Source organism: Lepisma saccharinum, chromosome 6, assembly GCF_977018435.1.
Source record: "Lepisma saccharinum chromosome 6, izLepSacc3.1, whole genome shotgun sequence".
NCBI lineage: Eukaryota > Metazoa > Arthropoda > Insecta > Zygentoma > Lepismatidae > Lepisma > Lepisma saccharinum.
Window position 1 is genome coordinate 24,507,035 of NC_139234.1, and position 576,716 is coordinate 25,083,750.

Genomic DNA, 576,716 nt, shown 5'->3' on the forward strand with positions numbered 1-576,716 from the left:
AGGCTGTAAACAGGCACTCAGCACACACAAGGACAGAAAAACAGGACAATACACACAAAATTATACTGGCCATAGTGCCAGTCGCCAGAGCCTCGTTAGTCTTTAGTCCAGGGTGCACTACGTGGAAGTGAGGTTGAATTTTGGGCGCCTACGTGGAAGGTACCCCTTACACCCCACACCATATATATTTTGTGTGTGTGTGTGTGTGTGTACACATGCGGTTCATTCTCCAGGCATGTAGACATCTATGGTGCACCAGATATCAACACATTAATTCAAAAAACTTTCAGACCTATTACTAATTTTGTACTTTTCCCAAGACATATATATTCCTAAAAAGTACCCGCAAAAATAAGCAATTATTTATAACGCTGATTCAGTTGGGAACCACGGAGTTTTTTAGACGAAAATGTGGCAGTGGCGTCGCGTGCGGATCGCATAAGAGTGTTCACAATAATGTTTTTGTTCTGAATGCAGATTTACTCCTCTTCCTTGTAACTTCATCTTCAATTGAAAAAGTAAGAATAACAGTTCTATTATTTTCAACAATTTCCCCCCAAAATCACGCTATATTTGAAGTAATGCAAGACCTAGGGGAAATTGTCCCTCTCCCCCTTAAAATCTGCCAGGTTTAGCGAATTCTCGCTAAAGTTTGCAATATGTAGAACAGACATTTTCGAGTCCCCCTAGACATGCGTTGTACATGCTGCACTCTGGTGCCAAATGTAACAAGTATTTCCGCTTGCATCAGTGTTCGCACAACGAAGTGAACATCTTCGGGGTATAGTGGCCAACAGCCCCTTAGCTGTCAGCTCTATGCAACACGCACAGCAATTGTGTTTAACGCCCTCCGTGGAACACCGTTGGAGTAGGGTTACCAACAATCTAGAGAAGTTATCAGACGTGAAAGAAGTCGTGTCAGAGTAAATTGTGTGTATATACTCGCACATCAAACATAGTATTCTTTCAAATAAATATACGTATGTGTGTGTGCATTTAATATGTACGTAATTTAAGTCATATACATGAGTGTTCATGTGCTCATTCGAACATTATCAGTCGACGCGCCTGAAATGTGGTAGTATTGTCAAAGTTTGTTTCAAGTCTGCTTTATGCTCAGAAAGGCTTATCGGGACTGTACCTACAAGTTTAAACTAGGATTCAAACAATTTTGAAATGTGCCTACAACGGGAATCAAACCAAGGACCTCTTCACCAAGGTCATGATGTTACCACCATGTCATCTCATCGTATAAGCACTGTGTGCTGTGTGTGTGTCTTATATACACGCTTCACGGAAAGGCGTTATGTGTGTTGCCTAACCCTATGGCGGTGGCAGAAGTTGCCATTGAAAATTTGCTACTAGAATCCACTTAACGCCGTAGAGTTATGCAACACACATAACGCCTTGTAGTTCAGGATCTAGATGTCCCATTTTTATTGCCAGTGAGTGTACATTGTATGAAAATACCCATTGGCCTGAAGAAATAACGGTAATGTATTACTTTTGGTATTAAAGTACCTTCTTTGACAAATTCCTCGAACCCTCTTCAAATCTTCAACTCGCAATGACTCTTGGGCCCTGTCCGAAAGGTACGAAGTACGTACTTGAAGCATGGTTTTGGCGGAAGTGACGTCACCTAATACAGTTCGAAAGCGCCAAGAACAGGAGTACGCAAGTGCATAGCTCGCAATGCAGATGGAAGCTGACTCGGTCACGTGATTTCCACACTCGTTGTTCGTTTGTTTAAAATCGCGGAGGTAGAAAGCCAGCAGCACAGGTAGAGATATACGTTATTGGCCAGCAAGTTGTTGGTTAAAGTTCTTATAATGTGTGGAAATATATGTGTACGAACATTTGAAAATGCAACGTGATTTCTATGGTGAAAAACAAGTGTTCAAAACGTGGGGAAAACAACGAGTACTCAGTTTTATCTTCTGATCGTATTTGGCGCTGCAGTCGAAGTGCAATTCGAAAGACTTTCACTTCCAGTCCACGACTTCAAGACCACACTCCAAGACCATACTCGGAGGATGCTCGCTTCAAGTACGGTCTTGCACCTTTGGGACACGGCCTTAAATGTGACAAAGTCAATAAATCAAAGAAAATTTGAATCTGACTCCTTGGAATTCTTCTACGAGTTCTCCTTACGTGCAAGAGACAACGTGAAGAAAAATAATTAATGCCTTAACTTCGCCATGTAAACAAAGTCGTAAATAAATAAATAAATAAATAAATTGCTCATCTTATATATTGCTCATCTTCCTCCAGCAAAGACATTGCGAAAGTCTTCAAGGCCCTATCGGCAAAGAAGAAGAGGGCGATCCAGCCAAACACAACAATACGACGGAGATACAATCAACGACTACCAATTATCCAAATCTCCAGCGGAATCCTGGAAAAAGCAATTCCTTTGCTTCTGAAAAGCGACCCGTCGGCAGCTTTGGTGGGATTTTCCTTTGGAGGATCGCCGGCGTCCGTACACAGCAAAGAGACCAAGCTACAAGAAAGAGAGAGAGAGAGGATTTTAGTAAGAAAAAAGAAGTAAGGCTAGGCTTCTCCTTGGCTTAGAATCTGAACGACGGTGAAGAGGTCTTCGAAGATTTACCCAGATGAGGTTTTCCGGGGAAAGCAATGCCCCTTCCTCCCCGCCTCTCAGCAAATTCCACGTCTTCTGTAAGTTCGTAGCGGTGGGGAGGAGGTCCGGGTAATATCGGTTGAGATTGGAGATGGGTTCCGGATCCAAAGGAACTGAATTTATTCGGTTAAAGGAGGCGGAGGAACCTGTGGTAAAAAGGGATGCGACTTTACGATGGGTACAAAAAGAAAAGCAGATGAGGGAAATGTTATTCCTTTCTAAACCCGTTGCCAACCTGACCTAGATTTCCGACTTGTATTTGTGGCTTCTTCTAATCTCTTTTCTGCAACTCTTGACTAGTCGCGACGATGATTGAAATATGCAGATGACACATTTTGCTTTTCGAGCGGTAGTCCATTGATGGATCTGTTGGTATAGTCTTACGACTCGCGAACTAAAGAGAACAGTCATCTGTTTACTCCTTTCGCAGTCACCGTAGACGAAAATGTTCCCCTTTGCTTGTTCCCATCGCCCCCGTGTTTATAACTTCTCCCTTGCTTCCTTGTCAAGAAATTCAGCAACGTTAAAGCTCCATTTTCGCTGCGTACGGCTTCCCCCTTCGTGATGATAGGAACACTCGACACTGAATGAAAGCGACGACGATATGTTGAAGAAAGTCGCGCATTTTGGCAACGTTGGGAGCGGGATTACGTGGCAAGCAACTGATTGCATCACCCACGCTTGAAAATTCGACAACAGCCAGAGGGATTTCTTTTCCTGGTAGATCTGAACACAGTAATAACAACAATTAACCACATGTAGAAGAGAACATTAAAATAAGAATTAAAAAATTACACATTCACTTCCCCACACAACTACTTTCCCCGTGATTCACTATTCCACTGCTTACTAAAAATAATTTTCATTTTTCGTAAATGATTATCGCATTTTGCAACATCTAAATTGGCATTTTTCCCGTTGTTCAGAACACTTATTTTTTTTATCGAACTGGGTCATTTCACATTAACTCATAGACCATCTGCCACCACCAATTTTGACCAAACGTGCAGCATTTTCCCTAAAGTCCCTTGAATTTTTTTTCCATGAAAATCCCACTTCAATCCGAGATATTTTGCAGCTTCAGTTTTCTAAAACGACTTACATGTTTTATGGATTACCTCTGCTTCTAAATGGACACATTTCGGAAAATACTCCGATTCAACTATTATCGAAATAGGGCTTTTAAAACCCAACAAATTCGACAACTGAAAGACCTTGAACAACACTCATATTGTAAATCTTGAAATTGCACTTGTACACGACCAAAGAAAAATTAGACAACGATTTTATATATTACCGAAAGATGGCAGCGCGTAGGGCAAGAAAAAATATAAAATAAATTAGCCTAAGAAATAGAACACTTTTCTTTCAAAGGAAGATGTATATAAAAAAATCAAAGGAAATGTATTATAAATGTAATCTGATACATCAGAAACTGTGTGAAATGACACACACACACAAACACATACGCACGCACACTTATAATATACTACACACATGTATGTATTTTAGATAAAATTTCAGACTAACACAAAAATACTACTATATTATTTTACGGTTGGTTGTCAAATTTAGTTTATTAGGAGATCATTTGCACTGTACAAATATGTATTTTTCTTCGTTGCATAATCACGATTAAATAAACATCACAAAGAAAAGTCCCATTGCTCATCCTTTCCTTTCTCCCAAGTCACAATCACGTGTTTACATTTTCCTGACGTCACTACCTTTAAGCGTGGAATTCAGTGCGTTGTTCGAGGTTCATTGGATCGTGCATGGACGGTATAACCAGTTGCGGCGATTAGGGGGGCGTGGGGGGCAACTGCGCCCCATTTTTTGCAATTTTCCCCCGCACTATGCTATACCTTATATACCAAGCAAAAGTAAACTGTCCTTGCCCCCCCACCAGTTTTCGAACCCAATCGCCGCCACTGGGTATAACCCATGACAAAGTACAAATAAACATACTGCAATAGTATTTTCTTACTCTTCTTCAACAACATCCAGATGCAGATGTTATAACGCCATCACCTTATGATAATTTTTCAATCCTTAATCCTTCCGCGGATCATAAAATAGGTCAGTGCTTCTGTTCTTAAGCATTTCCACAAGTTTCTTTGTCGCCGACGACGCAAGAACCTTTCAAGAGGTTCGAGTTGGAAAATTTTCAATTTCTTCTTAGCCCCGGCGTCATTAACATTCCCAGCAGGGCCGTGTTGTCGGCGAAAGCCCAGACAGATACGATCTCACCGGATGATCGCCGTGGTTTTTGAGACCCGGCTTTTCCGAGGCTTCTGGCCGATCCTTCTCAAGAAGAGAGAGAACAGGTTTTGGAAATTCTATTCCTTTTTGCGTCGCTGCCAAACAACGGCCCAGTGAATTTTTGTTCTTCCGAGGGTCAGTTTCTGTCTCCAGACTTCAAAAGCCAAGCATCGACTAGCTTTTATCTTCGGAGGGACGCGGATGATTGAAGCGGCGAGTTCAAAAGAGAAGGCTCTCAAACATTTCGGTGACAATGGACACATGATGTTGTGGACGTTCCGTTGAGCTGTTCGTACACGATCAAATTAATCACGAACAAGTCGTTGAATTGAACGACAGTTGATAGTCGTTGAACAGTGTTCCTATTGGAAATTGTCTGAAATTGGGCATGTACACGATGAAGAAAAATTGAACAGTGTGTACGGCACGAAAATAAGTAAATAGACTAGCGATTCATAGACTAAGAAATATAATAATTTTCTTTTCAAAGGAAGATGTAGTCATATTAGAAACTTCACAGAAGTGTGATGTTGATGTATTTTCTGGGTATTAATAGTCTAAATCAGAGGTTCCCAGACTTCTTCGCTTCACGGCGCCAGTGTTTCAAGATTTGTCCGTGGCGCCCTAGTCAGAACGTGGCCTATCTAACACTTGCAACGTTCAGTTAGGTATTTAGGTTGTCTGATTACAAACTTTATTCATACCCGCTATATGCAAGGTAGTGATGTAAAAGTGGTGCCAAAATGTTGGAAAACTAACCAAGTTTATTTGTTGCAGGTTTGAGTAACGTGGCTGTAGTGTAGCAGTGTCAGTGCCCAGAAAACCGGAAATGTTCACAGATCAGGAAAAAGCTCAGCATGTCCTCTGGTATCACGAGACTCGGTCATCAATAACAGTGCAGAGGAACTTTCAAATGTACAGAATTCTTTCGTCTAGAATATCTGCCATCAATAAGTTGGTATTTAAAAAATGGAATTTATCTTCATTCCCAAATCCTGTCAAGTCCAAGAAACATTGTATGGAAAGATGCCACCCGATGTCAAGAGCATTCATTCCGGATTCCTTGGCACTGACACTGCTACACTACAGCCACATTACTGAAACCTGCAACAAATAAACTTGGTTAGTTTTCCAAACATTTTGGCAACACTTTCACATCTCTACATTGCATATAGCGGACATGAATAAAGTTTGTAATCAGGGAAAGACTTCTGGGACACCCGATATTTTACATGTAAAAAGTACTAAATAAGCAAATATTTGAAACAATCATATCATTTCAGTGAAAATATTGGAACATTTCGAGGCGCCCCTGTAAGCCAGCCACGGCGCACACTTTGGGAGCCACTGGTCTAAATGTAATCTGAGACACCAAGAAGACAATGAGACCACAACAAAATCATTTTATAAAAATCCCATTTCCACAGTGAAATATCCTCGGCACAATCGTAAGGTATTGTTCCCCGTGCTCACTGCACGTTACAAAATGAAGGCACTTGGTGGAGGAAGGGGCCCACACATTCACGATTTCGGATTTTTGGAGATTGTGTGATGTGCACCACGCTCCGCCCACCTTAACATACTAATTTATTATAGGCTGAGTAAACTTCACAGCCTCTTGCTTCGCCTTTCAATATCTTTTGGCCTAGCAGAGGCGACAAAAATCAACCTCTTTTAAGAAAGCTCAGGGACAGTATCGGTGATGTAATGCCAAAAAACTGGGGGGAAGGGGCAAGAACAGTTTACTTGTAAGGTAGACAAGATTTAACATAATAATATTGTCTCGAATGGAATTGATTTGGATTTTGCTTTTAATATAAAAAACTTTCTATATAGTTTAAATAACATATTAGATATAATATACAAATAGAACACATCCAATTCTAGAGTGATATATTTATAGTCTCAAATACAATTTATAGCTTTTATCTCATATATCTACGATTAAATTTTGTATACATATAAATGAATTCAAATATGAACTTTGCTTTGTATTGATGATTGCTGTTTCTTATTTAAATAATGGCATTTGTATAATTTCTTTATTATTCTCAAGCTTTTATAGCTTGTTACTTGTTTATTTCTGTTTCTTCTGTCCTTTAGTTTTCATAGTTTTCATGCATCATACCGATTGATGCTCCAGAACGCGTCGATTGATGCACTAAAGTGTGTTCTATAGCATCTGCGAAGAATCAGATTCACATTTAATGCATTTTAGTACATTTTTGTATGTCGTACAGAAAGTCTGTAAAAGAAACACGAAAGTGCATTACCCGATGCAAGCGAGGATTTCTTTCAGTCGGGATGCATTATAATGTATCATGTAAATGAAGTCAATAAACTTCTTTGTCTCCACCATTGTCAGCCAAACAACATAAGAAGTCAAGCATCGAGAGGGCACGGCAATGACGTCTGATGAATTTGGTCAATAAACACATGTGTGTGTGTGTGTGTGCACACGTGTGTGTATGTATGTATGTACATGTATATATATATATATATATATATATATATATATATATATATATATATATATGAATATGTATATATGGTTCGATTCGGAGGTCGGCGAAACACTGCCGTGCTCAGTGACAGTGTGACAGTCCACACTTATTTTACATGGTGTTGTTCGTTCTGTCGTTTTCGGCCGTGTACCTTAGCGTAAAAGTTCGGCCAAAATCGGGTCCAATATGACCGTAGCCTATGATATAATGTTCGATGGAATTCTGTTTCTTATATCTCTGTTCTGTCAACTTGGACCAAATCAGAGGATTGATTGATTGATTGCGTTGGTGTTTTAAGTCCACTTTATGCACAGTGAGGCTAATCGGGACTGGACCTACAGTTTAAAGTGGGATGCGAACCACTAAGGCTCTCCACCGGGTATCCAACCGGGGACCCCTTGATTACAAGGCGATTCGCTACCACTGCGCCATCCAGGAGGTCCGCCAACCCCGAGGATGAGGTGCACTTACATAGGACACCAAATGTGTATATGTGTTTGTTTGCAAAGTGCATAACAAAATGAAGTAATAATCAGAAACTTACCTGCCTCTATGGCGTACTGGTTATCGTCTTGCGCTACATCAGGGGTTCCAGATTCAATTCTCTGTAATGAATGGATGTGTCATTATCTCTTTCAAGGTTTCATAATTCATCATCTTCGTCGCGAGTAGTTCAAAGGAAACTGAATCAGGTAAAACGAATACAGGGTGGGTCAAAAGTCGCAATACACCTAAATAAAAGAAGCCACTGTGGGGATAGGTGTCAGTGAGTGTTGGATATGTGTGTTGGGGGTGGGGGAGAACTTTATGATGAGGTTGATCTTGACGGCCACCATCTTGAAGTCCGCCATCTTGGATTCAACTTCATTTTTTTCAATAGGAAGGGGGTCGTGTGACACATAATTTTAGGCTAGAATTTTGTCAGGAATTAAATGGTGTTGTCCATTTTGACATATCTTTATTCGTGTAGGAGTTACAAAGGTTTTCTCTTCGTTGCAGGTTGACAGGACAACATGAAACTAAGCGACGCTGAACGGGTTGAGATCATCCTAATATCATGGGAAAGAAGTTCTCGCACCATTGCAGCCGATTTCAACGCTCGCCATCCAGACCGACATCCAATTTCCCACGCCACAGTTGCATCACTGCTGTCCCGGTTCACTGCCACAGAAAGTGTGAAAGATACGCCACGGTCTGGGAGGCCACGTTCATCAACAGATGAGTCTACAACCATCGCCGTGTTAGGTAGCTTCGCCCTCAGTCCCACAAGGAGTGTGCGTAGCATGTCTCATGTGACTGGTGTTGGCAGATGCTCCATACGCCGGATCTTGAAGACATCATTTTCATCCATTCAAGCTGCAGTTATTACACCACCTTTCTGAATACGATCCTGACCGCCGGCTTCAATTTGCGGAATGGGCAACAGCACAGCTTGCAGATAACCCACAGTTCGCCCAGAATGTGCTCTTTACGGACGAAGCTAACTTTTACGTTAACGGGGAGGTTAACAAGCAGAACCTGCGTTATTGGTCAGACAGTAACCCACATTGGACTGATCCATCCAAGATGGTTGGACATACCAAAGTCATGGTGTGGTGCGGTATCTGGGGAACACGGGTCATTGGTCCTGTGTTCATCCACAACAATTTGAATGCCGACAGCTACAAAGAGATGGAGGAGCTGGTGTTCCCATCCGTAGCGACGGAGGATGGTGACTTCCCCTTATGGTTTCAGCACGACGGGGCACCACCTCACTACGGTCTGCAGGTACGTGGATTACTCAACGAACAGTTTCCACAGCGCTGGATTGGCCGTCGAGGTCCAGTGGAGTGGCCTGCAAGATCCCCCGATCTCACTCCCCTGGACTTTTACCTATGGGGCCACCTCAAAGCCATGGTGTATGCGGTCAGAATCAATGATCTTCGCCACCTGGAACAGCGGATCATTGATGCATGTGCGGCTATTACACCAGATGTCCTGTTACGTGTGCATACGGAGTGGCAGAAGAGAATGGAAATGACTGTCCAGCATGAAGGAGGCCACATCGAACACATCATGTAAAGTGTGCCACTTTTCAAAACTTGAAAAAAGAAACCTTTGTAACTCCTACACGAATAAAGATACATCAAAATGGACAACACCATTTAATTCCTGACAAAATTCTAGCCTAAAATTATGTGTCACACGACCCCCTTCCCATTTAAAAAAATGAAGTTGAATCCAAGATGGCGGACTTCAAGATGGCGGCCGTCAAGATCAACCTCATCATAAAGTTTTCCCCCACCCCCAACACACATATCCAACACTCACTGACACCTATCCCCACAGTGGCTTCTTTTATTTAGGTGTATTGCGACTTTTGACCCACCCTGTATAATGTTCGTAGGTTTGATGGATTTGCTTTATTTTGCTTCTCTTTTCTGCCAATTTTGTGTAATGCTGAAGATGGGAATTACAATCACACACACATGGACAGGACACAACAGAGGCCCCACAGATGATTGATTATATTGGCTGTGAGTCCAGACCACAGAGCCTAGTTAGTCTGCAAGAATGCAGCCCAGGGTGTAGTACATGGAAGGGAGTATGACTTTTGGGTTCTTAGTGGAAAGTCATCCCTTACAAACCACAAATGCATACGTATGGAAATTCGTATTCGATATATCTTTACTTTGTATGCGACACAATGAATTTTATTGCTATTTGGGCTGCATATCCAAAAGGAGTAGTGTGAGATATATTGTGGCGTACTTATAGAATTGCCATGAAATGAAGTGAAATCCATAGCAACGCCATAGACCTTATAGCTGTACAAAAGTGCGAAAATCAACTACAACGGACCAAAAATACAATCGATTTATTTCATGACCAGCGAGCTATCGAAATTCCCACGCCCCGCACATGCTTCCCTAATAGACACGAATCCTCTCAACCCTTTCAGGAAACCTAGTTTGTCAACAAGCTGCAGATGCCACGGTGTTGTGGCCTTATTCACGGCACCTTTGGATGGCTTCTTAATCCTCGCCGAAGAGTGGATCAACGAATTACCCCCGGTGGGTAATGCGGGTGCTTGAAGAGGGAGGGGGGGTGAAGCCCCATCAACAAACACAATTTCACCCCCTTCGCTCCCCCAAGCCCCCGGTCCTCAGCTTCAAGCAGGACATTTCTGGAACGCTCCTGTTGCCATGGTAACAGGCCGACAGCGTTGCCATCTCAGGTCAAGTTGCCCGAGATGAGGGAAATTAACCCCCCTTTAGAAGGAAATTGTGCTACCCACACTTATGCCCCTATCACACGGAACTGGATTTCTAGTTGGAATGCCCTAGTTGGCGATGAACTGACTTTCTAGGTAGAAATCATGGCCGCCTGGCTGACTGCTTCACTGGTTTTGAGGAATAGGACATGTTCTAATTGCTACTAGCTTTCCTCGACTGGATTCTGTGGAACAGCCAATCAGAGCGAAGTTTGGCCATGTGAAGATAATCTGTGAGTTTGCAAAGTAACCTTTTTTGTCTGTGGTTTCCGAGTTCATACAGCACGAAAGGCATGGTTACAATTGAAAAAGCTAAATTATTCTTCCATACGTGTATAGTAAACGTTGTAAAGTACGTATTTAATCAGCGCCATTCTTCTCTACCTAAAACCATTTAATACGAAGCGATATTCCTTTCGGTTGAATAGTTATCGTATTTTAAAAGTGTGAAGTGATACGTTGTTTACATCTCGCGCGGCCGCCATTATGGAAACGACAGACTATCGACAAGTACGGTGTACCAAGTACCGTGCGAGGCGAAAACTAGCAAATGGGTAGCCAGTCCAGCGTCAACTAGAGCATTCCTACTGGATATCCAGTTCCGTGTGATTCAGGCTTTAGTATGTCTCTAGGAGGTATGAATTACTGTTCTTCCCATATTTCTTACCTCCCTGTTGAATCGCGACGATGAGTATGGAAGAAATGCAAAGAAAGGTCAATGTTATACCCAAGATTCGAACCCATATCACCAAGGAACGGATCTATATGTACAGTCAGCGGCAATAAAATTGGGACACCTAAATCCTGAAACTCTCGCTTCCCGGCAGTTGCATAACTCTACGGCTGTGGTATAAGTAGTTATTAAAAGTTTGCTATTATAATCCACTTATCGCCGTGGGGTTAGGCAACACACATAACGCCTCACAGAAAAGGGAATATTTCAAGATCTAGGTGTCCCATTTTTATTGCCGGTGACTGTACCCCCCAAAAATATTAGAAATGTAAATATATATTAATCACAATATGGAGTTAAATATGGACTTATAGCAGTGGCAGCGATTGGGTGCCAAAACTATGGGGGCAAGGGAAGTTTACTTTCTTGGGAGATAAGTGCGGGGACAAATAGTTTAGGGGACAACAGCCCCTCCTAATCGCCGTCATGGTCTTACAGTTATAAAAAATGACAAGTTTCCTTAAGACAGCGGCTCACTTAGCTAAATAAAATGCATTAGGCTTACATGATTTTAATTGTACTGCATAATTCAAGTACAGAATATGCTTTATTTTTTGTAACCAAAACAATGGATTACCAAACTTTCTTCTTGTTGTTCCTAAATACAGATTTATATGGACTGAAACTGTTTTAACCATAACAATAATAATAAGAAGAACAACAACAAACAACAACAATCTGGTGGACTCGTGTCGCACGAGCCACGACCCCCATATAAGATGGCGCCCCCGGTGTCCCATCTCTATTTTTGTTATTGCCCTTTTTTCTATTTCTTATCACTATTCATTCCCATCCCAATTAGCCAAAAGTTGCAAAAAAGCGAAGCAAAATCAATTAAATCGATCAGTTATTACACTTGGAAGCAAAAATATTGGATCCTCAGGGACTGTCAGTTGGGGTCAGTCACTATGCTTGACGATTTAACTTGGCAATGACGTAGACCTTGACTCAATTGTGAAAATAATCGTAGCATTGGAATCTAGACGTGTGGTTGAGGAGCCGCTAGGGACAGCATTAGCACCTTCGGAAATACATGCTAACAGCACCAAACCTGACCTGCCTAACTATCCACGTATGCATTTAATACATTAAATAAACACAATATAACTTGCAAACCCTATTTACATGCTTATTTATGCTATTATACGTATGCCTACGTGGATATGTTAGGCAGGCCAGGTTTGGTGCTGTTAGCATGTATTTCCGAAGGCGCTAATGCTGTCCCTAGCGGCTCGTGCGTGGTTGCTGTATGGTTAGGTTTTGTGATATCAGATGGGGTATGTTCGCATTTATATATTTTACACAGTTATTTTATTGAAAAGGCAGATTCATGTGTAAAAGTCATGCTTTACTTAACGATTTAAAAGGGTTTTTTTTACATCAAATTTTCGAGAATTCTTTTCAAAGGTGTAAGTAGAGGCGTGTTTGCCTAACTCTTCACTCTCGGGGTAGAACAGTACAGGTTTGCCCTTGAGTTTGTGCGTTGCCCAGACCTATTTGAGCTCTGGCTAATATGTTTTTGTTGACCGCCCTTGAGTTTCAAGTCAACTTTATGCACAGATTGGCTAATCGGGATAATTATATTTCTCACCTGGCAGTTTAATCTCTCATGAAATCGTCGTGTGAGAACCAGAGGGACAGTGGCGTGCACAAGGGGGGTTGATGGGGGTTATAACCCCACCCTTTTGCCCAGTATTCCTAAAAAAGAATGTCGAAGGTAGGAAAATATGACAAAATGAGGGCTGACTACCAAGAAAAAATATACATAACCCCTCCCTTTCGAAAATCCTGGGCACGACACTGCAGAGGGACGTAACTCAAATTTATAGCATTTACAGGAGAGAAGAAATTATGTGTTCTTAAGAATATGTCTGATTCTTAGATAGAGTTATTTGCCGATAACGATTAGACGTATGCCAATCTAACTCCAAATAAAGTATATTTAAACATAACTGAATGCAGCATTCTGGAGTTACGTTTTTCTGGTTCTCATACGAAGAAATACAAGCAGATTACTATCATTTCCTAACATGAACATACAAATCATTTGCAATGTAATTCTAAAATATACACACCACATTACAAGGCTTGAACAACTCGCTTGCACACTTCACATAATGGCTGGTATACATTGGTCGAGTGAGCGGGAGAGATACTGGGTCGAATTACTGGGTCGAATTACTGGCCGGTCTGCTCTACTCTACCGTTCTGTGACGAGTAGCTATTTACACACTTTCTACTCGGCTCTAGCAAAGTTGTATAGTAGCTGCAGCTGTTTGGTGCTACTTTGACAGAATGAACCCATTGACGTCGTTGGCATTTTTTTTAAAAAAAAACTCCGAATTTTCACACTTTTTTAACGAAAAATGAATACAATAATGCACGAGGACGTGTCCAGGAACAAAATTAATTTCCTTGATTTTTCTATTTTCACTTGTTCTTGGTTTTACGTAGAATGTATTTTTTTATTTTCAATTTTACTTATCCTACGCCAAATACAGCAAGTCTCATCTCCTGCACTTATGGCCTCATACGCCCGTGGTTTCTTTGGTCTTGACACTCTTGGATCACCTCCCATTCATGGTTGACTTTTTTAAATACAATTACAAACTCACAACACTCTACGACAGCACAGACGCTATACTCTCTCAAAAAGCGATTACATTGATCGAGTGTCCGTCGAGTTTACGCGCGAGTGCAAAAAATCGATGGGGGAGGAAGCAACTCGATCGCCACTCGACTGTCCTGACTACTGGAGAGAATACTGGCTCCAGTACTCTCCCCAGATGTTTACACGAGGTGGGTCGCCAGAACTACCGTAAAAGAGATTAAGCGCGAAAGTGAAATTTTCGCGGTTGTTCCTTTCGCGCTTATTCTGTCGCGGTTATTCCGTTCGCGTTTAATCTGTTTCGCGCTTAATATTTTCGCTCTTATTCCTTTCGCGGTTAATCCGTTTCGCGGTTGTTCCTTTCGCGCTTATTCCTGTTTTCAATTTTGGTTTCGCGATTAATCCATTTCGCGGTTGTTCCTTTCGCTCTTATTCCTCTCGCGCTTAATCCGGTGTTAAATTTTCGTTTCGCGATTAATCCGTTTTGCGGTTGTTCCTTTCGATCTTATTCCATTCGCGCTTAATCCGTTTCGCGGTTGTTCCTTTCGAGCTTAATCCGGTGTTAAATTTTCGTTTCGCGATTAATCCGTTTCGCGGTTGTTCCTTTCGCGCTTAATCCGATGCGGTGTTAAATTTTCGTTTCGCGATTGAACCTTTTGCGCTTAATTCGTTTCGCGGTTAATCTATTCGCGCTTAGTCCTTCGCGTTTATTCCGTTCGCGCTTGTTCCGTTTCGCTCTTATTCCTTTCGCGTTGAATCCTGTGTTACGTTTCGCGGTTGTGCTCTTTCGCGCTTTGACCGTTTCGCGATTAATCCCTTTCGCGGTTATTCCACCGCCCCCACGAGGGGAGTTGCTCGCTTTACCCTAGTCGCTCCAGCTACTCGACCAATGCAAACCAGCCTTAAAGCCAAGTAGGCAGCAGCCTGGAGGGAACCAATTGCGTTTAGAAGACAAAAATACTAAATGTGAAGCCACCACTTCCCGCCCCCCGTTTACAGAAAATCACCTGTTTCTACTGCCGTGATTATTACCGAGGCATGGGCGTCGCCAGAAATTCTTGTAGGGGGGTCACGCCATTGAGAAAACTTGAATAGTACAAATGATAACAATAATAATCATTATCATGCATATAATTACTAATGAAAATAAAATTTATTCTATTTTTATTATTATTATATCCTTGCGGAGAATTTTCTACTCTATCCACCAGATGAGTGAATATCATGCACAACTGTTGATGTTATTATTATTTTCCATTTCATACATATATATTCTATTTTGTTATTAACATTTACATATCTCGTTCAATAAAATGCTTTAAAATTTAGGGGGAAATTTTAACCATAGTGTTTATGATGTGTGACCTTTCACAGAAAACTCTAGTAAATTTTGAAGTTTTGAAATTTTTTAAATAATTTATTCTTTGACTTATGATGCCGCCATTCTGGGAAGCGGTGTGCAATCACAGCGCATAACGGTTATTTTGACAAAATCCTGTTTTCCTGTTGGCTGCTTCAGGGAGAAGGGATTGTAATGTTGTCGCTTCTTCCCCAAGCGGTAGGTCAAATTCGCTGTTTGACCGTCAGTTGCTTCGCAGGTAAACGCGACAACAGAGGATCACTGCCATAAACACCGTGCCAGATATAAGGGGGGCGGGACTGTATGTATTTTATACACTCCATTTTTTCCGATTTAACTTTTTCTTACTTTGTTATTCTGTCCGAATAGTAACTAACTGGACTTTAGTTCAGTTATTAACTATAAAAATAACAGGCTTTCTTTTATATTTGTAACTTGAGATGAACGATGCCAGTTTTCAGTCGGAATGGGAGGAGAGCAACGGACCTGCTCAACTCCCCTCCCGACGCCCGTGCGGTCAGGACACTGTTATTCACGAATCAGATGATAATTTCCCACTTCACAAACGCAACGAACGAACCCTTCTTTCCGCCCGTCTTGGAACGCTGCAGTTACTCCGTTCGCTCTGCAGTCTGCACGTACATACGAGAGCACTCTCTCACAAACAGAGCAAGTTGCCTAGGCCTGTGATAAACAATTAGCTTCAAATGTGAAACAATATTTTTTTGGGCGCAAGAGAGCGTTCAGAGATGTGTTCGACACGTAGTCACATTTAGAACGTTACAAAAATGCACGCTTGGTATCAGAAAGCATTTTACTTACCTTTCTTTATTATTGTAAGAGGGCGTACTGGTTCATTGGAGGGGGGAGGGGGTAGCCCTCATATACCCTCTCTTGTGCAGTCACAATACTGAGTAAAAGTAAATGTCAAAATTCGTGGAATCGAACCCGGAGCGGCAGAGGCTTGGGAGGCTGAAGCCCAGGGCGTCACGCACAGAGGGGCGCCATTCAAAGTTCTTTTTTTAAAAAAGAAAGGAGAAGACATTAAACATTTTCTGAATTTTACTTGCAATAATGTACAGGGTATACACGATGAACCTCCGGGGTTTTGAAGTGATGGGAAATTAAAACGAACACATCTCCACATTTTTTTGGTAATTTTATTGCAAAGAGCAATAGAAGTGAGAAGGGAAGAGGGGGAGGTTTGAGCGCCAAAGCACAATCCTGCCTAGGGCGGTAAGATACCAAGTTACGGAGCGAAACACTAACCATTCTCGGCCAAGCGGAATGACGCTGATGGAAGGAAATGTTTGCAGGTTGAGGGATATTTTGACATCATAGGTTGGCAACACTACCCACGAAGTTCCGCATGCTCGTCTTTGGATGGGAGAAGAATCTGCGAAAATCGCTGTAATCAATTGCCGAACACGCAAGCAACCATCTGGTGCAAGCCTCGACAATCTTACCAGCAAATAGTTCCTCACCCCCGCAACTTTTCGAATCAGCAACCCTTTGTCATCTGGCCCTCCAGTTTTTGAAGGACCATGAAGTGTGGCGCCAGAATTTGCCAAACTTCTTTCGGGTTCGAAAAACATTATTGGTTCCTTAATTGTAATTCCCTGAATTCTCCATCTGGTGAATCCTTTGGAAGTCAATTGATTGACAATCAACTTGCTGGTGCTCGAAATCTGAGTGTTCTGTGAGCATATTAAGCGACACTAGTTCACTCTGGCGGAAAGAATGGAAACCTCACAATGAGTGATAGAAAAGTGAATGGAGATTAGATTTTCAGCTTAGGATTTAGGCCATTTATCAGCAAATTGAGGTGAATGTCCGTCATGTTACAGAAAAGACTGTTGCCGAGGTGTAGTGGTTAGTATTTTTCATATTTTATGTTGCTCTTCTTCCACTTTTGGCTAATCGCGACGATTAGATGAACAGGATGACGGTACGCCCATGTTAGGCGAAGACTCTAGTCACTCAGCCACCCAGAAGGCTTTGTAGTGCTTAGTGTAACTTGAGTATTGCATTGCTGTTTCATTATAAAGCTTCCATTGTTTATTTAGTCAATTTGTTATTCATTTTCATCGTCACGATTAACGTACAGAAGCAGAAAAGTGACGTGAAATAACAAAACTACACTGCTATAGCTTGGAAATGTCAATCAAACGTGTAAAATAACATGACCTATAAAAGGCCTAGCCAATCCGTTGTATACGTGAAAGACTGCAGAGCGAGGAGTAGCGCTGTAGCACTGTAAGTGGGAGGGGACTGCGCAAGTCGCTTTCGCGCAGTGTGGTATTGTGATCAAAGCCAGTTACACATCTAGAACTGTATTTTGGAAGGGGTCACAAGTGTTTCACATGTACTAATACGTTATAACGGTGATAATAATAATTTCTGCTATTTATGGGACAAAATTAGTACATTCTGATATGCAAAACAGTCCTTGTATTTTTTACCAACGACCGTACCATCTCGTTTAATCACCCCAGTCAAGCAGCGTCGAGCCTGGTCAATGCTTGGATGGGTGACTGCACACAGAACACTAAATGCATCATATCGATTGATGCACCAGAATGCATCGATTGATGCACTAAAGTGTGTTTTATGGCTTCTTCAAAGAGTCAGATTCACATTTGATGCATTTGGGTGCATTTTTGTATGTCGTGAAAGAAACACCAAAGTGTATAACTTGATTCAAGAGAGGATTTCTTTCATTGGAGATGTACTTCAATGCATCAGTTCCTTGATGCCCCTTCCTGCATCTTTTTGGATGATGCACTCTTAAACGTTTGGTCTGAGCTACAGAGTTTATGTAGCTCTGACGAAACGTTTAAGTGCATCATCCAAAAAGATGCATGCTGGTGCATCAAAACGCATCAACTGGTGCATTGAAGAGCATCTCGACTGAGAGGAATCCTCACTTGAATCAAAAATGCAACCAAATGTATCAAATGTGAATCTGATTCTTTGATGAAGCCATGAAACACACTTTAGTGCATCAAATAATGCATGCAGGTGCATCAATCGATGTGATGCATTTAGTTCTCTGAGTGTGCCCAGAGACACCAGTTCTTGCTGTCGCTATTTTGAAGCAGGCACATAGTGGTTTTTGATCTCACTTGAACCAACCCTAACTTAAATCTAAAGGCTGGTTTACATTGGGCGAGTTTTTAAGAGAGTTACTGGCTTGTCTGCTCGACTCGACCATTATGTGGCGAGTAGCTGTTTACACACTTTCTAGCAAAGTGGGATAGTGGCTGCAGCTGTTTGGTGCTCTTTTGACAATATGAACACGTCGACGTCGTTGGCGATTTAAAAAAAAATAGCTCTAAAACAGTTCACATACTTTTTTTTACGAGAACAAGTCTAGAAAAAAAAAACTTCCTTGATTTTTCTATTTTCAAATGTTCCTGGTTGTACGTAGAACGGAAATTCTTTATTTTCAATTTTATTTCTCCTACACCTCTACAAACGTTATGCTGCCGGACTTGGATCACCTCCTATTCATGGTTGATTTTTTAAAAAATTACAATTAAAATAAATATGCAAAATCACAACACTAACCACCGCACAGACTCCATACCTTCTTCAGTAAGCATTTACATTGGCCGAGTGGTCTGTCGAGTTTACGCGCGAGTGAAAAAATCGATGGGAGAGGAAGCAACTCGATCGAGTCGCTGTCCTGCGTGGACAGCCACTTGACTGTCTGACTACTGGAGCGAGTACTGGTTCCAGTGCTCTCCCCAGTTGTTTACACGAGGAGAGTAGCTCGCTTTCCTCTACTCGCTCCAGCTACTCTGTCGTCTACTCGACCAATGTGAACCAGACTTTAGGTTCGTGACTAGTGTATCGGAAGGTCACTTCCAGTCAGTAACGTAGCCAGTGTTTTTTATTTTGAAAGGAGCTGAATCCAGTTTTTCGGGTAACCCTAAGGCAGGGGTTCCAAAACTTTTTTGTTTGACGGCGCCCTTAGTGTTTCAAGATTTCTTTCTGCGGCGCATAAGTCAGAATGTAGGCCTATCTAACACTTGCAATGGTCAGTTAGTGTGGTTTGGTTGCTTGCCTTAAGTTAAAAAATAAACACATATTTCAAATTCAGAAACATTTTACACATAAAAAGTACTAAATAAGCACATGCATTAGAATAAGTGTCATTTCAGTGAAAATTTTAGAACATTTCGCGGCGCCCCTGTAAGTCATCCACGGCGCCCCGGGGCGCCGCGGCGCACACTTTGGGAACTACTGCCCTAAGGGATTACCGACACCATGTTTACACCATGAATGCACCCGCGCTCAGGAGAAAAAAAGGTTGCGTCCCGTCTTTTGTAAATTAACAGGCATATTGTTAAATTTTAACGGTAGAATATTCCTAATGTTACGGTACAATGTTAAAAACTGTCACCTTTATGCCTCACTATTATATGGAACAACCCCCTGGCTGTTAATGTCAATAGCTGTTATGCGCTTGCCCTTAGCTGTACTTTTCCCTTGCAGGCAACGAATAATTGAAAGTTGTATCGTCTGCGTACAGAAAGGTTACTGAGCCGTAATACCACTCGTAAACGAATATTCCCGAGAGGGGACACAACTTTCAGAGAACCAGTGGAAAGAGAAGCGGAGGTTAAGAACGGAGAAAGAAGGGACGAAAACAAAAGCAAAACAAAGATGATTTTAAAGTCCTGTGTTAAGCTGTCATCCGGTCGCATTGTCATGCCAAGCATGAGTGACACCCTTATCGGAACTTGTCACAATCCCCGGACCTCCCTGAGCTTAACCTTCAGTGGACCCTTTGCTTCCTCACCAGAACTCTCCTCGCCACTTCGGAGTAGATGCGACACGAGCGTGAAAATTTCCCTAGATCTAGAGAAATTCGTTATGATATGGCAACACTCAATACTTTCCTCAAGTGATCCTATCCTTTCGGCTCAGAATCAGAGGGAAATATTTCATTGTAACTACTACTATAGTTGCTATATTTTGAACATACAGCATAAACTACACATTTGTTTCTCGAAATTTATGTAACTAACACTGAAGAGCATCTTCTCATTACATAATGTACTTGGAAAGGTAAACTGTCAGAGTTAAATCTTAAAGGCTGCTGGATGGGTACATCCAAACGTCATCGGAACAAGGGTAAAAGGGCAATTTTGTCACTTCTTCCGCGTTGCGCCCTTATTTCTTCATGGTTGCTTCTTCCTATTTAATCCTGAACGTTGTTAATCCTTCCGCCCTTAAGTCTGACCACGGTTGATCGTTTCACACTTAATCCTGACGACAGTTTTCTCTCACCCTTACATATGCGAGCAGCTGTTCCTCGATTTTAAATCTGCTCGCAATGTTTGCTTTCCAGCTAAATCCTCATCGTTATTATTCCTTATGCACTTAATCCTCATTGCGGCTCTTCTTTCCGAGCTTAATCTTAACCGCTGTTAAACCTTTCGAGCTTAATGTTAATCGTGGTTCTTCCTTTCACGCTTCATCCTCATCACGGTTATTATTCCTTTCGCGCTTAATCCCGATCGCGCTTATTCCTTTCGCACTTAACCCTCATCGTGGTTATTCCTTTTGCACGTAACCTTATGGCTCTTATTCCTACCGCGCTTAAATCTTATCGCGGTTCTTCCTTTCGTGCCTTATACTTATGGCTCTTATTCCTTTCAAGATTCATCTTATCGCGATTGCTTTTTTAAGACTTAACCCTGATCGCGGTTGTTCTCTTCTCACTTAATCATAATGGCGATTGTTCCCTTCTCGCTTAATTCTGACCACTGCTGTTCCTTTAGCGTTTAACCCTGACCACAGTTATTCCTTCCGCACTTAATTGTGATGTCGAGTGTTCCTTTCTTCCTTTCGTTATTAATAATGATAGTTGTTGTATTTTCGTTCTTAATCCTGATCGTAATACTACAATTTGCTTGTGTTAATTGCAAAGTAGTTGCAAGAAACTAAACTACGTGACGTAAACAGCCCTTTTAGCGCAAGATATGTTCAGCACCTTTACAATGGGTGATGTGTGATCAGCGCATCGGGTATAATTACCAATGTTACTGGCTTTATAGGACCTCCCCGATGCCGTAGTGGTAGCGTCGTCGTCTTATAATAAAAGGGTCCCGGGTTCGATACCCGGTGGATGTACATTGTGGTTCGGATCCCACTTTAAACTGTAGGTTCAGTCCGGGTTAGCCTTCCTGTGCATAAAGTGGACTTATAACACCAACAGAATCAATCAATCAATCTTTCTTTATAGATAGTAGCGAGGTCTACACTTTCTTCTTTCAGGTACTTCCTCAGTGCTCCTCACAAAGTTGAGTTAACCTGATTCGACGGACCTTGATTCTCAACAGCGAAATTTTGGGGTTCCAAGGAAGAATCGAAACCAGGACCGTTGACGCGAAATTCCAGAGCCCTAACTTTACAAAGCCGTCTAGTATCTGAAAACTCGGCTGGTACGGGAGGATTCTGGGAACATTGCATCTTTCAAAGTATTGTTTGAGAGAAGGCGTTCCGGCCAAACTGGGACGGCAGGGTTTCTTGCCGGGTGCATCCCCAGTGTCAACAAGAGGCGAGGCGAGACAGCGGTTCATGGGCGGTCCCTCGCCTCCCCTTCCGCGTACGCCAGGAGACCGAAACCAAGATCAGTCTCTTCAGCTTCTCTTCGTCGTGGTGGACGGCCTACTAAAACACTGAACTTCTGTACCATAAGAGAATGTGTGCTGCATCAGAAAACGATGAAAACATGGGAAAATTAACCAAGACATGCGGAAGAGAGAATTCAAATGTTACAAACGATCAATTAAATTTTATTACTGCAAATTTCCTAATATATCGCCGGCTGAATGCTGTTTTGTCGCATCTTCAATTTTCGTCGGAGATGAGTTGATGGTGTTATCGTCTTACAGGTTAATGAGTCACGTTCCAAAGTGACGTATCTGGCTGTCAACTGATGTACATTATCAACATTAATGACTTGTTTGCGCAAATCTTGTGGTGTATTAAAATCCTCATACGTCAAACTTTAATCAGCTCTCCTGCAAAGTCGATGCACTTGGATATACGACAAAGTAGTATTCAGCCGCGATATGCAAATGCTTGTCTCGTGTTCGTCTCAAGTTGCAAGAGGCCTGTCTGATTACAGTACGCTACGGCACCAGGGATCCCGGGTTCGAATCCCGACCTGGGCATGTGTGTTTTTGTGAATGTCTCTTCAATATCTTCATATCATCATTCATCCTCATCTCCGCGATTAGCCAACAGTGGAACAAAAGCGAAGTAAAATAAACCAAATGAATGAATCAGTCAATCGAATGGCGGATACCTTTCTGGTTTTCGATCTCGTCTGGAATTGCAAAAACTGTCTCGTTTACACCGCGCTCAACAAGAGGAAGACTAAATCTCGAATCGAATTTCGAACAAAACTTTAAAAATTTAACTTTCTGCACATAAAAAATACTTATAACCTATCTAGGAGGTACGTATTTTAATAATAATTACTCAGCTACCTCCTTCGAATATGTCAAAGAAGAAGAAAAAATTAGTCAAAGATAAAATATTTAAGAAATTTACATTCTAATTTGCTAAAGACTCTCGGCAACATATCTCGACTTGGTCCCAATTTTACACACGCCTGTCTCGTTATCGGTGTCGCCTCAAGAAACCTCGACGAGTCTGATCTCGTACTCAGCATGAGAAATTAGAAAATGGTGAATCATATGTGATTCTCTTGGAATAACACCAAACTATACCCGTAGTTAAGCTTTTCTGCGTTGGTTCAATACACTGCAAACCAATGACCGTATAATTTTACGGTGAAATCACGGGTGCTAGGACACCAGTAACGTCATCGTAAAGTTACAGTTGTTCCACAGTAAAGAAACAACACAAACTGTTCATACAACAACAAACAACACCGTGCAGAGAGAAGCACGTAGTCGTTTGGAATCAACTTTAAATTGTAGGTCCGGTCCCGATTAGCTATCTGTTCATGAAATGAACTTAAAGAAACAAACTTCAGCTCGTGTACGGTATTTGTAATTTAGTAGTTGGATTCAAAGTTTCTTAAATTTATGGTGGAAATACTGTAAAATGAATTTACAGTGAACTTTCAGTAAAATTTTACGGTGTCATCACCGTACAGTTATGGAAATTTTTACAGTATAGAATTTGTTAATTTCGACGTTAGATGAAGTGCGGTGATGAAATATCCTTACTAGTTCGCCACACTGTTTTTTTTTAACCATTTCTCGCACATCCCGAATTTTCTCTGCTGTTCGCTATAGGATGTATGTCAGTGATTCCCAAAGTGTGCGCCATGGCTGACGTACAGGGGCGCCGCGAAATTTTCCAATATTTTTATTGAAATGACACTTACCTGTTAGTCTACATACATGGTTTTAGAATCGGACCATTGCATTAATCTAAATATGTGCTTCTTTAGTACTTTTTACACACGAAATGTTTCTGAATTTGAAATATATGTTAATTTCTTAATTCAATGCAAGCAACATAACTGCACTAACTGAGCGTTGCAAGTGTTAGATAGGCCTACATTCTGACTTGGGTTAGGTTAGGATAGGTTAGAAAATCTTGAAACACTAAGGGCGCGGAGAAACGAAAATGTTTGGGAACCCCTGGTCTATGTTCTCATCGCAGAGAACACCTCAGCGTTATAGTATGTATCGAGATTCGACCTCAGAACCTGGATCTCCCCGATGGCGCAGTGGTAGCGTCATTACCTTGTACATACAGATAACTAAATGCATCATATCAATTGATGCACTAAAGTGTGTTTTATGGCTTCTTCAAAGAATCAGATTCACATTTGATGCATTTCGGTGCATTTTTGTATGTCGTGAAAGAAACACCAAAGTGCATCAGTTGATTCCAGTGAGGATTTATTTCAGTCGAGATGCACTTCAATGCATCAGTTGATGTTCCTTGATGCACCTTCCTGTATCTTTTTGGATGATGCACTTAAACGTTTGGTCTGAGCTACAGAGTATATGTAGCTCAGACGAAACGTTTAAGTGCATCATCCAAAAAGATGCATGCTGGTGCATCAAAACGCATTAAGGTGCATCAAAACGCATTAAGGCGCATCAAAACGCATCAAAGCGCATAATAAGCAGGTGATCCATCATTTCCACAACTGGACTTGTCTTCGGGGCTGTCTCTCCTCTTTTTTTTCCCTCCTGGTGTCTTCTTTCTGCTTTTCTCGTTCCTCATTCCATGGAACCTGCAGAGAACATGTCAATACTCTTAAATTTATCACCAGTTGCCGAAATAAATAACTTCATTTTTAACACTACACACATAAAACTAAATGCACGATATCGATTGATGCACCAGAATGCATGGATTGATGCACTAAAGTGTGTTTTATGGCTTCTTCAAAGAATCAGATTCACATTTGATGCATTTGGGTGCATTTTTGTATGTCGTGAAAGAAACACCAAATTGCATCATTTGATTCAAATGAGGATCTATTTCAGTCGAGATGCACTGCAATGCATCAGTTGATGTTCCTTGATGCACCTTCCTGCATCATCAAAAAAGATTCATTCTCGTGCATCAAAACGCATCAACTGATGTATTGAAGCGCATCTCGACTGCAATAACTCCTCACTTGAATCAAATGATGCACTTTGGTGTTTCTTTCACGACATACAAAAATGCACCGAAATGCATCAAATGTGAATCTGATTCTTTGAAGAAGCCATAAAACACACTTTAGTGCATCCGATGCATTCTGGTGCATCAATCGATATGATGCATTTAGTTCTCTGTGTGTAATCAAGCGATCCCGGGTTCGATACCCGATGGAGGCACACACTGGTTCGGATCCCACTTTAAAATGTAGGTCCAGTCCCGATTAGCCTTTCTGTGCATAAGGTGGACTTAAAACAAAAAATCAATCAATCACTGAATCGACCACAGAACCATTGTTCGACTTTATCTGTTACAGCGAAACCAGCTCGTATTTACATGACGAATTTCGACCCCTTTCAGGGCGAAATGCGATCAGGCATTCGCGTCAGGGTGCTGTAACTGACGTCACCACTTGCATTCAGTAGGAAGATTTTGTTCAACGACCTGTTGCGTACCAACGCCTTGCAAGTGTCGTCGGACAGCTGCTCTTGACTTTCATGCTGGTCGAATTCGACCCTTTTCCTCCATCCCTTAAACTGACCGCGACCTGCGCTGGGGCAAGGTGAGACGTATCCTTGCCAGTTATGCAATGCGAGCAACTCCCCTTCATCGAAGGCTGCGTGGATGCAAGGATAAAGATAGCGTGTTTTAAAGTTTCGCAGATCTGATGATTTCTCGTGCACTATGTGGTTTGCAGCGTGTTTGTTAGTTGGAGAGCAGAGATAATACAGCGGCAAGGCACGCGAGAACAAGACTTGCCCAGACGAGATATTTAACTGTACAACTTAGTCGGTGACTCGAATGTCGAGACTTCAACGCGCTACGAAACCAAAAGTTCCACATTCGAACCTTGGGTAAGGCACAGATACATCTTTGTGTTTGTCCGATATCCATTTTATCAGTCATCGTCGCGAATATTTCAAGGGGGAGGAAGGCGACGTTACATAACCGAAATGAACTGGTGAAATAAGATTGATTGATTGAATTGATTTACTTTACCTCGCTTTTCTGCCACTATTGGCTAATCGCGACGATGGAGATGAATGGTGATACGATGAGATCGATGAAGCGACAATCATAAACAATTACAGACACAACGCAAGAGGCGATCACAGACACATACAGACGACACAAGGCCTGCAGAGGATTAGCCTGGCCGCAGGTCTAGTCGCCAGATCCTAGTTAGTCTGCAAAATGCAGTGTAGGATGTACTACGTGCAAGTGAGGTAATAAAATTAGAACGTAATGTAGGTGAAAATTAGACCAAAAACAAAATTACCAAGTGCACTACTCTGAATACTTATAGATAGGACATACAGCACCGACAAACTTCCACAATATCTATAGACACCAAAGCAAACAACTTTTTAAAATAACGTCTTACTCGACGATTTCTCGTTAGATGATACTAAAACCTTGAAAAACAGCAATGTTCATCCTGTAAATAGACAACCACGACACGCAAATTCATGGTTGCCACCACCCAAGACACATTAATACGCTCCCGGGTTTGAATCCCGGATTGGGCATGGACGTTCTTTGTGAGTGTTCCTTCATCAAATTCCATCATACCATCACTCATCCTCATCGTCGCGATTAACCAAAAATTGGAAGAACAGCGAAGTAAAATACCCTAATCCAATCAATCAATCAACAGTAATACTTTGTGGACAACAGGTTGTGTAACCAAACAAGGGAAGGGGTACCCCCCCCTGGAAAGTAAAAGCATTTGCACTAAATGTATGGCGTCAGAGGTTAACTTGTATGGTTACAAGCTTCGATATGACTCTGCAAGAGTGTTACATCTAGGAAAAAATTACTGCATCATACTAATTTCATTATTATTATGAATTTTGATACTTTGAAGTAACTGTTAAAATATTCATATTATTGCAAAATGGATGTCTACGTTATCAGTTGTAAATATCTGAAGTAAGTCTTAGTTATATTTATGAGGATTAACTTCACTCAAAACCATTTAAAACTTCGTGTGATGAACTGTATCAAATATATTAAGTATAATATTATTTTCTATCTCGCCATCTATGGGTTTACTTTGTAACTACTTGTATATTTTGATCTAATTTATTGAATATTCTGAATACAGAATTTAACCATTTTAAGTTGGTATATAATAACATTGAATGATCATAGCAGTAAGAAAAACAAGATAAATCAATTATTTGAAAGGCAAGTTACAAATTATTACAAGACAGCGTTCTGAAACGTTCTACATCTACATGACTTGTAAGGTCATTGTACTGGATGGTAATATTTTAATTGCAATCACGAGTTGTGAAAACCGATTTATAGTATTGATGACGCTTCTTCAAGTGATGTCCATCTAAGCTTATTAAGTAGAAGCTCGTAAAGCTGGACAGAAGCGTGGAATGTGATGCACAAGGTGATTCCATTCCCTTGCAGCGATCCATGTGTTCTTGAATCGAATCTAACTCTTCAGTTGGAGCAAAGAAGTAATTCTCTGGATTATCATCCGAAAGGCAATATGTGGTCTCTGTAGTACCTGAAATGCAAAGGAAATATATCAGTTGTTAATGTATTAACAAATTCATATAAACATTTATAATGCTACAATTAATGTAAATTTATTCATCAATACACTGTGACATACACGGTTCTTACATACAGGACAGAACATGCATCTAATTTAGTTCATGCAGTTCAAATCCGTCTATAGAGTTGTAATGGATTCGTCGTTGATCGAAACTTCTGATGCGATGAATTTTTAATGCGTCAAGAGGAAATGAGATATTTAGATTGATCACCAGGCGCACTGGGATGGGTTATATTTACTTGAATAAAAATTGGATGCATCATTAGTTCATATGATCAGTTTCTTTCGATGCATTTTTCTGTTATTTTCATTTTTATATATTAATGTTGTTCTTGTTAATTTGTTGCTAAAAATCTTTAAAAAAGCTAAGAATAAGTGCTATGCATTTTATTTAATATTATTTGCAGAATTTTATTTAGAAATAAAAGTAAGAAGGTAGAGCTACACCATGCAAATTGCAACATGCCTTGAATATGTCGAGGAATATGATACTTACATGACTAATATTTATAAAAAATTAGATACATTTTGGTCGTTCGTTTACTTAATGTATGTGCAGCATCGTTTCAAATATTATGGGTGGGGTGTAATCTAACACTCCATTTGAGTTAAAGAGAAAGTGGTGTTCTAAATTTAGATCTTTCTATTCTATTCCTGACATTCAAATGAATTTAATATTCCCTGAGAGGGCTGTGTGGAGGCCTTCTCACTGCTTTCAGTATTTAAAATATCTAATTAATTAATAAATTGACTAATTAATTGTATTTATTTTCTTTCTGCCACTTTTGGCTAATCGCGAAGATGAGAATGAGTGATGAACATGATGAAGGGACACTCAGAACGTTTTAGCGTAACAATGCTTTACCCGTGTGTGAGTGCGTGTGCGTGAGAGAGAGTGTACCAGATTGATGCACCAGAATGCATCGATTGATGCACTAAAGTGTGTTGTATGGCTTCTTCAAAGAATCAGATTCACATTTGATGCATTTCGGTGCATTCTTTTATGTCGTGAAAGAAACACCAAAGTGCATCATTTGATTCAAGTGAGGAGTTATTGCATTCGAGATGCGCTTCAATACATCAGTTGATGCGTTTTGATGCACGAGAATGTATCTTTTTTGATGATGCAGGAAGGTGCATCAAGGAACATCAACTGATTCATTGAAGTGCATCTCGACTGAAATAGATCCTCATTTGAATCAAATGATGCACTTTGGTGTTTCTTTCACGACATATAAAAATGCACCCAAATGCATCAAATGTGAATCTGATTCTTTGAAGAAGCCATAAAACACACTTTAGAGCATCAATCCATGCATTCTGGTGCATCAATCGATATCGTGCATTTAGTTTTATGTGTGTAGTGTTAAAAATGAAGTTATTTATTTCGGTAACTGGTGATATATTTAAGAGTATTGACATGTTCTCTGCAGGTTCCATGGAATGAGGAACGAGAAAAGCAGAAAGAAGACACCAGGAGGGAAAAAAAAGAGGAGAGACAGCCCCGAAGACAAGTCCAGTTGTGGAAATGATGGATCACCTGCTTATTGAGACCACGACTGTAATGAGAAGACCCGGGGCCGTTTTTCTTCAGGGCGACAAACAAGTTCCAGGCGGTCCAGAAATGAAGTTTCCCGTTCCTTACCCAACGAGATACGAACTTCGAATGAGAAATCACTTCAAAAGCTTTTAAATGAATATTACGTATTAATCCCTCTTATTTATTACGGTACCTTCAGAAGGGTGTTTCGCCCTTATATATTCATGAGCGTCTTATCTTGCACCATATAACAAGCTAAAGGGGTGGTAAAAACGCTTCCGTGACCATCTATCTCCCATGGGTGGTCTCTGAAAATTTCACTTCGTTCCCTTCCATCCTCTGACGTTAATTGGGAGATTATGAAAAGCAGGAGAAAGATGTTATAAGCAGAATATAGAAGTTTGGCACCATGCGCGTCACGCATAAGTACATGCGTGTTTCTTGTAGAGTGTACACTCGTAGGGTAATTAAATTCTTGACCAGTGACAAAAAAACTGGTTTGCCAACAGCGTGAGGAATCCATGTCCAACACCTGCCGAACTTTTGAACTTTTAAGCGTGTGTTGCTTCGGCATGGCCAGTGCGGATCGCCCATCTACAGTGGAAGTATAAAGTTTAGCTTAGCACATCACTGACTTCCCAACACGCAGAGACGAAACTGCAACCTTGCAGTTTCGTTGCTGCCTTCTCGGTTCGTCGTTGATCAAAACTTCTTATAAATGCATCAAGAGGAATTGCAGTGTTTCCATGATTAAAGAGACGCTGAAATGATTGCATTTAATGCATTGATGCTTTACATCGCACTATTACTTCATATGACTGCTCTATTTTTCCATGCATTTTCAGTTATTCTTATGAATATCATTATGTCATTCTTCTTCATTTGTTACTAAAGGTCTGGAATTAAGGTTCATTCAAATGACAAGTGAAGAATTAACTATGCTATTAAGTTATGTAACCTTATTTGGTGCATCCCAATTGAATGAAACATTATTCGAAACATTAGAATGATCAATTGTATTTTAGTACTGGAAAATAATTTAGTTTCTTTGGAAGAAAGTTTATTAAATATTTGATACATATTAGCGCTCGAGTAACATAGTATTGTTAAAATTAAACTCATTTTAGTGAATATGCAATGTCTCATGTGTTCACACACACAGACTACAGTTTTTATGCAATACTTTGCGTCAATTAGTGCATTTATATTTTTTGTGTGTAAAACATAAAAGATAATGCATGTAATTTCAACTACATCTTTCAAATACATTAATTGATGAATCCGTGCTTGTAATAGCTGGTTTGTTGTTTCGTCGTTGAATCTTCCGTTTCGATGCATTGCATTAAGAGAAAATGAAAGAATCAGGCGAATTACTGGAATGTATCGTTGTACTTGAATTAAAATTTAATGTTTTCCTTGCATTTAAGCATTTCAACATTAGTTAACACGACCGGTTTACTTTAAATGAATGTAAATGAGACCTTCTTCCTAAACAAATGAACTAATTATACGCGTATTTAGAATTCGAGAGCATTTTTAGTTTTGTTTGGAAGTAAGTTTAGAACTCATTTGATACATTCGAGAGTGTCTTAATACTGAAGACAATGGGGCAGATGCTTGGAAAGAAGAAACAATATGTATGTATGTGTGTGTGTATGTGTGTGTGTGTGTGTGTGTGTGTGTGTGTGTGTGTGTGCGTGCTCGTCTGCAGCAGTGTAACACACGGCGTGTACACTCAGAGAACTAAATGCATCATATCGATTGATGCACCAGAATGCATCGATTGATACAGTAAAGTATGTTTTATGGCTTCTTCAAAGAATCAGATTCACATTTGATGCATTTGGGTGCATTTATGTATGTCGTGAAAGAAACAACAACTTGCATCATTTGATTCACGATGCACTTCAATGCATCAGTTGGTGCGTTTTTATGCACCTTGATGCATTTTGATGCACTAGATTGCATCTTCTTCGATGATGGACTTAAACGTTTCATCTGAGCTACATAAACTCTGTAGCTCAGACCAAACGTTTAAGTGCATCCTCCTAAAAGATGCAGGAAGGTGCATCAAGGAACATCAACTTATTCATTTTAGTGCATCTCGACTGAAAGGAATCCTCACTTGAATCAAATCATGCACTTTGGTGTTTCTTTCACGACATACAAAAATGCACCCAAATGCATCAAATGTGAATCTGATTCTTTGAAGAAGCCATAAAACATACTTTAGTGCATGAATCGATGCATTCTGGTGCATCAATCGATATGATGCATTTAGTTTTCTGTGTGTATCATTTGCCAATTTTATATGAAATAAGTCCATAACGACAAAACTGAATTTTCAAAATATTCTACTTGCATGTACCGTGTATTATAGCTATTGTGAGATAACAAACAAGGAACAATAATAATTAACAAACATAAACAAGAAAAAATATCTTAAATAAAGAGTTTTATGAAGTCTCTTGGATGTCCTACTGCTCATAGGGAAAGGAAGTATTTGCCTTCTTAGCCCCCATAAACAATACGATTAAACATATTCATAGAAAACTAAATGCATCAAATCTATTTTATGCACTGTGTATTTTGGTCTTTACCAATAATCAAGTTTAGAGTTAGTGTTGCCCACGGGACGAGACGAGACGAGATTGACCATGTGTCATAAGACAAATGAATATTTTCGAGACGAGACAGCATTTCCACGAGACGAGACAGGCCAAAGTCTCGTCTCGTGGGCAACACTATTTAGAGTTTAATGCATTTTTTTTTTTTAAATATCGTTTGTAAAGGTAACTGCAAAGTGTATCGCATGATGCTTTTTATTGATTTGTTTTATTTTACTTCGCTTTTTCTGCCACTTTTGGCTAATTTTTCGAAGATGGGGATGGGTGATGATGTTATGAAATTGATGAATGGACACTCACAAACATCCATGCTCTGGCTGGGATTCGAACCGGGACCCCTGGGTATCGCATGATGCAAGTGAATATTTCTTTCTATGTCGAGCTGGACTTAATGCATCCTTTGATGCTTTTTTATACACTTTTCTCAATGTTGCACTTAAACATTAGGTCTGAGCTCAGACCTTCTGAATTTCTTGGTTTCAACTGGTGCATTAGCATTTCTCTGTGTACACAATACCTAAAACTTTTCATTAAGAATAATATAAGTACTTGTTATAGTACTATTATCAACATTCTTATACTAAAGAGCAGTGACGGCGATAACGGGCCACTTTTTTGCTGTTGCTAAAGAGCAAAATATTACACCATGGTTCCAACGTAATTAGACGTTCACAGTCTTCACAACTTTAAACATACCCAAATACGTTTACAATAATTATAATTAACATGTTATTTGGCTTCTAGTTTTCATGGTTTTTGCACCAGTTGGCGAACCATAATACTTTTTTTATTTGTAGTGTGTCTCTAGACACATTTTTTTTACTGTATACAAAGAATGATTCACCATAATCATGTCAGAACTTTTAAAAAAGAAAGCATCTGGCTTGTTCAACATTTTTAACGACACCTATTGATTTTAAACCAAGATACATCGTTTCAACATGTCAACGTTCGGAATCCCTAAAGGTAAATGTAGTGCCAGTAGGGCCAATACATGTAGATCTCATAGCTGGTAAATATGTGTGGAGAGAAAAAAAAGTTTACATGAAAAATCACATGGTGAAGGCTGAATTGCACAAGAAATCTAAGCTCTACCACACAATATCAACAATAATGAAACAAACCAAAACTGACAGAAGTTCACAAGTTTTCAGGCATTATTTTTTTAAAGCAAAGATTTCGAAATTTATTTTTTCCAGGCGATGACCGATTTAGTAAGTACACAGAGAAAACCAAATGCATCAAAGCTATTTGATGCACTACAAACGCATCGATTGATGCACTAAAGGGTTTTCTGGCCTTTGCCAAGAATCAGGTTTACAGTTTGAGATGCATTTTAGTTCAGGGAGGCTAATTGGGTTGATGTGGGTGGACCACTGGATGGTTGTCAAAGATTTTGGTGGGCCACGCCTTAAAAAGAAAAATGTATTTTGATATTCACATTGCTGTTATCTGATCCAAACAAGGGCTTATATCCTATAATATATTTTTTAAAAAAGCATTACATTTCACCACATGTTGCATAGAAATATAGTAATTAGCAGAAAAGTGTTAATGGGGGAAAACTGTTGTACTACAAGAGACCTCCCATGATTCAAGGGTTAGCAGAGTGCGCTTCGATATTAGAGATCCGGTCTGGAATAGATTCCTCAAAGGTTGCCGTCGTCATTGTCTACATAATAGGTAAAAGGTAAAATGGTATATCACCGTGCCATGAAGGTACATTTAGGGGATGTGGAGGTAGGGTCCCACACATTCTTGATCTCGTACATTAGCTCCTCTGGCTGAAACCACCGTGCAATATGCTGTTGTCGAGAATCGAACGCGGTGAATACTTACAAGAAGACAGCGTAAGCCACTGCACTAACAGGGAGAGCCAGTTTTTAAGTAAAAATGTTTGTTGATTCGTCATTTCGTACTTCCCTTCACATTGCGTGTAATGTAATTTCCCACTTTTTTCTTTATTTGAATATGCTTTGGGAGGGTGCAGCCCTTTAAGCTCCTTCCCTCATGTGCCCTTTCTGGGCACTATCCCTATAGGCACAAATGTAGCAATTTGAATTGAACGCGCCGCATTGAAAAGTCATACTGTAGTGAAGGAAATAAAAATTATGAACCATACACTGTATAAGTGAGTTACACATAAAAAAGGTGGTCATATCATGACATCGTGCAGAGAGGGGAAAAAATATGAAAGCTCGTCGGAGCTGAGCGCACACATTATCGAATCCAGGCTATAAGCCCGGAAATTTCGCTCGTGATCAATGGTTGGCAAACAATGACATGTATAAGCCAATTTTCTCTCCCCTGCGATACAATCAGCTACCCTGGCCACCCACTGCTTTCTCCCCTTACTTGTAATTGGATGTGTGACGACAGAGGGCTGATCAAGCTTTATAGCTGAATTGATTGTTCCAGAGCTTCTACGCTTTCCAACATACATGAAGGAATATGCAGATCGAGAGATTTTTGCAGACGAGATTTTAAAACATTTGAATGTCAGTGACGTCCATGTTGCCTCAACGCAAAAGGGAAGACAAGACACTTGAATATCAGCCTTGTAATCAAGGGGTCCCTGGGGAGGCACATAGTGGTTCGGATCCCACTTTAAGCTGTAGGTCCAGTACCGATTACCCTACTCTGCATAAAGTGTACTTAAAATACCAAGTCAATCAATCAATCAGTGACGTCCATGTTGCCTAATCGCCAACAGGAGGATAAAACACTTGGATGTCAGTGACGTACATGTTTCCTAAACGCAAAGGTTGCAATAAGGAATCTGGGAACATTCTTACATTATGTCTGGACAAAGACGGCAAAGGAGTTGAAAGTGTAGAGGAGTTTATCAAATCCACCAATAACTATTGTTTAATAAATATAGGTGTTAATAGTAAGGAGGAACTTACATAACTTTTGATGAAAATTATTTCCTAATAAGGGAACAGAATATGATTTTTTGGTGATTTCCAAGAATGGTTAATTTCAAACTGTGGAGAAGGTTACATAATTTAGATTTAGAACTACATAATTTGTATTCATGTCCAGATATTATTAGAATAATTAAATCAAGAAACTTAGGTGGGCAGGCCATGTGGCACGAATGGGAGAGGAAAGAGGAGTTTACAGGATTCTTGTTGGGAAACCTGATGGTAAGAGACCTGTAGGAAGGCCAAGACGAAGATGGAGGGACAACGTTGAGATGGATTTAAAGGAAATCGGTAGGGATGGATAAGAGTATATAGATCTTGCTCAGGATAGGGACAGATGGAAGGCCTGCGTTGCTGCAGCCATGAATCTTCGGGTTTAAGAAGGCTAGAGAGTTAGTTAGTTAGTTTAATAGTAAATGTGTAGCGAAAGCAAAGACCAAAACATGTGGTATTTGTGTTTTTGTTATTTCATGTCTCATTTCTGCCTCTTTTCGTTAATCACGACCATGAGTGACGATTAACTGATGAAGAGACACTCCACAAAGAACATCCATGCCCAGGGACTCGAACCAGAGAACTTCTGTGGCGAGATCAAAAGTCGTATTAAATGTTAGTCAATTTTCACTTACTGTTTTACTTTTTTTTTTTCAAATCCTGAATAAAAAATTAACAAGAATCGCATTAATAAGTATTGATAAGAATAACAGAAAAATGCCCGATAAGTGAACAGTCGTATGAATAAATGATGCAAAGAAATGCATTAAATTTCGAGTCAAGTTCATACATGGTTGTATCGATTGATGCATTTGAAGTGAATACATTAAAATTAATGTATTTTCGTTTCTCTGTGCAGGTCCGAGAATGTGCATTTTATTTTCTTGCCATGCATTTTATCGGCTCATAATTTCTCCATGGTCATATAAAACCCATGAGATTAAAAAAACTAAGTAAAATTGCAAATGGAAACTGTTAATATAGGAACTCTAAAATAGAGCATACTTGTAGGATAGTAGTAGTAGTGTTAGTAGCTAAGTAGTCCTACGAGGCAAATGTGGCGGATGGTGAAATTAACCATTCTTGGAAATCACCAAAAAATCATATTCTGTTCCCTCATTAAGAAATAACTTTTCATCAAAATAAAATAACCATATTGTGTTTCACGTTATTTTGATCTTTCTAAATTTAATATGTATTCATCACTATATTGTTAGTAAAATTTCAAATCATCAGTATGAAACGTGAACTTTCTTTTTTTAACTCTGTCTCTCTCCTACATATTAAATTAGTTAATAAGTTCATATTATCTGCTAAATGATAGCTACTGTATCGTGTGAATAATGTTTTAGCAATGTCTGATACATAATCTACGGTGTCAGAGGCTGGGAGATACAGGGGCACATGTCTCGTTAAAATTAGAATAATATGTTATAGGTATACATGTTTGTTATTAGTATATAATAAAATATCCAATTAGCAGTAAAATAATAGAATAATTCAATCAGCTTACATGAACAAAGTCAATTTTATATGAAAAAGGAAATGCACGTACCATTCAGTGTTAATAATATTATAAATTTAGTATGTATTTTGTTGAGTGGGCCAGTTACACACAGAACCCAAAATGTGACACATATATTTAATAATAACAACACATTAAGGTAAATAAACTGCAAATGATGCACTTTCTAGTGTGTCAAAATACACATAGAAATGTATAAAAGGTATTTTTATCAGCTGCCGTATGATGCACTGAAAATGCATCAATAGGGAAGATCAGACAAAATAATTTCAAAGATAACAAAATTTCACTTTTAATGAATCAATTGACAGAGCTAAATGTATAAATTTTATCTTTTAAATGATCTTGTCTGATCTTCCCAATTGATGCATTTTTAGTGCATCACACGGAACATCATCTGATGAAAATGCCCTTTTATATAGCTACATTTCTGTGTGCATTTTGACACACCAACAAGTGCATCACTTGCAGTTTATGCAAGTTAGTGTGTTATTGGAGTCAGAATATTATGAGTCAATTGACACGTTTTGGGTTCTGTGCGTGCTTTATTTCATTTTTGTTAGCGTTGCTTTTCTGCCGCCTTTGGGTAATCGCGACGATGAGAATAGGTGATGATATGATGAAATTGATGAAGGGACAGAAAAACTCATGCCAGTCCGGGACCCCTGGTAAGATCAATAACTTCTTGTCATATTTGGGTCGTGGTTCTAAAACAGGGAGAATATTTAGCACAGATAATTTCATAGGAAGCAGAATAAACATAGGGGCACACATTTTCAATTTTTTTGGAAATTATAAGTCAACGGGGAAGAAAAACTAAAATTTCACAACCTTATTCACCATAATTTGGATTGGGTATAGGAAGTGGGGCCCAAACATTTTCTGTCAGCCCCACGAAATTCCTCAATAGAGGGATATTATATAATAATATCGTTTACATCAATCTTGACTCCACAAATCTGCACCAGGCTGTTGACTGCTTGGTCTTCTGAAGAAAAAAATAAGATATGTATCACTGTTAGACAGTGGCGGTGATTTAGGGGGCGAGGGGAGCAGTTGCCCCCTACTTTTCGCCACTTTTGTCTCCGCACTATACTAAACCTTATCTATAAAGGGAAATATACTGCCTTTGCCCCCTCCCATTTTTGGGACCTTGCCCCCCCCCCTGGTTTTGGAACCCAATCGCCGCCACTGCTGTTAGAAATAAATGCATAATACTAATTAAGATATAAGGATCAATTGTGGCGATTTTTATGTAAACTTAATTGATAAAAACGATTAATTTTTCATTTATAGATGGCGGTAGAGATAGTAAGAAATATAACCTTTGTTCAAAATGTGTTATTTTATCATTGTTAAACTAAAATCTAGCTCAAATAATCATATGTAAACAATAGTTTGTTTTAATTTTGTATCAGCTACATTTTGGTGTGTATTTTCTGCAGGAATACGTGGCTTTTGTGCTTTGAGATGGATGATTTCAGATACTTTATTCTACGTTTGCATTTGTAAAATGCATCGGGTTCGGGTGGTATAACGGGATAACGTTAAAAAATTAGTTTAAAAAAAGGTGCTGTACTATGTTAAAATAGCTAGGTTTGTTTTCAAATATGAGATGCAATTGTCGGATAATACCCGCAATGTGTGCTATTTGTAAAAAGGCATTCCAATCATGGATGCTTAAATACATTTTTGCGAGGGCGACTGCACACGTCCAAACTTGGCACTGATGCCTTTAACATGTTCGAATCTTGCTGTCGTAAGGCTTTCGGGGCAATTCGACATATTTGAGGAGGAATCAGAACAAAATTTGCCATACTTTTTTGAACCAATTAATAGTTATTGAGAGCTACACGGTACAAGCACAAATGTGTGCATGTAGAATGAGATGACGTCGGGTTAAAATTTATATTGTGAACGGCACGAAATGTATTTTAAGTTGAAACGATGATAAATTTGTGAATTATCTAGTGATGAATTATCCTAAATATAATCAATTCCTCTTTCCGCTTTCAGAAGAGTGGCTGTTGTACGGATAGGTCCAATAGCTTCATGGTACTTTGCGCCTATTTTCTAGTCGTAAACACCACAGGCGCTGACTTGGTGGTTTAGTGCCATACCGCCACCATGTTCCTGGGTTCAAATCCCGGCCTTGGCTTGGTTGTTCTTTGTGAGAGTGCCTTTTCATCAATTTCATCTCATCCTCGTCGTCGCGATGAGCACAAAAGTGGCAGAAAAGCGACGCTAAATAACAACAGTAGAAATACCTGGCCAACGACAATCCGGCCAAAGAGGAGTAAACGTGCCTTTACAAGCTATCAAAGAGTAAGAATAACATAGGACTTACCTTTTATGAACATGATTATCCCTGATGTGGCGGCGCATGGTCTTGCTGAGGTATTGTCTTCGTCGGGAGCTTGGGATCAGCATCTGGCCACGAAGAATAGTGTTTTCCCGGCGCCTAGGGCTAGGAATAGAGAATTAGCAGAAGTTTTTGGGTCTCCGCCGGCAAAACCTTGCCGTGGACGCTCCGTAAAGACAGAAAACGCCGCCGCACAGCGACACACGCTTCCGAACAATGGCTTCCAGAAAGAGCCAATAAGTTTCCAGCTGCCAGCCACCGAACAGCCACTCAGGCGGAAGTAATTTCCAAGCCCCTCCCACCTTGTGTTTGACACTGTCAGTTAGCTATCCCGCCTGGGATCATCCCGCAGGGGAGGAATCGGAATCGGTCCTCTCGCGCTCGTTCGCCTCCTCGTGTGGATTTAAACGCACGTGTGTAACCGATGGGCGCGGACGGTCTGTGTTGCTCCTCTTCCGATGATTTTCCCCGCACGACGCTGCTGTTTCTCCCGGTACGCCAGCCGCTGGGCTATTTACTCATTTCCTTGTAAATGTTCTCTTCGATATCGCCTCGCACAGAAAATATAGTTTTGGATATGATGTTTAAATTTTTACAGCTGCAAATAAAGAAGGGTTTCCATGACCTTTCAACAATAGCAAACGCCTTCAAAATCGTGTTCCGTACTCCTTGATTGTTGATTAGGTCTTGTCAGAAGAGCCATATAACCCACATTGTTATTTGTTGCTGTTATTATCATCATTGCCGAACAAGCTAACGTGCTCACAGTGTTGTCCACGGGACGAGACGGGACAGGCTTTTAAAAATTCGAGATGAGACGAGATTGACCATGTGTCATGAGACAAACGAATATTTTCGTCACGAGACAGCATTTCCACGAGACGAGACAGGCCAAAGTCTCGTCTCGTGGGCAACACTAGTGCTCAGTCACCAAATTCTTTAAAATTCAAATTATTTGCAACTGATATAAATAATAATTTCTTGTATTTGCTTCAAAATCAATAATGAGTAACCAATGAAAATGATTTCAATAAATATTACAAATTCGATACCTGCAGAAAACAAAACCTGAGTAATAGATCACCACGCCGCCGCAAGATGTATGATTGATTGATTGATTTGGATTATTTTACTTCGATTTTCCGCCACTTTTCACTAATAGCAACGATTAGTATTAGTGTTGATATGTTAAAATCGTTGAAGGGATGCTCACAAACATCCATGCCTAAGCTGCGGTGTGGTAAGACTGTCGTCAATGTGCAGTCATTGCTTTCCAAACCAATTTTCTAAAGTCCACTTTATGCACAGATAGGCTAATCGGGATTGGACCTATATACAGTTTAATGAGGCATCCGAACCACTATGTGCCTCCATCAGGCATCGAACCCTTTACCCCTTGATTTCAAGTCGAGTACGTTACCATCCATTACACTATGAAGGAGGCTCTCATAGTCATTGTATCCGATTAGTCATTGTTCAGTATTTTAAATTCTAGTTCCCTTTCGACAGGCGGCAAATCATAATGCATTATTTCTAAATAAACGTTCGAAACTTCCAACATAAAAACTCAAGGAACAAAATTGAGTATTGCCACACTGTGCCTATCAGACGCGCCAACAATCTGAAATCACACACACACCTGGTTTTCCAAAAAGTATTTTATTTTCAAGACAGAAAAGCCAAAATGTGTCAATTGACACATATGTTGATTCCAATAACACGTTAACGTACATAAACTGTAATGATGTACTCTATGGTGTGTCAAAATACACACAAATACATAAAAGGGAACTTTCATCAGCTGGTGTTCCGTGTGATGCACTAAAAATGCATCAATTCGGAAGATCAGACACGATATTCCCGAAGATGCATTAAAAGTGAAATTTTGTTATCTTTGAAATGAAATGAAATGAAATAACGTTAACGTGTTATTGGAGTTTTCCAGAAGGTTTTCAAATTCTTCAAGAAGAATCAGATGAAATTCAGAGTGAGTAAATGTACTGTCGATGCTTGTGTATTTACAATAGCTTATCGTATTTGTATTTTCTTAACGCACTTTGTTTTTTTCTATATTTCTGTATTTTTGTTTGCGCTTCTATATCTGAATCTTGTATGTGTCTGTCTGTATTTTCCACATTTTCCACTTTAGTCTAATGGCGACGATGGGAATGAATGATTAGATGAAATTGATGGCAAGACACAGAGAGAGAAAGGGACAGACGCCCATGCCGAGCCGTGACTTGTTCATGCTGCCGATGCACTATGCGGAGGTTCATCACAAGTTCTGTTTTCGCCCGATTTTTCTCTTCCGCTATTTTATCTGTGCGGAATTGTCCATTTTACTTGTTCTGTATAGTTCAAATATTTCAGTCGAATTTTAAAAAAGAATAAAATTCTCAATTACCTGCATTATTAGCAATCATGTTGTAAAAAAAATGTTGCGAGCTTACACTTCGCAATCATAGATGGCAGAACACTACACCAAATATAAAATATTTTTAAAGAATGGAACAGGATGGAAGATTAATTGTACGAGATAGGAACAGTGATCTGCGTCTACGCGTAAACAACGATAGTCTACATTCTACACGTAGACTATTTTATACACCTAGATTACGTAATCTATGTAAACAACATGGCGAAAGGTGATAACTTAGCAAAGGGCGCCGTGGAAGTAAAGCAAAATTATACTGCGTATCAGTTGCTGATGTGTGAGGAGAATTTTTCATACGCTTCCTTCCAAATTCGAACAATTTCTCACCGGAAGAAACCTAATATAGGAAATATTCTAGTGTTTTATGGGGAAAAGACCACTCTTACCTCACGACTGCCATCTGTTGTTGTTTCTTGCATACTATTTATCTTCCTCCATAGTTGATAATAGAAGAGAAGAGAAATTTTGTTGTAAATAGGATTCTTTTCATTTCGTTAGGAACCAATACAGTTGAAAATGTCACTTTCCTTTCGTGAAACCCTTGAAAATGAATTTTAATGCACTTTAGATTGTCTACGTAGTCTATGTAAACTACAACCCAATGTAATCTACGCGTAGATTACGTGTAGACAACGCATGTAGACGTAAACGTATAGTCTACGCCACATCACTGGATAGGAAAAACGTAAATAAAAATAATAGAATTCTAGAAGAAATATTAACAAATATGAATTTTAGTTAATTGAATTAGAATTTTTTTGAAATATGTACATTTTTCTTTTAAATATTGACTGTTGTATGTACAAAAATGGAACCAACTTTAAATTCCAATATTATACAATATCCTGTGAAAGTACATAATAATTATAAATAGAAGTTGCATGCACCATAAGTAGGCCTATATATATATATTTTTTTTAAAAAAACTGAACAATTAAAAATAAATAATTGCTTCTAAGTACGTAGATACATTAAAGACATACGTGTTGTATTCACTGCACTTTCTCCCAACACAATCCTTTGTATTCTTCTGATTATCCGTTGCTTTACTGCCACTTTAGGCAAATTTGGAAGGTGAGGATGCATGATGATGACATAAAATTGACGGAAGGGACATTCACAAAGACCAGTAACGCTCAGTTTGGGACCTGAATCCGCAACTTCCGGTGGCGAAAGAGTAAGCCTTCTTCCGGATTACTCATTATAACTCACGTTTGCCAATTTCAGACAATAAGCAAGGCGACAAAGGTTTTAAGCATAATACTCCAAATGCACCAAATCAAGGTCGATGCATGTTTGGTGTATCAATTGACACAGTCCGAGTGTAATTTGGTTTCCTTTAAAATGGTGATGTCCAGGGGCGGAAAAATACAGGGTGCCCAGTTGACATGGCGCCTCAAAATTTTCACATGGCACCTGAATCTTTAAATTCAGCTATATAGAAAATTTCGAGTTCGCTTGTGGAAATTTCCATTACTTAAAAAAAACAAAAAACTAATACAATATTTATTTTTTAAATTTTGTGTTTTCTTTGTCACGTGTAGGCTATCATTATATCAAATTCATAAACATGGCATTATAAATATTTGCTAGCTAGCCGATATATAGTTATGTTGTTACCAGTCCTTCTTTACTATAGGAAGGGCTCCCCGGTGAAAGAGTTAATTACTTCTACAACCAAATCTTGTATTAACTAAAAAATAAAATGTTTTAATATCACATTTCAAAATATGTAGCTTTATGTTATAGTTGAATTATTGACTTTCATAGACTGTATTTTCATGTATGCACCAGAATGCATCGATTGATGCACTAAAGTGTGTTTTATGGCTTCTTCAAAGAATCAAATTCACATTTCATGCATTTGGGTGCATTTTTGTATGTCGTGAAAGAAACACCAAAGTGCATAATTTGATTCAAGTGAGGATTTATTTCAGTCGAGATGTACTTCAATGCAACAGTTGATGCGTTTTGATGCACCTTGATGCATTTTGATGCAACAGAATGCATCTTCTTTGATGATGCACTTAAACGTTTCGTCTGAGCTACATAAACGCTGTAGCTCAGACCAAACGTTTAAGTCATCATCCAAAAAGATGCAGGAAGGTGCATCAAGGAACATCAACTGATGCATTGAAGTGCATCTCGACTGAAATAAATCCTCACTTGAATCAAATTATGCACTTTGGTGTTTCTTTCACGACATACAAAAATGCACCCAAATGATTGAAATGTGAATCTGATTCTCTGAAGAAGCCATAAAACACACTTTAGTGCATCAATCGATGCATTCTGGTGCATCAATCGATATGACGCATTTAGATTTCTGTGTGTACACAACATGCTGGCTACTGAGAAAAAGGGGTGGTGCCTGAATTTTTTAAGTTCATTTTCCCCTTGTCGTGTCTGATCTTTGTGCATCACACAGAACGGCAATTAAATGTGTTTCTGGAGTCAATTGTGCCAATTGAATTCTGTGTTCAGGTAATGGTACGAACCAAGAGGAAATGCAAGAAAAAGGCGTTGTTTTTCACGATAGAGTATAAACGGTATAGAAGTTCCTAAAACGGCAATTTTCTGGTGACAATACACATAGAAAAGTAAATACATCGGCTGAAACAAGAAAATGCATAAAGTCTGTAGCTCGGACCACATGTTAAAAAGTCCCGTCATTGAGAAAAATGCAGAAAGTTGAATCAGATGACAAAAAATAGCAAATGCATGTTTTCCGCTCCGAGCGAGGCTAAGTCGCCTTCGGGTTCCGGTTAGATTCTGAGTGGACACACATTGCAGAGTCCTTCACATCCTACACTGAACTGTACACACAGGAAACGAAATGCATCAGTTCATTGGATGCACCAGAAACGCCTTCGCTCGGATGCAAGTGTGTCGAGATGCACTTTAATGCATCAATTGATGCGGATTTTGATGCAACTTCCTGCATTTTTATCCATGATGCACTTAATCTTTTGGTCTGGGCTACAGATTTATGCATTTTTGTTTCAGCTGATGCATTTACTGTTATTGATATTTATTTGATTTTTTGTTATTTGGTTAATTGCGACCATAAGGATGAGTGATGATACGATGATATTGATGAAAGAGCATTCCCAACGAACATCCATGCTCAGGACGGGATTCAAACCCGAAACTCCTGGGTTCGTAGCTGCTGTGCTAACCACTTCGCCACTTTTCTGTGTGTATATTGAATTATAGTCAGTCTCGATTAGCCCATGTGAACATAAAGCGCGTTAAAGCTTCTATTTGCCTCTATCGCCCATGAAACTTTCTTAGCGACGTTTCACGCACGCAGCTGCTGAAACCGTCATCTCATCGTGCCACACGCTAACCACAAGAACAGACCGCGCCGATGCACGTTAGCTTCCGAGCGAGAAGCCGAGCACATGGGTGGGGGGGGGGTCTCCCCAGAGGTGGTATCGCAGCGTCGAAGCGAACCTTGCCGTTTCGGTGCGAGCGACCGGTTCCACTTCCCCCTCCGGCCTTCCCCCTCCCCTCCCGCGTCTTTTGGGGGTTACGGGAGGGTTGCCTTTTCATGTTGGCGATGCGATCGCACGCCCTTGCGGCCGAGTGGGGCAACTCGAACGGGGAATGGCTCAGCCGAGCCTAGTGTAAAATATACGGGTGAGTGAAACGGTCATTCAGTTCAAACCTTGTCGGGAAACGGGGCATAAATATTTACATGTGCTGCTACGGGATTTTTGCGACCGAGTGAAGCAAGAAAGGGGAAGCGCGATTTAGCGGATCTTACCCATTAGAGCCAAGCGTGTCTTGATTCCTACCCCACTCCCCTTCCGGAAGACTTGACACTGTCATCAAACAAGAGAAAGTTGGCCTACAACCGAGGCCTAGAAAAAAATATCTTCATGCCCGATTCCACATTAACTTCCAGCGCGTGAATGACAGAGAAAAAAATGCGGGGCGATTTGACAAGACTTTCCACCGATTGTCTTTCATGTGTCGAACGAGTATAGTGTGTCTGTGTGTGTATGTGACGTGTGTGGAAGAAATTCGTGCGGCGGAGGAATTTAAAGAAACAGTACCCTGAACTCAAAAATTACGGCACTGACTTTTTTTTGGAAAAGCCACGTTTTATTTCTAGGCAGTCCTGATCTATCGGCTGTGATTACCAAGGGTACTCCCACTTACAAACAGCTTTTTTCTTGTGGTCCATCGAATAATATAACTCACCCTTTGCCAGGATTCAAACAGACATGTGGATGTTATTCGCGGATATCCAGAGCATTGGATAGAAGACCGGGATAGAAGAAATTGCATTGCAGAGGTGAGGATTTTTTTTTTAGTATTATTGATACAGAGAACCCCTTTTTTGTTGTTTTTTCCGGAGGTTCTGATGAAGAGTGTTCTGAAATTTGCGGTATTTTGAACAATATTGCTCATTTTCACTGCCTCTTTTAACATCTTTCAACAGCAATATCTTGAACAACATTGTTGCTAAAATACTGCAGCTGTTGATACCCCACAGAACACGAAATCAATTCAAGGTTTATGCACATTAGCTCCAATTTTGGTTACTTGAATTAATCCTGTGTGGTTTTCTCAACTCATGCATTTTTATGCATTGCAGAAAACAGCAGCTGATAAAAGTACCCATTAATGCATTTTTTGTGTATTTGGACACGAAAAGTACATCATTAGCAGTTTATGCGCTTTAATGTGTCACTGGAGTCAACATATTTGTGTCACTTGACACTTTTTCCAATTGTATCTATTCGAAATTCTCACGTCGTCGCCTTGTAATCAAGAGATTTCGGGTTTGATACTCGGTGGAAATACTTATTTTAAACTGTGAGTCCAGTCCCGATTAGTCTATCTGTGGATAAAATGGACTAAAAGCAAAAATTATACGAAATTCTTCTCTAGAAGGTACTGTATACACTGTTAGGCATACACTTAGAATTTAAACATTACGCAAGAGAACGGAAAAGCGTGGAAAATATTTATTCTGAACCTTTAAACCTGATAGAGAAAGGGCTAATGGTTGTTAAAATACACACAAGATAAGCTAAGGGCAATTGCTTCGCATGACAAATTCTTTACCTTACTCCAAATTAGTTTTTAAAAAATGACAAAAGAAGTATTATGTTCATCAAATACTCAAATAACTTCAATCTTGGCAATTATGTCTTCATATGTATTGCGATCTGTCGTTGCCGATGTATTTGTAGAACAACACAAATTTGAGAAAACTTGATACGCGTGCAGCAAGAAATACTTGAGTTAATGCCATGGATCGACCAATGTATAGAATTTATAATATAGCTAATTTTTCCATTCTTTGTTTTGTTTTAATAATGATTTCCAATAATTGTCAAATTCGGATAGTTTCTCAGGTCAGCCTTCTCAAATTAACATGCTTCCGTCCTCAAATTTACAGAAATTATAATAAATTCGGAGTGTTTATTTCGTGACTTACGGGTCAATAAATGTACTTCAGTGTTTTTTACCATGTTCAGTCTATCGCTGTAAGGCTTGCGTTCGAAAGCGATAAAAAATTACGATGCCACCAAGAGCAGCATGATTTCTCTTCAAAGGACAAGCCTTCATGAAACGCTGCAGCCGTTTCTGAACGTGCGTATCTATACGGAACAAAATCAAATATTTACCGAAAATTGCGAGAGGATTGAAATATTTGCCAATCGCCGGCGCTGGCAGCCGGAATTTGCACGTCAATTTCACACACGCGGTCGAAAACTCACATTAAGAACTCAAGCAATAGATTTCACTATATAGAAGACACTGTATTTATCGAACTTTCTGCCGTTGCCAAACACGTGTACAAATGTTTACTGTAAGTTCGTTTAGGTACTTGTCACATAATTAGATTTTTGTTACTTCCTGATGTAGAAGCCTTACCAATGTTTGCAAGCAACGGAAGAATATGGCATTTCTTCTGACCATTTTTCTCCACACAGAATAGTAAATGTATCATTTGAAACACATAAATGAATAATTGTCTAAGTACATCATCGAGAAAGATGCGGGAAAGTGCAAGAAAAACGCACCAAAGCTCGACATAGCAAGAAATACTCACATGTTACTTTTACAAACGATTTAAAAATGCATCAAACGGTAAACCTAATTCTTAGTAAAAGACAAAAGTAAACTTTAGTGCATCAATCAATGCGATTCTGGCGCATGGAATAGATTTGTTGAACTTCAGACAAACTCCAGTTTAATTGTGAGAACTGGGTCTTCGAATTTGTAAAAACGAAAATACCCGAAAATGGCAGATAATATTGAGAAAATAGCACACAATTTTTTAGTTTTTTTCTTGTGCCGGTTAATAGGTACACGATAGGGACGGATGATATGAATACATTGAAACGCTCACAGGAGAAAACTTATGCTAAGGCAAAGATTCGAACACTGAACCTTTGACGGCGAGATCGTGAGTGGACGAGACGACACATATTAATATATTATTAGTGGGGATTCGAACGAAATGTCTCGGAAAAAATATACATGTTTAAAGTAATACGTTAATATAATTTATAGGTCTACTCATAATAATATGTAAGTTAATTAATATTGTATTGTTATTATTACATAAATAGGTAAAATGTGGCTATACTAGAGATAGGCTATAACAGCACACATTCATTATCTAGCTTACTTGTAGTGAAAATCGGTAAAATTTGTGTTGAAAACAACTATCCTGGCAAGGAAATTCATGTCAAAAAAATAAAGAATTGAATAATGGTTGAATAAGAAAAGGGTGCTAGATCCAGTTGAAGAAAAGTAAGGGTCCTGATTAATATTTTATGCATATTGTTACAACCATGGTAGTGTGCATAAATCTTCTTTCGTATTACCATTCAAAGCAGTATGATCCCAATTTAATCCACGCCTTCCACTAAGTTCGGCAGAAATAAATAATCCTCGATCCCAAACAAGTATATTTTCATTATTTCATTTTAGTACTTGGTAAGTCTTTCGGGGAGGGGCGGACCCCCCTCTAAAATACGTCCTTGTCCCCGAAATCCATGAAATTCCGTGCACCCATAGGTCATCGGACTTCGGTATGCACCACGAATAGCGGAAATAGTTTTGTCCAGCTTTGTTGAACGCCAGGAGGTTGAGAGAGAGAGAGAGAGAGAGTGTTAACTCGAAGTTTGTTTGACAGATCTCGCACTTCTCCGTTTGTTCTCAAGGCTGCAGTTCTCGTCCCGTTCGCAAACAATCTACTCCTTTACAATAGGGCGCCCCTCCGATCCAATTAATTCCACACGAAATCAAGCCAATGAGGTGATTAAATCTCGTTATTTAGGAAAGTGTCGATTGGTTTCAAGATATGAGTTAAGATATTTTCTTGTCAAGAAACAAGCTGTACACTGTACTAGTACTGTACTTGAAGACATGTTGTTATTATAGAATTCGTCAGAAGCTAATTTCAACTACGATTAAGGTTCTCTTATTTTAATGCCAGAAATATTCTATCGGTTTCATAAAATAATGTAGAGATAAATTACTAAAGGACAAGTTGATGTAAACTTAACATACTTTAGGGATTCAGAAATACATATTCCAGTACTTTGATATGTTGTATGCGGTTTTGCAAAAAAGTAATTATTTTAAAACTTTTCACTATTTTATAAAAATAATGTACATACTATCCACGAATAGGACTAATATAATTCGATCATTTCGACGATCACGCTTTCGTAAATGATATCAAGGTATTTGATCATTTTTTTTAAAATCCAGTACTGATGAAGAACATCCGATGGCAAATTACTCTTTATAGTGTTCAAGAATAGAAACGAATAGGTATGTTAATAACCTAAGAAAAACTTGTGCACTACTATCAGCATGCATCAGTTGCTTAAAAAAAAGAATATCAAAGAAAAATGAACAAAAATAGTGACGACAATTTGCCAATTAAGCCGCCGATTACACAACACAAAATATGAATTATTATTTTGTTATTGAAGAAAACGACACCATTCAGAAATCTTCATGCGGGAACCCAAAATTTTAGAACAGATAACACAGTTATATTATTCTTTTAAATAACAAATCTCGCAAGAAAAACCCAAAATAAAACAATGTAAATTGCTTCCCAAGATGTTAAATGGTGTACATTTAAAATCTGTAAATAATGGTCTCTCGTAGAAAGTTTACATCAGTTTCTCAATAAAAGTGTAGTATTCGTGCTTTTTAACTTATTGCGACACGATTTCAGTCGCATGAGTTCAATTGTAATCAATGCGTTCCCATTCAATTTACAATTGGCATTTAAACTCATTCCATAATCTTTACGTTCTGTGTGACCTCACTCTTTGCAATCAATTTTCAAACATGCATCGTGTTTCTATAAGAACATTCATAGAAATTCCAAAGTTTACATAATTTAGAATGACGGTTCATTCGAAACAACAGGCGTGGAACAAATTCGATGTTGTCTAGATAACATACAATATTAATACGGCACCACGTAACTATTCAGGTGTTTTGTCAAGTTTTATAAGCAGGAAATATAATATTAATTACTGTCACGAGAAGTTATAATAAAGTATTTCTTATAGAAATCAATGTACGTACATAAAATATTTACACATTACATTCGACAGTTCAAAATGTGATTTTTAAATTTTCTTTTAAGTGCTCCTGAATGACAACGGTAGACTCACATGCCTGCTTTCTATACAAATCATTGTAGCTACTTATCCTTTTAATGATGGTATAGTTACTACATAAATACTAGGTTATAGTATAGTGTACACACACAGTGTGAAACATCAATTGTTGGTTTTGCGGGGGAAAAAATATTCGCAAAAGCAGAATCCAAATTTTCTAGTGTTAATAACAGAATACATTATTTTGAGACATGATATTAGCTTTACTAATTTTTATGTAGCATATTTGGCAATTGAAACGTGCATTTAGAAATTAATACGATGAAGGAAGAAGTGCCTTGGAACACAAGGCACCTATTAAAATTGTAGAAAACCTGTAAACAAATATACTAAGTAAAAAGTTTTAGATATAACTTACAAATGATTTCCGCGTTGAGGAAAATGTAATGCCATGGAGACTAACGAATGTGATCAAATATAATGAAAAAGAGTCCAAAATACAAATTAGACTTTTCATAAGCAGCTAATAGCCCTGAAGGAGAGCAGGAAAATTTTTGCTCGATTATGAAAAAAAATCGTGTATCAACAATTAAAAAAATATAATTGTTATATAAATAGACCGACCCATTACTGTGATTTATAAATAGCAATGCAAAATGTACGATGCAAAATCGTGAAACGATGATGGTAGCAAATATGTTCTAACAATTATGAGGTAGGCATTATGTATTATTATTTGGTTCAGTGAAGTCAATGCAAACACACACATTACATATTGTAGTTTAACACTTCTAGTTTAATTCAAGGGTGGAAAATTTAATCTGTAATCATATGTAAGGTGCCATGCGTGTAAAAAGCCAATTACATGAAAGACAGGTTATGTGATACTTTCAACATAATTTCAAAACATTAACGATTTTTATATGAAACAACGCATATTGAAAACACAGCTCGTGATACATTCAATGTAGATTTGTCTCGACAAAGTCCGTCCTTTCGGATTTTAAGACCAAGATAAATTTTTAAAAATGCATTCATGATGATCTTCGTGGTGTTATTTTTTAGTATATTTTTCTATACTATAACACATTAAATTTACAATGTAGCATTTAAAGCTTATTTAAGGCTCACTTACAAGTTTCCAAATTTTTTGTTCCAGCCTAGTAGGTCGATTGAGAGCACATTTCTTGCAATAATTTAATTATAAGAGAGGGTACAATTTCATTATGCATCACTTAGCATGGGGTGAACTATTCCTATAACAAATTATAAATATATCTATTCGATTACAATATTATGTGTATGGAGGGTTCTTAACAAGTCATATCCATTGAGAAATTTCAGTTCTTGAGGCACCTTTACAAACTTCAGTTTGTGTAATATGTTGTTTGTTACACTTGAAATTGTATTTAATCGGAGAGGGAGAAACATTTAATAGCTAATCAGCGCAGTTTCGGAAGTCAGACACGCAACTCTCACTGTGTTACTAGATACGTAATATTCGTTGTATGACTCTTATTTAAAAAAACGAGAAACTCATCAGCACTACAATGCCTTTCTATAAAACATTTATCATTATTTTTATTCAAATTAAGATACATTCATGAGACAGTCTTTAAACACGCATTCATTCATATACAATTAAATAAAATTTAAAATAAAATTAGAAATAATTTATAGATTTTGCAGTGTACCTCTGCTTTCAATTTATTATCTCTAATGACTGAACGTGTTTGCCCATGACTCAAAAACTAAATAAAAATCTCTTTGTATTCTCTTCAGAATCATTACACAATTATTACAATTATTATACAGAATCAATGAATGACAAAAGCATCGTGTCTGATCCTCCAAACTGATGCATTTTTAGTACATCACACAGAGAAGAAGCTGATAAACGTACCCATTGATGCATTCTTTTATGTATTTTGATGAACCAAAAAATGCATCATTAGCAGTTTATACACACTTTACTGTGTTACTGGAATCAACATATTTGTGTCAATTGACACATTTTGGATTCTGTGTGTATGGAGATAAGCTATCGAATAGAATTAGTTTATTCTTAACACATATTTGAATCGATCCAACCAAACACGAGGTCCTAGTGGGGAGATACAAATTAATAACATTTAATAAAACTTACTACTTGAAATCGCTATTTTAAATTTGAGATGATTGTGGGAAAAAATACTGTATGTTTCTTGTAGGACTGTTCCAATGTTCGTTGTACATATACGTCACCGTAAATGTTCATTGTGTACATGTTCCTGTAAATGTTGAACACAGACACAAAAAAAAGATTCCCCCACATATATGAGTAATTTGATTCATTTTGCAGAAATACTTACAACAAAAACAATTATTTACGATAAAATTTGAGGTAGGCCTAATATATATACTTATTCTGAAACATATTCAAAGTTATTTTATCGGGCTAAAATCATACTAAGTATAAATATTGCGTTTAAATATGAATTTGCTAGAGCAATGCAATTTGACATAAATCACTTTGTTCCTATTGGCATTGTAGTATTAAACGCTTTAAAATTCTACGTGCATCATCACAAACCCTGGCAATGTATCTATAGCTACTTTGGATTCTCACACGTGTATACGATAGCCTAAATATTATTTCAAGAATTTGTTATATTTTTTTAATGCGCCAAATTCATTTAAACTATTGTTTTATAAGCATTTTTAAACATTGGATATTCTTGTGAAAACTATAAAACGCTGTAAAAGTTTCTTATTCCAGAAACAAATCATACATATTTAGTTTATATTTAATAATCACATGAAGTTTCTTCTGTTTTACCTGAATGTGTCATGCATTTATTATGGTCGAAAACCGTGCAAAAGTCGCCTCTGTGAATGTACCGTATTCCGTGTAGGCGGTCAGAATTGAATTTTCTTCAAGAAGATATTTTGACACAATTAATTAATTTCGAACGACTGTAAAGAAAAAAAATTGGTACGAAATCTCAAACTTTGATAACTTTTCAAAATGAGTCCCAGCGCCAAAATGTCCTTCCTTTTCCACAATTACGCCGTGAATTCGAATTCCATTGTTGAGAGCACACGTTGATCGACACGGCCGTTGTTAACAATTCGCAGGAAGCGTGGAGTAATTACGTCACTTCCGTTCGTTAAACGCCTAGCTGCCTAAGTCATCCACGAAATTAATCTTCCATCCTCCAAATAGCAGTTTCCTCGGACTTCCTCGTTTCGCGAGATAACTCCGAAATTAATTCAACTACATTAAAGCAAAAGTTATCTTAAACTCCGTGTCTCCCTGGGGCTAAACTCGCCTGTATTGGCATAGTTCGTATTTTTTAAAGGGTCTCTTTACGCTCGGATCTTAAATGCAGGGATGTTGGGGCATTGTTCCCAAGCTTAAAGAAGCAAGTGAATCCGGACTTTCGTTTCTGGTGGGGACACATATTACCAGAGTATTTACAGAAAAGTGAATCCATCATTTGAAACAAAAAAGCATAGAGTCTGCAGCTCAGACCAAATGTTTGAGTGCATCACTGAGAAAGATGCAGGAAAGCGCATCAAAAATATAATCAATTTATGCATTAGCTCTCAAACGCAGAGGGCGTTTTCAGCGGGAATTTTAAAATTTTAATAAAAATTTACATCTCCGTAACTACGAATGTCATAGTTACAAATTATAGGTCGTTTTTTTCAGTACTGTTTAAGCCTATGGTTCAAACAACGCAATTTCCATTTATCATAGAAGAGGAAGAAAAAAAATGTTTTTCGAAATTTTAATTTCGTCGCCCCAACATGCCATTGTTTTGATGGATTTAATTTTTTATGTGTGAGGGTTAGTTACTAAAAAAAAGTCATTAATTACATTTACCGTTACTTTGCTTCCAAAAGGTGTTACGTTACAAATGTTCTCTGTATTTGTGGTGCACGTTTCCCCGTGTAACTGCGCAATTGTAAATCAATACAACAAAGCGTGTTTCATCCTAAATATCTAGATAACGCAAGTAAAGAAGCACAAGGTAAGGAAAAGTAACTCTTACTTCCGTTACGTTACTCCAAAACTCCGTAGGTTACTAGTAGTATTAATATTATCAATGCATGTGACAATTTACAGTCTATACTACATGCATGGAAAATATTACAAAACCTAGATTCGTTTTTTGGATAACATAAACTGTAAATGCAGCCAATTTTTGAAATTTGCAATTAACTCGGTTAGGAAATTAAAAATTAGTCTTACAGTTTCCTTGTCCTTGCATTTTCGCGTGAAAGCAAATTTTCTTCAACCATATGTTTTACAATATCTTGAGCCAAGCGTTCGCTAAATAAATAGGGGAATTGATGATTATTAAAATTTTGAGAACAAAAACGTCATCGCATGTGCCCTATACGTGGGAATAAAAGAATATAGGCTAAGCTTCAACAATCATTAAGGTCATGACAAAGGTTTTTGTTTTAAAAGCTTCCTTCTCTACTGAAATAAGCCGACCTCCGGCGTCTTACGACGCCAGGAATAAATCCTAGCCTAGTGATTAGTGTTCTTTGTGGGTGTCCCTTCAACAATTTCATCTCATCCTCATCTTCCCGATTAGCCAAAAATGGCAAAAAAGCGAAGTAAAATAAACAAAACAATCAATCTAGTAAAATTAGTTAATGCTCATTATCGCAAGTGTGGTTGTTTAATTTTAAGTTTTTACTCCACATTTCAAATATAAAATATGTCTTGTTAATCATCACTAATGAAAATTACAGTTAATTTTTTAATGGTCATCTATGCAAATTCATGCACAAAACATGCTAAGCAAATTACATCTCATCTAGAATAATCTAACTGTAAAAGTATATAATTTAAGCAACGGTAATTAATTTAGTTAATTTCTCAAATAAGTGACTCAGAGTTATTTTTCGGGGGAAGAAAGTATATCTAGGTTACTTTTAAAAAGTAGCTTTCCAAACACTGAGAATTTTAACGTTTTATTTAATATAAAGTGCACTTACAATGAAAGGTTTTACTATGACATTTTACGTTAATCATGAAGAAACAAATGATTGTTTACCACGAAATAATTTTTGTAATTGTGCACATTTCTTTACAGTTGCCAAATAATTTTGTCAAAATTACCAAATTTAGAAAACGTTACTAATTTATTTTTGATTACCAAAGAGCTTAACCAAACGTGTATTGTTCATTTAAACAAATAGTTTTTCTATGTAGATTGTCTAGCATGATGTAATAATTATAATAACTGTCTAATACTATTGTGCTGTTGATCCCACTATGCACTTGGATCCTTTAAAACGCATTGAATAAAGTTAAAAGTGTATTCAATGGATGTGTACTGTTTTCGAATATACCACAAAAGACACTTTCTATAGTTCCGTCATTTTGTTATGTGTGTAAAAATTACAAGAATACCTTAATTTTGTAATAAATATTTCCATGTTAATGGTTCTGAACATTATTAAATTTTGCAAAGTCAAGTTTTTTCCGATCTTATTGAATGGCATTAACTTAGGTGCATGCGATGTATTAAAAGTCAATTACAAGGAAGACAATTAGTGTACATGAATTATATTTGAGCATTTAAATATGATACAGTTCAGGTTTTCTACTTTTCAGCAGTCCCTATAGCATTTCTTATGTTACTACGAAATTGAATGAATTTATTTACATTAATATTATATACTTATTAAGCAAAAAATAGGACAAGTTTTACACACACACACACACGTTGCTACATATTCAACAAACACACAATATTTTAAAAGCATATTTAAAGTTCAAATTTAAAATACAACACGAGTTGTATTTTCAATACAACAAAGGATTTTTCACACGATGTTTCACATAAAAATCATTAATTAGCCATAATTTTTTCGATACAATTAGAAAAAATTCGCACATATTTTTCTCTAATTGTATCTCTGCTTGGATATTAGAAACGTGGTTTCTCTCGCATGAAGTGAGGATTTAGAAAACCATAGTGCTGTCGCACTTATCAGTTTTAATTAATTAATTGTTACGTTTATCCTCTCTATTCAGTTAACAGTTACATACCGAACATCAAATATTTTTACAACGTTTTGAGTTTTTAGCAGTAAGAAAATTGTTACATAATTGTCATTCTTTAAGTTGCAATATGTATTTGTATAATGCATTTTGGTATACGAACAATACAATGACAATTTAATATTCACGATCATTATTCTTCCCTAAAATATTCCAATTCTTAATTGGTACGCATTAGATGCATACGTAACACATTAGTTACAGGAAAAACGATATTCTATTCCATGAAAATTAAGCTTTACTGTACGGATTTGTATTAGACTATATTTTTGTTTCTTAAGTCCCTTATCTATTATCTAATGACTAGAGTAAGATGAGTGATGAACTCAAGAAATAGATAAGTAACACAGTTCTGCCTTTTTGTGCGGTTTCCACGCTGTGAGAGAGAGAAGGTGTTTTTATGACTCCAATGTAAGTTACTCGTATATTGAGGATTCCCTTCCAACTGCATCTAAAAGAATATCCATTCTTTTGTAGACTAAGCAAAAACATCTTACTAACAACTGCTCACAAAGAACAGTGCATCAACCTTTTCTTTTAAAAATTGCATTTACATGCATGAAGTCATGTGCGCTCATTCGTTTTTTTTATGAGCCTCGGGATGGTGTTATTTGGACCCAAATACCACAGATTAGCCGCAACAGTAGGCTCTATGTTCTTCATTTCGTGTAAATCGTACACTTAATCTTGGTGGTAACATAACACCATCGGGTACACAAGATCTCTTCACGAGGGCGAACCCCCACCCCCTCTCCACTTGGGCACCACCGCCCGGCGATCATTTTGCAGAAGCGTTGGAATCTCGGATGGAGAAATGAGATGAAAGTCAAAAGGAGCAGTTTCCCCTTTTCCATTGGAGTCAAGACCTAAATGGAGAATAACAAAAGGGAGCTAGCAATCTTTTTCTTTTTTCTTATACTATTTTGAAGCGAAGAGGCACTTATTAAATCGTTAACTCTGAAACTGAATTGAGAATACACGATATTCTTGTTTAGTTCGGTCCTCGTCTTCGCGATTAACCCAAGACTTAGAAAAACGACGTGTGTGTGTGTGTAATATTTATACACATACATACACACGCACGCGCCCCAATATGCGACCTTACAGTCGTGACGTGAGTGTAAGAAGATACAAGTTACAACATAGCAAACTAATAAAGAAAATATTTATTTTAAGTTGTGTGTAAGAGATGTAAACCAGTAAATTTACACAAGCAGTAAAATACTAACATAACCATGAAAATTATCGCGATCAAATATAATAGGAAACAAAATAAATACTCACAATATAACCTTCTTACACAGAGAGAAAATAAAGTTTGTCTAAATATTTGTCTAAATATAAGACGACAGACAAATAAATGATTCGTCATCAGAGTTGCACATTTCATTAGAGTTACCAAATAATTTGTTCAAAATCACCAAACTTAGTAAAGGATACTAATTGTTTTGTTGCTTATTGTTACCAAACATGTTCATGCAAATCATTCCTGTGCAGGTATTTTGTAACTTATTGACACTTGATCCAGTTTGTAAATGAAGACCATTTCTTGCTGGTTCCGTCAGTCATGTCAAGTATTGGGGAAAAGGAACCTATGTTAACATTTTCTAATGAGAACATGCGGTCATAATATTTATCATAAACAATATTAGTATGAGACCTAACCTATGAAACTGTCAACCTTTGGACAATGGATTAAGAAGTAAGAAACATGGGAAAAAAGATCATCTCTTTCAGATATAAATTATATTATTTTTGAGTTCATTACTGGCTTATCTTGGTCTGCAGTGGCTGACATATATTGTGTCAATTTTGAGAACTGAATAAAATATAGCCTATATTAATATTTCCATGCTACAAAATCTGTACTTGTGTGGGTGTGTGTTTAATGGATACGGTAACCAGGTAAAGTAAATGAGATAGAGCATTGCTCAGACGCTTAGAAATTTGGCCCCCAAATATTGTTTCGGTTCAGTAAGATTGTGACTCGATGCGTTATCTACCACTGTTTTCCACCAGATGAAATTGATGGAAGGACAGTCACAACGAACATCCATGCCCAGGCCGGGATTCGAACCCGGGAACTTCGATTCGAAACTCGCTCACTTAACGCGTTCTAGTACAGAGTTGAAAGAAGCGAGAGAGTTGGGAGAGTGAGTTACTCAATAAAGTAACAAGTGACACTTGTCGTTACTTTGCTTCCAAAGATAACGCGTTACTGTTACTTTGCCATGCAACAATGAAATGTACCTACATATCTTCTCCGTATTACAAACAAGTTTTTCCAGTATAACTTTACATGCACAATTTCGATTCAAAACCGACTAGGTGGCCGAATGCTTTCAATGACTTTCGATCTCGTCACCGAAGTTCTTGGGTTCGAGTCCTGGCGTGGGGTGTTGTTCGTGAGTGTTCCGTCATCAATCTCATGTAATCATCACTCATCCCCATCTTCGAGTTTAGCCAAAAGTGGCAGTGAAGCGACCCTAAATCAAGAAATATAAAAAATGTAAGTTCGAAACAACACAACAAGAACGTTTCGTCCTTGAAAACAAATCCTACGGTTCTGAATTTATCAACGTAACGTAAGTTTATTGATTTGTTTTATTCTACTTCGCTTTTCAGCCACTTTCGGCTAATCGTGACGATGAGGATGAAAGGTGATAAGATGAAATTTATGAAAAGTCAATCTCAAACACACATGGACATGACACAACACATGCCCCGCAAGTGACTATACTGGCCGTAAGTCCAGATGCGAGGACCTCGTTTGCAAAATGTAGTCCAGGGTGTACTACGTGAAAAGAAGGATGACGTTTGGGTGATTTCCAAACAGGTAACCCCCTTTCACCCCGGTAACACAAGTAAAATAATAAAAAGTAACAAAGTACCGGTACAATAACTCCTGTTATTTCGGTAACGTGTTACCAGTTACGGAGTTGTACTGGTACCAATTCTGGTTAGAGGTTACATATTAATATGTCAAAGCATTATACTGTTCAGTCGCTAAATCGTGAACCTTGTATTAGAACTGCTAATAATGTGCGCATGGTCGGCGAAACTAGCGTGCAGGGTATATCTTCATAATAACTCTATCAATGCCAACACATATATCTTTCCAAGACGTCAAGCTCCTCTGAAATGTTAACACGGCGACTTTTTAATGGCGCAGTTAATTACCCGAAACCTGATTTGCATTCTGGGTAATTATAATATTTATTTTAGCAATTCCAACACTCAGATTTGAGACGCTTATGAGACCCAAAATTGATTTTAGTGGGTGATATTAATTTTCTTTACAAGGGAAAATAAATCTTTACTGCAAAGCCTTTCCGTACTGTGATTAATCCTACGATATGCATATTTTTTAATTACGTTACGGAAAATAATGCAAAATACTTGCTTAGTCCTTGTTTCCCTCCGCCTTATTAATGTACAGAAGTTGTCTTTCTTCTTGCCTGAATTATTTCTGGCAGAAATGTGTTAACAAGTTCGTTTACCGTCCACAAGCTCTTCGTAACCTTGAGTCAGGATTACAAACGGAAAGGATGTTTTACCAATTTCATAACGCTGTTGGCAAAACGTAATTTTTGAACGCATTTTTGATCTCCAACCATTTTGACATCCCTTTGCACTGTTAGAATTGACAATATTCTATCGATAAAATTAATTTTCAAAGAAGGGACAAAAATAAGTTTTTGTTTCATATCATGCGTAAAGATAGATTTTCATTACAAATTGCAGTTGTTGCACCATAAATATAGTTTTCAATACTGAATTATTGAAATTACATTAATTGATTTGGTGTTTTAAGTCCACTTTATGGAGAGTGAGCTGGGACCATTATATTACAAGGCAACGACGCTACCACTGCGCCATCGGGGAGGCCCCTAAAATTACATTAATTAGGTTAATTTGGTCATTAATACTTTAAAAACAGTTATGGCAGCGAAAATTGCCGGGCTTAGAACATAATTTCTTCAGTCAACTTTATCAGTGTGGAGTACATTAAATTACTTTTGACACGTCAATATTCGAAAGATACTGCAATAATAATAATAATAATAATAATAATAATAACGATAACGATAACAAAGTAAAGGATTCATTGGTAGGTACGGTAATTAGTTATTACTGGATCACATCTATGAGAAATATCTATAGACAACAATAAACCATGGTTCAGGCCAAAGTAGTAGCAGCAAAGCATATATCTTTAGGTCTACATAATGTCCACAGGGATTATGTAACTAACGATTTGATTTTAAACCAATCAAGACAATGTAATATTGACATATTGGACTAGTCTATTAAAAATCACAAATTTTACTTCTTATGTTTAATAACTACAACCAAAATTACAATCAACCTCTTTTCTTCCCAACATTGGTATGTTTATTCTTACAGTTCTGTGTGTCATACGTATAGTTTTAAAAACTTGATGTTTAAAATTGGGTTAATTGCAGCTAATTTACTGTAGTTGGATGGAAGAAGAAAGTGGCCATCCTACGTTGTTAGTCACTTTTTATAGTATGTGTATATTGTAATAGCCTAAACATATAATATTTATACGATGGGAGCACTTTGAAAACAGTAACTGTACTGTACCTTTGTCTCTTATTAATCCAATTTGAACCTGCCTACGGCCGTTTTTTTTCTTAAACTTCTGTACACAAATCACTTCAATGATGATGAATGGTGGTGAATAAGTGAAGCAGATGAAGGGACAAACATGCAGAAATGTGCATGCCCTATCTAGGATTCTAAAGACACCTAACTTCGTGTCGCGCTAACAACTTCGCTCCCGAAGTTGGCTTCCATAACTTTAAATTGAAAAGTGATCAACAGGCTCCGTACAAAAGGTGTACGATTGCACAGGATATTTTGTAGATGTGCGTAAATTATCTCGCCTGAAATTCCATTAAGCGGCACAGAAGCCTTTCCGTGGCACGTTCAGTCCCTCCAAGCAGAAATGATCAGTAAACGGAACAAGCTTTGTCCCGGCTAAATCAATAGAGACGAGTGTCTCCTGCGACAGGGCTAGCGACTACAGGCTACAGATGGGAGGCGCACAAAAAAAATAGCGTGCAATAAATAGATTCATGTCTTTTACGAAGCAAGATAGGGAAGCTTCTATCACTGTATACAAGATTGAAGGCGTTTCCCTTTCCTGAGACCCAATTGATTATAAACGCTTTGCAATTAGTGGTGAGGAATCGGAGACTAATATTGACACAGATTATGCACACACACACACATGGACGTCCGCAGGATTTTTTCCAGGGAGGGGCAAGGAAGGTACTTTTTCCCAGAGGGGGCCAACATGGCATATTTTCCCCAATAGTAGTGTTCATCCCTCAAGAAACATTGCTTAAATTTGAATTTATCATGTTCGTGCAATAATTAACACACATTATTGTGGCTGAAATTAAATTATATGTGTGTGAAATATGTAATTTTTTGTTGACTTTCGTTTTCCAGGGGGAGGCCTCGGCCCCCCTTTCCCCTCTTCCGGACGCCCATGCACACACACACACACACATATAGTTGAGATGCAAAGAGATAGGCTAATCGCAACTTGACCTATGTTTTAAAGTAGGTTTTAAGTCCGCTTTATGCACAGATAGACTAATCGGGACTAAACCTACAGCTTAAAGTGGGATCTGAACTATGTACTATGTGCCTCTACCGGTGATCGAACACGGGACCCCTTTATTACATGGCGACGACGTTACCACTACGGAATTGGGGAAGCAATTCAGTAATACAACTTGCGTTCAAAATAAGTACATGCACACATATTGATTGACTTCTTTGCTGATGAGGAGTGGCGGGGTTCGAATCTCGACCTCGGCATGGGTGTTATTTGTGAGTTTCATCACATCACCACTCACCCTCATCGTCATAATTAACCAAAAGTGGCAGAAAAGCGACGAAAATTAATAAAAATTCAAATCAAAATCACACCCTTGCTAATATGGCCAATATAGATGTTTGTGTTTGAATTACAAGACCTTCTCGAGAAAGAACGCTCGTACACAAACACTTGTTGGGATGCTTCGAGCACCGTCGGCAAGTGTGCGGAGTGCTCCCTTATCCTTCTCGACATTCAACTCTATTCTTTCGTCACTGCCCGTAGGCTAAGGGAAATAACATAACCTTTTGAATCTCATTACTCCATTATCCGGGTGCCAAGTTTGCACTTCTTATGGCCAGAAGGGTTTCCACCCCAATGAGAGTCGTATTTCAACCCTTGATACGTTGCTTTTCAAGCACTCCCTAAAGGTCGGAACATCAGTCACTCTTTATTTTTCAAGTTACAGGTAACTTTTCTTTCTTTCTTTCTTTTCTTTCAATTGCTCTCTTTTGTGGCCCCCGTTCCCGGTGCGCGGCCCCTTTTGGAAACACCCAGCTTCCGTGGATGTCTTATTTTCTTCTCTCAAAACGCCCCTTCACGGTCACTCTCAGAACTTTCCCCATTCGATGGTAGTTCAAATGTTAACTTTTGTTGTCTCTGTGTTCTGCTCACAGTGTTGCTAACCAACAGCATTGTAAGGGAGAAAGATGTTTTAACATTGGTATGGACACTGTTAAAAGGACTGTTTTATGGTGAAATGTGAAGTAAATTTGAAGACAGTGACTTGAAATCTTTTCCAAGTGGACCTTTGATCTGTATACGAAAAACATTCTTTTTGGATGTGCGGATTGTGCTGTCCTCTGAGAAACTTTCATCTTCCCGCTTCCTTGTCGTCTATGTTGGGAGATCGTGGCAGTGTTTTGACTTGTTTATATATATATATATATATATATATATATATATATATATATATATATATATATATATATATGTATGTATTTGAGAGGCACGGGTCTTTAGTATTGTCTTGGTGCTTCCTTGCATTTTTGATGCGTTGTGTGTAAATTGTTCGGATCGCTTTACAACCATGAACTTTTGATTTTTCCCAAGAGCCTTTTCCACCCCTTTTAAAATCCGGATGGAGATTCTGAATGGGGGTTTCCTCCCCTAAAGTGAGAGGGTGAAAAATTACCATATGTGCTGACACACTCATTAATTTTAATTAATTAATTCATTTCTTTGGTTAGCCTAACCTAACCGAAAAAACTACTGTGATAATATAAATTTTGAAAAATGTTATGTGTAGGGTCTAATTGCAACTAGATTGGTAACGAAAAATCAAGAAGTACATTTCAAACGCAATCTTCAACACGTAGATGCGTGTAAGGGAAGGATTTAAAGCGTCCAACCTTCCCATTTGTTTAGTAAGCATTGTGCATTAATTTTTACAACTGAATTATGAAGAAAACAAAAACCAGACGAATGCTGCAACGTTTAAAATAAGTTTGTATGTAATTTTTTTATACATGATGGAAGAGATGGCCTACAGATATATCCACCCTTGAAATTAAAAACTTAGAAAAAAATTAGAGTTGTGTTCACTAATGTTTTCTTCTCAATCTCGTTTGAGCACTTTCGATCACTCCACATATGCATTCCCGCTGTATGTGGTGGTTGGACAGCTGGAATTTAACATTTTTGTGAACATAGTGAGTATGTAAGAAAAAATAATGTGCCATACATATGTACTACCTCTCTTCCGAAGGCAGTGTCGCCACACACGCATATGTGTATGTATATATAAAACCATCTTAAATATATGCTGATATATTTTGATAAATAATTCTTATAATTGGAAAAAGAAACGTAGAACGAATGAATACTAAGTATAAATAGAATATACGTGTACAGTAGTTACAGACATCAATCCAATATCTAGATTTAAAATATCTAGAAAAGAAATATTGTGTTATTATTTAACTGCAACCTCGTTAATAACAGTTTACTAATAACAATAAAAATAACAACAATAGCTATATTGAATATCTTTGTCGACTAAAAGCTGATCATTTCCCATTCTTTATGTATATATACTACCATGCTTCAATACAGAACCTCTTATAACCTAACCTAAAACAAGAGCGTAATCAACGGCAAAGATAATGGATAGGCAAATTGTCCACCACTATTTTAATTACATTTTTTTTTCCTACATCCTGTGTTGTTTTAGGGAATGAAACTATGTTGGTTCGAAGCAGGCATTGTTCTCTGCTTATTGACGTCATTATTTCAATTCATTGTCATCATATTGTGTAATACAGACCAAATGAAAATGGTGCTGGACAATTCGCCTACTGTTTCTTTCGCCGTTGGATGTACAATGTTCAGAATTATCTAATATATTATACGATAAAATAACCATATTACAGAAAAAGGACAGAACGAGGCAATAAATATTAAGAGGATAAAGAAGATAATAAAAGCGATTCTGTACATAATTTATTTATTACGTATTATTATTATTATTATTGAGAAAACATTTGGGAGTACGGAGCTTAATACAGAAAATACTGAAGATGGCTAAATGTCTTAAGACGCGATGCCAGATTTCAACAAATAGGTTTGTATTCTGTGACATGGTTGTTGATATGGAATGTGAGGAAATGGTGTACATGTTGTATAGATGTAATAAATGGGTTTGAAAAAGAAATGTCAAATTAATCAATTGAAGTAATATAATACATACATGGGGATTTATGATGTACATGTTCAATTTTATAAGGGCAGCACCTTTTGGGGGGGGGGAGAAGTGACTTTTTTTTCACCCTCCTTGGAACACAATCTTGCTGACGGCTACCTCAGTGCAAAGAAGACAAATAGGTGTACAGAAAGCCCAAACAAGATTTGGCGGCAAGAAAAGGCCCAGTCGTGAAAGCTAACAACACTCAGAGAAATGTCACCGAAATGTCATCGATACTGTTGCAAGCCAGGGGGTAAATTTTCTGCATGCGTGGCCGAAGTTAAAAGATGTTACTTCTCAAATCCTCCCCCTTGCGACGAGAGAGTGGCATAAAAGAGCAGCTTGTGCAAAAGTAGTCCCGTAGAAAACGCCGAAACGGTAAATAACAGTTTGCCAAAGAGAATAAAGGTAAGGGAGGGAGGGGGGTGGGATGGTTTTTCGGTAGAAGATTGTGGCGCACACAAACTGCTAGATACAAGAGGGAGAAGTTTTTGAATGTGTCACACAAAATTCTCCCGCCACTCAAGAATGGAAAAGGGAGGGAAACTTTTTTTTCCCGGCATGCCTCGCGCGCAAAGGAACTGCTGTTGTTGCCACTCCATGGGCGAAGAAAGGCAAGGTCGGTGCCGGGAGAAGGAAGAAAAAAAAGCGAAATTCAAGAGGTCAAGAAGTCTTTCTTCAAAACTGGAAAACATGCAAAAGGATCAAAGAGGAGGAAAGCTTTGGATAGAGCGGGAGGAGACAGAACTCCACTGAAGCATTCAGAACTGGGACAAATGCTCCAGGCATGGTAAAAACCTTGACCGGCTGTGTTGCTGAAGGAGCATACGTGTATAATTCTGGTTCTGTAGATCGCGTGTCTTCGAAATTACAATCGCAAAGAAGTTGAGTGAAGCCTTTCGTGAGGAAATTAAAAGGTTATATTCGACAGATGTCAGTGAAAACTATTAATAATCGACCTTTGTGATGTAGTGGTTAAGATGTTGCTGAATCTTTGGTCTCTCTCTCTCACACACACATATACACACACAACTTTTTCAAAAATTGGTTTGAAAAACCGCTACAATGTTCTAAATTCTAAAAGAATACTACAGTTAAATATCTTTCTGTGGCAGTGGCACCGAAACTATAAACCTCTGTGGCCCGGCATTTGATTTTGGATATTTCGCTTCGCTTTTTGGTTAATCGCGACGATAATGATAAGAGACACAAAGAACACTCATGCCCAGGCCGGGATTCAAACATGGGATCCCTGGCGTCGTAGCGCGCTGTGCTAACCATTCCACTAAGTCGCCAGAATCTAAATGTGCCAATGAACACTAATATGTTGACTCCATAAGCACATTAAAAGTGCATTAAGCTGCTAATATGATGAAATTTTTGTGCATCAAAATACGCACAGAAATGCATCAGAGGTTTCTTTTATCACCTGCTGTTCCGTGTGATGCACTAAAAATGCATAAATTGTAATCAGACTATGTCAAAGAAAACCAAAATTACACGTTCAATTGTGTCAACTAATGCATCAAAACTGCACCAGTCTTGATGTATTTTCAATTATGTGTACAGTAACGGTCCGAGAAAAAATAAATGGAGACAGAGGGGGATATTTTCTAGAGGGCGGTCAGTACCCATAAATATACTTTACAAAAATGCATTTGCCTTAACTCCCACCCTACCCCCTTATTTTGAGACGTTTATTACTGTAAGTATCTCGCGCAACCAATTTCTGAAGTTGTTACTGACGACCCTGTATGTAGGCAAGTTTTAACCCCCCTCCGCTCTGTACAGCATTTAATTGAATGTTTTTGTGGCTTTCTTCGCCGTTGTTATTTGTGACAGTTTCGTGACATCGTAAGGCTATATTTACTGCCCAGACACACAGACAATGTTATCTTAAGGATAACATTTACAATTTTTAAAAAATAAACTGTTTGAAAGACCTTACCAAAACTTAACTTAAGGATATATAGGGTGAGCTACGAAAACATGAGCGATATTTACTGAAATATCTTGCCCAAGCGGTGGGCGTAATTTTGGCTGTTTGACCGCGAGCTCCTTTGCAGGTAAACGCGGCAACAGAGGGTCATTGACATAAAGGCGGTTTCCGCGCCGGTTCCTGCCCCGGCGCACTTATAGGCGAACATTCTTCATTAATTCAATCAGATAGCTAATCGATTGGGAAACCCAATACTCTTTCAATATCTCCATAAAAGAATTCAGAGGGAACATCTACAAATCTGGAGAAGGTTTCCTGTACTCCAGCCATGACTTCCACTGTTCTTGCAGACCTATTGCAGTCGGTCCGCAACTCCTATCACGGACAGAACATGTCTCCTGAACTTACTTGCGAATCCACTTATCAGATGGTGCATTCCAACACCTGTACCTTGTACAAAAAGCGTCTTAGATAAAGTCTGTTTTTATGGTGTGATCTATCGCTTACCACGCTGTTGGGCACTCCAATGGTCTACAAGGCTACTCTTACATTCCAGTGTGAGGCCCGGCTTGGTGACCGAGCGAGTCGACATTGCATCTCGCCACCCAATCACCGGGTTCGAATCCCGGTCTCGGAACGGGTGCTCTCTTTCAGTGACCCTTCATCAATTTCACATCATCCCTTCTCGTCCTCATCGATCAGCCAATAGTGGAAGAAAGAAAACGTTAAATAAATAAAAAAATACAATATAGGGTGCACCAAAAGTCCCATTACCCCCCCCCCCTTTGAATTGTAGACAAATCTGCAAAATGTTATTTTAACAGCATGCGTATGATGAGAGGATGGTATACCATTAAATCAGACCAATGACCACCATTTACTCCGGAGGATCTGTGTGCACACCGCCATTTTCATGGCACAGTATTATTCGCCTCCAGGTGCGATGTGAAATCCTCCGTAACATGGCTGGCGTGAGGGGAGCAAACGCACTGCGAATTGCTTCTTGAAGTGCCTCAGTTGTCTGATAACGATTATGGGCGACTTTCTGTTTGATGTGTCCCCATAGCGCATTATCACAAGATGTCAGATTTGGACTTTGGGGTGGCCATTTTAGAGGTGCTGGTAAATTTGGCGATCCTCGTCCAATCCATTTGTCTCTGAACACATCATTGAGGTATTCTCTTAAAATGGCCACCTGAAATCCAGATCTGACATCTTATGTTACGGAGGATTTCACATCGCACCTGGAGGCGAATAATACTGTGCCATGAAAATGGCGGTGTGCACACAGATCCTCTGGAGTAAATGGTGTTCATTGGTCTGATTTAATGGTATACCATCCTCACATCATACGCATGCTGTTACAATAACATTTTGCAGGTTTGTCTACAATTCAAAGGGGATGGGGGGGGTAGAGGGATTGGTACACCCTGTACATTGCATGTGTGGCACAACGTCCTCACCCATGAGGAAAATGCACAACCAACAAAATAATGTTTGAAGTGGATTCGAACCATGGACCCCTTGAATACTACGCTATTGTATTTAATGTGGTCACCCGGTATAGGCACATAGTGATTCGGATCCCACTTTAAACTGTAGGTCAAGTCTCAAGTAGCCTGTGCATAAAGTAGAGTATAAAACGAACGTTGACAAACCAAAACGTGACTACAATGAAAAGAAACGTTATTTTGCATTGTATTGTTGATATCGTATCTTTACAAGGTTTCCTTTAATCTAAGTCAGCATATCCTATTCTACTCCACTGCAATAAGAAGCAATAAGAAGCAAGACCCTTCTAGAAGCGTCAAAAGTGTGAAGAACAATAAGTTTTAACTTTCACAGTCAATTGAAATTTCTTCCTTCCATCTGACGTTTCTTTACGCTTGAAATAAAATTTGTATTTTCTTTCAACCTGCGGAAGAATCCCCCGTTCAGAGGTTACTTTGGTGTCAGATTATCCATAAATACACAAAGGGGAAAAAAGAACAGGCTTCTTCTCAGAAGTCTATATTATTATGCTGTCGCATTGGTTTCAATGGAATTGTTTTAGCTGATCTTAAAGAGACAGCCTGTCTTCGTTTCGTGCTGAGTTAATTATTTCGTTTTCTGCCTCGACTCTTTTTACGTGGGGAAGTCTCATAGAAGTCTCCGACAGTCGAGTTTCATAATTATGATGATTTTAACTTTCTCATGTTAATTAATTACTGCATTGAATGGATTCTCTTTGATTGAGTGATTAAAAAAGAAATGCGGTGTTCAAGCGTGATAGCATCGTTGTATCCTAGTTCATTAGTCCGAAAAGCCGAGAGCCAAAACTCATAATATCTGCACTGAGTCTATTTCTTTTTCTTTGGAAGCAGTAGTGGTATGAAAAAAAAACAACAACTTCCAGTGCCTTGTGGAAATTAGTTGAGTCAACTTAACTAGATAAAAGTACTCACGGAATCATTTTGACGACTAATTTGCATTTACGTGTCGCTACAAGTCAAGCATTCTATGTTCCATTTTCTATTTCATAACTCCCATTCGTTGCGATTAGACATAAAGATAGAAAAGCGACGCGAAACAACGGAAAGGATATTGGAAAAGTGTTTATAACACCTCTCGAAGACCTAACTCAACCTTTGGCTGAGGCCAGAATGGCTTTTTTCGATTTCTCCTCTCCAACACCGTTATGTTACTACAAAATCTGAAAAATTTCATAATCTTAGAATCACTTCAAGAACATTCACGTCAATCTTCGTGTGGTTCGGTTTCTCGTGGCTATATCTAGACAACAGTCAAAGGGAACCCCATGAAGATTCACGTATATACTCTAGAAGGGATTCTAAGCATATGTAATTTTTCAGATCTTGTAGTAACATATTCCAAAATATGTTATTCATAGCAGTTTTTCGAAAGGAGAGGAGAATTTTAAAAAAGCTGGCCTGAAGTCGGCTAAGGGTACATCCGAGTGGCTCAAGGGAGCTCCTGCACCACCACTGCTCATAATAGCCGCATTTGTGCAGTAGCTGAGAGGTAAGGGCTCGCCTGTGGAGATACAGCTAGTTAACTCTAGCTGAAAGAAGGCTCAAATACCCACTGTGAGCAGCTCGTGTCAAGAAGACAAAGGCAATGGTTATGGGAACGGGATGCAAACCGAGAAAAGATAACGGGAAAGAATTGAAGTCGATATCTTCAGATACCTGGAATGTATCATATAAAAGTAACATGTAGGCAGGAAGTCCAAATAAGACTAGCAATAGTGAAGATAGACTAGGAGTGCGTTTTGTGAACCTTTGAACAACTAATTAAGGAAGACACTAATGAAGAGTTTTGCGTGTACAAACCTGGACGCTATGAAGTGAAATCCACCTCCGGTACGAGACGTTAGCACAGCGCGTTACGAAGTCAAGGGTTCGAATTCCGGCCTGGGCAGTGGTGTTCCTTGTGAGTGTCCATCAATTTCATCACACCAGCACTCATCCTCATCGTCGCGATTAGCCAGAAGTAGCAGAAAAGTGACGCTGAATACAAATGAAACAAACAAGCTGTGAAGAAGTGAGGAAAAGCGGCTAGAAGCTTTAGAAATGTGGCTACGGCGAAGAATGGGGCGTGTGAAAAGTCAGAAATAAAGCTGTGTTGGACAGAGTTGGTGAAAGAACAGACTGCAAGTGAGCAAGGAAAGAAAAGGAAATTAACTTTGATTTGATTAATGTTATTCAGCGTCGCTTTTCTTACACTTTTGGCTAATCTCGACGAAGAGGACGAGTGATGAAATTTATGAAGAGACACGCACAAAGAATAGCGATGCCTAGGCCGGGATTTGAACCCGCGATTCCTTGAGTCGTAGTGAGCAGTGGTAACCACTCCGGAAAAAGAAATTGGCTGAAACACTGGCTAAGATAAACTGCCTTAGGAGACGGACTGGAAGGAATGGTCAACGTGGAAAGGGTGCGGGAAAGAAGAAGATATCAGATGATAAATAATAATAAATTAAGGGGACTCTACCCTGATATGAAGGGTAAGTAAGGGCCACGATCGGAAAAACCTGGGATTTACAGTAATGATCCTGCACATTGGGAAAGAGAACAATGAGTGAATGAATGAAAAGTAAATATTTGATAAATTAATTGTAATAGTGGGAGTAAGATGAAAGGGAGTGGTGGGTTATTGAAAAACATGTTATTACTGTAAGAGCTAATATTCTACTCTATTCTGCTCTTCAACCTCGATTCAGGAATCTTTAAAACTGCCTCGTCATGGCCATGTACGGTATTCTCAACGACAGGAGAAAAGACTGCTGGAATCCATGATGAAAGGAAGGGGACACGGATGCTGCATCTGTGATAGGCGGGCGATATGTCTCCAACATCTTCCTGCGTTCCTAGCTTGACCTCGCATTGACTCTATTTCACCAAGAACCTACTTTTGTTCTCCTCTCGAGACCCTCCTTGTAGAAAATTGACCAGCCAAGGAGATTTGGCATGATGGATTCTTCTGCCCACTGCCGTGTCTTGTTCTTCAGGAAATAAATGGAGTTATTATTCTTACTAGGAACAGTCTGGTCAATCCATTTTGCTCAAGTGAGCTTAGGAAGGGAGAGGAATGTTGAAGATGTAATACATCTCAGTTCCGGTGCCCTCATTTAATATATAACAGTTGGGCTCAAAAGTTCGTAGGCTAACATAGTAAAAAATATTTTTTTGACAAAATTCGATTTTATTATTCAATATAGTTGCCTTTGAGGGCGATACAACGATTATAGCGGTCATACAATTTTTCGATGCCATTTTTATAGTACGATTTCTCTTTAGCCTCAAAATAGGCATCAGTTTCGGCGATTACCTCTTCAACAGTGCTAAATTTCTTTCCAGCGAGCATTCTTTTAAGGTCTGCAAACAGGAAAAAGTCACTGGGGGCCAGATCTGGAGAATATGGTGGATGGGGAAGCAATTCGTAGTCTAATTCATATAATTTTGCCATCGTTTTCATTGATTTGTGACACGGTGCATTGTCTTGATGAAACAGCACTTTTTTCTTCTTCAAATGGGGCCGTTTTTTCGTGATTTCATCCTTTAAACGCTCCAACAACGCTATGTAATAATCTCAGCTATCTCGATCAACTTCACTTTACGATCATTTAAAATTATTTTGTGGACTTTTTTGATGTTTTCGTCGGTAACAGCCTCTTTGGGGCGTCCACTGCGTGCATCGTCTTCGATGCTCATTTCGCCTCGTTTAAATTTAGCAAACCACTTCTCAACGGTTGATTTTCCTGGTGCAGAGTCCGAATAATGTTTATCAAGCCAAGCCTTGGCTTCAACAGTATTTTTTTTCGCCAAAAAGCAATGCTTTATTAACACACGAAATTCTTTTTTATCCATTTTTTCACAATAACAAAAGCTGCTTCACTCACAATGCTATATCTCACGAACTAATTATCCGGCAGCTGTGAAATTTATACACGTATCTTTTGAAGGTTAGTACTAAGTAAAAATCACATGGATTTAATTCTAGTAACGCCATCTATGAGTCAGCCTACGAACTTTTCAGCCCAACTGTTATATATATATATATATATATATATATATATAAATTATAAACAAACGAAACCGTTTATTATTGGTTGATTCGTGATAGGCGCATCGAGTCCCATCGCAGATGTTATCTGGCTTTCGAGGCTGTTTATATTTTTGTTATTTAGCGCAGATTTTCTGCCATTTGTTGCCAATCGCGATGATGAGGATGAGTAATGATTTGATGAAATTGATGATGGACACACAAGAACACCCATATCCAGGACACGACTCGAATACGGAATCTTTGGTTTCGTTTACGACGATAAGCAAGCACACAGAAACACTTCTCACTAGGCAACGCCATTGCAACTGAAATCAGCCTGTGGTGCCATCTGCTGCCATCTACTGGAAACCTAACTACACACTTTGTAAGGAGATACATTATTTACATTATAAAGAAGCGTTAATCACCGCATTGGCCCGAATATAAGCCGCACATTTTATCCAAATTTCAATTGTGAAAAATTAGTATGCGTCTTATATTCGCAACCTTAAAAAAATTATGACATTTCGTCAAATCATATGCTGTTAAAAATATGCTGATTTCTCATTTGAAATAACGATAATGCAACAATAGCATTGTAGAAACTGGCCGCATTGTAGATACTATAATGTTATCCAACAATAGCATTGTTGTTTCTAACTGGAACAATGGCATTGTTGTTTCTAACTGGGAATGGTAAAAACTGTCGCCATTCTTGATAACGTACTCTTTCATTTTATTAAGATTGTGTTCGTTTTTCTCTAAGCTTACAGGTATTCATTACTACTGAAGTGGGTAATATGTACCAACCTAATTATATTTCCCTGAATCTGCTGCTAAATGGTTACCGGTATTTTCTTTACTTCCCTCGGTTTATATTCGGGTATCATCTTTTTTTTTTTCACTCCTTCAAATTTTAGGGTGCGCTTATATTCGGGCCAATACGGTATTTACATTTTTGGCTATGTTGTGGAGCTCTTTTTGATGATCCCACTCGTCGCACATGCCTCAACCAACCTTCCCGATTTTCACCTTCTCTGCAGTTTTTCGAGGATAATGTATTATTTATGCTAAGAGAACTAAATCTAACAATGAAAACATTTACTCTAACAATGAATGCATTTCGGCAGACGTTATAAGGCGAAGGTGGGGAGGTTGGTTGAGGCTTGTGCGATGAGCGAGACGCCTTTTGAGTATTCCTGTATATTAATGTTCTACGCACGTCAATCAGTCAACTGTTTAAGTCAATTTTACGCTATACACTACAGCATAATCGGAACTGAAGTGGGATCCGAACAACTATTGCATGTGGCTCCATCTATGATCGAAACCTAAACCCATGGATTGCAAAGCGACAGCGTTACGTCATCAGGTATACCCTCTACACACCTTGGGATCGACGCACAAAACATGATAAGGAGCTAAAAGTCCACTATGATATGGTGTATTTCCACCGAATGTTCCGGTTCGATTCTCAGCTTGGGATTGGGTATTCTTTATAACTGTTTTTTCATCAATTTCAACTGCTCCTCGTCATCGCTACTAGCCAAAACTGTTAGAAAAGCGACGCTGAATAACAAATATGCAAATACAAATGATATAGTGTGGCCTGAAAATACACAAAGAATAATGCAGTTGACAGTCCCGCGTTATTTTCGCTAAATACACAGCATTCCCTGACATTCGCTACGAGACTCGGCGGCAAGCGGACCGGCATCAGCGCTTGTCTTTACCGGTGAACGGGTCCGCGACAGTCGCTAGAGTCGGATATTAAAATTACAGTTTTCATATTGTGCACTAACCTTAACTACAGAAGGTGTTGAAAATGAAGTCCCTCTGCTGCAACACATTCCTGGCATCTCCGAAGGAAATTGGCATTTACACGTGCAAGTTCGTCTACTGTAATTCTCCCGATTTTTCGTACAATGCTCTGTTTTAACTCACGGATGGTGTGCGGATTGTCTTTGTATACTTTATTTCCCCATTTTTCTTTCCGCTTTTATTCAGAACTGACCCTGTTACTCTAAACTTTTTTACGAGGTTTAATATAAGCGAGTGTCGCGGACCCGTTCACCGGGAAAGACAAGCGCTGATGCCGGGCCGCTTGCCGCCGAGTCTCGTAGCGAATGTCAGGGAATGCTCTAGTAAGAAAGTGTCGGGGTTGGCACTATTAGTTTTGTTGGGGATTCGATAAGCCAAGCAGGACGCAGATACCATCATGATGGTGAATATCTTGTACATTACACGGTAAATAAACTGTAGTTTAAATAGGGAGAGAAATAATTGTACTTAACTCGTCATGGTGCTGTAACACAACTCAGATGCGACTTCAACACAAAACTTCGGCACAGCAATCATCTCTTTCTTCTACCACTTCACAGAAAGATTGGAACACGAGACCTATCGCTGAAAAACAGATAAGCCAGACTTAGACAACCGCATACGTAAAGTGAAGTCACGGTTAACTGCATGCAAACTAACGCACTTTAAAACAACACCAGCAACTCAATTCGACTTCTCACCCTTGAGTGAGAGTGGGTCTCCAACACGTGAACACGATACAACAAACATCGACCATCGCAAGCAAAAGGTTGTACTCCCTGATAATATTTTGTTCGGGTGGGTCCAAGGATGGAACAAAATATTTTAAGGTGCACTCTGTTTAGGTGGTCTTGAATAGTAAAGACTTTTTTTTATCCATACCCATGATTCTTTTTCTTTCAAACTTCCTTTCCTTCCTATTTTTTCTTTCCACGTATCTCTCCCTCTTTCTTTCTCTTTACGTTTCTTTCTTACTTTCTGCTATAATAAAGACGACGTTCCTCTCTATTTACTCTCTCATTCTTTTCATCTTTCTCTTTCTTTCCTTCTTCTTTTCGAAACTTTCTATCCTCTTACCCTCCCTTCTTTCCAACAATTCTCTTTCTTTCCTTCTTTCTTCTTCATTCTATTTTCCTTGTGCACTTTCTAGTTCATTCCACGCTTCTGTCTTTCATACTCTTTCTTTCTTTCAGCGTTCCTATTTACCATCTGTTTCTTTACACCTTTCTCTTCCTTTCTCACTCTCTCTTCATTTCAATGTTCACATCTATCTTGCTATCTCTTACCTTTCACATTTCCCCCCGTTCTTCACTCTCTTTTTATCCACTGTTCCATCTTTCTTACTCTCTCATTTTATCAACGTTCCTCTCCATCTTTCTCTTTTTCGTTCTACGTTTCCATTCTTCTTAACTTCCTTTTTCTTTCCACGTTTCCTTCCTTACTCTCTTATTTTCTCTTTCATCAGCATCCATTCTCATCTTGCCATTTAGCCAAAAGTAGTAGAAAAGCGACGCAAACTGACAATATAATGAAAAACTATTGTATATACAAGTGCTCCGGGTTTGACTTTCCTTAAATTTAATTTTTGGGGGACAAGAGCAAATGTAAGGTGCTGTAGTTTCGCTATTCAACATCAATGTCCTATTTTTTTAAAGTTTGTCACGGGTTCCACTGATGGCAGTAGAACCCGTGACAACTCTTTCCAAGGCTAAGGCAGGAACGTTAATCTTAGTCGCGATCATCGGAAGCGCACATGCGAAAAGTGGACGAGTCCACTGGCAAAAGGGGGTTGACGACTGCAATTGGAACGTAAACGGGGAAGCATTGACATTTCACACATAGTAACTTCGCCGGCAAAATACGTTAAGAAGGGGAGTTAATAGTTGTAAAAGTCATCACAAACATAGAAAGCGTGCGATAATAAGCAAGACAAAAGAATAACATTGAAACGAAATACTGATCTGAAACCTACAGCGTTGTTTCATCGTGGATTAACCCTCTCTAGCTAGTCTCGTCTCCTGCGGTCGGACAGTATATACTTTATAAACAAATCCAACACATAAATGTCACTCCTTTCACTACTGTTTGCCAGGGTGAGGACTAAATACATACCATTTATCTTCTTACGTTTTGCATTTCAAAATATGGTACGAACGCTGTCACACTCTGCATTATATTGAAACGTATCACAACGACCTGAGAGTGCGAGATAAAAATATAATTTATATACATTCTTTCAATCGAGTACTCTCGAACACATAACACAGTTCTTCACCGTCTTTTGTTCCACTTGACATTTCTCGCAGCCCCTTTCACCCTTTGAACCCTCGGCCTCTATGGCTTGTAGCTACTCTTGAACACACTCTATAACTACATTAGCAACGCCTAATAAGGGGCCGTTACAGGGAGAAAAGGTTCCCGCATACGAGGCGAGTCACTCACACTTGCGGAACCAATAGTCCATTAGTCGCAGCTACAAGGGGAGATCCATTTCCTTAAATATACCATTAACGCCTCTTTCTCACATAGAAGAAAAGGGGGGTTACGGAGCGACCACCCTTCTCACCCCACGTACCCCACCGAAAACAAGTGTTCTACGCTGGCAATGAAGAGTTCGACACGGCCACGTTTTCAAGGGTTGTGCGTGGAGTATGCATATAAACGGCCATACAGCAAGATTGATTATGTTTTGCAACAATGTTTTCGCCCTTCCTGAGTCATGATGGCTGTTTCCTTCCCTTTTTTGTTTCTCTTTTTCTTCTCCTGTGTGTTGTACGACAAGCACTTGCGTTGCGTCGAGAGCGGGCGATTCATTACCCCATGTAATGGAGACGTCGGGAATCGGAAGATGAATATCTGTCGCCTGGAGCACCGTTAACCGGGTAACAATGCCGGCGTATTAAAGCTTTCGACTGTTGTAACTTCAACAATTTATCGTGAACAGCTCTGGGTAGATAACCCACCCCTTTTTACACAGAACCCTCTACACACAGAACCCAAAACGTGTCATTTTGACACATATATTTTGATTTCAATAACACGTTAACGTGTATAAACTGAAAATAATGCACCTTTCAGTGTGTCAAAATACACATAGGAATGTAATAAAGGGTATTTTTATCAGATGAAGTTCCATGTGATGCACTAAAATGCATCAATTTGAAAGATCAGACAAGATCATTTCGAAGATAACGAACTTTCACTTTTAATGCATCAATTGACACAGCTAAATGTGTAATTTTGTTATCTTCGAAATGATCTTCTCTGATCTTCCAAATTAATGCATTTTAGTGCATCACACGGGACTTGATCTCATAAAAATACCCTTTAATATATTCCTATGTGTATTTTGACACACTAAAATGTGCATTATTTGCAGTTTATGCACGTTAACGTGTTATTGAAATCAAAATATATATGTCAAAATGGCACGTTTTGGGTTCGGTGTGTAGGTACACATAGAAAACCAAATGCATCAAATGTACTGATGCACTAGAAACGCATCAATTGATGTACTGAAGTGTGTTTTGTGGCCTGTGCGAAGAATCAGGTTTACAATTTGATGCATTTTTGTATATCGTATGATAACGCCAAAGTGCATCATATAATGAAAGTGAGTATAGCTTTCTTTCGCGATGCACTGATGCGTTTCTTATGCACCTTCCTGCATCTTTCTCGATAATGCACTTAAATATTTGGTCTGAGTATTTGGTTTATGCATTTTTTGTTTGAGATGATGCATTTACTTTTCTGTGTGCACTTTCACACACAGAGCTAGAAATTCAAAACAAGGCACATGTACTTTTGGTGAGAATATTCCTAAAGAATATAATCTCGTACATCGTTAGAGAATGTCATTCACCTGGCACCAAGGGTGGCTCTTGCTAAGCGAGATCAGGTTTGGTGTTCGTGGACAAACTCTTCTTTCCTCATTCTCTGACTCTCTTTGTTTCTACATTTCCTCCTTTCTCTCTCTTCCTCCTTCCCTTTTCGTATCCTTTTCCTTCCTTTGTTCCTATCTTTTCCTCCTCTGTTTATATCTCTCCTCTTATTCCCCTGTCCTTCCTCCCTTCTTTCTTTATTTCCCCAATTCTATCTTCGCCCTTGTTTGTTTCCATCTCTTTCTTTCTGTTTCGTTATTATATCATTCCTAATCTCTTCCTACTTCTATGTTTCTTTCTTCCCTTTTTCGGTATTTCTATCCTTCCTTCTCTCGTCATCCGTCTTTGTTCCTCTCTTTCTTTCGTCTTCTATCAAATTTCTCACTTCTCTTTTCCTATCGCTCTTTCTCTTTCTGTTTCTCTTTCTTCCTTCTTTCTGTCTTCCTCCTATTTTTCTATATCTGTTCTTCTTTATTTCCCTCCTCCTTTATCTCTCAGTCCTTCTCTTTTTCTCTTCTTCCTTCCTTCTGTCTTCCTCCGTCTCTGTTCCTATCTCTTTCTTTCTTTTATGTATCTCTCAATCTCTATCTCTCACTGTCTTTTCGTATGAGTCCGACTGCTCTACTAAACAGATGTTTCTTTGAAGCAACCAAAAATATTGTAGTTTCCGGCACCAAATATAAAAGAAACATTCTTTACCAAAACCATAAATTATTTTCGAAACCGTACACATTTGTTTACAGTTACCAAAAATTAAGATAGAATTACCAAATTTTGTAAAGGTTCCAAAATTCTTTTATTTATGGCTGGCAAAAAGTCTCATCAAACATGTTTTGTTAATTGGACATGGGGGTGGACAGGCAATTTTTGGGTGTTATAGAACCCACCCTCGCCCACCCTTCGTGGCTTTGATAAGTTTAATTCATATAGAAATCAGTGACTCGTTTTAGCAATTGCAGCACCAATTAGATCATCACTTCATTGTTGCAATCATTGTTGTCGTGAAGAAGAACTGGAAGCAAAAGCTGGCTCGATACAATTGCAACTATGAAGTCCCTCTTGTGCATTAGTAACAAAAGGCACACAGACGGAAAGAGATTAACAGAAGGTAGAGAGAAAAAGATAATGGAAAAACAATGATTAGGATCTCTTTTCGGAGTCGACGGCAGTCTTGTCGAGTCATCCAAAAGGAGCAGAAGAAGCGGCGTAGGGAAAAGATCTCGCTCACGTTTTCCAGCATCGCTTGGCAGTCCTCATTGATCACGCCTTGTCTCCTGGCATTGTCTCCGCCGAGGAGCCTTGACGGAAGGTATTGTAGCGAAAATTGTGACAAATTCGCAGCGTCTCGATGCTCCATTGTTTCCAGGCTCAAAAGAACCGTTTCCCTCGCGGAGCTGAAAACCTCAGGAGAGACGACGCCGCCTCTGTCCCAGCACGCAAGGAAGTTTAATTGAATCATCTCTTGAGAGAGGGTTGATTTCTTTCCCGTTTCACTTTCGAGACACCCAAGCAGTTTCTGAATGGCGTCAAAAGATGTTAAGGCAGCGCGATGTTATTGAAACATGACACTTGCTGCCTTGGATTTTGATATTCTGGTTGTGACCTGTTTGTTTTTCAAGAAGCTGATTTAGGGCCGGATCTATAGGCCCATGTTTGGTTTAACTCTTGCCCTATGGTCACATTGGATCTCGTTACAGCCGTCGACTGTCAGAAGTTCTTGCGTTACGCACAGAAATCTGCTTGAAATCTTCTTGCCAAGAATCAGGATTACAGTATGATACATTTTTATATATCGTTTGAAAAGATAACACAAAAATGCATCATGTATGCGAGTATTTCTATGTCGTCGCCTTGTAACCAAGGGGTACCGGGTTCGATACCTACCCGGTGGAGGCACATAGTGATTCGAATCCCACTTTAAACTGTAGTTCCAGTCCTGATTAGCCCTTCTGTGCATATAGCGGACATAAAACAACAATCCAATTCAATTCTTTCTATGTCTAACTGTGCTTTTATGCATCAATTGATGCATTTTTAATGCATCTTCCTGCATCTTTCTAGATGACACACTTAAACATTTGATCTGAGCTACAGAATGTATGCATTTTTGTTTCAGGTGATGCATTTATTTATCTGTGTACAGAAAAATACTAAATGCATCAAAAAATTATTCTTACAGGTCTCTTACCATTAGGTTTCCCAACAAGAATCCTGTAAATTCTTCCTTCCTCTCCCATTCGTGCCACATGGCCTGTCCACCTAAGTCATCTTGATTTAACTGATGCACTTACTTTTCTATATGTATGGGGGTCTCATTACGCCAGGAAAATAGTGTGTGCTGGTAGGAGTTTGTTGTGCAGAATGTATAGAAATGGCCGACGAAATGTGAGTGCTAATGTTGGAAAAACTCTTTATTGAAAATATTGAAGAGGGTGGAAGGGTTGAATTGATAAATATAGACATGATTAACTACATGTGAACAAGCTCAAGGAAGACATTACGATTAATTCAAACTGTTACAATCCAAAATTTGATGAAAAAAAATTACAAGTAAAGTAAAAGTAACACGGAATAAAATGAAAGTGTGAAAAACTCAGGGAAGCTAAAATAGGAAATGGGATAGAGTCAATAAATATTACACAAAATAGCAAAGATGCAAATGGAATGAACAAAAATGAGGTAAACTCAAGGAAAATGGAAAACTCAATAAATAAAACTGGAATCAACTCTTGAATATAGATAGATACATAAAGTTCCATAGAGTCAGGGATATAAGTACACAAAGTTACGTGAACTGGATGAAAAGTGTGACAAACCAAGTGAAGATGGACAGACGAAGTCAGAATTAGCTAAAAATGGCACGAGGTTTCTTGGAATAAACCAAATATGGGTCAAACTGAAGGTAATAAGCACACAAAGTTATAGACTGAACCAAAAGTGGGACAAACGAAATGGAGATGGACAGACGAAATCAGAATCAGTTATAAGGGCACAAAGCTCCATAGAACGAGAACTGAAGGAAATAAGCACACACAGACGAAATCAGAATTAGATAAAATGATACAATGCTCCATAAAATTAAAAAAACTGGCTGAACAAAAATTGGGACAAACCAAGTAGAGATGGACAGGCGAAATCCGAATTAGCTAAATGGTCCAAACTCAATAAGAACGGACAAAGAAGTTGGCTCAGAGAGAATCGATGCAAGTCAAGCTTCACTTGAGCCTTGAGGGACGACGAAACACCACAGGCAAAACTTGCATAACTCCTAACTTGGTTACGCAACATACCAAGCCGCAAATTATATATATTGTAATGATCTTAAGGAGTAATTAGCTCATAACGGCGGCTTTTGTGTTTGTTTACCCTGCTCGAGGGCGATTCGCTTTTATCCTTATTTATCCAACCGCATTTTTCTCAGAGGATCAAATCAGGCGTCCCGCTGGGGACAAAGTCCCCATGAAATGTCACGCTGTTAAAAGCAATTCACTTCCTTTCCCTCTCCCCGTCCACAATCTGCGTCTTTGTGAACACACCAAAAGGTTCACTTCACGGCTATTTCATCTTCAAAAATAATGGGATTTTCCACGGAGCGACCGAGCGCAAGTGATTTAAGCAGGAGTCGAATGGTAGACAATATAACATGAAATCTAATTGCACTTGGCCAAATGCTCTCAAAAAGACCCCCCCCCCCTTTCTCTCCCCCTCAAATCCCCTCTGTCGTAATGAATGACTAGGTTCGCGAAAGATCTCATTTCCTTCATTTTTTTTTACCCTTCTTACAAAAAAATCAGGTCCTGTGCTCTTTGCCTTTACCTTACCCCCTTCTGCAAGCCCCCCTCCCCCTTCCCGTTTCTTTTTCTCCTTTTCTCACTTCTGATCCACCCGAAAGAAAACCTGACTTTTTTTTTCATTTCGCTGGATTCGAGGAAACGTTCCCAAGGGATCTCTTCCCGTTTTCGCAGCTTGACGTCCAGAGACAACAGCACCAAATGGTGCACCGGTGCACAGCACAGCTCGGTTTAAAGTTATATCGTGCTGTGCGACAGCCAAGTTGGGGTTTTGGTTGCCAAGCCCCTTATGGTCTTCATAAATTTGACCCCCACAAACAAAATTATATCTGCATCGAATGTTCAACACGAGGAAACCCATTGCCTTTGTGATACTCCAAAGACCTCACAGTTTGTCAGAGTTTGTTCATTTTATGCACAGATAGGCTAATCGGAACTGAACCTGAACACTGTTCCGGAAATCTCTGGAGCAAGTTGTGATTCGAGAGAGCTCGACCAATGAGCGCGTGAGAGTGGAAGTGGGGCGAAAACGTGGCTGCAGCTATCGGCTGTTTGCAGCAGCGCGCACTGCTTTGTTCCGTCCACTAATTCTAAATTTTCGCTATTCTATATTAGAATAACGACAAACACAGGACGCAGGGCACATGCGAAAGAGTGCGGAAGGGGGAGTGATTTTCCTCATAGGAATAATGCAGTGAAGCACTCAGGAAAGATATGGTGAAGTTCATAAGCCCCACTGTGGGCCAGGCCCGTAGCTAGAACTGATCTTCAGGGGGGGCTCGCGGGTTATCAGGGGAGGCTCACGGGTGACTTGTAAACCAAGTCCATTTTTTAAAAAATGAACAATATTAAATGAAGGTAAATTATGTGTGTGTGTGGGGCGGGTCATTAAGTTATATAAAATTTAAGTAACACTTTCGTATAGCGGAGGCGGATTTCTTACTTTCTACAGAAGAAAGTACATACGCAAATCATTTTCTTAGCGTTGTTGAAGTTCGGGAATGTAGTTTTGATCAATTTGAATGCGAATTCATGTGTTTTTCTGCAAAAATCTCTCTCCGACACGTTGTTTCTGCTGCCGCCATTTGCTTTCTGCACGAGAGCACAATGTTCCGTGTGTTAGATGACGTAAACCCCGTAGTTGTGGGGCTAACGTGAATGGTTTGTGAGGCTAACGTCAATGGTATGCGAGGTATTAGCATAATTTCCTATCCGGGCACGAAAGTAGGAATTTTTCGGTGACCAAGGTTGCAACACTGCATAAATCGACAAAAAAAAATCGCACAACCAGTACGCTATCGCCATACTTAGTGTTGCCCACGGGACGAGACGGGACAGGCTTTTAAAAATTCGAGACGAGACGAGATTGATCATGTGTTCCGAGACAAACGAGTATTTTCGAGACGAGACAGCATTTCACAGCATTTCCACGAGACGAGACAGGCCAAAGTCTCGTCTCGTGGGCAACACTCGCCAAACTGTGTTACAGGATCGAAATAACGAATAACAGTAAGTACTCGTAAATGTAAGAAATAGACATTATTTTCGTTAGAAATTCATTATTTCACCTAAAGAAATGTTCCGCAATGCAGAATAGTACGTTAGCAATGTAAAAAAGTGCGAAATAAATGATTTATATTTGTCTCACCTATACGAAAGTAGTAGCAAAATTTATAAATATCATACAAATACTTCGTTCTTCTGCATCTTTTAAAACATCTCTTGAAGTATTAATTGACTGATACTGACATCATCCCTTACACACTGCATACTACTTTAGAAGATATAGATATTTATATCAAACAAAAAATGCACAGTATTCAATCACAGTGTCTGCAGTACATTCTACCCCCGGCCGAAGTAATGAAACTAACTTACATTCCCAAAACTTGGGAGCTGTTGACCTTTGATGCAGATGCGAAGGGAATTTGCATGAACACATCAAAGTCACAGATTTCTGTCTAAACGGGAGGTCACAACAGGGATAGTGAAGGTACAGATAAGGAAGCCCCCTTTTAAAGAACTTACAAAGTCTAGATAATCTAAGTACTTGCAGCTATTTAGACTACATTTTCACTCTTCACTGCAAACAAATTATACAAAATAGTTTTACCTAATGCCAAGGGGGGCTGATGGTAGTGTCGGGGGGTGGCTGACGGCTACGGGCCTGCTGTGGGCAATCATTGTCATGGTATCGAGACAAGACTTGGCATATTCGCAGTCTCAGCCTGTCTAGGTCCCTTCTCGATTTATAAACAGCAGTCTAGTCTTTTCTATACAGTACTGTAAGAATAACGTATACGGTGTGTCGCCGCACAAATTTCTACAGCGTTAAGAGGTCCAAAGGGCAAACTATTCCTAGTTGAGTGTTTTTTTTCCGTTTGGAATCCCATTCCAACACTACTAGGCCTCGAAAAAAAATATTTTTCTTTCAAAGCTGAATACTGTATGCAACGACGTAGCACAGGCTCACAATTCCCACTAACGGAATGGTAAAAGGAAAAACACATAAAGCTACCGCCCACACATGACAACATGCAGTGATGTGGAGGTAAGACTTCTCATGTTCACAGTCTCAGCCATTGGTGAATTAAACGTGATCAGCATCACGCTCCACGCAGGAACATTACTGGGGAAATGTTCACCCATTACGAAAATCGAACCCGGGGCCCCCGCGTGGCAGTCAAACGCCCTACGGTACCATCCGCAGTTCATCATCAAGAAAAAGAGAAGCAAGTTCTTTAGATAGACAGGTCAGTACAGAACTCGCTATAAAAAGAAGCCACACTTAATCTTGCGGTTATATCCCCTCCACAGGAACGATCCATATAAAGACGATTAACAAGGCGAATATATAGGTTAGCACATCCAAGCCGGTGATACAAGGTTACAAGGTTTTCAAAGCACAGGATACGAGGACAAGGCAACAAGAAACGAACCTGTAGAAGCGGACAGAGCCTTGCGTCTGATTCTAAGCTCTTGCCTTCTCCAGTTTCATCTTCTTACGTCTTCTCAACTCGATTGCATGAATATACTTTCCCTCCTTTTCCCGCCGCCATTTCTGCCTTGTCACTTTAACTCAGTCTGGCCGTCTCTCTGTTTGACTCTTCACGCTGTTTACGTCTCATTATTTCTTATAAAAGCGATTTCTCCTTGTCTCTTGCAGGGCCTGCTAGGAGGGGAAGGAACTTCGGAACGAGTCCTCTTCTCGGCAGACGGCTTGCCGGCTAGCCATCGCATCTGCCATCCTAGAGAGGAGAGGTGAAGGGGGAGGAACGAGAAGGCAGGGGGTGAGAGGGGGAAGATTTCAGAAGACAGACGCAATCCTAGACAAGCAAGACGTTGATTGGACCAAGCCTCGTGGCGGGGAGAGAAGGGAGTTGTGCTGAAGCCTTCTGGAAGATGCCTCACAAAGGTAAGTCCAACGATTGCTATCTTTCATGGACCAAGTCTTCAGCTCGCAACAGTTTCTATCTCCAGTTATGCAGACGATGTAACAATTACTCTTGCATCGCACGTCTTCCAACAGTCCCCTAAAATTTCTGATAAGAGTCAATTTATGGTCATTTTGGTGCAAAATTTACTTTTACACCCCCTTTTACACCTTACGCCCTCCAAAATGAAAAATTCTGGGTATTTGCATCCCACTCTTCGTCAAAATATATGTACTTTCAGCGGAGATATTCCAATTGTAGAAGGCAAGCCCATAGCCAGAATTTTATTTCCTGGGCGGGGGGGGCTCATCCCTTATCAGCAGCCGTCATCGAGCAAAAAAATTGGGAGGAGTAGAAGCTCTGAAGATGAATTTCTCCGTATATTACAACTTATTATGCAAGATGTTTAATCTTGCTAAGGAAGAAAAATTAATTATCACCATACACTATAAATTAGATGTTTGTAGGATTTCGGGGGGAGGGGCTTCAGTCTCCCTAGCTCCAGAGATATCCGTTACAGAGTATAGATACGAAGGTTCATTGTCTTCTATCTGGCAAGATCAATCCTAAGCAACCTTACCAATTTCTTCCAGTTTTATCTCAATTGTTATTCGATTGCCCTCTTCATCTTTCTCCAAAGATGCGTGGCCTAGCCATTAAGCCATGCTGGAGTTCACATGCATTGGCATATAAACATTTCACACCTCGTATATATATATATATATATATATATATATATAAAAATAGTAATACTAAGTAAGGTTAAATATACCCGACTTGCCATGAAGTGGGGGGGGGGGGATATAGGTACAATCTCGACCATGCCCCCAGGGTGGCCTTTTATTACAGGCTGGGTGAACCCTGGAGCCGCTCCACGCAGTGATATTGATTGGAAAATCACCATCTGAAATCACCTACCCCAAGAATCGAACTAGGATCTCCGTTTAGCAGTCAGACGCCCTATAGCGACTGGACCAATGATGCTCTCATTATAGCAATACTAAAAAATAATATGAAAATATATTGATACACTATCATGTCCTGTTCCCAAATGTATACATCCTCATTTGCTATCATGTTCTCACTGCTTGGCATATATATTTGACTGGTCCAAAATTTAGAACATGACTATTGACTTTGACAATAGGTAATTGTTGTTTCATTGACCTCATCTTGAACTGCATTTCTCATCATGTTTTTCCTACTTATTTCATAACACCACATTAAACTACTAGATCAGGGATGGTCCAGATTTCGACCCTTGTGGCAGAGTCCTCATCCCAGCGGACTACGAAGCCATGAGTCCTGGGTTCGAATCCTGGGTAAGAAATGGATGTTTGTGTTTGTCTGCCCTGAATGAAAAAGTAGAGAATGAAGTGAAATTGATGTGAAAACCGCTTAGAGGTTTTCGTTTTCCTACAAGGCAAACAGTCGGTATAGAGAGCCCGACTACTTCGCAGTAGATCCGAGTTCGATTCCCGGCTGAGCTTCATGCACCTGGAGGGTGGTGCTGATCACATCACCTCCACTATGGATGAGGGTGAGAATATATGTACCTCCACTGAACTACACAGGAGATAGCTGTCGAACATAATCTTAATACTGAATTGAATACATCTTTTTTAGCATTAAAATCCTGGTGCAAGATATTAAAATATATGTATTTGCTATCGAGAGTTGGAAGATTGGATGTCAGTCGTTGCATTGTGAAACACAAGATAGATATTATACTCAAACTTGAAGGAATTATTTGTCTTAAAGTTGACGAATAAATTTTTATGGTGAGAGTTGTTATTGTTATGGTGTTGCTGTTTTAAGTTCGCTTTATGTACAGATAGGCTAATCGGGACTAGACATACAGTTTAAAGTAGGATGCTAACCTCTATTAGCCTTCACTGGGTATCGAACCCAGGACCTTTTCCGTGTAACGCATTAAAATGCATCAATTTAGAAGATCAGATACGATAATTTCAAAGAACCACGAGTGCACGTGTGCCAATTGACGCACCAAAAGTTAGTCAACCTTGATTCGATGCATTTCAATGTAAACCAAAAATAAAAATATCAATAATCTCATTTAAAAAATTCATTTGTACAATTATGCTATGAAATTGATATAACCCATGTCGTTACGATGGGTATAGAGAGAAGAAAGATCATTGGTAAATTATGGCCCAAAACTTTGATTCTTATACAAAGAGAAATACTGGTTGACTAATAGCTACAACGAATTTAACAGAAGCAATTGCATAATCACATTTTTTTATGCACATTTACGCAAGGAGGTCGTAGGTGGTTTCAAAATCGCAGGTATTAGAATTCTGACCTCCTTACAATAATAAATAAGAAGGTAACCTTACAGAGTAAATATCATGGATGTATTAAGCACAACGGCGTTAATATGTGGAGATAAGAGAAGAATCTTCAATTAAGAACACCATAAAGACTTAGATACATGGAAAACGAATTAGCAACAGGTGACTAAGAACGCGAGAAGTGAGCAATAAAAAATCAATTTAAAATAAATCCAGAGAATTGCTCAGTTTTGGGACTCCATAAAAGTGGAAAGTTTCCCACAATTAGAACGTATGAATTCTAATTTATTCTAATGACTTCCTGTCAGTTCGCATTACACCAAAGACGTGCATGTCCTATATAAATGCCAGGATGTAAGAGGAACGCCTCCCAATGCATGATAACGTTGGATGGAATGTTTTAATAAAATATGTTCCCAACGGCATCGTCGGAATTTGCAATTCTCCACTTTTCAGTGGCAGTTCGTGTAGTTCTTTTTTGCCTCTGATGGAGAATATTTCTTGAAAATGTCTTCATTTCTTTGTGATATTCACGCTCATGTTGTGGCATACAGAACTGGGGAGTAGCTTAACCCAAGTAACACATTGCTCCTTCGCTACTGGCATTAGTACTATAGTTACTTTTCCGATACTTGAGGCACTAACAAGTCATTTTCTCGCTACTTGCGTTAATAAATTGTTACTTTTCCAAAACTTGCGTCAATAACGCGTTAATGGTTCGGTACTTGAGTTCGTAACGCGTTACTCTTTCGGTACTTGAGTTCGTAACGCGTTACTTTTTCGATAGTTCCGTTACTAACGCGTAACTTTTCAGTACTTGCGTCACTAATGAGTTACTTTTTCGGTAGTTGCGTCACTAACGTGTTACTCTTCAGTACTTGCGTCACTAACGCGTTACATTTTCGGTACTTGCGTCACTAGCGCGTTACTTTTTAGGTAGTTGCGTCACTAACGAGTTACTATTTCGGTAGTTGCGTCACTATCGCGTTATCTTTTCTATACTTGCGTCACTAACGAGTTACTTTTTAGGTAGTTGCGTCACTAGTGCGTTATCTTGTCTGTACTTGCGTCACTAATGAGTTATTTTTCGATAGTTGCGTCGCTAACGAGTTACTTTTTCGGTAGTTGCATCACTAACGAGTTACTTTTTCGGTAGTTGCGTCACTAGCGCGTTACCTTTTCTATACTTGCGTCACTAACGAGTTACTTTTTAGGTAGTTGCGTCACTAGTGCGTTACATTGTCTGTACTTGCGTCACTAATGAGTTACTTTTTCGATAGTTGCGTCACTAACGAGTTACTTTTTCGGTAGTAGCATTACTAACGAGTTACTTTTTCGGTGGTTGCGTCACTAGCGCGTTACCTTTTCTGTACTTGCGTCACTAACGAGTTACTTTTTAGGTAGTTGCGTCACTAGTGCGTTACCTTGTCTGTACTTGCGTCACTAATGAGTTACTTTTTCGATAGTTCCGTCACTAACGAGTTACTTTTTCGGTGGTTGCGTCACTAGCGCGTTACCTTTTCTGTACTTGCGTCACTAACGAGTTACTTTTTAGGTAGTTGCGTCACTAGTGCGTTACCTTGTCTGTACTTGCGTCACTAATGAGTTACTTTTTCGATAGTTCCGTCACTAACGAGTTACTTTTTCGGTAGTTGCGTCACTAACGCATTACTTGTTCAGTATTTGAGTCACTAACACGCCACGTTTGGAGTACTTGAGTTAATGACTTCTTAAGTTTTTCGGTTCTTGTCTTGCTAACGCATTAATTTTCTCAGTAACGAGTTCCTTTTTCGGTACTTGGGTTACTAACGCGTTACATTTCGGTACTTGCATTCCAAACGAGTTAATTTTCCGTACATTTACAAACGCATTGATTTTCGGTACTTCGTTACTAACGCGTTAATTTTCTGTACATGGGTCAGTAACACGTTATCCGCTGGTAACGGTACTTGTTAGATTTGCTTGACTTGAGTCAACTGAATATAAATTCATGACTGGAGTAGTTATTTGCCAGAAGGAAACATGCTGTGCAGTGTTGTTTTAAACTTATACATGTAAAGGCACTCTTGAGTGTCTCCTCGATGGCGTAGTGGTGACAGCGTCGTATGCTAAAGAAAGGGCCCCCGGGTTCGACACCCGGTGGAGTCACATAGTGGTTCGGATCCGACTTCAAACTCATACACAACCCGGGACTCGAACCAGTGAACTTCGGTGGGGAAACCGAGCATGCTCAATTATGGACATTGCATGCTGAAAAAAGGAATCATTCTCACTCAGGAATTGTTAAGTCCAGTGTTGAGTACGTGTCTGTGCCAGGTTCTGCAACAATGCTGAGCCTCACGCATGTCCATAGAGAACGCCCGTAATGACTGTAAAGCGAAGATGGGGGGAAAGGGGAGCAGAAAGAGTAATGGGAACATAAAAAAAGAAGAGGAGAGGATGTGCAAAAGGGAGAAATTGGTCGCATGGTCACCCGTCATTGCAGACGAAACCGCAGAACGAAGGAAAGCCTGTCTCTTTGACTGTGGACCAGTCGAGCGAAAAATTGTTGCTGATTCAATCGTAATGATGACAACGTAGCACTGTCACCTCGGGCCGTTAGGGGCCAGTCGAGATGGTAATTTTTTTTTGTCCTTCCCCCTTTCTTTCACGTTCTTTTCTGCGTATGGCATCGATTTTAAAGAGAGCGATAGATAGATAAAGGAAGCCAAAACGATGAAAAGGGGGGCGGGTGCACGAGTGAAACGAATGGACGAGAAAAAAGAAATGTTCGATGAATTCTGCCAAATATTTTTTATACTTTTTTTCGGGAAACGAATGAACATTGTGATTAGACTTCATAGACAATTGAGAGTTTCGTATTTCTATATTGTCAAGCAGAAGTGGTTTGCGTTACGCCTTATATAGCCAGAGGTCCTAAGTTCAAATCCTGGTCAAGGTCAAGGCATAAGTGCATTTGTATTGTCTTTTTCTCTCATCGTTGAATTCGTCAGTTCATCATCAAATATATTTTTCGGTTACTTTACGTTTTTTGCACACTTTGGGTAAATCGTGATGATGAGGATGATTAATTATTTGATTTATTTTATTTTACTTTGCTTTTCTGGGACGGCTAATGGCGAAGATAAGGATGAAGCATGAAGGTAAGGTGATATGATGAAATTGACGAAGGGACACTCACAAAAATCACCCATGCTCAGACCGGGATTCGAACCCGGGACTCTCCTGGCGTCGACGATGTGGATAAATTCATGAAATATGTGATGCCGACAAACAACGACACATCCATGCCTTACCGATACGAACTTGTTTTAAGTCCACTTTAGACTCAGACATAGACTAATCGGGACTGGACCTGCGTATGGGTGGATCCAGACTTTTTGTATGTGGGAACTAACAAGCCTTTTTCCGAGGGGTTGACAAACAATAATGTCCAGGTGGGTAAAAACACTTTCCCAGAGAGGGCAAAGGTTTTTCTTCTTGTTATTACTTGAGAAGAGTATACGTAAGATTTATATTACTTTCCACGAAAAGAAAGCACAAGGAACAGGGTGAAATTTTTTTCCCCTGGTTTCAGGGGGTGAGTGCTCCGTTGCCCTCCGCTGGATACGTCCATGGACCTGCGGTGTGAACCATTATACAATGTATTGGTCATCGAACCTGGTACCCTTTCATTACATGGAGGCTCTTTGGTATGTTGAAACTGTATACACAGGATCACGTCAGATTCAAATTACTGCCGCCCCCAACAGAGATTCTAAGAGTGACCTCCTGTGAAGCCACTCCAGTGGCAACCTGTCTTCCACGTACAGTAACACGCTGGGCTTCAATTTGTGCAAGTTAACGAAGATCTGGCGCCTGAACCTCAGCCAGTATCATCCTTCGTTTTTTCTTCGTTGTGGTAATTGTCCTTTTATCAATCTAATGACATTGTCGCGATTAGCCAAAAATTCGACACAAAATAAACAAAAGGAATCAACAGAGAATCTATTTATATTTGTGTTCTACTGTTCTTTGACGCTTTTCTAACTCTTTAAGTCAACGCTACGATGAGGATGAATGTGAGTTGGAGACCTAACGCAACGAAATGGAACTTAAAAAAATACCAGACATGACTAATGAATCCAAGAGAAGCATCGGAAATTCTTCTCCCTCTCTGCACGTTAGTCACTGTCAGTATCTAAGAAACTGTTGCACGCTGAGAAATGCAAAACAATTCTTCTTGCACAACAAAGCATGTTTAGAATCCTGTCAACTAAATCCTCCAGTTCTGAATTCAGTAACGCAAAGTAATGATCGTTACTTTTAAAATGTAAGAAGTATCGTTATAATTACTTACTTGATTTCTGTAACGTGATTTTACACCGTAAAAGGTTGACAGAAATTAGCATGACCATTTTTTGAGTAGATAATGGGAGTTAACCTGGTCAATATAATTTTAATAATTTCGTTTCATAAAATATATTTATGGTTCACGTAACACTAATTTTTATAATCATTATCTATATTCATGCATGATAAAATATTCAAATGGCTGCGTCCATTTTCTTTGTTAATTAAGGGATATTTCAGACCAAAGCGACACGTGACGCGTGTTGCTTGGAAACCAGCCAATCAACAACAACGTTTGTGCTGTTAACGTTGTTGATTAATTATGAGTGTACTGTTATTAAAGTGAAAATTATTTCGAATGTGAAGCTAAACTTCTTTTGTTGATTTTATAACTAAATTTGTAATTACCTGAATATTTCTATGAATGAAAACGCAGCGAATCACAATAGCAACATTTTATCACCATGTCTCGAACTGTTACTTTGGTAACCTCAATGTTGCTAAGCACATTAACGTTATAGCTACAACTTACCATAGAAAACAAACGTTATTGAATATTTTACATGAACTTGAACATTAGCATTTGAAGTTTGGAATTGCACATTTTACATTTACAACCAAAATAAGAAAACATGAACTTGTGCTGTAACACAGAACAGTCACGTGTTTCACACCGTGAAGGCATTACAGGTGAAATTCTCAAGCGACATATATCGCTTGTCGCTTCGATTTGGAATCTTCCTAACAGGTAGACTGTTAAATTTTAACGGCAGAATATTGTAAAATATACGGTCGCTTATTTAACGAGACAGAGGTTAAGAAATCGAAGTAAGAGATGGATACGGTTGAACACCTCCGCAGACGAGATCGATAATGTGAAAAGCTTCTTCTACTCTCACTAATTTTTCTACTAAAAGGTCCTCCCATCAAATAGTCTCCCTGGGTACGCCAGTGGCCGTGCTTCCATATGAATTGAACCATAAAATATCATCCTCTCAAAAGCAGAAAAAAATAGTGTAGATGTGCAACACTGGCCAACGCGGTGAAATCACTGCAGAGTTTGCAACACTGCGTGGCAGCCCCAATCGCCTTCTTTTTTCACGGATCGAAGCACCTCCCTTTCCGGTAGTTTGGGCGTCACCTGGAAACCAGACTCATCCTCTTCCACGGCCCTGCTCATTTCTGTGCACACGGAGGATGTTCAGCATTGGGAAAATTGGCGATTGCCATCACACCGCCTCACCTCCCCCCCCGGAAAAAAAAACCGTTTCCCCCTCCCTTCCTATCCCTGCAGATCCTACCCAGCCCAGCCCGCCACATTCCTCCCAGTAATAGGTCTCGGGACGCGTATTTTCTCATTTATGTTCTGCAATTAACGCTTATTACCATGCCTCATTCTGAACACGTCGCCTAGCTTGCCCCCCCTCCCTCCTCCCCCTTTCTCTCTCCTCTCTCGCTTCATCCTCAATCCACGTTTTTTTGATTGCCGCGATGAAAAGACCGCAAATTGCACGCACAATCTTTCTTTTTTTGGGGTCGTTCTTCTTTGTCCTTTATTTTACGCCTTTCTTTCGGGCTGGATTTGTCCTACACCCCCTTTTTTTTCGGAAAAGGGGGGGGGGGTTCGGAAGTGAGGGAAGGAACGAGGTATTGTGGTTATTTGGGGTGTAAAGATATCAGAATGCACCCTTCGTATGTGCCAAATCAGCGATTCTGAAATTGCGGTTTCAGCGCAGCATCTGAAAGAGTACAGAAAAGGGGAAGGGGAGGTCTCTGCGCTGAACTTTCAGTGTTGTGTAAATTACTTTGGAAAAGAAGGCAATGGCTGCAAGAATTAACTATTGTTCGTTAACGTGGTGTACACACCAAGGCTAGTTATACTGTAGCACCAAGATATATACGTGCCCTCGGAAGTTTACCCCGGCACTGTTAGGTCAAGGGGCAGTGACTTACACGATCGACACTAGCGCCACTACTTACAGGCCAAAGCTTCATCAACTATGATGCTGGATCAGTAACAGGGAAGGTATCGAGACGACCCTCGTAAAAGTCGAGACAAGAACGAGGCCAGACCGTTCGAGATTACATAGACAACAATAACAACGATACAGATCTTTGTAAGATCGAGACGAGGCGGAGAATTAGTATCGCAGACCGGTTTCATTCGAGACTTTGGTGTGATATTTTTCGGGACGTTGGTGCCCCAAATGAAATTATCAAACAGTGGTTCTCTAGAAACATCATTTTTCAGTGCTCAGAAAAAAATTGAAAAATTCCTGTCGTCCGGTTCTCGGGATAATCGTGACCAAACCTAACCCATAAGCTTCCACAAGCTTGATGAGGCAAATATTCAAACCTTCGCCAGGGTGTAAGATCACCTTAATCCAATTTACTTGACTGTACGACCTCTTCAGACATACCAAGTGTATATCTACCAGGTTATTTGTATGTCATATATTTTGTTAATAGTAATTGCAAATCCGATCCATTAGTGACAATTGTAAACTTGTACTGCGTGGTTGCATACACACTGCTGGGGGGAAAAATGAACACTTGCATTTTTTGTGATAACGCATAAATTCTGATTGGAAGGCTCTAAATGTTGCAGAAATTATTGGAAATAAGAAAACCTGAATAATAATAAACGGAAAAGTATGGAAAAATGTTCAATTCAATAATGAATGTTCAATTGTTCAATACTTAACTGAGAGCGTAATTCATAAGTAATTGCAATTCGTCAAATATTAAGGTGTCCGGTTTTTTTGTCCAGCAGTATATTTTGAGGATAAAATCCCTTTTGTCTTCACATCTTGTCTAAATGACTTCTAAACGCTGTTAAAGTTCTGGCAGAGGTCTGCAAACTCTCTGACCCATTGAGCTACTTCTCACATTTGAAAATACCTGGCGAGCTACCATGTTTGGATTGAATTTTTATAACTATTTCTTGATTTATAAAAACTTTAAGATGTACAACCAAAATATTCTTATTAATTTCTCTGCAACGTACAGAGGATGGATGCCATTTTCGCACAAGACACAGTACCGCTTAATCATTATTATCTTTCTTCTTAACATATTCACGTCCACGAAAAGGATGACACTCAGTCGCATCCACAATTTTTGTTAGGTTGGGGGTGATTCTGTTGTCACAGCCATTCAAATGCAATTATCAATTGTCTATCTGTCGTATGTTTCTGAAGCTATTTTAAAATCATCTTCATGTTCGAAGAAGAAGCCTCACACAAGTAAGTAGACGTGAACTACGCCTTCACTTGTAGTGCAACTAAAACCAGTTAGCACAGAGCGCTACGCTGCCAGAGGTCCCGGGTTCGAATCCCGGGCTTGGCATGGGTGTTCTTTATGTGTCCATTCACACACAGAACCCTAAACCTGTTAATTCACACATATACCTACTTTGATTTCAATAACACGTTAACATGCACAAACTGCAAATGATGCACCTTTTAATGTGTAAAAATACACATAGAAATGCATCAATTTTGAAGATCAGACAAGATCATTTCAAAGATGACAAAACTACACATCTATCTGTAACAATTGATGCATTAAAAGTAAAAAAATGGCCGCGGTGGGCGACTGACTACCATGCTAAAAGTCCCGGGTTCGATCCCCGGCCGGTTCAAATCCGGGAACTTTTCTAATGTTGGAAGCGGCCCCGGCGCCCACCCAGCGTCGAATTACATGGGTACCTGGGGGAAACCCTGGGGGGTAAAGGTGGTCAGGGGGTGATGCTGATCACACCGCCCCCACTCACGACCGGGTCAAGAAAGTGTGGGGCGTTACCCCCACGCCCCCTATACGCCTTCATGGCGTGGTGCTAAGCACAGGGGAACACTTTACCTTTTTTTTTTAACCACGTCAGAAGCTATAGCATCGCGGGTATTTTATTTAATTTAAAAAATAACACAAGAGACAAATGCCCATTTATGCTGTCCTGTGTAAATCTTCCACAAGACAGAGAAATCAAGAAAAAGCCAATAAAAATAGAAATATTGAAAAACTGTAAAAAGATCAAAACTGCCAAACAAAAAAAAGCTGAGTTTCGTTTACAATAAAATAAAAATTTTGACAGTCAAGAAGATAATAAGGAATAAGGACAAATACGCTGAAAAAAGCAGAAGAAATGACGGTCTAAAACCTTCAATTTCAGTTACCATCAAACTTCACTGTAAAAATTTGACTAAAGAAATGACGGTCTAGAACCTCCAATTTCAGTTGACATCAAACTTCACTGCAAAAATTTGACTAAAGAAATGACGGTCTAGAACCTCCAATTTCAGTTGACATCAAACTTCACTGCAAAAATTTGACTAAAGAAATGACGGTCTAGAACCTCCAATTTCAGTTGACATCAAACTTTACTGTAAAAATTTGACTAAAGAAATGACGGTCTAGAACCTCCAATTTCAGTTGACATCAAACTTCACTGTAAAAATTTGACTAAAGAAATGACGGTCTAGAACCTCCAATTTCAGTTGACATGAAACTTTACTGTAAAACGTTGACTAAAGAAATGACGGTCTAGAACCTCCAATTTCAGTTGACATCAAACTTTACTGTAAAATGTTGACTAGAGAAATTACGGTGTAGAACAATTGTTTCCAACTTGAAAAGGTCCGAGTGCCAAAATTATATCCAGCAGTTGATTGGCGGGCCGCATTATTTTCTTTGGGGGAGGGGGGTATTAAAAATTACAAAAATTGTAAGTATTGAACTGAAAATCTAGTACTTTCGCATGACCTAAATTTCTAAAATGAGGCAATGAAAATAATGGAATCACAAATCAAAATTGTATAATTACAATTTATTCACAAAAACCCAATACTTATGGATGAATTGAAAGAAATGAAAAAACACACAATACAAATAAGAATCCTTCATAGTAAGTGTTCAATGTGAAAATTGAGGCCAATGTGCTTCTTTTATTAAAGTTAGAATGCCCACTTCAATTTCTGTATTTGAATGTCTCAGAAGGTGAAGCAGTGAAGAATCTGCCAGTCGGCTTCTGTAGCGGTTCTTGATGAACTTCATTGAAGAAAAAGACACTTTCACACGTGTATGTGCTGCCCAAAACTACGAAGGTTTGGAAAGCATTCCTTTGAAAGATATTTGAAAAACTCTGGCCCCTTTTCTTGCCTAGTTTGAAGGAACACATCGCCTTGCAAATCACACAATTCAAGTTGGAGAGAAGCTTCTTGTTCTTCGATGTTAAAACCAAGAGGATTGCTAAATAGCTGTGTGCTGCTTTTAAGTTCTTCAAAATCTTTAATCTGGAGTCAAATTCATTCATTATTTCTTTAATATTTGCACTGAATTAAAAAAAAAAGTCCAGTGTTTCTTCATCATCTGCTAGCCGCCAACATCTTGGAAAATGGACCACGTTATTCCTCTCCAAAGTAACATTGAAAATCTTCAGTTTATTACGAAACCCATCTATGTTTCCCATTAAATCTGACACCAGCTGGTCTCTTCCCTGCAGTTTCAAGTTCAGTTCGTTCAGATGAACTGTGATATCTGTTAGAAACGCCAGTTGTTTAAGGAAGTCCATACTCTGAAACTGTTCCTTCAGTAAAATTAGAACGTATTTTAATAAAAATACATAAAATCAATGTATTTTGCAGACTGGGTTCGGGAACCGCAAAAAAAGGCATTGTGGGCCGCCAGTTGGAAACCCCTGGTCTAGAACCAACAATTTCAGTTGCCATTAAAATTTTACTGTAAAAAGTTGACTAGAGAAATGACGATCTACAACCTTCAATTTCAGTTGCCATCAAACTTCACTGTAAGAAGTTGACTAGAAAAGTGACGGTCGAGAACCTTCAATTTCAGTTGCCATCAAACTTCACTGTAAGAAGTTGACTAGAAAAATGACGGTCGAGAACCTTCAATTTCAGTTGTCATCAAACTTCACTGTAAGAAGTTGACTAGAAAAATAACGGTCTAGAATCTTCAATTTCAGTTGTCATCAAACTTCACTGTAAGAAGTTGACTAGAAAAATAACGGTCTAGAATCTTCAATTTCAGTTGTCATCAAACTTCACTGTAAGAAGTTGACTAGAAAAATAACGGTCTAGAACCTTCAATTTCAGTTGTCATCAAACTTCACTGTAAAACGTTAACTAGAGAAATGACGGTCTAGAACCTTCAATTTCAGTTGCCATCAAACTTCACTGTAAGAAGTTGACTAGAAAAATAACGGTCTAGAACCTTCAATTTTAGTTGCCATCAAACTTCACTGTAAAAAGTTAACTAGAGAAATGACGGTCTAGAACCTTCAATGTCAGTTGCCATCAAACTTCACTGTAAAAAACTGACTAGAGAAATAACGGTCTAAGGCCGTTAATTTTCGCTGCCATCCGACTACCGTTTAATAATTGATCGTGACCGACTTTAACGTATTAACGGTCAGTATATAGTTAACCTAATTTTAATGCCTCATTTCCTATATTCTCGATGCCCGCAACTGCAATTTTAATTATTACCTATCTTTATGCCTGATATAATATTCAAATTTAAATGAAAAACTGTTGAGATGCTGTAAATGTTAATGGTGTAATATTGTAAATTTACGGTAATTTCCAAATGTGTCGATAATTGTTATATTCAACCAATACATCCAATTACAGAACTGAACTGAACCCGAAGAGGTGAAGATGTACTTCAGTGTTTCCATCTAATGACGCAATCTTCTATTTGGAATCTGCGAGAGCCAATGGCGATGGGTTCGTATATTTTAAAAATAAGATGAGGCTTTTATTGCAGAAATTAAGTTCTCCATACGAAACTGGACATTTCGTTCTCAATGCAAAATAAATTTAACGGAAATTCTCGGTTCGGGATTACATGTCTATACCTTCCATTCACGAAGGCCCGTCTATATCAGCTTAGCTATACGCCATTTCTCTTCATCGAACAGTTCATTGTGGTGTCCCTGTACAGCTCGAACGGTACAGAAAAGGAAAGAAAAGCAGAAATAGACCTAAATAGAGTACCCAACCCTCCACAGTGGGTTTCCGTTCAGTGTAACACCTTAACTTTCAACACCTTTCCATTTTTCTGGAGTGCGTTTAATCTGGCTTTTGTGTTGTGGGAATGGGGAGAAATTTTGAGTAGGGGGAGAATATGGTAAGGCTCTTAGGAACCGTAAGCTTCGCCTTCCGAAGCCATCTAGACTTGCTTTCTCCCTGACGCCACCTACACACACATGAGTGGGGTTGCCGGGCACACACACACACGCACCTAAAAGTTCCCGTCAGATCGGGAGGTGGGGAACGGTAGAGTGTGAAATAGGATTATCTCGTATCCGCATTTCGCATCTCTTCTCCGTCGCCTCCGAAGAATAAAAAATTTCTTTTCATGCTTACTCGCTCCATCTCTGAAAACCGTCCTCCCTGCATATCATCCCCTCGGTGCTCAAATATCATCCCCCCGATGGTATGGGAGATTTTTTTCTTAACAACCGACAAAGGTGCTGAAAACTTGATGGTTTTGAAATTTCTGTCCGGAGTTTTGGAGCGTAGGTGTGAAGACTGGTAACAGGAAAAGGTTTTCATGTTACGTACAGGTCAGTTGCTCTCCCCCAACTCTGGAAAATAATATTGTTCATTTGATTATAAAAATAAGCACACACAGGAGCCAAAATATGTCAATTTACACAGACATGTTATACATAAAAGTGTATAAACTATTAATGATACATCAAAATACACATAGAAATGCATCAAAGGCTTCTTTGATCAACTACTATCCCGTGCAATGCATTAAAATGCATAAACTGAGATCTGACACATTTAACTGTGTCACCAAAAGTTCATCAACCAAGTAAGAGTGGGTCATGATCACTTTCATTCAGTCCGTTTTTCACAATGTGATGTTCATTAATTTGCAATAAAAACGTCAAAACTCAGAGGGTAACATCTGCTTCGAATCAACTTAATTCTATTTCTTAAAGCAACACAGGGTGTTTTTTTTTTTTTTTTTTTAATGAAAAGAGCATAGAACAATTTGCCTATTTTCTTTGCTGGTGGCTGTACAGGTTTGAGGGATGTTAAGGACAAATTTCTTCAAATATAAAATTGAAAAATATAATCTCGCATAAATATGGATAATGACTATGTATTGTGATTTTGTGTGCCATAAAAATACCCTTTTAGAAAAAATGAATCATTAAAATTACATATGTCAGTACTTTTGAAAACGGTATTGGTAATTTTCTTACAGTAATTGGATGCCAGCGTAAATGGACAGTCCTGTCGAGACGAGAAAGGCATTTTAAACTCAAGATAAGACCAAGAATGACAAAGAATTCTTCATTAACGAGATGATGTAGTTTCGTCTAGAGACCATCCCAGATTTTAATCGCGCATCTTCGGCTTTCCTCGGAATATTTTAGGCGTTGCCACGTTTGATCGGGAACATGATTCGTCATCGAATTTGTCCAGCTCAAAACAGCTCGCTTCAAACTTGAAGATTACCAACACTGCGCGGCAGAATAACAAATCCGCCCACGAGCACGAAAGACTACGAAGATGCCCGAAGATCTCTACTTTAATCCACGTACAAGGTATAGCCCACACATCTGCCTCCATAGAAGCGGATATGCAGAAGCTCCTTGCTCCTTAACACAAAAAGCTAATCCTTCCTCTTTAATCAATTTTCCCCTTTTCCCTGTGTATGCGAGTTGTGTTTTCTTCTGTGTTTTCGACCTCATCTTCATTGTTTCTGCTTCTCCTCCGTCTCTTAGAGTCTCCACAAATTATTTTTCCATTGCACTGGATGGATTTAATCTGCGTCTGCTTTCTGCTTCGCCGAGCGGAATGTTTTTCCTAGTCCAGATTAACACAGAATTACAAACCAACGAACGCACCCCCTCCCACTCTCTGTCCCACCCCCATCCCTCCTCCCTTGCGATGGCAGGGTTTCCTAGCTTTTGCTTTTTCCGCTTCCACGTTTATTTTTTTCCTTCTCTTTTCAGCGCCCCGTTTTTTCCTCTGTCCCATTTTTTTTCTGGTGGCGCTCTCCGTCCTCCCTTTTTGTTTTTTAGTCCTGAGATTCGGACATCCCTTGTTTTTTAACGGTTGCGTTTTTCATGTAAGGTACGGGATGCTTAGCTTAGGGATTTATGGCTTCGTGTTAGCCGCAGGCGAAATGACGGGGAAAGGTAAGTGCCAAGAGTAGGTCGTCACAATCGCCCGTTTTTTCACGTTGAAAAAAAAGAGCATTTGTAAGGCTATGGTCACAGTGGATCCGAATCGGATCTCTTTTTACTCTGACGTACACGACTGAAAACGTCAGAGCATACAACAGCATGTACAGTCAGCGGCAATACTGAAATACTCGCATTCCTCAAGCCGTTATGTGTGTTGCCTAACTTCACTATCAAACTTTCAATGACATCTTCTACCACTGCCGTACAGTTATGCAACACACATAACGCCTTGTAGGGAAGAGAGTATTTCAGGATCTAGTAGTCCTATTTTAATTGCAAGGTGCCATCCATTGCTGGATTCAGGCACAGATAAACGTATTATTAATACAGGGTGTCTATAAATTAGTTATGCAAAAGTAACCGTTAATTGTGAAGAAAGTGTATGGCTAACAGAAATGGTTTATACATCAATGAATACAGCATATCTTCAAGTTTATTGTAGCACGTTATTAGTTCCAGATGCCGCCACTGGAGGCGTGCGAGTTTGTTTATCTTACACAAGTACCGACTTGGATTGGTCGTGGTGGAACGATTCCGTGGCCACCTCGTCGACGTTTCTGGGAAGAGGGAGAAGAAACACACGTTCTTTAATGTAACCCCAGATAGCGAAATCCATGGTATCAATCAGGCGAACGAGGTGGCCACGGAATCGTTCCACCACGACCAATCCAAGTCGGTACTTGTGTAAGATAAACAAACGCTCACGCCTCCAGTGGCGGCGTCTGAAACTAACAACGTGCTTCAATAAACTTGAAGATATGCTGTATTCATTGATATGCAAACCATATCTGTTACACATACACCTTCTTCACAATTAACGGTTACTTTTGTATAACTAATTTATAGAAACCTTGTATAATACGTTTATCTGTGATTCAGGTATAAATAGGAGATATTTATTATTATTATTATCATGCAACCACTATTATTATGAACTGGAAGACAATAAATATGTTTCCCTAGTAAGTACTATTGAACTGCTCGCTGTCGTAAATTGCCATTTTCATTCCTTTTTCCTGCATTTGGCAACGATTTAATTTAAACCTCGCATGCGCTATTACAATTTAATTTTGATGGTTGGACCTGATCAGTTCTGTACCAAATTTTCTGTATCAAAGCAATGCACTGGAGGTTTATTTATTGAAAGGAATAGGAGATTTGAACTTCTAAATGATTTCCTGATTAGTTAAGGTTACTTCATGGCACTGAATCAGTTTCATATTCAGCTGTAAATATTGGTACAATTTTCATTGAATTCAAAAGTTCTGTGAGTGAGGTGGGAATGTGTTTTGGATTTTCTACCCAGCGGGGAGCAAGGGAGTCACTTTCTCCTCCTGTAAAACGAGTGGGGAAATTTTCATTCTGTCCACTGCGCATTTTTACGTGGAAAGTAAAATAAATTTTGTTCCTCCTCAAATTATTCAATAAAAAGCATTACCCTCCCTGAGAAAGTGTTGTTTGTCCCCTGTAAAAAGTCTTGGTACGCCCAGGTACACATATACATATTCTGGTTGTGTGCGTTAAAATTTTTGAAGCACCCTGTATGTTAAAATTTTATTTTGCATTATGATTCAAGTAACCAGTGCTTCATCGTAGCGCAAGACGTCGAAATTCCATCTTGAGAAAGCCAGCGTTAATTCTGAAACCTCATTCCGTAGCGAGGGATTACTCCGCCCAACAACAAGCGGATGAATTTGCAACAATTCCTCAAGCGATGTTCACCACTCCTTCCCTCCCTCTCAACACCGTCTTCCCTTCCTCAAAGATCAATATAACTGAGTTTGCCTTGATTGGATATCTGGGTTTCAACACATTCGAAGATCTCTCGCTCGAAAACGAACCAATCACAATGCTAAACGACCACCCCCCGTCTTCCCTACGCCTTCTCAAATCATTTTATCTCCCCCCCCCTTTCCCCCCTTCCCTGAAGCTTCTTTCGTTCTCCAAACTCCATATTCGGAATACCAAGCAGCGGAGGGGAACGAGGAGAAGGGGGGTTCGTTCCAAAGGTCCATCACTTTTGTCTGTCTGTCTCACCGGCTGACTGCGCCGCCTTGTTTACACGGAACGGGCCTTTACCTTCCAAGACTCGCACCTCAAATTGCATTAGGTTTAACATTACATGGAAAATTGAAGACTTACCCAGTCGTGAAGGGGTTCGTCTGTAAACAGATCCAAGACTAGAGAGAGAAGAGAGAGAGAGAGAGAGAGAGAGAGGAAATGTTGTGAGTCGCATTGCTGCTGGCTTCCTTTAATCTCAAAGAACAAAGACGCTGGGAACAACTTGGATCTTAATGAGGACTCAAAAGAGGGATGATTGGAAAAGGGGGGTGTGCTCGCTCGGTAGTGAGGCAGAAGCAGTAATATGGTTTCAATAGATTTCCTCGGGTAACTTTTTTTTCAACTATTTTGCTTCTGCCTGTGCCTCGACATAATCGCCTTGCTTCACAAGGTCGTTGTGGAAATTGTGCTCAGAAGAACTTCTCGTAGACGACGAAATGGGATCGGCATCCTCGGTGCAGTAGCGTCTTACGCTGAGCAGCAGTTGTCTCGGAGTGACAGAACGCAAGTAACGCGTTAGTTCCTCGGTACTGGTAACGTGTTACCGAAAATACATTGTAACGGTACTGCATTGTGTTGTTTTAATTGTGCATTTGAAGCTACAGTGGAAAATAATCCAATACAGAGAAATAATGTGATACTTGTGTAACCAGTTAGAATTTTCTTGTGCGTCAAAGTAGCCATAGGCTTGCGCAGACCCTCTGATTGGGGGGGGGGGGGGCAAAAGCCTTGATGAAAGTTCAGTCGGGAAAGAAAAATCTCATTTTATCTCACTCTTTTAGTTTTAATTGCATTCATGGGTATATGTGTGTGTGTGTGTGTGTGTGTGCTTGCTCCTCTGGTAATTCACAATGCATTACAGAAAAAAAAGAAACTGCGAGCGAAGCGAGTAAGAAAATTTTTCGATGCAAATTTATAAAAAATGAAAACAGTATTGATTTAATAAGCGCGGGATGCCATGGCATTCTCGTCTACAATTTTTCTCATTAAGGTCGTTCGGCATAGAGGCACAACTCTCGCAGCCCCCTAGATACTACTGCTCTGAACTTGACAAGACTGTAAGAAAAGCAGATATTTCGAGAGAAGCGAGCAAGAAGATTTTACGAAATGAATTTTCATTTGTATAAAATTTGAATTCGAGGGGGCAATTGCCTCTCTGTGCCCCCCCTGCAGTTGTTCCTGGCCGTCTGGAAGAAATAATGCACGAAAGACGTGAAAACTAATTCCATCTTCAGTATTCTTTTGTCCTGCTACTCTTAGATTCTGCTAGTCTTGCATTCTTTTACTTCAATGTTTGCTGCTCTAGAATTTCCGTCCAAGGTTGGGAAAAGGCAATGATCCCCGCCACCATGTGGTTGTGCCACTGAACCTCCTTCTCCAGTAGTTGCTTCAAACTTACATCGGCATGAAAATACTTCATTTTCTTTAAGAGTATAATATCGTTACAGCAATAAGATTCCTCTACACTAAATTTCTAAGTGAGAGTGTAATAATATAGGGGCATGGAACGTCTGGAAAGGTGGGGGGGCAAGGATAGCCACATCTCCTCCTTCGAAAACGAATGTCAACCTAACAGTATATATTTTGCACGTATAATTTGATTTCAGTCATAGTAATTTACTAGTGTTGCCCACGAGACGAGACTTTGGCCTGTCTCGTCTCGTGGAAATGCTGTGAAATGCTGTCTCGTCTCGAAAATATTCGTTTGTCTCGGAACACATGATCAATCTCGTCTCGTCTCGAATTTTTAAAAGCCTGTCCCGTCTCGTCCCGTGGGCAACACTAGTAATTTACATTAATTATTATGCGATAATTTCAAATTGAAGAGGTGTTTTTTGAGGAAGCAACACTATTATCGGGGTAATATGTCCCATGGAAAAATACCTTGTTTGTCCCTTCGTGGAAAAAAAAATATGCGAACGTCCGTAATTAGGGGGGGGGGGCAAGTCCCTCCCGTGCGCACGCCTATGAAAGTAACTTGTTACTTTTGAGTTCAGTTGCCAGAAGATGGTAGTTATTGGCAGCTGTGGCACGTGGAGCCTGTCGCATTCGGACTATGGTTATTTTGAATTGTTCCCAACCTTGTCTACGTTTGTTATTTTTAATTACTAACATGGAAAATTTCAAATGAAAGTAAATAGACCGGAAGTAAAGTAACGGTAACGCCTTAGTTTTAAAATCAAAGTAAGGGCGACGCTTTACTTTTTTGGAAGCAAAGTAATCTACGTATACCTCCAACGAATAAAGCTGATGAAATCAGCTCTTCTTTCCATGGCGGCTTTCGTAGTGGACAGAGCGACGGCGTTACTTTGGGAGCTTTTTGTAAAACCTCTGCAAACAATACTAAACAACGAGCTGTTTGAAACTATAGACCTTCAGACGCGAAGTAGAATGCAATTATTTTGAAGCTTAATTAACTGTTTGCCCCAATGATTTTTCAGTGGTGTCATGTTCTATAGTTAAGAAAAGGTATACAATATGTTTTCAATTCCATTGTCTTTGGCGGGGATAAAAGCATCCTGACAGGGATACAAAATTCTTGTGGGGGGCATCCCCTTCCCCGTTAATTCGCACACTGATTATGATACACAATCACGTAGATATTTCATAGGTACGTTTGAATATGTTGCAAATGTATAGTAATTTGGGTGTTCAAATATCACGAATGTTTATTTATGAAAGTGCCCTTAATTTTTCGCCACTTTTGTTCCCGCACTATGCTAGATCTTATCTACAAAGGGAAATATATTGTCTTTACCCCCCACTTTTGGAACCCAATCGCCGCCACTTCTCGATCTCGTCTAAAGAAGTCTCGAAGAGTCTAGTTTCGTTCTCGTCTTGACCGAGACTTGCACCTGGTCCATCCGGGGCCTCCGAGATGCGTATACCACAGATTCGTATACTTCGTGTATACTCCCTATACGGGCCGCAACCTGATGACATCAAATGACTAGTGACGTCAAAAGATTAGTCGTGTGTTTTGGCGTAATACATGCATTTGAATGAGCGAGTTGTTCTAAAAAGAATTCCTGTAAATGTATTTTTTTCACAGTAAGAATAATAATTATTATCGCAAATTAAACATAGTTATGTCCTGATCAGTTACAAGTAAATGTATGCGTTTATATGTAATACAACATTTAATTACACATTAGTAAAAAAAGTGTGTTCAACCAGCGCGAAATACATTTAAGAATTTGTGTAGGGTAATATTAATTACACAGATGCCGAACTTGTAACTACCAGTACTAATTATACACGAAAAAATGTTGATAGTTATTCATATGTCCGTATTATTGCTAATAAGTTGTCTGAAATTGTGTAGTTCAAAGTGCAAAAGTCGCGTCTTAAACATCTAATTTACTATCTAGCCACAGTAGAGGAGTATTCACTTACTTACAAGCTACGTTCCGGTTTACAAAAATTACGATCTTGATGATATACATCACGTGAAAGAAATATAATGTACGTACATCAATGAAATTTTATGACTTCGTTCAATTCTAATAACCTACTTCACAAATACATTGTGGATAATTTTATACCTTTGTACTCAGTAATAGATGTTATATTTTTTCTTTGTCGGATATTTCTGTGAAAGACGAAGAAATCTTTATGATTATTGCGATGTAGTTAGCGAACTGTAAAAAAATGTGTTCTTGTGTTACCAGCTTTTAAGGCAATTGGAAATGTAGATCGAAAATCTGTAGACAAGTTGCTAAAGTGAAAATTTACTAGTTTATAAAGAATCTGAATAACGATTCGTTTCGTACACTGGCACAGTCAGTCATTGTGATTTCATGTAACCTATTTGCTTTATTTAAATTTATACTCTGTATAAAACTAGGAGAGCGAGATTTTATATCAACTTGTTCTAAATATCCCAAGTACTCCTACAAGGGGCAATAAAAATATGAACTTATATGTCAGCATGGTACGATTTCAATACATGTCCAGGTACAGTTACAAGTAAATTGTCCTTGTTAGGGACGAATGAAATACACGCTGATATTCCTAAAACTTACGCCGTATCCTGAAAAACAACTTGTCTCTTGATTTTTACCATATCTAGCTTGTCTACCAAAAAGGGATATAATTATAAGGATTTTAGAATACGAATTTCTTCTAACAATATTCTCATGATATACTTCTTAATTAAAGTAAGTCGCTTGCATTAATATTCTCATTTTCCGTGTGATCGTAAATCCATTTTCATAGGCTTTAATTATTGTTAGATCGTTTAAGGTTATAGTGTTCTTAGCATCCACGTATTTCGAATAGGTTAGGCTAGTACGTTTGCTGCATTAGTATGTGTACACTTTCTCTCTTTGCTTGATGTAAAATTTTTAATACGAAACATGATTTTAAAAAATTGTAAGCTTAACCGTCAACCAAACCAGTCAAACTTGTGCAGCCAAATATTTACCGCATTTCTAGAAAATTAAAAATATATTCAAGTTACACACGGGAATTCAGTTTCCAGAGTTGGAAAGTTTATTTAATACCAAATTCCAATCTTACAAGCTCTTTCCTCAACCTAACTTTTACAAAATTATCTTGCATGCATAACTTGAAGTGTTTATTCCAGGGCAATTCAATAGCAATTATGTGTTAACGATGATAATTATAATTCTTTACGAATTTAGAGGAAGTATCAATGTAGGATCAAATTTTATCTCTATCGCATTTCTTGCCCTTGGTAATTTGAAAAATGAAGGTCCATTATGCAGAACGGTAAAGATTGGATTTTAGTTTTATCAACATTATTCACGTATTTTGTAATTCCGTATAACATTTGAAATGTTTTTGATGTTGAAGCAACGTTCTGAATGAATAAGAAAGGACGATTCAGTCAGAAAAATAAATATTATTCTCTTATAATGCACTTTGTTAAATGCTATAAATTACTATAGTTGATAGTCCTGTGACGTCACGGAAGCTGGTGTGAGGCCCGTATATAAGTATCTAGGAGGCCCCGGTCGAACCCTAGCGCATCGTTGATTGATTGATTGAATAAGTAGTTTTTTTACGTCGCTCTTCTGCCACTTTTGAGTATCTCCCGGCCTCCATTCACGGCACAGAACTGTTATTTTGACAAAATCCTGTTTCTTTGGTGCCCGCTTGGAGAAGGAGGGATCCTAAGGTTGCCGCTGGTTGCCCAAATAGAGAGGCAGCGATAGGCCTAACTGACTGTTTGACCGCAAGTTTCCTCGTAGGTAAACGCGGCAACAGCGGGTCACAGCCATAAAGATGGGTGCGGCGCTGGTTCTTAGCTTGGCTGGACTCTAATCGCGACGATGAGGATGAGTGCTCAGGTCTAGATTCAAACCCGGAACCCCTGGCGTCGTAGCGTGCTGTACTAACCACTCTGCCACGGAGGTCGGCGGGAAATACTGGGAGAAATTCGGGGAAACTTTTGTGTGACTGTCTCTGCTAAACACGATGACCAATGTAAACACATTCTTAATACGAGCAGAAAATGAAAGACGAAGCTTATCGTAAGGTCTTGTATCTTGAAGGCAACAAGTATGATTCATTTATTTATTTAAAGACATGACACCACAGGCAAATGCCCATTTACAGTGTCTTGTATTATCACAATAGAATCGATAAGGCACAATAATATGATAATATGGCCTCCCCGATGGCTCAGTGGTAGCGTCGTCGCCTTGTAAACAAGGGGTCCCGGGTTCGATACCTGGTGGAGGCACATAGTGGTTCGGATCCCACTTTGAACTGTAGGTCCAGTTCCGATTAGCCTTACTGTGCACAAAGTGGACTTAAAACACCAAATCTATACATCAATATGATAATATGTGTTAAAGTAATATAAATATGAAAATGGAATAGAAAGTAGCAACCTGACAAGTGAGGTTAGATCTTACACAGGATACGACAAGAATAGTAACAGAAGAACAAAATAATCAAAGGAAAACCTATGAGTCACACATTATATATACATGATGAGGTATAGAAATAATGATAGTAACTTGCAAGAAACTGGTCTTTAGCATTAATTATTTTACCTGAACAAGCCGAGTACATCAAATCTTGTTTTGAAAGTAAGTTTCAATTTCCCCCATGAACCTTTGTAAGCTTTGGAAGATGTCCACCTTATCATACGATTATGCAATTTCGTTATACAACCAACACATGATATCATACCTTCCTCTCTTTTTTTATACATTTCAACACTTGCATTGAGTCTTCTGGCAGGAACCAACAGGGAAACTAGAACCAGAAAATGAAAGTGGTGCACTTAGGCTTGACCAGATTAAGTTCCGCCCTCACACGCTTAATGGATAGTTAATACAGCTTGGTAGCAATTAGACTCATGGTGGGTGGAGGTTCATCTTTCGAGGGGAGAGAAGAGGTAAGGGTGTCCGTGGGTGTGGAATGAAGAAGATGAGGGAAGAAGGGGAGAGATTTAAGACCGGGTAATACCACTACTAAAGCCCCCTTCTTGTTTATTGGCCGCGCAACAATGGCCGAAGTTTCGCTGCAAACTTGTAAGAACTTTAAACGCGTTAGGGGGGGGGGGGATTCACACAGGGAACGTCACACGAGCTAGAATCCTAACTTCAGCTTTCTTGTGTCCCTCTTGGAAGAGGAACAAAGGGAACCTGAAGTGGCTTTGGGTGACTGGTAAAGGTGAAGTGCCAGTATTCAGTACGTTGCGAGTTCAAATCGTTACTAAGCTTATGGCGACTGTGATTATACGGGGAAAGTACAGGCACCCTTTAGACACCCTTCAATGTATGAACGAAGAAATGAAATTTTGGGAAGAAATGGGGACATGAAGAGCAGTGGCGTACTGTCTCACTATGTCACGTGGTCCTATAGGCTATGAATAGAAATAAGTTTACAAACTCCTAAGAAATCAGGTTGCCAACTCATAGGAAATCAGGTTGCCAACTCATAACAAATCAGGTTGCCAACTCGTAGGAAATCAGGTTGCCAACTCATAAGAAATGAGGTTGCCAACTCATAAGAAATCAGGTTGCCAACTCATAAGAAATCAGGTTGCCAACTTATAGGAAATCATGTTGCCAACACAAGAAATGAGGTTGCCAACTCCAGAATCACCATCATCATTTCACTGATATGAATAATTATAGTCAAAATTTCTGATCGATTTTCCTCCTGTATTTTATCCTCTAGACTTCAGGCTTCGCAGATAGCCTAGCTAGCCTAGAATATACGCTCCTGATGCAGAGGTAGGCAAAACTAAAATAATTCAGGTAGCAACCTTTTTTTTCAGGAGCCAGGATTTTTTTTCTTTATTTTTGTTGCTAATACGGGCTAAGAAAAACTATGGATCAAGCTAAGATAAAACTATCTGAAATGAAACATTGAAACACCTAATTAATTCATTAAGGCAAGATTGGATTAGAGTAATTCATTTTTTAAGAGATACTTATCAAAATAGCCATCAGTCGGCTTTCAGTCATTCTTACGAAACTGCATTATGTGTGTGCGTGTATTTGATTCTCAACAAAATACAGAAAACACACGAACATCAAAGACATACACCGATGAGCCATTACATTATAACCACGTACGTAGTGAGCTATCACATTATGTTCGCAGTACTATGCGCGGCAGTGTTCGATGAACCGTGTGCTGTGAAACATTATCCTGGTCACCACTGTTGTACCTATGGGCGATTTCTCGCACTGTGGCCCTGCGGTTGCTCCGAACAATGCATGACAGCCTCCGCTGGCCTCTAGCCGCTGTCGACGCACGGCTGGACAACGTGTCGTTGTTTGCCCGTCGTTGCAGCACTTTCCATACGTGCTCACAACAGCGACACGAGAGCAGCTAAAAGCCGCGCCTTTTCAGAGATGCTGGTACCAAGGTGCCGTGCCATCACAATTTGACCTCTATCAAATTGGGATAGAGCGGCCGTTTTTCTCATTCTGACACCTAAGACACTATTATCAGCGAGCCTGTAGACGTGCCGAATATATACGATGCTGCCAGCTTGTCACGTGTTACTCTCCGCGCTCAAGACGTGCTAAATGTTCCCGGGTTGGGGTGGTCATCCGTGTATACTGTATTCCGCCAGGGATCTCGGGTTCGATTCCCGGCCTTGACATGGCTGTTCTTCATCAATTTCATCATATCCTCATCTTCGCGATTCGTCAAAAGTGGCAAAAAAAGCGAAGCAAAGTAAACCAAATGAAATCAACATACTGTACTCGTTATTAAGAAATATAATGAAAATGTCTACAAGAGAACTCGAAATATTAATAACATATTTTTAAAATTAAATTTGAAAATTCAGGCGCCCTGTATTTTTCTACCCCTGATATTATATATATAGGGTAATTCAAAATTAATGGTGCAACTTTACACGGTTATTATGACGTTACTATTGATGATAGAAAATCAGACAAGGCATCAATATAAAGAAGGACTCTGGAAGTTTTACTCACATTACAAATATTCAACATGGGAACAACATGTAACGGGGAAAAGGTCCAAACAATAATCCAGTACTTGCTATGCACGAGACAGCAAGTCGTTGTCAACGGTTTCGCAGGCATTAACAATTCGCAGTTGTAACTTTGGCAAATCTTTCGGAAGGGTGAAACATATGCATTTCTACCGAAACGCATGCGGAAATGTCTTTGTACCATTGTGATTGAATCAGTTCTCGATAGCTCCAACACACAATACGCCTTCTACTGGTCATTAGCCATTTTGCGACACTTGCAATCCTGGTGGAGCATCGGCTAAGCAGAATAAGCCCGCTATAACGTCATAATAACTGTGTAAAGTTCAACCATTCATTTTGAATTACCCTGTATATATATATATATATATATATATATATATATATATATATATATATATATATTCGTCGTTTTTTTATGAAATAGAATATAATATATTTCTCTAGAAATCGGTTTAGCCACGATTTGTAAATGCCTGTCTCATTCTCAGACTCGAGAATATCCAGGTTCGAGTTCCGATCCGACCATGAGAGCTTCTTTGTCAGTATCCCTTCATCATTTTTTTTGGCTGCATTCCTAATAGTATAAAGTAAACCCAACATTTCTATGTATCTGGCAACCCTTTTTCCAATAGATTTAGCTTCATGAATTTCGAAAACAAACAGCTACAATACCTTATGTATATAATCTACAATTAAAATTCAATTGTTATATTCAATGCAGGTGGTACCAGCAGGTGTTAGGAATGTAAATATACCAATGAGAAAATACTAAAAGTTATTGACATAATGAAGCACATAAACGAAAGTATGTTATTCTGTTGATGTCGATAATGTCTTAAAGAACATTACTTATGAGTTAGGAGGCGAGTGTACAAGATGTGAACTTCCCACGCCAGGCAAGATGAAGGCCAGCGTCTTCCCTATAAGTCCATCCTCGCACCTGTCACTTTTCAACAGGCCAGTTGTCGTCTCTTCGCCACAAATGGAATCGTTGTTATCGGTCTTCGATCTTGGTGACACAGGACAAGAGTTCACGACAGAAACCAATGAGCAGGTTTCTGCACATCTATCAGATGTTACATCGACGCTATGTAACCACTTTCTGTTAACAACCTAATGCATCTATCAGGATTTGCACTCGAAGCCTTAGTAGCTTGCCACTCAGTCATGCTACGATGTGATATTTTCCAATGTTCGATGCCTTTTAAACAATTTTTGAAAGTAACGAATATGTACTTTTTGTTGAGGAAACCAAACTGCAAGTAGACACTTGTAAAATTACGTAACCATAACTGTAAAAGAGATTGATTGATTTGGTGTTTTAAGTTCTTTATGCACAGTAAGGCTAATCGGGACTGGGCCTACAGTTTAAAGTGGGATCCGAACAACCATGTGCCTCCATCGGGTATCGAATCCGGGACCCCTTGATTACAAGGCGACGACGCTACCACTGCGCCATCGGGGAGGCACTTAAACTGTAATAGAGGTATTATTTTTTGCAATAGAAGTAACATTACTTTTACAGTTGCTTTACTTACTTACTTACTGCCCTGTTCACCACTCTTGGAGGCATATGGCCTTGATAAATGCACGCCAGCGGATTCTGTTTTTTGCCATCTCTTTGATCTCAATCCAGCTCAAGCCGGCCGCCGTGGCGGAGTGGCTAGCACATCGCGCTACGAAGCGCCAGCGATCCCGGGTTCGAATCCCGGCCTGGGCATGGATGTTTGTGAGTGTTCATTCATCAATTTGATCATGTCATCACTCATCCCCATCTTCGCAAATGAGCCAAAAGTGGCACAAGAAGAGAAGTAAAATAAAAGCAAATCAATCAATCCAGCTCTTCTCTTGCTCTCTGTGTCCTCCAGGTGTTTCTGGGTCTTCCTCTTCTCCTTGCACCTTGTGGGTTCCAATCTAATGCCTTTCTTGCTATATTTTTGTTGTCTTGTCTAAAGGTGTGTCCTATCTATTTCCAGTTCCTTTATCTGATTTCTTTCTGCACTTCTTTTTGATTTGTTCTTTTCCACAACTCCTGATTGGTTATTACTCCTGGCCATCTAATTCCTAGGATAAATCTCAGACATCTATTTATGTATACTTGAAGCTTATTTTTTTATACTTAGAGTTTCTTTCCATGTTTTGCATCCTTATAGTAAAACAGATTTTACATTTCTATTAAAAAATCTGATATTTGTTTTGATGGTTATTTGGTTAGGTCTTCATATCGATGAGAACATTCAGAAAGCTCTTCTTGCTATCATTATTCTGGCATCCACATCTTCTTCTGACCCACCTGATGTGGAAATAATTCTACCTAGTTAGACAATTCTTTTAACTTCTTGGATGTCATCATCTCCAACTTTGAACTTAATTTCAACCTTATTGTGGATCCTAACTTCTCTTGCTGCCTTTTTTAGGTCATCTAATTTACTCTGAATATCTGTAAATAGTATATGGGCATACATCATCTTCAAACTTTAAATCTTCCAATCTTCCTGTAATATCCGATTGAATTCCTCTTTCCTATTTCTTCTTGCTGCTTCCATAACCTCATACAGAACTAAAACGAACAGGACTGGAGACAGAAGACAGCCTTGTCTGACACCACTCAGACGAGGAAAATGTTCTGATGATTTCATACATTTTCTGGATGATAGATATTATCTTATTGGGTGCGCCCAACTTGGCCAGTCGGGGTGTAAGGGGTGACCTTCCACGTAGTACACCCAAATGTCAACCTCACTTCCACGTTAGTACACCCTGGACTGAAGACTAACGAGGCTCTGGCGACTGGCCCCATGGTCAGTATAATTTTGTTTGTATTGTCCTGTTGTCCTTATGTGTGCTGAGTGCCCCTTTACAGCCTCAGCTTTTAACAGAAGTCAGAACATTTTAAGATTTTTAATTATGCAACGATAGAGTTGTTCTTTGTAATGATAAGGGGCTGGCCCCCGTATAATGTGACGGGAGCAAAACAGCCTAAGTGTTGACCCTCCCACAATTTTAAAATCAAATCAAATCAAATCAAATCAACTTGGCCAGTCTCTTCCATATCCCATATTCAGTTACTTTACGACACTACATAATATCGTTAACTTGAAAAGTGGTGCAATATCTAAATTTGGCAACCCTGTTTGCAATTGTGTGTGTGGATGCTAAGGTGAAAGGATTTTCGTGAAATCGCCATAGGCAAGGAAGCTGGCTTCGATTGGTAATACATTTGGAACATCTTCATATATTAATTTTATGATCATGGATTCTGTGTAATTTGTTTGTAAAAGAATCCAGCAGAAAGTAACTATACAAGTAATTTACAGTTACTGTTCAAGTACTTAAAATTAGTGACAGTAACTCAGCTACTTTTAAAAAAGTAATTTTTTGAACACTGCTGTTAAATCACGTTGAAAGTTATTCTCCCCGATCTCGCCGTGTATTCAAAGGGTCCCGGGTAAGGACAGGTTTCAGGTGGAGGTATATTATAGGGGGATTCGGCACTAAACTATAAGGCCCACATTAAAAACAATTTTTTTTTAAGAAAAGGGGGGACGAGCCCGTAGCCAGTCAGAAGCCAGGGGATGCTTGGCACTCCAGTAAGCCCCTTTGAAATTAGGTAAAACAATTTTGTATAATTTGAGGGGTCTAGTGCCACTTTGACAAGAAATGGAAATAAATTGAGTTTTCTAAAGCATTGCGTTGAGTCATAATTTGTATAACAAAGGGTATTTTTTTTTGCTGAACATATTGTTAGGTAAATTATTCAAAAGGAAAAATATGAATTTCAATATAAATACCATTTATTATGAACATGTATGGTATATTGTTGTAGTATACCCATGTGAAAAAATCAATTTAGCACATCAAATACTTCGAACAAGGCTTAAATACTTTTGCCTGAGTGTAAATCATGTTCACAGGGTTACATATGATCTACATAAAGACAACTTCATATGTCTTCTGGAGGATCTTCAATGTCCATTGTTTCTGTGGATTTTAGTTTTTGGTAAACACCATGAAGAACTGGAGGAATATAAGGCATTATTGCCATGAGATCTTTTAACTTCAGGGCTGATATTAAATCTAGCACCGGATACTGAGACACAACCTCTGCCACTCCTATTGCAGACACCATCAGTAAGTTGCATAGCTCCTTCTCTCACTCAAAATGCTGATGAGGACGTATTCAAGAACTCAGAAAATCTGCTGCAGAACAAGCGGGAGCTATGCCACATGGTTGTAGTTCACATGATAGATGACAGATGGTAGGAGAAGACGGAAAATGGCAAAAAATAAAATTTTCAAGATTTGTGGCATAGCTCCCTCTCTCACTAGACCCCTCATTTGTTTGCAGTGAAGAGTGAAAATGTAGACAGCAGATACTATATCGCTCACAACTTGGTGAAGGATAAATTCACAGAACATGAACTGCAGCTATTATATTAGTTCATCCTGTTTATGAGCAAGTAGCTGCAAGTATTTAGACGATTCTCTAGAATTTTGAAAGTTCTTTCACAGAGGAGCATCTTTATCCGTATCTTCCCTGCCCCTGTTGCGACTTTCACGTCGTCATCCACATTCCTTCCTCATCTATAAATGGTCAACAGCTCCCAAGTTTTGGGAACGAATGGTTTTATTGCTTCATCTGGGGGTGGAATTTACGATAGGCACTATGATTGAATGTTGTGCGATTGAATATAGTGCATTTTCCTTGTATGATATAAATATCCGTATCATCAAAGGTAGTATGGAGTATGTTGTAAGAGATGATGTCAGTAGCAGTCAATTAATACTACAAGAGATGTGGAGAAAAAACTGTAGAATTTGTCTATTTCTAAATTCTATATTTTGTTAACTTAATGACCCCTTCCCCCTACACACACATATTTTACCTTCATTTAATACTGTTAAACTTTCTGAGGGAGCTAGTCGCAAGTTGGCCGTGCCCTAGTGGCTTATTCTTTATTACGGTGATTCTCAAAGTGTGAACATTGTTCGAATTGATGAAATTGTACAGGAGAGGACTTCTGAAATTTAGTATTATGACCTACCTAATACAGGTAAATTCATATTGTGTGATAACAATAAAAACCAAAACCGCAAGTACGTGTACTACTATTAAAGCTTGAGACAACTTACTTTTATTTTTCAAAATGCAATTTTGTAAGTAATGTAGGGAGCTTACTTCGCTCTGTTTCTCATTCCATCTCTCTGTCTCTTTCTTTATTCCTCTGATTTCTTTTCCTTTTTGTTTCAATTTGTCTCATTCTCTCTTTCCTTCATCCTAAATTTCATTCTCTATCTTTTTTTCTTTCTTTCTTTCTCTTTTTCTTTTTCTGTCTCTCTTTACTTCTTTCTCTCTGTTTCTCCCCGTTCCTGTTTCTCCTTCATTTCTCTCAATCTTTCATCTTCCTTTTCTGTTTCTGGATCTCTTTATACCTTCTCTATCCGTTTCAATTTCCCTCCATTTATCTAATTTCCTCTTTCTTCCTCTGTTTCTCGGTCTCTTTCTTGACTTCTTTCTCTCTTTTTCTTTCCTTCCTCCTCTATCTATATATTTTCTTTCTTTCTATCTTTCATTCTCTTTTCCTCTTTCTGTCTCTCTCTTACTTTATCTCCTCTGTTTCTCTATTTCTCTATTTTTCCTTGCTCTCTCATTAATTATTTCTCTGTTTCTGTATTCGTCTTTATTTACCTCCACTTACTATTTTTCTGTCTCTCTTTCTTTATTTATTTATCTACTCTCACTCTCTCTTTCTTCTCTATCTTTATCCTTGCTTCTCTTTCTATGTTTCAATTTCTTTTCTTGTTATGTTTCTCGTTCCTTATCTCATTCTCTGTTCCTCAATCCGTTTATCTCTCTTTTCCTGTCGCTATCTTTCTCTATTTTCTATCCGCTTCTACTCACCTCCATTTCTGTATCCCTTTTTTCTCCCCCTCCGTGTTCGTCTGTTCTCTACGACTCTACTCTAAATGGTTCTGAAACTTTCTGACGGAAGCTATTTGTATGGGTTATTTCGGTGGGCAGAAGCCCATTTCCACCCATCTGGTGCAGACCTCATGCCCACCAGCACGTTTCCCTGGCTACACCCAAACAATTTCTATGCAAGCTAATCACATACCCTCTACATGATAAGATACTGTTGTCTAATTGTCGCTCTCTCCCATTGTTGCAGGCCACAGTGGCATCAACCAGCTTGGCGGGGTGTATGTGAACGGGCGACCCCTGCCGGACAGCACACGGCAGAAGATCGTGGAGTTGGCACACTCCGGGGCTCGACCCTGCGACATCTCCCGGATTCTCCAGGTCTCCAACGGGTGCGTCTCCAAGATACTAGGAAGGTAAGGTGCTTACGTTTGTAACGGCTGCTCCTTTTCTTAGATCAGGTATAATTGAAGACTAAAATTGGTAAACGCTGTAAGTGCCACAATAATTCAAACACCGTTTTTCACGTTAAACTGTGAAATGTGCCATGCTTTATAATGTGGTAAACGTGAAATGTGGCTGGCAGCCCTCTAAGTAGTTCAAAGGGCGTGTACAGAGGTCACTAGTGTGCACGTTCTTACGGGCTGATGTGCGGAACGATGCGATTTCCTAACACTTTCGCTTTTGGCACTTACAACGTTTACCACTTTTAGTCCTCAATTCAGTCTTAATTTCAGCTTTTTCCTTGCTTCAGCTTGGAGAATCTAAGGAGGGTTTACGGGGGATTATTCACTCTCCTTGGAATAAGAAAAATATGCTTATTTAGTTTTCCTTCTTACCTTTATCTGTGTCACTTGCTTCCTTTGCCTTGTTTTTTTTTCGTTTTTGTTTAAAGTTCACTTTATACATAGATAAGCTAATCGGTACTGGACCTACAGTCTAAAGTAGAACCCGAACCACTATGTGCCTCCACCGCGTTTCAATACTCAGGTATCTTCTTCCCTTTTCCAGTATATTCCTGAGATATTTCAGCATTTCTATCTTGGCATTAGAAACTACTTCTTCTTCCTTACTCCGTCTTGAGATGACTATCTCTCTTACTGCCTTTGCTCTATTCTGTTCTCTCTAGTTTAATCTCTCCCTCTCTCTCTCCCTCTCTGTCTCTGTGCCTCACCTTCGTTTTTTTCTTTCTCTCATTCTCTGTCTCTAACTCTCTCTTCCGCTTACTCTCTTCAACTCTCCATCTTCTTTCTTTCTCTGCCTGGCTATTTGTTTCTCCTCTACTTCTTTTCTTTCTCTTTTCCTCTACTCTCTTTTATGTGTATTTTCCTTCTCTCTATCTCTCCTTCCTTCTCTTGAAACCTAATGTCATTAGATGACGTTATACACTTTCCATTATTGTATTCAATTTTCCTGGTTTTTCGGGTATTTTAGCCTATGGAAATCAATGGTGGTTAAACGAAAATGAATTGGCACATACAATGACATCAGAATTTTTCATGGCGAAATCCACTCAGCCATCGATCAATGAGGTGGCGCGGTTTTCAATACCCGCGCGCGCGCGCTTTTTTTTAAGTACACTTTATGCCCAGATAGGCTACTTGGGACTGGACCTATAGTTTAAAGTGGGATCCGAACCACTACATGCCTCCACCGGATGTCCAACCAGGGATCCCTTGATAACAAGTCGACAATGTTACGGGGAGGCCCTGTGTGTGTGTGTGTGTGTGTGCAGCCGACGTAGACCTGGGTTCGATTCCCGAGGTAAGTGATCTCAGATGGGAAATTTACAGATCATGTCCCTGCATAAGGCTGCTGTAGGGTTTAACCAGTCTTGAAAAAAATTGGTACCTTGGAGTAAATCTGGGAAGGGTTAAATGCGACCGTAATTTTCTTTTTTCTGATCACAGCATCTTCACATGATGTTGCTACGTTCCCCGGATTATTCTCAATGGAACTACTTACGTTTATTCCTCAACGGCGAGCCTGAGACTTATCAGCCTACCATGAAGCCCTCAGGTTGTGGGAAAACAGATAAGGATATGCTTACGTAAAGCTTACCAACTCTCGCACACAAAAATATAATTAGAAGTCAGTTAATGTTAATATATTAGACTTGAACTCACAATTAAACTCCTTATTAGAAACAAAAGTGTATTTAGATCATAATTGTTATTCACTACACAAATTACCACATTCACATTTCCAAAATCACTTCCATTATTCCAGCAACATTTATAATATCTCTCACCTCACAACCCACAAACCAATGTTTTCAGGTTAGTCCATAACCATAAAAGACTACCCAATTGAACAACACAAATTACGTCATAATAGACAATTAACATTTTAAACATATTAAACACCTAAAATTATACAATAAGTGGGTGCGTATCAATGTGTAGAACCCCTATCTACACACCCCTATGAGCTTTCATGGCTCGTTGCAATGTACAGCTTTAAAAAGCTGTTTATTATAATTGAAGGCATAAAGAATCCTAAAAGTTCTAACTTATTTTGTATTCCAAGGCAATGTTCCCAAAGTTTGGTGTGTGTGTTAGAGATATGAGATCACACATAAACACCAATTGTGTATATAATTCTTGTGGTTAGCATATCTTCATTCACTCGGAAATTTGACACATCCACTTGTGATCTTTTAGGGCCTACAAAGGATTGAACAATGCATTTAATAAGGATAGATACAACGATAGACGAAGAATCGAGTAAACAACTTGTGCTCTAAAAACAGTTGCATTGTTTACTATCTTCTCTTCACATTTGGAGCATCCTGGTTTGAAAAATGAAAATATGCTAACATCTCATAGAATTCGATTTGTGTACTGACATATTGACTGGTATTTTGGATGTTCTGTTCAGTGGCGTATTTACAAAGGTTTCTGAATAACTTAAAACAAAAAAATAACTACAATCACTGGATAGAGCCGTGTTGGTCCATTAGACTGAGCGTCTGACTGCCACGCGTGAGACTCGGGTTTGATTCTCGAGGAGAACTTTTCCAGTAATCTCCCGTGGACGTCCCTGGGCTTCACCCAGCCTGAGAGTGTAATGGCAGCTGAAGCGTGCTGCTGATCACTCCCCTTACGTTGGGATTCTTTTTTTCAACCCTTGATCCTGCATGAAGAGGCTCTGGGGTTAACCCAGTCTCAGAGGAATACCTGGGACCGAAACTCAGGCGGTGTAGAGGCGGCCAGAGTGTGGTGCTGTTCACATCACCAGCTCCTCAATTACCCAAGGTTGTAAATTTGTTGCACAATCCCCACGTAAGCTTCCAATGTGCACTCACAATTTACAATTTGCAATCTGAGAAACGGAGGGGAGCCGCAATGAAATCGTAAATACGCCACTGAATTTAGTAGCTTTAGCCCATTGAAGACAGGTGGTAACATAACACAGTTCTCATTTTAGGTACTACGAGACTGGATCCATTAAGCCGAGGGCAATAGGAGGGTCGAAGCCCCGGGTGGCGACGCAGCCCGTGGTCAACAAGATAGCAGATTACAAACGAGAGTGTCCATCCATTTTCGCCTGGGAGATCAGAGACCGTCTGCTCTCCGAAGGCATCTGCACCAACGACAACATCCCCAGTGTGAGTACAGCTTCTTGTATCGCTCGTTTGCGCATTTATTGTGTTTTTATCTGATGTATACAGGAGGCCGCCCTATTAGCACAATGGGAAGTTTCCAGAATAAATACCTAATTGTCACACACGTAGAGCGATAAAGAAAGTGAGAGAGAATATAAACGGGAATAAATAGAAAGAAATGCAAACAGAAAAAGACAGGAACAAACAGAGCCACAGAAAAAGAATGAGAGAGAAGTAGGAGGACAGAGGCAGAACAAGAGAGAAATAGAGAAGGGAAGAAAGATGGAGTAAGAAGTAATGAGAGAAAGAGAGAAAGCAAGAAAGAGAGAATGGAAGAGAAAGAGAAAAGACAGAATTAGAGAAAGAAGAAAGAGGGAGACAGAAAAATAATAAAGTAAGAAAGAGAGGAATGAATAAAGATATAGAAAAAGAAAGATGCATGGAATTAGAGGAAGGATCAAACTTTATAGAGAAACAAATAAAGGAAGAAAAATACAGAGAGAGAAGGAAGAAACATTATGGAGAAGGAAAGAAAGAGCCGACAATAGAGGATGGAATAAAGATGAAGAAAGAAAGAGACAGGGAAAGGAAGAACGAGATAGATAAGCAGGGAGAAAGAAAGAGATAGAAAGACGAAGTAAGAACGAAAGAAAGGAAAAAGAGATGGAAGAAAACGAGGGAAACGGTGGAATAAATGAAACGAAAGAAAGGGTCAGAGCTCTTTGTTTTAAAGCTTATCGGAACTTGACCTACAGTTTAAAGTAGAATCTGAACCATTGCGTAATGCGTATATGAATGAAACCTTGGATATTTTCATGACAAGGCGATACCTTTATCAGTACACCAAGAGAAGGCCCCGAGAAAGAAAGGTAACACGAGAAGAAATATAAGGGGAAAGAGGAGAAGATAGTCTTGAAGCCATTACCACCCAAGATAAGCCCACAGGAACGAATATCTAACGATACCACTAGATAGCAGCGTCAACCTCAAATTCATTGGGCGGCAAGATGGATATAAAATATATTACATACATGATACATGCCTATTAAGGCAGAGAACAATGAACGAAATTGAGTATATAATACTATATACAGGACAATAAACAACCCTAAGGTTTCGCAAGACCATGTGCTTGTCTAGTGATCAAGGGAAGAATTTCCGCGTTGCCGTCCTCTCTGCGGCGGCTGAAGCACTGTTGCCAACTTAGCTCTTTTTGAGCAAGGTCTGGTTCTTTCGTGCACTCGTTTGGCTGAGATTAAGACGAAATTGGGCCTGATGCTTGAAATCTTCGGTGAAAAATAAACACAACGACGTTATAGTTACTTCACAGCGCAAGGAATAATAGCAACTGTATAATACGCGTAAGTAACGCTGTGTCTAGACTTCGGAAACTGGGTCTCCAAATTTCAATCTAAGATTTATTTTCAGGTTAACATAGCAAGAGAAAACTGTTCAGCTTTCGGAAAATTCTCGTCTGTTTTCATCTGGGCCTATTTCTGGAATGGGCCTAATGCTGCGGCATCAATAGCACCTTCCTTAATTCGTCACTGCTTGGGCGCACATCATCCTGCTCCACTATGGCGCCATCACTAGCTCTGCCTTACATAGACAACTTTTGCCATAAGTATACATTTTGTACGTGATATTGTTATATTTGCTGCGTCGCCCCACTCCCTCTTACATCCCCAGCTACTTTTCTTTATAGCGCCTTGGCTGACGTGAAGAGGACGTAATATTGTTATCCGGGAATACTTTATTTTCTATTTCATACTACCATCGGTGAATTATTGAGATGGGTGATGCCGCCAGATCTAGACGGTGAAAACTAAGAATAAATTACCATCACTTTAAAGCTAACGGTATTAACAGCACCCCCTTCCCCACCCACACCCCCACTCATTTGACACCTAAAATTACCCTAGGAGGCCATTTATCCAGTTTCGTAAATTTAGCTCCTTGAAAGTTAACTCGGTTTACGGTGTAATTCAGCTCTTTTAAGCGCATCAGGTTTGGCAACACTGCCAGGATGGTCGTAGAAGGCAAGGAGAAATGCATTGGTCTTATGGAAGTATTATTTAATTTGTTCTCTTGGGAATATCAAACTTCCGATGGTATAGAAAAAGATATCAACGGAAAAAGGACAGACTGAAGTAGTAATTGACAGGCGGAAAAGTCGAAGCTTCCATTTGATTAGCCTTAACTTGAAGTTGAAGTTGATTCCCCATAAAGAATACATGGGTTTCTGAAAATTCTTACTCATCATGTTTTTCAAACATCGTATCTAGCTTAATAATTAACTTTAAAAAACGCTTTCACTTGCAACATGTGGAGAAATTCTTACTCTATTCAACACCGGTTTTTTTTTCCTCAGTAGCATCGCCCATTTGGAAGATATTGAAATAAATGCCCAACTGGTGCGAAATTGTCACTCCTCGCCTTAAATCCATCTCTTGATCTCGGCATTTTCATGTTATCGAGACGGGACGGGACGAGACTAACGAATTTACATCTCGAGATGCAAATTCCTGTCTCCTTCTCTTCTCGAATAGAAGGAGCAAGTCACGTCGCTTCTCGAGTCTCGAGGTATGTCGTGTAAACAGCATAAAACTATGCGTAACAGCACAGAGTTTCACAGAGTATAGAGCCTATTAATGCAATGCAAACAAAATTTCATCAACAACGTTGTTTTGTTTGGACACCTGGTTTCCACGCTGCGAGCCCTAGGAAAACGGGATATTATCCCCAGTGCACAGTAAAAAAACAAAAAAAAAACCTGATGTGTCTGATTTAACAAAACACGTCTCGGTTAATCTTTTTGAAACTGTAAACAAAAAAAAATGAGTAGCATTAACTAAATTGGAAAATTTTGAACAAATTCTTTGGCAACTCGTAACAAATGTGCATGATTCAAAAACAATTTGGTCCTGTTGAACAGTCATTTCTTGGAAAGAAGAATAGCAACAAATGTAGAACGTAAATACTCGAATATTATGACCCGAATGTACACTCACCGGCATTAAAAATGGGACACCTAGATCCTGAAATATTCGCTTCCCTGCAAGACCGTTATGTTTGTTGCATAACAATTAATTTGAGACACACATACGTTGGCATAAATTATACAGGGTGTCTCAGAAGTAATAGCGCAAACTGACACAGGTGAAAGTACACGATAATAGAAGCAAAAAAGTCACAGTAAACATGGGTCTGCAAACGAGCCGTTTTCGATATAATCGTGAATGTGTGATTACAAGCCGCCACTGACTTCATTGTGTGTAAACGTCGTCCTAGTTTGTAAAATGCTTTCAAACACCTCCGGTACATTTCGGAATTGGTCACAAGCATGTACACTCCTCTGTACTGATTGTATCCATCCTGTTTGATTACAACGCCACGTCTCGGAAATCTTCTGTTTTGTAAACAAAGAGCAAACCTCGGAGTAAAGCACTCGGTGTTTACAAAATGCAATCAATGACGGCTTGTAGCCACACATTCGCACACATTATTAGCATTTTAGTAACTAGGACGACGTTTACAAACATTGAAGTCAGTGGCGGCTTGTAATCACACATTCGCGATTATCTCGAAAACGACTCGTTTGCAGACCCATGTTTACTGAGACTTTTTTGCTTCTATTATCGTGTACTTTCACCTGTGTCAGTTTGCGTTATTACTTATGAGACACCCTGTATAGAATAAGACACATATAGTTTGTCAATCTGGCCCTATTTTCAAATAACGAACTCGCAACAAAGTACTGTATTCCATCAGCCTTTGTGCTTCTCTTTCAGAAACACGTCTAGTTTTTCATAAATTGTGTTTGAATAACGACACGTGCTAGAATCCAAACAATCTTGAGCATGTTTTTCTTCCTTCCTTTTTTTAACGGTGGAAATATTTGGTTACCTTCGAATCCAAAGCGCGGTGGAAAACATTGCCGGAGGAAAGAAGTATCAAATTTCACGACCGATGGAAAAAAAAGTGCTTTCCACTCCGTTGAACCAGTTCCAGGTATCTTTGGGGATAGATTTTTGCAGAACGTTCTTACAAATAGCATGTGCGTCACGTCCCAACAAAGTTCACATCAGATCCCGCGGGGACTTACAGGAGTTACAGTGATGAATGGATGTTCTTGTGAAAAGAATTTGCCCCGCTTCCATGTAGCGAAATTATACACAACTTTCTTTTAGACTTCGGTTCTGCTGTCAAAACAGCCTTTATGCTTGTGTTTTGTGAACAAGAGCGTTTCGTGTGTGTTTAAAAAAAATGTATTAAGTTTCATCACGTCAAGAAATGTAATTCCTAGATGAATTGATGAGCGAGCCCGCGAATAGATTTTTGGAAACTGTAATTTTATTTGTCGTCGACGAAATTGTTCAACGGGTTTTTTCTTTACTTAAGAGTGAGTGTTTTAGCGTTCATATTGCTGGGGATATTCCTGGTCGAGTTTAGGAACAAGTGGGAAGATGCTTGTATGGATCAACATGGAGATAATGTAGTGTGTGGGTGATAACTAACTGACTCTCTAGACTTCTTAAACCCGACGTTTCATGGCTGTAGCAACACAGACCTTCCACCTGTCCCTATCTTGAGCAAGATCTATATACTCTTTTCAATCCCTACCGATTTCCTTTAGGTCTATCTCAACGTTGTCCCTCCATCTTCGTCTTGGCCTTCCTACAGGTCTCTTACCATCAGGTTTCCCAACAAGAATCCTGTAAACTCCTCTTTCCCCTCCCATTGGTGCCACATGGCCTGCCCACCTAAGTCTTCTTGATTTAATTATTCTAATAATATCTGGACATTAATACAAATTATGTAGTTCTAAATTATGTAACCTTCTCCACTCACCTGTCTCCTCATCCCTTTTAGGCCCAAATATTTTCCTAAGGATGCTTATGTAAATTATTCTAGCTTGGGGGATGCTTTAGGAAAATTTTCTTAAACATCTTCCTCCTCGTTTCCCTTGCCCTTCACTTCGAGAACTGGGCAGCATCGTGCTAATCCAACACACTCTCTTCCCTTCTCATACCGCTATGCACGGTCTTTCTTCACAAATCCTCAAGACAAGTCTGTATTTTTAAGTATAAGAATTACATAGTCGCGAAAAATGGTGCTGCAAGCGAGTTAGGTGCCTAAACTAAATTCTATCGCTTAGTTCGTCCAATTCGTTAAGTTTAAAGACGCACAATTACGCATCCTCCACTCAGAATTTGCCCCTCTTCTTCCCAGCAATCAACAACCACGCTTATGAGAATCCTCGTCTCCTTTTTATGGAACTTGGCACTATACACTATAGTTTTGTTTGCGAACATATCTCTTCCCCCGGTGCGCCTTCTTCCATTCTCTGCTTGGAATGTCATCCAAATATTAGCTCACGTCCTTCAATCCATCCTCCAACGGTATTCGCATGAGCCCTTTCCCATTGTATTTTGCTAACTTAAACACTGCCCCTCCCCTTTCCCCCCTACCCTCACTGCTTTACAGATCTTAGCTTCTGAACAGCAGCGAGCACACACACACACTGACTACGTAAGCACGAAAGTTATGTCGTGGCCCTCGAACCAACGAAAGAGCTGTTTTTCTTTCCCCCTCTTTTTTTTTTACACACTAAAAAAATTGCTTAGGTCAAGGGCCATTGTGTCGTTCGCAAGCAAAGAACTCAAAATTGAATGCATTAAGTTCATCAAGTGAATAGATGACTTTTCTCGAGAGTCTGGTAATGAGTGTTTTTTTTTCTGTTCCCTATTCTTCACTCCCTTCCCCTTTTCGATAAGAAGTCGGAGACCGCGTTTACCGCTTCGCATAATGGCTTATCAGTAATGTGTGATGCAACAGCCATTTTAAGCGAAACGTTTTCCCGTTTCGCCCATTACCTCATTTCGCCTAATTAATTGATTGATTGCTTTACTTTATTTTACTTCGCTAGTGCCAATTTTGACTAATTTGCGAAGATGGCGATGAGTGATGATTTGATGAAATTGATGAATGGACACTCACAATCATCCATGCCCAGGCCGGGATTCGAACCCTGGACCCCGGCGTTGTAGCGCGCTGTGATAACCACTCCACCCCAAAGTTCGGCGGAAAACATTTCAAATGTCTCTGTTATACACTATCATCAACGTAAACACCAAAAAATTTGGATAGCATCCTTGATATGCGACAGAAAATGAAGGATGAAGTTCGTATGTACAAAAAGTACACAAAAAAGTTCATATGTACAAAAAACTTGAATATAAAACTAGATTTCAATATTAGTATTACTGTATTCACCACCAACATTTATACCAAGGATATAGGAGGGATCCAGGGGGTTCGTACCCCCTCCGAAAGAGTTATCAAGTACTAAAATTAAATAATGAAAAAATATATTATTTTAGACTTTGTAGTATAATTTCCTCTAAACTTATTGGAAGATAAGGATTATATTGGAATCATACGACTTTGAAGGGGAGGAAGAACGTATTTAGGGGGTTCGGACCCCCCTACCAGATTGACTTAATAAGTACGGAAATTAAATATAATGAAAATATACTCGCTTAGCATTTGTTGTATAATTTCCTCTGAACTTATTGGAAGACAAGGATTATATTGGGATCATACGACTTTGAATGACATTACAAAAAAGATTTATGTACACTACTACTCAATATGCATAAACTATTAATCAGAAACTTACTTTTCTCCAACTGCATGTAACATAATTTTTGTTATTCGTTAAATTATTCATCTATTTGACATTAATTTCATTGCCAGGGCACTTGTTTTTATGTAAATTATTCCGATCTTAAGCTACGTAATGAATATGCGCTGTTATATCTCTATTGTTATACAGTCTTTTTACCTATTCGTGTAATAATATAATATTAATTTATGTATTGTAATTAGTATTAATTTTATTTAATATAATTATTTTAATTTAAACATTGTTATTATTATCCTGAGACACTTGGTTCGCCCCCCCCCCCACCTCGAAACATATTTCTAGATACGTGCTTAATTTATATATATGTACCTCTTGACTAACTGTTTATTTTTCGATTGTCAGTTGTTTTTTGACATGCACGTTCATAACTTCACATTCTAAAGTCATCAACACACATCATAAATCAACACTGTAACATTTGTGCTCGTCACAATTCATATCATTTGATCATTGAAATTCATAACGTACCGGCACTCTAACCCCTAAACCGCGAAGCGTGTCTACGAGAAACGGTCAGAGAAGAAATAAACTTCTCGCTTCTCTTCATGAACACGGACTTATGGGAAGCAATGCAGATGGGCCAACCCACTGTTTAGGTGGAAAAGTTGCATATATAAGGGCTCGAAAGAGAGAGGGTTGGAGACGAAGGCAAAGGGATGAAAAAGGGATGCTAAAGTGGGCTATATCCGCGGAAGGGGTGGCTTCCGCTTCGTTACCCCGGAAGAATATCGACATAATCACAACGGGAAAATATCGGGGCGGCTGAGCGAGCAAGGTTTACTTGCATACTTAGTTAAAGGGGGTTGCGGAAAATGGAATCATGGGCTTTGGATCTGCACGCATTGTGCGTGTGTGTTGTGTGTGGCGTCCGTGTTAGGTTGTACGCATTGTCTTTCTCTTTTTATACATGCTGGAAGGATTGCGAGATCCCTCGCACCACATTAGCATCAGATGAGATAACCGGCTTTGGCGCGCTCTCTAATTTGAGATCTGCAATGTCGAGGGTGGGACACGACTGTAAATACATGACAGCGTCAAATCAGGGGACGGAGAAAGGAAAAATTCACTATCGTACTGTTCACATAGTTGCATCGGTACCACCTCAAAATTATGGAAATACTGCACTTCTGAGGTAAAACTGAAACTTTCATGAAGTGATATTTGATACAAAGTATATAGTATAAGATGGTGAAACAAACCCTTTTCACAATTTTATGATCATCTTCAACCCTTTCCACAATTATATGATTGCAGTGGGTTGCGTTGATTCACACAAGAAAACACAATGATAAAAAGCACCCTCTTGTTCTTTAGGATACTTATATTCTACCTGCTGTAAAGTACTGAAAAGGAAAACTAACTGAAAACAAATGCTAAAGAGTACGTTAGTCGGCGATTGTCCTTTGTATTGCCCAGCTGCACAATTAGCACCGCGATTGGTGCCATGTTCCTCCTTCCACAATCTACTGATAACAAAATAATAAACCCACATCGTCGAAAACAGTACATGAAAACAAGAATAATTGAAACATTCCTATACAATGATCATCTTCAACTTTTTCCACAATTACAATATGATCATCTTCAACTCATTCAACAATATTATGATCATCTTCAACCCTTTCCACAATTATATGATCATCTTCAACACTTTCCACAGTTATATGATCATCTTCAACACTTTTACAATTATGTGATCATCCAACTCTTTCAACAATTATATGATCATTTTCAACCCTTTCCACAATTATAATATGATCATCTTCAACTCTTTACACAATTATAATTTGATCATCTTCAACCCTTTCCACAATTATATGATCATCTTCAACCCTTTCCACAATTATATGATCATCTTCAACACTTTATACAGTTATATGGTCATCTTCAATCCTTTCCACAATTACATCATTATCTTCAACTCCTTTTACAATTATATGATCATATTCAACCCTCTCCACAATTATATGATTATCTTCAACCCTCTCCACAATTATATGATTATCTTCAACCCTCTCTACAATTATATGATCATCTTCAACACTTTCCACAATTACATGATCATCTTTAACGTACAGCTTAAACCCTGGACCTAGAAATCTCCCTTCCTCTTATGAAGTATTCCAGAAGTGGTTTTCCTAAATTCAACCCCTAAGCGGGAAGTTGGATCTAGAAACATGAAAATATTTGAACCATTAACAAAAATACTCAATAGATGGCGCGCTGTACGTTCATTAAGTGGCGGCGATTAAGGGGCAGGTGAGGGGGGCAGTTGCCCCTCCACTTTTTGCCACTTTTGCCCCCCGTACTAGACTAAACCTTATATACGAGCACTGAGCGTGCTTCAAACGTTATCGCAAACAGACACTGCAGCCTTCAAACTTACGATTCTTCTTTATCTAATTCAAATCGCACTGTTACGACTTCCAAAACATGAAGGCACATACCAACCAAAACAGATCCCAAGACTTAGTAGACATATACGCAAAGAAAGGTAGAACACACGAACACGAAACCCCATTACGATTACCTTACACAGACTTACTCCCTCGAGTAAAAATGAAAATACAAGAATTGGATGAATGGTGTGCACACAAAGTCCAAAACACAAGCATTTACAAGTGGAACGCGCAAATCGGCAAAAACAACAACCTTGGTATCAATCTATGAAGCTACCTCGAGGCAGGGATTGTGTTCACCTTGAGACTGCGTACGGATCACGTTCCCGTGAATCAACATTTGGCAGGAATACACGCGGTACCTACAACTTCCTGTCAATGCGGAGAACCCAGCCAAACACTAACGCATCTGTTTCTCCAATGTCCCTTACGACAAGTTCATCGGGGAACATTATATAACACCCTACTTCGACTAGCTGTTCCATTTCCGGTGTCGATCCCAACCCTGATAAGTCAACGTCGAACACCTATCATGTGGACGCTGTATACCTTCGCACGGAAACACAACATTCCTATGTAAACAAAAACAACAAGGAAATTCACAGTGTAACATACCCTCCAGGATACCCTCCCATAGTGTATATTACGAGTGAAAGTGCAAATGTATCGTGAAAGTGTCATAAGGAACGACGAGGAAGAAGACACGGAGAAGTATGATCAAAGAAAGCAGTACCGATGGCTAGAAACCGCAAAGAATAAGCGGTGTGAGCCACTATAAAGCAACAACAACAACAACTTTATATATGAGGGAAAGTAAACTGTCTTTGTCCCCACAGTTTGGACACCTTGCTACCCCCTTAGTTTTGGAACCCAATCGCCGTCACTGGGTTGTGTTTTTCGAAAATCTGCATAAATAGACTAATGAACACACCTGTTGTTCCTCCAAATACTAATTTTTATATCAACTGATATAGTACTCAACAAATACTATGTAGTCATTGATATAAATGCTAATTTCTGATACTGATATTCCTCTAGAGTTTAGAGTCTAGACAGTTACCTCCTATTTACATTTGCTCATTCATCAATTTCAACATTTTATTTCGGATTATTAATTTCGACATTTTCTATCACCCGATGAACAAACATGTAAATGTAATGCAAGGACGACGGGTTGTGTTTCGCTTTATGTAAAAAAAAATAATGAAAGGATCAAAATTGTACAGCATTTCTAGTGGAATACCGTAGAACATAGGTATCTTAACGATAACCAAGACGTGTTGGTTTACAAATTTGCCATTTTGAAAAATGAAAACGGCCGCCATTTTGTTTCTATCGGAGATATTTTCCACAAGAAGTGCTCTACTTCTTACTGTGCTGGTGCAACTAACACGACACATGAGAGTTTTAAAACAATCTACTGTCCACTTATCTCGCTAAGTGTATTTTCAAAACTTGTAAGCCGGCCCCCGTGGCGTAGTGGTTAACACATCGCGCTACGACGCCTGGGGTCGCTGGTTCGAATCCTGGCCTGGGCATGGATGTTTGTGAGTGTCCATTCACCATATCATCACTCATCCCCATCTTCGCAAATTTGCCAAAAGTGGCGCAAAGAGCGAAGTAAAATAAAGCAAATCAATCAAAACTTGTAAATTTTATAGGTTTAGTCCATCGTTTCTTGAAACAATTTGACTGTTTCAACTCAAATGCATTAATGCAATGTCACATCTGTCATCGAGCGGATGTAGTTTCTGAATAAAGTACAACAGTTGACAAGGGAAAGCCGCCACCTGCTAGAATGATCCAGAACAACTTTATAATAGTCTGTAGGGGAGTAATTTTTGTGTATATATATCGTCCTGTTTTGTACCTTGTTACATTTGTACTTAGTGCAGAATCTGAAGAAGGCCTTGCTAGAAGTTTGAAACGTTACGTTTAGTTTATGTTTTATAATAAAATAAATTTCTGCCTTGGTCAGCATATTGAGTTTCTCTTAAATCGAAGTAGAATATGTTATCAGAAGCAAGTTAAATTTATTATCAAATAAATACCTACTCCAGTACTAATGTTACTTATTTATTGAAAGATAATATGAGGAAGAGACATCAGAATAGAATAGAGTTTACTGCAATGGAAAACACTCAAAATAATTTTATTTTATTAATGTAAGACTTGCGATTGAAACTTGGAGCGCAAATGTTTTATATGAGGCCTTACAGTTGACAACGAAACACCTCAAGGTAACACACTCTATTTCTTGCTTTGGGTTTTAGGTACCTTAATATTACCTCATTGCATTACTCAAGTGATTTATTGCTTTGTGTAATTGTGTCTTCGACATTCATTATGATAAGTACCTAACCTAACCTAATCAAATACAGTGTTCCTATTATGTTCATAAGTGTTTCCATTGCTTCCCCAGAAAACAAGTAGTCGGTATAATACTAAAGTACCGGATTTTATTTTCGCCATAGCAGAGAAGGCTTGCTCGGACAAATATGAAGTCCAAAAGGGAAAAAGTATGTCGATTGTTTTCTTCACTAAGTTAATATACTCCTCTGCTAGTCCAAGCCAAAAGAAAGCCACCGATGCCTCACTCTTGTTGTTTTCTTCACTAAGTTAATATACTCCTCTGCTAGTCCACGCCAAAAGAAAGCCACCGATGCCTCACTCTTGTTGTTTTTTCACTAAGTTAATATACTCCTCTGCTAATCCAAACCAAAAGAAAGCCACCGATGCCTCACTCTTGTTGTTTTCTTCACTAAGTTAATATACTCCTCTGCTAGTCCAAACCAAAAGAAAGCCACCGATGCCTCACTCTTGTTGTTTACTTCACTAAGTTAATATACTCTTCTGCTAGTCCAAGCCAAAAGAAAGCCATCAATGCCTCACTCTTGTTGTTTTCTTCACTAAGTTAATATACTCCTCTGCTAGTCCAAGCCAAAAGAAAGCCACCGATGCCTCATTCTTGTTGTTTTCTTCACTAAGTTAATATACTCCTCTGCTAGTCCAAGTCAAAAGAAAGCCACCGATGCCTCACTCTTGTTGTTTTCTTCACTAAGTTAATATACTCCTCTGCTAGTCCAAACCAAAAGAAAGCCACCGATGCCTCACTCTTGTTGTTTTCTTCACTAAGTTAATATACTCCTCTGCTAGTCCAAACCAAAAGAAAGCCACCGATGCCTCACTCTTGTTGTTCTTCACTAAGTTAATATACTCCTCTGCTAGTCCAAACCAAAAGAAAGCCACTGATGCCTCATTCTTGTTGTTTTCTTCACTAAGTTAATATACTCATCTGCTAGTCCAAGCCAAAAGAAAGCCACCGATGCCTCACTCTTGTTGTTTTCTTCACTAAGTTAATATACTCCTCTGCTAGTCCAAGCCAAGAGAAAGCCACCGATGCCTCACTCTTGTTTTCTTCACTAAGTTAATATACTCCTCTGCTAGTCCAAGCCAAAAGAAAGCCACCGATGCCTCACTCTTGTTGTTTTCTTCACTAAGTTAATATACTCCTCTGCTAGTACAAGCAAAAAGAAAGCCACCGAAGCCTCACTCTTGTTGTTTTCTTCACTAAGTTAATATACTCCTCTGCTAGTCCAAACCAAAAGAAAGCCACCGATGCCTCACTCTTGTTGTTTTCTTCACTAAGTTAATATATTCCTCTGCTAGTCCAAGCCAAAAGAAAGCCACCGATGCCTCACTCTTGTTGTTTTCTTCACTAAGTTAATATACTGCTCTGCTAGTCCAAACCAAAAGAAAGCCAACGATGCCTCACTTTTGATGAACTAACTTTGAGTGTGGAATCAGCGCAAAGATGAATGAACTCATCTTTCTAATATTATATTTTTTTTTTTCGTTTATCCGTACATTACGTATCTCGCGGCACCTCTGGTTGGAAAACACTGCTCTAGAGTCTAGAACTCACGGTTCTCTTGCTTCTAACTAGCGAGAATTTTGACAGAACTGAAATAAACGTCCACGTAACGTACAGGCATGATAGAAGTGGGGATTCCATTCTGCACGTGAAACTCCTTCTCGACGACCAGTTTTGCAGGGAAACGTCGGAATTAAAGCGCGGCAAATGAGTTTTTCAAAGCGGTCACTTTCCGGAATGTCCATTCGGATTCTCCGCAGTCAGGGAGACCGCTCGGTATCCGGCAAATTCCCTTTATGAATTTTAAGAGAAAACAAGCATCCTATTAGCACAGGGAACATGACGAGTCCGCGCTCAGAACACTTTGTGTCTGGCTTGTCAACATTCAAGCGAGGTTTCTGCAAGAGCTGATGGCCGGAGAGAGAAGGAACGAGACCACGAGAAGGGGGGGGCAGGGGGGGCAGGGGGGAATTCTGGTGAAGGCAGATGAGCCTTATTCGCACACTGAGTGCTCCCAAATGAATTGTGGTAAAAATAGGGGAGGATTTCGCAGAAGATTGCGGCATCGGGGAGCTGGGGGGTGGAAGTGGAGTTCGAAAGGGGGTGCGCATTCGAAAGAGGTGATGACAGCAAACCGCACAGAAGGTGGATGCATAGGGGGTTGTTATATGGAGAGTTTTTTTTCTTTTTTTGGTTCACCGTGCCCGAGCAACTTAACTGGGTGGTTGGGCAAGTATTGCCACGACAAACACAGGGTTCGAAGCGTAATATACTTTTTTTTTCGGGCGTGGGATGGTGTGCGCCAGACTCCAAAAAATTGACGGGAGGGAGAGAGTGAGAGAGGGAAAGGGAGGACGGATAGGAGGGGAAGGGGCATTTGAGAAGGACAAGTTGGGTTGTACCAAATTTTCAATGGAGTCAGTTAAGCGTGTTCGACAATTCATGTCCGGTCATATGTGAAATTGCATAGGGGGAGGACACTAAAAATGTAGGGAACCTCTGGACTATATACACACGAGGAGGACTGAGAAGGGAAGGGAAAAAAGAAATTTATCGAAAAATTAATTGAATTTTGGGGAAGCTCGGAGATATGTCCATCCAGTGTATGTGAAGACAGAATTTTAAAGGGATGATGCAGAAGAAAGATGCGCTGAAGAGTGAGGGACATTCGTTCGCAGATGTGCTGGGGGTGCATACACGCAAGCGGCGTGGTATCTTTAAAAAATCCAGTGGGAGGGGGATTTCAGTAACTTCTTTCGAATTCGAATTGAATTCGAATTAGTTTAAGTGCAACATCCAAAAAGATGCAGGAAGATGCATCAAGGAACATCAACTGATGCATTGAAGTGCATCTCGACTGAAAGGAATCCTCACTGGAATCAAATGATGCACTTTGGTGTTTCCTTCACGACATACAAAAATACACCCAAATGCATCAAATGTGAATCTGATTCTTTGATGAAGCCATGAAACACACTTTAGTGCATCAATCGATGCATTCAGGTGCATCAATCGATATGATGCATTTAGTTCTCTGAGTGTACGGTAGCGGAAATTGACGGTCTGAGACCGTTATTCATCCAGTCAACATTTTTACAGTAAACAGGAGGATGATACTTGCATGTGTATGGCTGTCAGTGCGTTTTGCAGCAAGGATCTTCGATTTTTACTTCTACGTAGCGCCCATCACCCCTGGATGAAGGGGTGGGGGAAAAGAGGGGGTTAAAGAAGGGCATAAAGTTGCTCCTTTGGATTTCTCCTGAGCTTCAGACTTGGCGGGCATTAAAGAGAGGCTCGTTGAAGCGGAAATTGCGTCACAAAAGATCAGAATTCGATGATCCCAGTGCTCACGGGAGGTAGAGGATGTATGTGGTGCTGAAGTTTGCTGAAAATGTCTGTAATGTGCGTTCCCTAGTTTCTGCGTAAGGGACCAGCATTTGCCGTAATTATGGAGAAAACAAAATTTGGTAATTTTGACGAAATTATTTGGCAATCCAAAACAAATGCTTCCGATTTGGACAACATTACTAACACAATTTGGGCTGGTGAAGAATCATTGTTACCTCTGAAGCAGCAAAAATTTGGTCAATCCAAACATTTCACTTTTTTCTACACTGTCAGATGTTACCGTAAAATTACAATATTTTACCGTTAAAATTTAACGCACTGCCTGTTAATTTACAAAGAAACGGGACGCAACCTTTCTTTATTTAAATTTGAATATTTTACTATGTATGATGATTATAAATATATTTTTTAAAACTGCATCATTAAAATGACATTCATTAGTTTAACTAATATACAATAGCTACTAATACTTTAAATTATAATTTATTATGGTAGTTGGATGACAGTGAACCTCCTCTCGCGACACCCATGGGTTCACTACACCTTTTATTATTATATCTTACATTTGATGTTCTTCTTCCTCCAAAATCAAAATTGGGAAAAAAACATTCTGGACAGAGCCCTGCTTCGCGGAAGCCAGGTGAGACGGGCAAAATTCCAAGAGCAACTCCCGGGACAGTCCATGTGGAGACATCTGGTGTTTACGCAGGAATCACGGGTGTGGAAAATATGAAGGGGCTCTCTGCTGTATTCAGCCCATTTCAAGTTTCGTTTATCTGAAGATCGGTTAAATTATTCCTTACGATATGGTAACTTGAAATTCTTTATTTTCTTAACTTTCTTCATCATTAGGCTAATCGTGGCGACGAGGTTGAATGATGATTAGATGAACTTGAAGAGACACCCGCAAATGAACATTTGTGCCTAGGACGGGACACGAAACTGAGACCTCTCGTGGAGAGATCACCTCTCAACGTACTTTAATTTCATATGAGAGAATTTTTATTATCTTTGGCATCCCATCTGTAGCCATCTCATATTCTATAGTCGCATCCCAGAATTTTAGTTTTTGTGGGGTTGGTCATTAATATAAAATTTAATATATACCAATAATAACATAAAATCGTTACCTATTTTTATTATCGTGCTTGAGGAATTCCTTCTACGTAATGCACACAACAGTATATTTCTTCAGGATTTTCATATTTCAAGCGTTAAGCACATTGAAATACATAATAATTTTCATAAATATAAAGAATATATGGGAGGAGAAATGATGGGGCGGAGGAGTTGAATTTTCGAATCTGACAAAAGAACTTGGGTGAACCAAACTTAGCGTCCAACACTTAAGAATTAAGGGTTTTTACCACATTAAACCTCATTGATGTTGAATTTTGAAACTTTTCTCGTGAAACTTCATTTTCTTATGAATAATTACGTGCGTGTATTGTTTAAACATGTACAATCTCTGTTACAGGAGGGAGATAACATTGTTAACAAACAAAATATCAAAATATTGACAGGTACCGCTCTATAAGTTCGACTTTCCTGTCATAGGTAAAACAAGGATTCTCCTATAGGAACGTCACTTTATCGTTTTCGAAGAATCAGGACGCTCCTATATAACGGCCTCTTTCCCAAATGGACATTTTGTGGATTTCGTTGGAAACGCAGATAAATTATATTTTGTTAATTTAATAAAACTGCAAATGTTAAAGAAAATGATGATTTCAGAAGATTGCTAGAAATTAAAGAATGATAATTATCTCTTACTTACAAATTATGGAAAGCCAGAAAGGCAGAAGACTAAATTATCAGCATAGCAACCCACAGACAGTTGAAGACTACTTAGTTACCATATCAGCAAGCTCGGGTATAAAAGAGAAAAAATTTCGACAGCTAACCAGAGACATATAGGCAAGGTTATTAGAAGTATAAGGTTGGGTCAATCCGTTGTTTACTCGAATGACGAAACGACGGTAAGAGGTGAATTTATCCATGAAACGAATTCCAAATCTATGCGCTAGTGTGGCACTATGCAGATAGGAAACCATGCCAGAAACTGAACACACGAAATGCAGTACAGAATGATCATTTCCTGATGTAAGATGTTTTCTTCGTTATAAGCAATAAACGGGCCTTCGAAATACTGCAGACCTGAATCTGCGATGCTGAAAAGGCTGGTGAAAAAGAGTGATCCTATGTTTTGGGAAAATACATATATTTGAATGAGCAAGTAATTCCTGAAAATTAAAAATTATTATATCCTGATCAATTACAAGTAAATTTGTGCGTTGTATGTAATACAAATCTCAGTTACATGTTAGTGCAAAAATGTTTAAGTTGAACCAGTGCTAAGTACGAACCTAGCTGATTGAACATGTTGATTACATGCATGGATGTCGACCATATTACTATTAATATTCCTTTATTTAACACGAGAGAAAAATACTGGGATTTTTATGCCCATATTTTTGTGCACACGTTGTCGGAAATTGTGTAGTTAGATGTGTGTAGGACACGTATTTGTTTTCTAGCCATACAGGATATTCAGTTCCTTCTTCAATAACATAGGCCTATTATGTTCCAGCTTTATAGCATTTTGGTAAACGTTACGTCAAATAAATATAATGTCCAACAATGAAGTTTTACGACTTCATTAAATTTGAATAGCCTATTTCACAAATATTTACAATATTTATCGAAAATTAAAAATTTCTGCACATTACACACGAGAATTGAGTTTTCAAAGTTTGCAAGCTTATTTAAAACGAATTCCAATCTTTCTCTTTCCCAATCCTCCTGTACGTTATATTTTCAAAAATTATCTTAAATACGGAACTCGAACACGTAAATTTTTATTACATAGTAATTAACTATATATAAAACGCTGAGAATTTTTAAAAGGATTCAGAGAAAGATTCAAATGTTTCATACAGTTTTAAGTAATTTGAAAAATAAAGGTAGATTATGCAGAACTGTAAAGTTTGGATTTAACGTTTATCAATGTCATTTACGTATTTTCAAATGTTCTTGGAGGTGAAGTGAACATTCTGAATTAATAAGATAAAGGACGATTAGGTCAGAAAACTAAATACATACGCTTTTACAATACGCTGTGTTAAATGTTGATTATACTGGACTAGTCTTGTGACGTCACAGAAGCTAATATTTCAGAAATTCATTTACAGTTTTTGGCTTCAGATAAATTGAATACACCGACGGTTATATATTATAAATAACATGAAACAAAAACTAATTTCCCGATGTTAAAAACGAGTAATAAGATTTTTTCGGTTCAATATTTTTTTATAATATAAACACAAAATGTAATACTCTACATTCGATTTTGTTAAGTTTAGTAAATCACTATAAGTTTCATGTTTGTTGCGAACTAATCGCCTGTTACTTGTCCATAGTCTTGTAACTTACAGTTGCAGTCCAACTGTTTCATGACTCTAGTGACTTACACATTAGCTTTCCACAGCCTACAGTACGCACTCTAATATAGACATTGTTCTTGTTCTGGTGTTTAACATCTGCATATTCCAACACCGTCGTTTTGCACTTCACGTGACTTTATATTGAAGTGATACATTCATTTGACCGGTTTGACGTCATCGCACGCAAAAACTTCAACCGTTACCATGGGTCCAGTGGCGGCTGGCCAAGTGCAACAAGTGCAGATGTTTTCACCTAATTTTCAAATTAATATTGACATTTTTCATTTGCTTGTTAAATTAAACTATTTCCCAGCAGAACGCACACGATACTACTCAAATAACACGCCGCTCGGCGCTACGCACGTATTGAGTTCGTCCCAACCCAAGAGCAAACACCGCTAGGTTGCGGAAAACTTAGCCGGTTGTCATGGCAACGGTGACGTCACCTAGCGTTGGCCTTGAACGGGTGTCGCCTTCTAGATGAAGCAGTTCTCTCGTCGGAGAAAACATCGCATCCAGTGCTTGTGGCAAAATCTTCGCGTTCTCACGAGATCTTGTTCCGCGTGTGTGTTTCGCGTTTCCTATCGTGTGTTGTGTTCATGTGTTGAGCTGTGGTTTCTACAATGAACCCAGTAAATGACTTAGTGTGTAATTTGTTGCAGACACCATTTTCCAGATGAACGGATGAAGACAAAAAAGACGTTTTAAATTGGGGGGGCCACTGTCACTTACTATTTGTTTTCATTGCCTATAAATATACTTCTTCACCTGTTATTTTAGGCACGAGCCGCTACTGGTATGGACCCGGGTTGCCCCGTGTGCTCTCTGCCCAACAGTTCACTTAAACCTGACCAGTATATTTCGTATGATAATCATCAGCGAGTCAGCAATAAGGCGACCCAGGGTTTTCACCCAGGGGTACCTAATTCTCACCGCTAACCAGATTTTTAGAATTTCCACAGGATTAAGCAAGGGCAAGAAGATCTACACAAACCTCATTCTTGGAATAGCGGTATTACATGAGCTGATGAAATCCAGATCAGATTAGAAAAGACAGCAAAATTATCATCGTAAAATAATCAGATAATATCAACACAATCTGTTCGAGGACAGAACAGATAAATTCCGACCTGTATCGCTGGCAACGGACAAGGTGTTACCTCAGCCTTACTAAAGACTCCGATATAGAAGGTAACGATACCTAAGGTGTCCAAGGAGCAGGACGCGGGTACGTGACAGGGAACGGAATTTCTGGCGACCGTGACAGGACCGATCAGGTTAAAGGACAGAACCGATCAGGTTAAAGGACAGGATCGATCAGGTTAAAGGACAGAACCGATCAGGTTAAAGGACAGGACCGATCATGTAAAAGGACAGGATCCAATCAGATTAAAGGACTGATCAGATAGATAAATCAAAGAAGAAATGTTGCTGCATTATATACATACACCCCCACCCCACCCCCCACACACACATCAATGTAATGAATCTAAAAACAGTGAGGTTTTTCTTTCCTGGCTGAACTTTTATCAAGGCTTTGCCCCCCCCCTAATCAGAGAGTCTACGCACGCCTATGTTGCACCAGACCTATCCATCCGCCCGTAGTATAGTAGGTCCCCCCATCACGCTGCGTGATAGGGTTACATTTTCGGATTATATAATCATAACATATATATGGAACGAAAATAAATACAAAACCTGTTATAGCATACCAGGAAAGTATGTTGCAAAGATCATATCAACAAGAGTTCAAATTGATTACAGCTACAACAGTAAAAAGTACTTTAAATTATTACAAGGGTGAGAGGGGTGTACAAAATGTAGATACTTCCTCTAAATCGTAGAACACTATCTGAAAGTGACAGCAACGGCAATGAATAGTGTCTGTTCGTGAAGTTCCAAAAACATCCAATTGGTTTGGTTTCTTTTTCTTCGCTTTTGTGCCACTTTTTGCTAATTGAAAAGATGAAGATGAGTGATGATGCGATGAAATTGATGAAGGAACACTCACAAAGAACACCCATTCCCAGGCAGGGATTCGAACCCGGACCCCTGGCGTCCTAGAGCATAAAATACAACCAGTGCACCTTCTTTCCCGCTATCCCGACTTACCCGTCTTTCCATATACAAAGCAATTTGAATTTTGGCTATAGTAAGTCTCAGTCATGAATGGTCCTTTCTGAGTGTTCTTTTCAACAGTTCAATCTAATCATTGTTGATGCTCATCGTCGCGACTAGCTTACAGAGGCACAGAGCGACGTAAAACTATGACCACAATACAACAGAAATTCGAAATAGTGAGCAATGGTAATGCGCATCACAAGAAAGCACGATTTATTTTAGAAATTCAATAACAACGTGAACACGTCGAACAAGAAGGAGGAGAAAAACCGAACGTCTACGCCATTTTCTAAAACACATGAACATCGACACGCCTGTCCCCTTACATCCTCGAGTTCATCCTCTTCCTCCCTTCACCACATTTCACCATATTTCTCTCTCTCTCTCTCTCTCTCCCTCACTCCAATTCCTCTCCCCACCTCCCTCCCTCGCCCCCACCATGAAACCTTCCTCGGCATTCCCCCACACGTACTGGGAAAAGATCGAAGTCTGGTTGGGGTGGAAAATGCCGGGGGAGGGACGAACATTAATGGTTGACTGCGCACACTCTATCTTGCTGACACTACCTCCTAGCAACGGAAAATGTCTTCTGATGCCATGATTACTGGCGGCCTTCTCCAAAGTTTGGTACTGTCATTTTCTAAAAACTCTGCTGGCTTCGATTTCGCCTTTGTCTATAGTGATCAGTGGGGAAAGGATTTTAAGGTGCAGCACCTCTCCAAAAATATAGCTGTTTTCAAACGCATCGTTTAAGATATGTATTTTAGGACATGAAATCAAGTAAAATGAACACACTTTGTTGCAAGTTTCCGTCATATTAGCACATTTATCCCCTTTTTACACCCCCTCTTTGATACTTCAGCATCTTTCTTCTTCCATTTCTTTCATGTTTTCTTAAAAAATTGGACAGAAAAATAAATGATTTTCACTCTTCTTGAGCAACTACATAAAATCCTATAGTCTCATTTTGTAGAGCAGAACGAGAACTATAAAATGGTATAATATAATCATTGCAGCCCCAATAGTTCGCAAGATAATGTAGCAAAACCCGCGTGAGAAAACACAAACTTCAACGAAACCTATTCGGCAGAACCACAGTTCATTATGCGGTCCGCGCGCATACAGAAGGCGTAGAAAAAGAGAGCATTGAATAAAGGCATTTTAACAGCACGTGTTTGAAAACCTTTTCAGAACATTTTTTCCCATTCCCGACCATAATTTTTCACCTTAAAATCCTTTCCCTAGTGATCAGTAACAAACAAGAAGAAATGAGTAGGTCGGAGTACATATAGAGAACTAAATGCATCAAATCTAGCCTATTTGATGCATCAGAAACGCATTGTTTGATGTACTATAGTATGTTTTTGGCCTTTATCAAGAATCAAGTTTATATAGTGTGATGCATTTTTTGCATCGTTTGTAAAGGTAACGCCAAAGTGCATCATGTGATACAAGTGAGTGTCGAGCATAGTGTTGCCCACGAGACGAGACTTTGGCCTGTCTCGTCTCGTGGAAATGCTGTGAAATGCTGTCTCGTCTCGAAAATATTCGTTTGTCTCGGGACACATGATCAATCTCGTCTCGTCTCGAATTTTTAAAAGCCTGTCCCGTCTCGTCCCGTGGGCAACACTAGTCGAGCAGTACTTTAATGGATCGGTTTATGCGTTTTCTGATGCATCTTTCTCGATAATGCACTTAAACATTTCCCCCTAGCTACAGACATGGGTACCTGGGGAAACCCTGTGGGGTAAAGGCGGCCAGGGGCGTGATGCTGATCACATCACCCCCACTAACTACCGGATCAAGAAAGTGTGGGACGTTACCCCACACCCCCTACACGCCTTCATGGCGTGGTGCTAAGCACAGGGGAGCACCTTACTTTTACTTTTTTTTTACAGACATTATGCATTTTTTCAACTGATGCATTTACGTTTCTGTGTGGGGGTAAAGAACTGATATTGAGTATTTTCCATTAAAGTTAGAAGTTACCGTAATATTCACAACATTTCACCGTTAAAATTTTAGCAGCCTGGCTGTTAATTTATAAAAACGGCACACAACCGTTTTTTTTATTCCAATTCAAATATTTTATCATGCATAAAGAAAGATAATGATTTTAAAATTATACACCGCTATTTAAAACTGAATCATTCAAATTACATTAATTAGGGCAAGTATGTCATTGCCGTTACTATGCTCACGATCATTTTTCTAACGATAGTTGGATGACAGCTGAAATTAACGGTCATCACCCCAGTCCACTTCTTAAAGTCTACGTAATGAGCTTGCTTGATTTGTTTTATTTCACCTCGTTTTCCCGCCACTTTTGTGAAGATGAGGATGAAGGATGATAAGATGAAACGGATTAAACGACAATGACAAACACAGGTGTACAGGGTACACAAATCTCACACGTTATCATACTGGCTGTGTGTCCGCCGTCCGGTCGCCAGGGCCTGGGTAATATTTGAGTCTTGAAAAGGGGTCACCCCATACACCCCTGTGAACGTAATCAGAACATCAGGTGTAAAAAAGCTACAAGACTGAAACCAGGACCTACTGATATGATTGGTTTGTTTTAACAGTTACACCAACTATGCTGTCTAATTCGATCCAATACAGTGTTGCCTAACTCTAAGGAGCAGGGCGAACCTCAATAGCCGGAGGTTAGGCAACACACATAACACCATGAAGAAGCGGTTATTCAGGACCTACAGTAAAGTCGCGCTTACTCCCGGCGCCGCAGTGACACTCTGTTGCCACGTTTACCTACGAAGGAACTCGCGTTCAAACAGCCAATTAGACGTACCGCTGTCCCCTTCTTTGGGCAATAATCGGCATCCTTGGAAACCCACCTCCCCGAAGCAGCCAGCAGGGAAACAGGATTTTGTCAAACTAACCGTTCTGCGCTGTGATTGAACATCGGTTCCCAGAGCGGCGGCATTATACGTATCTCGATTTTTATTGCGGGTAACTGCACTTTGATTAGCCACAATCGGCTTTCTTCTCTTACAACTAATCCGTACGCAGCGCCATTAAAAAGTTTGTCAAAACATCAAAGAATGTGAAAATCTACAAAAGCTAAGCTGTATAACTACTCGAGCAGAAACGCTTTTCTCAGTTCTGAAATTTCGACGTCACATCAGCTATACCTGCAAGAACACAAAGTAAATACGTAGTGAATACTCAAATATCATTTTCACTACACGAATAACCATCTACTTTTGTTGTATTTACAATAGAATCTGTGTTTCAAATTTAGTCATGCAATCTCTATGCCATAATTACACTTTCAAACTGCACGGCATTCACAGCATTATCCCCAAAGGCTTGATGTATTCGGCGACTTGATTCTGTTCTGGACAAGCCCGCCTTAAAGTTATAAAGCAGCAAACCCCGAACGAGCTGCTTCAACACTTCCATTTCTCTTCACCCCTGCTCAAGCTATGGCTGCTATGAGTGCGCAATGTGTCTGTATTGGGCAAGACCAAGGTCTCCACTCCCACCCCGACCACTTTCCCGGCACGTGACACACATATTTTCCTATCAGTGATCACTTCGTCCCATGTGACGTTCAAAACAACAAAATCTTTTTGGTTACCTTTCTAATGCTAAACCACATAAGATTCAGCCATAGAATGAAATTTTCTTTACACTCGCTCCAAAATAACGTAGTGGTCAGCGCTGTTTCCTTTGAAACACAGTTTCCTTATTGGTGGAGAACATATTAGCGATATTAGCTTCATTTCTCACTTTTACAGTGACTGTAACATATGTACTATTGACATATTATGTTCTGATTAGGAACCGTGAAGTTTATGGCGGGCACGCCCTAAACGCAGCTCCAACTTCCTTCCTTGAAGGCCACGGATTCTGTGTTCGATATCCGTGGAGACACCTTTCAGTGCTTGAGATCACACTCTTAAGTCTCGATCACCTAGAGTGCCAACACGTTCTTCCGGGGCTTGGATAGCGACAGTTTCTCGAAAACTTGAAGAAAATTGTTCATAGCTTGTATACTTATAAGAAGTTTCGTTGAAAATAGTCTGCCAATTTAACAATTACGTATGACTCCGTGCAGCCAAATGATTTAAAAAAACTCAATATGCTGACCAAGGCAGAAATTTATTTTATTATAGAACATAAACTAAACGTAACGTTTCAACTTTCTAGCAAGGTCTTCTTTAGACTCTGCACCAAGTACAAAAGTAACACGGTACAAAACAGGACGATATATATACACAAACATTACTCCCCTCCAGACTATTAGAAAGTTGTTCTGGAACATTCTAGCAGGTGGCGGCTTTCCCTTGTCAACTGTTGTAGAATGTTCCAGAACAACTTTCTAATAGTCTGGAGGGAGTAATGTTTGTGTATATATATCGTACTGTTTTGTACCTTGTTACATTTGTACTTGGTGCAGAGTCTGAAGAAGACCTTGCTAGAAGGTTGAAACGTTACGTTTAGTTTATGTTTTATAATAAAATAAATTTCTGCCTTGGTCAGCATATTGAGTTTTTCATATCATGAAAACAAGGTTTAATGGTGTTAACAAATGATTAGAGCTCTCGCCTTTGGTGCTACCACTGCCGAGTTCGATTTCTTGTGGAAGCCTCCAAAAATTCGATGTTGACCCAGCATTGTGAGGACTTTGGTTGAGCTACTTGATACCAGTATCCGCCTTTCAGATGGCGTACTGATTACGTCGTCATCTTGTAATCGAGGTCTCAGGTTCCATACCCGGCGCAAACGCAGTACTTTGCGTAACATGGAAACAACAGCCAAGCAATTCAGTATCCCGAACTGTAAAAAAGTACCGTTGCTTTGTAGAGCAGTATCATATGGCAAGATTCCAAGGGGAAACCGTGCCCAGTAAGGCCAAAAGGGTCCTCACGTTCGATCCCCGGTGGAGGCGGATCACACTGTGGTTCGTATCCCACTTTAAACTGTAGATCCAGTCCCGATTAGCCTTTATTTGCATAAAGTGGACTTAAAACAACAATCCAAACAAGTGCCAATGTTTCTTCACTTCCGTCCGATGCTCACGTTACCGAATATTTCTCATGACGTAAACATTCGGCAAGGCATTGCCCTGAGCCCCACATCACCCCTCCCACCCCACCCCACCGTGCAGCCCCATTACGGCACCGGGATATATTCTGTTTGTCCTCCGGATGGGGATAACAGTGAGAGCATTGCAGGAGCCAGCTGTTGTTCGGAATCACAAGAAGCTCTTGTTAGCCTTGCCTCCCCCTCCCACCTTCCCCGTTGTCCTTCGTCTTCTCGTTCACAACCGATTGCTTCTCAATTGGTCCAACATTGTAAGGGAACACTCTAAGCCAGTTATGCCAATGAGATGAATGGGGAGGAATACATATGTGTGTGGGGTGGGGGCACGAAAATATTGGGAGCCAGGGAAGAGGGCAAAAGTATGAAAGGTCGGTTCAGGTCCACTGGTCCTCTTCAAGTATCAAAGGTTGCTAACTGGAGGAATTTTCCTCCATCACTACCGTAGGTCCTCGATTTGATTGCTTTATATGAAGCTAGAAATTTCGAAAGATAAATGCACTTTCAGCCAAACTATTAATTTTCGTCTGGTATTCAGAAGGATATTACATGCGACTACCCCTGGAAAATATGTCAGCTCCAACAAGCAAGAAATGAAATTTCCGCCCAAATATGCATATTTTTGTATGGTATAAAGTAACATTTTATCGTGAATTTCATCCTTTCTTTTATTTCCTAAAGTGAAAAATCTATTTGGGGGGGGTGAATTGAAATTGATTTCATAAAGTATTATTATATTTCATAACATTTCCGCTTGAAGTGAACGAAATTCTATACGAGGATAGCGTAATGGTTCTGGATTCTTAATTTGCATTTATTTCAATACGAAATGATTGAAAATTCTAGCATCTCCATCCACGTAACGTGGTATCGAACCAAGAACCTTTAACCATTGATGTGGGTGGCATAGCTCATTTAATCATTCATCCTCAACGGTGACCACTCGCCCCTGGCAGATAACTTAATAGTAATGGACGAGAGGTTACTTTTCACACTTGAAAATGGCAAAACACCAGCTATTAGCTTTATACCTTCAAGTCTACATCAACATGGTTGGAAAGGACTATACCTGTCTGTCTCTGATTATAAAGTTCCGCTGATGGCTGATCAAATCGAATTGTGATCTATCGCTCAATCTCTTCAGTTGCTACTTGTTCGACGACTCCAGGCAAAAGACCCCACACCGCCCGTTGCTCTCAGTTTTGTTCTCTTCCCTGTAACTCTGGTCCTGCAAATGCCAGTTGCTCAGCACCTTAACTCTAGTAAACCAGGAAGATTTGTTAATACCTGACATGGCATTCTTTGAATGCCTGATAGAGCAACGGCCGATGACTGAGGTTCAGAATCCCAGCTTGATATGATTCTATATTTAGAGGAGATTGATACGGTATATTCCATGTGACTGCCCCTCAGAAAACATGCCCGTCCCAAAGAGCAAGAAAAACTTGATAAATAAATGCACCTTCAACCCTAATATGCATTTTTGTGTCATATTTAGAGGTATATTAAATATGATTACCCCCAGAAAGCATGCCCGCCCCAACAAGTAAGAAAAGTTCGATAAACAAATGCATCATATCGATTGATGCACCAGAATGCATCGATTGATGCACTAACGTGTATTTTATGGCTTCTTCAGAGAATCAGATTCACATTTGATGCATTTGGGTGCATTTTTGTATATCGTGAACACCAAAGTGCATCATTTGATTCAAGTGAGGATTTATTTCAGTCGAGATGCACTTCAATGCATCAGTTGATGCGTTTTGATGCACCTTTCTGCATTTTTTTGATGATGCAGAAAGGTGCATCAAGGAACATCAACTGATGCATGACGGAGGCTCATAGTAGTTCGCATCCCACTTTAAACTGTAGGTCCAGTCCCGATTAGCCTTACTGTGCATAAAGTGGACTTGAAACACGATGTCAATCAATCAAAGCATTTTGTATTTTTATTCGCTTTTGACCCCTCTAGGTCAATCACGACAATAAAGATGAATGATGAATGCATGACATAACGAACACAACCTTGAACTTCTGTCTTCGTAGCACCATTCATACGGTAACCACTCCGTCGTGGGGGCTGGCTCTAATAATTTTTACAAAGTGTAAAAAAGAGTATCCAGCGGACAACTATAAGGCCTAACAGTTGGAAACACTGACAATGTTGACATGTTGACACACAGTTCCACATACATCCTTAGCGGGGCGGCAGACGCTGTATGTAACCGATGTTGATGACTTCTCCGGAAACGATTGCCGGTGGCGGGAGGACGCGTACGAGGTTCTTGCAGTTGGTCGCACGAGGATGTTGTGATGGAATGGACCCCAAGTGGCCATTAGCTAACTGAGCCGACCGTCGGTGTCCATTAACCCTGAACAGAAATGAAGCCACGCATCGTTACGTTCTCAATTTGTGGCTGTTAGGGAAACTGGCGCACAACCTTATGGTTACATTTGGTTGATGATGGTGGATGGCTTTCGCGTTAAGAGAAGAATGCCTTTCGGACTTACTGGAGACCATAGTGAGTGAGAATGGCGTTTCGACAAGGAAATATATCCATGCAACATTCCAAAGAGTAACAATACATCAGGTATATGTTAACGCTAGTGGAAGAGGATCATCACCAATTGAGCAGGACTGAATAACATCTTCATAGCTAATGCAGTGACGCCGTGAAGAAAGGTCCTCTGGCAGGAAGAAATATTTTCGGTCATCAGCATACTAATTTCTTTAAACCTTTTCTGTTCTCCCCTCTATCCTTCTCTTTTTCTTTTGCATCCTTATGTACTTTCTTCAGTTCTTTATTTTCTTTCTTTCTCTCTTTATGCTCCCTCTTTATAGTCTTTCTCTTTGTCTCTTATTTCATTTCATCATTCTTTACGGCTTCGGTATTTTTATTTTTCCACTCCCTTGTTATCTTTCTGTATATCTCATTTCTTTCTCAGTTTCTCTCTTTTCTTGTTTCATTCTGTATCTCTTTCAATTTCTCGATCTGTGTGTAATCTAGTTCCTCTACAAATGGTTAATTATCGTATAAAATGTCTCCATTTGCGCTGTTTGAAACGTTCTCATATGTCCGATTTAGGTGGGCTAGAATTACAGAGTGCTTGAGTGGTTAGTGCTCTCGCTATTTGGTGCGAGCCGTCCCCAGTTCGATTCCCGATGACACAGCATCGCGAGGACGACAGGGAATTTACTAGAAAGCAACATTAGAGGTGGTCTAGAGACTTTACATCTGTCCATTGCAACCAAGGTTACAAATTAAATCATTCATAATTTGAGTGATAATACTACAAAGATTAGATGACTGAAAATGTGTTTTATCATATCACCTGTAAAAAAGTAAATAAAGTTCCCCATACACAGCCATGAAGTCACATACGGGAGGATGTGACACATTCTCGATCTCGGGCATTATACTAAATAAGTATTCAAATTTTCTGTCTTCTTATATTCCTTGGTAGCACTTCTCCATTGCTATAAATTTCTCCACTCGCTGCAGTAGAAGCTCTCTCCTGTGGACCACATCGTATCATGAAGGCACATGTTGAGTATGGAGTAGAGACTGAACACATTATATAGCTCGGCAATATTCAAAGTTACCGTCGTCTTTGAGGGTAACTTCGTCATGAGACTGATAGATGTCGGTAGGAGTCACATGCTGGTGGAACAAAGGGAGTGTGAAGCCACACACGTGCAGTTGCGGAGCCGACATCAAGGGAGGAAGTGTGTTGTGTTTTGTGCAAGTGCATTGTGCTTTGGCGCTCTTGACAGCATTTTCTCGTGCACAATGGCAAGGACATATAAGAAGGTAGTTGATGGTCGTTGTCACTCGCCACGGATTTTGCAGGGCACATAAGAATATGCCAAAATCTGTGATCAGTACCACGCTCCTTTACTCCTCAGGGTTGTCCCTAAGTACACATTGATAGAGACGCTTATGCAGGGATATTGTCTGGGAAATTCCCATTCAACCCGGGAATCGAGTACGGGTCTTCCGCGTGAGAAGCAGACTCCTACCAACTATTAATGGACCACATCAGTTCCTCTCATCTCACCTTTTGCTCAAGTCAAGTGATACAGAACCGTTCAGTAAAATGCTACGTATTTTTTTGAATTTTCAATTGTTGTTCTATGTCCACTTTATGCGTAGAAGAGCTAATCGAAAGTGGACCTGAAGTTTAAAGTGGAATTCGAACCACTGTGCCAGCGGGTATCGAACCCGGGTCCCCTTGATTACAAGGTAACGACGCTACCACTGCGCCATCGTGGAGGCCAAGCATAGTTCTATAGACCTACAGATGAGTGTCGAATTTGGATTCTGTACAACATGTATTCGAAACAAATGATTGGATGTCCTGATTCATGTTTTTATTGTGGTGTCTCTTCCTTCGCGACTATCCTTTGATATTCGTCCTCATCATGGTTAGCTTAATGGCACAATAAGTAATGTTTAATAGACCAATAACTCATGTATTGTACAGGATATGAACCCAGACGGTTTAGCAGCTTATTACTAGAGGCACGCAAATACCGTTTTTCACGAAAACACAAAATATGAAATAACATGCTGTAATATTCATTTTTCATATTTCTGAAAGGTGTGAGGTGCATTTCCTACCCTGTTTTGTCACGAAATAATGCGAAATGAACTGCAATATTCGAAATATACTCTTAAACACTAAATTTAAAGTTTATATAGCGACGCGACACTTTCTGAAGTCTGAAATATCCTGCGAGTTATGCAATTCACGGAAAATTGATTAGTTCTGCTGTAAATATTTGAGAAGCAAAAATGGACCCCTTTACACAGGAATAAACTTAATGGTCTGGTAACTTCATAAATGTGCTATTAGAAGGCATAAGTTTATTTTGTGTAGTAAGTGCAGTTTTTAAATCAAATTTAGAATTATATTCACAATTTTAAAACCAAAATGTCATTTTATATAGCACTTTTGATGTGATTATTCACCGCTATAACACCGAAATTTTGTTTCATTTACCGCTTTTGAACCCGAAATCGACTCTGTTTTTGTACCGAAATTTTGCTTTTTTATTTACCAAAAATATGTGCCTCAACTTATTACTCTAACCACTAGACCACTAGATATTTCAAATTGTTGCAATGGAGCCTGGGTTCGATTCTCGATCCTGGGTTCGGTTCATAAAATTATCTCAAAAATCGCATTTTCCTCAGCATGCTAGGTGCAAGTTGTGGTTGCTAGCTTCTGAAGAACTTTCAGATCAAATCAAATAGTTTAAACGTGTTTCTTCTCTCATTTGCAGGTATCTTCAATCAATCGAGTATTGAGGAACTTGGCGGCGCAAAAGGAACAGCAGGCATCAGCCCAGAACGAGTCGGTGTATGACAAACTCCGGATGTTCAACGGACAAGCACCCGGGTGGGCGTGGTACCCCGGTACAACCCCAACGCCGCATCTCAGTCTGCCGCCCAACCCCGCCGCTGTCCTACCAGGCCAAGTGACCCGAGAGGACATCCCGAAAAGAGGTGAGTAGGTCGCCATATGCAGTGTAGCTATAGTTAGTTCATGATTTTCAGCAGAACACATCGGCTACTTTCGTCAGCATTCGTGCTTGATCGGTAAATGTTAAGCGAACCTGCAATGGGAGAGCCAAAAAGATGTTATTACTGAGGTTACGGTTAGTATCTTTTAGGTATTTATTTTTACTGTAATTTACATAGACCCTACGTGTATGTATGTATGTAGGTATGTGAATGGTACAAAGTGTATCTCAAGTATGCAGTGCAGTTCAGTTCAGTTCCGTTCGTTCAGTAAACACCTCTCCTCCAGACTCCTCCACCGTCTTACCATATGCAATTATACCTACAACCTACATTTTCAAACCCGTAATGACAGCAAATAACACATACAATTACATATCAACTACAGTTTCCATATAACATGTCTCCAATAATCACTTGTAAGGTATATAAACATATAAATAATCCTCCCTTCAAATTGCCATATAAGTGGTAACATCTTCTTTGCTGTTTAAATGTTTCAAAATTCTAAATGGGGGTTTGGTCAGCTATCGAATGTGACGTCAGTTTTGGTCCCGATAGTGAGTCACACCTTTGGTTACACTCCTTATATCTTAAATATGTACTTCTTCCAACAATTACTACACGATCATTGTGTTCGGGAAAAAGCACTTAAGTCACAAACTGCAATTCTCTATTGCTTTCATTTAAGTCCCACTGAATCAATTCAAGAAAATATTGTATGTAAGTATAATGTTATATTGGACTTGTGTAATGAAGACCCAACATGTACTGGTAGCCTATATCATGCCTGTAATGTTTCCTATTAAAATAATAAACATAAAGAAACTGCCTGCTGCAAAATTTCATTTTTTGACTTAAGTAATTTTTTCCTAACACCCTAGATATACACTATCGTATAACTTTTTATCACTGTGATTTGAGGAATTTCGACTTACGTGTGTGTGTGGGTGTGTGGAGGGAGGGGGTGTGACCACGTATTTTTATTTTATTATTCTTCATTTTTCATTATACTAGTAAACATAAGTCATGAAAGATTGTAAATAAAAAATAAAATAGGAAGCACGCCTACCCTCTTCATCGTAAACCTTCTGCGCCACGCATAGGTCGACTTAATTTTCACGAGAAAACTTATTTTCAATTTAACTATACACGCGTATGCATATGTATGTGTGTACATACGTATACACACACATATTCCCATATAAATACAAACACACACATGCGCATTCATACACATGCATATATGAGTAAATGCTGGGTAGGGGAAGGCGCGCAAGCAGACCAACAAATATCATAGAAGGCATTTGACATGAGAAACACTCTTTGTCCATACACGCCACTCAATCATGTTTATGTACAGAGCAAATATATAAACTTATGCCTGCTAGGTTAACAGTGACGAGCAGGCACATATGAATATGCGTGTGTGCTGCGCGTTTTGTTTGCACGCGTCTCTCTCCCCTGTACGCACGAGAGAGAGGGGGGAGGGAATGTGTTATAGCTATTACTTCGGTCTCTCCTCGTCTTGTTTGTGAATAATCAACAATTTTGTTTTCCTACATGTAATGAAGGTGTACCCACTTCAGCGAACCGCGCACAGTGGGTCAACATCAGGCTACAAAAGAGCAAATAGCCCGAGATTAGTTTTTGGGACTGAAAACACATGCTTTGTACGTGATCGCATGGGTTCCTCTGTTTAGCCTCGCGTCGCCCTGTATGCGGTGCTTGTATCCGGTGGTAAGCTTTAGAGGAGTGCAAGCGAATATGAACTAATTAAATTCGAAACTTACGTTCGGGATTTATGAATCATTTGTGGGAGAGCAAAAGTCAATGCTCCTACCGTGGATATCCGTACGTAACATTGCGCGCGTGTTTTGTTTCTTTTTCAAACCGTATTTCCTCCCTTCTCCAACCTGAGTCTGCATATTCTTGGTGCACGATTGTAATAAAATTATGGTACCAGAAGTAAGCAGCTAAATACACTCTTCCAGGGATGCAGGAAGGTTATTAATCTTGGAGAGAGGGTACAATGTTCCGCTTCCACGTATTGCATATGTATATTTTCCCGTTTCGCCGAAAGTTTCGCCTAAGCAAAACTTCCGGCGAAAAAAGTAATTCCCGTTTCGCCGAATGTCTCACCTCAGCAAAGTTTCCTGCGAAAAGGTAATTCCCGTTTCGCCGAATGTCTCACCTCAGCAAAGTTTCCTGCGAAAAGGTAATTCTCGTTTCGCCGAATGTCTCACCTAAGCAAAATTTCCTGCGAAAAGGTAATTCCCGTTTCGCCGAATCCCCTTTAGCCGAATATATTGAAGAGAGGGATTGAAATGAAAAATTCAACCAAGTCAGAAACTCATTGCACATTTTATATTGGGTGATGAAAGTGAGTGTTAAGTAGGTTTGGACTTGACTTACTTAATTTATTTTGCTCCATCAGGAGCATAGGGCTTCAGTGAAACGCCTCCACTGGGTTCTGTAACGTGCCAACTCCTTGACCTCTCTCCATGTTTTACCTTTCTCGGCTGCTTCTTCTTCTACTGTTCTCTTCCATGTCTTCTTCGGACGTCCAATTTTCCGGGTTCCTTGGAGGTTCCAGTCTAAGGCTCCAGATGGTTTCGTAAGGTATGTCCTAACCAACTCCATTTTCTTCTTTTTATTTGGGTTGCAATTGGCTGTTGTTTAGTTTCTCTCCATTTGATATTATTTCTGGCCATTTTATATTGAGGATACGAGACAGCGATTAAGAAAGGTTTGTATCCTTTTCGTGTTAGCTTGTTTGGTTTTCCATGTTTCCCAAGCATACAGTAAAACTGATTTTACATTTGTATTGAAAATCCTTATTTTTGTCCTTCTAGAAACATTGCAGGTTTTCCAAATGGGATACAAATGCCACATTGGCTTTCTTGATTCTATTTTGTATGTCTTCATCTGAACCTTCTTCTTTTGTTATGACACTTCCTAAGTATGTAAATGACTCTGTTTGTTCAACCAGCCCATGACAAACATTCAATTTTTCTTTTCCTCTTGCATTGACTCACATTTCTTTAGTCTTGTTCACATTAATAGTGAGTCCTGCTATATTTGCTTCCTCCTGAAGTCCTTTAAGTTTCTCCTTCAGGTCGCTAAGTCTTCGAGCTAATAAGCAAATGTCATCCGCAAAATCAAAATCTTTTAGTCTATCTTTGAGTCCCCATTGTATTCCTCTTTTCCTGCAACCCATCGTTTTCTTCATATCTACATCTAGTACCGTGCATTCATTTCGATCTTCAGCCGAGAGATCGGGAGAAGCGTGGCGGGCGGCGCTGGCGGAGATGCAGACATTTGCGGCCTGTAATGCCCGCTTATTTTTATGGACATATGCAGACATTTATATAAATATTGCAAAACGAGCACTAGCCTGTGTTATAAGAGTACGGTTTTAATTTTAGTAGCTCAGTGGCTGTATGTGCTGATGATTTTGACACGCCCATCTCCTGTGAAACACGGCGCCGAGGTTTGTTTGGAGAACGTTCTAACGCTGCACCAATTTCATCGAGTTTTGCTTCGGTGAGAATCAGTCGTTTTTGTTTAGGTGTTTTAAAATTTAACGATCCAGTTTCTCGCAATTTAACGACAAGATGTCTAACCGTATCTCTATGTGGAGGTGACACGCCTGGGAATTTCTGTACAAATTGCCTACACACGTCTCGACACGAGTCTGTTTTCACGTAAGTGTCATACATAAAAAATGCTTTGTTCTAACGTGAATCTTGAGGCTGGCATTCCAATCGTCTCACTGACACAACACACATACACACTGCAATAACACAAACAAGTAACGGCAAGTAACCAAGAATAACACTCTTGCGCACAGTACGAAATTAACATGCTCTTTGTTTGCATCTGCTCGCCACTATATTCACAGCTCTGTCTTCATCTAGTCGCGAAGGAACAAAAAACTCGAGCTCGGAGATATCGGATTGCAAGGAAGCTCACGAACATCATTGACTTTTAACGGTTTCATCTGCAGCGTAATCTTGATACAGTGTTGCACATTCGAAACCTCCAAACAATCCCCATCGACACAAAACTCTTTCAAGGATATAAACTTAAGCAGGACGTTACTGGTGAAAATTATGATTAAAATGTTTTATTATCTGTGGCTCTTAACATCGTTTCTAAAGCGTATTTATTTGTGTATATAAGGGCAGAACTTGGATGAATTACAGAAGAACTTTTGCGTGTTATAACACAGGTTAGTGCTCGTTTTGCAATATTTATATAAATGTCTGCATATGTCCATAAAAATAAGCGGGCATTACAGGCCGCAAATGTCGGCATCTCCGTCAGCGCCGCCCGCCACGCTTCTCCCGATCTCTCGGCTGAAGATCGAAATGAACGCACGGTACTAGCAGAAATATTGTCGGAGATAGAATGCAGCCCTGTCTCACTCCATTTGTAACATCTATGTATTCTGTAAGCTCTCCTTCATGTAGGATTTTGTACCTGAAACTTTCGTACATATCTTTCATTGCGTTTAATATCTTCGTTGGAATACCATAGTCTGCTAGTGTCTGCCACATGACTCTTCTATTTAGTGAGTCAAAAGCCTTTACAAAATCGATTAATGTAAGATATATAGGGTGGCTTACCATTCACTGTTTTCTTCCAGAATTATTCTTAGAGTATTTATTAAATCGACACAACTACGTTGTCTGCGGAAACCAGCTTGTTCTATCCTCAATCTTGATTCTACAACATCCTTCACTCTATTTAAGATCATTCTTGATAGTATCTTCCTTGGTATACTTATCAAAGTAATTCCCCTCCAGTTTTTACAGTTAGCCGAATATATTGAAGGGAGGGAATTTTCTCTACGCTGGGAAATTCCAGGGACTGAAATTTCAACCAAGTCAGAAACTCATTGCACATTTTTTGGGGGTTTTGAAAGTGAGTGTTAAGTAGGTTTGGACTAGTAAAAACTATTTGTTGAGTCTCCTCTCGTACCAATCCTTTCAGCATCTCTTCAAGTATCATCCAATTCACTCTTTCTCCAGATCCACAAATGCCATAAATATGTACGGGAATTTCCCTTTGGCCAAAAAATTACTTAGGTAGGAAATCTGATATAATGCATAATCAGGGAGTGCAATGGGACTTGCTTTCCTGTTTATGGACGATAATGCACGTACACATAGATCCAGTGAGCCCCTGGAATCAGAGCATATTCTGCGCATAGATTGATTGATTGCTTTTTGATTGATTTGGTGTTTTAAGTTCACTTTATGCACAGAAAGGCTAATCGTGACTGGACCTACAGTTTAAAGTGGTATCCGAACCACTATGTGCCTCCACCGGGTATCGAACTCGGGAATTACAATTACCACTGCGCCATCGTGGAGGCCCGCTCGGCGCATAGACTGGCCGTCGATTTTCCCCGATCTGAACCCAATAGAATATGCTTGGGAAATGCTCAGGCGACGCATTGTAGGACAGAATTTCCCTCCTCGTTCCCCTCCAGACCTGCGTACAGCATTGTTGCAGAAGCGGAACGCAATTCCTCAGGAACGGAACATCTCAGTACTTTTACCTGGAGTAACACAAAATGTTCTCTTACCCGAACACAACATTCGCTATTAACATTTCTGGGAAATTTGCTTTTCTGCGAAGACGTACCAATCACAGTGTGGCTCTACATTTGCTTTTTCTTGTTTTCATTTTTACAATTGCTTTCCGCCACGATTGTTGGATTCTTGTGTTTTCTTAACGTTTTCAGTTACATCTCACATATTTAAACCAAATTGGTGAACGTCAGATACGAGTGTATATTCTGCTTCTCGGTTGCCGAGCGCGTTAGAAATAGTGGACTTTTTAAATCGGCACGAGTTTCAAGTCCACTTTTATGCACAGATAGGCTAATGGGGACTGGACCTATAGTTTAAAGTCGAATCCGAACCACTATGTGCCTCCAGCACGTATCGATCCCGGGACCGCTTGATTACAAGGCGACGATGTTACCACTACGTCATCGAGGAAATCCTTCTCAAAGATACGATTAGTCAAAAATAATTAACTCCACTTTATGCACAGACAGCCTAATCTGGACTGGACCTACAGTTGAAAGTGGAATTGGAACCACTATGTGCCTCCATCGGGTATCGAATTCGTGACCTTCCTTTCATATACGAGGGCAATTTTTCTTGTAGTGGCAACACTGTTGGTATACGCTTGTCATTTGTCGCTGAGACAAAAGACGATCGGGTCTTGTTTAGTCTTGTAGTACTACGGATCGTGTGTAGGTGTTTGGGGCTAAATAGTACTGTTGTGTGGTAGTTAGAAGACATTAAAGTGAAGTGTGTGTATAATACCGCCCTGAACAATGTTCACGCGTGAAGAACAGCGAATATTTATCAAATTTCAGGTTGCACGTGGAAGGAATGCACGGCAAATTCACAAGGTCTTTAACGACTTCTAACTACCACACAACAGTACTAATCAGCACCAAACACCTACACACGACCTGTGGTACAAGACTAAACAACACCCGATCGTCTTTTGTCCCAGCGACAACTGACAAGATACCAACAGTGTTGCCACTACAAGAAAAATGGCCCTTGTATATAAGATTTTTGTCAAATTTTCGAAATCTGTTTGCAGAACACTGTTCACATTTCGAACATTGCTACTTGTTTCCAATACTAGTGTCACTTCGGAACAAACTGAAGCTAGAGAGCATGTACTTTTGCATTTCATCAGCTTTCAAACAAATTCGGACATCATCGTAAAATTTTTACGGGATACAATATATCCCTGTTCCTGCGCCACTGCCAACAATGATATTGTTTTTACAAAGGAAAAACTTATATTTTCATCTGCCCATAACCTTCCCCGTTGGAGCATTTATTTGCTCACATTCGAGCAGGCTGTTTACTTGCTGCGTTGTGTTTATATAATGACCACGAACGTACACACGCACATGCATGCTCGCATGCAGCAGGATTTGTTGACGCAAAGAGGGTAATTTTAAAAAAATAATGACAGATATCCACCGCATGTCGCTAATAATATATATACATGCATTGGTACGCTGTGCAAGTTTTGAGCAAACAACAGGTAATTTGAGCGGATGCGGTAGTGTGCGCACGCTCCGTAAAGACCCCTGGAAACCTCCGCCGTTGTCCAGATTTCCAGTCTCCAGGGCTTGGCTTTGGCTGATGCGGATTTCCCGCTGGCCCCAGGGAATTTCCCTTCCGGCGCATGCAAGTTCCTGGCTTTTTTACCCTCCCCCATTTACAGAATGTCTTCAGCGGGGGAGGAGCGGGTATAATGGAAGGGCGGGTATTACGGAACACCGTCTCCACCTATTTTTTCGCTGCGATTAAAGATAGTGCCGGGACAAAACGAGGCCTTGCATAATCTCGTCTCAATTTCAGTCTCGTTTTCGTCTCGATATGTAAATTACAGTCATGTTCTCGGTTTCGTACCCATATGTAAATGCCAGTCATGTTCGCGGTGTATCGTCTTGATATGTAAATTCGACTATCGTTCTAAGTTCTCGTCTGAATATGTAATTTCCAGTATCGTACCTATCTCGTCTCGGCATTTAACATCCAGTCTCGTTCTCAGTCTCGTCTCGATATGTAATTAGTAGTATCTTTCTCGGTCTCGTCTCGATGTGTACATCCCAATCTCGCTATCTGTCTAGCTACGATATGTAAATTCCCGTCTCGTTTTTGGTCTCGTCCCGATATGTAAATTCCAGTCTCGTCTCGATTGGTAAATTCCAGTCTTATTCTCGGTCTCGTCTTGATGTGTAAATTCGAGTCTCGTTCTGGTTCTAGTCATGGCTTGTAAATTCCAGTCTCGTTCTCGTTTTCGTATTGATGTGTAAATTCCAGTCTCGTTCTGGTTCTAGTCATGACATGTAAATTCCAGCCTTGTTCTCGGTCACGACTCGATGTGTAAATTCGAGTCTCGTTCTGGTTCTAGTCATGGCTTGTAAATTGCAATCTCGTTCTCGTTTTCGTATTGATGTGTAAATTCCAGTCTCGTTCTGGTTCTAGTCACGACATGTAAATTCCAGTCTCGTTCTCGGTCTCGTCACGATATGTAAATGCCAGTCTCTTTCCTTTCGGTCTAGTATGGAAATGTCGTCATCAATGAAAATGGAGCACCTACATCCTGAAATGCTGACTTCCCAGCAATATGCGTTATGTGTATTGCTTAACTGTAAGTCGATCCCAGAACTTCCTATTGAAATTGGCCCATCGCCGTAGAATTAGGCAACACACATTGCAGGGAAACCAATATTTCAGGATCTAGGTGTCCCATTTTTATTGCCGTGACTGTACAATATACATGGTCCTTCCAAAAGACAGGTGTGTTGTGATTGCTTTTACAACTTGTAGCATCAGCTCTTGTCTTATTTTGCCGACGATGTTACTATGTTTTTGCAGCTTCAGTGTTGTTTCTGTAACGGACGATTTTCGCGAAATCTGTTTCCCTTCTCCGTCCCACCCCTATATTGGAAGTAAACTCCTCCAGTCAGCGCATGCGCATTTTCGTCCATGGTCTCTTCTAACACAAATGGACTGTATTATCTCTAACAGGTCCAGGGACTGCAGTTGAAACCTACTTTCAGTTTCAGTTTCAGTTCGGCTCGGAATGAAACATTGCGGTTCACTTTCAGTTCTCGAACTGAAACTGGAATGAAACCGGAGTATATATGTCCGAACCAGAACTGGAATGATCTGATGTTTTACGTCCAGTTCGGCACGGAATGAAACCATTCGGTTCATTTTCAGTTCTCGAACTGAAACTGGAATGGAACCGGAATATATATGTCCGAACCGTAACTGGAATGATCTGAGGTTATAGTTTCAGTTCAGCCCGGAATAAAACCATTCGGTTCACTTTCAGTTCTCGAACTGAAACTGGAATGAAACCGGAATATATATGTCCGAACCAGAACTGGAATGATCTGGGGTTTTAGTTTCAGTTCGGCCCGGAATGAAACCTTTCGGTTCACTTTCAGTTCTCGAACTGAAACTGGAATGAAACCGGAGTATATATGTCCGAACCAGAACTGGAATGATCTGGGGTTTTAGTTTCAGTTCAGCCCGGAATAAAACCTTTCGGTTCACTTTCAGTTCTCGAACTGAAACTGGAATGAAACCGGAATATATATGTCCGAATCAGAACTGGAATGATCTGGGGTTTTAGTTTCAGTTCGGCCCGGAATGAAACCTTTCGGTTCACTTTCAGTTCTCGAACTGAAACTGGAATGAAACCGGAATATATATGTCCGAACCAGAACTGGAATGATCTGGGGTTTTAGTTTCAGTTCGGCCCGGAATGAAACCTTTCGGTTCACTTTCAGTTCTCGAACTGAAACTGGAATGAAACCGGAGTATATATGTCCGAACCAGAACTGGAATGATCTGATGTTTTACGTCCAGTTCGGCACGGAATGAAACCATTCGGTTCACTTTCAGTTCTCGAACTGAAACTGGAATGAAACCGGAATATATATGTCCGAATCAGAACTGGAATGATCTGGGGTTTTAGTTTCAGTTCGGCCCGGAATGAAACCTTTCGGTTCACTTTCAGTTCTCGAACTGAAACTGGAATGAAACCGGAGTATATATGTCCGAACCAGAACTGGAATGATCTGGGGTTTTAGTTTCAGTTCAGCCCGGAATAAAACCTTTCGGTTCACTTTCAGTTCTCGAACTGAAACTGGAATGAAACCGGAATATATATGTCCGAATCAGAACTGGAATGATCTGGGGTTTTAGTTTCAGTTCGGCCCGGAATGAAACCTTTCGGTTCACTTTCAGTTCTCGAACTGAAACTGGAATGAAACCGGAATATATATGTCCGAACCAGAACTGGAATGATCTGGGGTTTTAGTTTCAGTTCGGCCCGGAATGAAACCTTTCGGTTCACTTTCAGTTCTCGAACTGAAACTGGAATGAAACCGGAGCATATCTATCCGAACCGTAACTAGAATGATCTGAGGTTGTACTTCTAGTTCCGCCCGGAATTAAACCCTTCTGTTCATTTTTAGTTCTCGAACTAAAATTGGAACGAAACCGGAGTATATCTACCCGAACTGTAATTGGATGGTCTGAACTTTCACTTCCAGTTTGGCCTGGAATGAAAGTTTTCAGTTACGTTTCAGTTCTCGAACTTAAACCGTTTCCAGACCCAAATGTTAAGGATCGGGGCGCGTTTTGCTATGTTTGAGATCGAGAAAAATACTTAGTAACTTTTACATTTTTTACATTTAAGAACTGTATCTCACATTGTACTGACAATTGTACTTTTTTGTAATTATCTGTGAAATGAAAACGAAAAGTTTATATGAATCCGCCGTGTCAATTTTACCTAAGTTGATTCAGTTCAAAATGGCATCAAACAATGGGATGAAAATTAACTGTGAAAAAAATTACGTATCTTCATTACAGTAACCAAATTGTAGTTAATCAAACATACATTTCTGAAAGTAGCGTATGACATCACAGTACAGTAACCAAATTGTAATTAAACAAATACATTTATGAAAGTAGCGTATATCATCATAGTACAGCAACCAAATTGTAGTTAATAAAACAGATACAATTCTATGTGAGCTGTGGCTAGCTTCATAAGTGTGTCCATTTTCGTGCAAAACTACATCAATAAGATTAATACACATTAGATTTTCCTATGGCAGCAAATTTTCCAATTCATGGAAAATGGCATTTACTCTTTTGTATGTAATTACATTTTTTTTTTGGTTTTTCTGAATTCCTGAAAATAGAAAATTAAAATAAAATAGTGTATGAACTGTTAATTTATGAAAAAAGCAATAAGCATCTATCCTCGATGGATATTTTCACACCTACAAATAACCATGGATTAAAGAAATATGCTTCACAAACTTTGGTTGATTGTAAATGATACATGTCATAATTTTGTAGTACGAGTTCCTCCTCCTCGTATGTTATAACGGTCAAATATTGAGTGACAAGTAATTAATCTAATTGCCCGGTAGTAGGAATTAATTACAATTGGTAATTTTAATATCCGTCGCGAATACAGGTGTCTAGCGAACTGCCTTAGCCAACACTAGCTTGCTCAACCACCGTTTTTCGCCCGAATTCGGATTTACATGCATTCTTATGGGAATAACAAGAAAAATGCAACTTCTAAACCAATGGACCGAATTTGATGAGATTTCAACCAGCGGAAGACCACATCATGAAAGTACTGATTCCAAGATTTGAGCCTAATCAGAACAGAACTACGGGAGTTATGAATTATTAAAGATTCATCGCTGAATTGAAAGGGAGAAGCTACCCTACTGAGATGCCTTTGCTTTTCGTGACTGACTACAATGGAGGAAGAGTTAGCCTAATCTCTGCGCGAGGGGCTGCTACCAAAGGTTAAGGACCGGAGTGAGCATTGACCAGGATAGGAGGACAACGGTCAAAGCACCAGAAACAATAAACAAGCACCTGATCATAGAGGGTAGCGCGTCACTACGTTCAAATCTGGAATAAAAGGGATGATTTGAAACAGTTTTGCACAGTTTTGCCTACAATCGCCACCGGAGTGTGAGCTACGCGCGACCGAGCTGCGAGTTGCAAGCAGACTCGAGGTCTGGATTTGTTTTTCCTCGAGTGAGTGTTTCAGAGCCATGGAGTAGAGCAGAATAGAACCAGGGGGTCGTTACTCCCCTTGCCGTCAACGCATCCGTGCACATACGTGTGGTTATGTGAGAATAACGCCAGACACGTCCACCCGTGTCAATCGTCCGAAACAACGTCCAAAGTAGTGAAAGTTAATAATATTTGATATCCATGTGAAACCGCGAATGGCTCATCGCGTATGTTTGACTCATCGCCCAAGTCACGTATCCGTACTTACGAGTGACCGCGAAGAACTGACCTATTATTGCGCAAGTTGTCGTATGGAGTCGACAGTGAACGAGTGAAGCCAGGATCCGATGAGGCCAGATGGAGCTTCCGACTGATCCACTTTCGCCAACCAGGATAACCGCGAAGTGCAACCCTGGAGTGCAGATGTCTTCCAAAACTGTAGGACCACTTTCACCCAACCCAGGTCAGAGGGAATGCAGCTAAGGTAAGATCCAACCATGTGCGTGTGTGAGAAAGATGACGACTATCTACCGCGAATCTGCGTGAATCAAATCATTGCATAACTTAAATCAGTGCTATGGCATCCCTAGGCATCGGTATTCCGACGGAGTAATCAATTTAAAGATGAGAGTTTATGTTAACAGCAAACAATAGTTCATTGAATATATTTATACCTTCAGAAAAGATAGAAGGGGTTCGCACAAGGAACAATTATTCACTTTATACTTAAAATCCTAAACGGTAAATTGTAAAAGGCAATGTAGCCAAGGCATAGCAAGAGTATGGTCAAAGTAGTAATTAATCTAACCTTTGTAATTGTCATATTGTCGCCATATGCCATGGAATGAGAGTATGAATGTGAGATCGAGTGAAAGAGGGCAAGATGTAATGTGTATTTATCTGTGCTTTAATATATGTGTATATTCAGAAACACCGTAGTATTATGTAACGTCATTTCAGGTATTTAAAATCAAATCCTCCTAGGTTTATTCTTGGTAACACCGACTGTTAGGCACTTATCCTGACCGTATTATATTTCATGTAATGTTTAATTCGCCCAGCAGGTGAGGCGAGAGATTCTTCGTTGTTGCGTTGCTAAGCTCAGCTCAGTTGAGTTAGTTGAGTTAATTAGGTTATTTATTAAATTAGCAGCCCGTGACAAAATATGGCGCCCGAACAATCGACGAGTAGGCGAATAAATATGTAGGCATATAAAAGTTGCCCAAACAAGCGACGAGTAGGCAAGTAAAAAAGTACGCCGAATAATCGACGAGTATGTGAATAGACAAGTAGGGGTGTAAAAAGTAGGCCCGAATAATCGACGAATAGGCAAATAGAAGAGTAGGCAAATAGGAAGCAAATAGGAATTAGGCTCGTAGAACGATGTTACAGGCAGGCTAGTAAGGAACCTGGAGGTCACGAGTATTCTAATTAGTTGCTTATCTACTCAATGTGAATTTTTATGAAGTTTGATTGTAATGGTTAACAATCAGTTATGTCTATTACCCAAGGGGATTTAATACTTGTTGTTAAAGAGAGTTTTCAGCCTACGAATGTCTACGACAGGGTACCAGAATTTAACGCTAAGGGGGAACTGAGATTTTTTTTGTTGAAAATTAAATAATTGCAACCTGTAACTGAAAATCCTGATAAGAATCTATAAAGACGTGTTCATTTAAAGTATTAATGTGTAATTTGTACGGTGATTTTAATTAACTGAATATACAATCGATGTGTAGCTAGAACCATTTTGTGTGTTTTTTATGGTGTAATAGTGAAATACTTTGTCGCGACTATAGCATTTTTCCATAGCAGAATTATTAGAGGATTTTATTATTTTATTAACAATGGGCGTTATTAACTTCGGACGATAAAGGACAAAAGGACACGCGTTATGACACGGAAGCAGGTGAGGGGTGCGATCCCCGGGATCTGAAACCAGAAACCAGGAAAAGAATTTTGATATCTTTTTCCTTCGGCGATAGCCAGCCACGAGAAGAAGAAGAAGAAGATTGGCATGCAAAGAACTACTCGTCTCCGCCCGAGGTTAACGAACAATACCATGGACCGCCCAGGGGCTGAGAATTCTACAGATGCAGGCGCTTCGTCAGCCGGAAACGTTGATAAGGATCTAGGGAAAGATCAGTCGGCAACAGGGTTGCCAGTTCCAGAGAAGATGGACGTGCAGGCCATGTTCTCTCAGCTAATCAGCTATATCCAAGCCAGAGATGAAGAAAGAGAACAGAAGAGGAAGAGAGAAGAAGAAGAAAGGCGGAAGACAGAGGCTGCCGAAAGGAGAGAAAGAGAAGAAAGATTGGACCGCCGTTTCCAAGTGCTGCTATCCAAAATTGACCAAATGAAGGATTTCCAAATCACGCAACGGAGAAGAAATGAGGACGAAGAGATTCGCCGATTGGAGGCAACGTCCAGGGATGTGAACCCAACTCCTTTGCTCGTCGCAGCAGACGTGACCAACCAGCTGACCTGTCAATCAGCACCAACTTCCTTGGATCGCCAAGCAGCGCGTGATGTCATCGGCCGGAGCGGGAGCTCGCCGAGCTTGAACGCTTTCGCCCAGCAGGAGACACGCAGTGTGTCCAACCCGGAGTCGAATACTCGCGGAATCTTCTCAAAAGTCGGAATGGATAATTTTCAAACGTACGACCCCGATCACGACGAGGCTTTACCGTCAATGTTCATACGGGACTTCAAGGAAGATTGTTTGTTGTACGGAGTCGATAGCCCAGACTACTTGAGGCTAATGCGAAAATTACTCAAAGGGAGTGCAAGGATCTGGCTAGAGCAGCGGAATCCACTATTTAATAGCTTTGAAGAGTTTGAACAAGCATTTCTGCAACAATTTCAAGGTCGCCAGCTAGTAGAACGCAAAATCACTTTGCTTAGAAATCGCAGGTTTGATGAGAGCCAGAAAATCACCTATAAACAATTCTTTTGGCAGCGAGTGAGTGATTTCCACGCCCTGAAGCCCGGAATTGAGCCAGTTGAAATGTTAGCCGCAATACGTGCGATGTTTCCGCATTATGTGCAACGTCACCTAACCGGAGATGCACTTTCCAACCTGGACACGATGTCGATGATTCTTTGTGATTTGGACGCGCTGGAGCAAGAAAAACGAGCATCCTGGGAAAACAAGAATCACAGAAGAAAGTATGAAGGAAGGCAAGGGGGATTCCCGAAAGTAAACTTGGCAACAAACTATAGTCGGAGACAGAACTCTGGGAGGAACCATAGAGAACCTTATCCCCAGCGAGGCCAGTACAGCAATCACCGCCCACAACAACAACACTTCAGAGACGATAGGGATGGAGAAAACGCGAGATGGCAACACTGCAGAGGTCAAAACAACCCGAGTCAAGTTGAGAGGAATCGTGCTGTGAATGCGGTTAGAACAGTCGAGTCCCCACAGACTGGTGCTAATTTTCCCGACTGGAATAGACCGTCTACTAGCCGTAACTTGGACCCACGCTCCCCAGATTACCAACCTAGACGAAGTGGACTGAGGCAAGAACAGCGATCTCTGGAGCAGATAACCGATATTCAAGGCCCGACGGGAGACTAGAAGACTCCTTTGTCAGTCCGGCTCATGTCAAAGGAGACACTGAAGAAAATATCGCACTAGAGCCACCCCGATTGTAAAGTAAACAATAGGAAAATTAGAGATTATTTTTTTTATATTAAAAGGCAAAAAATGTAGACCTTTCTTATAATTAATGCAAGAAGTATGCAAACATATGTGTGAGAGGGAACAAATTGCAAATCAAATATTTACTTATATCTTATTTAGCTTATTATTCAGTATTCACTTATTATGTATAAAACTACAGGGTGTATCCAAAGTTAGTATATATGTGGTAATATGCATTGAGATTTTGATGTCAAAATGTACTTTATATTGTATTCTTGTATACTTTATCATATTCGTTTATATTTTCATAATTATAGTACAATTGCAGAAAGTATAACTTCATTCTAAGGTTGAGTTAAAAGTTATACAGTCCAGGGTTCGAGTCCCTATTCAGACGCCTAAGTGTGCGATCACTAACAAATATCATTGATATGTGGTATGAATTTTTTCCTGTCACTCGCAAGTTCGCTCTGAAAAAAATTCATAATTAAAAGGAGGGGAATGTTATAACGGTCAAATATTGAGTGACAAGTAATTAATCTAATTGCCCGGTAGTAGGAATTAATTACAATTGGTAATTTTAATATCCGTCGCGAATACAGGTGTCTAGCGAACTGCCTTAGCCAACACTAGCTTGCTCAACCACCGTTTTTCGCCCGAATTCGGATTTACATGCATTCTTATGGGAATAACAAGAAAAATGCAACTTCTAAACCAATGGACCGAATTTGATGAGATTTCAACCAGCGGAAGACCACATCATGAAAGTACTGATTCCAAGATTTGAGCCTAATCAGAACAGAACTACGGGAGTTATGAATTATTAAAGATTCATCGCTGAATTGAAAGGGAGAAGCTACCCTACTGAGATGCCTTTGCTTTTCGTGACTGACTACAATGGAGGAAGAGTTAGCCTAATCTCTGCGCGAGGGGCTGCTACCAAAGGTTAAGGACCGGAGTGAGCATTGACCAGGATAGGAGGACAACGGTCAAAGCACCAGAAACAATAAACAAGCACCTGATCATAGAGGGTAGCGCGTCACTACGTTCAAATCTGGAATAAAAGGGATGATTTGAAACAGTTTTGCACAGTTTTGCCTACAATCGCCACCGGAGTGTGAGCTACGCGCGACCGAGCTGCGAGTTGCAAGCAGACTCGAGGTCTGGATTTGTTTTTCCTCGAGTGAGTGTTTCAGAGCCATGGAGTAGAGCAGAATAGAACCAGGGGGTCGTTACTCCCCTTGCCGTCAACGCATCCGTGCACATACGTGTGGTTATGTGAGAATAACGCCAGACACGTCCACCCGTGTCAATCGTCCGAAACAACGTCCAAAGTAGTGAAAGTTAATAATATTTGATATCCATGTGAAACCGCGAATGGCTCATCGCGTATGTTTGACTCATCGCCCAAGTCACGTATCCGTACTTACGAGTGACCGCGAAGAACTGACCTATTATTGCGCAAGTTGTCGTATGGAGTCGACAGTGAACGAGTGAAGCCAGGATCCGATGAGGCCAGATGGAGCTTCCGACTGATCCACTTTCGCCAACCAGGATAACCGCGAAGTGCAACCCTGGAGTGCAGATGTCTTCCAAAACTGTAGGACCACTTTCACCCAACCCAGGTCAGAGGGAATGCAGCTAAGGTAAGATCCAACCATGTGCGTGTGTGAGAAAGATGACGACTATCTACCGCGAATCTGCGTGAATCAAATCATTGCATAACTTAAATCAGTGCTATGGCATCCCTAGGCATCGGTATTCCGACGGAGTAATCAATTTAAAGATGAGAGTTTATGTTAACAGCAAACAATAGTTCATTGAATATATTTATACCTTCAGAAAAGATAGAAGGGGTTCGCACAAGGAACAATTATTCACTTTATACTTAAAATCCTAAACGGTAAATTGTAAAAGGCAATGTAGCCAAGGCATAGCAAGAGTATGGTCAAAGTAGTAATTAATCTAACCTTTGTAATTGTCATATTGTCGCCATATGCCATGGAATGAGAGTATGAATGTGAGATCGAGTGAAAGAGGGCAAGATGTAATGTGTATTTATCTGTGCTTTAATATATGTGTATATTCAGAAACACCGTAGTATTATGTAACGTCATTTCAGGTATTTAAAATCAAATCCTCCTAGGTTTATTCTTGGTAACACCGACTGTTAGGCACTTATCCTGACCGTATTATATTTCATGTAATGTTTAATTCGCCCAGCAGGTGAGGCGAGAGATTCTTCGTTGTTGCGTTGCTAAGCTCAGCTCAGTTGAGTTAGTTGAGTTAATTAGGTTATTTATTAAATTAGCAGCCCGTGACAATGTAACATAGTATTTGCACTTTAACAGCTATTATTTAAATTTTGAATAAGAAAGGAAATTAGGTCATACATAAATCTTACAATGTTAATCTTTTAAATGTCTTTCCAAACGAGAATTATGAAAAACGACAGCAAATATGTGAGCATGAAAGACAATGACTATTCACCTTCCTCCTCGACGAACTCGTAAACACTACTGGAGCTAATAGAGGAACTGAAAGAATTTTCATCTTGGTTTAAGGCTGGCAAGTGCTGATCAGAACGCTTTTGGAATAAAGCATTCGTCCGCAAGACCATGAGATCATCAAGTGTTGGAGAGGAAAAGTTGTACCTCAAATCTGACATTACAAACTTCACACTTGAGAACAACCGCTCCACGCCTACCTGGGTGGTTTGTGCAGCCAAAACCACCGGTGTCGGGAAAAATGCGCCCGGGAAAAGTGCGCTCTTGCAATAAATGTGGGAAAAATGCGCCCTCCCAAGAGTAACCACAATGAAAAGTGGGAAAAATGCGCCTTGCACTTGCCTTCCCCAGTTACCCATTGAAAGAAAATGTATTGTGGTTTAAGCCGACAGTGTGTCGATCAAACTTCTTTCGTGACCGCAGAACCAATGACCACCACTCTTGGACAATGCCAATATGAGAATTGTTTCTTGAATTGCGCTGCAGCTGTGGTGAAAAACACGATTCCAATGTGGATTTGATTAATATCTTGTATGAACAGGGTTATTTATAGTACCTGGATTTAAACAGTTTGATGGCATGGCAGTCGGGTAGGGGGCCCCGTGATTGGTTGGGAACGGGAATGCAATGCGATGTAAGGCACTGTTGGAAAATACATACTTCCTGTTCCCTTCCTAGAGGTGGTGACGCAATAGAAACTGGACGGGACGGACGTAGTGACTAGTGAGTCACCTACTGACTATTTGAATCAACAATGTTATTTTTTTATGTTGTAACAATATTACATTTATTTTGTTATAATTGAAATCTGGGCTATAAAATATGAAAAATGACACCAAACACGACCAAGATATACGAATTACAAACATATTGCCACTCAGAAGTAATAACTACGTATCCATATTATTATGTAGCGTATTGGAAGCAATGAGTTCGTGTTTGGTGTCATTTTTCACACTTATTTCATACAATTTTTAAGTATATAAAATATTGAGAATTCAGGGGGTACACAGAAATATTCAATTATGTCAAGGGGGACTCTCAGGCAAAAAAATTGAGAAACACTGCCTTAATGGCATTTCGGATCTTATCTATTTCCAAATATTCGAACCTGGCAGCCCCCAAAATACCAAATTGTTCACTACGAAGTTTTATTCCGAAACAAAACTTAAACTGAAAGTACACGGAGGGTTATGGTGCACCAGAATGTAGCGAAACATTTCAGTTCAGGTTCGGGTGGGGTGCGCACCGGAAATGTTCACAACGAGGTTTCATTCCGGAACTGAACTGAAACTGAAAGTACACGGACGGTTATGGTGCACCAGAATGTAGTGAAACATTTCAGTTCAGGTTCGGGTGCGAACCAAAAGTGTTCACAATGAAGTTTCATTCCGGAACTGAACTGAAACTGAAAGTACACGGAGGGTTATGGTGCACCAGAATGTAGCGAAACATTTCAGTTCAGGTTCGAGTGCGAACTATAAGTCGAACTGGAGCATGTTTCAGTTCGAGTTCAAATTCGGTTCGCAGTCCCTGAACAGGTCACGTGGCTTTGCTTACATCAACTTCGTACTTGCTGTGGGCGGGGAATAGCATTCTTCTGCATCAGACGACAAAGAATTTTACGCTTCATTAGATATCTTAGAAATAACATGAAGTGACATTGCGGTAGGACATTTTCGAGGCCACTGGTGCAGTGGGGGCAGGGAGGCTAAGGCCACTCCGACCTCTACCTAGACCCTGATCTGCCCTCAGCACTTCTGAGGTTTGACCCGGGGACTGAAGCTTGAGAAGGAAATTGCAATAAGAAACCTAAAGATATGTGCCGGAGGGCATTTCGGCTTGAATTTCAGAAGACGCGGTTCCCACGCAAGGCAATCGCTGACAGTAAGCGTAAGAGAGCTGTCAGGTTGGCCAGACGTAATGCTCCTCAGAGACAGACGGGGCATGGGACAGAAATCCTCTTGGAGACGAACCAAGTTTATTAAGATTTTCATTCGGAATGAAATTAAGCCCATTGGAGAATGCAATTACTATATTGTATTCATTTCATCCAATGCTGTCTTTTCGCGTATAGTATTTCAGCAGGACGCTTGCATCTCAGTTTTCATAAGACGATGAGGATGCCTCGTTTGCAGAATAATGGAAATGTTTGGTAAAATAAAATTATTATTATTTGCCACGATTTGCTATTAGTGAGTTAGATAAACAAATTCGAATAACCAAAATGATAAATAAGTTTACAAAGATAAAAAAAGAAATATTTCTTTTTTTCTGCGTAAGCTCTTGTTGTTCTGCTTCATACGTTGCGCAAAAAGTGTTTTAAGGCTTTTAGGCTCAGAAAAGCGTTGATTTAGGAGGGACTTGGGAGAGGCCTCCATCTGCCAAAGGGGGGGGGGATTCCTTTGAAAAAGAGCTACAGAGTGGAAAACCGAAGTATTTGTAATATGGCAAAAATCATAACCAACTGTTATAACTTGGTCCAGCAGTTAAACTAAGATTGTCCAGCTATATCAGGTGTCTGTTGAGAGCCCCTGTATATTACCGGTAATTTGGGACTGTGTTCAAACAAGCCATTCGGGACTGAACCTACAGTGTGGTTCTCACCGGAAATCGAACACCACACCCCTTGATTATCGAAGAGTTTCCTACACGTGTACGAGAATTACTTTCGCGCACGCATATTGTGCGTTCCCATTCATGCAAATAAAACGGCAAACGTCCAGTTTGCGTACGGGTCACCAACGCAATATGAGATGAAAAGGATCATTACGGAGCCATTTTAGCACAGTCCGCGTACCAGCTTTGAGTGACGCCATGTAACTGTGAAACGCAAGACTTTTCTTCCCTGCACGTTCACCTGGTTTGATGGCATTTACAGCTCGCACAACGAAATCAAATCAGTACAGCTGTTAAATGCACCATGTCCGATGCTCTACAGGTATTGTTTTTCTCATTGTTTCACGAGCAAAAACTTTCCAGTGCCCCTTTTTTTGTCAGTTTTTTTATTGTAAAAAAAGGAGAGGAATCCACCGCACCAAAATGGCTTGTACATCAAGCCTGCCTCCTCTTGTCATTGACTAATGCAATAGTCCTTTATTAAGAGCACTCGGTTACGTCCCAGTGGCGTGGGACACTGGCAAATGTATCCAGGATATATGTATTGCCCTGGCCAATTCCACAATGGACACACGGAGCATGGCGGGGGGTGAAAAGCGGTGAATATAGCCTGGGCGAAACAATATCGCTTTGTTGAGCAGTCGACTGCAACGCCCTGTTGTCATATCAATGAGCTGCCCCGCGGTCATTTGTTCACATCCTAACTCAATTACAATTGACCAATCAGCAGCGGCATTTCCATCACAATAAAATCGCGTTGCGCCAGCAGCGGTGCTTCTCCGACTCGAGATGGGTTCGCTCTTGTATCTGCACGAATTGATGGTGTTCGTGTATGTTCTGGATCAGTAGATCCAGAGCATTTTACTTTTCGGGCTACCGCCCCTCTTGATCCCACCGTCCCCTGCTCTGTATTATAGTTATTGTCGCGGTTCATTTTTTGCATAAATGCATGTTTTTGGCGCTGATCAATATTTCACACAAATAGATTTCAGTGAACAATTTCACAAAATTTTACAGTTCTTGTATTTCGATGACACACAAGTTTATTCGAGTGAAGAGTTTGGTCAAATTCTACAGTTATTGTATTTCGATTAAACATACGATATTTTGGTCACATTTTACAGTTATTGTATTTCGATTAAACACACGAACTGTTTCGAGTGAAGAGTTTGACCAAATTTTACAGTTATTGTATTTCAATTAAACACATAAATTGATTTCAGTTAGAACATGGCCACATATTACAGTTATTGTATTTCAATTAAACACATAAATTGATTTCAGTTAGCACATGGCCACATATTACAGTTATTGTATTTCCATTAAACACACAAATTGATTCCAGTGAACGTTTTGGTGAAATTTTACAGTGATTGTATTTTAAGAGCTTTAAGAAATAAAAGAAAACTCAAAACATGCTGTTGAGAACTTCTGCACCACCATGTACATAAAACTCCATCGCTTAAAAACACATATGATGTAAGTGAAAATTAATGAAAATAGTGGTGGACAATTTGCCAAGCAATACTAGTAGATCCCACTGTACGAGGGGCCAAGGCCGTCTTTCCGGGAACGAAAAGAAGATGAAAGGTGGACAAGAGTAAACATGATAATGCCCTATTGAATACATATTATTGTCTATTTGCAAAGAAATAGACCTAAAAGTTTCTTGCTTGCTCCGAATGCAACTATTTATTTAAAAATTGCATCAAATTCATATCTTCAAGATGATGATGGGTACTAGTGACACGTGGCTAAAGGTATGGGCACGGGCGTTTTGAAATTGATGAAGGAGCAAAAATCGGTAATACGCGAGAATAACGCAAAAATGGTAATGTGCCTGCACGTAGAATTAAATCAGGGACCTCTTGTCTACAAGCTGGAAGAAAACTAATACAGTTAACCGATTTAACTAAAGGATATGAAATAGATTAAACTACTTCCTTGATTGTGCGACAAGGAAGTCACGTGGACCAATGTTCCATCATCGGCCAATGTGGCGTCCTCCTGGCGGATAGAAACGTAATTGATCCATCACTTTGGGATAACGGAGAAACAGAGAGCAAATTTGCTTACAGCCGATCTTGTTTGCTCCCGAACTCCTGGGAAATCGAAACCAGTCGCTATCTAATCCTTGAGCGTGCTGTGAGCGGTTGCCATTCGCATGTGGATTGTTCGCGATACTCCAGCTCTTGTAAAAAGGGCGGGAAATATGATTATCTTTTTCCTGCGATAGTAAAGTATATTTATTTATCGTATGAAAGTTTATTCCTGAACCTGCATTCGTATCCAGGGACGAATGGGGCTTTTGCCCACCGTGAAATAGCCTGTTCTGCCCACTGAAAGAAACGACAATCTAAATTGAGAAACAATCACCGTAAGAATTACCGTAACTGTTTCTCAAGTGTTATTGGTTACTTTATAGTTAACGGTAATAATTTTAATTTTAATGGTTTGTTTATAAAATATATTTATCGTGTGTACAACTCCATACATGCATTAAAATAAATATGAAAATTTTAATTTGAAAGATTATCTTGCATGCGTCAATGCTGTACTGTAGACCTATATTACGTGTGTGTTTTCGTGTTCAAAATTCCAAGTGAAGAGTGACCACAACCACAATATAGAGAACTGACGACATGAACGCGCGTGCGCGCACGAAAAAAAACCCGGTTGCATCCGTTTTTGTAAGTTAACAGGTAGACTGTTGAAATTTTAACAGTAAAATATTGCAAATTTTGTAGTACTTGAAATAGAGACAGTAATATATTTGTAATAGAGAAAGGATTGCGTGAGCGACCACACTCACTCACATATGGATTGAGGGAGAGACAGAAAATTAAGAAAATAACGCTTATATGGGCATTTACTACCACAGATAACCTTGGCAACAGCTAAAGAAAACAAGACGAAAAGTTCCTTTCAGAATTTAGATTATCATAGCGGTTTTTCGAAGAAAAAGTAACTTACGAAAGCAACTTTGCTTGCGCATGTCAAATGCCCACCGCTGCCTTAAACTGTAATGACGACCATAGCAACAAATCCAAAAACCACTGTAATTATTATTCTAGCCAAAAATTTGAATTGCTCAGTGACTCTACCAGAACGATAGAATTCTAATCGTACATCAATGACTGGAAAATCAATTACGTTTCTTGAATTAAAAACTGTTCTATTTTCCAACTAACCAAAACTTACTGCAAAACAACAATCTTTACTCCTTCCCTGCCAATAGCAATTGCGAGTAATTCTCCAGCTGCAATGTAATCGTTCTATCATCATCAGAATTACCACTGTAAGTTGTATCGCTTATCTGTATTTCTAAAATGTTTCACAGACTTATGAATCACCCTATATTTTGTTCATAGTAATTACAAAGTAAATCCATTAGTGTTAATTGTGAGCCTGAGCAGCTTGGTTGTATATACTCAAGATACAAATCCGTGTTTCTAAGGTTCGTAGAATCGAAATGAGGTGCCACACAGGAAAAACTTTATCAAGACAAGATGCTTCTCTTAAATAACTCTTATACGTTCTCTATACTCTACGCCACGGGACTTTGTGCACTGACATGTATTTTCTGCTTATACTATGCCCTTCAAAAGTGGAGACAACTATACTTCAACCCTATACACCTCACTTCATATCTCCAGTAAGTTTTCATGGGAAACTATAAAAAAGTACAATTTTGAGGAATATCACCCTATAAATTAGCAATACATCGCAGGCAAGAAATAAATACATATATATAAGCATCGTGTGCTCATTTTGCCCACAGCATTCCAACAAAAAGGGGAGAGGAATTTAATAGCATGAAAATAACAGTTCTACGAAAACGCCAGTGATATCCAGCTCTCTCTCACATACTCATACACACAGCGGAGCGAGGGTGGGTGGGAAAAAAATGACTATCGCATTTCGTGTCCATCGGCGTTCCATTGCATGCCTGGGCAACCACCGCTTCGCACCTTACTCGCCCGTCCCCACCTATCCATCCACAGTCCTCCCTCGATATCGTAACCATGGCAACCAGCGCGTCTGTTGGCAATTCTCCCCTATACTCCCAACCCCACCCCATCAGTTTTTGGCGGAATAAAAGGGTAGGTGGGGAGGAGCGGAGGGTTGGTTTGAAGCTGTGCGCGAGAGTGGGCCCTGTCTCTGATGAAATTTACCGCTAACACAATTATGTGTTTAGATGGGAAGGTTCATTCGTACGGAAGATATGTTCATTGCGTCCACCTCCCCCCGCCCCCCACCATGCTGCACCACCTTTCCTACCAGTTCCCTCTCCCAGCCCCACAATCCTCCCCATTTCTACTTTCCCCGTGTCGATTCTTTTCTCGTAAAGAGGATACCTCCATTGTCACACTTTCTCCAGGTTTGGACTCACAAGTCCCATGGATGTTGCGAAGAGTCCTACAACCTTTCAAAAATCGAGACGAGATCGAGACCAGGCCATTCGAGACTTGTCGAGACAAAAATTGAGAACGAGAATTGATTGATTTTTGTTAATTTTACTTGAATTTCTGTCACTTTTGGCTAATTGCGAATATTAGGATTAATGGTGATGACATGGATTAAGGGGCAACCACAATTATATGCGGACGATACAACACGAGACCTACAAAGGATTATATTGGCTGTGAGTCCAGACACCAGAGCCCCTCTAGCCTGCAAAATGCAGTCGAGGTTGTATACTATGTGGTTAAAGGGAGGTTAATATTTAGGTGTCGTTGTGTAAGTCTCCCCTTACACCTCGAGAACGAGAATGCGATGAGATGAATCGGATAATTATCGGCGTCTCGTTAGAGTATTTGGTAAACTATAGGGTACGATATTTGAGAACCAACATGAGTTTACTGGCTGGCTTATTCAGACATTCCGAGCGGATACTTATAGACAGTTAATACATTTTGTTAGTTGTTATAACAATATTAATCCATGTTAAGCTGTGCAAAACCCCGTCCCGATGCTAACGACGTAATGTCAGCGTTTCGTTAAAAAACGCAACAACTGATGAAGTTTTATAGTGCCTAAAAAAAACTATCTTGCTTGTTAGAACCTATTTTAGGTTTATGCGCCTAAATAAAAGCCTTTGTTTTTAGGTTTTTATATATTTTTTTTAAGGTTTTACAAGATTTTTATGTCACACAAAGGCATTTGCTTTCTTTGGTCACGAACAAAGTCAATGACGAACGTGTTTGAAACGTACTCTCTTTCGATTTCCCTTCCTCCATATCCATGGTGATTTTTCAAATTATGTCTCGTTGTTATCGTCGTGAGCAGCCAAATGGGGCAGCACCGCTACGTAAAATACGCATATTAAAGATTGATTGGTTGATTGAATTATTTTACGTCGCTTTTCTGCCACTATTGACGATGAGAATGAATAATGATATGGAAATGATTAATGAACAAGCTCAAAGAACACTTAGGCTTGGATTCGAACAAGGGATCCCTGCAGTCATAGCTCACTGCTCTAACCACTCAGCCACGGAGGTCGGCCGCAAAAGAATAAAAAAATAAATACGAGACAGTGCCAAGCCCCGTCTCCTCTCTGCAACATCGCTAACACTCGTAATTTTAACATAACAGCACGTCACCGCAAAAATAATTAGAACTGTCGATCATTAATTGAACGAGTGCCAGGAAGCGCATCCTTCCAGGCTCTCACCTCATTGGTTCCCTGGAGCGCCAATCGCGTAACTTGCTTTTGGCCGTTTCTCTCCATTGTGGTGCGGTTGTTGCAAATACAGTAATAATATAAACCGTCCTCGTTTTTCCCCTTTTTTTTACCCTGGAATGGGGTGGGAGGCAGGTATTTGCGTAATTTTCCATACATCCTACCCCCACCCCTTTTCGGAAAGCTTACGTAATCTGGTTACGGGCAGCTGTACATATAACCATGGAGAAATCCAATCGCGGAATTTTCGGTTTGCTCTTGCATATGTATACGGCATAAGGGGATATTTCGTTTCTTTTCAGCGGGGCGCTGGTTGGTCATTTGTGCAATTCGTTGAAGCGGAAATGAGAGAAGCCGGGAACAGTGTTTGGTTAGCTAGTTATGTAGCTTTCATGCATCACAGTGTTGCTAACTTGACGATTCTTCCTGGAAAGCAAAATCGTTACATTTATTATGTTGTTTAAGCAAGTCAGCTTTCCGCCTTGTCACCGAAGGTCTTTGGTTCGAGTCCCAGTCTGAGCGTGGATCTTTTTTGCGAATGTTCCGTCGTCAATTTCCAGTTACTCTTTTTGAGGAATCTAACAGTAAATCGGTACTTTCAAAAGTAAGTAGCTGCAACTCTAACGCAGTTAGTTACTTGCAATAGAAGTAACGTTATAATCCGTTACTTTACAACACTTAAATTTGGGAACTCTGTTTCCCACAATGTGTATTCTCTGGATGCTAAGGTGAATGTTTTTTCGTGGAATCACCTAAGGGGAGGAAGCTAGGCTACGTTGCACACTAAATTTAAAGCAATTGCCGATCATTTCCACAGATGACGTTGCATGGATACAATGCTCTTCAAACGCACATAGGCCTCCACAGGCTGAATCTGCTTTATTAGGTGAATTACGTTTTAGTTCATTTTGCGTGTAGAGTCCTCCTCCTTGGCCGTGCGGTCTAAGGCGCTGTGCTTTAAACTCCGACTGCGGGACGGCATGGGTTCGAGTCCGCCTGGGGTTCAGTCTCTGCGTTTTCGGCCTGCGTGACCGGTGGCAACCCATCATCGTGAGGAAATTAGGGAGCTACGAGCGAGTAGCGTAACCCGCGGTCTCGGAAATCTCCCATAACGGCTGGGGGTTCGACATGCTGACACCACGTCACCCCATTAACGCTTGAAGATCTCCTCACCTCTAGGTAGGATTGTGGGAGGGAGACTGGCAGTTGGGAGATGGCCCTAGGCCCTTCAAGGGCTGTCGAGCCACGGATTATTTCATTACGCGTACATAGGCTAATTGTGACCGGATTTACAGATCTGCCTCTAACGGGTATCGAACCAGGAACACGTTAGTTACAAGCCGATGACTTTACCACTACGTCATCAGGGAGGCCTTTTGCCTCGATATCATCCCTACAGGCCCGTACCCACGTCGAAAATGTGGGACAAAGAGGTGTTCCGAAATTCTGTTAGATTCATTGAATCAGGTTTTTTTACGCCGCTTTCTGCCACTTTTGGCTAATTGAGACGATAGGATGAGTGATGATAAGATGAAATTGATGAAGGGACACTCACGCCCAGGCCGAAATTCTAAGCGGAACCCCTAGGGTCGTAGCGTAGTGTGATAACCACTCCGGCCCGGTATTCAGCGAAATGCTGGTGTATTAGATGTGACCCCCAATGCTATGGTAGTATTGCAAATAGAGCTAAATGAACTATTGTATAATTGCAATTATTATATTGTAATATTATGGTCTAAGTAACGGAAAAAGTAAAACTCACCGGTAGACCCCCTTTCCTGACAAATAGCATTACTGTCGCTTACAGACGAAGGCTGCCACACAGCAAACAGCTTGGTGCTTATTCACATTCAATTATAGAATAATTCGAATAGAACCGTGTTCGCAAATTAACAACATTTCCTTTAGAAAGACGCTTCCAGCGTGTGGCTAATGAAAACAAAATACTTTATTTCTGCAGTCAAGCTTTGAGCTTCAATTTTGTTCAATTTAATTTTTAGGTGAAGGGTTTTCGACTAGTGTTGCCCACGGGACGAGACGGGACAGGCTTGTAAAAATTCGAGACGAGACGAGATTGATCATGTGTCCCGAGACAAACGAATATTTTCGATACGAGACAGCATTTCACAGCATTTCCACGAGACGAGACAGGCCAAAGTCTAGTCTCGTGGGCAACACTATTTCCGACATTATTTTATTTTATGTAACCTCTTTTTCATGTAATAAAATACCTTTTAAATTTTGGTGAATGGCAGAAGGTTCACTTTAACATTTTAATGATTACAATTTCAATTTGGAAAATTGTTTTGCAAGGGCGGGATCGTAGCATATCTGTTCGGTTTCAGAAATATTGACCCTGGCAGACCTTGCCAGCCAGCTCCTGCTCAGAAATGTGTAGGATAAGCCTTTTACAGCAAATGATAAGAACACTGGCTAGAGGTGACGAGAGGCCAAGCGAGGGTTTAAATAGGTGCGCATGAGAGCGACACGGGGCCTTTTTACTTGGAATCATCGGAGAAGCAGAAGCTATTGGTCTGTTTTCTAAACCGATCAGGGTAAGCTATCCTTCACCCTCATCTGCCATTCGCATTGCTCAGTTCAGTATAAAACCTAATCATGAGTCTATATTAATGTTAAATTAGATATTTGTACCTGGCCCGTTCAGGGCTGTCTCTACCATCAATAGTACTAATCGGGAGGGGCAAGTTACATCCCTATTTAAGATCCCCGCGTTCAGGTTGGAACGCTACGTTATACCAGGACCATTGAACAACCATGGTAATTCTATATGTTTGGAAAATAATGTATTTATAAATTAAATTATACGCATTAGCAATGATTATTTAAATAGAGAAAGTGTCTAAATGTGAGTTAACAAAAATTATAATAACGGGCCTTTTTTCCTATCACGATTTCAGATGGCATAAAGTCGGGACAGGGAATAAATAGAGACGTCTGGTAGCCTTGCATCAATGGCAAGAAAACTAAAATCCAATATTGTAGACTACAGACTTCTGTAGTCTACACAACAAATCCATTCATTTATGCTAGTACGAAATCGAAATTCTTGCAAAATCTCAAGGGAAAAAGAGTCAACGTTATCTTCGTAAGATATTATAGGTTCACATTAAAATATTTCATAGCTCGAGGGGGAGGTATGGTCCCTCACCTGGGTACGGGCCTGCATCCCTAGGGGAAGCAAATATATATAAAAAAACAAGAGACTTGAGGAAGTGGGCGGGGAAACAACTAGGGGGGGTACTTTATCAAAATAGGCAAATATGAGCTTGAACGCACCCACCTCGGGGTTTCTGCTGTCAATGTAACTAGGCATATCTAGGGTTTTCGCCCATCTAAACGTTTGCAACACTGTGAAAGGGGGGAGGGAGTAGGAGGGCGCGAGGAACGGCAATAAACCTTCGGCATCGAGGATCACTTTATTATTTGCTGCCAGGAACAATACCTTTGCAACCGATAGCTCTCCCACCCTTGTACTGCTATTGTGCCCGGGCAAATCCGCATTAAATTCGATTAATTAAAGATGGCAACTTTGGAAAAACTGAATAATCACGAGCGGGTGTGACGCGCATTTGGTGTCCTCACACAAGTACGGGGTATAATGGAATCAGATGAAATTACCAGCATGAAAATTATAGCGTTAGACGTAGAGGCGGCGGCAGAGGGGTGCCATAAGGGTGCACTCATGTTTTCATCTCCACACTCCCTTCCGCACCCCAACATTCATCTCAGTGATAGTAATAATAATTAAAGAGAATACAAAATGAATTTTTTTGTGTTTATATTGTAAGAAGGGTTCTTACTCTTGGAACTCTACAATATCCTACCGTTAATATTTAACAGATGCATCAAGCCAATTTTAAACAAACTGAAATTACACATGTGTATGAATCATTTATTTGCTGCACTGGGGTTCACCGCCCCAATTGACGCTGTTGAAGGAATTTTGTATGCGGATGATCTTTTGGATTTTCGGAGTGATCGTAATGCTACCGTCTTGTTTCTTTCGCAGAAGGAACCAATGAGAACACGTCCGACGGGAACTCAGAGCACAATTCGTCGGCGGACGAGGACTCCCAACTGAGGCTGAGGTTGAAGAGGAAACTCCAAAGGAATCGAACGTCGTTTACTAACGAGCAGATAGAGGCGCTCGAGAAAGGTGAGCGAACAACTACTATTTATACTCTTAGATGTACACTCCCTCCCAGAAGTCTGTGGAGCAACGCCGCGCACGACGGCAGAGAAGGGGAGGAAACAAGTGGGCGAAGCAAAAGCAGTGCGACCTGCTGATAGCTGCAGCTCTAGCATTGGCGTCGGGAGGGGGTGGGGCAAACGGGTCGATGGACCCCCCTGGAAATTGACATCTTTCATTTAAAGATACAAGAAAGCCGAAAGTTTGTTACTCTTATTGTTAAGAACAGAAATAAAGTTAATTTAGTTAGTATTCGAACAAAATAGTCAAAGTAAAAATTCATTGTATCGAAAACATTGAGTGAAAAATACAGGAACAAGGTTATAATCTACCATTTCATCCAAAGAACAATTGGTTTCACAGTTTTCAAAATTCTAATAATTACAGTTGTAGGTGAGAGGTCACACAAGAAACTTTATGACAAAAAATTCCCCCTTTACATTTAAAGCCTTTTCTTGAACGAGACGTGCAAAATTTAATATCAAAATGCATTTCAGATACTAACTGCATAAAATGCAAAAGAACTAATAGAAAATAGTTGTGCTGGTATTCACTCGTCTGGTGGATCGATTATTGGAAATAATAATAATTATTATTATTATTATTTCCAATAAAATTTATTTTTGTTAGTTTATAATTTTTATTATTGTAAAATAACATTTATAACCGTGGCAATAATACTTAATATTTTTCTACTATTCAACTTTTATCATTTGCCCGAACCCCCTTGCAAAAATTTCTGGCGACGCCCATGCTCTCTAGTCACTACTTACGCAGATACCTATTTTCGTTCGCTTCTTCCACAGATGACTTGGAGAGAGTGTAGTATCTAAAGAACAAAACTGTCCTTAGTTTTACCAAACACATTCCTGGCAAAGAGTCACATTGTCAGCCTTAACTTTTGCGAGTTGATGCTACATCCGTACTCTGCATTGCACAGTCACCAACAATAAAGAAGGGACACCTAGATCCTGATTGGTATTAAAATCTATCTACTTATCGCCGTTGAGTTAGGCAACACACATAACGCCTTGAAGGAAAGCTAGCATTTCAGGATCTAGGTATCCAATTTTTATTGTCGATGACTGTACCTCTGCAAAAGTCAGCAAACTGATAAGTCAGCGAATGTGCGGCAATGCATTACAGATTCTGTCAACTAAGTTAGATATTCACACGAAACATTTTTTCCCAGTTTGCTGACTTTTGTAGTACATTACAGCGTATGGACAGCATCGACAGAACACTAGGAAGTTTTTTGGCCTACCTTTGAGGAAATAAGTATGCCTATACTGTTCTAGTACTTCTCTTGCCTAGTAAGTACAACTGTGATGTAGAACGATATCCAAATACGAAAAGTCAAATTTCAAAAATACATATCCATACGTTAGTCAATTAATTCTAAAAGAAACGTATAAACCAATTATAGTCCCGTATTTCTGCTTTCCTAGAGAGCATAATCACACGAAAGTCACCATATAATATCTGTTTTCCTTTGAATATATACCCAGGTATATCTTATCCTTCTCCCGAGAGTTCCATTTTGAACTTAATGACGTCTCCAAAAGATCATATTCTGCTTGAGAGGTCTTTCCACCTGGAAAGCTTCCAACTTCGCATTATTAAACCTCATATCCGCAGCAGAGTAAATACAGAGTTACTGAAGGAGGGGTGAGCTTGTGACTTCAAAAGTGAAAATCTCATATGTTACTTCCTTATCATATCATTCGTCTTCTGGCATTCGCAGTTGTTGGAACCCTCCCGAGGCCAGTCTGAAATCCCATCTTAATCTCATTAGCTGAAAGGGGATGCCTTATACTGTGCTTTGTATGTGTAGTGAACATTCGTTTAGGTAGATCCCTGAAGTAGGACGAATGTTTCAGAGGTTGAATGTTTAGCGTCTTCCTAAGAACATAACGATGGAGGATACATGCTCCACCCCTCACCTCCCCCCCCCCCCGAGTCCTTTTCACAGACTCGCAGGATGTTCGTCTTTGAAGCAAAAGGCAAAAGATTTCCTTTTCTGAAACCGAGTACAAGTCAAATCCCATTTGCTCTTCATTTCCTTTTTGAGGTTCCTCGCTATTTCTATATTCGCTTTTCGTTATATTTAGTTTTGAAAGTAATATAGGACTAGCTTAGTAAGTCCTACTGGTGCTTCTTGAGAGATGGATGAAAACAAGGCAAGCGGATCATGTCCTTGCTTCTTTGGATAAGGCACACATATAAGATCTTCCTCTGGAAAATCTTGGACTAAAACTTCAGAAGTTATTTTCCTCCCATATTCCTCGTTATAAGCTACTTGGAGCTAATTGTTAGTTTTTCATACAAACAAGTAGTGAAGATATTTATTTTGGCCTTCTTATCTTGTAATTTAGGACTTATGTTTATTGACAGACGACAGTTAACCAAGCAACCGCAACACGAACAGTGAAGTTTTGTAAAACTGTTCCGACACTGCTTCTCATACATTCTTGCCACTTTAATGTTTATTAGATATCCTCTTATTAATGAACTGACGAGGCCCCTATCCACAAATAAACATATTACATTGTCTTTTGTCCGTCGTGGACTCATTTCTTCATTTTTCTGTAAATTTCAAGTACCATAAGATATTTAGTGTAATAGAGTTTCAACAAATAACGAAGAAACAAATAGTACTGCCATCTACCGCATTATCAGTGAATAAGCATAGTTTATTTTTCCCTTAGCAGATTCTTCGCTTCTATTTTCCTTCCAATGTAATCTATCGTGACAGCTTCTATTATACACACCTAAGTACAACCTTTCAGATATTCACAAATATCCTTGTCATATCCACATCTTCATAGTTACTGGTACTACAATCCCAACTTAAATAAGTAAATCAAAACAGTCACACAAATCTTCTGGCTTTATTCTAAAGTTATTTCAAGGATTATATATTATCATTGGTTATTTCTTCACTGCCCAAGGCTCTTACACACAAGTGAATCAATCAGAGGTAGTGAACAAACATTGGTTAATGAGATATTACGTCACAATGGAGACAAGTGCTATGTGTGTGCGCGCGTGCGTGAGTAATTGCCTCCCAGGCAATTCGGTGCAGGGGCTCTTGGTATGAAACGAAGCAATATTTTTTTACAAATACGAGTAATAATATTTACAAGCAAAATGTAATGTAAACTAAATTTGTTTTATGAAACACATTTCATTCATTAGGCCATTTCTTTCTCCTAAGTTTATTTAGTGTTCTATTAAAACACTATCTTGCCAATTAGCTGTTTTACTTTTTTCAGGAATTTAGAGTAGTTTTCTCTTCTCTTTCAGAATTTGAACGTACGCACTACCCTGACGTGTTCGCGCGAGAAAGGCTCGCTGAAAAGATTGGACTTCCAGAGGCTCGCATTCAGGTAAGCTCTTCAAGCATAGAAGATAGAAGTGTATTTTCAATAGAAACTGACTCCATTATTTTTATGCTCGACATGTCAAACCTGAATTAATAAGGATATTTTCATAATGTATTAATTGGTCTGTACTACTCTTGGTAAACCGCGGTAGCTCAGTCATTAGGGGTAGGTGAGTACGTAGTCTCGACTTTTAAAGATATCGCCCCACAAAACAAACCTCCCTGCGCTGCGACGCCAAGGATCCCGGGTTCGAATCCCGGTCTGGGCATGGATGTTTGTGAATGTTTATTCATCAATTTCATCATATCATCACTCATCACCATCTTCGCAAATTAACCAAAAGTAGCTCAAGAAGCGAAGTAAAATAAGGCAAATCAATCAAATGAAATCAGATCAAAACAAGCCTTCCCGATGGCGTAGTGGTAACGTCTTCTCTTGCAATCAAGGGGTCCTGGGCTCGATATCCGATGGAAGCATATAGTAGATGTCGACTTCCGTGGCGAGGTGGTCAGCGCAGCGCGCTACAAAGCCAGAGAAGGTCCCGAGTTTGAAATCCCGGTTTGGACATGGATGTTTTCATACACAGAGAATATAGAGAAAATTGAGCAAGTGTGAAAAACAGAGGATACTACCGATTAGGGGATGGGTATTCCTTTTGAGGGGAAAAAAGTCGTTAGGGCGTCTGACTATCATGCGAGAGATCCGGGTTCGATCCTCGGTGGGGGAGAACCGGAATTTTTTCCACCTGTTCAAGCTGCTCCGGCGCCCACCCAGCGTCGTATAAAGTGGGTACGCGGCAGAAACTCTGGGAGCTAAAGGCGGGCAGGGGCTTGGTGCTGATCACATAACCCCCACCTTTGGCCGTGAATGGAAATTACGAGCTGTTACGTTCTTCTTCTTGGCCACCTTCTTAGATGAAAGGTAGCGGTCTGTTTCGAGCATTGCCAGGAGCGGATTTGGGGGAAGGGGGAAGGGGGGAGGGTTCATTCACATTTCCCTATCTTCTTCATTTCTGTTTCCTCACAACAATGGACGTTCCACGTGTCTCTGACTCTCACTCTTTCCAACTCGCTGACAAGGTAAAATAGCGCTCGCCTTAAACAATTATACCGTTGACGAGCTAGTAAAATGACCATTGCGGAGGCCCATTGTTGCAAGCGTCTAGCATAACAGGAAGCCGATAAGGCGAGTGCAACTTTTCGGAAGGGGCTACTTTGTTCTCGAAGTACCAGAAGGGTGAAGAAAGGTCGTGTTTCGTTAAGGTCTTGAAAGTTTATCTTTAACTTGTACATGGTTTTGTAATAGTTCAGTTCATGCTTCATTTTAATTAAAAAGATAACTTCAACTTTGTTATTAACTGTGATAATCAAATTGGTTAAAGCAACTACTATCCTCTCCAAAACTCGGCACTGGATTCGCTCCTGGGCAATGCCCTGACTTTACCCTGGGTGCGTTCCGAAAGTCTTAACGAAACGAACGCATTCAACGAAAATAACTGGGCTCGTGAATCTGGTGAAACCAGTTATTTTACAGACTTATGGGACACTCTAGGCGAAAGCGCAGGCGCAGCGTTTTGTTTAGAGAAAGTTTCCGCATGGCGTCAGCGGAAGGAATGTCCTTATGGCAAAAATAAACTCTACTGTGGACACTGTTGCTCATTTTAATCACATCCTAAGAACGGTCAAGGCATACTCATCTTATGCATGTTGCTTCAACTCGCTATCTGTTAAAATTAAAATACATTTTCCGAACTAGTGCAGTTTCAATCCAACAGTACGCGCGTTGTCTGTAGGCAGCAGACGATTCTCACGGAACAAACCAGCCTCCTGGCCCGAGCGTTTGGTGAATCTCGTTCTTGCACGAAACGCACGGAATGCGACTTTTGGGACAGCATAATGAAACTCACAAAACGCACGGAAGCACTTATGGGACAGCCAGTTACCATAACTCGTTTAACGCGTTAAACTCGTGCGACTTTCGGAACGGGCCCCATATCGGAGGTGATGTAAGTAACAACGATCTTCTGCCTCCTTTACTCCCAAATACCCGTCCAAGTCAAGGTATGATCATTTTTGTTAGGGTTCGCGGGACGAAATTACACAAAAACCACAAAGAAGGAGTTAGAAACTAAGGCTGGCGCTATTTGACATATGAGCGGGAGCCTATTTCAAGAACATTCTCTTCTGATTGGCTCTTCCAGCCACCTGCTTTGACGCGTAGAACACTCTTGTAAGGCGAACAAGTGTTCTCGGTTTATCAGCCAGGATATAGGCGTTAGCTTCCAACGTTTCGAGCGAATACATTGCTCTCACCATCAGGGAATGTTGATTGGAGACCAAGTGTGAGGTTAAATGTGTGTCTTGTGATTGGTTCGCTCGGGATCTCGGTGATGTTGTACTTTTACGGACACACTTGATCTCCAATCAACATTTCCTGATGAAGAGATCAATGCATGCGCTCGAAACGTTGGAAGCTAACGCCGTTTTTATCTGGCTGGTAACCCGAAAACACTTGTTCGAATCACGTCCCCAGGAAAGCTACAATTCCCACTCTTGTAAGGGTCAAACATGTGCTATTTCCTAGCCTAGACAGAAAGAGAAAGGAGACTCCACGTTGGAAACAAAGATGGCTCTGTTTAAGATAACCTGAGTACTTTATTCGATGCGAGATTGAGAATAAGGATTCTGCGTTGAATAAATATGGGGCATTCGTGAAGCTTTTACCATCTCTATTCTCTCAGCTGTGATTCATATTTATTCATCACTTCTACATCACATGTTTCAGTGCATACTATATCTCGTGCAAATGGTTTTCCGGAAAGTTTTCCTTGTATGCTGCTTTTATCCATAGTTCTTGTACCTAAACGTTGGCCAGATGTTCCAAAGCAATGAAGTATTTTAATAGAACATGCAATCATGATGTTCATTGACTCTGGTTCCTGAAAAATACGAAATGGGTTGTTTATTTCTATTTTTGGTTGTCCATGGATACACATATGAACATGCATGCAGCTCCTCTGAATCAGATGATTTTTCAAAAAAAAAAAAAAAAAGAGGCTGCAGAGTATAATTTCAGAGTCAGGTCCCTTCATGCACAAGAGTCATCTATCACCTTTGTATCTGTGCACTGTGCTTCGTTTCCAAGTATACAGTGTTTTTTTGGTTTTTTTGCCAGTGCATAAATTGGAAAAAAATGATGGCGAAAGCGAAAAAACGGCGTACTGTGAAGATTTCATGAATCACGTCTAAAGAGGAAGAGAAACGGGTTCAAAAATCCACCAAAAGTGGAACGAATAGGGGAGGGAAATGAACGTTCCAAAAGAGAACGAGAGAGGGAGAGAGCAGATTGTGGACGTTGGTCTAATCACAGCCTGAAAGCTTTGCGAAAAGCCACAGTTGCTGGAGAGGTGGGGTCTCGATGAAAGGAACACCCTTGGCTTTTTAGGGACGGGTTACTGGCGTTACCGCTTTCCCATAAAGGGCACGGTGGAGGTATTGCCCTATGAAAGCCAAGTCGGGTCTAATTTAGATAAGTGGCGGGTCGGAAAGTTGATGGCGGGGACGGCTGTTCCCGCGAATGGACTTCGAACGGAGATTCAGAACCACCTCCGCTTCTTTTCATGTTTTTTTTTCCCGCTTCTCGTGAAAGGAGCATCGGTTTCGGAACCTTTTCGCTTTTGCCCTCTCGCTTGTGATCAGAGAGATCCACTACTCTCACCTTTTCATACTGTCCAATCTCATTTACTTTTACTTCAATACCGGAGAGCCCCGTGACTACTCCATGAATGTTATTATAGTTGTTGTTTTTTTAAAGCTTGTTCTGAATAGACTCTGCCTGTTTTTTCACCTTTTGAAGAAAAACTTTGAAAGATGTGAAAAGAACCAGGTCTGCATTAAATAGAGAGAATGCGCTCCACTCAAATATCATGATCAATGTTTTAACAGTTACATTCTCGACGCCATAAAAAAAAAACTACAGATGGAGTTGGCATCAACACATCCTACATGTATTCTACCAGGAAAGGGGACATAGGGGCCATTCCCCCTTGTAAAGGTAAAGGTAGCCCCTGCGCAGGCAGGTCCATGGGGAGGGCTCGGGGGGATTGGACCCCCAACCGAAATCCTACAAATATCTGATTTAATATGTGTACAGTCATAATTAACTTTACTTCCTTAGCAGAATTAAACAACTTGTATAATAAGTTGTAATATACTTAGAAATTCACCTCCGGGCTTCTACACCCCCTCATCTTTAGATGGCGGCTGCTGATAAGGGATGAGATTCCTCCAGCCGAAATAAAATTCTGGCTACAGGCCTGATATGGAAATAGCCCATCCCCACACACACATTCATAATCTCGACCATTTGTAGAGGTTATGTTATCAGCACCATGCTCCGGTCGCCAACACTCGTGAGTCCCAGAACCGATCTATGCTGGAAAAATTCCCACCTGAAATCAAACCCGGGTTTCCCGCGTGGCAGCCAGACGCCCAATCGACTGGACCACTGCGACTCTATTATCGCAAGAGACTTATATAATTGCAGGTGAGGTTAATACAGGGTTGTCGCAGGTTGTAACTAAAAACTGAAGCAGTGTCTTTCGAGGGAGAGGCAATATTTTTAATGTCTTGCTTGCCACTTCAAAGAAAAAATCCTCAGTCGTCCATGGATACAATTTCAATGCGCACACACACTAATTGCCATCGCAAGGAAGTCTGTCTCGACATGTAATGGAGTCCCCAGATTCCTTATTTGTACTTCGGAAGGGGATGAAAGATCTTGATCTGAAGAAATATAGTTATACGATTATGATTATTATTTACTTTCTATAAATCATGAAGAAAGAAGTGATAATTATTTCCATTTTTTCAGAAACATGATTATTTTTATCATACTTTTTACTTATAAGAATGTTCGAACGGAAGTCATTTTTTAAAACCTGATAATCACAACGTAACTATTTTCTCTAATCCTACTTAAGCATTTTCATTATTCATGATTCTTAATATTGCAAATGCAAGAGTGAAACAAGATATGGTACTAGTACGTTAGCAGTGGGTTGACAAATATCCAAGAGTTTGCATCATCAGTACATGAAACACGTTTTATCATCAATACTGAAATGAAATTACAAAATGTGTAGCAAGAGCTTTCTTTCCAAATGCCTGAAAGGTTTTAAACTATATTTAGCTGCCATCTCGTGGCATTAAACATAATACCTGTTCCGTATTACATCGCCGAGCATTATTACCCCCCATGACCATAATTTTTTTTATCTCTTTACGTTTTACACGGATGGTGAATAAATGGCTAGAGAATCCAATCTCTAGGGTACAAAATGAGAATTCTACGCTGGAAAATAATAGAGAAAAATCCAAAATCTACTGTCATGGGAAGAGTTTATAGCTAATCTTTCTTTGACTTCACAAAATACAAAGAGAACGATGGATAATGGTAATAAAAACAGTTTCGACTGACTCCCTCCCTCTCACAAGCACACACGCACGCACGCGCGCATACACAAGTCTGATCAGCAACACGAAAGCATATTCCACATCAACATGACTCTTATATTTGTTTAAAGGCCAGGGCAAACAAAGCAGCCGTTTTTCCGCAAACAAAAACTTCCATGAAGGTTAATGCTGAGGTTTCCGTGTTCTTTCAGCCCTGCAAAAACAATTGCAAAATTAGTTTCAATGCGGGGGAAGGTGGAATGGGGAAAGTTTGATAGCAGGTCGACAAGGGCAAACAAATTGGAAGTAATATAAACGTTTTTAATGCATGGAATGGCAGATTTTTTTCCTCTCGTATTTGTATTTGCCATCTCCACTCATGCGTATGTACTGAGTATCATTTTCTGCGTTTCTATATTTATTTTCTTGCCGAGCAAGAGGAAGATGTGAAATTTGGAACACAAAGGCAGAGTGGGAAAAAAAAACTCATCATGCAAATCAGTACAAGCTTGATGTCAGTTTTGTGGATATAATTATAGACTCACGTGCGATAACGGAGTTTTGGAGTTCATTTCAAATAAATCTCGAAATGGAGTTATCCTCATACAGAACGTTGCTATTGCGTCGAATTCAATTTTGGGGGGGGAGGCAACTCCTGCGCACAAAAGTAGGAGTTTTAAAAATGGTTAAATTGTTATGGTTAATATAGACTAGTGAATGCACATCAAGCCAATACTTAGATCCAAACTATTTACAGTGAAAATGTTATTGGCTGCATTTCAAAGGCATTTATTAATAATAAATAAATAGTAACAATTAAATTATAACTAAATTATAACCATCCTTGAGCTGCTAAGTTGAATCCAACCCAATATCTCTGTGTATATATATGGGGCCAGATCTGCCTAAAACGTGGGCAATTCATCTAGCTACGGGGACTGTGGCGCCCTGGACAGTATTATGGTTTGGTATTCATTCAGTAGTTGATTTAATAATTAATGTAGTTAATTTGTACACTCACGGTCCCTTGTGGGTTGTAACAAACCATTTTACTTTCAATGAGTTCATTACAACCCATAATTGTCCGTGCCAACTTTTCAAAACCATTGGGTGGGCTCAAACACTTGCATTGCTAAGTTCACAAAAAAAATTCATACATTTCCCTTCCATATATTATAAAATTATTGCCCACCAACTTTATCCTAACTATTTTTTTTAAAAAAAAATCTGTTATGTATTGATTTCAGTAAACGCGATAACAAATATAATAATAATAATTGTAATAAGAACACAACAAATTATTGGGTGGCCTCTTGCCCCAAGGGTCCTTATAAGTTGGTGCAACTGGTTGTTCCATGAGGTTAACCGCAATGAGAAATGAATGGGACGACTCTTTGGACGTGATTTGACACCAGCGACAGCATTCTTTCAGCAGCTAAACCTCTCCTAAAACACATTTTGAGAGCTCTAAATACAGATAATGGGTAGAAAGCACGCGGCTGTGATTTTAAGTAATTGTATTGACACGCTCTGTAACTAAAAAGTGTTCACGAAAGATCCAAAACTGAAAAACCATCTTTAAAAAAAGCTATAAAACTCAACCCTGCTACGATTCTGTACACACGAAAATAGCATGAAGATAAAATAAAATAGGTGAAAGGAAGTGTCCAGATTATATTAAAATAGAGCAATTTTGCAACCTAAATTTGACTCGTGATTAGCTGGTAACATTTATACAGTCCACCGTACATGAAATTGCTGTAAAGCTATATTACGAGTGTTTCAATGCAAAGTCATTATTCCTCTCTTGAGGAAGAAAGCGTCTTATCACTCCATATTTTGTACGATGAATATTTTTACAATGACCAATGTTATAAATTCTAATGTACATTTATAACGCCCACAATATAAATATAACATGTTACTTTTGCTTAGGTTAGGTTCAAATGAGAAACCTTTTTACACGAATTGTGCTCTAACACGTACAACTTTTATGTCAAGGTCAAAGAGCCTTGTTCCATTCCTCTAGTACCTTTCGACATGTTTCATATCATGCGAACGTTTGTTAAATTGCTTCGTTTGTAGTTCCTCTTTTCTTGTCACTTATTTGAACCAAGTTCAAGAGAAAATGTACATAGGATATCAAACAAGACAGACAACAAATGTAATATAACCGTCCTATTCCACACGCAAACTTTGCGAGTGAAATTACTTAAATATGTTGAAAGAAACAAGCAGAAATCTGTGAAACATGCTCATAAAAATGAAAATAAAGCAATTTGAACTTGGACATAAACGTTACTTTGTTTCATCAGGTTGCATAGAACGCAAGACAGTCAAAAATGGTACGAAAAATAACTTACTTTCTTTCGAAATGTGTGTACAAGGTCAGATAAAGCAACTTAACTTCTTTCAACAAGAAACAACACATAAAGTATGTGCGTAATTAAATGTACTTACAACATTAATTAATGCGGAATTCTTCAGTATCCACAAAACAGACACAATAACTCGAGAAACCATCGAACTTTTCTGAAGTATCACAAAAAAGGGCACCTCGATGCGAATGACCTACTTTACCGTGCTATTCGTCTAATCCACGTTGATTTTTTTCAACATTGGACCCCTGGTGGCGGAGTCTGGAAGTATTCACAGATCCTATTTGAAAGGATTTATCATGGAAAGTTTCTTTATTTCAGGCTTTTACTTGAAATTATCGTGCTGCATAAACTGAAAGCAATATTGTAATGAAATGAGTTTAAAATGGTGTTTGCATTTTTCACATTTTTATGTAACTTTCATGCCTCTTTTGGCTACTAGCGAAGATAAGGCTGAAATATGATCAGATGAAACTAATGAAAGGACAGACACTAGAAATAAGTTGGCCTAGGACAGGAAATGAACAGTGTTCATTGAACACGAAATCTTCGATGCATTGTTTCGTACATTCAATATAAGATTGAGATCAGTTCACATCAAATCAAATCACCACTTGCATGGTAGTAATTTAGTTAATTCACGAATGAGCAAATGAAAACTAGACAAGGAGGATGCTCATCACGATCAGTGCCCTCTTTATACCAAACAAACGGCGACCTTTTATAAAAATCTAATTAAAATAGGTACAACTCCACCAACTTCTTTATCCTCTTTAATACAAGATATTACAATTGTATTTATAATTTTTAGATTTTTACGAAAGTGGGATGATGATTGTATATTCAAGAAATTGTAATTTGGTGTAACAATAAGATGCAGGATTCAATTATGTAGGATACTTGGTGCAGAGCTGGTATAAGAGCTGAATCCAATAAAAAAATAAAGGTATATTATTTATCATTATTATATATGTACTATTTTGATTGATATTGTAGTATTTATAACACTGTTTTACTTTTTTCTCAACGCCCAGATAATGAATTCAGTCAAAATAGCCTGTCTCTTTGGAGTTACCTTCCAAGCATGAAGCATTAAAATTTCACTATTATAGTAAAATGTATTTCCATTACGCGATTTGCTTGGCGCGCGCACCTGAAGCGGGGGATGGGGTGGGAACGGTGCCCCTGCCTCTACTTAGGGTCGACTGTAATATATATGTATTATTTAGAGGGAATTTGTTACCCTCCAATAAACTATAGAGATATTCATATAAAAAATAATATTTCCCACAATAATTCAAGCTTGAGAGTTTGACAAAGAGATTTTCTTGTCAGCGTAATCTGAAAGACTTCTAAAGCAAGTTTCGAATCGTCCAAAAAAGACCTTCATCGAATTTAACTTCACATCTATAGTTAGCTTACATTAACATTCCCAGTATAAACTGCCGTTGTTTTCATAATTCAAATGAGCCAATGAAAAGGGGAGGGAAACAGGAAGAGATGAGAACCAGTAATGTGATGGGGGAGAGAATAATGGTAGTCAGCGTAGAAGGGCGGGGGGAACGTTTGAACTCACATTGGTCTACAAGGGGGACGGCTCCTACTGCGATACTATAGTGGGAGGTCGGACATTTAGTCTCTACAAACAGAAGCCGTGTTGACGCATGTTTTTAAGCTTCGTTGCCTGGTATTGATTTTTCTAAGTGCCGAAAGGGAACTCGGTGGGGTGTGGGGGAACTAGATATGGTGTAGCTCTGATGGGGGGGGGGGGTTGGAGGGGAAATGGTGGAGAGACGTAGCGTAGTCTAAGCTCAAGGAAAGTACTCTGAAATCTCGAGATTGAAATATGAAGAAATTGTGAAAAGGAAAAAGTATCAATCTGGATCCGTAATGGTCTTTCATTTCTACTTAAACTTCCTCGTCTAAAATTGGTTTCTTTGGATCAAGAATGGTCAACTACACACAAAAAGAGTTATTCTTATCATTTTTTAACATCCACGATTCTCAAACCAGTAAGAATAGTCTTGATTTCGGGTGTTCAAATATTTCAACACTTTGTCAAGTGGATCTAAAGAAATGTTTAACAGATTCCCAACATTTTGCAGCTGGAAGACATTTAAGATTGGTTTTCATGGCACAGTAACATTGACAACACCAGCCCCCTAACCCTCCCCCACCCCCGCTAACAGATCAGAAGGAAATTAACCAAACTTGTACTCTAATTATGCATTATTAATGTAACTGAAATTGTGAGAGTTCATGTACTCCTATGACTGTCTGTGCAAGACTTCCTGATATGATGTGGATGAATGCTAAGATTTGGGTGGACCTCCCCGATGGCGTAGTGGTAACGTTGTCGCCTTTTAATCAAGAGGTCCGGGTTCGATACCCGCTGGAGGCACAAATTGTTCGGATCCCACTTTCAACCGTAGGTCCAGTCCCGATTAACCTTACTTTGCACTTAGAACACAAACTCAATCAACCAAAGATTTGGGTGGCCGCATCTTCAAGTAAAAATGTATTTTGATAATCACGTTGCTAATATGCGATCCAAACAATTATTTCTTATTCAATAACAGGAAGTTTAAATATTGGAGTAAAAAGAAGTTGCACGAATTCAAATGTATCGAAAATGTGTTATATTTCATGACGCGGTTGAATAATGACTATGTTAATTATGGGAATATCTAATGTCTTTGTTATCTAGAAAATAGACACACGGGAAAATTTTTTGGCCACCATTCAGTACACACACAGCCAGGGACACGATATGGCGCTCCTTCGGACTATTTTTGGTCACCGAATCATTTCACGAAATGCAGAGATTCACTGGCCTCCACGTTCGCCAGATTTTTCAGCAGCAGACTTTCTTTCTTTGGGGATACCTCAAAGAACGGGTGTATGTTAACAAACCCCAGACAATCCATGAGCTCAAGGAGAATATCCGTGCAGAAAACATCCGTGACACGTATCATGATGAATGTTGCGGCAAGAGCTCGTGCGTGCGAAGTCAATAATGGTGGGCATTTACATGAAATAGGTGAAAGAAATCACCCAATTACATTTCCATCATGATATAAAGTAATAGTCTATGTAAACTGGACATATGATAATACGAAAACAGTATGCCTGATATAAAACTAAATTACGGAATTTCAGCATTATTGAAAATTTACGTAGGAGACTTCTATTTTAATGCTCAAACTTTACAGCGGCGGCCGCCGTGGTGGAGTGGTTAGCGCATCGCGCTACAACTCCAGGGGTCCCGGGTTCGAATCCAGGCCTGGGTGTTCTTGTGAGTGTCCACTCATCCCATTTGTGGCACAAAAAGCAAAGTAAAATAAACCAAATCGATCTAACTTTACAGTATCCAAATCAACTTCTTTCGCAGTTTCCCTTTCTGGAGCTAAATAAGGCAAGATCGGTCAGACGCTCTTGTTGAGACGAGAAGGCAAGGAAAAGGTTCTGTCACAAGAGATAAGGCGCACTAGATGTCGGAACTGTTACCGCAATTAGCTACTACTAATTTGTAAATTTCATGAAAAGCTAAACGATACAGCTTTTGTAGTCAACAATTGCGGCAAAGTTTTAGTTTCACGTGGTTTCCATCTTCACGTTGTTGTTTAACAAGTTCACAAAGTTACATTTTGGTAGGGAGGGGCAGTGGGATTTTGAGTCGAACATGACCCACTCCGTTCCCCCCTGGCGCCGCCCCTGACAACTATGCCTACACACAGAACCCAAAACGTGTCAATTGACACATATATTTTGATTTCAATAACACGTTAACGTGCATAAACTGCAAATGATGCACCTTTTAGTGTGTCAAAATACACATAGGAATGTATTAAAGGGTATTTTTATGATATGAAGTTCCGTGTGATGCACTAAAATGCATCAATTTGGAAGATCAGACAAGATCACTTTCACTTTTAATTCATCAATTGACACACCTAAATGTGTAATTTTGTTATCTTCGAAATGTTCTTGTCTGATCTTCCAAATGATCGAAAATAAATTCCTGTTCATATATTTATTTAGTAGTTTCATACAGAGCGATTATGATGATGATGATGATGATGATGATAATAATATGTTAGTAGTGATAATATATCTTGTGTTTACAAGGGTTACTTTTATGCTTATAAGATTGTTTTTCGTTAAGTCCGTGCAATTGCTTTTTGCCCTACATACATAACACAAAGTTCATTGTTTATGCATTATATGCTAATAGTATACAACAAAAATATAGATAATGAAACGACGCAATAATGCAGAAAATAGTAAAATATAAGAATAAAGCAGAAGGAAAGAGCGAAATTGCTCGTGACCGCTTAAAATGGTTTGTTTTTTAGTGGTATTTAGAGAACAATCGTTTTATGAAACAGAGGTTCATTGGGACTATAGATTACAATTTGGACACATGTACCGCCACCGTACATGGACGAGCAGATAACTTCATTACAATCGGTGGAAATTGGTAAGAGTATCGGTATCTGTTGAAAGTGATATCGGCTGAGCACTAATAGTAAATATACATTCAGTTTTTAAAAACTGAATCATTAATATAAAATGAAGTAGAGTTGCTTTTTTATGGCCCATAATACTTTTAAAACGGTATTGGTCAGTGTTTACGGTAGTTGGATGGCTGCGAAAATTGACGATCTTAGACTGTCATTCCTCTAGTCAAATTTTTACGGTGTAGGAGTTGCGACCAGTGATGTGCCGTAGACTATACGTTTACGTCTACATTAGTGTTGCCCACGGGACGAGACGGGACAGGCTTTTCAAAATTCGAGACGAGACGAGATTGACCATGTGTCATAAGACAAACGAATATTTTCGAGACGGGACAGCATTTCCACGAGGCTCCACGAGACGAGACAGGCCAAAGTCTCGTCTCGTGGGCAACACTAGTCTACATGCGTTGTCTACACGTAATCTACGCGTAGATTACATTGGGTTGTAGTTTACATAGACTACGTAGACAATATAAAGTGCATTAAAATTAATTTTCAAGGGTTTCATGAAAGGAAAGTGACATTTTCAATTATATTGGTTCCTAACGAAATGAAAAGAATCCTATTTACAACAAATTTCTCTTCTCTTCTATTATCAAGTATGGAAGAAGATAAATAGTATGCAAAAAACAACAATAGATGCCAGTCGGGAGGCAAGAGTGGTCTTTTCCCCATAAGACACTAGAATATTTCCTATATTAGGTTTCTTCCTAAGTGAGAAATTGTTCGAATTTGGAAGAAAGAGTATGAAAAGTTCTCCTTACGCATCAGCAACTGATACGCAGTATAATTTTGTTTTACTACCACGGCGCCCTTTGCTAAGTTATCACCTTTCGTCATGTTGTTTACATAGATTACGTAATCTAAGAGTATAAAATAGTGTACGTGTAGAATGTAGACTATCGTTGTTCACGCGTAGACGCACATCACTGGTTGCGACGCATTAAACCCCCTCTGGGCAGCAGTGGCGTAGCGTTATAGTACGCCCATACGCCCGGCGTTCCCTGATTTAAAATTTCAAAAATACGTAAATGCTGTAAATATAAAGTAAATCTTGACTATTTTCATATATGTTTGACCTTCATGGCATTAGAATAGCTACTTTTCGCGATCCGCTTGCAACGCTCAACTAACAACACTCGTTCCAGCATTTTTTTCAATGCCTTTCCTGCCTGGACGCCGGGAAGGTTCGGCGTAAAGAACTCTATATTCCTTTCTGCCTTTCTGGAGGGTAAGCTTCGATCTCTACAGCACGCGCGCAAATGCTCTCTCGTACGCCAGCGTATGGAGCAGAGGGCTACGTGATTGGTTCATGTGACCCTTCCTGCCTTCTGAAGCAAACGACAGCGGTAGAATTCCTACCCGGTTCTTCCCGCTCGTGCCACTCGTGCTATGTGATGCTACAATACACAATATTGACTGACGTAACTTTACCAAACTCAAATATATCATTTCTTAATGACCATTGCCTTGTATAATTTATCGCACGAACAGCGATGTGTATTAAAAACTAAATATAGTTTTTGTCAAATAAGTTGGTGAAGTCCTCGTGGTAGAAGTTCAGCCTGTGCCTGCTCTACCACTTAACCCGCAAAACTATTATTATTATTATTATTATTATTATTATTTTTTCGTTAGTATCTAACTGCTTACTATTGTGTCAATGGAAATGTTTAGCATTCATTTGAAAACTCTTAACATCGAATGGTCTGTAGACAAAATTATTTTAAAATGTTTATCAACATTTTCAAGTTGCAATAAACAGTGGTCTGAATTACTAATCGGCACTGTTACGTCAGTAGAGTGTACGATAGTTGGATCATCCACCCACCTTCGTGTCAGAGTGTTTTACACAGCGCGCCAAGACGACAGACGGTCCTGGTTCGAATCCCGGCGTTAGCACGGGTGTTCTTTATGAGTGTCCCTTCATCAACTTCATAAATATCACTCATATTCATATTCGCGATTAACCAAAAGTGATAGAAAAGCGAAGTAAAATAAATCAAATCAATCAGTAGTTGGATCGCCCACAACAATGACGTCTACTGTTGTTCAGAGGCGCTTGTGATTCAGGTAGGTTTTCTAATTACTTGCGTCATACCAAAAAGTATAAAACACCAGAGTTCAAAACATTTGTGGCATAGTGAGGCATCTCATTTTCTAGCTAAAACATGCATAGATGACGTTTTATTGATAACCCAGCTGATTTCAGGCAAATAAACAATACCTGTGACGACCTAATTCCATAAGTAAATTATTATGCAAAAAAGTGCCGACCCTTCCTTCGGACTTGGCGTTCCCACCCGGAATTCCCATACTACGCCACTGCTGGGCAGAGGTCTTTAGCAGAGGTTTGTCCAGAATTTTCTATCTGGGGGTAAATTCATATTTAGAGTAAGAGTAAGTTTAGAGCGAAAAATGGTCAGAAATTGGACCTTTGTGAAAAAAAATAGGGGTATGTTGAGTTAATTTTGAGGGTGGTTAGAAGTCGTCGGGGTGAATAAATCACTGGTGTTCAGGATCAGTCGACCCCCAAAATAAAACCCTGGGTACGCTACTGTCCATCTACACAGGTACTGTCTTGAACATATCTTTTAATATACAAGAACAAAAAGGACAAAATGGTTTGTTATGTGGCTTGTCAATTCGTCGCTCGTCTCTTGTGTCTGATCATTTACCCGCTCTCTTTCTTTCTTCCCACAGGTCTGGTTCAGCAATCGAAGAGCAAAATGGCGGAGGGAGGAAAAACTGCGCAACCAGCGCCGCGCAGTGGAGCAAGTTGGAGTTACGACATCGTCAACAGCAGGCCGTTTGCCAATCAACTCCGGTTTCAATTCCATGTATCCATCAATTCCGCAACCCATCGGGACAATGGCAGACACGTACAGGTTCGTTCCCATATATTTTTTTTTCTCTCTCTGTCTCTCTCTCCCTTATCATTAACTGAGCGTCAATGTTTTGTGGGGGTTTTCCGCAAAATGATTAACTCCATATTCAATTACAAAGTGCTTTTGTGCCGTCATATTGATTTCTTTCGTCGTGTTTCGGTGTCGAGAGGGAGGGGAGAAAAAAGAAGGAATAGCTAGCGCGTCGGATGATCACTGTACAATGGCACAAAGCTCAACAAGCCTGTATTGTTTACAGGAATCATTCAGAAACAATTGTTCATTAGGAAAGTCCTCCTTTTGTCGTGAAAGTCAATTGTACTTTTCCCCGCTAATAACACAATGAAGACAAAGGCAGTGGAAGTATATTCACTGTACTGGAATCGCCAAATGCAGATGTTTATCGCCGAAGCTACACTAAAGCCTGTACTACGGGGGAGAGAGGCAGTAAAATAAAATGGCAACGACACTTGTACAGTTGCGATCAAAAGTATGATCTCGTACACTCACACGCAAATCCCACCGGTGGATTAACAATCTCGTAGAGTACGGATGATGTCATTTGTTTCTACCGGGTGCCTTACCACGGTAGGGAGAGTGCCATTTTCAGTCTCCAATAGCATTACAGTTCGCTTGAGTTAGTTGCGACCATCGACCAATGTGCGCATGCGCTGACTGGAATAGTCCAGTGACGAAATAGTGTTGGAGGTTGCAAATACAGAGCATTCTCTGATATTCGGTACGAGAATCGGCGGAAGGCGACCCGGCATCAGCGCTTGTCTATCCTGGTGAACGGGTCCGCGACAGTCGCTAGAGTCGGCTATTACAATTACAGTTTTTCATATTGTTTACTAACCTTGACTACGGAAGGTGTTGAAAATGATGTCCCTCTGCTGCAACACATTTCTGGCATCTCCGAAGGAAATTGGCATTTACACGTGCAAGTTCATCTACTGTAATTATCCCGATTTTTCGTACAATACTCTCTGTTAACTCACGGGTGGTGTGCGGATTGTCTTTGTATGCTTTATTTTTTAGATTTCCCCATTTTTCTTTCCACTTTTATTCAGAACTGACCCTGTTACTCTAAACTTTTTTACGAGGTTTAATATAGTGGTCCTATGTGGAACGGGAACACCAGGAAATTTAGTTGCAAAACGTCGTCGCACTTCTCCACAATTCCTCTTTTCGAAGTAACACTCGACAAGATAAATCCTTTTTTGTAATGTAAACTTTTGTGGTGCCATATTAAGCCACTATCTTCACTCTTCACCACTCGGACACGACACAACACAACTTCCGAGGGAGGATTATACTGGCGTCAGTCTGCAACGTCAACAGAAAGGGAAAAAGAGCGAAGGCAGGGAGAACGAAAAAAAAAAAAACAGACTGTAGCGTGCGACTGTCGCGGTCCCGTTCACCGGGAAAGACAGGCGCTGACGCCGGGCCGCTTTCCGCCAAGTCTCGTAGCGAATGTCAGGGAATGCTGTGTAGAACTCACAAGGGAAAACAGGTTCAGTTAAAATCGCCTACTGTTGACATCAGTAATGTCGTCATAGAAAAGAAAGATCAACACTAAAGAATCCAATTCATACACATGAAATATTCATCCGAAACCCACAGCGTAGTTTCTTCTACTTGCAACCCCCCTTTCTTTTGGACCCTTACACTCGAGTTAGGCGTGTCTTCCGCGGTTAGACATTATATAGAATGCGGGCACATTTCAAGGACATGCTCCGCTGACTGACTGGTTATTTCACCCACCTGATGTTATGTATAGGATACTCTCGTGTAAGGGTCAATCACGCCACCTAAACTTCTCCATTAATGAATGGTGCACAGCCTTTAGCCGGGTGCGGGCGAACCTGGAACAGAGTCAACATGCTGGAAACTACAGCGGCACAAGTATGTATAGGTTCATTCCAGGTTAATTGTTAGTTTTAGAAAAATCGGAATAGCGATCGTTCAATTTGAAACGTCACTGGAATGACGATCGAACCAACAGCCAGCATTCTTGCACGAAGCCTAACATACAAGCGATATATTCCTATACCTTTGCAGTAGGATTGTGAGGTTGAATCCGAATTCGAATCACGCCAATTCAGAACGGTTCCAGTTCAAACCCAGATTTGTTATTGAATTCTCCATTTCCAGTATTCGGTACCCGATTTTCGACTCAAAATTAGTTACCCGATTCTAGAGTCTAGAGTCAGCCCCCGTGGCGGAGTAGTTAGCACATCGCGCTACGACGCCAAGGGCCCCGGGTTCGAATCCCGGATTGGGCATGGATATTTGTGAATGGCCATTCATCAATCTCATCATATCATCACTCATCCCCATCTTCGCAAATTAGCCAAAAGTGGCACGAAAAAGCGAAGTTAAATAAAGCAAATCAATCAATCAATCTAATCTAGAATTTGTTACTCGACTCAATGTGAAATTCGTTACATGATTCTAGAATTTAGAATTCGCCACTTGTTCCTCGAATCTAGAATTCGTTACATAATTCTAGAATATCGAATTCGACACTCGATTTCCGAATTTAGATTTCGTTAAATGATTCAAGAATCTAGAATTAGCTTCTCGATTCTGGAGTCTAGAATTCGTTACATGATTTTACACTAGAAATCGCCACTCGATTCTCGAATCTAGAATTCCTTATGTGATTCTAGGACCTAGAATTCCTTACATGATTCTAGAATTTAGAATTCGTTAGATGTAGTTTGGGCTCTGTTCTAGATGTTGATGATGATTCTAACATCTAGAATTCGCAACTTGTTCCTAGAATCTAGAATTCTTTACATGATTCTAGAATGTCGAATTCTTCACTCGATTACCGAACCATCGACGTAATACAGCTTGACCAAGAAGAGAAAAACCTCGTCACTTTCGTTCAATTTTCAACCGTAAGCGAAGGGAGGGGGTGTGGGCGATGCAATCAGATGCCTACATTGCCAAATTGTGCAGCATTCTTCAACGCATCGTCGTCACCTTTATTCGGTACCAAGTGCTTGCATCATCACGAAAGGGTAAACCGTACGCAGCGAAAGCAGACGGAATATTTAACGTTGTTTAAGTTTTGACAAGAATGCAAGGTAGGAAAGTTACAAATAGGGCAAAACGGGGTCACCCGGGAACAAGTGAAGGGGGGGGAAGCGATAGGAAAAAAAGAAATGACTGTCTAGTTTAGTATGTGAGTTCGCCGAGGTTCTTCCCATCTTGGTAGAGCTATAAACACTAGGGCTGATCCGATATCGCTTCTTTTTTTTTCCTTCCTGGATAAAAATAAACGCTAAACTGTGAAGAACTTGCCTCAGAGCATTCATAAATATGCATAAATTCAATGCGATTTGGATTAATAAAAGTTGCAATTTTTCACGTCTACGGAGAAAATTTCACGTTGAATTCAAGCATAATTCCCGGAATTCAAGGAATTTCCGGTAAGTGGCCACCCTGATTAAATTACATGTTGCCTTATCCTCAAATTCAGGTTTCTACACGAAACTGATGCAAAAACAAAAGGAACTTCGAATATTGCACAATTGCCAGCATAATTAGACTCCGAGAAAGTGTTTCGCGTCATTTTTATGAAGTCCGTGAAAGACCAAAATGTCGGTAAGGTATCGGTCGGTATCGTTAAATAAATCACAACCCATACTTTCCGATGTATCGGTATCAGCTCAGCCTTAGTAAATACAGTATATTTAGAGACGTGGCATCTTTTTCAGTAGTTCCTTTACGGACACCCTGTATTAACGAGAAACCTTCTCAGAAACTTAGAAGGGTTCTTGATGTGAGAAGATATGACATAGGAAGGAGATAAGAAAAAAACACGTGTGGCGAGAGGAGGAAGGGGGCAGAGGCATCCGTCAATGCTATTAGTCTCCTGAATCAGGCGCCACAGCATTTTACGTGCAGCACACGTCTTCTCCGGTCCGATCAAATTTCTCCTCTCTCCCGAGCCGCACTCTTCCCACCTTAATCCGCCCCCCCCCCCCTTCCCCCTCGCAACCTTGGCCCACCAACAAACCCCGCTGTCGCTCAAGCCCTCGTGTGTCAGTACGCGGAGGCTTATCTTCGTCTGACATCCTCAATCCGCCGCCGTTAGGAATAGTTGGGCGAACCGCAGCTAGAGGGGGCGAGCGAGGCAAAGTGGATCCGGCCGCATTTCCACGGACGAAAGTGGCCGAGTTAAGACCATCGTAATTCGGGATTAAGAACAATTACCGGGAAGACTAATTTTCCGACGGGTCGGAGAGGTATTTCATACCGGCACGGAAGCTAACCGAAACGCCTCGCTAATCTGTCGGGAAAGGTTGTTTAAGAAAAAATATAAATAGTCGTATACCTCAAGAAGAACGTCACGGGAATAAAAATAACAATCGGTGATCAGTTTGACAATGTCACAGATTACTACCGTCAGTACTAAGAACCTTAGGGGGCGCGTCAAGAGTGGGCCACTGCCTGGCAACTCTGTCAAAATTCAATAGGCAAATTTCGTGATGAAAATGCAATGAAAATGTGTAGTTAATGATTGATTGGTTGATTTTGTTTATTTTACTTTGCTTTTCTGCCATTCTTTGCTAATCGCGAAGATGAGGATTGTGACGATATGATGAAATTGATGAAGAAACGCTCACAAAAAACACCCAGACCAGAATTCAAATCTCGGAACCCTACCTCGACAATGTGTGCAGATAATGAATTTTTTCTTCTGAACAGCCACACACTCCACACCACACAGACTGGCGCCACAACTGGTCAACCTGTACTAATTTTCTTTACCGGTTTCTTGCCGACCCCAGCGCCGGAGGGGTTAGTAGAGCGCGCTACGACGCCAGGGGTTCCGGTTTCGAATTCCGGCATGGGTGTTCTTTGTGAGTGTCCCTTTGACAATTTCATCATATCGTCGCTTATCTTCATCTTCGCGATCAGCCAGAAAAGCGTAGTAAAATCAATCAATCAATCAATGTATCTGACCCTGAACATAGGCATTCACGATCATCCGCGGGATTTTTCGACGGAGAGGTAAACAATGTACTGTTCGAATGGGGGAGGCATATTATACCCCATAATAGAGTTGCCTTCAAAAGACACTCCTTCAATTTGAAGTTATCGTGTTCCTGCAACGCCTTTACAATAAACATATATCACTGTGGCTGAAATGAAAGTGTATATGTGAAATATACAGGGTGTCATTTTAATGGCACCCACGAACCATAGAAACGTATAGAGGACATCAAAACAAACAACTTTTCCCAGTAATATTTTTCTCGTTGCCGAGTCCTTTCGGCGCTACAGTCGTTCAAGAAAGCCCGTTTTGTCGCCTGAATGCTGACAACCACACACAACATTTGATTGCATTTCCTGTCGTGAAGCGATGCGTTCCAGGGTTGCCAGGAACACACATATTCTGTGAAAAATGACATGGCTACAATCAGCCACATTATGTACCGTAAAACAAAGCGAGAAATCACATTCTGTAACCCAACAGGAAGTGAGCCAACGACACGAAAAATGATAGAAAAACAACGTATTCAAAAGCAAGTGGTAATATCGAATTTTGTCTCAGCTTACATATCAAATATTTGCAAATTTTATTTGCCAAGTTGACATCTACAGTTTAGTCTATCAACTTCGTCCTTCTGATACTCGTTGTCTGTGACACACTGAACAGTTGACAAAATAGAAATGAAAGAACTCAAAATTCCAAAGGTAAGTAACACGTAATGCAATGTATATTCACGGCATTATGCGGCAAGGGGCAAAAATGGTTGAAAATGTAGCGATATAAGTTTCGTATCGTTGGTTCACTTCCCTCTTTCCAGGGAATGACTGCTGGCCTTCTGGCTGGTAGGCCGTGTTACCCTAGATGTTCGGTCTATTGGACGCGTTCCTGTCTTCATTTTACAGCTCATAATGTGGTTGGTAGTCTGTCATTTTTCCCAAAAATTTGTTTGTTCCTTGCAACACTGCCGTGCACTGTTCAGCCGCAGGAAATGACGCCACAGATACGATCCAATGTTCTGTGTGGTTGCCAGCATTCAGGCGGCAAAACAGGCTTTTTTGAACGACTGTAGCGCCGAAAGGATTCACCAACGAGAAAAATGTTATTGGGAAAAGTTGTTTGTTTGATGTCCTCTATACGTTTCTGTGGTCCGTGGGCGCCATTAAAATGACACCCTGTATAATTTTTGATTGACTTTAATTTTTCCGGGGGGCGTTCCCAACCCCCTTTCTCTTCCGGACGTTCATGTTGACATCCAGAGAGTGGCGTGCCCCTTTCTTGCTCTCTTATGGATGCCGATGTAGGAATTTCCGCTCATATTGACTGATTTCCTTAAAAGAACATCCAAGTATGGTTGTTACGTATCCAATGAGCCACTACAAACAATTCAACATCATGGTCGTCGGGAGGGGGGTCGAACGGGTCCATCGACCCTCGGAAATTTAAATCGTTCATTTCAAGAAACAAAAATGCAGAAAGCATGTTATTGCCATTGTCAATAAAAGAAATAAAATTCATTTCGTTAGTATTAGAAAAACGAAATTAAAAACTTCATTAGGTGGACAAAATTGAGTATAAAATACAGGAACCAAATATATTTTCATATTATACCATTGAATCAAAAGAATAAATGATTCCACAGTTTCCAAAAAATATAAACTTTATAAGTAAAGATTTCCCCTAACTTTTAAAGCCATTTCTTGAACGAGGTGTATAAAAGTTAGACAAAATACATAACTATAAATTTCAGTACACTACCGGTATGAAATGTAATAATGTATAATGTAAAACAATCGTGCTGGGTATTCACTCATCTGTTGGAGTATTAAAAAGTCTCCACATTTTTGTAATGTTAATAATTTGTAATAATATTTATTTATTTTTATTAGTTTATAATAGTTATTATTGTATAATAATTATAACCGTAATAATATTTATTATTATTGTTGCTATTCTTTCTACTAATCAAATTTTAAAAATTGTCTGATCCCCCCCCCTACAAAAATTTCTGGCAACGGCCATGTTCAACATGTTGACTATAATTTATGCAGTCCCTAAATCTAACTCAATTGTAACATGTGTGTTCTTTTTCTGTTGCAGTTCGATGTCTTCTAGTCTGAGCAGTATGAGCAGTAGCTGCTTACAGCAGAGGGATCCGACTTCCGGCTACCCGTACATGTTTCACGACCCCCTGTCCTCTCTCAGCTCCACATACAACTCCAGAGCCGCATGTAATCCAGCGCAAAGCTCTGTAAACACGCATGCGTCGTACGCAGCCAGTACGACCAGCTCAGCCGCCGGCACGGGGACAGGTAAGCTTCCGTTTATCTCTAGCCACCAAGGCATTTCTCTCGGGGAAACAAGAGCTACACGGGAAAGGTGCATGCTGACAGTAGGCGCTGTGGTCTTACACCGAGCACAGAGCGTAACAATCTATTCTACTGTGGTGATTTTTGTGTGTTCAGTCCTTCCCCTCTTTTCTCTTTTTTTATTTTTTTACCTCTCCTTGATCCGTTGGCTTTTAGCTTCGTTCATTTTTTTCTCTACCTTTTATTCAACTTCTTTCATTCTAATGTTCCCCATTTTTTCACCGACTTTTTTTTATTTGCTCCCGTGTTATTACCTTTTTCTCTTCATTATTCTGTTTGTTTTATTGATTTTTCTCTTCATGATTCTACATATTGTCTTTTATAGTTGTACTTTTGACTCTTCTTGTTTAAAATATGACTTTATTGTGCATTATTGATCATAAGAACATACGAGCGATAGTTCATGAGTTGTCTCGTTTGTCGCTTATTGTTTACTGCCTCCTAGCGGAGAAACAGGTAACTAAGCCACTCCATCTGACGAGCGGCTAGGGACAACCTTAGCATTTTTTTATATATATGCTAAAAGCACCAAACCTGACCTGCCTAACCTATCCATCTATGCATATAATAGTTTAAATAAACAAAACTTAAGCTGCCTAACCTATTTATATGCTTATTATGCTATTATATGCCTATGTGGATAGGTTAGGCAGGTTAGGTTTGAAGCTTATGTTGCTAAGATATCTGTCAGAGACAAAGTTGTACATTTCCCCTATGTTTTCATCTCTTGCATGTGAGTTCATAACGCACAGTCAAACTTCAAAATACTGGAGAGACTTACGAAACACGCTGTACTATGTTCCTCTACTGGGTATCAAACCGGCAACCAATTGATTACAAGGAAACGATGTTACCACTACGCCATCGTGAGGCTAGGATTGCCGCTCATGTTAAGTGATTGACCTAATATGTCAATGAAGCTTCTGAAGCTTGATGTTATCCCAGGTTTGAGCATCTTTCTTGCACTTATGGAGGCCAGCGATCCGTGCGGTGCGAGATTCCCGAATGCACACTACACCTCAAGGCCAGTAAACAGAAGAGCAGTGGGAAATGCGGCATAATTTTCACGGAATCATATGTTGCTTCTTGTGCCACTATTACACTACCACCCTGCACTGTTACTCACGAATCAGGTGACGAGAGGTGGGAAGAATGTCGCCTGCTAGATAGCAAGAAACGAATATCCTGGCAGAGCCAGTCGTTTTCTAGGCAGTGAATGCTTTGCCCTGACTGGAGAGAAAAGTGGCTTCGCAGGTGCGTGTAGTGTGGGGTGAAGCGTCACTTGCTTCATGTATTGTGGTCCCTCGGGACTTAGATCCAAAAAATTTCACATTGATTCTAAACATTGTGTGATGTATAATAAGGAATAAATTTATATTCTAATTTATCTGTTTCTTCTTGGCTTCAACACAAATTCGATAGTATTTGTTTGCTCTAGTGTTTCATGGCGAAAAATAAAAGGAAAATAATTATAATATCCTACTATACATAATTTAGGAGAACAGGATCCATTAAGAAGAACTTCCAAAGTCAACGACTCAATTGAGTAAAATTGCAGTTTAAATATCAAAAGAATAAGATGATTGTGCAAAGAAGCAAGTTAGGCAACAAAAAACAAGGAGTGTACTGGTGACCATCTGAGAATCTCTATCTCTTTTTAAAAACAATAGATCAGGTCTAGTAGCTACCTAGCCTAGTTCAACATGTAAGTAAATCGTAGTCCATAGATATAATGTCGGTCGTGTGTTCACTTTGCACGACAGTTGTGAAAAGTTAAGAAAAGACGAAGACATGATAAAAGGCCGAATAACAAATAAGAAGTCATGGCAACAAATCTTGCCGAAACTTCAATATTTAGAGAAAAACCCACCAAGTTTGCAGATGAGATGAGATATGTAAAAATGAAAGAAAACAATTTACGAACTAATTTTAATATTTATTTTAGAAATAATAAATATGAACAGGAAAAGACAATGGTTATTTGGCAGAAACCAAGGAAGATTAACATGAGAGTTCGAGGCCAAAGCATATTGACATATTCATCGAAACCTAGAATGTATCGTACGCAATGACGTAAGCTGCAGGCAGGAAGTCAAAGAGAGAGAATAGCAATCACAAAAGCAGACTTTAATGGAAGAAGAGGAAGTTTGTCTTGTGGACCTTTGAATAAGAAAGAGACTAATGAAGTGTTTTGTGTGAAGTATAGCGTTGTATGGTGCAGAAATCTTACTACCGGATTAAAAATTATGAATACTCAAATTAAGAATTAAGAATTCCATTTAAAATCTTACTAGCTGTACTGTATTTAAATTTCATCAGGATGGGAAGTTTTTTGTTTTGTAGAATTTCAAAGAGCGGTTGTTTGGAAAACACAATAAAACGGCACTTCTTTATTCTCGAGGAGATAAAAAATCGAGGGCATACTCGAAAAAAAATGTTCGCCATACTTTAACACAGAATTGAATATCCTAAGCTGAATTTTGATGTACTCGCTTCTATGTAGGTCTACTGGTTAATTTTTAATTGGAGTCTAAACTCGAGTATCCATAACTTTTAAGCCGATCGTAGGAATAAGTGAGGAAGAAGCTTTAGACATGTGACTATGGCGAAGAATGGTGCTTCTGGAATGGACAGACAATGTAATAAATCAGCGATGGAAAGAATTGGCGAAAGAAGAGCAATGCTGGAAGCGATCAGGAAAGGTAAAAGGTAAAGTTCCCCGTGCATATGGCACAGTGCCATGATGGCACATTTTAGGGGATGTGATCAAGAAAAGAAAAATTAATTGGCCGAGATGCTAGCTAAGAAGGAGCTGCTTGGTGAAAGACGCACTGGAAGAAATGGTTGACGTGGAAAGGATTCGAGAAAAGAAAATATGAGATGACGACAATATTAAATTAAGTGGGTGCTACGCTGACATGAAACGTATGAATGATAACGCACCGATACACACTGCTAAACAGGTCGTAGCATGAACGTGAGGCTGAGCATCTGCCATGGCCCGCCCAGTCGCCGGACTTGAATATTATTAAGACCTTTTGAAGGATCGCGTGCGGCGACGTTTCCCTCCTCTAACAACATGTCGTCGTCGAAGTACCACCCCGATGACGTAGTGGTAGCGTCCAAGGGGTCCCGGATTCGATACCCGGTGGAGGCACATAGTGGTTCGGATTCCACATTAAACTGTAGGTCCAGTCCCAATTAGCCTTACTGTGCGTAAAGTGGACTTAAAACATCAAACCAATCAACAATATGTCGTGAACCCATTGGTGTGCTTCAGGAGGAATAGCTGCAAGCAAATCCCTCTCACCACTGTGCAGGACTTCTATCGGTCCTGCCTCAGACGTGTTGATGTCACACTAATAATAATAATAAAGGTTAGTTTCTGCGTTCGAGGTGTTTCAGTTTCAATACCCACACCACCTGTAGGTCCCAGTACCGATTTGACGTGGGAAAAGATATGCAAAAATGAAAGTTTTTACGTAAACAATACAATTTCCGAAAATTTCTCCTGAAAGTTGTTTCACCTGCGAAGATCATTCCAACGCAAGAATATCCCCCCGAGATAACAGAAACGCACTATTCCGTCGGTATATTCCTTTTCCGGAATGTCTAAAGTAAGAGAACGCGAACGCGTCCTGGTCGCACGTTGCGGTGTGTGTCTCGTCCAATGAACGAGCGGAGGGGAAGGGTCGCGCGGGAGGGGGCGACTCGACTGGTCATTCGCGTTCCAGTAGTTCTGTGGGAATTCTACATTCAGGAGAGCGCTGCATACTCTGGCCCCGCCCACAAGCTTTCGCCTCTGCGCGTCGCTACTCCAGACATTCCGGAAAAGGAATATAGAAATTCTCGTTTCAGACCGAAGTTATACGTCAAAGCTGTACGTGTAGCATGGCGTTTGCCTGTCGCACGGACCGGGCGTTGTCTCAATACCGTGCTTCGGTCTGTTGGTAGCACATGCCCCGTGAATTGGATAATAAACCTTTTCTTGCTCCTACAAAAGTAGGCAATAGTTAGGCTGGAGAGTTCAATGAACTAAGCGATCTCTAACTACCCACTGGTAATCGACAAGATGCGTTTTTTTTTCTTTTTTTTTGTTTTTTTTTACGCTGGTTGTCACCTGCCCCGTGAATTATTTTCTGCAGAGTGGATGGAACCTGTGTCGCTTGAGAATTTCACCAATCGAATGCAGGCTTGTGCGGCCTGTGATGCCGTTACGGAGTGAAACGTTGTTGCTGATTGGCTCGTTCCCAAACGGCATGTGCCGCATGCCGATTGTCGCTTCGGTGTGAAAGAAGCTCATAGGATACGATTTACTCGTTACACCGTTACAAGTAACTTTTTTGAGAAACGGTTGACTAACTGTAAGTTATTGCTTGAAATTATGGTACTACTTTACTATACCAGAGACACCTATCAATGATTTATTTTGCAATTTTTTACATTGCTAACGTACTATTCTGCATTGCGGAACATTTATTTAGGTGAAATAATAAATTTCTAACGAAAATAATGTCTATTTCTTACATTAACGAGTACTTACTGTTGTTCCTTATTTCCCACAAACCATCCACGGGTAGCCCCAAAAACCATTGGCATTAGCCCAAAAATTCACGATAGGCCCACGAACCATCACGGGGACGAGGTATGCCTACTAGGTTAGGTTAGGCCTGTTAGGTTTGGTTCCATCAGCACTCCTTTCGTTCAATTTAGCATATACTATACGGACAATACGGAGCGTATTGTGCTCTCGTGCAGAAAGCAAATGGCGGCAGCAGCAATAGCGCGTCGAAAATAGATTTTCGTACAAAACCACATTCATTCGCATTAAAATGGATCAAAACTACATTCCCGAACATCAACAACGCTACAGAAAATGATTTGCGTAAGTACTTTCTCCTGTAAATTTGAAGAAATCCGTCTCTGGTATAGTAAAGTGTTACCGAAATTATTAACTGTAATTCAGTTCTTTTAAAAATTACTAACGTAAATCAGTTACTTTCCAACTAACGAAACGAAGAGTCCCTATTACAGTTACTTTCCTTCACGTTCTCTCGTGAAAGAGAAATATGGTTGTAAAATGATGGATACAAGAGAACAGTCCGCGCTTCCAATTTATACATGTTACATATTTGCAAGTTATATCTATTTAGAACAAAGGTTGCAAAATTTCCGGAAAGATGGAGCTACTTGTAACATTTGAAAATTTATGCAGATACGAGATACATGCTACCAGGACCAGATTGATTTTTTAATGATAATTTCCTACTTTCTCAGATATAGACAAATAAGTTTAGACTGATTATTGACAGACAAGCAAGCCAGGTCAATATTGAGGCTCACGATGCAACCTGTCAATGAAATTGTATCTTTATAGTTCCGGAAGATACCGAGATATATATAGTTGACGAAGTCGGGCAGACATTAGCTTTGATAATGGTTATCCTAAAATTCGGTACTTTCCTCGTTGCTCAAGTGATCGCCAGTGTAAAGATTTTATTGCGCGCAAGACGGAATGATTGTAGAGCCTGACCGACGTTATTTCCGGTCTCCAATAGCAAAAGAGTGCTGGCGATATTCTCGTCTGATTGGCTGTTCCGTCCGTCTGCCGTGACGTGCAGGAAGCACACTCCTTTCAAAGCTAATCACAGACGTATTTAGATGGGGGGGTTTCATGGAATCCGGACTCCCCAACCCCTATATACAGGGTGGCGCATAGTGTATCTACCAATATGAGTTGGCAACCCTGTCGGAACGCAGGTGCGCATGCGCAGAAGTCTCCCATGGTTAGGCAGCTGCAAGTCTGGCAATCAGTCTGACATGGAATATTCATCTGTTCAGACACGAATCGCGACAGTGGACCCGTTCATCTGAACGGGTTCCATTCAGGAGACGCAGCAGGTACTGGGACGACGGTCCAGTTAGTCTCGATCAACCCGTGCCAGAATGTCACTACATGATATAATGGGTCAGACAATAGAAAGCCAATGGCAGCGTGCAGCAGGAAAAGTCTCCAGGTCGGAGGAGGCTTATCCTCTGACGTTCTGATGCTTCTGAGTGCAGCATCTTCTGCGTCTCTTGAATGGAACCCGTTCGAATGAACGCCTCCACTGCCACGATTCGTGTCTCAAGCGGCCAACGTTCCATGGCAGGCTAATTGCCAGACTCGCATCTGCCTAAGCATGGGAGGCTTATGCGCCTGCGCACCTGCGTTCCGACAGGGTTGCCAACTCATATTGGTATATACAATATGCGCCACCCTATATATATATATTGGAGTTTTTGTGTTTGAAGTTCACTCTATGCACAGAAAAGCTAACACAGTTTAACTTAGGACCTGTGATTCCACCGGGTATCGAACCCGGGACCCATTTTTAAAGGTAAATAATAAACTTAACACTTTTAGCATTTCTTCTATAATACGAGATTTATTTTTCACCGAACTTAATGAAGGCAAATAGATTGATTGTACCTAGGAAGAATTATGCACATTCATGCTAATAAAAATATGCATAAAATATTAATTCAGGAACTTTACTTTTCATGAATTGAAGCTAACAACCTCTGTTGTTGTTCAATAAATATTTTTTTTTATTTTTTTTTATTTTCTGACATTTATTTCCCTTCAGGGCGATGTTTTTTACAGAAATATTAGAGATCTTAACTACACGTAAACTAGATAATAAATATGGGCTGTTTGTTAGTCTTACACCGTCTTTTTATTACTCGTGTAATAATCAACTTGCATGTACCTATGGGGCTCGAGCCCACCAAATATTTTGTCTGTTATTACATTTTATTTTAGATATAAAGTCCCCGCGATATAGAAAACAAAATGTATCATCACAAATTAATTGCGGACTGAGGGTTATATAAATATTTTATAAAAAATTGATACATCTCAAACATGTTACTTTTCGGTGTCCTATGTTATTTACACTATTCGTGTCGTAGTCACATCGTCATTAGGAAACTAAGGGAGAATAAGAGCTTCTAACCAGCGTGAGGATTAGGCAGCAAACAAAAAACACCAAAAATACATAATTGGCAATAATTTTGACTGATTTTTTCGTCATTTTCCGGATTAGGCACTCAAAATTCAGTTATCTTCGAAATAGGCACTTATGACTGAAATAGGCAAAAACAATAAACAGCTACTATAAAATTCATGTATTCCTGTCAGAAATGGCCTGTTTTTGAATGCAAAAGCCCACGTTTTCTGACCAAGGGGAAGCAAAGGGCATTTTAGGGCAAATCCTTAGCATACACATGACATACATTATTGCATGATATTATAAAAGAAATCTACTGGCGTGCATAGGATTTTCGAAAGGGTGGGGGCGCTTTACGTATATATAGTTTTTAGTAGCCAGTCCTCATTTTGCCACCTTTTACGTTCTTATTTTAAGAATGCCGGACCAGGGAGTAGGGATATGACCCCCCCACCCCTTTTGGGCATGCCCACCCAATATTTATCAATAGTTGGCGCCCTCACCACAGCGGCTGGAAACTGCAGTGGCACAGGTATTGGTATCATTTCCAGTCGGTGTTGTTTAAATCAAGAACGCCGAATCACGCGGAACTGTAAATTCCGTAGCAATACCCTAGTTGGCGCTAAACTGGCTACCTGGGTGGAAATCACGGCCGCCTCACTGTCTGCTTGACTGGTTTTGAGCAATAAGCCTTGTTCTAATTGCAACGGGCTTTCCTAGACTGGATTCTGTGGAACAACCAATCAGAGCGAAGTTTGGCCATGTGAAGATAAACTGTGAGTTTGCCGAAGGAAAGTTTTTTGTCTGTGGTTTCCGAGTGTTGGTTGTTTTTGTTTAGTTCTCGATAAAATAAAAAGTACTAACAGAGATGATGTGCATTCGCGATCAGTTCATTAATATTTAGGTATTTATGTAAAGCGATGAAATTTGTACATGTCAAATAGTATGATTAACCCGATAATGAAAATCATTATTATTACAAGTGTATTAAATGTTTGATTATATATTTAGTTCAACATTTTTTTAAATGTATAAATCCTGCGAATCTCATGTATGAATATGTATACCCGAGTTCATTAAAAAGCTTGTTCAGTTCACATTTATTACCATATTTTCTTTCGAGCCAATTTCCAATCCATACTTTTCATTTTTTAGTTTTTAATAACAGCAGTAATTCTCCTACAACGTTCTTCAAATTGATCGTCCATCTTTGTATCTTGTCTGCTCTGAACACAAGTATACCGACAAGTACGCTAACAAGTATTGTGTGAGGCGAAAACTAGCAAATGGGAAGCCAGTCCAGCACCAACTAGAGCATTCCTACTGGAAATCCAGTTCCGTGCAAGCCTTTAAAAATAAATAAAATAAACAGAATATACTTTATGGATAGGAATGTAGCCAGGGGGCGCATTTTCTTTTTCCAGTTAACTTGTGAATGCAGTTTCATTTCTTGCTCTCTGATTGGCTATTGGAAAGTTACGGTGCTGTGATTGTGAGAATATCTTGTTTGCGTTGTACGTTAGGTTAGGTTAGATTAGAAAGCAGCAAATTTGTGCTAAAAATAGGAAATAAGACATTCTCACAATCACAGCACCGTAACTTTCCAATAGCCAATCAAAGAGCAAGAAATGAAACCGCATTCTGAAGTTGACTGGAAAAAAAATCGCGAGCCAGGGGGAGGACTAAGGGGGCTGAAGCCCCCCGAAATCCTACAAATATCTAATTTTAAATCTTATTTTTATTGTTAATAACAAAAATAAAGGTATACCCATAGATAAAACTGAATTGCATCGAAAAATATTTAGTGTATAATAGAGGAACCAGGTTATAGTTTTATATTCTACCATTTAATCCAAAGAATAAATGGATCCACAGTTTCCAAAACTTAGTTTTCTTCGTGAGAGGTCACAGAATATAAACTTTATGAGTAAAATTTACCACTAATTGTTAAAGCCTTTCTTTGAACGACTGTGTAAAGTTAATAACAAAATACAAGAACTATGATTTTCAGTACACTAACCGCACAAAATATAAGAAAAATAATGGACAACAATTGTGTTGGTTATTCACTGATACGGTGGATCGAGTAGCAAAATCTCTCCTTTTATGTAATAATAACAATAAATTTGGACTGAAATTGGTATATTTTTAATAACTTATAATAGTTATTATTGTAAAATAACAATAATTATTATTGTCATTATTATTTGTATTAATTAAGTTTCATCTATGGCCTGACCATCCCTACAAATATTTCTGGGGACGTCCGTGCTGGCTACGGTCCTGTTTGTGGAGAAAGGAAGGCGTGACCATTCCCACATCTTCCCCTGCCGTGTCTGAAACTTGGGTTCACTGACACCTGTTGTGTTTGTGTCTGCGTTTTCCCCTACAGCCATTCGCTAATTGGTGGTGAGTCAAAGTACCAAGTTTCGGAATGCAACCTCGTCAACGTCTAGACCGTCAGAGACGCCCAGGTTATAAATAATTCCCTCAGAACTCGCTAGGTGTCTCTGGCTACCGACGTCGCAAGGAAGTTGCGGATCCTGGAGATTTCGTCTTCGCTGGGTTCAGATGCCGTTCCGGGACGCTCAATAACAGAAGGAGAGTAAAGGGGAGAGATCTATCGAAACGAGGGGGTTGAGTTCGAAAAAAAAGGCGTCAACGGTGAACTTGGGTGTTTACTTATGTTTGTAAACTCGTTTAGTGTGTGCCTGCAAAAGCACGTGTTCCTGTTTGCGAAGGACAAGGTTTCTAATTGCAGCAATGGAATTTTGTCCCCAGACACTTCCAGCAAATACTGATGTTGCACCTTTAATGAAATATATATATTTTTAATGTCCCGGGCTTCCGCGATGGCGTAGTGGTTAACGCTGTTCTCTTCTTTGCGGGCGTGTCCTCTTTTTAACTAACTAACTCTCTAGCATTCTTAAACCCGAAGATAACAAAAAGGGGCGAATTTTTATTTCTCAGAATAAAATGTCCCAGTTTTCTACAAATCCTTAACAAAAAGTTTAAAATATTAAAAACAAGCATAACAAGTCAGAACTTAACTAGATGCAACGCTAGTTGAAGTGCGAATACGATCATATAACCAGTAGCGTGCCCAGAAATTTCAGAAAAGGAGGGGGGGTATACTTATATACTTTTTGGTAGTCACCCTTAATTTTGCCATCTTTTCCTGCTTTGTTTTATAAATACTTGGCTGAAGGGGGGTTATGACTCCCACCAACCTCCCCCCCCCTTGGGCACGCCACTGATCATAGCACTAGCGTACGCAGATTTTTTCTATCAGAGAGGGCCGTAATTGCAAAGATGAATATTACATAGCTCCGTTCTAGGAGTGGGGCGTTATACACTTTAAAATATGGCCGAGTCGGCTGCCACTCGCGTGTCAGGAGTAAGAATAAGCGTCAAATTTGCTCCTGCCACATAATTCGTCTGCTAAGAGGATGTTACAAATCTTAAGAACAGATGAAAACGAGAAAAATGCAAGTTTATGACTAGTGAGTAGTGGGCATGAATGTACAGGTAATTTAGAACCATTTTTTTTAGAAAGCTTTTAGCGATATTATTTTAATGCTAACAGAACCTAACCTAACTACGATAGCATTTAAGTTTATTAGAATGCTAAGGGACCTAATCTTAAAACATTTTTGTGTAAGTAATCGCTAAAACTTAACAGTATGTGTTACAGACGTAATTGCATACATAGCATGATGAAATCACGATAAAACAAAGACCGTGTCTGCTGCCACACGCAGGTCTCTTTTGAGGTTACAGCAGAAAAAGAACGTGGCAGCAGACACTACCTTAAAAATATTTCGTAATTATCATTTTTAACCTTCGATTTAAAAGTTGTTAAATTTTTAAAACGAAAGTTAAAATTGGCAATTACCAAATATTTTATTGATTACCTCGTCCCTGCCTAGAACGCAGTGATTTCCACTTTTACAATTCCAGCCCCCCCCCCTCTCCCGAAAATAAAAAAAATATATCCTGCGTAGGCCCACACTGGTATTGTAGATACGAGTTAGTGTGTTTCGCGACGGTTACAGATGGTTTGTGTGTATTTCTGATATCGACCTATCGGCCGCTATCAAGTCGATAGTATCGACGGTGTTTTATTATCTATTTTAGCTATGATCACAGGCATACGGAGGCTACAGTCCCTATCCGCGTTTACCATTTTTGTCTTTGAACAACTTCTAAATCGAAGATTAAAAATGGTAAAGGCGGGCAGGCAAGTATCCAGGAATTCCTTTCGGGAAGGGGCTCAACACCATTTTTTAAGGGGTATAGTAAGAACCTCACAATTGTATGTTCAAGACCAGTGGTGGCAATTGGGTTCCAAAAAGGGGGGGGTGCGAAGGGGGGTGCAAGGAAAGTTTACTTTCTCTTGGCAGACAAGGCTTAACATTAAGAGGCCATAATGTTGAGGCAAGAAAATAAAAAATGGGGAGCAACTATCCCTTAAATCGTCGCCACTCTAAGGCTGTCATTTTAATCAGAACGTGAAATCGGAACATTTTTACCACCCGACTCCTCTGTTTCCATGCATTAACATTATGTGCCGGAACCATCTCGGTATGTGTGTTTGTCCATTTCTTCTCATCTGGCATAAAAACATCTATGGTGTCTTTGAGAGTTTTTACGAAGCTGTTACACATGCACGGGATGGACAATCCACTCGACAACACGAGATTCAAACTGTGGGTTGCGAACTGGACGCAGACAGTTCTCGAGTATTTCTCTCTGATTCGAGCCTGAACACCACTAACTTGTCTTTTCCTCCCATGTTTGCAGCTTGTATAAAAGCCAAAACCCACCAAATTGTTCAGATTCAGGCCTTAGCACTCACAAGTGTTCAAAAATGCCTGTCACAGCTTCCGCTGTCTTGTCATATAATATATCGGCACGAAACAAAGGAAGTCTACTCGAATACAGGTGGATCACGAAACAATTAATGCACAGTGAAAATACTTCCGTTCCCAACACATCTAATGTTTCGTTTCTCAGTATGATCAAATGCTTACTCATTTATCTCCAGTGACGTGCCCAAGGGAGGGTTGGTGAGGACAAAACCCCATTTGACCCAGTATTCCTTTTTTTTTTTTTAAAAAAAAAGAGGAACGTCAAAGACAGGAAAAAAATGGGAAAATCAGGACTGACCACCAAAAATAGTATGCCTAACCCCTCTCCCTTCCGAAAATCCTGGGCACGCCTCTCTTTATCTCGGACACATTTTTTAAAATCAACTCACCAGAAGTTTTTATCATTCCGTATTGGAGATTGAAGTAAGATGCGTTCTTCCTGCAGGTTTGGATATGATCCTTTAGGGTGCTGTCGTCTGCCTGCCTTCACGCCTAACCTTAACAAGGCCCTAATTTTCCATTCTTGTGACTTGGATTTTCAAGACTTAGGAAGGTTTCAGACTGAAGGGACACGCAATACATGTCAATTGGAATGGGCCAATCAAGAGCAACGTTTCACACCGTAGCGACACAAAAGGCCGTATAAACCTAATTTCGACTTGTGAAATCCTCAGGCGACACGGTGTGAAATCTCCCTTATTAGGCCACTGTCATTGTCACCTCGAAGTAGTAGCTCTTGTTGACCACAGAAAAAAATTCTCATCAACCGGTGGGAATGCACCTCAGTTTTCTTCTCTCTCCTATATTTTCTGTGCTTGTTCACTATACAGGCAACACCTTACGATTTGATATACACAGGACATGTACTGTACTATGTAGACATTTTAACGAAAAATCGGTTGAAGTCAAGGATGGCTAGGTGGCTCAGTTGGTAGAGCCCTGATTTGGGTCCTGGTAGAGCCTGCAATTTCCGCCTAAAATGTCTACATATGCAACATCTTCCTTTCTCTTCTCGACATTCATAAAATTTTCTGTCTCTTTATGGTAGTTAAGTGTTTGAATGTGTTTCGAACCCAGTAGGCTTAAACAAAAGTTGTTTTTTTTTACCATGAAATTCTCGGACTGCATATACGAAATTTAGTTCTGGCAAAACTAAATCATCACTCAAAACTTTGATTTTCAGTTGATCTATGCAGTTTTTTCTGTTTTAATAAAACACTCAAATATATGGTACTGCTGAAATATTCACTTTAGAGAGAGAGAAGCCTTGATCTCTTCGGCCCTCGAACCGAGCTAGCACTACTCTGAGGCCCCGGAAGTTCTGCTGTCGTCAATGTCTTCATTTTCGAATCACTATATATCTCATAAAGCTACCAGAGGACGCTGACTGATATGATCACCAATCGACTGTATGAATTGTCTTACCTCTGAAATCTCATTAACCGATTCTTTGTGCAGATCAACCGAAAAATTGAATCCGCGTATTTATATCCTCGTTATATTCTAGAACGTTCCACAGATAAAACGATTCGTTAATATTGCCAGTAGTTGACTCCTTCTCTCATTCAAGAACGTACCCTCTCCGCCTTCCAGAGATTAGAAATTACAACGAATCGCCCTACGTGTGGCGCTACCTTTGTTGTGCAGCTTCCAAATGCTGACACGTCTCTACATAGTCCTCAAGTGCGCTGCGACAACACCGAAAGCGTAAGAAAAGTTTACGTGCAATATTATCAACAACAGGGTTATAGAACATTCTCCGTCTTGCCTCGATAATTTTCTATCTCCTTAAATCATCGTCACATTATTCAAAAAGCCAAAAACCTAATTTTATCTAGTGTAAAATATAAAATTTCCTGGGGGGGGGCTCGAGTAACCTCAACCCCACCTTGGATACGTGCTAATAACAATAACAGGGTTATATAACATTCTCCATCTTGTCTCGATAATTATTTCTCCCAAATTATCATCACATTATTCAAGAAGCCAAAATCCTAATTTTATCTAGTGTAAACAGAAAAAATTCCAGAAGGGGGCTCGAGCCTCCTGATTTCCACCTTGGATACGTGCTATTGACAATAATAAGGTTATGGAACGCTGTCCGTCTTGTCTCGATAATTATTTCTCTCAGATTTATAAATTTATTATCTTTACATTATTCAAGACGCCAAAAATCTAATTTTATCTAGTGTAAATTGAAAAAAATTCCTGAGAGGGGGCTCGAGCCACTTCATCCCCACCTTGGATACGTGCTATTAACAATAACAGGGGTGTAAATATGCTCCGTCTTGCCTCGATAATTATTTCTCTCCTTACATTATTTTCACATTAATCAAGAAGCCAAAAACCTAATTTTATCTAATGTAAACTGAAAAATTTCCTGGGGAGAGAGTCGAGCCCCCTGTGCTCCATCTTGGATACGTGCTATTATAAATAACATGGTTACGGAACATTCTCCGTCTTGCCTCGATAATTATTTATGTCCTTAAATTATTGTCACATTATTTTATTTCACACCACAAGAAACCAAAAACCTCATTTTATCTAGTGTAAACCTAAAACTTTCGGGGGGGGGGGGGCTCGAGCCCCCTAAGCCCCCCCTCTGGATACGTGCCTGAAGGCGGGCCATTTGAAAGGGTGCTTGCATTAACAATTTCGTTTTCCCCAACTTTTACTGCTTTCAAAATTTTGATTTTCTCACAATTTCGGTTTTTCGCAAGTTCTTCACTCCTTTCATTTGAATATTTTGATATTCTCAAAATTTAAGGAAGAGCTTTACCTGCATCGACGCCCCCATACGTACGCCAGTGGTAGCGTCCAGTTGAATCAGTGTGCCTTTTTGTATTTTTATAGTTACATTAGAAAGTTGTAATAAAAAGCTTAAGTAAAGCTATAAGCAATGTGGCTGAAAATTTAAAACAGCAATAATACAATATCCTCTCTTTTACATTTCACAAAATATAGTACCACTATATTGGATTGGATTGATTTAGTGTTTTAAGTCCACTTTATGCACAATAAGGCTAATCGGGACTGGACCTACAGTTTAAAGTGGGATCCGAACCACTATGTTCCTCCACCGGGTATCGAACCCGGGACCCCTTAGTAACACTGTAATAGAGGGGTTCCGGTGGGGATACAAAGCAGGGGTTTATCCATAAATTTCATCTGCGGGGTGTAAGGGTAAAAAACTTCGTGACAAATTCAGACAAAAAATTCGGTCTTTGCGCAAAATTTTATGGCGGATGTTGATGAAATAGGGGATGTTGGGGTGGATCAATCACTGGCACAATGCGCAGTGATTCGAATCGCAACTCTAAACTGTAGGCACAATCCCGACTAGTCTGCCAGAACAAACCCAGGGTAGTATGAGGCTCTCCCCTATGGTTCTGAATTTCTGGTTTCTTGAGAGGGATGTTATCTAAAGGGGTGATTCTATGCCAACGAACCTTTTCATCTCTCAAGAGTTTGACCATTATCGTTGAGCATATTTTTATGTAACTCCTGCAAGGATTTTGGATCAAAATCAAATTTGTCCAATTTTTAGGGATTTTTAAAAAATTGCTTACTTACGAAACTATATTTTCAAATACATATATTTCGTCGCGATTACCCTGAAGTGGCAGAAATGCAACGTAAAATAACCTAATTCAATAAATCAGTCAATCGGGAACGAACTGTGCTAGGAAGGTAAAACTAATCTTATTTCGAAGATAAGGAATCAATAATACACACTATTCATAATATTATAGTAATGGATATTATGAATAAATCTACGTTCCATCCTGCCTAGGATCCTACTAGATTTTACAAAAATAAAAATGCATAGGAAGGAGCGTTTGTTCATCCATAATTTCGACAAATATTACATGAAAGAATTTGGAGCGAAAATCACCACAAATAATTTTGTTCTGGAAAACAAATGTGGGTGTAATGAAAAAAAAAGGGGGTGGTGGTTATGGAGTATGGGGGTACATTACATAGCTACTGGGGTGTAGCAACTCACTAATTGATATTTTTTTTACATAAACAAAACTCGCACATACAAAAAAATGTGTTCTTGAATGTTCTCAAAATAATTTGTAGAATAAGAGCTGAAGTGGGTGAACGCTTGCATTTACTCGAAGTTATTTGAAAAATGTTATCCAACACAAAACCACACCGTAGGGCCTCCCCGATTGCTTAGTGGTAACATCACCTTGTAATCAAGGAGCCCCAGTTTCAATACCCTATGGAAGCACACAATAGTTCGAATCCCACTTTAAACTGTAGGTCCAGTCTCGATTAACCTATCTGTGCATAAAGTGGACTTAGAACAAAAGTTCAATGATAAAAAAAAATAATCTTAGAATGGTTGGTAGCATGTAACATGCGAGACAGTCTAGACTACCGCAGTTACAAACCACCGGTAACACTTCCCTGAAAATTTCAGGATACATTTTGATCCTTATGTGAAAAACCGCACCGCCAAATTATAATAGAATGTAAGAGACATGTGGAAGCTCAGAATTTCCGAAAATGAGAAAAAATCGTTTTGGTGTTTGTTAGTAACTGTGTTAAATCTTAAATCTACATGCATTTTTTTTTCTGATTGCAGGAGTGATCTCAGCAGGAGTTTCAGTACCAGTTCAGATCCCAAGTCAAGCACCTGATCTTACGTCAAACTACTGGCCTCGGATTCAGTGATCTCAACTTTTTGGTTTTCCACACGCAAGGTTGTTGATGGAAAACCAATCCCCATTGTCTCAGGCCTAGGCTCCAGTATTAATACAAAATTAAATGGCAGTAATAGATTCATTTGCCAGTGGTGCCCGAACTGATACCAGCATCATCTTACGTAGATGTACATCAAAAACGGCATCATGATATTCAAAGGAATTGAGTCTCCAGAAGATTTCCGTTACAGGAGAGTTCCGTATTAGCAGCGCTCTCAAAATTTTCTTCTTTCACTCCAAGAGTTAACGTCATGCTGGCATGAATGATCATAATCTGCAGGAGTTGCTATCTTGTGCATCATTTTTTGCAGTTATGCGACATCTGAGAAAGATTTCTATTTTTCTTTTTGAATAAGGAACGTGGTTCTTCATTCGTGCCACGCCGATACTGTTGAACTGAGAAAGCACACTGGAACCCTTTGCTAAACTCAACTTATATGTATTTTACACACTGTAATAGAGTATTGTTGCATTAGCAAAGTTACAGTGATGTATGTAGTAAAACAACTGGATTTTTATGCAAAAATATCAACTTTTCTCCCCCTCCTGTAATAATCTATAATATTCAGGAACTTCCACTAATATTATAAAAATACACAATCAGTTCCTATGAGAAAAGATTTTTTAAAAAAACGAGCCATGTTTAGAGAAATAACGGATATCTAATTTTTGATAGAAACAGAATAATTATATTCTTAAATGATAATAAAAGCTACTTGCCAAAATAAAGTGAATATGGAAGTGAGAATCACGTTCAATTTTTTTTTTTTTTTTTGCTTCTGAACTCAACAAGGAACAGACTGGACCAAAAAATAAACACTTCTTAAAAGAGTGTGGTTTTAGCATCAAAAGTTTTCTTTTGCACAAGAAGAATAACAACAAACAATATAAATCCGGACCACAGGGTAAGATAGAGGAATTTTTTGCTATTCTTCCAAGACCAGTGTATTTTTTTTTGCGACACAAGTTAAAAATTGATGGTGAACAAAAAAACAACAAAGACTTGTGACACGGTGTTGGATATTTACAACCTTGATGCCACATGCGATTGTCTTTCAGGCCATCCCCACCCCACCCCCAGTGAAAAGGAACAACAAAAATAAATAAATAAAATAAATAAAAGCTCTCTAGAAGTGCCAAATTTTATCAAGACAGTAAGGACCGAGAGCTAAGACTATAGACATAAACAAAATTTTAAAAAATACAGACAAATAAAAATGAATGATTGTGTGACTTTTTTTTGGCTTCCCATGAAATGTCAATGGTGTTGTATCTTAGGTACTAAATGGTTGTTCAGTTGCTCCATTTTTTTCGGCTGCGATACCAGATAACCTATTTGTGTGTATATGTAAAGAGTGTACCATGAATTGTCTATACATTTGTAGATGTTAATGTTTGTAATGTATGTTATATATTGGTACCACACATTTTCTGTAGTTCCTATGTCTCACATGGTTGTATGTTTTTTTGTCTTAATAAGTTATGTCACAGATACCCGAGAATTCTTTTAAACTAATTTATATCTAAATACGATTAGCTTTCAGTTAAGCACTTTCCCATATACTCTAGTAAATCGAAGTTGATTCACTAATTAGCTTCCAATAACAATTAATTCCATGTTGTGTGCTAAAAATTTGTTGCTGTGATCATGTATAACGAGCAAAAGAATAAGTTACATACCATAGCTGTGTTTAGTGTGTAGTTCTCTTGTGAAATAAACTATAAAAAATGTCTAGGTGTGTACTTTTTCAATATATTTATTATCTGTACAGATAAACCTTACAATAAAGCTGTCCAAAATACAATTCCGTATGATTTCAGAAACACTTAGTGCAATTATTAAAGCATTGATGTAATAAATCCCATATTAATGGTTTTACAATAAACAGCATGCATGCTAAACCATTGTTCCTACAAGATGCATTCATTATAACTTATTGCATTGAAAATAGTTTGTCGTTGATGATTGTAAATATTTTTTAAAAAACTTTATTGTAAAAAAAAATCAAACATATTTGTTGTATTAAACTTTGAGAAAATATGCTATCATTTAAATAACTAAGTTTAAAATAAAAATTGTAAAAAAACAAGTGGTAAGACATTAAGCACTAGGAACATCATGACTAATTTTGATTTCTAATTACAATATTTTCGTAGATAATTGTTAAGTTTTTTTGCAATCATGCATTGGATAAACTGGAATCGAACCTGTAGCCTATTGATTACAAAAACAATGCAAATGAATCCATCTTCATTGAACAAGTTTCATGTTAATTTTTTTACGAACAATTATGTCAGGAGTAGGGATGTGCCGAAGCAGATTACAGATGTATGAAAATCGGCCGAAATTGACACATCAGCATCGGAATCGGCCGAAATCCGATATTTAAACCGGTACAGATTATACTAGAGTTTTTACCTTCTAATAAGTTTTATATTCTAGTTTTGTAAGATTTATTGAAAATTCGGTTATGATTCGTCATTATTGTAAAGTTTTTGTAATAAAATTATTGCAAACTCATTCAGAGGATCAACCTAACTATAAATCGGAAATAAAACAGTACATTGCTGAACCAGGATCTGCTGTTGTATTGGAAATTCAAAAATGAATATTCAAACCTGAAGCAAGTCCTGAGAAAATACTTGGGCATACCTGCTGCATCAGTATTCAGTGATTGAGTGTTCAGTGTTGCTGAACAGATTTGAGATAAGAGAAGAAGTACGTTACTTCCTGAAGTGATTCCAAATCTCGTGTTTCTGAAGTTGAATCTGGCAGAACAGGAATTCATTTTGCATTTCAAAGAACTGCTTGTGTACTAATATTTAATCTCTTGAGAATCCATGTTCTTCTTAAAGGTTCACATAACATTTTGTAGATGCAAATGTACATTCGTATCTCTTGAGAATATATATGTGTATACATATGATATGCAATAGAAATGTACATAGCAAATTTATTTTTGTCATCTGAAAACAACATCCCATTTCTATTTAATAATCTTATGTATCGGAATCGGTTAAATATCGGCATCGGTATCGGTTCCAAAAATTATCGGTGAGTACATCGGCATCGGTAAATTTTCAGCTTCGTCACATCCCTAGTCAGGAGGTTTGCACGTGTGAGTGCATGCACATGCACGCGTGTGGTTTGCTTGCCAGTGTGTAAGAATGAATCAGGGTAGTATTTATTTATATTTACAATTAATATGTACTGTGGAGATATTAATACATTAATCATTTGTAGACACAAGCGATAAACCTGAAGGTAGAAACGTGAAGCAAAATATATACTTATTAACAAAAATTGATACAGGATTTACTTGGTCTTTTGTAGTAAGTCACACTATTGTTAATCTGAATCAATTTAAATCTTCCAAATGTAGCAACAGGCACAGTAGAATTAGCAATAATCATACTGAAGCAGTTAATTTCTCAGTAATTCAAATTACATATTTTCCTCTGTGTTTCGATGCACTTCACGTGCGTATTTCAAGAGGAAAATACAAAATTTCATGCAATTTTACAATATTCTTCATAATCATGTGTAATAAATGCACCTTGTAATAAACCCACAGTTTTTCATTGAATTAAATAATATTTTAACCAAAGCGGACACACTTTAAATTCTTGTCTTCATGTTTTGAACAATTTTTGCCTAGTTTTCTGCACTACAACTTGACTTATCTGCATTCTATATCTATCTTGTACATTACATTACATCTAACGTGTATTACATTATTTTCAGAAGTGCATTGTTTGCAGATAAAACCTGCGTTGAATATTAAGCACCATAATTTCGTTAAAATACTTTTTGGTTTTCATTTTTGAACAGAAAAATAAGCCTGTAATCTGCATGAAGACCAAACCGTATAAAGGAAAATTATGAATTACAATTTGCATAATTTATACATTTATTCAAACTTAGTGCAGGATGGTATTGTGATTATTACTTAATCTCAATAATTCTCACTTCAAACAACACATTAGCGATAAAAAATCTTACTTCTACCACTGGTCCCATCATTGAACAATTTAAAATGTAAAACACAAAAAAACGTTGTTTTTAATGAGAATGTACTATAAGCCAAGCCAAATAACATACAAAAATGCAACAAAAAAGCATATTCACATTACATTTTGTGTGTTTTATTGTAATAAAAGACAAGCAAACAAGTTTACACAGAATAAAAGTATAAAAAAATTGTACTTTGGTTCTGTAGTCTCTAAATTATATAACAAGCTTCATTTCTATAACTAATCTTATTCCATAACCTTAATCAACTACAGAATTAAAATTTTACACTTGCAATGGAGATTCTCCTTTTTAAATATGAATTAATGGCAACAGAATTTTCTTTTAATTTTCCTCTAGTAAATAACTCCTCCCATTACCATCATCATTAGCAATGGAAATAACTTAATTTTGTCAAAATTTATCATCGATGAGAATGTGCAATAGCGATAATTCAATTATAATCTCCTAAAGATTTTAAAACTGATCTCTTAAAACTTGTATAAAAAACTGAAGTGCTTTTGAACTAATCCACAATTGATAAAAGCATGATGGAACCGACATATAAAACATAGCATGGTTACTACAATGAACATACGTAACTTCTAAAAGTTCTAAACATAATGGCATTAAAATGGGATTTTAATGCCCTTCAAATCTGCTTAGATTAAGCAGAATGTTACAATGGATGGAATAAAAGAATATTGTCCTTTAGCTGCATTTTTTCTATAAAATATAACAACACTTACTCTTGAAGTACATGTTTATGTTCCGCTAAAAAGAACTATAATATCATTATATACACCCACACAGAAGAATGTTAATAAAAATACATAGCAGCCATTTAGTAGAATGTTGTAATCTTATAATTCATATAATTTATCTGGAACAACGTTTACTATTGAAAACTTATTTTTAGACTCCTCTCGTTCTAATTTTTAAATGGAAACCATTATTTTCTGTTCTTTTAGGCAATACAATTTGCATTTTCAGGTTAGTATAGCTTAACATTATTATATCAATTCAAAACAAATGCTTTCACAGCCAAACAATAGCAAAAAGGAAAATTGCTTACATAAAACAAAACACATACCACATTCTTTTAAACAACAGGTCTACTTACTACATACAAGTAAGTACACACAAATTTATGAACAATACATGACTAGTGAGTATTTTAGAAGTATGAAGGGTACATACAGTCTCATAAACAATTTTTACACGTTCACAATTACGTGCTATATAACTGACTCTAAATATACATGGGTGTATCTTAGGAATATTTAGTTAGTGCCTCTCTCTGCAGACGTGTATAGGAGGAAGTTATAAGTACCATCTGCAGAATAGAATATCATCCTCTTTTTGTCTAGTATTTGGACTTGTAAGCCATAATACCGAAAAATGGAAAAGGATAATGTGAAACGTCACACATGCTCTAACCAATATTTTTAAAAATCGTTTAAAAAGTCATAAAAACTGCTCATAGCTCATAACTGGCACGACCTGGTTTTATGGCATCAGAACGCCAATTTTCCAAAAAAATAGAGAGGAAATGCTAACGAACAAAATAAAACAATATCAAAATGCAAAGTAAACGAAACAAATTCTGAGTAGGAACCCATAAAATAACATGAACTTTCCTCACTTCCTTGAAGTAAAAAGAAAATTAAGAGCATTTTCAATGCTTCTAAAATTTAGATTAAATATCCCAACTGCCAGTTTTCCTAACCAGACTTAATTGCTATTCTGCACAAGGGCTTTCTTCTCATAAACCATTTCTTCATTCTGTTCTTCATGGATTTCTGGAGGAGAGGCAACAGGTAGTAGATCTGGAACATGAGGGTGTGGCAGCTCAAAGAAAGTGCTGCCATAATTGTTGGGTGCACTGGGTAATATAGGGTTTGTGTATAAAGGAGGTGGTTCATCTGGAATTAGGCGTGTATTTTCCGTCGGAACCAATGAGTCTTGCCTCATCCTTCTTTGCCTGTAGAGCTGATATGGAGACGGAGGAAAAGGGGGCTTGTTTCTGTGCATGTAGATCTGAAGGCCTGCTCCGATAATGGTCAGGAAGGTCCATGTCACAGTTAGCCAAAGATCTGGAAAGACGACAAGAACAAACTTTTAAAGCAAACATTACTCCGGAACTTCAGCCTGCCTTAGAAATGACGTTTAAATTTCTCTCATTTGAAGGAACAACACTTTCATTTGAAGAAAGAAATTTAAAAAAAAATCAACAACTTCTCCTAGGTCAGGGATAGACTACCTGAAGTATACCATGAATGGTGTACAGCCTTGAATGTGCAACTTCAGCTTAAACTAACTACAACTCCCACACCTGCCAGCTATATGAGATTACATAATTTTAATTTATTCAACTCACCTGGTCCATAGCCCGAGAGAATCTATTCTTCATTTGATTTATTAGTTTTGAAAGACAGAAATATAATTTTATATTTGAAAACAGAGTTTCTTTTAAAAAAAATGGATGAAGGAGGAGGTCATATGGTTTGATCATCTGGAAGGATGGCAGGGGAGGGATAATTGAATGGTAAATTTCTTGCATGCAATTTAAGTATCAACGTACTTCATTCAATGTTTAACCTATTACAAAATGTGTGGCAACTTTGCCACCCTGTGAACATAAATACCTGTATGAATATGAATATGGCAGCCATTTGATTGGATTGAATTATTTGAATACTAGGGTACTTAACAACTTTTTGTATTTGCAGCGATGATTTTTAAGATTCAGAATATTCACTTAGGGATTAGAAAAATGTTAAAAAGGCTTTGTAATGATATTTCACAAGATTGTCCTTTATCCACCTTTTGGTTGTTTTTGTATTTGCATTTGAGTTGCTGTTTCAAGCCCACGTTATGCACATAAAGGCTAATCAGGACTGGACATACAGTTTAGAGTGGCATCCAAACTACCATGTGCCTCCACAGGGCATTGAACCCAGAACACCTTGATTACGAGGTGACAACGTTACCACTATGCTATCCAGGAGGTTCCTACCCTTTGGTTGTGAAAGCATGATTATCAAGTATACTGCAACTGATTTCTATCTGATCTTCTACTTCCTGCTCACATAGCTTGCCCAGTTGTCTTTGAAACAGTGGAAGACTGATAGCCTTTTATAAGATGGCAAATTACATTTTAACTACCTTCCCCCTTGACATACATCTAGAAAAGGCAATTTCTCTCTCTTTGATGTCTAAAACCCCTACCTTTTAAACGTCATCTAAAAGCAACAACAAATTGTCAACTAAAGGCAAGCTTTCTTCCAGCATGTAACCTCTCTTTCTGGCAGTAACAGACTGTTGCCATGTTTATCTGCAAAGACACTTGCAGTTAAACAGCTGATTAGGCCTACCACTGCCAGCCTGTTTGTGCAACAAGTGGCAACATTGGGATTCCTCCTTCCCGAAGTGGCCAGCAGGGAAACAGGATTTTGTCAGCATAGAAATTCTGTGCTGTCATCTTGACCCAGTGCAAGAGAAAATGAAGATCCTTGTATTGGCATCTGAAAACCAATCATCACATCTGCCTGATACCTAAATTTGGGTGATAACCCCTGGAGAAAATGTTTGAAACTAAATCTAAAGATTTGATGAACCTAGTGGGTTACGGGTAAAAAATAGAGAAAGTTGTTAATCCACCACAAATCGACTCGGTGTCATGAGCAGAAATGGGAAACTGCTTGAAGGCAATAGTAGCAGACTTCCACCTAGAGTTTTAAGTCAACTTTATGCACAGTATGGCTAATCGGGACTGGATCTACAGTTTAAAGCGGGACCCAAACAGTTTAAAGCGGGACCCAAACAGTTTAAAGCGGGACCCAAACAGTTTAAAGCGGGACCCAAACCAGTATGTGCCTCCCCCAAGTTTCAAACCCAGGACCCCTTCATTACAACGTGACGAAGTTACCACTATACCAAATGGGGGGTAAACCAAAAAAGGCACCTAGTAGGTTGACTTTTTTTTAATATTCTTACCAGAGATATTGGTAATCAGCTCATATCATCTTTCCAGTTCAGGTTTCAAATGTTAATCACATGCTATAAGCCGATCTGAAAAATGACGAGATTTTCTCGGGACACCAACAAAATTCTAAATTTTTCCTGAATATAAGAGTGTAGCTCTAGAAAGCTCAGACACTTTTTCCACAACCCATTTTCCAGACAAATATTTTCATACTACTTTAAACTTTATTTGAAACAGAAATACAATCTTATAATATTCATCACAGTATTTCCACAAAAGAAAAAGTATTTTCCTTACCTTTCTCCTGAAAAGGAGGATCAATAATTGCTGTCTTGAACTCAGGTACAGTAGCTCTTCTAACAGTGTTTAAAATAATATACTTCAAACTAGATCCAATGTAATGATCAATGGGAACAATTATCGCATATCCTCCAACAATGGCACAAGCAAGAATATTAGCCTGAAATAAAAATTACACAAAAGTAAATACTGTGCTCAGCACTTGGAGTGAACATTGTTAGGAAGAGGGATAATTTATGCAGCTCTTCCTAGTGGGAGGGTTCAAGTTCTATTATCCCTGCCTCCACTTTGAAAACAGGTTGCTCCCGAATTGTTCAAAATGTATTTTATGAAGCTCCAAGATTAAAATTATAGTACTTTCCAGTCATTCTGTATATACTTGTTGGAGTAATTGTGATGTATGTAGTTATACTGAAATAAGTAATGCAATTGTTTAAAATAGTTTTACACAATTTTAAGTCACAAGTAAAATTTGTGTGAAAACATTTAAGTTAAAATATATTTCACTTTCACCTTAAATGAAGTGATAAAATTTTAACACAAACATTTCATTACAGTTATACTGGAAAATAATTAACAGATACCATGCAATGTTAAAAGAAGAGAAACAAAGCTTTTCGTTGTACGCAAGTGTGTACTTTCATCTATTCAAACTGAAATATTAAAATAACCAATTTGCATATACATATACACACAGGCCTGAAGAGCTTGTGCACATTTGCTTGTTGTAGTTTGCATTTTTGTGGAAGTTAGGTAACTATACAGGGTGCCCCAAAAGTCCCGCACCATAGGCAGGCACGTCAGTGGCTGGATGAGAACCTCCATCAATGGAGTGGACATAGAAGATTTGTGGAATGGGCTCCCTGATCACCGGATTTGAATCTCATTTTGCCGTGTGGGGCTACCTAAAAGAAAAGGTGTAAATTGCGAAAATCAGGGACACTGCATCTGTGTGAGCGAATTGCTTCTGAGTGCCATGTTATTTCACTGGACTTGGTGACCCACATCCTGATAGCGATGGGTGACCACATACAGTTGTGTTTTGACAATGCTGGCCAACATATAGAACACGTATTGTAATCCAGCCTATGGTGCGGGACTTTTGGGGCATCCTGTAGTTTTAACCAAGCTATATTTTATACCAAATGCAACAAATAATAACAACACTCTATTATTAAGTACCTTGTGGGTAACTGAAATTAGCAGGAGTGGAACAATCAGCAGAGCACATCCAAATGTCATCCAAAAGTTAAAATCTAGCTGTAGAAATCGTGCAGTATCTGAAAAAAAATATAACCCATCACCAATTGTTCATAAATGTGAGATCACTATAACATAGAATTATATGTCATGCATGTGATTCACTAATTATCTAGGATTATAAAATGAAAAATCAAAGAGAAAATATAGTTAAAAAGAAACCACGATGATTCCAGTAAACGATGTCTGATCTATTCTAATTAGGTTCAATCGTACAAAAGATGCAGAACATAGTTCAAGAGGATTTGGATTGATTGGATTGATTTGTTGTTTTAAGTCCACTTTATGCACAGTAAGGCTAATCGGGACTGGACCTACAGTTTAAAGTGGGATCCGAACCACTATGTGCCTACACCGAGAATCGAACCCGGGACCCCTTGGTTACAAGGCGACCACGCAACCACTGTGCCATCGGGGAGGCCATATATAGTTCAAGAGGCTCTGGAGGCCAATCAGGTTCAAGTGGAGGTAAGGCTATTTGTAGTGTAGTGTTGCTTACAGCACTTCAATGTACATTGTACTATTACTAACATTGTACACAGCTTAAATGAGAAATTACCACCTATTATAAACATTTCTCTGTTAAGTAAGGGATTTGAACATCCCTAATCTAGTGAACTTATTTCTTATGCCAATAGTGCAATCAAACCTACAGTGGGCTTGCTAAAAGAAAAGATCGAGGTTCCCTCCCAGCACATTACACGATGCCATGACAACGTGGAGTGGAGATAGGGCTTAGTGAGTGATCAGCACCACACTCCAACCAATCCATTACCTCCAAGTACAAATTGACGGGAAGTTGGGTGAATCCCAGAGCTTGAGTAAGAGTGTTCATGGAAAAATTTCTGTAAGATATTACAAAAGCTGAGAATTAAAGCTGGATATCCTGCATGTGGGCAGATGGCATACTCACCCCCACCCCAAATGCCTCCAGGATTATAAAATTATTTTTTTGCTCTCTTTCTTATTTACATTTTCTTCTATAATCCTTGTTTGCCGGTGAATCCACGAACGTTTTTGATTGAGGTTCATGTTTCAAGTCCACTTTATGCATTGCAAGGCTAATCGGGACTGAACCTACAGATTAAACTGGGATCCGAACCACTATGTGCCTCCACCGGATATTGAACACGGGACCCCTTGATTACAACATGACAATGCTACCACTGCATCATCAGGGAGGCCCTGAACCTACAAACTAGAATGTGTTTTCAGCGGGAAATTTAAACTTCCGCATGATTGTAAATAAAATGTTATATCTCTGGAACTAAGAATGCTAGAGGTACAAATTATACCTAGTTTTGTTCAGAACACATTGGGCTATAAGCCTGCGATAGAAAAAACAAATTTTCCGTAATCGGTTAGAAGAAGAAGATAAAGAAAGATTTTTTTCACAAAAAAGAAGGCAACGTCAAGACACGAAGGTACGAAATTGTACCCTCCAAGCCGATTGGCACTGTTGTGTGAAAACGAGAGTCAAAAGGCTCTTTCAGTGCACTTTTGCCTTCGTAAAAGTGTGCTTCCAAAAGAGCGATGTTGTCAAAATTAATGTAAAAAAGACAAAAAAAAAGGATATAATTTTCAAGAATGAACTTTACTAATTGCATACCTCAAGACTCATGCAAACATGTATCTCTGAACATTATCCGAGTCACAGTATGTCCTAAAAGTCACATACTACGAGAAAAAGTGCTTTGTTCCATTATGGAACAAGCCATAGTTTAAGGGTTAAAAGGGGTAATCACATATCCTTGAAATCTACACTGCATTACGAAAACATGGTTACCCTTTTAAGATACGAAAGTAGCACTTTAAATAGAGCTATAAATTACATGGTTATGTCCACTATTTTTTTACACAATTCATTCTTACACACCCACACTCCACTCTCACTCTTTTCTGTTCTGTTCCAATATTGGAAATATTTGATCTTTCCGAAAAAAATATTAAGAAGAATAATAAGTTTGTTTACTTACTCATGCCTGCAAAAAACACCACAGATGCCAATAAATATCCAAGAACTAATAGAATTAGAAGAACTGACAACACTGGAATTCCAACAAACCACCAGAATGCAAGCCATACTGCACCAAACAATATGCCCATTGTAGTAGATAATGCAACATGTCCTGCAATAAATAAATGTTAATTAATTAATGTACCTTAACAAATTATTTACAAATTGAACACATTTATTATGTAAGAAAAGGATATTTCTTACTGCAGTAATAAAATGCAATTTCATATGTATTAAAAAAAAATTACATTTTGAAAAAAAAATTGATATACGAGGGTCATCTTAAAACTAAGTTCCTCAAAAAATTAACCTGTCTCCTTAAAATCCTCTTCTACTAATGATTCCATAAGTTCTTCCCTTTCAGTATATCAGTGGTCTGTTGAAATAGCTACAATGAAACTGCATAATTTTCTTTGTGGAAACATACCTTATGCTTCATTTGTTACATAGAATTTCAATATTGAAATAATCCTTAAATAACATTATGCATAATAAAATGTCGATTTTAGTTTATTTTATACTGCTTTTCTGCCACTTTTGGAAAATTGCAATGATGGGTATGAATGTTGATAGGATGGAGGGACAATCACACAAACCCAAAAGGGGAGTGTATTAACTGTGAGTCCAGGTGCCAGAACTTCTCTTGAACAACCATGATAATTGTATGTCTAAAAAAAAGTAAAGTCCTCCCCTGTGGTTTGCATATGAAGGCATAGAAGTGTGTGGAGTTAGGACCACACACTTTCTTGATCACAGAAAAAGGTGGGGGTGATGTGATCAGCACCAAGCCCCTGATGGCCTTTACCCCCCAGTTTTTCCTCCAGGTACCCACTTTGTACGAAGCTGGGTGAGCGCCGGAGCCGCTTGGACAGGTGGAAAAAATCCTTTTTCTCCCCCACCGGGGAACGAACCCAGGTCTCTCACATGATAGTCAGACACACTAACGACTGAGCTACCACGGCACTATTCTACGTCTCGAAAAATATATTTATAAATTAAATTATACATATTAGCAATTATGATTATAATAAAGAACATGCCTAAATAGGAGTTAAATAAATGCAGCCCTAGTGCACTACGTGGCAGAGAGGTTGGCATTAGAGGGTCTTCACATGTGGTCACCACTTTCACTTCTACGCATAATACGAGGGTCGTTAGGAAAATTCTACCTGTTTCTCTTTAGAATTAGTTTTATGTTACTGACATGTTCCAGAATACATTTGGTTATTTTTCTTACACAATCGTGGTGATTCAGTCATTTGTCATACCGTACAACAAGGTTTTTGCATGCCTTCGTCGTAGTAGTCTGCTGCCAGTCCACTGAACCAGTTTTTCACAACTTCCTGGAGTTCCTTGTCGCTGCGAAAACTTTGTCTTTGTCCACCCAAAAATGATTTCAGAAGAGGGAAGATGTGAAATGTGAAACCCAAGCCTCATCACCTGTGACAATGTGGTCACGAAGTGAGTTTCCTTCCTTCGAGTAACGTTCCATGAACGTGAGTTCAGCAGCCACGTGGCTCTCTATATGTTTTGCAGGCAGAATGAGAGGGACCCAACTACTCTCACAAATTGTCAAGTGTGAAGCATCTCTCGTTCTATATGAACTCATTAATTCTCTGCTCAGAGTTCACTGAAATGACAGATGGTGGCCCAGATGCCTTCATTAAACATTCAGCACCAACACCTGAAGATGATTCAACCAATATGGCCTCACCATACACAGCTGAAATGTGACGATAAATTTCACTAAGATGAACATTCTGTACATTCAGAAATCAAATGAATGAATGCACCTCACACTTGGCAGCAACTTCAATTTTCCAATTTATTTCCAAAGGGACTAGCAACCATGCAACTAATGTCAACAAGACAGGACTTGCCTGGAACACAGCCGAGAATTGACTGAGGCAGCCTATGTCAGGAGAAGTGAAGGTCGTGGCTTTGTGCGCACTCTGTGAGCAAAACGGATAGGATTATCCAAATGACTCTCGTAAAAATGCAAATTGCATGAGAACTGCTATTAAGTAATACAATATTTAATTTGTAATACATATACTATACTAAATATCTGAATATAGTTGTTATTTGATGATAAAACATGGAAGGCTCTTGAATCTAGCAATTTGCTTCATCTAACTATAAGTGTACTGAAAGCAAAAAAGGAAACTACTTTTAATTATGCAATGCATTATATTTGTATTTGTAATTTTTTTAAAAATCCTCTTTTTTTATAATACCTGATTAATATATACTCATATTCTCCATTACCTCTTACGGAAACGTACCTCCATAGCTCATATCTCCATACACTGATATCAATATGTATGAAATGAAACTTCCACAGACGAAGCCGAATGTAAACATCTCAGACTTGAAAAACTTGTGTCCCACCAAGCAGATGAATATTCCAATAAAAAATATAAATGCATACAGTATCTTGGAGAAAACTGTAGCTGAAAAAGAAAGTACACAGCATTCTTACAAGACTGACATGGAAATTTTATTCTTTCTCACCACGTCATCATGCAGTTTTCTCTGCTTTGTGAATAGTTTCAATTATAGTAATGTTAACATGTCATACCTGTAGTATCACTGTTTACAGATTATACAATTTCTCCATGCCAACTTGAAAGTGGCAAATTAACATTCTCCTTCTGACTTAATATGGTAAATCCAAATGAAACTAATACAAATTACACAGCTAATTATGTAACTATATTTATGAGGACAGCCCATTCTTCTAAAAACATTACTAAATTATGTGATTCACATAAGATGAGAGTATTATTACTCAATTTGATTATTCTATGAAAACAACAACAAAGAGTGTTTAAACATTATGAAAAGTTACTTGCTGTATAATTAATAAAGATAGAAATGCATAGACATGCAATTATCCAAGTTGTTTGACTGTGAATTATAACTGAATACATGTGAATTTTCATGGAAATACATTGCATGAATCACCTGATTGAAAAGGTTTAAAAACATGTACGGTCATTTTATTTCATTTAAAATAAATGCTCTCAGTAAATGGTTTCATGTACTTTGAAATTCAAAGTGAGGATAAAATGGTTACATTTAAAGCACATATAAGATTGAAAATTCACTTCTTACAAATACGAGAGGATATCAAAAAAGTAATTGAGTAAAATTTTTACAGTCAAATGGAAATGTATTCACAAAAACTGAAATATACATTTTGAAGGTTGAACATTACTCTACTTTTCCACATAACATCCATTCACATTTATACATTTGTCCCATCGTGACACCAATTTTTCGATGCCCATGCAGTAGAAATCGTTCGGCTGGACGCATAACCAACGATGCACAGCTGTCACAACTTCCATGTCGCAACTTAATTGTTTGCTGGTGGGCCGAACAGGTGAAAGTCTGATGGGGCCAGGTCTGGACTGTATGATGGATGCTTGGAAATTTCCCAATGCCAGGAATTGACTTTTTACGTCACTGATGCAGCCACATGGGGACGAGCATTGTCATGGAGAATGATGACCTCCTTCAGAGATTTTGTTGGACGTTAATGTAGACGATCCAGTGTGGCACAATATGCAGCAGCATTTACAAACTGTTCCTTTTACCGCAAAATCAGTAAGAATGACATCCTGGCTGTCCCAGAAAACGGTAAGCAAAACCTTTCCTGCAGACGGGGTTGTCCTAAAGTTTTTGGGTGGGGGCGAGTTTGTGTGTTTCCATACCATACTCTGTCCCATTTGTTCTGGGGTGTAATGAGAAACCCACAATTCGTCCCCGGTAACAATGCAGTCAAGAAATGCATTTTAAGCCCTATGGTACCGGAGCAAAAGCTCAAGACTGTATCCCATATGGTCGTCCATATGCTGTGGTGTGAGCTGTCTGCGGACCCATCTCACTAACACTTTGTGATTCACAAGTTCTTCATGGATGATGGTGTATGGACTGCCATATGAAATGCCCACTGAATCCGCTGTTGTTTGGATTGTTGACCACCGGTCCTCCTGAATCAATTCCTCAATAGCACTGTCCAGAACAGGGTTCATCGTAGACATTTACACACACTGCGTTGAAATTTGCACACCAGTTACAGACATTTGTGAATGTCATGCACGTGTCACCATACACTGCACACAACTCATGATAGATTTCAGATTTAACCACAGAATCCGAATCACACTCCGCAGCTTAACTGTGTCGAACGTCTCAAGCGTAGTGGTCATTTTGAAACAACTGCCTCTCGGCGTGCACAAGGCGCACACACACATGCCATCTCGTGGAAAGGTGGCGAAATACATGTACTTCCAAATGTATATTTCAGTTTTCCGTTTGGCTGTAAAAAATTTACTCAATTACTGTGTGATATCCCCTCGTATATATAATAATTATGTATAACTTGCCAAAAACATAATTTATTAATTGAAGGGCTCTGGTACAAAACATGGTAAGTGACATTTTGGCCATTTTTGAGTTACAAAGTAAAATGTGGACTCAGTGAAGCCTAGTGAAATTGGTAAACACAACATGAATACAATTTATCTACAGTATAGCTTCTAATAACCTTTTTTCTTAATGAACTCAGAAATGACCAAAATGTCACTTACCATGTTTTACACCCGAGCCCTTCAATTGGCAATCAACAACCTTCTGTCAATATTACCAAATCAACCAAATAATAAAATTATGTTTTCTTTTTAGCAAATTTAAATGGAAGGGTCAAAAGTGAGATATTAAGTAATACATACTGAGCACATCACAGCTGTTTGTCCTGTAATGAACACTGCAGCCATAAGAGAGTGCAGGAACATAAGCAGATGCTGATTCTCCATGGCTATTGAGGCTTCCAGCTTTTGCGATCACAGCATACACAGATGCTGTGCCAGGATAGGAACTGAAGATCCGTTTCATTTGGGAGCCTTCAACTGGTGGTGGGGCCTGGAGAAAAGTGTACAAGGTTTGATGTGATTTCAGATAGACCAGCATAAAATGTACATGCTGTACAATCACCAATAAAAGCCAGCTGGATTTCAGACTAAAGTACATCACAGGAAAGTAGACTTTGAAAAGTAACACTGTACCTTGTGTTTCCAATCACAATATACAGAAAGATAATATTATAACAGATAATTTTAGAATTGCATTGATAGTGAAAAAAAGTGTTCCCCTGTGCATAGCACCACGCCATGATGGCGTATAGGGGGTGTGGGGGTAACGCCCCACACTTTCTTGATCCGGTCGTGAGTGGGGGTGATGTGATCAGCATCACGCCCCTGACCGCCTTTACCCCCCAGGGTTTCCCCCAGGTACCCATGTTATTCGATGCTGGGTGGGTGCCGGGGCCGCTTCCACCGTTAGAAAAGTTCCCGGATTTGAACCGGCCGGGGATCGAACCCGGACCATAATGATTTTCGCACAATTTCCCTACACATATGCAGCTGCAGACATGTTGCAGGCTAAATACGGTTTTGTCGTATCTCCAAATTTTTTGTCGGAAATGAGTTGGTAACGTTATCTTGTTCCATATATTTTTACGCATCACCTTCCAAAGTAATGTATCTGGATGTCAAGTGGTGTGAATTATCAACAATAATCAAATGTTTCTGCAAATCATGTAGAGCATAAAAAAAATTCACGTATGTCCAACTTTAATCAGCTCCCCTGAACAGTTAGTGCAGATGGACATACGACAAAATTGTGTTCAACCAGCACTGTGCTGCCTGCCGAATTTGCAGCAGTGAACAAAGTTAAGGCCTTCAGCAATGCTACGTCGCAAAAAATGCAATGAAACTGGATTTTTCCATGGCATATGGGAAACCTTTCATTTCTTTCATAAAACCAAACAACATCAGCAAAGCCTTTTTCCATGTGTTTATTTCATTTTTTGTCAATATTTGTATTCTATAAATATTCATTATTTGGCCACATTTTTAAACTTTTAAAATTAATACCTAATTAGTCCTGAAAACATCCTGAAATCACACATAAGCTATATTTTTCATATGAAAGTTTTTTAATTACACAATATAAAAATATAAACAATAAAAAATATATTTACCAATTTTCCATTTTCTCTAATTCTCTTCACAGTGAGCATCTTCTTAATCCCGTCAAAATAAGACAAACTCGAAAAATCCCTCTCTGTCAAATACAAGCGATACACCTCATACTCAACAGTCTGGCGCTCAGCCTGGTTCTCACAAGGAGGGGGTTTCTCATACCTTGTGTATGGAAAGGAGGCAAGCTGGTTGTCAACCCTGATAATTTGTGGTGTATACCTAACTTCAAGATATGGTGCTGTTGGAACAGCAAATTCCATGTTACATCCTCCTGGTATTGGATCTTTCGTAGAGGAAGAAAATAATGTTATCAGTAACATTAGAAGGAAAACGATGGAACTATAGAGAATAAACAATAGACTTGATGAACTATAATTTATACATTTTAAAAAAGCGTAAAACTATTCTAATTTAACTTTAGGGCAAGAGTACAGTTTCCTTCATGTAGCATGGCCTAGTGTTAGATGGAGGTTGCAATTTTGCATGAGTGCTGTATGGGACAATTATATTTTAATTTTCTCTGGAGACATGCTATAGTGGAACCACTAGCAATAAAACATGTGCAGACCTGCTATTCCTGTGTATCGTACTCCCGCTTGGAAGGGAGCTGCGCGGAGACTCTTTGCCCAAGATTCTTTTCCTTGTGGTCACTCTATACACAATGGAACAGCATGAAGCATATGGACAAAAAAGGATTGATTGATTTGGTTTATATTACTTTGTTTGTCTACCTTTTTGGCTAATCGCAACGAAGAGGATGAGTCATAATATGATGAAACTGATGAAGGGACACTCATAAAGATCATGCTGGCCTGGGATTGAACCCGAAAACTCTGATACCAAAGCACACTGTGCTAAACGCACCACCACAGGGGTTAGCAAGGTTAGAAAGAGAAAGGTCAAGAAAATAAGAAGGCATTATTAGAGCTGAGTGAGAGAACTCATGAACACACACGTCCATTCTTTATACTGCTGACCGGTCAAAAACAAAATGAACATTGAGCTAAAAGCCTTCGTTCATCTTCCCCTCCATTCATTCAACTCGGGCCATAAGGAAGCATGCACAGCAGTTCTGCACAGGACCTTTTGCCTATGGCCCCACTATAGAAATCATAATAAGTAAGCACTGTATTTTTAGTCTTACATAAGATATTCAACTTCTTAGTTATTGTCATGTTTCCAGAGATTAAAAATGGCTACATTTCAATACCATCCACTGGCTTCTATAGCCGTGGCCAGTATAATTTGCTACAAAGTCAGATGTCCAGGTTTCGACCCCTGTTAAGGAATGGATGCTGCATTGTGTTTGTCCCATCATCAACTTCATCAGTCATCTTCATTGTTAATCCAAGGGGTAGAATGACGGAAACAGAACAAGTGTGTGTAAACATCGATAAAGACTCCTAAATAAGAAATGCAATTTCTCTCTCTCTCTCTCTCGCTCTCTCTCTTAGAAAGGGAGAGAGGAAGAGATAAAATTTTGCATTGTTTTTCAGCCAATTTTGAATTTGAATAATGATTAAATTAAATTGATGAATGGACACTCAACTTCACTACATGCAGATGCACTACCAACAGATTGAGGCAACACGTGCAGCTTGTGTCACTTCGGTATTGAAGATTTCATTCATTCCTCTAGGTTCGTTTCCATGTGACAAAGCCAGTGTTGATTTTGGCTTGCCACTTGTCCCTTCGGTCTGAAAGCTCCCTACGAGTTTTCTTTTGAGACCAAGATGGGGACAAAATGGTGCTTATAAATTGAGAATGAGACACAAATATACAACTCGAAACACAACTCCTCAAACTTGACATAGTTCCTAGTGTAGAGTATGAATGGCTACAAAATCTGATATACAGATTTCAAATTATCCAATATCCATTCCAGTTTCAATGAATAATCTACGAGGTTTATTTTTTAATTATGGGTCATTTTGCACTCACGTTGACAACACTGCGTGCTTGGCATTTTGTGCATATGCGTTAACTTACCGACATGCCATGCACATAAACAGATGCCATTTGCACATTGTGAAATGCTTGGTGTGGTTGTGGTGGGCAATGGAAGTGGTGCAGGTGATTGAAAATCTCGCCGAGTGTGAGATATACCAGTGATCAGGTTTTTGACCGCTAAAAATGTGAAAGCGGCAGACATTTATCGCCAGTTACGTGAGATATATGGTGAGCATGTCATTGTCGAAGGCAAGGTACGTAAGTGTGTACGTCTATTAAGGCCGGTCGCACGAATGTTCATGATGAACCATGATCAGAATGCCCCTCAATCATAACGGACTCATTGGTGCATGATGTTGAGAGCGCGATACGAGCCACGTATGGTCACACACTGCAGCTGCCACACAGTCGCTCATTGACTCATTTCACTGGGAGCAGATGGACCACCCTCCATACAGTCTGGATCTTGCCCCTAGCGATTATCACCTATTCCTCTACTTGAAGACTTTCCTCGCTGGGAAGCTATTCTACAGTGCCAATGAAGCCAAACAGACCGTGACAGATTGGCTGTCTGACCTGGGAGCAGATTTCTTTGATGAGGGTCTACAAAAGCTCATCTAGCCAGACCCTGTGGCCGAAAGGTTAGCACACCGCGCTGCAACTCCAAGGGTCCTTTTTCTCAGAAGACAGTATTTTTTTCCCCCCAAAGACTGAAACGAACGATGGTAAACTATGAAATGTGATCCTAAAACATTAATTAATATGAGATTTGATTAAAAGTAATTAATTCTTATGCTGAGTGGCCTTCCTAAAGAAGGCTGAACAGGTAGCAGCAATGAAATTCTTCTAATATATGGCCGAAGGTACCATATTGCTGCAGATTGTAAAATTTGACTAACAATAGTGGAAACATGTACAATGCCATATTAATTATTCTGAGTTAATTATGCATGTGACATATTTAAAAACACATACTGTACTCCTTTTTAAAAAAAGGCTATGGAAATTTCCTGTGAGCGAACTTGAATACTACTTTCTTTTCCCCCCTCTAACTGCATTTTAAAATTCAGGTGACATGGCGACCGGGTTCCCTGTATGTTTCTATCCCTAGTCCCACATATTCAATACAAGTATACATGGATACTTGGCTTCTCCTTTATGCAGGTGCAGGTCTTTCTATTTACACCAATAGAGGAACAGGCATGCTTAATTTACACACCACTGATCGTGTTAGTTTTCAAGGGCAAAATCAAGAGATAGAATGTTAGTGCAGATGCTGCAATCATGAATATCTGCAATATGTGCACATTATACTTATTTCAAAAAAACAATAACGACAGGGGGTTTATCCACATTTTTCCAACTGCGGGGGTGTAGAGCGAACATTATTTATTAGGCCTTTGTGGAAACTTTTGGGGGGAGGATGAGAAAATTTTGGATGTATGTGGATAAATCACTGAAAAACGAAATGACAAGCAATATTTTTAAGATATAATCTTAGCTTTCAAAAAGAACACAAAATACCACCAGATACGTTTCGAGAACCATATTTCGGGAGGAGTCAGAACCACAGACCCAAGTGTCTCACAGTAATAATAATAATAATAGGACAATTAATAACAATTATTATTGTTTTTATTACATGTACAGGAAAATAGATGATACAAAGGCATGCATTAATTGTCTAGCATATGTCTGGATATGAACACTAAAACTTGCATATGAACACCTATCCTAGCAAAGAAATTAATCTTAAAAAAGTTTAAATGGATCATTTGTAGAACACCACAAAGGTTGTTTGGACCAGGTAATGAAAAGTGAAGTCCCTCATTATTTTTATGCATATTATTAGTAGTAGTAGTAGTATTTGTACGCATAAATTTTAACAGGCGCTGGTCAACACAAAACTATATAATTGCAATATAATCCTTACCTTTATGTTATAAAATAATTCTGGACTTGGCAAGTACTTTGGGGGGGGGGGGGGCCTCTCCCTAAATGTGTCGTTCAATACCAGATAGATTTATAAAACACTAAATCTTTGAACAAATTTGTTCAAGAATTTAAAAAATATAATAAAATTTGTCAGAAACAATTTTGTCTAATTTTCAAAATACCTCTAGCATCTGTGCCAGAGTATCACACAGCAATCCCCAAAACCTTTTACATGTTCCGTCTTCAGAGACCCTTCAATTTCATTCAATCATTATTCAATGTCATTGTCACAATTAGAAAGAAAGAGAGAGAGAAAAAAATGTAAATGAAAAGTTGCACTGTGTGAATGTACCAATGCACACACACAATTTTGAAATAAAGTAGTGAAGACACATTATTTTACACAAGGCGAAGTAACTATGATGCCTTTTCACATCATTGTGAATTGTAGTATATTTCTGTAGAAAGCTAGTAGTTCTTCACGTAAAGGTTAAATAGACCAAAATTCATACTTGTCATCAAAATTTGATTTAAGGGTACCCTTGACACACTGTACCCGTTCGAGAAAGTGAAATATTTTGCATGGTTTATGAATGTTTTCTCTTAGCATGTTATCTTACCATGAAGCAGAACAGCCCGAAGGCTTTGCACAAGTGAATATAGCACCCAACACAACATTTTACAACAGGAGCTATAATTAAATGTTGTTAGGTTAGGGACATTTCTGACATGTTCTTTCGCTATTTGAGTGATGTGCATAAAGTGGTTTTTACTAATAAAAAATGACAAAAGTACTCCAAAAAGGCAGTTTTTTTCTATGCAGGCTCCAATATACTTTGGGATTAAATATCTGATGTTACTTGTCTTTCCTAATTTCACATTACGTAAAACATTGAAATCTGTCGTAATTTGCGATGGGGTAAAGTGGGTCAACAGCCCCAATTTAAGAACAATTTATGCTTGCATAAGTTCATTGGGACTTCATCTTGAGTTTAAAGTGGGACATACAATGTGCCTCCATGGGAGATCGCACTCAGGACCCCTTGATTACAAGATGACATTGCCATGAAGGGAACACATTCATGCTTCTGCAGGAAAACTTGGTACAAGTACACAAAATTCACAGTTTGCTTGAAAGAACATAAGTACATACTTGAATTAAAAGTATAAATCTCAGAAAGTTAATAAAAATTCATCCCTGGGTAACAGAACCAAATGTTTAATGCTTCTTCGCAAGTATCATAGCAGTACTAGGAAGCAGGGTAGGCCCAGCGCAGTTTTCCCCACGAGGTTTTTTTTCAGAAAAACCCACCAAAAAAACCCACTTCAAATGTTTTTTTTTTCAGAAAATGTTGTAAATTATTGCTTTAGATAATTTTGAGGTTCTAGAATTGTTAACAGTTTGAGAAAACTTGTAAAATGAAGGCTAAGCCAAGCTTATAATACTCAAAATAATTAATGTGGTGCATGTCACAGTGGGTTTTTTCAGGATATTTTTCTCAAATCATGCTAGAAATAGACTTTTAACAGAAATAATACGAACATATATCCAAGAAACAAAAAATCAAAAGGGTCTGAAATATTTAGATAAAACATTGAACGAACAAAGCTTATAATTTTGAAATGTGGTAACACTTTAGATATCAGTCACTTCCGTATGTGGGCAAGCCACATAGTTTCACCTGTGACTATCAACTTTTACAAAAAATTCTTCCATGTATAAAACATTACAAAGGAGAATTGAGTATATTTTATTGAAATGTCGTTAAAGTAGAATAAAGTTAACTGTGGTATAATTATATCAAACACTTTTCAAATGATTCATTTCATTTCTCAAAATTTAGTAGGCAAATGTTCTGTTTTCTTTCCAATGCCTTGCACTGAGACAGTGATCCCTCTCTCCCTCCAGTTCAGTGCATTAACTGAACCAGAGGCGTGGCGTGTATGTATCAGGTGTTACTGCAGGTAACAGCAAAATGTAAAGCATTAAAAAGTTGTTTCAATAAAATGACAACATTGTTATATAAGTTAATAAACACAGTTGCCGTCGAGTAGATATTGCTTAGTACATTTTTTTCTGCTGCCAACAGAAGCGAAGAAGGAGGCATTCCGCTACCCTGAAGAGGCAACAAGGGAGAAGAGGGTGCCAATGAAAGGAAAGAGCGGGGAAGGACTTTGGGTCATAGTGTGCTATGAGGTTATTCATATGCCTGTTAAGGGGTCCTGTTGCCGTTCAGACCTACTGGACCAGCCAGTGTTGTCACATCGGATTGGCAGAAATGATCTAAATCCTGCCTAAGATAGGAATACAATTTCTGTGAAGCAACTGTAGGTAGACTGCAGAGCCAAGGCTGGACTGAACTACAACTGAGACCAGTTAGGTAATACAAGAAAATATAGTTCCTTGGTGTGATTCGTGATTTGGACAAACCTTGTTCCAAAATACTAAGTTGGCAACAGTAGTAAATACGTACAGCTGAGCTTCCCTTCCACAAAGGAGTGGAGTTCTGTCGTCTGCTCAGTGCTCACGACACAAACATCAAACTGACCCAAGAAAAGTGTGGTTGTTCTTCTTCCCCTTCGCACCTCATTGCAAAGAAACAGAGACAGATGAAGAATTGACAAGGGTCTACCACTATTCATTGGATTTTCGTGGTAACTGTCTCATGAGTGGTAGTTCTTTCTAGGAGTGTTTGTGGCTAAATCACTGTGCTGATTGCAAAACAAGAACGAAATGAACAAATATCTAGCTCGAAGACATGTTTTCTTTACCGAAAGGGGGGGGGGGTGATAACGTCTAGCAGGCATAATTGTTGTACTGATAGCCAGTAACACTTTTGAAAAAGTCACGCCACACCACTGGATTGAACGTAATAGGTTGCTTGCCCATGTAGGATAAATGTTATTTGTGGTTAGCTCTATACCCAAGAAGTCGAGCACTCGCATAATCTACCACAAATTTAATATTTTTCTTAAAAATAGGGGGTGTGGGGTACTCAAGTAAATACAATGCATAGTATACTTTCATATTCTGACCATTTTTGACATTTTTAAACCTTTTTAGTCTACAATTTGAGCTTTGTGCATAAAACTTTCAGGAGCTTTGTGACATTACTTGCATTGTAAATTCACAATAAACTTATCGAAACATAATGCACGATTTAGGAGGAGCATGGGTGGGGTGGATGGGCAAAGAAAGACAAGTCATATATTTAGTGACCATGATAACATATTTCTGCAGCTAGAAAACTTGACAGACTGCAATGGTATTACATGTGAGTGAAATTGAACAATGAGTTTCAAGATGGTGAATGAAAAACTGACTTTACTCATGTTGCACGCACGCTTTATACCATGCTCTCTTTTCCCCCAAAACTGTCTACAATGAATATTCTGAGTATAAGGAACTAAACTCAGTCATTGTAGATAATTCGTCGGTCCACAATTTTACAATAAAACTTTTAAAATTATATTTCATGGTTTAGGAGAGGAGTGGTGGTAAAATCTCAAACATACATTTTGCCATAAAAGTAAAGCTGGTAACATTATCGTATGGGCAAAACGGATTCCTTGAAATTTCCTTCAAATTTACAGGAGAAAGTACTTATGGAAATCATTTTCTTGAGCGTTTTGGAAGTTCCTGAATGTAGATTTGATCCATTTTAATGTGAATGCGTGTTGTTTTCTGCGAAAATCTCTGTCCGACACGCTGTTTCTCCTCACGCCATTTGCTTTTTGCATGAGAGTGCAATGTTCCGCGTGTTAAGACGATGCAACCCCGTAGCCAGTGTTTCAGCCTCGCCGTGTTTTCACTAGAACCACCTGTCGAGTTCGGAACAAGCCATTTTTTCCGAATTGGTGTCACTTATCGCACAACATTGTAGCAACATTGTGTTCCGACGTCACAGGAGAAAGGTTTTTTTATAATTTTTCTTTGTAATTATGCTAATGTAACCTAACCTAACCACGTAGGCATTCATCGTCTCACGTCTGACGTCAATATTCCAGGTTGGAAGGAAGAGAATTACGAAAGAAAGATGGTTCGGACCCGAATGGGTGTCACTTATCGCACAACACTGTAGCAACATTGTGTTCTGACGTCACAGGAAAGTTTTTTTTTCATGTTAGGCAATACAAAGGTAACGCGTCTGTTAGCGAAAATATTATTTTTTCTTTGTATTTATGCTAATGGAACCTAACCTAACAGGCCTAACCTAACCACGTAGGCATTCCTCGTCTGACGTCAATATTCAATGTTGCAAGATGGTTGTGCGTAAAGGAAGAGCATTAACAAATTTCGAAAGAAAGGTGGTTCCGACCCGAATGGGTGTCACTTATCGCACAACACCCTAGCAACATTGTGTTCTGACGTCACAGGAAAGTTTTTTTTTTCATGTTAGGCAATACAAAGGTAACGCGTCTCTTAGCGAAAATATTATTTTTTCTTTGTATTTATGCTAATGGAACCTAACCTAACAGGCCTAACCTAACCACGTAGGCATTCCTCGTCTGACGTCAATATTCAAGGTTGCAAGATGGTTGTGCGTAAAGGAAGAGCATTAACAAATTTCGAAAGAAAGGTGGTTCCGACCCGAATGGGTGTCACTTATCGCACAACACCCTAGCAACATTGTGTTCTGACGTCACAGGAGAGACCTTTTTCATGTTAGGTAATACAAAGGTAACGCGTCTCATAGCGAAAATATTATTTTTTCTTTGTATTTATGCTAATGGAACCTAACCTAACAGGCCTAACCTAACCACGTAGGCATTCCTCGTCTGACGTCAATGTTCAAGGTTGCAAGAGTGTTGTGTGTAAAGGAAGAGCATTAACGAATTGCGAAAGAAAGATGGTTCCGAATTGCGAAAGAAAGATGGACAATGAACGTGGTAAATCGCAAGGTTATTTCACAAGTTCTACACGTAAATGCGACGTATTAGCATAATTTCAAATAGGGGCACGAAAGTAGATATTTTCCGGTGAACGAGGTTGCACCACTGCATAAATCGACAAAACACTCTCAGAACGCCCCCTAAACCAGTATGCTATCACGGCCATAATGTGTTACAGATTCGAAACAACAAGTAACAGTAAGTACTCGTAAATAGAGAAAATAAACATTATCTTAGTTAGAAATGCATTATTTCGCCTTAAGAAATGTTCCGCAACACGTTAGCAATGTAAAGAAGTCCGAAATATATGATTCGGAGGTGTTTTGCCCATACGATAATAGTACCGTAAAGCTTTTGAGTTACAATTTTTAGCGATACAAGATAACTTAAAGGATTGTTGTCATATTGTATTTGAGAAAAATTTGTCACCATGTTTCGCAGCTACCGTATGTTGTATAGTAGGTAAAGGTAAAGTTCCCTGTACATATAGCACCATGCCATGGAGGCAAATTTAGGAGATATGGGGGTAGAGCCAGACATATTCTTGATCTCAATATTGGAGGTGATGTGATCACAACCAAACTCCAGCTGCATTTACCCCCCCCCCCCCCGACCCATTGATTTGAGGCTGGGTGAGTTCCAGAGCTGCTTTATGCAGGGACAAGACCGGAAAAAATACTGAACTTAGATCACCCAACCCAAGATTCGAACCCAGATCTTCTGCATGGCAGTCAGCCAGCCTGTCTAGTTTTTTTTTTACATTTGTAATAAAAGTAATACCCCATAGCAGTAGTACCCCCCTTGTTCTCTCTAGTTTCTTAATTTTCACACATATCAATTTTCTCTATTATCACTGGGACAAACACAAACATCCACGTCCGAACCAGGATTCAAACCCGGGAGCCCTGGCATTCCAGCAGGCTGCGCTAACCACTCTGCCACGGAGGTTGACTAAACCACCACAGCTATCAAGTATTAGTATAGTATTGCAAATACACAACACTGGGAACTGATCATAGATCTATTAGCTGTTACGTCATCCAGCAAGAGTAGAATCAAACTGTTGGTCAAATTTTTCAGAACATAGTATTTTAAAGGATTTAATCATTTGTCCAGCACTGTGGCTGTGGGGTCATGCTTTGGGCTCTGGCTATGGGACGATGCAGGTTTGAGTCTCCTGAGATTTCGGCCTGTGTATGAGACTGCTGAACTCTCACCATCATGATTAAATTGGGGAGTTACGAATGAGTAGTGTAACCCGGTGATGAAAACCTATGATAACGACTGGGGGGTTCGTCGTGCTGACCACACGTCAATCCTAGAGTAGGACGAGGTGGGAGAGCGGTCGGCAGTCTGTAGGTAGGCCTGGGCCCTCAATGGTCTGTTGCAGTTTTTAGTTTAATAATTTCAAGGCGTGAGACCTTCATTGTCAATTCTTAACTATATTAACAGAAAATATTAAATAGTTCTTGATTCACTGAACTAAAACAATACAAATTGAATGCTCCAATATATTACTATCAGGGAAAAATGTATTTCATTTTTAAAATATATATATTTATAAACATAACCCGAAAACAAACTAATAAAACCCAGTTTTGCCCACGTTTTATCTGAAAAAACCACCCCGGTTGGGTTTTTTCGAAAAAACCTGGGCAAAATGCCAACACTGTTAGGAAGTGCTTTAGAATACTGGAAACAATTGTGGAAGGAAGTTCGAAGCTTGGAGAAACTCATTAGCACAGTTAAGCTTCACTAAGCATTAGTCACCAGGGAAATTATGATTTGAAAAGGGCGTTTTGTGCTCAAGACCAGACATTATGTGATCACATGTTTAAAACATTTAAGGATGTTAATTTAATGCTAAGAGCCCTAAACCTGACCTGCCTAACCTAACAATGAAAGCATTTAGCGACGAAATAGCTCTTCACACCCCACACATGTGAAGTAGATGACAGCAAACAAATGACAGTTTGCAAATAAAGAATCGTATAGGACTACACAGAAGGAAAAATAGTTTTCCAGAAAACGTGCAGTAAGTAATCAATAAAAGCTCTGAAGTACGCATTAACAGACATAATTAGAAATCGAGGTGACAGTACGGTATAGTGAAAACACATTTCTTCAAATTTACAGGAGAAACTACTTACGGAACTGAGTTTCTTAAGACTTTTAGAAGCTCGTGGAAGTGTTTTCTTCCTTCATTCAACTTATTCGGCCGGTAAATCATGTATTTTTCGACATCTCCGATGCACGATAGCTCTTGCCACCATTACCATAGACTACGTGAATCAAATGTTCCGTGCGTTCAATTATGTAACCCCTTGCTACTGTAGCAACCAGACGGTAGTTTTACAAGGTGACGTGTGAAGGTGAACAGCATTTTTTTTTCACAATTTAATTTTCTATGTTTGCCTAACCTAACCTTCTGTGAATGGTTTGTGGATCAATTTTCGTTAGTGTAGGAACCACACGGTAGTTTTACAAGATGATGTGTGAAGGTGAACAGCATTTTCTTTTTTCCAATTTAATTTTCTGTTTGCCTTAACCTAACCTTCCGTGAATGGTTTGTGGATCAATTTTCGCTTAAAAACCTTCTGTGAATAGTTTGTGCGGCATTTTTCGGTTAATAAGTTTGGAAATGCTGCATATCAACTGACAACAGACAACATGAGTCAGGATTTGCACGCCATATTGTGTGTAACAAAAGCGAATTAGCAACGAACAATAAATACTTGTAATGTGAAAAATTACGCTTTTTTCAGTGAAAAAAAGCAAACTCCCACGTTTAAAAATGTTCCACTATGCATAACAAGTAAGTACAAATGTAAATAATTAGGAAATGAATGAGTGAAATGTGTTTTCACTATACCGTACTGTTACCAAAATTGAATCAAGTAAAAAGTGCCTGTGCACCATGATAAACTCGGAATTAAACAATCAGAACATGTGTCCATCCCTATTGTAAAGATAAGAAGGCAGGAAGGAAAGATGAAAGCATTTATGTTAAAACTGCTCAGCTGGCACTGTTCTACTACATTTTTGATTCTCCATTGGTGCTGCTTTCTAGTTTTTATACTGCTTTTAGTTCAGTTAAGATCACAACCTGTAAAGATTAACTCTCTGCTACTTTAATTAAAGTGGTGGTACTTACCATCATTTCCATATGCCTGTATCACAATGAGAGCTGTAATGTTGCTAGGGCTTGCGTTGATTAGGTAAACTTCTGTAGCATCTTGTGTCTCTAAAACTGATGCTAACCCAATGTTTGTTCCTTGAAGATGATTGCCTGGTTCTAAGTTCTTATCATACGATATCGTCACATTACGCAAATATGAATGCACTTGGAAAATAATAAAATGCACTGTTTGTGGTATGTTGGTTGCACTTAGTGTTATCCTACTGCGTGGGGGAATTGATTCTATTTTCTCTACAAGTACACCATCTGAAGACACTGTGAAGTCAACTGATGATACTCCTATTTCGAATTCATCTGAAAAAAAATGAAAAAAAATGATTAGTGTGTATCCAATTGATTTAAACTACATTTAAATCTGCAAACAGTGCAGTGACCAGTGGTAGGGTGTATCTGATTGAAGAAATGCAAATTCAAGTAGTCATAGAGTCAACCTCTGTGGCGGCAGAGTGTCTAGCATACTGCACTTCAATGATAGGAGTGGTCGGCTCGAAACTGGGTAGGGCATAGATATGCCTTATTGCACTCATTAACCTCGGTTCTGAATGTGTAATTTCAATATCACAATGATACACATACATTTTCAACTAGATGCACATGTGCATGCATTCATATGCCCAATAACAGTCTTTGATATTGTTGCAAGATGGCAAGCAACCACAAGAAAGCATATACTGTGTTGGAGTTAGCAGACAAATTCCATCACAATAGTGCAGCGGCATTTCTGCACATGTTTTGGTAAATATTCACCATCTTGGAAGAATATCTACGTTGGTACCATCCATTTTAAGAGACTGGTTGTGTGCAAAAAGGAACAACACAGGACAGCATTGATATCATATTCAAATGTCAACAAAATCAGAGGAGCCTTCAAATGAAGCCTGAAAAAATCCATGTACCAAGACAGTTGTGAGTTGCAGCTGTGCTGCCAACCATATAGAAGTAAATGGCAACTCATCAAGCCACACAAACTGTGGATGGTACAAGCCTTGAAACCAAATTAGAAGTTTGTTTATATGGCAAGAAAATGATCCATCACCTGGACATACGTCGTGCGACACACAATTATTCCCACATTGAATACTTGTAAATCGTTATGATGTACATAAATATGAGAGTTTTCTATCTATTGTTGCCTACGACATTCTTCAATCAAAACAATTAAAATAAACACATACAGTTGTGGGACTTCCCGATTGTGTAGTGGTAAAGCTGATGCCTTGTAATCAACAGTTCCCAGATTCGATACCTAGTGGAGGCACATAGTGAACTTAAAAACAAACTTGGACACAAAGTTGTTTCATTCATTTATAATTCTTCTGCAACATAATTTCTTGCAAACCAATACTTTCCGAATCTTTAAACAACATAAATTAGTTTAGACAAACTTTGTACTTTGCATTTGCATTTTTGTTCTCTAGAATCACTTTTCTGCTACTTGTAATCTTATTATTATTAGTTATGTATTGTAAACAGCAAGTACATGCATCTGTTAATAAAAGCAGAAAATTATTATGTCGATTGATGTTGAATAACAGAGTTGTTACACACAGAATGCAGGAAAAATCCCAATCATAAAAAAATATTTAATTCATGCCATTAGTGTAATATTACTAGTTGTGCTTCAGGACGTGGTATGTGGGGAGGGAGTACACAAATTCTTGTTCATATAAAAAACCTTATATGGGCTGGGGGAGGATTTGTGACCTTCTTATCAGCTAGTTATTCTGTAATGTATGGGTTAAGTAATTCATCATGCATTCATCTTCAAACAATTAATAATTAATTTATTTACAGCATTATATTGCCAATTCTCACCTTAAAAAAATACATATTTATAGATTTTTATTTGTCTTATCTCGCATGGAAGGTAATACCACGATATTTATATTATATTTGCATAAATTTGTCGCTTAAAGGAATTTTAGAAAATAAAACGTAATATATTACCTTTTAATCCATCTAGTGGATACGGTGTAACATGACTTTGAACCAAATTTGATATATAAACTAACAACACAAGTGTTTGAAGCTTCGTGTGAAAACACATCATCAATAACAATTACACCTTACAGTTTTCTTTGCGTTATATGCTTAATACATGAAAAAATATAACGAAAAATTTGGTTTTCCCCGCAAGGCACCATTCACTTCGCAAAGGCATGACACTTTCGTTACTCATTTGTCTGCTGTTTTCACAGCTGACGAATGAGGGCGTATAACAACTTGCAACATGGCGTTCGTGGATCAATGAATCTCGTAGGAAAGCGATTTAGTGTTAATTGTGAATTTTATCTATATTTTTTTGTGATTTACGGCATGTGTTAATGGGCCATGGGAAAAGACCAAGAGCTGTTGGAAGCAGCGAGAAATGGAAATGTACCTGTTGTAGAAAAAATACTCAGCCAAAGGGCAAAGAGGAGTGGCCCACTTGCCAGGTGAGTGAAATCTTTGTAAATATAAACATTACTTTCTGCAAAATCCTAACTAAAGTTGGTCGTAAATCAAACACTGCAACATAAGGCTCAGTTTCGAGATTAGTAATATATTCTGTACCCACTTTCTGTGATGGTTTTGCACAAACTTGTGAATGTTCGAATAAGTTGACGTGAATTCTTATTTATGTTTGTGGTGAAAATTATATTTAAAACTACTGTACTTTTCATTAAGTGGTGGTTAGACGAAGAGTTTGTCTTGTGTTAATTGCATTAATTACTTCATAGGAACTAAGGCTGTTCTGAAATATATATTTTTAAATATATAATGGAAAGTAAATGGTGGAGGAGATTAATATCGTCTAGTAAATATAGCTAGCCTTGACATTTTTTTCGGCCGATTTAAGGACGACCGATCTGTCAAACCCAATGCCACTAGAGAATGCTTCGCAGTTATGAGAATATTGCTTGAATATTTGTACGTAAGGTTAAAATGGACTGTGCCAACATAGACGTCTATTTTTTCCCCTTTAATGTTTTAAATACACTATGTATACGAGACCTATCATTACCTGCTCATATTTGTTATATTATAGTATTTTTAAATATATTTATTATGTAAATCATTGAATGGGTTTATAAAATACCATTCTTCATAATACTGTGTTAAATTTTGCCTACATTTATTGTTCATAAAAAAATTCTTGTTATATATTAAAGACAGAAACGTCCCCCACTTTTAAATGTTTTCGTAATGAATTACAGTTGTGGTATTCAATGTTTTGAGGGTTATTAGAAAAAACATGTGTATGTTTTATTCTATGCTTTATTCATACAAATTTGTATTTTAAGCCGTGTTTTACAACAGAAATACCAGTATCTCATATTTTCATCTCTCTTCATGATTTGCCAGCCCCCATGGCAGATTGGTTTGCGCATCGCGCTACAACACTAGGGGTCCCGGGTTCAAATCCCGGCCTGCGCATGGATGTTTGTTAGTGTCCATTCATCACTCATCTCCATCTTCGCAAATTATTCAAAAGTGGCACAAAAAGCAAAGTAAAATAAAGCAAATCAAAATAAAAAATCTCTTCATGATTTCTGTTAAGAAATATTTGCTTGATGCCAACATTTTCATTGTAAACACTCTTAGCATCAGGGTGCGAAATCCTGGCGGGATGGGGGATTTCCCACCTTCAACAATCTTGGCCTCAAAAATCCCCTCACCAAAAATTTCCAGGGGGGGAGTTTTTGTTACAACAAACAAAAGATCAACAATTACTTTTAATTTCAAATATACAGTACTAAGAATAATATCGAATACATACACAAATTAGTATTCTTAAGAGATCATTAACAAATCTACACCAATATCAATACGCACAATGAAAGTAAAACAAGAATGCAAGACAATAATAACTATGAAATCTAATTGATTTAAATTAACAAAGAGCAAAAACTAAATAAAAACTTACACATAATAAAACCAGTTCAACTATTTCATAATTTATTGATTTGTTGTTTTAAGTCCACTTTATGCACAAAAAGGCTAATCGGAACTGGACCTACAGTTTAAAGTGGAATCCGAACCACTATGTGCCTCCACCGGGTGTCGAACCCGGGACCCCTTGATTACAAGGCGGCGACGCTACCACTGCGCCATCCGGGAGGCCCTCATAATTTATTAACCAGTTAGTAAAGGAAGTAGTTTGCTACATTATAATATCTGATATACATAAAAGTAACAAATTTATTTCTTTGTGTGTAATAAATAATAATACTATTTTAATTACTAATTTAGTAATTTACTTTAATAATTTGTTTTTACTTTTAATAACATTATAAATATGTATATCGTATAATTTATATGTATGTATGTTGGGGGGAGGGGGTTTGTAGATTAAGATCTTTCTCCCCCCACCAGTCTTAAATGATTTTGCACCCTGCTTAGCATGTAATGTTCAGTAAGTTGGGTCAGTTAGTTGTGTTCAACTTGGTAGTTCTTGTTCATTTCAAACTTATAATAATGCTTTTGTGTATCTCTCATACAACATTGGGAAAAAATATAATCATACTGCTTTTGGTAGTATGATTTTCATAGAAGCCAGGGTATTGAATTGTGAATTTTGTTTGAGGTACATGTTATGCACAAATAAGCCATGCAGGTCTGAGCCTACTGTTTAAAACTGCATGCGAACTTCTAACTACCTTAACCAAGAATAGAGCCTGGAATCTTTTATTACAAGGTAACAATGATACCACTGTGCCATAAGGGGCTATTAGAAGATCTAATTACAAAACCATCTTCATTTGGTAAAATATAATATGAAAGACAAGGTCTCTTGTCCTTTAATTGCTTCAAATGCCCAGAAAGGTCTGGAAAATATACCTGTGGATAAGAAATAATCCATGGACAAGTCAGGAAATTTTAAGGAGCGATTTTACAATACCGGGAATTTCTCCACTTTGTTTGAAATTCGGCATACTCACTAATTTTGGTCCCCTAATCACGAATCTGCAGTCAAAATTTGGCGCTCCCACGTGGAAATAGCAAAATAATCTAAATTAAGTTCTTATCTCTACACCCTTGATTTCCAAATTTCCCACCGATTCCGGGCTCCGCCCCTGGGGTAATTGACCTACCGCCCCCAACCGCTAACGCGGCCCCGCCTCCGCTCCGGCTTCCTCTATAGAGTCCCTGTTAAAGGCATGTTAGAAATTGGCCGGATTCACCTGCCCCCAAATAAGTGCCAAATTTTAAGTGCAGATTCGTGATTACGAGGCCCAAATTAGTAAGTATCCCAAATTTCAAACAAATAGGATAAATTCCCTGTATTGTTAAATTATACCAATTTTAAATGTAGCTATTGTATTGTTTCAGGGAATATGCTTTTTGAAAGTGGTGACTCACCATACAGCCTTAAGAATTTAATCTTTTTAGAAATTTAATTGACAGATTCCAGTGTTTTATGTGACAACGAATTTTTTTTCAAGATGTGGAAACCACAATAATCAAGATGTGGAAACCACAATAATCAAGAAGTGTAACCTGCAATTCCTCATAAGTTCTTTGCATAAGTCCAAAACATGTGTGAGTGTCCTTTCAACAAAGGGACACTCAAACATATCATCACTCATCCAATGGTGACAAAAAGCCAATTAAAATAAAAGAAATTAATCAATCAATATATGTGTGTGTGTGTGTGATATCCACCTCCCAATTTTTTTCATCCATTATGAAGAATGCAATATTTCTGATATGTTGATAGCCCCTTGAGAGTTGTTATTTTTGTGCTTTGTTTTGATCCTGATTTTGGCATAGATATTACACAATATCCTCGAATATGGTGCTTTTCTGCCTGAAGAAAAAATGTTGTTTAAAAGACATTACTAGTTATTTGGTAATATCACATTTTAAATCTAGCTATTAATCATCAAAGATTCTAGGCTGGGGCATGGGTGTCTCTTTGTGAGTGTCCCTTCATCATTTTCATCTGATGATCATTCATTCTCATTGTTGCAATTAGCCAAAAGTGACAGAAAAGCAACACTTAATGAGAAAAATACAACAGAAAAATTCTTATTTTTGACACATCATATTTCACTTTCTGTGGTAAAGTGCTCCCCTGTGCTTTGCACCACGCCATGAAGGCATATAGGGGGTGTGGGGGTAACGCCCCACACGTTCTTGATCCGGTCATGAGTGGGGGTGATGTGATCAGCATCACGCCCCTGATCGCCTTCACCCCCAGGATTTCCCCCAGGTACCCATGTCATTCGATGCTGGTTGGTGCCGGGGCCGCTCCCAATGTTAGAGATGTTCCCGGATTTGAACCAGCCAGGGATCGAACCCGGGACCTTTAGCATGGTGGTCAGACACGTTACCAACTGAGCCACCGCGACCACTTGCTGTGGGTGTGATGATTTTTATATTTGGTTTTGTACATTTCTTGAATGTTATGAAATATCATTTCAGAGAATTTGACTTTTTACTGTTGAACAAATATTCATTTATCAACATAGGCCTCTATGCTGGACACTTGGCCAGGATTCAACGAAGTACTGATATTTAATATTTATTTAGCAACATAGTACTTTTGAAATATTTCATTATGGGAAGGTTGGAGATGTGGGAGAGGTGAATCACCTGTCGTAGAACATTTATATGGGCAGTAGAGGACTAAATATAGAATACATATATTCACTCGCACACATGCAAAATTCATGCTGAATTGTAACACTGTCTCCAATAGGGTATTACAGTCTTCTCTTTATTTAGTTAAGAAGCCTCATGGAATGGTACTGCTTTGTAACGATATTTCCACTTCAGACAAGAATTGTTGTGCAAAGATGGGAATTAATTAGCAAATATATATATATTATTTAGGCTAATTATAACACCATTAAGCCTTGTTTCCATGATATGAAAAACTCAATATGCTGACCAAGGCAGAAAATTTATTTTATTTTAAAACATAAACTAAACGTAACATTTCAACCTTCTAGCAAGGTAAATAAAAATTAACTTGTATGTTTTACGGGACTGTAGACGCAGTAAGATATTAATATACACACGAGATATACTACACACCTGCATAATGGTTTATTTAATTTGGTTAATTTTGGTGTCTACTGTGACCATCCACATTGTATTTAATTAATTTATTTTAATGAAAATTGTTATGTTTTAAAATATTTGAGACTACTCCAACCTGCAGTATAAGCCTCCCTGGTGGAAGCACATAGCACAATGGTGTGAATTTACTTTAAACCAGGGTGGATAAAAATCATGATGATCTTTATTTTAAAATATCACTTTTGTTGATTTTTATTTAAATCTGATTTTTAAAATTTAAATGGATTTTTTTGGATTTTTTTTTAAAAAAAAAACGTTTAATTGCTTGTATGGTTTTCGGCACCATACCTCTCGTATATGTTTTTTATAAAAAGGCATTTTCTACAAAACGGCCCTGTAAAATATTTGAACAGTTTGATTAAAGTAAATAAAAATATACCTATATATACATTTTTTTGTTTCTGATACTGTACCTGCTATGAAAATTTTATTGAATGTATTATTGAAACTAATAATAATTTCAGTAACTTTTCTTCGAGGGAAAATAAAACATTCTGGATGTACTCTATAATTGTAACTTATAGTCTTTTAGCTGAATTTTGGAGATTTTTTTAATGTTAGTTTGAAAAATATCATCAGCTACCATGTTTATTTACAGTTTAATGATAATGACATTATTTATGGTTTAACGTGATTAATATTTTGTATATTTTTCTGCACAAAATGTTCGCTACTTTTGCCTATAAAAATTATTGAATTTGAAATCAAGAGGAATGCTTGTTTACATTTCCTTTCATATGAGCTTCACACCATCATTACATGTATTTTATTTCCTTTATTTTCCTTTTTTAGAGCATATAAGCACCATTAAATGATTACGAGATTAATATACTTTCACCAAAAGTGATTCTGATATCTGCAAAATCCTTATGTACGTTATTCTATAAATTATTTATTCAATCCACCTTGCTTTAAACTGTAGGTCCAGCCCCTAGTAACCTATCTGAGCATAAAGTGGGCTTAAAAACAAACTTTGACAAACTCTTATACCAAGTTGTATTGCATTCTAGTATGTTCTTAGCCCTGTCTAGTTCGCTGCTCTTTTAGACTCTCTTTGCACCGAAGCGTGTAGTTGGTTGCACGGTGCAACACCGAGTCGTGTAGTTCGTTGATTTGGAGTCAAGTAGTGTATTTGGTGTCTGCACTTCCTTCCGGACTAGTGTATGTATGGTGTATGGTCACTTGCTGCATGCTAACTAATCAAATGACCGTTTAAAGCAGCAGAAAGGCATTTGTCGAGGGATAATCTTCTGAACTTGAACACCGCTTTCCGTCTTAGTTGGTTGCACGTAATTTCCTTGCACCACTCTGACACTGGATACACCTGCACTGCACCAAGTGTCAAAAAGTGCAGCCAACTAGACGGGGCTAATATCATGTTGATCATATATCCAAATTATTAGTGTGTTGAAACTAGTGGGAAAACTGAGACAAGAGGGGGAGGGGGGGGATTCAGATAATTTAATCTGTTTTATAACATCATATGTGGTTTCTCCAGTAATACCTTTAGTGTAAGTGTTCTTGTGCTGTGTAGAGTACTAGCTAAGACTCTTGCCATTGGGTCACTAGAATATCTGGATTGATCTAGGATAGAAAGCCAATTGGGGAGGTACTTCACAGAGGGCTGTGATCTAAAGTGACGATAATTTTGATATTTTACTTAATTTTTCTCTCTCTTGAGGTGATGATTACAACACACCTGCATAATGGATGAATACATAATGGGACAAACACAGTAATTTATGCATAATTTAGGTGCATGTTGATGAAATATAGGTTCGGGGTTTGATAAATCACTGGTAATATCAATATTTTCTGTGATTTAGTGTTTTGACTAATGTTTTCCTACATGCCAGATGAAACTCCTATAGGATTTTATACACCTTCCGTACGTTGTCTAAGGACACCAATGAATACATTTCTGCCAATTTTTATCCAGAATTCAAGTCTGGGGCCTCTGAATTTGTAACATGTTACGCTTAGCATGGTAGGCCTTGTGTCTCAAAATGCAGTTTCAAGATGGAGTGTAGTTTTAATTTTTTGAATTTAATATAGGAATCAAAAGTTGGGGGAGAGAGGATTTTAGGAATTTTCATGTGGCCTCAAACCTTCTCAACCTACTCCAGTTATGGTTGCCTCCATTCTCAGGTGTGAGAATTATTTTTGTTTTGAGCATATAGTATAGCATTATTGTTGAAAAGATATCACTTTGGAACATCAGGCAACCGTTAATAACACTGTTAAGCTTTGTTTTCATGCTTAATAACACACTAAAGAAACTCACCAAGCCAGAAATTCAGAGTTAGTTCTGAGTCTGAAGAACACCTTGCTAGAAGGTTGATACGTCACATGAATAGTGTGCTTTTTTAAATAAATTTCTGCCTTGGTCAGCATTTTTAGTGTGGTATCAGACAACTGTAAATATACCTTAGAGTCATGCTGATTACTGTACAGCCTCAGGCTCGAACGTTCCTTACCATAATATCACATACTGCCCACATAGCTTTTTTTGTGGATTAAGGTCCATTTTTGTTATCTTTGTTTCATAACCGACAAGTCTAACTATGCATTTTTGTATTTGATATATTGCAGTTGAACCTAATTCTCTTCCTATGTAAACAAGATAATGAAATTAAGTATATACATACTCGTAGGTCTAATAGAATTGAAGCATTTCACAAATTTCCGATGGGCTTTTTTTTGTTCATGGATACCAGACTACACATCTCCAAGATGGAAGTAGCGTAGCCCCTGTTTGGTGAATTTAGTGCAAGCTCTCTGTGTTACCTGTATTTTACATCACTTTTCCATTTCTTTTTGTTAATCGCAATAATGAACTTATGAAGGACAAATTCAGAGGATATATTCAAATTTGGTGCTCAGAATTTCGGTTTCATATATTTGGATGATCCCTTCCATACTTGCATTTCGTTGACAACATGACATATTGACACAGTATATATGTATACACAAAGACACAGTGCACAATTCAAAATTATGTGTTTATCTAAGCACTGTAACTTGCACTCACGGTGAATCAAAGCTAGTATTCTTGATTGCAGCCCATTAAGCTATCTCGACATGAAATAAATAGTATAAGCGCAATATTAATATGCAGCGTGTCACTTGCAGTCTAAGGTAAACGACTTTCCTTTTAACGTTTTTTCTGTTTGATGCCTTATTATGATGCCACAAACTTTCGGGGTGTAAGGGTTAACTTAATGGTAGTACACCCCGGTACTGCTTCTTGCAGGCCAACGAGGCTCTGGCGCCTGGACCCGCGGCCAGGATGAGGTTTTGTTGTCCTGTGTTTGTCTTTGTGTGCTGAGTGCTCCTTTACAGCCTCAGATTTTGGTATGGGTGGGTAGATTATAGTTCTCGGAGACGTGTTGATTTTGGTTACGGTAAGTAACTGGGACTGTAATGTGATGAGCGAAAGTAACCCAAATGTTGACGCACCCCAACATTTTATTTCAAACAATCAAGACCACGAACTTTTGAAAAACTGTTGTTTTTCCCCTCTGAATGTATGCAACCTCGCTGCACAGGTTCACCGTTTGCTACAAATAGGTTAACTTTATAATTAGATTATAGTTTTCAAATATCGTAGATTGACTTACTAAAGTCTCGAACGAGATATCGCGCACCAAGTCTCACGTCATCTCGATTTTACAGAGGTCTGTCTCGTACTCGGTACATTCTTAAGACACCCAAATATCAACCTCTCTTCCATACAGAACACCTTGGATTGCATTCCCGCTAACTAACGAGTCTCTGGCGCCTGGAGCTCGTGTTGTCTGCCGTTCATGTATGTTTATGATTGTTCTTTCATAAATTTCATCTATTCACCATTCATCCTCATCTTGGCGATTAGCCAAAAGTGGCAGTAAAGCAAAGTATAATAAACGAAATCAATCTGGGAATAAAATGAACCTATGTGATGACTACTACACATTGTTTCCTGATCATGCTTAGTCTGTCGTAAAGGCCTTGCTTCTAGTGGCAAGTTGTTGACTGTAACGCCCATCTCTCGCCAAACTTTTTGGCTGGCAGGGACATCAGCTTGTACAGTTTGGCCGTGGAAAGTAGTGGAATGCATGAATTGTCATACGAGCAAAGGAAATCGCTCTCATTCCCACGTTAATTCGCATCCGCGGTTGTGACGTTCGTCCATTGCAACTGTTGCTTTTGAAATGAGCCGCTTTTACCCCTATCTTCTTCAACGTCGTCTCTATTTAGGACATTCAATGGAGTCGCAAGAGAGCTCCCTCCATCCGTCTTTGCTAGTTCGTCCCGCGATCTTTTGCTAGCTGCTAACTCCCCTCGGGCTGTAGGCCAACACACACAGATGTTGGTTATTTACAATCAAGAAGGTAATGATGTGAAGACATGAGTAAATTGTAGTGCAAGTAATTGGAATTAAATTCTAGTCACATACAAACTCCCCTTATTACGATGAATTATTCGAATGAATAACAGGCCTCGTGACATAGTTTATACTGTAAAAGGACCATGAACAGATCTGTTTTCTTGCACATTTGTTCGGATGAAAACAATCGTCGAGTAACTGCCTGAAGCAGAGAAATGTTCAGAGTTCTTTCTTTTGAAGTTTGCAAACTTTTTCCCAACTTGGAATAGTTTTTGGGATACAGGTGTCCATGGAGAGATTTCTCGCCGGCTAGATGGTCGACTTTCGATCTCGCCACCGAAGTTTCCAGGTTCGAATCCCGACCTGGGTGTTGAGTGTCCCTTCGTCAGTTTAATCTAATCATCACTCACCTTCGCGATTAGCCAGAAGTGACAGAAAACGACTCTAAATTACAAAAAATACAAATACAAGGGGTTTCGCGATTTTTACCGGGTAATGGGGATGGTGTGGTTAACACCATGCCTTGGGTTGATTTTCTCCGTGATGTAAGGCTGAACGAGCTGCAAACCCAATGACTTCTTACGCGGAGGTGACATTTATTGAACTGGTAGCTTCTTTCTGATACTTTCATAAGTCCAACTATTGTTTATTCAGCCGACGGCAGGTGTCCCGGGTTCGAATCTCGGTCTGGACATGGGTGTTCTTTGTGTCCCTTTCATCAGTCATCCTCATCTTCGCGATTAGTCAAAAGAGGCAGAAAACGAAGTAAAATAAACCAAATCAGTCATATTATTGTGAATTCTAACCCTCCACCATACCGAACTACAGGGAGGTTATTTCAGTCGTTCACCGCCAGAGTGACGGCCGTTCGGCGGCCCCTTCATGCAACAGGTCCCGGCAAATTGCATTACAGGAAGTTCGTAACAGAAACCGCTTGTTTTCTAATGTTTCCACTTTTCACAATTACAGTTACAATTACAATTGAAATAAGCACGTACCTTGTCGCAAGGATGCTGGAAAAGGTGCCCTCCCAAATACAAATATTTCTGGCACCTTATTTCTGACATCTAATCTTAGATTAGACATCGCTAGTTTATCCTCAGTTGTCGCGACAGCGCCGGCAACTTATCGGAGGTTGGGGGAGTTGTCAGCCGCGAGAGGGCGCTTCAAACTGCACGTATCGGCAGTGATGCCAACCGTAGGGACATGTCCCTACGCATAGGGACTTTTCACTAAATTTCGCCCGCGTAGGGACGTAGGGACAGATTTTGCCAAATGAGGGAAATCGTAGGTACTTTTTTCAATCTTGGAAAATTACATTTTATGTATTAGTTTATCTGGATACTTTAGCGAGGAGGAAAAAAAAGAACTAACTGACAAGTCTCCATCAGAATTTTGGAACATGTTATCGGTTACCAAAAACTTTCAAGGCACGTTCTTTTTTGAAAACATTTCCACTCTCGCGAAAATAGTGCTAACATTGCCCCATTCTAACGTGGAAACGGAAAGAATATTTTCAATGTTAAGTGATACAAAAACAACAAAGGGAAATAAAATGGGACCAAAATTGTTAAAGACTGCAGGAAATACAGCATATATCACCAACCAACATCTATCTCTTCACAGCAACACCATGTATGACTTCAAATAACATAATCAACAGTAAACGACTCAACGTTATTCATTAGGGGTGTGCGGGATCCCGAAAAGTCAGGACCGGGATCGGGAAAAAAAATTACCGTCCCAATCCCGACTTCGGGAAATGACTTCCCGACTTTTCGGGATCCCGAGCAGTCGGGAAATACCGAATGGTCACTTTAAAAAGTCGTTAATTCTCGACGTTTTCTGCATTGTAAGTTTTTGGAACTTATCGAAAATTGTAAGTTTTTATTCTAGAAATGCAAAAACAATCACTTAAAGTGAAAATGACTTGTAAAATTCGAGATTTCCAGTGCTTCGGAAAATTTCGAACATTTCCCGTCCCGAAAATTTTCCGACTTGGTCGGGAAATTGCAAATTTTTCAGTCCCGAATGTCGGGATTTAAAAAAATTACCGTCCCGATCCCGTCCCGACCCAAAAAATTCTGTCCCGCACACCCCTATTATTCATTAAGGCAAGAATTTACAATACCGGACCCTTCTGTAATTTCTATGCTACGTCTTATACTCACGAAATAATTAGTCGTGATGATTTATCTCAAGTTAACATGTTGGGGTGAGGTGAAAAAATTGTTCATTAACGTGTGGAAATTGTAAAATAAGCTTTTCAATTCTCGCAATGATTCTCCGTATACAAGTATGGTAGCCATATTTGTTGATATGAACAATTGACGTTTGCAATTAGTTACGCTTTCTACAGCGTTGCCACACTGTTGATTTCATACTTGGAGAGCATGAATTGTGTAATAATGGCGGAAGAGAACAGTAAAAAGTTGTTAATGTTGTTCAGATTGTTAGGTTGAGTGTGCAGGAGGATGGCTGTGGGCTAATTAATAAACTTATGGATTTCAGTATATTGCCCAAAGAACGTCCTTACATGTGACAGCGACAATCACGATGTAGAAGAACTGATTTGATTACAGGTAAATTTGGCAACAGTACATCAATCATAAAATTGCAGGATACGAAAATGGCGTCTTCGATGATGAACGTTTGCCGTTAAAGTGCTACGAAAATAAGATTTTTTATCGGTTCGTAATCACCATTAGCGCAAAACCATTCACGGATAGCCCCACTGACCATTCTCGGTAAGGTTAGGTTAAGTTAGGTTAGGCAAGGCAACCATAGTTAAAATTTGGGCTCGAAAAAAACATGCACGGGTAGCCCAACAAACCATTGACGGATAGCCCCACGAACCATTCAGGTACGGTTAGGTTAGGATAAGCAAACATAGTCAAAATTTGGGGTCGTAGTAATATCATGAATGTATATTTCGTTTTTTAAGTATTGGAAACACAAAATCTTCCGGTAAATAATGAGCAATCGTGCCGATCGCGGACCACTCAATTTAACTTATTTTGCAATTTCTACACGTGACCCACAAATTTTAACTTCAAATTCGTGATTAGGAGGCCTCAATTAGTGAGTATGCCAAATATTACAAAAATCGGGGAGGGGTCCTGTACTGTAAATTCGCTCCTTCATTAATTGTGGAAGCACCGAGCAGAAAGATTTGGTAAGTAAATGTGTATATTTTATCTTCTGTCTTGCATGCTCATGAGGTTTTTTTTTTTTTAGTCGCTTTACGTGGAGCAGGAACATTTGGTCAGTTGTAGGGACATTTTGACTACGTCTGTAGGGACATTGCCGAAAAATGGTTAGCAACACTGTCAGCTACCAGACGTAGTCACTGTACGTTCATGTTCACTTCTGTTTGCGTTTATCAGTACGCGTGTTGTTTATACTGTGTTATTGTAATGTGCTACTCATGGCCAGTGTTTATTGTGTGTTAATTGTTATTCATTCATTACTTATGCCGTTAAACAAATATAGTCTTGAACAGAGAGTTTTTATGTACGATAATTACGTGAAAACGAATTCTTGCAGAAAAGTGGTCAGGGAATTACGAGAGACAGGATCTCTTGAACCTAAGAAGGTTCAAGGAGGTCATTTTCAACATCTCTTATAACACAGGAGGTTAGTGATCATCATTATTATTACTTTTAAATATCATTTTACGCTTTCGGTTTGCTTTATGCGCCGGGATGCTGTCTTCCCTTAATGTCAACTGAGGATAAAGTAGCGATGTCTAATCTAAGATTAGATGTCAGGAATAAGGTGCCAGAAATATTTGTATTTGCGAGGACACCTTTTCCAGCATCCTTGCGACAAGGTATGTGCTTATTTCAATTGTAATTGTAACTGTAATTGTGAAAAGTGGAAACATTAGAAAACAAGCGGTTTCTGTTACGGACTTCCTGAACGCAATTTGCCGGGACCTGTTGCATGAAGAGTCCGCCGAACGGCCGACACGCTGGCGGTGAACGACTGAAATAACCTCCCTGTAGTTAGACGGTTTGTTTTCTGGTCACGATTACGAACCCCATATTGCAAACATTGATTGATATCGAAGCTAGACTTGCCCTTCGTGTACACGGCACACAAGTGATGGCACTATTGTACAGTCAGCCTTAAAGATAACAGGCAAATTGTCCGTCACCATTTTTGTTCTTTTTCCCCCTCCATTCTGTGTGTGCCTAGATGATATCCTCTCCTCATGCAGTCTTTTATTACTATTCTTGGCCCCCACGTTACAGAAAACAGAAGGAATAAACATCGTGATTAACAATTTGCGTTCTATTTGCCGTTGGCTGTACATCCAACGGCAAAAGAACTAGTAGGCAAATTGTCCATCACCATTTTCATTCAGTCTGTTTTCCACACTGTGATGATCATGAATTGAAGTAAAAACGTAATTAGGCAGAGGACAACATCTGCTTTGTATCAACAGAAATTCATTCCTTAAAACAACACAGGGTGTGGAATAAAGAGTAATGAAACTAGTGATGGACAATTTGCCTACAGTTACCTTTGCCGTTTACTGTACAAGCTTAATCTTGCAGCATGTATAATTTTAATTCGACCTTCGGACTTCGTGGTCAAAGCTGCCGGCCTGTTCCGAATAAAAATACTGCATTGCACCTTCCCCCCTTCCCTCTGCTATGTGCGTGAGGGAAGTGAACCATTAATTGGAGTCAATCTGGATGTCCTAAAGAAAAGTTGAATTTTTATAAGGAAGCGAAATTTCTATTTCGGTTTATTTCATTCATCAACTCCTGTTACCTACCTAAGGTGATATCGTCCTGATTTTCCCGGGATTGTCCCGGCTCTGGCACACTAATCGCGTGCCCCGATGTCGCAGGAATGGTTTACCCCTGCGGAAACATCAAGGATAATAAATGTACGTGTGGGGTAAAATGTTAGTTGGAAATTATTACCCTCCTCTTTAATAATTTCGTAGTAATATCGGAATCCACTGCCGTACTCACGATTTTTTTTAAAGGGGTGGAATTGTAAAGGCGAATATCACATAGCTGCGTTCTGAAGGGGGGGATACTTAATATTTCGTAAATACCAACTATGTTTTAAAAGTTTTTCAAAAAATGATGATCAGGGGCTATATTTATCACTTTGGTTTTTCCCGAGTTTTTTACTGATGTGAAAATTTTGATAATCTCGGGAGAGGATGTACCCCATTCAGTTCCACCCTGCGTACTCCCGTGTCGACATCTATACTACTACAAAGGAACTATATCCTAATTGAGTGGGGAGTATAACCCACCTAGGATGTTATTACCCCTCGGTATAAAATGACTAGGAATTGTTTGCCCCAAAGAATATATGTCTGAAGTAAAAATATAGATTGAGGGAGAGGGAAGGTGGGGAAGAAGAAAGAAGGAAGTTGAGGAAGGAAAATAAATTCGGAGAAAGAAGAAAAAAGAAAGAAAGATATATTGAGGAAAAAGAAGAGAAATCCTGTCATGACTATTGAAGCATAACGCATCTCAAAATGTTTAATATTTTAGCTCATCCCAACGAAATTCTGTGACGACGCCACCTCTTGGAATTGTCACCAAAGCTACAAAATTTAACATTTTTTAAAAAATACCTAGGTATAAGAAATACACGTTTTATATTCGAATTAGAATCAGGTAGGCTATTTGTTCCTTTGTACAAGTACCATGTACCGACATAATCTGGGAAAGGCGGAAGAGGGTGTAAACCATTGCTAATGATTTTATACTGACGGGATAATAATTTCCTAGGGTAGGATTACTTCCTCTCGCTCAATTAGGCTATTCGTTCCTTTGTAGCGGTATAGATACCGACGTTAACGAAAGGTGGAAACCGTTACTAGGAATTATTATGAGGGAATAAAAGTTTCCCATTAACATTTTACCTCCTACTGTTTTCTCCTTGATGATTTAACATTTTCCTGTGGTTTTACCATTGTAAGAAACAAGGGTCTAGAACTCATTTGTTTGGTTTATTTTACTTTGGTGTTCGGCCACTCTTGACTAATCGCGAAGATGAAGATGAATGACGATAAGATGAAATTGATGAATGGACAACCACAGACACGGACAGCCCACGGAGGATTATATTGGCTCTGGCCCAGACGCCAGAGCCTCGTTATTCTGCAAAATATAGTCCAAGGTGTACTGCGTGGAAGCAAAGTTGACATTGGGTGCCTTCCGAAAGGGTCTTGCCTTGTAAAACAAAACTTCAATTGTGGAGAAGTGTAATTTGTCAACATTTCTGCAGGCTGCCCCAATGGCTGTAACGTTACATGACCATAACTAAAAAGTTTTTAAGGAGGTCAAGAGATCTTGCTCAGGATAGGGACAGACAGGGAAGGCATTATGGAGCTTCAACAATAAACCATCGAGTGTAGGGATGCCAGAGAGTTACTCGAATCTAACATGTTTTACATGTTGTGGCTGCTCTCAGACACGCGGCATTCTTTGTCCCTTCTTTCACTCAGAGTTTGTTTACCTTGGTCATGACTAATTGCTTGCACATGCTGCATCCGATAAACCTTGGCTTCTCGTCCTCTTATCTCCAGCCATGTGGCATTCGACTCCACTCTTAACTATGAATCAGAGAGCACGGCCTTGCTCAAAGGTCGCTGATGAAATATTTTCATTTCACCATGCTTTGTTTTAATTAGCAAACATCCTCCGACTTGGTGACGGGCGCATGAAGTTCTCGACTTTCGATATCGCTTCTGAAGGTCTTGGGTTCGAGTCCCGATCTTGGCGTGAGTGTTCTTTGTTAGTGTCCTTTCATCTAATCATCGCACAATCCTTATCGTTGCGATTAGCGAAGCGCGCTACGACGCCAGAGGTCCCGGTTTCGAATCCTGGTTAGAACATGAATGTTTGTCTTTGTCTGAAATGAGAAAATAGAGAAATTAGTAAAAATTGATATATGTGGCAACTGAGAGTAAGCGAATAACGGAGGATACTGCCGCTTTGATGTATTCCTTTTGAAAAAAAAAATCGTTAGAAATAATGTTTTCAAACGGTAATACTAATGTGGGGGGGTTACGATTTGAGATAAATGTGAGAAAAGCCATGTAAAGAAAACTCGCCCCCCAAGAAACTGATTTTCCCCCTAGCACTTCCAACTCTACCAGTAGTTGTTGGTATTCCCCGAAATAATTTTTTTCTAAGTGATTCACAAAACTTCGGCAAAGGGATGTTAGTGTGATCTTTCTTCCCGTATTTGATATCCTCAACCACCAATAAGAAATTGTTCTTGCTTGATTCCACGAGAAACTGCTAACTTTCTTTTCTACCCACCCCCACCCCATTCGCCCTTTGTGCTTCGAGTATGTTGCTTCGGAGACAGGAACTTCTTCTTTCGTATTACTTCAGTTCGGAAGGGTCGACAAAAGAGGCAGAGGGAAGAATGCTTTCGAAGAAAGAAGACGATAAAATAATGGAAGTGAAGCTAATATCACCGGATATTAAAAGCCAATATTGCCACGTTAGCTGCTTGTTTGGACGCGAAGGGTCACGCGCCCTTTGAAGAAGCCGAATGAGACCTTTGTGTGAATTCAGGCTTGAGGCCACGCTTCTGTTTCATAACAAGGGAGAAAAGAAGTGAGTGAAAAATAAAACGAGCTTCTGCGATTGCCGAAAAGATGCGAGAGGTATGCCGTTAGAGATATCATCTGCGTAAAACAACTGGTCCATTCTGTGGAGTCTTATGTTTTTTGCCAACCGACAATACGTACATCGCGTTTCATCTCTTTGTGAATGTTAGCCGTGCGGTCTAAGGCGGTGCTTTGACTGCGTGACGACATGGGTTCAGTCTCTGGGTTCTCGGCTTGTGTATAGGACCGGTGGCAACCCGCCATCGTGAGGAAATTGGGGAGCTACGAGTGAATAGCGTAACCCGGTCTCGGATATCTCCTATAACGGCTGGGGGTTCGACGTGCTGACCCCACGTCACCCCATTACTGGTTGAAGATCTCCACACCTCTAGGTAGGATTGTGAGAGGGAGACTGGCAGTCGGGAGATCGGCCAAGGCCCTTCGAGGCCTGTAGGTCACATAGCCTTCGCCTGTTCGCGACAGTTTCACACATTGGAAATTATTTTTTGGGAAGTAATTTTCTCATTAATTCTACTACGACAAATGCCGATGTTACGACTACCGTGTGACGGTAGATGCGCAATCGATCTCCGCCAAAATCGCGCCTGTTCTGTCGGTGATGAAAAACGTTCCGATTGAAAATTAAAAATCGTGCGAAACATTTCACGCGTGGTTACACGTAGTGTCGAAGTAGTAGTGGTCTGCACTATTTTTTTTTTAGGTTCATCTGTATTATAAGGTTAAAATGAGAAGCACGGGATTTTTTCAATTATGGAAAATATCAAGACTTTTTATTACCTGCACCAACTTTAGTTTGCTTCAGTACCGCATTGGTGTACTCTATCAGCATATTTTAGGGGGTATTCCAAACTCAACTCCCCCTGTCTCTAGAAAGCCAGATAACAGTGAAGGGAGGAGGGGTTTCTTGATGGCTTACCGATAACGTCGTGGCCTTGTAATAGACGCGTCCTGGGTTCGATACCCGGTGGAGGTTCCTAGTTGTCCGGATCCCACCTTAATATATAGGTTCAGTCCTGATTAGCGAAGCTGTGAATAAAGTGAAATTAACAAGATCAACAACAACAACAACAAAAATCTCAACTCAAAAACTCAACATCTATGGGATTTGATGAATAATGTAATCTAAGGCTTTGGCTCTCGAAAGGCTGTTACGTCATAGAGTTAGCATAGTATGTATATGAGATGACATTTCTTGGATAGATATTGTTTTTTATTTGATTTAGTTTATTTTCGCGTTTTGTGCATCTTGGCTAATTTGCGAAGATGGAGATGAGTGATGAAGTTGATGAATGGACATTCACAAACAACCAAGCCCGAGCGGGATTCGAACCCGGGACCCTTGGCGTCGCAGCGCGATGTGCTAACCACTCGGCCACAGGGTCCGGCTTGGATAGATATTGTGTGTGTTTGTGTTAGGAGGGGGTGAATGTGTGAGAAAGGTTGGAATATTCTGGATCATAAATTCCAATTTCTGAGATCTCCCAGCGTCGAGTTGCTTGCTCTGGTGTCCTGCACAGTGTTAACGTTTGTCGGCCTTGTACGAGCTATTGATTGATTTGATTGATTTATTTGCTTTATTTTACTTCGCTTTTTGTGCCACTTTTGGCTAATTTGCGAAGATGGGGATAAGTGATGATATGATGAAATTGGTGAATGGACACTCACATACATCCATGCCAAGGCAAGGATTCGAACACGAGACCCCTGGCGTCGTAGCGCGATGCTAACCTCTCGGCCACGGGGCCCGGCGAGAAAGCACGTCTTGAAACGTCAAATTGGAACACGAATTGATAAATTAGAACTTGAAATATTTTGTACAGATATGTTGCTATTAATGATGTGATTTTATTTGATTGCTGTGTAATTTATAATTTCAAGATGAATGTGATAATTGTAATTGTTGCACATATTTACTTACAGATTTTTTTTTTGGCGTGAACTTCAGAATATTAGAATTTTGGACAAGATGTAATGAAACTATTGAGTGGGTGCAAAATGTTAATAAGATAAGGTGTTAAGGGAAATTTAGTGAATTGTTGGTGTATACGTTCGTTTAAATCATAGCAACTGCACATTTGCAAAATTATTTTGTCAGTTTGATATTTCTGTTCAGTATTATGCAAATGTTGACACTTAGTAAGTATCATGTGAACCAAGTTTCTGCTTAGAAGACAGAATCCCACCAGAAACATTTTCGAATTTGTTATCCAAATGGTTTGACAGCGATTATACACATTTGTATGCATCGGCTGTCTTCCTGGCAACTCCATTTCCGCTTTGGTAGCGGAATTCTTTTGTCGTGTACTTGCCGATTACCCAGGGATTGTGAGGAATGTCCTTACCTGGCATTGCTGGCCGGGAGGCTATGACCTTCATGAGAACTACCTTGATTCCCATAACTTTTCATTCATGCTTGCCATTCGTGTATCTGGAAATGTACGTTCGAGATCGAAAGGATCTATTTCTAAAGCGAATAGAGTTGTCACCCCTTCTTGTCTACCTCCGTGACAGTGTGGTTATCGCACTGTGCTACGATACCAGAGGCCCCAGGTTCGAATCCAGCTCTCGGCATGGATGTTCTTTGTGGTGCCCCTTCATGAATTTCATTAGCCAGAAGTGTCAGAAAAGCGAAGCAAAATGATCCAAATCAATCAATCGTCACCCCCTCCACCCTGAAGTTTGGTCGTCTTTCATTAACGACTTTTTTTTTTTTGCGAGAATGTTTTTCGTTTGCTGTTATTGCATAAATTATTTTAAAAAATACATCATTTTGTAGAACATGTCCTTCTCAACTGGTGCTAAATCACTGCTTGAGCCCCTGCTTAACTCACTCCCATATACACCATGGTGTCTGCGGGACCCTTATCGTCACCATTCGTTAATTTAGTATTGAATAGCATATGATCTGTGAAGGAGTTACAGAATAAGTTGTGTACTAAACAACCACAGTGGAGATCTCGCATCCGAAGTTCCTGGGTTCGAGTCCCAACGTAGGCATGAGTTTTTTTTTTTTTTAAGTTAGCTTTTAAGTCCACTTATACACTAGAATTGAACCTATAGTGGAATCCGATCTAGTATGTGCCTTGAACCTGGGAACCTTTGATTAAAAGGCGACGACGCCACCACAACGCCATCGGGAAGAGCCGGGTCTTCTGTGTGAATGTCCCCTCATTAATTCCATGCAATCATCACTCATCCTCATCAACGATATTAGCCAAAGTCTAAGAAATGCCACGCTAAATAACAATAATAGGAAAAGATGAACAACATACTGCAATTGAAATCACCAACACTTCTGTGCGGGGTATGACTTCCCTCGTTTGTCTCCTGCGACAGGGGATTGATCGACACGGAATATTTGTGGAATCGAAATTTGACGTGTCGGTGAGCGCTGGGTTATTTATTTTGCTCGAGATGTAGCATGTATCACATGGCACGCGATATTGAAGTTTATCTGGTTTAATATATACGATAGTGATTTAATATTGACCCGGTATTAAATGGATTAGAATGAAAAGCGTGTTCTTTCTTTGAGAAAGACCTTGAAAGTTAACTGCTCTTCTACTAGAACACCCTGAAACTAAAGGCTGAGGAGTCCTTGGGATACCAAGCATTAACAATATAAAACAGTTTCTTTGGCTCAGAAATATGGGCCTTGTCATCAGGGCCGGATTAACCTATGGGCAATTGGGGCAATTGCCCCGGAGCACCCCACCAAAAGGAAGCTGTGAAGGGCCTCCCCCCCAAAAAAAAATTAACCAGTTGGCTACGCTTGCGAAAAATTACATAAGAAGTTGTACTTTAAAAATAAAAAAAACTTCAATATTGTCGTATGTCTACATTCTTCTGGATCCAATTGTAACAGCTGTCAGTCGATCTGTTTGTAGATATCTGAAGCTCAGTATACTTTATACCATGGATTGATTTGGCTGTGATGTGGAAATAAGGCAAACTTATTCAAACAATCAATTCTCAGATACGATTAAGATAATAAATAATCCTACGAAGTACATAACTTTCTTTCGTTAATAACATCGTATTAGAACTGTGAGTTTTTCTAGGGGGGAAACAATTTTGGAGATGCTCGAGCTCTCTATCGGTGCATCAGTGAACTACGGGACACCTAACTTTAAACAGCGCTTTATAATCTTTTTATTCTCATCATCGCGATTAACTTCAATAGAAAGAACAGTGACGTTGAATAACGGAAATAACAAATAATCGTAAAAAGTTGCCAATGCTGTTCCAGTTCCTAACAATAATGAAGCATACTGTTACTCTATCAATTAAATATTTTGGTTATTGCATTTTAGTTCCCTTGCTGTTGAATTGTCGTGGATTGTCAGTGGCGACGTGTGAACGTTTTACTTGAAATTCACGTAGCTTCATATGTTGAAATGTTGCATGAAAATTTTGTGTAAATGTTGATATCTCTTGCTCTAGTAGTTCGGTAAGAGATTTTGTGACTATTTTAAAGTGTTTTATGGGGAAGTTCTAGGAAAGAATCAGTATTACAATTTTACATGCACCTATCACTTAATAGATATGAGTACAAGGGCTCGAATGGAAGAGTTGGCTTGAAGCACACGAACGACAAACAGCCACATTTAGACGCAGAATTTTACTGCTGCTTTGGCGCTACAATTTTCGTCCTGTATCTTTATTTTCCTGCGCTATTCTCCCTGCAAACCTATCTGCGATATATTCAATTGTGAATGACTGCTGATTCTAAAATCAGGTCTACCATTTCAACTGCTGAAAATTGGTGTTTAACATATTGAGCTAATAAAGCTCCTAGTAAAAAATAAATTAAAAAGGGGGGCCACCACAAAAAATTTTGCCCAGCGGCCTCCACAAACCTTGATACGGCCCTGCTTGTCATAATGCTCAACCTTCTCAACCTTCGTGTGATGGTACTAATCGCGAAAATGAGGATGAGTGATGTGATGAAATTGATGAGGCGACACTCACAAAGAACACCCATGCCCAGGCCGGGATTCGAACCCGGGACCACCGACATCGTACCGCGTTGTGCTAACCACTCCGCCACTGAGGTCGGCACAGGTTTGGTGCGTCAATTGGCACAGTGAAAGTGTAATGTTGGTATTTCTTTGAAATGATCGTGTCTGATCACAAATTATGCATTACCGGCCTCCGGTTACCACAGCGCGCTGACGCCAAGGGTCCCAGGCTCGAATCCAGATGGGTGTTCTTTGTAAGTTTCCTTTCATGAATTACATCATATCATCACCCTTCCTCATCTTCGCGATTAGCCAAAAGTGGCAGAAATGGGAAGTAGTCAAGTTATGCATTTTTAGGACTTCACACGGAGCAGCAGCTGCTAAAAGTGCCATTTGATGCATTTCTGCGTGTATTTTGATCCACCAAAAGTGCATCATTATGAGTTGTGTGTGTTACTGGAGTCAAGGCATCTGTGTCATTTGACACATTTTGGTTCGTTGTGTAATAAAGATCGTGTGGACCTTTTCATCTTTGCCTCCCCTTGGCGGTTCAGCCGACAGAAGAAATTCACGACGACGAGCAACCGTTCCGACACCAGTCACTTTCCGTCAGCTCCGATCCGAACGCGGGCTTCTTAATCAAAATACATGGAAGCGATAATGCAGATCAACTTTGGTCCATTTGGTTCTGCGGAGTGATGGGGATGCTGAGCATTTTGATCTGTTGCCTCCGTCACGGCGAAGATTCGCCAAAGTTCGGTTTCTCATTCCGGAACCGTCCGAGCGAAGTCGGGGCTCCTGAATCGATACCGGGGTTGGTGTCCCGAGTCGGGACCTAGCTGGCTTCCTCGTCAGACAGACAACCTTGACGATGGCGTAGGAATTGGGTGTCGAGAATCGTCTCGACGCGTCACGTCTCGCCTTCTTTTTCTGTTTACCGGCACGCGTGCATTCCGTGAACGAGGACGGATTTTTTGACATTGCAACCGAGCAGTTTGGCTTTATCGTTAATCTGCTGTTTTCGCACGCGACCCATTAACAGGATATGCAGTTTTCCATCGGGCTATCGATTATCCCTTTAGCAGTGGGGGTTGTATTTCACTTACGTTGAAAGGTTCACGGGCTGTGCGTAATGGAAAATGACTGTCATGGGCGAATGATAGATAGCACCGATCTTTCTGCTCTTCTCTATTCACATTAAAAAAAATCACTTTATGATGCTTGTTCGCCCATTCATTATTATTGTGCTTTTGAAAACTCCCCCTTTTTCTCTTTATAAACAATTTATAAAACATTTTGTAGTTTTGTTATGTCAGAAATCCTTGGTTCAAATCCCTGTCTGCCGGCTTGGAGACCGAGCACGTTAAGCAGTCGACTTTCGGACTCCCTTCCGAAGTTCTCGGGTTCGCATCCCGTCCTAGCATGGGTGCTCTTTCTGGTCGTAAGGGGTGACCATTTATCACGACATCCAAATGTCTACCTTATTTCCACGCAGACCAGGGCCGGACTGGCAAAATCCCGGTACGTCTTCTCAGTGTCCTTCTGAAAACACACATCTGGCGCCCTTTTTTCCCCTCAACTGCTCACAATCGGCACCCTGCTGAGGAAAATTTCCACTGCCCTCTTGGTAGTCCCAGTCTGGCCCTGGTGCAAACTAACGAGGCTCTGCCGTCTTGACCCATGGCCAGTATAATCCTCTAGGGGACTTGTGCACTTATTTAATCTTGGCATCATTCATCCTCATCTTCCCAATTAGACAATTTCATTTATTGTGAACAGTGTTGAATAAACTTAGGTTGCAAATGCAGTTGTGCACTTGAAAGATGGTTATTTGTAGATTAAAGAACCACAGAATGGCGTGAAAATTTATTTTAAAATGACCTGGAAAACCTGGAAAGTCAGGGAATTCGTTTCTCCAAAATTGGTAGGAACCCATCTCCAGCTGAAACTACGTACCTCCTAATATGTGAAGCTTCGAATTTCGTGGCATACAACGCAGTGTCATATGTGGTTACAGGTGGGGACCTTTACTTTTCACAGTCACGATAACACCGAAAACCGTTCATTTTTGCCAGGAAGTGATTATAAGTGTACATTGTGATATGCTAGAAACATTTTTTTAAGCATATCGAGTCGCGAAATTTTTATATTTTGCGCAGCTTTTGTGTTTTTGTGTCGAATTTCATCACTTCATACGCATTTATAGCGAAATTTGAAGCCACGCGCTTATTTTGTGATTGCATGGTATTTTGGAAATGAAAAGAATGCTTTGTGCAGTGGTCTTTTCGACTGGATCACCGCGGGTGTGTATTGAGTTATTTTCAAGCACGAATTGTCCCCGTTTTGTCAATTGGTTTGAATTCATTCAAACTGGCTCCATCGACTAGTTCTTTTGCTACGAAGCGGATAAAGATTAGGGCTACTCGTTTCTGGTTACATCTTGCAGGGGAGTAAAATATTTAGGCGCTCTTGTAACAGCAGAATTTCCATTTCAATTAGTGCCGAGCGTTTCTTGGAAACTTTGTCTGCTATTTGCAGAAGATGAAGCTTTTGCTCGCATTAATATTTAAGCGCGAAATGCGAAGTAGTCGCAGAACGAAGGAGCTTCAATATTACCTCTGGTTCTAGCAGGGTTTTGTTCCATTCCCGGAAATGAAGTTATTTTTTTTCCCCATTCTGAAGCAAAGCGCAAGATTAAAAAAGAGAAAAAGAAACAAGAGGGAGATGTATGTTTTGCTATCCTCATCGGTTACATCCGGATTTTGTGTTGCTTTCCGAATGGTTTCGGAAACGAGGTGTTACTTAGGCTTTGGGAGTTCTCAACCCAAATGGATTGCTATCTGAGTGCTATTTTGTAACCTGCTCTAAGCGCCAGAATTGAACTGGTCTGCAAAAACATAAGGTCGACACAGGTTAATTGAGAACTATACACTAGTTGGTGTTTTTTCTTCCTCTTAGTTCTTGTGAGAATTGTATCAGTTCGCGTTCAGATTTAAGGAAGGTAGTGATGAATTAATTTAAATTAAAAATAGAGGTGCATATTATTACATAAGATAGCTTATCTTAAATTATAGTTAGAAATAATATCACGAAAATTTCCCCCCAAATTTATAGAACCTTTGAATTCAGAGCCACCTAGGAAGGAGAGAGTGAAAAGGGAACAAGTTGCAACAATTTGGAACAATTTCAAATTTGTAATAAACATTATTTTTATAAATTTTCATGAGATACAACTCTGCTATCGCCTCATTATCGTTGAAGGTGCGTCAGAATTTGGGTTGCCAATACAATTAGGAGAAACGCGTGGGACGATGCGAGGCTGAGGTGCACACCCATAGTCCCAGACCACCATCCGTCACTGATCTGAGAGCTTTCTGGGTGTAGGAAAATGGTTATTCTTATTCATTGTAAGTTGTATTTCCACCTACACGTGGTCACTCTTTATCACGCCACATTGTTTACACTCACTCTGTAGACTGCTGGATTACATCATTGTTCTGAAGTCCTGGAAGACAGAAGCCATCCATTTATTCTTCACAGTCAGGTGCCTAGTTAAGGTATGGACTTATTTTTATTTTAGGGGTATCAGGTTTTCCAACCAGCCAATTGCAACCCTTGGTCGACGTCACGTGCCGCGCCGACGAGGGATAGGAGTACAGAGTTTTGAAGTCACCAAGGCAAACTGCATTGGAACGGACGGCGGTCCGTTGAGGTCGCCCAAGCTAATGCAGGGAACAGACGGCGGCCCGTTGAGTCGCAACGCGTTTAGGATCAAGGGACGCCGTAGAAGTCACCAAAGCTAAGAAAGAGACGGTAGGGTTTGGAATTAGCACACAGGGGCCTTGAGCGTAAGGGGCGGGTCACGATCAGCAAAAACACGTTATGGGCAGAACTTCTAGGTACACATTCTACCGGGAATAGCTGGAGCAAACCTTCGAGTCCCTGCGCAAGTAGCGACTTGAAAGTGCTCGACCAATTAACGCTTGAGAGGGGCAGTTAGTGCTTTGAGGGGAAAACGTGGCTGCAGCTATCAGCCGTTTGCAGCAGCTCATATTATTTTGTTGCTACACAGATTCCCTTATTCTAATCCTCCTCCTTCTGCGACCACGAGGTGTCGTTATAAGTGTTCTCCGGGTCCCCACCGATCTGTAGGTTTTCCCTCCGTAAAATTTTTCATAATGTGTACACTGCTTCAACCTAGGTTTTCTCTGTTGTGCATAGAGAAACGTGAGGATATTATGGAGGCCAGTACTCGTTGAACTACGGTGCCATAGTAGTGGTAGTATTTGAGTGTTGAGTTCACTCTATGCACAGGTAGGCTAATCGGGACAGCTCGAAAGTGGAATCCGAACCACTGTGAACCTCCATCGGGTATCGAAACCGGTATCCCTTAAGTACTAGGCGACAACGTTATCACCATGCCATTGGGGAGGCTCAGTAGTAGTATAACAAGAAGGAGAAAGATGTTCCTGTAGTCTATACTTGCATAATTATGCAAATTTTTGCGTTAATTATTATTTGTGCGCACACAACTAAAAGTAATTTTTAAGAAGGGAGACATGGGACGAAAATCTCGTTTATAGCTTTCTGTTTTAGTTCATTTGGTAGATTCAGAGTCACAAGTTGAAGAATTGACTATGTGTCATAACCAGTAAAGTCACGGATGTTGCAAACACCGCAACTATTCATGAGGTCTGACCACAGTACGTGACCAAATGGAAACCATAAAAGCAGCGCAACCAAGGACATGTTCGAAGCGAATAGATTGTGCATTCATTTCGCAACATGTAACGTTGATAGAGTTGTCTGTGTCACTGAGCTCTGTTGCGTGCGCAATGTGCAGATCTTCTTAATTCGTCCTGCACTTAATTAAATGATTTCCAAATGTAGTTGCTAATTCACTTAACATAATCAGTTAACTGGCGAGGGGTGTAAAGGATGAGACTCCTTTGCGAAGACACCCAAATGTCAAACTCCCTTCCAGGTACTGTATTTTGGAGACTACTCGAGCGTCTATTCTGGACTCACGGCCAGTCCTCCGTGGGACTCCTGTTGTGAGCTGGCCTCCCCGATGGCGCAGTGGTAGCGTCGTCGCCTTGTAATGAAGGGATTCCAGGTTCGATACCCGGCGGAGGAACATAGTGGTTCGGATCCCTCTTTAAACTGTAGGTCCATTCCCGATTAGCCTTACTGTGGACTTAAAACACCAACTTAATCAATCATGTTGTGAGCTGTCCTTGGGTGTTTGTGATGTCCTTTCATTCATCTCATCTTATCAGCATTCATTCCCATCTTCGCGATTAGCCAAAAGTGGCAGAAAAGCGAACTAAAATCAATGAAATCAATTAATTATAATTAATCTGCCCAGTCCAGATTAACCCAGCTGAGCATAAACCCATACAGCATATTTTTGGGATTTTACAATGTAACAGTAGTGTTAAATTACGCGACAAAAGTTAATTGTAATGCATATATATATCTCTTCTGAGCTGTATGGGAAGTGATCTTAGAGCAAACTTTGCCCAACTTCTTTTCTGATTGATTTGGTTTATTTTACTTCGATATTTTGTAAATATCAAATTATTTTGATAAAGGAACACTCACGAAGAACGCCCATGCCCGGGCCTAGATTCGAACCCGAGATCTCTGGAGTTTTACCGCGCTGTGTTAACCACTCCATAAACTTATTTGTTACTTTTCCAGTTCCCCATTCATAATTTCCTTTGGAAGCCATTCGTCTTTTCACACTCCCGAACAGATTCTTGTGATTCATGCACCTTCTTGATACGCGGAAAAGGCCAAGCCAAGATCAATCCTTTTAATTGAATAATTCCAGCATCGGGAGCTCAGGGCAAGAGGGTAAAGTGAGAAGGGATGGGAGAAGGCAGCCTGTTTATACTGCAAGCTGTTTATGTAACTTCCACATCTAGTACTACTTCTCTCATCTTCGGCCCTCTATGATTGTATACAATCGATTCTTTTTAAGATTTTCCTTCCCCCGTCCTCACTGTAGGCGGTACTAGCTCTTTTACACAATCCTTCCCCCCCCCCTAACTCTCTCCATTGTGGGTTTGTGTTCGCCGACTAAGGAAGAATCAAGCTTAAAGGGGCACAGGGTGCCGATATTCAACGACGCTCCGAGCTCTCTAAAACCGCAATTTAATCTTATATGTATGCAACTGCATGATACACAAAGTTGCCTGTGGCATTCGTCCGCAACTGCATGATACACAAAGTTGCCTGTGGCATTCGTCCTTTGCTCTTGTGTTACGTGAAGATGTATATTTAAACTTTTAGCAGTCAGTGAGACATCTCCCGGATTAAGATGCAAGTATTTTGTTCCTCAAGACAGTGTAAGATTACGGGGTAATTTTGTGGTCATGATTATCAAGAAAGAATGAAGAAAGGTATAGAATTAACTAGACGTCAGTACTTCTTCCACATAGCACACTGACTAACGATGCTTTGACGCCTCAACCACCAATCATCAATGGGTGTTGGGTTCTGTGTCTATTTCATCCAGCCGCCATTCATCCTCGTCTAAGATATTAGTCAAAGGTAAAAGAAAAGACGACGTAAAATACAAGGAGGACTTTGTATTTCCTGCCCAAATAGCGCCTGCATAAATACAGGGTAATTCAAAATGTTTTAATCCGATTTGCAGTGGCCATAATATTTTGAGTTTGCGGGGTCACAGTGGTGTGTGATACATCAATGTAAAGGAAAATGATAACATTTCATATTAAGGATCATACGTGATCTAAGTGACTTCCTTTGGTAACACGAGCAACATCTAAACGGGAGTCAAGTTGACCGTTGCACACGGTCCATCATGTCAATAAGCACAGACTCCAAAACAGTAACATGGTAGTTTTTTTTCTCTCCATAATTGTGGGCATTGTCGACACACAGAAAACATATTTAACGTAAGTCTAAAAGAAATAATCAAATGATAGAAATATCGGGTAACCTGGGAGGCAAAATGTATCACGCAGAAAGCATTTTACTATCGGTCGCCATATTTCTTTGCACTGCCTACTTTGCCACTGGCGGCATCTCGCGTGGTGAAATGAAATGTTATTACTTTTCCTCCATGTTGTATGATTTGTCACGTTGGTGCTGTAAACAAAAAATATATGACCATTTTAAATTGGATGAATCATTTTGAATTACCCTGTATTTCTAACTAAAAAGAAGGATGGATTCTCCGTCACCTCCTTTGCAAATATCACCATGGAAATGACGTGGCAGAAGGAGAAAACATGACAGGCAAAGACGATATGAATGGCACATGGATGTTTTGAGAGTTGCTATACAGTCTGATTGCCTGTGATAAAAATTCCAGAGCACTGTTTAAAAACATGACATCCGCTGGTTCGTGAGAGAACAGGAGATGCGTGTTCCAGCCCGACGCCCACTCTGTGAACGGGGAGAATGCCTAGTATTTCGGATGGAATGCGAACCTTTTGTTGAAACGGCCACACCGGAATAGCACCAAGGACTTTTGGATTAACAGTGCGGAACTATTAGCCGTTGCATGAATTGACCATTGCGATTTACTGCACCCTGTAATGACGGGGTGTAATCCACAACCCTCAGCAACTAGGACTACATCGAATGACCATAAAAATCAACAAGCATCCTTTTTTCAGCGCCAATCCCTTTATTGAACCCTTCTGAACATATATATGATTGAAACTACAAAGATGTATAAATAATGTGTTTAGAAACCGATATTTGAAATAAAAAATATATTTTGCCCCATCTTGCTCCATAGATGCATTTATCCGTTCTAAAAATTTAACATCGAGAAGTAAAAAAAAATTAAATATTTAGTCCTAGTTAAAACAGTGGTCAGTCCACCATGTTTGAACTTTTCTCTCATGAAACAAAGACATGAACACCGCCTTCATCCTCAATGTCCGTACCTGCGCTGGAGTCAATACGGGGAAAATGGGGTACTACCATGGTACTACCCCGTGATGCTTCACCCTTGCAACATTTTTAGGTTATGCCAGAATAACTCGGAACTCCTTCATTCACAACAAAATTGAGCCGGTCCCCGTGGCGGAGTGGTTACCACATCGCGCTACGACGCTACGGGTCCCGGGTTCGAATCCCGGCCTGGGCGTGGATGTTTGCGAGTGTCCATTCATCAATTTCGTCATGTCATCACAAATCTCCATCTTCGCAAATTAGTCAAAAGTGGCACAAAAAGCAAAGTAAAATTAAGGAAATCAAAATCAAAAAACAATAGGCTAAGATTGGAAACCAGGAAACCCTGTCGCATCACACTATACAAAAAAGTTTCAATTAATAATCACGTTTTTTGTTGAAGCAGCACATATGAAGTCGGAATATTGTACAGCAGTGTACGAACTGGACGTGACTCTTGGGACTGGCGAAACGACGCCTCGAAATTAAGTCAGTCTACTTTCTACTGATAAGGTTTTAAACAATCCTATGGATAGATGCTACGTGGTTGAAAGAAAAACGTCAGTACCCCGTCTTGCTCCACGTTCCCTTAAGCTAATTTACATCCGAAAACGTTCCCGGGACCGATACTCGGCGTAGGCACATTGCACAATGGTTCATATCCCACTTTAAATTGTAGGTCCAGTCCTGATTAGCCTGTGCATAAAGTGGACTTAAAAACAGCAATTCAATTCAAGATCCAAAAATATATTTTCTTTTAAGCTTGATTTGTCCTCCACTTTTAAGATAGTTACAATGGTCGATCGTATTGATATACTATATAAATGCGAAGCAAGTCCGTGGTAAAATTCTATTTCTGCTACCGTTTATATCCATTCCACTCCGGCTTCCTGGGAGAGCGATCTGGCTGGTTTCCAACATTTGTCTATAACGGAAGGGAGAATTTACTAGAGAAAAGTGTTTCGAAGGGTGAATTCAGAGTTCCTCGGTTCCTGAGCCCAAACTCTGAGATAGAAAAGGAAAGGAACTTATCTTTCCGGGTTTGGTAATCCCGCCCTGAGCCCCGAAGCAAAATAGATTGTTTACAAGTTTTAGAAGTCTGACTTGGCTTTGGCCAAGATCAAAGGGAAAAGTTGTTGCCTCGGGAACACACTGTGATGAAGATTCTATTCTCTCCGACCTCGGTGGTATTGTGATTTTTCTTGCACTTGTTTCTGAGTGTAATTTTCGTGTGCTTTCTTGTTTTCTTGTACAGAGCGATTCAAACGATGGTCAAATTGTGTGCGGACTTGTGAATGTTAAGAGGTAAAGTCCGACCACATGTTCGACGATGTATCCATATGTTCACCTCAAATCTCTCTTGGTAGCACTCTTCCAGTCTTGAATAAGACTTTGGAGTCGGATTGCATGGCCACACCGGTAGCCAGATTTGACTCCTCTCGATTACTTCTTTTTGGGGACATATCAAGGATCTCGTTTACGAGGAATTTCTGGACAACCCAGAAACACTTTAGGAAGGATGCTTCCACCATCTAATGTGGTCCTTGAGCTGCTTGGGTTTTTTGAGATACTGTACCAGAGCTTCCTTTCACCAGTTTCTTCCCTTTAAATTTGTGATGCGTTGATTAAAAGTTGCTAGCTTTCCCTTCCTTAAAAAAAACCAACAACGGCGAATTTACTTTTCCCATCAATATGCAATATGAGCTAGGTGTAATTAAGTTTGTGTGTCTCATATAATGGGTATGTCCTTTTTTTCTTTACAAAAACTGCAACACCTCCTTGAGCTACGTTTGTCCTGATCAATATAGAAATAGTTGATTATAGTAAGAAATATGTCGTGGTTATCGTCAAAGTCGAAGAGATTTTAGCACCAAGTAAAAAAACTAAAAAAACATGACTTTTCTATCTGTAAGGGCATGTATGAAGGGTTTCCGCGAGGTTCTTTCCTCCGCGGCGGCTGCGGAGCACTGTTGCCATTTAGTTCTTTTGGAGCCAGATCTCGCTCTTTCATGCACTCGTTTGGCTGTGAACTGGGGCCCCTGCCCCACTATGATGCCATCACTAGCTCCGTCCCACATAGACCAATTTTTGACAGAGTATAGATTTTGCACATGATATTATATTTGCTGCGTCGCTGCACCCCCTCTTACCTCCCCAGCTACATTTTTAATAGCCCCGTGGCTGACGTGAAGATGACATAATATTGTTATTCGGGAATCCTTTATTTTCGATTTCATACGACCATCAGTGGATTATTGAGATGGGTGATGCCGCCAGAGCTAGACGGTCAAATCTAAGAATAAATTGCCATCACATTACAATTTTTAATTTGTTACAGGCTCCCCTTGATAGTGAAATAGGTAACGATTCTTGTAATCTAGAAGTCGTGAGTTCGATTCTCGCCTAGGGCACAATGGAGGGGTTCCAATCACGCTTTCGGAATGGTTCAGACCTCATCGGCCTATCTTAGCATTTATGCTAATTTGCTGCATATGCCTACTAAGCAATGAAAAAAGAAATCATGTCCGTAGTGACAAGGATACTGAGCTACGAAGTCAGGGGTCCTAGGTTCAGTTGATGCAGGGCATTGTGTTTGTCTAAAAAAATACACTCCGTGACACAATATCCATTTTAGGGTCAATGTCTACCAAGGAGCGTTGGATGACGCGTGGAGAACATCTAGTTTGATCAGCGATGTCTTGGAGTTCCCAGCGGGAATCGAACCCTGGAGCTCTCGCACTAAAGACGAGAGTGCTAATCATTCGGCTACGCGTGTGTTTGACTCCAATCCAACCGTCTGTATAGCAGAGTGCGTATAGTGTTGGACTCAGTATCTCACCTCCGACGGTTGCAGGTTTAAGTTCTGGCGTGGGCATGCAAGTTCTTTGTGAGTGTCTCTTCAACAATTTCATCCAGTTATCATTCTCACTGACTCGGTCACGGAGCGCGTTAAATAGTGGACTTTCGATCTCATCACCGAAGTTCCCTGGTTCGAGTCCCGGCCTCGGAATGAGTATTCTTTGTTAATGTCCTTTATCACCCATCCTCATGTCGCGGTTAGCCAAAGTGGCTGCAGTGCGACGTAAAATAACAAAAATACAAAAAAACACATTCTCATCATCGCTATTGACCCAGTAGACGTAATAAAGACCAAAATCGTAATAGAAATGTTATAATGATGTAAATTGTAGACCTACATTATCGTTCGATGTAGAGAAGGCAAATTAGTATTACGGATGTATTGAAAACATAAAGTTTCTTCTTTTCCACATAGCATGAATTTTACATTTGAGATCAATTCTCAATGTAAGTAGGACTTTGTGTAGTTTTACTTCCGTTTAATGTAATCCAGAGTTAGTTTCCTGCACATTTTATTTCTGGGCTACATCAGAATGTAGGGCTGAAAATCTACGGGGACCGAATAACCTCCTGGGATTGCTTTGTGAAGCTATAGGAATCGACAAGTGGTCGGTCTGTTTCGAATCGTGAAACTCCAGAGGAAAGCTTGTGGGAATTCGTGCTTGATTCTTTCCAAGATAATAGGGTTTCAGGAAACTGTGCAGTTTCACAAAGTGCACATTTATGTAACATACTGCCAAAATGGGCGTAGGTATTAAAGCAAGCTAGAGGTAGATTATTTTCCTAATATCCCCGGCTGACTGCGAGTTTAACTAGGGAACCTACTAATGGTGTAGGGCCTGAGCATACGGGTAAGTGATAGAGGCTGGTCGAGTTTACGTCAGCTACTCGCTAGGAAGTGCGGTACGTGATTGGAAGCTTCTGGAGCTGTAAGTCGCTCTCAAGTTGCTGATGCTGCACAGTCAGGGATGTTCCGAAAATAATCGGACTGTACAAACGCACTCCAGATTATTAATTTGGGGTGTAAGGAGTGATCTTTTCGGAAGGCACTCAAATATCAACCTCTCCTTGATGTAGTACACCCTGGAATGTGCATTCTTGCACGTTAACGAGGTTCTGGCAGGTGGACTCATAGCGAAGACAATCCTTGGCGGGGTTTTGCATTATGTTTTCTTTGATCATTAAGTGTTCGGACTTCCTGCACCATAATCGCGGAGTTTCGAGTTATTATGTTTTTGTTTTGCTGTGATAAGGATTTGATTTTCTATCTCGTCACCGAAGTTCCCGGGTTCAAATCCCTGCGTGGGCTTTGGTGTTTTTTTTTGCGAGCGTCCCTACATGAGTTTCATAACTCATCCTCATCGTTGCGATTACCCCTAATATTGCAGAATAGCGACGATAAACAAAAATACAAATACATACCGGGTGGCCCACAATTAAAGTTGCCCTACCCAGACACCTCTGAAGCCTGTTCAAAGCAACGGATTGCGCCGAAACGTGGTATAGTAGAAGCTATGGAAACCATGGGGAAGCGAATGCTGATGAGGCAAAAATAGTTCAAATATTCACCACCAGGTGCAAATGTGGCGCTTAGAATAAAATTTCCCCTACTCGTAACCCTCTGGAATTGATCGAAGCAACGGATTGCGGCGAAACTTGATACCATGGGGAAGCGAATTCTGCTGAAAAAAGTAGTTCAAGTTTTCACCACCAGGTTGAAATGTGGCGCTGAAGTAAGAACAGTAATTTGAGTTTTATGTCGGTACAGCAGTGTTCAGTGTGCGCCCTGCCCACGTAAATGACTCTTTCGAAGCGTAAGGCAGTGTGATCAATGGTCAGACGAAGCGTTTCTCGGAATGTTGTTCACTGTGCACCACATTTCAGAGCTACATTTCGACCTGGTGGTGAAAATTAGAACTATTTTTTTTCTCGTCAGCATTCACTTCCCCTTGTTCTCCGTAGCCTCCGTACCATGTTTCAGCGCAATCCGTTGCTTCGAACGGGCTCCAGAGGCTCTTGAGTAGGGCAACTTTAATTGTTGCCACCCTGTATGACGATTTAATCTCTGTATTCATTTTCAATGTTAGAGCGGCATACCCGATGCGTAGTGTAAAGCTGCCACCTTATAATCAAGAGGTGTCGGGTTGAATGGATTTTCGATGGAGTAGACATGGTACCAAACGACAACGGGGCCTCTTTGTCTTTTTTCGAGCCTTTGATGAACTATAATGTGTGCTGATTTAAACCAATGTTACTTTATTCACACGCATGAAGATTATATCTACTTGATTATAGATAAGTGATGTAATTTATTTTTTTGTCGTATTTATGTATTGAATCCATTGGTGACAGGTAAACTTGAGCAGAGTGGTTGAGTACATATTAAGTTGATAACATGCTGTTTTTCGAGGGTTTGCTACGTCGAGACGAGGCGTCAAACGGACAAAACATTATTAGTAAATGTTGATTCCCAGCTTTATACGCTGTGAAAGTTTGCGCAATGGCACACTGGCGATTCGAGATGAGCCGGAGTTTTTTTTTCTTTCTTCAGAGATCGATACCTGTGTTTCTTAATCGAGATGATGCTGAGAACGAGACAGGCATTTAGAACTTGAGAAGAGAAGAAGACCGACACCAGAAGACGTTATGTCAAGTCTCGCCTCGTGTTAATGCCATCCTAGCGTGAAAACACATTGCACAGTGGTCTGTTTCCCACTTGAAATTGTAGGTTCAGGTTAGCGCATATCTATTGCAAAATATTTTATTTGATTTTGTTAAGCACCTTGTCCCTATATATTTACACAGCACAAATAGCCGATGTGCTGAATCGTTTATATTTGTAAACTCATTCAATTGATCGCCGAGTGGTTAGCACATCGCGCTGCGACGCCAAGGGTCCCGGGTTCGAATCCCGGTCGGGCTTGGTTGTTTGTGAATGTCCATTCATTAATTTCATCATTTCATCACTCATCCCCATCTTCGCAAATTAGCCAAGAGGCACAAAACGCGAAGTAAAATAAAATCAATCAATCAATCAATCATTCAATTGATCATTAGTCAAACCAATATTTAGGCTTCTTCCGTATTGAACCCTTCCTCTGTCCATTCATGAGTTTTGGGTAAGAAAACAATAGTGGAATATGTATTTTATTCTTTTGGTTTGGTTTACCTGAGTCAATATTTACTGATTCGTCTTTCTGTTACGGAATGTTAGTGTTTACCCGTAACATGTGCATGAAACATTTTAAATAAGAAAATAGCTTTTACTGTGTACGTTTGGTAATTGGCGGTGTTTTTTTTTTCTCAAAAAGTAGGACTTTTATTTGCGAGGTGTGTTTTGTGTTCACGGTCGCCACTTGCGCCCTCTTCCCCCCCCCCCCCGCAATTTTCTCGCGCACACAGGCGTGCATTAAAAATTGCACATTGGAGGATGTTCCACGTTACATCGACCTTCCCCCGTCCCCAGCCGTAGTTGACCTGGCAAACAAGAAATTGATCTGTTCGCATTCTGCTTTATAGCAAATATTTGTTTATTCTCCAATTAGCCGGCGTCATTTAACGTAAACCATTTGTTAATTTGCATTCGTTGACGTTCGTCCTTCGCTTTTGGGGGGTTCGGCAGTATAGTTGCCGCCTAGCTGTTATTAGGACGTGCAAACAACCAACAACCATCCAATCGATAATTGTAATGAGCTGGGCATGTGAGCAAAGGAGGCACTCGATTGGGATCGAACGGACGTTGCTTCATTGTTGGCCTGACCTGGCTGTATTCGTATTGCACTTTTTGTTGTTTATGGTGATGCTTTTTTTTTGTTTATTTTTCTGCCACTTCAACGAAACGCATTGTATTTTGATAGTATCTCTTTGGTTATGTATCATCCCGTTCGATTGAGGTCTTAATTATGTACGAGGTGCATAACAAAATTCCGTACCAGTTTACTACTGGTGCCAGATCCTTACGTGTGTTTTAACTTGAGACTTGAAGACTGTGTCCATTTTTCGAGGTTCATCTGTGAGGCAAAGCTGTTTTTGGTACTGTCCTGGTAGTGTGGAGGATCAACTTGCCTGATCAAGCTTTTGTCTGCTCGACAAAGCCGACTCACACTCATCATCAGTTGAGGAATGCTTGTGGGGACAATGATCTTCCTGGCTGTACTGTTCGGAAGGCGGTGCATGAATTTACTGGAAGGGCGCAATCAACTGAAGATTTGCCAAAGTCTGGTCGGCCCATTTGTGCCACCACCGGAGAAGGCATTCATCGTCTTGAGGCCCTGGTCTGGGTGGCAGAAGGCTAACTGTTTAGAATATCTGTAACCTTACAGGATTCTCTCATGGCATTATCGAAAGAATTTTGACAGTGTACTTGAAATTGTTCAGGGTGAGTTTTCGTTGGGACCCCTCGAGAGATGAAGAGAAAAAAGCCTCTCGAAGGACAATGAATGTCCAGTGGTCTCTGCAATGAACTATGTTTCCAGTGGGCAAATGTTGGAGTCTGTGACCTCAATAGATGAAACCTTTAGTCACCAATTCAATCCAGAAATAAAGGACAGTCCAAACAGAGGAAACACTCTTCCCCCTCCACCCAATAATTTCTCCAGGTTTCTTCGAATGCAAAAGATCATTGTGCCCTCTTCTGGGAGAAAACGGGATAATTCTGGCTGATCCTATACCAAAGGGACAAATGATCAATGGATCAACTTTTGGATAAGCGATTGTTTCCTGCAGTGCGACAACATCGTCCAAACCTCCCACGGTCAGGGTTTCTTCTCCACTGAAATAATCAGGCATCCAAGAACTGAAGGAAGCCGTCGCCACGAACGTGGGCGGGGTTAAACAGCAAGCGAGTTGTTTTCGTCCAATCACACTCAACCTTCAGCCAATGGGCGCAGCTGTCATTGTGCTCGTCTACTCGACTTGGAGTCTCAGTCACCTGACTGCGGATACACTGTTGCCGTTGTGTCAATTTGTTGTTTGCAACTTCAATGTGGAGACCGTGGGAAGGTGCTAGTGCGGAGAGGGACAAGCTGGCGTAGAGTAGATGTGGCAACACTGTCCGTTGAATTTGATTGTTGCAGCTGATGAGCGCTCTTCGTGGACTCCAAAGCCAGCCGGTCGTTAACGAAGCTAGCACGTTGACTATACATGGAAGAGAGGTTGATATTTGGGTGCCTTCTGAAAAGCACACCCCACCTCGCTATTTAATATCTCTCTTGTGTATCAGAACACACGCAGACAATAGTCGAGGTAACAAGATCGCTTTTAACGAGGCAGGCATTTACAGTGAGACAAGTCTCGTCTCGCTTCGATACCAACCCTTAATGCACAGGGTAGAGCGTTACCTTCACCTTTTACCATTTGCAGACAAATGATTGTATCATCCACATGCTGTTCTTGGCTCTTTGTGCTACCCATATACCTCTTGTGGCATTCTTTCTTTCCGCCCCTGCAACTCGGCTTGTATTCCGGTTTTACAGGAAACTATTTGAAGCGGTTTCCTTCAATGCTTTGCGTTTTGTTTCTCTGCGAGATACATTGTCATCTACAGACGAGGCTGCGGGTATGGCTGTAGGCTCCCCTTTGCCACGTTTGTGCTTTCGTCTTCTTTTGCAAACAGTACTAACCACGAGTTCTGACAATGTGTTTAATTTGTTCTGTAAGCAAATTGAAGTAAGTATTCATTATTTACTGACAATTATACGTATAAGGAAGAAACTAAGTACTTTCTGTGAGAGAGAATAAAAATGTAGAAAATTGAATTGGTTTTGCAGACAATTCCCAGTTTGAAGGAGAAATATTTCAGTGACCTTTCTCTCCATAAGGATCATCCTTGATCTTTTCAACAGGTACTGGTGTCATTTTTGTTTCAATATATTGCAAAAACTGACTGCAAGCCAATAACATATATGGCCGCACACTGAATGACAGAACCAGTTGTAGGTGCATCGGTACAAACCAGACAGTACAAATTATTTTACTCACCAAATTTTAGTGTCCCCAAGTGTATATCGATAGTAATTAACATACTGTTCGTCGTAGAGGGGTTCCACGAAGGATGTTCGTTTGTATCGTAGCCTAATTACCCAAATGCACAATTATCCGAATCCTAATCCGATATCTCAATCCCTGGATCATATATTAGAATCCTGCATCCGATATCTAAATTTCGAATCTGTATCTGATATCCGATTTCAGAATCTTGAATATGATATTCGATATCTCAATCCCTAATCCTATTCGAATCGTGCAGTCGTTATCTCAATCTCTAATCCGAATTCTATATCCGATATCTCCATCTCGAATCCTGGATCTGATATTCGAATCCTGTAACGATTATGTCAATCCAGAATCCTGTGTCCGATGTCTCACTCTCAATCCAAAATTCTGGCCCAATATCCGAATCCTGAATCTTCTACCCGAACCCAGAATCCTTGATCCGATATCTCAATCCAGGGCCTCCCAGATGGCGCAGTGGTAATTTCGTCACCTTGTAATCAAGGGCTTCCGGGTTCGATACCTGGTAGAGGCGCATAGTGGTTCGGATCCCACTTTCAGTCCAATCTCGATAAGACTTTCTGTGCATAAAGTGAACTTATGAAAACAAAACCTCGCAGATAACTCATTCCCTATTCCCGGATCCGATATGCGAATCCTGTATCCGATATCTCAATCCAGAATCACGGATCCGATATCCCAATCCAAAGTCCTGTACTGGAATTTTGGACCCTAATCCATTACAATGCGATTGAAGATTCGGATCCGCCCTTATCCCTACCATAGTCAAAACTACGCCTGAAGACGAAACGTAATGTGAAAATAGGCAATGGTTAATGTCTAACTAAAATTGTTCTGTTCGTAGATCATTTTGATTTTGATCAGTGAGATGACAGTATTTCCCCTCTACACGTGATTGTAATTTCGGAAGGTAGGATCTTTGATTATAAAAGAGGGGTTAGTTTTCTTCGCTGAAAAAGATCATCCTGTGCACCCATCCCTTGCTTCAGCTAACTAATACACTGTGAAGACAAGTGAGTTTCCCTTCCTCCAATTCATCTGGCAAGAAGGAACCGTCGAATCGCTCCATCAAATGTGTTTCCTCCCACCTCTCCATAAGCTTTCCCTTCTCCCCCTCTCACTTTTGTTTCATGTGAAATACCAAGTGGGGCAAATCAATGGCACTTAGTCTATGCAGGAGGGTCCATTTGTATGTAGCGGCGTGATAGCTCCTGTCCACTTCCACTCTCCCCTTGTTTGTCGTAATGTCTGCCCTTGTCCGACCCCGTCGTTTCTCCACACTTGTCGATGGCACTTTGCAGTGTTTGCAGAACAAGGAGATTGACCTGTTACCAGCTCAGTTTATTGCCGCTGCCGAAGAAGCGGGTGGCAGTGTTAGCTACTTCAATGCGATTTTCTCAATAAAGGCACCATCTCAATTGTGTTTGATAGAGATGGTTTGATGCAATATGTGGAGAGATTTGTATACTTCAGTCCTTTATAAGAATCGTAGAAGCAATGGACGGTTGCCGATGTTCCCCAATGTATACATTGCAGATGGGTTTATTAGGAACGTTAACATGGAATTACCTCAGCGTGATTATGGGTGTCTAGATAGAGTATATTGCAGTATGAGTGCCACTTCTTTTTTTTTTTTTTTTAAAAAAAGGAACTTGGCTTATGAAACTACTAAACAGCTCTGGTTTGAATCCTAAGTGCTTGTATTGGTTGACATTTCACTTCCTAAACAATAGTAATTTGGATGCTGTAGAAAATTTTTATGGTATCCAAATTAATCCAAATTGTATTAGAAATAATCACTTCCCCTATGACCATACTAGTAGCCCGTTTGTGCCTTCGCCTGAATTGTATTATATTTATATATTTGTTCATCAGGTGATAGGTGAAACTTAGAAATCAGGTGAAACTTAGAAATCAGTGATACTAAACCAAATCATCAAATTGGATCCACGATGTCAAGATAGATTGAATGAGCAGCACACAATTATCAAGCATTAGTTTCGTAGAATATTAGTACGCGTCAGATATTAGCATTCATTAGAATAACGGGCGGATTCATTAGTTCGTCTATATATGTAGATCTCCGCAAAACAAAACCGTATCAAGATGTATAATACACACAGTGCCATCTGTTGAGGACATCTGTTAATAAGTATGTTCGTGTTTCCAAGTTCAAGGGTTTCGGCTGTAAGCGTGTCAAAATTTTTAAAAAGTTTAACACCCCCCTCCCTTTTCTCTCCTTGTGATTGAATTTCGGAAAATTTCTTCTTAGTGCGTGCTTATGTCACAAGAGGAAGACAGTGCCAAGAAAAACATTGCGCCGTACTGCACTCGAACCCGGAATCTTCGTAGGCGAGGTCGAAAGTCGTCCACTCAACGGACTCGGACATCGAGGCGGCAAAGTTTGTAATAGACCCTTTGACCTCCATAAGTATCAAATAATAACAACGGTGTAAACAGTGGCTGTGAACATTTGTGCAATAATGTAAAACTTCCTTGCTATTGAACTACAAAAGCGTATCATATTTTATGTCGGCATTTGTAATATGATGCACGGTGTACTTTAGTCCTTTTTTTTGGGAGGGGCACTTTCTGTTAGTTCTCAGCCTGTCCAAAACCCAATCCAGACATTAAGATTGAGGTCTGCGAAATAAGGTGGCCAGCGTTTTCGGGGAAGTCGTCGTACAGGTTAACTATTAAAGCAGCGGGCTGTAGTGATATTGCGCCAAATGTTCTGGGTTTGAATCCTGAAAGAGACCGGAAAGAGAACATTGCATTGATTCGTATGGAACCTTAAATTGTAGGCAAAACCCGGAATAACCCACGTGCCCTCCAGTGTGGACTTATACTTTGCCAGGTAAGGCATAGATATTTCTTTGTGCTCGTTCATCCATCTAACCCATCCGGTTTTCATCTATATCTTTGTAGTTGACCCATAGAGAAAGAAACGAAGTCCGTTGCACAATGCCAGTTCGAGAACTAAGGCCCATGAAACCTTTTTGTTTTTTCAATGGGTGACGTGTGGCCACAGTATCGAATCTGTTATCTGACTTTCTGGAATCGAGTTCTCTATTTACTATTTTAGGGCATCCCTGTTTGCGTAGTGACAACGTCGTTGTAATCAAGGGACCCCGGGTTTGACACCCGGTAGATGCAGAGTGGTTCGCATCCCACTTTAAACTGTAGGCCCAGTCCCCAAGACTTAAAAACTCTACTTACTATGTTCAAGAAATTGTCATCACTTCTTAGGATCAACACTGAACTTTCGATCCCCCCACTAAAGACAAGACTGCTAACCATTCAGCTGCTCAGAAGCCTAAGAAAAGTTATGCAAAAATAACTAAAACCCAATGAGTTAAATCAGAGTTTCAGTTTTTTCTCAATTCAAACTTATAACCGTAACTGAAGCTTAGTGAACGTCGCCTGCATATCGCGAATGATGAATCCTAGGTGCAGCATCTTCAAAATGGTGAAAGCACATTTAAGTTATGCCTTTTCCTTAAGCTACGTGTTTGTGTTAGCATTTCTGCTTTTCTTTCCCCGGATCAGAATCCACAGCGAACTTTTTGGCATGAATCCCATTCCTACCACAGCCCCAAACTCTTTACCCCTCCAGTCGTTGCATTATTGATATATCGATCGTTTTCGCTGAGGGTTACGTAGTTCCAGGGTCGTCCCCTCACACAATAGATGGGGAAATTGGGATGCTGTTGCTCTCCTGATGAATTGTTGCCCCCTTACTATACCGAAAGATGATCATTAACGGCTTGTTGTTCCTTATCTTTGCGTGGGATTATTCCGTTGTATTTAGTAGTATGTTTTCCATATGCTGATACCCATCAGAAAGAAAACATATTTTTCTTCTCTTTTGTTGGCTTGTGGTCCCCAGTGGGCAGTTGGTCGCGATTCTGATGTTGATGTAGTTGACGTTCAATATTGAATGGCTGCAATGTCTCGGTGGTTATGTTCTAGTTAACCTCCCCCCCCCCCCCGATGTGTGCTGTTATAGCTTCGCGCAGTTCAATTGAATTCAACCGTAATGGGCGCCAAGGACTGATAATTCTTTTTTTACAATTGTTTAATTAGGCTAAAGTTGCCTTCTGTGTATTGCACAGTGTCATGAGGGCACGCAAGGTTTGTCAAGGTAATGCTCCACACATTCTCTGAACTACCATAGCGTCAATAAGGCGCCTCAAACGCATTTAACCCACCAGAATAGATGTCGGTATTATTTCAGGAAGAGCAAACAGGTACGGACGGTATCGAGACAAGACTTGGCGACGAGTCTCATCTCGAGTTGTAAATGTTTCTCCAAATACCCGTCTTGTTCTCGTTTTTAATTATGCTGTGTGTGTGTCACACGAACTTTTACAGTGTATAGAGATCACTAAAAGAACATTTTTCTCGAAACGAAGTTGTATCCTCAATGTATGCAACCACGCTGCACAGGCCCAAGTTGCCGCTAAAGACAAACTTCTCGATCACAATGAACAAAATGTATGTCCTACTACCTTGATGCTACGCTTAGTACGTCTGAATACGTGGCATGTTAAAGTCACCCATGTTACATTCTTTTCACTTATCTTCCGCATCATTTTAGTTTTTGATGTTTCCCTCATTATTAAATTCCACCAATTTTTATTCAGACATCACAATAATTGCGTAAGTTATTTATTTCTCACTATTTGTTTTTAGATTGTTTCAGTTTAACAATCATTAACAATCATTATTGTTTCCATAGAGCATTGATGTAGAACTTGGAATTAACTTTTCAAGTTAAAAGGTGCACTATTAAGGCATATACCCACTCTTACATACGTTGTAAGTGAGAGTTGATATATGCAAGCACTCCCTTCTTCATGTTCATGTGCGTTTCGAGGACGCGATTAAAAAATTGTGAATATGTTCAAGTTTATGTAGATTTTAAAATTTTCGATTATATCTACTTGTTTCTGTCCTGTCACGGCAGTGCTCGAAACTGGTACTGCTGCTGATCCTTGTAACGGTGCTACTCATTCGAATATTTACGATGCTCTTCTTTCTTTTGCAGTCTACGACGAGGTCCTGGAGCCAATGTCCAGGACAGCAGCGGCTATTCCGCTCTACACCATGCGGCTCTCAATGGACACAGGTAAGGCTTTGTCTCCCTCCCCTCTCTTTGTATTTATCTTTCTCTGGTTATCCTTCCTCCCTCTGTGTCCTTCCTCTCTTTTGTCTCTTTCTTCCTCTCTTTGTGTCTCGTCCTTCCTCTGTGGCTTTTAATTTCTCTCTGTCTGTCTCTCCCCACTGTCTCTATCAATTCTCGGTGTCTCTTCCCTTTCTATCATTGTCTCTTCCTCTTCTGTCTCTTCTCTCTTTCCTAACTTTTCTCCTTTTCTCTTCCTTTCTCTTTTCTCTCCTTCCTGTCTTTGTCTCTTTCTTCCTCTAGCTCTCTCTCTCCTTCCTGTCTTAGTCTCTTCCTCTGCTGTCTCTCTCGCTCTCCTTTCTCTCTGTATGTTCCCCGTCTTAATCAGTTCCTCTTTTTGTCTCTTTCTTCCTGTCTCTCTCCTTTCTCTGTGGCTCTTTTTTCCTCTCTCTCTCTCTTTCCTCTCTGTCTATCTCCTTCCTTTTGTCTCTTTCTCCTCTCTCTCCCCCCTCCTTCCTTCCCCTGTGACTTTTCATTTCTCTGCTTCTCTTGTCTTCCTCTCTTCTGTCTCTGTCTCCTCCATCTCACTCCTTCGTCTCTTTGTCTCTTTCTTCCTCTACAGATCTTCATTCCTCTGTCTGTCTCGTACTCTCTCTGTGTGTCTTGTCCGTCCTCTTTCTCTCTCCCCCTGCCTCCATACCCTATCTTAAAGGTTCACGGGTGAGGCACATGCTAGTTCGGATCGCACTTTATGCTCGCACTTTATGCTGTAGATCCAGTCCCGATTAGCCTATCTGTGCATAAAGACTTAAAACAAACTTCATGACCACATCCTCCCCTGTCCTTAAATACAAGTAAACCATTTCCTCCAGCTGTAGAAATTGCTGCCTAAAACCCGAGGATAATGAAATAACTTCGCTTGCTGTTGATAAACCTCGAGCGATATTTCTTTGGAAGAAAAATAAAATTCTAGGACTGTCACATTTCCAGTGGAAAGGAGTGTGTCATTTATTGGAACTTTGAACTCATATTTATCACGACATGTCAGAGAATTTTCGCCGTTCTTAGTTTTTCTCTTCTTGTTTCCGAAAAGCTCGTTCCATCCCCTTTTTTTGACTTATCGAAAACCAATGATGCTTTCTTTTGCTCCTGGAATATTGCCACCTTCTGAAAGAACTGCTGAAGGTAATGGAACTTTGAGTTTAATTTTAAATCCAGTGGCATGGGCGGAGTTGACAATTTCTCTGCTTTTACGGCAGCTGCTCAAGTACCTCACTTGTCAGTTTATCACGTTAATCTTCACTTGTTATATATACAGGGTAATTCGATAAAATCGTGCAAAAAGGAAATAGATGATGCACCACTGGACAAGTGCTTTGAGATAGCGAAACAAGGTCGGAGAAGCCAGCGGACCGGTATATGGAGCACCGTCTTATTTCAGTTCAGTGAGGATGTCCGCAACCATCTGGGTATTACCTTTTCTGCTCGCTGAATTTGACGTAGAGGCCCTGGCCTGCGAGGCCACCCGACCTGACTCCACTTGATCTTTTCGTCTGGGGATATCTGAGATTACTGGTTTATGAGACCTCAGTGGTCATGAACATGGCATTGAGGTGTCAGGATTTTCGTCGCCTGTAGAGATATTGGGAAGGGACACTATACAATGCTGTACTTCCAGGTTTCTGCACTATACAACGCTATACTCTCAGGTTTCTCCACTATACAATTCTATACTATCAAGTTTCTCCACTATACAATGCTATACTCCCAGGTTTCTGCACTATACAATGCCATACTCCCAGGTTTCTGCACTATACAATGCTATACTCTCAGGTTTCTGCACTGTACAAAGCTATACTATCAAGTTTCTCCACTATACAATGCTATACTCCCAGGTTTCTTCACTATACAATGCTATACTCCCAGGTTTCTTCACTATACAATGCCATACTCCCAGGTTTCTGCACTATACAATGCTATACTCCATACAAAACGCTCCATTATTATCTATTTTAGATTTTTTGTTCAAAGGTCCTCAAAACACGCTTCTTTTATTAGAGGCTGCCTGCGCCATTGTTCTTATCTGTCATTTCACATCTCAAACAAAAATGATGGAAGAAAGAATAACAATTGTATAATATTGGACTAACTGACTGAATTTTCCTGTTTTGTTGATGTTGGAGTGCCGTTTCCTTGACTCCTATTCGAATGTTTCCCCCTTCTATTGGCGTTTATGTTGTCTTGATTTCTTTTCCTCTGCTACTGTCGCTCGACTTAAGATGGCCACTGTTCCAATTTCGTTGACTGCGGGGTTGCTGTGCCGTCTAAGGCTGTCCCAAAATTTGGCTGTTTATCTTCTTATGACCTCTTCCTATTTGATCTATCTCCAGGTCTTCCTGTATTTGAATGTTTGTTGTACATCTGTCGTGTCCGCTGATTATTATCCTTACTGATTTGTTTTTGATGATTTGTAGTTTCTCTAGTGTCTTCCTGCCTACGTGATGCCATGCTGGTATGGCATACAGTATGGCTGGTCTTATCATTGTTTTGTAGAGTGATATCCTTGTTGCAAGTGTCAGTTGAAAGTTTCTGATTACTGCGTATATACTTTGGTTTCCCTTGTGTTGCATTTCCGGTACATGGGCCTTGAATGTCAGCCAGGTGTCCAATATAAGTCATAAGTATTTTGCTGTGGATACGTGAGGTATTTACTGTCCAAATAATTCCAGTGTCTTCTGTTCTTGTCTTCTGCGTGCAAAGATTACTGCAGTGCTCTTGGTGACGTTGGTTTTGATGCTCCATTTGGTCGACCGTATCTGGAACTCTTGAAGTTGCCTGTCGAGTGTTTTGTTGCACCCTTTCAGTAGAATATTGGAAATTTTTGCCTGATAATAATTATACATTCCAATGTACTATTTTCCTTGTTATTCCGGAACTGTTCGTGCTTTTATTCGGTTAATGTCATGCTAACCATCTTTTTGAGTTTTGGGTTAAATTCTTACTAGTTTTTTTTATTTTCAGGGACATAGTGGAGTTGCTACTCACCCACGAAGCTTCCACAAACATAGTCGATGTAAAAGGCTCATCTCCGCTCCATCTAGCGGCATGGACGGGAAACGAAGACATCGTACGGCTTCTTCTTTGCCATGGTCCATCTGTTCCGAACGTCAATCTTACGGTAAGTTTTCCCCCGTCATTTCTTGCAAGTCTTTATGTTGTCTTGTTTATAGAAAGTAGTAGTCTTCGTTGCACAGTAGTATATACAGGGTGATCCAAATTATTGTCAGTTTCCGTAGCTTATAAGTAGAGCCCGGAAGTTTGGCAAAATGCCTCTTTTTATCTACTGCATATATTGATAAAATTTTCCCGGATATACGTTTTTTATGTTGTTTCGAATGTTTTAGAAGCCCTTTCATTTTGCCTATTTTGCCTATTTGGGACCCCACTGCCTATTTTTAATTATAATGCCTTTTTTGCCTTTTTCAATGAAATTTGAACATTTTTTAAAAAAAATGTGTAAATAAATTATTTTTCTCCCAAAAAACGTTGTTGGCATTTATTTTTCTTCCGTTTATTATGTGAATAATTTTCGCCTTATTTAAGTAATATTGAACTCACGCATGTTTCAACATTGCTGAAGGAGAAAAGTGTGAGAAAAGAGTATTTCATGCTGAGTTAACATATTGCCTTTCCGTTAACATGTCCTTGTGAATGATTGACTGCTGAAAACCTGTTGCAGAACACCTGCACAATTACGTCATCACGTCCAGCGTCCGTGTCAGGAGGTTATTGACAAGAAACAGCACTAATGCCCAAGGGCCTTTGCATGGATTCCAAAATCAAGTTCTCTATCTTTAGTTTAGTTCTGCACTTTGGAAGGAAAGGATCGTGTAGTTGTCATCATGCCGAAATATAGTGTGCTATTAAGTGGTAAGTTACATGGTTACGTGTATGAATTTGGTGAAAGCACATTTTTGACAGATGGTACTATTTTTCTCTGCAAGATATGTGAAAAAACATTCAACAATGAGAAAAAATACTTTATATCTCAGCATGTGTCAACAGCAAAACATAAATCTGCAGTTGCCAAAAAGGTTGGACAGAAGAAGATATCCCTAATTTCAACAGTGGGCACTTCATCCAACAGGCAATCTCAGTTTTCTCTTGAACTGTGCAAAGCTTTCATGGAATCAGGGATACCTTTCTGGAAAGTGGAAAACAAGTCACTGAGGAAATTCCTTGAGAAATACACTAAAGAAACGGTGTCGTCGGAATCTACGCTGTGGAAAACATATTTAAGCATCTGCTACGAAGAAGCTCTGCAAAGAATTCGGGCTGAAGTTGGTGGAAAGAAGGTTTGGATTTAAACAGATGAAAGTACTGACGCTATGGGACGCTGAATAGCCAACGTCATCATATGAACTATGGAACCAACATGCGGAGAATCCTCGTCATTTCTTCTCACGTCAGAACAACAGAGAGAGCCAATGGTTCGTCAATAGCTCAGTTATTCTCAAATTCCCTACTTCTGCTCTGGCCAGATGGTGTACATCATGATGGCATGTTACTTTTTATCAGTGATGCAGCTCCCTATATAAAGAAGGCTGCCATAGCATTGAAAATTCTCTTCCCGAACATGCTTCATATCACATGTGTAGCCCACGCAATGCACAGAATCGCCGAAAAAGTTAGAGTGTTGCACCCAGAAGTGGTGATATATATTATAAAATACATTATTGTATGTGGTGAACTAGCAGTTATGGCCAATGTACATAGTCTGTGCATAGCAACGATTCTGCATCTTGTTTATGTGTCTTATGGATGATTTAAGTTTTATTCATGTAATCCACCTTGTTACAAGTTTGAATATATTTAATTATGAAGTTCCAATCTTGAGATGTTTATTTCTGTTTATGTCATTCATATTAGGACATAATAAAATGGCGACGAGGATTAAAGAAGATAAATAATTACTACTGTAAGTAGAATTATAGTAATTAAGTCCAAGTGAGCCAGTATGGAAAAACACATAAGTTTTATACCTGCATTTGAGGCTTATGACCCAAGCCAGGATATAAATTCGTATATTAAAAGATTCAAGGCTTTTATTGAGGCTAACGATATACAAGAAAGGAAACGAGTGTTTACTCTTATTTCTGTAATCGGTAGTTTACCATATCAAGAGCTGGAACACAGATTAAGTCCAAAGGATCCACAAGATTGCACCTTGGAGGAACTCTTTGATACATTGCGAAAAATATATGCACCACAGGTTAATAAATGGATTCAACGATTCGCTTTTATGCAAATAAAGCAAGAGCAAGATGAGACAGCTACATCGTACATAAATCGTTTAAAAGTTGCTGCAATAACTTGTGAGTTTACAACAGACGAATTAGACACTCGTCTTAGAGAAAAACTCGTGTTTGGACTACCCGATAGTATACTAAAAGATAGATTACTGTCAGACATGCCCAACACATTAGAAAAGGTTTGTGATGTAGTACTCCAACATGAGATAATACGCACAAATAAAAATAAAGTCAATCAAAATGCATTTTTGGTAGATGAAAATAAACAAATACAAGGCTCACGTAGATTCGGTACAAACAATTCGTTTGCTAAAGCTCATTTTTCAAAGAATCAACAAGATACAAGAGAATCAAGATTCGGAACAAATAATGCATACAAAGGCATGCCACAATCTAAACCACACACTGCATTTAGCCAAAAATTTGTATCATGGCAAAATCAGGCAAATGATATAAAATGTAAGCGCTGTGCAAGGTTAGGTTGTACATTCAAAGAGAACTGTCCTGCATTCAATGCTATTTGCAGTTTCTGTAAGAAGAAAGGACATTTCTTGGCTGCATGTTTCGAAAGAAATAAACAATGGAAGGAACCTGCAGTCAATTTATCTAGTATTTATAAAGGAAATTGTGAAATGAGGAACAGTAATTTGGATACCAAAGGTAATGTTTATGGAGAATGTAATTCTCAACATAGCTTATTCTCTATGCAAGAAGATAGTACGAATACTTTCTTAACTACAAACACGCAACAAATGTACAATAAAAAAGCAAACGAATCTATTTCTAATTTGCAACATGCATCTGATCAGATTTCATTGAGAAATGAACGTTTACCTTTGTACATTAATATTATAATACAAGACCAATCGTTAGAAGCTATTGTCGATTCTGGTAGTTTTGCTAATTTCATTTCCAAAGATTTGTTAACTAATATTATTGGCAACTTCACACTGAGTCCGTTATTAAATTCATATACTTCGATATCAGGTGAAAGATTGTGTTTATTAGGCCAATTAAGCTTAAAACTTTACTATCATGGCAAAATGTACATGATGCTTTTTGTTGTTGGCAATAATATCAATACAAATATATTAATTGGTAGAGTTGGAATGAACATATTATTTGGTGATTGGCGCAGCAAACTTCTAAATGAGTTTCCTGAAACTGATCATGTTCAAAAGGAAGATTCTACACATGCATGCTTAGGTCTAGAATCAAAAGATTCGCTACTAGATGCTTGTTCGAAAAATCAGCGTTCAAGCATAATGGATACTCCAAAGGTACATCAGCAAAGGATTGATGATATAGGTGAATGTTCACGAACATCAAATGTGCAAGGGCAAAATAGCAAAGCCATGATTATGAACAAACGTAAAGCCGACGTACATAATTCAAGTAATATAAAACAAATAAACATTGAAGACTGTCGTTCACAATTACTGACATCTTTTGCAGAATTGTTTAATGAGGATATTAGTACACCCATTAAAGATTTCAAGGTATCAATACCTTTACAGAAGAATGCTAGGCCTGTGTTCAGGAAAGCGTACAGAATAGCGTATTCATTACGAGATCAAATAAAACAAGAAATAGATAATATGTGTAAGCAGAATATTATAGCTCCTATAGAACATTCAGAATGGGCTAGTCCTATTGTGCCAGTTAAGAAATCAAATAATTCTATACGTATCTGTGTAGATTACTCGAAAACGGTCAATTTTCAAACCGATGGTTTAGTGTATCCTCTACCAGATTTTCCTGATATTTTACAAAAAGTTAAAATAGGAAAGTACTACACCAGGCTTGATTTACGTTCAGCATTTTTACAAGTTAGTTTGCATCCAGACTCACAGAACATATTATGTTTAAGTTATGATTCTCACTTGTACAGAATGCAACGTTTACCATTTGGTACAAATGTTTCGTCTCAGCTTTTCCAACAGGTAATTGATTCAATTTTAACAGGATTGGAAAGAGTTGCAGCATTTATTGATGATGTTATCATTTCTGGAGATAGTCTACAAGAATGTTTCCTAAGAACAAAACAAGTTCTGGAACGCTTTAAAGATTATAATGTTAAAGTGAATTTAAGTAAATCTGAATTCCTAGTGCAAGAAGTGATTTACTTAGGAAGACGTTTTACGGCAAATGGAATCACACCAACTGAAAGCATGTGCGTGCTATTTTAGAAAGTCCAGAGCCAAAGGATAAGGTTCAACTACAAAGTTTTTTAGGGATGGTTGCATTTCAAAGCCGTTTTCTACACAACTTGTCATCTACAATACCACACCTATATCGACTTCTGAGGAAAGGCGAGAAATGGTTGTGGTCTAATCAATGTGTATCGGAATTTAAGGCCGTTAAAGATAAGATTGTTCAGACACCTGCTATAATTCCTTTCGATCCTTCAAAAGAAATAATCCTAGAAACAGATAGTTCTTGCTAGGGTGTTGGAGGTCGATTAGGGCACAAGATAGATGGGGAACATCCAACAGTGGCGTGTTTTTCAGCCACACTTTCACCTGCTCAGAGGAATTACTGTCAGGGAGAAAGAGAGGCATTAGCCATTGTTTCGTCTGTTAAGCATTTTTATTTATATCTGGCAGGTAAAAAATTTACAATATACACTGATTCAACGACTGCGAAATCATTGCTTGATTCGAATACACCAGTGCCAATGCAACACAATGCACGTTGGCAGAGGTGGAAAATATTCATGGCATCTCTGAATTATGAAATAGTGTATTCTAAGAAGGTTCCAATAGCAGACGCTTTGTCAAGATTACCACTACCTGAAGAATTGCAATCAGATTTGGTTCTGAGAGCGTATGCAGATCTAGAACAAAAGTTACAACCATTACGCATATCTGAGATCAAGGAGCATACAAAAAGCGATGAATTGTCTAAAATAACAATTTACGTTAAGAATGGTTGGCCAAGAGGAATTGATCCACAAATCGATGAGGAAACAGTAGCTTTATGGAAGAAACGTCTGGAACTGTCAACAGAAGATGGATTGTTGATGTGGGGAAATAGAATTGTATTGCCAGAGACACTGCGATGCAAGTTTCTCACTCAAATTCATGGTCTGCACAGTGGCGTAGTGAGATTAAAACAGATTTGCAGAGATTTAGTTTGGTGGCCTAAAATGACTTCTGACATTGAAAGTTTTGTTGCAAAATGTGATGCTTGTCAGACGAATGCAAGAGCTCCAGCAAAAGGACAATTTATATCATGGACACCGACATCACAACCTATGGAACGTGTACATGTCGATCATTTCTATTTCAAAGGTTATTTATTCCTGTTGTGTGTTGATGCTCACACGAAATTTTTGAATGTTTGGCAATGTTCTAATTTAACGGCTCAGGAAGCAATTAGACATTTAAAAAGCCAATTTTACATACTTGGTTCTCCAAAAGAGTTAGTCTCAGATAATGGACAACCCTTTGCAAGTGAACAATTTAAGATATTCTGCCAACGGTTGGGCATTGAACTAAAGCATTCCTGCCCATATAAACCTTCGGGAAACGGGTTGGCTGAGAGAACAGTCAATACCTTGAAAAGGTATCTAACCCTCATAGGAGATTTTCCAAAAGGGGATGTTAGAAAATTAAATACTGAAGTAGAATCACTAGTGCATACAGTAACACAGTGGCATAACAACACTCCATTGCCATCAACTGGAACATCTCCAAGTTCATTAATGTTTTCTTACAACACTGCAAGTAATATAATCATTAAAGATGACACTAAAAATGTTCATTATGAATGTGAGAAATTTTCAATTGGAAGTAAAGTATATTATTACTGCCCTGAAAGAAAGATATATCGGAAAGGAGAGATTATTGGAAGATGCAGTTTTGCTGTGTATAAAGTAAGAGATATAGAAAGTGGCAGATACAGAAATGTACACTATTCATTTTTAAAGATTCTTCATGAAACCGGAGGAGATTCAAATCAGTCAGAAATACCCAAGGAATATGACGATAGTGCATATCATGCATATTTATATCCTCCGATTAAAAATGAAATGCATCGGCAGGACTAAGCGACAGTGAAGAACACAATGCTCACAGTTCGTCTCCGAAGCAAGAAAGTAGATCATATTCGAAGGAAGCGAGCAGACTTGGTCCAGGAACAAGTTTGTCTTCGAAGGGAGGAAGTGATTTTGTAAGAAGGAAATCTCAAAGAGTAAAAAGGCCAAGAACGTTTTACCCCTCATAAGTTTGTTTTCTCTAGAAGGGGAGAAGATTGATATATACACTGCCCTCCAGAAATTAAGCAACAACAAGAAAATGTGAGATAAAAGAGAAAACAGTTGGAGAAAAGAGAAGAAGAGTGGTGGGCACTCTGAAAGAAAACAACGAATGCGTTAGGGAAAACAGGTGAGTCATAAAGTGCGATCATCGTGCCCTCGCACGGATTTCTGGCGTACCAGGTATTGGAGTCGAAGACGCGCGTTCACGGAAGAGGTGTGTGTCTCTATCTGGAGAGTGCAGACGTGAGTCAAGTGTGCGGAAAGGGTCGAATATGGCAACCAGGCATCATTTGGCTGATGAATTACGGTGGCGTGCCATCGGTAGACTAGAAGCAGGGCAGGGTCAGGACGAAGTGGCCAGATGGCTCAATGTCGATCGTTCAGTTGTCAGTAGGTTATGGAACAAGTTCCAGAGAACGCAAAATGCATCGCGGAGTTTCAGTGGAAGTCGACCGCGTGTGACATCGGTCAGGGATGACCGATATATCCGTTTGACAAGTCGGCGTAACAGGTCCGCAACAGCTACCCAAGTGCGTGCAGCGGCTATTGCTGCCACAGGACGGCCTATGTCAACGAGCACAGTACGCAGACGGCTACGCGAGGGTGGGTTGTATGCCAGGAGACCAGTGTCAGAAGACAGCCCGCTTACGTTGGGCACGAGAACATGTGAACTGGACACTGGACCAGTGGCAGTCCGTTCTCTTCACTGACGAGTCAAGATTCTCACTGGACAGTGATTCGCGACGCCGATTGGTCTGGAGAGAGGCAGGAACTCGTTTCTATCCCTCCAATATTGTTGAAAGGGACAGATATGGTGGTGGAGGTGTGCTTGTATGGAGTGGCATTTCTATTGGTGGACGTACTGACCTCTATATCCTCCCACGTGGCACCATGACAGGTCAGCGCTATAGGGATGAGGTCCTTGCACGTTATGTGGAACTATTCGCACGAGAACGAGGTCCGGGCTTCATTCTGCAGGACGATAATGCCCGTCCCCATAGGGCAGGACTAGTCGATCGGTTCTTAGACGAACACCATATTCAACGCATGGTGTGGCCATCCCGTTCCCCGGACCCTCACCCCATTGAACACATGAGGGATGCTCTGGGGAGACGTCTCGCTGGTCTTGTGCCCCTCCACAAACACTCCAAGACCTTCAAATGTGTCTCTCCCAACAATGGACCTTCATACCCAATGAGTTGGTGGACAACCTTATTGGCAGCATGCGGCGGCTTTGTGAGGCGTGCATTGCTGCGCGCGGTGATCATATCCCTTATTAGTGTCAGATAATGGTCACTTTCCGTCTCCAACGTTTACCACCTGTGATGCTCCATGCGTACATTTCATTTCTTTTGCCCACGAGTGTACCTTGTTTTGTGTTTCTACTGTTCTGTAAGGCGTGGGACACTTGTTTCTTTCGTTACAAATAAAATATGTACACCCTCCGGCCTTGTGTTTGATTCTATTGGATGATCACCATTTGTTGCTTAATTTATGGAGAGCAGTGTATTATAAAATACATTATTGTATGTGGTGAACTAGCAGTTATGGCCAATGTACATAGTCTGTGCATAGCAACGATTCTGCATCTTGTTTATGTGTCTTATGGATGATTTAAGTTTTATTCATGTAATCCACCTTTTACAAGTTTGAATATATTTAATTATGAAGTTCCAATCTTGAGATGTTTATTTCTGTTTATGTCATTAATATTAGGACATAACAAGTGGACAGGTTGTTTTCGAACACAAAGAAGATATTTCTGAAATCTCCCTCTCGAACCCGAACATTTCAGGAAGTTGCACCTGAGCTTAGTTTACCTCCGCAACCAGTCTTGACGAGATGGAGAACCTGGATATCAGCAGCTATATATTATGCTAACCACCTTGAAAAAATCAGTGAGGTGATCGATGCTCTTCCAGAAAATGAAGCGGCTTCAATTCGTGTAGTGAAAAACTCCTGTGCTATTCAGAACTGAAGAATGAACTGTCGTTTATTTTTACACATTATGGTGCATTGCCAGAGACAATTACAAAGCTAGAAAAAAGAGGTGAGACTCTTGTAGCATCCATGAAAATCTTCGAGGAATCTATGCAGCAGATGATGGAAGTGTCAGGAGAAAAGGGGTCGGCTGTTGTGGAAAAGTGCAAATGGGTAGTGAGTGCAAATGATGACTTGAAACAGTTGAAAACAATTTGTGATATTCTAAAAGGTGAAAATGCTGTTATCGAAATGAGTCCAGCTACATTAACATTAACATTTTGCCAGAAATTATAGATAAAAGTAAGTGACTTTCAAATGTGCCTTTTTCAGTTTATTTTGCCTTTTTTCCCATTTTTAGTGCCTATTTTCCACATTATAAATGCCTTTTTGCCTGCCTATTTTAACGAAAATAAATGCCTGAACTTCCGGGCTCTACTTATAAGTTTCAAAATGGAAGACATAAAATAAAACTTATTGTAAAGAATTTGAAAGGTTAGCTCTGAATGTATTGTCTGGCAACACTGTGCTGCCACATTAATGTCTGCGAAGTCGTGACATCATACTTCAAAGTGACGACTGTTCAAGAGAAGTATATTCGTGTTTTGAAACTATTGCTCCATCCACTGCAAGAACAAAGTTAATGTAAACAAAACCATGTGACTTCGAGACAGTTCTTTTCCTATGTTTTAGTTCTGGTGTTATTTTATATTGGTGGTAGCTGTACAGCTAATAAAATAAGGTTCCGCAACTTCAGTACAGCAACCAAGTTAAGTGATATGGATACTGTAATAATAACGTAGTGGAAGGGGGAAGGGTAAAAGGGAGGTGCACCTAAAAAAAAATCCTCTCCATAACCTTTACACTGCCGAGCGGGTTTTAGGAAGTAACCCCTCTCTGGCCGCGGTCTTTGCGCGCGTTTTTTTAAATTTTTACACCTTTTTCAGAAAAACGTTATATCTCGGAGACTATTTGAGCAATCTACTTCGGATAACTTTTGTTTTGCAGCTAGAACATCAGGGCATGCAACCGTGCAGGAATCAAAACGCCAAAGCCAATAAGAGGGGTTTAGTGGGTTGCGGCCTCCAACTTTCCTTGGAAAAATCATAAAAACGAAGTTTTTTCACATATTCGATAATGTAATGCACCCAGATACATGAAATGAATTTCATTCGGTTGAGAAAGTACCATTCTTTGAAAATAAAGCTAAATTTTAACTTTCCTTCCAAAAATAGCGTGAAAAGAGGGGCAAACTCCCCATTTGTATGAATTTTTCATTGAAAGTTGGGGGCCGCGGCCAACCCAACCCCTCTTATTGACTTTGGCGTTTTGATTCCTGCACGGTTGCATGCCCTGATGTTTTAGCTGCAACACAAAAGTTGGTCAAATAGTCTACGAGTTATAACATTTTTTGTCAAATAAGTGTACAAATTTAAAATTCGCGCCAGCTTCCATACGTAACTTTGAAGTCGGGGGGGGGGGTTTCCTGGGTGGGTGGGTTTTCTTCCACATGACATTTCAAAGTTTTATCTGAACATCTGTCAGCGTTTACAACCTCACAATACAAGTATGAAGGTTGTAAAAGCACATGAACTTTTCAACTACGCCTATATTTTCTATGGGTCACATGTGACCCATTGGCCGAGTAAAGGATAATGATAATAAATCTTGAAATAATGTTATGTCATTATGTGCTCCAATTTTTGACCGGCATTGGCGTGGTTTAACTATTTAGCCTCTGTGTAACGGAACTATTGTTCTTTAACTATGTAACCAGAACGTGTACGTATTCGGAATTTGTACTACGTGGTTGCGTACTTATAGGATAGAAAAATGCCGAAACGAGGCCTTGGGGAAGTTCTTTGTCGTGATATTCTCTGCGGCGTTGTTGTTGTGTGAGTGTTTGTGCATACGCAAAGGGTGATTCTTTGGCTGCAAGATACTGGAAAATGCGAATATCTCAGCTCGTTCGACATTTTCAACGTCTTCTGTAATATGGACATATTTATAATGAATAAGGCTATCTGTTCATGCATGTTCTAAATAAAGTGAACAGCCTTTGAGATATTGACACCAGGGTCGTAGCGAAAGAATCACCCCCATGTAATTGTTGATTCAACACCTCATAACTCGGTCATGTTGACCAATACTACTTTACGGCAGGGACGTCGGAACTTATTTTTGGAGTGGTGGTGGTGGGGGGGGGGGGTAGGTTTTTCTAATCCATCAACCAGTTGTTACTGTTTGTTTTAAACTTCACGTTCAGGGCTGATGGCTTAGTTTTAGACCTCAGATGGAGGTAATTTATTGTTACGTTCACGGGTGATTTTTCTTACCCGTACATACAGCACCGTGACACGAAGGCACATTTAGAGGATGTAAGGGTAGGGCACACATTCTCGATCTCGTGACATTTTGGACGTGATGTGAACAGCACCATGCTCCGGACGCCTCCCTGGGTTGCCCACAGGTACCCATTGATGTGAGGTTCGATGAGCCGCTTTATGCGAGGACATGGCTGGAAAAATTCCGACCTTAGTTCACCATCCCGGAAATCGAAATAGGGTCCCGCATGGCAGTTAGACTCCCTATCGACTGGACCACAGCGTCGTCTTGATTTTTTTCCACCTTCAACTTTTTATCTAGAAGGCTCAAGCTCCACCTGACCTGCCCCCTGGTTTGGAGTCCTTGCATCCGTGCAATATAGTTGTACATAAATGGAAAACAAGAGATTTAAAATTAAGCTGTTCTCTGCCCCATCCTCCCTTCCCATCGCGGTACCCCAAGGGTCCCGGGTTCGAATCCCGCTCGGGATTGGTTGTTTGTGAATGTCCATTCTTCAATTTCATCATTTCATCACTCATCCCCATCTCCGCAAATTAGCCAAGAGGCACAAAACGCGAAGTAAATAACCTAAATGAATCAACCATCGGGGTACCCTGTGTTTATTGTTTCACACCGACCACACCTGACGTACAAAACCTGGTAGATACAAAGGAAAATTGGAAACCTAAGCGGCAAATTCCTAAGGGGTTAATTCTACCTTAAACTTGATTTGCGGAGACTTGGATGCGATTCTTATCTGCACGTACTTCTTCTTGCTGGTAGCGAAAACTGAGTCCACCTTCATTTAACAAGTGCAAAAATATTTTCCAATTGTTTTGAAAACGAAACGTAACTTGAAAAAAAAAATTAGGCACATTTTTAGCACGCGACGTGGGGTGGGGGCAAAAATACTATCCTGCCCCCCTGTTCCGACGTCCCTGCTTTACGGTAAGTTAGTTCAGTGACGTGCAGGGGATTTTTGAAAGGGAGGGGTTACACGTACTTTTTTTAGTAGTCTGACCTCATTTTGCCATCTTTTCCTACGTTTGACGTTATTTTTTTTAGGAATACCGGCCAAAAATACTGGCTTAAATCCGCTTCTTGAGTTACTACATACACATGTGTCCGTACGTATATTTCCCTGATACTTCCAAAGGCATTAAAACATGAAGTTAATCATAAGTGCACTGGCTGGTTCGATGAGGTCCGTCTACGAGCACACACTGTGGGGGACCAGTCACGAATAATCTAACCACATAATCATTATTAGAACTGGGCGTATTTTGTAATTGCAAATAATGTATATGTGGTCAGGGGAGGATTTAGGGTGTCCACCTTGAGTAGCGCCAAAACCTTAAGCATGTTTATTTGTTTTTAAAAGAGTTGTTACAAACCAGATATTTCATGTTGGAAACAATAACACGAGGTGGAAAGAAAGGATTTTTGGAAAAGAAACATAGATGGCAGCACAAGGTGAAAGAATATAAATAAATTATAAGTATTAGGGTGTATCGAAAAAACCTTTTTTTCGAAATGTTAAGGTGGCTAGTGGGGAAAAGTGGCCATTTGTGACCAAAAACACGTCTGATTTTTTTTCAGATTTTTTGGAGGTCGTTTAGGTGGCGCGCATCGACCTTGAAGTTTTGATAGTGATTTGGTTATGCCACACGCACAACAATTTCACAGAAATGTCATTATTTGGCTATTTCGTGTGTTTTTTTCTGCATTATGGTCGTTTATTGTTTTGTTTATGGCAAATATGTTACATTCGTGCCTTAGGGTTGGTTTCCTATGCTGTTTACGTATGCTTTTGGTCAAAAATTGTCAATTTGAGGCTAAAAACTCCATTTTTTCTATTGATGGTTTCCAATTGATTTCGACTGTGTTTTATTCGAAGGTTTTCCGATATAAAAGACTAAATAAAATATTTTGGCTTTCTAATTGCTAACAGTTCCTCAATTACTGTCCAGCGCTTCGCTTATTTTTATAGCTTATTATGCTTTGAAAATAACCCAGAGCTCACCACGAGGAGGTGGCTGGACTGCGAGCTCCACCCACCCAAATGATGTTGGCAAACATAATTTTACTAAGGGGCAGGCCAAGATTTTCTTCTAGTTTTCTCCTTGAACTTTATAGTCACTTTTTGTTCGAAATGTCGGCATATGTTCTCTAGATTCGAATTTCGCTTTGATGTAGCCATCACGTGCGCTGGCGCCGAAAACGGAAGAAGCAGCCTCTGTGATAATTTTCACAAGTCGCTCCACTCCTTGTGTGTCGCAGGGGAAGTCTTGAATTTCCGCTATATTTTTGTTTTTATTGTAGTCATCTACTTCTTCATTTGTAATATTATTGGCCAACGTAGGCTCGTGGAGGGAGCATGAAGCCCAATCAACCATGTCATAGTATTGGTCTGCTTTAAAATTGATGGTTGGTAAAACAAAAGTGCGAATTATTTTGCCTTGTTTTCAATCCTCGTGCTTTCTTAATTCTTTGCCAACCAAAACTTCTTATTTCTGGGATTTTGTCGGTTATTAAAGCCAGCAGGAGATTTTCAGGATGGGCCAAGAATGCGTTTTGTTGAATGACCCTATTAATCAGATCTCTCAAGTGGTGTGGGAGAAATCGGGACAAGTAGATCAAATTCCACATACTACATAATGAAGGTGTACGCACCGGTGTGGTTTGGGATCAAGAAGGAACCATCGATAACTGACGGAGCCCGACACCTCTGGAATTGATACTGATCTAGTGAAAGTAAAAGTATGATAGAAAGATGTAGAGAATATGAAAGCGATGTATAAAAACAGATAATATATGTAAAGGAAAATAGAAGTGGTTTTCATCATTCAAGAAGTTCAGACCTATAGTTAATTGTTAGTCACACGTAAAGAAGTACAAAGGAAGTAAGAATTTAGGGACCCCTTGGAGGGATGGTAGAGTCTGACCCACCAATCTCTGCCGCGATCGGCGTATCAGAACGCGAGAACCAGTGTTGCTAATCTGTTCGATAGAAAAATCGCTACAGTGCGCCGAAGCACAGCTGTTCGTAGAACAAGGAAATTAGAAAACTCGGCTCTATCTAACGTTGAGTTTTAAACGCCATGCATTAACCAGGGCTGGGATTAATATGTGCTAACACTGACTTTATATATACATACATATGGACTAAAACTTCGCTAAATATGGACTAACACATGCGTAAAATTACCGAAAATGATGCAAAGAAGACTTCTTCATAGTGACATGGCCGTCCGGAAGGGGGGCCGTGCCTCCCTGGAAAATGATATATTTGACACATAATTTCATTTCAGCCACAATAATGTGTGTTAATTATTACACGATCATCATAAATGCAAATTTAAGCTTTTTTTTTTTTTTGAGGGAACAACACTATTATTGCCAAACATGTGCCTTGTTTGCCCCCCCCCCCCCCTCGGGAAAAAAATACCTTCATTGCCCCTACCTGGAAAAAATCCTTCGGACGTCCATGCATAGAGATTCATTATTTGTGTGATTTCAAATAAAGTAAACAATGTATTATTTTTCCATTGCATTAATGGACCTGGTGGCATTTTAACTGTTCACTCCCAATAAGCCTGTCCAAACTGGAACTGAAACTGCAACGGCATGTAATACACGTCTGACACTACCACTGGTTTTAGAACTAATAACTTGCGCTGCGAACGTGTTAAACCTCGACAATTAGAGCACAAACACTGCTCCTTAAGCAGTATTATTACCTCTCTGTGATGGGTGACAGTCGGCTGCCTTTGTTGTACATTTACAAACGATGCCGGCTTCCGCAACAATAACAAGAACAACAAGTACATATATTGCCACCAGACGATAGCCACGTGGCTTTTTCTTTTGTTATGAACTTGTCACCCATCAAAGCATCCAAATTTTAACAAAGAAGAAAACATGCATCGCATTAAGCAGCAAGAATAACAGCTTCCTTCCTTCGTACAATTCCTACAAGATCACGTGCCGCAGCCGAGAGTTGAAATGCTCATGCATCCACATAAGCTATTTATTTTGAGCAATTCTAAAGTGATGAAATATGAACAATAGTACAGGAGGCATTATGGAATTTAACGTTCACTAACCAATCACATGCACTTTCACATACACACACGCACAAGCCAAACCGGTCAGGTACTTAAAATAATAATATGGTGCTTCCAATCCATCAAAAATCAGCGTTAGTTTGTCTTTGTCCTTCCAGTGATAGAAATAGTGCTTCATTAATACAGTTGCCAACACTAGTTACTAACTAGCCAATGAAAATGCAATGCATAAAAGAAGCAACCATATTGCCACATTAACGTCGCTGTCGGACGGTCCGTGAGCTGGAGCGCTATTTAATTGCTTTCGATGATGTTTGCCCGAGTGTGTCCAGGAATGGAATGACAATTGGCAACAATGGCGAAGGTTGGCGAGCAGGGTAGAACACGTGATGCTAAGAGGAAGGGGGACGAAACGAAAATTGGGATCTGCGCCGCGGCAGAGATCCGTGATTCACCTAGCACGTGAAAATTTGATCTTGAGTCGCTCCTGTATGCAGTTAGATTAGGAGGGTCAAGTTTAAGGCTCGTAGCAATCAATATTTGTGACTGGTCGCCGCAGTGTTTGCTCGTAGATGGAATCGATTTGATGAAGTTTCATTTTTCTTCAATCTGGTTTTTCACTATTTTATTAATAACATCAAGTGAGCGAATAACATTTTGCGTGCCGCACGTCCATTAGCAGTTCTGAAAAACCAACGAACGTATACAATTTTTTAAATCGGTAAATTCAAAAAAGGCAAAAAAATTTGTGCTTTACGAGATGAAAACCAGAGGGTAGGAAGAAGTTAGCGAGCCGAAAAAAAAATCTCGTGCATCGCAAATTGTTTTACCCGAAAGCTCCCGCGTCAATCTGAAACCAATTACAAGGGAAGTTACCGGAAATTCAAACACGGGCGCGGTCACCGCTGTAACTAAATGACGTGCCCATGCAGCAGGCAGGGTGGAATCAAACGTGTCGGAAGGAAATTCTCGAAAACGTGTGTGTTGGGGGCAGAAATCGCTTCGGCCTGTTAGACGATTAATTTTCTCGGCAAAGAAATGTAAATATATCCCGTAAAGGCAGTTTTAAAAAAATAATCTCGGTTTAGCAAATAATTCTTGATTAATTCTCGCGCTTCGCTTGATGCTCGAGGACCTCGGATCTGGAAACTGATTCCACAAACAAATACGCGCCTCATGCGCATTTCTCACGCATCAGATAGTATTAGGTTTACAGAACGCGCGTGCTTTTTACCTGACGTGAAATGTGCACTTATCGTGATCACTTTACCGTTGCCACGTATTCGCCAAACATTTGCCGCGAGTCATCTTGTATGGTATGCACGACTCTCCAGGCATGTTTTTAGGGATAAGTGTTTCCAGTCAGTGAAAGATATAAATAAATAATAACTGTAATCTTTCTAGATGATCCGTAAGCTCACGTTCATGGTAGAGTAAATAATATTTAATCTGTACTGTATTTTGCGTTGATTTCTAAGTCTCCACTTTAATCGAGGTGTAAGTGGTGGTCCTTCCTGCAGACACCCAAATATCAACCTCCGTTCCACATAGTACACCCTGAGCCTTACCGGTGGCGTAGTGGTAACGTAGCCTATCTGTGCATAAAGTGGACTTGAAAACAACAACACAACGTAGTACACCCTGGACTGCATTTTGCAGGCCAGCGAGGCGCTGACGTCTGGAGACTCAGCCAATATAATCGTCTGTTGGAGATATATGTTTTGTGATTGACCCTTCATCCGTCTCATACCATCACTCGTTCTCATCTTAGCCAAAGGTGGCAGAAAAGCGAAGTAAAAGAAATCAGTTCAGTCAATCAAATCAACTTTAATCGTGAGTATGGGATTCACAGAGTGATGAAAAGCAATCTCAAAGAACGCTTTTAGGGGTGGTACAGAGAACAAAACCCTTCGTGACTTGCTGAGAAGCGATCAAGAACTGAACAAACCGTGACATACGTTGAGGGAACTCTGTCTCGTTCAAGAGCTTTGTAGATTTTATTGAAATATACGTGAAAATTTTGCCTATATCATCATGTAACTTATTTAGTTTCCAAGTAGTGGCTCTCCCATTCCCCATGTATGTAGCTACGTATTAAATGACTACCTATTAAAATCACATTAAAAATATTTTCACTTCTTCCGTGGATATGAAGTTAATCAAAGTAGCCACTCGAAATAAGAACCCCCAATGCGACTGTGGCTAGAAAAGCAATCTGCAAAACCTAAAGAACAACTTTGAGTCTAAGACCTCTTTCACACTACAGGCTGTGAACTTTCAGGTTTGGGTCAAGACGAAAAACTTATGAAGACGTTTAAGTCCATTTTATACACAGATAGGCTGATCTGGACTGCACCTACAGTGGTATTCGAACCACTATGTGCCGTGGAGGTGTCGAACCGGATATCGGACCCGGGAGTCCTTGAGTACAAGGTGACGATGCCATCGGGAGGCCAGGAAACCATATGAGTAGTACGTAGAACATTGGCGTGCCTTGACCTCTTCACACTTTCGGGATAAGACACCGTGCCACATAGCCTATAGTATGAAAGATGGCTAAGGTAGGAGATCGTCTATTCCTTCTGCTCAGAGTTCACACGCAGTTCTCTTGTCTTGTTGCCAGATGGAAAGGGTAGCTTGGTCATTTGAGTGGTTGTTTTCTTATTATAGGTAGGTATCTAGTTTCATTCGTAATTAATTTTTTAAAAAAATGTATCTGTCTATATATCGCTCAAAATCAAGACCAAACAGCACTTAATCCAGTCAAACCACAAAGCTAGCATGTCGATCACAGAAGTCGATATAATGTACCATCCACTACTTGCAGGACTGAGCGAGCAAACGCACATATGGCACACATGATGCTAGCAGGAAACCACCGCCGAGAGTTATCATGCGTTCATCTTCCCCGAGAATAAAGGAAGACCAAAAAAGGGGGAGAACCGACGATCACACAACTGCTAGAGATATTGGGGAGGCAAGACGTGAAGTATGCCAAAGGGAGGGCGTTCAATGGAGCGTTTAAACGCTACCAGTTAACAAATCGGGGCACCTGCTGCGAACAGCCGAGCGGCTGTTGTGGAAGAGCATGATGCATCTTTGTCGCGGAGGGGGCACTTGACCAGGCTCCTCGGCCGAGAACATTACACTAATTAGACTGGTGCTGAAATCGAGTCAAACGGGGAGGCAGCCCAATATCATTGACGAGTGCCGATAGGGAGTCGGCAGCTGCTGATGACGATGGTGATTAATGGGGAAGGATTCTGCTGGAACCTCTCGAAGTTGGCGGAAGAAATGGAAGCGGAAGAATTAACCGTGAATTATGTCCTCGCGGAGAGGGCTTATTACTCTCTCGGTTAATTATGACAACGAGGGAAGAAGTCACGTTGGCGAGTGCTAAACACGCACACTCGAAACGAGGTACTTTGGAGCCAGTGTTTCGAAACAGAGGTCAAAGCCCGTTTAAATCCCACATGCAGTAGTAAAGTTAAAGTCCTGCATCGAACGCCACTTTGCTTCAAATAAAGTTCCGAAAGATCAGTTTTCCTCTGACAATGTGAAAGTCCGCGTGGAGCTTAGTGTAGCTTCCCCTCAAACCTTTCCCACCAATACAGTCCGTTTTAAGAACCGACAGTACATGTCAAGTCCACGTGGAGTAAATGAGATGTTGCCATTCAGTTTATTTAGAGATTTCAGAACTTGAAGTTGCGGTTATCTTTTCTAGGTTGTGTTCTTGTTTCTTTAATATGTGGAGACCTTGGGAGTGTAACGTTGTCGCAGTTCGTGTTGGATGTCTAATCACTGCAGGTAAAAGTGACAAACAGCGCTTCTCACAAGGGAGGTTATCTAAGTGTCCCCCTTCGATTTCCATGAAACTTGCCGGACCCTGTGGCGGAGTGGTTAGCACATCGCGCTGCGACGCCAAGGGTCCCGGGTTCGAATCCCGGTCGGGCTTAGTTGTTTGTGAATGTCCATTCATCAATTTTATCTTTTCATCACTCATCCCCATCTTCGCAAATTAGCCAAGAGGCACAAAACGCGAAGTAAAATAAACTAAATCAATCAATCAATCCATGAAACTTGGCAGGTGTATAGATGGGCCCAAAGGAAGAAATACGTGTTTTTCTCCTCATCTTGACATTTGAGGGGGTGGGGGTTGCCCCCTAAAACAGTTTTTTAGCCGAAACAAAAAAAACACGTATTTCTTCCTACACCTGCCAAGTTTCATGGAAATCGGAGGGGGGGCACAGGGGTCAGATCCCAACTTTAATTTCTCCTCATCTTGACCCTCTAAAACAGTTTTTTTTAGCCGAAATAGAAAAACAGATATTTCTTCCTTTGGGCCCATCTATACACCTGCCAAGTATCATGGAAATCGGAGCGGGACACTTAGATAACCTCCCTTGTCAGAAAAGAAAACAGGTACTGGCTCGAAACCAATCTATGCGTTTGGTCGGCTTCCTCTCGAGCTATGTCAAAGATACCGAACTGGCGTTCGAATCAGGACTTCAACTATAAAGCAACTCCAGTTGCATATTATCCAGTAGTGACTGGCACAGTTTAGTCTCCCTGGACCTTTGACCGACGCCAGGGCAACTGTTTCCTCTCATTTCGAGAAACCGATATGGTATTCGAAAATCTGAAAAAAAATATATGTGCTTAGAATTCCTTCTAGAGCATTCACGTGAATCTTCGTTTCGTTTGCTTTCGCTGTTATCTAGATATTATCAATAGTTTAATAGAATTACGTAGCCACGAAACTATTGAGAATATCTAGGCAACAGCGAATACAAACCACATTGTCAATACTTTAATAGACTTACGTGGTAGAGCATTTGCAAGGATGTTTTGGCAGCCAGGTGTACATATATATATTTTTTCTTTCAAAAAAAGTCATCCTTAAGTCGTGAACTGAAAATATAAACTGTGTTTGTAAATGCTCTTTATGCAACACATCTGGCTTGAAACTGACTGCTTAACTGTTGCATGATTTTTGTCGTGATCATTAAAAATATATATTTCAAACAATCTGGATCTAACCAGAAATAGATGAACAAAAGATTATTATTTTTTATTTGATTTATTTTACTTCGCTTTTTGTGCCACTTTTGGCTAATTTGCGAAGATGGGGATGAATGATGATGACATGATGAAATTGATGAATGGACAATCACAAACATCCAAGCCCAGACCAGGATTCGAACCCGGGCTCCTTGCCGTCGATGAACAAAATAAAACGTTGTGTAGGTTTAACGTAGATTAGAAAATTTACATTCGTGATACATTTGGTTCGTTAAACATAACGTAGAAATTCATAAAATTAAAGTACAGCGTACACCCTTACAAAATGTAAAGGAGTTATGCTAGGTACAATTCATGATAGAATCAGGTAAAGCCCAGGTGGAACCATAGTTGTGTGTGTCGATCGTAGGAACGCGTTATTGAATTCAACTAAAATATTTTAAATGGGAAAGGGGGTGATGCGATGTGTCAAATCAGGCTGGAATTTCACCAGAAATGCAGTGGTGCCACCTATGGGGAGTGGATTTCGTAGATGTTTTGTGTCGACCTGTACGATTTTATTAGGTAAGTTTTGAAATGACTAGTACAGTCGGCGGCAAATATAACAGTAGTCCCATTGTCATTCTCTTCTTTTTCACGCCCTGCGCGTATCTAAAGGAAGAAACTGTGCTTTTGCTGATTCAGAAATTGTCCTCTGCTTTGCTGGCGCTTTCCTTTCAATTCTCGAACCTCGCATGAAACAGAGCGAATGAAAATCGTGGTGGACAAGTTGCCTACATTTGCTTTCAACTGCACAAAGAAATATCCACGACTTGTGTGTTCAGTTTCATTACTTCGACGATTTGTCCGCGATGGTCGTTATACAACAGCAAGTGTAATTTGGCACAACATGACATAAATATCCAATTATATTTATGCTTTATATGAGAGTAATACGATTACAATGCATCTGTGGAAACAGTTGCGACAAAATGCAAATCCTGAAACGAATTCAGTTGATTACATTCCATGAGAATATTTATGCTGTGTCACAACTACCGTATGTGGATTATTTTACGAGTTTTCTTACGCAACACCCGCATTGTTCGTAAATAGTTTATTGGATACGTTGATTGACTGGACACCCGACATCATACGAGGGGTGTTCCGATTTTTTTGCGGCATTTTGAAGGAGGTTAAATAATGGAAGATATCAATTTTTAATTTTCAGGGCCTTTATAAATAAATGCAGAGGTTTTAAATAAACCAGTGAGTGCCTTGTTTTTAATGTATGCTCGCAGTTAATGTTCAAATACAAGGCAAAAAACACACCGAGATTTTTTTTAGTCCTGTAAGTGTAAGTAAACTTGATAAAAGATAAAGACGGTGATTTTCTAGCTAACCCAAGCGATATTCTAAATAGATGGAAGAACTACTTTAATGACCTTTTAAATGTCCATGTAGGAGATAAATCAGAAGTAAATAAAGTCCACACAGCAGAACCTTTAGTTCCAGAACCTAACTTGACTGAAGTTAAAGATGCTATTAAAACGCTAAGGAATAACAAAGCACCTGGCATTGATTTAATACCAGCTGAGTTAATTAAATATGGTGGAAATTCATTAATATGTCAAATTCATAGATTAATTTGTTTAATATGGAATAAAGAAGAAATCCCTCAACAGTGGAAATAATCCATAATTGTTCCTGTGTTTAAAAAAGGTGATAAAATGAACTGCAATAATTACCGTGGAATTTCTCTACTCTCAACAACATATATTATCTAACATTCTTTTAACAAGACTAACCCAATATGCTAATGAAATTATAGGTGATTATCAATGTGGATTTAAACGTAACAGATCAACTACAGATCAAATTTTTCACATCAGACAGACACTTGAAAAAAAGTGGGAATATAATCAAAATGTCCATCAGCTATTCATTGATTTCAAAAAAGCATATGATTCTGTCAAAAGAGATAAATTATATAATATATTAGTAGAGTTTGGAATACCTAAGAAGCTTGTTAGTATGATGAAAATATGCACCAGTGAAACAGAAAGTAAAATTCGTGTGGGTATTAATATGTCTGACAAATTTATAATTCATGATGGGTTAAAACAAGGAGATGTATTATCTCCATTGCTCTTTAATTTTGCCTTAGAATATGCTGTTAGGAAGGTAAAAGAAACTAAAGAAGGACTAAAATTAAATGGTGTGACTCAGTTGTTAGCATATGCAGATGATGTAGACTTACTGGGGGATGATGTGAATACAATTAAGAATAATGCTAAATATTTTTCAAAACTGCTAAAGAGATAGGTTTGGAAGTTAACAAAGAGAAAACTAAATATATGCTTCCAGGCCGAAACCAAGTGTTAGGTAATAATCAAAATCTAATTATTGATAACAACTCGTTTGAACCAGTTTCCAAATTCAAATACTTAGAAGTAATATTAACAAATGAAAATTATATTAAAGAGGAAATAAAACGTAGGCTTAATTCAGGAAATGCATGTTACTTCTCTCTTCATAAACTTTTGTCTTCTCGTTTACTATCTAAGAAACTAAAAGTTAAAATATACAAAACAGTAATTTTGCCTGTAGTATTATATGGATGTGAAACTTGGTCCCTCACATTGAAAGAGGAACATAAATTGAGAGTATTTGAAAATAAGATCCTTAGGAAAATATTTGGACCTAAAAGTGACGAGGAGACAGGTGAGTGGAGAAGGTTACATAATTTAGAACTACATAATTTGTATCCATGTCCAGATATTATTAGAATAATTAAATCAAGAAGACTTAGGTGGTCAGGCCATGTGGCACGAATGGGAGAGGAAAGAGGAGTTTACAGGATTGTTGTTGGGAAACCTGATGGTAAGAGACGTGTAGGAAGGCCAAGACGAAGATGAGATGGACCTAAGGGAAATCTGTAGGGATGGAAAAGAGTATATAGAACTTGCTCAAGATAGGGAAAGATGGAAGGCCTGTGTTGCTGCAGCCATGAACCTTCGGGTTTAAGAAGGCTAGGGAGTTAGTTAGTTAGTTTAAGTGTTGATATCCTCAATTGATCTTTGTAGTCCGAAGACCGGCATTGAACGATTAACAACCCAATACCGTGCATCTATCTCATAGACAGAGATTGGGCTAAGGACAACAGTGTTCCGCACAATTGAAGCCATGATTGCATATGTTGTCCCTTTATTCTCATAGTCGGGAGACCGAGATTGGACAGTGGTTCATGTTTACAATGAATTAACAATAAGAAAATACAGCCAGACTCTGCTGCGGAATGGTTAGGGTAACGTCAGGGGTCCTAGATTCAAATTCTGGTAAAGGCATGTAGGCGTCTTTCTGTTTATTTCATCTTCTGTTCTATTGCCTCATTATTCATCTTCGCGATTAACGCAAGAGACATAAATATCACGTAAATTTACTAAAATATAAGTATAAACTATTCGCACAAAGTTTAGAAGAATGTTAAGCGGGTGTTGGGCTTCTTTGTTTCTGTGCGAATAAATCCTTCCAAGACAGGTCGTCAGATTTCCACGTCATTTAAAAAACATTGAAGAGCATTACATATCTGAGATTTTAAATTGATCTTTTCGAAATTAGATTTGCTGTAAGCGTTTTAGTTTTAGTACTTCGCATTATCATATTCGTGTCCACCTGCACAATGAGTGTCCTGAAGATTAGCATGTATGTCCCCTTTTATCCACTTGATAAAGAGGTATTTCTTGTTGCTACGTTGATGCATATTTTGTGTTTACAGTGTAATATATCATTCTAGGCACGCTCTGTTTCTTATGCACCTTTAATCTCAAGCTCACGCACACATATTCATATACAGTCACAGCATATGCACTGACCTACTCGTAAACTCCTTTGTTTCTTACGTCAAATTCTAAAGTTTGTGTAATTTATTTTTGGCTCGTACTAATGCTTGAAGAAAATGTAAGAAAAGATTTTCTCATTCGTATACCTACTTTAACAGTTGCCAAAGCGCGATATTTACTTAGGCAAAAAAATCATATCGAAACAAATGATAATAAATTTGAGTTTTTTTTTTTTTTTGTTTTTGTTTTTTAAGTCTACTTTATGAACAGTAGGCCAATCTGGACAGGACCTACAGTTTAAAGTGGGATCTGAACCAGTACATTCCTCCAGCGGGTATCAAACCCTAGACTCCTTGATTACAAGGCGACGACGTTTCCCCTACTCCATCGGGGAGACTCGATAATCACTTTGAGCAAATAGATAAGTCTACCAGACATTCAGTTCAGTCAGTACGGGGCGACACGATGTTGTTGCCCAGCCTCTAAATGTTTGATATTTTTTTCAGTTTTTTAAGTCGACTTTATGCACAGATAGGCTAATCGAGACTGAACCTACAGTTTAAAGAGGAATCTGAGCCACTTTGTGTCTCCACCGAGTATCGAACACAGGCATTTAGGCAAGGCTCTAAATGCTACAAAGAGGAAGCATGGTTTTAATTGGTCCTAATGACCCGTTAATGATTTAATTTACGGAAATTCAGTTATGTAAAGACTCATATATGCATTATACTTTTCGGTGAGCTTTACAGGACTTCCTAAAAGGCCCTTAATGTTGCAGCGCATTTCCCCATCGAGGATAGTAACCTTTAAGTGCCATTCTCTAAAGATAAATCTGTTCTCGTTTAGATATTCATTACTCGGACATCATTAATGAAATAACAGCTGCCTAATGGATTCATAATTTGATGTCAGCCCCTTGGATGTCAGTCGCTCTTTCGTATTCTGCCCTTCACCCCCGACATGCTGCTGCACCTATCGGATGGAAGTTTCCATGTCACTAGAAGTAGCACGCGTCTATTATTACTGATTCAATTTGGGTACTGATGAGCCAAAGCCGAAGAAAGAACCCTTAAGGGACGGCCGTTCATGTCAACTATCGCTATCTCCTGAACTTCCAGAGCTATAGAAGTAAATATTTATGGGCTGGTAGACCTATTAAAAGATCAGGCCAATCCTGTCGATATAGTAGCAAATGTGATTTTTATGTGCATATGGTCTTTAGCTCCCGGACTCCATCAGAGGTGTAACCTTTGCTGAAGGCACCCCCACGTAGTACACCCTAGGAATGAAGGCCAGCGAGGCTCTGGTTCCTGTAACTGCAGCCAGATTAATCCTCTGATGGAATGGTGTTGCGTCTCATATGTTTCTGACTGTCCCTTCATCCATTTCATTCATCACCATCGTCGCGATTAGCCAAAAGTTGCAAAGAAGCGACCAATCAATCAACCTGTCTATATTAACAAAGAGTCTTCACTGTTAAGACTCGGCTGGCCTTTTTGGGCCTCCTGGTGTCGCTTTGTAATTCAAGGGGTCCCGGGTTTGGTTCCCGGTGGAGACACATACTGGTTCGGATTCCACCTTAAACTGTAGGCGCAGTCCCGATAAGCTTTACTGCACAAAGTGGACTTAAAACACCAATTCAATCACTCATTAATTCAATCGGCTGGGTTTTGGTGGCCGCCTGCGAAGCCGTTTTCAAAATTTCCTCTCCTTTCCTCTCTAGAAGGAATTCTAAGCAGATGTAATTTTTCAGATTTAGGAATATCAGAGAGGTTTTTAGAAAGGAGAGGATATTTCGAAAACGTCTTCGCTGGCGTCGACCAAAGTCCCAGCCAAGGAAACGGCTTTAAAGGAATCCACAAAATGAAGAAGAAACAGGGAACACTGGAATGTGACCAAGAACATCAGAAACAAATAACCATATAATAGCCTATAACCTTGCAAGAAGTAGCATGATAAATTTGCATACACAGTGCGGCAATTTGAAGTCGAGACTGATTTTTTTGCTCGGTAGGTGACGCCACTGTGCAAGCGTTCTGTGGTGCGAACAAGTAACGGGTATCTCACGAACAATCGACGCAGAGCTCGTTGACCTTGAGCGACATTGCCGCTTGTGGCGTTGTTGAATGTGGGCACGTGTCGTGAAAGTGCGTCGTGATTTCAACATGGAAAAAAAAAAACATCAAGTTTTGTGCGCTCCTAGGTAAAACTGCTGCGGAAACGTTTCACATGTTGTAGCAAGTGTATAGGAACATCTGTTTATCCTGTGTGCGTGTATTTGAATGTCTCAGGCCTTTCAGTGAAGGGCGGGAGCCAATTGAACACGACGATCATCCAGGTGTAGCAGGGACGGTGAGAACACCAAAATTGGTTGAGAAAGTGAGGACAATCATTACTTAAGACTGAAATTTCAGACAGACTGTTACTGCTGCATTTTATCTTGAGGTACTGAAACGTTTCATGCAAGGAATAACACGTGTGAGGCCCGAGTATCGGGATGATGGCAGCTGGCGTCTGCTTCATGACAGTGCCCCAAGTCACAAGACGGTAATTGCGAAGAACTTTTTGGCCCTAAATCGACTCTGTGTGTGTTGTCACACCCTGCCTACTCACCGGATCTGGCTCCGTGTGATTATTTTTTATTTCATAAACCACAATCTGCACTGAAAGGTTCCTACTTTTACGATGTACCAATAATCAAGAAGGCTACAACATGGATTTTAAACAGCGTTACACAAAACGAATTCCAGCAATCCTTCCATGCACTGGTAGGCATTGCGCTACGATGTGTGGATGCAGGAGGGTTCCACTTTGAATGATCCCTGGTAAGTAACTTTCTATAAAGACAGCATCAATCAAATTGCCGCACTGTATATAGGTACTGCGATTCAGTCTAAATAGCTTTTAAACTAATTCACTTTGTGCTATTCTTATTCGAGAGTAGTGTCATTTTTTCCTCTGCCGCATTCTGCCATGCTATGAACGGGCCAATGTATCATCACACCATCAATGGCCAACTGAACCAAGAAGTGTGGGTCTCTCTTCTATACCAACCCCCTTTTCATCTTAACAAACGGGGGTGCAGAACTGGCAACAGGGCTCGACCTGTATTCGTTGAATTTTCGCGCACTTGACCTGATGTGTTAGGTCGAAATATGTATCTTTCACATTCAAACAAACAAACAGACAAAATTACTTGTTTGTGTGTATTTGAACCTTTATCAACTTTGATGTCAAACGAGTTTATGAATGCAAAGTAACTAAGCTGCTCTTACTTTCTTGGACAATAAAGATAAGATCCTGTAATTTTGGAGATAGTTGTAACACGTACGAAAGTTGATGCAAACTACATCAAATTTCAACTCATTTTACTCGTCTGCCATCATCCGAACCTCTAACAATGCGAATTGGCGACTTTGGGCGATTATTTTTATGAACTTTCTTCAGCGTAAGGAATTCTGACGTCATTCTTCCCTTTCGACACGCTGAGTAGCATTCGAGTCCGGGCGAGTGAACTCATAATGCACCCATCACTTCCAGACAGTTCCATCCTAGGGTGCTGAAATGTTTTCCAAGGGAAGAGCATGCTAAATGTGGGTGTCCCGAGTTAAGCGCGGATCTGATAGCTTTGCTAGCTCGCACCCACCCCCACCCCCTTCTTTTGTTGCCGTAAACGAACTCATACCCCTAGCAATTTTTTTCTAGGTTGTTTTTTTTCTTTTCCTCTGTTCGCTCACCCCGCTCGGCTATAGCTAATCCAGTTTTCCGGCTACTGACCTGCGATGCTAGTGGTTGAGTGGAAAGGAATGGAAACCCGCGCGGTAGCTCAGATTCTCCGCCCAACACCACGCTGCAGCTTTTCATAATTAAATAAATCCCTCAAGTCTTTTAATCAGCAGCGGTCCGCGAGAGTTTGTATGCTGACGAGAAAGGGGTGCGGGGGGGGGATGAGGTATGAAAGGTGAATAAGAGTCCTTCACGGTAGGTGGCACATCATCTGCAAAATCTCCCTCCTCGCCCATGTTATTCTTGACGCCATCATTAGAATGCACCACCTTCAATTTAACGTTTGTCCCGTTTTCTGCGGGTCTTGAGAGATACGCACGTAGCTTGTCACTGGGGTGTTGTTTATGGAAAACGAGAACGTAATCATGTTAATGTCTTGCATTCCCCCCCTCCCGCCCCCGCTATCGCAAAATACTATCCCCCACACACACTGCCAGCTTTTCCGCTTTTCTCTGTCTGTATCCTCCCACCCTTTACCCCCCATCCTCTCTCCTCCCTTTAAAGTTTTCGCACTGATGCACCTTCATCATTCCCGTCAACGCGTTGACCATGCGTGATGCTGTCGTCATAGCAACGTCCATCAGGCCCGAACGCTTTTACGTTCATCATAACGGGCCGCTGGTTCCAAATCCGATGCGTCCGTCCTCACCTCGGCATCACTATCCCCCCCTCCCCCGTTTCCAACTCTCCCACCCCACTCCTCTCATCCTTCCTTGTGAAAAACCCATGTTGGAAGATTCTTCCAAAAATTCAGCGGTGACGCGGCCTCTTTCTTTACACGCTTTATGAACATACATATGGATGTCTGCTTGAACACATATTTGGGTAGGCTCATGCATAAGTTATTTCTCGTACTGCCTGACCTCTTAAACCCGCACTTCCCCTATTTCCGTTTGATTCCCCATGTTTTTTTCACCGAAAATCAAAATTTTGAAGGCATTGCCTTAAGACCATCTTTTAATTATCAATTTTGGAGTGTTCCTTGTGCGAAAGGTGGGCAGTGCACTTCAACTTGACATTGTCTGCAAAGTTAGCGTGGTTATTCAGCATGAAGATTTCTTAATCATTCTCCTATTCTTACTTTTCATATCATTTATATGTTTATTCACATTTATTGTTATTTTAGAGATAGACAATTATATCTTGATGGCTGCTTTGATTAATTTTCCATCCAACGTTACTAAATCCGGACAATTGTGAAAGATTTCCATAGATCTCAGATGTTTCACATCTGTGGCCAAATGTTATGAATATGAAGAACATATCCGTACCCTAGCTGATTATGTGGTACTATATCGCCAGGTAGTATAGTTAATAATATTTGTAGTCGTCAGTTCATGCTGCTGCAAACAGCTGGTAGCTGCAGTCGCTTTCCCCCCTCCACGCAATCCCGCTTCCTCTCACGTGTTAATTGACCGGAGTCACTACTTGCACACAGACTTCTTTTCGTTTTCCTCGCTCCAGAGATTGCCGGAACAGAGTATAGGGGCCTAATTTACACTACAGATGACCGAGGAACGAAGTTGACCCGCAGCATTGTAGTGATATGCAGGTTGCATAAGTATCAGGAATCCTCCTGCTCAGATCGATTGATGGGTATAATTGGTTTATTTTACTCGGTTTTCTGACGCTTTTGGCTAATCGTGAAGATAAAGATGAGTAGTGATATGATGAAATTGATAAAGGAACACTCACAAAGAACACCTGTTTAACAATTGCGTCGTTGCATTCGTGTTACGACTTGGAACCTTTACAATATAAATCGAGTTTTGATTGCTACATTGAAGGTCGTCGAGTTTATTCCATTTTATTTGTTTTAAGCCAGTAAAATCGTGTGATAGCCCTACATTCTTGCTTAGGATTCCGTTTCTAACGATTTGTTAAGTCTTTGACTGAGCCTTTCGAAGGGCAAGGCCTGCGTGGCGCTCTTCTGTTGGACAGTGAGTAAGCATCTCCTCGAATGCTCTAGTTGGCCACTTTTACACATGTTACTTAGCCAGGGTATAAAGTTCGAATCCTGGGTAGGCATAGACGTTTCGTCGTGTTTCGTAGCTCATCCATTTCATCAAATCACCCTTCTTTCTCATTAATCTAGACAGGTAGAACATCGACGTAAGAATATGCAAAATAGAAATACGCCTAGGGCAGAGGCGTGGCGTGCATGTAGCCGCTGTTACCGCAAGTAACACCAAAATATAAAGAATTGAAGAACCCGTCTTAAAATATTATTACGTACATAAACTGGTAATATTATCGTAAAGTAAACATTGCAGACTGACATTTTTTTTGACCCCGGCAAAAGCGAAGAGGAGGACTGATCCGGTACCCTCATCAGGCAACATGAGGAAAGGGCCCTGAGCCCACCCAAGGAAGACTTTCCGTCGCGGCAAAGACTGTTATGGCGGGAGGAGGAGGAGGCGGGTTAATGGCATGACTGTTTAGCCGCCGCAGTTGCCGGTGATCCGTACCGGATACAGATCAGTGTTGCCATATTCAATTGACAGAAAAGAACTAAGTCGCCTAATCGGGTCTATCTTACTCCGAAGGTGTCCAGTCACACTGGGGAACGATGCCGCAGTGGTAGCGTCGCCGCCTTGTAATCAAGGGATCCCGGGTTCGATACCCGGTGGAGGCACAAGTGGTTCGGATCCCACTTTAAACTGTCCCGATTAACATTACTGTGCATGAGTGGACTTAAATCGCCAAATCAAAATTTTAAAAAATCAAATCACACTGGGGGAAAAGCAAACTACCAAGTGATATTTTGTATTTACTCTAAATATCAGCGATTACGAAAGTCCTCTTTGTCCTTCTTCGACATCATGGGCGAGAAGGAGAGGAGAGGGATGGGTATGGTCAAGGGGTCCGCTGTCCTTCTAAAAATGTCAACCTAAAATTCTATATTTCACACATATAATATTATTTCGGTTACAGGAATTTGTGATAATTGTTGAAAGGGCCGATTGAGATTGACATACGTTGTCGCAGGAATGCAATAAATTCGGATTGAAGCCATGTTTTTGAGCTGGTAGAACTGTTTTTGGGTGAAAACATTACTTACAAGCATAATTTCCAGATTGTTATCTTAGCACGCTCTGAAGTGTCAGGTGTCGCAGGTTCGAATCCTCAGCAAGAAATGGTTATTCCAATGTTCGTTGTTATTATTTTACTTACATAATTATAAAAATTAATAATTACATACACAAAGAAATAATAATTTTATTTCAATAATTCACCATGCATCCTCATCGTCACGATTATCCTATAAAGCCTTAAAGGTAGCAAAGGGCGTAAAATATACGAAATAGTAGTGGTGTCAGAAATGAGATTTCAGTGGATTTAGCGAAACATGGTAGTGGGAGTCGTTAGGAAACAGATGAAGACTACATCTAATCTACATACGTCTTATTTGAAACTAAAAGTTTCGCGATTTGGGCAAATCTGGTTTCAAAAGAACTAAGATGGCAACAGTAGTAGAACTGGACTTCTTGCAGGTTCCGAAGGAAATGTTGTCTATTGGGGATGCGCGGATGCTGAGAGGGGAGGGGGCAAGGAGGGTGCTTCACGTGTTACAAAAGTAAACAACGATTTGTGGGTTTTTGTGCCAGTTTTGTGAGTGGTGTCTTTTGTCTTTATGTTGTTTTCGGGCATTGTCAATTAATTAATGGAGCTTGCTCCGAGTTCCGAGGGGGCGGGTTCATCCTATCTGAACAGTGTGTGTAATTGTGCGATAGAAGATATTTTGAAGCAATCTTTCGGTTCGTTATTTTGCAGAAAAAATCGAAATTGTGGCGAAAGGGAGGCCAAAGCCTATATTGAATGATTTAAAAACCAAGTCGTCTGCTGGATATGACCGACATTTCAATGTTTCGTGGTATAACGACTATCCGTGGTTATGTGGATGTGCGCAGTTGTCGAAACTCTTTTGTTGGCCATGTACTCTATTTTCGGGTGAAAAAAACGTGTGGAATTCAGGTGTGGATAACATGGACCATGACCATGACGCACCCAAAATTCAAATTCAAATGAAAAACTTCACTTTATGACAGCATCTTAGAACTTTTTTGATTTGATTGATTTTGTTTCGCTTGTGCCACTTTTGGCTAATTTGCGAAGATGGGGATGAGTGATGATATGATGAAATTGATGAATAGACATCACAAACGTCCATGCCCAAGCCAGAATTCGAACCCGGGACCCCAGCATCATATAACTATTTTCAAAGAAGAGTCGTCGGATTGATCTGCTCTATAATTAGCCTTCGATGTTTCTGTAAGTATCAAATTACGTATTATTGTGTAAACAACCAATGTTTGCGATTTCACTTCAGTCCTTATGTCAACATTTTTTTCCTGATTAATAACTTTACCAAAATCTAGTATTGAATTGCAGACGTACCAGATTAATATTATATGAACTACTTGGAAGACATGGGGGAGGGGGGCATGCGGTGGGGAGGCACCCAAGTCTTTCTTAAATGTCCTACTGATAACCGGTAGCACTTTTAAAAATCCCACGCCACGCCACTGGCCTAGGGTCAGGATTTGCCGGGGCAAACTTAATGCTAGAGGAGGTCCTTGTTGAACTCATTACCCCTGTGAGATATTTTCCCAACACAATATATGTACGATATGTAACGTAAAATAAACATTTATGGAGCTACTGTAGTGTTTTCATTTCATAGTAAGGTAGGTAAAGTTCCTGTGCACATTTCAGTTTGCCTTGAAAGTACATATAGGGGGAATGTTGTGGTATGGCCCCACGCATTCTCGGTCATTTTTCGGAGGTAATGTGATCCGAACCATGCTCCGGCCACCTTTACCACCACCACCCCCTAAGATCCGGCTCCCAGGTACTAATTTATTTGAAGCTAAGTGAACCCCATAGCAGCTTTACGCAGGGACAAAACCAGAAAAACTCCGACCTTACATCATCACCCTGAGAATCGAGCCCGCGTGCCAGTCAGACCCTGGTTCAGTTTGATACAATAATATTATACCTACCTTGTTCTGCCGTTAAACAATTTTAATGTAGAAAATTAAATGGCAAAAATAATAAAGTAGGGGTGAGTTAGATATTCTTCACGAGGGAGCAAATGTTTCAGTTGCCCGTCTTTATGCGAGTCCCCTAATTGTTGATTGATTTACTTTATTTTTCTTCGCCTTTCTGACACTTTTGGCTAATTGCGAAGATGGGGATGAGTGATGAAATTGATGAATGGACACTCACCACACCCATGCCCAGGCCGGGATTCGAACCCGGGACCCCTAGCGTCCAGTTGCAATCCCGCCACTAACAGTCTGTCATCTTCGGGCAGTTGTTGGCAAACGTACGTTTGATTCAAACATGGGGATTAATCAAGCCAGTGCGCGAGTCCTCCTAAAGGGCAAGCAAATAATATCAATGAGCGATTAGGGGCTCGTAGAAAGCAAATTCTTGTCCTCTCGCCATGCATCGGTTATCTTCCCCTTTCCTCATCCAATGTGAATGTGTGAAAGGAACTGCGGCAGAGAACAAAGCACGTGTTGTCTCCAGCAGACCTTGGCAGGAACTGTCCATAAAATGTCTGGCCTGTAGTGAGTGTAGGTGGATGGCTGATGTGGCAGCCTCGTATCAGGAAGATCGCGAGTACACGCTAACTCCGGGCGAATACTGGGATGGAGCAAGCGAACGAAAACAAGTTTCTGCGCAAGTAGTAACTCGAGAGGGCTCGACCAATGAACACGTGAGTCAGCCTCTCGTGGCAAGATTGGTTAGGACAGCGCGCTACGACGCCAGGGGTCTCTTGAGTTCGAATCCTGGCCTTGGCATAGGTGTTTTGTGAGTGTCCCTTCATCAATTTCACCATATCATCACTCATCCTCATCTTCGTGATTAGCCAAAAGTGGCAGAAAAGCGAAGTAAAATCAACCAAATGACTCAATCAATCAAATCGATGCGTAGGAAGTGGGAAACGCGGCTGCAGCTATCAGCTGTTTGCAGCAGCGCGCACTGGTTTGTATCCGCCTACTCGCGCTTCCTTGTCTTCTCACCTCCCAGTTGCTTGATGTCTGGACAGTGCTAACAAGGAACCCCGTGTGCGAAATGCTGATCTTGTACTCTTAGAGAAATTTCACCAGAAAGTAGCTTGATGTGGCAACTTTGGTTTCGGTGCTTTGTAGGTCTCATGTGTAAGTCAATACCACGGCTGAAGAAAAACGAACTTATTGGATATTTATTGGAGAAGCTGAAGCGAAAGAGTGCAGGAAAGTGGGTGTGGTGGTGCGGGAAGGGTGGGAGAAAAGCATTGGTAAACTCTTTCCGTGCCTCGATTCTTCCCTTCAAGCTTATTAGCACATCCAGTGCTGACCAAGCAAGACCTCCGAGGCCATTTACGTTGAACGCATCCAGCAAACTCGGCACTCAAACAGTCGCAAACCTCGTTTGGGCTTCGTACTTGAATGAGCAAGAACGTGGTTCTGAGGGCGCCTTGTTTCGTAACACTTCACACACACACACACACCCTCCCTTGGAGTTCCCTCCTGCGGGCTTCTAAAGAAGGAAGACCGCCCCCTCCCCTTCTAAACAAGGCACAACAAGTCGCTCAACTCAGCAGCCAAACCAAGTAATCAAACATCCCCGAGTCCTCCTCCCGGTTCGCTCGCTGGATGTAATGTGCTAGGCTGACTAAGAGAGCGATCCATTAAGCTCCAACTTGCTCGGCTATAAAGGCATTATCTAATCTAATTTAAATCTGGGGAAACCCTTGGAAACGAAGCTTAAGTCTGATTGCGCTGGGAAACCTACTCAAGCCGCGTTGAAGTTATACTGTACATGTTGTTAATTTTTAATAAAAGTTTTAGTGATAATTGTTACGAATGTAACAAGGCCGACATGATCTTTGAAAAATGTAGACAACACCAGTCTTCAAAATCCTTGTGAAACTGTGGATCCTGTATTGAAATACAGGCTGCTTCTCGCATGAGAAGTTATGAAGCTGGCAAAGTATTAAAAATTAATTGGCGAAAGAAATTTAAAAGAAAAGAAGTTACCCTTTGAATGGGAAAATATAACCTTGTGATCTCGTATTTGGAAATTGCAAGGTACCACACAGACTTACCATCTTGTTTATAAGTTAAATTGTTTTGTCGCAAAGAAATTGCGACTTAATAGGCGCCTAACTAAATTGCAGTCGCGTTTTGTGTCGTGCAATTTGTTTCGAATATTGCTTTGCAACAAAGTAGATGCTGGTTACCAACCATCGGTTGAAATAGTCTGCAAACAAATCATAATCGTTCATTTTTAGTAATTTTGTAACCCATTTTGTCATCGGTATGCGCCAAAAATGTTCATCAACCATTCAATCACCGACTTACGGCTTGAAATAGGAAGTGAGATTTAGTAGACTTGCCTCAATGAAACTAAAGCTAGTTGTTATATGTTTTGGTTTTCTATCACTTCTCTTCCTCGTTCACTTGCATCGTCATCCTTGTTTGTATATTTCCTAATCATTCACCATCTTTCTATCTAGAAACTTTTCACATTCTGTTTGGTTTATCCCTACAACAACTTACAGAAAATTTTGTTCGTGGTGCTGCCATCAGTCGTCATTCATTTAAGTTCGCTGCTCCTGTAGCTTGCAACAGATAGCAGAAGTGCTTCAGGAGTGAGTAACTGAAGCTGATTGGCTCTTTGAAAAGCGACAACGTCAAGGTCTTGAACTCTCTCTAATTAGAAGCACTGCTTTTCCTAATTTGTCTCATGTGTGAAGGGATTATTCTGTACTTATTATTTATCTACATCACGTTCATAGGATCCTCGGCGATGGTGTTTGCACCATACTCATTTCTGCTGTTGCAAAATGTAAAGCACGGTAACTTGGATGAAGTTGCAGTACTGGGACAGCCGCTTGAAACTGAGCAAGCTATTGGAGGCACCCCCGAATTTTCGTTGTTGGTCGATTCCAGACTTCCACTGTAAATGGAAACGAGAAGTTACGTGTGTTGTATTTAAGTTGGACAACCCTAAGAAACTGTTTGACAAAGTTTGTTTAAAGTCACTTGACCGTATCAGTGTGACTGGACTGAACGTTTAAGGCAGCTTTCAAACATGCGGATTTCCACCGAAGTGACAAGCGACACCACACGTCACATGCAAGCGACAAGCGGCATGCGCAGCTTGTCGTGTCAATTAAGTACGAAAGATTGCATTTATGTCTGAAAGTTCGTTTCCAAATGGTACGCGTCGCTTGTCACTTAGGGTTGAGTCCCGAAACGCTCATATGTTTCTTCACCAGGAATTGAATACGGGTTCGTTTAGTACAAGTCAAGTCATCAGCGTTTACCAGTACGCTGTCGTGGTCGCTCTACATCCCCTGTCAACCTGTTAGGTTAGTTTATAACTACAGAGCATTCCCTGACATTCGCTATGAGACTCCACGGCAAGCGGCCCGGCGTCAGGGCTTGTATTTGCCGGTGAACGGGGCCGCGACAGTCGCACGCTACAGTCTGTTTTTTTCGCTCTCCCTGCCTTCACTCTCTTTCCCTTTCTTTTGACGTTGCAGACTGACGCCAGTATAATCCTTCCTCGGAAGTTATGTTGTGTCCGTGTGTTGAAGATTGTGGCTTAACCACAAAAGTTTACATTACAACAAAGGATTTATCTTGTTGATTGTTACTTCGGAAAGAGGAATTGTGGAGAAGTGTGACGACGTTTTGCAACGAAATTTCCTGGTGTTCCTGTTCCACATAGGACCACTATATTAAACATCGCAAAAAAGTTTAGAGTAAAGGGTCAGTTCTGAATAAAAGTGGGAAGAAAAATGGGGAAATTTTAAAAAAATAAGTATACGAAGACAATCCGCGCACCATCGGTGAGTTAAAAGAGAGTATTGTACGAGAAATCGGGAGAATTACAGTAGACAAACTTTCACGTGTAAATGCGAATTTCCTTCGGAGATGCCAGGAATGTGTTGCAGCAGACGGACATCATTTTCAACACCTTCTGTAGTCAAGGTTAGTACACAATATGAAAACTGTAATTTTAATAGCCGAGTCTAGCGACTGTCGCGGACCCCGTTCACCGGGAAAGACAAGAGCTGATACCGGGCCGCTTGCCGCCGAGTCGCGTAGCGAATGTCAGGGAATGCTCTGTAGTTATGAACTAACATGGTTTCTTGCAATTTTTGCTTCGTAGAATAAAATCGTAATGGGTGCTATATTCGAATAACCCCTTTTCTACAGTATAATTTAATGTATAGTTATCCTCACGAAATCACTTCATGTAGAAGCAATTTATCCGGTCCAAAGACAAACATCTCTCTAATTTCGCCCTTAATTTGAGGCAGTGACGAGTTTCGACGAGTACCGGAGAGATTTATGGCCTATTTTTTTTTAAAAAAAATAATAGTTACTCTGTTTATTATTTTCACCTTTCTGAAGATTGTCATTTTCTTTTCTTTACAGAACAAGGATAGGGAAACATCGATGCACTGTGCGGCTCAGTATGGGCATACAGCGGTAGTCAGCCTATTACTTGAACATTCCTGTGATCCCACGATAAGGAACAACAGGGAGGAGACTGCCCTCGATTTGGCAGCGCAATATGGCAGGTGAGCACCTAAATCTTAAGGTTTCAAATGATTTGGCAGCACAACAGGTGAGGATCTAAATCCTAAGCTTTAGCTCATATGGCTATGGAATTTAAGCACTTAGAACTTGAAATGATTTGGAGACAGAATACAAATACGGGAGGTAGTTTCCGGTCTTTGGAAAAATAATTCACAATGTGACTGTGGCGGTACAGTTGGCCGACAAAGTCAATAGCCTTGCATTCCAACAATCCACTAGTTACTTAACTTACGGACACGTAAAATGCTTGCAACAGTTGACTTGTTGCTGCTTGCACTTTAAAGGGCTTGGATCGCTAACTGAGGACCATGCAGAAAGTATGGATAGCCAAGTCTGGAGAAAATTTTATTCGGATATCAGATATTACGATATCCGAATTGTCGGGGCTATCCGGACATCCGAATTGTGCGGATATTCGGATTATCCGAAATGTCAGGATATCCTAATGTTGACAGTTTTATCTTTTATTCGTTTACGGGCTATCCACATATTCTTTTATTAATTATTTTCGTATTTCACTGTAGGCCTATACGGATTTTCTACAAAGCCTTCATCAAATATGTTCTATCCGGATTATCCGTTGCGTCCGAAACGGATATCGGATAATTTGAAATCAAGTTATCCGGATTTTGTGGATATTCCTAGTAGAAAGCAGAAAACTATCGCAGTTTGTAGGCAGCTTCCCGTGAGGAAATACGTATTTGCAAGTAAGGATGAACTGTTTCTAATCGAGAATGCAAAAATGAAAATCCTGGCCGATATCGCAAGTGGCAAAAAGATTTGAAGAATACTATAAACTTTTTCCACGAAAGTAATGGTCAAGTGCCAATTTTTAGCTAACCTATATGAGGATGTAGCTCGGCACCTTGAATTGCATTCCTAACAAGATAGACGAACCCTTGACAAGAAACTGGAAGATCGGCGAGTTAGTTGTTCGTCGGGCCGTTTGGAAGCGCCGGAAATAAACGAAACATTTTTGTCTCTTTGTCGCCCCCTTTGTTTGCGGACACACTTCAAACAACGGTGACCTTTTCTTCGACTTGCTACCCGTTGTCGGCGCTTTGCTAACAAGCGCTTCAAATTATCGTAGCATTAAGATATTACCTTACATCCATACCCAGATAAGGACTAACTGCCTTTTTCCAATGTCAACCATGGCTATCCTGCTAGTATAGAAATGTTAAAGAAGCAAAGTTTCAGTATATCTAAGAAATATGCAAGGCAGGCCACCCAGAGGAGAGGCCATGCCCCCCACCCTCGAACCATGAAATATTTAAATGTGAACTTATAAAAAGCTACGAAAATAACATCGACGATTTTTCAAATTTGTAAAAATTAAAATTTTGTTCTTGCATAAATTAATGTGTTTTTTGTATAGAGAGGAAGTCTAACAGCAGTCTGCAATATTGGGTACTTTTATTTTTATACGTAATTAATAATTATTGATACAAGGCTACCAGACACCCGATTCACCGATTTAGTCAGGACAGTCCATTAGGGTTTAATCCCTGTCTCGACTTTCTTCGAACTGCAGAACTGCGAAAATGTCTTTTATTTTGATTTTTTTGTTAACTCACATTAGGCATGTTCTTTATTGTAATAATAATTGCTAATACGCAACATTTAATTTATATATATATTATTTACTAAACATAGAATTATGATGACTTTTCAATTGCGCTGGTATAAGAAAATTAAAGGAAATTGAAAATATTGTTAATTTGCGGAACACAGAACTATTTGAACTATTTTGTAATCTCTCTCTCTAAATAAATAAATAAATACACACGCACACGCATATCATGCCACCCACCCATACCTACACCTATATTATTATAAGGCGGCCCCTCACCCGGTGGAGGCACATAGTGGTTCGGATCCCACTTTAAATTGTAGGTCCAGTCCCGATTAGCCTTACTGTGCATAAAGTGAACGTAAAACACCAAATCAATAAATTATAAGGCCCCTTCCTCAAAAAAATCCTGGGTTCGGGCCTGAAGCAAGATAAGACCGACAAAAAGTGAAGTAAAATGCACTCATTGCTTGCTGCCAGTCTTACTACAGATGTGAGCAAAACCAACTCTCTCGTCTCTGGTAGAAATAAAGCCACACAAAGAAGCATTCAACATAAACTGGGAACATCCGCAAATCCTGCGGATACCATCAACCGAAATTTAAACTTGGAAAAAAAAAACCACCACGAAAGGAAAGCGTATATTCGTTTTTGAATGAAAAGTAGGAAACAGTGTACAGTCCATCCCTCATTCTCATCGTCGCGCTTAGCTAAACGTGAGAGAAAAGCGCGACTAAATAACAAAAATGGAAATACACATATATTTTTCTGTGTATTTATTGCACAGCTGGACTTCGTTCCATTATTTTCAAGTTATGCACGTGCCCTTGATATCTGGATTTGATACTCTCCCAACCGACCTCCGTAGCTGAGTAGTTAGTTAGCACAGGGCGCTACGACCCCAGCGGTCCCGGGTTCGATTCCCAGCATGGGTATGGGTTTTCTTTGTGCGTGTCCCTTCATCAATAATTTCATATCATCACTCATCCTCATCGCCGCAATTAGCCAATAAGTGGCACAAAAGCGACGCTAAATAAAAAAATAAGTAATAATGATGTAATTGATACTCCCAAGATGTATTGTTTTTTTAGAGATCTGGAGGATTATATGTTGGATCCTTCTCGTACAGTAAAATTCAAAAGTACGTGTGCTCAAATTGTTAACTAACTAGCTAACTCTCTAGCCTTCTTAAACCCGAAAGTTCATGGCTGCAGCGACACAGGCCTTCCATCTGTCCCTATCTTGAGCAAGATCTATATACTCTTTTCCATCCCTACCGATTTCCTTTAGGTCCATCTCAACGTTGTCCCTCCATCTTCGTCTTGGCCTTCCTACAGGTCTCTTACCATCTGGTTTCCCAACAAGAATCCTGTAAACTCCTCTTTCCTCTCCCATTCGTGCCACGTGGCCTGCCCACCTAAGTCTTCTTGATTTAATTATTCTAATAATATCTGGACATGAATACAAATTATGTAGTTCTAAATTATGTAACCTTCTCCACTCACCTGTCTCCTCATCCCTTTTAGGTCCAAATATTTTCCTAAGGATCTTATTTTCAAATACTCTCAATTTATGTTCCTCTTTCAATGTAAGGGACCAAGTTTCACATCCATATAATACTACAGGCAAAATTACTGTTTTGTATATTTTAACTTTTAGTTTCTTAGATATTAAACGAGAAGACAAAAGTTTATGAAGAGAGAAGTAACATGCATTTCCTGAATTAAGCCTACTTTTTATTTCCTCTTTAATATAATTTTCATTTGTTAGTATTAATCATTAATATTGCCCATCACTATTTTCATTCGGTTTGTTTTGGATAATGTGATGTGCTCGAATTTCAGTATCTGTTACTGCCCCCTCCGTCTGTACTGATAGCCACAGAATCCGAATATTACGGATATCTGGATAATACAAATATCCTGATAGTACGGATAGTGTCCGGATAGGACAGATTTGTTAAAGGATTTGTAGAAAATCCGTACAGTAAAATACGAACATGATGAATAAAAGAATACATGGATATTCCGTGAAACGGATAAGCGATGAAACTATGTGAATAATGCACACATCCTGATATTTCGGATAATCCGAGTATCTGTATAATCCGGATAAATAAGATAATCCGACTATTTGGATATCCTAATAAATCTTATATCTAGACAGTTCGGATATCTGGATAATTCGTATATCAGAATATTCTATATCCGGATGAAGTTCGGTTAAAACATTATCCGATATCCGGATAAAATTGTATCCGAATTTGACCATCCCTACTCTCTACCAGCAGAAATTCACCCCGAGTAAGGAAATGTAATGTAAAAAGTTGATGTGACTAAAAATAGTTGTGGACAGTTTCTTTGGACTTTACTGCCATTCAGAGTGAGCCGTCATCGTGGTCCACTTTGTGACGACACACGCCCCGTTTCATTGCCTGCGTCACGAGGAAGCGATTCTCTGAAAGGATTTACGTCTTCGAAAAGGTCACGCGGTGCCCTTCATTCAAGAACAAATTGCATTAACAAAGCGGGAGAGTAATTTTCTCATTAGATCTCATCTGCGAATTTGTCCGCGGGGTTTGTACTGTGATATAACCAAGCTGGAAAGGAACGTTTTCGAGTTACGAGCTTCATCTTGTGGTCTTTATTCCCTTTCAGGCTCGAGACTGTGGAGTTGCTGGTGAGGACGCATCCCGAACTCATCCACCCGTACGCGAGAGGATCGTCTGGTAACGTCTTTCCACATACGCCTCTTCATCTCGCTAGTCGGAACGGACACAAGTAAGTTGTAATATGCTTTTTATGAACAAATTAACGAGTCGCCTTTGCTTTGAAAATAACAACTTTCCCTTGAGATGACTGATACAGGAACTCATTAATTTGTGGTGTAACGCAGGCTGCCATGTTAGAATGGTCATGAACATTTTCGATTTAGATTAGCCCATGTTTATATACAGCGTGTATCATAATAAAGTAAACAGCGTATTGTTTAAAAACATATCTGAAACGCAAAAATGAGGTTTGTTGTATAACAATGAGAAAATCTTCAAGTTTTGTTTTCTTGCGCGGTTATTGTGGCGCTGGTGTAGTGTTAAAGAAAGTGTTGAGTTTCACAGGTGCAAAAAAAGCAGTTGTGTCTTGAAGTTCCCAGACCTTACACCTACCTCTACACTTCTGCGCATTTGGGTCTTCGTAAAATACAAAGTATATGTGCCACTCATGCCGCAGAATGTACAACAGCTAAAAGAGAGAATTTATGGAACGAGTTTACAATACCGGACCACTCTCCAATTTCTATGAAATTTCGCCAAAAAACTAATTGAGACCTCCTAATCACGAATCTGCATGTAATAATTGGCGGTCGAGTATGGAAATCGAGAAAAACTAAATAAACTATGTTTTCTTAACGTAACGTAACCCTACCATAAGAACAGCAGCTCCACGGAACACGCCATTTTCCCCGAATGGGTGTCACTTATCGCACAACACTTTAGCAACATTGTGTTCTGACGTCACGGGAGAGAGCTTTTTCATGTTAGGCAAAACAAGGTAACGCGTCTCTTAGCGAAACTATTAATTTTTCTTTGTTTTTATGCTAATGAAACCTAACCTAACAGGCCTAACTTAACCTCGTAGGCATTCCTCGTCTGACGTCAAGGTAGCCAGATTGTTGTGCGTAAAGGAAGACCATTAATGAATTGCGAAAGATAGATGGTTCTGAATTGCTGTGTATGGACCGTGGTAAATCGCAAGGTTATTTTACAAGTTGTACACATAACTGTACAATTTTAACAAGTGACCGCCAAATATGAACTACAGATACGTCATCAGGACACCGAAATTTGTAAGTAGGCGAAATTTTATAGCAATTGGGAGAGTGGTCCGGTATTGTAAACTCATGCCGAATTTATAAACGCCCTTCACATTTTGTGGACGAGGAGTTCTTGGGAATAGTGTAGCAAGAACTAGAATTTCTTTGTGATGTGTGTCGCATAATTGGTGGAAACCACATTGAACATTTGTAGCCATTCATAGAAACTTGAAGTGTTACTGATTGAATTATTTGTCTTCTAGTCTACGGTTATTACAAGCATAAAAACACAGTTTTTTCGTTGTGACGTCTCGGGAGAACACACGCTCCCTTCATCAGACATTTATTTTTAGTTTGGTTAAGGATACAGTTATAACAATGGTTACATTTTTTTAAACAAAATATAATCAGTTATGAATATGAATTTATGAAACTCTGTGAAAGCAATGATGATTTTGAATTGCCTGATGATATTTGGGATTCATAATTTTTAAATAAAAAAATAATGTGATCAACATTTTTATCTGAAATAAAAATAAAACAGACTGCTTGTTTTCACAGTTAAGTTGGTATATTACAACAATGTAACATTGACAACATTCATTGTATAACTGAATCTTTTTTGTTTAAAACAATTTTAACCATTTTTATAACTGTATCTTTAATCAAACTAATAATAAATGACTGATGAAGGGATGTGAACTCCTGAAACGTCACAGCGATAAACTGTGTTTTTATGCTTGTAATAACCGTAGACTACAAGAGAAATAATTCTACAATGCAAACAATGCGTACATACAAGGAAAATTGTTACTGACTGATACACAAGAAATGTCATTGTCGTATTCCATGTAGTTTAGTCGATATAAATTCTTAAACTTCTTTACTCTGTTATGATACACCCTGTGTGTGCATGTATATACTCGCACACTTTCGGCATCGCGTTTGGCCACGTCTTGTTCTTTCGCATGCTGAGATCGACTGCACCAATGTTCGTGATGACTTTGGAAATGCCAGTTTTTAATTTAGAAGAAACAGAAACAAGGGGTACGTTTACTTGTTTGAAAAGTTAGATGGCAATCTTATGTGAGCACGTGCTCTAATTCTACAAAAACACTTAAAATGTTATTATCCATTTCTTAATAAACTGGGTAAATACTGTCAGTTTCACAATAATTAGAGATGTTATAAACGAATGCAAGAGCCACATTTAAGCAGAAATGCATTTGCAAGCATTAATGGAAGTAGTTATTTATAATTATATTATTATTAATAATAATATATAATTATTATAAGCAAGTTAAATTGTCTTTGGAACGACTGATCACAAGAGCCGTTTGTTTGTACATTAAAATACTTTTATCCTAATTTGCGGAATCCATGCATGGAACAATCTAGGCACTTTTCTGTACTCACATATATATATCATGGAACACACACCCATCTCCAACCTTATGACCGCCGTGATCTACCCACATACTCATCGATTTCTTCCTCACCTTTAGTTATCCTGAAATTATGAAATTAGAATGAAACTGATAGCATTGGCATCCGGTGCCATCCAACTATCGCAAAGAATATTATAATTTCCGTTTTTACAAGTATTAACGGCCATTACATAGTTACCCGAATTGATGATTCAGTATGAAAAAATACAATTGTCGTGCACACAGCTGTAATATATATTTTTTGCCTATCCTTATTCAAAATAAAGTATTTAGATTGAACATGCAAACAAAGAAACGGTTACATTCCGTTTTTGTAAATGAACAGGAAGACTTAACTTTCGTCGGAAGATTGTCAGTTTTAAGGTAAACTTGAAACATTGTAACTTTGGGTGTTGATAAGAAAGACAGAAGAAGACGGTGAATGGTTAGGTTACTCAAGTTTTTTTCTGTCTTTGTGTGTGTGGGCTTTCCTGTTTTGTAGCAGATCATGCTACTAGAGTGCGTCTCAAAGCATGTGTTATTTTGTTGTATTCGAAAAAATTAGACATATGCTTCGAAGTCATGCAAGAACAAGCGCTTTCAGCAACCAAATAGGATTTTGGAAAACCCTTCTTTTCGTGTCATGCTGAACCGCCGTAACCAATTGATAAAAAAATGCCACGGGTATTTTCTAAAAAAGAAATATACGTAAATTGACATCGATAAGCGGCTTTACGCGCTGAAATACTCTGCAACAGTGATCGCGCCATTAATTCTTAGCCGTATTAATACTTCAGTTTCCAGCTGGACAAAGAAGCACAATTGGAACGAACAATGCGCTATTTAGAAGTGTTGCATGTGTGATTTGTGTCTCCCCTGTTACTCATTCATGGTCCAGCTGTAGCAGAACTAAAGGGGCAGGGTGGGATATCTTGGAAATCCGTGCATATTTCAAATCCGGATGCTGGGATCCGTCAGATATTTGACGTCCTTCTGCTTGTGTCGTGCCGTTCAATTTATCAGATTGGCTTGAAGGGGCCTGCGAGAGGAGGAACAGGGATTATCCTATTTCCAATTGACACTTAGTAAATCGATATCCCCCCACAAGCATGCCTCTCTCTGAGAGCTTTGGTTCATAACGCACAAACACATGAATTACTCGAGGCGGACTACGTGATGTGTGTGTGTGTGTGTGTGTATGCTGGTCGCTCCGCGCGAAAATCGAGCCTATATATGTACTCTCAACCGTAAATTCACGCATGACGAAATCTGCACTGGACATTTGTAATCGGAATGCATGCATCTGTATGTGTGTGTGTGGATTTGTTGCAAAAACAGCGAGGCTTTGAACGGACGCTATATTGAATACATCCCCGTGCTAACGCCTGATTAGACGGGAAAACATTTACTTTGATTTGATCTTCTCATGCCGACGCTGTCGGTCGAAATCAAAATTACTGGCACACCAACGGCATTTTGGGATGTGTAGCAACAGGCTGGCGTTTTCCACTGTGAATTTTAAAGTGCGCATATTTCAGCGTTTTAGGATTTTCGAATGCAGTACGTATTCTATTGTTTGCATATTTTCATGGTTGTCTGTCCGAGGATTGGATGTTGCGAGTCCTTTCCAGTTTTTTTTCCTGTCTGTCGAAATCGGGTGTTTTTACACGGTGCGAGACAGAAAGAGATTATTACGAATTTATACACGAGAGAGATGTCGACGAGGTAGACAGTCGATATTTCAGTAAATTTTAACACTAAACCCTGATATATACATACACATATTTTCATGTTTGTGCAAGGGTCAGTCAATACTGATTCAGATTTACCTGTGTAGTGAGGATGGTGATGATGCCAAGAGAAAATTACGCCATAGGCTGTGCAACATGCTCCATACACACACTCGCCAGCGATATGGATGGTTGCGAATCGCAGCAGCAAACTATTCTTAGTGATAGCTCGAACACACTTGCGGACGGCAGTTTGAAGTTCGTCAGATGTTGAAAATTTTCGTCCACGGTAAAAAGAGCGTAACGGACGGAGCCAGATCAGGCAAGTATGCTGGATGTTGTGACAGCGAACCTAAAACATTGCAAATGCTTTTACAGAGCGATATTCTGCAGTGTCGCGGACATCTGGGACTCCCTTAGTGCACACATTCACTGCCACTTGAACTGTTCAATACTTAATACTGTTCGGCAACTTGGATCTTCATCACCACACACAATATACAGTATGCAGCAGATGTAGTGTCACCGGCAATGAAACTGGAACGCCTACATCCTGAAATACTTCCTTCCCTGCAAGGCGTTATGTATGTTGCATAACTCTACGGTGGTGGTACAAGTTGCGATTGAAAATTCTCTATTAAAATCCACTTATCGCCTTAGAGTTAGGCAACACTTATAATGTCTTGCAGGGAAGCAAATATTTCAGGATATAGGTGTCCCATTTTTATTGCCGGCGATTGTACCACAGGAAGGCACGCTGTCCGTCTTCCACCGTGATAAATGACTTCCATTGTACACGAGATCACACACACACACACACACACACACACACACACACACACACACACAACTGATATAATTCTACTCGCCTGTAGTCTACAAGCTGGTTGGGCCTGCCACCTCATGGCAATTCGTGGAAGGCGAGATGAAGATTCTTCATACATCTTTACAATTATAACTCGTGCGGATATTAAGTGATGACTCGAGTTTGAATCAATATTGAGGGGTGTAAGGGTTGATCCTTTCTCAAAATACTCAAATGTCAACCTCACTTCCACGTAGTGCACCCTGGACTGCATTTTGCTGACTAACGAGGCTCTGGCGTCTGGACCCATGGCCAGTATAATTCTCTATGGTACTTATTCTCTGTCCATATGTGTTTGTGATTGTCTATTCACCTATTTCATCTTATAACCAATCATCCTCATCTTCGCAATTAGCCGAAAGTGGAAGAGACTCGAAGTAAAATTAATCAAATAAAAAATAATACTGACTGATCCTCGTAATTTGTTGTGTGTGTGTGAGAGAGAGAGAGTATTGTAATAAAAGTCCTGAGTAGTAACTTTTAATAAGTATTTGATGCACATTGGAACTTAAAATATTGATTTACGTCCTGGAAGGGGGGGGGGGGGTCTTCAACAACAAAAGGCATTTAAAAGGTAAGAACCTTCGATGTAGATTATCCTGTTTTATGAACGCCGTGCTTGAAATTTATAAATATATTATTCCTCTTTGAGCTTGCAAAAATAATTTCATAAAGCATTGCTCATTAGTTTTTTTTAATGATAATCTGGATATTTACTCCCAGCTTTACAAGAGTCAGATGTATCGTCATGAAACGCTATTAGATATATGAACAAGGTAACGTTTCAAAATATAATTGAAATGTGTGCTACAAATGTAGGGAGAAGTGATATAATCATTCCTGATAAGGATGATTGATTGATATGGTTCATTTTACTTTGCTTTTCTGCCACTTGTGGCTAATGAGGATGAGTGATGATAGGATGAAATTGATGAAGAGATGCTCACAAGGAACGCCCAGGCGAGGCCGATAAGTATGAAAATTAACCCTTGTAGATACGGATATTTGGGTCTGATGAGGGAGAAATATCTTGCACCGTGTTTTTTTTTCTCTCGCGACACTCCCTGAAGGTATAGAGAGGGGGCCTACAAATTCACCTTCTCGGCCATTTTATGTTATGGGCAAAGCTCGGGCCGCTTTTACTCCCAAGGTATCCATTTACTCGAGGTTGGCAGAACCCTGAAGTCACTTCATGCAGGGAAAGATTTCTGGAAAGATTCCCCACCTGAAACCACCAATACCGGGAACCGAATCCGGGACTCCAAGTCAACGCCTACCGACTGGACCACATGTCCTGCCCTTAATACCCTTAAATGAACCCCCAGGGGTACGCGTACCTTTGATTGATAAATTCTGCTAAGAACTCTCATTGCAGCTTACGTAGTTCGGTAGCCTTGCGTGCAGAGAGAAAGGCAAGTATTGCTTCATATGAACTTCCGAAAGCGCGTCAGTGTACTTGTGAACGTGACAGGCGTATCCACTGGAGTGTGTGGTAACCGCTGTCAAATATCCTTTGTTTACCTCCATTGTGTGCAACTGTTAATGCGCTTACCTTGGACAGGCTTTTAGCACCAATCAACGCGCTCTGCATCGTTGTTTGTAAATAAACAATATTTGCAAGGTGTTACTCAAATTGGGCACATAGGAATGTTCGCTTGGTGTCTTTATCAAGTATTTCCTTCAGTAGACCTCATAGTAATAAGTGCTGTATAATAATTACGTAGGCTATGTATGTATGTTTTGTCAATAGTGATATATTTTTGAAGCGCATTGATATTCGTGTTACGAAAACCTAATTAAATTAATATGTACATGTATGTTTATATATTTGGCCATTCCTGCGTGACAGAGCATTTTAATAATTTTGGATCATTTCAGCATTTTTTTTTTCGAGGTATAAGCAACGTTCTTCAAACACTTGGCTATTATTGAAGTGGTTCGTTCATCCTCGTCGTCGCGATTATCTAGAGAGATACAGAGAGAAACTTTTATTCTTGGATATGCAATTCTTTTATAGGGTTCTTAGTATAGGGTTATTCAAATACAACTCGGCAACATAGCAGAAAAGCGAATTAAAACTTCTTTACAACAAGTAACGTATCTCTTTACAAAATTTGTAGTTAATTGTCCAGTATATGATAGCAAATGACTAATTTTTTTTTCAATTAGATGGGGTTTCGCCTGATTTCCGTAAACAGGAGTGAGTTTTGTTCAGTGGAAATTCAAATTCAGTTCAAATCTTTTAACCTAGCCGCCGAGATCTCTCGACCTAACTCCGATGGATTTCTTTCTTCAAGGGTTTTGTGTTTCAGTTATGAAGCATAACTGAAGCCGTCAGAAGTCGAGCCGGAGATGCCTTGAAGGGCTCGTGTACGGGAAGTCGAAGTTCAAATCCCTGGACCAGTCATCCTGACTGAGGTTTTCCCGTTCCTAAGTCACTTCGGACGAATGCTGTTATGGTACTCGTACCTTTCTTTCATCTCCCCGTCGCGATTAACTTAAACCACACAAATAAGCGACGTAAATTAAACAACCGTAGTTAAATATAAAGTAGTGCGAAGTTTATTTCAGTAAGCAGCAGCTGAATTTACAAAACCTCTTCATCTATTTTCAGGGCCGTTGTGAGCGTGTTGCTGAATGCGGGGTTCGACGTCAACGTGAGGACAGCGGCCGGGACAGCCCTGCACGAAGCTGCACTTTGCGGGAAAGTGGAGGTTGTGAGGAGCCTCTTGGAAGGTGGAGTAGACCTGCAGGCTCAGGACCAATATCACAAGACGGTCATGGATGTTCTCGGCCAATTCCAGACGCACGTTACTCAAGAGATCACTGCCATAATCAAAAGTACGTGTCAACTTCAGCTATTATCATGAATTTGTCTTTAGAAACTAATTACGCTATAGCAAGTGAGTCACAATGATCCTAAGAATGTTCAAAATCAGGGTGCAAAATCTCGGCGGGGACGGAGAGGAATTCTCCACCACCAACAATCTTGTCCTCAAATCCCCCCCTCCCCACGAAATTCTACCGGGGGGAGAGTTTTTGTTTTAACAACAAACATAAACAATTAGTTTGGGATTCGAATATACTTGACTGATATAATATCGAAAACATACAAAAAAAAAAAACGGACGACAAAGAGCCTCATCTCTTAGGACATTGAACTCAGCAATCCCCAGAACACAGAAATTAGACCGACTTGTTATTTCTTCTCCATTTCTCATCGCCTTTCGTTAGCAACCACGAAGTACATAAATATATTAATAAAACACGTAATAGCATTTATATGTGAATTTTATTCAGGAAACTGTTATCTTCTTAATGTGTCTTAATTTTTTGCCCTCCTTCCTTACGCAAATCATTGTTCATATCATCAGTAATACATGAAAATATTCAATTTACAAATACATTTTGAATAACAGTCGATATACTATATTGTATATTTTATAATATAATTTGATTATTGAATAATTGACATATATTTAATGACATTATATATATATTTATATATATTTTGTGTGTGTGTTTGTGTGTCTGTCTGTCTTTCTGCTCCTTTCCCCCACCAATCTGCAATGATTTCGCACCCTGTCTAATATCATGAGCATTCATGTTATCATTTAGTATGTTTTGTAGCATTTCATAAGAAATGTTCCATTGTTTATAATTGCAATTCAGTTAATGTCTATGGTACTTCTTAGTTTTAGAAATAAGATATTTGTGTCATACGGGGACTTTTAGATGAGAGATCTGGACACTTCTCCATAAAGACTTGACAAGAACTAAAATTAAACAAGACAATATTTATTTGCCGTTTCTTGTATTTTATTTATTTCCTCCAAACTTACATGAAGGGATTATAATGCGATAAGTCAGTTTCATTTTGATAGTGTCTACGAAAATTATGCATAATAATAAATAATAATCAGGACACTTTTTCATCAACTGGAAATAATGAACGTTTTGTTATACTGGGTGAGTTAAAAGAGGTCCCGTGGAAAATGTGCTCCTTGCATGTAGGCAACCATGGTACACCGAAGAGAAGAGCGGGGTAGAGAACAGTCCAGGATATCGGTGCCAAGCAGTTTAGACAACTTGACATAAACATAAATGAATGAAACATGTCTTCTGTAAATACAGTACAGACAGTGTGACAACAACCTACCTAGAGGAGGTGCTGGGAATGTCCTCCGTTGACCTCGAGGCACGTGTGCAGACGATACCACATGTTCTGAAAAAACACAGGCGAGGACGTCCTGCGGATGGCCTGAATAGCTGTGATGATGTTCTGGAGTTCTTTCAGCGTGTGAGGGTTGTTGCTATACACCTGTTCCTTTAGAGCTCGCCATAAGAAGAAATCACAGGGTCATAAATCTGGAGAACAAGGTGGCCAAGGTTGGTTCGTGCCACGGCTGATGACGCGATCAGTCGGGAACACTGACTCAATGCGCGTGATCGTTGCACATGCTGTATGCGCCGTAGCTCCGTCCTGCTTAAAGTAAGCGTTCCTTCGCTCATCCTCAGTCAGTTGTTCAACAAACACGTTGAATATGTTACTGATGTAAAGAGCCGAGTTCGCAGTCTCATGGAAGAACACAGGGATCATGCGGCGTGACGACACAGCACACCAGACACCGAGTTTCTGGGCGTGCAGTGGAACCTCCATGAACACTTGTGGATTGTCACCTGACCAGAGTCGCGTGTTCTGGGAGTTTATGTAGCCTGACAGATGGAACCATGCTTCATCGGAAATGAACAAGTAACCATCCTGCAGCAATATTGGACAGAAACCACTCGCAAAACTGCATACGAGCTGCCTTGTCCACATCCCCGCACCTGATGCATCAAGGTAACTTTGAATGCGTGAAAGTTCAAGTCCTGTTTCAGGATCCGCATAGCGGTTGACTGGGACACCTGGAACTGTTGTGCCAAACGCCGAGATGATTTTCGTGTACTGCGTATCATTAGCTGCGGTGCGTCGCCCACCTTTGCCTCAGAGCGGACAGTTTTTTGGCCTATTCAGTACGGATCCGGTTTCCCGCCATTTTGCAATCAGTTTTTGCATTACTGATTTGGTTGGGGCCCTTCTCTGGAACTCCATTAACCGCGAACTCCGTCGTAAACAAATCTGCACACTGTTTCCAAGAATCGAAGCGTACATACATCTCGACAACAAAGATACGCTCCTGCAGCGTTAACACCATGCTGACCCACCGAAGCACACTCACAACTTTCCTCGCCGCTCAACAGCACTCAACTGCCTCTGGGTCACTACTAGACACTTTCTTTTCAATCCCCCTCTATGTCATGTTGTCAAAACTGCTTGGCACCGATATCCTGGACTGTCCTCTACCCCGCTCTTCTCTTCGGTGTACCAGGGTTGCCTCCATGCAAGGAGCATATTTTCCACGGGGCCTCTTTTAACAGACTCACCCAGTATTATAAATCATGAACATTTTCTATTTATTTTTACGTTATTTCCCTTCGTAGAATTTTTTTTTTTAAAAATTCAGATTGTCGTGAGGCCTGTATTTGTACGCCATCTTTCATAATACTATACCGATAGTTATTGATTATAAAATTTAAAATTATATATGATAGAATTGGTTAACGTGCAACGAACCCTGCTGAAATATATTTCTACAAACATGCCTAATGCCATACCCCATCTCGCATGTCTGAGTTTCTGTATGTATTGACATAGTTTCTTTCTTCTTTAATTGCAAACATAGGCGCCTTTGTCTTGATAGGATCCAAGGACACAGGCTGTTGTAGACACTCGTCTAGGACATCTGTGTAGACACTCGTCTAAGACATCTGTCGCCTACGTATGAAGCCATATCTGTTCTTCATTTTACCTTCATCGACCTGCGAGGAACTTTCTCAAGTGTAAAAATATATTGAAGTTTGACACCCACTGAGACGCAGAGAAACGCGGCAACAGATAGCAACAGAACTTCTATTGTCTGCTTCTATTGAAATCAAATGGTGTAACGCCCCCTACATGGAAACGCGCGGAACCGAAGCGAGAATTTCCGTGCCAGAAGTCTTCAGGTTATCGCCCACTGAGACGCCGGAAACGGGTCTGTTGCCGCGTCTCAGTGGGTGTCAAGCTGAAAGTAACCCAGCACCAAGTCCGGATCGTAAGGGGGGTTGCTTCCATTTTCTTCATCAGAACAACGTGATAGAAAGCCCGTGTTTCTGTGTGCTAATTTACTTAACAATGGTAGTTACTATGTAGAGAGGTAGCTTATTGGTGCAAGGAATCTAACCATAATAACGTGACAAATATGCCTACGTTCTTTAAAACCTAACGGTATTGATTTTTCTGAATAGCTTGCGCAGGTCTATGAACACACACGTACACGCCACTGAAAGCTAACACACCCAACAGATTAATTTCACTATATTTTACTTACATTTGTTGTTCTTTATTCGGAAATTAGTATAGTTGGTATGCTGTTGAGGCTTCAAATAAATTTACCTCTGACTTTCTTCGCTGAGAAGAACGATGAATAGGCTATAATAATTCGTCTTCCTTATCTTTACAGAACATCGGGCCATGCTGGGCTCCCCGAATGATACAGAAGACAAGGAAAATGCCAATCCCTTACCACCGATACCCATTCCATCACTGGGGAGCCCTTACGAGAACGTTCGGTTGACGCCAAAGGGTGGAAGAGTCATGGAATCGCCCACCACTTCTCCCACGCACTGGGAATTCTATGACGTTCCTCCGAAGGGCAGAGAGGGTGGCGATGATCGAAGGATATCGGGTACTTCAGCAATGTCTGTGTGAGTATCTTTGTTATTGTTGCTTCAGTTTTCATAGATGTTAATGGTCTTTAGATTAGTCGAATGACAATTACATCTCTGCTTCTTGGATCATTACGTCTATCTTAAGATCGAAATTAAATTGAATTTTTGATCTCTAGATGTAAAGAACTGTTCCCAATATGGCCCACTTGTCACTTTTCACATTTTACCTATTGCACCTTGTACGAACAAGGTTTTTAAATTTTTAAATTTTTTTTTATTCCCAATTAAACACACTTAAGTGATCGAATAGTCATTTCTTGTAAAAACTGATTTAAAGTTGGTAAAAGAAAGTCAAAACTTAGGTGGGCCATGTTCGGGTCACCTACCTTATAGGTCGAAGTATGTAACATGAAATTTTTCATGCATAACATTGTACTTCTCAAACATTTGTAATTATTGCCTCACCACATACAAAGGAAAAATTGCATTAAAAATCCTAGCCCTAGTCATTAGTTATTTGCCTCAATAATCTACAACATTTCTGAAAATCTATTACATTTCTCTTTTTCTTATTTTTAAGTCGTATATCTGTCTCTTCAGGCTGATCGCGACGATGAGGATGAATGATGATAAAGTGAAATTGACAAAGAAACACTAGCAAAGAAATACCCATGCCAGGACTCGTACCCGGAACCATCGCTGGCGTGATTGTGAATCCAGCACTCAACAAGCTCTAACACCGAGGTGACGAAAATAACTTCTAGAATGTGGAATAACAAGCCTCAATAATATTATCAAGGAAATGCAATTGCGTTTTGTGGTTTTTAAAATTATTTGTATTACTTAGGTTGGCAAGTATATATTTTTCAAAATAAACGGGCTTTGTATGTGAATCTGTTGCATAAGTAATTACTCATGAGAGTAATTTGGGCGATTTACACGCTAGTATAAACGGGAAAAATTCCAAAGGGAAAAAAAATAATAATAGATTTCATCCTTAGTGATCATATGAACATTTCGAAATTGTAGATGAGAAGCAGCAGGATCTTTTAGAAATATTTGCTGTGAAAGTCCCAATTTTCAGGTGGTGTAGCTACTGATCAAGGTTTTTAAAGTCAGTTAATATGTAATGTAATTATTAACATAAGAAGAAAACTAAACAACAATAATGTATGCATGAATCTCTCTCCCAGGGGATGAGTTTTAATGCCATTGTTATACGGAACTCAACTTGAAGGGTAGATTTTATACTGTAACACGATATTCAAAACCTAATACAGTGAGAATTTTCCTCTTTGAGTGTTTAATTTTCATAGTGTCAACAATAGAAGTTAATTTCAGGTGAAAAAAATCGAATCCAAGGCCTCTTTTGAGGTGTGTTAAGCCTATTGTTAAGTAAACTAAGATTCGATTCATAAATGTGATACATATGTTTATTGGGCATATTATGCAATTATAATTGATAATTTAATTACATAAATTAGGGACTTTCATGTGCGAATTACATATGAAGCATGTGTGTGTTACTTCGTATATTGTTACATTGTGTTTCTGAGTGCAATAAATTTATTATAAATGTACAGTCTTGCATATTATTTCAAATCTATCAAAATATTCATTCTTTGGCGTGTTCTTTTGTGCAGTCTCTCTTAAAAGTTTTAGGACCATGACATTTGAAACTAGGCAACCCAAATTACGCAAGGTGCTGGTGGGTTGCGTGTAGAGTTAGGTTCAATTTCAGGGTTGCTATATGCACAATACATATTTATGAAATACGCGAAAGGAATAAAATCACGTATTATTGTATAAAACTCTAAATAAATATCAGTATTACATTTGTCGCAAATAAGAAATACTTTCTGAAAGAAAGAAAATCGATTTTCTAGTATTTCATCGCTGATGAGTCTACACAAAGGAAGAGAGGAAACGAAAGGGGACAACAGATGAGATGAGAAAAGAGCGAGCGAAAGGGAAAGAGGAAAAATAAAGGAGGAAAGAAAAGATAGGACATATGTGGATAGGAGAAGTAATGAGGAGAAAGCGAAAAGGTGCGAAGGAAGGTGATGAAAATGGAGCAAAGAGGAGAAGAGAGGAGGGAAATGAGAGGAGAGGAGAAGATGAGAAGGGGGGGTTGAGAGTACAGTATATGAGAAAAAATGAGAAGAACGAAAAGAAGAGGAGAAGTGTGCAGTGGAGTCTGAAATCTAAGACAGGAGAGGAGGTAAGAGGAGTGGAGAAGAATGGGATTGAGACAAGAGGCGAGAACAGGAGTGAAGGCGATATGACATATAAAAAGAGGAGAAGAAGGGGAGAAAAGAAGGAGAAGGAGAGAAGAGAAACGAGACAAGATGAAAGTAGAGGTATTTGCAGAAAATATCGCCTCGGCGTCAAGAATTGATGCACTTATCAAATTATCGATATTCAGTATTTTAAAATGTATTGGAGAATGTATTAGTTCGGTGCGAAATGCCTTTTGACTGATCTTTGATTTTAGATGCGATTATACCACTAAAAACATGAATGTAATTTTTATATTTATAAGAATTATCTAATTTTTCTCCACTTCTCAGTTCGTTGAAATGAAGGTTTTGTTGTTTAACATTTATCCTCCCCCCCCCCCCCCATCGTTAATTCCAAACAGAGTCATTCCGTTTCACACTGTATGGACAATGAACACAATTCGGTAAGGTCTAAAACTTACGAAAATGTTCTGCCACCGGAGGGGTTAGAACCTACGACCATCAGGCTGACAATCCTTAACAATAACCACTACCCTACAAGATTTCGTTCTTGAGAGTAGCTAGGAGTAGCTGACCAGTAAAATGTAGATGCAACTCTCTTACATGTAATGTGCAAAGAATACTTGTTTGTTACAAAGAAATCGAAGGTAGTACGAATCGGCGCAAATATTTAATGGAGAATTGCACATGATGAAAACTTTTCATTCGATATTTGCGGAGGTATCCTTGCATTGAACTCGAGTGGTACCACAAACAAAAAAACTTTCGCCTAAAGTCGTTCGTGCACCTTCCCCTCGATTCGTTCAGTTCGGGCCATAAGGAAGCATGGTCCACTCCCCCCCCTCCTCGCGGGAGTATGGTTCACATGAGTCGCGGGTCTGCGCAGGTTTTTTTTTGTTGATGGTTCCGCTATAAATGGAGGTATAATTAGTATGTCCTAAATTAGCACAAATATAAATAGTTAATTTATTAATATTTGTCAATGCCTTTGAAGAAGTATACAATTATCGTTAAAGTATCATAATTCACGATCTTATACGTGAAAATATCCCTTTGAAAATGTGTCAATTCATTTATGTGTTTAATTTATTTTTAGTAATTTTCAGATGCAGAGCAATGTAGCCACTTTACACTGCTATTACAAATAATGTTACAATGCTCTTGTTTAATAAAAGGAGAATTAAAAAGGAGAACACCTCTTAAGAACACTCGAACCTGGGACCTCTAGATGTCCAGTCGAGAACTCTAACCACCACACCACGCATTTACCTTCCGTTCAAACAACAATATTTATATATTCAGTCACTCCAATATTGCAAATGTCGTTGGATATTCATGTAGTTGTACTTTTACTTTAATTTTGAATTGCTTTTCTTGTATTAGCAGCGATCTTCGCGAAAAAAAAAATCGAAGTGATGAAGAAAAACGTTAATATTTGTAGCTGTTCCACGAAAACGAGAAATGCAGGCACTTCCACACATGCTGTGCAGGTAGTTTGAGGATTCGCAGGTTGGAATAATTACATTATTTATAAACATTCAAATACTTCGAAGTCTTCCCGATGGCGTAACTGTAACGTCGCCGCCTTGTGATCAAGGAGTCCCGGATTCGATACCTGGTGGAGGCCCAATGTGGCCACTTTAAACTGTAGGTCGAGTCCCGATTAGCCTTACTGTGCATAAAGCGTACTTAATGCGTCCTGCAATGTAGATATTTTCCATTAATAATGTTTGCCTCCTCCATGGACCAGTGGTAGCGTCATTGCCTTGTAATCGAGGGGTCCCGGGTTCGATACCCGGTGGAGGCACAAGTGGTTCGGATCCCACTTTAAACTGTAGGTCCAGTCCCGATTAGCCTTACTGTGCATAAAGTGGACTTAAAACAGCAACTCAAACCAAAATCAAACCATTAATAATGTCCAATCACAATAATAAGTTAGAAGAAATAACTCGCATTTTCACAACAGCTACCAATATTCTCGTTTTTCTTCATGACTTCAAATTTTTTTCTCGAAGATAGCTGCTAATACAAGAAAAAGCAATTCAAAATTAAAGTCAAAGTTCAACTCAACTACATGAATACTGGAGTGACTGAATATATAAAAATTGTTGTTTCAACAGAATAGAAAGGCGTGGTGTGGTGGTTTGTGTTCTCGACTGGACATCAAGAGGTCCCAGGTTCGAATCTTCTTACGAGGTGTTCTTTTTTTAAATTCTCGTTCTATTAAACAAGAGCATTGTAACATTATTTTTGTAATAGCAGTGTAAAGTGGCTACATTGTTCTTCATCTGGAATTTACTTAAAAAATTAATGAATTAACTATTTATATTTGTGGTAATTCAGGGCATACTAATTTTACCCCTTTATTCACTCCAGTTCAAAGCAAGGATACCTCCGCAAATATCGAATGAAAAGTTTCGTACTATCTTTGTTTTCTTTGTTACAAACAAGTATTCTTTGCACATTACATGAAGGAGAGTTGCATCTACATTACACATTGGTCAGCTCCTTCTAGCTACTCTCAAGAAAGAAATCTTGTAGGGTAGTGGTTGCGATTAAGGATTGTCAACCTGATGGTCGTAGGTTCTAACCCCTCCGGTGGCAGAACATTTTCGTAAGTTTTAGACATATCCCATTGTGTTCATTGTCCATACAGTGTGAAACGGAATGATTCTGTTTGGAATTAACGATGGGGGGGGGGGGGAGGATAAATGTTAAATAACAAAACCTTAATTTCAACGAACTGAGAAGTGGAGAAAAATTAGATAATTCTTATAAATATAAAAATTACATTCATGTTTTCAGTGGTATAATCGCCGGTAAAATCAAAGATCTTACGTGGAAGATTTTATCTTGCTCTGAACTCAGCCAAAAGGCATTTCGCACCGAACTAATACATTCTCCAATACATTTTAAGATATTGAATATCGATAATTTGATAAATGCATCAATTCTTGACGCCGAGGCGATATTTTCTGCAAATACCTCTTCTCTCATCTTGCCTCCTTTCTCTTCTCTCCCCTTCTCCTCCTCTTCTTATATGTCATATCGCCTTCGCTCCTTTTCTCGCCTCTTGTCTCAATCCCATTCTTCTCCACTCCTCTTACCTCCTCTCCTGTCTTAGATTTCCGACTCCACTGCACTCTTCTACTCTTCTTTTCATTCTTCTCACTTTCTCTCATTTAGTCTACTCTCAACTCCCCTCTTCTCGCCGCCTCCTCTCCTCTCCTCTCTTCTCCTCTTTGCTCAATTTTCCTCATCTCCCGTCGCATCATTTCGCTTTCTCCTCATTACTTCTATCCACATCTGTCCTATCTTTTCATATCTCCTTTACTTTTCCTCTTTCCCTTTCGCTCTTTTTTCTTCTCTCATCTGTTGTCCCCTTTCGTTTCCTCTCTCCTCTTTTCCTCATCATCGATGAAATACTAGAAAATCGATTTTCTTTCTTTCAGAAAGCATTTCTTATTTGCGACAAATGTAATACTGATATTTATTTAGAGTTTTATACAATAATACTTGATTTTATTCCTTTCGCGTATTTCATAAATATTTATTGTTCATATGGCAACCCTGAATTTGTGCCTAACTCTACACGCAACCCACCAACGCCTTACGTAATTTGGGTTGCCGAGTTTCAAATCTCGTTGTCCTAAAACGATGTACATGTGGTTTTGAGAAAGGAACATTCTTGTCGCTATTTATAAAGAATTGTGTATATTTCTGGAATAGTTAGTGATGTGATGATAAATACGACGACCAACAGTAAGCTAAAATATTTTTTTGTGTCATTGGTCTTTAAATTGAACTTTGGATTCACAAAATTGGGCAAATACTGCATATAACCCGTTGGAATAATATTTAATTTATATTTTGTGAAAATATTTAGCACCATTAGTGTCGCACAGTTTCTATTCTGGCGTCTCAGATTAGATTACATCTGTAATATCGAGAAAATACATCACACTGATATAGCCTACAACTTCCGTTAGAAAGAAAATTATTACTTTTGCTCTACGGCTAATCTGTTTATTTCCTTTTCTTGTTATACGTACTCCCATCCGTCAGTAAAATGTGATTGTTGTCAGATTTTTCTTTTGTACGAGTGCAATTTCAGATCTTTCAAGATTCCCAATATGAACGTTGTCCAAGGTCTTTCAATTGTCGATTTTGTTGGTCTTGAACGCTCTGTTTCAATGACAGTTGAATCGTGGACTGGCGTCTTAAACGGACAGGGATTTTTGTTTTAAAAAAAAGACAATAGCATGTAAGCAGTACATGTGCAAGAGGGGAAAACAGTTGAATTAATATGTGTACCTTTTTACTTAACGATTTTCTTCCTGTCTGTAATTTCAGCGGGTCCGATAACCTCTACCAGACTCCTCCCGCGCCAAAGTCTCTGGAATCTAGTTTTCTGTCAGAAGAACTCTCTGATTTAAGCTCAAGACATTCCTCCTTGTATCAAGCTCCACGGGATCGTGACCTCGACCAAATGAGCATCTCATCCAATTCCAGCACTGGACCATCACCTTCTCCTAGGGACCGATTTCTCATAGATTCCCACCGAGGCTCTAGGGAGCTGCTAGATGGCGACAGGCGATCTGGAGGACAGGGGCACGATAACTACCTACCCATGGCTCCTGGAACTGGAGTGAAAGTTTCGGTAAGTTGCTGCTGATTCTTCTGTTCTTCTAAATGCATGGTAGTCGGTATATTTAATTGAGTAGTAAATATTTTGATGTGTTAAGTGAAACTTGTTTTTGTTTTTAGACTTGTGTCGATGCATGTTCTAAAATAGCACATTACGTTCTTTGAGGTTTTAGAGTCATGTCAGTACATTAAAATGTAGGAAATGTCAAAATATACGAGGGGTTATCAGAAATTAGTGATCATGAATTCTTTTGCATCGTACCTTCATGCAGTCTCATGGTATTGATCATTCAGGCAGTAATTTCCGTTCGTTACCGTGTGGTTATTTGCTAATAACACTATAGATGATAACTAGGTGAGAAAAGTCTCGTCTTGCCTCGGAATTCGATCGATCGGAACGAGACGTGTCGATGGCACAACGACAAGGACCGAGTCAGACTCCATAAAATCGAGATCTGACTCGCATCTCATTCTAGACTTTCGTAAAGAATAATATGCGGCATTTGACTATTTCCACTTGGACCGAAATTGTTGTATTATGCTTCTTATTCAGACATACCGGGTGATGGCTGACTAATCTTTATAGATAGTAATTGTCCATAGTAATTGCAAAATTAATCTCTTAAGGGGGAGAGGGACAATTTCCCCTAGGTCCTTCTCTCTCGGCAGCTGCCGATAACTGTTGCCAGCCTCGCTCTTTTAAGCCAGATCTGGCACCCACCCCCTGCACCACTATGATGCCATCACTGGCTCTGGCTTACATAAACAACTTCTGTCATAAGTATACATTTTCCACGTGACGTAATATTGTTACTATATTGGCTGCGTCGCCCCACCCCTCTTACATCCCCAGCTACTTTTGTTTATAGCGCCTTGGCTGACGTGAAGAGGACGTAATATTGTTATCGGGGAATACTTTATTTTCGATTTCATACGACCATCGGTGGATTATTGTGATGCCGCCGGATCTAGACGGTGAAAACTAAGAATACATTGCCATCACTTTAAAGCTAATAGTAACAACAGCGCCCCATCACCCACACCCCCAATCATTTGACACCTAAAATTACCCCAGGAGGCACTTTATCCAGTTTCGTAAATCTAGCTCCTTGAAGATTTTACTCCGTTTACGGTGAAATTGCATCAGGTTTGGCAACACTGCCAGGATGGCCGTAGGAGGCAAGGAGAAATACATTGCTCTTCTGGAAGTATTATTTTATTTGTTCTCTTGGGAATATCAAACTTCCGATGGCATAGAAAAATATATCAACGGAAAAAGGGCAGACTGAAGTAGTAATTGATAGGCGGAAAAGTCGTAACTTCCATTTGATTAGCCGTAACTGTAAGTTGGAGTTGATTCCCCATAAGGAATACATAGGTTTCTGAACATTCTTATTCATCATATTTTTCAAACATCTTATCTAGCTTAATAATCAACTTATTAATATATCGCATGTAGTCTATATTTCAAGACGAGACCGGGTCCAAGGTTCGGTACCCTGTGGAGGGACATAGTGGTTTGCATCCCACTTTAAACTGTAGGTCCAGTCCCGATTAGCCTTACTGTGCATAAAGTGGACTTAAAACACCAAATCAATCCATCAAGATGAGACCAAGAACAAAACAAATGTTCTCATACAGGAGACGACACGAGAGAGAGCCAAGGCTCGTCCCGTCTCGATACCGCTCTTATTCAAGACTGCAAGATAGGAGCATACATGTAGGCATAATCAAATGCAAGATTGCTCACTGAGGACAAAGGCTGGGGGCGCAGATTCTTTCCTGACTTGAGACGAGAAGAAAGTTTTCTTCGCTCCTCTTCAATTAGCGTGGGGCTGCGGAAGAATGGGCGAAATTTTAATTTCACCCCCTCGTCACTTTCAGGAGGTGTCCTCGATAAGACCATGTGTATTGCTGATGTGAAACTTAGTCAGGATTTGAAAGCAAGATCTTTCTTTAGCTTGACGCCGGAAGCGCGGCAACAGGACGGAACAGTTTTGCTTCCGGCGTCTCAGTGGGCGATAACCCTCAAGATAACCTTGACTTCTAGCCGGAAATTCCGTGCTTCGGTTCCGCACGTTCTCCCTGTAGTAAGCGTTACACCATTTGATTTCAGTAGAAGCAGACGACAAAAGTTCTTTTGCCGGATTTTTCCGTGTTTCTCCGCGTCTCGGTGCGCGAGGTCCTTTTGTATGTAGTTTCGGACGACGAGTTAAAAATGTAAATTGATCAAATACATTCTATTCGGAGTGTTCCTTTAAGTACATATTATGATATGCCGATATCATTTGGTATTCTAATAATGTTTTTTTTTTAATTATTTATGATAAATTCTAACTTAATGCAAAAAACATTAATAATTCAGAAAATGGTAGTAGGGTAAAGGAGAGGAAGTTCGCCACCAAAATGCTTTAATTTTTTTTTCTTCTAAACGAATTGGAGGAGAAGGACAAAATTTATACGATACAAAAAGTAGTCATTGTGGATTATGAGGAATATAACATAAATACTGTGTTACTTATACTTATGACGTAATATTAAAAATACTAAAATGAGAAAAAGTGGCGAAATTCCCGCCACATGCTGGGAAATTCGCCATATAACTTATTTATCATTTTATCGTCAGTTTAAGTCTATGAAATACCAAGTTGTTGCCAATAACTCAGACAACAAAGTGTAAAAGACCTACAAATGACAATACAAAACTGCTTAAAAAGATACAATACAGACATGTTTAAGAAACATAGGCCTAAATGTTCATATGCATTGTGAACAAGTTGTGTGTGAAAGATCGCCTGTAAGACACATTTTCTGTTACTCTGGCGAATTTACCAGCAACTGCATAGTCGATAGAAACAACTTATGTTTACTTGTACGTGCACGCTTTCCAAAGCAAATATTTTCACGACATTCTTACAGTTTGAGGTTACGATATCAATAATTAAAAGGAAGAAAAATAATTCTTATCTGCCACGAAATGACAATTTCCAAGGTTGTATTGAAATTCGGCACCTTTCTTTATCTTCTGTGTAGACGCAACTGTACTGCTTGCTTGCTAGTTCGCTCACCACACTGCAGTTTTCAGTGGAAACAGAGCACATGTTACTTGATTTTTTGCAGGCATCAGTGAGTGTTTCCAACGTATAGTTTCTATCTACGATTACAAAAACCACAAGTACGGCGAAATTCCCAGCATGGCGAACATCCATTCTTTTACCCTATATTCTGGATTGAAGAAGTTCGCTTCGTACCACTCCGGCCTCTTCCTCACAACTTCTTACCACACTCGATCTAGGAAGATCCACAAAAGCAGCGATGGGACCAAATGCGCCGATAAAGCATCACAGAATGAAAAATTGTTTCGCGGGCTAGATCTTAGTTTCACAATTTTTTCGTTCGTGCAGGCTAAAACTAAATATTACAAATGCAGTTTACTTACCTAGCTCCTTACGTCCTCCGCGTGGTGGTGTGAGCAAAGTTTCCTAATACGAAATCCGCTCCATAATCCGTAGCTGTTTGTGGTCCACGAGAAACACTCTTTCTAACACACAAAGCCTAACACGAGGTTCATATCCGCATTGGAGGCCTTTTGTCGTGAGTTGACATTTAAATGTCACCATATTCGTAGGCAGCAATCCAACAATTTGAACTGTGACATACGGATGAACTTTCCCAACCATATCTTCAAGAATGCTATCATTATTGATTAGTGCAGCAGGAGGCACGTGTAGGATTGGGAGAATCGTGGGTGTTTTTCGTACTATAACCGAATTATTTAGCATGAGAGCGGCATGTTCAGGAATCAAGGTAATATTTTTCAGCTCTGTAGAACAATGTAATAGGTTTGCTTTTCCATATTTATTTCTTTTAGTGAAGGCTTGTCTGAAGTGAAATCTTATGTACAGTTAGTTTAATTTCCATTTTAGCACAGGTAGACTAACCCATATTGGGCCTCTAAAGGACCTATATTGGACGATATATAATTGAATCCGAAGCAATTACTTGCCCCTCATTGCCTTGAGTTTTTAAGTCCACTTTATGCATAGATTAAAGAGCCGCGGTGGTGTAGTCTGTACGGCGTCTGATTTCCACGCGGGAGACCCGGTTTCGAGTCCCAGGGACTAAGGTTGGAATTTTTACGGCCTTGTCCCCGCGTAAAGGCTCTGGGGCTCACCCAGCTTGAAATCAATGAGTACCTGAAGCGTGGGGGGAGGTGCTGATCACATCACCTTCAAAATGGTCGAGAATGCGTGGGGCCCAACCCCCACATCCCCTAAATGCGCCTTCCTGGCAGGGTGCTATATGCACGGAAATCTTTGCTCTCTCTATTATTATTATTATTATTTATTATTTGAAGTAGGGTTACACTTAAGCTTACAGTATTTTTTACACAGATTATCTTACTATATAAACAGTTTTTTGCCCTACATGGATTAATTTATTAAGCTATACAATTCTGCTAAATGTTTATAAATGTATGGAAAAATATAAGTGTGCCTATATAATTGAAACACACAAGAAATAGAAATTAAGTAAGAATATGTGAAGGAGGCAATGAGATAAATGAGGCACGGTGTCAGTATTCATAGATTAACATCTTAATTTGTTGTTTAAATTTGGCCAAATTTCTCTCCTTTCTCCAGGCTACAGGCAGTTGGTTCCACGCCTTACTTGCCAGCGATGATATGGATTTTGATCCGTATCTTGTTGTGTTACATATTGGTACTCGGATACTATTGGTGTTATTAGATCGCAGATTGGGATAATGCATGTTACTACATGTAATTACCTTGCCGCTTAGTAAGTGGTTGTGTGTGTGAATTGCCTGATGAATTTTGAGTAGGAACGCATATTTTCGCCTGGATTCAAGCGTGAGTAGTTGTAGTTCTTCTCTGCTCGTTCGTGAAGTCGTGTGTGCTGTATTTCGTATACTACGAATAGCCCAATTTTGCATTTTTCTAATTTGTTGGTGTTATTTATGTTAATCCCATAGAATACAGAAACAGCCTAATAAATGCTTTGTAGAACGCTAATTTGTGAACAAGGTGTACATATTTCCAGACATATTGAAACTGTTTGATTCTAGGTGCTGCACGTGCACACACAATCTTCACATGTTATGAAAAGGATAAATCCTTAACTAGGTACACACCAAGATATTTTATACTCTCACTTGGTTTTATATTCGAATTACCTATTTTAATATTGTCAACTTGCGTGATGTTATTGTTTTCCGTGGATAATATTAATACTTGAGTCAGACTCGTTCACTTTCAACATGTTAGACTGATACCACTCAAGAACTTCGGGCATGCTTTTTTCAATATTTGCAATTACTTTTTCTAATTTGTTAGATGCGCAGTACAGGAGACAGTCGTCTGCGTATAGATGCAATTCGAAGTCAAATTTCTTGCGTGCGATATCATTTTACAAACATGTTAAGAAGTTTTTGGCCCAAAATAGATCCCTGAGGTACACCGAGAGATACAATCAGACCGTTCGAAATCGAGTTGCCAACTTTTGTATCGATACTCCTATTGTGTAAATAGCTTTCAATCCAGTTGCATGCAGTAGCAGAAAATTTGAATTGCTGATGTAATTTCTGTATTAATAACTTTGGTTGAACACTGTCGAATGTTTTACTGATATCTAGTGAAATTATGTCGATGTATTCCTTTCCTTTACGATCTAATACATGTCACCAGTTATGTAACAGTTCATGCAGGAGTAATTCTGTTGAGTGATTTTTCCTAAAAGCGAATTGTCTGTCAGGCAGATTGGCTAGTCAGGGCTGGACCTACAGTATAAAGTGCGATTCGAACCATTATGTGCCTCTCCACTGGGTATGGAAACCGGAACTCCTTGGTTACAAGTCGATTAGAAGTCACTACATCATCAGTGTTCCCAACTGTAGAACAATTATTTTGTATTTTTGTTATTTAGCGTCGCTTTTCTACCACTTTAACTAATCACGAGGGTGAGCGATTATTAGATGAAATTGATGAGGGGATAATCACTAAGAACACTCATGGCCATTTCGTGAATCGAATCATGGAACTTCGGTGGCATGATCGCCCTCGACCTCCGAGTCGACGAATTTCATTAAACAAAGTATATCATGGATGATATCGGTGGTATACTGCTTCATGCTTATGGGACAGCATGGGTACAAATTGAACAGGTCCCTTTTACACATTTGTAGTATTTTATTTTAGGGTAATACATTGCTAAACTACGTACACACACAACTGGAAATGAATCAAGTCAAGGTTGAACTTTCGGTGCATCAATTGACATAGTTAAACATGTAATTTTGTTTCTTTGAAATGATCGTGCTTGGTCTTTTCAATTCATGAATTTTAGTGCATCACACGGACCAACAGCTGATGAAAGTGATGCATTTCTCTGTGTATTTTAAAGCATTTAAGTGGAGTGAAGTGAGGGGGGAAATGTGGAGTGAAAGAAATTGAGCATGTTTGTGTCAATTGACATAATTTCCGTTTTGGGTGTACAGTGTATAATTTACATGCTAAGTAGCGCAATTTTGATCATTTGGTTTTAACGCTCGTTTTCCTGTCTGTTTTAAACAAAGGCGTTGTAATTTTCATTCAATGAAGCCTCTCTTGTTTCGATTTACTGGATCCAAATTAGCTTTTGTTAATGCTAAAGTACACTAAAAAGTGGACTGCAGAAATAACGGTCTGCTAAGTAACTACTGTAAAAACTACCATGACCGTTTTTAAAGCATTGAAGGCTGTTACATAGTTACCGGTAAGTAATGCAATGATTTAGTTTTTAAATACATATTTAGGTGCGCACAACTGCAATTTATCAATATGATGATTATCTATCTTTTATTAAGATAAAATATTCAAATTGAAAGCTTTTTCTCACCTGTGTCAAAACTTTACTGTAGATAACATGTATGAGACTGTGTCTGCTTAATATTCCAAACGGTTACCGATGCCATTCTATGCGCAGCACAGAGAGGTGACGACATGAATGCGCATGCGCTGACGAAAAAATGGCGGTTGCGTGCCGTTTTTGTGAATTAACTGTTAAATTTTAGCTGTAGAATTTGTAACTTCTAACAATGTGCCAGTTTTTTTTAGATCAACGTTGAAAATAGCCTCAACGTTGACAATCCATTTAATTATAATAATCAGACCCTAGCTTGGACGCGCACTGCGCTAACCACTCCACGCTGTACAAATAGAAATGTACTGACGTTTTTACTATGTATTTATGACCTCAGAAACGCTCAAAACTTGAGAAGAACGAAACTTCCAAATCTAGTAGATCGGCTTCCCAGTGTCCATCAATAACCCAAATGAACCAGTCTCTCGTAAAGCTTTCATTTCTCTCAGATGAATATCAAGTAGGCCAGGTAATTCGACCGCAGGTACTTAATCGAACAAAGAAGAAGAAATTGGTTTCCTTTTCTGCTATCGAGATCTTTGCGGCTATGCGTTCGGTTAGCCGGTTCGTAATTTTGGTGAATAGATTTGTTTGAGATTTTGTAAAAGGAATGTAAACTCTTAAGAATTAATTGGACACCTTAAGTACTTCTTTCGGCCATCATTTACCTTTGTTGAATTAGTTCTTCCTTCTTCCCGTTTTTCGTTAAAAAAATGCTAAGAGGTACTAATTATTTCTGGATTGGAGCTTCGTATTTCTGATATCTCACAGAGCAGACCCTTAATTACCTGATCACAGCAAGAATATAATAGATGTGATTTCATAAGAGAATTGATTGCTTGGTTTTCATGAGAATGGAGTGTCGGCGGAACAATTTAGACATTATTTGTGTTACAGAAGAGCTTTATCAGTGAATTATATGATTCTTTGTGCAATCCATTGTTTGAAGAAGAAACACGGGCCAGCTCTTTCTTTCTCACGAAAGGGGTGAAACTGTCGGTTTCTATGGAAAAAAACCTCACTTGTTACGATTGCAGCCACGTGTCAGAGGAGAAGGGGTAGTTCGGTTGTTTCTGCAAGACCTTATGCTTGTCGCGGAGCACAAAATTAGAAGGAAATAGCAGGGAATCGGCGATATGCTACGACCATGTCCCAACACTCATTAATGTCCATATAATTGTTCCTTGGCGGACAATCCTGTGCGAGTTTTTTTCCCCTTCTCTTCAGCAACTCCGGGCGAATGTTAGGATGGTACTTTTGACCTTCCACTTCTCATTCTTTTGCTCAAATCATCCTCTCACTTCCCCCTGGGCCAGCCTACCACGCTACGAAGCCAGAGATCTCAGGTTCGAACACTTGGTCCGGCATGTAGGTATAATTTTGTTTGTCCTCATTCATCCTCCTTTGTCGACCGAGATTAACCCAAGATATAGAGAAGCAACGCAAAATAACAGAAATTGAAACCAAGCGATACAAAATTATACCTTCATCCGTCATTTGTTCCCTTTCGTTAAGTCCAGTTCGGATAAGTCAACATTTTATAATGGATATGAATTTCAGTCAGCATACAATTTACTTATATTATAGCACGTAATACAAATCGACACGACGACTACAATGTAGACATGTTTACAAACACAGTTAGAAATGCAGAACGATAAGAATATAAACCAGGGGTAGAAAAATACCGGACACTCGGTCACCATGGCGCCTGAAATTTTAAATTTAGTTTTTTTCAATATTTGGTGTTCGCTTACAGAAATTCCCATCATTTTTTTTTAAATAACGAGTACAGTGTTTTTTAAATATATTTGTGTCTTCTGTATCACGTGTATCATTAAATCAGCATAATTAACTTGGCCTGCAGCAGTTTTGTAGACTCGGCATATATTAGAATCTATTGCATTTATGCTGTTACCAGTTGAGCCTTCTTTAGGAAGGCCACTCCGGTGCGAGAATTAATTACTTTTAATCCAATCTGGTATTAATGAATAAAGTATATGTTTTAAGACCACATTTGATATCTTATGTTAGTTGAAATCATAGCTTTTTTGGCCCGTATTTTGAGGGGGGGAGTAAGCTGGCGCCTGAATTATTCTTAGTGTTGTCTACCCCTATATACAACACATGTGATTCCTAGAATTTAGGAACAAACTGTCATGAATATTGATGAAATATTAAAAGACGTACGTCAATACAAAAGAGAAGTACCTGCAATGCAAATAATCCCCGGTTTCTTTTACTTAGAGGTATGTTAGAATTAACTAACATAATAGGATTTGCTATAAATGTGCAAGATTGTTTTTTCTTCATTTTCACCCCAAAAATGGTAATTCGGTGTATTTTTTCCTCTTTGCACGGTCACAACACTGATGCAAAGAAACGGTTATGTTTGCAAAATGCTTAATGCAAGGCATACTACATAATTTCTAGCAATATTTCTTTCGTTGCACTACATGAACGTGGTTTATATTTTTCTTACGGCTCATCTGGCAGATGAGGGGAAGATAGAAAGGTTCATGTACAGGCAAATTGCCCTAAAACTAGAGTTGCGGATCAACGTAGCTCGTGTAACGCGTTACCAAAATTACATAAGTATTTGTAACAGCACTTCCGTTACCTTAATAAATTCGGAACTTGATTTACGAAACGAAACCTGTTTTAAATGTCCTTATTGTATTACAGAGTAACGGTAGTTCGTTAATTTAGGGAGCAAAGTATGACGCCTTACTTTTGGAAGGAAAGTAACGGTAACGCCTTACTTTTGGAAGCAATGCAACGGTGACGCCCTACTTTTGGAAGCAAAGTAACAGTGACGTCTTACTTTTAAAAGCGTAATAACGGTCTTTTGTAAGCAAACTAACGATGACTTTTGGAAACAAAATGACTTACTTTTGAGACCAAAATAACGGTGACACCTTAATTTTGGAAGCAAAGTAACAGTGTCGTCTTACTTTTAAAAGCGTAATAACGGTGACGCCGTACTTTCGGAAGCTACTTTTCAGTGACGCCTTACTTAGTTGGAAGCAAACTGTGTCGCGTTACTATTTTTGAGCGAGTTTTCCAGCTCTGCCAAAAACGAGAATAACTTTTGTCTGATTTTTATCGAGTTTTAATTTATATTTTCTGTTTTTAGATCGTAGATCAACCGTGCTCATGATGAAGCTGAACTTTCGATATTCAATGACAATATAAGATTGAAACCACATTGAGGTATCTTTAATACTAACTAAAGATAAGATTAATTTTAATAATAGCTGGCAAATTTTAATAATATCACTAATTCATGTTATTCTATTGCTATCAAAATAACACTCCAGCATCAAGTATTGCGATTACACTTTGAATATTCATGATCGCGCTGTCAGCAGCGGCAAATTCCATCCCTCACCGAAACTGTAGCAAGAAGCCTATTTGCTGGGGGGAATTCCTCGGTTCCAATCCTGTCATTTCAATTCTGATTGCAATTCCGCTGTGGGCGTGCATTCTGCCATGCAGACGTCTTCCTGCCACGCCCACAAGAATTAGAACCAATTTTCTCATGCGTGTTTACCCGCTGCCTGGCTTTTAATCGCATGTACTGGCATAATGAGCAACACGCGGCAGGAAACTACCTCTCAACTGGGTAATGGCAGTCCGCCACACACAATTAACCTCTCACTACTGGCAATTAATTCCACCGTAATTGTCACCAGAACTGTAAGCATTTAGCAGCATAACAACAAAAGCACCACGAAACGAAAGTTGCGCCCACTGTCGGTTATTTGGCGGTGTTTTTCTTTTTTTCCAGGCGATTCTACATGTGTTTTAGGCAAGGGCCTTTATAATTAGAAGGTTGATAATTATCGTGTGTGACTGCTGGTTCCAAAACGAGGAACGGTTGTTACGGCGTGCATCGTGTGTTTCGAAATACAACCTCTGCTATGCAGATGAACTCTTTTTTTTTCTTTTTTTTTTCCTCAAAACATCAAGACCAGAAATTTTGTTTGAGAACATTTATTTCGGATAAGGAAAGAATGAAAAAATTATCATCTGAACCGCCCTGTCTGTATTGTGAGAATTAACAATTCAGCAATGCACTAAAATCATTCTCAGTCTCACGTGCAACTAAACTTTCCCTTTGAAAATCTCGTTGTAATAAAATAAACAAGGTGTCTGAATTGTAAAGTTGCTGCTCTCTACCCTGGACAAAGTTTTATACTTGTCGCTGCTGACTGACCAATTTATGTTTAGTTAGCGATTTGTTTTATGGTTACGATCGGGCACGTATCTAGAAATGTATTTCGGAGGGGGTCCAAACCAAGTGTCTCAAAATAATAATGATTATTATTATTATTAGGGCTAGGATTTTCATGACTTGGCATATTTTTTTGGGTAAGGGTGATGTGTTTCCTAAACATGTAGAAATTCATATTATGAAGATACTAATTAAATTAAGGTGCTTTTTAAGGGCATATTATGGCATATTTGGCCATTTCTGCGTGATGGAGCATATTTTGATGGATTTTCGGTCATATTCAGAATATTTTTGCATTTTCAAGAAATGTACAGTCATTTTCGGAGTGGATTCGTTCTTACTCCCATGTTTAGTCGAGAGTTTTTTTTTTTTTTTTTTTTTTTACTGCAGCAAAATCTTTTTCATTTTTATTTGAAAATTTAGAGAAAGTATTCGTTGTGCATTGCAACTTAGGGCCCATGAAGTGAACTATGTACGTATGTGAAAATATCTCAGCATTTAGATATTGATGTTTGGAACAGCCCAATTATAAGGGCATATTTTTTTTAATTATAGTGCATATTTTGTGAAATTTTAGGTCATAAGAGCATATTTTATTTTGCATATTTTGGTGATTTTTAGGTCATAAAAATCCTAGCCCTAATAATTATATTAAATTATTGCAATAGTATTATTTAAAAATTCAAATTAACTAATATTATATTTAGTAGGTGATATAACAGCTCTTATTAATTATGAAGCCTACGTATAGTTAAGGTCTGCAGAATTTGTAAAAAAGCAAATGCCCTGGCAAGGAAATTAATGTCAAATAGATAAAGGATTTAATATTTATTGAATATCAAAAAAGAATGTTACGTCCAGTTAGAAAAATAAAGCTCCTGGTAATATTTTATACATATTATTATAAGTACTAATAAATCTTGCATAAATCATCTTTGGTACTGTCATTCAAAGTCGTATGATTACAATATAATCCTTGCCTTCGAATGTATTAGGCAGAAATAAATAACCCTCGATTAAACAACAAGTAAATTTTCATTATTCAATTTTAATTATTTTATTATTTCATCATTTTCATTATTTCATTTTAGTACTCAGTAAGTCTTTCGGGGGGCCCTAAATACGTCCTTGGTTACGATAACATTTTATTACATTTATGTAATAGTTTAAATGTTGTTTTCTAATTTTCATATGCTAAAATGTCTATGTAAACATGGTTAAATTGTGGAAAAGGCTTCAAAGCCTTCACTTCGCCATGATAAACAAGACGTATTAAATAAATAAATACATAGTACACCCAGGACTGCATTGCTGCAGACCAATGAGGCTCTGGCACCTTTACTCTCAACTAGGATACTCTTGTGGAGTTTGCGTCCTGCCTATGTGTGGTTGTGATAGTCGTTTCATCAATTTCATCTAATCACCATTCATCCTTGTTACCGCGATTAGCCGAAAGTGGCAGAAGAGGGACGTACAATAACCAAATCAATGTATCCAAGTTTGATATAACGGCACCCGTTTGGAATAACGAAATTTCGCATGTTTTGGAATATAATGTATTAAACATATAGCGTACATTAACAACTACAGTGAATAAAATCAAACTAATGTTTATTACAGTGATAGGGGCTACATCTCTTGAAGTTGTTTGTGTACTCTTATATACATATATGATTATATCCAGGGTTGTTGAGGGTCCAGGAACTCAAATTCTAATGGATTCTATTGGGTTCCGCAACAAAACCGCAACCTTTTTTCTCGCATAATTGAAATTCGGCCTAAGTTGCGTATTGTTTCCTTTCGGTACGAAACCTTGGACCTTATTTAAATTGTTCCGGAGAAAAAGGTTCCTGGACCGTATTTAAATTGATCCGTAAGAAAAGGTTCCTGGACCGAATTGAAGTACTTTGAACAAAAAAGGTTATTTTCGGTCTAGAACCCATTTGCACTTGCTGATTTTCTTTCCCGGACGAGAATTGGATTTAATTACAATTCATGGACCTTTAAAACCCCCGATTATATCTACGAAAAATGTTTTTGTTCACTGAAAGTCGTTTCGGATAAGCAATTTTTTAGTGTATTCTAAATGTTTTCTTTGAAAAACCGCTCAATTAATCATATTCTTACCTTGTGCCTTATTTTTTCACATAGTTAAATTGCTTCAATTATTTTTGTCATTTCAGCCAACACCCCCTAAGAAACCACCAAGAAGAAACCTATCCGTGTCCCCAACGCATCTTCAGCCACACGAACTGCTGGATGGACCAACAGGGGCGTACGAGTATCTGTTTCTGGCACGCAGCGGGCACCGAAGCCAAGACCTGGAGGACGCGTCCATACGTCCCTCCATGATCCGCGACCGGGAGCTGATGATGAGGCGAGGTCGAAGCGCCGACCACCCTGATCAGTACGTCGACATGAAAATGCGCCAGAGCATGCTCGGGACGTACGAGAACTTCGAGCAGGCGATGGAGTTCCTGAAGAAGGCCAACCGGAAGAGCGACGGCACTGGAGACGAAGGAGAACACGAGAGGAGACCAGCTTACGAGAACGTCGACCGTTCCTTCAACATCCTGGTGCCACCGACCGAGATCACCTTCAGGAACTACCAGAGACGGAAGCTCCGAAGGCACAACGACAATGCGTACGAGAACTACGAACCGCGGCAGCTGAAGTCCGGGAGCGTCGAATCTGCTGGCGACAGAGTTGAAGCGGCAGTCGACGGTACCACCGCCACCTTCGTCTCCAGCGCCTACATCCGCCTCAAGTCCTCCGAGGAGAGTCTGCTGGACGAGAAGCGCCCGGCGAGCACCCCGGATGCCGACAAACCCTCGTCCATCCTTTCTTCATCCGCCGGTGGAGAGGTCCCCACGAAGAAGAAGAAAAAGGTTGTCCTTCCTCTCAGTCCCACGCATTATAAGCAGCCTCCGACGCCCGACCACCCACCACCTTCTGCCATTCAAGCTGAAAAGAGCATCCATGATAGGATCAGGCCTCTTAGTCAGGTGAGTCTTATGGCTTTTGTAGTTATGTATGAACACCTTGAACAAACTTAACTCTTTTGTAAATTAGAAGTGACGTGCTTCACCTGCATCAATGCTGTACTGTAAATCCTCTTCAAGACCATTGTCATTGTGATTGAAATCCAAGACTCCATGCAATCTGGTGTTGAGTTCCAGCCAGTGCTGGAAATAAAGTAATAATAGGAAGAGGGATGTCGTCTCTCTACTTCCTGAAATTCTCAAAACATCACTGGACATTGAAAATGATTTCATATATTTTGATCCACCAAACAAAACTAAGCCTACAAATATAACTATAGTCACATGATTGTAGTGAGTGCGTCTGCTCCCATTGCATAATATGGGCGCAGTCCGTATCGACAATAAAATAAGGATTCACGAACGTCTTATCGAGACTTGAAGCAATACAGTATCTGAGGTCTGAGGTGGTAACGCGTCTGACTACCATGCTAAAGGTCCCGGGTTCGATCCCCGGCCGGTTCAAATCCGGGAACTTTTCTAACTGAATGACATGGGTACCTGGGGGAAACCCTGGGGGTAAAGGCGGTCAGAGGCGTGATGCTGATCACATCACCCCCACTCACGACCGGATCAAGAAAATGTGGGGCGTTACCCAACACCCACTATACGCCTTGGCGTGGTGCTAAGCACAGGGGAGCACTTTACCTTTATTTTACCTGGAATCCACACATAGAACAGAATAAATAAAATCCGAAGCATCACATTCTTTCATATTACAAGTGACGATTTTCACATATTTCTGGTTCATACCATTAGACCCAATGTGGTTGAAAAAAAAGAACACTACACTGAACTACATATTGTGCTGGACATGATATGTGAGTTTTTTCCTCTTTCAACTTTTTTGGATGCGATAATATTCGAATGAAAAAATTGTGAGACTTTTCCACTTTCTATGAGAAGGAATGTGCTGTTCGTCTTGAAAAATGCAATGTGTAGAAATGTTTAATATTCCTAATCGTTTATTACATGGTATATTTTATTTGTAAACAAGAGCAAATATCATGGAAGTGTTGTGTTTTTAATCTTTTCATTCTAATCCATTCATCCTACTTATTCACCCGTCCAACCAGAGGGAAGAAAAATTCATGCAGGCAGGGAAAGATGGTAACCAGTCGAGACTTGGCAGTATCTCGTTTGATTAATGAGAAAGCCTGTTTCGTTCTCCATTTTCTCTCGAGTTTTAAATGTCTGTCTCTTCCTCGTTTTGATTCGATACCTAAACTTCACTCTCATTCATTCTCGTTTCTAATCTCGATGTAGTACATACAAGAAGTGTTAAAAAGAGAGACTTTTAAAAGGAACTAACAACAGTTTTTTTTAGCGCATTGAACAGAATATTATAACTTAACATCGGACAACCACCCGCAAGCTATTTAATTAATTATTTGAAAAATCCTGAATACAGAAAGAATTCATGTCGCATTAGGATATCACGAATAGAAAATTAGAAAAATAACTTTATAAATACACATGTAACTATTAGTTATAGCGCGACGTGGTGAAAGTCATTAGATGAGCTGTCTGTAGACATTTATAGTTTGACAAAGTCTGGAACAAGATGAGACTCTGACTATAAGTCTCGGTCTGTTCTCGTCTCAATTTTTAACAGTCCGCCTCGATACCCTGTACCCGGGATGATATTGCCAACTAAATATTGAGAATCCGACAAGGTATCTGTTCGATACTTTTATACCATTATGCTAAACATGAGAGAGAACTTTTTTCCTCATTCTCAATATACACAGTGTATTAGGAAACGCCGTGATCACTAAACGGAACAAATATATGCTCCATATTTTCCTTTATTACAGTACACGATTGTCTCCGTCAGCTTCAAAATGCTCTGACCTTAAACACTAGTCGCTCGCTAACGATATAAATGAACCATGCCGTGGGAAATAAGGTCGTCAATTTCAAATATAGCTTTGAAGGCTCACGCTTGGAGACAGATGCCAGAAAACTGATGACGCAAGCTGGGAGTTCTCCACGTGTGGATAACCGGAAAGCATCCGGCTCTTTGAATGTCGCGTAACCCTTCAACCATTTGAAGTTAACACGATTACCCCCTACCGTGTAAGTGCGCCGATTAAATTTCCTGCATTTCAACGGGGCACATCTTGCCACACAAGCAAATATTCCAGGTCTTATTTGACACAGACGAAGTTTCCGAATACAGCACGCTCTAGTTGATTCCCCTTATATGCAAAGTGCTTACTGGTTGAAAGTGGCGATGCGCATCAACAGCGGGAAGAATTTAGTATTTATTAACGTTTCCCCGACCGTGAATTCGATCGTTAGCATTTCTGCACCGAAAAGGGATGCACGTACCTGAGATTTTTCCACCAGGCCCGAGTGTACAAACTCGTCGTGCCTTTTGAAGGCTCACAGACTCAATGTAGATGCGATTTCCACTAGAGAAATCACAAGAAGAACATTAGCATCAATTTCTCTGCGATTGAAACGGGTTGTTAACGGTTTACGCTTCGTAGATTATTCCTGGGTGATGTCTACCGCTTAATACGTTTGGTCACAAACCAGGAGATTCTCGTCTCTTTGGGCTGTGGAGGAACATCGTATTTCAGAACTAGAGGTGCAGAATAGTTAATGAGAATTTGAGGCAGGCGTGGCAGTATTTGGAGACCGATCCAGTCCATCTTATCATGTGATAAATGTATGTATAATGGATGGCATTAAATCCAGCAAGAGCTTATAATCCTTTCTTGCCCCCAGTCAATTTAGTGAGTTGAACAGTCATGTTTTTGCCTTGCCTGCTAACCGGAACTTGAAAAAGTCTGATTTGTGGCCATGGGACAGTCAGACGAATGTTGAAGTTCAGCTATAAAGCAGGAGAGTAAGTTGAACTGTCAGGTCATGGCTACCACAGCCTAAAAGTTAGTGTTCTCGACTTTGACGCGCGTGGCCCTGTGTCCCCCCTTCTCCGGTTGTATACACAGAATGTACATAAGGAAGCTTCTTGACACTGAAGCGTACATATTTGTTATTGCAATGTTCCATAAGTGACTTCCATTGAAATTTGAAACTATAAGCAAGAACGATGCGAGGAAAAGCGACGTACCTATTTACGAAAGTGAAGGATTTGCCAAGTGGTAAAATCAAATACTGAAAATATACTTATTTCACATTTATTGTTTAATGGGTGGTTACTTCTGCCGAAGCCGAACTTATTCGAGGGCAAGATACAGTACCAAAGAAGATTTATGCACACTACTACTTAAAATAATATGCATAAAATATGTATCATGAACTTGACTTTTCGTCAACTGGATCTAAATTTTTTTTTGTTTATAGAATATATATTCAATTCTTTATGAATTTAAATTAATTTTCTTAATTTTGGCGATCTAAACTATATGTAAGCGAGATAATGAATACGTGCTGTTATATCTATTCTTATAGCGTCTTTTTACCTTCTCGTGTAATAAAAATACAATATCAATTAATATACATATTTAATTAAATATAATTATTTTAATTTAAACCATTATTATTATTAGTAGTAGTAGTAGTAGTAGCAGTAGTAGTATAAGACACTTGGTTTGGACTCACCCCGAAATATATTTCTAGATACGTGCCTGACTACAGGGTTTAGAAATGTGATTATGGCGAAGAATGGATTCTATGAAATGAACGGATTGATTAATAGATTTGTTTATTTTACGTAGCTTTTCTGCTTCTTTTGGCTAATCGCAACGACGAGGATGAGATGATATGGCGAAACTGATGAAGGAATTAGCATGCAATGTGAATTTGGCATTAACCAATCTTCTAGTGCTTTAACTATGCTTATTCTAACACATAGTTTAAAGCACTAGATAGTGGATGATGTCAAATTAACATGCTAATGTAGAACCATTGTCACTAACATTCAGAGAACTGATGATGAAACACTCACAAAGAACACCAATTCCGAGGGCGGTATTGAAACTAGGGAGTTAACAAAGTAAGAAATAAAAACGTCTGGTAATAGTTGGCCAAGAAAGAAAAGTACTGTACTGGAAAAGGTGAAGAGGGAAAGAGCAACAAAATTGTTGTGCTACTGACAACAGCTTACTAAAGCATTCACAGGGAATGGTTAATATGGAGGAGGCAGAAGGGAGGGACAGGGAAGAAGAATATCAGCTTATACGTGGTATCAAATTCAGTGTATGGTACGCTGTTATGAAGGGTAAAGCCGAAAAGCGGAAAGAATTGGAGGTCGCAGTGAAGAAACTCAAGAAAACAGTCACTGAATGAAGTGAAAGTACGTTGTCTTTCCTTCCAAGTTTTTGTTATACTTTCAAACAGTATCCATTTCCAGCATGCTACCAAAGAAATTTAGCAAGGGTTGGAACGGAGATAATGTGGTTTTGCACATTCGTAAGCGTTGTTTATCCTCCCGACTCGTGTCTCGTGCCTTGACAGTTGTGATAATTACCAGCACCTTCTGCTCTGAAAGTAGCTGTCAGCTCTGAGGAAAAACAATCTCTTTTAACGGAAATGGATGCGTGCATGTGGGCAGAGGAGGAGGTGTCTCAGCGCGAAGCATCACATTTTTTTTTTAAACATTGTTTCCCCTTCCTCTGTGTTACCGAGCTGATTAGCTGTTCGCATTTTATTTCGCCGTGTTTCTTCTCGCAACGGGATGTTTCACGCAGAGAGGAGTATTTAGGACGGGTATATTTAAAACTGTACGGAGGAAGGCTTTGTGATGTATCCGTTGAAATGCCCATTCGTTTTCTTCTTTCTCAGTCAGGGCAGCGTGCCTCAATTCTTCTGACGTCGGCTGACTTGTGGTTGAAAAGCGAAAACGATACCCTAACTACGAATGGCACTGGTTGAAGGCCTTGTCTTCAGCGTATTCGTAATTCTTGTTATTCATAAGGTATTTCTTTGTACCTTTCCCCCTAACACACAAACACACAGAATGGCTTGCTCAAGGGGGTGGGGGGTTGGTGGGGGTCATACCACCCCCCTCTTTGAAACAGATGGAAAAATTAGGGCTGACTACTAAAAAAAGTGTATGTAACCCCCTTTCCAAAATGGGTACGCCACTGCGCACACACTAATATATATATATATATATATATATATATATATATATATATATATATATATATATATATATATATGTGTGTGTGTGTGTGTGGGGGGGGGGTGTACAAATGTGGGTCACTCCATTTTAGAATACGCCTCACACCTCTTAATTTTCAAAATAACACTCATACAACCTTGTGCTGCTAATATAAGAAAGTAATATTCATAATATAATATTGAATTATTTTTTTCTTAAAAGCTATATTTTGGATAGTTTTTATGAGTCTTGAAAAACATATACACTCACGCTTGCTGTTCAGATAAAGTGGCTCGTACCTCAACTGTTGAGCCCTATAAAGAGTGCCACTTTGTGTGAGGAGTGTCCAATTCAGGAACAGATAAGCTGTTCGACTCATTCCATCGTTTTGCACTCATTTTAGACAGTTTTGCTTCCTTATAAACGGATTTTCCATTGGAGAGGGTCGTTTTTAGAGGGGGTGTAAATTAGCTCCAAAGTGCCATAATCTTCGTCTTTGTTGGGAAGTTGTTGGGGTGTGTGCATGAATAACTGCTTGTAAAGTATTTCCAGAGCGCATATGATGTAGTTAGAGAATGAACTACCTATACGTTTATACATGTGTTTACGGAATAACGCTCTCTTTATGGAACGCAGGGCGAGCAGCGGTACTGTTGCGTTGTAAGAGGGGCGGGAAGGAGAGCGAGAGAGGCTTCGTTGGCCGCGTTCGTGCAGCAGGAAACCTCTCGTGAGCCGATTTGTGAATGCAATGTGTTGGCGTATTCATGGCAAAACTCCGTGAAAAGGAGAGCGTCTTCTTTTTATTTTACCTTTCAACCCAATTGTCTCCCCCGTTATTGCTTTGCTTGTTGCCAACCTTGAGGTGCAGTGTACATGCGGAATGCTTTCACTGCATGGAGCACTCACTGGCCTCCACAAGTGAAAGCGGAGTGACCCCTTAACGAGACCGTCTGGCTTGTGGACTCGCAACCCCTATAATTCTCTTTGGGGCGCTTGTTGTGCCGTCCATATGTCTGTGAATGTCCCTTCAACCATCACATCTTATCACATTTCATCTTCACAGTTAGCCAAAAATGGCAGATAAGCGAAGTAAATCAAATCAGACAAGCAATTAGAAGCGAGATGTTCAAACCTGCATCTGTACATTGCAGTTTAATTTGCACACTATTTACGTCCATTTCGTGATTATTACCATCCATATGGGGCATTCCGTGCCAAAGTGTGCCTGAAACTCAATTTTTAGAAATTAAATTAAATGCTCTAGCTTTATTCTGTCTTGTTAAGTCAACAATCTAAAATTGTAATTTGGATAAGAATTCAAGTATTATACGTACATAATTAAGTTGGGAGGTAGATGGTATTTTACATGTGGTTCGTTTATTTTAAGTTTTCGATTTAATTTTGTTTTGCATTGCATCCAACCGTGACACAAATAACAATTGAGGGCTCGGGTTTATAACATGGCGACATTTTGGTCATTTCTGAGTTCATTATGAAAAAATATTATTAGAAGCTACACTGTAGATAAATTGTTTTCCTGTTGTGTTTACCAATTTTCAGAAGGCTTCACTGAGTCCAATGCAAATGGCAATTTCACTCGAAAATTGACGGATATCGCATTTTACTTTGTAACTGAAAAATGACCAAAATGTCACTTACCATGTTCTACACCCGAACCCTTCAATTGATTTCTCCCTTAACTGTTGCATTTCCCTTTCAACTCCCCTATATTATTCAAAAGTCGGCCCCCGTGGTGGAGTGGTTAGCAAATCGCGATACGACGCCAGGGATACCGGGTTCGAATCCTGGCCTGTGCATGGATGTTTGTGAGTGTCCATTCAACAATTTCATCACTCATCCCCATCTTTGCAAATCAATCAATATAATATTCAAAGGTTTTACCTTTAAGGTATTACCTTCTCTGTTTGTCGTAATGTATGTTTCATAATTTGAAATTTCACAGAAATGAAAAAAAATCGTATTAAGTAAAGAGGCAGTGTTTCGTCTGTCCCACCCGTGTCACAAAAGTGTTCACTTATAGGTATAAATCTGGGGAAGTGTTTTAAGGGTAGTTATTTTTAATCAACAGTGCTTCGTTTCATAATTCATTGCACAGAAACTGTAAAAAAATGTTGCTTAAGTATCAGTAGAATACTTGCTTTAATGTTAACAATGTTGTTAGTCCGTGTGTCCCATCCTTGACAATGAAATCCCCATGTGAAAGAAATAAAGATGAAATGATTGCTGCATTGCTATTTTTGAAGTAGCTGTGCGCTTCAAAGAACCCTAATGAATGAAGAATCAATGGAAACACTTTGTGTTGTGCGCACAACACGTCCATAAGAAGACAACAAAGAAAATTGCCTTCAAATGTCACCTTCCGTACCACTTCTCCTATGAACTTTAGATTTACTACGGTGGTATTTAAAGGTCAGCACTCGGATGGAGGACGCCCAGCGGACCGCTGCAGATGGGCACTGCGTTTGCTTATTCCGGAGATTGCGTTTGTACATCACGAGTGTTTGCTGGTGGTGCGGGCTTCGGTGCCCTTACGTCGCAACAGAGGAACATCAGCTAATTAACCGCGCATCGTAAGCCAACATGGTCTCGTGTTTACACGCTTCTACTTGCGTAACTGCCAGCACGCGTTTGGAAATTAACCTGTAGAACTGGGGGCCCAGGAACATCAATCGTGTTTTCCGGTAGATATGCACGTCGCGTCGATCAAAGGGACGTTGGAGGGAGAAGCTTAGTTCGGTTGCAGGGCGGTGGCTGGGTCTTTTTCAACATGCTGTGCTCGGAAGTCCTGTCGCTCATATGCTTTTCTCCCACCCAGGAGTACAAGAGGAGGTCCAGGGACATCGAGACAGAGACGGAGGAGGACTTCTTCCCATCCTTGGACGCATCCAGCGGCAGTCTGTCCAGTAGTGTCTCCCTCTCGGACAAAAGTGTGTCGACGGACAATGTGGAGGAGTTCCTTGGGGATGTACCATTTGCTGGTAAGTACAGTAATTCCCAACTCGTGTTAAAATTTATTTTGAAATTCAAGCAGAGTTCCAGCAGACATAAATATTGAAAATATACCCCAAAACCTGAAAAAGTAGAAGTATATTTAAAATATACCCCAAAACCTGAGAAAGTCATGGAATATTGAGAATATCCCTCAAAACCTGAAAAATGCAAAGGATATTAAAAATACACACCAAAACCTAAAGAAATTCAAATGATATTGAAAAATATACCCAAAAATCGGGAAAATCTAGTGCTTTTTGTTCTTACCAAATTTGGCAATGAAATTCAATTCCACCTTTTTGGAACCAGCTTCTTGATGGCAGACATTCCACATAAAAATAGTTTTATAGCATTTTTTGGGGGGGGATAGTGTTGAAGATGCCTGGTGTGGGTGGTTCACTCGGAAATGACATTTGAAGGATGCCTGTCGAAGATTTGGTGAGTCACATCTCACCTTCAAGAAATGAACATTCGCACTGTTATTGCATGACCCAAACTAGGATCAAGTAATACGAAGTTTAAAATTTGAGCAAAAAACTATTATACAAATTTAAATATTGTGTTGAAAATATGTTAAATTATAGGTTCGAATACATTTCACATCATATAGTGATAATCAATTATTATATTACAAGCTATTTAACACTATAATGTGTGAATGAGAAATGCGCTCTGAAACCATAGACCATGGGTTCTAATCTAAGAATGTTCCCCATCATATTTATCATTATCTGCACACTTTCTTATTATTTCTATCACGAAATTTGCCTGTTACAATTCGATAGGGAGACCATTGATGGGCGTTGATTTTCCTAATGCCCAACTTTACTTTGGAAATTTCTATTGATATGATTTTAATGTCATTCAAGTATTCCATATTGTTAGGGAAAGTCATCAATATGCCGAAAGTGGAGCGGTGAGTGATGATGTGATGAAATTGATAAAGAAACACCCAGGCCAGGATTCGAACCCGGAATCCCTGGCGTCGTAGCGATGAGACAGATTATAGTGGAAATTACGCTCATCTTGAGTGTATCCCAACAACAAAAAGATTAGTATGAAAGATATGTGGACTCGCTCCTACTTGCATTTGCTACAATCTACAGAAGGTAATGAAATACGTGAGACATTTTTCTGAAGCAAAATATAGGAAAGCTCCTTGTAGCTTAGAGTGTAATTTCTGTCTTTGCCTAAATGTCAGTTCTGAAAAAAAAAAGGTACGAAAAATGACGGGTGCTGTAACTTACAAATCATAATGAATATGGATAAATTATTCACATTGATTGTACCCTGAACACTATTTATAATAATAATAATAATAATCCTTAGCGCGACAGCCCATGAAGGGCCTTGGCTTACCTACTGACTGCCGGTCTCCCTCCCACACTTTCCTTCGTCACCTCTAAGCGTGGAGATCTGCAACCAGTATTGGAATAGTCGGGGGGTCGGCCCGACGCAGTAGCGTACGCAGGATTTCATCAAGGGGGGTGTTATTTCGAAAACTTTCTACAAATTCACATTACCATTGTTTTATTATACTTTAATTAATTAATTAATAATAAATTAATTAATAATTCTTATAATTAATTAGTTTAATTACTACTAATGCAGCTGCTATTTATGAAAGAAATAGAACAAAATTACATTTCTTTTGTTTCTTTGTTACAACTTCGTGGGATATCCGGATTCGATTCCCGGAATTAGTTGGAATTTATCCAGCCTTGTCTCCGCACCCAGCCTCCTAGCAATGGGTGCCTGAGAGCAACCCTCGGGGATGAAGGCTACCGGAGCATGGTGCTGATCACATCACCTGCAAAATAGTTCGAGATCGAGAATCTCTGGGGCCCACCACACCACTACGTGTGCCTTCATGGCACGGTGCTATATGCACAGGGGAATTGAAGTAAGTTTATAGACATTCCAACACATTTATCACTTCTAGGTGATTCACAAAGCACTTCTTCAACATTATTTAATGATGTGGATGTAGACTCAGCATCACTTGAGAGTTCACAAGGGGATGTGAAATCAGTACCGGGAAGAACGTTTGCAATAAGTTCAGCACACTGTGACGAAGCAAGGAATTTTCACAATTCTCACGAGAATCACTGCGCGACTTTTTGCAAAAAAAATTGCAAAATTGAACTTTGCGGCCGCTTAGATTGTGTTTGGAATGTTGTGTTTTTCTTCATGCTGCATGGGAATAATAATTCAAATTATTATTATTATTACTGTCGCAGATCTTTGACTGTGATAAATTAGCCATTTTTCATTTTTTCTACAGCATTTTCCATAATATTTCAAAAGCTCAAGGGGGGGTTAAACCCGGTAACCCCCCCCCTTTGCGTACGCCACTGGCCCGACGTATCCCCAGCCGTTATAGTAGGTCGTCTCGACCGGATTACGCTCACTCACTCGGAGCTCCCCAATTTCCTCACGATGGTGGGTTGCCACCGGCCCTATACGTAGGCCGAATAAATTCCGACCAGAGCCGGATTCGAACCTACGCCGTTCCGCAGCGAACGATCTTAAGACGAGTGAACGCCTTAACCCGCTCGACTACGGAGGACGACGAACACTATTTAAACAAGGATAATTAAACGAATACGTCACGTGCCTATCAAGATTGTGCTCATTTTAATAGTATTCACAAAAATATTGAATATTTGTTACTCTTAAATAGCCTCTTTTCCGACCCAATAGCAAATGGTCTAAGTTACCCCACTCATTGAAATCAGTGTGTGACTACGTCTGTGTGTTCCTGATGAATATGATTGAGTTAGTGTTTTAAGTCCACTTTATGCACAGTAAGGCTAATCAGGACTGGATCTAAAATTTATAGTGGGATCCGTCTGAAGCACTATGTGCCTTCACCGGGTATCGCACCCGGGACCCCTTGGTTACAGTGCGACGACGCTACCACTGCGCCTCCTGATGAATGAGTCTGCAATAGGAAAACATAATTGTTAGCAAAGTTAAATTTCTTGAATTAAAGACGGCGACAACGCGTCTGTAACATCCATTCTCTTATCATACAAGCGTCGGTCTTTTTTGTGGTTTCCTGTCGGTCTAGCCTTTCCTTTGACAGTGACATGCTTTCGTTTCTTTGGTTCGTGTGTTGTTGGATGTCGTGCTGGAATTTTCGTATGTAGCATTTAATTTAATAGTCGATAATTTCATAAGTTTTCGTACTTTTCACAATTCATACTTCTTGATGGATTTGCAAGTAAGTTTTTTATGTCTTGTGTTACTTGGAGTTCGTTTCTATATAGTCCACCTTGTTGAGTACCGTAGCATCAGTAAGACCAGCAACCTAGAAACCTATTTCGAATACTTCAATAGACACACAAATAATTCACATATACTATTCAGAGCCGCCGTTTTCCAGTCGGTAGGGAGTCTGACTGCCACGCGGAGACTTGGGTACGATATCAAGCTTGTATTTTTGTTCATAGGTGCCAGAACAGGAAATGTTTTCTTGTTTATTACAAAAACCATGAAAATCTAGAAAGTTGATTATTCTTTTTCTGTTTATTGCGTGGTAATTAAGCCATAAAGCATCTGATAAAAATATGATGTATTATTAATTGGATGATAATGATAATCTGCGATTTAGCTTCAAATTAGCAGCTTTTATAAAAATTATTGAGGAAAGTTCCGAGACAGTGAACTCTCCAGAGGCGATTTTTCGGCCATTAACAATTTATTTGATTTGATTTGATTTAGTTTATTTTACTTCGCGTTTTGTGCCTCTTGGCTAATTTGCGAAGATGGGGATGAGTGATGAAATGATGAAATTGATGAATGGACATTCACAAACAACCAAGCCCGACCGGGATTCGAACCCGGGACCCTTGGCGTCGCAGCGCGATGTGCTAACCACTCGGCCACAGGGTCGGGCCAACAATTTATTGATGGGGATGATAATAGAATTTTATTTTCGCATTAACTTCCAAAGAGATTGCTAGGTACCTGGGCTTTCCCAGAGTTAATGGCCAACCTTCCTTGTTGGCGTTCTCCGCTGGGCCCTGGTCGAGACAGAATGTTTGCCAGAGCTTCAACCCACGACCTCCACATCGCTGTCGAAAGGAGCAAGTGAACTCGTCCAACACGTCTTAATATACATATAAGCAAGAACACATCCCCTAGTGGTAATGCCAAGATGACCTAATGGCGAGTTAACATGTGAATGTGTGGTTCACACAATTTACGACGTTCAAAAGAGCCAGTAGGGGACGATTGTACTCTGCGTGAAGGTATTCACGCCCAATCTGGCAGCGGTTCAAAAAAAAAAAAAAGAAAAAAAAAGTCAGAATAATAGCGTGAGGCCCGAGTCGTGTTGCAAGCAAGTGATGACGTAGTTCGCTTCTCCCCCGTAGCCTCTGCTGTTGTTTTGCTGCAACAACTGCTCGGAGTCGTGAACGTCGTGAGTGTGGGCCCCAACATCACCGTTTCTTGCGTCCAACTTGTTGCTTTTTGTTTAGAGTTCTTCACGCACGGGAAAGCGGTGGAAAAAGTGACGCGCCATCGAATTCGTTTCCGCTAGAATTTTTCCCGCACTTAATGTGTGTGTGCGGAATATGTTACGATGGGATCCGGTGTGGGAGTTGGTTGAGAAAATGAGAAGAGTTGTGATTTGCTGCAAGATACTTTAGCGCCGTGATGACAGGTGAAGGTGCTTGACCTTTGGTTTCTCAACGGAAAAAGACAAAAGTCGAGCACTGTTGTTCTTGGAATTTGTTTTTTGGTTGTCAGCGGTGTTTGTGAGCCAGTTTGGAACCTGTTGCGAAAAGTTCTGGATGGATTGTCCTGAAGCATAGTGCAGTGGGTGAACGTTAAGTCAAGGAAAGTTCGAAAGACAGTGATTTTGTGGAGGCATGTACACCATTAAGAGATTATACCAAAAAGTAATAGGGTAACCAGCTTATTATCATGATGCCAACCCGGGACACTTCTGTACCGGATCAAAATTGTAAGCTGTACTGTTCTATATTTTCACTTCGTTTTGCAATACTTATTTTCTTGACTATATATAAGGAAATCATTGCTGACTTTCGCTAAAAGTTCTTAAATGCCTAAAATTTCGTTCGTTTCTCTTTTAAAATTCTACTCAACTCAACTTTGAATGAAAATCCAGGCCTTTTCACCCGATAAGGATTTTGCCGGAATATAGGAAAAGGTTTCCATGAACTTGTAGAATGGTAGGTGATGGAGAAAAGTGGTGTACCTTTTACCCAGTTATATACGACGAAGGAACACCAATTCTTTTTCACCAGTAATGTGAAAGACATCTGTTATTCTTTTTCCCGTCAAAGATACAACAAATCATCTTCGAAACGCCTCCTGGAGCAAACCTCTGACAGCCTCTGCAGGTAGTTACGCCCCCCAAAGAGATGCGTTCTCTCATCAATTACATTCGGACCAGTTAAGTGCGACTAATTGTTAAGAGATGTCTCCTTGGATTCACCCTTCATCACCTTTCCTTTGTAGACCTCCGTCAGTGACGCTTGAGTCAGTCAAAACAATTTATGTTAGCTGGCGGCAGTATTCCAAGGGTCCAATCCCTTCGACTATTCCTGAAGCCACCAGAGTCGCATACAAAGAACGTGCTGGTGTGCTCGCCGTGAGCTATGGCATGACAAGTAGCATTAGCTTCTGGGGAGGACGATGGATTCCTTTGTAGGCCTTGCACCTGCCAGGATACTACGAGAAGCTTCAATGCAAAACTAACAAAACCCGTTTTTATGCCTTGTCTTCAGCGACTTATCTCCACCTTTATATCTTATCGCGCACTGGCTTCTTTTGCGTATCAGTCTGTAAGGAGACGTTGTCTACGTGCGGTATGAATCGAAGGCTTGTGTTGTGTTAAACATGTAGTGATGTTTCCTGAAGTTGTGAATGTGTGATCGACATTGTGGTTATACAGTGTGGTGTTGGATTGCATGGAAGGCTTGAAGAAGCAGTAAAGTGGTGCGAATCAAGTGCTAAGTAGAGAGGACCATTAGAAGAGATGTCTCAAGGTAAGTCCTTCATCGGAGTACGGTACTGTATTTAACGTAGTTCCATTAACACCCGGCCGTTTTGTGCCTTAATTCAAGGTCAGAATCCTCACGCAATAGTGCTGCAGTCGCTCTTCTGTGCAGCACTTTTGTCCAAGATACAGTTCGACTGACATTACATGAGAAGAATTTTCAATTACATCGTGTAATTAGTGTTCATTTCTTCTCAGTGAAAGTGAAAACTTTTCTAATTAATTTTACAAAACATTAAAAAGAGTACATTGCAATTACGCTGTTCAAATTACACAGCACTACTGGAATTCGTTAGCTGCACAGTGCAGCAAGAGTTTGTCGAGCTGAAAGAGCGGGATGCATAAGTAGTACCAAGCAAATTGTTCATCACCGTGTTTATTCTCTTTATTTTACGCAATGAGAGTTTCAAAAAGTGAATCAAGATACCAATTGACAACCTTACACCAAACCTGTCACTGTCAATTTTCCTAACAATACCTGTGAAGCCAACTGTAGCGAGACCTTGACCACAGCTTCAAAATCGATACGACGAGGAGACAACGTAGACTTAGGCTCAAGTCTGGACCTTAGAAATCCTGTAACAACGAATCTGAGCGTTGATCAAAGACATAGGGCATCATGGGGACGGTGGGAGGGGGTGTGCAAGACACCAAAATGTCAACCTCTCTTCTACTTAGTAGACCCTGAAGTTCATTTTGCAGGCTAATGATGCTGTGCCGTCTGAACCCAAAGTTAGTATTTGTTTATCCATTCAATTTCATCGTATCAACATTCGCCAAAAGTGTCTCAAAGGCGAAGTAAAATCATTGAAATCAAATCTAAGGGATCATAAGAGGGGGTGGGGAGGAAAATGGCGTTGATTGCTCCACTCACAATTTCGCCACCAAACGTTTCGCAGTTCGATTCCGTGCCTGAGCGTGAATGTTGTTTTTATAGTTCAGCATTGGGACATAAAAGAGAACTTTCAAGTTTCGCCATTTGGCACACATGAAAATTTCAGCGAAAAATGCAAGCTCGATCAGGACTTGAACCCGGGTCTCTGGAATACCGTAACATTGCTTAAGCAATGAACGCCGGCCTCCATGGCAGAATGGTTAGCACAGCGTGCTACGACGCCAAGGTATCCGGGTTCGAATCCCAGCCTAGCCATGGGTGTTCTTTATGAGTGTCCCTTCATCAATTTCATTACATCACCAGTCATCATCTTCGCGATTAGCCAAAAATGGCAGAAAATCGAAGTAAAATCAATCAATGAACTGTGCTAATGAACCACCCCTTGTTTCTCCTGATTTTTCGCTGTTTTTTTCTGCGTGGAATTGGCTCTGACAGTCAGAGGGCCTCCCCGATGGCGTAGTGAAAACAAGTGTAATCAAGGAGTCCCGGGTTCGATACACAGTGGAGGCACATAGTGCTTCGGATCCCACGTTAAACTGTAGTCCCGATTGTCCTATATGTGCATAAAGTGAATTTGAAGCAAAAACTCAAGAAACAAGAAAAACAAATGTGTGTGTAGGCGAAAGCAGCTCAGCTCGTAGTGCAACGATACGATATGCCAGAGACCCGAGTTCGAGTCCTGGTCGAGCCTGCAATTTTCAATGAAAATTCTACGTAGGTTCACATTTGAATATTTTATTCTGCATAAAGATAGGTAATTTATAAATGGAAGTTGAGTGCCACATATATATATATTTTTAAGAATTTTGTGTCATTACGGGTAACTACAAAGTAACAGCTATTTACATTTTAAAGCGGTCACCGTAATTTTACCGTAGTTACTGTAATTCAAGAGAGAAGGCGACACTGTATCACCCTTCGCTCAGAAACCACTCCCTTCGTTCTCCGTCGTCTCCAAATGCCAACCCCTAATATATGTAACGGAGCAGCACGGCGTGAGTTATTTAGTTAACAAATAAGAATAAACTAGACCTTTGTGCGAGATTCTAAAATAAATGTTCCACCAGCATTCAAGCTTAGCTGAAACAACAAAAGTTTTTTTTTAAAAAAAAAAAAATCTCTGCACAGGAATGCAGGGGTCTATTTTTATGTAATTTATTCTTCCTATTTAACCGTACAGGTTCCTATCAGTTTCTTTACATAACAGGAGGTTCGTGTGTTAAAAAATGACACAACTACCAAAGAACTACTGTAACAGAAAATTATATATATGTATTTACTGTGAGAGACGCGATTTGAAACTCAGACTTTACATGGTACGCCCTTAATTTCGTAGATTCTGTTTGCGAAGACATCTACACTATGTATGAAATTGTAGCTTCACATTTGATTAAGCATACGTGAAATGTAATGTAAAGTTCAACGTCACCGTTGCCATGATGGTACACTCACTGGCAATAAAAATGGGGCACCTATGTCCTGAAATACTCACTTCCCTGCAATGCGTGGTGTGTTGCCTAACTCAACGGCAAAGAGAGAAATTGCCATTGAAAATTTGCCACTAAATCCACTCATCGTTGTTGGCAACATACACAGCACATTGCAGGAAAGGGAAAATTTCAGGGTATAAGTGTCCCATTTTTATTGCTGGTGACTGTACACAGGGCAAATTTATGGGGGAGATGTGGTCAGCTCCACGCTCCAGCCGCCTTTACCCCCCAAGTGACCATTTATTAGAGGCTGGTTGTACCCCAAAGTCGCTCCAAGCAGGAACATTGCTGGAAAAATTTCCACCTGAAATCGCCCACACCAAGAATCGAAACCGGGTGCCTGCTCCCCCCCCCCTCTCTCTCTCTCTCTCTCTCTCTCTCTCTCTCTCTCTCTCTCTCTCTCTCTCTCTCTCTCTCTCTCTCCCCCCCACTCACTCACACACACATATAATTGCTTTAGTTTAACATTTTCAATTCATACATTCAACTCATGTCGAGGTTTGTAAAGTTGTACCTTGTGCATGGCCACGAAGGCACATGCTGGGTGTGAAAATGAGCACCACACATTATCGATCTCGACTGTAGTGAATGTAATGTGTAAGCACCGTCCTCCGTCTGGCCTTCATTCATCCGTCTCCACTCAACATTTGTGCTCTGCATGAACATTTCTTTCTCCACTTTTTGTACTGGGAAAATTATGAAACTTCAGTAGACTAATAGGGTTGTTTCGATGGCGTAGTGGTAACGTCCTCGCCTTTAATCAAGGTGTCTCACGGTTCCATACCCGATGGAGGCAGATAGTAGTTCAGATCCCACTTTAAACTGTAGGTCCAGTCCCAATTAGCTTATCTGTGTGTACTTAAAGCCAACTTTAACAAGTAAACCAATAGGATATTTAATGAAAATTAAGCTGTACTTCTAAATGATGCAAAAAGAAAAATAAAACATGTAAATACCTGGTAGTTGTGCAATCTGGTTTCAATCAGTCTAATTGCAGAAGTCGCAAATACATACACTTAAGGGAATATACGAGGCAACACTACGGCATCGAACTCTTGGGTGTGGGAGGGAGTGGAAACGTAAACTCCACACCATAATCATTCCTAAAGCAAGTGCTAGGTGTAGGAACCGGAGTGTCAACGTGTGGGGCGCTTGAGGAAAACTCAGAGAGGAAGTGGAAGCACAAATGAGCAACTTCCAATGCTGGGGAAAACTGATGACTATGGAGGGGGGATTTAAAGAAACTTTGTATACAATCAAAGATAAGTGGGGACAGTGGATAGCAAATACAAAAAAGGAATTATGCAAAGTAGGGATTGGGTGGATTTGGGAAGAGGCAGTAGTGGGGAGAATTGATATTTGTTTATTTAAGTATTAGACTGTACTGCTGAAAACAAGTCTTATGCAGCAGTTTAATACAATATATAAATGACATATACACAATAAAAAAGTACTAGTACTTGATATACTCAGAAGACAAATTTACGTTGAAATAAAAGAATTTTTAAAAAAACAATACAATCACTTATTATAAAACACACGTTAGCAGTAAAATTACACATATTATTTTAATAATAAAAGGTCATTAGACTCAGCGAATTTTCATTGGGGTATATTGGGATATAATACAATTTAAATAATTACCTATTATTTCTAAAATGGGAAATGACAGAAATTGTAGAGCAGTTATTTCAAAATTCCTAGTGACGAGTCTTTAGAGTAATTTTAGATAATAAGTGGGGAACAAAGGTTTCCATTAATAAATTTGCAAATAAAATTGTAATCGTTAGCACGAAATATTAAGTTCATCTAGCAAATTATAATATTCATAATAAAATCTATGCAGATGATAAGGGCCATACGTGACAGACTGAAAGGCATTAACAAACAAACAAACAAAACTGGCGGAATGTGGCGAAAAATGGGCAAAAGATAGATCAGGTTTGGCCTGTTTCAGAGTGGAGAAAAGAAATAGGGGAGGAAAGACGAAAATTTATTGGGGAAATTAATTAATCTAACATGAAGAAGATAATGAAAACCGTTACGAGGAGGAGAGATCGAGAAGGGGAAGAGACGGAAGACAAAGAATATAAGAGGGAAGAGTGAAAATAAGTGAATGGGGTGTATTAGAACTTATAAGAACAACTAGCTAATAAATTAGTGATAATAGTAAAATGTAGTGAAAGCGAGTGAAGGATAAGATGGCAACTGTGAACTCATAATTGAAGGGCTCGGGTGTAAAACATGGTAAGTGAAATTTTGGTCATTTCTGAGTTCATTAAGAAAAAAGGTTACTTGAAGCTATGCTGCAGATAAACTCTTTTCGTCTTGTGTTTACCAATTTCAGAAGGCTTCACTGAGTCCAATGGAAATTGTATGACCTGGCAATTTCACTCGAAAATTGAAGGATGGCACATTTTACTTTGTAACTCAAAAATGACCAAAATGTCACTTACCATGTTTTACACCAGACCCCTTCAATTAACGAAAAGGGGAAGGAGTAATAAGAAAATACTTACATTATCATTGTCGCAGCTCGGTGGCTGAATGCGTTAAGTTGTCTATTTTGCCATCAATGTTTTAAGGGGTGGAATCCCGGCCTGGGCTTTGGATGTGTCCCTTCATCAATAAATTTTAGTCACCATACATCCTCATCGTTGCGGTCATCCAAGTGGCAGAAAAGTGACATAAAATGACAAGACATTATTATGGTCACTGTAAAGGCTCAGTCTTAAAATAAAATTGAATTTATTCTGTTCTATTCACAACACGCAACGTGTGTAGAAACCTCCACATGCGTACACATTTGCGGCAGTTGGAATTCATAAACGGAAATGAATCCAAACGAGTCCTGTTGCCGTAACAAGAATTTTTACAGGACGTAAATCGTTTTCTGCATTCCTCGTCTCGGACATTCCATTGATAATGGTTGGTTGTAAACGCTTTGTCCCGTAAGTCTGTCGGTATTACTAACACACTATGCGGACATTTATATTGAACTGAGGTTTTGTAACGGTATTAAGACGTATCGTAATTAATTATATTAACGTGAGATAAGGGGAAGAATATTGTAGCAGGCCGTTCTGTTATCATTGAGAATAAGTCGTCGTTAGGCTGGAAGAGCAGAATTTGAGCTTCATTCCATAAGATGGCCAAAGAAAGTCGTGCATTTGGAAATTTTCAACGTATTGTGAAAGGTTAGTGGTGGCAGCATATAAAGGGGGCTGTAACGTAACTTTATGATAATTATTTTACGTCGCAACGTTGAATGAATCGAAGACTGCATAAATGGGAGGCGGGGCAAAGACAATGACGCATCCATTCCTCGTTGCGCGTTACGATAACCATTCTGCCACGGAGACTGGCAAATGTATCAGTGTCGGAAAGCACTGCAAGATAGTGTGGAAAGTTCTGTGCTTGTTAATCGGTGTTGTGAAAATACCAATGATGATGCAGTTAACTAGCAGACATATTAATTCTAAATGCAAGGAACTGAAGTCGTTTAAATATTATCGTCTATTTCCGTTGAGCTTTGACACGTGCACTCGTATCTATTTTAGTTGGAGTGCATACATCCTCCCATGCTTGTTTCTCTTATCGCTTTGCTTTATGCGTGTTAGGGATGTTACAGAGATGATTCGCGAGACCAGGGTCGTCTGGTCTCGTTGTTGAAGGAACGTTTCTTGCCCGCAATCTTGTCTCGATTTGCAAGCTCCAACAAAAAACGACTCGACTGTTTAAAAATCGACACTTGATCAAGACTAACCTTAGAGACGTGTTCGCACTACGACGCCAGGGGTCCCGGTTTCTATTCCCTTCCTGCGCATGGGTGTTCTTTGTGATTGTCCCTTTATCATTTGATCCCTTAGTAACTTGGCGCGACGACACCGAATGGAAATTTCACCTAAATCAAAATTGCTTTACTATGCGACGTTTTCAGACTGAGTGCCTGTCTGGTAATGTGTTGCTTAATGAGCAAGACAATATGTTATTTTTGGTTTGTTTTAATAAGTAACGACAAGGAGACTAGCTTGATATATTTTTATGAATTCTTCCCTCCCCCCTTTTTTCACTCAAATTTCTACCTGAGTAGTCCCACCCCGAGGAAATTTCCCTTCGGCAACACTGAAACTAAGTCTACCGCCCAGCACGGTGACTTCTTAATAAACCGTCGAGCGCTGTTATACTAATCATTTCCATGCATATCACCGCGTGTGTCAGCATCAACACATTGCACATATCCGGTTTTGGCCTTTGTCCTGAGAAACAGTCGCCGTTCCGCCTCGAAATAGTCAAGTGAAGTGTCGTTGTCCTCTTGTTGGAGGACATGCCCACGCTAATTTGGAGCTACGGCCATTTTGGTTTCCGTAATCAAGCATCGAGCCCGCCAAAAGAATGCAGCCCCCTGTCCTAAATACCTGCTGTTGTTTTAGCGTCGCACCGGATGTTCAGTCCGAGCTAAAGAAATGCGAGGAATTTTGCTCCAATTCGCTTTAGACATGGATACGGCAATTCCTACATGCAGGGCTCGAAATATAACGCTTTACTTTCATTAACATAGGGTTGTCTTTCATTGTCTCTTAGTACCGTACTATAATTTATAATAGTTATTAAAAAATCATTTTGTGCAAGTGAGGAATATTTCAATATTGCTATTTTGGTCTGGATCAAGGATTGGATTTATTCCTTCAATTTGGTTAATCGAGACAAAGAGCAAAGGATGACAGAAAAGTACTAGGGCCTCCACGATGGCGCAGTGGTAGCGTCGTCGCCTTGTAATCAAGGGGTCCCGGTGGAGGCACATAATGGTTCGGATCTCACTTTAAACTGTAGATGCAGTCCCAATTAGCCTATATGTGCACAAAGTGGACTTAAAACAACCCTCCCCCAACATAAAAGTACTGAAATAGAGGGAAATTAAAGGAAAAAGGAAATACTGCAAATGGTGTGCTGGTTGCAGCTCTAACGCTCCGTACTTGTCTCCAACTTGGTCTCATCTTGGGTGCCGTCATACTCTGCTAAACCCCCTTGCGGTAACAACACATCTCCGTGTACAGGGGAAGTTTATATGAATGCTATAATATGTAGGTACTATTGAAAAGTGTTAACAATTTAGTCCACACTGAAAAGGCAAATTTAGTGAAATATCTAAAAAATATATATAAAAAATAAACAAACCAAAGAAGTGAAGGTTCCTGATATTCACGAAACGAAACGCCGTTCCGGTCCATTTCGAGCCCTGCCTGCAGGGAAATTCCGAGTCGAGACCGAGAACGTGGTTTAAAAACAAAATACGAGAATGAGTTTAGCCTCTTTCTATACTTGAGACGAGACCGAGACTTTACTGTTTGTGCGTCTCGTCTCGTCTCGTTGTTTGTTTGATTGATCTTCTTGCATTTTACATCGCTTTTCTGCCACTTTTGGCAAATCGCGATCGTCTCGTTCGAAATTTAAGTAGTAAATGCAAGTTTCGTTGAGATTAAGCGTGACCAGATATTTTGAAACAGCAAAACGGGACATTTCCATACTTTCCCGACGAAAAAACTGGACGGCAAAATATAGCTACTTTTATATAAAAACTTTTTCGTCATAAATACTTATGTTTCAAAACTAATGAAATAAATAATTAAATAAGGCTTACTCGTTACCCTGTAAGAGGTTCACACTTGGCTGCCTCATACACCTTTCGGTGTACGCTTTCCAGTTTATGTACTTCACGTATAGGCCTGCTGTTTATTTTCGTACAGAAGAAATCAGCTGCTAGATGCGTTGTCGTAGGCCGTATGCCTACAGTTTCACCTTACTTTTTGACGCATTATGCAAAAGAGCTACATGTAATCGGAGATTGATTGTGGTCAACGAACTTAGTGAAAGCCAGGTTGTCATCTTGCCAAGGACGTGTGCCAAAGCAGTTAATAACTTCACCGCAGGAATTCTAGGAAGTAAATCAGTGTAACACCTTGGAAGTGCGTGTAAGAAGAGTATATAACTTGTATCACGAAATGAGGGCGTGCCCAAGGGGGAGCTTTGGTGTTCATAATCCCCCCTTCTCCCTCTATTGACCCAGCGTGCTTTAAGAAATAGGAATGCCGAATACAGAAGAAAGGATGCTTGATTAGTAATAGAAGATGGAGCTTGATTTATTGGTTTTACTTCGATTTTTTCTGGAAATGTTCTGTTCGTAGTCATAGTAAGAGGAGCCTGAATTAGCTGACGGACTGAAGTAAGCGGTTATTTTGATAACGTTATATTGGGCACAAAATTACACATTAATTCTGTGCAGCAACTGAACTGTCAGTTTCGTTTTAAACAATATATTCTTGGCATAAGTAACTTAATTTATAATCATTATTTATCTTTATGCATGATAAATTTCTCAAATTGAAATAAAAACTGTTGGGTACCGTTAAAATATTCAAATTTTTATAATTTAACGGGCAGACTGTTAAATTTTTAACTGTAGAATATTGTAAACTTGACGGCAATAGTGAACCAACCAACCGTAATTTTAATGATTCAGGTTTTTAAATATCTTTATGTGGTGCAAACTGTTCAAATTTATATTTGCAAGTTCTTTCTTAAGTGTCTCTGCTGTACGAGTCTTTGTGTTAATATTCAAACGCCATGTTTTCTTCTCATTCCAATCACACACAGAGATGTGAAGACATGAATGCGCACGCGCTCACGCTATAAACGGTTGCGTCACGTTTTTGCAAATTAACAGGCCAACTGTTAAATTTTAACGGTAGAATATTTTGAATTTACGGTGACTTCTTAAGGCAATGTAGCAGAAGTAGGCAGAGTGCATGGCATTATGTCTGTATTACGTCGACAATTAACTGGCCATTTGTTGTATTTATTGCTGACGCCCAAGTTTGAAGCCAAGCAAACGGAAGGAAACAAGCATTATGGGAACTCCCTCACTCATGCACGTTCTTCGAAGCGCGGAAGTCCAGAACCATATACTTTTAAGTGTCTGTACGTTGAAGTGCCACTTCATTTGTGGATATCGCGTGTGTGTGTGTGATTATGTACAAGAGATAGAACGCGATGAAGTATTGTCGCTGTAGCACGTCTACAAAAGCAAACACACGAGCTCAAGGTACGTACGTTTCCAGAACATATCGTATACACGTCATTTCCATCAATATGACGCATTTTTTATCTCTTCCTGTTTGCCAATTCGCGATATTCACATGTTTGTTACATCATCATTCACGTTTCATTAAGCGTTTGTTGCAGATACCTTGCAAAAAATGCATGACACAATGCTTAAACTATTTCAGTTGAAGGAAAATTTTTCATTGACAACTCATCGAATGTCAGCAACGTATCATGTTTTCGTTATTAAAAGTAACATTTCCTCGTTATTACAAGCTTTTTGCTTTGAGATGACGCCCACTCGGTGGCATATTTTTTATTTCATTTTGAGAGGTATGTTTTTTGGGTATGCAAATTTGTATATACGAGGCCCGTCCAGAAAGTAAATTTCCCTGGGGCCGTCTACAGAAAGAAACACAATTACAATGGAAATTTTTATTAGAACAGGTACAGCAACTGTTCATCTATTTTTAAATATACTGCCCACCGGAATTGAGACATTTGTCGTACCGTGGGATCAAGTTTTGTAACCCTGTGTCGTAGAAGTCTGCCGCCTGCGATCGGAACCAGTGTGTGTCAGCCGTCTTCACCTCCTCGCCAGTTTGCAAATACTGACCGGACAGGAATTTCTTGAGGTTAAGAAAAGATGGTAATCACTGGGAGCGAGATCCGGGCTATAGGATGGATGGTCAAACACCTCCCAGCCAAACTCCTGCAGAAGATCTGTTGTGTGCTGAGCCGTATGTGGCCGAGCGTTATCGTGCAGCATGACAACACCGGCACTGAGCATACCACGCCGCTTGTTCTGAATGACCCGTCGCAACTTCTGTAGTGTTTCACAGTACCGTTCAGCATTTACCGTCTCATCTCTGGTCAAGAACTCGATGACCAGAATGCGCTGTCTGTCCCAGACGCCGTGCACAGCACTTTCCGCACCGACACAGTCTGCTTGAATTTCATCTTGCGTGGAGATCCACTGTGACGCCAATGCATAGACTGCTGCTTGGTTTCTGGGGGTAAAGTTCCTCCTCATGCACATCTTGCCGACCTTCTGCAAGTTGCCTGCACCATCTGCTCGCTCATGATGTCTGTCCCATACTCTTGACACAGCTGACGATGGATTTCTATCGGTGCTGTGCCTTGTGCGCTCAAAAACTTTATCACCGACCGAACTTCACAGTCGACGGTTGCTGGAATAAGATCAACCGCTACTACGGTGCTATTGTGAGTTGTCGGAGAGTGCTGCCTGTTGCATACGATTGCCACGTCATGGCGATTTCTCACGCATGCGCACTAACCTCTCACAACGCATAGCCTGCCATCTGTTGGCCATTCGGGAAACTTACTTTCTGGATCCGCCTCGTATGTTTCCAGTCAGTGCTTTGCGGTTCTAAGTACCTTATAAGATTGGTTCTAAAATAGAACATTATGATTACATTTACACGTAATTTAGAAACAGTATATTTTCATTGGAAAACCCAAATTTATACCTAAAAAGAATTATCGAACTAGTAACGCCAAAACTTTTTATTTGCCAAGTTCAAACTTGACGTCCACCTAACCTACCAAGTTTCTTGTGACCACTTTAATACGTGTAAAATATCAGCACTATGCCATGAAAACTTAGTGAAAAACAGTCTGCTGTTGTCTCGGTTCTTGAGGTTGGTCAGTTGCAGGCTGGTGTCCATCTTTAATTCACAAGACTGCATACTCGAGTGATTTTTCAATTGTGTTTTGCTACACAGTTCATGTCAATTGCCTCGTCGGTCATAATGACCGAAAGTAGCGCATACCAATCACGCCATGTTGGTCATTATGACCGAAACATGAGGCTTGACTTTGTTGTTCCTAGGGCGAGCATAACAATGATGCGCGTAAGGCTTAAACCGACAAGGTGTGCATATCCATAGTGTTTTGGCTGTTCTATTTTTTGCAGGGAAGAAAGCAATGTTTTCGAATTTGCGAAATGAAGTCCAATAACCAGGCAGGCGCAGACTGCAAAATTGGTGAAACCACCCTGTTAAGAAATGGTATACTACTATACAGTGGCGGCGATTAGGGGGGCAGTTGCCCCCCCCCCCCACTTTTCGCTACATTTACCCCCGCACTGTGCTAAGTTTTGCCACCTTGCCCCACCCCGGGTTTGGAATCCAATCGCCGCCACTGCTACTGTCTATGATTTCAATTCTCCTTTTTGAAGGGGATAAAAAACATCCCTGACATGGATAAATATATATATATATATATATATATATATATATATATATATATATATATATATATATATATATATTTTTAAGGGGGAATCCACCGCATCTCCCCGTTAATTCGCACACTGCTTTAAGTTCCATTTCTCCAAGCGAACCTTCCTTTCGCAAGAATGGCGTGCATCATGTATCCAGAATTTTGCATCGGTTCGGGAAAAAAAATAAGAGGGCGGGGGTAAAGTCATATTTAGAGCCAAAATGACCATAAATTGTAATTTCGTGAAAAAAATAGGCTGTTAGGAATGTGTGAATAAATTGCTGCATAATACTATTTTTATTGGTATTGACAAATGTGCGTGCCTCCCCGATGGAGTAGTGGCAACACTGTCGCCTTGCAATCGAGCGATGCCGGGTTCCATTCCCCACAGAGACGTGTGGAAGTCCGATCCCACTTTAAAGCAGGTTTGTTATAAATGTCCAGGAAACATAATTATATTGGGACCGAAACCTTTTTTCTCTCCCACAATTTAAATCCGGTCCAAGTTGCGTACTGTTTCATTGAGAAAAGGTTCGTGGACCGTATTTAAATTGAATTTTTAAAAAATGTTCCTGGACTGAATTGAAATACTTTAAACATAAAAAGGTTCTTTACGGCGTAGAATCTATTTACACTTGCTGATTTTCTCTCCCGGGCGATAATGGAATTTGTTTATAATTCCTTGACCTTTAACAACCCTGGATTCTTAAAGATCCAGGAATCCATATGTTCTATTTGGTTCCGTAACAGGGCCGGAATGTTTTTATTATAGCATAATTTAAATTCGGCCCTAGTTGAGTATATTTTCATTTCAATATCGAATTTGGACCTTATTTAAATTGATCCGGAAAAGAGGTTCGCGGTCCGTATTTAAATTCATCCGAAAAAAAGGTACCTGGACCGATTTGAAATACTTTACAGATAAAAAGGTTCTTTACGGTCCAGAACCCATGAACGCTTCCTGATTTTCTCTCCTGCATCTGAATTGAATTTATTTAAAATTCCTGGACCTTGAACAACCCTGCTCTAAACTGTAGGTCTAGTTCCTATCACCCTAACCGTTCATAAAGTGGGCTTAAACAGACTTTAACTTTGATTTTTGTTTATTAGATGTTCACCTTATTATGTTAATTTTATTGTTAATATACTAATATGAAAATTGAGTTTAATCTCCGTTCATAATTTTGCAATAAGTTAAGGTAATTACTCACTTTCTATTGATCGTGCCGCGTCCCTTCTGCGATGAACACCTGTTTTAACCTGTATATTGTGGATATGACAGTCGATTTAGTCTGGTTGCCAACATGTGGATCTTTCTAGTAGAATTATTGGAAATATACGTCCTTCGGGAAGGTTCTAGGATCCGGTGCATATGCAGTGGTTATCTTGGTAACTCCATTGTAGGTTTGACAATGCTTTCCAGTAAGATGCGTTGTTGGTTGAATTCGGATTATTGACCGAGCTGCAGTTATGGTCGAGCACTGATCTGTTATCTGTTGTTGTGAAATTTAGCAGCATTGTTAATAAACTGGTTTATAGAATGTATTGAATTCATATTGAAATTAACTTCATACGCTAAATTGCTGTATCTCGTGAACCAACAGTACGATTGGGATAAATCTAGCGACATTTGAAAGATAAAAATTTCACCTTTCTGCTTCATGTAGCGAATATTCTTCAACTTCAGCAATGGTGAACTGAATAGTAACAGTGAAAACAACGAAATGGTAGGAAATAAACACCAATCCTCCCTGAAGAGCGACTAGTTGTTATTATTTTTCGTTGGACCATCTGCAAACGCCAAATGTAAGTGTTCAAAACATTGTCCTCCAATACACCAGTTTAATTCTGTCTCACGCGCAAATCAAAGTTTGATGATCTTTGCGTACCTACGCAAAAAAACGAATTTTAGAGTAGTAATCAACCAATTTAATATCTGTCCGTCCATCTATCGGTTTCTCGGTATCTACGTTAGACATAACAATATATTTCAATGGACTGATAGACCTACCAGATAAGCAATGCTCAACATAAATTGACTCGATAAACGTATCAGGTCGTGAGAGATAACAGTCGATTCAAAGCGATTTATCTATAACTACAAAATTTTCCAAGTACAGGGTGGCGCAAAAAAGAACGCATGTTTTTTGGAATAAGTGTAGCGTCGTTGATTTTCGAGATACAAACGTTTTATTGACACCAAAATCATCGGTAAGAAATGCAGTTTGGATAGGTATACAGTGATGAATTAAGTATGGAAGATGATGACGGAAAGATGACGTCATTGTTGCTGTCCCCACCACGTAATCTCACGTTTCGGCGATGTCTCTTGGCCCCCACGCTCCCCAGTTTTGTCTGTCTGCGACTTCTTTCTGTGGGGTTACCTCAAGTCGAAAACCTCCTTCAGTCGACGGCTCAATGTTAAAGATCTTCCAAGTGCATTTTTTTATTGCCTCGTCCTTCTGTCTATTATAAAGAGAACTTCATTACTCTTGAAGCTTTCCTGGCGGCGAATATTGAAGAGGTTTTCTCGGGCAATCAGCCAGGTGATTCCCGGAAAGGCTTCCGAGCTTTCGAGAGCTAACGTCAATCTCATCTTCAGAGAATGAAGATGGGAGTGACGTTAGCTCTCGAAAGCTCGGAAATCACCTGGCTGATTGTCCGAGAAAAACCTCTTCAACTTCATTACGTCTTAAAATCTCTATGAACTTAAGATGCGCCTCATAAAAGTTCCATGGCATGGGAAGTTTACTGATTTACAACCAGAAATTTTGCACCTTAATCACAACACTTTGAAAATATCCGAAAGTGAAAATAGAAGAAGAGAACTAACTCTAGCTCTTTACACTTTCTCTGTTCAAACATTGCTGTTTTCCATTGATATATATGGCGGAGTGGTATCGTCGTCGCCTTGTATTCAAGGGGTCCCGGTTTCGATACCCGGTGGAGGCACATAGTGGTTCGGATCCCACTTTAAACTGTAGATCCAGTCCCAATTAGCATTACTGTTCATAAAGTGGACTTAAATCACCAACTCAATGAATCAAAAATCCATTGATATCTAATTTACCGAGTGCAAACCTAAGATGTTATGCTTCAAATCTGTCAGATTTATATCTTTTCTACACGTCAGAGAGCGTCTGATGGAGTATACGTGATCAAAGTTCACAACAGGAACATCGAGCAAGACTGTTTCATCAGTTACTGGGTGGAATCCAATAAGGCAAAGATTAAAGGAAGGAGAGCTTGTAACATTGTAATTTATGAAAAGCCTATGTAAGATTGTTGGAATATAGAAGCAGCCCACTCGTTGTGCCGAGTACCTAAGCATCAGTGTTGCCACAATCTGAAAGCAACCTTTCCCTTGACATACCTCCCGGGTTCGATAGCCGGTGGAGGCACATAGTAAGTTCCTATCCCACTTTAAATTGTAGGTACAGTCCCTCTACAGAGTGCAAAATTTTCCTTTGGAAGCAATATTAGGAAAATTAAAACCCACGATCGAAACTGCAACTATTATTAGATCTATATGAAACAAATGTACGGAAATATTGGGTCTGATTGAATGAACGAAGTAAAGGAAGGAACAACAAAAATGAAGATTATTGCTATAAAATTGCAAATCTTGCGAAAAAAAAATGCTAAAATTCCCATGCCAATAATTAAAAATTGGTTTACTCTAGTGGTGTTATTACAAAAGTTTTTAAATTTAATGCAAAAGTTGTCGATTTTTCCGAAACCAGATGGAAAATTTTAATTAGGTTTTGGATTGTTTTGAGGGTCACAAATAAAGGGAAAAATGTATTTCCCACATCTAAAAGCTGGAATCTAAAATGTAGAACAAGTATCATCTGCACCAAGATATATTTCCTGTCATATAGCAACACTGTCTAAGAAATATTGCTTCCCAGCGTGCTGCAAGGAACAGATGTTCTATACCCACATGAGATGCTACGTGAGTCAGTGTGGCAGACCATATGTAACAATATCCTTGCACTTACCATCTGTTTATGGCGCAGGGGAACAAGGTCAATGTTTTTTGTAGAGACGAACATTGTTTTCAGCAATTTCATACTTAGACCTGCTTCAGACGAGAACATTTTCTTAATATTTCTGCTACGATCGAATTCTACTGTGTAACATGGAGAAATTTTGATGCAATACCATATTCAATGGAGTAATTCACAGATAGGATCGGTCCTATTTTTCTTGGCATCTCGCGTAGCATAACCAGTCAGAAGCGAGCTCTACGTCACATAGGTAGTTCTAATCGTGGGACTGTGCATCACTTCACATTTTTTAAAATAAAATATAGTTATTCACCCGAGAGGAGGAAAGCTTCATACGAAACTGTTTTAGGTACAAGTAAATGACGCTTCTTAAATATATACTTTGTAGCACATGCAGTACACGTATGATAGAATACATTTTGTTTCAACTGTAAAAACCGGGCACTGGCACATGAACAGAAATATCAAGGTCGATAGCTACTTAATAATGCAAAAAAAAATGTGTAGAGTTTCAGTTTGTTTACATGATATAACATTAATTAGGTAATAATTTTCTCTTTTAAATTACATCTATTTCCGGCGTCCGTGGCGCTACGACGCCAGAAGTCCCGGGTTCGAATCCCGACCTGGGCATGGGTGTTCTTTGTGAGTGTTCCTTAAGCAATTTCATCCTGTCATCACTCATCCTCATCTTCGCTATTTGCCAAAAGTGATAGAAAAGCTAAATAAAGTTAACCAAATCAAACAAATTACATATCTTCCTCTTTAAACTTATTGGTTAGTATTAAAGGTGATTTGCTTTATTTGACTTCCCTTCTTGTGCCATTTTTGGCTAATTTGCGAATATGGGGATGAGTGATGACATGATTAAATTGATCATCGGGTCTCATCGCCACTGTTTTTCTGGCTTTCGTGACGCGAGTCCGCTAGTTCTTCTTTACAAGTAGCTTCCCAATTGTCTTTACGACGCTTGTTCAACGCCGAAATTTTGGGGGCACGCACCGGGGATCGAACTCGGGAGCGCTCGCATCAAGAGCAAGAGCGCTTGGCTACGCGGAAGCCCATTACATGAGATGCTTCTCTGTAAAGTATCGTCTGCTTTTAAATATGGTGGAATACTTTTGGAAGCATTTCTTAGCATTTATGCTAGTAAAAATGTTAATAGGAAATACTTCTGTCTAAAATCGGTCCCATTCATGACTTTTGAAGCACAAGGAGTATAAATACAGCGGTGTTCAAAATAATTCATCGGATTTCCGACTATGTTTTTCGAAATTTGCAAATACAAGCAACCGTACAAGGAAATCTCCCAAGTTTTATTATTATCTTACGAGTACTCTGCATGGCTTCTCATAGTTACACAGAACAACTTCTAAATGATAGTCAATTCTCTTTGGGCCTCCCCGATGGCGCAGTGGTAGCGTCATTGCCTTGTAATCAAGGGGTTCCGGGTTCGAACCCGGTGGAGGCACATAGTGGTTCGGATCCCACTTTAAACTGTAGGTCCAGTCCTGATTAGCCTTAATGTGCATAAAGTGGACTTAAAACACAAAATCAATCAATCAATCAATTCTCTCTTTCGCCGTTTTTGTAACAGTCTCTACAATAGTCACAAAGCTATTTTTGAGCTCAACAGGGGTTGTGAACGACGATGGGACAAACACCGAACGGCAGAGTTAAGGATTACCCATTCACAATTTTTCATTGTGTTTCACAATGTGATGCTCATGGATAAAAATTAAAAACGTCAGCAATGCTGCGTAATGTTCTTGAAGACGTAATCTGTTTTTATAAAAATGTTGCTATTGAAAGAGCTTTACGTTAGCTACATTCTTCTCCGTGAACATAGTTTCTGGAGATTGAAATTGATAACGTCTTCTCGTACAAATAAAACGACGTGATTTTCTTGATAATTCTGATGCCATGCACAGTATAAATATTCTTGCCGTTGTAAGGTTGCGTAATACGCTCCAGATAAAATACCGGATATACGTCTTGACAACCGTTGTCTGCAGATGAAACGTAAAAGCAAACTTTTAGGTCTAACGGTTTCGGTAATGTGATTGGAAGTCAGTACATCATGTCCAACTCTTGTAGTTGTCATCGATATTTCTCTTTGAGTTCCGCTTTATTGTCGTCATCTTTACGACTGACATGAAACTTCATTGTCAAATTTGTTTTGTAATCGCACGGTATCGCCACCGAAAATTACTGGATCCAGTTCCGTACTGGACGTAGGAGTTTTTGTTGACATTCCTCCATCGATATTGCTCCATCACGATTCACCATCGTGGTTAGCTAGAAGTGTCAGAAAAGTGACGTAAAATAAGAAAAATACAAAATACGAACGCACATTAGACCCTTTTGCAGTTTTCGCATTTCCATGGAAATACGAGGTGTGGCTAGAAAAAAAAACAGACTGTTGCTACAAAATCTTTTATTGATAATTTTGTAAAATACGAACATTATCCCCTTCAAAGTACTCCCCTGAACTATCAATACGCCGCTCCATACGAATCTTCCATTTCTGGAAGCAGTGCTGGAAATCATTTTCTGAAACCATGTTCATGACTTCCGTCGCTTTTGTTTTCACAGGTTCTACAGTCATAAATCTGTTTTTTTTTTCAGTGCTGATATGATCTTTGGGAATAAAAAAAAGTAGCACGGAGTGATACCCGGCGAATAGGGTGGATGTTCTAACACTGTGATCCCATGCTTGGCCAAAAACGCCTTGACTGACAATGCCGTATGGACAGGAGCATTGTCCTGAGATGAAAAATCCATGACTTGCTTTTCCACAAATCAGGTCGACGTCTTCTTACTCGCTCACGAAGGGTCGTCAGCACCTTAATGTAATAATGTTGGTTGTTTTTCAATAGCTCGAATACTGAAGTGACGATCCTCTCGAATCAATTCACCGACATTTGCAATGTTTGATTCCGTTTTCGACGTGCAATGCTGTCCAGGACGCGAGTCGTCCGCGATCACTTCTCGTCCCTCTTTAAACCTTTGAAACCACTCAAACACTTGCGTGCGTGATAAACACTCATCTCTGTATACTTCCTTCAACAAACCATAAGTTTCTGTGACGGATTTTCCGAGTTTCATAAGAAACTTCACATTGATACGCTGTTATACTTTCACACTTAACATTTTTCCGACGGAGCACAGATGTACGGTTCACTTCGTCGACAAGCTACAGCGGAACTGAGCGCCGCGCACCCTGGGAAATCACACAGTCGATAGGCAGGATATCACGTTATACACTCATGCACCGCTTGACCATGACGCGCTTGCCGTTTGTCAACAGCAACATCATTCCGGTTTCTTTCTAGCCACACCTCGTATTGTGCATTGATCTTAAGAATTTGTTATCCATTTTGAATGAGAACGTTTCAAAAATCGGAATATACAAATTTCTAACAACAAAACAAACATGTCAACTTCTCTTTTATAATTTCCACGTGATAATTCATATTTAATAAATTTGCATGCTCTGAAACAACTAAGGTTACCGGCATGTCATTTTAACGTTCCTGGCCATTATTGTTGCACCCCATATGTTAATTTCGACTGTCTTTTGTGACGTTACGTAAATCTCACTAGCCTTGTAATAGAAGGGTCCTGGGGTCGATACCGGTTCGGATCCCACTTTAAACTTTAGGTCTAGTCCAAATTATCCTATACTGTATCCCAAGGATATGTGGAGCATGCGAATGGAAAGTAGGGGCAACGCGACATCCGTTTGCCGCAGCGCGCCCAACTTCGCTCCGCCCACTCACATTCCCTCCTTCCCTACCAATGCGTGACGTTGCTCCGGAGAGTCCTGAGACAGGGTATACTATCTGTGCATAAAGTGGACTTAGAACTCAAACCTTAGTATTTGAACGTGAATTCTTTTGTAGGGCGTACGATGTTCGAGCATAGACCCGTGTAGCGCTGGTTTTTACTGCTTTGTGGACGCCTCGATGGCTGAGTGCTCGATTCGTAATATCCCGACGAAGATTCAGGATTCGAGTTTCGGTCTGTGTGCTCCTTCTATTTTTTTCTTTTCATCAATTCAATTTGATTAACGTTCATCCAAATCGTCGCGATTAACCTAAAAGAAAGAGGAAATTCACAGACAAGAATACAAATAAGTATTTCAGGCTTCGAATATGCAGTAGCACCCTTTCTACGAGAAGAGGAGGAAGGAGTGCCCATGTATATCGTAAAAAGGGAGTCTTGCATATCCTAACTTTTTACCATATTTCTCAACTGATTTTTGTGTACCAAAGTAGGATAATTTAGGGCTGAGAACATCCCTACATATTATATTCCCTTTGGATAATATAAAAGTAGAATGGTGTTTATTTCCGCCGACGCGTTAAGTAACTTTTCATCATATTTATCAACTGCCCGACCCTGTGGCCGAGTGGTTATCACATCGCGCTGCGACGCCAAGGGCCCCGGTATCGAATCCCGGTGGGGCTTGGTTGTTTGTGAATGTCCATTCATCAATTTCATCATTTCATCACTCATCCCCATCTTCGAAAATTAGCCAAGAGACACAAAACGCGAAGTAAAATAAACTGAATCACAAATCACATATTTATCAATTGTTTTTTTTTATTTTTACCAACGTAGAACTTTATCTGTGGTAGAACCAATTAGGACTGAAAACCTCATCAACCTCCCCTGACACGTTACTGGATATGCTCGATTATAGTATACCCCCATTGGATAATATAAATGTAGAATGGGGTTAATATCCGCCGACCGAGGAGGCCAAGCGATTGGACCTCTACGCCAAAGCAATCTGTCCGGAAACGTGCTGATGACCGCCATCTCTCTGACGTCACAGAAAACTTGATTTATGTAACCATACCAATCAGTTGCTTGTATATTTCATCACGAATACGACAAGATCGTGATTAAGCACACGTGGCTTTGTTGCGGTCAGTTTTCAGTGTACTTGGGCACCAATAGCTCCACCCTCGCTGTTCGTCGTTGAAGGTGGGCGCTAGAGTGCACGTCTGCAAACGCCAAACCCTATTCGACGCTTACCTTGCGATAAAAACCGCGGAAATAAGCTGAGTTGGCTCGTCCCTCGTTAAACAACTGCGCAGCACGAACCGGCAACGCGAGACAACGCACAGTAAGGCCAAAAGAAAGGGAGGAAGGTTAGTTTCCTGCCTCTGATAATCGCCCTCGTATATTCAGGAATAAAACAACTCCGACGACGGTGAAATGCCTCTCAAGTTAATTAGTCTCGCATGGACGAGATGATGGGCTTTTCGCGGACGTGGAATGTGAGCTCAGCCGCAACACTTGTAAGCTAATGAGGTTGCATACATTAAAGAATGATGAGCTTGAAGGAAGGTGCTTAGCAGAAGGTCCAAATAAGAGGGGAAGGGGTGCGAGTTTGGGTTGGCTTAGCGGTTTCAAGCGGGGCGTGCGGATTTGCGGCAGGAAATTCCTAACCTATTCAGGTTGTTTAGTATTAGGGGGTAGGTGCAAAAACTACTCTGCAAAGGCTTGCATGCAGGATAATGAGCAAAGGTGTTACATGGGTTTGTTACAGGTAGGCACTCATTCGTTTAATTCTCTGGCGCCCCCTCGTTCAGGTATTGTAAAAGTGGTGCTCATGGTCTGTTTCATGAGAAGCAGAGATGATATTTATTTATTTATTGAGCGCAAATGGCCATTTTACGCTGAAATCGTCAACAATGAAAAGAGCAAAATCGAAAATAACAAAATAACTTTTAAGAATTAACAAAATAAGTTATTTTATTTATTTAGCAGCATTTGTTCTAGTGGAACGCATGCCCTGAGTAAAATATTTTTACAAATCGGTATCTTGTATGAACAGGTATCTTAACAATGTTGTAATAAGTTGACTGGAGAAACGATGCTCCAAGACCGTCAACTTTCTCTGCCATCCAAATAGCGTAAAAAAATGGCCTTGACCTTTTTGATGGCATTAACTGCTAGGACATAGTTAACCATAATTTGTGTAATTTTTAATGATGCAGTTTTAAAAAGTATATTTATGATGCACACAATGAAATTTATAATCATTATCTATCGTTATGCAGGATGAAATATTCAGATTTAAATTTGATTTTTTTCCTCATGTATCAATGTGTTCTCTCTCTCTCTCTCTCTCTCTCTCTCTCTTTCTCTCTCTTTCTCTCTCTCTTTCTCTCTCTCTCTCTCGAGAAAGAGAGAGAGAGATTCATATTCCAAACGGTTGACGATTCCATGTTTAGTTCTCATTCCAGCCACAGCACAGGGAAGTGGCGATATGAATGCGGATTTCCACACACCCACACTCATATGGCAAATTACTGCATGAAAATAATATGCTTAATTAGTACCTTAACTGATTGGGAAGATAGTTTTGACGCATATTAGAGGAAAGCTGCATTTTAGCTGGTGTTTAGATACTGTTAGAGGGAGCTTTTTCACAAAAGACCTCTCTGCGCCCCCAATATCAAAATCACACGTTCTTGGAAATTCGCTTATAACTGCTGAACTTCTGAACTTTTGTGAAAGTATTCACTGTAATGGTATCTAAACACCAGCTAAAATTCAGTTCCTCTTAATTTGTTAGGCCTTTTATGGCCTTCGTTGACAGCTAAGATACGTAACGAAAACAACGGTTGAATCTGGGTTTTTGTAAATTAACAGACATACTGTTAAATGTTAACGGTAGAATATTGTAAGTTTACGGTATCGTCTAACAGTGTGTGGGAATGTTGGATACCACATAAAAATATTTGGAATGCAAATTCCAGTTTCGCTTTTAAAATGCATTTATCATTTTGCTGCAATGAAATTGGTCAGAATTTGGTAAATTTTTGGTGATATTTTTGGTCACTTAAGTAAGTAATTTTGACCTTTTGAGTAAGAACCTTCGAATTCGTGTCCTTCTTGAATAAAATCCTGGATCCGATATCCGTACGCATTAGGATCTGATATCCGTGTGGGTACTATTGATGCTGTAGCATTAGGCCCAGATGAAAACACGAGAATTTTCCGAAATCTGAACAGTTTTCTTTTGCTATATTAACCTGAAAATACATATCAGAATGAAGTTTGGAGCCCCAATTTCGAACGCTTAGACACAGCGTTACTTATTACACAGTTATTATTATTCTTTGCGCTGTGACGTAACTATAACATCGTCGTGTTTATTATTCACCGAAGATGCAGCATCGGGCCCAATTTGGTCTTAATCCGGCCCTGTCCGTATCCATTAGGATTCGTTATCTGCCCATCCCTAGTTTCCACCCCTGCGTAAGGGACCATTCAGAGGGGTCGGATGCGGAGCACATCCAGCTGCTAACAGTCACTAAAACTAAATGTTAAGAGCTCTAAACCTGGCCCTCATAAACTAACCACATGTGCATTATTAGAACTAAGCGGAATAGTAGGTTAGGAATTGTTGGACTAGGAGCGCCAGATTTAGAGCTACTAGCAATTAGATTTAGTGACTGTTAGCAGCTGTGTGCCCCTTCACCAGACCCCCATTCAGAGAAGACCCTGTCTTTATGTACGGCAATGTACAAGAGATAATTCTCCTTTCTTCTCTTATGTTTGTATTGTACTGAATGCCGATACTTGGGAATTGAAAATGAACTGATGGACATGAATTTCCTACCGTTCCAGGGCTATTCAAAGGATCGACGACACCAGCTCCCGATGGCACCGGTCGGTCGGCGGAGCGGCCAAAGACACTTCGGCGGCTGAAGAACGTCTACGAGAACGTCGGGCAGGAAGCTGCGAACGAGGACCTGGACGACGGGGCCGGCGGGAAGAGGTCGTCGCGGGGCTCTGACAAGACGCAGTCCTTGTCCATCCTTAGTCCGTTTGACGAGCAGGAGGAATGGGCCAAGATCTCTGAGATCATGGCGTCTTTTGGCACCGGCCTCGTCAGGGAGTCTGTCTTCGTCAACGAGCTCGAGAAGGAATTCCAGAATAGACTTGGTGAGTGTATAACCTTGTATTATTACAAATCACCTCCATCAAATGGCCGAGATTGTGAATGTGTGGAGCCCTACCTCCACCCAACTCCCACCCCCCATCCCCATATGCCTTCACGGCATGTTGCAACTTTTACCCTATATATATAGACACAAACTCACTCATCACCCACCACCGCCTGTCCCATTAATAAAGAAAATATTTCTGTGATGAATGTGGGTTTATTTTAAGCAAATAAACAGTTTGCCCTCATATACATTGTTTTAAGTTCTGTAGTACTGAGGCAATAATAAATAAATTAATGTGTCACTTGACACGAATATGCATATATTAGAGCACTGAATGGAACCACTTTCGCTCCCACGTATTCGTTCCAGTCTCCCACCCTCGAGTGTATGCAATCAAATATTTTAATCTGACAATAATCATATACCGGGTGGCCAGAATTAAAGTTACCCAACTCAGAGCCCTCTGTAGCCTGTTTGAGGCATCGTAGAACTCTGAAATTTGGCGAATTTACTATGCAGACCATGGGGAAGAGGATGGCGATAAGAAAAAAGTTCAATTTTCCGCCACCAGGTTGAAATGTGGCGCTGTACTTCCATGATGGGTTGTACAAATAATCACGTTAAGTGATTTAGCTGAGTTATTAATTAGAAAGCCATTTGTTAGTGGCTGGAAGTTGCGAGAAAGTAATGTCTCGTTTATTGCAAGGTAAAGGCAAATCCATAACCAACTGGAGCAGTTTACGTCATTATTACAACCCATCATGGAAGTACAGCGCCCCATTTCAACCTGGTGGCGGAAAATTGAACTATTTTTTTATCGCCATCATCTCTTCCCCATGGTCTGCATAGTGGATTCACCAAATTTCAGAGTTCTGCGATGCCTCAAACAGGCTACAGAGGGCTCTGAGTTGGGTAACTTTAATTCTGGCCACCCGGTATGTAAAATATCCGTCTTGGTAGTTTCAGCCAGCGGCGTAGTGCCCACGTGTCCACCTTACAAGTTGAAATTATTGAAGAAAACGTATTTCATTGCCGTATTTATCGCTTGAACACACATAGCAATATCAGACTGCAAGTAGAACTTTTAACGAAACAATTGAGGACTTGTTTTGATTCGAGTTGTTTCTCTGTAAGGCTACTTGAGAGGACTTACGTGTGGGTGAATGGGAGAAATGATTTGGACTTGCCCATGGCGGGTGCTTTTGCTTACGTAGTATCTTCTCAACCAATGACAGGGCGCCCCGATTCTCACGCACTGTAATGCGCATTACGAGTGGGTGCTATCTGGCGAGATTTCTGTCACCGCTGTTTGGTCTGTTTGGCACGGTCAGAAGAGAACCAAGAAAATAGATTCCCGCGTTGTTTCAACAATGCCTGACGGAAGGTGTAGCTAACAAAACGAGTGTCATTTTAAATGTGTAAACTAACTATTAAGTTCACAAAGAGAAGGTTTAATGTTGTATATTACCTTCATTAGAAGCAGGGAAGTTAAAGATAAAAGAGGAATGTCTGGCAATCCTAGATCCGGCAGCGCCCGCAAAGTTAGGCGCGTGCTTCCCAGTTGCCCGTAATGTTAAAAGCGTAATACTTAGCGTTATGATTTACATATTTGTTTTACCTTTTCCTTTGACTAAGTTGCTTGATATGCTTTTCAAAATGTGCGCAAATATCGTAACCATGATAATGAGTAATATTCTCGAATGCATTTGCATTTGCAAATTGTATCCTACGCATTTCCCACAAATGGCTTTTTAGTGAAAGAAAAAGAATAATAAGAATAAAAATATGACATGGCCTTTCCAGAAGAAGAGTTTGTGTCCTTAACTAAGCTGTATGCGAAATTTGTCAATTGCTACCAGTTGAAAGTTGAGCTACAGGTAATTTATTCTGAAGCCGAATATCGAGTAAAGACTGTGTTTGAACTTAATGAGAACTTGCGTACTACCCATTTGAATGAAGCTGTTGAACAAGTGAACAAACTAACAGAATTCTTCCTCACTGTTCCTGCCTCAAGCTCGTCGGCGGAAAAGTAGTTTTCTGCACTGAAGAGGATTCATACATTTCAACGCAGCACACAGACTCAGGCAAGGAAATCTGAATTGCGACTGATATCCATTGAAAAGGAGCTGCCAAAGACATTGACCAGAAACTCCCGATTCTACGACGACGTGATTGAGGTGTTCAGACTAAAGGATTGTCGGATCGAGTTACAGTATAAATGAGAATTTTCATTAAGTAATACATACATATGCTATTATTGTTAACATAGAGTGTGTGCATTTTGTGTTCGAAATTGAGTATGCCCATGCATGACTTACATTCAAATAGATTCTATTTAGTTAAAATATCTTTGGGTTTTCTTTATCCAATATTCAGATCAGGTTTATCTAAGGAAGCCTTACACCTTTCATAGAATCACGCTACGCCACTGGTTTCAGCCCACAATCATCTCTTTCATTTTTCTGTATCACTGAATTCGTAAGATAGACAAAACTACATTTTAATTTTAATATGGAGAAGATGACTATGTTCACTCAAGTTTCAATTTCACTCCGTCTTTGACTTCACGATCCATATTTGAGGGCCCACTACCACAGACAAACGTTATACGTGTATTGATGGGCTTCGAGTGTAAACCGCTCGTTTTGACTGTTCGAGCGAAGAAGCACTCGATTCCGTACGCTATCTAGTGTCGTCCGTGCGAACTATTTGGAGCGCGAGCGAAATCCTCTTCGTGCAGAACTCTAGTATGTGTGTATTTGCTGTAGTAACACATTGAAGTGTATAAACTGCTAATGCTACACAGAGAAATCCATAAAAATGATACTTTCATCATCTGCTGGTCCATTTGATGCAGTAGAATGCATCAATCGAGATCGGTTTGTAGGAACTGTGTCAAATAACGCACCAAAAAATGCATCAACCTTGATTTGATGCATTTAGAGTTTGCGTGTAACTAACTAACTCTCTAGCCTTCTTAAACCCGAAGGTTCATGGCTGCAGCAACACAGGCCTTCCATCTGTCCCTATCTTGAGCAACATCTATATACTCTTTTCCATCCCTACCGATTTCCTTTAGGTCCATCTCAACGTTGTCCCTCCATCTTCGTCTTGGCCTTCCGACAGGTCTCTTACCATCAGGTTTCCCAACAAGAATCCTGTAAACTCCTCTTTCCTCTCCCATTCGTGCCACATGGCCTGCCCACCTAAGTCTTCTTGATTTAATTATTCTAATAATATCTGGACATGAGTACAAATTATGTAGTTCTAAATTATGTAACCTTCTCCACTCACCTGTCTCCTCATCCCTTTTAGGTCCAAATATTTTCCTAAGGATCTTATTTTCAAATACTCTCAATTTATGTTCCCCTTTCAATGTAAGGGACCAAGTTTCACACCCATATAATACTACAGGCAAAATTACTGTTTTGTATATTTTAACTTTTAGTTTCTTAGATATTAAACGAGAAGACAAAAGTTTATGAAGAGAGAAGTGACATGCATTTCCTGAATTAAGCCTACTTTTTATTTCCTATTTAATATAATTTTCATTTGTTAATATTACTCCTAAGTATTTGAATTTGGAAACTGGTTCAAACGAGTTGTTATCAATAATTAGATTTTGATTATTACCTAACACTTGGTTTCGGCCTGTAAGCGTATATTTAGTTATCTCTTTGTTAACTTCCAAACCTATCTCTTTAGCAGTTTTGAAAAATATTTTTGCATTATTCTTAATTGTATTCACATCATCCCCCAGTAAGTCTACATCATCTGCATATGCTAACAACTGAGTCACACCATTTAATTTTAGTCCTTCTTTAGTTTCTTTTACCTTCCTAACAGCATATTCTAAGGCAAAATTAAAGAGCAATGGAGATAATGCATCTCCTTGTTTTAACCCATCATGAATTGTAAATTTGTCAGACATATTATTACCCACACGAATTTTACTTTCTGTTTCACTGGTGCATATTTTTATCATACTAACAAGCTTCTTAGGTATTCCAAACTCTACTAATATATTATATAATTTATCTCTTTTGACCGAATCATATGCTTTTTTGAAATCAATGAATAGCTGATGGACATTTTGATTATATTCCCACTTTTTTTCAAGTGTCTGTCTGATGTGAAAAATTTGATCTGTAGTTGATCGGTTACGTTTAAATCCACATTGATAATCACCTATAATTTCATTAGCATATGGGGTTAGTCTTGTTAAAAGAATGTTAGACAATATTTTGTATGTTGTTGAGAGTAGAGAAATTCCACGGTAATTACTGCAGTTCATTTTATCACCTTTTTTAAACACAGGAACAATTATGGATTCTTTCCACTGTTGAGGGATTTCTTCTTTATTCCATATTAAACAAATTAATTTATGAATTTGACATATTAATGAATTTCCACCATATTTAATTAAGATTGAAGAGTTTGCGTGTAAGTAAATATAATTTCGAGAAAGAACGTAACTTTTTTTTTTAATACACGCAATTATTTACACACAAAGAGCGCAACAATTTTGGTTGTTTTAATAATAGTTTATTGTTAAACAAAAATGGCAGATACAACACCGCTTCCTTTCCCTTTCATAAAAAAAAAACAATATTTCTATACCCTGTCCCAACTAACTGTGGAGCAAGGCTGCGCATAGCGTCATAGAAGCGAAGGAAATTGAGTGGCCAGAGCGAAGCAGTACACGCTGCTCAAAGGCTGGTAACTGCAGTCACTTTCCCCTCCTTCACGCAACACCGTTCGCTATCGCGTCTTCATTGGTGGAGCCGTCTCGCGTCACTACTTGCGCAGAGACTTGTTTTCCTTCGCCTGCCCCACAGTTAGCTGGGACAGAGTATACTCTTAGTTCACCACACATCGGCGTTTAAATTTTGTGTAAATGTTTTTATCAGTCCTCCACCACCATTTTTACTATTCAATGGAATAAGGGAAATGCATCCAGTCCTTGGAACCTTGTAAGCAGTAGCTCTAAAGAAATAGCCACTATGAATCTTCGATGAGAACATTTTATGTACAGTCACTGGCAATAAAGATGGGACACCTAGATCCTGAAGTACTCGCTTCTCTGCAAGGCGTTGTGTGTTGCCTAACTCTACGGCGATGAGTAGATTTTAATAGCAAATGCTACTTCTACCAGCGCCGCAGATATAGGCAACACATAGGGCCTATAATGCCTTGCAGGGAAGCGAGGATTTTAGGATCCCATTTTTATTGCTACAATTTTTTTTTCTCTTCTTAAATACAGTATTTGTAAATTAAGATATTCCAAACACTGTATTTAATAATAATAATAATAATATAATCAGGCATGTGGCTTAGACGTAATCTTGTCACAAACCACTAAACAATATTTAATCTCAAGCGCGCCGAATCTGATTTTCTGCGTGAAGCTGTTGCATTTTCCATCTTGTTACTTGAACATAATCCTGCTGATGCCTCGAACGTAACTTCCTGCTACCAAACCTACCCTTGCGTTGGCGTCAGCCTCTCAAGTTAAGAGCCTCCCTCCCCACTACCTCAACTCCGAAAATCCTTCCCGTTCTAGTTTAAGATTCATTAGGCTCCTCGCGAGACGAACCCCTCTTTGCTAATGACCCCGGACCCGTCCTTCTGGGCGCCGGGAGCCACTTCAGCTTTAGGGAGTTTGGAGAGAAAATGCAGTTCACAAGTAATTTGATCCCCTCCCCTCTCGATCCCGAACTGTTTAGACGTTGAAGTTCAAGTGTTAAGACGGCAAATTATCCCCCGGGTCCTTTCCAGCATCCCGGTCTCTGCGTGTGGAGGCTGGACCTCGCCGATTATCTTGCGCCGCCTCCCGTCTCATTCACTTTAACCCGATTGTGTTCATCGCCCCTCAGCCTAGAGTCCCAGGTTTTATTTATTTATATTTTCACAAGCTAAGCTTTTGCTTCTACGAGGGCGGGCTGAAAAGTAATGCCTGCTTCTCCATTCCAAGTTTGAAACTTCTATCACCAGGGGTTGCTGAACTAGAGCGAGGAAAATGGCAGCATGTAACCATACTTAGTGTTGCCCACGAGACGAGACGAGACGAGACTTTGGTCTGTCCCGTCCCGTCTCGTGAAAATGCTGTCTCGTCTCGAAAATATTCGTTTGTCCCGTCTCGTGTCCCGTCTCGAGGGGTTCTGTCTCGTCTCGTCTCGTTTTGTCCCGTCTCGTCTCGTAAAAGTGATCCGGGATATCATGCCAACAAAAGTCAAAAGTAGCAGAAACACGAAATATTTTTCCGGAAAGTGCGATAAAGCTCCAAATATTTTACCCATTGCGTGGTGAGAATAAATAAGATTCGTTAATCATGAGGACATTAATATTAAAAATGCAGTTTGTTGGTTACTGATTGCTAGGTATCTTATGAAATCTACTTTGTGGTTTTTATCGCTTCATACAACAGTCTATCCATCGTATATTTATACCAAGTTTGTTAGAACCTGTCCCGTTTCTCGCGCGAGCGATCGCTCACCAGTTTTGGTGCCAATGAGAAACGAGAAAAAAGTCGTCTGCTGGGCAGCGAGGAGCGAATGGAAGCCAGAAGAGAGGAGCTTACGTAGACGTTGTTGCCACGTTGCGTATTTTAATTTACTGCCTGGCTTTGGCTTTCCCCAGCACGGAGTTCAGGCGGTCTTCAGCAGCAAGACCGCTTGGTTTATGCTAGAAAAGCCAGCGATCAGCTACCGCGGGAAGCCGGACAGGTTGTAACAAACACGGTATAAGTGAGTGCTCTTTTTCATTACTGCTATACCTTTTGGAAGTCTTGAAATGTTTTCCAATAGACCTTCTTTCTTTCTGAATGTCGAACTTCCGTGCACTATGAAAATGTACATTTTTTCTTTAAATTCTAAGCTTGGCGCTGGGAGCAACAAAAAAGTTTTTAAATGTGTAGTACGAACACAAAAGACTATTTAAAATTTCAATATTTAGTATATTACAAATAGAAAGCATTTATTGTTCTTAATATTGTTAAACATCTTCTATGACATAAGTTTCAAAAAGTGTTTCTTTGTGATATTGTGCTGTTTCTTATGCCCAGCTTATGACGCACATACTTCTTTGTTTCCCTTTAGCCTCTAAGTCCGGTACCACCACCGCTTGATCTAATTTATCCTTCGGCAGGCACGCATCTAGAAATATATGTCGGGGGAGGGTGTCTGAGCCAAGAGTTTCAGAAAAAATGATAATAATAACATTAACGACAACAATTAAGCAAATGTTTAAATTAATGCATTAATATACTTCATAGGTCTATTCACTTGAATATGTAAATTAATCAATTCTATTATTGTTATTGCATGACATGTTACAAAGATGGTAGAAGAATAGTAATATAACAGCACGAATATTAGCTAATATGTAGCTTACGTGTAGTTAAGATCGTCAAAATCTGCATTAAAACAGCTGTCCTGGCAAGAAAATTAATGTCAAAAAAGGTGATGAATTGAATATTTGCTGAATAACAAAAAAAGATGTTACATCCAGTTGACGAAAAATAAAGTTCCTGATTAATATTTTATGCTCATTATTATAAGTAGTAGCGTACATAAAACTTGATTGATACTGTCATTCAAAGCAGTATGATCCCAATAGAATCCTTGTTTTCTAGTAAGTTCGGCAGGAATATGTAACCCTCGATTATGCTAAACATACATATTTTTTGTTTAGCTAGAGCAAGGCCCCAGGAGGATGCAAGAAGCCTTTCCTGCAAAAGTGTATGTTTTACGAAGCAAAGAAACGTGACAAAACCACCACGTATGGAAGGCAAACCTGCATTAAGTTTATATCGCACGTTTACAGAACCGTGCCTCCTGAAGTTATAAAAATCCGAACTTCAATGATTCTTTTAGACATGTTATAGTTGAAAAAACTATGTTATTGGAATCAACATATTTGTGTAAATTGGGTGCCTCCCCGATGGCGTAGTAATAACGTCATCGATACTAAATGGAGGCACAAGGTGGATCGGATCGCACTTTAAACTGTAGGTCGGCTCGCGATTTAGCCTATTTGCGAATCAAGTGGACTTAAAATATATATATATATATATATATATATATATATATATCAACCTTAATAATATTAGAATAAACTAATTCACCCGCAGGTAAGTCAAATTTCACATATCCTCCTTCATCCTCGTTCATAGACTTCCTGCTATACTCTTGTGTTGCATCCCACCAGGTGCGAAAAATGTGAAGTTATTATTTCCCCGTACTGCGTTATTTCTTTTCATAACAGTGAGGCTAAATTCTCGTTTTATCTGAACTTTTAAAAAATGTGCAAAATACGTCTTTAAACAACCACCCTATCCCATGTATGTGTAAAATAATCCCACTCTGTCTCAGAAAACCTCTTCCTAAGATCAAATGAAGGAAACAACTCTCAAGTCTCAACAATTATAATTTTTTTGCTTAAATTTCCTATAATTTATACAAACAGTAGCACATATCACGTCCTTTGGTGCAACATTGTGAACAGCTAATGTTACTTTCCTCGTCCTAATAAATTTACTTCCAACCAGTGACGGCGCCAGGGAAATGTGACGGGGGGGGGCGGAATGGGGCAACAAAATATTGTAAGGGGGCAGTCACATTAAAACGCCCGAAAACACTACACATATATAGTTATATAATAATAATTATAATAATAATAATAATTATTATTATAATATTATATTCATGTACTGTATGGTGTTTTGTGTGTGTCTTTTATTTAGAGTGGACGTTTACTGCTTAAATTTACTTCTTCATTACGAGTTTATCTCCACATGATTCATTTTAATATAGACAATAATTCTTTTTTATTGGTAAGTTGCGTTGTCTCTAGTGGCCTATTTCAGTATTGAAAGACATTCATAATTTTATAATTCATCGTCTTTCTTGAGATGAAACTACTGGTATAAATATTAAATTATAAGATGATAATATAAATGATGAAAATAATGCTTCTAAGAGTTTAATTTTCTTGCAAAATAAACGTGACGTTGGAAGAAATGAATCTTCTTAAGTATTAGAAACAATGTGAGGCACTTAGTGAAGTGCAATTCTCCTGTAGGAGAATTCTGCTCTATGTGCTTTGGAGAACACATTGCGCACCTTTGGTATGTTCAGGACTTGACATTTCTTCTCAATTGCAAGAACAGCCAAATGAGTCAGTTTGCATCCAGCATACTGTTTCGAGCAAGCCTTTTCAAATATTTTAAGGACAACCATCTTCGTAACGCTGAATAGTTTTGGGCAAAATTTGTGTTTCACCTTTCAGGGAAATGTTATCACAGGATAAAAAAATCAGACAAAGGTTACAGTTATCTCATAATACAAGAAATATTCTGACTCTGGCAATACTTACTCTTACTCTACCACTCCAACGTATGTTTATGCTACACAATTACAGGCACGTATGGAGTTCGTGGGAAGAAGTTCTTCGATTTTGATATGTACGAGAAAGAGCGAACCTGCATCTAATGATTGAAGAGTGGCAAATCCTAATAAGCGTTCTTTTACCTGCCCGCGATATGTTTTGAATCGAATTTTAAGTGTAATTTGCATTTTAAGGTTCACGTTCAATACATTTCCAAATAATATCCCCTCATTAACTTCAAGAGTATCGAAGAAATTCCCTTTGTTAAGGTTTCCTCAGACTCATCATCTCGAAATTCAAGTCCGTGAATAGTAAGAAACCGCGATGAATCCACAACAACTGACATGTAGTGTCTGGTTTTTCTCCGATCAGCTTTGGTCCTGGGTTCGATAGCCAGTGGAGGCACTTTAAACTATAAGTCCAGTCCCGATTAGTCTTACTGTGCATAAAGTGGACTTCAAACGCCAAATCAACCAACCAACCAAATCTTGAATCAACTTTGAATGTCTTTTAATAATTAGCGTTGTCACTAACGACCACGATTAGAATAATTTGCCCGTACTACAGGTGATGTCTTGTGGTCCTGAAAATATTCGTGATGTTTTAAAATCATCCACATTCAACACTTTTTCCAAGTTCTTAAGACTGGTTAAAACTTAGGTTAATCTCGGCTATTACAGGACATAAATGAATGAGAAATCACCTATGCCCAGGTCGGCGCTCGAATCTTTGACGAAGCAAATTAATATTTGTTAATCAAGTTGCTATTACAGGGTGACAAGAAATAACCCGTACTAATGTTTGTGATCATAAAGTTATTAAACCGAAACAATTGAGCAAAACAACACTGCAGAACAATGACATGGGACCTTAGGAACATGATGTTCAGTAGGTTTCGAAGTGGCCTCTCTGGGCGGCGATACAGAGGTCCAAACGGGCTTTGAAATTTTGGGGGATGGGCCGCAGGTCCTCGGGCGGCAATCGGTTTCACTCATGACGCAGCGATTGCTTCAGCGACTCCAAACTGTGGTGGCGTTTAGCACATACCCTGGCCTCCAAAATCGACCACACACTGTAGTCCATTGGGTTGAGGTCCAGCGAGTAGGGTGGCCATTCGGTCGATGCGATGAAGTGCGGAAAATGGGTTCTGCACCACACTTGCGTCATTTTCGCCCTGTGGGCCGGAGCGGATTCTTGCTGGAATGTCCATTGCGTATCGCCGAAGTGCTGCTGTGTCCACGGAAGGAAGACGTTCTCGAGAATGTCGCGGCGGTACACTTCTTGGTTGATTTTGACCCCATGATCCACGAAAACCAGGGGCATCTTGCTGCTTGCCCAAATTCCTCCCCACACCATGACCGACTGCAGATTTTGGCGGTGTTCGACGATGGCCGAGGTACCGGGAGCCTCTGCAGATCAGGTCCTGTTGTTTTGGTGGTTGTGCGCCTGCTTCACGGTGAACAGCTTCTCGTCTGTGAAGAGAATGCGCTCCCATTGCTGACCTGCGGCCCGGCGCTTCAGAGGGCGGCATCTTTTGAGTCGCACACGATTGCTTTCGTCCGTGAGACGCTGAACTTTTTGGAGCTTGTACGCCTTGATGTTGAGGTTCTTTTTCGCCATTTGCCGCACCGATTCGCGGTTGATCCCGATCTCACGGGCGACTTTTCTCATGGAGACCCTCGGATTTCGCTGAACTCGCTTTTTGTTGATCTTGCGGTTCTGGGACGTGTTGACAATAGGCTTTCTTCCTCTTCCGGGACGGTCGCCTTCATGGCCGAGCTCCTTGAATCGCTAAACTGAGTCTGAGACTGTCATTTTTGGAACACCCTGCAAACGAACAATTTCACATTGACGCTTTCCTTGACGCCACAGTTCCAAAATTGCACTGCGTTTGGTTGACAGTCTGAAATACAAAAACTGTAATCGTTTTGAAGCCGAAACAACAGGTACAGTTACAAAAGACTATGGAGAATCCAATAACACAACAATTATTTGGTTATGGTACACTACATTCTTGGCAGGATACGCCAAACTTTGTACGGGTTATTTCTTGTCACCCTGTATAAGCAGAAAAGTGATATCATGCAGAATACACCACTTTGAAAAGGTGAAAATCGTCATACTCTTATAAATGAACTCTCTTATTATTCGATATTTAATTAACTTCAGTTGGAGGGCCCGGGGGGGGCGAAGTTTCCGACATGGGGCGTCCCCCTGCCTCCTCTGGCGTCGTCACTGCTTCCAACCCTCTAATAACTTCGCTGCTGATAGCATCACCTTCGAAATCGAACCTTGTGTGTCGGCGATTAATACAAATAACTTGTGTTCACTGTCCCTCTTTCATTCGAAGTCTGCCGTTTTCCTTTTCAGCTTTTCCTGCAAAACTTCCTGTCAGCAAGCAAACCAAATTACAGAATTTTTATTGCCCCTCCCTTGCATCAACTTTCATTCCTACTTTAGGCCTGGATTTATAGCACGTACCCGCTACTGCAGGTCAACCTATGTTTGGTGTTTGCCCCCTGAAGCAACGGTGTCCATTGTTCAAAGCGAAACCTTTGTCAGTGGGGAACGACGAAAATTGTCTCGGAATACACCCTGGTCGTAAACAAGCTCCCGCCACCCTGACATTGCTGTCAGTTTCCCTGTGAAGTTCGATAAAACTACTTTGTGAAATGTGTTTAATAACGAATGAAAATGTAGACAGTAGTTACTACATGTATTTTGCTCATAAACTTGAAGGCTAAATTTACAGAATAAAAAGAACAGCTACAACATTCCTTCATCTGATTTACAGAAAGGCTAATCGGGACTGGATCCACAGTTTAAAGTGGGGTTCAAATCACAATGTGCCTTCACCGGGTATCGAACCCGGAACCCCTTGATTACAAGGCGACGGTGCTACCACTGTACCATCTGCGAGTCCCCTCATAGAACAAAGTTTCCTTCTACGACGATTATACAGAACTTAGTGCACTTCCTTCATTTGAAATCTATTCTATATCAGCCTCAGTATTTCGTTATTACAATCCAAGGAATAGTATTCTCCTTAAATAAGAAATAAAGAAATAAAAAAAAACATTGGAAATAATCTTCAAACGGACGTAAAAAAATCGAATCCAACCACCTGCAGAATGCCTGAGGGAAACAACAAGAATTTTCTCAACAAAGACATATCCGAAATTTCCATAACATTCTAATAATTTCGCAACCCGTGCAAATAATCATGTGGTAAAATCTTGTCGTGGTTCCCTGTAAACACTAAAATCACCAAATTACTTATTTCCATATTTCCCGTATTTTCTCCTCCTCTTTAGCTCTCAGCTGTTCGGAGTGGAATAATGCAAGATTATTTGTCCCTCATTATCTCCTTTTCTTAGTCTTGCTTATATCTTGGACTCCTTAATAACTTTCCCAACAACTCCATATCAATTTGTACTGCCATGTTTCCTACAATGCTTTTCCTACTTCCTAATAACAATCACTTCTGTACACCCTTTGATGTAAAAATTAAATAATAAAAATAAACCATATCCGTCGGTCCGTTTATCTTTCCAACCTATAGAGCTGAGACTATTTTTACAAGATAAACCTCGGACGCAGACACTCCACGATCTTTTGGCCCCTCCTTCCACCTTCTCTACCTGCCCTTTTACTTGATGTTATTCAGAATTGTATTAGTATCTGGAGTACTATCGTAACATAAAGTTATTAACCTGGAATAATTTTTTTTAAAAAAAATGGGGAGTAACGCTGTGTTTCGATAGAGTATAGGAAATAAGTTTAGGTATTCATTCATGCCTCTCTCTAGAATAGTCTTCTTATTTTGACTTAATACACGCTTATCAACGTTTCTAATTGAAATACTTTATTCCAAGCAAACAAGTATTTGCAACTGATTAAAAATTTTGCTTTTATTTTTTCGAGACATTCGAGACGAGACGAGACTTTTCAAAAGCCGTCCCGTCCCGTCTCGAATTTCAAAAGGCTTGTCCCGTCTCGTGTCTCGTCTCGCGAGACGAGACACGAGACGAGACAGGACATGTCCCGTCCCGTGAGCAACACTAACCATACTACGTCGGTGCACCTGAAACTGCGTGTGGTGACCGAGTTTCTAACAGCAGAAAATGTGTCCCCCCATTGACATTAATCAGAGAATGAAGACTTTTTATGGCAATGAATGTGTAACGTCAGTACTGTATGATATTGGGCTGTTCATGCTCATATTGAAAACTCCCGCCGAGGAACTCTCAACGTGTGTGACAAAGAACTTCTTGAGAGTAATAACTTTTTGCTGGCTAAAGATACGTTGGAAAAACATTCGCCACTTCATTTCTCGTGAAATTCTAACCTGATTTGATATATCACATCAGCCCCTTTCCTTTGAAATTCTTGCGTTGAATTCAATATGGCGGACCCTCGCTTGACACACACGGCTAGGGATCTCCCTGTGCCCAACCTATTTCTTTCATGACCAGGAAAACTCCTTTGCATTTTGTAAGGGGTGTTAAGAGACATTTGACTCGTCATAGTTCATGTAATGAGGCTTTTATCAGTCACATAGTTACACATATTATTTTGTATCTTCTGATCTCATTGCAGTCCCAGAATGAGTTTTTGATAAGTTTTAGAGTATGGCATGAGGGAAAAAATATATTTTTTTCACGATATTTGTTGATGACATGTTTTGAGATATGCAAGGTCAAAGATCAAGGTCACGTGACAAAATTGTATTTTTATCCAAAGGTAGGCTTGTTATATATCACTGGAAAGCTTGTTCAATTCCCTGTACAGTAAGCTTTATTTGAGCTTTCTAGGCAAAATAGGGGCGGAGTTACAACACATTTAGTATAGCTAAGCTGGCTCAAAAAGGGCAATTTATGCGAATTTTGACCTTGAGTAATTTTACAATTGCAAGACGCACGAGACTCAAAATTTTCATAGTTACTTAGTTCCATCTATAGTTTCAACTCCCCAAATTTCATGAAAATCGTAGATGGTCAAGTTGGAAATTGCACATATCTGTGTTGATTTGGCTTGGAATGACTCAATGATAGATTATCTTTTAAACAAGGAAAATATTCGATAGCCTTCCACTTTTTCCTCATAGGCAATCATGAATACGCCTTTTAAACTGTAAATATTTATTTTGCGTAATAAATATTACCAACCCGTCGTCTCGTTTTAATCGAAGGGTTCCAAGTTCGATACCTGGTGAAGGCACATAGTGGTTCGGATTCCACTGGAAGCTGTAGGTTCAGTCCCTATTAGCCTATCTGTGCGTAAAGTAGACTTGAAACAAAACTTGAGATTTCAATACCACCAAAATGTCGTGTTATGTATAGAATTACAACCCGAAATTACATCGATTTTGTACCGAAATGAGTTATTATTTACCACAACTATGTTTCTACACATGAGAAATGTCTGTTCATTGCCAGGGAAAGAAACCACACCCCATGACTTTGTGCCGTATGAAATGTAATAATGTTCCTTGTTTTATTTGACTTTGCTATCTATCAATACAGGAAAATAACAGTTATAATTTGGATTGCTAAGATTATTGATGTCTTTGACTTGAATATTACGCGTCATTTACTTAGTACAGTGCGTCCATTTCTTTGCGAGGCCGAGAGATCGTGAGAAGTTTGGCGGGCGGCGCTAGTGGAGATGCCGACATTTTCAACCAGTAACGTCCGCTTATTTTTATGGACATATCTTTAGCATGGAGATATTTATATTAATATTGCAAAAGGAGCACTAACCTCTGTTATAAGAAATGTTCAAAGTGATGTCCACCTACATTCACACATTCCTGGCATCGTTTGATGAAATTTGAGGTTTGTTTGGAGAGCGTTCTAACGCTGCCCCAATTTCATCGAATTTTTCTTCGGTTAGAATCCGTCGTTTTTGCTCAGGGGTTCTAAAATTTAACGATCCAGTTTCTCGTAATGTAAGGACAAGACGTATAACCGTCTCTCTACCTGGAGGTGAAACGCAAGGGAATTTCTGTGCAAATTGCCTACACACGTCTCGAGACGAGTCTTTTTTCACGTGTCATACATAAAAATTATTTCTTCTAATGTGAACTTTGCGGCAGGCATTTATATCGCCTACTTTACACACAACACACACACACACACTGCAATTACATAAATAAGTAGCACGGCAAGTAACTAAAACCCACACTCTTTTACACAGTACGAAATTAACACGCTCTTGGTTCAAGGTCTGTTCCTTACTCCATTCGCAGCTCTGTCCAGGCCACATGTAGTCGCGAAGAAAGGAACAACTCAAGCTCGGAGCTTTCAGATTGCAAACAATGTTCACGAAAACCATTGACTTTTAACGGGTTAGTCTGCAACGCAATCTTGATACAGTGTTGCACATTCAAAACCTCCAAACAATTCCGTGCGAAGCAAAACGCTTTCGAGGGTAAACTTAAGCGGGACGTTACTGGTCGAAAATGTCGGCATCTCCGCTAGCGCCGCCCGCCACACTTCTCCCGATCTCTCGGCCTCGCAAGGAAATGGACGCACGATATATCTACAAGTACTTGTACTATCGAAGTTTTCTGAATCAAATACAACTGGGAGGAAAATATTTTACGGGCATTACTGTTTTTCTTTGCTATATACTTTATCAGAGGCGAAATCGGGGAGGGGGGAACACATCTTTCTCGTAGGTGATCATGAATATTTCTTGTACACTGTAAATATTTGTTTTGTGTAATAAATATTACCAATCTGTCATCGCCTTATAATCAAGGGGTTCCGAGTTAGATGCCCTGTGGAGGCACGGACACGATACCTATCGCCACTCTGGAAAGTACTGTATTAGTAAATAAACTACATACGTGGTCTGTTAGGAAAGTAATGAGACTGATTTTCTGTAAACGATGAATTTTATTATTTTTACAAATCAAGGTATCCCCTTCAAAATAGTTCCCTTGGGCAGCTACACAGCGATGGAGGCGTTGTTTCCATTGTTCGTAGCAGTGCTGGAAGGCTTCTGCTGGAATACCTTTTAGCTCGTCGGTTACGCTCTTCTGGATATTATCCAAAGTATCAAAATGGCGTCCTTTCAAGTGGTTTTTGAGCAAGGGGAATAAAAAAAAGTCACAGGGACTGATATTCGGCGAATAAGGGGGCCGAGGAACGACAGGAATGCTTTTTTTTTGCCAAAAAAACATTGATGGAGACTGTCGTGTGTAGTGTTGCCCACGAGACGAGACGGGACGAGACTTTGGTCTGTCCCGTCCCGTCTCGTGAAAATGCTGTCTCGTCTCGAAAATATTCGTTTGTCCCGTCTCGTGTCCCGTCTCGAAGGGTTCTGTCTCGTCTCGTCTCGTCCCGTCTCGTCTCGTAAAAGTGATCCGGGATATCATGCCAACAAAAGTCAAAAGTAGCAGAAACACAATATTTTTCCGGAAAGTGGGATAAAGCTCCAAATATTTTACACATTGCGTGGTGAGAATAAATAAGGTTCGTTAATCATGAGGACATTAATATTAAAAATGCAGTTTGTTGGTTACTGATTGCTAGGTATCTTATGAAATCTACCTTGTGGCTTTTCTCGCTTCATACAACTGTCTATCCATCATACATTTATACAACAATTAAGCAAATGTTTAAATTAATGCATTAATATAATTCATAGGTCTATTCTCTTGAATATGTAAATTAATCAATTCTATTATTGTTATTTCATGACATGTTACAAAGATGGTAGAAGAATAGTAATAGTAGCTTACGTGTAGTTAAGATCGTCAAAATCTGCATAAAAACAGCTGTCCTGGCAAGAAAATTAATGTCAAAAAAGGTGATGAATTGAATATTTGCTGAATAACAAAAAAAAATGTTACATCCAGTTGACGAAAAATAAAGTTCCTGATTAATATTTTATGCTCATTATTATAAGTAGTAGCGTACATAAAACTTGATTGATACTGTCATTCAAAGCAGTATGATCCCAATAGAAACCTTGTTTTCTAGTAAGTTCGGCAGGAATATGTAACTCTCGATTATGCTAAACAAATATATTTTTTGTTTAGCTAGAGCAAGGCCCCAGGAGGATGCAAGAAGCCTTCCCTGCAAAAGTGTATGTTTTACGAAGCGAAGAAAAGTGACAAAACCACCACGTATGGAAGGCAAACCTGCATTAATTTTATCACGTTTACAGAGCCGTGCCTCCTGAAGTTATAAAAATCCCAACTTCAATGATTCTTTTAGACATGCTATAGTTGAAAAAAATATGTTTAGATAGACCCAAAGTGCATCATTATCAGATTATGCATATAACGTGTTATTGGAATCAACATATTTGTGTAGATTGGGTCCTCCCCGATGGCGTAGTAATAACGTCGAGGTCTTGTAATGAAGGGTCCTCGCGTCGATACTCACTGGAGGCACAAAGTGGATCGGATCGCACTTTAAACTGTAGGTCGGTTCGCGATTTAGCCTATTTGCGAATCAAGTGGACTTAAAAAAAAAACAATATCAACCTTAGGAATATTAGAATAAACTATTCACCCGCAGGTAAGTCAAATTTCACATATCCTTCTTCATCCTCGTTCATAGACTTCCTGCAATACTCTTCTGTTGCATCCCACTAGGTGCGAAAAATGTGAAGTTATTATTTCCCCGTACTGCGTTATTTCTTTTCATAACAGTGAGGCTAAATTCTCGTTTTATCTGAACTTTTAAAAAATGTGCAAAATACGTCTCTATCTTTAAACAACCACCCTTTCCGATGTATGTGTAAAATAATCCCACTCTGTCTCAGAAAACCTCTTCCTACGATCAAATGAAGGAAACAACTCTCAAGTTTCAACAATTATAAATTTTTGCTTAAATTTCCTATCATTTATACAAACAGTTGCACATATCACGTCCTTTGGTGCAACACTGTCAACAGCTAATGTTACTTTCCTCGTCCTAATAAATTTACTTCCAACCAGTGACGGCGCCAGGGAAATTTGACTGGGGGAGGGGGGAAGGCTGGCAACAAAATATTGTAAGGGGGCAGTCACATTAAAACGCCCGAAAACACTACACATATATATATATATATATATATATATATATATATATATATATATATATATATATACACACATATATATATATACACACATATATAATAATACTTATAATAATAATTAGTATTATAATTAGTGGAAGTTTACTGCCTAAATTTACTTCTTGATTACGAGTTTATCTCCACATGATTCGTTTTAATAAAGACATTAATTCTTTTTTATTGATAAGTTGCGTTGTCTCTAGTGGCCTATTTCAGTATTGAAAGACATCCATAATTTTATAATTCATCGTCTTTCTTCAGATGAAACTACTGATCTAAATATTTAAGTTATAAGATAATAATATAAATGATGAAAATAATGCTTCTAAGAGTTTAATTTTCTTGCAAAATAAACGTGACGTTGGAAGAAATGAATCTTCTTAAGTATTAAAAACAATGTGAGGCACTTAGTGAAGTGCAATTCTCCTGTAGGAGAATTCTGCTCTATGTGCTTTGGAGAACACATTGCGCACCTTTGGTACGTCCGGGACTTGACATTTCTTCTCAATGGTAAGAACAGCCAAATGAGGCAGTTTGCATCCAGCATCCTGTTTCGAGCAAGCCTTTTCAAAGATTTTACGGACAACCATCTTCGTAACGCTGAATAGTTTTGGGCAAAATTTGTGTTTCACCTTTCAGGGAAATGTTATCACAGGATAAAAAAATCAGACAAAGGTTACAGTTATCTCAGAATTCAAGAAATATTCTGACACTGGCAATACTTACTCTTACTCTACCACTCCGTCGTATGTTTATGCTACACAATTACAGGCACGTATGGAATTCGTGGGAAGAAGTTCTTCGATTTTGATATGTACGGGAAAGAGCGAACCTGCATCTAATGATTGAAGAGTGGCAAATCCTAATAAGCGTTCTTTTACCTGCCCGCAATATGTTTTGAATCGAATTTTAAGTGTAATTTGCATTTTAAGGTTCACGTTCAATACATTTCCAAATAATATCCCCTCATTAACTTCAAGAGTATCGAAGAAATCCCCTTTGTTAAGGTTTGCCTCAGACTCATCATCTCGAAATTCAAGTCCCTGAATAGTAAGAAACCGCGATGAATCCACAATAACTGACATGTAGTGTGGGTTTTTCTCCAATCACCTTTGGTCCTGGGTTCGATACCCAGTGGAGGCACTTTAAACTATAAGTCCAGTCCCGATTAGCCTTACTGTGCATAAGTGGACTTCAAACGTCAAATCAACCAACCAACCAAATCTTGAATCAACTTTGAATGTCTTTTAATACTTAGCGTTGTCACTAACGACCACGATTAGAATAATTTGCCTTAATTACTGCAGATGATGTCTTGTGGTCCTGAAAATATTCGTGATGTTTTAAAATCATCCACATTCAACACTTTTTCCCAGTTTTTGAGACTGGTTAAAACTTAGGTTAATCTCGGCTATTACAGGACATAAATGAATGAGAAATCACCTATGCCCAGGTCGGCGCTCGAATCTTGGACGAAGCAAATTAATATTTGTTAATCAAGTTGGTATTATAAGCAGGAAAGTGATATCATGCAGAAAACACCACTTTGAAAAGGTGAAAATCGTCATACTCTTATAAATGAACTCTCTTAATATTCGATATTTAATTAACTTCAGTTGGGGGGCCCGGTGGGGGGGGGCGAAGTGTCTGACATGGGGCGTCCCCCTGCTCCCTCTGGCGTCGTCACTGCTTCCAACCCTCTAATAACTTCGCTGCCGATAGCCTCACCTTCGAAATGGAAGCTTGTGTGTCGGCGAATAATACAAAGGACTTGTGTTCACTGTCCCTCTTTCATTCGAAGTCTGCCGTTTTCCTTTTCAGCTTTTCCTGCAAAACTTCCTGTCAGCAAGCAAACCAAATTACAGAATTTTTATTGCCCCTCCCTTGCATCAACTTTCATTCCTACTTTAGGCCTGGATTTATGGCACTTACCCGCTACTGCAGGTCAACCTCGCCCTATGTTTGGTGTTTGCCCCCTGAAGCAACGGTGTCCATTGTTCAAAGCGAAACCTTTGTCAGTGGGGAACGGCGAAAAATAGTCTCGGAATACACCCTGGTCGTAAACAAGCTCCCACCACCCTGACACTGCTGTCAGTTTCCCTCTGAAGTTCGATAATACTACTTTGTGAAATGTGTTTAATAACGAGTGAAAATGTTACTACATGTATTTTGCTCATAAACTTGAAGGCTAAATTTGCAGAATAAAAAGAACAGCTACAACATTCCTTCATCTGATTTACAGAAAGGCTAATCGGGACTGGACCCACAGTTTAAAATGGGGTTCAAATCACAATTTGCCTTCACCGGGTATCGAACCCGGGACCCCTTGATTACAAGGCGACGATGCTACCACTGTACTATCGGGGAGTCCCCTCATAGAACAAAGTTTATTTCTACGACGATTATACAGAACTTAGTGCAATTCCTTCATTTGTAATCTATTCTATATCAGCCTCAGTATTTCGTTTTTACAATCCAACGTTTCTAATTGAAATATTTTATTCCAAGCAAACAAGTATTTGCAACTGATTAAAAATTTTGCTTTTATTTTTTCGAGACATTCGAGACGGGACGAGACTTTTCAGAACCCGTCCCGTCTCGTCTCGAAAACGAGACGAGAAAGGCATTCCGTCTCGTCCCGTCTTGAATTTCAAAAGGCTTGTCCCGTCTCGTGTCTCGTCTCGTTTTCGAGACGAGACGAGACGGGACATGTCCCGTCCAGTGAGCAACACTAGTCGTGTGACATGCTGCATTGTCGTGGTGCAGCATCCAAATGCGTGCAATGCCTGGTCGCCCACGTGCAACCCTTTTCCTGAGTCTTGCAAGGACAACATTCGGTACACACGTTCAAACTTAACTCACTACTGCACATTCTCACCGTCAATCAACGATCTGACCTCACCCTTTCCACATTGTCATCCGTTTTTGAGGTTGAAGGTCTTCCCGCACGAGGTTCGTCTTCCACTTGTTCTCGGTCTTCAAAAAAGGACTTGTGCCATCTGAACACTTGTGCCCTAGATAGTGTATGTTCTCCATAAGCCCTTTGTAACTTTCAATAACTCACAGTAGCGGATTCGCCAAGCTTAACACAAAATTTGATGGCACAACGTTCTTCAAACTTTTGCCAGTCCATTTTTGTAACGCTCCTCACAAACACAACTTCACGTCAGACGCTCTCAACAATCGTGTAGCAACTGTAGCTAGTTGAAACTTGTACTGAGTCAATGGCAAACGTTCACCTACCTGCCATGTGAAGGTGGGGGCAGCAGCATTGCCGGTTCGTGCACAGTGTTGCCAGTCTCATTCCTTTCCTAACAGACCACGTATATCATGACTGAATATCCCCACTTATCTGTTACATTATCTCGTCCATCATTTTAATCGCCCTGACGTGATAGGGACTAGGGAATCCAGAACTTTTCACACGAGAAAATTGTTATCATTTTTTTTTTTTTTTCCATTTCATGATCCAACAACTAAGCTTATTTATATTGTGATCTTTCTTTGTTTTTGTAGGATTAAGCCGGTCGGATAGCGGCAGCAGTCCGTCCTCGTTGGCGGGAAGCTCAGTGGGCCAATGGTTGGCCAGCCTTGGCCTGGTCGAGTACGAGTCGAATTTTATCAACAATGGTTTCGATGACATCGACTTCATTGTAAGTACCTTTACTTTCAATCTTTTTTATGTATAAATTAACGCAGGTCGAGATGAGATTGAAACAGTAATTACTTGCATCACAAGCGATAAGCACATCAAAACTCGCAGAGGAATCAGTAGAATAACATAAAAAATTGCACAAAATTCGTCCATGCGAAGTCTCGGGGAAACTCCCTGATTTTTTTTAAAAAAATCACTAACTCAAGAAAAGTGTATTTTTCACAAATAATAAGAGAAAATTTTACTTGAGAATTGACCATTTCTGCTTGAACCGTGCCAACTGGAAGTTCGTGATTGCACGTTAATTGAAGTGTTTTTAATTACATCACAAAATGCACCTCGGGCATCACTAAAATACGTAAAATTTACAATATTCCGCTGGTATTTATTTACAAAACATTATCCTTTTTTTTCGCAGATGCATTTCATGTCATCTCTCTGTGCTGTGGCTAGAATGTGAAGTAAAAATAGACGCTATGTAATAAACCGCTTAGAATATTAAGAACACACTCATGCATGCTACATATTATAGGTTCATCGTATGTTACTGACACAAGAAAAACTTTGAATTGATTTTAAATATGAATATTTTATCTTTCATGAACATAGATAATTATTATAAATTGAAGTTGTGTGCTTCAAAAATTTATTTTTAAATATTGAATAATTAAAATTACATTAATGAAGTTACCGATATAGTATCAAATGAGCCGCGGTAGCTCAGTCTTTAGGACGTCTGACTGACATGCAAAAGACCCGGGTTCGATGCCCGGCGGGTGAGAACCGGGATTTTTTCCACCTGTTCAAGAGGAAACTGGGGGGGTTAAGGTGGCCAGGGGTATGGTGCTGATCACATCACTCCATCTTCGGCCGTGATCAAGAAAGTGTGGGGCCCTAACTCCACACATAATTAAGAACGGTCATTTTTTACGGTAGTTGGATGTTTGCGGAAATTGATAGTCCTAGATGGTCATTTCCCCAGTGTACTGAATCATCCCGACTGTTTAATTCACGTCTCTCTCTATAAGTTATAATTGGGGAAGACGACATAACTTTCTTTTCTACCCCTACGTTATTTGAGACGATAAGCATGCATTTATGCAATAGATAAAAACATGCGTCCATTCCTTACCTAGGATTCAAGCTCTACGCTAACTACCGAGTCTTCCAATGGCCGAAATGAATATCGGAGTCTTCTTTTTTTGCAGTTCGGCGTGTTGGAAGAAAACGACTTGAAAGAGATGGGGATCTCAAATCTTAAGCACTGTAGCATCATCCTGGAGGCGGTGAAGAACCTTCCATCCAAACTCCAGCGATTCGGGAGCAACGGGGTTCGAGTTCCGGAAACTGTGGACGACTGGCTCCGCGCCATTCATTTGGACTGTTACGTGGACATCTTCCACAAGCACCTGTACACGGACATGGACAGGATATTGAGGATCTGGGAGGTGGAGGTGACCACGGTGCTGGAGATCAACAAGTTGGGTCATCGGAAAAGGATTCTGGCCTCGGTTGGGGACACAAGGAGGGGATCGCCAGGGCCGAACTTGGACGAAATCAATGCAGATCTCAAGCAGTTGGTAAGTTGCTTCTGTGTTTATGCATAAATTGCTTGTTTGTCTGAATTTGCGTTTGTGTTTTCAGAAGCTGCAAATCTTAACAACCAGAGCTGAAATTCGTAGGCTCGCCGTCCTTTTCTGCGTTGAAACTCTCTCCCGACTTTGTCCACACCCGGCTAAAGGCCTTGCACTGTAAAAGTTAACGCCCACTGAGACACCGGATCTTGGACCCAGGTCTCTGGTAAACCGTGACATTGCTGTACCAACTGAGCTACCGAGCCATCTCTGGTTTCGGCTGATTTTTCGCTGCTGCTGTTTTACTTGTGTGGAATCAGACGACACCAGGGTTTCCTCGGTAGCACGGTATGCTAGAGATCTGAGTCCGAGTCCTAGTCGAGCCTGCATTTTTTGCTCAGATGTCTACAGCGTACATTTCTATTGGTTCCAGATTATTTTATGACCACCCTATATAAACTACATGGTGTCGAAAAAGTCGCCAACTTACCTGTCTTTTTGTACGATAAATTTCTACTATTTGCTTTAATCTGGGAATTGATTGAATAACATAGATATCGGGCACACCTGGTACTGCCTTCTGACACAACCAATGTTGCCAGTACATTTTAATTTTTTTTAAAAAAATAACATATTTTCTCTATGAGTATGTCACAATTAACCCCATAATGTCTAATGCATAAAATACATTAAAAATTATCGTTCTTTTATCATTTCAATAAATTACCCACAGAGACTATCGATACACGTCGAACATGTTTGCAAGCGACTCCACAGCTGTCTTTTATCCCCCCCCCAAATGTTTGTTTTTACTTCGAACAAGACCTTTTTTACACCTATTTCCGCGTACTGAACGTTCATGTATAGAGCATGATTTTCTTCTTTAACGTTTCATAAATATCCACATAGACAAAGTTACTACCCATTGCAAGTTTCATATCTCTATCGCTTTTTGAACAAAAGTTACGTTAAGTTCTAAATCTCGGTTGCGTGACTTTTGGACACCCTGTATAATGTAACTTGAATTTTAAAAAGTCACTTTGTTGTAAGTAGGTATGGTTGTCACAGGTTATTCTTTCGCGGAATTGCAAAGCATAACGAACAACCAATAGGTTTTGAGACTAGATCCAGACTGCAGGTGCCATCTGGTCCTGTGATTTTCGCAGGCCCTAAGCCAGGTCAGCCCCCCTGACATTAGCTAAGACGATTTTGTAAAGTTTGTTTGCAGTGAAGAGTGAAAATGTAGACAGCAGATATTATTATTTTTGTGCAGGATAAATTCACAGAACATGAACATTAGCTACTACATTCGTTCATCTTCTTTATGAGCAGAAATGTAAGTATCGGTAAGTATGTATAGATAGACCACAAGTGAAAAAACCTTGGGACGCAAAGTCCCCGCCCAGCTTTCCCTTCTTCCCTCCACCTCGAGCCATAAGGAAGCATGGTCCACTCTCCCCCTCACCTACTCGCGGGGTACGGTGCACAGGAGTCGCAGGTCTGCGCAGGTTGTTTTGCTCGTGGTTCCACTATAGAAGATTCTCTAGACTAGAAAGTTCTCTCAGAAGGGAGCTTCTAAATCTGTACCTTCACTGCTGCGGCACTATGATTGAATATTGTGCATTTTTTCCTGTATGCTACAAATACCTGTATCATGAAAAGTATGGAGTGTGTAGCAAGGAATGATGTCAGTAGCAGTCAATTAACACTCCCAAGAGGTGTTTTAAAAGCTATTAAAGAAAACTGTAGTATTCGAGTGATATTTCTAAATTTTATAACTTAACGCCTCCTCCCACAACACACACATAAATTACCTTCATTTTTAATGGTTAAACTTTTGAAAAATTGACTTGGTTTCCAGAGCCCGCCCCCCTTTGAGGTCAATTCTAGCTACGGTCCTGGATTTTCGGTGCACGAAGGTGTGTGTGTGTGTAGCATGCATGGATACATTTGGAGTTTGCACCGTGCAGACCGTCTTGGATGAAGGAACTTCCTCCAGCACGTTTTTGCATTATGATTTTCAAATTAATTTACGAGTTGCCGTACAGCGGACGTCCACGTGTTACGAAACCCGGTTGATTTTTTTTTCACGCAGCGACGATCAAGTCTTCGCGCGAGTTTGTTTCGCGGTGAAAACTCGTCTGGAAATAATTGTTGTAGATTGCGTCGTATGAGGCATGCACGCTTCTCACTTTTTTTCGTACCCCAGAGCATAAGTGAAAAATAAATGTGGCGTATTCCCTAATTTTATTTCACTTTTTTTTTTTAGCGAGGAAAGTTTTGCTTCTGCTCTATATGTCGCATTTCGCGCAGCCTGGCGTGAAATTTCGTCACAAACAAAGTTTTCCGCAGTTCGCGTATCCTTATCGCTCCAGTCAGTGTTACCTGTCCCGCCAACCGTACGCCTCTGTGCGACAAAGCATTTAAATCTCATCTCTGGCGCCCGGGGCAGCCCCCATCCCACCTACGCTGGCTTTTATTATTATGCTTTTTCACAATTACCACGCACGTACGTCTGCTGATGCCTGCTTCGCCGCCACGCCATCAATTTCAACTCAACCCCCTCCTGGTTGGAGCGAGCGCTAGAGTGCCAATGTGAAGTAACGCTGTTTTTTCCTACTCGCAGTTTTTTTCTTCTTTCTCCCACTTCATTCCTGACAATGCACAGGGATTGCGAACAGAGAACAGGTTAATTACTGCGTAGTCATGGCTTGCTTATGCAACCGTGATTCGATGTGACCGTCCCACCATAGAACATGATCGTTCATCTGTGCTACATTACCGGGCTGCCTAGTGCAGGAAGTGAACGCACTCCACGTGTGTGCCTGGATGTGTTGCTGTAATCGTGCCCCTCTCAGAGTTCTTAACTGACACTTATATCCATTCTGATGTAAATAAAGGTGATTCGTTAGGGTGACGTTCGTTTCTCGTAGCTGCAAACTTTCAGTAATTAAAGCAAAGTAATGCGGCAACTAGTTGGGGAGTGAAGAAACGCGTTCTTGTTTCGGTAACTGCGATAGTAGGACGTTACCGAAGTTACACAGCGCTGGGGTTCATACAGAAAATGTCACTTACCATGTTTAACACCCGAGTCCTTCAATTAGTATCCTTCTGGACACACGTGCCTATCCCCCAATTCCAATAGTGCGCCCCCCCCCCCCAGATCATGTCACAATCCCCATATAGGACTTAATTCTGACGGCTATCCTATTACTGAAATATGCTTCTTTTTAAGCTTTCCTGAACATTTTACTTGATCTGCCCCCTAAATTCTTCCATTTCTTCATCTAACAGATTAAATATGGTGCACCTAGTAGCAAAACCGACTTGGAACCAGCTGAAGTAAATAAATTTGTAAGGAAATACATTCTGATCCCCCCCTCCTCACCTCCTCATTGCACATATTGAGCATGGTGCCAAGGTGTAAACTTTTTTTTTTAGCATATTTTTTAAAAAAAATATGTACGTGTTGAATTTTGTACTATTTTAAGGGAAAATTCCCCCTACGGGTAACCCTACTTCTGGGAAAACACTGCAATGTCAACCTGTCTTCCACGTAGTACACCCTGGAAAGAAATCGTATTTTTTGCAGGCAAGCGAGGCTCTGTCACGTCAAACCACAGCCAATATAATTCTCTCTGAGATTTGTGTCGTCTTGTTCATATGTACGAGGGCGGGCTGAAAAGTAATGCCTCCTATTTTTTTCTGGGTTGATGAAGTTCTTTGTCACACACGTTGAGAGTTCCTCGGCAGGGGTTTTCATTGTGAGATGAACAGCCCAACATCATACAGTACTGACGTTACACATTCATTGCCATAAGAAGCCTTCATTCTCTGATGAATGTCAATTGGGGGACACATTTTCTGCTGTTAGAAACTTGGTCAGTTTCAGGTGCACCGACATAGTATGGTTACATGCTGCCATTTTCCTCGCTCTAGTTCAGCAACCCCTGGTGATAGAAGTTTGAAACTTGGAATGGAGAAGGGGGTAAGTCTGAAGAGTACAATGCATGGTTGCTCAAAATCCAAAATGTCTTTACACCGTCACAAAACAATAACAGGCATTACTTTCAGCCTGCCCTCGTAATTGGTCACTTACTGTATCTGTAATAACAAAATATTTATTATAAAGACATTTGCTGTGTTTCGTATGCGTTATTTCACAACTTTATTTGTTCCAGAAGTCCAGCATCAACCAACTGAAAGAGGAGATAAAGGAGAAGCTCCCGACGGACAATCCTTCGAAATCTCCTGTCGTTTCGGGCACGGGGACGTTGAGGCACAGTCACAAGAAGGGTCGCCCCCCGCCCCCTCCACCTGGGACAGCAACGCCGGTGAAGACTGCCAATGGATCGGAAGACTTGTCGATCAGAGATCCATCCGAACTTCTTGTTGGCGTTCCTGCAACGCTCACCACCCAGTGGCGACACCAACCTCAAGTACTTGTCAATGGATCCGTTACCTATGTCGCATCAGTAAGTGTTTTATTGTTCTTTCCACACTGAGAGCACATTTCACTTTCACTAGCCTGAATACCAGGTTAAACTGTAGGCCCGCTCCTGACTATCTTATATGTTCATTTAGTAGACTTATTAAATGGCAAACATTGCTTTGCAGAAAATTCAGGTAAATCGTTATCACTTTTTGTTAGTGGTTACCAGCATGACCATAATCCCACTAAGCTACTAGAAAATTAGTATGAAGTCCACTTTATGTTCAGATAGGACCAGACCTACAGTTTAAAGTGGAATCCGAACTGCTGTGCAATGTGCTTCCACCGCAGATCAAACCTGAGACCCATTAATTACAAAGCGACAGTGCTAGAAGTACGCCATTGAGGAAACACCAAACTACTACAAAAATACAGACATTATATTTTCCTGGGAACACTTGGATAATTTTGTGAATATAAGTCATTTTCAAAGTTTTGAATATCAGCATGATTCTCTCTTCAAATTCTTCAACACTTTTCGTTCAGTAATGTAGTCCAGTGGCGTACGCAAGGGGGAGGTTACCGGGTTTAAACCCCCCCCCTTGAGCTTTTGAAATATTATGGAAAATGCTGTAGAAAAAAATAAAAATGGCTAATTTATCACAGTCAAAGATCTGCGACAGTAATAATAATAATAATAATAATAATAATAATTTGAATTATTATTCCCATGCAGCATGAAGAAAAACACAACATTCCAAACACAATCTAAGCAGCCGCAAAGTTCAATTTTGCAATTTGTTTTGCAAAAAGTCGCGCAGTGACTCTCGCGAGAATTGTGAAAATTCCTTGCTTCGTCGCAGTGTGCCGACCTTATTCCAAATGTTCTTCCCGGTACTGATTTCACATCCCCTTGTGAACTCTCAAGTGATGCTGAGTCTACATCCACATCATTAAATAATGTTGAAGAAGTGCTTTGTGAATCACCTAGAAGTGATAAATGTGTTGGAATGCCTATAAACTTACTTTTCAACGAAAACATAGACTCAGTGGAATTTAGCAACATGTATTCTCGCGCTTCATCATCATCCTGGGCGAGTTCCATAGGTAAAGATAATGTAAATTCCCCCGTGCATACAGCACCGTGCCATGAAGGCACACGTAGTGGTGTGGTGGGTCCCAAAGATTCTCGATCTCGAACTATTTTGCAGGTGATGTGATCAGCACCATGCTCCGGCAGCCTTCATCCCCCAGGGTTGCTCTCAGGTACCCACCCATTGTTATGAGGCTTGGTGCGGAGACAAGGCTGGATAAATTCCAACTAATTCCGGGAATCGAACCCGGATATCCCACGAAGTGGTCAGACTAGACCAGCGCGGCTCCTTGGATGAGTTTCATATTTTGATTATTTCAATAAATTTAATATATTTGCTTGTTTTTATGGATTTTCTTCACACTTAAAATGTCTCACTTATCATATACAACCGTTGACTAGACAATTATTTTGTAACCAAGAAACAAAAGAAATGTAATTTTGTTCTATTTCTTTCATAAATAGCAGCTGCATTAGTAGTAATTATTATTAGTAATTAAACTAATTAAATAATTAATTAATTATAATAATTATTAATTAATTTATTATTATTATTTATTAAAGTATAATAAAACAATGGTAATGTGAATTTGTAGAAAGTTTTCGAAATAACACCCCCCTTGATGAAATCCTGCGTACGCTACTGATGTAGTCCCACTTTAAATAAAAAGAGAAGGCTAGTTATTGGAAATTTTCAGTTATACAGTGTGTTTCAAAGCTATTTTAATTCAAAATTTACTGTGTCTTGATATTATTACCTTATATAACTGTATTTCACCTGTATATAATGCCTTTTAGCACAGAAAACTCAAACCTTGATCAAAAGCTTAGTCCATTGACATAATTTTTAATATCCTTATTTTTTTTTATTAAGAAAGAACTAATTGAGCCTGCAGGTCAGAATTTTTTCTTCAAATATCGGAATTGAAGGGAAAATATTGTTTTGACTATATTTGTCTCCAAGAAACGTTTATTTTAAAATTCTCTTTGTACAAATTAATGAAAAACTTTGATGAAACTATCAAATCGCTACCAAATGTTTTGAAATTAATTTTATAATCATTAAAATTGAGGTTAGCAATCTCCAGAAGGTGTTTGTGTAAAAAACGTCATAAATTTACATTGTGAATTTAGCCGGCTCCCATGGCGGAGTGGTTAGCACATCGTGCTACTATGCCAGGGGTCCCGAGTTCGAATCCCAGGCAAGGCATCAATTGCATTGTATCATCACTCATCCCCATCTTCGCAATTAGCCAAAAAGTGGCAGAAAAGCGAAGTAAAATAAAGCAAATCAAAATAAAAACGTTGTGAATTTATTTTCATTCTCTATTTCAGAAGCATTGATTTTTCTTTGTTTTCCTCCAGTATCTAGGCTCAACTTTGGTGAAAGAGCTGAGGGGCACAGAATCAACAAAAAAATCAATACAAAAGCTAAAGAAATCTCCAAAAGAAAGCAAGAGAACACCAGATGTCATTTTATCTGTCTCGTACCGTGGAGTAAAGTTTCTCAATGCAACAAACAAGGTAGATTTGTAATTTTTTAGTACAACGTTTCTTGTTGTCATAAAATATCAAATGAAAATTAAGAATTACTCGTAAATATTTTATGTGTGTTTGTCGCTGTTTGTAATTTATTTGTTACCTGATATAATATTCGAAATCCTTCAGTTATATTAGTGAATATGGTGTCTTGATTTTTTTTTTTTCAGTCATCACAATTGTACTTGTACTCACATGTGAAGCAACTGCCAAATTTCCTTACCCTATTTGCGTAATTGAAGTGTCTGCTTTATTTTAACGTGAAATGCATTACATCTTTTGTTTTAGTTTCACGTATTGTAATAACCTGTTTTGTGCATTTGGCATGTTACATGGTTATTACAATGTTTTGTAGATGTGGCAATCTGTATACCTATTTACTTTGTTCATTATAAATGTAAATTGGGCTTAGTAAATATACATACATGTAGAGGGAGTGTTAGTGTGGGTGTGTGTAACTTAATACATATATACACTAAATTTTGAAGACAAAATGATGACACCTTATTGAGTAAATATGTTGCAAAAATTTTCAAATCATACTTCCACGTATTTTTGATACAAATAGTGTCTTATAACCAATACTTGCATGAAAATTCATATAGTATACACAACATTAATAATTAATTTGAAATAATAACATTAATAGAAATAGAAATATTATGCAGGAGGGCTATTTGTTTAATTGTATAATTTCCTAGAGAACATATTTTAAAATCAAATGATATAAGCAATACAAAGGAGACAAAATGTCAACAGTCTTTTGTTGTTTTGTTTTTATTATTTTGAATAGTAATGTATGCTTATTTATGTATTACAGGACATTATATGTGAACATGAAATTAGAAATATTCACTGTGCATGTCAAGATGCAGACGATCTCACACATTTTGCATACATCACAAAGGACCACCTAACCAAGGACCATTATTGCCATGTATTTTGTGTACACACCATGGTAAGTATTATTAATCTCATCTATTTATATTCATTTTAATTTATTGTACTATTGTTCAAGTATTTGGAAATTTGTGTGTGTGTGTGTGGTATTACATTATTCAGCTAATATCAAAAGTGTTTTTGTTTTTAATTAGCTAAGCTTTTTAAAAAAAGAAATATGGTTTAGTCACTACAAGTACGTTTTTAATGTGATCACATGACCAATCTGTAAAGATTTAAGTTGTCTTTATATTATACAATTATCTACATTGTAGTGTTGAACTAGTTAAATTGTTAATATTCTATAGTCCCATCATATCAGGAAACTTTATTTTAGGATGGTGGTTTTATTTTTCACCTGTTGTCAGCCAGGTGTGTTGAAGATTTATTGTTAGTTTTGATATCATCGTAGGAGATGATCACCTAAATTTAGACATGAGTAGTGGCAGTTACTATTTAATTATTATTTTGTTAATTGATGATTTATTGACATTTTAGATGTTTTGAAGGAAGTGGTTGTTTAATTTTTAGACATCAAGATGGAGGTGATCACTTAATTTTTGGTGCTGGTGTAAGGTGATCCCTTACTTTTAGACATGGGGTTGGGCGGCTATCGCCACTTTTTCTTTCATGAATTCTTGATTCATTGTTAGTTTTAGACATCTGGAAGGGAAGATCACTTAATTTTAGTTGTCAAAACTGATCCCTTAACTCTTTACATTTATTATTTGGTGTGGTTTTAGATGTTGGGAGGTGGTTGCCGTTTACTTTTAGACATCAAAATGGCACAGGTAACAATTACTCATTTTTGTAAAATGTTTTATGGGGGGGGGGCAGTTAACTTCTCTGCCATCCCCTTTTATGTTACTCCTGAAAGAATTTTCATTGTCTACCTATTTCAGTAACTGCCAATATTCACTAAATTTTCATTTTATATAAAAGTATGAATTTTAACCGTCTTTGTGCAATGAAGATAAATTTAATGTGTTTCTGTTTAAAGATTACAATTCAGGATAGGTCTTTCGTTCAATTTTTGGTCTGAAAATAATACCAAAATAAAGCTGTACTAAAGTGTTATATTTTAACATTCATCATGTTGATCTATTTTACAACTTTCAATTTCCTTCCTGCAGGATCAAGCAACAGAAGTTATCCTAACCCTGGGACAAGCATTCGAAGTTGCATACCAAATGGCATTGAGAGAACAGTTTTCACACAACAGGGGTCATATCAGATCACAGTCAGCTAATCAGATAGTCCAGAAGGGGCCAAACGGCAACCATGCCAGGTCTCAATCCGTAAATGAAATAAAAGTCAACGGCAGTCAGGCTTTACCGCAGAATAGCAATATTGAGAAGCACACCCCTACTTCCGAGAAGAACGATATCAGTTTGTCTCTAAAAAGAGAGCAAGTTGGCAGTGAGACGTCATCAGTTAAATCAGACAGTGAAAGTTCCAATTTGCAGTCATCGATTGGAAGAGCACCTATTGTATTTACGGAGGAAATGTAAGGAAGGCCTAAGTGGTTTGTTTCCGGAAGGAAGTGTGTACTATCCCTGAACTCCCTATGATAATGATATCAAATACCACATAGCATAGGATTGGAATGTTTTAGTTCAGCATTGATGCTACAAAGATTAATATATATAAAAGCATAATCGGCAGTGAGAATTTTCTGAACCAGTATACTACCGTATCTTTCACATGATGTATTAATTTTGTGGTATACTGGTTCGGTACCCTTCCCCCCCTTTCATTTGGAAATGGGTTATTTATTCCTTTTTTTATAAATTGACAAATAACAGTGACTTATATATAAATATACACAGTTATTTCCAGATAATTCTTTTGTACAAATTTTCAAAGATGTAGAAATAGGTTTGCAAACATTTTCCACACAGAAATATACATAAATATATATATAGTCTTCTACATCTGAAGTAGCATTCCAATTTTCTGTATTTTCAATGGATTTGTACTAGATAATTTACCCTACTGCCATATTTGCCAGTAATTTTATTGTAATGTATGGTGTACAGATAGTATACTATTTTGCAGAATTTTATGTATACAAAATGTTAGGTCTGTTGAGTGTATGTAAAATGCCATCTTGTATTGGGCAGAACACCATGTTTCCTTATTTACAATAAGTGTGATTTCCCCTAAAGTGATATGACATGTGTTCACTGCAGATGTAGTAAATTATAAAATATAAAAACCTTCGTACCCCCCCCCCCCTCTTTTCATCTACAGTATTCTAGGAGTATCTTAACAAGAAGTAGAAATCCAATACAAGTATTAACGTCACATTTTGGTGTTAACTGTTTTGGAAAGTGAAAAATTACTATAATAAATATGGTTAGGACCTCTTTAACAATCTCTATTTAAGATTTTTTATAAGCGGAAATGATTGCTGTAAGGGTTTGGAGTGTTGGAACAAAGACTGATTTTTATTCTGTTTATTACAGATTTTGTTTTATTAGTTTTGTTGTCATGGCAGTCTGCATGCAGTGCAAAATGCAAGTGCATCTGCTTTGTGTTTAAGTTGTCTGACATTCAAAGAGCGAAACTGATGAAAATTTACATTGTAAATAATTGTATTTTGCAATGTAAATGGATCTAAAACAAATCCTTTCTCTTTAATTTTTTTCTGTATACAAGGAAGATCAAGGTAATTGATTTATCCTTCCCAGCTTAGAGCTGAATGCAATTTTCGAGTAATTCCATAATTAAGTCCGGCCATATAGTACTATTACAATGAATTTAGCCATCCAATATCATTTTATTTGTGAGTGAAGTTTGTTGTTCATATTCACTGCTCATTGTGTATGAAACAAGGAAACATGCAATTTATTTGAAAATATTGTACTGGAGACGGGAACTATGAGAAAATACAATGTTTATTTTGCTTAATACAGTTGCAGTTTTCATATATCTGAACGTCCTGTATGTACTTTATCTGCCCTTGCATAAAGTTCCAGCATAGTTCAAATTTTATGTATGTTGTTATAATGGATACAGGGCAACCAAGGCTTACTATAAGTAATGTCGCCATGAAGAATATTACGAACGTAATTGCCTTGAACTGATAATCATTCTCAATGTAATTTCAAACACACATGTTTACTGCTCGTGAATCAACATGTGTGACATATGTGAAACAGACATGTAAATTGTTCTACATTTATTCATACAAACAATAATAGAATAACATGCTTGCATGCTGCATGATTGGTAAAATTATTGATTACCGATAATAATCTCTGTACTAGTAATGCCATCACTATCTACCAATTGGTTCATACCTGGATGCACTATATTCTGTTTACTGTGGAATATAACTAAGATTGTATACAAATTTGAAAATGTATCAGATTTCTGACATATATTGTTGGATTTATTGTTTCAACTGATAACTGTTTGATACTGTCAACATACATTGTTGGGTGCATGCAGTGGCGTGGCGTGACTTTTTCAAAAGTCTTACCGGCTATCAGTACGACAATTATGCCTGCCAGACGTTATCACCCCCCCCCCCCCCTCAGTAAAGAAAACATGTCTTGGAGCCAGATATTTGTTCATTTCGTTCTTGTTTTGCAATCACAGTGGTTTAGCCACAAACACTCCTTCAAAGAACTACCACTCATGAGACAATTACCACGAAAATCCAATGAATAGTGGTAGACCCTTGTCAATTCTTCATCTGTCTCTGTTTCTTTGCAATGAGCTGCGAAGGGGAAGAAGAAGAACCACACTTTTCTCGGGTCAGTTTGACGTTTGTGTGGTGAGCACTGAGCAGACGACAGACCTCCGCTCCTTTGTGGAAGGGAAGCCCAGCTGTACGTACTACTTTTGCCAACTTAGTATTTTGGAGCAAGGTTTGTCCAAATCACGAATCACACCAAGGAACTATATTTTCGTCTATTACCTAACTGGTCTCAGTTGTAGTTCAATCCAGCCTTGGCTCTGCAGTCTACCTCTAGTTGCTTCACAGAAATGGTACTCCTATTTTAGGCGGGATTTAGCTCTTTTCTGCCAATCCGATGTGACAACACTGGCTGATCTGGTAGGTCTGAACGGCAACAGGACCCCTTAACAGGCATATGAATAACCTCATAGCACACTATGCCCCAAAGTCCTTCCCCGCTCTTTCCTTGCATAGGCACCGTCTTCTCCCTTGTTGCCTCTTCAGGATAGCGGAACGGCCTCCCTCTTCTCTTCTGTCGGCTGCAGAAAAAATGTTCTAGGCAATATCTACTCGATGGCAACGGTGTTCATTAACGTATTTAGTTGTAATTTTATTGAAACAACATTTTAATTCTTTACTTTTTGCTACATGCCTCTGGGTGCATGTATTACAATAGCTTTCTTGTTTCAAGAAGTGAGTGTGTTTCAAATCAGCATATAATAGCTTCTTATTTATTATGTGTTAAAAGTTTAGCCTCTCTTACAAATATAAATAGTTTTATTGAATTATATTTATGTGAAGTAAAAATCTGATACTTCGAGAAAAACCTTGCAATATAAACTATTTAGTTAGCATTCATGCTTATGACGTTTTTAATTATTCTACTTCATACTTAAAACCATGCCATCACCTTGTAATCAAGGTGTCTCAGGTGTGATACCCAGTGGAAGCACATAGTGGTTCAGATCTCACTATAAACTGTAGATTCACTCCCAATTAGCCTATCTGTGCATAAAGTGAACAAAATATTTGCACATATTATGGACACTCTTTATGTTCTTTATAAGAGGACTTCTAGCATTCTGGCAATAGTAATAATAATAATTTATTAAAATATTTTAAAGCTTTCTATGTTAACATTTATATTCCAAGGGATAATATTTTAAGTTTTAATATTATCAGTCTCAAAAAAAACTGAATCAAATTAAGCTGTCGGTTCTCTTTTATAACCTAAAAAACATTGTTATCCTTTTATTGAGTTTCCCAATTGAAGTTTTGTTGCAAATATGTAGTATATTAAAATCTAAAATAAAATTTATTTTTGCAGTACCAGAAACCACTTTTTTAAGTATATAATAAAGTTGAGGTTATGGACAACAAGACATTTACAGTTAACCAGTGTATTTTTTTTTTTAATGTGTTCATTATAAAATTGAAAGTTTAAATTGCTATTGTTTAGTGGGAATTAAGGAAGATACTATTTCAAAGGTTTTCAAGCATTAGAGGAAAGAGCGTATTAGAAGAAATCTGATAACAGAAGTGTGATAAGACACTCGTGAATTTTTGAGTGAAATTTGTAGGGTGCATTCGAAAACCTGACTAGGATCTTGGTTGTCTCATTCAGGCAACTGCATGTGTGAAGTAACTATGACACCTAGCTTATCACGTGCTGTATACTATAAAAAGTTTCACCAAATTAGTAAATTTTTTACTACATGTCAACTTATCAGATTGGAAATGGTGGCAGATAAAGTGCATGTTAGGCGAAATAGTAAAATAATTACATCTATTATTTTCAAAATCAAATTGTACAGAAAACAAATTAATGCTTTTTACGTTTTGTCATAAGTGTGTGCATTTTTTCGTATTCTTAATGTCATATAACTAAGTTTGTAGATGTCCAAAAAAAACTTGCTCATTATAAAAAATGTGTAATCTGTGCAGTGCTTTGCTCACTAAGTATTTGTTATTCTTGTATAATTCCTAGAATATATATTTTATGTTTATTATTAGGCACTACACTTCTAAGCAATATTTTCATACAGATTATGTAGCGAAGTAATTCTATTCTTGTCCGTCTACATCTATACTCCATAACACAGACACACACACTTTTGCAGCCTAAATATGCCAACACATCGAATAACTTCGTGTGTGATTCCTATAGTACATAGATTGACTAGGACAACTTTGTAGAGGTGATAGAATTTTTTGTATAAGAGATTATACCAAAGTAACAAGGAATTATATATTGTTGCTCCGTCTCTCACAATTACTATTGTAACTCACAATTTGTCTTATTTTTTTTCTTTCGTGCTTGAATTATTAAAGGTTAAATTCTCATCTAAATATGTCTTAAACATGAAACTATATTTCATTCATATTTCCAAATGCCCTTTCAAGTCTCTAAAAGCTTACGTAACAAAAAAGGTAATAAATAAAGTTAGTGTTTTTTCTTTTCTTAATCTAACGTGATAAGTAAACTTTGTTTGATATAAATTGCGCATAGATTCATAATACTCATTGCTAAAATGATTTTTTTAAAAAGAAAAAGTATCATTTGTTTGTTGAATTTTTATTTCTTATATTCAGTAAGTTCTAAATTTTCTATTCTGAATATACAGTAGATGTAATAATAAAATTCGTCAGCATTTGTTGATTACTTTGTAGAACATTTTGAGTGGATTTTCCTATTTATATTGTTTTAAATATGTACATACTTTTCTTAATTGTGCATTATTACAAGATTGTGTTAATGTACATGTATAAAAAGATTATCTTCTTTTAATATAACTTTAAATTTTTGGCAAAATTGATTGCCATTACTACTGTGTCAATTTGAATATTTTGAAAATATACAAGTTCACATTTATGACAACAAATCGAAAATTTAGTAACTGCAGTGTCTTTCCATAATTCGAATTGGCAACTATTACAATGATATGAGATAAATAAATAATCATTATTTTTACTTCTCTTAAATCATAATACTAGTGTGCGTATTTTTGATGAGTTGTAAAGATTTCAATAGCTTCCTGTATAAGAAAACGAAAATATACAATTGTCTTGAAATTCCTGAAGCCTTTCTGTTCCTAGGCGACATGAAATCAAAGGTCTAAGTCATTATAACAATAGTGATAATATAGAAGACAGAAATATATAGTGTGTGGTGTTTGTAGATAATCATTTTGCTCAGAAATACTTACCAATGATATAATTACTCAGTGAAGAGTTTTCTAGTCTTTTTCCTTTGCTGATCACAAACTGTAAATATCTCGGTTCTGATTCTATTATAGGTGATAAAAAGTTGAACAGTAAATTATAACGTGTAGGTATTTTTTATTTACTATATGATGTGCCATGGTTCGTTATCTAGGCATGTGAAAGTTGCCATATTATTAAAGGGGTGTACATCATTTGTGGTGAGAATGAGAAAATTATGCATTAATATTCTATGCTATGTACTTCTTCATTGGTGTCTTTTTTTTTTTTTCAGTTCTGTAAATACTCATGGATTTGTGAGAAGAGTATATGCATGAATAGGCGTAAAGTGTGTCTGTATTATTCATATTTTAAGATTTTAGGAATTGGAATATCGAGTGTTCCATTTGTAACTGCTGGTTAACTATGATGTAGTCTTTTTGTAGAAGTTTTGCCCTCTGTCGGACTTGTTCATCCTGGAAAGGGTATAAGACAAAGTATTGTAAATATCTTAATTGTTAACGTAGGAGATTTAAAGCAGGCAATATATGAAGTTGTTTGAGAATGAAGATTTGAACATTCATGGCTGCTATATTTAAACATTATAGACTTGTTGAGTAAAAAGAAAATATGCAGATGTATTAGCATCTTTTGATTTAAATTTCGCTACTAGCTACACCATTTTAATGTAAAAAGAAATATGTAGTGTATTGCATTGAAAATTAGACTTTGTTATTGTAAAAAGAAGAAAACATTCCCAAGCATTCATAATAATTTAACCTCTTGGCATCACTAGATTCTTATGTTCCCAACATAGTTGCGAAGATATTTTAAGTACAACAGTGTGAAAGTGTATTTTAAGAGCATATTTTTCTTCCTAATATTCTATTTGCATTCATTGGAGAGAGTACTGTAATTTTGTTCTTAAAACTAAAAGGTAAAGTTCCCCATGCTTATCGCACCGTGTCATGAAGGCACATTTAGAGGATGTCGGGTTGATGTGATCAGCACCATGCTCTGATCACCTTTACCCCCCAGGTACCCATTCATTTGAGGTAGGGTAAACCCCAGAGCCGCTTTATTCAAGGACAAGGTCGTTAAAATTCCAACCTCAGATCACCCACCCTGAGAATCGAACTGGGTCTCCCACGTGGCAGTGAGATGCCCTATTGACTAGACCACTGCGGCTCCAATTTTGTTTTTAAAAATACCTTAATTTTCTCTAGCATGTATGTTGTACTACCAACATCTAATTTATTATTTATGTTTGGTTGTATAAATTGTATAAATATTAATATTAAAACCCTAAGAAATTAGGCAATTCACAATTTTGTGAGAGATTGTGTGTGGGTGTGAGAATGTTTTGAGGAAATACATACATGCAGATGTACTGTAATGTGTACACTTACACATTAACTCATAATTAGGAACTGTATTGATATGTTTGAAAGTTGAAATTTTTCTCAAGTAAGGAAGTAATTTATTTAGAAAAAAATTATCCAATAATAATTATTGCAAGATATTTTATTGTTGATGGTATTTTGTGGTTGACATTTTTTTTAAATATATTTCTGCCACATTATCTTTTTATACACAATATTTCAAATGTATCATAGTCATCATTAGGTGTTCAAGATGAGATGTATTGTCACAGGCTGTTGGTTTGTTTACAGGTTAAATCTTCATTACAGTTAACACATAAAATGTCGTAACTATTCTTACAGTATTTGAGGAAAGGTTCAAAACGGAAGTATATGAATAGTTAGAGATGTTATACAAAATAAGCATTGAGGCACAATGTGTTAATTCTGCTGTTTACATCTACTTGTTTCCAATTTATTTATATTTGTGAAAGAACTCGCGCGCACACACAAACACACTCAATTTTTTTTATCTTTAATAGTTTGAGAAATGTATTTTTTTTTTGCTCCGTAAAAACCTAAATTATTATTATTATTTCTGTATGTCAGAAACCTTTCAGTTTCTCATGGATGTAGAAGAAATTTAAATTGAAGAAACAATGCATAAAGGGTGTTTACGTTTTTCGCACTTTAATAACAAGAATTGTAATTGAAATAAAAAGGAGTAAATTATAATGGTCCATATGATGCACCAACTCAATAGGTTTTGTGGTGTTCAGTCCACTTCAATACGTGCATCTCTGGTTATGCATCCATCTAAACGCTTTTCCAATTCCCCATCCTCGCCGTAGCATGTCCCTGGCAACAGTGCCAATGGCATTAGTTCCTCCGGTCTTGAAACCATGAATATTAATCCAAGAAGTTTAGTACTCTTTGTACTTGACAAAGCTCCACAAAAAAATCCAGTGGTGTAAAATCAGGTGACTTAGGAAACCTGGCAATTGGAACATTTCTACCAATCCAGCGTCATAAAAAAGGTTGGTCGACTTTTCAAATTAAGCAACTTCTGTCATCTGCAATGGACAAAACAGGTGATCAAAAATCTGAGACATGAACTTTTTGAGCACATGCATCCTATGAATGACAGTTATCTTTTGTATGTCAATTGCAATTTATGTCATTGGGGTGTGAAATTGTAAACATTCCTTTATGGACACCCTGTACATAAAAAAATTTCAGATTGCAATTTGTATAATTTATTTTTTAAACTTTTAAACTGTTTATTGTCGATAGACTTGAATTGTTACCAATGCAATCTTTGTAGCAACATCTTGCATTCAAGTTACTCAAAATTACGCAAAATAAGCTCGGGGATGATTTACTCAATATATTCACATCAATGCAATTCATTTCATAATGCCGACCTAGAATATGATTGTCACAATCATTATAATTAACTTTATATCTAAATTCAACTGATGCCAAGAGGTTAGCTTTTTAAATAGTATGTATGTACTTGATGTATGACAAATGATCCGGTGTAAGTGCGAGTGCGTTAGTATGATAATGTGAGTATATATGTATGATGCAACAGAGTTGGTTGTGAATTTAATGCTTTTTGCATTGTCATGTTATTTGCCATTTTGTTTGGTCGCAGTGAGATTTGTTGGTGCATACTAATTATTTTCCTTATATTATTTTGGCAGACAATGTAATGTTGTTCATGTTTGCTAAAGTATTTTGAAATCTTTAATAAAGCTGACAGACTTCAATGAAATTGTATTTATTAGAGATCCAGTGTTCCTGTACAATATTTATATTATTACCTTCCAACATGGAAATGCAAAAACGTAACTAATGAGAAGTACTTTCATATACTGACTGTTTTTTTTTTTCTCAAGATAACACGTACCTCACTGATATTCATTATGTGAATAAAATACTTGTTAAAATATGCTGAGCGAAATGTGAGAAAAAAATAACTTGTTCATTACTTTAAAAAAATGCCAGTTTAAGGTAAATATATAGAAATAATACATAACAACTAAATTACTCCGCACTAGCAAGAAAATAAAATAGAATATACAGGTTATCAATCCTGTGATATTTGAAATAATTCCTCCATTTGAATCATTAGTGTGATATTTGATTGATTTGATTGATTGCAATCCTGCAATATTTGAAATAATTCCTCCATTTGAATCAATAGTGTGAAATTTGATTGATTGATTGATTGCAATCCTGTAATATTTTAAATAATTCCTCCATTTGAATCAATAGTGTGATATTTGATTGATTGATTGCAATCCTGTAATATTTGAAATAATTCCTCCATTTGAATCAATAGTGTGATATTTGATTGATTGATTTGTTTATCTTACTTCGCTTCTTGGGCCACTTTTGGCTAATTTGCGAAGATGGGGATGAGTGATGATGAGATGAAATTGATATTGGACACTTGCAAACATCCATGCCCAGGCTAGGATTCAAACCCAGTTCCCCACGAATCAATCATGTGATATTTGAAACAGTTCGAACAATTTGAAACAATTTCTTCATTAAATTTACAGTTCAAAATATAATGGAAATATTTGAGTTTAGTTTTTTTGTTGTGAAGGGATGAAGGGTGGCGTTGGAAGAGAGGATGAAAGGGAATCCCCCTCTGCTTTCCTTTTTGGTTCTGGAGGGAGGGGCTATATGTATAATTTATATACTATTCCAACAATTTTCGAAAGGGAGTGGTTACATATACTTTTTCTTAGTCAGCTCTCATTAGTTCATATTTTCCTGCCTTTTATATTCTTTCTTTAAATATACTGGGCCAAAGGGGGCTACAAACCCCTCCAACCCTCCTTGGGCAAGCCACTGTATTCCAATGCTTCAAGGATACATAGTTGCTAGAATTTCTCCCACTGGGGAGGGGTGGCGTAAAATTATCTCTGATAGAGGGATGAAAATTAATCTTTGTTGCTATTGATACTTTGGCAAATTTCTTACATACACCCTTAATTCACACCCTGGTCCACTTTATGCACACTTAGGTTAATTGGGACGAGGCCTGCAAAGTGGGAATTGAACCGGAGAGCCACTGTTTATCATCTGCTGAATGAATAGTAGAAATGTGGCATTGCTCTTTTTTTGTGGATGAGAAATATTAAGCTTGTGTTGAAAAGGTACTCAAATATATCATCCTCACGAATGGTGCAGTAATGATACCAGTAAAAATTTGTATGTGGGTGTATCGGGTGAGAGGCAGGCAAATTTTAAGTTATACCTAAATGACACATATACAGGGTGTTGCCATACAACACACAGATTTCCACACCGCACAGATAACATCAAAACGAACAATTTTTTCAACTCGGAAACCTTGTTTAGATGCTGGTAGGCTGAAGTAAGGGGGTTTCAACTCGTTCTCCTTATCATGAATATATCACTATCCATACATATGTACCATATTCCATTTCATATCTTTTCATTAAAAAAGGATTTCATAAGTTTTGTCCAGAGATATCAACACACTGGAGAGTGGCCCTTGCATTGCCTCTCCAGAGCTTACTTAAAAAAGTATTTCGTCAGATAATATAACTGCCAGTGGCAATCATGAATCTGTGCTTCATGGCTGCAGTCATACAGGATTAAAATATTTTTTGAGAGCTCCTAGCTTCAATACGAGGCCGCCTCGGTGAGCAAAAACTTTGTTAAGAAAAACTTTTGATGTTTACACACTGTGAGGGCTTATCGATATATTATACAGCGACATCTTGTTAATCGGATATCAGATTAAAAAGTATTTATCTATGTTTCTTTGTTTAGTGATGGAAGTGTATGCTCACATAGAATAATCGGGGCTGCAACTACAGTTTTTAAAATGTGCCTCCACCGTGGATCGAACCCATGACCCCTTGATTGTTTGTGGGAGCCAACTGGTTGACTGGGCCACTGGTGTTGTAAGACCCTGTTTCAAGTGGCGACGGCTACTCAAGCCAAGAGGTGATAGGTGTCAGTGGCGTGCCCAAGGTGGGGTTGGGGGGTCATAACCTCCCATTTGGCTCAGTATTCCTAAAAGAAAGAACGCCGAAGGCAGGAAATGAGGGCTGGCTACTAAAAGGAAAAAAGGTATGTCGAAAATCATGGGCACACCACTGATAGATGTGTAAAGGTTTAACATGGAGATCATGCAATAGGTGAGTGAATAATGCTTTATGCAACTTGTATTTGTATTTTTTTGTTATTTTGCGTTGCGTTTGCCAATAACTTTTCCAGGTTCGAATCCTAGCATGAGCATGGGTGTTCCTTTGTGAATGACCCTTCTCCAACTTCATTTAATCATCTCCATCGTTGCAATTAGCCTAAATGGTGATTAGATGGAGTTGATGAAGGCCGTGTCCCAAAGGTGCAAGACCGTACTTGAAGAGTGCATCCTCCGAGTATGGTCTTGGAGTGCGGTCTTGAAGTCGTGGACTGGAACTGAAAGTCTTTCGAATTGCACTTCGACTGCAGCGCCAAATACCATCAATAGATAAAACTGAGTACTCGTTGTTTTCCCCACGTTTTGAACACTTGTTTTTCACCATAGAAATCACGTTGCATTTTCAAATGTTCGTACACATACATTTCCACACATTAGAAGCACTTTAACCAACAACTTGCTGACCCATAACGTATATTTAATCTGTCTTGCTGGCTTTCTATCTCTGCGATTTTAAACGAACGAACAACGAGTGAGGAAATCACGTGACCGAGTCAGCTTCCATCTGCACTGCGAGCTATGCACTTGCGTAGAGTACAAAACACATAAATTTGCCGTTGCGTAGATACCAATTTTCGTTTCGTCTCCCTCTCTCTTAGTATCACGTGTTCTACCCTGCTCGAAAACCTTAGCTATTGTTGCCATATTGTCATTCCATTCCTGGACACACTCGCGCAAACATCATTGAAAACAATTGAATAGCGCTCCAGCTCGCGGTTCACACCGTTCGGCAGGGACGGTAATGTGGCAATATAGCACGGCGCAGTGATTGCTTCTTTTATGCAGTGCATGTTCATTGGCTAGCTAGTAACTAGTGTTGCCAACTGTAATAATGAAGCACTATTTCTGTCACGGAAGGGGAAAGGCAGGTAAAATAACGGTGAGTTTTGTTGGATTGGAAGCACCATATTTTTATTTTATACTAAGTATTTAACCGGTTTGACGTTGTGTGCGTGTATTGCGTGTGTGTATGTGAAAGTGTGTGTTTGTCAATGAACGTTAAATTCCATAATGCCTCCAGTTCTGTCAAAGTAGAAATCAAAAACTTTGCATAGCCAAGCTCGGGAAATTCTAAGCAACGTGCACGAGTTCATGAAGGAGGAAGCCAGTGAAGGTGTTAGCATCCCAATACAGCATTTTGACAACAGAGCAGCGGCTGCGACTGGAGTTCCTGAACGAAAGACAATCTCTTGAGATGTCAGAAGGCCCCTCCACATCATTCCACACTCCCGGGAAAGAACGACAAGGACCAGCGACCAAATCGTCAGTGGACGCTTTCTATGAAAACGTTATCCGTAGGCGCATATACGACTACGCCCTGCGTGAAAATGAAGTGCCGACATTGAAAAAATTGCATGTCAAATTACAGGCGGACATAAATTTTGCGGGAAGTCAAGAGAGTTTGCGACGTTTGCTGCGAAAGATGGGATTTAGGTGGAGGAAAAGGAGGCTGTCATTTTTGCTGCTTAATGCGATGCATATTGTTTTCTTTGTTAAAATTGCCATGCTTTGATGTGTGACCAAGTTCATAGCAGGGCCGGCGGAAGGAGAGGGCGAACCGTGCCACCGGCCAGGGCGGCAAAATTTGAAGAGAAGAAAAAAATAAGCCTATTGAAAACTGTGGTCGAGCGAGATATTCTTTTGCGCTTAATAGTATTGAAATAGCATAAGAAGTCTCATTATTTATTTTATATTTTGATGTTTTACTTAGGAATATATTGATTTTCAATTTCCGTTGCTGCGTAATGACGGGGGGGGGGGGTCGAAATGGAGCGGCATCTGCCGCCACCGCCCAGGGAGGCAAAATGACTAGCGCCAGGCCTGGTTCATAACAAAAGAAAAAGCCGCACAGCTTATCGTCTATAAAAAAAAAATAGTGGCAGTATATGTACTTGTTATTGTTGTGGAAGCCGGCATCGTTTGCAAATGTACAACAAAGGCAACCGACTGTCGCCGATCACAGAGAGGAAATAATAATACTGCTTGAGGAGGAGTGTTGTGGTCCAATTGTCGCGGTTTAACACGTTGGCATGTTGTTATCTGCCGTTGCAGTTCCGTACCAGTGTATACGGGTTTTGGGATTGAACAGTTAGAGCGCCACCAGTGCATTAATGCAATGAAAAATAATATATATATATTTTTTTTATTTTGTTTGAAATCACTCAAATAAGGAATCGTATGAAGAAGTCTTCTTTGCAGCATTTTTGGTAATTTTACGTATGTGTTAGTTCATACTTTGCGAATTTTTAGTCCATATGTATGTAGCTACATACAGAGCCACTTGTTAGTACATATTAATCCTAGTCCTGGTATAATGCATGACGTTTAAAACTCAACGTTAGATAGACATGAATTCTCTAATTTCCTTGTTGTACGTAACAGCTGTGCATCGGCGCACTGCAGCGATTTTTCTATCTGCTCCATTAGCAACACTGCTTCTTTAGTTCTGTCGCGCATCGCAAGGCAGAAATATATCTGTGTTGGACTCTACTCCTGTTCTTGGCGCTTTCGAACTGTACTAGGTGACGTCACTTCCGCCAAAACCATGCTTCAAGTACGTACTTCGTACAGTCACGGACACTGCCGGCTTGTAACGATTTCATTGAAAGTCAATGTATTCATTACAAGCCGACAGTGTCCATGACTGTACCTTTCGGACAGAGCCGAAGGGGCTCTCGCAAACGAAATCAAACTAGGGCTATGCGATATCGATTGTCGGTACCAAAGTTCGATAATTATTAATATCGATATAGAGACGATATATCGAGTTCCCTAAATATAGTGCCGATGTCGATAATATCGACTGAATTGCAATTTTAAATAAGAGAAAGAGAATCGTGTTTCTCGTTGAATTATCGATAATATGAGTCCCAAAATAAACTGGGTGGAGACGTTAGGTCTGCAAGTTCTCAACCTCCCTATCGAGGAGCTAAGAAAATAAGCTAGAATGAGTGATACTATTGCATTCGCCATGTGCAGGGTTAACGAATTTAGTAATAAGTTGTGTTTTATACAGCGTATATTGATACACTTGTAGGTTAAATTGTATCTTCTGCAAATATGCTGTATAAAGAAACAAACTGCCGGAGTACTTGGACGTCCGCAGGATTTTTTCCAGGGAGGGGCAAGCAAGGTAAGTTTTCCTGGGGGGGGAGGAGGCATATTTTTCCCCATAATAGTGATGTCGCCTTAAAAACAATGCTTCAGTCTGAAATTATCATGTTCCTTCAACGCCCTGTCATAACACTTGAAGGACTCGGATGTAAAACATGCATGGACGTCCGCAGGATTTTTTCCAGGGAGGGGCAAGGAAGATATTTTTTCCAGGGGGGGGGCAAACAAGGCACATTTTCTCCAAAAATAGTGTTGTTCCCTAAAAAAACATTGCTTAAATTTGAATTTATGGTGTTCATGCAATAATTAACACATATTATTGTGGCTAAAATGAAATTATATGTGTGAAATACATAATTTTTGGTTGACTTTCATTTTCCAGGGGGGGCACGGCCCCCCCTTCCGGACGCCCATGAAAACATGGTGACATTTTGGACATTTCTGAGTTCATTAAGAAAGAAGGTTATAAGCTATATTGTAGATAAATTGCTTTCGTGTTGTGTTTACCAATTTCAGAAGGCTTCACTGAGTCCAATGCAAATTGTATGACATGGCAATTTCACTCGAAAACTGAAGGATGGCACATTTTACTTTGTAACAGAAAAATAACCAAAATGTCACCATGTTTTACACCCGATTTATTAACATAAATTACTGTGACTGAAATCAAATTGTATATACTTTGTAGGTGGATATTCATTTTCCGGGTGGGCCGTGGCCTCCACTTTCGAACGTCCATGCCGGATTACTAACTGTAGTCAAGAGTACAATATTTTCCTTTCAAAAAAGCGCTAGGGTATACCAAATTCTCAAAAAAAAATACATCTTATTAGAATTCCTTTCAGAGTATTCACGTGAATCTTCGTGTGGTTTGATATCGCTATTGTCTAGATAGGCTCAATAGTTTCGTGGCTACATAAGCCTATTTTCCATCACAGATATCTAGATGTATTTTTTGAGAATTTGGATTATCCTAGCGCTTTTTTGAAAGGAGAGGAATTTTCGAAAAGAAAAAAAACAGAAAAAAACGGCTGCCCCGTCCGAAGATCCAGAGCAGGCCCGTAGACAGAATTTTATTTCAGGGGGCGCTCCACTGATCATCACTGGCGTCGCCAGAAATATTTTTAGAGGTGTCAGGCCATAGATAAAACTTGCTTAGTACACATAATAATGACAATAATAATTATTGTTATTTTACAATAATAACTATTATAAGTTATTAATAATATATCAATTTCAGGCCAGATTTATTGTTATTATTACATAAGTGGAGAGACTTTATATCGTTTTTTCTTCTATTTTGCTTTTATTAGTACAACTTTTTTATTCTGCCGTCGAACAACGTCAACCACACAAAAGGAGACCAGCAGTGAATTTTTATATTTAACTATCTAAGTATTTACACACCACAAAATACAATATTAATATTTATTAAAGGCCCAGGCACCTGACTTCTGTGGTTTACAAACGATTCCGGAATACACAGATTACTCAGCTTCCGGTGTGAATTTGTTGAGATATTAGACCAAATTTAGTTCTTAAAGGTTATTTCACAGAGTACTTACGTCTTCGATGTAACTACTTAGGTATTTACTTCACTTGGCGATAAACACGCTGAAAAACGCTAACGTTGAACACTTAGGGGGAGTTGGGGGGAAAGCACAAATCTTGCTGATACACTGCTTCGACGTCTTCAATCTTCTAATCCTCCTGTCGTTGGTTCATAATAAACATGTAGCCTCTCTTCTTTAGTAACCTTTTCTCAGGTTCTGGTAGAGATACTGCACAGGCCGATAGTTCACTCACAGTTTGTTCTTTAGACACTATCTCTCTTTCCGGCTGAGATCATGACCGTTAGTTCACTTACAGTTCGTCATTTAGACACTATATCTCTTTCCGGCTGAGATCATGACCGTTAGTTCACTCACAGTTTGTTCTTTAGTCACTATCTCTCTTTCCGGCAGAGATCATGGCCGTTAGTTCACTTACAGTTTGTTATTTGGCCCGCGAAACCAATAACCAACGTAACACGGATCCTAACCGTATTAATGCTTGACTCGGACTGTCTTCTCTGCAACGCACATCAGCCGTTCCCCAGAAAAGACGTTAAATTCTCTTGCCGCCCTTTTTTCCCCAACGAGGGCGGGTCAACTTTTATAAGGGGTGCGTCAAGATCGGTTACAACTTTGCTGATCGATCCACAGTATCAGTGAATATCTAACACAATTGTTGTCCATTATTTTTCTTATATTTTGTAGTTAGTGTACTGAAAATCATAGTTATTGCATTTTGTTATTATCTTTCACACAATCGTTCAAAGAAAGGCTTTAACAGTTAGTGGTAAATTTTACTCATAAAGTTTATATTCTGTGACCTCTCACAAAGAAAACTATAAGTTTTGGAAGCTGTAGATCCATTTATTCTTTGGATTAAATGGTAGAATATAAAAATATAACCTGGTTCCTCTATACGAAATAGAAAATAGTGTGTGATATCTTCACGAGCAAAAGATATAAAAGACAGTGAAGACATGGGTAACACGTCGAGTGAAGTGCAATCGCTGTCAAGCCTAGAAGAGACCGAGGCAGTTCGAGAGACAGAGACAGAAATCGAGTCCCATAGAGTTACCGAGACTGAGATTGTTACTAGTATAACTGATGAGGCTGGCCCTTCATTTGAGAGCAGCCCTTCTCAAAGTCCACTGAGGAAATCCAGGTCAAAATTGATTCCTCTGAAGAATGGCCGACAAAAAATTCCACAACTCTATGATGAAGCCGAGGAGGAAGCGGAAGAGATTCGCCCAAGAGTGGTTCAGTTTTCAGACGTTGTTGAGCAATACTCCATAAGCAACTATTCGCGGTCAATAATCTCAGAACTTCGAATCCGGAATGAGGCCCGAAGAATCAAGCGGATGAAACCCGACGCACATCCCGCCGAAGCCAAGACTTACCTAAAAAGGATGGAGGTCCTGTTCTACTACCTCAGCCCCTGCATCGGCATCGGTGGCGTCTGGAGATTCCCATACACGTGTTACGTTCATAAGGGAGGAGCTTTCCTCATCCCGTACCTAATCTTCATCCTCATTTGTGGATTACCTATGTTCCTCCTAGAACATGTGGTGGCACAGTTTACTAGTAGCGGCTACATCAAAATGTTTGGTCCGTCTCCAATCACGAAAGGAGCTGGATATGCAACGCTAATAGTGAATATGTTCTTATGCGCGTTCGCATGCGTCATTGGCACGTACTCACTCTTCTTCATGGCATATCCCCTTAGCAAAAGTATAGATTGGAGCAAGTACAAGAACGTTTGGAATGACGGAAACTGTACCGAGCTGGGAAGCAGTGCCTTGGCAAACTTAGCAACTAACCCACAAAGCCCGTCGGAGCAGTATCTTACGAAATTCGCCCTCAAGACATCTTCAAGTATCGAGGATCCTGCCGGAGGACTTGTGCTAGAGATGGAGGCGTTGCATCTCGTATTATGCGCTCTGATAATTACTTGCTGTAAAGTAGGCTGGAAGAAGTTTCGCATAAGCTTCTACTTTCTCGTGCCCTTCGGTTACATAGCCATGACAATCATGATGATCCGTGGAGTCACTCTTCCAGGCACAACGAATGGGCTTAGAGCGTTCTTTGTACCAGAAATTAAGGAACTTCTTAGCGTCGGAACATGGGTGGACGCAGCAGTCCAAGCGCTGTTCACCGTCGGGGTCGGACACGGCACTGCAGTTCATCGAGCTCGCTTCAACTATGTGAATCATAATTGCTGGTGGGAAGTGTTCTGCGTCCCTGGTCTGAGTACGGCCGTGAGCGTGATCTTCGGACTTGTGCTATTTTGCGGCTTGGGCTTCTTGCAAGCGCAGACTGGTATCCCATTCTTCTCCCTGGCAAAAGACGGGCCAGCAGCGATGTTCTCTATTTATCCTGCGATGATATCCACCATGCCTTGTCCCCAGCTATGGAACGTCCTGGTATTTGCCTCTCTCGGCTATACCGCACTCTCTTGGATAGTGATACAACTTGACGCCTTCCAGTGGAGTCTGTACGACGTTTATCCCACCCTGAAGAAGGACAGATTGCCGCGCATCGTAGTCACCGTGTTCTTTATTTTCCTAGTCTCTGCATTCTACATTCGAGAAAATGGCATATACTGGTTCAAACTGCTGGATACCCACGCTACGCCGACACTAGTGATCATCTGCGTAATGGAAGTGCTTGCATTGTGTTCATATACAGTAGGAAAAAGTACAAAAGACTTTTGAAGTTCGTTCACGGTTAATGGATTATGGTGGCTGTGTTGGGTGGTCATAACTCCGGTAATATTACTCTGCGTCTTTGGTTCCTTCGTTGTCTGCAGCAAACAAATTTCGTACGGGGCAGAGCTCGTGAAGATATCACACACTATTTTCTATTTCTTAAACTTTTTTTTTCTTGTCGCAAGATATGCGTGTACTGCTAATCTTGTTTTTCGCTGCACTAATTCCATGGGAACACTTTGCCTATTTTTAAAACATCAACAATCAGGAATATCCAAGGCATTGCTCCTTCCTTGTGTACGAAAATTGACATACTTTCCATTGTTTCGAACAATTTATGTCGGGAAAGAAAAAAAGAAGGGAACTTTCAAGTACTATCAATCAGTGATATTGGCTTTAATAGAATTAAAATATTTTTAGTTTACCAAAAGATACTTCCAGTTCCAAACCCTTAATCCGAAATAAATAAATACACAGATACACGCACACGAATTGTTTTTATTAACTACCTATTAATATAGTTATCAATATTTTTTTTTCCAATTAATTACCGAGTCTGTTCTGGTAACCAGTACAGGCTTGGTTTACATGAGGCGTGAAAATTGTTTGTCTTAATTAAGTAATGTGATTTTTTTTTATTGTTGGGTAGGTGATTGTTCGGGAAAGGGACTACGTTACAGAAGCTAGATTGGGTAAGGGTAGGGAGTGAAGTTTAAGTGGGGATGGAATAGCTAGTACTGGTATAACCTAAGTACAGTTTATACCAAAATTATTGAAATGTCAATATTTTTCTCACTGTAGTACTTAAAGTATCAATCTAAAAATTAACTCCATGTTGCAATGTGTGTTTGTGTTTATCTTGTGTACTAGTTGAGCTGTCTAATTTGTTTCTGTTTGTCTTGTGTAGTATCGGTGGTGTGTATGTATGTGTCTTGTGTTGTAGCTGTGCTGTCTAGTATGTTTGTGTAGTAGTTAGGCTGTCTAGTATGTTTGTTTTGTCTTGCGTAGTAGTTGAGCTGTCTAATTTGTTTGTGTTTGTCTTGTATAGTAGTTGTGGTGTGTAGTTTGTTTATGTTTATATTGTGTAGTAGTTGTAGTGTGTTTGTGTTTATATTGTGTTATAGTTGTGATGTGTTTGTGTGTGTCTTGTGTGGTAGTTGTGCTGTCTAATGTGTTTGCGTTCGTCTTGTGTAGTAATTGTGCTGTCTAATGTGTTTGTGTTTGTCTTGTGTAGTAGTTCCTCCATTCATATTGGGGGTTAGGCGTAGAGCTGACAACTCTGCACTGTAAAAAAATGTCAAGAAACAGCAATATAAGGCCATGGATGTTCCCAAGGTAAAATATTCCGGAGGTAAAATAGTCCCCCGTTCGGATCTCCGGGTGGGGACTACTTTGGGAGGTCCCTGGACTAAGGATAAGATCTACATTAGGAATAAGGATATTAAATTAGGCACCTGGAATGTTCTGAGCCTTTACCGACCTGGGGTATTTCAGTGTACGGTTAATGAGATAGTTAAGTATAAATTAGATGTAGTAGCTGTCCAGGAAGTTAGGTGGCCAGGGGAAGGGAATTGTAAAACTAAAAATTATACTTTTTTCTATGGTGGTACTGAAAATCATAATTTTGGAATAGGCTTTTTCATAAATAATAGAATTATCTCGACTCTTAAAACAGTAGAATTTATTAATGATAGGATATCATATGCAGTTTTACAGGGTAGGTGGTGTAAAATTATTTTAATAAACATACATGCACCAACGGAAGATAAAGATGATAATACTAAAGATGATTTTATGCAGAGTTAGAACAGGTCTTTGATAAATTTTCTCAGTATGATATGAAAATTCTTTGCCAATGCACAGATTGGCAAAGAAGAGATATTTAAACCCACGATTGGTAAAGAAAGTCTTCTTGAATTAAGTAATGATAATGGTATAAGATTGATTACTTTTGCAACCTCAAAGAATTTAATTGTGAAAAGTACCACTTTTAAACATAAAGATATCCATAAATATACCTGGTCTTCTCCAGATGGTAAAACTCATAATCAGATAGATCATATTCTCATTGATAAGAGAAGGCATACTAGTATAATTGACGTTCGTACACATAGAGGTGCTGACTGTGCCAGTGACCATTATTTAGTAATTGCTAAATTAAGAGAAAGACTCTCAGTGATAAATCATAAGCAACAAAATCTAAAAGTTATAAAATTTGATACAGGAAAGTTTACTGATGAAAGAATTAAGAAAGATTACCAAATTAAACTGTCAAATAGATTTGATGTTTTGCAGGATTTAAATGATGATGGAAATATAAATGAAACAGAATTGGGAGCACATACGTAATGCAATAGAATCAGCAGCTAAAGATCAGCATCACGCCCCTGACCGCCTTTACCCCCCAGGGTTTCCCCCAGGTACCCATGTTATTCGACGCTGGGTGTGCGCCGGGGCCGTTTCCACCGTTAGAAAAGTTCCCGGATTTGAACCGGCCGGGGATCGATCCCGGGACCTTTAGAATGGTAGTCAGACGCGTTACCGACTGAGCCACCGCGGCCACTAAATAACTCTGATGATACAAATCTAATCAATTATAATAGAATAAAGCGAGAAGTTAACCGCACGTTTAGAAGTAAAAAAAAAAGAGATTACTTGAAAAGCAAAATTAACGAAATTGAAACAAACAGCAAAAATAAAAATATCAGAGATTTATATAAAGGTGTAAATGAGTTTAGAAAGGGGTGGCAAGCTAAAGCAAACTTGATAAAAGATAAAGACGGTGATTTTCTAGCTGACCCAAGCGATATTCTAAATAGATGGAAGAACTACTTTAATGACCTTTTAAATGTCCATATAGGAGATAAATCAGAAGTAAATGAAGTCCACACAGCAGAACCTTTAGTTCCAGAACCTAACTTGACTGAAGTTAAAGATGCTATTAAAAGGCTAAAAATAACAAAGCACCTGGCATTGATTTAATACCAGCTGAGTTAATTAAATATGGTGGAAATTCATTAATATGTCAAATTCATAAATTAATTTGTTTAATATGGAATAAAGAAGAAATCCCTCAACAGTGGAAAGAATCCATAATTGTTCCTGTGTTTAAAAAAGGTGATAAAATGAACTGCAATAATTACCGTGGAATTTCACTACTCTAAACAACATACAAAATATTGTCTAACATTCTTTTAACAAGACTAACCCCATATGCTAATGAAATAATAGGTGATTATCAATGTGGATTTAAACGTAACAGATCAACTACAGATCAAATTTTTCACATCAGACAGACACTTGAAAAAAAGTGGGAATATAATCAAAATGTTCATTGATTTCAAAAAAGCATATGATTCGGTCAAAAGAGATAAATTATATAATATATTAGTAGAGTTTGGAATACCTAAGAAGCTTGTTAGTATGATAAAAATATGCACCAGTGAAACAGAAAGTAAAATTCGTGTGGGTATTAATATGTCTGACAAATTTACAATTCATGATGGGTTAAAACAAGGAGATGCATTATCTCCATTGCTCTTTAATTTTGCCTTAGAATATGCTGTTAGGAAGGTAAAAGAAACTAAAGAAGGACTAAAATTAAATGGTGTGACTCAGTTGTTAGCATATGCAGATGATGTAGACTTACTGGGGAATGATGTGAATACAATTAAGAATAATGCTAAAATATTTTTCAAAACTGCTAAAGAGATAGGTTTGGAAGTTAACAAAGAGAAAACTAAATATATGCTTACAGGCCGAAAAAAAGTGTTAGGTAATAATCAAAATCTAATTATTGATAACAACTCGTTTGAACCAGTTTCCAAATTCAAATACTTAGAAGTAATATTAACAAATGAAAATTATATTAAAGAGGAAATAAAAAGTAGGCTTAATTCAGGAAATGCATGTTACTTCTCTCTTCATAAACTTTTGTCTTCTCGTTTAATATCTAAGAAACTAAAAGTTAAAATATACAAAACAGTAATTTTGCCTGTAGTATTATATTGATGTGAAACTTGGTCCCTTCTCAGCCAGTTCTGTGTTCTTCTTCCGCCACACCATGACCCGTCCATCTGACTTGAAAAGATTAAATTTACTCTCATCTGTTAATATGACTTTCTTCCAGAAGTCATATGTGTCATTTTTGTGTACTTTGGCGTAGTCAGTCCCTTTTCTTCCTGTTGCGTTTGTTGATGTACGGTTTTCTACGGGCAGTTCTTTCCCGATACCCAGCTTCGTGGAGAACACTTCTTACTGTTTCTGCTGAGACCGTTTTTCCAGTTTCATTTGCAACCTCAGCAACCAACTTTGGGGCACTCACTTTCAGATTTTTCACAACCTTCCGCACTATGACACGTTTACCTTTCTGTGTTAGCTTTGGAGGTCGGCCATTTCTTGGGGCATTTTTGTATGTTCTTGTGTTGTTAAACCTATACATAATACTTTTAATTGTGGTGATTGGCCTACTGAGTGTTCTGCTTATGTCTGTGAAAGATTTACCACTACGAAACAAACTCACCACAATACACCTTTCCTCTTCGGTAGTTTCCTTCGTTTTGCGCCCAATTTTTGCACACAGGTCCAACCCTGGCCTCCAGCACACACATTCCCTGTTGCAACGGAAGAACTTGCACTACACGAGATTCACCTTGCGTCTCAAAAGCGAGTACCTAGGGGGCGTGATTTCATGGAACTATGTAGCAGACGAATACTAGTTTGGTGCGTAATATGAGATGATTTTCGATATTTGTGTTGTGTTCGAATACAGCAGGAAATATTTTTTGCTTTTTCTCTTAATTTTCGCAGAACGAATGTGGACGTGTGTCGGTATTACATTTTGCTCATGCTTTTCTTCTTTTGCAAAGTGCTATACGTGGTTTGACAGTCTGATTGTGCTCAGACCATAGGCGCCGACTCCATGGGGCTTGGGGGGGGGTCGAGCCTCCCCAATGTTAACGATGTGGGGGCAGAGCCCCCCAAATAATTTTGCTTAAGAGGATCTAATGTATTATTTTGCTTCTCTTGTAAAGTGTACTTTGAATTGTGCCACATGAACTTAACTTTAAATACACATTTGAAATGTTATAGACCATCAACTTTGGGGGGCTGAGACCGGTAAACCATCAACTTTGTGGGGGGGCTATGACCAGAGACAGCAAAACACATGAATTATTACTATATAGTAAGTATGTAATTATGAGTATTGTTAACATTTTTACTAAAAAGAGTTTCAAAAGAAGATGTGCATGAACTAGGAGAGTGGATGGGACGTTCGAGCTACAAATGGCTCTCACATGACATTCAGATCGAGATATTTGATATATTAGAGAGATCTGTTTTGCGCTCCGTGGTAGCAGATATTAAAAGTCGGCAATATTTTGATATTATCCTTGACGAAACTTTTAATAGTTTTGAGGAATTCATTGGCTTATACGAGATTCCGAACACTGACGCCAAAAATTAAAAAAGGGAGGGAGAGAGTCATTCATTAATTTTTTTCAGTGATCAGAGGCCCCCCCAATAATTTGGACAAGTCGGCGCCCCTGGCTCAGACGAATACTTTCCGGAGGCACTGTAGAGAAAATGGCCTGTGTTCCGATTCTAGACACGTAAAATGCTGGAAATAAGTGCGTAAGTGAGTGTGAACAAACTGATTTGTGCCTCATAAAATCGCATAACTTTCAACTTGGCGAGGTGGAAAACTTGCATAGGTGAGGTAGTACCCAGGGACGTCGTTAGAGGGGGGGCACTGGCCCCGGCAAACGTCCACGTGGCCCCTGGAAACTATTCGGTAAAAATCTGATATTCCCCGGACACCTATAACTTCTTCGTTTTGTCAATTTTTGACATTTGTACTTACCTATCTGCTTCGCGGAACATTCTTTAAGGTGTATTCACGTTTTTCGTCCCGGAATCGGTGGGAAATTTAAACTAAAAAATTATTTTTGTTTGAAATTTTTGAGTCCAAATTTTCACCGATTCCGGGCTCCGCTCCTGGGGTAATTGACCTACCGCCCCCAACCGCTAACGCGGCCCCGCCTCCGCTCCGGCTCCCCGGCTTTATCTATAGAGTCCCTGTTAAAGTCATGTTAGAAATTGGCCGGAGTCACCTGCCCCCAACTTTTAAATTTGAAGAAATCCGTTACATCACACAAAACTCCTTCCAGATGTTGGACAATGCTACAGGAACTTATTACCGTAAGTAGTTTCTTCTGTAAAAATGAAGAAATCAATATTCAGATTAGTACCAACTTTTCTGTATTTGCTGGAAATTTTACTTTGATAATAAATATTGCAAAATAATTCTTCAGTAAATTTTGCTTGCTGTTTGAAACACTTCTTCAATTTTCAGTAGCACGAATCCCAAGCAAGGCATTTCTTTCTTATTTCCCTGTTTCTTGCTTGTTGAACACAAACAGATGTATTGGCAGAGGATGCAGTTAATGGTTTTGTGGTCCGCCCCGGTCAGGGATGTCTGAGACCTATTGAAAATGCACTTTTCCTCCCTGCTGCACACCAGATCCATAATCCCCCAAAACCCGTACTTTCTCTCCATCTGGCCCTGCACTGGCACCATGGGCGCCGAAAGGACGACACAAGCAGGAAGTTTTAGCCGCGGGTGGCTAGGATTTTCTGGGTTAATTATTTTATGGTCCAGAAAAGATATTCTCATGCGTTTCAAATTCCAAGAACAGAATTAAATTGCTTGTCCATTTTTCGGCGCGGGAATGAATGACATAGCGGTTCTTCTCACATGCACTCAGCTCTCCTGCTAATGACCTGCCCTGCAAGAAGGGAAAGGCCAATTTCTGAAAATTCGGGAAACATCAAAGCAGTCGGTTCATCTGTTCATTTGGTGGTCTGTCAGATAGTTTGAAGTAGGGTTTGTGGTCCAAGCGGTGGTTAACTTCTGTAAACGCGAGAAGATAGAATCACGAAGTGTTTGTGATCTCGTTTTCGTACATCGCGAGTGAAATGTCGAATGTGAAGCTGTCAGATTGTCTTCCTCTGGAAACAATGGATCAGGATCGACTGATCGACAAAATGTCCAACATATTGACGTTCTAAAAGAGGGTCTGACTACCACAAAAGATCCTGGGTTCGACTCCCAGGGTGGTTGATCTCATGTATAGTGAAGAATAAACCACGTTTCAATTAAGGAAGAAAACTAGGTATGTTGCAATTTTTTTACAGCCGTCTGCATAAGTATTATGTTTCAAAATTTGTATATCTTTCTGAAATTCTGTGATTTTTCTTCATTTAGCCTCCACCTGCAAATGCGGAAGCTGTTGCTGCTTAGGTGGCAAAGTTGACTAGACATACAAATATAATTCATCCCTAGTCATACAGCGAATAATAGTTATATAATATAATAATGAGTTATTGAGAACCAAATTACTTATCAAGCATTTTCTGTTTCTCTTTGTTGTGCACCAGGTTCACTACGATGCCAGCGGTCCTGGGTTCGAATCCCAGACTGGGAGTGTGTGTTCTTTATGATGGTCCTCTCATCAATTTCACATCACTCATTGTCATCTTCATTTTCACGATTAGCCAAAAAGTGTCGGAAAAGCGAAGTAAAATAAACCAAATCAATCATTTATATATTCTTATATTACACCGCTTTTCTACCTCTTGGGTTAAATGCGACGATGAGGATGAATGATGAGCCGAAGGTTGGCGATGGACAGACATGATACAACCATACCTGTCCAATGTCCGAAACTTGGACCTGTGGTTTCGTAGCGTGTTATTCTCGGCGGAATTATTAGTAAGAAAACAATTTGTATATGGTAAGTTGCAATATACCGAGAAATTAATCTTCAGCATTTACCACTCCCCCCAACATCTTCGCCTTTAGATGGCGGCTGCCGATAAGGGATAAACCCCTTCCGAAATCAAATTCTGACTACCAGCCTCACCACCAGGGATCGAATCTTGAACCTTTCGACTGATTGATTGAACTGGTGTTTTAAGTCAACTTTATGCACAGTAAGGCTAATCGGGACTGGACCTACAGTTTAAAGTGGTATCCGAACCACTATGTGCCTCCATCGGGAATCGAACCCGGGACCCCTTGCTGAACCTGCCGAACCTTGAACTAAGATATACCGGATTCGATTCCGGTACAAACTTTATACATGAGATGCCTAGCTTGAACTCATTACGCACATATTTTATATTTGCACTGTTGTCAATACTTGTAAACCTGGTTCCAGCACTTTATATCTAAAACGGTTTTATCTACTTCTCAATTTTCTTCGAGCAAATTTACAAATCTAAAGACTAATAACATTGTTCTTGGTGTATAAGCCATTACGTTAATGAGTTCATTCTGCATTTAGTTTCCAGAATAATGGCTGTGGATTTCGTTAGTCTATATCCGAAGACTGTTGGGGCTACAGAAGAAAATGATGTTCCTTTCCAATTTATTGATTGATTGAGTTGGTGTTTTAAGTCAACTTTATGCACAGTAAGGCTAATCGGGACTGGCCTGCAGTGTAAAGTGGGATCCGAACCACTATGAGCATCCACCGGGTATCGAACCCGGAACCCCTTGATTACAAGGCGACGATGCTTCCATGCGCCATCGGGGAGGCCCTTGTTCCTTTCTAATACTATATTATATATATAGGCTATATATACAGGGTGTCATTTTAATGGCGCCCACGGACCACAGATCCGTGTAGAGGACATCAAAACAAACAACTTTTCTCAGTAACATTTTTCTCGTTGGTGCGTCAATTCGACGATACAGCCGTTTAAAAAGACCGTTTTGCCGCCTGGATCCTGGCAACCCAACACAACATTTGATCGTATCTGTGACGTCATTTCCTGCGGCGAAACAGCGCACGGTAGGGTTGCAAGGAACACACAAATTTTGTGAAAAATTACAAACTACCAACCACATTATTAGCTGTAAAACGAAGCGAGAAATGCGTCCAGTAAACCGAACATAATAGCCTATCAGCCAGACGATCAGCAATCATCTCAGGGGAAGGGGGAAGTGAACCAACGATATGAGAAATGGTAAAAAAACGTATTCAAAATTAATTGTCATTATCGGATTTTAACTCAGCCTACATGTCAAATATCAACAACAATAAATTTTATTGTACTTACTACTTACATTTGGCTGTTTACGCCCAGCTACATGTCAATTATATTTGCTTATCTCGTTGCAAGGTTGATATCTACAGGTTTGCGTCCAGATGCCTTGTGGTACTTTTGTGGTGATAACGGGAGTATCTGAGGTTCACGTTGTTGCATTACGGCTAAAACACGTACAACCACAGTAACAATCTAATGATGAATCAGTAGCGAATATACTGCCCTGTTCAGAGTTGCAAACTATTACATGTGTATCCGGTGCGTAGATAATTCTGATTAAGTATGATTATTCCTTTATATTTCAATTTATTGATGAGGTAGATAATATTTACTTACACAGTCGTCGGAGAGTTTGTTTTAATACTATTTATATCCCTGTATTTTCAACCATTTTTGTCACTTGCCTCATAATGCCCTGAATATACATTATGTTATGTGTTGCTTACCTTTGGAATTGAGTTCTTTCATTTATATTTTGTCATCTGTTCAGTGTGTCACAGACAACTAGTATCAGAAGGACGAAGTGGATAGACTAAATTGTAGATACCAACTTGGTAACTAGATTTGCAAATATTTGATATGTAAGCTAAGACAAAATTCGATAGATATGACTACTTCCACTTGAATTCCATTTTCTTTCTACCATTTTTCTTATCGTTTGTATACTTCCTGTTAAGTTACAGAACGTGTTTTCTCGTTTTGTTTTACGGTACATAATGTGGCTGATTGTAGCTATGTCATTTTTCACAGAATATGTGTGTTCCTGGCAACCCTGGAACGCATCGCTTCACCACGGGATATGACGTCACAAATGCAATCAAATTTTGTGTGTGGTTGCCAGCATTCAGGCGGCAAAACGGGCTTTTTTGAACGACTGTAGCGTCGAAACGATGCACCAACGAGAAAAATGTTACTGAGAAAAGTTATCTGTTTTGATGTCCTTTATACGTTTCCGTGGTCCGTGGGCGCCATTAAAATGACACCCTGTATATATATATATACATACATACACAGGGTGTCGCAAAACTCTTTTAACAACGCTTGGGTGCTGGTAGATATCATAAAAACAAGTAACTTTTCCCTATAAAGTTTACCTCGAAAGCGCTAAGTTTCTGCGCTATAAGCGCTTAAAATATATCCTGGACGTATGCAACCCAACACAGCAAACGCTTGCTCTGACATAACTACCAGGGGCGCGTGGCAGAATTGCCACTAGCGTTCCTCGTTAAGAGAGACGACTTGAAAACAACAACTTGGGAGTCTTGCCTGAGCAAAATCCAAAACATTAATGATACTTGCGATGTTGTAAGAAGCATTGACAGTATTTATAAACTGACCAAGACAAATAATGGACAGACTGAAATTCAAGATTACTCATTCTAAAATATCTCCATAATTGATTGATTGATTTGGTTTATTTTAATTCGCTTTTCTGCCACCTTTGGCTAATCGCGAAGATGAGGATGATATGATGAAATAACAAATGATACGAATGTCTAGGCCAGGATTTAAACCCGAGATACCTGGCAGGCAGCCAGCCAGCTGTGCTAACCACATCACCACGGAGTGTTTCGTGTATCATGCGATATCAACAATTGCAAGGGAGACATGAGATATGGGAAATCCACGAACGAACAAATGTAAACATAATGTGTTGCGGCCTCGGTTCGAACACGCAGAGCCGCCCCCGTGCCGGAGTGGTTAGCACATCGCGCTACGACGCCAGGGATTCCGGCTTCGAATCCTGGCCTGGGCATGGATGTTTGTGAGTGTCCATTCATCAATTTCATCATATCATCACTCATCCCCATCTTCGCAAATTAGCCGAAAGTTGCACAAAAAGCGATGTCAAATAAAGCAAATCAATCAATCAATGAATGAATCAATCATTAAATTAAAAGAGCATTGCAATTATTTCCTTATGAGACGAACACGATTAGCAATAACGCTAGGGCAGATAGGAAAAATTTTCTAATAAATAAATTGTAATAATTGTTCAAATCCGGGAACTTTTCTAACGGTGAAAGCGGCCCCGGCGCCCACCCAGCGTCGAATAACATGGGTACCTGGGGGAAACCCTGGGGGGTAAACGCGGTTAGGGGCGTGATGCTGATCACATCATCCCCACTCACGACCGGATCAAGAAAGTGTGGGGCGTTACCCCCACACCCCCTATACGCCTTCATGGCGTGGTGCAATGCACAGGGGAACACTTTACCTTCTTCTTCTTTTTAAATTGTAATAACATTACAGTCTGCGTGTTCGAGACGAGGCAGCAAACACATCATGTTTACATTTGTTCGTTCGTGGATTTCCCATATCTCATGTCTCCCTTGCAATTGTTGATATCGCATGATACACGAAACACTCCGTGGTGATGTGGTTAGCACAGGTCGCTACGGCGCCAGGTATCTCGGGTTTAAATCCTGGCCTAGACATTGGTGTCATTTGTTATTTCATCATATCATCCTCATCTTCGCGATTAGCCAAAAGTGGCAGAAAAGCGAATTAAAATAAACCAAATCAATCAATCAATTATGGAGATATTATAGAATGAGTAATCTTGAATTTCAGTCTGCCCATTATTTGTTTTGTCAGCTTAAACATACTGTCAATGCTTCTTACAACATCGCTAGTACCATTAATGTTTTGGATTTTGCTCAGGCAAGACTCCCAAATTGTTGTTTTCAAGTCGTCTCTCTTAACGAGGAACGCTAGTGGCAACCCTGCCACGCGCCCCTGGTAGTCACATCAGTGCAAACACTTGCTGTGTTGGGTTGCATACGTACAGGATATATTTTAAGCGCTTATAGCGCAGAAACTAAGCGCTTTCGAGGTAAACTTTATAGGGAAAAGTTACTTGTTTTTATGATATCTACCAGCACCCAAGCGTTGTTGAAAGAGTCTTGCGACACCCTGTATGTGTGTGTGTGTGTGTATATATATATATATATATATATATATGTGTGTGTGTGTGTGTGTGTGTGTGTGTGTGTGTGTGTGTGTGTGTGTGTGTGTGTGTGTGTGTGTGTGTATAATGTATGTATACAGTATAAGCCTATATGGTATATAAGTAGTTTGTAAATTTATAATAGTTTGATGGAAAAAATCTTACGTTTGCCCCCCCCCCCCAAACTAATCAACCTAGCTACGTCCCTGGTGGTACCGCAGCTAAAAAAATGTTAAAAAAATAGTTTATGAAGATTATGTTATGCATGAACGTTTTCCGTTGTACTTAGCACGCAGATGTGTGTTATTGTGAAGTAAAGTAACTCGGTTACGTGAAGTAGCACAGCCTGAAGGTTTCGCCCAAGTGAATATAGCACCCAACATGACAATCCAAAAAAAAACAGCACACGAGACGTTACCTGCAGCTTCATGAAAGAAAATATTAATGACAAAAGACAATGAATTAAAATAAATATTAATTTAAAAAAAAAGTAAATCAAACAAGAAGGACTGAAAACATACGAAAACATAATAGAATTGATACTATCGTTAGGAGTGTTAGATACATTCGTGGTGTTTATAATTTTACGTTGTTAGGTTAGGAGTGTTACGTTTGATGGCGTTATCATTTCCACGTGTTTCTTTTTTCGCTATTTGCTTGGCGACGAAACTACTCCGGTAGTTTTTATTTTTTACTTACGTGGACCACACTTTGGAATCAAATAACTCTGTTGGAGAGAGAAAAGGAAAATTATTTGTGGTTTTCGCGCCCTGAAATACATGCTGTATTACATAAAACATTTGAAATCTATCAATTAAAATATTATTCGACATAATTTTCTAGGGGTTTGATTGAAAAAATGTCGGATTTCAAAGATGTAATCGTGTGTAAAAAGTGCTAAATTTTCGAAGTTTTATACACTATAGTCTAAAGCAGGGGTTTCAAACTGGCGGCCCGCGATGTCTTTTTTTGCTGCCCGCGATGCCAGTTTGCAAAATACATTATTTTTATGTAGTTTTATTAAAATACGTTCTATTTTTACTGAAGGAACGGAAGCTCTGTGAAGAAAGACAATATCACAGGTAGAATTGATTTTGCAGTCAATAATGATCATCAGAAGAATCTAAAGTGACGTAACTCTCCAACTTGAATTGTGTGATTTGCAAGGCGATGTGTTCCTTCAAACTAGGCAAGAAAAGGGGCCAGAGTTTTTCAAATACCTTTCAAAGCAATGCTTTCCAAACCTTCGTAGTTTTTGGCAAAGAATGGCATGGATGTTCGGCAGCACATACACGTGTGAAAGTGTTTTTTTCTTCAATGAAGTTCATTAAGGACCGCTACAGAAGCCGACTGGCAGATTCTTCACTGCTTCACCTTCTGAGACTTTCAAATACAGAAATTCAAGTGGACATTCCAACTTTAATAAAAGAAGCAGATCGGCCTCAATTTTCATATTGAACACTTTCTATGAAGGATTCTTATTTGTATGGTGTGTTTTTAATTTCTTTCAATTCATCCATAAGTATTGACTTTTTGTGAAATAAATTGTAATTATAGAATTTTGATTTGTGATTCCATTATTTTCATTGCCTCATTTTAGAAATTTAGGTCATGCGAAATTACTACATTTTCAGTTCAGTACTTAAATTTTTTGTAATTTTTTATCCCCCCCCCCAAAAAAAATGCGGCCCGCCAATCAACTGCTGGATATAATTTTGGCCCTCGGACCTTTTCAAGTTGGAAACCACTGGTCTAAAGGATCGGAAATTTATTGGAATTTGCAGTTTTCATTCCCGGGGGTGGGGGGGGGGATGGGAGAAAAATTTCACTAGAGACAGAAACAGCGCATACTTTGAAATTTGCATTATTGAAAACTATTGAACATTTTCCAGTAAAGTCTGGAAGTAGTGAACATTTACCGCTTCAAATATCGGGATTTTTAATTCTTATTTCTCGCCTCGTTCCCGTGCAGACCAAAAAGCATTATTCCACTACACTGCTACTTGATGCACATATACACTGCTGGACAAAAAAAAACAAAAAACGGACACTTGCATTTCAAGAAGCAACTCCTTACAGTTGCTGTTATTCATAAAAGTAACTGCATACCTCCAGCATTGGTCATGATATGTAGGGAAACAACTGTATAATCAAACATAAACAAACAAACACTTAAGCAGTGATACTTAACTGAGATAAGTAATTGCAATTCAGATGTCAAATATTAAGGTGTCCGGTTTTTTTTTGTCCAGGAGTATAGTATGTTATTGATTAAAAGTTTGGGACTTTTGTATCATTTTTAAAATATCATTATCTATGAACTGAAAATGTGTTAACTTCACGATGTGCTAGAAGTAGTATACAGGGCGATTCAAAGTTCGGCACCATAGGACAGATCCATTAATGTAGATGGCGAAAAATGGAAAGAGGAGTTGTTGGAAATGTCTGGTTTCAATCTAAAGTGCTTCAATTTTCACTGCACCGTTGAGGCTCTACGCTGGTGCGAGCCTCAATAAGAAAGCATAATGTGTTGCCACATGCCTTTGCCCTTAAAAGAAGCACTTACGTTATTGCAATACCATATTGTACTGTACGGTACTGACAGAGTGTAATGGCGTCAGGGGTCACGTGTTCGAATCGCAGCCTAGCGGTGTGGGTGTCCCTTCATCAATGCCATCATCTCATCACCCAGCCTCGTCGTCGCGAATAGCCAAAAGTGGCGGAAAAACGAGGTAAATCAACCTAATTCAATCATTCAAAAGCAACGACATTGTCGGAAACCGGAATTGTTGATTGGTTTGGTTTATTTTACTTAGTTTTTCCGCCACTTTTGGTTAATCGCGACGATGAGAGATGATATGATTAAATTGATGAAGGGACACTCACAAAGAACACCCATGCCCAGGTCGGGATTCGAATCCAGGATCCCTGGCGTCATAGCGCGCTGTCATAACCAGTCAGCAACGGAGGTAGGCAGGGAGGAATTGTTCAATATTCATTCGCTTAGGGTTGCCAGATCATCAGTGGAGATCCGTGGTGGCAGAAAATTGAGATTGATAGTTATTAATTTTGAGATGAATATTTAGAATAAGAATAGGTCTGTATTCTTAGCTACTAGTTTTTATTTTTTTTATTTTTTATTTCATGACCTATTATTTCGAGATCGTACAAAGACTGGTACCACCCCTTATAGTCAAGCTATAGACCACCCCTCTCCGACCGCCCTTGGTATAAATTCTGGATATGAGCTTGCTATCTTCACAGGAATGCTAACAACCTACAGGCTAACAGTAAGATCGATCATTGTCTGTCTACTCATTAAAGAACACAAAGTGTTGGGGGGTTTCCCCCCTGGATGAAAAAGAATTCTACTTTTTGGGTGTGAGTCGAGGGTGGTTGGGCCACGTGCTGGGGGGATTATGTCTGTATGGAGTTCCCTCGCCCTACGCGCTTCCGCCTCAGTAGCTTGCATCATTCCCCACACATGGCGCTGTTCTTACGGCAGGAAGTTCGGCAGCGTTGTCGTCAAAGTGGGCAATGAAGCGGTGGAAAATGTCGGGCAGGCTGATTGCAGCGATCATCGCCAGGAGACGCTGCTGTTGCGGAGGGGGAAGGCAATTGGATAGTTAATTATGTGGCCTTTCCGTTTTTTTTCTTTCTCTCTCTCTCCATTCTGTCCCACATTCCCTGTCTGTTTACAGTTTCCCTTTGTCCAAGTGTACCAAGCCAGCGTCTGCACAAAGCGAAAGTCGTTACAACGGCTGCCCAGTCAGATCGCTTTGATACTGTCTGGACGGAGCTTGCAAACGTATTCCGCAACAAATGTTTCCTTTCTTCATGGAATCAAGAAGCTCTTGTTCTCCCTACTCCCACGCCAGGTCTCAGGCTATTTGCCCCTTTTGCAAAAATCCTTTCTGCTTTCAGAGGGCTGTAAAACGTAGGGTTGTATAGATCGACCACAAGGAAAAAAACCTTGGGACGAGAAGTCCCCGCGCAACTTTCCCTTCTTCCCTCCACCTCGGGCCATAAGGAAGCATGGTCAACTCTCCCCCTCCCCTACTCGCGGGGGTACGGTGCACATGACTCGCGGGTCTGCGCAGGTTGTTTTGCTCGTGGTTCCACTATAGTCTCAAAATTTGCACAGGATGTGACCATGTTTCCAATAAATGTATGAATGAAATCATTTAATTTCTACAAAAAATGCCACTCATGGTAGAATAGTGACGTAAACGTTTTGAGTTAGGCTAATCACGACGATGAAGATGAATGATGATACGATGAGGTGGGCGAAGAGACAATCACAAACATATATGGACGACCCAACACAATTCAACACAGGGTGAGAAATCCTGGGGAGATTTCCCCCCACCAAAAATTTCCGGGGGGGAGAGTTTTTGTTATAACAAACAAAAGATAGCCTAAGCAATTACTTTTAATTTCAAATATAATTTACTAAGAATAATTTCAAAAACACACACAAATTAATGTAAATGTGAGTATTGAATGTACGAGGGTCACTATTTATATTTTGAGCCTAACAATGAAAAAACAGGAATTTGGCATTGAAAACTGCTTTATTGTTTTTCGAAGTATTCTCCTTTATGGTCAATACACTTTTGCATTCGTTCGAACCATTTGTCAAAGCAGTTTTTCCAATCTTCTTGAGACACCTCCATAATATGGTTTTTGAACGCATCAACGGCGTCTTCCGCCGACGAAAATCGTTGTCCACGCAATTTATTCTTGACATTCGGGAACAAGAAGAAGTCATTGGGTGCCAAATCAGGACTGTACGGCGGATGACCCATCAATTCGATTTTTTGACTGTTCATAAAGTCGGTTGTTAGACGAGATGTGTGACAGCTGGCATTGTCTTGATGAAGAATGATCCGACGGCGTTTGTTTGTTTTCCGTATTTGACCGAAGACCTCTGGCAAACAAATTGTTGTGTACCATTCAGAGTTGACCGTTCTACGTTCCTCTAAAGGCACAGTTGCCACATGACCAGTTTTCCAGAAAAAACAGGCGACCATTTGTTTCGATGTGCTTCGAGTGCGAACAACTTTTGTTGGATTTGGTTCATCTTGAAACACCCATACAGTCGACTGCTGTTTACGTTCCGGCTCATATGCATATATCCATGATTCGTCACCTGTTACAATCTTATATACGTCTTTTGAAGCACCACGATTGTATTTATTGAGCATTTGTTTGCACCAATTGACGCGAGCGTCTTTTTGAGTTTTTGTCAAATTGTGTGGGATCCAACGAGAACATACCTTTCTCACAGCTAAATGATCATGTAATATTTTATATATGCTGGTGGAACTAATGCCTATGGTTGCCTCAATCTCACAGTATGTTCACGAGTTAATTCCATTTTATTGTTGTCGCGCAATCTCCAAGGCAACATAAACAACACAAATGAAGCTATTGACAAAACATTTGAAGTACGTTATGGTCAATAATGCCAGACGATTCCGTGCAAACGTCAAATCGCGCCTAACTTCAATCAGTGTTGCCAAGGCTCAAAATATAAATAGTGACCCTCGTATTCTCTCTCAAGAGGTCATTAACAAATCTACATCAATACGCACAATAAAAGTAAAACAAGAATGCAAAACAATAATAACTATAAAATCTAATTGATTTATATTAACATAATGCACAAACTAAACAAAAACTTACACATAATAAAACCACTTAAACTATTTCATAATTTATTAACATCTTTAACCTGTTGGTAAAGAAATTAGCTTCTTTGCAATATCTGATATGTATAAAAGTAACAAATTAATTTCCTTTATGTAATTAATAATAATAGTAGTATTTTTATTTATTAGTATTAATATATTTTTAATTCAGTAATTTATTTTTACTTTTATTAACGTTACAAACATGTATATCGTATAATATACACATATGTTTGTGGGGAGGGGGGTTGAAGATGAAGAACGTTTTCCCCCCACCAGTTTTCAATGATTTCGCACCCTGTGTAACGAGTGCACTCACGGTCCCCGAAATGACGTGTCAATCATACCCCGGCACGGGGCCAAACGTCGTTATGTGTACGGGAGACCGGTCGTGACTCTCGGTCCAGGTTTTCAAGTTCGGTACTGAGACGGTCGTTTATTGTCATACTATTGCGAGGCGGGGATAGATACCTTGAAATATTACACTGTTTTGGTTTACCTTTGGTATGTAGATTCGAACAATCATAAAACACTAATAGTATAATATCCGGTACCTGAAAAACGTCAAATAACAACACTGACGAACGGTAAAAAGTGAATATATATTGTAACCACAAAAAAATATTGCAATCAACAACTGTTTACAAAGCCTCCTCAAACGCTCTCTCATTCATTCTATCTCTCTTTCACACACATGAGGTATTTTTACATGTGAAGTATGGATACAAATCATGGATCTCATTAACATATCATTCCTTTTAATTTCTAAACCTTTACGTGAATTTAGGGCATTTGTCTGCCAGCTCCTGTGCTCTTTTAAATTAACTTAAGTGCCAGCCCTCGGAAAGCGGTTAACTAAGACAATTGGGTCGGCGTGGTTAAATCTTTCGTTCGAATGAACGTATGCATCGAGTCGTAAGAACGACATTATACAAGTTTCTCGGACGGGGGTATTACACACAAGCCTCTCTCGTCCAATGAGAACAACTACTCAATTACATAGTGATGCAAAAACTTAATTGGCTCCAGCTGCCGGAATACACTAATCAATCGTCGGCGCGAGCAAAAATTACCTTAAAAACCACTATGCAACAAATAATACTATTTCACGCACACGACCTTGCAATAAAAACAACTACGCTTTCCACAATTAACAAGGACTCATCAGTCAACTATTGACGAATTAAATGGCGCGACGGGGCGGTCGGTTACACAAGAAATGGAGCACACTTTGACAATTTATACTAAATATTAAAGAAATGAAATGGAGCTTCTAACCATGAATGCAGACAATTAAATTAGAACATCTGAACATGAAATTACCCTTTTTTATACAATACCAAAAATTGTCAGAGACGGAAGTTAGGTTCGGGGTTTCCTGAGTAACTTTGCAAATAAGTGAGACTTCGGCGCTAACTGTACGGTGTTGATACTGACGACGCACGTTTACATGGACATGAGACCCTCTGAAGTATACTGTACCAGACTCTGCTACATGGCGTGGTCCTTCATCTCTCCTGGACGCGGGACTTGCACACGGTTCCTTTGTGGCGAAATTGTCCTCCGAGGTCGATCGCGACGAAGAATAATTGCGACGATATGGTGTACTTGCACCTCCTCAGAACTTCGGGCGTTCCTCTTGTCACTAGCGTCGGGTGTACGTGGTCACGCGTCGGTTCGGAATCTCTCTGGTGACGGGCTTCGATTCGGCGTCGTTCTGGAAGCGTCGTTCTGGAGTCGTCCTTCAATCTCTCCCTCTGGCTTCGATCGGCGTCGTTCTGGAGTCGTCCTTCAATCTCTCTCTCTGGTGACGGGCTTCGATCGGCGTCGTTCTGAAGACGTCCTTCGGGCTTTGGGCAGTGTTTGGCTTTGATGTCGTCTTTGGCGTTGGCTGACTGGCTTCATCGGAAGATGGCGATGCATCGTTGCGGGGTCAGGGAAGTCGACAGACTCCCTTCTCAATCTCCTTTAGCCGCCCATGATTATGTAGTTAACGCTTGGCAAAAAACAAATCACCGCGTAATCCTCACCAAAATAAGGCGCACACTGGTAACTCCCTATCTGCAACTCGCTCGCGGTACGTAAGGAAACAAAGTCCACGGACACAAAACAATAATCACGCGAGAGTGTAGCGCGGAGATGCTCTCTCGGTGAAATCCGGGTAAAAACTGTGTCTGGGGTGGTAGCACCGCATATATATAAGAGATTCAAATTCGTCCGTTGAAACCCACGCTAAGGTGGCTTCGCTTCGCTTTCTCAGGGGATGGAAATGACCTCTGTCCATTGTCTTGAAACGCGGTCAGCGACGCGTCCTGGATCCTTTCAGGGTTGCTCTCCAGCTGGTTTTCCTGGTCATCCGTGAACATGGGTTCGAACGCCTGCTGCGACTCAAGCCCGGTAGCGGCGAAAATAATCTTTCCTTATCTCCGCGTTGGTGCAAATATGTCTTGTTCTAAGCGGCGGCTGTCACTCAAGAAAAACCCGTCCCCAGCTTCCGACGTCTGGCTCCGATACAAGTTTATTCACAAAATAAGATCAAACCTCACACTTTCATGTTTGTGCATAAAATGAATCAATAAACAAAAAATAATTTATATCGAACTGCGTTTCACATGTCACTAGATACCGTGACACCTGATTGAACAGGTCCGGGCGCCAGAACCTCGTTAGTCTGCTGAATGCAGTCCACCTACTGCGTGGAAGTGAGGTTGACATTTGGGTGCCTCCAGAAAGAAAATCACTTACTAGGTGGCAAATAACGTGTTATGCACAATGCAATCATATTTCCTAAAGAGAGTTCCTATTGGTCCACAGTTATTACTTAAACTTTTAATATTATTGATATGAAAAGCAAGAGATTCTCCCCAGACACGTGAAACTTAATGGTTGGGGTGAGGGGACAACTTGGATTGCTAAGTGCAGTTTCATAAATTTCCTAAAGAGGATGATTGGCCCATGCACAATATCATGGATTTTTCTTTTATTTTAAAATGAGTAGCACCAGTCAGCCCCACACTCATCTACTTGTGAAGTAATTCTAAAAAATTCCCTAGCAGGAGGGAGTTAGGTTGACCCAAGCACGGAGGGCGCCAGGGGGGGAGGGGTGGGCAGAGTGGGCCACGGCCCATCCAAAATCAGTCTGGTTCACACTCTCAAAATGTAACAGGTAAAATTCATGGTAAAAATAAACTGAAAATGTATAGAAAATGATGAATGTACATGTTCATTTGCAGATGTGGTCACCTAAATCTTTGATAGTGATCCATTGGCTTAGCCACACCAGTCTGGCGTCATCACCAGGCCCAGGCTAGCGTCGTTGCCTCGTAATCAAGGAGTCCCGGGTTCGATACCCGGTGGAGGCACAAGTGGTTCGGATCCCACTTTAAACTGTAGGCCCAGTCCCGATTAGCCTTTCTGTTCATAAAGTGGACTTAAAACAACAAATCAATCAATCAATCAACCAGGCCCAGGTGGGCAGAGTACTCACCATGCTGGGTACACATTGACCTCACAACGAGACTGATTGTGCCAAAGAATTATACTAAATGCCAAATCTACTGGCGTCTGATCTGAGCTATACCTCTTCGTATTCTGTAGGTTAATCGCAACTATAAAGAAAAAGAATGATGAAATATTTTTCTGGATAAACATATATCCATGCCTTCCCGGGATGCGCACTTTCTTATTTTCTTTGAAAGGACCTTTCTTATGCACCACTATACACCACCTCACAAATCAAGCAGGCCTCCAGGCCATTATAAATAGTTATGCAGTGCCAGATCTGGTCCATATGAAAGGTGACTGAATTTCCTAAAACCAGAATGGCACTTGAAGATTATATTGCCGTAATGCTCTCCTAAATCACACTCACTGAACCGAACTGTGGCAGTGTGCTTGTGGAATATGTGCCAATAATTATATTTTTAGGTATTTTTTTTACGTTTATCTGTTGACTTTTTAAAGTGACCTTTTAGGATCTCAGTATTCCAGTATCGCTACGATTTTTATAAATTTACGTAAGAAACTGAAGCGTCTCTAAGGAAATGATGAATTTGTAGAATGGAAATTTGTGGATATTTTTGGTATCGCTATAGGTGTGTGCAGCTCCTCTGATTAGAGGGGGCAAAAGCCTTGAAAGTTCAGTCGGGAAAGAAAAACTTCATTTTATCTCACCGTTTTAGTTTTTTGCATTGATAGGTATATGCGTGTGTACACGTATATATTATAATGTTATTTAAATACATTAGAATTCATCCGCCCCATAACAAACGAACAGCAAAGAATTATATAAATTGTCTCTAAAATGTGCGCGTTGCTATTTCTCCAAACCAAATTGTTATAGTAGCAACTGTCTGAAGCGCCTAATTATTCTTCTTCTTACTTCTTCTTACTTCAATGCATTAGAGAAAAAAAATTGGGAGCGAAGGGAGCAAGCAAATTTTTCGATCCAAATTTGTGCAAGTTGAAAACAGTATTGATTTAATACTGCGCAAAGAATTTCATGGGACGCCATGGCATTCTCTTTCACAATTTTTCTTAATCAGATTGTTCGGTGTCCAGGGACAACTCCCGCCGCTCCCTAGCTACGGCTCTGAACTTGACAAGACTATAAAGAAAGCAGATATTGCGAGCAGAGCGACCAAATAAAAATTACGAAATGTATTTTTATTGGTATAAAATTTGAAGTCGATGGGGCAATTGTCCCTCTGTGCCCCCTTCCCTGCAGGTGCTCCTGGTCGTCTGGAAGAAATAATGCAAGCAAACGTGAAAACTATTTCCATCTTGAGTACCGTTTTGTCCTGCTACTCGTACATTCTGCTAGTCTTGCCTTTTTTTTACTTCAATGTTTGCCCCCCTAGAATTGATTTCCGTCCAAGGTTGGGAAAGGCAATGCTCTCCTGCCCCCTTGTGGTTGCGCCACTGCAGCCCCTTTCCCTGTAGTTTTGAACTATAATCGGCTTGAAAATACTTCACTTTTTTTAAGAGTATATTATTGTTTAATAACAGCGATATGATTCCTCTACACTAAATTTCTAGGTGAAAGTATAATAATATAGGGGCATGGAACGTCTGGAAGGGGGGCGAGGATGGCCACACCTCCCTCTTCGAAAACGAATGTTAACCTAAAAGTATCGCATATAATTTGATTTCAGTCATAGTAATTTACATTAATGATTATGTAATTGGGACGTAGGAATGCGATAATTTCAAATTAAAGTTGTGTTTTTTGAGGGGGCAACACTATTATGGGGGTGATATGCCCCATGGAGAAATACCTTGCTTGTCCCTTCGTGGGAAAAATCTGCGAACGTCCGTGATTAGGGGGGCAATTGCCCCCTCCCCCCGTGCGTACGCCTATATAAATATGCAGAAAATTCAGACCAAAATATAGTCAGTAACAGAAGAGTACTTTTTAGAAGTATTTTTTAAAATTGTATTTTACGTTTAGATATTTGTTTAGTGTTGGTAAGAGGAGTCAAGGCCCCTTACTCTCCCTTGTACGTGTCCATCGATATAATTATTACACGTGCCGTTAGAAAACTTTTGCCTTTTTACAATACATTGATGTAATGGAATCACTCAAGGAATATAGAGATTAGGTAAAGCCATACGAAGATTGCCGATCTTGCACGAACGCGTGACGTCGCCGGAGAAGCAGTGAGCTCGGCTGAAGCAGACTGCCCCTAGCATTTATATGGGAGATTCAGAGAGCGAAAGTATATTATTACTTTTAGGAGGGGGGAAATAATAATTGTCATCCTCCAAGATGGTATTGAGGCATCCTTTTAATGATTAGTAACATAATTGAAAACGCGCTACTTTTAAAAGGGGGCAAAGCACATGTGAAAAAATTGTATTTTGAAAATCCATATTCCTGAAACTTTCTGACCGATGCGCTACAAAGAAATTTGCGGGTTCTCCTTTAGAATTTCGTCATTTTACAAATCGTAATATAATTTTAACAAAAACGTGGCATGCTAAAGAAGAATTAAAGAGTTTAAAAAAATAATTGATTAATAGACTAAGTTTATTTTACTTCGCTTATCTGTTACATATGGCTAATCGCAAAGATGAGGATGCGTGATGATATGATGAAATTGAAGAAAGGAAAGTAGACCCATGACCGGGCGGGGATTCGAACCTGGGGGCCCTTGGCATCGTAAAGCGTTGTGCTAACCACTTCGCCACGGAGGTCAGAATTACAAGGAAATAAACAGAAATTGGCATCTATGTTTTAATATGCGAGAAACAATTGCGAGGAGGTTATTGAAGTAACAAATAATTATTACAAGACGTTTTGATGAAAATTTTTAATATATCTGAAATATCGAGAGTTGACCTTGCAGTCTCTAAATGTACTTTTAGGGTTACGCAAAACCTTTACTCAAAATTGATAGTGTAAATTTATAAGCTATTAAAATTTAAAACTTATTCCTGTTCGAAAAGAGAAACTGCCAAGTCAAATTAATATTTCGTATAAATACATATATTTTTCTTTCATGAGGCCAAGAGAGTATTTGGAGGGGACGCTGGCTTGGGAAGGCTATAGCCCCGGATCTCGATCTGCAAAGGGGCTTCCAGTGGGAAAACATACCTATGAAATAGTCCAGAAGAAGGGGCGAAATGATTTTTTTAAAATGGCTCAAGAATACAAAGATATAAGTGGATATTTGACAAGCTTAGTCTAAAACTTACAACTGAAGTCGTACGTGTGTGTGTGTGTGTGGGGGGGGTTTGGCTACGTGAGGTAACACAGTGGAATATGATTCACAATACTAAAATTAAAATAAATATGTGGGAACAATAGAAATCAAAATATGTTGTAGCTAGTGACAGCGCAATAGTAAAGATGGAGGGGTAAATCATATTTTCCCGGGGCAATCATTTTTATTATTCCGTCGTTTTACTGGGGGCAGATAAGAGAGAGAGAGAAATTGTCGAGCGAGAATTGGGGGGCGTTCCTGCCCCCCCCCCTCCCGTAGTGTGGTCACTGCCTATGGCTATGCTGGAGAAGAATGCACCAATTAATACGCTATTAAGTAAAATAGATACTTTTAAAACTTTTAATCAAATTATTTGTGAACTATGATTTAAATTTAGAGAGAGCACATACCTGTTTAATTTAATTTGGATGAGTTAACTTCAGAAGCCTGCCATTTCCGAGCTGCTGCGTTCAGGTGGCGGAACGAGCAGAATACTAATTAAAACAAATATGTGACAAATATATATATAAAAAAACAACGTGTTGAAGCTATTGACGGCGCTAAAGAAAAGACAGAAGAAGAAGAACGGGGAGTTCAGTGATATTTTACGGGAAGCAGCAGGCACGTATCCAGGAATTCCTTTCGGGGCGGCGGCTGAACACCATTTTTTAAAGGGCTATCACAATTGTATGTTTAAGGCCAGTGGTGGCAATTGGGTTCCAAAATGTGGGGGCGAGGGTGGACAAGGAGACAAGCATTAAGAGGTCATAGTGTGATAGTGTGGAGGCAAAAGAATGGGGAGCAACTATATCCTAAATGTCGCCACTGTTTAAGGCTGTCTTTATTTTTTGATTTGTTTTATTTTACTTCGCGTTTTGTGCCTCTTGGCTAAGTTGCGAAGATGGGGATGAGGGATGAAATTATGAAATTGATGAATGGACATTTACAAACAACCATGCCCGATCGGGATTCGAACCCGGGACCCCCAGCGTCGCAGCGCCACGGGGTGCGGCGTTTAAGGCTGTCATTTTAATCAGAACGTGAAATCGGGACATTTTCTACCACTCAACTCCTCTGTTTCCATGCATTAATATTGTGTGCCGGAACCATCTCAGTATGTATGTTTGTCCATTTCTTCTCATCAGGCATCAAAACATCTATGTATCAGAAGTGTTTTTACGAAGGTATTACACATGCACGGAATGCACAATCCACTCGACAACGCAAGATTCAAACTGTGTGCTGGGAACTGGAATCCGACAGGATTCAGGAAGACAAAAACCTAATTTTATCTAGTGTAAAATGAAAACTTTACTGGTGGGGGGAGTCCACGAGTTACGATCCCCACCTTGGATACGCACTATTAACAATAACAGGGTTATAGAACATTCTCCGTCTTGTCTCGATAATTATTCCTCTCCTTAAATTACCATCACATTATTCAAGAAGTCAAAAACCTAATTTTATCAGTGTAAACTGAAAAATTTCCTTGTGGGGAGGGGCCTCGAACCACCTGATCCCTACCTTGGATACGCGCTATTAACAATAACAGGCTTATAGAACATTCTCCGTCTTGCCTAGATAATTATCTCTCTCAAATTATCACCATGTTATTCAAGAAGCCAAAAACCTAATTTTATCTAGCGTAAACTGAAAATTTTCTGAAGGGGAGCTTGAGCCCCCTGATTCCCACCTTGGATACGAGCTGTTACCAATAACAGGGTTATAGAGTATTCTCCGTCTTGCCTCGATAATTATTTCTCTCCTTAAATTAACGTCACATTATTTTATTTGACACCCCAAGAAACAAAAAAATCTCATTTTATCGTGTAAACCGAAAACTTTCGGGGGGGGCTTGAGCCCCCTAAGCCCCCCCTTGGATACGTGCCTGGGAAGCAGTCACGTTTATTACACCCTTACATTTACATACAATATTATAAAGTTCTGCTTTTAGATCTCGCACAATGCCTTTTTCACAAAAATGGGCAATCTCGCATTTTTTATATCAATCAAGCTGTGATATTTTAGATTTCTTCCGTTAGTGATAATAGTTTTCAAAGCTTTCCATAGCATTTAGGCATGATTTCAGTTGACAAGAACAAAATAATATTATTTCAAAACATAGAGCAAAGAGAAATCCAACGCGCTTATGTTAAAACTCCCTTACATTGGAAGCCTGGAGAGAACAAAACAGGGGTTCCTTCGTAACACGATTTCTTGAAAACCATTTTACACATTTGAATCAACTTTGTGATAAATTGATTAGAAAGGATGAATCTTAACAGTAAAAGTTGTAACTTTTCCCTTGCTACTATATTTTAGAAGATATTCGTTGTCAAATTTCTCAATATTTGCATAAGGAACCAGCCTTTTCCGTGCCGAGTGTTTCGATGGTGACGTCATGCATCCACGGACAACTGCGCATACGATCTGCGCCGCCGAACGAGCACCCCCTGGGAATCACTAAACCTATTTTGTTTTCACGTCATTTGTTCGAATGCATCAAAGAAACGTTTCACTTCATACACATAGTTTTCGAAATGAACACAAACATTTGGTATTAATCATTCCTTGAAAGAGAGATGATAAAGGATTACTTAAACGATGCAACGTGCACTAGAATTAACGAACTTCTTTTTGCATAAACATAATCTCTAAACACACTTTCTCGAAATCTATTAATTCGCATTTGGTGGCGACATCTGTTGTGTTCCGGAGCTACTTTCTACTTCTGACGCTCTGGAATTAATCCGTTCTGACTAATAACAGACGTAGCAATTACTCGGTCTGTCTTCGAAATTAATCAACCGAAAATCCGTTTCCCCGTCCTGTCGTGTTGTGGACGCCCCAGTGGATCGGTTAATAGTTTGTCAGTGGGCAACCCTTCCAGCACACCGCGTAGGGCTACTGTTCTTGTCTTGCTTCAGTTGGTATGGTTATTGACACTCACAACAGAGGACTCTGCTCGTACGGAATTTCTAAATCTCCATTTGGAGATAGTACACGCGAGCGTCTGTCCTTAAATCACAAGTATAATATTTGCCAGATATGGTGGGTCGTTCTTTGTTATTGTAAAATAAAACATTTTTAAATATGTTGCAAATTTGACTCATTTTAGAGCGCCAGGTATCAAATATTTCATCACCATATCTTTTAATAAGTACACGCCATCATTTGAACGTATAGAAATTTCTTATACTCATATAAACGCCGGGTAACAACAAACTATAGATTTTTCATGGGCGTACAGGCCCATAGGACAAGGGTGCAACTCTGTACTATTGAAAAAAGAGAGATTACGAAATGGACATGTATAACTATAGTTGTGAAATTTTGTAGAAAGTACATCACAACTATTATTTACTATAAATCGGTATGTAAGCTGTAAAAACCCATACTTTACATTAATAGGTTGATTTATAGAATATTTTTTCGAAAGAAAGGTAAGAAGAAGGAGTAACTATAAAGTATATCAAAATATCTAACCAATTTTTGTAAAATAACATATTTCCCAAAATATAATAGGATGCATGACAGTAAGTAAAAATTAATAAGCTGAAGACCCAAACATTTTTAGCCCCTACCCCCCCCCAACACAACACACACACACACACACACACCATGGTGTAAATTGTGTAAATTAGTTAATTCTGCATTGACGATTGACGTTGAGGACCTGCATGTCATGTTGCCCAGGCCTAGTAAATTTTATGTTTGATTAATCGATTCACATTCGATTAATTTACTGCCATTGAGAGATGGCAATCGAAATTCTGTCAAATGGCATTTAGTAGGTGTTGAATTTTAGAATGTTTTAGATATTTTCTAGTTTTGAAGAGGCCTCCCCGATGGCGCAGTGGTAGCGTGATCGCCTTGTAATCAAGGGGTCCCGGGTTCGATACCCAGTGGAGGAACAAGTGGTTCGGATCCCACTTTAAACAGTAGATCCAATCCCGATTAGTCTTACTGTGCATAAAGTGGACTTAAAAAACCAACTCAACTCTAGTTTCGAAGACATCGGCAGGTGAATTTAGATCGATCGTTGTCTCTCCCTGTTAATCTATGTTGCACTGAGGGTTCTCACGTAGTCAAATGATTAGCGTCCTCCCGTTTATGTTCGAGCGGTCTCGGGTTCGATTCCAGGTGGAAGCCCCTGAAATTTCGATGTTCACCCAGCATCGTGTGGTCCATTGGAGTGAATGTGCACATTTAGAGGATAAGGGGGTAGGGCCACAAGTGTGCGTAACGTCAACCATTTCAAGCGCCAATTCATCCTCCCCCAGAGGTAATTAATAGAACATCCTGAGTAGGGAAGACATTTCACTGAAATATCCAACTGGTAAGGGTCAGTTCCTGAAATGGCATTGTTCTCAATGCTATTTCCATAGTTCCTGAATCAGGAATTCCTGAATAGGGAATAAATAATTAGCGCTGCAAGATGAGTAATCTAAGGCGACTTCACGGTTTTCAGGTGGTGCCCACCCGTGATGTGTAAACAATAATACCAAAAAAAGTGGGCCTCCCCGATGGCGCAGTGGTAGCGTAATCAAGTGGTCCCGGGTTCGATACCGATACATAGTGGTTCAGATCTCACTTTAAACCGTAGGTCCAGTCTCAATTAACATTATTGTGCACAAAGTTGACTTAAAACACAAATTTGACTTTGGTTGCTTACCTATGGAACCGCATATGAGTTATCATAATGGTTATCGTGTGGCCACTGGGCTGTTTTTGCAAGCACGAGGTTAGCTCTGGCTTCAGTGTACCGAAACGACACACGCGCACACGCTGGAAAGAAAAAAAAACATCAAGTTCACATGACCGTTAATAAACCTGCCACCGCAATCTAAATATTTGTGTATTTAGGACGGAAAATCACGCGAACACGGTAAACGCACATCATTACACTGAATTACCCCTTGCATTTAATATGTCCTAATGTATTAGTTTATATTTACGCTCGTATGAACACACTCCATGTGTGTGTATTATACTGAAACATAAACACATGCGCTTTGATGTGAGGGTTGGGGGTGGGGGTATTGGAGGGAGGTGGAAGGAAGGGTAGGGAGCTGAAATTCAAATCCATCTAATGGAAATCGCAATAGTTGGCAACACTGTGGCATGCATCGCTCATCAATCAATCAGAGATCCAATCAGAACCTGACGCTACCAAGCAGCGCCCCCTGGTTTACAAACTTGTTTATTTTCACCTCATTTACCCTGGCGCCTGTTAAAAATCGCACGTTTACGCCCAAGCTGGCAATTATTTGTATGTTTGCACAGCGTGGGGCGTAAGGGAAAAGGGGTGGTGGTAACACTCCTCCCCCCCCTGGCGAGATGGAAAAATATATATCCAAACGAAATGTCATCAGCATCGAATTGATTGGTTTTGGGACCAAAAATTAATTACTTCCAACCCCCCCGGGCATGTGTTCATATGCATATGTGGACATGCGCCGGGGAGATCTCGCGAAGTGATTTGTCGCGCTTCGTACAGGATGAAATAAAATGTGCATATCAGCGCGTGGTGTACAGCTGTACTATATAACACTTAGCAGTGTTTGAAAAAGGAAGTGCGTTTGAATTGTGTAGATGCACATGGCCGTTTACATTTCGCCTAATAGATAGCGCTGCTTTATCATATTGTCTAATCCTGTAGAGTGTCGACTGTCTTTTTACCAATGACGGTGTAAGTAATTTTGCATGCAGGATTTTTTTTTTGTTGTGAAAGATGTTCATAAATATGCAGAAAAGTTTCCTTCTAAAAGTTCTTCAGAAATTCACAGAAAAGAGTCTCTCTGAAAGTTGTTCAGAAACATGAATGATTATTTATTTCCAAAATTTGTTGAGCAACGCAGATGAAAACTCCAAGCGACAGTGGCAGAAGTAAAAGAATACAGAGATACTACCAACACGCCAATAGTTCACTCGACACAACAGAAATAGAAGCCAGGCCTGATAAAGGCGACACTTCACGAAACAAATAGTCAAATAAACATTAGATTAGTTCAGAGAGACGGAGGAGTTTCTTTCTCAAGTTGTTCAGCAACTCACAGGAAAGAGTATTTACGTTAAGTTCTTCAGAAAGATGAAGGAACTTTTAGAAAGTTCTACACACAGAAACACGAAGAAAAGATTATTTCTAAAGCTTATTCAGAAATACGTAGGCAAGATTGTTTCGGATTTTTTTTTTCAGAAAAATGCGCGAAAGATTTGTAAACATTCAGAAACACGCAGAAAAGATTATTTCTAAAAGGTGTTCGGAAAAACACAGGTGATTTTCTTTTTCCTAAAAATTGCCTAGGAACGATTTTTTCTGAAAGTTGCGAAAATTTCAGCTGTTGTATCGGAATGAGGGGTCGTGGTTGAGAGAGACAAAGATACTGTATTTTCCTATTTTACGTCGCTTTTGTACCTCTCTAGCCTAATCGAGGCGATGATAATGCTCAGTATTCTGAGTGCAATTGCCGAGCTATTTGAAATCAGGAAGTAGCTGCACTCACAGGTGGTCGAAATATTTACAAGCGCTGGTCATGGCAGCTATATTTCTCTTTTTCCCTTCGTCTCTTCCTACGTCTTGGTTTCTCTTTTTCCATTCTTCTTCCCGTCTTTCTTCCGCTCACCCTCTTTCGTTCTTTATGTATGTATTTTTCTCCGTCTGCTCTTGTTTCTTTGTTTCTCACTTATTTCTTTCTCTTTTCCTTCTTTCAATCCCTCTTAGTGTTGTCCACGGGACGAGACGGGACAGGCTTTTAAAAATTCGAGACGAGACGAGATTGACCATGTGTCATGAGACAAACGAATATTTTCGAGGCGAGACAGCATTTCCACGAGACGAGACAGGCCAAAGTCTCGTCTCGTGGGCAACACTAATTCCTCTCTCTTCCTCCTTCTGTTTCTCTATTTCCCACTCTCCCCTTTCGTTCTTCTCTTTTTCCCATTTTCTCTCGGCGTTCCTCTTTTGTCCATCTCCCTTTCTTCCCCATCTCTCTTCTAATTTATCTTTCTGTTGTTTTTCCTTTGGTGTCCTGTTTCTTTGTTTCTATTTTTCTCACTTCCCTCCTCTATTTCTCATTCTCTTTTCCTTCTTCCTTATCCCCTTTGTTCCTCTAAATCATTTTACATTTCTTTCCCATCTCCCTTTATCACTCTCTTCTTTCTTTTCTCTTCATCTATCTTTTTCCTTTGTTAGCTTCCATGTTACTCTGTTCTCTTTCCCATCTCTTTCAATATTCTCTCGTTCTGTGTTTTTTGCCTTTACTCTACATCTATCTTCTCTCTATTCCTCTAATTTTGAAGAATTCTCATGTGGTGGGCTGCAGGCAGTGATGTGCGTGTACGTGTAAACAACAATAGTCTACATTATACACGTAGACTATTTTATACACGTAGATTACGTAATCTATGTGAACAACATGGCGAAAGGTGATAACTTAACAAAGGGCGTCGTGGAATTAAAAGAAAATTATACTGCGTATCAGTTGTTGATGTGTGAGAAGAACTTTTCATACTCTTTCTTCCATATTAGAACAGTTTCTCACCTAGGAAGAAACCTAATATAGGAAATATTCTAGTGCTTTATGGGAAAAAGACCACTCTTGCCTCACGACTGCCATCTGTTGTTGTTTTTGCATACTGTTTATCTTCTTCCATAGTTGATGATAGAAGAGAAGAGAAATGTTGTTGTAAATAGAATTATTTTCATTTCGTTAGGAACCACTACAGTTGAAAATGTCACTTTCCTTTCATGAAAGCCTTGAAAATTAATTTTAATGTACTTTAGATTGTCTACGATGTCTATGTAAACTACAACCAAATGTAATCTACGCGTAGATTACGTGTAGACAACGCATGTAGACGTAAACTTATAGTCTACGGCACATCACTGGCTGGAGGGAGGGCTATCTCGCCTCCCCCAGTGCCGACGCCACTACTGCTACGCCACTGGGCAGTTCAATACACCGTCATCGATACTGTACCCTTCTCTTGAAGTTGCTCACGCTGCCGAAACGTTACACAATGGAACAATAACAGCAAACGTCTGCGGGCTCTGGGGTCAGGGGAAGGGTAGAAAGGGGTGGGGGCAGGGGTCGAGGAGGTCGGGATCTCCTATCGATAGCGGTCCATCGAAGCGAGAATATAAGGGCCTAATTCACAGCTAGGATTACACATCCATCACGCTTCTTTATTGAGAGGCCAAGAATTGATGGCGATCCAGATCAATCCATGTGACTCGGGCCAGCCCTCCACGTCGCCCACACGCACCGTCGACTCCACCTTCATTTGTTTCTTTTGTTGCTCGTTTTTTCCTCCCCCCTTTATTTTTCCCGCGGAAAAGAGTGAACGTAAGGAGGGCTTATGGCGGGAGAACGTGAGCGTGAAATGCTGATGAGAAAAGACGCACGTGGCCTTCATGATAGGACAATCCCGTTGCTAACTCATGTTGTCTTTGTGACGTAAGGTCTACTTGCGAGGGTGACGCGATACGATGTATCGATAACTCGAGACCTGTGAGTAAATTAAACAACATTAATAGAGTTTCCTCTTTATGTAATGTAGATTGTATGTTCACATATCATTTTACAAATCTTCACGATAAGATACTACAACAGTGAAAGGACAGAGCTAGCTTTTATTGTCTCGACATTAATAATCGCGCAAAAGGATGTGCTCGAACTAGTTCGTCGGTTTCAAGTTACAAAAAGTAGCTCAATACATTTTGTTTATATTGTTGATAACAGATATAAAGTTCAGTATTCGAACATAATAGCCAATGCAAAAACTGCGTTAGATCAAAAACAAATTCAAAAATGCAGAAACTAGGTTATGTTTTCATGTTCTTCAATTTATTGCCGGTCCCGTGGCGGAGTGGTTAGCACATCGCGCTACAACGCCAGGCGTCCCGGGTTCGAATCCTGGCCTGGGCATAGATGTTTGTGAGTGTCCATTCATCAATTTCATCATAACATCACTCATCCCCATCTTCGCATATTAGCCAAAAGTGGCACAAGAAGCAAAGTAAGATAAACGAATCAAACAAACCAATTTTCAATTGATTGATATATCTGCAGGCCTCCCCGGTGGCGCAGTGGTAGCGTCGTCGCCTTGTAATCAAGGGGTCCCGGGTTCGATACCCGGTAGAGGCACAAGTGGTTCGTATCCCACTTTAAACTGTAGGTCCATTCCCGATTAGCCTTACTGTGCATAAAGTGGACTTAAAACACCAAATCAATCAATCACAATCTCTTTTCTGCCACTTTTGGCTAATTGCAAAAGTAAGGTTGAATGATGATGAGATGAAATAGATGAAGGGACCTACCATCACAAAGACATATGATATGAACAACATAATACGAGCCCCATACACACCATTTTACAATTTAATCCAAAGAATAAATGTTTCGACAGTTCTCAAAATTTCAAAAATTAGTTTGATTGAGAGGTTGCACAACATAGGCTAAAATTTCCATCTAACTTTCAATAATAAATGTGGGTTTTTTGTAGTGAATATATTGCAACTCAAAACCATATTATATTTCAGTGCAAACTTCTTGAAACATGCAGAGAACAATTTTTACAGTACTTATTACAAGTCTTATAAAAAACTGCTGACACTATCTTGTCTACTGATTTATCTTTTCTTCGTAGTGATCAATATTCTTACACAATATTTCACCGAGTCAATTCTTTGTCCCATGCGTATAGTTGGATTCTGCTACAGTTTGGGGTCTCTGGTATACCGTGCCATTGCTATGTCAACTTTATCTTATTATTTACAATGCTTAATTTCTTCTTTTCAGCTCTATTTCAATTGTAGTTCTCTTATTTCAGTTCTCGTTAAGAACAACACAGACATCCAGATTCGAAGCCTTTTTCCCTGGCTGCTCTGACCAACCAACCACAGAGGTCGATACAACTGAACTACCGATCCAACTCTGGTCCCGTCTTTTGTAATTGTATTGAGAGTTCATGGCATGTGTTAAATTGGATGTTAATTTTTGTTTAAAAAAATAGAAGATGGCGAATGATCATCAAGGAACTGGCATAATGTAAATGATGATATTTCATGAAACAACGGTGTAGCTTTTTGCCTTTATACCGCTACCCCTTCCTCCAAGCCTCCTTCAACACGCTTCTATCGTCCAATGCAAGAAACGCGTATCCTGAATTCTTATCTGGACTGATATGTTTTGAAAATCTCGCTAAGTTTCCATGAAACCTCTCTCTAGTTACCTTCATAAAACTTTGGAAAACAATCTAGTGATTTCGCTTTCCTTACGTGGAGCCCCCCTTCCCCCTCACTTTAATTTCCCATCGTCAGCTTCTTTCCCGAGCAGTTTTTCCTCCCCGCCCATCATAACTGACTTCCACTTCATTTCCTGACAAAATTTCCTATTAGTAAACTGCTCTGTGTTCTCCCCCCCCCCCCGCTCCACTCACCCTCAAAAAAGTTCTTCACCCGGGGCTCCAACTAGTCAAATGCTGAGAGAAAGGTGAGGGGTCTGGAGACGAAAAACGATCAGTGTTAGAGTTGACGAGCTGTATCTTTGCGGGTGAACCCTTCCCAAGCGTGGCTGCGCAGTAGCAAGGGGGAGGAGCTACCGGCTGCGCGTCATTATCATTGCGTTCTGTCCTTGCTGTCGACCACCCAAAGGGCGAGTAGGTGGCAACTACATAAACGTATCTCTCTCCCACTCTGCGCGGAGTAGCCAAGGTCACCCGCAAAGATACAGCTCGTCAACTCTAGAAGAGTGCGAAATTAGAAAATACTGTGGTTATTTTAGGAAAATATGATAATATTATTCCTTGCCCTGATTGTTGTGGTGAGTTATTATCTAGCGGCTAGTGTTGTATTTTGCGATTGTTGTATTGAGGAAACTACTTTTTGGTCAAACACAATATATGAGTTTCTTGATTTTAGAGAAACCTTTTGCATACTGTAGATCAGTATATTTTATATGATCTACATAGATAATATAAAATATAGCCTACTCCGTCTCGGGAATCTCTGGAGCAAGTGAACGAAAACAAATCCTCTGCGCAAGTAGGACTCGAGAAAGGGGAAATGGGTGCATGGAGGGGAAAACGCGTACGCGTCTTCTCGAGTCAATGCTCCACAGACTCCTCGGACAGAATGTAGACTATCGTCGTTTAGACACACATTAATATACAGGGTCATCCGTTTGAGATGTCATAAAAATAAACCGTTATCTACAAGAGGGTAATGTAGATATCTGTGAGCAGTTTGTTGTAATAGAAGCAGAAAGGATGTAAATTTCGAGTGAGTGGAGGTTTACAGTCTTCAGCTGCATGGCGGCAGTAGCATGCATGTAATAGTCGAAAAATGTGCATACCATACGACATACTGTGTGCGCTGATGTGACGTGACCACCACCTTTGTTACCATGCACATTAGCGCCACCATGTGGCTGAAGTCTGTAAACCTCCTTTCACTCGAAACTTACATCCTTTCTGCTTATATTACAACAAGCTGCTCGGAGATACGTACATTAACCTCTTGTATATAACTGTTTACTTTTCTGACATCTCAAACGGATGACCCTGTAGAATTGTTATGTTGTATGCTAATAGGATACTATAAACCTTTTCCTATAGTATCCTATTAGCATACAACATAGCAATTCTATATTAATGTGGGTTTAAATGACGATAGTATACACTCTGTCCGAGGAGTCTGTGGAGCATTGACTCGAGAAGACGCGTACGCGTTTTCCCCTCCATGCACCCATTTCCCCTTTATCGAGCCCTACTAATAGTCATTACTTGGTGTATTATAATTAATAAATCATACGTAACGACTGTTGAGTATGAACTTGAAGTAACTCTTAAAGACACGATTACCAGAGGAGCGAGAAAGAAAATATTTACTAAATATACTGCAAATCGATAACAAATGTCTAATACAAGAGGACACTAAATTGTCCTGCTGTGTTGCATTTGTTTTCAATATTTTTGTTTTGTTCATTCTCTGCCCTCTTGTGTCAACACCGAAATCAATCTTCGCTCTATTCGTTATTGGCACAAAAATGTGACTGTTACTAAATATCTCAGTATAGAATCATATTGGACTCCCAACTTCCAACTGTTCCCTCTCCTCTTGTCCCTCCCCAATAAAATTATTCTACACTCTGTCTCGAGAATCTGTGAACCAAGGCTGCGCATAACAGTAGAGAAGCGGAGAAAGCGAGTGGACATAGCAAAACAGTGTGCGCTGCTGCTGGTAGCTGCAGTCACGTTCTACCCTCCATGCACTCACGGTTTCTTTGTGATCTGATTCTTCTTCACAGAATTTTCGTATTTAAACTTTTAAAGATCATTGTAATTTTGTAATTAAGTGAATATTGATATTTAATTTAAAGGGGTCGCCAGTATACTTATCTTGAATAAAGTCGAAGCTCTAACAAAATTACGTTTCAAAATTAGTTACTTTTTTAGCAGATTAACTGTAACTGCAACCATAAGCAGTGGCGGCGATTAGCGGTGTGTAGTGGGGCAGATGCCCCCACTTTTTGCTCATGCACTATAGCCTTGTCTACCAATAGAAAGTAAACTGTTCCTCCCCTCTGCCCCCCAGTTTTGGTACCCAATCGCCGCTACTAACCATAGGCGTAACTTAGAGAGGGTCAAAGAGGCCCTCCCCAACTGAAATCTTCAGGTTTATTAAAAATGTTTTGGAACCTAAGGTTCGTTCTGCTCCCCCTCCCCCTTAACAATTAGTCAGACTCCAAGTTACGCTGCAAAATACACAAGAAATACAAATACACACAAAATACACAAAAAATTGTACTTAATACTGATTTTCACGTTCTTGAAGCAATTTCTGGCAACATTGTAGCCAGCTCGTCAACCCCAAAAAAACACTTGCCACCTCCTTCAGGATCTGCCAACACCCGCTCAAGTTCAGCCATTACCTTCTTTTGCTTCCCTCGTCGTCAGCAACCGTGGAAATTTGCATACAAATCGAATTGACTTCGGAGATTGAAGCAACTACCTCGGACTAGCGGCCATGAAATATTGTTCTTCTCATGCAATAAAAGTGGAAAGCCTTCCTTCGAAGGGGATGATGGGGGGGGGGGACCAATGATCGACGACGAAGGGTTTGATGGTTGTTTTTGGCAGACGTGAGTCACCTTCCAAGATGGCGTCGGCGCCTAGCTTCGCCGCAGGAAGACGTTCGAAGACTCGCCTCCTTTGTTCCTTGACGACTCATAAGCCACGTGGCTGTAAAAACATAGGATAATAACTTCTGCTCGTTTTCACTTATCCACAGCCATAAACATGGCTTTATGCTGGCCATTATCTCCCGTTCATGACCTGGTTCCTTTGACCACACCGCCATTTCTGATAAGACTTTATGGCAGGAGTTTCTTCCCATCAGCACTGAAATATGAACTTGAAGAATCTCAAGTAGTCCAAAGTCCACACGCCATCTAACTAGATTCCAGTACAACAACGAGCGACTTTTCTTAGTAATGATTTTCTAGAGACATTGCACTGTCAACACTGTTTGTGCGCAAGCACGTAGCATAAATTCACGGTTGCCACTGGCAGTTTTATTTCCTGTCTGATAACATACTAAAAATCAGTGTTCGAATTTTGAAGGGAGAGGGGTGAATCATTGCTGGATATAAGTGTTCATATATAATAATAATAATAATAATAATAATATAAATATATAATAATAACATAACCCACAGCTCTACAGCACCTTGGAGGGCCTTGGCTTACCTACCGACTGCTGGTCTCCCTCCCACACTGTTCCTCCGTCACCTGTTATAGCGTGGAGGTCTTAGACCAGTATTGGGGTGACGGGTGATCAGCCCGACGAACCCCCAGCCGTTGTTGTAGGTCTTCTCGACCGGGTTACGCTCACTCACTCGGAGCTTCCCAATTTCCTCACGATGGTGGGTTGCCACCGGCCCTATACGTAGGCCGAATAAATTCCGACCAGAGCCGGATTGGAACCTACGCCGTCCCGCAGCGAACGATCTCAAGACGAGTGAAAATATTTATTATTATTATGAAAACTCTAACTTGGAATCTCTTTATTTACAAACTCAATACGTCTATAAAACGGAGTGAAAAATAAGTGTATATGTACAAAAGATTCTCTTTTCGAAGACTGATAGTCGCTATTGTTTGAAAGCTATTGCCTAAAAGGTTCTTAAATATAAGTTAGACGTTAGACAGTATTTCCTGCTCTGAAGGGAGGTTATCTAAGTGTCCCCCTCCGATTTCCATGAAACTTGGCAGATGTATAGAGGGGCCCAAAGGAAGAAATATGTTGTTTTTTTTTGTGTGTAGGCTAAAAAACTGTTTTAGGGGGCAAAACCCCCTCAAATGTCAAGATGAGGACAAATGGAAGTGGGGATCTGACCCCTGTGTCCCCCTCCGATTTCCATGAAACTTTTCAGGAGTATAGAGGGGCCCAAAGGAAGAAATACGTGTTTTTGTGTTTCAGCTAAAAAAAAACTGTTTTAGGGGGCAAAAACCCCTCAAATATCAAGATGAGGACAAATTGAAGTGGGGATCTGACCCCGAAACCACGTAAATATGGCATAGGAAGAACACGCACATATAATTGGAACACACACAGCACAGAACTGTGTTTGCCAGTGATATGCACTTCATATCTCAATGTCCCACTTGTGTATCTGCCAGTACTATTAGCACAGAACTTCAACCGACATCGTCCTTCACGAAAGCACTTGCGTTTGGTACCAACAATTCTACAGTTCTGTGCTGTGTGTGTTCCAATTATATGTGCGTGTTCTTCCTATGCCATATTTACGTGGTTTCTGGGTCAGATCCTCACTTCAATTTCTCCTCATCTTGATATTTGAAGGGGGGTTGCCCCCTAAAACAGTTTTTTTTAGCGGAAACACAAAACACGTATTTCTTCCTTTGGGCCCTCTATTCACCTGCCAAGTTTCATGGAAATCGGAGTGGAACACAGGGGTCAGATTCCCACTTCAATTTGTCCCCATCTTGACATTTGAGGGGGGATTTGCCCCCATCTTTTTTTTTAGCCGAAACAAAAAAAAAACAGATTTCTTCCTTTGGGCCCCTCTATACACCTGCCAAGTTTCATGGAAATCGGAGAGGGACAATTAGATAACCTCCCTTGTCAGTAAGAATCGTGGACTCTATTACCTATCTGTGCATAAAGTAGACTCTAAACAAGCTTTTGATAAGTTAGTTTTGTTTAATGTTTGGAGTTGCTCTACGTTGTTTCGCCTCTTGACACCTTTAATCATTTCTGTATACATGTCGGTAAATAAGAGATATCTGTTATACGGAATCATAAATACCCATAAATAAATTATAAGTACATTACTAGAGAAGTAAAGGCAGATGTGGCGTGCCACTGCGGTCCGCCAGTCATTTGAGCCGAAACCTTTCTCACGTTCTCCAAGAAATCCGTAGCGCTTCCTCTGGGTTTTCCAATCACGTTTTTCTCCCGGAATTGGGAGGAAAGCAGACTATGCCTTTCTTCCGGGTCACCGGATGGGATGGCGGTACTTGTCAGGCATCGGGGAAGAAAAGGGGGTAAGGGGGGGCTTGAACCCGACCATATCCCTCTCAACCACTACCGTTCGGGATCTTCTATAGAAAAACCAAACCATCTTCTGGCACGGGGATGGAAGGGAATTTAGGATTGATTTATCGTGTGAATTGTAGGGGGGAGGAGAGGGGGAAGGCGTTGGTCGATTGAAGACGCTGCTGTATTCTAAGTAGCGACTCAACTCAAAAAGGGTAGCTGGATCAAACATGATGTTCATAATGCAACAACGTTTTCTTACTGTCATGCTACTTAATTGCATTGTTTTCAGGGTTAATTTGCCTCATGCAGGCATATAAGGTGCCCGAACCACCACTACAGCACGCCACACCGAATCGCGCGGAAGCGGCTTGTGGAATGTTGATGCAAAATGTACGGCGGCTTGTGGAATTTCCATGCAAAATGTACGGCGGCTTGTGGAATTTCCATGCGTGAAGCCCGGCAGCTGAAAGGGAGGAGCTTTTTATAGTTCGCGACGCGTCCGAATTAGCTCTCGTGTCTTTCCGGCTGTCTCCATGTAGCTCTGGCATCCCTTGAGAAGGTAAACGAGAGGCAAGTGCTATAATTTCCCAAAATATGGCGGTTATAGTGCATGGAATACCCCTCCAGAAAGAGAAAAGAACCAAAAATTTATTCTGCCCACTGGAAAGGAGACTCATTCCGTTACCATCGATTTATAAATACCCCTCCCCAATGCCAGTGACGTAGGCCTAACCATTATTGGTTGAGGGTGGGCAAGAACACACCTTGCAATATTCTCAGCTCGCCCCATTTTCCACCAAAGCAGCAAGCATGTGAAAATTGGATTCGAAAGAGAGAAAAGGGGAAATATAATATCGGGACATGAAAATAAAGAGAAGGAAAGAAACAGAGACGCAAAGAAGAAAGAGAGAGGTGGGTAAAAGGAGAAAGAGAACAACATTGGAAAGAATTATGGAAGAAAGAAGAAGTGAAGCATGAGATATGAAGAAAGAAATAGGGAAATAAGGAAAAAGAAACACATCGGTATATAGAAACGGAGAGAAAAAGATTGGACCGAAGGAGAGACTACGAAAAACGAAGAGAGAGGAAAGCAAAGAGGTAAAGAAGGGAGACCAAAAAATGGAGAAACCGAAGAAAAAGAGTTGACAGAAGAAGGGAGAAACAGGTAGAAAGAATAGACAGAAAATTGAGAAAAGAGAGATAAAGAGGTGAACAAGAGGGTCAAAGAAATAGAAGGCTGGGGTGAGACACGCCTCTTTTCGCGACTGCCGCGGGTGTGACGTCATGGGCGGACAAAACCCAGCTGAGTCTTTACCCCATACGGAAATAAACGTGGAAAGGCTGATTGTTTTGTTCTTTTCACTTCTCTTTTCTTGTATTTCTGGGGACGAGGGGGATTTCCCCTCCACCAACAATCTTGGCCTCAAAAATCCCCCACCAAAAATTTCCAAGGGGAAAGAGTTTTTGTTATAACAATGAAAAGATAAGCAATTACTTTTAATTTCAAATATACTTTACTAAGAATAATATCGAAAACACACACAAATTAGTGTGGTTGTGAGTGTTGAATGCTTGCTTTCTGTCTCAAGAGATCATTAACAAATCTATATCAATACGCACAGTAAAAGTAAAACAAGAATGCAAGACAATAATAACTATGAAATCTAATTGATTTATATTAACATAAAGCACAAACTAAACAAAAACTTACACGTAATAAAACCACTTGAACTATGTCATAATTTATTAACATCTTTAACCGGTTAGTAATGGAATTAGTTAGCTGCTTTACACTATCTGATATGTATGAAAGTAACAAATTAATTTCTAATTAATAATCATAATAATTATTTTAATTGAGTAATTTATTTTTACTTTTAATAACATTACAAATATGTACATCGTATATTTCACACGTATGTTTGTGGGGAGGGGGTTGTAGGTTAAGAACTTTCTCCCCCTCACCAGTTTTCAATGATTTCGCACCCTGATGGGTTGTGAGGTGTTGCAGTTCACAATGCCTTCAGTGAGGTGTTGCGACGTGTCGTGATCTCCGATGAAAAAATAAATAAAAAACAGCGGGTGACAATATATAACTGAACACATCGCATCTAACGAGACTTGTTAGTGGATTGCGATACCAGTAGTCTCATTACACAACATCAGGTTACCATACACTTCAATTGGGTTACAATTATTAGAATAAAAAAATAATAATATTGTAATTTTTTAATAAAGGCTCTCACGAGTATAGTAAGATAAAAACTGCAAGCATACCCCTCCCAATTTAATATCCAGCCCCCCACCAAAATTCCTATGTCAATTTTAGGTTCACTCTTGGTATTGAAGAGTTGAATCTCGACCTCCTCCAAATAATTTAATTCTCAATCGCCACACCAAAATTCCCACAACAGTCTAAGTGCAACAGTAATTAATACTCAAGACTTGGCTATCTCCCATCCTAGTGCTCAGTTTCCTTACTATAGAGTTGGAAACTTCCCCAACCAAGGGTAATTCCACATCAGAATTCACGATAAAAATTTAAGGTTTAATATGTAATAGCTGGCTGGATATTGTGCACCTCAAATAGTAGATAACGTGTTGCCGAGAGACGACACTGCTATGTCTCGTCGCGTGAAAATTCCATCTCTTCTTGTATCTATTCTCGTTAACAACACTAATAATATATTGTAACTGTTATAATTCCCTTGGAAATACACAACTTGCTATTTATATACGAGTGATGCTTAAATGACAACGTAGTTCAACTTCCGTCCTCCATTGTTCTATTATTTATTCAGTCAAATTTTCATCACAATCGCCCCCCCCCCCCAAGTTAAGTGGACTCAACCAGCTTTCACATACCCGCCTGTGGGCACCCCTGTTCGACATCCCACTGATTATATATATATATACGTATATAAAGTGAGCCTCGACTTTCTTCAGTTCTATGTCTCAAGTTTTCGTTCAGTCAAAAGTTATTTAAAGTGTTTGTGACATAATACACACGGAACTTCCTCACATTTCTCCCTGTGTAGTTCAAAGATTCATAAGACTTAGAATTGTAATCTGAGTAAGGAAAATTAATGAAGAAATAAATATCAATAGTCGAAGCAAAGTTACCAAATTTGAAGAAGTTAAGTGAAAACAGCTCCTTTCTCAGTCCAAAAAGTGAGCAATAGATGATGTTGTTTTCTTTTACATATACAACTTATCCATAATTTTGGCTTTCTGCCTTTCTTTATTTAACAAAATTATTTTACGCATTCAACATATATATTTTTTTTTCTGCCCTAACAAAATGCATTACTAGGTGTATTAACCCCAATTTTACATGAAACCTAATGTTTCACAGAGAAATGTGACAACATATAAACTACCGATAAAATGTGTGCGTAAATGGCTGTGTAATCCAACTGTAAGGACATACGTTATGTCGGATCCTAAGTAAGTCGTTGTATTCACTCCCAATTAGCTTCTGGGAATAATTGCGGCTCTTTTTTTGCTCATAATTACTGCTTTGATGCGGCTGCGAAACCGGAGCGTAGAGCGATCTGTCCGCCCGTGACGTCACGCCTCACGTCAAGGACCATGTGATCAGGTATGGCCCCAGCCTTCTCCTCTACTAGTCTTGGGGAGAAACAGGTAAAAACAATAGACAGAAAATGAGAGAAAATTGAGAAGGAAAGAGAGAGTATTTGAAAAAAACGAGAGATAAAGAGGTGAACAAGAGGGCCAAAGAAATAGAAAAATGGATGATAGAAAGAGGCAGAGAGAGAGAGAGGAAGATAGTGATAGAGAAAGAGAAAATTGGAAAGAAGGAAAGAGACTACTGGCTTCACTATACTACAACATTCTCACTTGCGTGCGAGTATAAATTGAGTTGCCTAGTTCATGTGAATGCAATGTTAGAAGTGATATTATTTCACAATAAACATAAACACATGACTATCGTACAGATAGTAATGAAGAGAAAAGAAAAAGATTCAGCAACAGAAGAGGAAAACTGCTTAATTTTGGTAATTTCGGTGTTAAATTTGACGATTTTTTCTCCCTTCAGATTGAAAATTATGAACAAACTTCCGCATGGTACCATCGCTTCTGCGTAGCAACGAATTTAGTGCACGCCATAGGACATGTTTGAGATATTATGTAGTGATTATTTACGTGTTACCAGATCTTTGATACGCACACACAGCTGCCTCTGTCATTCACCATATCCACAGTTTACCGGAAACCAGAATCTTGCCTTTGAGAAAGATGAGGGTGGAAACATCTAATCCTCCGCAAGGACTCCCCCCCTGTAGCATTTCAGCTGATACACTGTGACCATCCTTATCAACCACGCATCTTTTTTTCTTTTACTTTTCCCAATCTCCGGAGTGCAATTTCGTGCTTCGGTTAACGCCCATTCACTCTGTTCAGGCAGGTGGGCTCTAGCGGGCAGTGTTTCCATCTATGCTGTAATTACACTAACCCTAGTGCGATTTCAATCTTGCCCATTCCTGTTCTTTGTCCAGCGAAAACAAAAAATCGCGCGACTTCGTAGAAAAGTTTCTTAATACGCCACGTTATTATTAGCTGTCTCCGTGGTCGAAGGATCCGGGTTCGAGTCATGATGCTGGTTTTGATTTTGATATATCCCTATGTTATACAGCGTCGCTTTTCTGCAACTTTTTTCTAATCACGACGATGAGGATGAGTTGTGATATGATAACAATGATGAAGGGACACTCACAAAGAACACCCATGTTCAGGTCGGGATTCGAACCCGGGCCCTGACGTCGTAGCGCGCTGTGATAACCACTCTGCCAATGCCAGTCGGTTCCTGACACCAGCGTTAATTTGCGGCTCCATCAATTACATCCAATCATGTTCACCCCCCTCGTCGAGATGAGCTGGAAATGGCGTGCTGTTGTACCCCTTAATCATTTTCAATTCACTCTCATCGTCGCGACTAGCCAAGTGGAAGAAAATCAATGCAAAATGTTAAAACATATAAATATATAGACGAGACCAAGTATACAGGCTTGCTCTTTTCCGAGAAGAGACAAGAGACTATTCTACCAAGTAGGGATAAACCCTTTGAGGTTGTTGTCCAATTTCCAACCAAGCGAGTCGCTGCGTTGCCAAAATGTCCAACGTTCTTCAACACATCGTCGTCAACTTTAGCTATTTGAAGCCAAGTGTTAGTATCATCACGAAACGAAATCACAGTCGAATTTTTTGACAACAAAACAAGGAAGGAAAGTTTTATGTGGCAACACCGGGACACAAATGAAGCGGATCATTTCTGACTGCCCACTGTGGTTCAATAATTGGCCACGGTCTTTCGCTTCTTGGTACGACTGTACCCTTTACGAACTTTTAATTTTCCTGGGTTGGCAACACTGTTGCATTGCTCGAATGGGGCACAAGAGGATGCGACGGACTTGACAGAAGAAAAGGTAAGGAAGGGATGGTAGGATGGCGTTTGGCAGTCAGGGAATTGGGAGGGCGCCCCTCCACTTCCCACCCCCTGGTATCTGCGGTTGACTGTCAGCTATCAGCCAAACAGATCAAAGGAAGCCCAGGAAGGAGATTTGTATCTTCCGCGACCCCACAGTGCATTTTGTTTTGCCAACCGGCACCGCAACGTGAAATTGATTCCACTTTTCGGGTTGTGCGATAATCGAAAACGGGACACGGTTTGTTAGGCTGATTCGCCAAAATCCCTCCTCTCTCCCTCCCCAAAATGTCGGTAGCGTCAAGACAAAAAGGCACTCCCGGTTTCGATTATTCGATTATCTGAATGAAGATTTGGCGGAAAATTCATAACAGGCGACGGAAGATTGCTTTTTAACACTTTCAATACGAAGTGGGGGTAATGTTGGGTAGAGTCAAGTTCGGACGCTGGACGTAAACTACCCGAGACCATTTTCACCTCCTTTCGTATCACATACTATGTATTTCTATTTTTGTTATATGTAGCGTCGCTTTTCTCCCACGTTTAGCTAATCGCGACGTTGAAGATGAAAGTGATGAAGGGGCAAGTAGCAATGTAACCAAGACGGGACTCGAACCCGGGAACTTTCATGGTGAGATCCAAAATCGAGCGTCGGCTTTCATAGTCTATGCTTTCGCATGGAATGTCTCTGTAGTGATATCTCTTTAAGAAAAATAAACATGCAGATTTAAATTTGGAAGTTCTTTCCCTTGTGTGTCAATATGCTGTAGTATGTGTCTATATGTATATAACATGTACGAGTGTGTGTGTGTTTAATATTACAAACGCTTACCAACACCAATTTTACTTCTCACATTAATAGCCACAGCACAGACGGGCCAAGTGGCCAAAATCAAGAATTAGGTATAATTTGGGGGTACTAATTTTCCTTTATGCCACAGTTATTTGGGTGTGTAAGGATGACAAAAAAAACTATGATTGCCATTTCGAAGTGGTATCCAATAGAAATGGCGACGAATCCAAGATGGCGGATGTTGACATTTGAAAAAAACTACTTTATCTCCGAAATCAATGGTCCGATTTCAACGATTCTTTTTTCAAATGAACGCTTGAGATGTGTTCTATATTTAAGGTTATCTTTGATTTTTCGATAGGAGCAAGCGTTAAGTAGTTAATCACAGATTAGTAAAAAACATTCTTATTTTTTACTATTAATTTTATGTTTATCATTAATTTATTAATGATCTAGACATCTGAAAAGCAAGTTTTCCAAACAAGAATTGTACCGTAAACGATTATCTTTAATTTGACCTCAGAATTCATATAAACGAATAAATTATGTAGTATGTGCAGTGAGTTCTTCCAGAAGGATGTGTTCGTAGTCCTATTTAATTACATCTATTGTAACTAGTATTGACTATTGAATAGAATATTAATTGAATAGAGAGGTGACAACATGAATGCGCCTGCACACACACAAGACGACCGCGTCCCATTTTTTAAACTAACCAGACTTCTCTTCTTGAAATTGATACAACTTCTAAATATTGTGTTGGGAAATTTGAATACAAATAAATTCGAACCTTACCGTAATATTGCAGCTGCTATACACGCGCGTGTGCTATGATCTCTTCCTGCGGCCTTGCTCCAGCATGCGCGTGCACTCCGCTACAGCAAGGCCAGCAGTGGTGGCACAAAGCATAACTGTTACAAATTAATTCTTTAACTTTTGGTTTCTCGTTATTTCTTCCAGGTTACCTCAACAGAATATCAACCTGCAAGCGTCCAAGGTTCGTCCTTTTCCGATATTCGTACATCAACACCCTCTCGCGGCCTGTTTACAAAACATCTGCGTAGTATCACCCCCTGGCAATGCCATCAGAAACGCGAAAAATACCCCGGCGACCTTCAAGGATCCAATGGGAGGGGACGTCGTGTGGAGACACTTGTTTTCCAACCCGTAAGGGCTGGAAGAAAGCAGAGACTGCCATCGGTCAGCGTGCTGATGTCCTCAGTGTTGCGAACTGTACGATTAAGTGTCCAAGTGTACTGTATACTGTCAGCGATGTAGCATATCCACCAAGCTAGTTAAAATTTATATTCATAAATAAACTATAAAGTTTCAAAACACAGGAGAATCGCAAAACTATTATTGCTGACATACGGATGATATATTCTATGTGAAGATAAACGTTTCCGAACGTTCGGTCTATTAAGACAGCTAACATGTCCATGGACACATCCGCCAAATAGAGTTGGTAAAACTCGCTGGCCGCGGTCACACTTTTTCAAGCGCTTTGCGAGGTGTAAAGTTATGGCTTTTCAGGCGGTTAATTTCTATTGTCTGTTGCATTAAATACGTTTCACAACCGACCAACTGAAATTCGAAAAAATGAACAATTGCGCCAGGACATTCATCTTTCCCTTAGACGTTATGGAAACAGTATCAGGTGGAGTGCTAATTTTTTCAGTATAACGTTCCATGTAGAAGCAATGAATTCTTGGTTTTCTTAATTTTTCGGGATCTGCTTCCCCAACGGAAAATGTCACCGCACGCCACTGTGCTCCAGATATAGTTGGGACAGAGCGTAGAGGCAAAAGGAAATATATATATTATTTCCTTGTTTTGAAAGTGTTCTAACTAAATATATTTGACGATTGTTATAACTTTTTATGGGATGCTGTTTGTTTGCTTCGATATAATCTTGTTCCCCACAAGCCTGGGTAAGGATAGATGGCAGCACAATACTTTGCATATTCGATTCGTAAATATGCCTGGAACAATATGTACAGTGTTTACCTTGTTATTTATGCTATTTTTTGGTTATAACAAAATAATAATATTTCTGGTTGTTGTAAGGGTGTTCTTTATTTGTATCTTCGGAGCAACACGTAATTTCATAAAGCACGTGGTTTGAAGTTTAGAAAAAAGATTAAAAAGGAATTGTACCAGACAATGATTAAAATGGGCTGAAAAAGAGCCAAAGGTGGTTGGTCATATGTAGTACTGTCATGCAATGTGTATCACAATACTGTATATCCTACCTATTATATTCTGTACAGGAGTCTGTGGAGCAAGGCCGCGCATAGCAGCAGAGAGGGTGTGGGGGAATCCAGTGGGCAGAGCGAAGCAGTACCCGCTGCTGCAAAGGCTGGTTGGTAACAGCAGTCGCTTCCCCCTCCACGCAATCCCGTTCCTCTTACGTGTACATGGTCCAGCCCTTTCGAGTCACTACTTGCGCAGAGAATTGTTTTCGTTCGCTTGCTCCGGAGATAGTTGGGACAGAGTGTATGCGTAAAATGAAATTAAACTTCTCGGCTGCATTAAACGAGGAGCTGCGTGTTCGAATCCCGCATATAGCTTAATTGATTCTTTACTCTTGCTTCCTTGTCTATTTTGCCAGTTCGTATTCCTCACTCTAACTTAGAGGGTAGAAAAGAGGTGTAAAGTTTAGAACTTTGGCTAAAACTCAGTTATTATATGCGTTTCCTGATTGAAATCAAAGATTTGTATCGAAATCGTCGATACATATATGCATCGTCGATTTGTATCTAGGTTTCGAAAAAAATTGTTTTAATTTCACTTTATGTTCAGATAGTAGGCGCCGACTTCAGGGGGTCAATGCACTTTCGAACCCCCAAAATTCGCATGGACAAATATTATATATATTTACATGTGTAAAATATTGTTTAAGCCAACCTTGTCCTGCCAAAAAATTATTTTAAGTTTGCACTTTTGGACAGGCTAACCGGTATTGAATCTACAGTTTAAAGTGCAGTATACGTCCACTGGAGATAGAACCCAGGATCCCTTGATTACAAGGCGGAGGGACAAGCGTAACGCACTACGCAGCCAGGGGTCACAGTTTCGAATCCTTGCTATGGCATGGATGGATCGTTGTGTTCGTCCCATCATGCATTTCATCAGTTCATTCATCTTCGTGGACACGATTATCCCAGAAGTAGATAATCGAAATAGAAAGAAGAATGCAGGAAGAGACATGTTTCTTTCTTTCATCCAGTACTTCTTCATCATCTACCGTCGTCGCGGCGAAATTAACGTATTCCTAGCATGGTATAAATCTCGGAATTTCCCGTTTAAAGGCTGCGCGCTAATTTCGTTGCGAAACGTCGTGGCGAGAAAATGCAGATGTGCGAATCTCCGCATTGCATATTTGCCCCACCCCCCACCCCTCTACTTAATGAACAACTTCCTTCCACCTCTCCCAACCCCAAAATTCCATGAAGCTGGTGTCAAGTTCTCCACGTTTCCAGCCCTTCCCTGGAAGAACTTTCGCTCCAGAATTCTCTGGAGAAATCCTCTTTTGTCTTCCGTCTCTCGCAGCCGAGATTTTGGGTCGCTAGACCCGCAGCCAGCGAGCCATGAGGACTGGAGCGAGCTCACTGGACCATGGAGGAACGCTCCTGGAAGGAAGGGGAGAGGGGGTCCCTAAGGAAGAGTGGGAGGCATGGACAGATCTAGGGATATCTTCTCCTTATCTGGAGTCCATCCGCAGCCTCTTTTTCTTACCCTCCTCGAAATCGGAGAAGGTTACGGTACCAGAAATTCCTTGACCTTTTTTTTCCCTGTCCAAAAAAGTGGCGGGAAGGTCTCCCCCCGCTTTTCACCGCCCCTCTCTATTTTCGTCTCCCCCTCCCTCCTTCCTCCAGCATCGATCCCTATGCCCTAGCCATTACACGGTACATGGTGTATTATCAGCTCGTTGAGCACAAAGCTTATACCTAGTTTCACGGGTTGCTAAGTTGGACGTGTAATTTTGCATTTGGGTTGTGTAAGCGTAGTTTTCAGTTTACTGGTCCACGAAATTCGGCAACTCTATAAAGGTTACGCTGCCGAGGACGGAGACTCCAGTGTATAGCTAGCAGCCCTGTCGGGATCTTGGTGCCAACCTCACTCCGCTCTCATGGCAACCTGAAGATTTCTTGTCCGCAAGACCGTTCTTTCACGTCTTGTCGACGTGGAGGTCATCCGAAGCTTCTTTGCGCGTCGATTCCGGTTCTTGGCGCTGGTGGAAGCCGAACAACGAGCATTTTGTAAGTGCCCTTCCAGTTGGCTGAGCCCCCTCCAAGGTTGTTTTTGCGTGTGTTGATGTGATTGGACGATTCCGGTCCTGGGACCACCCTCTGTGGCGGCGTGGTTCTCCATGCACTGCCGGCCGGGGAAGTGCGAGAGGTATATACAAAGTGTTGTGCACATGGCCGTTTACACAATGGAGGATTACCCGCAAGGAGACGGATAATTCTAAATGTGACCCTGGCTTGTGAACCGGCCAGAACCTAGTTTCAGCTCAAAGGTATATTGATTTTCGTCGGGCAAACTGTTTTTACCCAGTTATGATTTGGTTTCGAATAACATTGTCCATCTCAACTGCAACAATGATTGAATTTTGTGATCTCCTATTGGTCGAGTGACAATTCTTGAAGTAAACATGTAAATTTAAAATTTCAATTTAATTTTTTTTTTTTTTACAAAGCTCATAATTTACATCCACCTACCAAAAATGTTTCTCAGTTTGAGAGACAAATTCATGGTGTAATTCTCTCGAAACAGATGATTCCAGGTTCGAGTCTTGGCGTGAAAGTGGGCTGTTTCTTTGTGAGCGCCCCTTCATCAATTCCTTCCAATCATCAATAATCCTCATCGTCGTAATCACCAAAGGTGGAAGAAAAGCGACGTAAAAGACAGATACGAAAATGCCAGCTTGGCGCAACTTAAATGTCCGCCTGTCCATGATTCCTTGCTGTTTAGTATTCGCATGGTTTTTAATCTTTTTCCAACCCTTCTTAAGTTAACCTCGACCATAGTAACGAATAGTGATCTTTCGAAGTTGATATTCAAGAGATCTTCTGTTGGACTCTCGGTTTGAGGGGAATCATATTTCGCGACGAAACAGCTACGTATTCGAATCCTGGACTACTGATTTAGCAGCGCTATACTCTAGCCTTGCCATCACATAGGTCGCTTTTTCTTAGTCGATACGAGTTACCGAGGGGCATTAAAAGGCGTTTTTGAAAGTAAAGCATATAGAATCACACTGTCTGCTTGTGCGAAACAACAACCATTACTTTAAGATATTGATTAGTTTGCATTCACTCTCCCACAAATATGCAGGCAAATGTTTCCGTTCATTAGCAATTGCTTTTAATTATATGCAGAGAAACGTTTCAGTGCCTTGGAAATTACTTTCCATTATTCAGGGAAAGGTTTCAGCGCCTTGGAGATTATTTTAAATTATTCCTGGAAAAGTTTCAGTTCATTAGAAATTACTTTAAATTATTCAGGGAAAGGTTTCAGTGCCTTGGAGATTTACTTTAAATTATTCAGGGAAGGACTTCAGTTCATTAGAAATTACTTTATATTATTCAGGGAAAGGTTTCAGTGCCTTGGAAATTACTTTAAATTATTCAGGAAAATATTTGAGTGCCTTGGAAATAACTTTAAATTATTCAGGGAAAGATTTCAGTGCCTTGCAGATTACTTTAAATTATTCAGGGAAAGGTTTCAGTTCATTAGAAATTACTTTATATTATTCAGGGAAAGGTTTCAGTGCCTTGGAAATTACTTTCAATTATTCAGGGAAAGTTTTCAGTGCCTTGGAAATTACTTTAAATTATTCAGGAAAATATTTGAGTGCCTTGGAAATAACTTTAAATTATTCAGGGAAAGATTTCAGTGCCTTGCAGATTACTTTAAAATATTCAGGGAAAGGTTTCAGTTCATTAGAAATTACTTTATATTATTCAGGGAAAGGTTTCAGTGCCTTGGAAATTACTTTCAATTATTCAGGGAAAGTTTTCAGTGCCTTGGAAATTACTTTCAACTATTCAGAGAAAGGTTTCAGTGCCTTGGAGATTTACTTTAAATTATTCAGGGAAGGACTTCAGTTCATTAGTAATTACTTTATATTATTCAGGGAAAGGTTTCAGTGCCTTGGAAATTACTTTCAATTATTCAGGAAAATATTGGAGTGCCTTGGAAATAACTTTAAATTATTCAGGGAAAGGTTTCAGTGCCTTGGAAATGACTTTCAATTATGCATGGAAGCTTTTCAGTGCATTAGAAATAATTTTCAATAATACAAAAAATGTTTGATTAATATGGCCTACAGCCTGCGTATTTTCAAAGATGTTTCTCTTTCAGTACACAGCAATATTTAAGCAGTAAACAAGAACTGTTGCATTTCTTAATGACAATGACACCAGAATAAAACAATTGCGGTAGCTACTCGTATGTAGCTAAGTTGGTTTATTTATCTAACATCGCTTACTTGGATAATAAATTAACCGCGACGATGGCTATGAAAATGCAATGGTAGAAAAAGCGTTTGAACTCCGACCTAATTCTAGATGAGTAGTTACAGTAGTACCGATTCTTTACTTCCGCAGCACTAGCATGCTGAAATGGCCCATGACGTTGACCACTGGAACCCCTTCTACTCCACAATTTCCATTTAGCAATTTAGTTTTCGCAAAATTATTCAGAAAGTACGAACTATACTTAAGTGAAGTAATGAAAGTAACATATTGTGAATACTTTTATAAACCATTAGAGTAGAAGTGGTGTGATTTTTTTGTTCATATTTCTGTGGAGCGAATGGAGTTTTAGAACATTTAGAGATAAATATCTTTTATAATTACAATACAAATAATTCTTCGACAAAGGATTGGAAGTGGTAATCCCATCTTTACTCAAATTTTCATGGGAAGTTATCTGCTGTATTTTAGAGATGTTGGGTGGAATTTATTTCCAATAGACATTGTTTCTCACACACAGAACTCTAAATGCATCAAATCAAGGTTGATGCTCTTTTAATACATCAATTGACACAGTTGAATGTGCAATTTTGTTATCTTTATCTTATCTTTTGTTATCTTTGGGAAGATCGTGTCTGAACTTTCAAATTGATGCACTTTATACCCTTTTATATTTATCTGTGTGTATTTTGACACACCAAAAAATGCATCATATGCAGTTTATGCACGATAATATGTTATTGCAGTCACTTATGTGTGTCAGTTGACACATTTCGGTTTCTGTGTGTAAATTCTATATTTGTAAGTTTAAAAATACAATATTACTAAAACACATCTATGATTGGTTCAAATCGAGATAATTCAATAATATATAGAAATACTAATTACTGTATCAGAGTGTTGAAAGATATTGACTGACACATTTATTTGCTCTAGCACGTAGGGAGGGGGTGGGGTTGAGTATCATCTATATATTTAGAACCTTTTTTTTCTCCGGAAGTAAAAAAAAGCATTTCTCCCCTTTCGTGATGTAATTTTAAAATGTGTTTTAATTTAAATGTAACCTTATTTGATCATATTTATCTTGGAATGTTACATAATTTTGAACCAACTGCTTGGAAATTTCAGCAAAATGAATTTCAAAGAACCATTTCCTATCATGAAGTTTTATGGAAATAAAGAAGGAAATCTGAACTCGTTTCCCAAATTTACACGGACCAACTTTGATGTCAGTCTATATAATAACGTGTGCAATTATTGTTTTATTTTTGTTCGGTTTAATCCATTTTGAATGTAGTTATATGGAAAAATAACTTTTTAAAAGTATTTCCTGTGACTCACTAGTGTCATGATATATGCAGCTCAGTTCTTGATTTAATATTTACACAACCAGATTTCCTCATTCTGCAAGATGTTTTATTCATATTTTCGGCGCCAATATTAATGCGAATTTATTTCTACATGTAATGATTTTAAATTTTATCGAATGAAATGTGGTCACATTACGTAGTATAATCTACTTTGTGGTGCTTTGCTGTGCATTAAAGTTTGTTGTACAAGGATATAATGGTTAACATAAATACATCTCTAAATTCTAATGTAGTTATGGAATATAATATCTACAGTTTACACTTCCAGAGTAGTAATCAGAACGTACAATATTATATTATTTAATGTATTAATATTCTTAATCTTGAAAGATTTACACAAAGTTTCAGACTGCGATGTCTAGGTAAATTGATATTTTGATTTTTGTAATGATGTCATTAATTACTACACTATGTGTACAGTTTCTTGAACACTACACTTTCACATTCTAAAAATATATTAAATTATTGTGCATAAATTTGTGTATCCCCACAGCATAAACTCATTTTGAAAGTTTTATCTTTCGTACTTATTTATTTTATTCAGATGCTTGACGAAATTACATTGCCTAAAAATTTAATACGCTTTGTGTCATTAAAACTTTCAACTTCTCACTCTTATTCAAATATACTTGGGATTGCAGAAAATTCTGTTATAATCTGAAAATTGACAATACAATCATTGAAGATATAACTTATTTTTTTTCCTTACTCTTATTTCCATTGGACGAGTAATCGCTTTCACATAAACAATGAAATGGAAGTACTGACATTCGTGAAAAGTGTAAGAAACTTGTGGAAACTTCTCAGAGACTTATTGTCCAATTTTTTATTAAAGTTTGTTAAAAGTCATAATCAGATAAAGTCGTATTACCTTACCAATCGATAAACAAAGAGAGATGCATGCTTCAAAAATATAAATGCAAACACACTCATGGATGTAATTAAGTACTGGATTCTTTAAAGACAAACGAAAATTTTTAAAATGGATTATCTGCATTTTTATGTTCATGCAAAATTCATTCTAGAAATGGGAAGTATTCCTTACCAGTTCCCCTTCCCCACATGAAAAATACCTCGGTACTAAAATTTTATGTATTGCGAGAACCATGTTCATGATATCTCGGATACGTGTCCTCCCGTTTCACCTTATTGCGTTTTCACCTGCCCATACAATTTCAAATTATTTATGTGACACGAACTTTCTAAGGCGAAACGGGACATCCCATTTCGCCTTAGCTTACACACAAATGTTTCCCACCAGGGAATATTATCGACATGAAGTGTCATTATTATTAATGTACTCGTAATAAAACACCATGCTACGTTGATATATATACTTTTTTTATTATGTAAACGGATTTATATTAACTGTATTAGTAATTTTGGTACTATTTATTCTGACATTTGTAAGAACAAATTTTAGGTTAGGTTTGTGTGTAAGGCGAAACAGGATAAGGCGAAATGGGATGTCCCGTTTCGCCTTGGAAAGTTAGTGTCACATAAATCACGCGAAACTGTATTGGGGAGAGGGTGAAAACGCAATAAGGCGATACGGTATAAGGCGAAACGGGCTGTAATCGTTGGATATATTGTGTTACATAGAGTCGAAATAATATCTGAAAAAAAATATTAATCATTTAAATTTATTTCTTTAAAACAACTATTTTATCACTGACAATGCTTGAAATTTGAATTATTCTGCAAATTCAAGTCTAGAGTGTTTCTAATGCATTAAGAAAAAATTGAATTATTTAAGATATTTAAAATGTTGACGTCCAAGTTTCAAATTTTGAATTTGAACCATCTTTCATAATAATTTGTGATAGTTTACGAATTGTTTTCTATTTATTCTGCAAATGGAAATGACTTTAATTCTTGAAATCTTACAATATGCATATAGTTAGTTTTTTTTAAAATTCATTAACAAGATGACTCGTTTTGTGAAATTTAGTGTATACTTCATAATTTTTAAATATTAGTAACACATGCAACAATTAGTAATTTCTTTCTGTCGAGATGCACTTTAATGCATCAGTTGTTGCGTTTTTAATGCATCTATAATGAAAATATAAGTTAAACGTCTCATATCAAACTGTCAACTTCCAAAATGGCGGATTCAGTTCTCTGATTAAAAACCGGATGGCCCTTTTCATATTCGCCGACCCGGAAAAAAAAGCTCAACCGGATCAAAAGATAGATAGGACTAATTAAATAAAACCTGCAAGTGCCTAAAAATGTCGCACCAAAATCAAGATGTCTATCCATGTTTGTATGTAATCCTTATGGGCAGTAAAAACTAATTTTTGTTTGGAACCATAGTTATAATGGAGAATGCATAAATGCATGCGGAGTCATACGCTACGTATTTGTTATGTTCAGTTTAGGTCAATGGGAAATATCATTTACATTTCTTTGGCAAAATATAATGTCATACTTCACTAGCTTCCACAACTATAAAAAAATATCTATATTACAAAATTCATGACAGAATAAATACACACTCACACACACAAAAAGAAACCATTAGTAGAGATTCGAATTTAAATACTCAAGACAAACCAACTGGTGAGTCACTATACGTGGAGTCCCATCGCCGTCGTTATCTGGCTTCATACATACCGGTGATGCATATTGATGAATCAAAATATTTTCGCCCCAGGATAAATGATAGAAAATAATGCATCAATATGTCGTCCACTGAGAATGTAAATGCTCTATGTCAAATTTTTCCTTTTTTCAGGAGAACCTTTTAAAGTTTGACATGATATATTTATTGGACCTTTGTCACGATTGTGCTGAAAGTTTGTATCATTTCAAAGGCTGATACATTGAAGCCTCTGTAAAAAGAAGTTGTTGTTTGGTTAGGTATTTATGCTGCAATTAATAATTGAAATTTCACATAGAACAATTGCTCGCAACACCAGCTGTGATTTGAGAGTGCCATGTTCTATATCTCAGATATAACACTACATTCTGGAAACGAGATGGAGATGAATCAATTTCATTATAAATTTGACATTTGGTAGCAATGTGAACATGTCGCTTGTAGTTGGTTTAGGAAATTGTCGTAAGGTTTCATTGGCTGTTGGAGTTTACACTCTCGTGGCTGTTTCCAAATTCAGCAGATGGACCAAAAAGACACTCAATATGTCAATATTGTAGGCATCAGACAATTGCAGAGATGAAACAATTACATCCTAAATAGACTACAGCCAAAATATCTCCATTTGTTTACAATTTGGATATAGAACATTTGCATTCTCAATGGACGATGTGTCGACCTCCGTGCCGGAGCGGTTAGAGCAGCGCGCTATCACGCCTGAGGTCTTGGGTTTGAATTCCGGCCTGGACTTATGTTCATCATCAGTCACTAAAATAATGTATTTCCAGGTTTCTTATGTCCTTAAAGAAGGTTATATATTGTTTGTAAAAAGTCATAAATCTGAACTATATTCACAAGTTTTTGAAATGAAGGCACATCAATAATGTGATGCAGAGATGCTTCATTGGCTACTCAAAGTCGTAGACACGTTGAAAGTTTTTTTTGGGGGGGGGGGGGCGGAGAGAGATTCGGGGCTCCTCGTGTGGAGTGAGTAGGATATCCTCACAAAGCTTAGAAAAAAATATTACAATTCTAGATTTTTTTTTCATTTTAAAGGTTTTTCATGGATAATTCAACATACGTGCATGTAAATGGTAAATCTCTCCCCTGCACATTGCAAGACGCGATCTCTGCCATTTATGGAGGTGATGTTATCAACACCACTCTCGGACCGCCTTTGCCCCTTAGACTTACTCCCGGCTATACATTTTTATTAGATGTTGGGTGGACTCCACCCAACTACTACGTATATGTGTGTTTGAGTAATTATTGTCATAAATAAAATTATAATAGTCTTCTTCACAGTGTGGATTTTGATTGGTATAAACGGGACATGTTGCGGATGCAGGTAAATAATGCAGATCCACTTTCTTCTTTGAATTTCAAGATCCGCAACAAGAAGGCTCAATCTCCTCTCAAATATATGTCAACTATAGTAGTGCCACCTGAGGTATTTTTTCATATCAAGTGATTGATTGATTGATTTGCTTTTGTGCCACTTTTGGCTAATTTGCGAAGATGGGGATGAGTGATAATGTGATGAAATTGATGAATGGACACTCACAAACAAACATGCCCAGGCCGAGATTCGAACCCGGGACCCCCTAGCGTCGTAGCGCGATGTGCTAACCAGTCCGCCACGGGGGCCGGCTGTAACTCCAAAAGTGCGGCTTTCAGTTTTATTCAAATAAACCCCCTCAAGATTCAGATAGACACATCTCCACTTCAAACCCTTAGCAGTATACAAGATATACAAAAATGTATGAAACTGATTCTTGACAAAGACCAAAAAACATACTAATACATACACTCAGAGAAACTAAATGCATCATATCGATTGATGCACCAAAATGCATCAATTGATGCATTAAAGTGTGTTTTATGGCTTCTTCAATGAATTAGATTCACATTTGATGCATTTGGGTGAATTTTTGTATCTCGTGAAGGAAACACCAAAGTGCATCATTTGATTCAAGTGAGGATTTATTACAGTCGAGATGAACTTCAATGCATCAGTTGATGCGTTTTGATGCACCTTGATGTGTTTTGATGCACCAGAATGCATCTTTTTCGATGGTGCACTTAAGCGTTTCGTTTGAGCTACATAAACTCTGTAGCTCAGACCAAACGTTTAAGTGCATCATCCAAAAAGATGCAGGGAGGTGCATCAAGGAACATCAACTGATGCATTGAAGTTCATCTCGACTGAAAGAAATCCTCACTTGAATCAAACGATGCACTTTGGTGTTCACGATATACAAAAATGCATCAAAATGCATCAAATGTGAATCTGATTCTTTGAAGAAGCCATAAAACACACTTTAATGCATCAATCGATGCATTCTGGTGCATCAATCGATATGATGCACGTAGTTTTCTGTGTGTAGGGTGACCATAATATTTTGACCCAAAAACGGGACGCTTTCCTCCAACGCCCCTTTTTCCAATTTAAAGCCATCTGGTGGCAAACTAAGTAAATATTTATTTTCTTTACTCGTACACCTTGCACATGGTTACACTAAGGAGATGAGTCTACTCCCTCTCCCTCTCTCCTGAAAAATCGATTAGACCTAATGATAAAATTATTACCGTATATTTATTTATTAAGGTATGGGTCACATAAATGATACATAGTAAGCACCAACCGTTCATAAAGAAAACCACATATCTGACACACAATGCGAGATTTGTCAATTGAGTTTGTGTCAAGATGCAGGAATTTAAATTCTTATTGCGAGCCCTTATTGAAACTACATATACGCTTCTTGGCCTTATTCATGGCTCTACAAATAACGGAGAACACACGCAAAGCAATACAACTCGAGAGGAGAGCTAACTTGAACAGTAAACTATTTTTTTTATACTCTCTCCTCGAACATTCTCAACTACAATGGAACATTTTGATTGTTATGAAGTGCTTGAAATGCAATACAGCTGGGTTTTTTTCCCACGGTGTTACCTTGATGCTAGTTTAAAAATTTCTTCAATATATACAGGGTGTTCCGTTCGAACTCCCACATTTCAATTCATCATTGCTGTGGTACTAGACGAAAGCGAAACTCAAAGAATTTTATTGCGTGAAGCTCTAAACACGAATACACCAATGTACCTCTACACTGAACTAGATGAGTACACCGCTTGTAGCACGAATAATATCCAATCTGAGAACCTCCGGATTGTTTATTAACACTTCTAGTCGCCAAAAACTTCGCACACCATGCCTTAATGGTTTTTCCCATGAGGTGATTCACCTCCATATTCTCTCCGGTAATTTCTTTGCACTGTAATGATTGATTGAGTATCTGCAGACCAGAATACAGATTGTGCGCGCAGCTGCGGAGTCGCCATTGTGCTTTATGCGATTGTCGCGCTGCATAGTGAGAGATCGGTGAACTTCGAGGTCATGCAATAAAATTCTTTGAGTTTCTCTTTCGTCTAGTACCACTCGCATTCCACTATGTTTCATAACCTTTCAGCAATGATGAATTGAAATGTGGGAGGTTTCAACGGAACACGTTGTACTTTTTAGCATGACATATCTCTCAAATTTAAATTTGGTTTCCAAGATAATCCCTAAACTTTATAAAGCGGGACAAATAGTGGCTTTTTAGTAATATGGACGGGACGACCGGGACACGCCTCTGAAACGGGACGTATGGTCACCCTACTACGTAATACATCAATCAATAAGTTTCTGGTGCCTCATATACATTTGATGCATTTGGTTTTCTGTGTTTGTCAGGTTTTGAAAACCACTGCGACGACGTAGAGACTGCTCACAAATATACTGAAATACATTAAGGAACATCTCTGGAACGTACGACAGGAAGAAGGAAAGGGAGCATTGAAATAGAGAAAAACAAAAACACGATCGGAAATCATTAGCAACTTCAACGTCGGGGATTGGGGGTGAGGGATGCAAGAGGAATTAATGACGAGATGTTTTCCCGGGTCGATCGCATTGTGCTGGAGTTTTACGGTGCGGGTAAAATGAAGGGTCAGGACGCGGGTATAAAAGATAGAGGAAGCAGTCGTTAAGGAAAAAGCTAGGCAGAGGCATCGCCCATTGTGTGGCGATTACATTCCGACAGAATGACCCTGAATGGGTGCGTTGGATCAGTGACCAGGCCGAGGTCCATTGTTCCTCATGGGAACACTGCTGCCTCTTCTTTCTCCTGCTCGCTTGTTTCAGTTAAAAATATTAGGAAAGATGGAGAGGGAGCGCTGACACCTGTTGTTTCTTGGAGACAGTCTGAGTGGCAGACCTTATCCAGATGATGAGCGAGGGATGTATTCTTCCGCGTCCCAGTTGGGTGCTTCGGTCGCTGGAGCGGGGTTTTATCCTTTCGCGTGAAGAATAGACTTGCTATCAGTCTCTCTGGTGCTCAATGTTGCAAAACTGCTGTAGAATGTTTTGAAGGGTTGTTCTCATTTATAATGCCTGGAGTTGATAGTGGAATTTCATGTCACTGTTGAAGTGAAGCATTGTAAGAAGATCTCAAATGTATCCGTAATCAGACCTTGAAACTATTCCGTGATAACATTTTGAACGAGATAGCATGACAATGTAGCCACTCTAATATTCAGCTTCAGTTTCCTGAACTCCAAACTTTCCAACACTAAAATCAGTCTCATCTACAACTTTACTCTCCTGAAAATTTATAGATGAGACTCCAAACTTTCGAACAGTAAAGTCAGTCTTATCTACAACTTAATACTTCTGAAAATTTATGAATGTGTTTGAAAACTTCCCAACACTTAAATTAGTTTCATTTACAAACTTTAATCTCCTGGAAATTTATGGATGAGGCTTCAAACTTCCCAACACTTTGGTATGCTGAAAATTACAGATAAAACTTTGAACTTTCTAACACTAAAGGCAGTCTTATATACAACTAGCTGATTACCCGGCGTTGCTCGGGAATTCATTTATCCCAATCTTGTATTAGACAGGAAAATAATGAATTCTAACTATAGTGTAAAATGTAACTCATTTTAGATGTATTCGTAAATGTCACCAATTAGCTTAGCGACTCCGAAAACTATGGATTCGACACTAATCTAGGTCATTTGTGGCATTTTATTTTTCACCCCCTCTCACCCTCCATGCCGATAGGTGATGAACTTGAAGTTGAACCGCATTGGGAGGGTCACGAAAACGATGGATTCCATTTGCAACACAGCCTGAATGTTAGACAACCCGAGAAACACTATCGTTGTGCTGGATTGCATAGAGTCACGGATGTCTGTCTGTGCGGAATTTAATATCGGTCGTTCTTGATTATTTTTACATGTCACCCCTTCCCACCCCACCTCTAGGGGTGCCATGGGTGTCTTATCCTAAAAATATTCCTTCCAGATTGCTAGTGATACGCGTACCAAGTTTGGTTGAAATTGCTCCAGGCGTTCGAGAGTTATGCCGGAACAAACATATATACACACACACACACACCAACATATATACATCCATTTATATATATATATATATATATATATATAGAAGACAGATAGATTTTAGACTTCTGGCCTCCCATATGACATTGTAGTAACGTTGGATGTTCATTGGATGTTTCGGTAGTTGTGACTCGTTCCCAAGCTTCGTATGCGTAATGGCCAGAGATGTTACGGAAATAATCTCGCTCTACCTGTTTTAATCGTTCCATAGTCACCGTCAATCTGATAGTTGAAATAGGCGGAGTATGTTCTAATGAATACTTCAGATACTAGGTACTATTGTTCTGTGTAATTCAGTAGTTTCTTTTCATACGCCCCCTTTAATTTCCTTTAGCTCCCCCCGCCCCATCACGCAAATGACAACGTACCCCGATTCCCCTATTTGGAGACCGAAAAATCACTTCATTCTTTGTTCCATCGACGAATGCGTAAGCACCTTGCTGATTTAACCTTCTATTTTTCTGTCTCTTGGAAATAATTTTCCACCAGTTCTTTCATTGTACTCCCCCCCCATCCTTCCTTCCCAATCTTTCTGTTGTTATGCCCCTTCCTCTCCATTCATTTCTTCTTGTTTTCTTTCATTTCTTCCCCTCATTTTTTTTTTTTTTGAAAAATTTTCAGCTTCATTTTCCCCTCATTTTTCGGAGTTGATGCTGGATTGTGCCCCAGAGAATATCGCCTGTCTTTTGTTTTCAATCAGTTTCCTCGTCATCGCGCTTTCTTACGCTGGGTGGGCAATCAACCACCGCCTCGTTGGTGGTGCTCTTTTTTTCATTATTATTTCTTCTTTTTTCGGGTATTTTCGTGCATTTCGACCACGACCTCAGGTGGTGTAAAGCAGAGGAGGAACAAAAAACCACCCGCTGCCTTGTAGAAAGGGGTTGTGAAGTGAGGTTGAATCATTCTGGTAAAGGGGGTGCCCACAGGGTGTACTATCTATGCACGTTGCGCCTGTAATGGTGTAATTTTTGTTCGAGGTGTAGGGTTTCAAATACTCAAGGGTGGTGTATTGAAACACCACGACCCTGTGTTATAGTGTGCGTGTGTGTGATAAAAACAAAATGAATGGTTTTCAAATCTCAGTTTTACAATAATAATAACTATTATTATTATTATTACGAAATAGGAAATGTGGCTTTGTGCAATACTATAGACCAATTAGTATATTATCAGCCTCAGCAAAGACATTTGAGACACAAATATATACATATTTGCTCTCGTAAAACCCGTTTTATCTAACTTCCTGCATGGCTTCGTTCATTGCAGGCCAGTTCAGACAAACCTTTCCAACATAACGGATTATATTAGCACAACGTTAGATATGGGGGCAAGTTGATGTCATTTACACGGATTTTTGCAAAGCATTTGATATGGTTAATCACGAGGTACTAATAAGCAAACTAGCATGTTTCAATCTTTCAGAACAATTACGACAACTGCTGGATTTCTATTTACAAAGCCGAAAACGGTATGTTACATACAAAGGGCAAGCATCATCTGAGATAAGTTGTAACGAACCTGAGCATTTAAGGTTTTATATTTGTAAAAAGTTAAGATTTTTAAAATGTTTGTTACTTCAAATAATGTGCAAGCTGTCACAGACAACTATAGTTAGATTGATACAGTTGTCGTTGGAACTTGTGGATATGTTTAGAAATACGTCATAATCTGTTCGTGTTGACGTAACTTTCTCATCTCAGCAGAGGAAGTGAACCCGCCTGAATGTTTTTTCTGACGACAGACTGAGTTGAAAAACAGGTGAAGGGGAGAAATCAACAGAGACGTGGTAACGGTTAATGGAATGCCCGAATAGCGTAATTGGTAATTATTTTCGTTTCATTCTGGCTATATTCGGAAATAATAATTAAGTACAGAAACTTTCGTGTATTTACGTTTGTCTTGTCCAACGTTAATTCTATATGCAAGTGTGTTTAGTGATTGTGATGTGATTTAATATGCTATAGAATTGTTCCTCTTCAGGCAGAAACGTAAGCAAATCTGTACCTTGCTTGTAAGTCCACATACGATAGGAAATATAAGTGATTATAAAACTGCATTTAACTTTGAATACTGTGTTGTGTTTCTTTCCTACCCAGCAAACCCTGATGATTTGCAAAGATTCTCATGTTCCCGAATATAGGAGTAGCGGACTAACTTTCTGACGACTGGTGTACAACCGGGGAACGTTGCATAGTGTCACGTCAGGAGTGCCTCAGGGATCCAACCCAGGGCCACTACTTTCGAACATGTGTTCTTTGGTTACTACTCAGGTTACGTCGACCTAACCTGGCCGACAGCACGAGAACACATGTGTCAATTTTTATTAAAGATAGTACAGCTCTTGATCGTTGCACAAGACACAGAGGTTCGACTTCCGGTGAAGATAATGTAACGTAAGAATTTTCCCGCTCGTGTTCCAGCATTTTCAGCTCTGGGGCTCACCTAGCTCCTCTTCAATGGCTACATAGGGGCAAAGATGAATAGAGCGTGGTGTTGAACACATCATGTTCGCTTTGTCAGACCTACGTAAACACGCCATCAACCGTAGCGGAATAGGCGAAACGCTACTTCAACATCCCTATGTAGAACCTACTTTCCAGACAAATGGTAAGATGGTACCTTTAACTCAGCCCCTTTTCCTTTTCTCGTTTTCTTATCATGTTTCTCTAAGTGCACAAATACCAGACGTTAAGTTGTAACCAACAAACACTTTTTCTTTGTTGTAACTCTATTTGAGACTTCTTACTTAGTGACTACAGGGTGTTCATAAAGTCTGGTACAGTAACATCAAATTTCCTTAATACAAAACTTGCTCCGCATTTCCGCCACTTCCTCAAACGTTTCAACATGTTTCCTCGAATTGTCTTCAAAATGACAAAAGGAGAGCCGCGGCAGTGGTTATCCTTTCCCGGAAATGATCCAGTTCCCTAATGTCTCCCCCACCAACACAACGAAGAATTATCTTCTCTTGTTCGTCTTTGGTCAATGACATAGCTCACCTGCAATCAGCAACGACGTTGGAACAAGACTTTATGGTCACCCTGTATTTCGTCGCCACGGTGGCCGAGAGTTCTTGACTCACGATGGTCCAAGGTTCGAGTCCTGGTGCGGGCTTGTGAACATCCCTTCATCTATTTCATCTAATCATCATTCATCCTCGTCGTAACGATTAACGTGGAGATGCTGAAAAAAGTATAATAAGCTTAATACAAATTGCTTATACAGGTACATGAGAGTGATTTAATAAAATCTTCGAGAGCATAGAAAAAGTGTAAAAGCAGCCTTTTTTTAAAAAAAAAAAAAAAAAGAGGTCATACCATCAATCTCGGAAACCTAACGGATTCAATGGTCTGTTTTCTTGCTTTGAAGTTTCTACTGGAAGAAGCGATAAATCTTGGCTTTCCCAAGTTTTATCAGCAATCGCTTCAGTTCGACCATGTGTGCTGTGCCTCCGCGGCCCCCACTGAGGAAGCGAAATCCGGAGATACCTTCCATTTGTCACTGTGATGCATGGAGGGTTGAGAGAGGAAACTAGATAATGTATATTTATATCTTTCTGGTTGTAAAGGTCCTTGGAAAAGTACGAGGAATTGCTGTTCTTCCATGGTAGATAAGATAAGGCTGGAAAGTAGAAGAAATGCGTTAGCAAAACCTCTGGCTATTTCGTAATTGGGTGATTGCTACAACGGAAATAAAAATACAGAAAGCGCAGAATGTGGATGTGATGTTGCTGTACTTTCTGAGTTCTTGAAGTCATAACGAAATGCACGAGTCGAATGAAACCAGCTATTTTACCTTTAGGAACGTAATAGTCAAAAGCGTCAGTAGCAGTTTTCTTGTTTCTTGGAGCTTGCAGACAATGTGCGCACAGGGTGGCTTCAAACTGTACTAGTTCGGAAAATACAATATAATATGAACAGAGAGCGATATGAAACAAGATGTGTGTGGCTTAACTGTTCTTAAAATGTGACTAAATGAGCAGAACGTCTATGTCTACCAGAAGGACTGGGTCTCCAGCTGAACGGCATGTTAAAAACTTTCATTTAAAAAAAAGCACTAATGCTTTTCAAAATTTTAATTCGGATCGGGGAAGGATCACTGGAAAATTCCATTGCACGAAGACGGTTCAACACTTGACCGCGATCTAGGAACATGAAACGAGTTTATCTTCTGATCGGCCATTCGCCACCGTTTCGGTGGCTGATCCTGGTTCACGATACTGACGCTTCGACTGCAAGCAGTTGTTTTTTTACTATAGAAAAAGAGTGGAAAGTGATACCAAGTGCGTGCAAACGCTAGAGATGTTGGGCGTACAATGCCGATAGTTCAAGAACTGCGTAAAAACTGCCAAAATAATAATAATAATTTGTGGTTCTGTGGTGCAAGGTCGTAATGTTTCTAAATATTTTCTACCCCAGAACACAAAACATATGTAAATGTAATATATTATGTGCAAGTGCAAGGTAAATTAGAACAGAGCAAAAATACGATATTGCTACATGGTGTTGGAAATATTTTTGTATAAATTTACGAGAATATATGTTACTGGCTACTTAGACGACACGACAATATAAATATATAAGAATTAAGAAATAAAAAAAAATGAAATACCACAGACATCAGTAGCATCAAAATAGAATGTATTTCTTAAAGGCATTAAAGTCCCACAGACTAAAAATGAAAAGTCCCGTAAAAGAAGGCCCTTCTTAGTCTGTGGAAGAAGGTTCTATGCTTTCTCCTTCTCCTTTTGTGTTGTGCCGTCAGTTCTTTTTTAATATTATTATTTTCTTACACTCTACTACATCCTTGTATTCGTCGACAAGGTTGATTAGTACATCTCTCAAATTCAGAGAAGTTTGCAGCCAGAATGACTTTCTTCTCCTACATGTTGATACTTGAACACATCACACTACTCTATGCGGTTCTTGATTGTAATTTGTTTTAGCCAACCAATCAGGTATAGCCTTACAAATTAATCTCGGATCAGTTGAACGGAATCTCGTGAACGTCGTTTTTCGTTGGTGCAATGCAAATCTTTTAAACCAAGTTCATTTAGAGTGGATTAAAATTGATCTCGTTCATCTGAAATTCGAAATAATCGGCGTTGGTGCACGCGGCCATAAGACAGATGCTTACGCTTAGTGCATTCGCCTGCCATATAAACGTCCTCTTTTCCAGTACATATCCTTCATTTCAGTCTCACGCCTGGCGTACGGTGTCCGGAATGTGTTTGAAACAACCGTAAGTTGATTCGTTGATTTCGTTTGTTTTACTTTCGCATTTTCTGCTACTTTTGGCTAATCGCAAAGATGAAGATGATGTGATGATACTGATGAAGGGACATGCAAAGAACACCCATGCCCACGCCGGGATTTGAACCCGGGACCTCTGGTGACGTAGCGCGGTGTGCCAACCACTACTCCACCGAGGTAGGCAAAAAGCAAACAGTCGTAAATGTTCCACGTTTTAAATATCACACAATTAGCAATAAGAATATACGTCTTGCACTTGGAGGAACAGAAAATCAGTTTGAAATTACTAGGCTCAGAATGAATACTTCGCATATATCAAGATTGCTTTATTACACAACTTACTCTGGTATAACAGGAAGGTGAGAGAATGTCTAGACGTTAGGAGTCACCTTTCTCCTATTCTTTCATCTGGACGCCATTCGTTACCTTGCTGCAAGCCCTTTTGACGGTGCGTTCATCTTTGGTTCGTGGTATCAAACCTAAGAAATATCACACTTATCCTTTTTTTTAAAAAAAAAAAAAAACTAAAGATATCCAAGCAAACGGAAGAAAAATATCGCCATGTTATTAATGCCAGATCCACAAGGATCTATCTTTCTATTCAGTTTTCTTTCCCCTCTTTCAACGGACCAAGAGACAGACAAAAAAAGGGCGATCGTCTGCAACTGACGGTAGCCGTTTCATTTTCTTCTCGCTACCGGATCAGCCACCGCTGCGAGAGTGGACATTGATGGATATCTCGTATTTTCATCAACTTTATTCCTTCGGGCCTTCCTCATAAAGAAAACCAATAACGACAGCTGAAGAATAGTCCACGGATCGGTCTGCGTGCTCCAATATATTTCCTGCCCGGGGAGGTCGACTGACCCTTGGTCCATCTCGAGCCCAACCTCCACCTATTTTCCACCCCTCCATACTCTTCTCCTCCTCCCCATCGACTCGCAGAAGCCACCATCCCTCCCCCCAGAAACTCGCTGAAAATGCGATTCTATATCGTCCAATGGTTTTCCTAGATTGTGTCCCGGAGTCGGTGGGATTAACTCTGAAATTGACCCAATGGAATTGATCTCCACAGTCCAATGGTCAAATTGTCCTCTATCTGCGGGCATTGAGTGAGAAGGACGGATGCAGGGATGAGATGTGTTGGTAGAGAGAGAGACGGAGATAGGGTGAGTAGGTATACAACGCTGCTGGTCCGAACCGGGGAGGATTGAAAATTGAATCGACGTGACAAAGGACACTTGTCGACTTACCAGATGGAACTTGACGTTTCTCCTTTTTCTACCTTACATCCTTTTTGGCCCTTCTAAACTTGCATCCCCTATTTCCTTCTGTCTTGTCCGCCCCTGAATATTTCCCTAACTAGGCCCAATATATTCATAAAATCTACTAATAATATCTTGAACATGTTATTGAAAGAAACAAGACCCTGGGCCTGAGAAAACGCCTAATCAAACTGATTTTCATAGGCTAGTCAAAACCTAAGGAACTAAACGTGCCAATTTTATGGAAGGAAGAATTCACAAGACGAGACGAAACAAAGTTACAGTTTTGTCTCGTCTTGTGAGTGACGAAATCTGTATCGTCTCGAGTTTCAAATATGTCTTTCTCGGTGTCGAAATAATAAATACAAGAAACTAGAAAGTAAATGGAAACTTATTGAAACACACTGAAAACACAAAAAGTAAAGGGAAACTTATGAAAACGAACTGAAAACACAAAAGTAAAAAGAATACATTTATTAAAACAAATTGAATACAAAAAATAAATGGAAACTTATTAAAGCAAACTGAAAACACAAAAAGTAAAGAGAAAGTAATGAAAACAAACTGAAAACGCAAAAAACAAACCGAAAACCCATAAAGTAAAAGGAAACTTATTAATGGAATTTGAAAACACAAAAATGTAGGGGAAAATTATTAAAACAAAATAGAAACATAGGTTTTTGCACATCATAGAATTAACCCGACAACACAGCATTCTGGATGTGTCGCATAATAAAACAGTTTTGGTTGACGCGAAATTTCTTATTCTTCACATACTAACAGAGGCGCAGGAATGCTGTTGATTTGGAGTGTTTAACCTACTAAAGAAGAGATTTCTTGAAGGGCAACACCTTCGATCAAGGTATCCATACCGTCCTGTAGATGTCACAGTTCACTAAACTAAAATTTTCTATCCGCTAAGATTTCGTAATCCTAAATATTGGGATGTTTATGGTTTAAATATCCTTGCAAAAATGCATTATGTAAAGGTGTACAGTGAAGTATTAAATGTTTAGTATTAAAACTGTGTTTGTTTTATTTCCAATACATTTCCCTTCCATTAACAGTAAATGTTGGAACACATAGTTATAACAACCAGTGACCGGACGATAAGTTTTTTCTAGTTTGACACTATTTTATTGATTTGTTGTTTTAAGTCCACTTTATGCACAGTAAGGCTAATCGGGACTGGACCTACAGTTTAAAGTGGGATCCGAAACACTATGTGCCTCCACCGGGAATCGAACCCAGGACCCCTTGCTTAGAAGGCGACGACGCTACCACTGCGCCATCGGGGAGGCCAGTTTGACGCAATTACTCATAGGCGTAGGCTAATCAGATTCTCCGAGACACTTCCGTTTGTATCTTACCGAGTTTAGAAATATTATATACAACTTATTAATTTATATTGTGAGAATAAAATATAATAAACTAGCATGGGCGTCGCCAGAAATTTTTGTAAGGGGTGTCAAGCCTTTGACATAAATAGAAATAATAAAAATTAAAAAGCCATTACTATTATTTTAAACTAATAGTAACTACTATTATATATATTTTTTCATTTTATTTTTATATTCTTTGGAAGACTCGTCTATTCAATCCACTAGTCAGTTATATTTATTTATTTTTTATATTTCATAAGTTAATATACTGGAATAAATATTTATTATATTTTTTTTTACTTTTATACGCCTCGTTCAAGAATAATCTTTGTATGGTAGGGTGAAATTTTAACTATAAAGCTTATCTTTTAAGTCTCAAATAAAAAGTTATTTTATTGAGTTTTTAACACTCATGAAACATTTATTGTTTGGATAAAATGCAAGAATATATATATATATATAAAAAAGAAAGATTTGTATGTGGTTCATGAATTTCTCACTAAATTTTTCGACTTTTTTACCTTGATTATTCTGTGCATGTTATCGACTTTAAAAATAATATACACTCTGTAAAAAAAATTAGCATCACTGTATTCTTATTACGGATGTTGACAATTTTGAGTTTCGCATTACTGCATCTTTCCTGCACAACTTGAAATCAATTGATTGAAGCATTGGTCTGGTATCACTGCATAGTGTGGTGTTATTCTTTTGATTTAGTGTTTGGAGTGTCCGCTAGAGGGTGTTGCAATCAGTTACTGCTGCAAGGCTTTGTAATCAATTGTCAGGAATCTGTAAAACGATTGTTAGTGGTGCAACTTGTGACGTGTTTTATGTTGCAAACTACATGTTCATTATTGACAGTTTGGATACGTTATCATATTTGTGAAGTGTTCTGGTGGTGTGTAGTGTATTTGAGCGTGTTTTCTCGAAAAAAAAATTGGCAGAAAGTGTGACATTTCACCACGTAAGCAAGGAATGGTTCTTGCTTTGCATATGGATGGTCATTCTCAGAGAGAAATTGGTCGACAACTTCAAATGCATCAATCCACAGTTAGCCGCTGCCTGCAAAAGCAACAAGAACGTTGAAAATCATCACTGAGAAGTCACTGTGGCAGAAAAAAAAGACATCACCTCGACTGGATCGTATGATAAAGGACATGGCACTGAAGAACAGAGGAATGAGTTCACGCCAAATTGCACATAAACTTCAAAATGAGGTGGGAGTTAATCTTACTCATGCTACTGTAGTATCCCGACTAAAGAAACAGGTGTTTCTAAACACGTCCCACGTAAAAACCCAGACTAACTGACGCACATGCAAAAGCCAGACGTGAGTTTGTCACACGTTATGGCGCATGGAATGATACAGATTGGGAACATGTGATATTTTCTGATGAAAAACGATTTAAATTGCTGGGGAATGACAGCTCAGTTAAACTGTGGATGCGGAAGGGAGAAGAACTTGCAAAATCTTGTATTTTAGAAACTCAAAAGTTTTGTGGCAGTGTTATGATTTGGACATGTTTCTCTGCAAAAGGGATTGGCAGGATGCATATTTGCACAGGGACCGTTAAGGCTGATCAATATCTGGAATCCTGAATCGGAAATTTCTACAAACTGCAGGAGATAATTTTTCTGGACAGAATTTGGACTACTTTATTTTTCAAGACGATAATGCAACCTGTCACCGTGCTCAGGTGGTGAATAACTGGTTTCATGATATGAATATTGAAAGACTTTGGTGGCCGCCCAACTCTACAGACATGAATCCCATAGAAAACCTGTGGGCTATGATGTGCAAAAAACTTGATAATCAGACGTACAGGTCAAGAGAGACTTATGGCAGCAATTGTACATGTTTGGAATGAAATTGAGGTCGAATATTGTCAAAATCTCATTCATAGCATGCATCGAAGGTTGTAAGCACTTAGGAAGGACAGGGGTGGCTACACTAAGTACTAGTCAATGTATTTACTTACTATCATTACAAATTGACATATCATAATGCATTTAAAACCTTTGTTCAATCGTTTTACTTGTAAAAATTGTCTTTGTGCGAAAACGTTCCACAAGCTATATTTGCAATAATTTTGTTATTAGTTCTGTAAAGTGCATTATGTACGTAACTATGACTTAAATAATAAAAATATACTGTACAGATATAGTGCTTTATATAATTGTTAGGAAAACAAATCGACAAGTCGAATTAAATCAATAAAACAACTGATAATTCATGAGCGAAATGCTGACGACCAAAAATAATGAAGTGATGCTATTTTTTTTTTACAGAGTGTATTTTTGCTTTCTACTTTTAAGTGGACGATATCTTTTTCCGGGGCGTTCTCTACTGACCGGTTCGTTCCCTCTCCCGACTTCCATGCAGCTTAGATGCATTGCATTGTATTCTTGTGCGGTGTTATATGCAACACAAGTATTACACAGTCTTTCGAAAAGGACTTCGACCGTTACGATATATTTAGTTAACAGATGATGGCACTAATACAATCAAATTACTCAGAAAATATTTCGCTTCTGGGTTAAGATCCGGGACCTCTGAGTGAATGCAGGGACGTCTGGTCACCTTAATTAATCTGCACTGTAAGTGGGACACTTATATTATTTCTTTATTTCATTTGATTTATTTTACTTCGCTTTTGTGCCACTATTGACTGATTGCGAAGATAGGGATGAATGACGATGTAATGAAATTGATGAATGGACACTCACAAACATCCATGCCCAGGCCGGGATTCGAACCCGGGATCCCTGACTTCATAGCGCGATGTGTTACACCTACACCTATATCCAGAAATATCCGATGCCATGAAATGTGTTGCGTGTTGCCTAACTCCTAGGGTCAGTAGAACTTCCTATTGGAAATTGCTGTTGAAGTTGACTCAGGAATATTGGAGTTTTGAAACACAAACTGGTGTTGAAATTCAGGAATATTGGAGTTTTGAAACACCAAGACTGGTGTTGGAATTCAGGAATATTGGAGTTTTAAAACACCAAGACTGGTGTTGCAATTCAGAAATATTGAAGTTTTAAAACACCAAGACTGGTGTTGAAATTTAGAAATATTGGAGTTTTAAAACACCAAGACTGGTGTTGAAATTCAGGAATATTGGAGTTTTGAAACACCAAGACTGGTGTTGAAATTCATGAATATTGGAGTTTTAAAACACCAAGACTGGTGTTGAAATGCAGTAATATTGAAGTTTTAAAACACCAAGACTGGTGTTGAAATTTAGAAATATTAGAGTTTTAAAACACCAAGACTGGTGTTGAAATTCAGGAATATTGGAGTTTTAAAACACCAAGACTGGTGTTGAAATTCAGAAATATTGGAGTTTTAAAACACCAAGACTGGTGTTGAAATTCATGAATATTGGAGTTTTAAAACACCAAGACTGGTGTTGAAATTCAGAAATATTGAAGTTTTGAAACACCAAGACTGGTGTTGAAATTTAGAAATATTGGAGTTTTTAAACACCAAGACTGGTGTTGAAATTCAGGAATATTGGAGTTTTGAAACACCAAGACTGGTGTTGAAATTCATGAATATTGGAGTTTTAAAACACCAAGACTGGTGTTGAAATTCAGGAATATTGCAGTTTTAAAACACCAAGACTGGTGTTGAAATTCTGGAAATGGTGTTCTATCACACCGATCTTGGTGTTGTGGAAAATAATTATGGGTGTTGTAAAGCACCAGGTAAGGAGTTCTGTATAACATCATTTCGGGTGGCTACTGAGTTACCACCCCCATTGGTGTTGCAGAGCTGGGATATTTTTAACAGTGTAGAGTTGTGCAACACACATAACGCCAAGCAGGAAATCCAGCATTTCAGGATATAGGTGTCCCAATTTTACTGCCAGTGACTGTACATTATTGCTTTTGTGTATGCCTGTCTCTGTAAAGGTATTATTTTTCAAGTTGCGTTTTCTGTGGATCAGTTTTCTGTGAAATCTTTTGTGAAAAATGTTTTCATTGTACGATATCGAGGGGACTGAACATCGAGTACATCAGCATGGGTCAGTTCTCAGATGTTTGATATCCCGTGCAGCCGAGAGACCGCAGCTCCGGGCAAGGCTCGGCAATGTTTCTCGCTGTCGTCCATACGCTCCTTACGAACTTGCCTCCACCAGCATACATCCAGAGGTATGCGCTTTTTGCCCCTGTGCCTTTAAATAAAAAAAAAATCAGTTTTCTCTGAATTGTGTTCCCCCTTTTATCTATTCGCAAACATTACTTGAGCTTAGATGTAAGTGAACACAATATGTTGCAAAGGTAATCTTGTTCCCGACCTATTCTGAGATCCAGTTTTGTACTACCTATTATTATTTTAATCTTAATTCTAATTGTAAATTATTTTTTTCTTCTTCCGAGTCGAATTACTTTCGGAACATCTCCAGCGGACTACGCGAGTCTGTCTAGTGAGCCTAGTGGGCGTGTAGAGCCTGAGCAGGGGGCTAAGCGATAGGTTCTGGGTTGAGATGACGTCAGCGGCTCGCTTCGTTGATTGGCTGCTTCGAGAGTTGTGACTCGTTCCGAAGCTTCAAATGCATAACAGCAAAAGATGTCATGGAAATAATTTCCCTCTACCTGGGAATTCCGCAAAGATTCTCCCTCACAGTAATCCCTCTCCATCCAACTGAAAAGTCATATTTGGCTGCATTGGGGAAAAGCATATTGTTCAAGCGTATCAAAGGTAGTCGTTTCATGTAACTGTTTTCTCGTTGATGAACGGGCCAGTCACTTGGTCGTATGCGCAACACATCTACATACCTTGGGGTTATCTCGCACATGTTCCCGAAGAATAACAGGATTCCCAGAACCCCATATCCTGAAGATGTGTTTATTAACCACATAAGACACAAAGTCGATTCATCACTTCATACAAGAAGTTCAATCCGCAGCAAATTCCACGCTCTTTGGTTTTTCGTGTGGTTTGATTTCTTGTGTGATTCGAACCTTGCTTTTATATTTTCCTTTAGCCTCTTTCGGGCGTGACTTGCGGTCTAACTTTGGCGGTGGGGCAGAATCGAAAAGTTTTACATCTCATAAAAATAACGTCCAGGATCATTTCCTAAATAACTGTTACGTCACAAATATTACTCTTTATTACTTCGCCCCTCAGGTCGTAAGAGGTAAACAAAAGTGCCCTTGTAAATTTGAATTCCCTATCTCTCGCCCCCTCTCTGTCTGTTGCTTATCTGAGTTTCCTCCACTTTATCTCTTTCTTTTCTGTTTTCTCCAGATAAACTTTCGGTATGCAGCACGTCAATCAGTGACGAACGAATCGCCCGGATCAATTTTTAATCGAACGCATCATATGGAACCGATTCATAATAATCGAATCATTCGAACGAATCATTCTTCTTCCCGTCAATACTGGAAAATATTACCGTTTTGTATCACAGCTCCGTCACCCTTTCGCAAAAATCCTGTAGGCAGATAGTTGAAAAAGAGAAGTCAGATGGACGAGTGTTACAAATGGTCGAAACAGGCTCACGGGCAGGAAAGAAAAAAGAACATCTCCCTCTTATAACTCTGGTTCTTAAGGGTGATATTTTATCTCCAGCTCTGAAGAAACAGCGATTTCAAAGGGGCAAACAGGTGTAGGAAAGCGTGAAGAGATATGGAAAGGACAAGGCAATCTGTTTAAATTGCTCGGCAGACTAGGGAGAAAAGTATATAATTCTCATCCGTTGCTTTCAGTGCCATCTGGAGTGAAAAGCTAGAAATGCGCAAACAAGAGATTAATAAGTGGAACTTGCGAGCGTTGTCGTAACGAGAGAGGGTAAGAGGAGGCTGCCTGTGCACGGCAAATGATGATGATTGTATTAATAAGCTTATTAAATGAGGAAGTAAGCGAGTGACGTCAGAATGCAGAGTGTAGCGAAGAAAGTAGGAACGGTATCAAGATAAGACGAGATTTGGTAGAGTCTTGGTCTCGTCTCGATTTGAAAATGTCTGACTCGTATCTATTTATGCATTTCAATCTCGTTCCCCTCTCAGACTCGAAGGGCAAGTCTCGAATCTCGAAATTTGCAGTACACAGTGTCATCGCTGGTTAAAAATATATATTTTAAGATTTAGACGCTACGAACACTCGAAAAACGAAATTTTATCCTGAATATATATGCAACTAGATAGCCAATACAATTTCCACTTTACTTTGTCCAGGGCGTCTGTGGAGCAAGCGAACTAAATCAAGAAACCTGCGCATGCAGTGTCTCGAGAGGGCACGATCAATGAGCGTGTGGGAGGGAAAGGGATTGCCTGGAGGGGTAACGCGATTACAGCTACCAACCGTTCGCATCAGCGCGCATTGCCTTGCTCGGCCCATTCGCATTCTCCCGTTGACTGCCGTTATGCACGGCGTGTGACAGATTGTAATGACACTTTAATTACTATATCTGTAAATAATCAGGCTGAGTTAAGTGGCAGAGAAGGCCACCACAGTCTTAAAAAATAAGGCGAAATAAATATCAGTTTATTGTGTGAAGTAGTATAGTAAAGGAAATTCCAACGTCTCGGAGGAGACCAAGAATCTGGGACACCATAATCTCGATTATATAGAGTGAGCACAAATAAAATAACCTTCTTGCGCATATTCCCCTCCATCCGTTCACTCGGACCATAAGGAAGCATGCTCCACTTGACCCCTCCCCTCCTCGCGCGAGTACGATACACAGGACAAGTGGTTCTGTGCAGGTTCATTTGCCTGTAGTCCCACAATGTGTCTCATTCTCAATCTCGCTTAGACAAATCTCGAATTGTCTGGCTTTGTGTCTTTATCATTCCTAAGCGAAGGAAGCGATCAGTTAAATGGCATGCACGGTTTGTTCTGTCCCCTCTATCTCTTTCATCAATTCACCATTCATCCCCATCGTCGCAATTAAGATAGAGAGAAAATAAATGGCATTGAATGACAAAGTATTATCATATATATATATATATATATATATATATATAAAGGGTGTCGCAAAACAACTTCAACAACGCTTGGATGCTGGTAGATATCATAAAAACAAGTAAGTTTTCGTAGTAAATTTTACCTCGAAAGCGCTTAGTTTCGGCGCTGTAAGCGCTTAAAATCTATCCTGTATATATGTAACCCAACACAGCAAACGACCGATCTGACATAACTTCCAGGAAGGTATAATTTCCAAATAAATTGTTACAGTCTGCGTGTTCGAAACCAGGTGACTGGCACATTATGTTAGCATTTGCCCATTCATCGATTTCATCAACATCTGTCGCAAGCCTCTCTTGGGATTATTCATATTGCATGACAGTCGAAACACGATGGAGACTTTTTATAATGAGCGTTTTTGAATTTCAGTCCCAACTTATTGGAAACCTTTCCCTTGGTAAGTTTGTAAGTACTGTAAATACTTCTTACAATATCGCAAGTATCATTATTCATTCGTATTTTGCTCAGGTAAGACTGCCAAGTGACGCTAGTGGCAACCCTGCCGCGCGCCACTGGAAGTTATGTCAGAGCGGTCGTTTGCTGTGTTGGGTTACATACACACAGGATAGATTTTAAGCGCTTATAGCGTCGCAACTAAGCTCTTTCGAGGTAAAGTTTACTAGGAAACGTTACTTGTTTTTATGATATCTACCAGCATATAATATAAAGACACCGATACTTTTTTCTAACATTCGAATTTGTGCATTTTTTTGTAGTGGGACATAGTTTGAAACACAAAAGTTTAAAGGGCCTCACCCATTACGTAGTGGTAATGTTGTCGCCTTGCGATCAAAGGGTCCCAGTTTCGATACCTGGTGGAGGCATATAGTAGTTCAGATCCCATTTTAAACTGTAGATCCAGTGGCGATTAGCCTTTGTGTGCATAAAGTGGACTTAAAATACCATTTCGATCAATCAATCAATCACGTTCACTGCATCGAGTCCCATCGCCGCTGTTTCTGACTGTCGATACGGGAGTCGACTGCCACATATTCCTTGCAAGTAGCTCCGCAGTTGTCCTCGTGATGCTAGGTCAACACCGATTTCTTTTGAGCTCTCACCGGGGATCGAACCCTGAACAACTCACCTGTGACGAGAATGCTAACTCCGATTCGCCTATTCTTGACATTAACATTAACATTACTGTAACAGAAGTTACTGCAAAATTTACGCTATTCTCACTATAAAATTTAATAGTCTTCCTGTTAATTCACAAAAACGGAACGAAACTATTTTTTATTTATCGTGTATAAGGATTAACAATGATTACAAATTATAACTGCGTGCAACATAAATATATATTTTTTTTAAATTACATTAATTAGGGTAACTAAGTACTATGGCCATTTATACTTTCAAAAGGCTCATGATCGTATTTGACGGTGACAGCGCACTTCTGTAAGGGGGGGCTGCAGCCCACCATAACCCCCCTTTAGTGCCGGCACTGCCATCCCGTCTCGTTTCGGTACCCTCCTAAAATTTGCAAAGCGAAAACTCTAGTTACAACTTAAAGTTTTCCTTTTGTCGTCGCGGTTAACCTAAAGGTAACAATTCTAAACGTCGTGTGACGTAGAGCTGGTTTGTGTGTTGCTGCATCATGATTATCCCCATCTGACTTTTCAAAACAGAAGCGAATTGCCCTTTAAAATTTATGAAAATTGCTCGACAGACTGGAAATAGAGGGTGAAAAAAAAATTGGGGGGAAAAAAACCAGCACATTACACGAATTTTTGTGTCGGTTTTGACGGTTTTGGGTTTTATGAGGTTTCAAGACGGGGCGGGGGGGGGGGAGAAGGGGGAGGATGAAATGGGCGGAGTTTTGCGGATTGGTTGTCTGTCGGATTAACCAATAAGCAGTCGGAGGATGCTATCTGCTGGATACGCCCACTGAATGACGACGGTGCGACCCGAACATTGAATTTGAGTCTTCTCTTGTTACGTATTCCATGGTGTTATCTTTGTCTTCTCGCCAACTCATCTTTCTCTCTCATTAAATTCCATGTTCTAGTTCTGGAGAGGCAAATTAGAAGTCAAAAGAGGCAAGTTAATTCCTCAATTGGGATATATCAACGCATGTACACTCACCGGCAATAAAATGAGACACTTATAGATCCTGAAATACTGGATCGGCAACGAGCGAACGTCAGTACAGTCAACGGCAAAGATAGGCAAATTGTCCATCGCTATTTTCATTGCTTTTTTATTCTACATCCTGTGTTGTTTTAAAGAATGAAATTATGTTGGTCCGAAGCACGTATTGACGTCTTTATTTCAATTATTATCATCACATTGTGAAATTACAGACAGAATGAAATTGGTGATGGACATTTCGCCTACTGTTTCTTTTGCCGTTGGTTGTACCAATTTTTCAATAGAAAATTCTGCTATAGCCATATTGTCCTCGTCCCACAGGTCCCTTACCATCAGGTTATCTAACAAGAATCCTGTAATATATTCTATTCTCTACATGGATGAAGTAGTACAGTAATTTATAGTAATATATGAGCAATTCCAAAACAATGATAGTCAAAGTTATATATCAGTAAAGAGCAGTGGCGTATATTGAGTACAAGATCTGAGCCATCTCACTATGTCATGTGATCCTAGGCTATGAATAGAAATACATTTCCCAACTCCTAAAAAATCAGGCTGCTTCTCATAAGAAATCAGGTTGCCAACTCATAGGAAATCAAGTTGCCAACTCATATTAAATCAGGTTGCCAACTCATATTAAATCAGGTTGCCAACTCATAAGAAATCAAGTTGCCAACTCCAGAATCGGCATCATCATCTCACTGATATGAATAATATTAATTACAATTTCTGATCGATTTTTCTCCTGTATTTTATTCTCTATACTTCAGGCTTCGCAGATTGCTTAGCTAGTCTAGAATATACGCTCCTGGTGAAGAGCAATTTACTGCACATTGTTTTAAAGGAAAATATCTTTAGATTGTGAATATGCAATACATCTGTTGCTAAACTCTAAAGTTTGTAAGAAACTACCTCGTCAAGTACTATTTCATTAACTTTGATTCGGAAAATGCATATTCCAAAGTTGCCAATTGTGTCAGTCTGTTACCTTCAAATTTATTTCTATATACTGCTGGCAGAAAAAACATTTGAAGAAATTTTGCTCTGAAAGAAGAAAGACTATTGTAAATTTACTGGGTTGTATTTTTTCATTATGTTTTAGGAATCATGTACCAAGAAATATATATAAAACTGCTTCTAATGTGTCTGGAGTTTCTCATATAGTAATATAGTATTTATATGAATACATATTATGCAGATCAATATAATGTATCTTTCTCCACTCCCCTGTTATTTCATCCCGTTTAGGTTCATATATATATATATATATATTAAGATTTTGTTTTCAGAAACTGTTAATTTACGTGCCTCTGCAAGATGATTTCTCAATTTATATCGTGCACAATACTGGATTTTTTACAGTGTGTTTTTCCGTCCCTTGTGCGCAGGTCGGTGGCCCGTTTGGCACCCGGCCATGCGGCAACTCCCGTCAAATCGCGTGTGATATCTCCGCTATGGAAACCTTTGGCTTCAAAATGACTTCAAGTTCTTAGAATTGTATTCAAAATAAGCACGTACCTTGTCAGAGGGGATGTTGGAAATGGTGTCCACCTGCATCCACACATTTCTGGCGTGTTTCTTTTGGAAATTCCGTAACAAGACACGCTAAAAGGGCACTTAAGTTTCCTAACAGCTCGCAGCGCCGGAGCGGCAACTGAAAAACATGGATTTGCGCATAACTTGTGAATTTCTTATCTCCATTCCATTTCAGTAACTTCGCGATTTCATTCCAGTTGTATTTTTAAAGTGTTTACGTGTTACAAGTGTTCTTGTGATTTTCTATTGTTATATAAAGTGTTTATTAAGTGTTCAGTGTTCCAAGCGTTTTGCTATAGTTTTAATAATGGCACATAAGTACACATTTCAACAAAATACAGTCTATGCAACAAACCCCTACACATTAGAAGAACTGAAGGAGAATCTCAGGAGAGAAAATGAAGCAATTTCGGAAGCTGAACTGTTGCGTGTAAATGGAAATTTCCTAAAAACACGCCAGAAATGTGTGGCTGCACGAGTGCAACATTTCCAACATCCCCTGTGACAAGGTACGTGCTTGTTTTTAATGTAATTGTAATTCTGAGAACTTGAAGTCATTTCGAAGCCAACGGTTTCCATAGCGGAGATATCACACGCGATTTGACGGGAGTTGCCGTCTGGCCGGGCACCAAGCGGGCCACCGACCTGCGCACAAGGGACGGAGAAACGCACTACTTCAGGTAAAATTTCAAAAAAAATATATATGACACTGAGGAAGACTTCTTTTTATGTACATGTACCAAGATTTCTTCTTAAATGGTGATGCTGCTGTAACATATGCAAATGATTCTCAACACCCGAGTATGCTGTGATTAATTACTTGGCCAGTTCGCAACTTGAACATAGTACAGGTCTATCTGCATAATGTCATGAAAGCAATGACGTCCAGAAGGAAGGGCAAAGGGGCACCCCACCTGGAAAATGTAAACCTCAGATTATAACTATATTTTACACCTACAATTTCATTCCAGTCACAGGAATTTGTCAATTACAAAGGGCATTACATTAACATAACTTCAAACTGAAGGAGTATTTTTAAAGATGGCAACACTATTATGTGGGGGACAATATGACTTGTTTTCATCCTCTGGAAACAACACTGAGACTGACATACTCAAGTAGGGACATGCCCCCCCCTTTAGTCCGAGTTTCTTACTTAAAAGTATTGAAAATAACTTCTGCACTGCTTCTACAGTCTGTCCCAGGAGTCTGTGGAGCAGGCCGCGCTTAACGGTGGAGAAGGGGATTAAGCGAGTGGGCTGCGCAAGGCAGTACGCGCTGGTGCAAACGGCTGGTAGCTGCAGACGAGTTTTTCCCTCCATGAACTCACTTCCCCTCTCACGCGCTCATTGGTCGAGCCCTCTCTAGTCACTTCTTGCTGAGAGAGTTATTTATGTTCACTTGCTCCAGAGATCCCTGCGACAGAGTGTAACTTGTGAGTTGTAACTGTACTCGACAAAATAACTGATAGGTATGTCAGTTTTGGGATGCCATTGTAATCAGAGTGGTGAATGAGGAGGTACCACCTTCTGGATAATATCCCGATGCTTCAAGAGATGTTACTGGAAAAATTGTCAAATACGACACTGATTGTACACAGAGAAAACTAAATGCATCATATCGATTGATGCACCAAAATGCATCGATTGATGCAGTAAAGTATGTTTTGTAGGTTCTTCAAGGAATCGGATTCACATTTGATGCATTTGGGTGTATTTTTGTATGTCGTGAAAGAAACACCAAGGTGCATCATTTGATTCAAGTAAGGATTTCTTTCAGTCGAGATGCACTTTAATGCATCAGTTGATGTACCTTGATGCACCTTCCTGCATCTTTTTGGATGATGCACTTAAACGTTTGGTCTGAGCTCCAGACTATATGTAGCTCAGACGAAACGTTTAAGTGCATCATCAAAAAAGATGCATTCTGGTGCATCAAAACGCATCAAGGTGCATCAAAACGAATCAGCTGATGCATTAAAGTGCATCTCGACTGAAATAAATCCTCACTTGAATCAATCAATGCATTCTGGTATATCAATCGATATGATGCATTTAGTTCTCTGAGTGTATTAAAAAGGTTCTTGGAAAATTATTTCACTAATTATCAGCATTGGTTCTCACATTATGTTCGATTGGCATAAACTATTTTACAAATCTTTCTGTTTCGGTACCTTCTCTGGGGGAGAGGGTGAAACCTAAATTAATTGACTGAGGGTAAGAAAGAGAACGTGTGAGTCTGGGGTCCAATTTTCCCATCCTCTGTGGAAAAATCCATCTGGGAATAACAACTCACCTCCTACATCCGCCCTGATACCTCAACGTAACGAAGTCTAACCACGTGCCTATTAAATGATTCAAACTTCACAACCCTCTTTTCTCAAGGCTCACCCCCATTTTCACCCCCTTTTAGCCTGCAGCAACCCTCCATGGAGACGTTCAAAGCACAACCCTTAACGAGGGTGGTCAGTATATGAAGTACCGGCTTATTGCATCGAACTTTTTTTTACATTGTTGGCGGTCACGCGGGGGAAGAGGCAGGAGGACACATTCCCCCGACGCGAGTGACGCATTTTTGATTATGTTAATTCCGTTTACTTTATACTTATCAAGATGCAGAAAAACTAACAAAAATATAGTAAGAAGAAAAAGAGATTATATAGTTTTACCTACTAAACTCTTAAATATATAATTTCTAGTTAATATAATACAGGGTGGCTCAAAGAGGTTTAACCCAAAGTATTAAGTACTCAGTGTTTGGGGACATATAAAATATTTACCTTAGAAAACATATAGTCAGAGATCATTTAAGTTAGTTGATACGACGTCTGACTGCTACGTGAGAGACCCGGGTTCAATTCTTGGGCTCTGGGGGTGAACTCTGTGGTGGGTAAAGGCTGCCGGAGGGTGGTGGTGATTACGCCGTCCCTATGACGGTCCAGAATTTGTGCAGACCTGCCTGTACACTCACAAAAGTCTTAAAGAACTGTGGAGGTAAAGAAGGGCAATGTTTGCCGAGAGCAGTACAGCTGAAAGTGAAATCTGAACCTCTCTGCAATGTGCGTCCGCTAGGAACGGAATCTGGAATATCTTGATTAGGAGGCAACACCGTTATACACTCTCTAAACTCTAGGCCAAAAGTAATTTCCATTGTGTTTGTCTAATTATGTATGCATTTCATCTATTTATCATCCACCGTCATCGTTAGGATTAATTGAAAACTTAAAAAAAAGCGAGTGAAAATGACAAAAATGTACGAAATAGGAAGTTTTTGAGTTTTCAGTTTTTTAAGTCCACTTTATGTGCAGTACGGATAATCGGGACTGGAGATACAGTCCCGGGTATTCAACCAGGGACTCGCTGATTAAAAGGCGTTGACGTTATCACTACGTCATCAGAGAGACCTGAAATAGGGAGAAAGGCGCCACATATTTGAAAGAAATTATTCTGTATTTCCTAATGCAAATCTTCCGAACGACCTTCTAAGCATCTCCTGTAGATATAATGCGCAACAGTAAACACACACAACTTTTTACTAGAATGTTTTACAAACTAACACTAATTTGACTTACTAATTCCATAGAAGTAAAATATTAACAAGATTTGCAACTTCTACATGCCGAGCAGAAATTTGGTCAAATCTTCAAAGGATCGCCCTGTATAATATACCTTTAATTGAGCAAGAACGATACATGTCCTGTACCAAAACTGATCAAATCCGTACAAATTCCTTTCTTAAAAAAAAACCTGTGTTGTTTTTAGCTAAACCGATTTTTCGATCTTTTAATTTGCGCCTTTTCGAAATTACAATTCTTTTTTTCCGGTATCGAGATTTGAGAAATGTTAACGAGTTTTCCGCCCTCTCTTGATGAACGCAATTTAGAGATCGGATCTCGAGATAGTTGGGCCGGAACTGATCTGCCCCCCACCCTCTATACCGCCTTCATCTAGGGAGGAAAAAGAAAGAAGAAGGACTCACAGCTGCGGAAGCAATTAAAAGACTTCGGACGAGGGAACGGTAAACAAGGAAGACAGGTCTCCTGCCCTCGGACACTTTTAATTGATTTGAGGAGGTTTTTTTCTTCTTTCTTTTATCCGTGGATTCCTGAGTTACCAAGAACCCTACGCCGCTAAGATCAAAGTGACGAAGAGTGGCGGTTTGTAAGCAGGTGTGAGAAGAACATGGAGCATTTCTTTCATTTATTGCTGCCAATGTTGCCGTCACTGTTGCTCTATTCGTTGAGCATCCTCATTGTCTCCGATGGTCGCATTGTAACCAAGTGGTTCTGGAGGCACGTACACACTGTTTCGGGAATCTGTGGAACAAGGCCGCGCATAACGGTAGAGAAGGGGGGAAAGCGAGTGGGTGGAGCAAAGCTGTTAGCCATGCTGCAAACGGCTGGTAGACGCAGCCGCGTTTTCCCTCCATGCGCTCACTTCCCCTCTCACGCGTTTATTGGTCGAGCCATCTGGAATCCTTCTTGCGTTGTTTTCGTTCCCTTGCTCCAGGGGTTCCCGTGACAGAATGTAGTTGATCGGATCCCACTCTTTAAATATGTAGGTCCAGTCCCGATTAGCCTACCGATATCTGTGTATAAAATGAACGTAAAACTTCATTGACGCGATTTACACAATAGGTGCAGTGCAAATTCGATATAAAATAGCCAAAATTATTTGTATTGTTGGGCGAGGTTCAATTTACATAAAATAATAACAATTTTATAAATAAAAAAATAGAAAATACGAAACTATTATAAGTACAAATCCAAAATATTATAAATTCCAAAAATAATTCATTTACATTCCATGCATTGCATATATTACAATACATAATACATTACATTACGATAATACCTTAACTTTATAACTGAATCACATAATTCAGAATTACACATAATTCAGTCATCGCACAATGGAGATACAAAGTGAACTAAAATATAATTAAATTAAGTTTTTATTAGACTTCATCGAATTGAAGTACGTAAAGAGGATTTCATAAGTGTGATTATGACTTCTTCCGTAATCAGTTGTAGCTAGCTATATTTTACCAATTTTTCATGTATCTCTTGCTATTTTCTCATATTGAGAGAGCGTATAGGTGAAAAGGTAAAACTGGCTTCAAATTGATTAATCGATTCTTAAAAAGATCCAAGATCTATGATGGTTCGTTTCCGGTATATTAGTGAAAGTAATTTGCCTCCATTTTGATCTTCGGGAGGGGGGGGGGGATTTTTGTCTTATCTAGCATCCTACAAATTTTTCAGCTTTCCTCTAATTCATCCCAACATGAAATCTTTTTTCCTGGGCTAAATTTGGCATTATGAAAATACTAAGGATGCTCGTACAAAATTTGCCACTTTCTTCTATATTCCATTTCCGGAATGTCTGGAGTAGCGACGCGCAGAGGCGAAAACTTGTGGGCGGAGCCAGACTATGCGGCGCTCTCCTGAATGCAGAATTCCCACAGAACTACTGGATCGCCAATGACCAGTCGAGTCGCCCCCTCCCGCGATTCGCCTCCCCTCCGCGCGTTCATTGGACGAGGCACACGCCCGCAACGTGCGCCCAGGACGCGTTCGCGTTCTCTTACTCCAGACATTCCGGAAAAGAAATATAGTATATATTTACTATTTTTGTGATCTTTCTTATGTAATGTGTAGTGTTATATATATATAATATAAATATAAAGCAAATGAAATTTCATTGTTTCATTAGAATTTTATATGTGCGGTATTGTAATATATTTTGTATTGGTTTATTGTTACCTGAAAGTTTGTGAATTGCTTGTAATAAACACTTTATTATTTAAATCAGCTGCTACCCTCTGCTGTGCAAATTTTAAAAAGTGCTGTCTAGAATATGTTGAGTTGTTTAGAAACTGATCAGGAAGTGAGTATTGTTCATAAACGAATTTATAACGCTAGAACGTTTTCAAGACAGAATTTTTCCTGTGCGCTAAAGAGTTGCGAAATGGTTACTTTCAGCATAAATCCTTCTTTTGTTCATTGAAGTTAGTAACAGTTTCCGACAACCTTGAATACTAGTCGAAGCTCAAACGGAATTTGCCCCCATCTCATCTTTAGCAGTTATTTCGCTTTTCTCTATTGTTCCAGATTCCTCCGTTCCTTCAAACAATCCTATTTTTTAACCCTGTCAAAGCAGTCTTCATACAATATAACTAATCCAATTGCGTCACACCCCGTCTCACAGTCTAAAAGGAAACGGATTTCGCGAGCATTGGATCCACTAATTGATTCGAAAGTGCAGCCGTTGTTAAAGCTGCCAATGGGGATTTGATAGTGCGTTCATCGGGAAGTAGATCCCCCCTCCCCGAGTTTCCCTTCCAACCCAAGCCTCCATAACTTAACCCCGCTACGTTGCCTATTCTGCAGTTCCTGTCTCTTCCGCAAGATGGCTCTAGCATCACTATTCAAGCTCTCCCCCCTTTTTTTTTTGTTTCTTCCGCCCAAAGTGACACTGTTGTTATCCAGACTCTGAGTCATATAGCATTACCAAACTCATCTCTGCGTAAAACGTAAGCCTTATTAGCCCCACTGACTCACACCCAATAAGATACCTTTGCCGTCTCTTCTCTCCCCCTTTTCTTGTAATTTTTCCATCCCTTCTTTTTTTTCCTGTTCATTTTTCTTCCACCTTCAATTCCGTAAATTTTATTTCCTTCGTTAATGATAAAGCCCCTTTTGCCCCCTCTTCCCTTTCTCTTCTGACTTGCACTTCTCTCTCTCTCTTGATTTCAATTCTAATTGAGTTCTCATACGACTGAAGAGACAAGTTCAAAGATTTTCCGCTAGGCGGCCATGATGAAGGGCGAGAACTCACTCGTTAGCATTTCGTTCTGCGAATGCCTATATCTCTATGCACTGAATCTATACGAGAGAAGCTTAGCCGTTTGAAGATCCTGATAAGATAGATGTTTCTCGTAGCCATACTTAGTTTTCTTTTATTATTATTACTTTACACTCTTTTTCCATCGAATTTTCTGCTTTACTTGTTTGATTTATCACTTTCTGCTAATGATTCTTTTATTTTAGAAGAGGAACGCAGAAGAAAATCTCCAATTTATAAACTAGAGTGTAGTTCTGATACTACATTGGCCATCGTCTTACCTGGCAAGCAACGAATCAGTGATCTGTTGGGCTTTGTTCGGGTGAAGTCGTTACTCCCATGTCTTGGCCGTCCCTAAATCAGAAGGCAACTTATTATTTGCGAAATATGTCAGTATGAAGAGCGCGCGCGCGCACACACACACGCACACACACACACACACAGTATTGATTTTTGCGATGTGATTTTCATGTATTAAATAAGATAGAGCTATATTAGTGTGATAGGAGCTGCCACAAGCAAATTAAACTTATCAAATTTTGAGAGAAATATTTTGAATATTTGTCCTCCAAATTTCTCAGCGAAAACTACACAAATATCGCAAATACCCCTTTTTATGTAATAGGCCTAATATGTACTCTATAAAAGAAAAAAATATGTTATATATATATATCTCAAAGTATGTAACATGAAATTCCCATATAGCGTTCCTAACACTGTACTTTGCCTATTAATTATTATTACTAGTATTGGGTCGTTCCATGTCAAATCAACCAATAAAAATTATTTATGAACCTTCAGGATTCAGATATTTAAGATTTTTGGTTCATTCATTGTACCCATAAAGAGGACAAAAACTACCAAATTTCAAATTGCTTGCGCTTATAGTTTTTGAGTTATTGACATTCCAAAAAAGCAAAAATCCCAAAATTTGACGACATTGTGAAATCTTTAAACAGCTGTAAATCAAACACTATTTGACCTAGAGAGCTCAAATTGGTGTCATTCTCTTCTGCTTTTAATGAGCTTTAATTTGAAATGCAACTTGGCTGTGCTATTTCAATTTTGTAATTTTTATAAAACTCGAAAAAAGTTTTTTGACACCCCTTTTAATTATTGTTTTGGAAAAAATGTATGTTTTTAAGCCATCAATTGACTATTTGTGTGAAAAATGTCATAATGGGACGTCAATGAGGTCATATGAAAATTACTTACGTATTTTGTATTGTAATGTGTGTGAAATTTGCTAAATTGGTTGACTTCCTTGTTAAAACCATAACTGTAAGCTGAGTGGTTGATGTTGAAGCCTTCATATTAGTCTATTTTATAATTTTTGGAAAAATTTGAAATTTGGCAGTTTTCGTCAACTTTACTGGTAGGCACTGTACCAAAAATTATCAATTTCTGTCAAGGTTCAGACCATTGGTTGATGTGACATGGAATCATCCATTCAAAGAATAATACAGTTTGAATGAAGGACGAGTGCTCTTTCTGAACGAAAATCCCACAAAAGCCTGAAATCAAGTCACGAATACGAAAAAACTAAGAAATTGTTCAGAGTATCGCTAATGTCATTGTTCAATGCGGTGGCCAGTCAACCAAAACACACATGGCCACTCCTCCCCAATTGTGGTCCTCCACACACTGCGGCAGATGTTTTGAGTACGTCACCCCAGGAGGTCCCTTTGATCACTCCACCAAACGCCGCGCCAAAGAAAAGCGAGATCTATGCTGCGTCTCTTCTGGCAATCGCGCTCCAGCCGTGACCCCCCGTCGACGAGAAGGAGGTCATCCAAGACCCCCCGCGGCTTACGCCATCGATTAGATATGCCCATAAACTTGTAAGGAGAGCACAAGTGTATAGAAATCTTCTGGAGATATGGGTGTGAGGTCCAGGAAACTCGGATGATCGAGTCGGATGCGTAAAGACCGGTGAAATATGGATGACTTTTTGAGAGTCGAATGGATGGATGACACAGATTATTTATCTTCCTATTGACTGCACTTGCCTAGGCAATTGAGAGCTATTGAACCGTATTGGGCAATGCGGCCGAGAAGAGAGAGAGGTGAAAGTGCTAGCGAGATAACGCATCACATGGATATGTTCAGCAGACTGTACTGATGAAAGACGGAAGTTGCACAGGGGGGTAAAAAAGAGGGGGCACAGGGGAACGAGGGGGTGCTGGAGTTCGAATACAGTATAATAAAGAGACTGGGAACAATGCCCCGCGCGTTAAATACAGATGACTTGAACCGTGGGTGCACTGGACGCGCACACTTTGAAGATGACAAAAAAAAGACAGTCGGCCGTTTTGCCTATGATGAATACCGTAGAATCAATTAAAGTTTAAGCCGGAACTATGCCGTCACACACAATATAATGACACAGTGATAACGACGGGCGTTTTTTAATGAAAAAGGACCGAAAGAAAGCGACAAAAAGACTGGCATTGTGGAGGATGGGGACGGATACAATTGCGCTTGCGTCGGTCAATGGATGCAGCGACTGCGGGGTTTTGGTGAAACCGGAAGCAGTGAAGGGCTCCCTTGCGCTAGGCACGTGCGCGAGTAAAATCGTCTTTATGATTTCATAAAGGATGCCTTATTGTTGTGCTCGTTATCGCTTGACCTTGGTTCTACTCTTAATCGCATTGTTGCTGGGATGATCGTTGATGAATTCGTAATTACAGACAATAATAGTTGACATTTATCTAGCTTGGAGTATAGGATCGTAGCAAACCGAGATGTATATACGTAATACACGCAGCGCCATCTGTTGAGGACATTTGTTTAAAGTGTCTTTATGTTTGTAGATCCATGGATTTAGGTTGCAAAGTTTAACAGCCCTCTCCGTCCTTAGGGTTTGAATTTAGGAAAATCCTATTTGGTGCTTATGTCATGAGTAGACCTCGTATTTTAGGTTTTTAACCTATTTTTTTCCTTTGCAGGTAAATAAGAAATAACAAGTTATTTCAACGTTTCATTAAAAAACGAAAGAACTGACTAAGTTTTATAGTGCCTAAAATAACCTATTTTGCTTGTAAGAATCTATTTTAGGTTTAGGTGCCTAAATTAAACCTTTTTTTAGGTTTTTAGTTTTTTTTCAGTTTTTACAGGAAGTTTATATCTCACAGAGGTGTTTACTAGGTTTGGTGGTGAAATAATTCAATGACTGACGTGTTTGAAACATGTTTTATGTCGATTTCCCTCCCTCCAAGTACATCTTTATCAAAGCATTAAACAAAACAAAAAAAGTCTGACGTCACTATTGTCCGCAGGTAACAGTGACGTCAGAAAGAGGACAGTTCCCCCATACTTTTTATCCCTGCACTATAGACCCTTAATTCTAAGCCTTGCCTACTAAGATAAAGTAAACTGTCCTTGCCCCCCCCCCCACCCCCCATTCTCAGTTTTGACACCCAATCGTCTTTACTGCCTGCAAAGTCCCAAGTTCAAACTTTTGATCTGTGAGGCCTTGCCCACTCTCGTGTCAGTTTGGTCCTTCTTGGCATTCCCGCCTTGCGAAGAAATGTTTCAGCTTTCAACTTTGCACTACTGCCTATGTTTCTGTTGAAAGGAAATTATCAGCACATGTAATGATCCTCACAGACAAAAGGCGAAGTCTGAGTGTGGATAACGCAAAAAAATTCACGGTACTTTGTACTTTATTTCATGTTTTGCCAAAATTCATGAATAATTTCCAGAGCCAATAATTCTGGCATAATTTCCGGAGCCAATAATTCACGTGTAATTCCCGGAATTCGAGGAATTCCAAGTGAGTAGCCTCCCTGATATTGTGCAGCAACTTATATATATATATGTAATTCATTTTTCATATCAACAAGTAATATTTTCTAACAGCACAACTGCAGTATTAGATAATTTTGAAAATGATATAAAGAAATGAAAATTTGTTTAGAAAATTTATATTTGATTATTACGGTTCTTGTGAAATTTTATTTTTAACGATTGTATCTAATCAGTATTTTTCAGAAATTTTGTACCAAATTAAGTCTTTTTGCAACCTATTTCAGGATTTTTGGAACCTAATTTAAGGTTTTTAGAACCTATTTTAGGTATTTTACACCTATTTTCGGATTTTTAGAGCCTATTTTAGGAATCTAAAAGCACACTTTTTAGAACCTAAGAATCCTAGGTCTAGTCATAAGACGAAGACCGCCCTAACTTTTCAGTTTTGTAGGCACATGGATTTGGGCTGTGCGTTCATGAATCAGTGAGTGAGGACAGACCCTTACATGTATTAAGATTGTAGACGTCATGCAGAAGAAGTTGCTGAACTATCCAAGGTTTTACGTTGACATCAATAGCATAGATCAATGGTTTTCAAACTGCGGTACGCGTACCCCCATGGGTACATGAACGACTTGAAGGGGGTACGCGATCAGCTCCAAAGAGAGATATAGAGAATATTTGCTGCGGTTGTGTAGAACAGACTTCGTTGTTTCAGACTCCATAGCTTTAACACTCAACAGGAAAATTAGGCTGATTTTGTCACTGACACTTATCGTTGTATCATATGTTTTGAAATAAAATACACGATCGAAATCTATAATAGACTAAATTTGGAGCCCAATCTCCGTTTGAAAGTTTCAAGTGCACAACCATACATAAAGAAACTGTGTCAGGTTATGCAGGCGCAACTTTCTCACAGTAAACTCTGAGATTTGCAATAAAACTCCAAAATTGTGCTTACAAACTTATTTTGGTCTTTACTTTTTTTTTTCAATAACTCTGAAAAAATATTTGAAAAATTAAATTTTTTTACATACTTCTTAGCATACATGTACTTCTTAACACACTTTTTATTCTTGTAACTAATCATAAATATTGTAAACGTAAGGAACACGCAATAAATAAAATGAACGTAGGATTCTAATGCTTATTTGTTTACCATCTTTCCACATACAACCCCAATGCCGTTTTGCTCTATTGGGGATGCACGCCTCCAACATACCAAAAACGCCCTACCAATCAGGCAGACAAAAAAATCCCGAAAATCCACTTTTCAGAGGAAACCTGATGGTGGTAGCTACATTAGGCGTTTCGTTACGACTTAATAGGTAGAATGAGAAACATGTTTCAGAACCATTGGCATAGAAGATTTACTGGCAAGAGGAAAAATAAAATGGAGCGACTGGTGTCACAAGATTATTATTAACTTGTTGATTACAACGGTGAAGAAGCTTGATTATTATGATTAAGTGGTTCAAGAATGATAATACTGTTGCAAACCAATCACGTTTCAAGTGCGCAACAATTATACATTAATATAAACAACCAACTTGCTCTGTGCTGATCATAATGTTACTCAACCATGGTACTTCAAGTTTCCCTTACCTCGATCTGTTATTATTTTTACTATTCGATGTACGCACAAATGTACATCAAGCAAAACTATGTATTACAGCACAACAAGACTGTGTCTTTGGTGCCCAAGAACAAGAACCCAATCATCTTTTTTTTTCAGTGCCCTGTACATTACAGGTAACAATGAAAACTTTATAACATCCTTTTGAAATTGAATATCCCCTTCCCCACATCAATTACAACTTTTCTACATGACCCTATACCCCCATTATGTGGATACTCTATGGGTATGCTCGACGATGTCAAATCACGATATAAGTGAACGAAAGGGGGGGAAAAAATGAAGTATCAACAACAGAACATAGTGATCTCCATCGTTATTTCTTCTCCAGTGTATATCATCGCCAGTGGTACATAGTGTTACAACAAATCTTCAGTACAGATAATCAGAACAGTTGGCCAAAATCAAAATAAGGTTGATAGGGCCAGAAGAAAGAAGAAGAAGAAGTCCCAACTTGCTCTTGTGGCTACATGGAAAGATTTAAATCATACTTTCTCAAAGTGTCCCAATTATTCTTAATAAATAATAATCAAGAACTGATTAGAAATCGAATATGTAAATGTTAGAAAACCAGGTATCCATCTTAAAGACAACAGAAGGAAATTCACGTTTGAACACTTACAACAAAATTTTGTTATTCATTGTTTTGCAAACAGAAAATGAAATTACATTTTGTGTTGTTTTACAATTATTGTCAACGTAAGCGTACTGCATTTTATGTAGCTTTTGTAGTGTCTTACATTATTAAAAAAGTAATTTTTTACAATTTTAAGTCGATATTTAACTCCATATTTCGGTGAAAATGACTGTTTGTATTTACATATTTAGCACATTTCTACTACATATAAATCCGTTCGCTGCTTATATCAGACTCAGCATCCGAAAATCTATAACAAACGACACAAACATTCCAATCACCATTTTGGGCGTAGTCCTGTGATTATTATTGTAAACTATGTACAGGTACAGGTGAGAAAGCTTATTCAAAATACATTATATTCTATTCTACACTCTAAAACTGAGTTTCCACCAAAACTGTTGTAACACCCTAATGGGTGTAACACAACGCGTAATTGAGTGTTAAATGCCTCACAAATTGGTGTGGTTTAATAGTAAATGGTGGAACAAGGCACCAATGATGATGCTTAACGACGCCAATAAGTCCTGTTGATTCCACTGGCGCATAATTGTTATAGTGTATTTGTTACCGTCTCTTCATCATTTCATCTAATCATTCATTGTGATTATCTCAAAGTTACCGAAATAAGACGTAAAATAACTACAGGGTGACCATAAAGTATGGAACCATTGGAACTTTATTTCTTTCACATTTCTTTAATGTAAAACGCGTTCCACATGTTCGCCACCTGTGTCATCACACTCTTTTAAACTTTGCAACATGTTTCTTGAATTCTCTTCAAGAATCAAATCAGCCGCTGCAGCGATTATGCTCTCCAGGAGATAATATACATCACGGATGTTCACTGCATACATCTCAGAATTAAAAATTCCCCATGCGGCATCGGGCTGAGGTCAGGTGACCGTGGTGGACATTCCACAGATCCTATTATACCAATGTTTCTGCATTTCCTTTGGCAGTGCCACAGCTCACCTGTAACCAGAAGAAATACACCATTGGTTCCAGACTTAGTTGCCGCTCTGTATATTAAACTAAACTCAATTGCGCAACAGCCATTTTAAGGGCCAGAGCCTGCCAAGGGGCTTTTTTTTTTATTGAGCGACGTGTGGTTAGCGCACCGGGTCCCATCGCCGCTGTTTTCTGGCTTTCGAGAGCGGGGCCCGCTGCTACTTCTTTTCAAGTAGCTTCGAAACCGTCCTCACGATGCTGGGTGGTTGCTTCCACCTGGAATCGAGCCCAGGACCCCTGGCACCAAAGGTGAGAACGCTACCATTTATCTAGGTACGTGAGAGCCCCTTTTGAGGACACCCAAATGTTAACTTCTCTTCTACGTAATACACCGTCGACTGCATTTTGCAGACAAGCGAGGCTCTGGTGGCTGGACTCACAGCCAGTATACTTCTCTGTGGGACTTGTGTTTCATCTCATTGTTTCAATTATCACTATTCATCCTCATCTTCGCGATTAGAAAGGTAGCAGAAAGCGAAGTAAATCAAATCAATTGAATCAGTGTTTATGTCTGTATATGTACATTCACACATACACGTCAGGAAACCACATAAGAACAGGGTTAAGGTCACGAAGAATGCCTAAAAATATATCAGCACCTAAATCTCATTGGGTGGGATCATAAATGATGGTTCCAAAACAAGACCCTCTCGAACACAACGGGGCGTATCGAACCGCAGGTCATTATGGGTAAAATTCGCATCACGTGACGTCGGTCCTGAATGGTGGGGGCAAGCAAGCAGAAACCAGGATGACATAAAAACCCCGCCACCCCTGAAGAAATCATCTCCATTACCGCAGGCAACCATTAACCCTGGCAGAAGGCAGGAAGCGCCGATGACTTGCCCGGGTCTAGCTGTCACAGAAGCGCTTTGGTAGGATCGAGCAGAAGTTAATGGCGCTTAAGTGATCACCGATGCGTGTGGCCAAGACACTTGCTCTGCAGCATCCCCCGATCGCTCTTGATTAAAGACAGTGCGTTAAGGTCGTTAAGGGATGGATATGCAACCCTCGGTGACCTTCTTTCTCCAATTTCCGTTTCCTGCTCAGCCCCTTACCCTTGTCTAGCTTATGTTCCTCTTTCTGATCTTGTATCCGGGGCCCTAATCAATGATACGAGCTGGTCACGATGTCTTGTTATCCCTTCCCCCACAGACCCAGTACCTCAATTTGGGGAATAATCCTGGATTGAATCCCGAATTTTGTTTCGATTTTGCTGGAACGAGATCTTAGGAATGGTGCTGAGACCACAGACAGAGGATACTTGTAGAGACAACACACAGAACTCAAAATGCATCAAATCAAGGTTGATGCACTTTTAATGCATCAATTGACACAGTTAAATGTAATTTTTAATCTTTATCTTATCTTTTGTTATCTTTGGGATGATAGTGCCTCTCAAATATGCACGCTCCCTTTCCTCAAAACAATTGTTCATGCATTTAAAACAAAATCAATTAAGACTAGTCTTATTTCTCTGTCTGGTGATTTACAATGCATTACAGCGAAGAAGAAAAAACTGCGAGGGAAGCGAGCAAGAAAATTTTTGCAGGCTGAAATCAATATTAATTGAATAGGGCGCAAATAATTTCACGGAACGCCATGGCATTATATCATTTACAACTTTTGTACCTCCCCGATGGTGTAGTGGTAACATCGTCGCCTTGTGATCAAGGGGTCCTGGGTTCGATACCCGGTGAGGCACATAGTGGTTCGGAACCCACTTTTACAAGTGCCTGATCTTAACAATTCATGCATTTTAATGCATCAGAAGGAACACAAACTGATAAGAGTACCCTTTTATGCACCAGAAAGTGCATCATTTGCAGTTTATGCACGTTAATGTGTTGTTGGAGTCAGCATACAGTATGTGTGTCAATTGACACGTTTCGGGTTCTGGGTGCAGTTGTACTTTTGTTGTTTTTTAAAAGTTCAGACCTAGACGTACAGTTTAAAGTGGACTCTGAACCACTATGTGCCCCCACCTGGTATTGTACCCGAGACACCTTGATCAAAAGGCGATTACGTTATCACTACGCCATCGGGTATAGAGTTGGTTTCTTTGATATGATCTTGTTTGATTTTCTCAGCTGATGGATGCATTTTAGTGCATCTCACGGAGCAGCAACTGGTCCTTAGGTGTGTCGGGTATGTAATGTTACTTTAAGTGTTCATAAAGCATGTGACTACAATTCTAGCAGGCAAAAACAAATTTTCGCCAATTTAAGTCTCTGTCGACAAAGCTGTTGGTTAGAACTTTGTTCGTGTGACGGATTCAATTGTTGCTGTATGTTTATTGTTGATTTCAAGTTGTAGTAGTAGTCCCTGACATATATAAGTGGTAAAAATACCATCGAAAGCCAATGGTATCTTTACAACCCAGAAGCAGTGGCGGCTATTGTGTTCCAAAACTGGGTGGGGGGGGGGGAAGCAAAGTGCTAAAACGGGGGGCAAGCACAGCTTACTTTCCCTTGGTAGATAAGGTTTAGCATAGTGCGGGGGCAAAAGTGGCAAAAATTGGATGGCAACTGCTCCCCCCTAATCGCCGCCATTGCCCAGAAGTATCCGAGACCAGAGGCACCAACTTAAGATAATTTTTTGGGACAAGGTACATTTGGGGGAGGGGGTCAAGATCGGCATAAACAATATTTTATATATGTTAATATACATAAAATGTATCCTTCTACGTGATTTTGGGGGGGGGGGGCAGAAAATGCCTACCCCCACCAAAGTCGGCGTCTATGTCAGAGATTAAAATAGTATGAAAACAGTGGATTCTATTCTACTGTATTTCAACTTTGTTATTAACTGTCTTAATCAAATTGGTAAAAGATATTAAAGATCTTTCCTACCTCAAACCTACTGCCGCCCCCCCCCCCTCCTCCCTGAAATTCGGGCCTGGGTCCGCCTCTGCTTTTACAAGCTAGGTTATTACAAGAAACCCTTTTCAAGGTCAGAGTGGATCACAGGAAAAGCAAATTTGATCCTCTTATGAGAATTTTTTCTTTGGCAACCATAGAGGTCCCAGTCTTTCAATATGTATCCAAGGAAAAACATGGCATATTGTTGAAACCAATATCGTTTCCAAAGTATTAACAATAACCGCAAGGATTTTTCAATGTATCATGTAACAAGGGGCATCTTCCCTTTGTTGCCTTCTCAACAGAGGAAAACCAAAGGCAACAATGGTATTTGCGGTGCCCAAGCATGTGTGCGGAGAGCAATTTGTGTACCCTTTTCCAGCGAATCCTTTTTTCTGCTCTGTCAATATCTATATGGGATCTACGCGCAGGGGTCCACCTCCCAAAAATTGTCGGTTCGGTTCCAGCCAAGGAAGACCCTTGAAGAGTTCACGGTTCGCTGTGTCGGATGCTTTGAGGACAATCTCGAGGTTCTTGCGGGGGCAATGCGGCAGAAGGGCTGATAAAAGGGTTGCTGTGTTTTCATTCTTCTTTTGGGGAAGGGTTTGAAAGGGTTCGATCATCTGCAGCCTTATTCCTTCGTTTATCTATATGAGGACCTTCTTCTTCTTGGTTTTTGCATTGAAGGTTGGCGGCGGGCTTTTCGTGGTTTCTGTGGCGGCAATCTCCAATGGCGCCTTCGTCCCTGGGAACTCCTCTTGACTGCCACGTCTACTCATATTGCATTTATCTGTGCACTGATCATGTTTCTGTATATGCTGTGGTTGCAGCGACGTCATTGTGCTGTTTGAAAGCAATGGCGTACCCAGGTTTTTTTTTTAGGTGACACCCAATCTTTGGCAAACAAAAACAAGGGTTTTGGAAAATTGAAATAACAAGTTGCAATATACTACTTGTCAATATATAAATTGTGATTACTGTATTAAATAACTATTACTTTCGCTTGATCTTCTCTGAAGTACACCCTGGGCTGCAATATGTTGCAGGATAATGAAGCTCTGGCGGTTGCGCTCACAGCCAGAATGCTCTTTGGGGCTTGTGCCCAACATGTGTTTGTGATTGTCCCTTTACCCACTTGTCACCATCCACCGCCATCGTCACGATTAACCAAACGTGGCAGAAAAACGACATGAACTGAAGCAAAAAGCAATATTATCGCACACATTAAATTCTCACAGCATATATGTTTTGATTTTTCACAGTGTTTTAACTGAATATGTGCAAAATATGGTGAGATTTATTAGAAAGACTAAGAAATCAGAAAATTCTAAATTTACATGATTTTGCCACTTAGTATGTATGTGATTTGAATTGCTTTATTTTACGTCGCACTCACAAATATCCATGCCCAGGCCAGGATTCGAACCCGGGACCCGTTAATATGTGTTTAACGTGTAATTTTCAACAATTCATCACAAATTTTCGGACAGCAATGAACATTTTTTCCATGTTACCGAACTTGAGAGAAAAGGGGATCCTACATGTAGAGCATGCGATGCATCATCCGTGATTGGTTTCACTAATATTTCCTTCCAATTGTCATTTGCGAATTGAGCACTGCAAAACCTTAGCTTTCTTGCCTTGGGCGATTTCACAAAAGTCCTTTCACGTTAGCATCCACAGACCACACATTCTTGGAAACAGATTTACAAAATGGAAGAAAAAAGGACATTGACCGATTTCGATTATATCCAATTTCAGACTAGTCCTTATAGGCGTCGTTATAGTGGGTACAAAATTGGTGTCTCCCTTTGCCCCCGTCTACCATAAACTTCAAAAGCTTTTTCTAAAAATTGTAATTGTGAATTACCTAAACATCCAAAAACGTAGTCTACACAGAGTTCTGAAGAAATGTCAAAATGGGCAAAAGGTAGATATCGTTAATAATGACATTTTGGACAGCACTGCAGCACACAGAACACAGACCCCAGTAATACATTAAAACTGCTAATGATGTACTTTTGATGCATGAAAATACACACAGAAATGCATCAATGATACTTCTACTAGTTGCTGTTCCGTGTAATGAACTAAAAATGCATCATCTAAGAAGATGATCCATCAATTCAAAAAAATTACACGTTTCACTCTTAACTGTCAATTGATGCATCAAGAGTTCATCAACCTTGATTTGATGCATTAGTAGTGTGTGTTTATTTAGCTTAGAAAAAGATATCTTGTCGTAGAAAAAGTTCCCATAGGTAAAGGAAAACTTCTTTCCAACACTTCCCTCAAAGTAGACAATAATATTCAGAAAGTGAAAAATTTCCTTAGTTTTCTTAAGCAATGAAAATTTTGATAGAAAGGGGAAGAAATAGTTTTTATAAGTGAATTGTCAGGAAATGTTTATTATAAAAGGGAAATTGTCTTACAATGTTAGTGAAAAAGAAAATATTGTAAGAATGTGTGAAATTTTCACCTTCTCTGAGGGAATTTGCGCGAAATCAACCCAGACTCATTGCTTCACCGTGTCTCCGAGAGGGAGTGCAAACTCCCTGGTTGGCTCGAACCAGTTTTCCTCTTTGGTGTTACTGGTTCGGTGCTTCCAGTACGTAAGAACTGGAGAAAGAGGCCGATTCCGAACCGAAAATCTCACTCCAGAAGGAAGAGGGGGAGGGGGGACTACGAAATCTCCAAACGGAGGGATGGGAAAGGCGCCACATGGCTCTTCTCCCCTTCTCCGATTCCCTCTTTCTTTTCGGTCCTTTCCCTCTTCTCTCCTCTTCTAGTACAAGACTTTCCTCTATACTTCCTCGTCTCCAAGCTGCCCGCGCACTTAGCTGTAGTTGCTCCCACGTTTTGTCCGCAAAAACCTCTTGTCGCTGGTTGCCTTGACTTGAAGATCTGCGCTGTTCGCTTCTCCACCTTCAACTATTCTCATTTCTTGCTGATGAAGCTGTAAAACGCCCCCAGTGAAAATTGCGCCCAGCGAAAATAGCGTCCAGTACGGTCCATACCTGTCAATTAATCATATTTTTCAAATAAAACTGACTCCCATCACACTTTATCCAGGCTTTGGACTGGCTAAATAGCAAAAGTAAATTTTTTGTCATTTAGGCATGTTAAAAATCAGCTTATAAGCATCGTCAATATTGGATTTTTTTATAAGTTACTATTTACATTATGTACATTTTTATTTCTATACTTCTAACTTTAGGGCCATGAACTCAAGTTTTACTCCATATACTCAAGTTTTTGAATGTAGGATATTGCTTTCAAACAAGCTCTGATGTCACGGTTGTCTTCGTACTTTTTTACTGTTTAGGTTAGGTTAGGTTAGGTTGAAGTACATTACGAAAAAGACGTATGTATGTCTCTTTTCTTTTGTTTGGTAAGAATGCAAAGGCCACTGATAATGCATTGTTCCGCGCGTTCAACCGCGGTGGAACGTAACTCGTGGGGAGCAGGTGGTCCGTGACTCATGGAGACCAGTAGGGACACAAATTTATGGTAAATAAAAACTGAGGAGAGCGGTAAATAAAATGTTAGATCAGCGGTATATACCAGCGGTGAAAAAAAAAAAATTGGCACACACTTTTTCCTTATGAGAGGAAACAACATACAAAAGAGCTATAAATTGATACTTCATTTTTATATACTGTACACATACACAAGTACTTAGCTCTTCAACCAAGAAGAAAATACCAACACAAAATCACTTCATTTCTAAATTGCATATCTCAAGTGATTTATTCATTGTATGTATTTAAAGCATATCCTTATCTCATCGCTGATACAGCTAGCACGTTCAGCGAAACTGGAAGTTGAGTAGACACTCAGGGGAAGAAAGGAATGCAGCTTGACAGGGAGCTAAGTTTTCGAACTGAGATTGTGCTTCTTCAGCTGCAAGTGGTAGGAAACTTTAGGCAAACGTTTCGTTACAAATCGACAGTTTGCGCGCACAACCTCGATTTACGGTTTTTGCGTGTTTTCTACTTAATTTGATGATATTTCACGGTTATTTCACAAAAAAGCGTCCATTTCGTGGAAAAGCACACATTTCGCATTACTTCGCGAATAAAACTCATGCACATTTCATCATTGGGGGTGTAGTTACGTGCAGAATGTTCAAAATTGCATCTTTTTTTCACATTTCGCGATTTCGCGCATCGCGAAAATTCAATGTCCCTAGTGACCAGGTAGTCGCTATGAATGAATACTTAAACTGGTCGCGATTTACACAGATTTTTGTATGGGCGCAATTGTTCCTGGGCGCAATTGTCCCTGGGCGCGATTTTCATATATTCGATGAAGCTTTGCAACAACAATATCAACAAAAAACATCATGAGTGGTCGGCGGTATAGACACACACATTAGTGTCCTCAGAAAAAAAAAGGAGCTTGGGGCAACAGGGTGAAGCAGAGTGGCAAAATTAAATGACGTTTTTGTTGATACCAGTAACTTATATTATTTAAGACTCCACGGAGTCAATTGGTTAGAGTTTTGCCCTTAATGCGAAAGGTCCCGAGTTCGATTCCCAGTGCGAGCCACGAAAATTTCGGTGTTGACCCAGCATCGTGAGGACAATTGTGGAGCTACTTGGAAAGAGGTAGCGAGCTCCGGTGTCGACAGTCTGGAAAAAGCGGCGATGCGACTCGATGCGCTGACCACGCGTCGCGAAATGACATGGCTTTACTGATTGGCACACACAGGAGATGTACTACGTTGAAATTTCAACAAAAATTGCAAGCTCGACCAGGACTAGAACCCGGATCTCTGCCATACCGCGTCATTTCCCTACCAACTTTTTATTTAATATAGGAAAACCCTTAAGCGGTAGTTTCCTCTGTCATTCGCTTTCTCTAACTTCACATACATAAACTTTTAGTAATATATCGGTTTTTCTTATTCAGAAAAAATCCCAAACATCCATGTATGAACCGGAATTAAATTGAATTGATGTTTTAAGTACACTTTATGCACATATAGGCTAATCGGGACTGGGCCTACAGTTTAAAATGGGATCCGAACCACTTGTACCTCCACCGGGTATTGAACCTGGGACCCCTTGCTTACAAGGCGAGGACGCGGAATTCGAACACGAGCCCTGATTTCGCTTGATTTTCTCTCTGGATGTTTTACTTGCTTTTAATTGTAGAATGACACTATATGGCAGAGATTCTGGTTCGAATCCCGGTCGAGCCTTCATATTTTGATGAAATGAAAAGTCTGTTTTATAGGCCTTGGCTCTCAGATACCTGTTACACCGTGGAGTTTAGCTTTGTTGTTTAAGTCTTTGCTCAGATAGGTTAATGGGGATTGGACGTACAGTTTAAACCCAGGAGACACAATTACCATCACGCCATCTGAGAGGTCCTTGTGCAAGGAGGGAATCAGCGCAATCGAACATTTTAGAAACCTTTCGCATAGGATATAATGTTCCCAGATACAGCACCCCATCCTCCAATACAATCTAGGACACCCCACTGATCGTTGCGATTAACCTAAAGAGCTGAATGAGCAAAGTTATTGAGTCAACGTGTTTCTACTCGTACACGAGTTTGTTAATTGAAATCCCTTCATTATCTTCCAAGGTATAGCTGTTTGATGGAAGTCAGGGAAAGACCTTGTTAATCTGATTTAGCAGTCTCGATTGTTTTCTCAAATTTAATTAGCAGTTTCAGTTAACCACCATACCACAACATGGTTCCAGTACAGGAGGAATCGAAATCGTAAACTGAATCCCGCAGTGGGGAAAAGCATTACCAATCTTTCTTGCCACGGAAGAGAGGAGAGGGAATTATTATTTGGTTTTATGTTCTTCTGGGGCAATGGCAGATGAGCTGGGGACATTTGGGGGGCGGGTGGAGGGGGCTAAGGGGTGCAGGGATACAAGAACAGGTTGAAATGAAAGACTGGTTCGGTCTTTGGCTTGCTCAGGCATGAAGAATGGGGACTCAGCGAGGGCATTAAAATGAAGTGAATGACAAGGAGGAAATATGGCAGAAATCCCATTTTCTAGCAGCCCCAGAGCGGTATTTCATCAGCCAGAAATATGCAAATGATGTTTTGAATTCGTGGATTGGAACACGAAGGTGGAGAGGAGGGGGGACGTTGATAGTTCATGATAAAGGCATCATTGGGTCTTTGAGAAAATGAGAGACGGTGGTGCGTATATATACGTAGAAGCTAGGCAGATCCTGGAATGCACGCACCAGCGAACAAGCAAATTGTTTTATAAAGTGATTACGTGTGCTTATCGGAAGAGGCTTCTCTGAGTAGATAACCACATAAAGCATCTCTCTCTCTCTCTCTCTCTCATTCTCTCTCTCCCCCTCTCTCTCTCTCTCCTCCAGGCTTTGGTGGTCCAGCTCCTTCCTCCTCTAAATCTTTCTCCGTGCATTTTTTTTTCTCGTTCACTGCGGTTGGTCCTCTCTCTGCCTCCCTTTCTCTCTCTCTCTCTCACACACACACACGTACTGGGATGTGCGCAAGACAAGAACAGAGCGATATGGACATTCTTCACCACGCAGAGGACCGCAGAACCTCTTAATACCATTATGAGTTGGATCGTGTTGTCGGGGAAAACCCCCGCCGCCAAACAGACAATCATATTACTCGAGTTAAGGCATAAGTCCATGAGTTAACTCAGTTTTGCGAGGACGGGGGGGGGGGGGGGGGGGACACACGCGCACACACTCACACACAGAGAGGAGAGAGAGCGCTAGATTGGATTTTGTAGTTAAGAGACAAAAGCGAACGCAGGGAAAAAAAAACCCTCTTCTGGTAGACCAACTGTTAGGGATATTTTCCGCAGCGTGCGGACCACATCATCATCATAGTCATCGCAATCATTAAATGCTCGAAGAGGCGCACTTGCTTTCGAGTGGTTTGTTAGACGAGGCTCTCTCCGGGGAAAGAGAGCTTCGGGCGGCCATTGTTGACTAGTCTAATTTGATTTGCAATTTGCAAATTCCCTCTGCGGTCGCAAAGTCAATCTCGTAGCAAATGCTCCCCGCGAAAACACCGCCGTAAATCATGTCCAGGGTGTGTGTCACAGTGCATGGGGAAATAATTGTGGGACGTTTAAATTCCGCTCCCACCATTCAACACACACCTTTTTATTTGGTATTGCCATGCAGCCCAAACAACTTTGCCGCGCAAAACAATTAATCCAGAGAATTTGAAAGAGATACGGCAGAAATGTATTCAATCCATGTTTCGGATCTTTTACTTGAACAATAGTGCAGTTATACTCTGTCCCGCCTATCTATGGAGCAGGCGAACGAAAACAAGTCTCTGCAGGCCCGTATCCAGGAATTCTTTGTAGGGGGGGGCGAAGTTTTAATATATTGCGTCGCATTGGCAGATATGGCAGGGTGCACAGATGCACTCGCCCCCTCCGCCAAAAGAGATAAGTAACAGAAACTGAAAAAAAAACCTTCGAGCAACATCAAATAGCAATATTTCGATAATGACCTTTCCAGATTGCCAAAGAATATAAAGTTTAACATAAATAGGCTAATAGGGACTGTATCTACTTGATATTTACAGGTCGATAATATTAATAGACGATTAATATGTACCAACAGCTTTGGGCCTCTCTGCAGAATCTTAATGTATATTAATTTGTATAAAATTTGAAATCGAGGGGGGGCCAATTGGCCCTCTGTGCCCCTTGCAAGTGCCCTTGGCCGTCTGGAAGGAAAATGCAAGGAACACATAGAAACTAATTCCATCATGAGTATCCAATTGTCCTGCTATTCTTAGATTTTCCTAGTCTTGTTTTTTCACTTCAATGTTTGCTTCCTCTAGAATGGACTTCCGTGCAAGGTCGGGGGGGTGGGGGGGGACAATGCCCTCTTCCCCCTGTGGTTGTGGCACTGTTTATGAGTGGCTCCTCATCAATTTCACGTCATCACTCATTGTTACAATTAGCTGGAAGTGGCAGAAAGCAACGCTAAGTAATAAAAATAGAATATCCAGTCCCTCTTTCTGCTACTGCCACATGAATCACTATTATCAAAAGGTAGACTTGGGAAACATAAATTTAAGCAGTTCCAAGTTCATAGCAACAGATCCAAGAAACACATCCAAACACATTAGGAACCTTTAATACAAGACTACTCAAACTGTCGCTACTGTTCTAGATACTGAATATTGCCAATTCATTTCCCGAAGTCTGAATCTGGACGGAAATTTTTCCTCCCAATCCTGATACGACATTATTCGGAATACGATACACCCTAATAAATCACAAAATCAACAAGTGTCTTTGTTATGTTGCTAGAGTAACACATGATATAATTGTAAATATTAGTGAGAATTCCAGGTAGGAATGTGTTCTGTATTTTTCACAAGGGGGGGGGGGCAAAGCAGGCTCTCAGGGGGAGCAGTTGCCCCCCTTTTGCTACGGGCTTGAGTCTCTGCGCAAGTAGTGACGCGAGGCGGCTCTCAGAATGAACACGTGAGAGGGAATGGGATTGGAGCGACTGCTGTTACCAACCTTCGCAGTAGCGTGTACGGCTTTGCTCCGTGTCTTCACGTTTCGCCCATCGCCCTTTCGCCCAGTACCGAAAAACTTGTTTTATTGGCCCAAGTGTTAACACGCGCTAGAACGGAAGTACCGTTTCGCCCAGAGGGAATTTTTAAAAGATGGTTTGAATGTGAAGGGAAATGTGAAAGTAAAAAGCCTAATAATCAGGTGTGGCTTCCAAAGAGGAGCCTTGTCGCATTGTTTAATGCATTAATAACAGAAATACAGATACATGTACGTAAGAATACACAGTACAAACACAATATCAACAATAGTATTAGCCAGTGAGGTTAGGCAAATCTTCTACCGTTTTAGGTATTGCAGGTTGATGTCTTCCTCGCACATTATAATGGCTGTGTTTAACGCCATTGAAATTAGTCATTCTCGCATACTCCTCGTTGGTTAATTTAGCTTTAGCCATAATTCTTGCCTGAAAAAAGAAAAATTAACACGTGGCTCTACACGATTGGGAATTTTTACTTTTAACATTTCCCTCTGGGCGAAACGGTACTTCCGTTCTGGCGCGGGTTATCACTTGGACCAATGAAACAAGTTTTTTGGTACTGGGCGAAACGGGCATGAATCGCTTTGCTCTATACACTCGATTAGCCTCTCCCCCCCTGTTTGCTGCTATGTGCGGCCTTGGTCCAGAGATAGCCGGGATAGAGTGTAGGTGAAACTTAGTTGTTAACATACACTGAAGTAGCGATGTACCTTTCATACTCTTTCTTTACTGTAGGCCTGGTCAACACGACATAGTGTGAAAGATATATCTTGTGTGTACATGTGGACTGCAGAGCGACAAGCGGTGCTGTAGCAAAGTAAAAGGGGAGAAAATGAGGGAGGAGGAGGCTTCGTCGGTCGCATTCGTATACGTGGAAGTTAACTTTATGCTCAGATAAGCAAATGGGACTGAACCTACAGTTCTGTGGGATCCATGTTCTACCTTGGGCTCTTCAAGGAGGGCTATACAACTTTTCCGGAATGTCTGGAGTAGCGACGCGCAGAGGCGAAAGCTTGTGGACGAGGCCAGACTAGGTGGAGAAGGGTGCGATTGGATAGTCGAGTCGCCCCCTCCCGCGCGATCTCTCCCCTCCGCGCGTTCATTGGACGAGGCGCACACCCGCAACATGCGCCCAGGACGAGTACGCGTTCTCTTACTCCAGACATTCCGGAAAAGGGATATAGTGTAACATTGTAAACATGGCAGAACGAACAAGCTGGTGCTTCTGTGAATAAATGTGCCTTCTCCCGCAGTTTTTTCCTATGTATGTGTGTGTTGGGGGGGGGGGGTTAACTCGAGCGGCTCTTCCACTCCTTCTCTGCTGCCGACTGCTCCTTGAAGTGGAGCGTTCAAGGCCAATAAGAAAGCAATAACAGGGTGTCTACCGGTCAAGAATGTCAAGAAAAAGTCCAACAGGTAGGTCAAAGAAAGTCAAGAAATTATGGTTGTGGTCAAGAAATTTTGCGATTTTGTACAGTATAGTGAATTTACATTGTTATATATGCGTACTGGGTTTTGATAAAACTGAATATTTGGAAATCTAAAATTGCATTGAGTTGGGGTTAAGATTTGTTAATTTTTTCTTAAGAATTAAATTCTTGTATGCATGAAATTTTGTAAAAATATTAAAGTAATGTGGCCATTCCTCATCCAGGATGAAGTCTGAAGGATTAATTTTTACACGCATTACTAATATAATTAAAGCAAGTCTAAATCACTTGTTAAAGTACATCTTCAGTTTTCATCTTAACTGGCCTTGCAGTAGGGGGTTTCCATTAAAAATAGCTATATATTTTCTAAATTTCCAACTATACCTAAATAGGGAGCGATAAATGTTAAGAAAAAGGTAAAAAGGGGAAGAACAAAGGAAAGAAACGTCAAGAAAAAGTCAAGAATTTTGGATTTGTTATTTTGGTAGACACCCTGAATAATCGTAAAATATTTTTTTGTAAATTTTATGGCTATTTTGATAGTTTTCAACAGGTTTTAAAAAATCTACAATATAAGAAGATAGCTCTAGCCTTCATTCCATCGTTATACAATTTAAACAATTTATTTCCAAATAAAGTTTTCCAAGACTGAGGTGACTAGTAGTACCACAATGTACTACTGTGGTATTGATTCTCTTGGATTGGGATATATGCAGACAAGAGACACCTTATGCGTCTAGCTACTAAACACGACGCTATTCGAGCGACATAATCTAACCTCTGTCTAGTTATGTGAGACGGGTACAAGGGATACAATTCGGGAACAAAGGATTAAGGGTTTACTTCCATAACTGAGTGGAGCAATTTATTTCGACGGGTCCCGGGTTCGATACCCGGTGGAGGTACATAGAAAAAGTTGGCCTTCGTAGCGGAGGGGTTAACGCATCGCGTTACGTAGCCAGGGGTTCCGGGTTCGATTCCCGGCTAGGACATGGACGTTTGTCTTTGTCCGTAATGAGAAAAATCGATAACAGTAAAAATTGATATGTGTGAAAGTTGAGAAAATTGTGAATGACGGGGGATACTACCGCATAGGCACCACACTACCAGGTCAGGGATTACGGGTTCGAATCCCGGCTTGGTTCTTTGTGAGTGTCCCTTCATACATTTAATCATTTTCCTCCAATAATGGAGGAAAATCAGCGCTGAATAACAAAAATGTTTAAAAAAGATTTAAGAGTATTGTATCCCCTCCCAAAAATATTGCAAGTTTAATGTACCCCTGTACCACCTGCGTTTCTCGTATTAATGTTGTAACAAAACACCTTCGCATAGTGAAATACATTTTCCCCCTAAAAAGTGAGGGACACTGGAGGACCACAGTTTTCTGAGAAGGGATATTGCCCTTCTTGAGCCTCTTTCATAGTTTCTACTGTCAGAGGACACTTTCCAAAGTCAATTTCTTGTCAATTCATCTTGCAAACAGAGCAATTTGCTACTCAATCGCCAACCCCAAAACGTCGCCGTGCTTCGCCGCGCATGAAACGTCCAGATGGCAGCACCAGCCAAGCACCTTCTCGTTCGTCCATCTTGTTACAGTCCGTGGAATCAGGGACGCGTCGGAGCGGGACGAAAGGAAATAAGAGGGGCGCAAGAAGTGGCCGATAACAATGAGGCTGCACCTACGAATTGGCAAACTTGCATATTTAGCGCCGGCAATAATCGTTTCGTAAAAACAGGGAAGGGGGGGGAGACGGTTGCAGCGACTCCGTCATATTCGGACGACGTACGTCCGGACACAATAGCTTACGCAAGGCTCGTCGGCGGCCTAGCGTCGTAACAAAGTTACCAATTTTCACACGTCGTCGGTTGCAAAAATGCGACAACTCAATCTCATGTGGGTTCCCCTAGGGAGTCACCCGCTCGGCGCACGTCCGATCACGTGACCAGAAGGTTTTGCCCTTTTTGACAGTCACGTGTCGTTTGTTGCAACTTATCCCCTTTATGTCTCTCTTTTTTTACGATCCTTCCGCAGTTGTTCTGAGTGGGAAAATTGCACGACGCGCGTGCCGCAGTGAACTTAAAAAGAGAAAGATAAAAATTCGCGTTATGGACTCTGTTGCAGTCAAAGGCGCCCACACTCATAATGAAGACGTCAAAATGGCCATATCTATTGCACTGGGCGCGTCAAGTGGGGCAACCGGCGTTTGGCCCCCATACGTCATATCCGGCTATTTCTCTCTTTTTGACTTTTGCTTATGAGAATTTCTCGGTATTATTGTAAAGGGGAGGCCTGCATTAGAATGATAAAGAAGGAGTCAGGTCCCCACTTTGCATTTGCTGAGTTAGAGAGGGGGCAACTCGTATTTGCATAGCGAGGCATGGGCTTGCAGAAACCGAAATTTTGTCAAATTAACCTTCTCTACAATACAAGCTTTACAGAAACAAAAGTGG

At 39.6% G+C, this 576,716-nt stretch overlaps 4 protein-coding genes and 1 long non-coding RNA gene across 6 annotated transcripts; 3 read left to right on the forward strand and 2 right to left on the reverse strand.

Moving 5' to 3' along the window:
- Window positions 1-27,141: 27,141 nt before the first annotated feature.
- Window positions 27,142-38,998, reverse strand: LOC145989277 (uncharacterized). The gene is made up of 2 exons (XR_014441818.1): window positions 38,548-38,998; window positions 27,142-27,536 (listed from the first exon to the last, which is right to left on the reverse strand). It is a non-coding gene; the product is annotated as an uncharacterized LOC145989277 (long non-coding RNA).
- A 45,612-nt stretch (window positions 38,999-84,610) lies between these two features.
- toy (paired box 6 protein twin of eyeless) lies at window positions 84,611-225,196 on the forward strand. The gene is made up of 9 exons (XM_083124604.1): window positions 84,611-84,672; window positions 117,260-117,425; window positions 120,439-120,619; window positions 151,368-151,590; window positions 181,718-181,864; window positions 185,204-185,286; window positions 200,338-200,522; window positions 207,628-207,839; window positions 224,357-225,196. Exons 1-9 carry the CDS (start codon window positions 84,660-84,662, stop codon window positions 224,443-224,445), a joined length of 1,299 nt encoding a protein of 432 aa, XP_082980730.1. The 5' UTR covers window positions 84,611-84,659; the 3' UTR covers window positions 224,446-225,196.
- Window positions 225,197-226,215: 1,019 nt separating this feature from the next.
- LOC145988627 (transmembrane 7 superfamily member 3-like) lies at window positions 226,216-256,250 on the reverse strand. The gene is made up of 9 exons (XM_083123651.1): window positions 256,026-256,250; window positions 254,034-254,372; window positions 242,101-242,384; window positions 240,791-240,980; window positions 238,337-238,504; window positions 236,011-236,163; window positions 233,957-234,054; window positions 232,772-232,934; window positions 226,216-230,582 (listed from the first exon to the last, which is right to left on the reverse strand). The coding sequence occupies exons 1-9, from the start codon at window positions 256,126-256,128 to the stop codon at window positions 230,221-230,223; spliced, it is 1,860 nt and encodes a 619-aa protein (XP_082979777.1). The 5' UTR covers window positions 256,129-256,250; the 3' UTR covers window positions 226,216-230,220.
- A 42-nt stretch (window positions 256,251-256,292) lies between these two features.
- On the forward strand, window positions 256,293-456,998 carry LOC145988628 (ankyrin repeat and SAM domain-containing protein 1A-like). 2 transcript variants are annotated; one of them, XM_083123652.1, is made up of 17 exons: window positions 256,293-256,513; window positions 299,954-300,034; window positions 303,050-303,206; window positions 340,046-340,191; window positions 344,441-344,563; window positions 352,230-352,456; window positions 356,161-356,404; window positions 362,962-363,268; window positions 376,594-377,415; window positions 385,365-385,527; window positions 414,965-415,282; window positions 437,269-437,405; window positions 438,616-438,987; window positions 443,163-443,456; window positions 445,872-446,030; window positions 446,866-447,003; window positions 448,118-456,998. In XM_083123652.1, the coding sequence occupies exons 1-17, from the start codon at window positions 256,410-256,412 to the stop codon at window positions 448,493-448,495; spliced, it is 4,170 nt and encodes a 1,389-aa protein (XP_082979778.1). In that variant the 5' UTR covers window positions 256,293-256,409; the 3' UTR covers window positions 448,496-456,998. The 2 variants fall into 2 exon arrangements, with proteins under 2 accessions (XP_082979778.1, XP_082979779.1); XM_083123653.1 differs by having other exon boundaries at window positions 443,166-443,456.
- An 8,132-nt stretch (window positions 456,999-465,130) lies between these two features.
- LOC145989022 (creatine transporter-like) lies at window positions 465,131-466,864 on the forward strand. Its single transcript, XM_083124322.1, has one exon. The coding sequence runs from the start codon at window positions 465,131-465,133 to the stop codon at window positions 466,862-466,864; it is 1,734 nt and encodes a 577-aa protein (XP_082980448.1).
- Window positions 466,865-576,716: the final 109,852 nt, after the last annotated feature.

Excerpts from the sequence above, each read along its gene's own strand:
- toy (XM_083124604.1), top strand. Across the intron at positions 181,865-185,203 it reads GATAGAGGCGCTCGAGAAAG|AATTTGAACGTACGCACTAC; the intron begins GTGAGCGAACAA and ends CTTCTCTTTCAG. Across the intron at positions 200,523-207,627 it reads ACAATGGCAGACACGTACAG|TTCGATGTCTTCTAGTCTGA; the intron begins GTTCGTTCCCAT and ends TTTCTGTTGCAG.
- LOC145988627 (XM_083123651.1), bottom strand. The coding sequence starts at position 256,128 with ATGATGTGTTTTCACACGAAGCTTCAAACACTTGTGTTGTTAGTTTAT. Across the intron at positions 242,385-254,033 it reads ACAGGCATATGGAAATGATG|ATCCAATACCAGGAGGATGT; the intron begins GTAAGTACCACC and ends CCTCTACGAAAG. Across the intron at positions 238,505-240,790 it reads AAACAGCTGTGATGTGCTCA|CTACAGTTTTCTCCAAGATA; the intron begins GTATGTATTACT and ends TTTCTTTTTCAG.
- LOC145988628 (XM_083123652.1), top strand. The coding sequence starts at position 256,410 with ATGGGAAAAGACCAAGAGCTGTTGGAAGCAGCGAGAAATGGAAATGTA. Across the intron at positions 377,416-385,364 it reads GGATCAGGCCTCTTAGTCAG|GAGTACAAGAGGAGGTCCAG; the intron begins GTGAGTCTTATG and ends TCTCCCACCCAG. Across the intron at positions 437,406-438,615 it reads TCGATGACATCGACTTCATT|TTCGGCGTGTTGGAAGAAAA; the intron begins GTAAGTACCTTT and ends CTTTTTTTGCAG.
- LOC145989022 (XM_083124322.1), top strand. The coding sequence starts at position 465,131 with ATGGGTAACACGTCGAGTGAAGTGCAATCGCTGTCAAGCCTAGAAGAG.